The 576716-nt window shown below is 37.1% G+C and overlaps 1 protein-coding gene across 5 annotated transcripts; it reads right to left on the bottom strand.

Annotated features, from left to right (window-relative positions):
• Positions 1-140592: 140592 nt before the first annotated feature.
• On the bottom strand, positions 140593-502909 carry SLC8A1 (solute carrier family 8 member A1). 5 transcript variants are annotated; one of them, XM_081264073.1, is made up of 11 exons: positions 502611-502909; positions 447643-447700; positions 425928-427757; positions 205059-205165; positions 201841-201861; positions 201399-201416; positions 196851-196919; positions 191540-191670; positions 187422-187521; positions 167683-167958; positions 140593-144071 (listed from the first exon to the last, which is right to left on the bottom strand). In XM_081264073.1, the coding sequence occupies exons 1-11, from the start codon at positions 502639-502641 to the stop codon at positions 143695-143697; spliced, it is 3018 nt and encodes a 1005-aa protein (XP_081120199.1). In that variant the 5' UTR covers positions 502642-502909; the 3' UTR covers positions 140593-143694. The 5 variants fall into 5 exon arrangements, with proteins under 5 accessions (XP_081120199.1, XP_081120201.1, XP_081120200.1 ...); XM_081264075.1 differs by lacking the exon at positions 196851-196919; XM_081264074.1 differs by lacking the exons at positions 201841-201861; positions 205059-205165 and adding an exon at positions 204451-204554 and having other exon boundaries at positions 502611-502908.
• Positions 502910-576716: the final 73807 nt, after the last annotated feature.

Genomic DNA, 576716 nt, shown 5'->3' with positions numbered 1-576716 from the left:
ACTTCCTCTTGTATGTAATTTTGTATAACCCTAAGGGTCTCCTTCCATTTCCAAGCAATTTCCCTTCTCTCTCCCTGTCCCTCCCACCTCTCATCCCTGTTTAATGTTATTCATCTTCTCATGCTCTTCTTCCCTACTCTGTTCTTAGTTACTCCCCTTATATCAAAGAAGACATTTGGCATTTGTTTTTTAGGGATTGGCTAGCTTCACTTAGCATAATCTGCTCTAATGCCATCCATTTCCCTCCAAATTCTATAATTTTGTCATTTCTTAATGCAGAGTAATACTCCATTGTGTATAAATGCCACATTTTTTTATCCATTCGTCTATTGAAGGGCATCTAGGTTGCTTCCACAGTCTTGCTATTGTGAATTGTGCTGCTATGAACATCGATGTAGCAGTGTCCCTGTAGCATGCTGTTTTTAGGTCTTTAGGGAATAGACCCAGAAGGTGAATAGCTGGATCAAATGGTGGTTCCATTCCCAGCTTTCCAAGAAATCTCCATACTGCTTTCCAAATTGGCTGCACCAATTTGCAGTCCCACCAACAATGTACAAGTGTACCCTTTTCCCCACATCCTCGCCAGCACTTGTTGTTGTTTGACTTCATAATGGCTGCCAATCTTACTGGAGTGAGATGATATCTTAGGGTGGTTTTGATTTGCATTTCTCTGACTGCTAGAGATGGTGAGCATTTTTTCATGTACTTGTTGATTGATTGTATGTCCTCCTCTGAGAAGTGTCTGTTTAGGTCCTTGGCCCATTTGTTGATGGGGTTATTTGTTATCTTATGGTCTAATTTTTTGAGTTCTTTATATACTCTGGTTATTAGGGCTCTATCTGAAGTGTGAGGAGTAAAGATTTGTTCCCATGATGTAGGCTCCCTATTTACCTCTCTTATTGTTTCTTTTGCTGAGAAAAACTTTTTAGTTTGAGCAAGTCCCATTTGTTGATTCTAGATATTAATTCTTGTGCTATGGGTGTCCTGTTGAGGAATTTGGAGCCCGACCCCACAATATGTAGATCGGAGCCAACTTTTTCTTCTATCAGATGCCTTGTCTCTGGTTTGATATCAAGCTCCTTGACCCATTTTGAGTTAACTTTTGTGCATGGGGAGAGAAAGGGATTCAGTTTCATTTTGTTGCATATGGATTTCCAGTTTTCCCAACAACATTTGTTGAAGATGCTATCCTTCCTCCATTGCATGCTTTTAGCCCCTTTATCAAATATAAGAAAGTTGTAGTTTTGTGGGTTGGTTTTTGTGTCCTCTATTCTGTACCATTGGTCCACCCGCCTGTTTTGGTACCAATACCATGCTGTTTTTGTTACTATTGCTCTGTAGTATAGTTTGAAGTCTGGTATTGCTATACCGCCTGATTCACACTTCCTGCTTAGCATTGTTTTTGCTATTCTGGGTCTTTTATTTTTCCATATGAATTTCATGATTGCTTTCTCTATTTCTACAAGAAATGCCATTGGGATTTTGATTGGCATTGCATTAAACCTATAGAGAACTTTTGGTAATATCGCCATTTTGATGTTAGTTCTGCCTATCCATGAACAGGGTATATTTTTCCATCTTCTAAGGTCTTCTTCTATATCTCTCTTTAGGGTCCTGTAGTTTTCATTATATAAGTCTTTTACCTCTTTTGTTAGGTTGATTCCCAAGTATTTTATTGTTTTTGAGGATATTGTGAATGGAGTGGTTGTCCTCATTTCCATTTCAGAGGGTTTGTCGCTGATATACAGGAATGCCTTTGATGTATGCGTGTTGATTTTTATATCCTGCCACTTTGCTGAATTCATTTATTAGCTCTAATAGTTTCTTTGTAGACCCTTTTGGGTCTGCTAGGTATAGAATCATGTCATCTGCAAATAGTGATAATTTAAGTTCTTCTTTTCCTATTTTTATGCCTTTAATTTCTTTCGTCTGTCTAATTGCTCTGGCCAGTGTTTCGAGAACTATGTTGAACAGAAGTGGTGAGAGAGGGCATCCCTGTCTTGTACCAGATCTTAGAGGGAATGCCTTCAATTTTTCTCCATTCAGGATGATGCTGGCCTGTGGCTTATCATAGATTGCTTTAACAATGTTGAGGAATGATCCTGTTATCCCTAATTTTTCTAGAGTTTTGAACATAAAGGGATGCTGTACTTTGTCGAATGCCTTTTCTGCATCTATCGAAGTGATCATATGGTTCTTATTTTTAAGTCTATTGATGTGGTGAATAACATTTATTGATTTCCGTATATTGAACCAGCCTTGCATCCCAGGGATGAATCCTACTTGATCATGGTGTATAATTTTTTTGATATGTTTTTGAATCCGATTCGCCAGAATTTTATTGAGGATTTTTGCATCTAGGTTCATTAGAGATATTGGTCTGTAGTTTTCTTTCTTTGAAGTGTCTTTGTCTGGTTTAGGCATCAGGGTGATGTTGGCCTCGTAGAATGTATTTGGAAGTTCTCCCTCTTTTTCTATTTCCTGAAATAACTTGAAAAGTATTGGTGTTAGTTCTTCTTTAAAGGTTTTGTAAAATTCTGCTGTATACCCATCCGGTCCTGGGCTTTTCTTAGTTGGTAGTCTTTTGATGGTTTCTTCTATTTCCTCTATTGTTATTGGTCTGTTTAGGTTGTCTATATCTTCCTGACTCAATCTGGGCAGATCATATGACTTAAGAAATTTATCGATGCCTTCACTATCTTCTATTTTATTGGAGTATAAGGATTCAAAGTAATTTCTGATTATCTTCTGTATTTCTGAAGTGTCTGTTGTGATATTGCCTTTTTCATCCCGTATGCTAGTAATTTGGGTTCTCTCTCTTCTTCTCTTCGTTAGCATGGCTAAGGGTCTGTCAATTTTATTTATTTTTTCAAAGAACCAACTTTTGGTTTTGTCAATTTTTTCAATTGTTTCTTTTGTTTCAATTTCATTAATTTCAGCTCTGATTTTAATTATTTCTTGCCTTCTACTTCTTTTGCTGTTATTTTGCTCTTCTTTTTCTAGGATTTTGAGATGAAGTATGAGATCATTTATTTGTTGGTTTTTTCTTTTTTTAAGGAATGAACTCCAAGCAATGAATTTTCCTCTTAAAACTGCTTTCAATGTGTCCCATAGATTCCGATATGTTGTGTCAGTGTTTTCATTTATCTCTAAGAATTTTTTAATTTCCTCCTTGATGTCTTCTATGACCCATTGGTCATTCAGTAACCTATTGTTCATTCTCCACGTGGTGCATGATTTTTCCTTCCTTCTTTTATCGTTGATTTTCAGTTTCATTCCATTATGATCAGATAGGATGCATGGTATTATTTCTACTCCTTTATATTGTCTAAGAGTTGCCCTGTGACATAATATATGATCTATTTTTGTGAAGGATCCATGTGCTGCTGAGAAAAATGTGTAACTACTTGATGTTGGGTGGTATATTCTATATATGTCAATTAAGTCTAGGTTGTTAATTGTGTTGTTGAGTTCTATAGTTTCCTTATTTAACTTTTGTTTGGAAGATCTGTCCAGTGGTGAGAGAGGTGTGTTGAAGTCTCCCATGATTGTTGTATGGTGGTCTATTAGACTCTTGTACTTGAGAAGAGTTTGCTTGATGAACGTAGCTGCACCATTGTTTGGGGCATATATATTTATGATTGTTATGTCTTGTTGGTGTATGGTTCCCTTGAGCAGTATGCAGTGTCCCTCTTTATCCTTTTTGATTAACTTTGGCTTGAAATCTATTTTGTTTGATATGAGTATGGACACTCCTGCTTGTTTCCGCAGTCCATATGAGTGGAATGATTTTTCCCAGCCTTTCACCTTCAGTCTATGTATATCTTTTCCTATCAAATGAGTCTCCTGTAGGCAACATATTGTTGGATCTTGTTTTGTGATCCATTTGACTAGCCTGTGTCTCTTAATTGGTGAGTTTAAGCCATTAACATTTAGGGTTATTATTGAGATTTGGTTTGTTCCTCCAGTCATATTTGTTTATTTATGTTACTAAACCTGATTAGTTTTCCTCTTTGATTACTTTCCCCCCTTTACTGTCCTACCTCCCACTGATGGTTTTCAATGTTATTTTCAGTTTCCTCTTCCTGTAATGTTTTGCCAAGGATTTTTTGAAGAGATGGTTTTCTAGCTGCAAATTCTTTTAACTTTTGTTTATCGTGAAAGGTTTTAATTTCATCTTCCATCCTGAAGCTTAATTTCGCTGGATACACGATTCTTGGTTGGAACCCATTTTCTTTCAGTGTTTGAAAAATGTTATTCCAGGATCTTCTAGCTTTCAGAGTCTGTGTTGAGAGATCAGCTGTTATCCTGATTGGTTTGCCCCTAAATGTAATCTGCTTTCTTTCTCTTGTAGCTTTTAAAATTCTCTCCTTATTCTGTATGTTGGGCATCTTCATTATAATGTGTCTAGGTGTGGATCTCTTATGATTTTGCACTTTTGGCGTCCTGTAGGCTTCTAGGATATGGGATTCTGTTTCATTCTTCAAGTCTGGGAAGTTTTCTCGTATTATTTCATTGAATAGATTGTTCATTCCTCTGGTTTGGAGCTCTGTGCCCTCCTGTATCCCAATGACTCTTAAGTTTGGTCTTTTAATGTTATCCCATATTTCTTGAATGTTCTGCTCATGGTTTCTTAGCAGTCTTGCTGAACTGTCTATGTTCTTCTCAAGTTGAAATACTTTGTCTTCATTGTCTGATGTTCTATCTTCTAAGTGATCTATTCTGCTGGTAGTATTGTCAATTGAGGTTTTAAGTTGGTTTATTGCTTCCTGCATTTCTAGGATTTCTATTTGTTTGTTCTTTATTACTTCTAGCTCCCTGTGAAATTGATCTTTTACTTCCTGGATTTGTTTCTGTAGTTCCTTGTCAATGTGATCTTTCATTGTCTGATTTTGCTGTCTCATGTCTTCCTTGAGAGTCCAGATCATCTGAAGCATGTATATCCTGAACTCTTTATCTGACATTCTATCTATTGCAGCTATTACCTCTTCTAGAGTTGAGTTGACCTGCATTGCTTGTGGTCCTTTCTTTCCTTGTCTTTTCATGTTGCTTGCGTTTCTTTCTGCTTGGTGAAACTGTTGTGTTTTTGAAATTTTCCCCCCTGTTTATTTATGTTGCTCTTGTATATTTGGGATATCTCTCTTGTAGGGCGGGTAGTGGCTGTGATCCTCCTCTAATCAGGATGATCTATATACTACGCTGGTTGGTCGTAGGTCTGCCTGCCCTGCGGGCACGGGTGGCTGCTCTACTCTGCCCCCACTCCAATTGCGGTGACGTTCCTACCACGTCCTCGGATCGTTGGTCCTGATCCGGACGTGGGCAGCAGCTCTTCTCCACCCCTACTCCAATTGATGTGACGTGTCTACCACGCTGGTGGGCCTCCAAGCCTGTTCCGCCGGTGGGTCTCAGATCTGCCCACCCTGCGGGCCTAGGCTGCAGTTCTGCTCAACCCCCACTCCCAGTGGGGGTACCTAACTGCCTCTCCAACGGGTCTCTGGGCTCCTTCCAGATGCTGGCGGCGGCTCTGTTCAACCCCCACTCCAACCAGTGTGACGTGACTGCCTCGATGCTACTCGTCCACTACACTGGCCGGCTGCCGAGCCTGTCCTGCCAGTGGGACGCAGGACTGCCTACCTTGCAGGGTCAGATGGCAGCTCTTCACGGCCTCTACTCCAAGTGGGTTGACTTGGCTACCCTGCCGTCGGGTCGCTGGTCCTGTTCCAGGCGTGGGCGGCTACTCTCCTCGGCCCCAGCTGCAGTTGGGGTGTCGCGATACCACACCGGCGGGACCCTTAGCCTGCTCTGGGCACAGGAGGCAGCTCCACTCTGCCCTCCAGGCCCCCGCAGTACCCCGCAGGACCCGGACCAAGAAGCAGTCCCTGTAGGATCCCCAACCCTGAGCCAGAGCCGCTTCGGGAGCCAGGAGCCGGTCTCTCCGATCCCCGCCACTTTCTGCTAGGAGCAGGCTCCTCAGGGCAACCGCCGCGGGTTCCCCAAACCCAGGCCAGAGCCGCCCCGGGAGCCCAAGCCTGGCCGCACCAGACTCTCCCTGCTAGGTACCCAAGCCTGGCCGCACCAAACTCTACCTGCTCGGTGTACGCTCCCCTTGGAGCAGAGTCTAAGACGCACTTCCCGCGGGCTCTCCAGCTCCGGGTCAAAACTGTTCCAGGAGACAGAGTCCCGCTGCCCCTCGTCGCAAGTTTCACTTGTGGCTGGCCTCAGCTCGCCGTTCCCGCAGGCTCCGTGGCCCTGGGCTCAAGCAGCCACGAGGGCCAGAACCCAGCCTCTCCGATCCCTGCCACACTCTGCTCGGAGTAGGGTCCACAGAGGTACCCCAGCCTCAGGCCCAGGCGGCCCCCGCCTGGGCCTGGCAGCTCCAACCTCTCCCAGCTCAGTGTACGCTCAGACAGGGGCAGGGTCAAAGACACAGTCGCCGCGGGTTCCGTAGCCCCGGGCCAAGAAGGATCTCCCGCCCTGGGCCAAAGCAACCCGGGGAACTAGAATCTGGCCGCTTAAAGCCCGGCGCCCGCCTTGCCAGGGGTGAGGCCTGAAGAGTATTCTCCTCAGAGTTTCCAATCCCGAGCCTGAGCGATCTGTCTGCGCGACGCAGGCAAATACCAGCCTGGAATCACCTGTTCTGTAGTTGAATGAGCTGAGATCAGTAGAAAACAGGGATGATTGCGTCAGCTCTCCATGATGGCGGCTGCAGTTCTCCTGCGTGTTCCGACCGGTGTCGGGAAACGAACTGGACCGATTCTCTCCTGTATTTCAAAGCTGGAATTCGGCACTCAGCGCGGCTAGTGTGCCACTGGCAGGAGCCTGCAGAATCCGCTTCGCTGTAATCCCTCTCTGGTACCTCGCGGCTAATTAACTCGGGCGCGTCCCAGACTCCATCCACGGGGCGGTCCGCCGACCAAGTACTGCCTTCCTGTAATGTTTTGCTGAGGATTTTTTGGAGAGATGGTTTTCTAGCTGCAAATTCTTTTAACTTTTGTTTATCGTGGAATGTTTTAATTTCATCTTCCATCTTGAAGCGTAATTTTGCTGGATACACAATTCTCGGTTGGAACCCATTTTCTTTCAGCGTTTGAAATATGTTATTCCAGGATCTTCTAGCTTTCAGAGTCTGTGTTGAGAGATCAGCTGTTATCCTGATTGGTTTACCCCTAAATGTTATCTGTTTCCTTTATCTTGTAGCTTTTAAAATTCTCTCCTTATTCTGTATGTTGGGCATCTTCATTATAATGTGTCTAGGTGTGGATCTCTTATGATTATGCACATTTGGCGTCCTGTAGGCTTCTAGGATTTGGGATTCTGTCTCATTCTTCAAGTCTGGGAAGTTTTCTCAAATTATTTCATTGAATAGATTGTTTATTCCTTTGGTATGGACCTCCATGCCTTCCTGTATGCCAATGACTGTTAAGTTTGGTCTCTTTGTTATCCCATATCTCTTGGATGTTCTGCTCATGGTTTCTTACCTGTCTTGCTGAGCTGTCTGTTCTTTTCAAGTTGAAATACTTTGTCTTCATTGTCTGACGTTCTATCTTCTAAGTGTTCTACTCTGCTGGTAGTATTCTCAATTGAGTTTTTAAGTTGGTTTATTGCTTCCTGCCTTTCTAGGATTTCTGTTTGTTTTTTATAACCTCTATCTCCCTGTATAGTTGGTCTTTTGCTTCCTGGATTTGTTTATGTATTTCATTGTTGAAGAGATCTTTCATTGTCTGATTTTGCTGTCTAATGTCTTCCTTGAGACTCCAGATCATCTGAAGCATGTATCTCCTGAATTCTTTATCTGACATTCCATCTGCTGCAGATATTACCTCTTCTAACTTTGAGTTGACCTGCATTGCTTGTGGTCCTTTTTTTCCTTGTCTCTTCATAGTGTTCGCGTTTCTTTCTGCTTACTGAGACTGTTGTGTTGTTGAATTTTCCCCCTATATATTTGTATTACTCTTGTATAGTTGCAAAGTCTCCTGCGCAGGCGCGAGCAGGGGCTCTGCTCCTCCTCCAATTGGGGCACTGTGTCTACCACATCGGCAGGCCGCTGGGCCTGTTCTGCTGGTTGGTAGCAGGTGCGCCTACCTTGCAGGCACGTGGGGCGGCTCTGCCACTCCCAGGTTGCTGGGCCTGACCTGCTGGTGGGTTGCAGGTCCGGCTACCTTGCAGGCGCGGGGGGAGGGCACACACCTATTTGTATTTAGACAGTTATGCGAAATGGAGGATGTAATGCTTGGGGATGAGAGTTGGGGGTGAAGGGGAAGGTAGGTGCTCTTAAAGAAAGAAGGAGAGGGAGATAGATAGCATAGAGGAGAATGGAAAGAGCAGTAAAACTTGGAAGGGGAGAGAGAGAGGGAAAAGGGAGAGAAAAAAATAACATGAAATAGGAAATAAAATTAGGTCTTAGAGATCCATTTTCTTCTCTTCCCGTAGGCAAAGCTGTGCCCTCCGGGCTGAGTTTTGCCCTCAATGTGTCAACAGCAATCCCTGTAAGGCGGTTCCTGGGAGTCTCTCAATCCTGTTGTTCCAGAGCCGTTTCACTTCTACGGCCCCTCCTCCCCTTCCTCCTGCCAGCCAGCCAGGTCCTGCTCACCGGAGGCAGTTCCCCAAGGATTTGGTTACACTTTCAGCCCCACCGAGTGCTCTATTTCCCTAACTAGTGAGCACTCTCCCTGTCATTCATCTAAGCCCCAGTGCTGTGGAGCTGTGGAGCTGTGGTCTGGGAGTCAATTGTTTAATTTTTCCGGACCCCTTTGGTGGGCACACCTTCGGAATCTGGCAGCTAAGACCATTGGTGTCGCTGCTGGTGGTAATAGGAGTTGGGGGTCGAGGATCCCCTATACTTCCCTCAGCCCCTACAGTCACTACCACACTGCTGGCGGTAGGAGGAGTTGGGGGTCCGGAGTGTCCTCTGTTTCCCTCCGCCCCTACCATCACAGCCTCTCAGTTCCCGGTTGGGGGATTTGGGGGTGGGGAGTCTTCTCTGCTTCCCTCTGCCCCTACAGTCACGCCCTCGTCACTGGCAGTAGGGGGAGTTGGGGGTCGAGAGCCCTTTGGCCCTTACGGTCACGCCCACGGAGAGATTTTGAAGTTTCCCGGTTGTTTGTATCTGGTGTGGGTGGGAGTCACACACCTGCTAAAGTAGATTCCGCTGGGAAGGAATCTCTTTGGCCGAACTTTGACTTCCCCTCTCCGCTATGGCGGGCCCCTGGCTCCTTGCCGGAGTGTCCGAAGGGAGGGGTAGAGCTGGCTTGTCTCTGGTCTAACACAATCTCTGGTTTTAGTTCCCAGTTCGCTATTTCGTAAAGGGTTGGTTAGATTCCCTTCACGCTGTCTCAGTGGGGGGAGCCGTTCGCCGGGTGGGCGTGGCTGTTAGTAGAGCCCGGAGGGCACGGGCTGTCGGCTGGGTCCGGCGGGGACACTTCTAGCTGCGCCGGGCCGCCGCCGCATGGCTAAGATCCGGGTGGGTGGAGTGGCCGTTCGCTGAGCGAGAACGGGGCCTTCCGGGACAGCAAGATGGTGTGTGCCGTCTGTGGGTTCGGGCGGACCGCGCCGCTTGGGGCCTCCGGCCGCTTTCTGAAGCGGCTGGTGGCTGAGGGACTAGACCTCCGCGCCCGCGTGACCAGCCAAGATCCACTTGTCTGAGACAAACTGACACTTCTAATAAACTTACCAATTCCCGGCAGGTCCCCTCTTCGCGGAATTTTGCTAGAAGTTCCTCAGTAGGTAGACTGCCGCTGTTCCAGTGGGTCTTTCTGATCCCGTTAATGTGGAGACATTGGAATCGCTGCTTCCTCGCCGGCAGCCATGTTGGATCTCAGTGCCGGTGAAATTGAGGACGGGCATTGATGTGGGATGTGTGTCTGTGGCATACCTTTGTTGGAGGTTGGAAGGGTGCCATCCTCCTTATCTGTCCATGTAGGTTCTACAGTAATTAATTGCTCAATTTTTAAAGAAATCTGTATTTGTCATTTCATTTTATCTTTACAACAATCTTATGGATTAATGTGCTCAATTTTAAGGAGAGGAATCTGGTTATAAAGAATTACACATTTTATCAAAGGATGTTCAGCATGTGAGTAATAGAACTGGACTTCTACCCAATGGTTCACATTATCATCCTCTGGATGCTGAGCCCTACAGCAAGCTGCTCAGAGATTGTGGCATGATGACAGTTGCCTGTACTAGGTTGTGTGGTTGTAGGGAGTTGCATGTAGACAGCACTCATCACCCTCTTGCCATGTAATTGGTCCACAAGAAATGGTGGACATTATTATTATGTATTGCTGCTAGTATTTGGATTTCAAAAAACAATGAGGGACAACCCTCTTGACTTTGATATCCCTGACATGTTTCTGCAAAGTCTTTTTTTCATGTTATCCCATACCCCTTGTGCTCTCCTTCAGATACCTTGATGAGCATGATTTACTTTTAAAGCTCTGCTGGTGTCCACCAGAAACCCTTTGTGGAGTACCCCAAATAGTTTGGAGTCCTTGACAAAGATTGAGGGTTCTGGCCTTAGCTGTTCCAAGAGGCGGTGATGTGTGTCTGAATAAACTTGGCTTGATCACACAGAGTCGTGGTTGGCGCAGTTTATCAGTGACATGACATCAAATAAATGACTCCTGGAAAAACAGCTCATTCTAAAGCCAGCTGCTTTTATTGCCAAGCTCTTATTTCACTGTGATTTATGAGAATGTGTTTCCCCATCTTGGAGATCAGAACAACTTCTTAAAACCCTCCTCCTCTCAGCACTGTCTTGTCGTTAATCTATAGGACTCAAGACGGTTCCATTTCATGAATACTCCTTGATGTGAAAAATGACCATCCTGCATAGATAATTAGGACTATTATAATCTTTGGGTTATCATAAGACTCAGTCTTCTGGGGAGAGTTTAGTTTCAGGATAACACTGATTATAATCCCCATCCCCATAATGCTCCATTCCATATTCTTTAATACTCTAAAGTATTCTGAGAGCAATTGGCTGAATATGGTATATTTGTCTTAATAAAGGTCCTAACTTTTTACATATTCTAAAATCCACATCCTTTGAATTTTGCCTTTGGGTATCCCTCTGGACTATTTGAGAAATATCAAATATTAATATGAAAGTACACAGAGCAGGAAATATGGAAATCTTTTTTGTTCCTTTTTTTATACCATAGGCAGCCACAGTTGGTGGTCTGTGTGCATCTTCTAGGCCTTTATTATTAATGCAGTGACATACATGAATACACCTGTGCCCCTTCTGTTTGTTTTATAGGAGTGTTATTGTTTTAAATGTAATATTCAGTGAAATACTCAATTATACTGAGAATTTTGAAAATGTGCAATATTTCAAGAACATAGAAAACATAATAACAAATATCCACCATCTGGGCTTTGTTAAGTGGACACAATTTGTTTTATTTGCTTTGTAGATTTTAGTGAATTTACATATTGCAGTTATTCTGATGCTATATGGTTCCCTAATCCTGTCTCCCTTTTGGAAATAATCTCTGTTCTCAGTCTGGTGCTTATTATTTTATTACCATATACTCTTAGCTTTTAGTAAATTGTGTTTTAAAATATAAACAATTTAGCATTCTTCTGAATGAAGTTGAAATTATACAAATGGTAAACTGTACGCATCTTTTTGCAAATTTTTTCACTCAGTTTTACTTGGCAAAATTCCATTTATTTTCTTGCTGTATGGTGTTCCGTTTTGTGGACATAACACAAGTTATTTAGATATTTGCCCATTTAGGGACACTAATAGTCTTCAATACTTGCTTTGGCAAATAAAATTGCAGGGATGATTATTGGGCAAGACTAGAGTTTCTTTATAGTACTCATTCATGTGAAATTATTGAAATGTAGCTTGTGTGTGATTTTTGCCTTAAGATGGATTGCTATTTGGAGATGTAATTTCAATTTTTTTTCCTTTAACTCTTCCTGTGTTTGGTATTGCCAGACACTTTAATTTTTGCCTATTGCTTTTTGATTTACCTTGCATTTCCCTAGTTGCTAGTGAAGTTTCCCATATGTTTATTGGACATTCAGGTTTCTGTCTCAGTGAACTTCCTATTTTTAGCATTTGTCAATTTTCAATTTTCACTATAACATCTAACACCTATATTACAAAGCATTTACCACATGCCAGGCAAAGTTCTAAGGTCTTCCCATGTAGGAAGGCATTTACTCTTCATAAGAAATATATAAGGGAACTCAACCCAGCTTTCATGGACAGTAGGTGGTAGGACTAAAATTCAAACCCAGAAAGTCTGGCTCTAGATTCTGTGTGCTTACCCCTCATGACATAAAATTGGACTAGACAGAAATTCCACTAAGTTCTTGTTCATATTCTACTTTGTATTTCTATGGTTATTCTTGTTTTTTTGCTTGTCCCTATGAGTTTTGGGATTATGTTTGTCAGATTCCTCCATATCCCATTCAAATTATTTAAATTACACGGAGATCATAGTTTAATTTGGGAAGACTATTATTTCTTCCCATGAGTAAATATGTAATATGTTTCCATTTAATTTCCTTGTCTCCTTTTGTGGCTGTTAGTCATTTCTGAAATAGTTTTCTTTCTGAACTCCTAAGAAGTATGTTGTTTTAAAAACTTTTTAAATGGCATCTACTCACAAATTTATTTTCATTCAAAAAATTCTAAATATATAGTTGATATTTAGTTTTTATCTAGGATATTGCCTAAAAGTCTATTCTTGATAATTTTAATAGCTTTAATATAAATCATTTGAATTTTCTAAAATCTATATAATTTCAGTTTGTCCTCTTTCCAAATCTTTTACTTTAATTTAAATTACTTGTGGTTTCTGTCTAAATATTTCATTGTGTTTTCATTAGTGCATTATAATAATATACAGTAGTGGGGTTCATATTCATGCATGCATATGACATAATTTACTCCATTCCCCTTCTCTCTTCTCCTTCTCCCCACTTTCTTCTCTCTCTAGTTTACTGATCTGCCATTTATTTATTCATTTATTTTAACTGCTGCATTATAAGTATACATATGACCCCCTCTACTCTTACTTACGTTCTTTTTTTCTCTTTAAATTCTGCATGTTGTGAGAAAATATTGAACCCTTGACTTTCTGAAATTTTATGTTTCCCAATTTTATCTATTACAGCACCATAAGTGACATAATTTCATTTTTTTAATGGTTAAATAGAGTTCCATTGTGTTCTTATGATAATTGATGAGAATACATACATTACTTGCATTTCCTTTTGAAAAATTTCCAGTCTCAGCAATATTATATACTAAATATCTTAAATATTTGTTAGAACTGATTTATGAAATTAATTTTGGCCTTTTCCCTTCCTTGGCAAGAAAGATTTTAAATTATTACATTTCTTTTTTTTTAATTTTTTTTATTGGTTGTTCACAACGTTACAAAGCACTTGACATATTTCTTAAACACATTAAGTATACTCTTGTTTTTAGTTTGTTTCATCTTGATAAGTTACATGTTCTTCAGATAATTTGTTAATCTGAACACAGAACAAGTGAAATTTTTCTTATAAATTTATCATTGGAAATGTTAAAAACCTGTTGGAAAAAGTACAGAATGAAAACAAAATTAGCAAAAATTAGTCATATTTGCTTCATATTTTTCCCCCATAACTCCTTTATCAAAGGGAAAGGAATATGAAGTGAGGGAAAAGGTGAGAAGGGAGAAAGGAAGGAAAGAGAAAATATTTGAGACAAAAATGCCCATCCACATTCTAGTTTTCTTTTCTGAGATAACCACTGTCTTGAAGGACTGTACACCCCACTCCTGTATTTTCATACTTTCACAATATGCTTGTGTATGTATCTTTAAATAATGTATACTAGTATTTTGTGTGGTCAGAGTTACAAGTGTGAGAGCTAGAGATGAGGATTTCCTAGCACTTAAATTAATCCCTTTCTAAATGAAGTATTTTATTTTATAACATTTGAATACGTCTAACAAATTATTTTTTTAAATAATTAGGCTTTGGTATTACGATATGTATAATCTTCTGCAATTTACTTTTGTCACTCAAATTTTATTTCTAAATTCTTTTTTTAAAGAGAAGAGATAATTTTTTAATATTTTTCAGTTTTCGGTGGACACATATCTTTATTTTTTATGTGGTGCTGAGGATGGAACCCAGCGCCCCGCGCATGCCAGGCGAGTGCGCTACCGCTTGAGCCACATTCCCAGCCCTCTAAAATTTTTTACATAAGTTTTTATATTTTTAACTGCTGAATAATATTTTTTGGGTCTCTATACCACAATTTTTGTATTATCCACATGTCAATAGACATTTTTCCAGTTTTTTTTGCTACTATGGACAAATGTTCCTGAAGATATCTTTCCTTTATTAAAATACTTACTGAATACCAATATGCAGATCACTGCTCTAAAAAGTGAGGATATAGCAGTGGACAAACCAAAGATCTCTAAAGCATAGTTTCTAGAGGGCAAAATGGCTACTAAAAAAGTAAAGTGTTCAGTCTGTGATATGGTAATAAATACTAAGGTGAGAAACACAGTAGAGTAGGGATAAAGGAAGCTTTGGGGGCAGAGGGAGTATAATTTTGGGAAGAAGGCCAAGGAAATTCTCACTGAAAAGATGCTCTTTGAGCTAACACCTGAAGACAGTGCATATATCTGGGGTAGGAAATTTCTAGGCAAAGAGCTGCAAGTTCAAGGGTCCTAGGATAAGAACATGCCTCCTATGTTCAAGAGCATGCCAGAGGCCAATGTGGCTGGGACAAGCAATGTTCAAGGAACACAGTGACCAGGGATAAGGTTGGAGAAGGAGGGGTGGGAAGGCTGGGGCAGAGTGCCGATCATAGAGGTCCTTATGGGACACACTGTTGGCAATTCCATTTCTACTAGAATCCCTCTGGTTGCTGTCTTGAATAGTATAGTCTTGATTAAAAAAAATGGATCAGGAATCCAGGGATGCTATGATGGTGATTCAGCCATACTTCATCTCATTTATTTCTCACAACAGCTTTTAAAGGTAAATAATATACTCATTTCATCCGTGAGGAGTTGAGACTTAGAGTGGATCAGTAAACTCTTAACTCACTATCACATGGCCTTTTGCTGGCAGAACAGAGATCGAGACTATGTCTAACCTTATATTCCTAGATATTATTTCTTGCTTTGAAGAAAAACTACTTTGCCTTATTTAAAACCCCCAATACTAAAATGGCTTCTAGTCCTAAAGGACTTGGAGTTCTATTGAGAATCCTAGCTGTATTGTTTCAGCTCTCAGATGCTCATATCTACATAAGAAGTATTACTGAAGGAAAATCTAGCTGAAAGCATATCTAAGATACCATTAGAACTGTAACAGTGACGATTCTCCACAGGCACACCCACAAAGATTGCCCTGTGATTACATGATGATAATTGGACTCATTGGGGAACGTTAGTGTTTTTGTTGTTTTTGTTGTTTTCTGTTGACTGTGCTCAAACTTTTAGGAAGGACCATGGCAATTTGTTGCTCCCCAGGTTCAATTTTTATTATTGCCCATTTAGGGGGATTATTATTTATAATGGATTGATTAAACATTATGTTAAGATTTTGTGTGGTAGGATTTTTCAAGGCTCCCAGACATCCTAGGGAGTCACTGTTGCCTGGTATGTTTGGTAGTGTGGCTTTCAATGTGGAAGTCACTTGATAACATAAAACTTACATAGAAAGGAAACTGAAAAAATTACTAATTATCCTCGACTTTATAGATGCACAAAGGCGAAGAGAGGCCGCTGGTTTTGTTTATTCATGAAAACAGAAGTGAGCAATGATGTTGAGGTACTCTAGCATATTTTGAAGAAAATCTTCTGTATCACCTAGGCTTGGCTCTCACTCTCTGTGAGCTTAGGCCTGTTACCTGAACTTTCTAGACCTCAGTTTCTCCACTAGTAAAAACTGGGTAATAATGTTTGCATAGTAGCTAGGAGAAATTATAAATGTATTAAAAACTCTTAGTGTCTGGCATAAGGTAAGAACTAGCTTATTATTTGCATTTTCTATTTTTTAAAGCTCCATAGTCCTAAAGTTAATTTTAAATTTTTAATTAAAAAAATTACTGACCTCTAAGTCCAAGCCAAACATTAAACCTCATCAACAGTGACAAATAAAGTAGCCTTAATCCATCCCACTTCATCCATATTCAGGTAGGTAATTTAGATACATAATCATGGAATGATGTATTTCATGAAGGGCTTAGATGCCCAAGAAGAGGGGGAAAGGTGGCAAGTATTAATTACACTTTGGAGTGTCCCAGTTTAAAATAAAACAAAGGGTGATGACTTCTTTCATAAATGTGATTTCTCATTTTCAAGCATCTGGAATGTCACACAGGTGCCCAGCAAATGCTTGCCTGGGCGCTGCAAGCATTTGGAGTATCTTGTTTTTTTCTAAATAAGTGTTCCATGTGATGTAGGGCATTGATTGCAATAAAGTAGACTAGACACATTTCCATTGGGTGCTAGAATGAAAAGTTACCAAATTTACTAGTTTGAAGCACACTTATCGAGGCTTCACAATAAAAACGACTACTTGTGGTTCTAACATCTGCCTTCAGAAATACTGTTCTCCAGAACAAAACATAATTGTGGTAGTGGAGGATGCATTTGAATGATCTGTTGAGCACACGATGCTGTTGGAGGAGTCTGAGAATTGGAGTGTGCTTTAGGCAAAGGGAACATTGTGTTTTTCTGCTTTTAAACGGAAAACATTGCTTAGTAAAGCTAGTTATGCCTCAGTTACAGCCTGCCTGGATAGTCCTCAGTGGGGATGCTGAGGCTTAAGGGCAAGAGAGCTGTTTGGATTCATTTTGTTCAGTTTCTCAGACTCTTGGGTAGTATTAATGCCCTCACAAACTCCCATGAAGAACATGAGAAACCAGGAGGCTGACTGGTTGATTTACAGAGGCCATTCCAGTGACGGGAGCATGATAAACATCATCTTCTTGATGTCATGGTATCAGGTATACAAAGTTGATGGTCTTAAAGTTGCTTTGGAGTCACAGAATCAGAACAAAAGGAAGCAAATTGCCCTGAAAAAATACATGTAAGTCATAGATCAGCCTAATGAATGATGGACCTTGCCTTCTCTAAAGCAGATAAGATATTCTTTTGGGCTGGAAAGTATCTACTCGGGGATATATTAAAAAAAAAAAAAACCTTCTTGCAAACGACTCCACTTCTTTAATATAACTTTTCTTCAGGTTATAGGAAAAAGGACTTCCTAACAGTATCCATTAATTACTGGCAAGCTACTGTAATCCTGAGCATTTCCTACTTGTTCATCATGTGGTATGTTTGCAAACCACCTCTGGATCAATGGTGTTGAGTCTTCATGGTACTCTCCTTCTCTAGGAATGATTTTACCTTTAATTTTGGGAACCAGAATTTACTGCAGGTTATCTGACAGGCCCTAAATATGCAAGCCCTCTATTTGGACATCATAATGTTACTGGTAGCACTTTTTAATTCCACACTTGAGGATCTAAACACTAGAAATGGCAAGATGAAGGGAATGAAGACACTTGGGCTTTAGGAGAAGTAAAACGAGTAAATACAGGATGAGCATCCCTAATTCAAATACCTGGAATCTAAAGTGCTTCAAACTTTGTATAGTTTTGGAGCCCAAATGATACCAAGGGTGAAAATTTCAACCCCTGACCACATGAGGTCAAAGTCAATACTCGGGCTCACTAAAAATGTTGCGTAATATTATCTCCTTATATAAGGTGTAGATAAAACATAAATGAAATTCATGATTAGACTTGGGTCTCTTCTGAAGTTGTATGTGAAAATGTCCCCAAAAATCTGAAAAAAATCTAAAACATTACTGGTACTTGAAATTTTGAGTAAGACAATCTGTATAACTCTTACACCTTCCTCAGGGATTTAAACATGGCTATCTCTGGCTTAGCAGTTGGCAGCAGTATGCTCAGGGAATGTGCGTTTATTTACATGGAAAATTTTAACAGCAGCTTCTTGAGACAACAGTGCAGGCACCGTAGTCTCCTTATGTAATAAGGGATCTCATTGGCCAGAGTGTCCTTTTGCTGTGGGGACCAAAGCTGAAATCTGAAGCCCACTCTTACATAAGCCTTTTTGTCCATGTGGAGAAACTAAGTCACATCAAAATACCAAAAAAGAAAACAAAAACCACACCACCCTAAAGTCTATATTCCCAGGCAAAGATGAAGGGCCATGTCCTAGTGATATTCAAAAGAACTGGATAAATACAATCTTGGACCAATTACATGTATATTGCCACTGTGCTAAAAAAAAATCCATACTAAGAAATATCTTATGCAGCAATAGAAGAAGATTACTGAATGAAATTTTGTTTTTTATAAGAGAACTAATAAAGGACTTTTTAGTGAAGTCTGAAGAGGGACAACCAGACAAGTGTGGTCTTATCTCCATTAAAATCATTAAAGGATCATTGTAGTCACATGGTTTTAATTTATGATAATGTGGCTTGAATTGGGTTTCTCCTAAAATTTAAAAATTATTAAAATGACTACTGTTGGTGTCTCCTCTAGAATAGCATTCTATCTTGTGGTTGTTTCTAGGTGTGCCATTGAGGGATAAGGTACACAATGGGGTGGGGGGGGGGTCACTGGACTGTCATTCAGTTCTCTCATTCCATGTCATTTGATCTTCTCCTGCCCCTCCCTGACCTTTTAAAAAGTATCACCAGAATTCATGGAAAAATTATTCCATTCTTAATGATTCCCATCTGGTTATATGTGCAATCTATCAATTCTGCCAAAGATGGCATACATACTTCATTTTATTACAGATACAACAGGTTCTAGTTGCTAGCCGATAAGATTCACAGGAGGCCAGTTATCTCCAAGTTATGCTTAGAAGTAGTGGAGAGCACTAAATCTCACTATTGCTACCCATTAGCTGTGTCCTTAGGGAAATTTGTTCTGAGTCTTCTTTCTTAACCTGTATAAGGTAGGTAGCAATAACCATTTACTTGGAGGGTGATTGTGGGGATGAAGTGATATCATATACTCAGTGCCTTACCTCTTTTATCATAGATGCTCAATAAATACTCTGCACATATTTCCTTAGAGGACTACTCTGTGAAGGCTTCAAAATGTGGCAAAATGCCATCAAATGGGGTTGTACAAAGCAAAATGTACCTTGGAATCTTTATTGCTGAAACAAAGTGGTGATCGTTGCTACTCCTCTAAAACATGATTATACCCACATGAGGACAGCAAAACCATTTGGATGGTTTAGTTTGTCATGTTCTGTATGTTTTATAACAAAATAATTTGGTTTTGTTTAAACTATTTTTTAAGATATCAAATGTCAGGAATATGTACTTCCTTGTTGCTGGGCTGGCAGCACCAGGACCTCAGACCGGAAGGGTTTATCTGTACCATTTGTTTGGTACCACCCAGTATCACACTGGCTCATTTTTCTCAGAAAAGAGAAGCACATAAGATGCAGTGGTAGAAGCCTTCTGGTCCACATGTGGGAATGCCTTTTCCTTTCCAGATGAATTCTTTTGGCTGATTTCAGTGACATCTGGCAATGGGTAGAGTATTCAGGTTTTTAAGCAGAATGTTTTCTACCACCCAATTAACCTTGCCTTTCTTTTTCAGGTTCAATCTTGACATTCTATTTTCTTATTGTTTCCATCTTGGATTAAGAAGGTGAGGGAGGTAGGGGAGGAGAGATACATTCTGAGTTTCATGTTATCTATTGTCCCTTCTTTTTCACTTATAGTACTTGAAGATCTAGTGGTCAATTTGTCAGAATGGGAGACAACGTGGGTAATTATAAGCTTGTGTAGGCACAGAATCAGCCATAAAGTTGAAGAAATCTGACCACCATGGTCTCCCTTTCTTCTCAGCTCAAATGCTAAATTACATAGCATTGTGAATACTTGTTGCAGTTTTATTTTTGATACCAAAAAAATTCTTAGGTACCTAAGAATTTTTCAAAAGATTTTTTATTAAAAGAATGATAAATTAACAAAAGATTCTCAGTTCTGCAAAAAGGTCAGTGACAAGTATTTTTAGTGCTAGCAATCAAGCAGCTCAAAGGCAACAAAAGAGGATTTTTCTCTTGTGAACATTTACCTTTCAGAAATATTTAAAGGGATTTATTCTGTAATGCAATCCTCATATTTTGAGAGCCGATTGAGCATAAGAAAGTGAGTGTGGTCTTCTCAGTGAACTCTGACCAGTGTAGGTATTTGAGGAATGTATAGGATTAGTGATGAGGGCAGTTGAGAGCTATTATGTTGGAATAAATTCTTCATCTCTTTCTGTTTGGCTGACCAAAGCCACTCAAATCTTGGGAATACATTTGCTCATTTTGTACCAACATTTTTGCCTTAGAAATTAGGGTTTTATATAAAATATGTTCAAGCAGCACCTCTTTGTAACAGTCCACACTACCAAGTAAAGACTAACAGCTCTATTGGTGGTTCTCTCAGAAGCCACCATATTTAAGCTACAAGACAGCACTATGGAAGTAAGTGTTTTGTGTTCTTTTCTCCACCACTCTGTTTTCTGCTGTTGATTCTGGGACCATTGCCATGAAGTATTTGAAAACTTTGCCTGCTCCTTTCGTGAGCTCCATTGATAGGTATAGAAGCACCTGCACCTTTGCTCCACACCCTCCATCCTGCCAATTGTCCATTTGCCTACTTCTCATTGCTTTTCTTTACACCCTTCACTCAATGTTCCTGCCCTACCCACACTGGGTATCCAAGTATTGCTGGTCCATCTTGGGATTTCTTCTGCTCTTTCAGGCATTCGTATCTTTGCTAGGAGGTACATCTGTCGGATTAGTATAGCATAGTATATTGCCAAGTATTTGAAGAAACCCAAATGAATTTGTTTCCCCTCTTTGTAGAGGCAAAGAGAGGCAGAAAGCTCCAGTTAAAATCAGTGTCCTGAGTCTTTGGAAGTCATGGCCACCAAATTTCCTTCTATCTGTAATGAGCAAGTTTTAGTTTCCTAGCTGATGAAGAGTTTCTGCATCTGAGCCATTGGATATATTGGGTGAGGAAGGAAATGAGGTGAAAAATCTACATTATTGAAGATGACTTCAGGCCTTGTGAGGGGGACCTTCAACCATTTCTTCACAATACAAAACTAGGAAGGCTGCTCCATTGCATGCTAGAAAACAGGTCCTAGCACAAATTTCCAAAGGATCTCATATTTTTAATACACATACATGCATGTGTGTGTGGAGGGGTATGCTTATTGGTTCTGAAATGGCAAAGTTGATTTTCATTAGCAGTGAATTCCTTCTCAAATTTCCCCTGAAACATGAATGGTGTCCTTTGGACTAAGACTGTCTTTTGGTTTTTGAGGTTCTGAAAATGGATAGAAACTCTGTTCCCTCCCCACAAAGTTTTTGCTATTTAGTGCTGCACAAGGAATCTACTGGAATGGACATGCTCCTTTCCCTCTTACCCTCTTTCCTTCCTCTTAAATGAGGAGGCAGCAGGAGAGTGAGCACCCTGCTAGCATTTGTACGTATTGGTTATCTCTTCTCAGTGTGATCACGAAGTGATTCTCCTTAGTTACCTGCAGAATAGCAACAATCATTCCTGAAGCTTCCAGAGGCTATAGCAATGACATGCTTTTATCCAAGGGATCTGTGTAAATCATACTTATCACAGTGCCCACCTGTGGTCCGTTGACCACTGAAGCACTTTGTTCTGATGTGTTTGCTTGGTGGTTTTGCTAGAATTTCTATCTCCCACCCCATGCTCCTACTGCTATCCCTTGTGAGTTCTGTTTTCTTATTCCCCAACCTTTTTGACTTGGTTATTTTTCTCTTAAGGAATTCTCAGACTGGCTTTTCAAAGATTTCTCGTTACTTTTGTTGATCTATTCTACATCTCCTCCACCCACTATTTCCCATTCTTTCAGACAAGGTAGCTTCACTTGCCATCTTACTTTCTCCTTTACCATGTTATTTAGTCAATTTCATAGCCTCCCCCAGATCAGATAATAATAACCACCTAGCAGCAGCAGTAATAGCCACTACTCCCACCATGCTTTCTGAGTAGCATGTGCCTGTCCCTTCCTTGCAAAATACATTGTAAAGACTCTTAAAAAGCAAGTGGGTACCACAGGCTCTGTTTTATGGATGATACAACCAAAACCTAGAGATGTCAATTACTGTTCCTTAGTAATACAGTACTAGGTGGCAGATTTGAGATTCAAACTGTGACTCTCAGCTTGGGCTTCTTTCTCTGTATTATCTGACAAGAAAGGCCATGCATAGCCACTTGAAATCACAGCTTGTTTTTTCCTTAGCTTCCTATCAATGTCCCATTGACAAGAAACTGTGGCTTAGAGATTAATTTACCCATTAAGTACCAAGTTTTCAATTGTATACAGGATTATGGGACATAATGAGTTAATTTGTTCATGGAGAGAAGGAAGAAAATCCAGGATGGACTTGGAGCAGCATTCTGCATTCTTAGGCCATGCTGGTTAGGGAAAGCTTTGGAGTCTTTGAGCTAGGTGTGGCTGGCCAAGGTCAAGGTCTGAAGGGGACAACTACCAGTTTATAATTAGATTCAAATTAGGAAAAGATTAGTAAAATTTAACAATACCTCTAATAATGTATTATAATGTTTCCACTTTTTCCTGCTGTCTTGAAGCAAGGGCTATCAATTTAGCTGTTCCTTCTCCCTGGGCAAGGCAGACTCAATGTGTGAAGCCATTTGGAACTCCCTTCTTTGAACCAATTGTGGTGTTGAGTCCTCAGCTGTTTTGCATGAGGACAATAACTCAACTCCTGTCCTTATATTTTTAAAAATTCTCAGGAGAATTATTGAACATTGACCTTTAACATGAGATCAAACTTACAATTGCTTTGTCTCTCTGAGAATTTGACATTACCAAATTACATCAATAGCTTTTAAATCAATAAATGATGGGCTTCTCGAATAAGTTCTAACTAGATCTCATTTCTTTCTTGTAGATTTTGAGATTAAGTCCACGATATTAGATAAGTAGGCATTATGGGAAGTTTTTTGAGCTGGTTTTGATGTGAAGTGGCCAATTGAGGCTAGTGCATGCTTGGCCTTCGTATGATGGAGTAAACATTTTTTATTTTAACATGTATTTTGATATTACAATGGTCATTTTAAAGAAATTATTGGACGAAGATGTTCCAATGTCCTGATAAAATGTTCAAAGTGATAGTTTGGTTATTTTGGTCATACAAAGTCAATTTAAACTGTATTGAGTTTTTTTCCCTTAAAGTACATTGGATTTTTTTAACTCACTCATTCTGATATTGTAAGATACCATTAATGATGTCTTAGAGGGTAAATCTTAATTTGAATTTTATTTTTTCAATAGTTACATTATTCATCTATTTCTAGTCTGTATTACCACCAATTGAGATTTTGAATTAACATAAATATTTTTGGAATTGAGAGATTTCATGATGAACTACCATATAATAACTTAGAGGTATGCTTCTTTCATGATAAAGTAATGTTTTAATTAATCTTTAGATGACTTTATGAATAGTTTAGACTCCATTCTGAAATACTTTTACATAGAAAGCAGTCCCTTGAGTTTTAAGACTCCAAGTTCAACCCTCACATACATACAATGCAGTATCCTTATGAGGTTTTCTTTTAGAATCGGGGATTAACTTGATCAATTATTAAGAATAAGGAAGGAGTATTAGAAGAACAAGCAAGAACTGACAGGGAAATAAACAGCAGACATTTATACTTAAATAGACTAAAGAAAGGCAAGCTCAGTCTTTTTATACTTAGTCAAGGTCGGGCAGGATGCTCCCCCTGGCTGAGAATAACAGTAATCCTTGAAAGTCTGCAAAAAGGCGCACACACAGGTGACCTTTCAACATCATCAGAGGATGCCCAAACTTAACAATGGGAATATTCTGTTCTCCTTGCTGGTTATAGTTCTTCCTATAAATGCATTGGATTTCTGATGTGAAAGTTAGTCTTTTTTTCTTTCTTGAGGGCTGGATAGAGTTGGATTTGTGGATTCCTTGAAGGGCAGGGATTTTTGCTGTGACAGAATGCTCCCTGGAAGCCAGCTGGGCCTCCTATCAGCACAGGGGCACAGGACTCACACCAATAAGGTTAAAGCTCACTGATACATTTAGCCTCAGGTATGAAAATGTCAGGATAATTAGTATTCAATGATGGCACGTTTTTTCTAATGAGACTGAAAAAACACTGGAAAGAATATTAGTGAGAGATATTTAGAATTAGAAAAGTATGCATAAACATTCAACAAGTCAGCAATATGAATAATTCGAGTCCTGAAATTTTGTTAACGTTGCCTTTTCAGGGCCAGCTTATCTTCATTATCAGATTCAAAAAGAAATATTGATTGTGAACTTGTTCTGTGTCAGGCACTGGAATACACAGTAGAAACATGGCCCCTGCCTTTATGAGGTTTACACTGTAGGGGACAGGCCCCATGAACTGTGACTCTAACATGTGGTGACTACCTTTACTACAACTTGAGGATTCATTCCCTTATCTCACTCTGTTAGAAGTCTTTCAAGAGGATTCCTACTGTTGTGGGGATGAAGCATGATCTATCATCCGATTCCTTTCTACTATAAGAGATTGATATCTAAATATTTTCCTTTCTTTGGGAGGAATGGTTACAATTAGAAAGGATGGAGGGATAGAGAATGGTGAGGTAGTATATTTGCAAAAGGAGAAATTATGTGTAAAATATACAAAAAAGGAAGAAATTATCTTTTACTTTTCCAATTATTTGAGGGATATTGATACCAGCTCATGATAGATGGACCCAGTAGCAACTTTGTTTAGATCTTGGGGTCATTGTTACTTCAGTTATTACTCATCTACCTGGTCCTGCCCAAGGTTATGATGGTCTAAGTGAAAACCAAGAATAAATTCTCGTCAGTCCTCTGCTCAGACATCTTAAATCCCTTGCCCTGGCATGGTGGCATATTGACTGTAGTCCCAGAGACTTGGGACCCTGGGGCAGGAGGAATGAAAGTCTAAAGCCAGCCTCAGAAACTTGGCAAGATCCTGCCTCAAAATATTAAAGGGCTGGGAATGTGACTCAGTAGTAAAATGCCCCTGGGTTTAATACCTGGCTCCGAGTACCCACCCACACACACACACACACACACACACACACACCCACCCACCCACACACACCCCCCCCCACACACACAAAGGCAAAAAAGCTTTAATTCCAACTTGTTGCTTGCTAAATTTGGAAAATACAACCTTGAAAGAAAAATGCAAGTTGAAATGATTTCACAGTAGGGTGCTATTTATATAACTTAAAAAACCATTAATATTATGTGTTGTTTATTGATTACACACATACCCCTTAAGTGTCATGCACAGGAATGATAAACACCAAATGCACGATAATCTTGAGCTCTGGGAGTGGGAAAGGAGGATAATGCAAATGAAAAAGGCTTCATAAGTGTCAATGTTTTACTTCTTAGGGAGTTTAATGCAAATGAGGAAGGCTTCATGTGTGTTTTTATTAAGCCATTGAGTACACAGATGGTCCATTATAATGTTTTCCTAACTTTTTTGTAAGTATCGTTTTTTAAAAGTTTCATGTACAAAAAAGTGAAGATTAGAGTATGCATTATTTTAACGCATATGTTAAGACTTTGCTTAAGTCAGTGTTCTTTCATTTTTCCTCATCTCTACTGGAGGTTTATGTGAGAAAACATCAATCTTTGAGTGCCTCTGCACAGTGTGTCAGCCCCACATCTAGGTTGGCCATGTAATGCTACTTGTGAATATTTGTTGGATGGTTGCTCACTGTGTGTGTTGAGTGTTCTCTTTGGTACTGATTTTGCATGTGCCTTTCCAGTGGTATTTATTTTGTTTAGCCAGGAATCTGTGGCACTCAAAAGCATTTTTTAACAATAGAACTTTGAACTGTAACACCCATCCCTGGGCTCAGTGACTCCTTTTTTCTGATGTACTGGTTGAAGATCAAATGTGAGAAGGCCCCAAGCAGGTGCTCTGTATATTGGAAAGTGCAGCTGACATCTTTTCAGTTGAGATTGCCATTCAAGTTGTTTCTGAACATTATTATTCAAGAATATGACTCTGACCAAGGTGTGTAAAATTTTCTTTTCCTGTGGCTGGAATTTGAGTCATTCCAATTCTCTCTGAACTTTTGCTAGTTGTGAGAAATAGGTAGAGGCAAATCGAATCTTGAGTTTCTCCATTATAGTAAATATTTAAGAAGTGAAGTTGTGTGTAGAAGTAGTAGTTGTATGCAGTGAAGGATCTGATTACCTACCTGTCCTCCTTCCCCACCCTAAACTCGTCCCGTTACCTGGCCCTACCTATCCAGAGGCCTCATAAAAGTATCTCCTTCAATGAACTGGCTCTGCTAAGGTCCTATAAAAGCCGGACCTGGATGGTGGCCTGTGACCATTCTGCCCCTGAAGATGTGCCCTTCCAGTCTTGAATAAAGCATTGCTGGTCCATGAGATCTCCCTCTAATTTTTCTTTTTTTTGTGCTTTCTCTCATGTGCTTTCATTTGGTTCCCTGACTGGGAGACAGAATGTTTTGAGGATTCTTTTTACCACTCATCATTCCAAAATCCTCCAGTTTTTCTCTTTCCATGAGATCTCTGTCGTTTTGTTTCGGCATGCAACAGAGACCTTCTTATTCCTTGGAGATGTAAAACCACTTTCACAGAGGTACACCATCAGAGATCCTCACCTTTTGGCTCAACTTCACCTTGGGGGTCCCCTACCATTGAGACTGGAGAGGAGTCGTTCTTTCATTCTCCAGTGGAACTGTCCAGTGATGGAAGAGTATTGGGGGATGCCCTTATCTACACCACCACTCTAGTCAAACTCCCCAACATGGGAGCTATCCAGTCCATTCCATAGGACTCGCCCTTTGGTTGCCTCACTGCTCATCCAAAACCCAGTGTTCCCTCCACCAATCTGGCCTCAGTCTAAATTAGGCAACCTAAGTCCATGGCCTGAATTCAGTATTTGTGAACTTTGACCCCAAATCCTCCAAGATTTGAACAGTTTCCTCTAAGGAAATGGCAAATGGCCTGAGGCTCCCTACCTCCACGTTTTTTTTTAAACTCAAAGTATTCATTATGCCAAACTTGCTCTGTTGTACAGTCAATTCTCACTCACTCTCCCTACTCCATAAGCTCCCTAGATCAGTTTGTGACCCCCAGCCCTTTGCCACCCCAAATAGCAGTGAGCTGGATCAGCTTTTGCCTGTGCATTGGTGCCACCTGCAGTGAGAGGTGATTTTGTGTGTGTGTGTGTGTGTGTGTGTGTAAGATCACCAGTCTATGTTCATTGGTCTCTGTGTTCTGTCTACCCCTGGTAGTGGTGCCAGCCTGACCACATGAGCTGGTCCCACTTCCCCACTCTTTCCCCTTCCCCAGAGACCCCTGGCCACAACTGCATGGCCCAGGATGCTCAGAAGGTCACCATTGCCTATGCCCACACTGCCAGGATGAGGCTTGCCCTGTGGGAAGAAGTGCAGGTGTGGGGCCACACGCCAGGGATGCATGCCTTGGCAATGACTCACCATATACCACCATATCCTCTACTATCCTGAGACAGAAGAGGTGGATTGGATTCTCCTGACTTGCTTCAGTTTGTTTTCTGTGGGAAAAATTTGGTGTGTGGGACAGAGGAATATTTAAGACAACTGAAGGAAGCTGGCCAGTGCCATCCCCCATCCCTCCAGTGCTGCACGAAGGTCTCATGTCCTAAATCTGTCGCATATTCCTGATGACTCTGGGAGTGTGTTTTGTATTAATCTCATTCTAGTACTTTTTGTTGTTTTCATAGAAGCACCTACCCCCTAGATGACTTTACAACTTATTCTTTCTGAACCAGACTTTTGCCACAGACCCCTCAACTGACCAAAAAGCATTCCTAAGAGGAAAACACAAATTATTTGCCTCGTATTGCCCTCTCTAAGCTCAAAGCAGCCAGATAAATCATTGCCCAGTCAGTGAAGGTAAAAAATGATTGGGTCAGAAAGATGGGGGCTAATTCAGGAGCAAATAAAATGTGGATCCTCAAATTACTTACCCCTCTTCCACCTCTAACCTGCCTCCAGGGAATTGTTCATCCCTGGAAGGAATTGTTAATGATGAATGCCCCCTGGGAGGCTTCATTCTCAACCTTGGATCTCCCTACCTTTAGCCCACCTTTGTCACTAGTCACTTAAGGGTGGAAGGAGAGAGCAGGCTAAATGCTGATTTCCCCCCACAGGCTTTTTCTTCCCAGAAGCAATTTACCTGCAGCCCTGCCTGGCCTCTGAGGACGGGATATGTTACATTCCTTAGCAAACTATGTGTTCACTACAGGAGAAATTCAGGGCTCAAATAATGTTGATAAGAGGAACCAAGTTTCCTTGAAGGAGACTTTTATTTTTTTTCTAGACTCTCATAAGATACATTTTCTCCTATATTCTCTTTATCTGGTGGGAAAAAGACTAAAATTTCTGTCTTGGTGTATTAGAATAAAACTACTCCTCATATGTCCTAGTTCAGGAATCCAAATTATTTTTTCTAGAGGAGACATCATTCAGAGCACCAAGAGTTACCTCCCACTTCAATCTGAGGAGCATAATATGAAATCATGGTTCTATGAGTAACATGTAAGAAATTTTAAGGGCACAACTACCCATCAAATGTCATCCCTTAAATTAAAATAATTATCAAAAGGTTAGTTAGTATCCTCCATTCTGAGTGAGACCCCATCCAGAGCTCATGGAAGGAAAGGTAGAAACTGCTGACCCCTAGCCAAAGAAACAGAAATGTTTCTGTTTATTTTTTTTATTTAAAAAGAGAGCCTTATCCTCACAAGTAATAGGTTATTTTAATTACTGCCATGTTATTTTTTTCTAGGACTCTTGTTTTTTTTGTTAATTTTATATTTTTGAGCTCATGGCTGTTGGCAAATTTACATTTTGATCCTGCATGCCTAAATTAATACATTTTTCTGATCAGTATTATTTAACTATAGAGGTTTTGATAAACATAATATTGCAATGGAGATCTACCTACAGAAAGCAACAAGTTTCTTGTCTGTTTTATGTGTACTCACCTATGTATTATATTATATCTATATTTATGCTTGTGTCCAAAAATCATGTACATGGTATCAAAATTGGCATATAGATAAATGAGTGCTCATAAATTAAAATTTAAAAAGCTCAATTTAAATTGAGTAAATAAAAGTAAAGATATCTTTAAAATTTATTAACTCAGTTTTTTGAGGTTTCAAACAACTAATGTTGATGCCTATAAAATGTCTAAAATGTATTATCCATTGTTTCTAGTATTTTTCCTCAAGGAAGAAGTGGCTAGTGCTGTTCAATACACTTGTCTGATATCTTGGTTTTTACAGTTAGAAATAAGTAAATCAGATTTGATATATGTGAGATTAACCGTAGATGTTTTTGTTAGAAACATCTGAATGTTAGAATGTTTTAGACCAAGATTTGGAGATTAAAATTAAGGAAGTAAAAGGGCCAAGAAAAAATACCCAGTATTTGGTCTTGACCTCTGAATCATCTTGAACCCAGAGAACACAGGAACTTCTCTAAGAGCTTTGCAAATTTGGGTCACATGACCTCGTGATCAGGGGATCACTGAGACGAGTAAACGAAAGTCAACCAGTGCACATGGTGTAGAAAGCAGGGTCATTAGAGAAGGGAGACATCCATGATACTTACAAGAGAAGCCCTATCAAGGAGACCTTAACCCATCCTAACAGATGGCACTAAAAGAGCTAAGAGGCTGGTCACAAGCTCCCAAGAGTGACCTCCAGAGGGGACTCAGTTTACTATTAACAATAGATTGAACAAGGTTAATTTGACCAGCTTGGTCTTAAACACCTAGAAAAACAGTTATAACCAAAGTACAGCAATACCAGGGCATTTAAAATAAAACAATAGCTCTTTTAATAGAACTTAAAACAAACTTGTGTCAGCCTCACAGCCTCCAATTCTGAGGCATATTTCCCTTTATGAGGCTCATATTTATTTCTGCCTACCAAAAATTTGACTGATTTCTATAAGTCGGTCTTCCTTACTCCTCAAATTGATGTTTTACCTAATAACCGAAAGTATGCCTATCCTGATAATGACACACTGGACACAGGAGTGCCCTTCAGTTTATTTCCTTACGCATAGGGCTAAAGATATCCACTGGTATTGGCACAGAAAGAGCAGGATTAGAAACCTCTATTCACTACTATAAAAAGTTGTCAGAACAGGTTATTCAAGATATTTAATAGATCACAGATTTGGTACTGACTTTACAATATCAATTGGATTCCCTGGCATCTGTCATCCTGCAGAATTATCAGGGCCTAGATTTTCTTACTGCTGAATGAGGTGGTCTCTGCCTTTTTCTCAGGAAGAATGTTGCTTCTACGTTGCTCATTCAGGACTGGTAAGGGATAAGGTTAAATAACTACAGGACTGATGGGAACAATGGAGGCAAGAATGAGCTGATTTCTAAAGCAAAGGACTTTCTGGCTTCTCCATCTTTTAACCCTCTTATCCTCATTTTTCTTGTAATAACCTTTTCTCCTGCTTTGTTAACTTTATTCAGAGGCAACTTATAGTCAAGGTGACTCATCTAACCCAGACTACCTCCCAAGAACATGTAAAAACCATTCCTCACTCATAGCATGACCCTCATGAGACCCATAAAGAAGGATCACTTACAAAGATGTTTGAAATTTCCTCTCTACACCCCCTCACACCACAACCATGAGGGCTGTAGAGCCTAAACTACCTCCCACCCTCCTTATCCTCTTGCATATCTCAGGCAGGGGACCCCTTACTCCATCCCTCTCCAGCAGGAAGTATCCATATGTAATGTCACCCCAACTCATTATACCCCTTTCAGAGTCTGGAATAAAGGATATGGTTACCTACCTGTCCTCCTACCTCACCCTAAACTCCTCCCATTACCTGGCCCTGACCACCAAGAGGGCCTGCCAAAAGTAACTAGCTCCTCTAATAAACTGGCTCTGCTAAGGCCACAAAAAAGAAAAACCTGCGTGGTGGCTTATGGCCATTTTACCTCTGACGATGCACCCCTCCAGTGCTGAATAAAGCATTGCTAGTCCATGAGGTCTCCTTCCATTTTTCTTTTTGTATTCTCTCAAGTCCTTTCATGTACAAAAGGAAAACAGAAAATGAGCTAAGAAAGGTAAGGATATATGAAGCAAATACAGATCACAAGAGTGCTTCAGTAGTGTCCAGGTCATCTATAATAATGTAGAAGTGACTTGTTGAGTAGTTTTTCTTTTACACAATCCCATCACACAGCTGTATACATGTATATATGTACACATGTATACATCTATCATTCTTTCAAAAACTCAATTTTAATATTCTGTGAAGATTGCACTTATTTATTATTTCATTTAGATTTCAAACTTTCATGCAAAGTTTTGTAACAGTTGCAGTGCAAGATCTGTCCCCCTTCTCTCAAGGTCTCCTGAATAGGAAGTAACTTTTACTCTAGTGTGTATCGTGAAAGGGGCTTGGAAGAATGCATGTGACCTCTTTTACTTTAACTGTGCTCTTCAGGAGAAATGGGGACATACAACTGGTGAGTGTGGAGAGCTCAGCCTTGCCTGGGTGTATTGGAATGACTTGCTCCCAGCAGCACTTTCCTCATTGCTACTGTAGCTTTCTGTCTTTAGGAGGACTAGGAGAAAGCTGTTTGGACCAAAGAGTTCGATACAATTTAGTTCAACTATGGCTATAGTTGGAGCCAGCTCTTTAGTTGAACCTTGTCAGGAATTGTGTGATTTGACCAATTTCTATGCCTTACCAAATGAGTCCAAACTTATAATGGTGAGAAGCGTGTGGTTAGTTTTATTCTTCAATCTCAGGGATTGCTGTGTGGAACCTGCCTATGTGAATATGTGTAGGGTAGAATAGGGAAGGGATGTGGTAGCATTCCTGTTTTTTTTTCCCCCCTCACTGGATGAAACACTAGGAAATAATCTATATATTTTATATCTGAAAACCTTTTCTCTAAATCAGGGTTTCTTTGTTGAAGGACGTGTCCTATGCATTTTAGTGTTTTACCAGTATTTATGGCTTCTATCTACTAGAAGCCAGTAACACCCAACCAGTTATCACTATCCAAATACCTTCAGATATTACTAAATATTCCATGGGGGTCAGGTCACTCAAATGAAAATCGGGGATCCCTATAAAAATGTTTATTAATTTTATAAGCCAGTCAGGTGAAGATGAGCTTTCTTTTAAATGTAGGAGCCTTAACACATCATAAAACTTGGCATTGCACATACTTCTTATTTAGTACACCAAAGTGAATTCAAGAGACATGGATTCTGGTCTTGAATTTGTTACCCCCCCCCCCAAAAAAAAATGCTGTATGGGCTTGGATAAATTACCCACAAACTTCCTAGGTTTAATTTTTTGCTTACATAAATCAGCACAGTTAAGTGTCAACACTACACATTCCTCTTGATCCTTATTTCTACTGTTCTACATTAGGAAGTACATTTTGATCCAGTAATTCCATTTTAGGTAAACAATACTTACATGTGTAGGCAAACATTTATATACTCCTATGCTGATTGCAGTATTTCTAATGGCAAATAATTGCAAATAAGTCTATTATTCATCTTTGGGTGGTCAGTTAAATAAATTATGGAATATCTATGCAGTATAATACCACTGAGCCACTATGAAGAATAACACTTAGAGGTACAAATACATGTAATATACACAAATATGTATATCAATATGGCAAAAATGAATGCCTCTATTTACAATACATAAGTAAAATATAGTATAAATGTGAATAGATGCACTGTGAAATGATAATTATTATGTATTACACATTTTATTTTCAATCATGTTTTCAATTATCTCAGTATGAAAATACATTGAATAAAATATTAGTTTATCGACTAAATTGTTAATATTTGAGAAGGATTGGGTTATAGATGACTTTCTTCATTACATGTCTTAGTAGTGCTCACAATGTTAACTTTTGAAAAAGAAGATAGTTAACAAATTTTTAAAAAGATGCATATTTCACACTTGAATGAAGGAGAGTGTGACCTGTAGAAGATTCTTATAGATTATAGTTCTTGACTGGGAGCAATTTTGCCTCTAACATGGCATGTGGCAATCTAGAGGCATTTTCAGTGTCCTAAACAAGGCTACGTGGTGGTACTGATAGTATGTAGGGACAGGGGATTCTAAACTCCTACATACAGCTGGCCCTCAGTGTCAGTAATGCCAAGGTGAGAACCACTGATCTTACTCACGTTGATCAAGAACACCTGATAGAAGCACACTGATGCAGGGCAGTGCTTGCTTGAGGAAGTTACCATTAAAAATATCAGACTATTATAGCTGAATCTGATAAGCATCAGATATCATGCTCCTTATCCTATTACCTTTTTTTCTTGAAATACTAAAGGTTATTTAAGAAACAAACAAAACAAAACTTCATCCAGGTTTACCAGAAGTTTTATTTTTCTTTCGTTAAAAAAAGTTTCTTTTGTCTTAAAATCGCAGTGACAATGGGTTACTTGTACTTTGAGCCCAGTGGCTCAATCATGTCTTCAAGGTACCAGGATCTTCCCATATGGAGGGTATGCCATCCAGGTTGGCCTCATCCTCAGTCTTGTGGAAAGATGGCTGCAGCAATTCAAGGTGTCGTAGTTGAACATGGAAGTATCCAGACGAAGAAGAGGAAAAAGCCATTTTTAGTGGATTTGTCTTAGGAACTCCTTAGGAGACTTGCTTTCACATCTCAATGGCCAGAACAGGTCCAGAGCCTGTCCCTGCCCTAATTACTGATCAGGTGAAGATTTAACCTTGGACACATCACACCCACCTCTAGAGCGGGCTCATGATCATTACTCTGTGGGGCAGGAAGACAAATGAACAGAATTCGGCTCTGTTAATAAAGAGAAGGACTGGTTTGAGGGCAGACAGGCACTGTCCATCTCCAAAAAAACATTTCTGCATACTCTGAAGTAGCTCAATGACCTTCTGTTCAAGGATAACTCAATCTTATTAGCTCCACAGTGAGCTGAGTTAGTTCTGGATCATAAACTCCTTGAGAACAGGGATAGATTTGTTCATAGATTTATTAATTATTTATGCCTTGTCTGCTTTCAAAAAAAGGACTTGAAATGACTTAACAATAAAGATATGTTACCTTGGCTTCAAATTTTTCATTGTACATGAGTAGAGTCACGTTAAGGACAAGAATAAAATTCTTTCTTACGTTATCACTTACCTTCGTGCTTTGTGCATTAAAAAAAAGTGCTCAGGAATAAATATTTAATTGAACAAATGGCCAGGCTCTCCTTGACTGTGAGCATAAACTTTATTAAATACTGAGAAGCATTTCACTATCAGCAGCCAGTGATTTCTGAGGCAAGACTTCAGGGTTGCTCATCGGGCTAAGGTTGAAGATTTTTCATGCTAAGGGCAATCGGTACAAATGATGATTGATCTTGCCATTGACAACTGCAGATGGATGGATTGTTATCCTTAGACTGATCTTCCCAGTGAGACACTTTTATCGGCAAAGATCTATCTAGACATCAGCATCTATAAAACTCAAGGACCAGAAATAGTGTAGATTAATATGTATACTGGTTTATTTTTATTATCTGCATATCCAAGATTCTCTGAAGTTCTTCAGCTACACTGTAACTTAAAGCACCCAACATTTCCTTCTGTTTTTTTCTACCCCTAACCCCACCACCCAGGAAAGAAAGAAAACACACACTTACTTGAAAATGCAAACTAATCAAGTGGATTCATGTTCTCCTTACTGGTGTTAGGATTTTCAGTAGAAGGAAAGCTTTCAGATACACACAAATCTTCAATGGTTTAATTCTAGGCATTGGGAGTTCTGGTAACGGTGACCTAGGTAAATTCCAGTCTCCCCAATGGGAATAATGGAGCATGTAGAGTAAATAAGAAAAAAAAATTCTAAGAAACAAGACAGTACAAACTTGTGGATTTGGGGTGTGGGAGAAGGAAACTCAAAAAGATAAGGCTGGCCCTTGGGGCAGGCTGCCTTCACACATTTCCACCATTTCTTCAAGAGGGAACTCAGAGGCTCAGTAGAGCTGTGAAACAGAAAAACATCTGAGCTAAAGTTTTACCAAGGAGGGAGTTGTCCCAAACCCTTCTAGAAGTAAGGGAAAATTCAAAGCAGAATTTGAATCGTATCAAGGTCTGGTTGAAGTAAAGTGATTAGAATTATTAGTATTCCCACCCTAGGTTCAGAAGTAAATTTAACATTTCTAAATTCCTTAGGAATGTGCCACATTGCAGAGCCTCAAACTTTCTCTAGAATTTTTTCCTCAATAGGAAGAAATACAAATTTGTGACCATAAACGAGGAGAAATGAGAGATAAAGGAAACAGATTTATGAGTCTCAGATAATGGAGTCATCATACCTGAACTTTAAAATGTGCTTAATTGGTTCAAGGAAATAAAATGTGGGACTAAGAGAATATGGCAGAAATGATATTTGAAGAAGTAAGCAGTGTGGAATCTTCCAAAAGTGACAAAATGTTAAACCAGAGACATACACTCCAAGCAAAACAAGCGCAAAGAAATCAAATTAATAGGGAAAGATAAACTAAATATGGTACATTAAATAAATCTAAAAGAAGCCAAGGTGGGGGAGTGGTATTAAGATAAATACATAGAACAGATGGGACCAATAGAAAGTAAAGAGTAATGCAGTAAAGTCAAATATGTGAGTAACTATATTTGAAGTAAAGATACTAAAACTATTCCAATTTGAGATAAACATTGTTAGAATGGGTTGGTGGTGGTATTTTTCTTAGACACTAGAAAGCAAAGTCGGGATTTAGGATGAGGAAACATGGTTGCCAAAGTTATCATGATATGAAGCTACTTTATCTGTTTGAACAGGTCTGTAGCTAGATGATGGTATGTTAGGATATTGCACAAGCACTGACCACTCGCACATTTTTGTTCCGGACTGTGTTATCAGTTTTACCAGGGACTATAGATGAAGATTCCTGATGTTTTCATAATATGCAGTGTTTTTGTTTCATACAGATTTTTCTGAAGTCTTTGATCATTGGGTGATACACCAGAATGGAGGTGTGGTGGTGTGGTGGTAGGGTTCTGTTCTCAAAGTCTCTTGAACCAGTGGGGATTTTGAGCATTAAAGCAAACTTGGAATAAGCTAGGAGAATTGGCTATGCTTTTTCAGTTTGTAAGAAACAGTGAAATGTTTGGGCACCTTAAGTGTTTATTTCAAGGATAGATGAAGATGTGAAAAAATATAAATCATTTCAGCAGCTAGGTCTTAGGGAAAAGTGGACCAATATAGTGCCCCGTAGGGTACAAAAAGATCACCTGATCTTCTCAAAAGTCCTTCTCCAGATTCTTCATGTTTTTTTTAATACCTGCAATTGAGAGAATGTGTTCATTGCAGGATAGTAATTTAATAGCTTTATGATTGTTATTAATAATTAAAACTAGCCTTTTGATATTTCAGTAATCATTACTATGATAGCATCAACAATATAGATCAATTTAATTAATGATTTCAATCATTTTAATAAAGGTGTATGGTATTATTATTCATAGGGCATTGAAACCTCCTCTGGACAAGATGTCTATTTTGTGTGCCTGGGTCTCAGGGTCTAAAAGGAAAGACAGCATTGGTTTTAATAGAGCTCCCCCTCCCTCAGTTCCAGCTCATCTACACTTCAGTTTTAATTAAATTCTGCTTTGATGTCAGCAATCGCTCCATCTAGTTTATGAAAACAATAAGGTTAATTCATTTGGGGATTCTTTTAAATTGTATTTGCTGGTCTTAGAATCCAAGACCATTTGCTTCAAAAGGAAAACATTTTTGTGTACATGGGAGACATGAAGCAACTTATTGATTGGTTCTGTGCCATCTTCTGCACTTCAAATGTTTTCCAGAGCTAAATATTTCTGATAAGCTTGTTGAATTAAATCCAGACTTTAAGTATCTGAAAAGAAGTAGCTTTGGGACACTATATTAATATCATCTATTCCATTAAATCCTACCATATTTTTAAGACACTATGAGCCATTTAAGGAAACCTTCAGAGCATCTTGTGTAAATTGCTTTAGTAATTTAAATAAACCTTCCATTCTGTCCTCCAACTCATAATTTATATACAGATTTTGGGTTGAAATCTTAGAATCTTATAAATTGGATTTCCCTAATGGGGAATGCTTGTAACTTGAAACTTTGCCTAAGACATGCCTTTGCTTCAGATCATCTTCTTATTATACATTTTGGCCAAGGACCATACAGTGGATAGAAAATGGAATGTGTGTGGCTAGTCTTTTTATTTAGGTGAGAGCACTGGGCATTTAACCCAGGGGCACTACACTAAGCTACACCCCTAGTTCTTTTCATTTTGTTTTTAAATTTTGAGACAAGGTCTTGCTAAGTTATTGAAGCTGCCTCAGGCCTCCTGAGTTGCTGAGATTACAGGCATGCACCATTGTGTTGAGCATGGCTAGTCTTTTTTATATGTTACATAGTGAGAATCCACTAAAGAGGAGAAAAATAATTCCTGATAACCAGGGAGGGCAAACTAGTTGGTCTATGCTATCTGCATTGAATCCAGCACGGTTTCTCAATTTTTCCATCCTAGACACCAAATGACAGGTGAAGTGTCAAGGTCAATGAAAAACATCATCCATTTTACAAAAGCCAGCTATTAATAGGGAAAAGACAAACCATATTGTATTTAATTCCACTCTCTCTAGACCTGCTTGATACTCATCCCTTGGCATTGTAGGTCAGTGTCCACTGATACCTCATGACATGGGCTAGGTAGAGCCAGGCACCTAGTTCTACTTAATTCCATTAGTTATTCACCATAAAATTCAAGGTCTATTCCTTAAATATTCATTGTCATCTGCAAACTGGATCTTCATTTATCTTTGGGATATATGATCTATTAAAAAATTAGATTCAATGAGTACTCTATAATCATCATGAACTAGATTCAATAAGCTATGGGGTTTCTTTTATGCAAACAATTACACCTTGAGATGAAAAAGAATAATGTAAATATCATTGATATGGTACTTTATTAGACCATTGAACTTAAAACAACTGAAAACAGAATGAGTTGTGCTTTTTTTAAAAAATGATCCTTTAATAAAGAATGCATTCCTTTATTATGGTTGTTCAGTGGAAAGTCTCAAGTTGATTCTATCCTGCAAGTCAAAAAAGGAATTATAATCTTAGGGTTTTCCTGCCAGGACAGTCAGTCACATCTTCTATATTCCTAAAGTATCCAGAGCTATCAGAGCAGGAATCTATAAGAAACTAATATATCATAGCAGGAAACATTTTCTTTGGGGGAAAACAAAGATGACTTCAATGGCCATCAGTGGGGTCAAACCAAGTCAGGCAAAATCGTGGGGCCATGAAATCTGAATATTAGATTTCCCCCTGGAGAGAGAATGTGATTCCTGATCTGGTCTTGGGGAGGAAATAGATATACTTGGGGCATGGTTGAGCTCAATTTCTGTCTCTGCTGCTTAAGAACCCTGAAAGCCTTAATTTCTTTATCTCTAAAATGGGGATAATAAAGCATACCTAAAATGGTTATTGGAGATTAGAGATGGGTATCTATTTCTATCTATTCATCCATATATTTGACACAGAAATAGCTCCAAATAATGACGTGGACTAATGGTAACATAAGCCTGATAGTTGATGGAAAAGCTGATAGCATGTCTGATTCCATGGCTCTAGAGTGCTTTTTCTTGAAATTTGAATAATCACAAATAATCTCATTCCCCAGTTCCTCATAATTTGTTCACCAGTTATTTCCACTATAAATTTTTTTTGGGGAATATAATCATTTCCATGATATTAAAGGTTGGAAGTTTACTCATTTAACAAATATTGAGGCCCTACTATGTGCTAGGTTCTGGTCATTCATCAATAAGTAAAAGTATAAGTGATTCTGCTTTGTGGCACTTAACTGGAAGAGGGAAAGAGTTCAAGTCACCATTCAAGTAAATATAAAAATGCAACCATAATAATTGTTATAAGAGGTATTATAATTTCTGTATGGGAGCTGGACTCTAGAGAAGTTATAAATTATTGGGCACTTCCAAATTATGTGATAGTAGCAGAATTTCTGACACCTCTTACTATTTCGTTGAATAATAGGAGGTGGAGTAAAATATATCCACTAAACACCATTCATTTGAAAAAAGCTTGTGATATTATCTGACCTTTCAATTCTTTAATAGATTTTGTCTGAATAAAATCTGTAGATGCTAAGAATTCATCACATGTACCTTTGTCCTCAATTCTTTGGAAAATCAGAACAAACTGCTACTACTACTTGTATTTCTAAACTCTGATGTAAAAATGTGTGTGAAAATGGACTGAGGGTTGCTGTGCCCAGAACTTAAATTTCCATCAAGGGAAACCCGAGTAGCTATACCAGACTGACTTTATTTTGCTCACTAGCTTGGAAAGTGGTAAATTAGCCTTAGTTTCTTCAGCTTTAGTAATTCTGGCACAGCTGTTAAGCCATTTGAAACAATTTCCAGTTGCTTAACTCTGATTCCATCATTTAATATTACCAGTACATTTTCTGGTTTTGACAAACTTGGCTTTATGTATCTTCTACCCCACCTCTCTTATCTTCCAGTTATTGTAATGTCTTTTTATATACAAGTGTATCCTTCAAGAGCCTCCTGAAAAAAAAAATTGGCAAAAGAGGAAGTGAAAATCGCATGGCTTCTTTTAAACTTATGAAACTTTGCAATTTTCAAACGCACAGGTCTAGAAGAGAAAAATCAAGTTGGTCAAATGCTAGCAGACAGCCCACTTCAAATACCTGCTGGCAAGAGTTCTTTTGGCTTGTTTTGCTCAGGATTATATTGCAGCATCTCAGGGTGCTTATTATATAGTAGATGCTCAGTAAATATTTGTTGAACAAATAACCCCCAAATTTGTTTTGATATTAAATTTATTGGCAACTTTCACTTCCTTCCTTTAGGATGGCACAAAACATTCTCAAAATGTGATACAGAAATTCACTCTTACTCCTGTCTTAAGCTATGTTCTTCTTTGTTCCATCCATTCATCTTTGTTGATATTCATGTGTGAATCACATCGGACTTTCCATTGTCGTTGGTGGTTTCATCAGCTTGCTCCCTATGTCTTCCTTACCCTATAATTTCTCAAATTAAGCTTAATCTGGGCCGCATCTCAGGCTGGCTTAACTGAGGGAGGCTAGGGAGTATTGGCTCCTAAATATCACATTGAGACAAAGGGTGAGCAAGGCAGGAAGGCACATAATCAGGATGCCACTGGATGGAGGACACTAACAAGTCTGTTTCTGAAGACAACTTTAGTTAAGACTCAAGAGCAGCCACTGCTGCTAGTGTAATTACTGTCACTGAAAAGTGGTAACACCCATGGTGAATCAGGCCTTGTTTCCCTTAATAGCCGAGATTCTAATTGATAACACACAGAGAACACAATCAAATCAAGAAGGAAAAAAAGAAAGCTATTAATTTTAAATAACACTACATTAAATAAAAAAAAGGGAAAGAAAATGAGCTTAAGAGAAAGAAATCTGTGTTCAGGATCAGCCTCTTATGTGTCACTTATGTCTTAGGACATAAGATACCTTATTTCATATTTATGCCAATGCTATGGCATAAGATTATCATGTATTGCTTTAATTGATGGAGAAATTCAGGCTTAGAAAGTTGAGTAGTGAGTGATGGAATCAGGCCCAAACACCAAACTGTAGCCATCCTACCATACTGCCTCACTTGCAGCTACAGTAGTACTTTTCTGTCAACCATTTCTTGTCACTCATTGAGCATGATGTACTTAAACGTGTGTCTATATCTGTCTATTATCTATATATGTCTATATCTATATATCTATGTCTATATCTATATATCTCCATTTTAATTCAGAGTTGCCTTTATGTTTGATTTAGAGCCAGGTATTTAGGAAAGAGTAGTACTGGAATGTATTTACAAATTACTTTCAGCTATGTTTCAGCTATCTTCTTCTAAGTAATATTGGGTAAAGAAAACAGGATGAAAATTAGAGGCAGGAAAACTGAGTTTTAATTTAATAGAGACATGGAGGTATTACATGAAGCTATTTTGAATGGTACCTAGGATGTGATAATTAAGTTAATCAATAGCTGTAAATACAAAACAACAGGGAAAAAACACTGTAAATCTCTTTTCTTCTGATCCATCTCTTGGAAGGGGTAGAGGTAGGAATTAGGAATGGAGAAAGTAGAGGTAGAAATGGGAGCAGGAAGGAAGAGAAAGAATCCAGGAGAACATATGTCTAAAGATACATGCCTCCATTAGGTAGAAGGCGAGAGGTGGGGTGTGGAACACAGTTCCATGTTTGTCTTCCTGGCCTTGATCAGTTCCTGCACACTCGAGAGGAAGAGTGAAGGGAGCTGAGTGAGGGAACTGAATGCACGAAGAGAGGAGAACTTTGCTGATTCTGAACTTTGGTGAGACCAGTCCTTGATTAATACCATTCTTCAAATGTGGTGAGGGATGAGGAACATTCTCAGCAAGTTTTAAATGCCATCAAATGCTTGGAACTCTTTCTCTAAATACTTGAAAAGGCCATGAAAATCATAACTCTGTCAAAAAATCCATGAGGTCATAATGGGCTACTTGGTTTAAAGGTGGGGACAAAGTCCTCACACTTGTGCCTGTGCCCAAGGTCCTCCAGTCAGCCTCCCTCCTTGCTTTCAGGATGCCCAGGTGAGATGACTTGGTCTACGTGGGGGCAAAGGGACAGGACTTCTGCCATTGCCAATGTGATAGTCAATGCCTTCACTAATGTAGATCAAGTTATATGTACTTCAGATTGCTTAGCATGCTCAGCGCTTGGTGTTAACTCCTCAGCTAACCAGACCATTTTATTAACTAGAGTTGTCCACAGATGGGTTGCCAGTTTTTGAAGAATGACACCACAATTAAACCTAATTCAATTTTTCTTTTATGAAAGCACTGGAGGATCATGCAGTTAGTTTCTGCTTCATCATTATTAATGCAGATTCTCACTGTTCCAGCAAATTTTGGAAGCAATGGCTCATAGAAAACTCATATTGAGAGAATGCCAATGAGCCACTATTTACTCTCTGAGGTTAACTCCATTGTGGAAATACTGCTGGCAAAGCTGTGACTATTCTAGAAGGGACAGGCAAGGGAAGCAAAGTCTCTTGTAATTCCTGTGTCATCTACCATCATTGAAGCCGTGCCCACCTGACTTATTTGTAAGCCTATGGCATTAACTCCAGCCATCTGTGCTTCTGGGTACTGTGGGAAGTTATAAAGTAGATTCACTATCACCACACACTTTGGTTGTATTGCAAATTGTAATTCAAGGCTTTGGTTTTAAAATCTAGTTTGAAGCTGACTCATTTAAGAGAATGATCAAATCTCCATTATAACTATGGTGAATTAAAATCTAGTTAGATTCCACAGACATCTAATGATGTGTTTAATGTGGGCAAAACTCTGTGCGAGATGATGTAAAGGTAGAGATAAGAGAAGCAGTGTGGTGCTTGGTAATACTGGGCTTACTGGTTAGATAAATTCTCTTAACCTGGTTAGTGAACCTGAGCAACTGGGGAAGGTGAATCAAGGAAGAGGGAGAAGTCAAAGTGTGTTGGCGCGGATGTCTTACTCCAGGTAATGAGGGTGAAACCCACTGGGATTCTCTGAGTTTCTCTGTAGTATTCATATCAGATTTGTCCTCCAAGAGGATGGGGAGGGTGAGATATTTACCTGCTGACTCCTGGCCCCTACCAGTTGTGGATCTGTATCCAGCATTGTCACCTCCATGGTACCAAGGCTAAGCAGGCTCTCTGGATGCTTGAGGAAGAGGAAGAGGTTAGAGAAGCAGCAGCTTTGGTGGGAAACTGAGCAGGGTAAACACTGTCTACACCAGCTGCTGGCAAATTCACTTTGGCCACAGGACAGTTGTTTGTCCATTGTAACTCTTACATGTGTTCACTAGAGAAAGTTTGGAAAATAGAGAAAATTTCATAATCTCATGTCTTAGAGATAACCACTGTATCATTCTGATGTATTTACTATCCAAACCTGGTTTTCCATTGTGTGTATGTGTTCTATACATGTGTATTGGCAGTTTTTCCTTATTTTGTTAGATTTTTTTTGTTATTTCACTACTCTTCAAAGCAGCTCAATCTTTTTTTTTTTAAAATTTTTTATTGATTATTTAAAGCATTACATAGCTCATGATATATCATCTTTCATACATTAGACTCAAATTGTGTTTTGAACTCCCATTTTCACCCCAAATATAGATTGCAGAATCACATCTGTTACATATTCACATTTTTACATAATGCCATATTAGTGTCTGTCTCAGGGAGTTTGAAGAAGTGAAAGTAGACAATGCTTAAGCTAAGTGAAGGTTCTTCTCTTTTGTAAAGACTCAAGAATGTTGAAGAAATTATTCTGCAGAGAAAAAAGAAATTGGGAAGCCCCGGGGAAGTAGCAAGAGAGAAAAAGAGCACTTAATCCAAGTGTAGAAGGGCTGCTAGAGACCTGAGATTCTCATGTGTCTCTGGGACCCTGCCAGTGTGTGACTGTACCCTGGGGAGATGACCAGAACTTGGAGGGGCAACTTCTTGGAGAGACTGGACCCAAGGCACAAGGGCTCCTGGCTTGGCCAATATCTGACCCCATGTGAAACACAGCAGTAGATCTTCCCTAACAAATGTATTGAGCCTGCCATTACAGTGGCACCTCGGGGGGGGTCAGCATGATGGACCAGTGTGGACCACTGATGCTTGTTCTTGGTTCTGCAGGCACAATGTACTGGGACTCTTCCTAAGGAGGGGGGAGCCCCCAGAAATGACATGGTAATGATTGCACACTATGGGATACGATCCCATAATTGCTATTAGTTTAAGAAGTAAAGCAAAGGGAGGTTTTAAATTAGATTTCTGGATTTTTCTTGAGCTATTACTCTAATGCCATCTTGATCTCTGTCTTCTAAATCCAACCTGCTACCTTTGATAGGAGTCATATCAATCTATTTATACATCCCTTTTTTGGTTTTCCATGAAAAAACATTTAGAGTTTTACTTTTATTTATCTGTTCAGTCTTACTGAAGACATGAGTCATGAGGAGACCTCCCAATACTATTCAGTATCATTCCTTCTGCCTCTTTTCTCCTATATCTCCCCCTTTTCAGGTAAGCAGGGATTCCCATGGCTACACTGGCTCTTTAAGTTGGCACTGGTTCTCATTAGTCTGTTCTGATTGGTTGTCAGATATTTTAAGTTACTCTCTGCTCTTGATCATCCTTCTGAGAAGCAAAACAAATTCCTTTTCTTTTCACGATAAGTTAATACTGACCTTTTGGAGCTTGGTCATATCCTTGGAGGTCTCGCCTGTAATTTCCTGAACGATGCATTTCTTCCAGTTGTAGACAGTGCTCTTCCTAAAAGGCATTCTGTTGAATAAAGTTATATATGATATAAAAATGCCTCTTCAAAAATTTTAAGTTGAGTTACTGAGAGCATTGTGACAGAGGCCCATATACCATTTATTTTTTCTCTTCTTGAGCTTGCATAAGATGACATCCTCTAGCTTCCCTTGGGGTTAGGTTGTGGCCATGTGATTAGTGTGAGAAATGAGCCATGAACAGAAATGAAGCATGTCACTTCTAGGCTCAGGTATTTAAGAGCCAGTGAGTGGCTCCAGCTCTCTTCCTGTGCCATGGCAACTGTGGAAGCCATGTGTTGAGATAGTTGGTTTATAAAATGGAAGCCACCTGGACCACAAAGCAGTTGCTCTGGAGAGTTGCCTGCCTGAGTAGGACTCTGTGGTCCTACTGGGAAACAAATCACTGTTATTTTAGACCACTGAGATTTGGGTGTCATTGGATAACTATGACATATTGCAAATTAATGGTTAGGTCTTAGCTTGATTAATATCAACACTGGAATAAGACTTCTTAGATTCCATTCCATGCCCTATCTCTGTTTTTTTCTTAGAAAAATTAATCTTGCTAAGTATTATTTCCACATCTCTATAATAGTACCTTATTCATAGAGTTGAGAGGGGACAACAGATATGAGGGACTTAAAATATTATCTGCCACATAAGAAGTGTTCAAAAAATACTAGGTTTTTGATGATGGCAATTGTAATGCATAATGGTGATTAAATTCTAAAACAAAGCCATTATTATAAACATATAAGTAACTCCTGACAAGTTCAATGTCCTTATTTTGTTTATATTGAGAAAGAATTACTCATCTAAAGTAAAAGCATCAGGGAAGTTATTTGTTGAGTCAGTATACATTTATTTACTCAGAGCAGTAATCCAATATATATCTTAGGTTATGTCTAAAGTGTTTGGTTCTAACATTTACTGCCATATATACATGTAGTACTATTTTATAAATAACTTTCTGCAATCATGATTTTATCTATTATTCCTAAGAGCCTGTTTTGCCTCCTTTTTTCCTCTTGGTTTGATTCATCTTTCCAACAACTCATCTGTCCACCTGGCTTATTATTCCTTCTTCATGTGATCAGTACACATCAAGTCCTGTACTTCTCCACCCACCCGTCCTTGAGTTGTGTAAGGTGATGGGGAGGGTAGGTTGAGGATGGGAGATGTTTCCATGGTTTAATGCTTGAGTGGCTGAGAGTTTGGTAGTGACCTTAACAAAATAGGAACAGGAACTACTGCTGTAACCATAGTGTGGGTGTGACCTGTGGTGAGTGGTGGTCAGCACAGTAGTTTTTGTCATGCAAGTTTGCAGTCCTGACAGAACATAGAAGGTGGAACTGTCCTGTGGCCTTGTGGGAATTCAGAATTTGAATTTTGGAAAGAGTTTACTCCTGTTTTTAGAAATTACTTTAGAAGAGAAATTGAAATGGACTGAGGGATAACAGGAATCCAAGATGGCGGATTAGAGACCTCATTACTGACGTGACCCCGAGTTAGTGGACAGACGCTCTCTGTCCTAGGATTCCTCACCCATGAATTTAAGCTTCATGGAGCCTGTGGCAGGATTTTAAACAACGGCTGGTCACAAACGCAGTTCAGAAGGAGAGAAAAACCAAGTTTCTCTGTGCGAAGAACCTGCCAGTGGAATTGAATGCTGTGGAGTTCTGACAGCTTAGAGACAGTTTCAGATTCTTTGGAGACAGAAGGTGCCAGACTGCAACCCACATCTCCTCAGGGCACCAGACTGAGGACTGAAGTTTGGACTTAGTGGAGAAACGGCCTAATTTCCTTCTCCTCACCAGATACCCTGGCATGGAAACGGGCAGTCGCCATCTTGGAAAATCTACCTCGGATAGCGAGATTGGCAACAGGTCAGCTGTGGCGACTTAGTGCCCAACAAAGAGTGTTCAGCTGATGGCGAGCATGGGGCAGCCAGGACACTGCACACCCAGAGTGAACCCAGGGCTGGGGAGAGGAGCCCCAGTGACTGGGGCCTGTTGAGCAGGAGAAGTGAGGGGGATAGAGACCGGGAGCAACCCAAGAAACCGGGATTCGAGAGGCTTCCGGGGAGGGGAGGGAGAGACACCCCACATGGATTGCTTCCGACATCCTGAGGGCAGAGACTCAACCTGGAATGCACAGCACCACCTACTGGTAAAGAAGAAAACAGAACTGAGTGCATTTTTTTCGTTTTACTTTTCTTCCTCCTCCTCTTACCCTCCCAACCTCCCAAGCGTTACTATTTCAACTACGTGTAATTTACTAAATGCAAATAGGTGAATGTTTCTATACGTCTTATAGTCCTCCCAAGTACTTGGCTACCCGCAAATACTCCTGTCTATTATCCTAATAACCCCCTTCATTTGAGCTGTCATCCAAAGTAGCTAAGATATATTAACCCTCATATCCTCACATCTTTCCCCCTAAACATAAAGTCCTACAACTCTCAGTTCTCTGTACGCCAAAAGAATCTGTCTTTTATGAAGCTAATGAATTTACTGTAAATTAAAATTGAACACAACATCTCTAGACATTGTCTCCCATCACAAAAGAGATCTAAGTGCTATACAAAAGCAACACAAATTTATAGGAGTAAATAATAACACCAGCAATCACACAGAGCTGGAAAGAAATGTGAGCATCATGAATAATCAAGGAAAAAAAGGAACACAAACAATGCAGGACAGCTCAACACTAGAGGAGTTGGTAGCTGCAGTAAAAAAAAAAAGTCAGATAAATATTTCAAAAACATGTTCAGATGATCTGGAGTCTCAAGGAAGACCCTATACAGCAAATGCAGTCAATGAAAGATCACTTTGACAATGAATTACAAACAAATCCAAGAAGCAAAATATCAACTCTACACGGAGATAGAGGATACACAAAAAACCAAACAGAAATCCTGGAAATGATGGAAATTATAAACCAAATTAAAAACTCAAATGAGTATCACCAGTAAACAAATTAGAAGTCAGAACATCAGACAAAGAAGACAAAATATATCATCTCGAAAAAAGTCTAGATAAATCAGAAAGGATGATAAGAAACCACGAGCAGAACATCCAAGAAATTTGGGATACCATAAAAAAATTTAAGAGGTATTGAGATAGAGGAAGGTACAGAGGACAAAATCAAAGGAATGAGCAGTCTGTTCAATGAAATAATTGTAGAAAACTTTCCAGATACGAAGAATGAAACAGAAATTCAAATCCTAGAAGCCTACAGGATGTCAAATGTACAAATCTACAAGAGACTCACACCAAGACACTTAATAATGAATATGTCCAGCATACAGAAGAAGGAGAGAATTTTAAAAGCTACAAGAGAAAGGAGGCAGATTACATTCAGGGGTAAACCAATTAGGTTAATGGTTGATTTTTTTTTTTTTTTTCCATCAGACGCTGAAAGCTAGAAGATCCTGGAGCAATGTATTTCAAATGCTGAAAGATAATGGGTTCCAACCAAGAATCTTGTATCCAGCAAAATTAAGCTTCAGATTTGACAATAAAATAAAAACCTTTCACAATGAACAAAAGTTAAAAAGAATTTTCAGCTAGAAAACCGGCTCTGCAAAGCATCTTGGGCAGAACATTACATGAAGAGGAAATGAAAAACAACAATGAAAATCAACAGTGGGAAGTAGTACAGTAAAGAGAAAAACTAATCAAAGAGGAAAAACAAAAAGGTTAAATAACAAAAATAAACAAACATGGCTGGAAGTACAAACCATAGGTCAATAGTAACCCTAAATGTTACTGGCCTAAACTCACCAATCAAAAGACATAGGCTAGTAGACTAGATTTAAAAAACAGATCCAACAATATGCTGCCTACAGGAGACTCATCTGATGGGAAAAGACATACAGACTGAAGGTGAAAGATTGGAAAAATCATATCACTCACATGAACCTCAGAAACAAGCAGGGGTGTCCATATGCATATCAAATAAAACAGACTTCAAACCAAAAGGGATAAAGAAGGACACTGCATACTGCTAAAGGGAAACATTCACCAACAAGACATAACAAGCATTAATATATATGCCCCCCAAAATGGTGCAGCTATGTTCATCAAACAAATTCTTAAGTTCAAGAGACAAATAGACCACAACACAATAATCGTGTGTGACTTTAATACACCTCCCTCATCACTGGACAGATCTTCCAAACAAAAGTTGAAGAAACTATAGAACTCAATAACACTGTTAAAAACTTAGACTTAATAGACGTATATAGAACATAACAACCAACATAAAGCAGATACACTTTATTCTCAGCAGCACATGGATCCTTCTCAAAAATAGGCAATATATTATGCCATAGGGCAACTCTTTTTAATCTTTTTTTTTAAATTTTTTTAATTTTTTTTATTGGTTGTTCACAACATTACAAAGCTCTTGACATATCACATTTCATACATTAGATTGAAGTGGGTTATGAACCCCCAATTTTACCCCAAATGCAGATTGCAGAATCACATTGGTTACACATCCACAATTTTACATAATGCCCTATTAGTAATTGTTGCATTTTGCTACCTTTCCTATCCCCCTCCCCTCCCCTCCCATCTTCTCTCTCTACCCCATCTACTGTAATTCATTTCTCTCGTTGTTGATTTTCCCATTCCCCTCACAACCTCTTATATGTAATTTTGTATAGCAATGAGGGTCTCCCTTCATTTCCATGCAATTTCCCTTTTCTCTCCCTTTCCCTCCCATCTCATGTCTCTGTTTAATGTTAATCTTTTCTTCCTGCTCTTCCTCCCTGCTGTTCATAGTTGCTCTCATTATATCAAAGAAGACATTTGGTATTTGTTTTTTAGGGATTGGCTAGCTTCACTAAGCATAATCTGCTCTAGTGCCATCAATTTCCCTGCAAATTCCATGATTTTGTCATTTTTTAGTGCTGCATAGTACTCCATTCTGTATAGATGCCACATTTTTTTATCCATTCATCTATTGAAGGGCATCTGGGTTGGTTCCACAGTCTAGCTATTGTGAATTGTGCTGCTATGAACATCGATGTGGCAGTATCCCTGTAGCATGCTCTTTTAAGGTCTTCAGGGAATAGTCCGAGAAGGGCAATAGCTGGGTCAAATGGTGGTTCCATTCCCAGCTTTCCCAGGAATCTCCATACTGCTTTCCAAATTGGCTGCACCAATTTGCAGTCCCACCAGCAATGTACAAGTGTACCCTTTTCTCCACATCCTCGCCAGCACTTGTTGTTGTTTGACTTCATAGTGGCTACCAATCTTACTGGAGTGAGATGGTATCTTAGGGTGGTTTTGATTTGCATTTCTCTGACTGCCAGAGATGGTGAGCATTTTTTCATGTACTTGTTGATTGATTCTATATCCTTCTCTGAGTAGTGTCTGTTCAGGTCCTTGGCCCATTTGTTGATTGGGTTATTTGTTATCTTATTGTCTAATTTTTTGAGTTCTTTGTATACTCTGGATATTAGGGCTCTATCTGAAGTGTGAGGAGTAAAGATTTGTTCCCATGATGTAGGCTCCCTATTTACCTCTCTTATTGTTTCTCTTGCTGAGAAAAAACTTTTTAGTTTAAGTAAGTCCCATTTGTTGATTCTTGTTATTAACTCTTGTGCTATGGGTGTCCTATTAAGGAATTTGGAGCCTGACCCCACAATATGTAGATCGGAGCCAACTTTTTCTTCTATCAGACACAGAGTCTCTGATTTGATATCAAGCTCCTTGATCCATTTTGAATTAACTTTTGTGCATGGTGAGAGAAAGGGATTCAGTTTCATTTTGTTGCATATGGATTTCCAGTTTTCCCAACACCATTTGTTGAAGATGCTATCCTTCCTCCATTGCATGCTTTTAGCCCCTTTATCAAATATAAGATAGTTGTAGTTTTGTGGATTAGTCTCTGTGTCCTCTATTCTATACCATTGGTCTACCCGCCTGTTTTGGTACCAATACCATGCTGTTTTTGTCACAATTGCTCTGTAATATAGTTTGAAATCTAGTATCGCTATACCACCTGATTCACACTTCCTGCTTAGAATTGCTTTTGCTATTCTGGGTCTTTTATTTTTCCATATGAATTTCATGATTGCTTTATCTATTTCTACAAGAAATGCCGTTGGGATTTTGATTGGCATTGCATTAAATCTATAAAGAACTTTTGGTAATATCGCCATTTTGATGATGTTTGTTCTGCCTATCCATGAACAGGGTATGTTTTTCCATCTTCTAAGATCTTCTTCTACTTCTCTCTTTAGGGTTCTGTAGTTTTCATTGTATAAATCTTTCACCTCTTTTGTTAGGTTGATTCCCAAGTATCTTATTTTTTTTGAGGATATTGTGAATGGAGTGTTTTTCCTCATTTCCATTTCAGAAGTTTTGTTGCTGATATACAGAAATGCCTTTGATTTATGCGTGTTGATTTTATATCCTGCCACTTTGCTGAATTCATTTATTAGTTCTAGTAGTTTCTTTGTAGACCCTTTTGGGTCTTCTAGGTATAGAATCATGTCATCTGCAAATAGTGATAATTTAAGTTCTTCTTTTCCAATTTTTATGCCTTTAATTTCTTTCGTCTGTCTAATTGCTCTGGCCAGTGTTTCGAGAACTATATTGAATAGAAGTGGAGATAGAGGGCATCCCTGTCTTGTTCCGGATTTTAGAGGGAATGCCTTCAACTTTTGTCCATTCAGAATGATGCTAGCCTGAGGCTTAGCATAGATAGCTTTTACAATGTCAAGGTAAGTTCCTGTTATCCCTAGTTTTTCTAATGTTTTGAACATAAAGGCATGCTGTACTTTGTCGAATGCTTTCTCTGCATCTATCGAGATGATCATATGGTTCTTATCTTTAAGTCTATTGATGTGGTGAATAACATTTATTGATTTCCGTATGTTGAACCATCCTTGCATCCCAGGGATGAATCCTACTTGATCATGGTGCACTATTTTTTTGATGTGTTTTTGTATTCGATTCGCCAGAATTTTATTGAGGATTTTTGCATCTAGGTTCATTAGAGATATTGGTCTGTAGTTTTCTTTCTTTGAGGTGTCTTTGTCTGGTTTCGGGATCAGGGTGATGTTGGCCTCATAGAATGAATTTGGAAGAGCTCCCTCTTTTTCTATTTCCTGAAATAACTTGAAAAGTATTGGTATTAATTCTTCTTTAAAGGTTTTGTAAAACTCCGCTGTATACCCATCCGGTCCTGGGCTTTTCTTGGTTGGTAGTCTTTTGATGGCTTCTTCAATTTCACCCATTGATATTGGTCTGTTCAAATTGTGTGTATCCTCCTGACTCAGTCTTGGCAAATCATATGACTTAAGAAATTTATCGATGTCTTCACTATCTTGTATTTTATTAGAATATAGGTTTTCAAAATAATTTCTAATTGTCTTCTGTATTTCTGTAGCATCTGTTGTGATATTGCCTTTTTCATCCTGTATGTTAGTAATTTGAGTTCTCTCTCTTCTTCTCTTCGTTAGCATGGCTAAAGGTCTGTTGATCTTATTTATTTTTTCGAAGAACCAACTTTTAGTTTTGTCAATTTTTTCAATAGTTTCTTTTGTTTCAATTTCATTGATTTCCGCTCTGATTTTAATTATTTCTTGCCTTCTGCTACATTTGCTGTTGTTTTGCTCTTCCTTTTCTAGGGCTTTGAGATGAAGTGTGAGCTCATTTATTTGTTTTTTTTTCTTTTTTTGAGGAATGACCACCAGGCGATGAATTTTCCTCTTAAAACTGCTTTCATTGTGTCCCATAGATTCCGATATGTTGTGTCTGTATTTTCATTTATCTCTAAGAATTTTTTGATTTCCTCCTTTATGTCTTCTGTAACCCATTGATCATTCAGTAACATATTGTTCATTTTCCGTGTGATGTAGTATTTTTCCTTCCTTCTTTTATCATTGATTTCCAATTTCATTCCATTATGATCAGATAAAATGCATGGTATTATCTCCACCCCTTTATATTTACTGAGGGTTGCCCTATGGCATAATATATGGTCTATTTTTGAGAGGGATCCATGTGCTGCTGAGAAAAAAGTATATCCATTTGATGATGGTTGATATATTCTATGTCAGTTAAGTCTAAGTTATTGATTGTGATATTGAGTTCTATAGTTTCTTTATTCAACTTTTGTTTGGAGGATCTGTCCAATGGTGAGAGAGGTGTGTTGAAGTCACCCATAATTATTGTGTTGTGGTCTATTTGATTCTTGAACTTGAGGAGAATTTGTTTTATGAATGTCGCAGCACCATTATTTGGTGCATAAATATTGATAATTGTTATGTCTTGTTGGTGAACGGTTCCTTTTAACAGTATATAATGTCCTTCTTTATCCCTTTTGATTAACTTAGTCTTGAAGTCGATTTTATTCGATATGAGGATGGCCACCCCTGCTTGCTTACGAGGACCATGTGCGTGGTATATTTTTTCCCATCCTTTCACCTTCAGCCTGTGTATGTCTTTTCCAATCAGATGTGTCTCCTGGAGGCAGTATATTGTTGGATTTGTTTTTTTAATCCATGATACCAGCCTATGTCGCTTTATTGGAGAGTTTAAGCCATTCACATTCAGAGTTACTATTGATATATGGTTTGTACTTCCATCCATGTTTGATTATTTATCCTTTTTTTAAAAAATTTAGTTTGTTTCTCCATGATTATCTTTCCCCTCGCCCTCTGTCTTTACCGAGGCACTTCCTACTGATGGTTTTGGTTATTGTTTTTCATTTCTTCCTCGTGTAGTGTTTTGCTCAAAATGCTTTGCAATGCTGGTTTTCTGGCTGCAAATTCTTTTAACTTTTGTTTATCATGAAAGATTTTTATTTTGTTGTCACACCTGAAGCTTAATTTTGCTGGATACAGAATTCTTGGTTGGCATCCATTGTCTTTCAGTATTTGAAATACATTGTTCCATGACCTTCTTGCTTTCAGTGTCTGTGATTAAAAATCCGTTGTTAACCTTATTGGTTTACCTCTGAATGTAATCTGTCTCCTTTCTCTTGTAGCTTTTAATATTTTCTCTTTTTTCTTTATATTGGATATCTTCATAACAATGTGTCTTGGCGTTGGTCTACTGTGATTTTGTGTGCTCGGTGTCCTGTATGCGTCTTCAATTTGTATATCTGTTTCCTTTTTTTTCTGGAAAGTTTTCTGTAATTATTTCATTCAGCAGGTTACGCATTCCCTTGGTTTGAATCTCTGTACCTTCTTCTATCCCGATGACTCGTAAGTTTGGTTTTTTTATGTTATCCCATAACTCTTGGATGTTTTTCTCGTGATTTTTTACCAGCCTTTCTGAGTTGGCTAGACTCTTTTCAAGATGATATATTTTGTCTTCATTATCTGACGTTCTGGCTTCTACTTGCTCCACTCTGTTAGTGATACTCTCAATTGAGTTTTTAATTTGGTTTATCGTTTCCTTCATTTCTAGAATTATTGTTTGATTATTTTTTATAATCCCTATCTCCTGATAAAGATGCTTAACTTCTTCTTTTATCTGTTTATGTAATTCATTCTCAATGTGTTCTTTCGCTGCTTGAATTTGCTGTCTTGTATCCTCTTTAAGGTTCCATTCCATCTGTCTAAGGTGTTCCTTGAGTTCTTTATATGACCATTTTTCTGATGACTCTAGGTCCTCCTGAATATTTAGGCTGTCCTGCATTGTTTGTACTCCTTTTCTTCTTTGCTTTTTGAAGCTGCTCATGTTACTTCTTGTTCTGTTTGACTGATGAGTTACTGTTTACTCCTATAAATTTATTAAATGCTTGGGAGGCAAGGTATTAGAAGGGAAGGGAAGAAGTCACTAAAGAGAATGAGAGTAAGCAGGTAGAATTCCAGGAAGGGGGGATAAGATAATTGAAAAGAAATGAAAAGACAAAAGAAGAAAAAAATAGGAAATAAAAAAGAAAATTAAAAAAATAAAAAAATTAAAATTAAAATTAGAAGAAAAAAAATTTAAAAAATTGTAAAAAATAAAAATTTAAAAAAACAAGAAAAATGAAAATGAAAGAAAAACCCAAATCAAAAAAAAAAGAGAAGAAAAAAAGAGGAAAAAAATAACTAATAAATGCAGTCTTAGAGTTTGATTAACTTCTCTTCCAGTAGGTGGCACTGTGCCCACCAGGCCAAGTTTCTCCTGTCAATACATGGGAACCAATCACTGTGCAGCAGCTCCTCTCAGACTGGGCGAGTCTCCAATCCTGAGTGCCTAGGGCCTCCTCTTGTGTCTAGTCACTTCCCACTTTTCCTCTAGCCAGGTCCCTCTCACGGGTGCCGCTCACCACAATACTGGCTACACGCCAGATCTGATGCTCCCGGGAGCCCTGTTTTCATGAACGACTGGGCACACTCTTCCAGTTTGCCATTCCCTCGGACCCTAAGTTTGTAGAGCTTGGGGCTCTATGAGGTTATCTCCTCTGCCGCAGTCTGATGACGTCAGTTCTCTGCCATGGTGGTATCTCTTGCAAATAGCGACAGTTCGTTTCCCTTTGCTGGGTGACCAATGCAATGGGTGGGTCCTTACTGTCTCTCCCAAGCCCCGTTTCAAACCTGTGGCCACTACCTATGAAGGCTCAGTAGGCATTTACCTCCGTAGGATGAGAAGGGCTGACCAGTTGTTTCAGCCGGATGGATTAGTGCTGAGTCACAGCTGTTTGTCTGCGGGAAGCAGGCGAACGGGAGCTTGAATTCAGCTGATCTGGGCTCAGTGTGTGTTCTGAGAGGCCCAGACTGTTCGCCCCAGATCCACGTCAGCTCAGCATTGCCTAGTGATCCTGAGCAAACAGATTTAGGTTGTTTACGACTCCCTATGCCTGCACAGCTGAAGAGGTCAGAGACTTGATCTCTCTGCGCCCGCCGCCATGTTGGAATCCCCGGGCAACTATTAGTAAATATAAAGGAGTAGAGATATTACCATCATTTTATCTGATCATAATGGAATGAAATTGGAAATCAATGATAAAATAAGGAAGAAAAGTTCCTACATCACTTGGAGAATGAACAATATCCTACTTAATGAATAATGGGCTACAGAAGACAATCAAGGAGGAAATTAAAAAATTCTTAGAGATAAATAAAAACACAGACACAACATATTGAAATCTATGGGACACTATGAAAGCAGTACTAAGAGGAAAATTCATTGCATGGAGTTCATTCCCCAAAAAAATCACAAGCCAACAAATAAATGATCTCTCACTACATCTCAAAGCCCTAGAAAAAGAGCAAATCAGCAGCAAATGCAGTAGAAGGCAAGAAATAATTAAAATCAGAGCTGAACTGAATGAAATTGAAATAAAAGAAACAATTGAAAAACTGACTAAACTAAAAGTTGGTTCTTTGAAAAAATAAGATTGACAGACCCTTAGCCATGATAATGAAGAGGAAGAGAGAACCCAAATTACTAGCATATGGGATGAAAAAGGTAATATTACAACAGACACTACAGAAATACAGAAGATAATGAGAAATTATTTTGAAACCTTATACTCCAATAAAATAGGATAGCAAAGGCATTGATAAATTCCTTAATTCATATGATCTGCCCAGATTGAGTTCGGAGCATATACACAACTTAAATAGACCAATATCATGTGAGGAAATAGAAGAAGCCATCAAAAGATTACCAACCAAGAAAAGCCCAGGACTGGATGGATATACAGCAGAGTTTTACAAGACCTTTAAAGAAGAACTAATACCAATACTCTTTAGTCTATTTCAGGAAAACAGAAAAAGAGGGAGTACTTCCAAAATCATTCTACGAGGCCAACATCACCCTGATTCCAAAACCAGACACATACACTTCAAAGAAAGAAAATTTCAGAACAGTATCGCTGATGAATATAGATGCAAAAATCCTCAAATTCTGGCAAATTGGATACAAAAACATATCAAAAAGATCATGCACCATGATCAAGTGGGTTTCATCCCTGGGATGCAAGGCTGATTCAACACAGAAATCAATAAATGTAATTCACCACATCAATAGACTTAAAGATAAGAACCATATGATCATCTTGATAGATGCAGAAAAAGCATTTGACAAAATGAAGCATCCCTTTATGTTTAAAACACTAGAAAAACCAGGGATAATAGGAACTTACCTCAACATTGTAAAAGCTATGTACACTAAGCCTCAGGCCAGCATCATTCTAAACGGAGAAAATTGAAGGCATTCCCTTTAAAATCTGGAACAAGACAGGGATGCCCTCTGTCACCACTTCTATTCAACATAGTTCTTGAAACACTAGCCAGAGCAATTAGATGAAAGAAATGAAAGGCTAAATATAGGAAAAAGAACTTAAACTAGCACTATTTGCTGATGATATGATCCTATACCTACCAGACCCAAAAAGTTCTACCAAGAAACTTTTAGAACTAGTAAATAAATTAAGCAAAGTGGCAGGATATAAAATCAATACCCATAAATCAAAGGAATTCTTGTATATCAGTGACATATCCTCTGAAATGGAAATGAGGAGAACTGCCCCATTCATAATATCCTCAAAAAAAAAAAAAACTTGGGAATCAACAAAAAAGGTGAAAGATCTATACAATGAAAACTATAGAATCCTAAAAAGATAAATAGAATAAATTAGAAGATGGAAATATATACCTTACTCATGGATAGGCAGAATTAATATTATTAAAATGGCCATGTTACCAAAAGCACTTTACAAATTCAATGCGATTCCGATCAAAACCCCAATGGCATTCCTCACAGAAATAAAAAAAAAAGCAATTACAAAATTCATCTGGAAAAATAAGAGTCCCAGAATAGCTAAAGCAATTCTAAGCAGGAAGATTGAAACAGGTGGTATCGCTAAACCAGATCTTAAAGTACTACAGAGCAATAATAACAAAAACAACATGGCACTGGCACTGAAATAGACAGGTAGTCCAATGGTAAAGAATAGAGGATACAGAGACCAACCCACAAAATTACAACTACCTCATATTAGACAAAGGTGCTAAAAGCATGCAATGGAGAAAGGATAGCATCTTTAACAAATGGTGCTGGGAGAACTGTAAATCCATATGCAACAAAATGAAATTGAATCCCTATCTCTCACCATGCACAAAAGTCAACTCAAAATGGATCAAGAATCTAGGAATCAAACCAGAAACTCTGCATCTAATAGAAGAAAAAGTAGGCCCTAATTTCCATCACATTGGGTTAGACCATAAGTTCCTTAATAAGACGCCTATAGCACAAGAATTAAAACCAAGAATCAACAAATGGGATGAATTCAAACTAAAAAGGTTTTTTCTCAGCAAGAGAAATAACATGTGAAGTGAATAGGGAGCCTACATCCTGGGAACAAATTTTTACACCTCACACATCAGATAGAGCTCTAATCTCTAGAATATATAAAGAACTCAAAAAGTTAAACAACAAGAAAACAAATAACCCAATGAACAAATGGGCCAAGGACATGAACAGACACTTCTCAGAAGGATATACAATCAATCAACAAATACATGAAAAAATGCTCACCATCTCTAGCAATCAGAGAAATGCAAATTAAAACTACTCTGATACCATCTCATTCCAGTAAGAATGGCAGCCATTATGAAGTCAACAAGTGCTGGCAAGGATACGGGGAAAAAGGTACACTCATACATTGCTGGTGGGACTGCAAATTGGTGCAGCCAATTTGGAAAGCAGTATGGAGATTCCTTGGAAAACTTGGAATGGAACCACCATTTGACCCAGCTATTCTCTTCTTGGGCTATACTCAAAAGACCTAAAAACAGCATATTACAGGGACACAGCCACATCAATGTTTATAGCAGCACAATTCACAATAGCTAGACTGTGGAGCCAACCTAGATGCCCTTCAATGCATGAATGGATAAAAAAATGTATTTATACACAATGAAATATTACTCAGCACTAAAAAATAAGATTACCATGACATTTGTAGGGAAATGGATGGCATTAGAGCAGATTATGCTAGGTGAAGTTAGCCAATCTCCCCCCGCCAAAAAAAAAAAATGCTGAATGTCTTCTCTGATACAACGGAGGTGACTCAAAATGGGATAGGGAGGAAGAGCATGAAAAGATTACCTCTAGATGGGGAAGAAAGGTGGGAGGGAAATGGAGAGAGAAGGGGAATTGCAAGGAAGATGGAAAGAGACACTTATCATTACACAGAATACATGTATGACGATGTGAGGGGAAAAAAGTGTGTCACATAAGATTAGGTAGAGAGAAGTGATGGGAGGGGAGGGGAATGGGGGAATGGAAGGACAGCAGAATAAAATAGACATTATTATTACTGTGTGTATATACGTGACTGCATGACCAATGTGATTCTGCAACCTGTATACCCAGAAAAACGAGAAATTATATCCCATCTGATTCAAATGCATCATATGTCAAGATTATTGTACTATCCTGTATAACTAATTTAAAAATAAGAAACAGGTAGAACATAAGATTCCTGAAATTAAGATGTGGAAGAAGGAATAGGAACTGGTTAGCAGGAAAGAAAAGCTATTATGGGAAGAAGACACTGCTCTGCATGTCAAGGAGGAAGAAGTTCTATGGAGAGAGCTGGCTCACAGCAGACACTAAATAATTGTTAAATGAGCAAACAGAAGGACATTCAGCTGTTCTAAATAGCACAGACCATTTAAGCAGAAAGCAGTTGAATCGGCCTCACTCCTGGCTCTACTTCACATCACACACTTGCCTTTATTTGTCAATTTTATTTCCTGTTTTGTTTGCTTGGTATTTAACTCCAACTTGTAATTTATTTTACCTTGCTACTTTCATTTATTTTAGAACACAGTAAGGTATTTATAAATAGAAGTTTTTTTTTGAAGCAGGATTTTAAGAAAACTCCCCCCAGATTTACAATATTCATTCTACCAGTAGATGCCTACCCAAAAGAATTTTATTACAAAGCTCTGGGTAAACATTGTCTTAACACCTAGATCCCAAATGTATCTAAAGAACAGTCATTATAAAAATAGGAGATGTTCTCTCATAAAATATTTCCATATAATTTCTATATTAGTGTATATAATACAATTACATAAGAGTTTATATTTATTGTCATGTTGAGAAAAGTATAGGGAATAAGTGCTAATATATACATATCATTAGCACTTACAGTGCAAATAAACTTAAATAACATACCATGCAACATACATGCATCACGTACATGCACTACATACATAAAACACAACACATTATATATCACATTACACACACCACACGTATCATATGCAAGACATATATCACATGCAACACATATACATGCAACACCATGCCACATAACACAAGCATGCTTATGGCACAGAACACACAAACAACATACATGTAACATGCACCCAACACATAGCTTGCATATAAAACATAACATACAACATTCACATAACACAATGCATGTGACAACACACACATTTTAGGCATATAACATACATGCAAAATATATCACATATAACACATACTGTATATGACATTCAACACACACAGAACTCCTCCTCTATTCCCACCCTAAGTAAGTAGGGTCAGAAATAAAAGTTGCTCTTTGTCACAAAGTTTTCAGAGTACAGTGCTTCTGTGTTTCACTGCTTTCAAAGCTCTTCTAGGCTGCTCACTTGGAGTTCTACTGTATCTTTCTGGGCTCTTGTATCTCGGATTAAAAGTATGATTGCTTCCAGTGGAGACTGCTAGGTTCTGGTTGCTCCCTAATTCTTAGTACAATTTATTGTTAATAAGGGTACAAATTCAACTTTATTGACTTTGTCCATAGGTAAAGTGGTTCAAAAGCTTGAGTGCAGATCAAAATCACCTGGAGTGCTGATTAAAGAAGATTGATGGACCCTCACCCAAGAGTTCCTTATTTAGTAGGTTTCCGACAGAGCCTTAGCATTACATTTTTAACAGGGTGCCATGTCCCTCTAATTGGCAACCACTCTTAGAGAACCACAATCCTGAGATAGTCATGCTTGAGGAGGGGCAATTAATCATGTCAAATTAGTGATGTTACAGGGAAATTCAAGGCTGCAGAGCTTCAAACTTCCTAAGACATTTAGGGTATGTTTTCAATATGTTTACCATCTACATTGAAGACACCAGGACAGAATAGTGCAACCAGTAGATTGATATCTGAACACTTAAAATACCAAGGGACACATTTCTCTTATTTCTGTAACTTATGAAGAGCCCAGATCAAAGTAGAATAAGTTTTCTGATAACCTGCCTATCAAACTTTATGACTCAAGGGTCCTGAGGGTTTGCTTTGTGAGCTCCCAGTCAAATAAATTAAAAAAGAATGTCCAGTGTATAAAGCCCTCTTCCTAAATCTTCAGAGTCACTCTTTAATATCAGAGTGCCCTAAGAAGTACCACTTAAGCCCACACACCTTGAGAAGGTGGTCACCCAACAAGAGTTAGTAAACACGGAGGTTGCCAGTGTGGGCCTTGGGGTTGATCCACTCTGCAGTGCACAGGCAGGATAACCACATCACTCCCCTCTCTGTGCCTAAGTTCCATCTCTCAAATGAGGACTATAAAACTATTTACTTCTAGGGTGGTTATGAGCATTTAATAAATGTGTCCAGTTTCTGGCATGTACTAAACTCTCAAGAAGGTTTTGTTTTGTTGTGAGTTTCAGCCCTTTATTTTCCATGAACACCTTGGCATGGATTGAGATAAATGGTCAAGCAAAAAACAAAGCAAGAGTTACTAAAATATGGAAAGCTGAGATGGCAAGAAACACAAGGGGCCCACACAAGGAGGACAGCAAAGGAACAAGGAAAGTGAGGGGGAAGTAGGAGACACAGGGGTATTAAAAGTTAGTTATTTTCTGAGCATGTTGTCCATGACAGGAAGAGAGGGCCTCCTTGCTGTGAATTAGACTAAATGATCCTGGCATTTGTTTATGCTTTTTCTTTCTGGAATTGAAGATCAGTCTGCATCAACTGAATCCAACAGAATGAGTTCTTGGATTTCTCACTCTCCAAATAACATTGAGAGATGAGTTAAGTGTAAATGAATATGAAGCAGATGGATTAAATGGCCACTTAAGTACACAGGGGGTTGAGAAGCAAATGCAAAGATAGTTAGCAAAATACTTTCTGTGTTCACTGAACCTCAAGTATTTAAAAAGATACTTGGAAGGTGAATGCACCCTGAGAGTGGCTGTGGCTCTCTGCCTCCTGAGCCCTCTGCCTTTTCTGCTTTCAAAGTGCCTGGGGAATTTAGTATACCTCTTCATCTTCTACCCATCTTCCTCTGCTTTTACCAAAAGCCACAGAGACAAGTAGCAAAACTTGGTTTACGTCATAGGAACATGATCCAATTACATTACTACACTTTTAATAATGACACTGCTCTAAAAGTTGGTGCACTTCTGAAATTGCTCTTCAAGGCTTACTTGTATTTTCAGCCCCTGAAAAGTACAAGAGAGAAAGATTCATGACCGTCTGGATTTAATATCCATAAGTGCTATATTCCTTCCTAAGATTGGTAGAAACAGAGAAACCACAATGTGTGTTGAGTGAAGGAATGAATGCACAAACATTCCATAATACCTCAGACTATAGCAGACACCAAGACAAGACAGTCCTTCAAGGACTCTGCACCTTAGAAAGGGAAATAAAATACATGCACAAAGATCAGAACACAAGGAATGAGAGAGTTGCACATTTGTAGCCACAGGGCAACAGGAGGTTAGCCAGAAGAGTCCCAGAAATCTGCAAAATAGAAACTGGGATTTCTTAACTTGGTTTTACCACCAACATGTTATTTCCTCCTGGAGAGTCGGGCTGAGCCACAGTCAATCACCTATGGAGGACAGATCAGTTTCCTAACAGCTGCACCTGTTTTTTGTGTTTTGTAAATAAATAGACCAGAAGTTTCATTCATGCAGTGAGGACATACAAAGGTCTCAGAAGTAGATGAAAAGATGCTCAAAGTCATTAATTATAATGAAAATGTAATCAAGGTACAATGAACTGTCACCTCACATCCGTTATCTATTATAAAATATAAATGTTGGGGGGATGTGGAGAAATTTGGACCCTTTCATATGGTTGGTGGAAATGCAAAATGGTATAGAGGTGCTATGTCAGATAGTAATTCATCAAAAAGTTAAAATGAAATTACCATGTGATATGGAAATCCCATTTCTGTGTATTTATTGAAATTGGGATCCCCAAGAGAGATTAGTACTCCAGTGTTTGTTGCAGTACTATAGCCAAGACATGGAAGTAACATAAATTTCTACTGAGTCATCAATGGATTAAAAAAATGTGGTATGTGTATATAAGGGAATGCTGTTCAGCCTTAAAGATGAAAATCCTGCAACATACATCAACATGTATAATCCATGAAGACACTGAGTGAAATAAGCCAGTCACAAAAGGACAATACTGCAATGATTTCACTTATATAGAAGCATCTGAAAATAATGAAACTCAAAGAATGAAAGTGTAGAATGGTAATTGCCAGAGGATGGGGGAAGTGAAAATGAGAATTGCCAATCAAGAGATAAAATCTCAGTGTTTCAAGATGAATAAATTGTGGCCATAATCTATACAATATTCTGATAGCTAAAATTACTCTATTATATACTTATAAGTTTGTGAAGAGAATAGATCTCATGCTAAGTTTTCTTACTACAATACCTTTTTAAGAAAGAAATTTTAACACAGAATTCCAACATATTAAATAGATAAAAATAGAGCTTTTTCAGGAGACTTTAGGTGAGGCCTTCAATTATCTTGTCACTCAGATCACACAAGGGAGACGAAAAACTCTGGACTAGATGCTTGAAGGTATCATCAAGTCTAAAACTCAGAAGCCTACAAAATCATTCACCGATGAGATGAGCAAAGAGATCTTCAAAGGAGAAGAAAACTAGATAACTACAAAGGAATTCAAGGAAAGACCAGGTCCTCATGGTGTAGAAACCTCTGAGTAACCCCAACAGCCTGCAATAATAAGCTCCTTGACTCCTGGGGAACAAGATGAATATGGGCACTGGCTTGGGAGTCAGAAATCTGCATTTAAATCTTCATGCTGCTCTGAACATAGCTGCATCATGTTGGACAAATCACTTTCTTTGAAACTAATATCCACATTTTAAAAATGGTTTAAATAGCTGGGTGTGGTGGCACACACCTGTAATCCCAGCAGCTGGGAACACTGAGGAAGGAGGAATACAAATTCAAAACCAGCCTCAGCAACTTAGTGAGAGGCTCTAAGCAACTTAGTAAGCCCTTGACTCAAAAAAAAAAAAAAAAAAGGGCTGGGGGTATGGCTCAGTGGTAAGCATGCCTGAGTTCAATCTTGGTACTGAAAAAAGAAAAAGCTTTAAATAATGTCTAATCCAACAGCATTGTAAATTTTTATAGTGAATTATGTACATACGTTTTTATAAATTTTTTGTTATGTTAAAATATAATTTACCATTTCAGTAAATTTTAAATGTACAATTCAAGTGTCACATGTGTTTACATGGTTATGAATATGATCTCCAGATTCTCATCTTACAAATCTGCAAATCCTCACCTATTAAACAATAACTTTTTCCTCATCCCTCAGTCCTGAGCAACCAACATTCTACCTTCTGTACCTATGAATGTGACTACATTGGTTACCTAGTGTAAGTGGTATTTACAGTATTTGAATTTTTGTGACTGCTTATTTAGCATAATATTCTCAAGTTTCACCCAGGATATAACATGTGACAAGATTTCCTTCTTTTGTTAAGGCTGAATAATATTCAATTGTATTCATATACCATATTTTATTTATCTACTCTCTATAGGTAAATGTTTTAGTTGCTTCTACCTCTTGACTAGTGAGAAAAATTGATGCTAAATGAATATCATATTTTAATAAGCCTGATTATCCCTAACTATTGGCTTTCTTTCTTTGCTGTTTGAGGTTGTTTTTGTTTTGTAGCAAATAAAGATCATATGCATTGTCATTTATACTTAATGGATTCTTCCATCCTATTCGGAGGCTATGCCACACCTATTTGCTTATAACCAATAATGCTCATCTATGGCCAAGAGGCCAGAGAAAAGAGAGTGTGATCAATAATTATAAAAAGCTGACTTGTATTTCTCTAATTACTGAAGACATTGAACACTTTGTCATGTATTTGTTGATCACTTGTATATCTTCTTATTAGAAGTGTCTGTTCAGTTCCTTAACCAATTTATTAATTGGGTTGTTTCTTTGGTATTAAGTTTAAGTTCTTTATATATCCTGGAGATTAGTGTTCTATCTGATGTATGTGTGGTAAGAAATTGCTCCTTTACCGTAGGCTCTCTCTTCACCTCAATGACTGTCTCTTTTGCTAAGAAGCTGTTTAGTTTGAATCCATCCCATTTATTGATTCTTGATTTTATTTCTTGCACTTTAGGACCCTTGTTAAGGAAGTCAGGCCCTACTCTGACATGAAGATTTGGACCTACTTCTTTCTTCTGTTAGGTGCAGGGTCTCTGGTCTAATTCCCAGTTCCTTGATCCACTTTGAGTTGTTTTGTGCATGGTAAGAGATCGAGGTTTAATTTCACTTTGCTACATATGGCTTTCCAGTTTTCCTAGCACCATGTGTTGAAGAGGCTATCATTTCTCAGTGTATGTCTTCGGTGCCTTTGTCTAGTATGAGATAACTGTATTTATGTGGGTTGGTCTCTGTGTCTTCTGTACCTTTGGTCTACATGTCTATTTTGGTGCCAATACCATGCTGTTTTGTTATAGTTGCTTTTTTCTTGCTGAGGATTGCTTTGACTATTCTGGGTCTCTTATTTTCACAAATGAATGTCATGATTGCTTTTTTGAGTTCTATGAAGAATGACATAAGGATTTTAATAGGAATTGCATTAAATCTGTATAACAGTTTGGTAGTATGGTCATTTTGACAATATTATTTCTGCTTATCCAAGAACATGGGAGTAGGAGATCTGCCTATCTTCCATCTTTGAAGAACCAACTTACTTCTTTAATGTTCTGTAGTTTTCATTGTAGAGGTCTTTCACCACTTTTGTTAGGTTGATTCCCAAGTATTTTGTATTTTTTTTAGAATCTATTAATTAATTAATTAATTTTATTTTTTTATTGTTGGTTGTTCAAAACATTACATAGTTCTTGACATATCAAATTTCACACTTTGATTCAAGTGGGTTATGAACTCCCTTTTTGTATTTTTGAGGCTATTTTTAATGGGGTAGTTTTCCTAATTTCTCCTTCAGTGGATTCATCACTTATGTATAGAAATGCAATTGGTTTGTGGGTACTGATTTTATATCCTGCTACTTTGCTAAATGCATTTAATAGTTCTAGAAGCTTAGTAATTAGAGAAATACGAATCAAAACTAAGATTTTATCTCAACCTAGTCAGAATGGCAGTTATCAATAATACAAGCAATAATAAGTGTTAGAGTATATGGGGGGAAAAGGTACAGTCATACATTGCTGGTGGGACTGCAGATTGGTGCAACCGCTTTGGAAAGCAGTGTGGAGATTCCTCAGAAAACTTGAAGTGGAACCACCATTTGACCCAGCTATCCCACTCCTCAGTCTATCCCGAATGACTTAAATTCAGCATACTATAGTGACATAGCTGTACCAATGTTTATAGCAGCTGAATTCATAAATAGCTAAACTGTGGAAGCCCAGGAGTATAACTTCCTAGATGCCCATTAATAGATGAATGGATAAAGAAATTGTGAGAGATATATATACACACACATACACATACACATATACACACACATGCATATACACACACATGCACATACACATAAACATACACACACACAATAGAATACTACTCAGCATTAAAAGAGAATAAAATTATGGCATTTACAGGTAAATGGATGGAGTTAGAGAATTTGTGCCAAGTGAAGCAAGCCAATCCCAAAAAACTAAAAGCCAGATATTTTCTCTGATTAGTGCATGCTGATCTATGATGGGGAGCCGGGGGGACATGGGAAAACGGAGAAACTTTGAATTGGACAAAAGGGAGGGTGAGTAGGGGTTATGAGGATAGAAAAGATGGTGGAATTAAATGTACATTAGGGACATTTGTGGTTTCACAAATGGTGCATCTCTACACCACGTACAACCAGAGAATTGAAATTTTGCACTCTATTTGTGTATGATGAATTGAAATGTATTCTGCTGTCATGTACAACTAAGTAGAACAAATAAAAACATTTTTCAGAAGCTGATTTGTCCAGTTAGAGATTACCTTACATTGTCCTGTCATGGAATAACATAAACTAGGTAATTTTCAAATGAGAAAAGAGTAGGCTTGCAGTATAAAAGGACCCATAAGTCCAACCTCCTGAGTTTACATTTTATTGGATAGTAAGTGGTTTCAGACATTGTTTTTAATTTAAAACATTTTACACATAATTAATAATCATCAAGAACACTGAAGATAAGATTGGGCAGCAGAGAGATGTTGTTTTTTCCAGTAGGCTATTTTGGCCTATTCCATCAGAAGCCCAGGAGTATAACTTCACTTTCCTGTATTAATGTAGTAGAGCACATGGGCCTGAGGATATGTACAGACATCAGGGCTGATAGGATAAGAATGTCCCTCTTCTACCAGAGAGTGGAATATAGTTTCACCTCTTTCAATATTTTCTCTAATGATGTATATTTTATCCTATGTACCTCTTAGTTGCACTTACGGAATTAAATCTTTTCACCCACTGCCTCCCTGTCCCTATTCTAGTGGCATTCAAACTTGTGTATCTAGAAGACAGAGGTATCTTTTTTGAACAGTCAGAGTGATAGGCACCACTCCAGAAGATCTTGTTTTGTAGTCTTAAGTAGGACTAAGGAATTTGCAGCCCCATCAGGTGATTCTGATGGTCTTCTGGCCTCACAGAGAACCAGTGCTCTATCATCCATCACAGAAGCTGTCCAATACTTCTCCCCTACCAGCCATTGTACCAACTATTGAGTAAAACACGTTTTATTTCCCAGTCTTATTTTTTAACCTAATTATTTTAGCTGAAAATTAGTTCATGAATATTGCATTCACTGAGTAGCGCATGAACCGGGTGCTTAGGTTCAAGTTCAAGACCACATAGTCCCTAAGCACAATCAGAACCAGCTTGCCTGCTAATTGAAAAGACATGTGTGAGCAGTAAAGCTAACGCACAAATCTTGTAAGTGCCATTCCAGAGAGGGGAAGTGGGACTACACAGTGGAAAGCAGCTAATGGCAGGAGGTGGGGCGTAGTAAGTCAGTGACACTTAGGCCAGGCATCCAAGAATGAGAACATGGTTCTCAGTTAAAAAAAAGAAGCAAAGAACACAGGCTGAGTACTAACTGTCCCTTCCATTCTGACAATGAAATGGCCACAGATTCAATTCCACAGAGAACTGGGTGATGAGATGTGGGCAGAAAAGCTCTTCACTTCTAACCACAGCAGGTGGGTGTGACCAAGAGCTAAAGAGAAGAGCATTGTGTGGCAAGGAAAGGAACAGAGTAGGGATAAAAAGCAAGGGAGTTAGTTAAATCCAGTCAGGATGCAGCCCCTGGCCAGCTCCATGCCTCTCCAGAGCTATAGAGTTGTTTAAATGCCCAGGAAATTGTACTCAGATGTGTTGACATGAGGACCTTATTTCCCATGAAGTCAATGAGATGCATTTGTTACTATTACACAGAGGTCTGTTCTCTGCCAGATTATTGTGTGCTCCAAGGAGATGCCTTGTTCAACCCTGTCGTGTCTCCCCAGTGTAATTGTCATGTATGTGTCTGGAGCTAATTGATGCTCGCTTGCTTTTTTATGATTAGTCAGGTGGTGGTAATAAACACTGAACAGAAAAAAAACGGGCTGGTTCCACTTAATCACTTTTTGGTTAATGAAAATTAATAGCAGAAAAGTCCAAGTGCAGCCTGCATTGACCTTGTGTGCTCAAGTGGAGGAGGGTGAAGCCTGGGATTCCCTGATTCCCTTGGTGAGAACTCCTGTGAGCAAAAGGGGTAGGGAGGGAGTCAATGCTGGGTGTAGTTTGTGATCGTCTCAGGCCCCTGGACAAAGACTGAGTAAGGATCAGTGGATCGAATAGAACCGTCTTCACAACATTCTCTTTTCATCTTCTTCATCTTTCCCAGCCCTGGGGCTTCTTCCTTCAAAGTACTTTCCTGTGGCCTCATTTTTCCAGCTTCCTCATCAAGAGCTGCACAAGGGCTATCCAACCAGGAGAGTCCTCTGGGTACCTCTTTGATCTACCACATCCAACAGGAAATGTTAACAGTGACTGCAGAAAATGTACTACCAAGGGCACAAATTCTACAAAGTCATAGAAACTTCTGGAATAAAGGTTTGGACTATCTTATTAGGCAAGGAAATCAAATCAGTTGAGGCTTTAGCTAGAGACAACAGAACAGAATGTGTCAGAGGAAGTTCATTAATGTGTCCTCTCTTGAAAGTAGTTAGGAACTTATTTTAACCTCTGCTTGCAGTTTTATATTTACCTCTAAATCCTGGACCACGACCCCACCTCACCCTGGAGCATACACATGCATATATACAGTTGAGCTCTTGACATCTGTTCTTGAGGGTCTAACAGATTTACCATTAAATTTAATAATTAAGCATAGGATATCCAAAACCAGACTGTCTACTCCAATCTTCATCTCAGCAAATGGCAACTTCCAACATTCCATTTGCTTTGTTCTGTCACCTTGACATCATTCTTCCTCTTTTCTTGTACTTCATATTTAGTCTATTAGCAAATAAAGTTGGAATTCTGTCTTCTATACCAGTCCAGAGTTTGATTACTTCTCATCACCTCCACTATCGTATCTCTGGTCCACGTCGTCATTGTCTGTCTTGACCACAGACTTTGTTTTGGCAAACCCAGAGGGCTTTGGGCTTTCAGGATAAGAGATGATCTTCATTGAATTATGAAGTACTCTTGCTATATACCAGTCACTGTACGAAACATAAGAACTGATTTATTCCTCATAACAACTTTATAAACTTACCATTAAATTTGTCTCCAATTCTCCAAAGTGGAATACTGAGAATTGGGGAAGTAATAATCTTAAGTTCCCAGGCCTGCCTAATTTCTGTGCTTAGTGCCTGATTGGTTTCCTCTTCACTGATTCTGAGTGTCGCCAGTGTCCTTCCAGTAACTTATTATTGGCAAAGAAAACATTATCGTTCACTCATAAAAATGTCTCTCCCTGTGTTTTTTTTTCCCCTTAAAGATGAGTATTTGGTTGATTAGTGTAAAAACATTACATGGTGTTTGTGTATGAGACCTCACATAAAATATTAGAATGTTAATGTCCTCTAAACTCATAATCCCTTGAGCCTATGAGGAATAAATTTCCTGCCACTGTGGTAGCTTCATGATGGAAGTATTTTGGTAAATCTGCTCGTTGATGGCTCCCCTAAAGTCCCATCTCATAATTGATCCATAGTCCTGGGAATGACCCCCTTAACCTCTCTGTGTAGACTGAAGACTCAGAACTACAAAGAAAGTATTCTCTCCCCACATGTCTCTGCATCGATGTGCAGGTAAAGTTTTATAATATTTTGAAAGTGGACTAGAGTATCAGATAAGATATTTAAAAGCTGGGTATCTAGGTTGGTTCTACAGTTTAGGTATTGTGAATTATGCTGCTATAGACATTGATGTGGCTGTGTCCCTGGAGTATGCTGTTTTTAAGTCCTTTGAGTATAGACTGAGGAGAGGGATAGCTGGGTCAAATGGTGGTTCCATTCCCAATTTTCCAAGGAATCTCCATACTGCTTTCCATATTGGCTGCACCAGTTTGCAGTTCCACCAGCAATGTATAAGTGTACCTTTTCCCTCACATCCTCCCCAACACTTACTGTTGTTGGTATGCATCATAGCTGCCATTCTGACTAGAGTGAGATGAAATCTTACAGTAGTTTTGGTTTGCATTTCTCTAATTGCTAGCAATGATGAACTTTTTAAAATATATCTGTTGATTGATTGTGTATCATCTTCTGAGAAGTGACTATTCAGGTCTTGGCTCATTTATTGATTGGGTTATTTGTTTTTTGGTGTTCGTTTTTTTGAGTTCTTTACATAACCTAGAGATCAGTGCTCTATTTGATGTGTTAGGGGTAAAGATTTGCTCCCAAGATATAGGCTCTCTATTCACCTTCCATATTTTTTTTTTTTTTGCTGAGAAGAAACTTTTTAGTTTGAATCCATCCCATTTATTGATTCTTGATATTAATTATTGTGCTATAGGAGTCTTATTAAGGAAGTTGGGGCCTAATCCCACATGATGGAGATGAGGGCCTACTTTTTCTTCTATTAGACATACGGTCTCTGGTTTTATTCCTAGGTCCTGGATCCACTTTGAGTTGAGTTTGCTGCATAGTGAGAGACAGAAGATGAATGGGTAAAGGAAATGTAGCATAAATACACAATGGAATATTATTCAGCAGTAAAAGAGAATAAACTCATGGCATTTACAGGTGAGTGGATGGAGGTAGAGAAGATAAGCTTAGTGAAGTCAGCCAATCCACAAAAAAACAAGATGTCAAATGTTTTCTCTGATATGAGGAGGCTGATTCATAGTGGGGTAGGGAGGGGGAGCGTGGGAGGAATAGAAGAACTCTAGATAGGGCAGAGGGTTGGGAGGGAAAGGGAGGGGGCATGCGGTTAGAAATGATGGTGGAATGTGATTGACATCATTAACCAAAGTACATGTATGAGGACATGCATTGGTGTGAATATACTTTTTTTTACAATCAGAGATATGAAAAATTTGTGCTCTATATGTGCAATATGAATTGTAATGCATTCTGCTGTCATAGATAAATAAAAAGATATTTATAAGCTAATAAAATACAAAAAAACCTTTTTTTTCCTCCCCACTTTCTTTCCTATTCCTGTCTTTCCAACATTCTCCCACTCCACTCTTCTCTTCCCTCCCTTCCAAGAGGCCAAAAAGGACACTATATAATAAGACTCAGGAGATATTTTCTGTTCTCATTTTTAAAGTACTCCAAAGGTAACAATAAACATCTAGATTAAAGATGTTGATTTGTTAAATGTGTTCAATAATTTCCTCTCATAAGGAAAATATTAAAATGGCCTCAACAGTCAATTCCTTTAGAACTACTTTTACATAGCTTAATATAAAGTCAAATTTGCCAGATGTTAATGAAACCAGCAATAAAGGTGAATTCCCCAGGGAATGATCTAATCTAAAACACATTCAAAATGTATTTGCTTATCAAATATAATTTCAAAAAAGTAACCCTTGATGTGCCAGCCACATACAAAGGGCTAGAATGTGATTTGCATTAGAAATTACTGGAGAGATTCAGGGATTCCATATCTGATAATGTGTAAAGTCAGAAGTGCCATGCAGAGGAGTTACAAGAATTCTCAACTATCTTATTCACTAACTGGAAAACAGATATCACATCCATGTCCTTCCCAGCTTGACCCTTACCCCAGAGACTAGAAAAATGAGACTTTGGATGTTTAATATGGCAGGAAAGAAAAACAAAAGGAATTTGCCATCGATACCATTGATGAAGTAAGAGGGTATAAATTATTGAAATAAACAAATACTTTTCATCCTTTTACTCTGTGATTTTTATCATAGGTGCTGGGGAAACTGGTGAATGAAAGACCCAGTTTTGATGCTAGTGTGGAGTTCAGGCACTACATAAATTTTCAATGATAGAAATACTCTAAAATGTGAAACAGAACATAGAATGGGAAAAGTCATCTGGAGGTCAGATTAGGCCTGTCTGGAAGAGGGATTTACTAGTATGAAACGTGGAGGATAAATAGGACCTCGTAAAGTAGAGGAGCACAGTGAAGAGGGTTGGAGCCAATAAATGTCTACTGCCTGGAGCCCAAGGGAGTAACAGAAGGTGCCCCCTGAGAGGTAGCCACAGGGCCTCTAAGGGGACAGGGTAAGATGGGGTTGGAAAGGTGGGGAAGATGCTAGGGGTTTCCTAACCAAGTCTGAGATTTATTTGGGGAGTGACTATATACATTGAAGCCATGTAAGTTATAACAAGGGGAAAAGAAATACAATCAGACTATCATTTTCAAAGAGTGGTTTGGCTAGAGACTGGCTGTAGACAGGTTGGATATTTGAAATGATTATGAAATCAACAACTTGAATCTTGCATTCTTTGATTCACTATGTATCAGACACTGGCTGGTTTAAGTACTTTTCTAAATACTAAGGATATAGCATTAAAAAATAATAAACTGTAGGAAGGTCAAAGAGGATTATCTCTCTATCCAAACATCAAATAAGAGTGAATAGACGAGGATGCCAGCCATAAGGGACAGAGTGGGCAGATTTGAGAGAATTATAAGACCCCCATGAGAAGATAGTGTAGTAATGCAAATAGGCAGGAACAAACAGAAATGAGTGCCAAGTGGATGTCTTGAGCTGATTATAGAGATGTAATATTGAAGAAAAAAACTGGTATGTAAACGGGTTTGAGGGAGATGTTGATGAGCTCAGTGTTGAACGGGTTTCCAAAATATTTCATGGTGAGCTGAAACATCCAAGCAGAGAAATCAAACAAGAACTTGTGTGTAAGTGGCTGGGGCTTGACAGGGCCAGAGAGAGATTTACTTAGTGAATGAAACTAAAAATTAGGTGAGATGAACCAGGAAGGATGTAGAAAGTGGAAAACAGAACACTGAGGAATTTCTACGTTTAAGAGGCAACCTAGAGGATGCTTAGATGTGACAGCTACTGAGAACTGATGAGAGAAACTGAGAAGGAATAACCAGAGAAGCTGAAAAGAACAGGGCTTTAAGCAAGAGGCATGGTCAACAGTAATCAATGTTTCCATGAGGTCAGGTGAGGCAATGACTGAAAACCACCCATGACATTGAACCATAGGAAGGCAGGGGTGGCTTTGGTGAGAGAATCGCCATGCAGTGATGGGGTGGAACCAATTTATGTTGGGTGGAGGAACAGCATTAAGACCAGAGAGGGTGAGGACAACTCCTTGGTGAAGTAGCTGGAGGAGGAAATGGGGGAAAGAGTGGCCAAGACATGATTTGATGCAGGTCAAAACAAAAAGTGGATTGTTATTCCCAGGGAGAGGGGACCAGTTCTAGGAGATTAGCCCCAGGCACCCTCTCAACTTCAGATCAGAAGTTGCTTCACCCCAGCAATTTTATAAATTATTCTTTATTCCCACTGTAAATTTTTTAGTACCTCTTACTTAAAGAAAATTATTCTAAGAGATTGAAAAAATGTAGACCTGAAATAAAGTTATAGTGCTGATGCACACCAAGAGAAGATCTACAGAGAATGCAGGAAAAAATTTGGTTGAAAACTTATAGAGAAAGCACAACTCCTGTGAGAAGTATTAAAACAATCATTTGCCAAATTAAATATCATGGTTATTAAAGTTTTTCAATGAGGGTGCTGCATCCAACCATAATATATTAAAAATAAAAGAGCACATCCAACAAGCTTCCAAAGTAGTAAGTGAAAGCTGAATCGCTGTTTACCAAGAACAGAAACATGAAATAAACCTGTAAATGACTGACACAATACTAGGGATTTTCACAAATTAAATGTTAAAGGGGGCTGCTCAATTATCAGAGTTCCATTACTAAAGAACTCTGGGTATGACAACTCTTATTGTTAAAGCTTCATCTGAGGGTTTCATAAACTGACTTCGACTACTCACATATAATCAAATCAAGCCTTTATTAAAGCACACCGGTGGCAGCTGACCAGAACATAAAGTTATTCCCCTGATCAGCCCCGAAAAATTGCAAGGGTACTCCTTATAAGCCTGAAAACCGCAAAAGGGATGTTCGGAGGGTCTAGCCAATACAAGCAAGCCAGGTTACAGAAGTGGGACAGTGCAGTCAAGTGGAGGGAAGGATAACCAATCACAGTTAGCCCAGTCACCCCACTTACAGAAACAGAGCCCTGTTACCCTAGTTACAGAAACAATACCCCATTAGGTAGTTTTTCTATAGCAAAAGGAAAAGAACATCTTGTCCCAGTCATGACTCTTCTACTTGGCATGGTTGTTTTACAGGATGAAGTCATAAAACAAATTGGAGTCACATTTGCTTCTACTATCACAGTATCATTTAGATATACCATATTTACTTTTGTTTGGAGGTTGATAGCTGCATGCACACACACATGCCTAGTGGTAAATGTGATGGAAATTATATGAAAGTGATGTACCAAGTGTCGTCAGTAAGTGAAATCTAAAACACAGGACCATCCCAACAAGTTAGTTCTATTAGTTAGATTTTCTTGCTCAGACCAAAGTACCTGACCAGAACAACTTATAAAGTTTATTTTGAGTTCCCAGATTCAGAGATTCAGTCCATGATCAGTAGACTCCATTGCTCTGTCCTGAGAGTGAGACAAAACTTCATGGCAGAAGGTCATAGCAGAGGACAGCTGCTCAGTGGCAGCCAAGAAGATGAGAGAGTGTAGAGCCACAGGTGCAAGATGTAATCCTAAGGGCTTTCCCCCAGTGACCTACTTCCTCCAGCCACATCCCACCCGCCTACAATTATCGCTTTGTTCAGTAGTTCTTTTAAATTGATAACCCATCAAATGGATCAATCCAATGATTAGATCACAGCTCTCATAGTCCAGTTATTTTACTTCTGAACATTCCTGCATTGTCTATCACATGAGCTATCTGGGTTAAACTCATATACAAACCATAACATGAGACCTAAGGAATTCTTGTTCATGTAATTTGAATGCTTTGGTACTAGCAATAGCTCAATAACACTTTTATAATTTTGAAAACTTTTTACCTTCACCACCACAAACGGGGCCAGGGGATGGGGAATGAAATGTGAATATTCATATCTTGAGGATTTATCAAACCCTTTCAATTGCACCCTGCATGCTGCAACTATTCATCCCTGTTTGCATTAGTATGTGACTGATATGTTGTGGTAGACATGATTTATTTAAGGCAGTATTTGCTGACAGCTTTGTATAAGCACAAAACAGCACAGATATGCATTACCTGCTGTTAATTCAATATGCATGGACTAATTTGCCCTCTCCAGTCATTTTTCTGCTATTTATGTGAGAGGTGAGACCACTTCATGCTTAGAGGTTCATTGAATGCAGCTAAGGCTGCTTGCCAAATAGATCCCCCAATAGTCTATTTGCCTAACTCAACTCCATAATATCAATATTCTCTACGTCTGGTTCTGGCTGCCAAAAGAGCAGAAAGACTTCAGGAAGAGAAATTGCCCACTGGATGCAAAGGGCATGGCACTCCTAACCAGAGATCCATGGATGATGGGCTGGCAGCTTCCAGCAGGCAAGCCACAAAATCTGCAGCCTTTAGTTGCTGCCCAGGTGACAGCACACTTGTGTGCAGCAGCTCATGGAAATAGCTAACAGCTTAAGTGAAAACAAGGTCCTTGATTTTAAGTCAAAGAAAAGGCAGTAAAGACAGCTTCTGAAATGGACAGTTCAGAAATATAATGAAACTGAAATCCTAACATCTTCAATATCTAGGAAGGAAAATTGCCATCACCTCTGATAAATAGTCTCACATTTTGTTTCCTGCAGTAACGTTCTGCATGAAAATATATCATGTGCAGCAAACACCTAGTTGAATGACTGTAGGTTCTGTAAGTTTCCACAGGATGAGCTTGGGGAAAGGGAGAAGAAAGTACTAAAAATTACTCTTCCAAAAATACTAGATAATGGGATGTACTCCCTAAGAAACACAAATAGAATGTCGACCACAAATAAGTAAATAAACAAGTGTCTGATAAATAACTGATGCATACACTAAGGATATAGATAGAATTATCTTCAGGAGCCTCATTCAAGCAAATAGTACTTGGGTGAATCAAACTGACACTGTGCACTCAGAGCCTTGTGGGCAGAAGCCCAGTCAAGAGATTTCTTTTTCAGGAATGACCCAAATGCCCAGCTGGATAGCAAGATCCCACTCACACGTTTGAACCACCCATCCCACCTGATCCATTCCAAAGTTTCAGGCCTCCAGACCAAGGTGCAGCTGAACTCTGTGCAGTCTGACCTGCCACCATCTCAGCCATCTTGCTTCATGTCACCATGTTCCTCAGGCATCCTCCAAAAGATGGTGCCTCTGGGCTCTGAGCTGCGCAGCAGAACCAGATTAGGGGGTGTACCAAAATTCTTGGAAAAGTTGAACATGTAGGGTTATAGTTGACTGATATCTCCTCACAAGAAATGTAAATTTGCTCTACTTTACATAGTATTCTTAGACAATAACCATCAGTGAAATTTTTAGAAAAAAAATATTTTTTCACTCTACCCATTTCATCTCTGTTCCTACACATTATATCAATCAGCCTAAGATCAGCCAACTGGCACCTCACATCTCGGTTGGCTAGAAAAGCTCAACAATGATGGCTTTGTTTCATTTATGGAAAATGAGTGATTTATTATTTGAATTTCATATATTTTAATATGCTCTCCAAGAAATTGTCTGGTTTAGAAAACAATGAAAGAAAACGAGGAGGACAGGGAAGAAGAAAAAGGAGAGACTAGAACCTTTCTGGATGTGAAGAGGTTAAAAATGTATTTATTTTAAACAAGCTTCTCTAATGCTGATTCAGGAAATGAGAGAAGAGCCTTTGATCTCCAGTCTGCCATGGTCACTTTGGCAATTGTCTAGGCCACAGCAATTCTATGAGGTCTGGTGGTTTTCTTTCCCTACCATTCCCATGGAAAATGGGAAAACTTCCTTGGACCTGGGGGTCCTGGGGCTGAGGTCCCACCTCCCTGGGCATGCCTGGACATTGCTTCCACATGCAGCAGTGAGTGGAAAGCTCTTGGCTGACTTCAGAACCCACAGACTTTTCTCTTTACCTCCTTAGCTCTGCAAACCTATCAAAATGGAGAAAATCGCTCTCTCTCCAAGTGTTTCCTCAAATATTCCTTCTTCTTAAGTCTTCCAAGTCATTTAGCAAAATCTTGACAAATGATCTAGGATTTTGGATACAAATCCTAGAAGAACCTGGTTGTGTAGGTCATACTGCATCCCCTTCCATACATATCTCCCAAGATAGGAAGCACTGAGCCTTCAGGTGGAGTAGCAGACTTTTACTAGCCAAACTTTCACTAGGCAGAACAATGACCCCTTAAGGTGTTCATGCCCTAATCTCTGGAAGCTCTGACTTACAGGACTCTAAAATGATCTGCATTATGTTAACTCCCTTAGTGTGGCAACTTGTTATGGCAGGAACAAGAAAATAAGATACACTGCATATATTTTCTTCTTGAGTTTGCACTCATCTGAGATAGGAAGCCCAAGGAACAGATGGATAGAGATAAAAATATGAGCTTTACTACTGAGAAAGTGGCTTGTTGTTTTGTTCAGGGTGGACTACATGACACTTCACACCTCAATTAGAAGGTTCTATGCACCTGACCACTGGCAGGGCTCTATTAATTCACTCTGGGTGAGTGTCCCCCAGGGCACTCCCCTTGGCAGACAGCACCTCGTGCGTGCATACTGATGGCACATAAAACCAAGAGGAAGAAAAGAGAGAAGATACTAAGCCACACACTCAGACATTTCCCAAGCTCAGTTATTAGTTACACCACTCTGTCTCAGGGAGTCAAAGTCATGGATCCAAGAATACTGGCAATATTACAGAAATTTCTCAGCAAGGAAAATGAGGTCAGAGAAGGAGAGTATTCCTCTAATATCTGTTACCTGTATTCAATGGTGAGAAGAAAATGGAGAAACTTGAATCTCATCCTTCTACATGCTGTGCAAAGAAGAACTTTCTATATTTTGCATATTAAAAGTATAATTTTTGTCAATAGTAAACCAAATTCTCCCCTAATATCTTTTAATAAATGTTGAGCAAAAATGTCATGATAGGAAGGATGAGACATTACTAATCTGTTTTCATGCCACCTTAATTTCTTCTTTGATTTTGTATATTCTCTCTTTTGTAATTTCTTTGTGTCTCTGCTCCTCTGACATAAACCCTAAATTACCTTACTTTCTGTCCTTGCTCCCATGCATTTGGCTTTCAGAACTCCTGCTCAATGGTTAACATACTCCCCTACACCTTCCAACTCTTCCCTTAAAACCCCTTATGCCTCTTGGTCTTGAACCAAACCTGGCTCCCTCCTGAGGACACCACTTCCCCTGTTGTATCCTACCACTTATGCCAGTCTTACAGAGTGCATGCTGTCATCTTCATGCCCTGGGGTCTCCAGATGGTCATTTTGACACCTTGTTTCTTTGGGCTCAAGAATATGGGACCTGTTCCACTCTGATCTCTTCCCTTTGCTATTATCTTATGACCATCCAGTCACTCCTCCTCATTATAGTTGCAATCCTGATTAGTGTCCTCCTCTACTTCCAAGGACTAGCCATCAGCACGAGTGGTTTTAAGGCTACATGAATGACCCATCTACACCCTTGACTCTTATTTCCAAGGGCTCTTTCCCACACTCAGTTTCATCCTTGCATAGCTCCAGTCTGGAACCTCAAAATCAAAATTTATACTTGTGCCTCTGAGCTTGCTTGCTCAATTATTCTCATGACAGCTCTTCTTCCATCACATCAAGACTTTGAATTCTTTGGTTCTAACTCTTACTCAACTCTCCACTGTCTTCAGACCTCCAAACCAAATATCTCAGTCATTCATGAAGATGACGGATCTGGTTCCTCTTTACAAGTAGAGAGCTGTCAGACAGGAGCCACCTCTGTGTGTATTAAAAATTTTACAAGTGACCTGCACACTAACTTTTAGGTTCTTCCTTTTGTTCTGCTACAATGAAAGGAGTTTCTCTCCTCTTACAGTAGCCTGATTTTTGTACCTTCTGGTTTTCCATAACTTACCATTTTCTTAAATTCTCCTAATCCCAGTGGCTATAAAGTCTTCAAATCTGCTTTAAACCAAATTAGTCTTATTTATAAGATAAAACCAAAAGCAATTAGAGGGATAGGGGTGAGGGTGGGAAGAAAGAATTGATAAAATTGCTGGGGTGAAACAACTAACTTCTGATCTGAAGTTGAAAGGGTGCCTGGGGCTAATCTCCTAGAACTGGTCCCCTCTCCCTGGGAATAACAATCCACTTTTTGTTTTGACCTGCATCAAATCATGTCTTGGCCACTCTTTCCCCCATTTCCTCCTCCAGCTACTTCACCAAGGAGTTGTCCTCACCCTCTCTGGTCTTAATGCTGTTCCTCCACCCAACATAAATTGGTTCCACCCCATCACTGCATGGCGATTCTCTCACCAAAGCCACCCCTGCCTTCCTATGGTTCAATGTCATGGGTGGTTTTCAGTCATTGCCTCACCTGACCTCATGGAAACATTGATTACTGTTGACCATGCCTCTTGCTTAAAGCCCTGTTCTTTTCAGCTTCTCTGGTTATTCCTTCTCAGTTTCTCTCATCAGTTCTCAGTAGCTGTCACATCTAAGCATCCTCTAGGTTGCCTCTTAAACGTAGAAATTCCTCAGTGTTCTGTTTTCCACTTTCTACATCCTTCCTGGTTCATCTCACCTAATTTTTAGTTTCATTCACTAAGTAAATCTCTCTCTGGCCCTGTCAAGCCCCAGCCACTTACACACAAGTTCTTGTTTGATTTCTCTGCTTGGATGTTTCAGCTCACCATGAAATATTTTGGAAACCCGTTCAACACTGAGCTCATCAACATCTCCCTCAAACCCGTTTACATACCAGTTTTTTTCTTCAATATTACATCTCTATAATCAGCTCAAGACATCCACTTGGCACTCATTTCTGTTTGTTCCTGCCTATTTGCATTACTACACTATCTTCTCATGGGGGTCTTATAATTCTCTCAAATCTGCCCACTCTGTCCCTTATGGCTGGCATCCTCGTCTATTCACTCTTATTTGATATTTGGATAGAGAGATAATCCTCTCTTTGACCTTCCTACAGTTTATTATTTTTTAATGCTATATCCTTAGTATTTAGAAAAGTACTTAAACCAGCCAGTGTCTGATACATAGTGAATCAAAGAATGCAAGATTCAAGTTGTTGATTTCATAATCATTTCAAATATCCAACCTGTCTACAGCCAGTCTCTAGCCAAACCACTCTTTGAAAATGATAGTCTGATTGTATTTCTTTTCCCCTTGTTATAACTCACATGGCTTCAATGTATATAGTCACTCCCCAAATAAATCTCAGACTTGGTTAGGAAACCCCTAGCATCTTCCCCACCTTTCCAACCCCATCTTACCCTGTCCCCTTAGAGGCCCTGTGGCTACCTCTCAGGGGGCACCTTCTGTTACTCCCTTGGGCTCCAGGCAGTAAACATTTATTGGCTCCAACCCTCTTCACTGTGCTCTTCTACTTTACGAGGTCCTATTTATCCTCCATATTTCATACTAGTAAATCCCTCTTCCAGACAGGCCTAATCTGACCTCCAGATGGCTTTTCCCATTCTACATTCTTCTTCTCATTTCAGAGCATTTCTATTATTAAAAATTTATGTAGTGCCTGTACTCCACACTAGCATCAAAACTGGGCCTTTCATTCACCAGTTTCCCCAGCACCTATAATAAAAATCATCACAGAGTGAAAGGATGAAAAGTATTTGTTTATATCAATAATTTATACCCTCTTACTTCATCAATGGTATTGATGGCAAATTCGTTTCCCCCTCCTTTTCTTGCTATACTAAACTTCCAAAGTCTCATTTCTCCAGTCTCTGGGGTAAGGGTCAAGCTGGGAAGGACATGGTCTTGGAGATGTGATATCTTTTTTCCAGTTAGTGAATAAGATAGTTGAGAATTCTTGTAAATTCTCTTCCTGGAACTTCTGACCTTACACATAATCAGTTATGGAAGTCCTTTGAGTCTTTCCAGTGATTTATAATGCAAATCACATTATAGCCCTTTGTATTTGGCTGGCACACCAAGGGTTACTTTCTAAAAATTATACTTGATAAGCAAATACATTTTGAACATGCTTTAGCTTAGATCATTTCCTGGGGGTTTTACTTTTACTGCTGGTTTCATTAGCAATAGGCAAATTTGCCTTATATTAAGCTATGTAAAAGTAGTTCTAAAGGAATTAACTGTTGAGGCCATTTTAATATTTTCATTATGAGAGGAAATTATTGAACACATTTAACAAAACATCCTTAATCTACATATTTAGTGTTACCTTTGATGTATTTTAAAAAATAAAAACTGGAAAAATCTCCCAAGTATTATTATATAGATTCCCTTTGGCCTCCTGGAAATGAGGGAGGGAGGGCAAGAGTCAAATGGGAGAAGGTTCAAAAGACATCAGTAGGAAAGAAAGTAGGGAGGAGAAGATTCTTTTTCTATTTCTTTTAGCTTGTAAACTTCTTACCTGCCACTCTTAGTCCACTTTCAAACTATTATACAATTTTATCTGTAAATGGATATAGAGGGGTGTGGGGAGAGAATACTTTCTTTGCTGCTCTGAGGCTTCAAGCTACACAGAGAGGTTTAGGGGGTCATTGCCAGAACAGGAATGAATTATGCAATGTGACTTCAGGGGAGCCATCAATGGGCAGTTTTGGGGATATATTTCCATCATGAAGCTATCACAGTGGTAGTAATTTTGCCATTATTTATTCCTAATAGGATCAAGGGATTATGAGTTAAAGGTCATTGAACATTCAAATATTTTTTTGTGAGGTCTCATACATCCACATCACTTAATGTTTTTACACTAATTAACTAAATACTCATCCTTAAGAGAAAGAAACACAGGAAAGGACATTTTATGTTTTTTTTTTGTTAATAATAAATTATTGGAAGGACCCTGGTAATACCCAGAATTAGTGAAGAGGCAACCAAATAGGCACTAACAACATAAACTAAGCAGACTTGGGAACTTAGGCAAGATGATTACTTCCCCAACCCTCAGTTTTCTTTGGAGACTTGGAGATAAATTTTTAACACTAAGTTTATAAAGTGGTTGTGAGTAATAAATAAGTCAGTTCTTATGAAATGCTTAATACAGTGGCCTTAACATAGAAAGAGTGTTTCACAATTCAACAAAGATTATCTCTTACCCTGAATGCCCAAAGCCCTCTGGGGTTGCCAAAAGAAAGGCTGTGGTTAAGAGAAACAGTGGTAGCTTGGACAAGAGTCATTGTAGTGGCAGTGATGAGAAGTAAATAAACCCTATATTTGTATAGAAGATAGAATTCCAACTTTATTTGCTAATAGATTAAATGAAAGTACAAGAAATAGAGGAAGAATGATGTCAAGATTTCAGAGCACAGCAAATGGAAATTTGGAAGTTCACGTTTGCTGAGATGAAAATTAGAGCAGATAGTCTGGTTTTGGATATCCTATGCTTAATTATTAAATTCAATGATAAATGTGTTAGACCCGTGAGGACAGATGTCAAGAGTTCAACTGTATATATGTATGTGTATGCTTGGGGGTGAGGTGGGTGGTGGTCCAGGATTGAGAGGTAAATATAAAACTGTAAGCAGAGGTTAAAATAAGTTCCTAACTACTTTCAAGAGAGGAGACATTAATGAACTTCCTCTAACACATTCTGTGTCTCTCGCTAAAGCCTCTACTGATTTGGTTTCTTTGCCTAATAAGATAGTTCAAACCTTTATTCCAGAAGTTTCTGTGCCTTTGGTAGAATTTGTGCCCTTGGTAGTCACTGTTAACATTTACTGTTGGATGTGGTAGATCAAAGAGGTATAGAGGACTCTCCTGGTTGGATAGCCTTTGTGCAGCTCTTGATGAGGAAGCTGGAAAAATGAGGCCACAGGAAAGTACTTTGAGGGAAGAAGCCCCAGGGCTGGGAAAGATGAAGAAGATGAGAAGAGAATGTTGTGAAGACAGTTCTATTTGCTCCACTGATCCTTACTCAGTCTTTGTCCAGGGGCCTGAGAGGACCACAAACTACACCCAGCATTGACTCCCTCCCTACCCCTTTTGCTCACAGGAGTTCTCACCAAGGGAATCAGGGAATCCCAGGCTTCACCCTCCCCCACTTGAGCACACAAGGTCAATGCAGGCTGCACTTGGACTTTTCTGCTATTAATTTTCATTAACCAAAAAGTGATTAAGTGGAACCAGCCCATTTTTTTTTCTGTTCAGTGTTTATTACCACCACCTGACTAATTATAAAAAAGCAAGTGAGCATCAATTAGCTCCAGACACATACATGACAATTACACTGGGGAGACACGACAGGGTTGAACAACGCATCTCCTTGGAGCACACAATAATCTGGCAGAGAACAGACCTCTGTGTAATAGTAACAAATGCATCTCATTGACTTCATGGGAAATAAGATCCTCATGTCAACACATATGAGTACATTTCCTCGGCATTTAAGCAACTCTATAGCTCTGGAGAGGCATGGAGCTGGTCAGGGGCTGCATCCTGACTGGATTTAACTAACTCCCTTGCTTTTTATCCCTACTCTGTTCCTTTCCTTGCCACACAATAATCTTCTTTTTAGCTCTTGGTCACACCCACCTGCTATGGTTAGAAGTGAAGAGCTTTTCTGCCCACATCTCATCACTCAATTCTCTGTGGAACTGAATCTGTGGCCATTTCATTGTCAGAATGGAAGGGACAGTTAGTACTCAGCCTGTGTTTTTTGCTTCTTTTTTTTTTAAGTGAGAACCATGTTCTCATTCTTTGATGCCTGTCCTAAATGTCACTGACTTTCTGCGCCCTACTACCTGCCATTAGCTGCTTTCCATTGTGTATTCCCTCTTCCCCTCTCTGAAATGGCACTTAAAAGATTTGTGCTGTAGCTTTACTGCTCACACATGTGTCTTTTCAATTAGCAGGCAAGCTGGTTCTGATTGTGCTTAGGGACTATGTGGTCTTGAACTTGAACCTAAGCACCCGGTTCATGCGCTATTCAGTGAATGTAATATTCATGAACTAATTTTCAGCTAAAATAATTAGGTTAAAAAATAAGACCGGGAAAGAAAATGTGTTTTACTCAATAGTTGCTACTTTTATTGAATTAATGTGAAAGTCCACTTTATATTGTCCCTAGAGGGGAGGGAGGAGCATTGGACAGCTTATGAGATAGATAATAGAGCACTGCTTCTCTGTGAGGCCAGAATACCATCAGAATCACCTGATGGGGCTGCAGATTCTACAAAACAAAAATCCTCTGGAGTGGTGCCTATCACTCTGGCTGTTCAAAAAAGATACCTTGGTTAGTCTTCTAGATAAACAAATTTGAAAGCCACTATAATAAGGACAGGCAGTGGGTGAAAGATTTATTCCATAAGTGCAATTAAGATGTACATAGGATAAAACATAATCATTAGAGAAAGAAAATATTAAAAGAGTTGAAACTATATTCCTCTTTCTGATAGAAGAGGGACATTCTTATCATCCCTTCAGCCCTAATGTGTGTACATCCTCAGGCCTATGTAGTCTATCAAATTTCAGAGAGTGCCCCGATACAGGAAAGTGCAGTTATAGTTCTGGGATCCTTGGGCCAAAAGAGCCTCCTGGTAAAAAAAACAACACTTCTCTGCTCTACAATGTTATCTTAAATATTCTTGTTTATAAATATATGTAGAATATTTTAAAATAAAAATAATGTCTGAAAGTACTTTCTATGAAATAATTTGTAAGCTCCAGAAGGTTGTACTTATTCATCCTCTTTACTGTAGGGCTACTATTTTCACACTTGAGAGATTATCTTAAAATATAAGTGCTTAAGTGTTCTAGTAGGAGTAAAAATAGTTTTATAAATAAGAATTCATACCCCATTTGAATCAAATGTATAATATATGATATGTCAAGATCATTGTAATGTTTTGAACAACTAATAAAAAAAAAAACTAGGATCGATACAATAGGCATAAATAAGGAAAGACCACCCAATGGTTTCAATTTGCCTTTTAACTTTTGCTATAAGGGGATGATTTAGAGGTTCTTACCAGACACCAAATGCTGTCACCTAGATCTCGGACACCCTGCCTACAGAAGTAAGAAAACAAATTTCTGTTCTTTGTACTTTTCCCAGTATGTGGTATTCCATAATAGCAGGACAAAACAGACTAAGGTAATCTCTAACTGGACAAATCAGATTTTGATAATTATTGATCACACTCGTGTATTTCCCCTGACATCTTGGCGATAGATAAGCATTTTTAGTTATAAGCAAATTGGAGGCATAGCCTCCCAATAGGATGGAAGAATCCATTAATATAAATGACAAGGCCTATGATCTGTGTTTGCTACAAAACAAAAACAACCTCAAACAGCAAAGAAATAAAGCCAATAGTTAGGGATAATCAGGCTTATTAAAATATGATATTTAGCAACAATTTTTCTCATTAGTCAAGAGGTAAAAGCATCCAAAACATTTACCTAGCACACACTATATACTGCATGAAACTTGAGAATATTATGCTAAATAAGCAGTCACAAAAATTCAAATACTGTAAATACCACTTACACTAGGGAACTAATGTAGTCAAAGGAACAGAAGGTAGAATGTTGGTTGCTCAGGTCTGAGGGATAAGGAAAAAGAAAGTTTCTGTGGAGTTGCAGATTTGTAAGATGAGAATCTGGAGACCATTTTCATAACCATGTAAATACATGTAACACTTGAATTATATATTTAAAAATTACTGAGATGGTAAATTATGTCTTACCGTTGTAATTTTTAACATAACAAAAAATTGATAAACACATATACACATTTCACTAAAAATTCATAACACCTTTAGACATTTTATGAACCGTTTTTTTTTTTTTTTTGATAACCGGATATTGAACTCAGGGGTGCTTAACCACTGAGCCATACCCCCAGCCCTTTTTATTTTTTTATTTTGAGTCAAGGGCTTGCTAAGTTTAAGTTGCTTAGGGTCTCTCACTAAGTTGCTAAGGCTGGTTTTGAATTTGTAATCCTCCTTCCTCAGCCTCCCCAGCTGCTGAATAACATCACCTTATATGTATATACCACATTTTTTTTAATCCACTGATGACTCAGTGGACACTTAGGTTGCTTCCATGTCTTGGCTATAGTGCTATAAACACTGGAGTACTAATATCTCTTGGGGATTCCAATTCTTTTCAATAAATATGCAGAAATGGGATTGCCATATCACATATTCCATTCTAATTTTTGGATAAATAACTATACTATTTGACATAGCATCTATACACCATTTTGCATTTCCACCAACCATATGAAAGGGTCCAAATTTCTCCACATCCCCCAATATTTATATTTTATAATAGGTAACAGATGTGAGGTGACATTTCATTGTGCCTTGATTACATTTTCATTATAATTAATGACTAAGCATCTTTTCATATACTTCTTGGCTCTTTGTCTTCCCTGCATGAACGTCTCTCCAAGTCTATAATTTTATTTACAAAACACACAAAAAAGGTGCAGCTGTTAGGAAACTGATGTGTCCTCCATAGGTAGATTGATTGAGGTCAAGCCTGACTCTCCAGAAGGAAATAACATGTTGGTGGTAAAATCAAGTTAAGAAATCCCAATTTCTACTTTGCTGCTTTCTGGGACTCTTCTGGCTAACCTCCTGTTGCCCTGTGGCTACAAAAGTGGAACTATCTCATTCCTTGTGTTCTGATCTTTGTGCATTATTTTATTTCCCTTTCTAAGGTGCAGAGTCCTTGAAGGACTGTCTTGTCTTGGTGTCTGCTATAGTCTGAGGTATTATGGAATACTTGTGCATTCATTCCTTCACTCAACACACACTGTGCTTTCTCTATTTGTTTCTACCCATCTTAGGAAGGAATATATCACTTATGGATATTAAACCCAGAGAGTCATGAATCTTTCTCTCTTATACTTTTCAGGGGCCAAAAATACAAGTGTGCCTTGAAGACCGATTTCAGAATTGCACAACTTTTAGAGCAGTGTCACTATTAAAAGTGTAGTAATGTAATTGGATCATGTTCCTATGACGTAAACCAAGTTTTGCTACTTGTCTCTGTGGCTTTTGGTAAAAGCAGAGGAAGATGGGTAGAAGATGAAGAGGTATACTAAATTCCCCAGGCACTTTGAAAGCAGAAAAGGCAGAGGGCTCAGGAGGCAGAGAGCCACAGCCACTCTCAGGGTGCACTCACCTTCCAAGTATCTTTTTAAATACTTGAGGTTCAGTGAACACAGAAAGTATTTTGCTAACTATCTTTGCATTTGCTTCTCAACCCCCTGTGTACTTAAGTGGCCATTTAATCCATCTGCTTCATATTCATTTACACTTAACTCATCTCAATGTTATTTGGAGAGAGAAATCCAAGAACTCATTCTGTGGGATTCAGTTGATGCAGACTGATCTTCAATTCCAGAAAGAAAAAGCATAAACAAATACCAGGATCACTTAGTCTAATTCATAGCAAGGAGGCCCTCTCTTCCTGTCATGGACAACATGCTTAGAAAATAGCTAACTTTTAATACTCCTATGTCTCATACTTCTCCCTCATTTACTTTCCTTGTTCCTTTGCTGTCCGCCTTTTGTGGGCCCTTTGTGTTTCTTGCCATCTCCACATCGTGCTCCAATTCATGGTCCCAAATACAGCTTTCCATATTTTAGTAATTCTTGCTTTGTTTATTGCTTGACCATTTATCTCAATCCATGCTAAGATGTTCATGGAAAATAAAGGGCTGAAACTCACAAAAAACAAAACCACCTTGAGAGTTTAGTACATGCCAGAAACTGGACACATTTATTATATGTTCTTAATCACCCTAGAAGTAGACAGTTTTATAGTCCTCATTTGAGAGATGGAACTTAGGCACAGAGAGGGGAGTGATGTGGTTATCCTGCCTATGCACTGCAGAGTGGATCAACCCCAAGGCCCACACTGGCAACCTCCGTGTTTACTAACTCTTGTTGGGTGACCACCTTCTCAAGGTGTGTGGGCTTAAGTGGTACTTCTTAGGGCACTCTGATATTAAAGAGTGACTCTGAAGATTTAGGAAGAGGGTTTTATACACTGGACATTTTTTAATTTATTTTTCCAAAGACTGGGAGCTCACAAAGCAAACCCTCAGGACCCTTGAGCCATAGTTTGATAGGCAGGTGAATGGAAAATTATTCTACTTTGATCTGAGCTCTTCATAAGTTATAGAAATAGAGAAATGGGTCCCTTTGTATTTTAAGTGTTCAGGTATAAATCTACAGGTTTCAAGATTCTGTCTTGGTGCCTTCAACGTAGACGGTAAACATATTGAAAATGGGCACTAGATGTCCCTGGAAGTTTGAAACTCTGCAGCCTGAATTTGCTTTCCCTGTAACATCACTAATTTGACATGATTAATTGCCCCTCCTCCCAAGCTTCACTATCTCAGGATTGTGGTTCTCTAAGAGTGGTCACCAATTAGCAGCACATGGCATCCTGTTAAAAATTAAATGCTTGGGCTCTGTTGAATGAGGAACTCTTGGGTGAGGGTCCATCAATCTACTTTAATCAGCACTCCAGGTGATTGTGATCTGCACTCAAGCTTTTGAACCACTTTACCTGTGGACAAAATCAATAAAGTTGAATTTGTACCCTTATTAACAACAAACTGTGCTAAGAATTGGGAAGCAATCAGAACCTAGCTGGAAGCAAACATATTTTGGATGTTAGATAAGAGTCCAAAAAGAGATATTAGAAATCTAAATTTGCAGGTTGGAAAAGCTTTTGACAGCAATAAAATAACAAAGCATTGAACTCTGAAATCTCCATGGTGAAGAGCAAGTCTTATTTCTTATCCTAGTTACCTAGGGTGGGAAAATAAGGTAATATAAGAAAAGACAACCGTTTTAGCATCCTGCCATAACAGAGCCCTCTAAACTGGGTTTCTTAAACAACAGAACTTTATTGTAGGCTAGAATTCTGAAATCAAGGTGTCAGCATGTGCATTCACACTCTCTGAAGCCTCTAGGAAGAATTGTCCTATCTAGCCTCTTTCCCAGATTCTGGTGTCATTACATGTATCTTCACTTCTAGATGCATCACTCCAATTTCTTCGCATAGTATTCTCAGTGTCTTAATATCATCTCTCTGTGTGTGCCTCTCTTGGTTTCATAATTCTCCTTTTTTAAATCATGTGTTTTAAAGAGAGTGAGAGAGGGGGGAGAGAGAATTTTCAATATTTATTTTTTAGTTCTCGGTGGACACAACATCTTTGTTGGCATGTGGTGCTGAGGATCGAACCCCGGCCGCACGCATGCCAGGCGAGCGCGCTACCGATTGAGCCACATCCCCAGCCCTTTAAATCATTTTTTTAATTTTTAATTTTAATTTGTTATATATGACATATAGAGCACAATTATGTATGTATATATATATATACACATATAGAGCACAATTTTTCATATCTCTGATTGTACACAAAGTAGAGTCACATCCTTCGTGTCTTTATACATGTACTTAGGGTAGTGATGACCGTGGCATTCCATTATCTTTCCTTCCCCTATTCCCCTTCGATCCCCCTCCCTCCCCTTTTCCCCTTTGCCTGATCTAGAGTTATCTTTTGTTTTTTCTGGGATTGGCTAATTTCACTTAGCATTATATTCTCCAGCTCCATCCATTTACCTATAAATGCCATGATTTTATTCTCTTTTAATGTTGAATAATATTCCATTGTGTATATATACCACATTTTCTTTATCCATTCATCTATTGAAGGGCATGTAGGTTGGTTCCACAGTTTAGCTATTGTGAATTGTGCTGCTATAAACATTGATGTGGCTGTTTTTAATCCTTTGGGTATAGATCAAGGAATGGGATAGCTGGGTCAACTGGTGATTCCATTCCCAGTTTTCCAGGGAATCTCCATACTGCTTTCCATATTGGCTGCACCAATTTGCAGTCCCACCAGCAATGTATGAGTATACTTTCCCCCCCACATCCTTGCCAATACTTATTGTTGTTTGTATTCTTAATAGCTGCCGTTCTGACTGGAGTGAGATGGAATCTTAGAGTAGTCTTAATTTGCATTTCTCTAATTGCTAGAAATGTTGAACATTTTTTATATATTTTTTTGATTGTATGTCGTCTTCTGAGAAGTGTCTGTTCAGTTCCTTGTCCCATTTATTGATTGGGTTATTTGGTTTTTTGGTGTTAAGATTTTTGAGTTCTTTGTATATTTTATCTGATGTGTGTGTGTTAAGAATTTGTTACCAATCAGTAGGCTCTCTCTTAACCTCATTGTTTCTTCTGCATAGAATAAGCTTTTTAGTTTGAATCCAACCCATTTATTGATTCTTGGTTTTAATTCTTATGCTATAGAAGTCTTATTTAAGGAAGTTATGGCCTAATCTGACATGATGGAGATTTGAGCCCCCTTTTTCTTCTAATAGACATGGTGTCTCTGGTTTAATTCCTAGGTCCTTGATCAACTTTGAGTTGAGTTTTGTGCATGGTGAGAGATAGGGGTTTAATTTCATTTTGTTGCATATGGATTTTCAATTTGTCTAGCACCATTTGTTGAAGAGGCTATCTTTTCTCCAAGGTACATTTTTGGAAACTTTGTCAAATATTAAGATAACTGTAATTATGTGGGTTAAACTCTGTGTTCTCTATTCTGTACCATTGATCTACCAGTCTATTTTTGTGTCAATACTATGCTGTTTTTGTTACTATTACTCTGTAGTGTAGTTTAAGTTCTGGTATAGTGATGCCACCTGATTCACTCTTCTTACTAAGGATTCCTTTAGCTATTCTGGGTCTCTTATTTTTCCAGGTGAATTTCATGACTGCTTTTTCTATTCTATGAGGAATGCCATTGGAATTTTGATTGGAATTGCATTAAATCTGTATAGTGTTTTTGGTAGTATGGTCATTTTGACAATATTTATTCTGCCTACCCAAGAACAAGATAGATCTTTCCATCTTTTAAAGTCTTCTTTAATTTCTTTCTTTAGAATTCTGTAGTTTTTATTGTAGAGGTCTTTCACCTCTCTTGTTAAGTTGATTCCCAAGTATTTAATTTTTTTTTGATGCTATTGTAAATGGGGTAGGTTTCCTTTCAGAGGTTTTGTCACTGATATACAGAAATTGCCTTTGATTTATGGGTGTTGATTTTTGTATCCTGATACTTTGCTGAATTCATTTACTAGTTCTAGAAGTTTTCTGGTGGAATTTTTTGGGTCTTCTAGGTATAGAATCATATTGTCAGCAAATAGTGGTAAATTGGGTTCTTCTTTACCTATCTGTATTCTTTTAATTGTTTTCATCTGTGTAATTGCTCTGTCCAGTGTTTCAAGAAATATGTTAAGTAGGAGGGGTGAAAGAGGGAATCCTTGTCTTGTTCCAGTTTTTAGGGGGAATGCCTTCATTTTTTTCCCATTTAGAATGATGTTGGCCAGGGGATTAGCAGAGAGCTTTTATGAGATATGTTCCTGTTATCCCTAGTTTTTGTAGTGTTTTGAACATGAAGGGATGCTGTATTTTGTGGAATGCTTTTTTTTGCATCTACTGAGATGATCATATGATTCTTGTCTTTAAGTTTATTGATGTAATGAATTACATTTATTGATTTCCATATGTTGAACCAATATTGCATCCCTGGATGAACCCCACTTGATCATACTATCTTTTTGATATGTTTTTGTATTCAATTTGCTGGAATTTTGTTGAAATTTTTTGCCTCTGTGTTCATAAGAGATATTGGTCTGAAGTTTTCTTTTTTTGATGCGTCTGTGCCTGGTTTTAAAATTAGGGTGGTATTGGCCTCATAGAATGCTTTTGGAAGTGCTCCCTCTTTTTTTATTTCCTGAAATAAATTGAAGAATATTGGTATTAGTTCTTCTTTAAATGTCTTGTAGTACTAGGATGTGTATCCATCTGGTCCTGGGCTTTTCTTGGTTGGTAGGCTTCTGATGGCATCTTCTATTTTGTCACTTGAAATTGATCTGTTTAAATTGTATGTATCATCCTGGTTCAATTTAGGCAAATAATATGACTCTAGAAATTTGTTGATGCCTTTGATATTTTCTATTTTATTGGAATATAAGTTTTCAAAATAATTTCTAATTATCTTCTGGATTTCTGTAGTGTCTGTTGTAATATTTCCTTTTTCATCACATAGACTAATAATTTGAGTTTTCTCTCTCCTTCCTTCATTAGCATGGCTAAGGGTCTGTCACTTTATTTTTTCAAAGAACCAACTTTTTATTTTGTCAATTTTTTTCAATTGTTTCTTTTGTTTCAATTTCATTTATTTCAGCTCTGATTTTAATTATTTCCTGTCTTCTGCTTTTGGTGTAGATTTGTTCTTCTTTTTCTAGGGCTTTTTGATGTAATATTAAGTCATTTATTTGTTGACTTTTTCTTCTTTTAAGGAATACTCCATGCAATGAATTTTCCCATTAGAACTGCCTTCATAGTGTTCCAGAGATTTCAATATGTTGTATCTGTGTTCTTATTCACCTTTAAAAATGTTTTAATCTCTTCCTTGTTGTCTTCTGCAACCCATTGTTCATTCAGTAGCATAGTAATTAGTTTCCAGGAGTTGGAATAGCTTTTATTTCTTATTTTATCATTGATTTTGAATTTCATTCCATTATGATCTGATAGAATGCAGAGTAGTATCTCTACTTTTTATATTTGCTAAGAGTTGCTTTGTGGCATAATATATGGTCTATTTTAGAGAAGTATCCACATGCTGCTGAGAAGAAAGTGTATCCACTCATTGAAGGATGAAGCATTCTATATATGTTAGATAAGTCTAATTCATTCTTTGTATTATTGAGTTCTACAGTTTCTTTGTTTAGCTTTTGTTTGGAAGATTTATCCAGTGGTGAAAGAGGTGTGTTAAAGTCATCCAAAATTATTGTGTTGTGACCTGTTTAACTCTTGAACTTGAGAGGAGTTTGGTGCAGATGCTCCATTGTTTGGGGTATATATATTTATAATTGTTATGTCTTACTGGTGTATGATTCCCTTGAGCAGCATGTAGTGTCCATCTTTATCCCTTTTGATTAACTTTAGCTTGAAGTCTACTTTATTTAATATGAGGATGGAAATCCCTGCTTGCTTCTACAGTCCATATGAGTGGTATGATTTTTCCCAATCTTTCACCTTCAGTTTGTGGATATCTTTTCCTACGAGATGAGTCTCTTGGAGGCAGAATATTGTTGGGTCTTTTTTTGTTTGTTTGATTTTTTTAAAATTCAATCTGCTAGTCTATGTCTTTTGGTGAGTTTAGGCCATTAACATTCAGAGTTATTATTGAAATATAATTTGTATTCCCAGCCATTTTTGTTTATTTTTGCTATTTAACTTGACTTGGTTTCTCCTCTGAATAGTTTGTCCTTTTGTGTAATCCCTCCTTCTGATTTTCATCATTGTTTTCCATTTCATCTTTGTGTAAGATCTTGCCGAGGATTTCTCTAGTGCAGGCTTTCTAGTTGTAAATTCTTTTAACTTTTGCTTATCATGAAATGTTTTTATTTCATCATCAAATCTAAGCTTAATTTGCTGGATATAAGATTCTTGTTTGGAATAAATTTTCTTTCAGAGCTTGGTATATGTTATTCCATAATCTCCTGGCTTTGAGGGTCTAGGTTGAAAAATCTGCTGAGATAGAATTGGTCTTCCTCTATATGTGATCTGATTCCTCTCTCTTGTGACTTTTAAGATTCTATCCTTATTCTGTATGCTAGGCATTTTCATTATAATGTGGCTTGGTGTAGATCTGTTGTAATTTTGTACATTTGGTGTCCTGTAAGCCTCTTGCATTTGATGTTCCAATTCATTCTTCATGCTTGTGAAATTTTCTGATATTATGTCATTGAAGAGACTGTACATCCCTTTGGTTTGAAACTCTGTGCCTTCCTCTATCCCAATAACTCTTAGATTTGATCTTTTGATACTGTGCCATAATTCTTGGATGTTATGTTCATGGTTTCTTACTATCTTCACTGTGTGATCAAGTTTATTTTCCAGATTGTATACTTTGTCTTTATTATCCGATGTTCTTCTAAGAGATCTAGTCTGTTGGTTATGGTTTCTTTTGAATTTTTTTTAAATTTATTTTATTGTTTCCTTCATTTCAAGAATTTCTGACTGTTTTTTTTTCAGAGTCTCTCTCTTTCTTGAAGTAATCTTTTGGTACCTATATTTGCTCTCTTCTCTCTTTATTGGAGTGATCAATTTTTGCCTATAGTTGCTAATGTTGGTCATTCTTTAATTCACAGATTATTGTATTTATGAACCTTCTTAACTCCTACTCTGACATTTCATCAACTTCATTGTACATGGGTTCTGTTATTGTAGTATCTTGGTTTCTTTGGGGCACTTTCCTTCCCTGTTCTTTCATGTTGTCTATGTATCTTCCTTTAATGCAGTGTGGATCTGAGATATTATAGTTTTCCCCTATATTCTTGTAGTACCCACGCAGATTGTACCTCACCTTGATGTTGGGTTTCCAGACCCTGCTAGTGTCCCTCAATGTATACTACTGCAACTAAAGGTGGTGGTAGCAATAGCTGAGGTAACTCGAGATAATAGTAGAGGTGCCCCAAGATGGATGCAATGTCTTACAGAGATGGGGCTGAGGGGTGCACCTTATACTCTCTTTGGGATGCGTGCTCTGAGTGAAGATGCTTTTAGGCCCTGTCTGTTGTCAAAAAGGTAGGGGCTACTGTGTTGGGAAGTCTATGGCAATATCTGCAGTGTTCCAAGATGGAAGTGAGTTAGGCTTGGGCTCTCAGGTGGGGCAGGTGGCAAACCCAGACTTACCCTGGGCCTGGATCCCGCGTATGTCGGTGTGGGCAGATCTGGGCCAGGCCTGATCTCTGGTGGGTGTCTGCCTGTGGCAGGATGAACCTGGGCCTACTGTGAGCCTGGGTCCCATGCTGGTGGGTGTAGGTAGATCTGCCATAATTCTCCTTTATATAAGGACTCTGGTTGTATTAAATTAGGGCCCACTATAATGACCTAATTTCCATTTGATCACTTTTCTAAAGACTCCATTCTAAATAAGGTCACATTCTGAGATACTGAGGGTTAGAATTTAAATACATCTTTTTTGGGGGAGCACAATTTAACCCATAATGGTGCCTGTATAAGGAGAGCAAAAAGTAAAGGAAGGACAAGGTTGGGGCAGAGTGTTGAGGGCCACAGCCGAGTTGGGATGACGCATGGCATTTTTGCCAGAAGTAGTGGTTGAGAGGTGACACCAGCGAGCCATTAAGATGATGACTTTTGAGTTCTCGAGGAGTTACCGTTGAGTTCTGGTTGAGCTCTCGCGGGGATTCCTGAAGAGTTCGCATTGGTTGGGGAGGTGCCAGAGGAGGGATTTCCGGTTGGTGGTTCCTGGAGGAGCCACGTGGCGTTCGGGAGAGTTCCTGGGGAGCGTGTGTGGAGTGTGCTGGTGGAGTTTAGAAATAAAATTTGTTCCTCTTGAGTGGCTCATGATTTGTGCCCAGCCAGACTGTGGCAGCAGAGGGTGGTCCTTTGGTGGAAATGGCTCAGAGAACATGGGTGAGATGATTGCCGCTCTTTGTAGGGCTCTCATTTCTGAATGAGGGAAAGTCTCTCTCTTCCAGCTGGTATTTGATAGCTGCTAAGCAAGTGGGCCTCTTGGAGACCCTTGTTGTGCTTTTTCCTACCACATTTGGGTGTAATACCTTCTGGATCAGTGTGCCTCAGGCACATTTCCCCCTTCCCACAACCAATATCACATAGAAAGACATTAATGATAAAAGGTATGAAGTGGCTATTTTGTTCTCTCAGTCTGTTTTCTTATCTGCAGAAAGAGTAATATATCTAGTTGTCTCCTGAGATGATGCCTATGTCCTATGGTAAATCCTATAAGGAACACAATTCCACAAAGGTGTCAAAAACAAGGATGACTTAAATAAGTTCTTTTTCCACCTTCAGTCCCCATTCTCACTCCATGTGAGGATTTTCAGGGATACCAAGGTCTTATGCTAATACACACTATACAGTGCATGCACCAGTAGGTGTACAAGGACACTTCTCCAGGATGCAAATTTTTCCAGCTGCTTCTAGAACTCTCGCAGAGCCTTGGAAAGCTAACCAAGTGGTAGAACGGGTTGCTAAAGCAGAATGGTATTTGTTGCATCACCAATATTCTCTTTCCCCTGGAGGCCCCTCCCTTTATGATTGCCTTTGGTGTGGAGATTGGATTCTGACTCTCACTTCTCTTCATCCCTTGTGTGGAGGCAACCAGCTCTCATGATGAATTGCCTTTTCTTTTAGACTCCAACCCTCTTCAATGCCTTCTTTTTACACGGTTTAGCTCTTGCATTCTCCAGAGTCTTGAATTTTAACAAAGTAGCCTTCAGATACTGAGCCATTTTATCACTTAAGAGCAGCCTGATTTTGCCACCTTTAAAATTCCAGGCCCAGCTGACCGAGGCAGTGATTTCTCAGTGCCAACCAGTGGGACTGAGGCCACACAGAGTTCAGAGAGGCTTATTGAGCCCACTCCATTTCTCCCCTTCGGCTGCCCCTACATAGTTTCCCTCTCCTTTATGCCCAATTTTTATTACTTCCCCCTTTTATAACCCTTACATAAGGTTATATAACCCTTACATAAGGTTATAGTAAGTTTACTAAATTTTAAACTATTTTTGACCCATTCCAGAACATTATTATAAGTTTATTCCTGTATTTGAGGAACAATGGAGAACAATCACGACACATTTTTATTTCTTATAAGGTTGAATAGAATGAGATATGACTCTGAAGTTCTTGTAGTAAATCGGGTTCAGTGGCATCTCTTAAAGTGGTGCTGACATTAGGATCAGCAGAAGCTACATATTGACTTAAAATATCATTATCTGGATATTCACCTAACACAGGGCTCTTAAGAGAAAGAAGTTCACAAAGTAGTTCTTTGCTTGAAGAAGTAAAAACTACTGACAGATGGGTAGACACCCAAACAATATTAAAAAAGCAAGGGAACAAACCATCCCGAACAAACCATAATGCCTCCACAACAGACTTTATTGACACCATAGTGGAGGAAATGTCAGAAAAGGAATTAAGGAAGATTATAGTTAAAATGTTTTCAGAGCTAAAAGAAGTTATAAGGAGTGAAATCGGAGAGAAAATGCAGGAAGTAAAAATTTACTTTAATAAAGAGAAAAAGATTCTGAAAAAGAAGCAAATGGGAATCCTGGAAATAAAAGAATCAATAAGCCAAGTTAAAAATTCAATGGAAAGCATCAACAATAGATTAGACTACATTGAAGATGGATTTTCAGGCCTCAAATATAAAGCATATAATATTGAAAATAAAATTGACCATAAAGAAGAGATGCTAAGAAACCATGAACAAAATATCCAAGAAATATGGGATAACATTAAAAGGCCAAAGTTAACATTCATTGGGATAGACGATGCCTCTGATATGTAAGCTAAAGAAAGGATAATCTTTTCAATGAAATCATATCTGAAAAGATTTTCAAACCTTAAGAATGAGATTTAATTTAAATTCAAATACAGGGGATATATAGGACTCTAAATATACAAAACCACAACAGATTCACTCCAAGACACATTATAATGAAAATGTCCATCATATGAATAAGGATAAATTTTTTAAAGCTGCAAGAGAGAAATGACTCATTACCTTTAGAGGTAAACCAATCCAAATGTCAACTAATTTCTCAACCCAGACCCTAAAAGCTAAGAGGGCTTGAAATAATATATTCCAAGATCTGATTCCAACCAAGAATATTCTACCCAGCAAAATTAAGCTTCAGAATTAAAGACAAAATAAAAACCTTGATGATAAAAATAAGCTAAAATAATTATTAATGAGAAAGTACGCACTACAGAACCTACTCAGTAAAATAGTTTGTAAGAAGAAATAAAGAATAAAAATGAAAATAAGCATATGGAGAAATTACACTAGAAGAATTGTCAATTAAAGTAGAATCAAGTCTAATTTAAACATTAGAAATAAATCAAAATGACAAATAAAAATCATCTCTCAATAACATTGAATGTGAATGGTTTAAACTCTTTAATTAATAGGCATAGATTAGAAGAGTGAATTACAAAATAAGACCCAACAATATAAAGTCTGCAAGAGACTTACCTTACATGCAAAGCATTCACAGACTGAACATCAAAGGGTAGGAAAAAAATACTATTCACCATGGGACTCATAAACAAGCAGTAGCTATTCCCATATAAGATAAAGTGAACTTCAAATCAATGTTAATCAGAAGAGAGAAACAATATCACTTTTTACTTCTTAAGAGAATCATACACAAATAGAAATAATCATTGTAAATATTTATACCCCAAACAGAGCATCCACATACATCAAAGAAATCCTTCTTAATATTAAGAATCAAATAAACCACAATACAATACTACTGACTTTAACATTTCTATCTCACCACTTAATAGATCATCAAAAAAAAAAAAAAAACCACCAAAAAACTAAAGATTCTACAGAACTAAAAAATAAAATTAACAATGTGGACCTAACTGACATCTATAGAACACTTCATCCATCTATGACTGAATTCACTTTTTTTTTCAGTAGCACACAGAACGTTTTCTTTCTTTTTTTTTTAAAGAGAGAATTTTAATATTTTTTAGTTTTCAGCGGACACAACATCTTTGTTTGTGGTGCTGAAGATCGAACCTGGGCCGCACGCATGCCAGGCGAGCATACTACATTCCCAGCCCCACAGACATTTTCTAAAATAGCTTATAATTTAGGTCACAAAGTAAATCTTAGATTCCATATGATCTGATAGAATGCAAAACTATCAGATCATAATGGAATGAAATTAGAAATCAATGATAAGATAAAAAAAAGAAACCTCTTTAACACCTGGAGATTAAATAATAAACTTCTGAATGATTATTGGATAGCAGAAGAAATAAGGGGAGAAATTTAAGAATTCTTAGAAGTAAATGAAAATAGTGATATATCAATCCTGGGATAGCATGAAGGCAGTTCTAAGGGGAAAGAATAGAGCATTGAGCTCATACATTAAAAGAACAGAAAGACACCAAGTAAAGAATCTAACATTGCATCTCAAGGCCCTATAAAAAGAATAAACCAACACCAAAATCAGTAGAAGATAGGAAATAATTTAAATCAGAGCTGAAATCAATGAAATTGATATTAAAAACAATACAAAAGAGCAACAAAACAAAGTTGGTTTTTGAAAGGACAAACAAAATTTATGACCCTTAGCCAAAATAACCAAAAGAAAGAGGGGAAAAACTCAAATTGTTAAAAATACAAGATTAAAAAGGAAATATCACTACAGACACTACTGAAATCTAGACCATCACCAGAAACTATTTTGGAAATTTATACTCCAATAAGCCAGAAAATCTTGAAGATACTGACAAATTTCTAGAGACATAACCTACCCAATTGAACCAGGAGGATATAGAAAACAAATGTCAATTTTTGTTTCAGGTAACGAAATTGAAACAGCTTTCAAAAGACTTACAAAAAAGAAAAGCCCAGGACTGGATGGATTCTCAGCTGAGTTCTACTGACCTCTAAATAAGAACTAATAACAACTGTCCTAAAGTTATTCCATTAAATATAAAAGGAGGGAACACTGCCAAACTGATTCTACCAAGTCAGTATCAACCTGATACTAAAACCAGACAAAGACAGGCCAAGGAAAGAAAACTTAAGGCTGATATCCTTGATAAACATACATGCAAAAATTCTTAAAATATTGGCAAACTGCATACTCACACATTAAAAAGAGTGTGCCATGATCAAGTGGGTTTCATCCCAGGTTTTCAGGGTCAGTTCAACATACAGAAATCAATAAATATAATTCACCACATAAATAGACTTAAGAACAAAAATCACATGATCATCTTAATAGATGCAGAAAAAACATTTGACAAAATACAGTACTCATTCATATTTAAAACTTTGGAAAAATTGGAGATACAAAGAACGTAACATTGTAAAGACAATACATGACAAACTAAAGGCCAACTTTATACTGAATGGAGAAAAACCGAAAGCATTTCCTCCAAAAACGGGAACAAGACAAGGATCACCACTGCTATTCAACATAGTCCTTGAAACTCTAGCCAGAGCAATCAGGCAAGAGAAGGAAAATAAGGGGATACAAATAGAAAGAGAAGAGCTCAAATTATCTGTTTGCTGACAACATGATCCTATATTTAGAAGACTCAAAAAAAAAAAAAAACTCTACCAGGTAATTTCTAGAGCTTATAAATGGATTCAACAAAGTAGCAGGATACAAGATCAACAATCATAAGTGAATTACATTCCTATACTCCAATGATGAATCTGCTGAAAAAGAAATTATGGAAACTATCTTCATGATAGCCTCAAAAAACAAACAAACAAACAAACTTGGGAATCAATCTAACAAAAAGAGGCAAAAGACATCTACAATGAAAGCTACCAAATACTAAAGAAATAAATTGAAGAAGGACTTAGAAACTGGGAAGACCTCCTATATTCTTGGACAGGCAGAAATAATAATGTCAAAATGGCCATACTACCAAAAGCACTATACAGATTCAAGGCAATCCCCATCAAATTACTAATGGCATTCTTCCCAGAACTAGAAAAGGTAGTACTGCAATCGTTTTGAAAAATAAGAGATTTGTAATAGGCAAAGAAATCCTTAGTGAGAAAAGTGAAACAGAAGGCATCATAATACTGGACCTCAAATTATACTACAGAGCTATAATAAAAAAAAAGCAAAAAAACCCACAACTGAATAATACTGGCATCAAAACAGGAATGAAGACAAATCCACATAAATACTGTTATATTAGACAAAGATGCCAAAAGTTTATGGAGCACAAATGTTAGCCTTTTTAACAAAAGGTTCTGGGAAAACTGGAAATCCACCTGTAGAAGAATGAAACTTAACTCCTATTTCTCACTCTGCACAAAACTCAATCGAATGTATCAAAGACCTAGGACTTAGACCATAAATACTGAAACTGCTAGAAGAAACTGTAGACCCAGCATTCCAGTATGTCAGCACAGGAACTGACTTCCTTAACAAGATTCCTAAAGCATATAAGAAGAAAAATTAAAAAATCAATATGTGGGATGGAATGAAATTTTAAAGCTTCTGTATGACAAAGGAAAACAAGCATAAAGAAAGTGCCTACAGAATTGGAGAAGGTCTTTACCACCTGCCTCGCAGGGGATTAATATGCAAAATAAAAAAGAACTCAAAAAACTTAATATAACTCCACCCTAAATTAATAAACAACAAAAACTAAACAGACACTTTTCAAAAGAATACAAATTGTCAAAAATATATGAAAAAATGTTCAACACCTCTGGCAATTAGAGAAATGCACATTAAAATTATTTTGAGATTTCATCTAACTCCAATTAGAATGGCAATTATCAAGAATACAATTAACAATAAATGTTGGTTAGGATGTTGGGAAAAGGTACATTAATATGTTGTTGGTAGGACTGCTAATTAGTGCAACCCCTCTGAAAAGCAGTGTGGAGATTCCTTGAAAAACTAGGAAAGGAATCACCATTTGACCCACCTCTCCCACTCCTTGGTTTATGCCCAAAGGACTTAAAGTCAGCATACTACAGTGACGCAGCCTCATCAATGTTTATAGCAGCTCAATTTACACTAGCCAACCTATGGAGCCAATCTGGGTGCCCTTCAACAGATAAATGGATGCAGAAAATGTGGCACATATTCACAATATAGTATCCTCAGCCATAAAGAAGAATGACCTTTAATGCCAGTAAATGGATGGCTCTGGAGACTATGAATACTAAGTAAAATAAGCCCAGTACCCAAAAGTCAAAGAGGTTGAATGTTGAGAGCCACAGCCGAGTCGGAATGGCCCCTGGCATTTTGCCAGAAATAATGGCTCACCTCTCAACCGTTACTTCTGCCATTCATTCACAACCATTACTACTTTGCCTCACCTCTGGCCAAATTTGGGGGCCAACAGAGGTGAGGCAAAGAACCTCACCCCCCCCCCACTGGCACCAAGGCCAAATTTGGGTGCCAACAGAGGTGAGGCAAAGAACCTCACCCTCTCCCACTGGTGCAAAGGCCAAATTGGGGGGCCAACAGAGGTGAGGCAAAGAACCTCACCCCCCCACTGGTGCAAAGACCTATCCACAAGTATGGCTGTATGCTGGACCAGTAGTCAATGACAGATGAGATCCAATTGCACTGGTACCAACCTAAGACGGGAGGCTGACGCCTTGAGGTCAGCTCATCCGATGACGGGTAAGGACCATATGTAGTATTGGACAACCTAAGACAGGCACGGTCCCCTAGCCGCATGCTTGTTGTTTAATTAAACAGAATGGGGGAGATGTTGAGAGCCACAGCTGAGTCAGAATGGCCCCTGGCATTTTGCCAGAAGTAATGGTTGAGAGGTGAGCCATTAAGATGATGCTGGATCGAAACAGGTTGTGTATTAAATTGTAAATAGACCCCTGCTGTCTGCGTGGGGCGCCCACTAATTTGGAGTTCTTGCAGGGATTCCTGGGGAGTTCGAGTTAGTTGGTGAAGTTCTGGTGGAGGGAGTTCTGGTTGGTGTGGTGTGCCTGAGAGGGCCGCGTGGGTGGCGTTCGGGAGAGTTCCCAGGGAGTGTACGTGGAGTGCTGGTGGATTTCGGGCAATAAAGTTTCCTGTTTGAACATAAGAGTGCTTTGTGGCAGCTTGGTGATTTGTGCCCAGCCAGACTGCGGCAGAATGTTTTCTCTGATATGTGTAAGCTAATCCAAAAATAAGGAGGGGAGGTACTATAAAAAAGGAATAGAAGAAAGATCAGTGGAGTAGACAAAGGGGAATGAAGGGAAGAGAGGAGGGCTGGGATAGGGAATGATAGTGGAACAAATCTGACCTAACTTTTCTGTGTGCATATACACCATCATGGACATCCACAAGACACTGATTAGAAAAACTACAAGTAGATAGCAGAAAGATCAGTAGAGTAGAGGAAAGGGGAACAGGGAGAGAAGGGGAGGAAAAGGGGAAGTACTGGGGACTGAATTACAATGAATTATGTCCCATGTTTTTACAATTATGTCAAAATGAATCCTAATATTATGTAACTAAAAAGAACCAAAAAACAAATCAACCAACCCAGAAACACACACACACACACACACACACACACACACACACGTGTGTGCGTGTGCAATGACAATACCTGCTTCATGGAGTTATTATGAGGATTAAGTGCAATAATACAAAATGTAAAATGTAAAGTACTTGTAGAATGACTCACAGGATGTTTTATACTAATTTGGTGATAACTATTTAAAGCCAGCCTTGGCCACAGCTGTTGCAATTATCTCAGTTGTTGAGATCTGGCTCGTACCTTGTTTTGTACAATAGGATTATTACAATCATCAGCCCACAGCCAAGGAAGGGCCCAGCTGTTAAAAGGCTCTTGGCTCCAGACTTTTACCAGCCAGAACAAAAGTTTAGACTGCTGTTTTACTTGAGAGTTGACACAAAGCCCTGAAAGTCCAACCAGTCTCTTTGTGCAATCATCTTCTAAGGGCTATTGGATCTAGAGGCTTCCCCGACCATGTGCTCATTGGTCAGCTCTAGCTGTTGATACTTGTGTTTGTCTGTAACCCTGCTCTTCAAAAGCCCAGATCTCCAAGGGCAAAGACAAGGACAGGGAGAGAAATTTGAAAGACAAGAAGGCATCATAGGGTGGGCATCTGTATTACCCCAGTGCAAAGTTCTGGCCATGAGGCAGGAGTTTCACTTCAAGTAGTAGAACCAGGTAGGGTTGGTGCTATGGTTTGGATAAGTGCCCCCCAAAGGCACATGCACTAAATGCTTGATCCCCAGGCTGTGGTACTATTGAGAGAGCCTAATGGGAAGTCTACTGGTCCAGGGTGTCCAGGGAGTATTAGGACCTCTTTCCTTCCCTTTTCTTCTCTTTGTCATCCCATTATTAAAAAGTTATTTTTGGTCTGCCACCCACTTTTTCCTGGATGTGTTGCTTTGCCACAGGCCCAGAAGCAATTGGGTCAGTTGACCATGGACTGAAACCTTCAAAAACATGAGTCAAAATAAAGCTTTTTTCTCTAAGTTGATTTATCTCAGATGTTTTTTACAGTAACAAAGATAGCAAACACAGTTGGCTATTCCCATTATAGATTTTCTGGGCTATAAGAGGGGATAGGAAAGTAGTAGGGAATTAAGAGTCCCTGTATCATCCTAGGAACTGAAAAGCAGGGAACATTCTACTATCTTCTGATAACCTACCCATTATCTCTTAAAGGCTAAAAACTAGGACTCTTTCCTTGTTATGGTGCTATATTGACTGGAACATGGGGTAGGTTAGTCATGGTATCCTGTGAATTTCAAAGGTAAAAATCACACTTTTATTTTTATTCTGTGTGTGTGCACATGCACACATACATTGTGTATGGTAGGCGGCCGCAGTGGAGATGGTAGCAGGAATTAGCAAAAAACCTTTGCTTACTTTTCTACTGAAGAATGACTCTTTACTAGACATACCTCCACCTGGCATCCTGAAGTGGCCACTCACCCTACAGAGCTAACAGCCAAGCCTATCTTTGGACTGAAGTAATTGACAATCTCCAGAAAAAGACATGGCTGCTATCCACCTTCCTTTCTCTCCTTGCTATTCATATCACATTTTAATAAAATTGCAATATTTTTTCCTCCACAAGAGCTGTTTATCACAGACAAGTAGCATTAAGAAACTTAGAGGTAAAAGTTCTCAGGTCAGAAAAATTGATGACCACCCAGAAGTTCAAATATGGCACCAAATTCCACCCCACCTCAAATTTGTCCTGTCCTTCATAAAAGACATGTAGAAAAATAGTGTCCACAATTAGTTAAGAACTGACTGGGGAGCATCAACTGTGACAGACCCACTCAGAAGAAAATAATAATCCTAGTCTCTGTTCTCTTTTCTCCTCTAGAAATGTCTCTGAATTAAAGGCTCTGGTTGAATCTGGTGTAATCTGGGAAAGGCTTCAATTCCAACCCTTTCATGTGACAAGGTAACATTCAAAAAGAAAGTTACCTGTCAGAGATATAGTTTATTTGTAAAACAGGTTATAATAATATCCAGAGATGGGCAGTTATGATGATTAAATAAGATAATGAAGACAAAGGATAAGCATTGCCTATTGAGACTTAGAGGGTCTCAAATACTGTTTTTCCCCCTCACTCTCCCTAAGTGGGAATGACAATGTTCAGGAGCACCTCATATCTTGGAGATGGTGATGCCCTGGAGACCAGAATAAAACCCAGGGAATCCCCCCACCCCCACCCCAACTGCCATCATAATCCCCTATACTTGTGGATTTCATGGGTAAACAGGATTCAAGTGCTAAGATACCATGTTTCAAAGCCACTGAACAAAGAGTAATGGCCAGATATTGTTGAAGAGTGTGGGATTTAAAGGTTAACTCAGATGAAACCACTTTTGTTGGAAAATGTGGCCCTGTGACAAAGTGAAACCATGCCACACAAAGGGATGTGAGGCCTTGTCTCTTTGTGGACTCAGGCTCCTGCGGCTGCTCTTCTGGGTTGTGTATTGTATATTACAATGTTACACCAATTCCAGGAAGAGCTGGGAGCAATCATGTCCCTAAAGGAATTTACTATAAGAAGGAGCAAATGCCACATACCAGATAAATGGTTTCCCTTTTCTTCCCCATGGGAAGGTCTTTTATTCTGAAAAGCCCCTTCTTGAGAGAATCCCTTCTCAAGTTTCTAGAACTCCCAGCAGGGATGAGGGTCTGTATCCTGCTCTTTCTCCACTCTGGGATTGCTCCATGGCTCAAAGGGGAATCAAATTTAGAAATGTTTGGAAGGAAATCCAGATATAGGCTATTATTAGATGAGAGGTGAGGGAGGCTGCCCTGGCTGGTGAGATACTATCAATTATACCAGGATTAAGGAGAGGGTCTTCAATAAGACATGGATGTAGGAAAGCAGGAGGAATGAGCTCTCAAAATCACTCTTTAGAGGTCAAAACTACAAGTATAGCTTAACTATAGTAGGGCTGATTTTATATAATAAGAAAAATGCAATCTTATTTCCAGGAAAGGACAGGAAACTAGGAAGAAAATAAATTGTATTTGAGGAACTGTCTTAAAATTTCAACTAGTGCCATAGAGGAAAACAAAAATCAAAGAATGTAGAAATAAAAATGGAGTTGTGAAGATTCTTTGGCTTAGGCACCGCAGTTCACTACCACCCAAGTGTCTTCACATGGGCATTTAAAAATCTTTCATCCACTGGTCTCACTTTATCTATCCAACTTTATTGGGTGTTAATGATCTAATCCCAAACCACTCAGATATAAACACTAATAACCAGTGATTTAAAGAGATGGCTTACTTTCATACAAGTGGTTAATATTAGAGTTGACATTAGCGAGAAAATCTCCTATGACATTATATTTTAAATATATTGTTAAAAAAAGCCTTTAAACAGTGTGTTTCTACATGCAAGTTTGTACGTATGTGTTTATGTGACTCCCTCCCCCCAATGACTATCAATTTCTGTTTTCTTTGTTTTGATTGCCGATGTTATCTTCAATATACTGGTAAATTGGTTGGTTGGTTGGTTGGTTTGAATAAAAGGGGGGATTTAGCAGCCCTTATGACTGAATGTCCAGGAACTCTTTCAGGAAGATTTGGAACAGGGGACTCAAAGAAGGATGTTCTCCTGCAATAGATTTCTTGATAGCGTTTCTCTGAGCTTTGGCCTCATTCTCTCCCACTAAAGATGAGCTTTCTCCAAGTGATCAGGAATATGATTGATGGCAATTCTAGACTTTGCTATTCCTCCCTTAACCCCAGGAGAAAGACTTTCTCCAGAAAGATCTAATTAGCCCCTCATGGATCACATGACCCACATGGATTCATGACTATTCAGGAGATGAGGATACTGACATATGTCTCTCTCACTGCTAAGGGTACAATTGCATGGTAGGCATCCTGACAATACTTTATGAAGTCATGAAAGAATTGGTCCATAAAATAAAGAAAACCAAGGCACATTTTCACCATAATACGTACTTTTTTTGTAGCAAAGAAATAGAATATAGTTGTTTTTGGAAATAAAATAGTCTCCTGTTTTTCTTTTCTTTTTCTTTTTTTTTTTTTTTTTGTCTCTTCCCAGTATTTTACAGAGCCTCTCAATTTACTGTCTTCACTTCTTTCTACTTCTGCAGTACTTACTCCTGTCTTGGGACATTGCTGGAATTTCTCTCTAAAATTGAAATGACTTTCTTCCTTTTGAACATGGACCTAAGTAGAGACTTGGTTTTAGTTTGACTGCCAACACCTCCATTTCCTGTGAGTCTGGTCTGTAACATCATTGTTTTTTTTTTTTAACTTTTCTTTTTTTTGTATTGGTTGTTCACAACATTACAAAGCTCTTGACATATCATATTTCATACATTAGAATCAAGTGGGTTATGAACTCCTATTTTTACCCCAAATACAGATTGCAGAATCGCATCGGTTACACATCCACATTTTTACATACTGCCATATTAGTGACTGTTGTATTCTGCTACCTTTCCTATCCTCTACTATCCCCCCTCCCCTCCCCTCCAATCTTCTCTCTCTACCCCATATACTGTAATTCATTTCCCTCCTTGTTTATTATCCCATTCCCCTCACAACCTCTTATATGTAATTTTGTATGACAATGAGGGTCTCCCTCCATTTCCATGCAATTTCCCTTTTTTCTCCTTTTCCCTCCCACCTCATGTCTCTGTTTAATGTTAATCTTCCTGCTCTTCCTCCCTGCTCTGTTCTTAGTTGCTCTCATTATATCAAAGAAGACATTTGGTATTTGTTTTTTAGGGATTGGCTAGCTTCACTAAGCATAATCTGCTCTAGTGCCATCCATTTCCCTGCAAATTCCATGATTTTGTCATTTTTTAGTGCTGCGTAATGTAATACTCCATGGTGTATAAATGCCACATTTTTTAAATCCATTCATCTATTGAAGGGCATCTGGGTTGGTTCCACAGTCTAGCAATTGTGAATTGTGCGGCTATGAACATCGATGTGGCAGTATCCCTGTAGTGTGCTCTTTTAAGGTCTTCAGGGAATAGGGCGATAGCTGGGTCAAATTGTGGTTCCATTCCCAGCTTTCCCAGGAATCTCCATACTGCTTTCCAAATTGGCCGCACCCATTTGCAGTCCCATCAGCTATGTACAAGAGTACCCTTTTCCCCACATCCTCGCCAGCACTCGTTTGACTTCATAATGGCTGCCAATCTTACTGGGGTGAGATGGTATCTTAGGGTGGTTTTGATTTGCATTTCTCTGACTGCTAGAGATGGTGAGCATTTTTTCATGTACTTGTTGATTGATTGTATATCCTCCTCTGAGAAGTGTCTGTTCAGGTCCTTGGCCCATTTGTTGATTGGGTTATTTGTTTTCTTATTGTCTAATTTTTTGAGTTCTTTGTATACTCTGGATATTAGGGCTCTATCTGAAGTGTGAGGAGTAAAGATTTGTTCCCAGGATGTAGGCTCCCTATTTACCTCTCTTATTGTTTCTCTTGCTGAGAAAAAACTTTTCAGTTTAAGAAAGTCCCATTTGTTGATTCTTGTTATTAACTCTTGTGCTATGGGTGTCTTATTAAGGAATTTGGAGCCCGACCCACAATATGTAGATCAGAGCCAACTTTTTCTTCTATCAGACGCAGAGTCTCTGATTTGATATCTAGCTCCTTGATCCACTTTGAGTTAACTTTTGTGCATGGCGAGAGGAGGGGATTCAGTTTCATTTTGTTGCATATGGATTTCCAGTTTTCCCAACACCATTGGTTGAAGATGCTATCCTTCCTCCATTGCATGCTTTTAGCTCCTTTATCAAATATAAGATAGTTGTAGCTTTGTGGATTAATCTCTGTGTCCTCTATTCTGTACCATTGGTCCACCCGCCTGTTTTGGTACCAGTACCATGCTGTTTTTGTTACTATTGCTCTGTAATATAGTTTGAAATCTGGTATCGCTATACCGCCTGATTCACACTTCATGCTTAGAATTGTTTTTGCTATTCTGGGTCTTTTATTTTTCCATATGAATTTCATGATTGCTTCATCTATTTCTACAAGAAATGCCATTGGGATTTTGATTGGCATTGCATTAAACCTATAGAGAACTTTTGGTAATATCGCCATTTTGATAATGTTAGTTCTGCCTATCCATGAACAGGGTATATTTTTCCATCTTCTAAGATCTTCTATTTCTCTCTTTAGGGTTCTGTAGTTTTCATTGTATAAGTCTTTAGAGATAAATGAAAATACAGACACAACATATCGGAATCTATGGGACACAATGAAAGCAGTTTTAAGAGGGAAATTCATCGCCTGGAGATCATTCCTCAAAAAAAGGAAAAACCAACAAATAAATGAGCTCACACTTCATCTCAAAGCCCTAGAAAAGGAAGAGCAAAACAACAACAAATGTAGCAGAAGGCAAGAAATAATTAAAATCAGAGCGGAAATCAATGAAATTGAAACAAAAGAAACTATTGAAAAAATTAACAAAACTAAAAGTTGGTTCTTCGAACAAATAAATAAGATCGACAGACCCTTAGCCATGCTAACGAAGAGAAGAAGAGAGAGACCTCAAATTACTAACATACGGGATGAAAAAGGCAATATCACAACAGATGCTACAGAAATACAGAAGACAATTAGAAATTATTTTGAAAACCTATACTCCAATAAAATAGAAGATAGTGAAGACATTGATAAATTTCTTAGGTCATATGATTTGCCCAGACTGAGTCAGGAGGATACACACAATTTAAACAGACCAATATCAATTGATAAAATAGAAGAAGCAATCAAAAGACTACCAACCAAGAAAAGCCCAGGACCAGATGGGTACACAGTGGAGTTTTACAAAACCTTTAAAGAAGAATTAATACCAATACTTTTCAAGTTATTTCAGGAAATAGAAAAAGAGGGAGCTCTGCCAAATTCATTCTATGAAGCCAACATCACCTTGATTCCGAAACCAGACAAAGACACCTCAAAGAAAGAAAACTACAGACCAATATCTCTGATGAACCTAGATGCAAAAATCCTCAATAAAATTCTGGCAAATCGGACACAAAGGCACATCAAAAAAATTGTGCACCATGATCAAGTAGGATTCATCCCTGGGATGCAAGGATGGTTCAATATACGAAAATCAATAAATGTTATTCACCACATCAATAGACTTAAAGATAAGAACCATATGATCATCTCGATAGACGCAGAGAAAGCATTCGACAAAGTACAGCATCCCTTTATGTTCAAAACATTAGAAAAACTTACCTCGACATTGTAAAAGCTATCTATGCTAAGCCTCAGGCTAGCATCATTCTGAATGGAGAAAAATTGAAGGCATTCCCTCTAAAATCTGGAACAAGACAGGGATGCCCCCTATCACCACTTCTATTCAATATAGTTCTCTAAACACTGGCCAGAGCAATTAGACGAAAGAAATTAAAGGCATAAAAATAGGAAAAGAAGAACTTAAATTATCACTATTTGCGGATGACATGATTCTATACCTATAAGACCTAAAAGGGTCTACAAAAAAACTACTAGAACTAATAAATGAATTCAGCAAAGTGGCAGGATATAAAATCAACACACATAAATCAAAGGCATTTCTGTATATCAGCGACAAAACTTCTGAAACGGAAATGAGGAAAAACACTCCATTCACAATATCCTCAAAAAAAATAAAATACTTGGGAATCAACCTAACAAAAGAGGTGAAACATCATTGTTTTAAGTTTCATTTCTCTTAATTGTATGAATACAGGGAATGGAGAGGGACTTGGGTGACTGATAAACAAGCTTTATATGAGGAGATGCCAGATAAGGTATTTCCCATTTTCCCATTGGGAAGTACAAGAGGTGAGCAGAAGGTTTTTTTTCAGTGATAACATGTCAACTTACTGGTATGCAAATGAATGTCAAAAATATATTTTTAGTTACATAGATATATTAAAATGGCATATTTTAGCAAGAATTTGTAATACAGTATTTCTATCCTCAAGTGTCATAAATAATATTGAAACACACAAAACATTCAGCATTAGCATCCTTATCAATGCAGGTACTGTTGACTCATCTAACAGTTTTCAAGAATATATCATTTTCATTTCCACCTAAGCTTTTTAAGACATGGTCCCTTTTGAATATATGCCTGATTTTACTGGCATTTATTATCCCTAGTCACAAATCCACATTCAAAAAGCATCAGTATACTTGACTCTCATTTCTTTGGTGTTTGTGAGAGTAACATAACTTACCATTATGTTGATTCTTCACATCTTTAAAAGCCTTGTTGTTAGTGACATTTGGTACGCATGATAATAAGCTTGTACTCTAGGAAAAATTGCTACATCTTCATAGAATTATTGTTTAATTGTCTCCTACCTAACCTATCATGCCACTTCTAGAAACATCCAAACTAATATTGACAAAGGGCATTTCATGCTAACTAATATGTCTCCTCTAAAAGAGTATGGTGAGGGAAAGAGAAAGTACAAGGAAATGAGGTTGGTCAAATTATGTTTATGTATAAATATAACATGATTTCTACTATTATGTATAATTGTAATATATCAGTAGAAACAAGTAAATAAATAAAAGGTACTTTGTTCCAAAGATATATAGATTATGCCCATATTTTAGATTTTGTAAAGACGTAGATATATTTGACTCCCGGTTTCCTGGGGTATAATTTTGGGAAAATCCCCTCAAAGCCCAAAATGTTTGCAATGACAGGAGAGGCAAGACCAATAGCTGATTGAAACCAACATTTTAGATGAGTGCATGGTGGAGGAGAAGCAGGGATATGACTGGAGGACACTTAATCATGGTAGAGGATGACATGTGGATAGCCAACCAGTGCCTTGGCACAAAGAAAATGGATTGTACTGAGCCAGCAGAAGCCTAGGAGAGAGACTGGCATCTAGAAGGATAGTTCTACATGTGAATTAAAGGAAAAGGAAGATGGTGTATTTTGGAAGGATAATTCTGCATGAAGTGGGTACAGGAAGAGAAGCTGATGGTTGCACCTCAATGTTCTTCGATATTAAAATTTAATAGGTTCTTCCTCTAGGGCACTTTGTTTCCATTTGGAAATGTGATATTTCATGAATAGCAATCTGAGAGCTGTTGATAACTATCTCTGGGAAAGATGAGTAGTGAATACAAGGGATGTGATACAGAAGCGGCTATCTTCTGAGAGGGTATAAAAGTGCTTCTGGGAGAGGTTGAGATATAGCTTCCCTTCCGGCTCGCTGTGAAAGCTAAAACTGCTGAAACGCATGCCATAATTATCATAGGATGAGAGAACCATGAGCTGCACTTAGCTTTGCTTATTTACATCAGCAGAGAGAGAACTTCTGTGGCAACTTTGTCAGAAGACATGTAACTGATATATATGTCTAAACTAGGGGTGGCTGGGTGTGGTGGTGCACTCCTGTAATCCTAGTGGCATGGGAGGCTGAGACAGGAAGATTTCAGGTTCAAAGCAAACCTCAGCAACAGCAAGGTGCTAAGCAATTCAGTGAGACCTGGTCTCTAAATAAAATACAAAAGAGGGCTGGGGATGTGCATCAGTGATTGAATACCCCTGAATTCAATCTGTAGTACCACCCCCCAAAAAATTAACTAGGGGTGAAAAGTGTGTCTTGGAACCTGAATGAATAATATAAATGATAATATTTGTTAATGAAGCATTTTCATGAACATGATGACATTCAACTATGCAAACCAGTGAAGTAGACAGACATTATCATAATTCCTATTTTATAGGTGAACACAAAGCAGAGATGTGAAGTGGCTAAGGGTTTCAGTCTACCTCAGGAAAACCCAAAGAACACGTGACTTCCTCAGGGGTATTCCTGCCCAAACTACTAGGATCATTATACAGCATGGAATCCAAAGCAAGGACAGCAGCATTGCCCCTACCTGCTTTGCTCTGTGGAATTGAAATTCCTACTAGAGTTGAATTCCTACTTTGCCTTCCAGAAAAATGCCCACATGGTTAGAATCATCCAGATTCACAGTCAAAGGAATTACTTCGATTTGGTCGGTCTTTGCTATTGCTGCTGGCTTAGTAAAATATGGATGTGGCAGATTTCAAACCATTAAAAAGATTGCAGTGAAAAATGTCTTTCTGTACCACTGACCCTTTGTCTTTCAGTCCAGTCCCAAGAGGTAAATTCCCCAAACACTTTCCTGTGTATGCTTTCAGAGAAACTGTGTATATACAAGCACATCATTGTTGATCCTTCCTGTCAATATATTTTTCTTTCACACAAATGGTGGCATATTGATTTCAGCACCTTCTATCTTGGAAGTTACTCCAGATCTTTATGCAAAAGTTGACATTCTTTTTAGGAGTTGCTTAGTATTTTGTTGAATAGACATGACATGGTTTATTTATGACATTTAGGTTCCATAACAATGCTGAACTAAATATGTTTTAGAAGTCTGTGCACATACACAAACATATCCCTGCAGAGAAAAATATCTAGAAGTGTAAATGCTGTATCAAAAAGTCTATTCATTTAAAATTTGGAAGATGTTACCAAATTGGCATTCAAAGATAGTAGACCATGGTGTATTCCCACCAGATATGAATGACAGAACCTGTTTCCCTCATCAGTATGATGTACAACCCAATTTTTGATCAAGAAAAATTCACTGGGTGAAAATTTATAGTTAGAAGTCAGTATATCTGGAGATCTGTTTCACAACAATGCAAATGTGTTTATCATTTTACTGAACTGCATCATTAAAAATAGTTAAGATTGTTTTTTAAAGTCAGTATAAATTCATATTTTTAATATTTAAGCCCTACTTACATTATTTATTTTGTCTTCTGTTTTCTCTTGGATTGATGCTCTTTTTTATTGGTTTGTAAGAGCTCTTTTTATGTAAGAAAGAGTCCTTTGCCATCTTCTGCAAATATCTTCTCAGTTTTTAATTTTTATCATGGTTTATACTATTTCTCTATGTTGATTTAATTTTGTGCTTGTACAATTCAACATACCAATTTATATTTTCAGGACTTTGGATGTTTCTCTTAGAAAATATTTCCTAATGATTATTTATCATTTATTTTTAGTGCCTTAATTTTATTGCCATTTAAATCCTTGATCCATCTGAAATATATCTTGTTGTAGGGAATGAGACAAAGATCCAACAGTTTCCTAGATGAATATATAGTTGTTCCAATGGGCTCCATTACATAATTATTTTTTTCTTTAGTGAGTTAGAATGCCACCAAGTTCCATATGTAGTTGAAGCTCTCACTTTTATCCAATTGATCGTATCAGCATCTTTATTGCTTCTCAAATCATAAACTGTTTTTATTACTGTGATTTTATAGTATATCCTATATACTTAGAATTTTGCTTAGAAATTTGCTTTTGTGTTTTACTATTAAGTTGTTAAATGTTCCCTATGTTGGAAAAGAACTGACACTCATCATTGTTCTTAACTTTTAAAACATTCTTAACTACTTACCTATTTTATATATATATATATATATATATATATATATATATATGTGTGTGTGTGTGTGTGTGTATACACACACATATATAATATATATTTATATATGTACATATTTATTTTGAATTTAGGTATTATTCACTCACCTTCCTTTTATTTTAAAACACTGTTGGTATTTTGATTGGAACTATATTACAGTCACAGAGTAGTTAGTGCTATGTGTCTCTGCCCCAAATTCCTATGTTGGAACTTAAACCTCAAAGTGATGGTATTAAGAGGAACCTTTCACAGATAATTAGGACACGTGGGCTTCACCCTCATGAGCAGGACTAGTACTATCATAAAAGGGCTTAGGGAGATCATCCCTTATGCCTCCTTCCCTTGTACAAACACAGCAAAGTGCCAGGAGAGTGCAAGCCCTCACCACACACCAGATCTGCTGGCACCTTCATCTTGGAGATCTTAGGACTTCCTAGACTCCAAAAGCTGTGGAGAGCAAATTTTTATAATTTATAAGTTACAGGGTCTAGTTATTTTGTTATAGCAGCAGGAATAGAATAAGGCAGTTAAGAAGATCTGATGTACTTATTGAGGTTTTTCTATACAAGAATAGGACATTTAAATTTATGCAAATCTTCTATTAGTCCCTCTAGTAATTCTTGAAATTCAAAAAACATTTTATTCAAATACAGCAAACATAGAGAAGAGTAAAATGATAAAAATTGCTCACAAAGTGAACGTACCCATAGAATTTCCAAGGAGATACAGTGTTTCTGTCTTATCTCCTCTCAGTGGCCATGCCTCTCTTTTTTTATGTTTAAGCTCATGGTTGTAAGATTCATCAAGTGATTGTGAATAGCTGTAATTACTCATTTCAGTTTCTAGATTGTATCTATTGTGCAAATATACCATCATTATTGAACCATTTTGAATTTTTTTCCATTTGGGGTTCATGACCTTGTAGGTGAGTTTGGTGCATCTTGCACATGTTTCTGGTGCACATCTAGTAATGATATTGCCAGGCTGTAGGTTGTGCATACATTTAGTAGGTGCCTAAGAATGACAACTAATCACCAACAAAACGTGGGTTATAGTTACTCACGTTCTCGCCAATCCTTGATCTTGTCTACTTTTAAATTTTAGCCATTTTCTGGTTATGTTACTACTGTGTGGTTCTAATATGCATTTTTCTGAATCGTAAAGTGATTAAGTGCTTCTTGAATTTTTTTGAAAATTCTTAACTCTCTTTCTCATTTTCGTTAACATTTTTTATTCCTCCTTATGTAGAGAATTTATAGGCATTTTAGAAAGATTTTATATATTTTTGTTAAAATTATTCCTATATATTTTTATTAGCATTTCAAATGAGATACATATTACCAATATATTTGTAATGATTTTTGCACTGGTATGTTTGAATTTTCACAGGGGGAGAAAGGCTTCTTAAATTTTTCTTTTCTTCAATTATTCTAGTAATGTCAAAATATATTTTCATTTTGTTATTTTTCAGTTCACAGAATGAAACTCTTATAGGTAATGACTGACATTTATCTTGCCCAAGGCTTAACATCTTGACATCATTCTCATCTGGGCTGTTGTTTTGACATAAATACTGGTCAACAGAGATACTTTTAAGAGTCATTGATAATAGTGCTGACTTGCTGGCTGATTCTTCTGCAATGAAAGGTCCAGTCCTCTACCATAAAAAACTCGTAATCACAGTTAAGGTCACTTCTGAACTCTCTTGAAATTATATACCCCAGGCTCTGGGATAAATTTATTCCTTAATAAAGAAGACACAAGGGCTCCTGGATCTGGAGTTTGGTTCCAGAGAGAAGTACCTTGCCTTCTGTTCTCACCTTCAAATTCAGTTTGCACTGTGTCCAACCATTAAAGCCCATAATATGTCATAGGAAACAGGTTAGTCTCTCTTAAGCTTGAATTTCTATCTAGGCTTCTTATCTGAGGACACATTTTCTCTGAAACTTGGCATTTACTTTGACCCCATTGGTCTTTCAGGGATCTATTACTGCTTCTGAACCAGTGTCCCCATTGTTAGTTGCCAAATGCTGGGTGTCCTGAACATCCTGGTTTGTTGTTGTCTCATATATATATATATATATATATATATATATATATATATATATATGTATGTGTGTATATATATATATATATATATATGTATGTGTGTATATATATATATATATATATATGTATGTGTGTGTATATATATATATATATATATATGTACATATATATATATATATACATATATATATATATATATATATATATATTTTTATTTTTGTAGCTGTAGATGGAAAGGATGCCTTTATTTATTTTTATGTGGTGCTGAGAATTGAACCTAGTGCCTCACACATGCTAGGCAAGTGCTCTGCCACTGAGCTATAGCCCCAGCCCATGTTGTTGTCATATATTTTACAAATGTCATGTTCTACTCATTTGTCCTAGTTATTATTTAAACAAATAACAAATAATTTTTTAGTGTAAGTGTGTCCATGCAGTATTTGGGACACATCAAAAAGTACTTTGAGTGGGCATTCTGTGTTTTGCTTTGCGATCTGGCAAGTCCACATGGGAAACTATTGAAAGGTACCCATCCTTGAGTTCTGCCCCCTATCCCCATGTACCACCATCTTGATTCAATTGCTCAGTGTGGGGGGGTCTTAAGCAGAATGCTTATATTAAACACTCCACAGGGGCTGCTCATGTACAAAAAGGTTGAAACCACTGCCTTAATTGCTTGGAACTGAAATCTTCCCCAGTAACCTCATCTGCCACAGTTGTCCCATTCAGTTTTTAGATTCTATCCCTGAGCTTTCTATTTTTCCTCCCTTCTTTCCTTCCTTCCTTCCTTCCTTCCTTCCTTCCTTCCTTCCTTCCTTCCTTCCTTCCATCCATCCATCCATCCATCCCTTCTTCCATCTATCCTTCATCCAATACATGGGTACCAATCCTAAGTCAAACATATACCTGTTGAGGCTTTAGGTTAATTTCCTGAACGTATTTTATATAAACAAATGTAGCAACTTAGTAAAACTAACTGCCCTCATGAAGAAGTCAAGAAGGACTTCTATACTCTTGCAGTGTGGGGGGGAGGGGGACGGGGACTAAATCATGTCTTCTATGGGTTCTAAAATTTTCCATTTTCATTTTTAATTCTATTAAATTAATTATGTAAGAAACTATTAAGTGTTTCTAATTATAAATAGATATAAAGGAAACGCTCTCTTTTGGTCTTAGAAGATTTAGTCCCAAATTCTGATAGACAGTCCTTGATGCAAAGTAATTATGCTTAAAGCACTTTGTCAATTAAACACATGTTATGCTAAGAGTTTCTCCTATGCACCGTGTAAGTGATCACTTCTCATCTTGCCAGGAAATTAATCCTAATTTTGACTAGGGACTTGTTCTCTGGTGTGATTTTAAATGGAATGGAGATGACCACATACAGATTTTCTTAAATGACTAATCCTGCATCTTTCCTAAGAGCGCTTCAAATACATCCTTATAAATTTCTACCAAATGATGCTTCATAAACTTTATGTTTACAGTAAACATGTTCTTTCATCTTTTCACCTATTTCAATAAAAAATATTGAAGAACCTGAAAATTCATTAGATAGAAACATTGTCAATATAGCAGTATGATGGGATTTCAACTTCAACATAATTTTCTTCAATGACATAGTTTCCTTGTAAAAATATTTATATGTATTATAGAAAATTATGCATTTTAGCTTTTAAAAATTGATACACTTTGGTCTGGGATGTAATAATTTATTAAGTGTAAATGTTTGTGGTTATGAACCTAATCTTCCCATTTTTCCAAATTAATTTCATGATTTTTTTTTTGTATAAAGAATGATGTTGGGATTTTAATTGGAATTGCATTGCATCTGTACAGCACTTTGGGTAGTATGGTCATTTGACAATATCAGTTCTGCCTATCCAAGAGCATGGGAGATCTTTCCGTCTTCTAAAGTCTTCTTTAATTTCTTTCTTTAGTGTTCTGTAGTTTTCATTGTAGAGGTCTTTCACCTCTTTTGTTGATTCCCAAGTATTTCATTTTTTTTGAGGCTATTGTGAATGGGGTAGTTTTCCTAATTTCTCTTTTCAGAGTATTCATCACTGATGTATAGAAATGCATTTGATTTATGGGTATTGATTTTATGTCTGCTACTTTGCTGAATTCATTTATTCTAGAAGTTTTCTGGAGAAATTTTTTGGATCCTCTAAGTATAGAATTATATTGTCAGCAAATAATGATAGTTTGAGTTTTTCTTTTCCTATTTGTATCCCTTTAATTTCTTTGGTTTGTCTAATTGCTCTGGCTAGAGTTTCATGGACTATCACAATTTTCCTATATGGGAAAGTTAGGCTAGATTTATAAGATCTTGACATGTGGGACATTGTGTATGCATATGTGGGGGGGGGTACCAGGGATTGAATTCAGGGGCACTCTAACACTGAGAGACACACCCAGTCCTATTTTGTATTTTATTTAGATAGGGTCTCACTGGGTTGCTTAGTGCCTCACTTTTACTGAGGCTGGCTTTGAACTTGGTATCTTCCTGTCTCAGCCTCCCAAGCTGCTTTGGTACAGGCATGTGCCACTGCACCCAGCAGCATGTGGGACTTTTAAAACATTGACCCAAAATATAAGGATTACTTTTATTCTGACCATGCCAGAGGCCTCATCCTGCTTATACAATTTTTAGTGACTCTATGATGTTTTCTATGAAAATACAGTAACAACAACAATAAATCCAGAGATTCTTCCAGATTAGTTAGTGTAAGAGATTGTTGCTAGTGGTTGAATGATACAATACAAAGTAATAATGTAACTCAAAATAACAATATAACATGAAAATATCTGCAAGAAGGATAACAGAAGAGAAAATTTCAGGAGCAGGTCTCTTTATAGACATTACTATTTCAACCCATTTCAGCACTTACATTTTTCCAGAAGTGAACCTTTGTCCTAAGATCTGTCTGGGAGCAGGTGAACCTAGCATGTGGATGTGGAAGCTCTGGTGTCAGAGTGGTCCTCCTGCGGTTCTGCACTGATTAGCCAAGCCTCATGTGTAGAGACCACTTTAATTCTCAAGCTTTTTTTCTTTTGAAACATGCAGATCATGCTGCTCAACTTTTGGGGTTTCTTTGAAGGTAGAATGAGATCATGCATGTGAAATGCCTGGAAGTAGCCATTTTTTAAAAAATAAAGGTGAACTGTTGTTGTTATTGTTTGTAACACAGTAGAAAGAAGCAAGAGTTATTAAAGTATTTTGGCAGGCATCACCAAGTGTTTATACCAGTATTTGAACATACCAGATTTCCTTCATCTCTGCCTTCAACTTCCAGAAAAGTCCTCATGCCTCTTCTTATTCCATGGAACTGAACCCAACAGTGTCTACTCCTATGTTACTTTATTTTACTTGTGTATCTTCCAGTTGTGTCCCAGTGGTTTTCATTGTTCTGTTTCTCTCCATTTTCTTATGTAGACAGTAAGAATCAAGTCACAATTAACTAGGGATTACTAGCAGACAGGCCCCCTCCCAGCTCTGTCTCTTCTAGGGAGTGATGATAATATGTGGATTTACCCAGCAGTTACTCTGCATTAGGTTCTCTTCTAAGGGTTTGGGTTTATGAACTCACTTTGTTTTACAACAACATCATGAGATAGATGTTATTATTCTCTTTGACTGATGAGGAAACTGAGGCACAGAGAAAGTAAATAACTTGCCTGTGAGCACACAGCTTAACACAGAACACAGCCAATACTTGAACTCAAGTCATCTGGTACCATAATTTTCGTACTTGGCTGTGTTTAGACTACCTTCTGTAGCAATATTAGCAATGAGGAAACTGTAACACAGAGACACTGAGTCTATCAGGATTTACTACACAGAATAAAAAATGAGGCATGGTAAATTTTCAAAGGTCACATAGCAGGTCAAAAAATAATTCATTACATCCTATTTTTAAATATGTCTCTTCTGACTATAGAATATGGTGCTCCATCTCAGACTTCCTGTCTCAAGTAAAAGGAATTACCTTGGTTCAGTGGCCTTAAAGGGTCTGGCTTTTGTTTGTTTCTGTGTTTCATCCTTTATTAATTCTAAGTTTCTGACATTGTCTTTCTTTTCTTTTTTTTTTTTTTGGAGCTGTTATGTATGTGTGCATTTTATTTTCAATTGTTTTTGACATTTACAAGTTTCTTAATAAACAGAATCCTTATTTAACTTGCTTCTGTTCATCTTCGGATGAGGGTACTCTAGTAATTTGTTCTTATTGAATTGAAAAGCCTCTGGGAAAGGATGCTCAAGAGCAATCTCTAGGTTCTAATTTGTCAACAGGAGATTAGTTAGGAATTTTGAGTCAAACTTTCCTTCAGAATTTATGGAATCTGGCTTAGCAGGAGTTCCCACTAATGTGTACTAGATGAGGCATCATGGTGGCTTCCATCACAAAAATACAAATTTTCTGTAATCAATAGCAGGAACCAAGATTTTTGCCTCATTTCTTATCATACTGTCCCCAAAGATGATTGCTCTCAGATTAATTAATAACATGATTTTTTTTCATTTGCATCTTCAGGTCTTGGATTCTTTGAGACTGGGACTTGCATACGCTTGGAATTTATTGGCAAGAGTTTTAAAACAGATGGCCGCATGCTTTTTTCCCCTCTAGGAAACTTAGTTGGTTGTTTGTCATCTGGTTCTCATGGTAACCAAAGAAGGGTTGTTAACATTTTCTTCTCACAAAGTAAAATCATCAGAGCTGTCAGTTGCAGCTGTTTGACAAAGATTTGATCTTTTGTTGTATTTTCTATTTGTGTTGATGGACTCATGGCATCATACCTTGTTTTTAGTGAGATAAGTAAGAAAAAAGACCCCAAAATAATCTTGTTTTTGTATATGGCCTATTTAATAATTTTTCACTTCTGTGGTGCCAGGGAGCCATCCATGAAATATGAGTGAACCAAATCAACACGGAAACCATTGGTAGAACAGTCTGGTATTGGGAACTCCCAGCAGCAACCCAGTTGGTTTGAGACTGCCCACTCCATGTGACTTCCTACTCAGTGCTGTCAGGTTCAGCACTTCACTGGAGATGGGGTAACCCAATGGAGCCACACAGCCCCTCAGAGATGGGTGTGGCTTGCCAAGATGCCAATTAACCTGTTTGCAGCAGGACTCCTCCTGCTGAAACCTTATCTCTGTCTTTGATGGACTCTCTCTCAATAAAGAGATGGAACCATTTTCTAGTTGTTCAGATCCAGCTCCTACCAGGACTGGAGAACCTATCAAGAGCTCCTCTTTGATCTAATTTCTGGCTCTCTTATTTCTTTATTAATTATTTGGGGCTTTCTTTTTCTCAGTGGCTCACAGACTTCTGAGCAGGAAACCACCCTGGCTGGGTGCTCGCTGCCCCGCAATACTATGGCAAAATAAAAATTTCCTAGCAGCATCAGATCCTTGGTAATGAAGGCCAATGTTATGGCGGAGGTAGAGGGGCATGTTTGGGACCGTTGTAGATTACCTTCACATGTTATAGATTTATCATCTTGGAAAATTTCTTAAAATATTTCATTCTATTCTCAGCCAGTGATGAGCTAGGAAGATTAAAAAGGATCATAATGCCACCCAATTATGGAATATGAACTTTCACTAACTGAATATTGGCATTATTCCTTGAAATGGGGTAAAGTTTCATCTGCCACTGAACTGCTCTCACCCAATGGGTGGATCTTAGAAAGAACTACTTATGCGTCTATATGTATAAGCAGGTCAAGCTGCCGTATCTTGGGAGCCTACATTTAAAAATGTTCAATTACTGGGGATTAAATGAAAAGAAAATTAGAAATTTGTTGGCAAATTTCTGGGTTTCTTTGTATTGTCTTTCCCTGTAACCAATAAGCACAGAGATGAGGCACAATCAGAGAAGCATAGCTATTCGTAGATGATGAAAATAGTGCCATAGTGCCACAATATAGCTACTGTCTTGGAAAATATTAGATCAAAATGTTCACTTGTATTAAGAAAATTCCTATTGTACCTATGCCCATTTTTAGACATGTAATTGTTTCCATTCATGAGTTAGCTACCACAGTTAGTGTCCTTTTTATTATTGCTGCTGTTCTACATGATCTTGTAACTTGCTTTGTCAAAAAAAAAAGTTTTCTTGTAAATTTGTGAGTGAAATATGATTCATTTTTGTTCCCAAATCAGATGTCTACAGATAAGCCAGGCCAAAGCAGCAAGAAATAAATACATTCTTTCTCCATGGTTATCTGAAAATATTGAAGGTGACGTTGGATGAGCCGTTTCCAAGGTGACTTTGATGAGGCATGAAAAACTTATTTAGTATGCTTGCCTCACATCTGGCATCATTAAATAAAGTCTTTTTACTTATATAATATTCTATAAAATTTCTTATCACAAATTGTAAGATCTATGATAATGATGTGTAGAAATATCATTACTATGGAGTTGTACATTAAATCTGGATGGAAGTTTTGGCAGACCTGATGCACGTGATGATTTTGTAGGTTGTATATATTAAAAGAAACTTGCTACCATTTTATCATTTTGTGACATTTTATATCAGCTTGGGAACTTGCTCAAAGCAAATCAATACTTTCAAATTTGACTTTAAAAGGCAAATAGCACAAAGATTATAATCTTTGTAAATTTGTCCTTTGGAGTCAGAGTTTAATTCAAATCCTGGTTCTGCCACTTGGTAGCTGTGTGGTTTTTCGCAAGTACTTAGCCTCTCTAAGCGTCAAGATCTCGTGTGTACAAAGGAGTGGACATCATATTCCTTTCAGAAGGATCAGGGACATAGTCCAAATAATGTTCCAAGTATATTGCTTGATTTTTAGCAAATAATAAATTTTTGTTAAAGTTAGCATATAAAGAGAGTTAGAATTTAGCTTGTTTGGTCTTTTCATCTTTCAGAATCAAAGATGTCATTAGTGTTAAATAAAAATTTATTCAGACTCATTAAAGATGATAAGGAAGACATCTTCAAGATGGGGACAACTCCAATGGGATTTTGCTACAGGGGTGATGGATTGAGATTAGTTTTAAATAAAGGAAGGACAAGTGGAATTTATAGCCAAGGAGTAGGATGGAGGTCAGTGGTTGAAAAATCACTAAGAGGAAACATTGAATGTGGGAGGATTCTTACAGATCAATTCGACATCATTCTTGCTGAAGACAGGCTAGAGTGATAAGGTACTGAGGATGAGGGATGCGGGAATTTGATCAGATAATAAGGGAGGGAGATTTTTTTTTCTACTTTGATGCAGCAGGATTCTTGTTAAAAGTGGATTAAGCTGACTAAAGACAGAACCTGAGGTTGAGGTTTAGTGTAGAAGAGGGTTCAGAGGAACCTGACTCAAGTTTGGTCAATGAAAGTCTTTGTTACTGGCATTTTCACAAGATCACCCGAGGGACAAATAAAACTGGAATTTGAACTCAGATTCTGAGTATAAACCAGAATTGATGAGCACAATTCTGTCTTGTGCAAATGTAGGCCATATGAATAGACTTAATCTAATCACCTCCAGTGTTTTGGTTTCCATCTGGGATGTCCTCTGAAGGCTTATGTGTAGAAGGCTTGGTCCCCAGTGCAAAAGTGTTCAGAATTGAGGCTTTGAAAGATTGAATCATAAGGGCTCTGACCTCACCAGTGAATTAATAATTTGATGGCATTATTTGGAGATAGTGGAAACTGAGAGAGGTGGAACCACATTGTAAGAGTGAGTCTTTGGGGATAGGCCCTTGGGAACTATATTATCCCCAGTCCCCTCCCTCCCTCCCTGCCCTCCTCCCTCCCTCAATCTATCGATCTATCTCTGTCTCTATTTCTTTCTCTGCCCCACCTCCTTTCTGGCTACCACAGGGTGAGCAGCTCTGCTCACCTTTTCCGCCATGATGCTGAGACAGGGGCAAAGGACAGGTAGCCAAGGCAAACAGTAAATAATAGTACATGGTACAGTAGGAGAGATGAGCCTAATTATCAAAGAAAAGGAAGTGGGCTGCTAACACCTCCAGGGGATCTTCCCAGCAGAAGGAGTTGCTAATGATTATTACCCCCCTGGGCTGCTCCTTCCTACCCTGAGGCAGGAAGTGGGCAGACAGAGGAAATCTGAGATCTATAAAAAGGCAAGACACACACCACCCCACCCCTGCTGGCACCCAGCTCTGGGCCCTTGACTTCTCTCCAGAGAAGTCTACTACCTCTGTTCTGTCTTTCTTATTTAAAACTTGTTTTCTATGCTTGTGTCAGCATTTCTCAGGTGTTTAATCTTCACCACCTGGGAATGAGGACCCGATCCTGATTTCCAAGGCCAGCATCAATGCTGTGCCTCACTGCAGGCCCATGACAAGAAGCCAGCTGACCCATGGATGGAACACCTCTGGAAACCATGAGACAAAATAAACCTTTCCTCCTTTGTTTTTCTCAGGTATTTTGTCCCAGTGGCAAAAAGCTTCTAAAACACCCACCTTGAAAGCCAATGGGAGCTGATCCTTGAATAACAGCAGTGGATGTGCTGTGGGACGTGTGACTTTGACTCTGTGTGTGTGCACACACAAGCACTTTGAGAAAGAGGTAAGCAGTTCTGGTCTGTGTAAGTAAATCTGTCATTTGGAACACATCTTGGGCATGTATCCCTCCTCCCTCATTGGTCTTCTATGGACACTTATTTATTTATGTTTAGTCATTTTTCTCTTCCTTTATAGACTCCCTTGATGATCCACAAGGACAACATTTTACAAAATATGATCTGATGCTTCAGATTATGTGCAGCAGGAGAACCTTACTATAATGTTTGAAAACAGACACAATATATAGTTTTCAAGTGAGAAACTTTTGTTCCTTCCAGAGTTGGGGGTCAAATCTCTTTGAGTCAATAAAAATAAATAAATGATTTTAAAATTCGAGACTCAATACTTCTGCAAGTCATAGTTGCATTTCCCTGTAATAAATGCAAGAGTCTTTTGTAGGTAATTGGTTATAACATAGGAGAAACAATCATTTCTTATCTCCATGGAAATCACAAAATGGTTTGAGAGTTCAAAAGCCCTCACTGGATCCATGATTTCTCTGACTGTGAAGGATTCTTAGATACTTGGCAAAGAGCCTGATAACCCAGTTGATCTTAATAAAAGTTTGTGAAATAAATAAGTGAATAATGAATTTTGGCCATAAGTTAAAGTGTCCCTGGACTTGTGTGATGGAGAAAGCTTTGATTTTTCTTTGTTCAGGTTAGTTAATAGTCAGACTAGAGATACATGAAAGTTGATCAAATATGAATGGCTAATTTACAAACATTTATATTTCAGTGTTAGGAAACATGGTAAGATTAGGAAAACAGTTAAGACAGTGACTTGTACAGAATTGACTAGTTCAGGCAATGAAAACTTCACAGATTACAGTTCAACAAGATTAAATGTTACATGTAACATACATGTATGATAGACATTGCTTCTGATTTTGATTTTAACATACCATCAGTTAAACACATGAGAAATATTGACAGTTCAGTTTTGGGTTATTAAATATATAATTTTTGATAAGACATTTCAAATTACAACATATCTCAGGCAGCATGCAGGAAAAGTCATTTATTGTACATTTGTTAGGACACACTTCGCACCAACCTTCCAGTTTTTGGTAGTTAGATCAAGAGTATAGAAACCATGGAAATGATAGTATGGTCGAAATCAGCAGTTGTATTTACTGGTAAAAATAAAACTCTCTGAATTCATTTATTAAGAAAATGCACAGTGATCATAAACTCAATTCTTTAGAAATTGTTTTTCACAATTAATTCTCATTTATTGGTGACACAGCAGCTGCAGGGAATCTGAATTCTGAGAGTTGGTTTTACATAACAGCAGGAATTTATTCTTCGGTGGGTTCACGTGATTACGACAAAGATGTTTACCATTTGAAATCACATATTATAACAATGGTACTATACAAACATCACAAATATTTGGTGTTTCAGAGTCTTAACAAATAGTATGCTGTGGTTATTTCACAAAGAGACTAGATTAACAGGCAGTGTAATTCACATATATCTTAAGATTTTAAAAATACATTTTATACAGTAGGCTTCTAATTTCTTCACTAGCATTTCATTTTGGTGGTTTTTAATATTTTTTTCTTCATACTTAAAGTCCTTAGAGAAACTATGAATCTCTGGCTTATGCCAAGAAAGTCAATAGGATTTATATTTTCCCACAGGAATATGGCTGAGTGTACACTGAATCACAGAATCAACAAAGCAACATCTAACTTATAACATTAAAAATTCAAATAAAGTCTAATTTATTTTAAAAGACAGTAGTTTGAACAAAACTATAGTAATCAAAATTTTTATTTACAAAACAGTTGAATATATTTTTAAATGGCTAGTTCTTGCTAACTGCACAGGTTAAGTATCCTTGATGCAAACAGTCTGTTAGCTTTCTTTGCAACAGTGTTGGACCTCTGTGTTAGCTCACGTGAAATGGTTAAGTGAGAAAATTGAATGATAATTTTCATCCACTCAAAGTGCTTGAAAGGGAAGATGATAACTTTCCATGTTCAACCAGATCTATCATTAATGTTGGTGCCTTTTACATGAAAGAATCGGCTAAAATTGCCCAAATGTAATTTAGTATAGTATAAGAATTATAGGAAAGATGGATAAATTTGTCATCAAATGTTGAGATTCTTATCTAGCTTTATGCAGTTGATGTAGGTTATTGTGTATCTCCTTTCTGAGGCTTCTGTGTATTACATTGGCTTTAAAAATATTTTCCTTGGTCCTTAGAAATACAAAATATTCATTTTCAAAAGATAGAGGATGATAGGGTGAGAATTTCTTACAATCACAATCTTAATAAAAGAAGTGAATCTACATTTTATAGATCTTTAAACAATTTTCTTTGGCAGGAAACTTTATAAACAACTTCTTCCACTTGTAACTTTTCAACGAAGCCATTTTCCCTTTATATCAGGTATTATTGTCACTTGTTCAATACTTTAGGATAATAGGAAAACACCACAGATATAAAAATATTTAAGTTTAGCATTATTCTTTTTTGAAAGTTAAATTAAAAATGCATTGACTCATTGATACTAGAGAAGATATTTTACACAGGCATTTCTAACAGTGTTGCTTAAGATCATAATTTCTAGAAAATGGTCAACAACCAGGGTATGTGTATTTTTATTCCCCACAAAATTTTATCACTGAACACACTGAAAGAATGCAATGGAAACTATTATTATACATAGTGTTTTCCACAAAATTAGTAAAGGTATATACATGGTGTATGTACCTTTGTGTGTGTGTGTGTATGTATGTGTGTGTGTTGTGTACTCAAAATGGCAATTCTTACAGATTATGAGCATGAAAAACTAAAATTTGAAAAAAAATCAGTGAATAATCCAAATGTATCACTGCTACACCACCCTTCAGGAATTTCAAAGTGCAGTGAGATTATTTTAAAAAATAGCTTTAGGTATGTGAGCAATCTTCGAGATCAGCTGGAGGAGCACTAGGAATGCTTACTACATTTTCCAAGATAAAATCTCCTCTTACAATTACTTCCCTTCTTTCTTCTACTCTCCTCCTTTCTGTCTTTGAAGGTTATTTGTGATTTATTTAAACTGTGAATACAGTATATGAACAGGCTGTTCTTTCCTTTTGGGCCCTGGATGGGGAATTCATGATCACCTCTTCTGAAGAGGTTTCTGGCATGATGACATGCCGCTCTTTTCTTTATGGATTGCCACTTGTGCTGGCTGAGGATTAGTTCAGTTTACTACCAAAATTATCCACCGAGTTTATCTGGTGCGAAAGAATTGCCATCAGTAACCATCAAAGGCTACTCTAGAGAGAAGTTCTAGACCTGTTTCCTACCCAAAGTCTCTCTTCTCACCTACCCCTCTGGGAATACTGCCAGTGGCACAGAGCCGTGCTTTGTGCATCTACGCAGTATAGACTGCATGCTGGTTCCTTCCCTTGCCCTTGTCCAGAAAGCCACAGATGTCTGCTGGGTGTGAGCTTCCTCCGGTCTACAAGAATTAATAGATGAAATCCAGGGAAGTTCTGTTGTAGTAACAGTTGTGCCAGCGATTGTTATTATGGCTTTATAGGAAGAGTGTTGAGTTGCACCACTGACCTACAAACATCACGGTGAATGGCACTGAGAGGCAAAGCAGTTGAAGGATTAAAATCAATCACCTTGTTACCTTCTAAGATCCAGGCCTTTTTCTTGAACCACCATATAGAGGTATTTAGAGTATGTAACTCCTCCCATCCCCCAATCTTTCTGAGAGGAATTTGAAATCCAGGTTTGTTTGAAGATGTCAGTAATACTAACCATGGATTATAGACAAAGAAAAACTGCTACTGTCTTCACTTTGGAAGCTACTACAAGTTGGGAGGGAGAGCAAGGCCTGGGTCTTTTGTGATGGATCTGAGAGAATTCCAGTCCATTGAATCCAGCCCCTTCTGCTTCAGAGATGTACTTCCTAAAACCAAGGAAGCCTGACATTGGTAATTATTCTAAGTCATTTTTTAGTGAGGTTTTGACTTTGAGCAAAAGAAAGGATGTACCAATGGAGATGTGTGTGATGGTGGAGACAGAGAAAGGGGGACTGTGCTTTAGTTGGAGCTCTCTGGTGATCAGGTGTGAGAAAGAGTGGTAAAATGAGGGTCAAAGAGCCATCAAGAAGATGCACCCAGTCATAGCAAATGGGGACACAGAGGCTTAAGCTCTGAATAGCAACAGGAGAGGAATGTGAATTTTAGAGCAGGTAAAACACAAGTACATGAGTCAGTTATCTAATTCCCAGAAAAAACACAATCATTTCAAAATATCAAACAAGCTCGGCTCTTGCTAAAGGAGGACTGGAGTGCTAGCCATTTGAGTTTTTTTCCCCAAAATATATATCATGGTGGAATTTACATTTTAGGATTCCTTACACACACCTTGAATCACATTTCTGGATCCAAAGGAAGGACCATATACATATGAGCATTTAAAGTACCCATAAATGCGATATTTCAGGTTGAATTTAAGGAATATACACAACCCACAATCTTAAGATCCCATTGTTAAGTCATTTTTATAAGCAAATTCATTCATTTGTTGACTTTGCACTCCAGTTCTCCCAATATAAATGAGAGAGCCTAGAAAGGAGGTCCCAGGTGACTTGGATGATGTCTATAGATCTATGGTTTTCAAGCTTTGTGAGCCATGCAAGTCTTTGAAAACAACTTCTAAAACAAAACTCATGTTAATGTTAGTACACACACATTCAAACCAGTAGTCTGTCATTAAGTAGAACTAGGTACAATAATTATTTAGCCTTAAGGCATATGGGCAGAACTATTGATTAACAGGAAGATGTGCAAGGTCATTTTCTAGACTCTGGGGCAGTCAAGTAAAGCAGATCAGCTGCTGCTTTTTAAAAGCACTGAAAAGACTGATCAAAAATCTCTGATTGAAGAGACTATCTTAAGCCCAGTTATACTACAGGAAAATTAAACAGTTGTAAGAATTAATTTTTATTCAAATTATATTCTGAGTCTAAATGGTGGATGTTTCTCCCCATATATCTGATCAAATTGTACCTAGAATGAGTTTACAATTAAGCTTTCAAGCTTCTTCCTTGGAGCAAGCAGAGTTAAACAGTGGGTGACATTGATTATCTCTGGCCACACAGAACACTGAGTGGATCAATGGTTTTCAATTTGAGCATGCATCAGAATCATTTGAAGGACTTGTTAAAATGCATATTGCTGAACCTACTCCGAGAATTTCTGATTCATAGATTTTTCCTGGGGTCTCAGGTGGGACTAGATAATGTGCATATCTAACAAATTTCTAAGTTGCTTTTTGGGAGACCAAACTTTAAGAATCATAGTTGTAGCTTATTCTAAAACACACCATATATCACCTTAATTGCAAGTGAAATATGAAGGTAAAATGAAATGTCCCCCTCCCCAGAAATTCCTATAAAGCTAGTTTAATTATAGAAAGTCTTCAGGTTCAGAAGTCTAAGAACCATGTCAACTATAGAATAAACCTGTAAATAAAACCTGATTCAAATTTACCATCAACCTATGACATTCCTATGATTCACTTAGCAACTAAATTTGTTCAGCTTCTGGATTGAACTCAAATGGGTTTGTTGAATTTTTCTAGTGAAAGCCTTGTTAAAAGTTTATCAAATGCAAGACCTACATAAAAGAATCAACAGAGGCAAGATCATCAAAGGACTGTCCGTGAAAATTCAGTTGACTAAGAATTAAGTTAATCATGTCGTCAGTAGTTGATTTGACTGGTAGATAGACCTGGACTCATTTAAAAGATGGGACTGGGGCAAGGAGTTGGAGAATGAAAAGGCAGCTGCCTGTGTGGAAGGCAGGCTGAATCTGTTCACAGGTTCTCTTCCTTAAACAAGCACCTGCCATTGATTGACAGCACAACCAAGATGGCTCAAGGCAGTCCTCAGCAGAAAATACTAAGGGTGCATATTCGTTGAAAACAAAACAGAAAAACCTACATTTTCAATTTACTATTTCTAATCAAATCTGAAATGGGGGTCAAATTCAATGTGAGGGACTTATTGAAAGACAAACAATGTCTACTGTAACTGAACAGCAGCTCTATATAGAAATGTATAATGAGAGAAAGAAGAGTATTTTTATCCCTAGGTGGCAGTCCCAGAAATTATTACAGTTATAACAAAATATTATCTATTTTAATTTTCTCTCTTAACAGTGAAGCACACAAAATCACTTTATCTGTTGTGATGTCAATATTGTTAACTTTCCCCCCTTCCTAATTTGGCCTTGTGCCTCGGTGCTAATCAAGTTGGAATAGATTACTGCTGTGACGTTGAAATGTTTTTTTGCCATTTCTGATGACATTCCAACTGGGATTCCTTCAAGGGAATGCTTACATTCATTCCCCTAACACAGTCATTGTTTATACAAGCAGAGTTCACTATGGTTGCTTTTTCTTTCTCTTGCCCATGAAAATTTCTATATTCTCTTGCTGTATTTTCTCTGTGTTCAATTTCATTTTGCTAATGAGGCATTTGGGGTATGGCAGACCAGATGATTGCTAAGGGTGTGATTTAAGTCTTTTTATGAAATCTTCTTGAGTAGTCATTTTCTCCACAACAAAGGAGGCATTTAAAAAACAGTTGAATCTGTAGCAAATGATATCCTTTTTCATTTTCCTTTGTATTGTACCTTTAAATATCTTTCTTCCTGGTCATTGCACATCCTGTTTATAATTCACATGCTTTTGTAAAATAATTGCTGTCAGTCTCTTTCTCCTAAAAGGTTTTCATCAAATACAAAGAATAAAAAATAGAAGTGGAATTATTGTGGGAGACTGTGAACTCACAGTTTACCCTTTAGAAGAATAACAGATTCAGTCTTAAGGTCACTGATTTGAAATCCATTTCAATCTTATCACATTTCTTATTGGATGTTTCTTCAGATGGAAGAAATCCTTCACTCCCCTCAGGAAAAGGAGTTTTTTTTTCCAGCAGTGTAGAAATATTTAAAAATAAATCTTTACTTTATTACCAGACTTTATGTTTTATTGTCTTGACACTTGATCTGGTAATGAAGTATGAGGGGGAGCAACTCGTTCATAGCCTACAGCACCTTCAACCCAGACCCACAAATGCATGATAACAGGGATCATATGGAGTTTGATATGTTCTGGAAAATCGAGCCAAAGTCCAAGGCTCTCCATGTAATGGTGAGAAAATTCAAGTCCAGAGAAATCTGCAAATTCATGAACCTCTGAAACTATTACATGATCATTTTCAAAAGAAAAGTTTCAGGTCCCATTCCCTGGTGACTTTTGGTGTTAAAATGAGGAGAACCTTATCTATTTAGAAATGAAGGCTGAGGTCTTCTCTAGCTGCTAAAGAAAGAATTGGAGTTTTAACTAACTGAAATAGAGCCAAATGCCTCAAATCAGAGGAGCAATAAGCAGAGTTAAGAACATTTAGCAGTGACTTAGTATCAACACCCACTAGAAAGAAGAAATTCAGCAATGATGAGGCAAATTATCTTTGTAAGGGGCTTTTCACAGCTTGAAATGTCACTTAAAGGACTATATGTCAAACTCACATGGGATTGGTTGGCTCATGGATGATTCTGGGATGTGTTAATAGAGTCTGGATCCATTCATCTTGATGTGAAGGATGAAATTAAGGAACTTAGTATTAAGAAAATTAGTATTTCTAATTTTATTAAAGGGAAGTTCCTTGAAAGGTTTTAGAACAGCTTTATTAAGCAGTTGCAAATTGATAAAATATCTCTAGATCAAAATGAAAGGTTAACGTAGTTAGAATATCATAATTAGACCCTTCCTGATGAAATCCAGGTCTGGTGTTAAGTGTTTTCAATTACTATGTCTTGAATTCTTCATACCACCTTAGGATGCCTCATACTGTACTCGAGGCAACTTGAGCTTTATGGAATTGTGTATCAGAAAAAATAGATTGACATCTGATTTTAAAATTGCTCTACCACCTTGAGTGAGTTGTTGTTTTGTGGTGGTGGTGGTTGTTCAAGTTGTAACTGAATATAAGGTGTGTTAATGATCTTGGAAGACAGAATTGCTAAACTCACTAATTTTCTGCCCTCTTTCTGATTCTTTTTCCTTGGGTAATTTTCTAATTGATATTTATCTAGCTCTAGTCACTTTAAGAAGGCAGTTTAGTGAGCACAAGGTTAATATAGAGACAGAATGATGTGTAATTTTGTACAAAACTCTGGATCCATCAAAACTTCTGGATCCATCTGGTACCTGCTATTTTCTCTGCTTTTCTAGATTACAGGCTCTGGAATGGCTGTTCTGTTTCTCCTGGGAGAGTGGAAAATAAAAGGCAGAGACTAGAGCTATGTCAGAATCCCCCCACAGAAGAAATATGGAAAATATTCCACTAGGAACCAAGATAGATAAAACTTATCAGGAAAAGCAAAATATGAAGAAAGTCTGACAAAGCCCTTCCTCCTCTAACCCAGCAGCCTTGCAGAACCCTCCTTTCTTCTCTGTTGTTTTCAAATATCATTAAATATCCCATCAGTTGCTTTAAAGGAACCCAAAAGAGTTCTTATGTTTTCACAAAACCAAGTTTTGGGTAAAGGCTCAATACTACTATGCATGAATCTGATGTTAGTTTATGGAAGGTTTGAAGAAGTATGGTTTAATTCTAAGCAGTGACAAAGAAATTATTTTCATTTTACTAATGATATGACTTCCAGAGTTGGAGTGTAAGAATATTTTCGTGGGAGGAAAAGAAAAAGCAAGTTCAGAAAAAGAAAAAGTTTAGAATTTTCATTGCTAGGTCCAATTCACTTGGCTGTGCTATTCTCAGTGTTTTTAAAGATTGGTTCCATGACAACAAGTTTGGAAAGAAAGGTTTGCCCTCATCCAGACAACAAGCATGTGACTGAACTATATGGAAAAGTTAAAGTCACACCCAAGACACTGGCTCAGAGAAGAAAGGAATCACTGCAGATAATACATCAAAGGAACAAAATACTTCTTGCATTGTTCTAATGCCCACAGACCAACTCCAAGAAGATAGTAAGCTGGGTTGCCCATATAGCCTGGGGATTGACAGATGCTTTGCCTAGTTCCTGAACCCAGGTAGTAAGTGAATGGTGATGTGGTTATGACATTAATAGTAACCTGTCTCTCCTGCCCAACTGCTTATTTGCGTCTAGATACTATGTGAATGGAATAAGGGAAGCTATGGTTGGGCACTGACAGGTTGCTAAATTCTGTGTCTTAGGAACTGTCATACATTTTCTGGGTAGCTTTGAAAAAATGCAATCTTTGCCTCAGATTTGGCATTATAAACCATCCCCATTTGTTTTGAAGTTTTAAAATGAAAACAAATTTTTAATGACAAGCAAATTTAGCCCATTTTGAAAAGAAAAATGACTCTTCTGCTTTTGACTATTCTCTTACTATTTGCAGTTGTTTCTGAAGGATGTGCATAGGGATTAAATCAGAAGTAAAAGGGGGCATAAAAGAAGAGTTGTTGAGTCAACCAAGTGCTCACAGCTTCTTTGGGTTCATTTCTCAACAAGATACAACCAGTTATTGGAAAAATTCCCATTCCATTTTGATTAGAAGTGTGCCTGTTTAAAAAAAAAAAAGAAAGTAAATCTATGCAGATTTGTAAGAGCAACTTGAGAATATCAAGACTAAGTTTCAAAAATATATTTACCATAATATCATCTGAGTCACAAAGGATTTGGAGTGTTAGAATTCTTATAAGATTGCTGATGGCAGCAGAAACCCCATTCTCCTTGGAGTTTTGGATGGAAACTTCAAAGACAAAATTTTCTTGCAAATTTAACAATAATAATTGTAGCTAAAAAAAGGATAACTTTCAGTTTTTATATGATGTTATCCTTGCTTAGATCCAATATCAAAAAAGTTCTGTTGATGAAATAGCAATAACAGTCTTTCCACTATTTCAGAGGGTAAGTGTCCCCAATAGGGTCCAATATGTAATGTGGAAGATGGTCAAATGGGTTCCAATGATTTGGCTCCAATATTATGCCCCCTCTACACCCAACTCCTTACCCTGACAAGATTCCTTAGAGAAATCTTATGTGTCAACTGGTTGAAAGGGCAGTTTGCCTATTAATAGGATCTTGGAGGGAAAATACTAGAGATAAGCCAATCAGTGTATATGAAAGTTAGGAGCTGATTCCGTTGAGAATATCTCAGCTAAACTAGAGCAACATGGTATATGTCTAGTGTCTGTGGCAGGACTGGATGGGACTACAATTTTTTTTTTCTCCCAGCATGTTAAAACACCTTAGAAAATGTCAACTGATATATGGTTGCTGCCTGCTCAGGGCTGTGTTTCAAAGGAAAATATAAAATTTTATCCTTTTACTCCCAGAGTTTGACCTTGACCAGAATATCCTTGTTTCAAGAAGTGTTTTCAATATCTCCACTTCAAAGGCTGAGGAAATCCTAATCAATCTTAAAGACTTTCTAACAGAAATGCTTGCTAAGTAAAAGGAAGAAAATATATTTTTTTCTTTTAAAAATGAATTTCTGTTTTGGAAGGATATATGTCATTAACATTATTTGAAGCAGTTTTTCAAACAACCACATTTTGCATTTAAAAAAATATATATAATCAAGAATGTGCTTCCATCCATGCCTCTCTACCTTTTTTCATTTATACAAGAGAGCTGATAAAAAGGAACATTAACCTGACATGAACTTCTGGACAATTCTAGACATCCAAAATGTAGTTCAAGTCATTTGACACACGTAATGGATTTCTGTTTTTATATATGTATTTCTATAGTCTAGGAGAGATGGGATAGAGGGGATCTAATCCTGAAACAATGTCTGATTCTCAAGAGAAATAACAACTAGCATTTCAAAGATTTTCTGTGTATTTTTGCACAAGTTGAAATGGAAATTTTTGAAAGAGAAAAGATTAAGAACAACATTTACATTTGCTGTGCCTTAAAAGGCCAGTGTTTCAGAAGCATTTAACTATTGATAGAGCTGTCTGGGATTTGTACTTTATTTGGACTAGTCTCAAGTTCAATATCCCATCTAGTATTGATTATTTAAATATCAAAATTCTGAAATGAAAATAACAATATCAGAATGGAGTCTTTTTTTAAATAAATGAAAGTATTAAGTTATCAAATTATCAAGGTGGGCAATTTAGAAATTTTATGGCTTAAAAATAATGGAAGGGAAGAAATTATTGAAGGCATTTTGTAATGACACATTGTATAAGTTCAGTGTATTCCACTAAATTACTCAATAAAATTGAAGTGTGCCAAAAGGATACTTTTCATTGGTTGTCAAAGCTAAATATTATATATGTCCAGATTCAATTTTCATAAAAATCCTAGAATATAAGATTAAATCTTACAGTTGTCTCTTGAAACTGGGAATAGATCTTAATTTAATGTAATAACTTTCAAATATCCCAGACAACACTAATATGTGATGAGATACCACTTAACATGTTGGCTTCATGCCAAATTCTCTCATTTTAAAATATATTCTTGCCAACAATGTAGATAAGTATCACCCATATCACTATTTTAGCCATATTCATTATTTGAAAATTTTTTAGCCATATTCATTATTTGAAGATTGTTGGAATTCAAAATCTTTCACAATTTCTTCTTTGGAGTATTTTTCAAAATGAAATGCAAACATGAGAAAGGTATTCAATATTTTTTCAAAACTAGGCATTTGGATCATATCAGTTTTATCTTCAACAGTTTGGTTTGTTCCTTATTTTTTTAGGTGAAATATTTTGAAAAGTGCTTATGTATTTGTTTAGTAGAATTGTTTTTTGTATTGTTCTTCACATTAGAGAGTGGGTCAGTTCCAACCTACAATTCCATATTTAGAAAATTCTCCATAGCAAATTTCTCTTTTCTCATACATGGCTTCAGAGGGGTCTAATAAAATGTTCTGTAAATTAAAAGTTATTTTGGAATGTAGGGACAGTTGTCTGAAAAAAAAAATCTCTAAGCCCGATCCTTGCAGATGAATAGATAATTATAATAAACAGGGCTATATAATCATCCTAGTACATTAATTTCCCCTTCCCCCAGTAAATTCTTAGATTTGGCTAAATATAGCCATCTTTGCAGTCAGAAAATTAGGAGGGTTGGGTTGTGTATTAACTGTCAAATTTGGCTCAGTAACATTGAAGTTAGCTAATTATTCTCTTGGTGTTTTTGGTTATTGTGAATCTTCCTACCATTTCATATAATATGAGAAGCATTTGACTCACTGATATTTCTTAAAGGCACAGAAGCCATACATTATATTTTTCTATATTTATATACTTCACCTTTATAGAAATTCTCATGGAGCCTGGGGCTGGGTGTGTTGTTGTTTGTTTCCAATTTATCTCTGCACATATTGATAGAAGACCAGGTAGATGGGCAATGTGACATGACAAGTGTGATTCAAACAGGAATAAAATAAATAATACCGCCATAGTATGCAACTGTAGGGCATAACTTATCCTAAACATTTGCAGAGGTACCATACTATGTTCTAATGAATCTTTTCTAGTGAAATGTCATCATGTTTAATTTTTCCTATGTTAAGTTCATTTTCACATTCTCTAACCTGTCACTTTTAGCACAAACCTTTTCCCCATTGTGGAGAATTAGCCGTGAGCATCACTAAGGGCAACCAAATGCAGTGGAGTAGCTTAGTGGAGTAATTGCAAAGATTGACAGTAGGGAAAGGAAAGATTAGATGATGAAATAATGCTTTTTCCTAAAAATAGTCATTTACAAAACCACTGATTTAAATGCTCCTGAGATTAAATTAGAGGACCTTTGACAAAACTGAAAATTTGGAGAGCTCCTGAGTGCATCATGTGGACATCTTGGAAGGCAGAGAAAAGTCACAGAAAGCTGCATACTTACCATTTCTTAGGAGCTGGAAAGCTGAAGCATTCTCTCCCCACCTCTTGGTGGTTGCTCCTTCCATAGACAAGACATTCTCTACTTTGGGAGATGAATAGCCATAGGCTGATTAAGCTTCAATAAATGAAATACCTATTTCAGTTGTTTACCCTTCCCATGCTATCTTGGTAGGTGGAATACCATCAGGGCCACCCAATGTTTACAACGTGGCTGGGTGATACAAAGACAATGAATGTGGCAAGAAGTGATAAGTGCATAATATTAGAAAAGAATAGCAGAAATACAACCCATTAACACAAGACTGCAGGTAGATCTGAACAAAAGCTAATGAATCCATTCATAACATGTTTCTTTCTCATAAGATAAATACAATTTTGTATGTCTCTTCTGCATAATGAACTCACTTATTTGTCAAATGAAATTCAAATTTATCTCTGCTCAGTTTTGCCAGCAACTAGAATGGCTTGGCCAAATGGAGTGATTTTTTACAAGCAAAGCTGAATCCCAGCAGCAGGTGAGGATGAGATCCAACATTGTACATGGTCAACCACAAAATGGCCAAGTTCCTGAGGTCATGAAACTATACTCGGGACTTGCTCTGATGCAACTGCCTATGATCAGAGACAGGAGATCAAAATCAAAAGAGAATTTCACATCTTTAGACCTGCAACAGCAAAAGAAGTCTTAAGATAAATCAGTGTTTCTTGATTTACATTCTTGAAAAGGGAAGTTTTATCACCATTAGAAAGCAAAGGGCTTCATCATCTACCAGAGAAATATTTCCAATTTTTTTCCAAAGTTCTCCAGGGTATGCAGAGCAAACAGTCAATTTCACTTTAACAGGTTAAGTTCAGAAAGCTGGAACTGCAGAATCAACAATGAGTCAAGCCAGATGGAAAAGGCCGAGCGGATAGTGAGTTTTCCTAGGTAGACACTGTTCAGAGGGGGCATTGCATCAGATGACAGCAACTTATCAGAATCTTTGTAGGATTTCTTTTAAAAAGCGTATTATGTAATTTAATATATTTGAAAATAATAATAAAAATTAGAGCATTTATGCTGCAAACTATAAAAAGCAAGTTTTATGAAATCTTCACTGGTAGATATATTTAATCAGAATCTTTGAACAAGTTAAAATTTGCTCATAAGAAGTATAGAATTATTGGGCCACAGCATTTTGCCAAAGATTGTTAAATGGTCAAGGGTTCTCTGTTCATCAAATTACTCATTTGGCTGTTCAAAAAGGTCTATTCTGACTGCTCCTTTTGTGTTAAACTGAAGATTTGTACCCAGAAGAGAGATCGATTTAAGACACATCAATTTTTTTGTTTCAAGAAAACATTTAAATTGTACATTATTTCCTTAACACATGAAAATGTGCCACCTATGACCATATAATGTTATAATGAATTCTGTGGAAAATTTTAGGGATGGATGTTCATATGGATAATGTATCATTTATGTGTACCTAGTGCACATATTCTATTATAGTAAGAGATCACATTTGCTCCCCAAATTATTATTCCATTTGTGGTGTCATCTCTTCCTTTGCTGTTTTGATTATATGAAATATGAAGTCTATGACTTATAAAAATAGTCACATTATTAGTGAAAGGAAAAAAAAGTTCTCCTGGGAACGAAAAGGAATACAGTGTAGTATACTGAAAGAAAAATTTACTTCGGTGTCCCTTGGGAAATAATTACACTTCCCATGATCAGTTTTATTTGGGTTGAAGGATTTGATTTAATGCACTGCATGCTAAAAAGCTGCCTGACTTGCAACTGTTTATGGGTTCATTTTCTTGGAGGCAGGAAGGATGAAGATAGAATTGTACTAAAAAGATGTAAAAAAAAAAATAGTGAAATGGAGGAACATCCAACATTTATCTCAGCATTATAGGACAGACAAATATTCTGGCTCTGTGTCCTCTTGGGACATTAAAAAGAGAATGTTGCATTATCATAGGGTTGATATTTGCAAGAGTTTGAATACTGGGTGTCTCTTTCATCTGGATGAGGATACCAACTGCACAATTATACCTTTTTGGTTTTTATTTCTTCAAAACATGAAAACAAAAAGATGAAGTCAATGACAAGAGAGGAAACACTGCGTACAGACTATGCTGTATCACTAGTGATTAAATCAGAAACAATTAGAAACTTTATTGGTCTGTGTCAATATGTGTACCATTTATAAGGAACAGCACAATTAGTGCATTTCTCCCCTAAAGCTGTGCACAATACACACAAAATAAAATAATCAAATCAAATGAAATAATTTTACACAACTATAATAATAACAACCCTGAATAATGAGAATCATATTTTCTCTATAGCATGAAAACTGAAAAGGCAAACAAACCAAAATGTTTCAAAATTGAAATCCACCAACAGCAAGAATTTCTTAAGGGTTCTTTTAAAGTGAAGATTCACTATGGGGTTACTGACATTCCAAATATGGCTAGAAATGAGTGCAAAATCTTTCTAAAGTTTAAATACCTTGTATCCCTTCCCTTATTTACTTGGTGTTTCTAGGCTAGCTTCCCATTTTTTAAATCTTGGTGGGGTGGGGAGGAGTGGGTTAGAATGTGTCCCTATAGCAGTCACCAGTGTTGGTTGTCAATGACAGGTCAGAGATGGGTCCTGGAAAAGTACTGTTGCCACAATGGTAAAAACTGAGGTTAACTGGGTCTGCTCAGTGATGTGCATCACCACGATTGCCCTTCTTGGTTTAAAATGGGGAGACACATATATCTGCAAGTTGGCCAAGCATAAGGAGGGTATTCTTCAAATCTAAACTTTACATCCTCTTAAAGACAATCTTTGATATTTGGATAATTTTATCTGTACAATTATGTGTTTATATTAAACATTTTCATAATTGTGTTCATCCTTGCAAGATAAAACTGTTCCCATATGGTTGTGTTAACTTTTACTCGTGGAAATAATAATTGGATTCTCTGTGTACCCTGCTGAGGGCAGGAAGCTGGGCTGCCTTGGTCATGCCTTGGGCCCCAGGAAACAGTATTCTACCTGGCCTGTTGAGTGGAAGACCAGCGTTTCATTATTTACTCCATCACCAAGCATTTAATAAATGGTGAATGGTCATGATTACTGAGTAGACGAAGAGAAAATAGACCTCAACAATGTTTCTTTTTTCGTGTCTTTGAATGAATACAGAGGGCCAGGGATGTCTCCGGCCTGGATTTCCTTAGAGACTGAGAAGTCTCTGAGAGGTGAACAGTCATTCCAATTTTGCTCATTAGTGGAATCACTTTTTGGGGTGTTGGGTTGATCTACACTCTTTGGTATTTTGAAATAGAAAGAGCCATTCCTTTTCAAGGGTTAAAACCTCCCAGTGCAATCCTCTGGGAGGCACTAATCTCATTTAACTACCTTCTTTTCATCATAAGTAGAGGAGAAACACTTAAAGGCCCATTGGTTATCTTGGCTTCTTTCCTACTTGGGGACTACTGATATAATCAGAGGAGTCTGGACTGGATGGTAAAAGAAACAGGACTCAATAATGCCTTTTACATAAAAAAAAAAATGAACAGACCAGTGCCATCTAACATCTGTGCCAGACAGAGCAGATGTGCAATAAATACTTTGGGGGAAAGGGTGTTGTGGACATGGTGGTTCTGAAAGCCAGGCATATCCCACGTATTCACTTCTCTCCAACACCTTTCTCTTTGGCCTTCCTGAATTAATGGGTGATTCACAGAGGCCTCTGATATGTTCCACGTGGCTAATTTTCCATAAAGATCTTTGTAGGTTGCCTGCTAGCCTCTCAAAAACTTTAGCTTTTCCCCACAAGACTGTTATTGCTTCTTAGAATGAATGTGCATGAAAAAATGAGCCATTTTCTCCTTTTATCCCTAGTAATAATCAAACTCAATAACAACATGAAAGCAACAACTCAGGTGAAAAGAAAGCTCACTTATGTCTTCAACGTCCAATCAACGTTGCTGAATGGGAGAACAGTATATGCTATACTCTACTATATACAGATACGCTTTGTTTTGTTTTGTTTTTCATCCATGCACTGTGTAACAGGTATCACAACAACATTCCCAAACAGGCACATGAAGAAGGAGCAAATGTTCGGTAGCGACTGGGACTGGATTGTGCGAGCCACGGATACTTTTGAAAATAAAACTGATGGACAATCCCAGGCAGCAGCAGCAACATGGGACTGGGACACATATACTGATGCAAATGGAAAAGGATGATGTGCTTTTTGAATGGGATTGTTCTTCCTGTTCGCATGGAGAGTGGGTAGGCAGGAGGAGGGCTGGGATGGGACACCTGGGGAGTTACCTGGGTTGGAATGAATAGGGCCTTGTGAATCATAGTCCAGAGTTCAAGAGATAAGAAATAAAGGGTTTTGCATGTTCCTGGGAATCTAGGCACATTATCCTTGTACCTGTTGAACAAGAGTGCCAGGCACCACATCCTTCATTAACAGACTATATCAAGAACCATCGCTTTTCCTGGCTCCGTCCCAGCTCCCATGCTTCTTCTTGGAGGCAGCGTCCATCTGCTCACATTGTAGAGAGAAGCATGAAATTTGGTAATCGAGTGAAGATGTGCTGTGCTTCTTTCTTCTTCCACGCCCAGATCCTTTCTTAATCCAAAGTCATTTTTAAAGTGTTTGGAGGAGGCGAGGGAGGGGGTATCTTAATGATTTCAATTTTTACCCCAAACCCATTTATATTTGGATGGGTTATCACCTCTCACAAAGGGAAGCGAAAACCCTGACCCTCCCAACAAAACAAAAAGCAAAGCCAAACATCAGCCACCTCCTCAACCCCACTGAAAACAAAACAGAAAAACAAGAAAACAAATCAAAGCCTTAACAATTTATGAACCTGGAGAGAGTACAGCTCTTGTAGGCTGAGCTGCAAATATGGCCCTGCCTCTGCGCCTTGTTCAGCATGATGATGCCCCTGGGAATGGGAGGTGATGGTTTCTGACTTTGGCCCTAGTACAAAGTATGCTCTTGAAGCTGGATTCCATCAGCAGGTAAGTGAACATGACAAATGTCAATTTCCTCTGTTCATTATACATAATTTTTTATGTATATATATATATGCATATATATATATATATATAAATTTACTATATTTGATGTTCCTTTAGAAGCCTTTTATGTGGCAGTAGGCCTCCAGGGAGGAGAAGAAAATGTACAAGAGCCACAGGAGCACAAAGAGGCTGGATGTAAGGAGCTTGGCAGTCCGGGGCCCACCGAGCTCACCTCCGATTTCTGGTCTCCGCCGATACAGCAGCACCCCCACATTGATGAAAGCAAAAATGGTGAAGAGAGTGACAGAGAAAGCTAGTGTGCCAGGAGACACTTTGAACTGTTCCCCATTGGCTGCGTGGTAGATGGCAGCGATGGACCAGGCCACGCCGATTCCCAGGAAGACGTTCACTGCATTGCTGCCTGTGACGTTACCTATGGATGCATCAGCATACTGGTCCTGGGTGGCTGCCACTTTGCTGGCAAAGGTGTCTGTAGAAGAAGAACAAAAAAAAAAAGGCAATGACACTCAGCCTTTTAAAGATGTCCACAGAGTGCTGGGAGCTTCTAGTGTGGGGTCTAGAACGAAACAGTGGTATAAACCCAGGAACCCGGAGTGAGCTTTGATGTTCCTTTGATTCACGTGGTGAGAACAACAGGATCTAGATATTAGGAACCAAGGGCTTGGTGCTGTCTATGTTACTGAAGAAGTGATATTCCTCCAGTTCTTTATCCACAGATACCAACATTTTTTGTATACTGAGCTTGCAGGGCAGTATTTTTCAGAGAGTAATCTCAGGCCACCTACACCAGAAACCAGTGGGTCCTTCTATGAGGTGAATGTTATAAGCTGCATTGGGTCATAATCACTGGGGCTGAGGAATCTATTTTAACAGTATCCCAAAAGATTCCAGGTCACTACAGGTGAAAATGGGTTCTGGTAGGGATTACTAAAAGATGCTGTGTCAGCAGCTCTTGTTTATAGATGAGAAAGTGAAAGTGTCAGGAGAGATTTCCAAAGATTCAAGATCAAGTCAATAGTAGAATTGAAAAGAATCAAATTATAATGATAGCTGACATTTGCCTCGAGCCTTTGGATAGGAAAGTGGATTCACCTATATGACCACATGGATTGTGACAACGATTTTATGAGGTGAAGAAATGAGGCTTAGACATAATAAGTAATGGGTGTGAATCATACAACTGCCAAGAATTTATGGAGGGCTTGAGCTCTGGTTTTCTGTCTTCAAGGCGTATGCCTGCCAATTGAACCATCTCACCTTTCTCCGTGCCATAAGTACCAGTGAGCATCCTCAAAGCTCTTTGTTCACCAACAGTCCTGAGTGTATCTTTTTATGAATATAGGGACGTCAGGGGTGGGGAGTAGACCATAATAACTTACACCTTTTGATGAGTAGAGCACAGAGGTTTTTATCTTGCCTTTACAACTGAGTGTGTGGTCCTGGGCCTCAATTCCTAATCTGTGACAATAGAATATTGATACCCACTTCAGATTGCTGCTGTCAAGTTGAAATATTATGTGTAAAATGCCTTCTATGCTTCTTGGTAAGAGTAGCTCTTATTGTTGTTTTGGAAGATAATGTCAACAAGGCAATCTAGAATAGTTTAAAAGCTGGGATAGGATCTGAAATATCCTCTTTTATTAAGCATGTAAACCGAACTTGTAAGAAACTAAATTTAGGGCTAGAGGTGTAGCTCAGTGGTAGAGTACTTGTCTAGCATTTGGGAGGCACTGGGTTCAATCCTCAGCACCACATAACAATAAATAAACAAGTAAAATAAAGGTGTTCATCTACAACTAAAAACATACATTTAAAGAAACTAAATGTGTTGTCTATATGATGCCAAAATACTGGCATCAAAGTCCTTTCAATGACCTGTGCAAAATTCCTTGCATAGTGTGTTTATAGTAGATGTTAATAACAATCAAATTTAACTCACACTTGCAGTCACTAATGGCCAAGTACTATATTCTTCAAAGTGCTGTATCCACTGCTCTGATTTTCCTGAGGCCCCTAGCATGCTCTGTGCAGGCAGATAGTCGTATGCTACCTGGTCTAGTTTCTCTCCTCTGTTGTTATTCTGTTGCCACAATTGCTCCTTGGTAAATAGCCATGGGGGGACAATCCACAAAGTATGAAAGTTTATACAAGCCTATAGATTCTCTACTTTATGATGGGGAAGAAATTTATTTAGGTCGATTGGAGGCTATTGCATCTGAGTATCACATTCTTTCTGAAAGGGAATTGATCAGCCCCAAGGGCCTGTCTCATTGATTATGACCTCTGTCTGTGATGGAAAGTAGATATTGCTACTCTTTTATAATTAAGGCAATAACTGTTTATTCTATGCCAGGCACTATGCTATATAGGTTTTATGTACATCCTCATTCAAACCTTTCACAGCCTTAGGGACTGGGTGTTGTTATTCCCTATTTGTAATTTTAGAAACTATATCATTGTGATAGCATGCCTCAGAGACCAAGTCTTGATCAGCCAAATGAGAATTTTTAAATCAAGTCTGTTTGATTTTAGAGTCCATTCTCAGTCCATACCATATTGCCCCTCCCAGGAATAATAAAAGTTTCCTTTCCACTTACTCCATTTAGGTTTCCCTGTTCCTTCCATTCTGAAACTTTGAAGCAGCTTCTCAACAAATGCCCATTCCTATTTCAGGGGAACAGACTAAAGAATGTACAGGCACTTGGCTAATTCACCTGCTTGGATTTGTGCTGCTTTGTGCCTTCATGGTCATAGCTTGCAGCCCAGTAGAATTATTACAGAGACTGATGAGTAAAAGCAAAGCCAGACAAATCTTAATGGTCTCTTGCATTTCATTATTAAGAGTTCTTCAAAGGTGCTGCTGCAGCAGTGTCAAAAGGAAGAAGAAAAAAATCTTTTGCTTTTCTTCTTCAAGGACAGGCAGTGGAGCAAAGAAAGTAAAAGAACAAGAGTCTAAGGCAGGAGAGAGCAGTTTACAGCTCAGCTGCTGCCCAGAAACACCTGAAACATTATTCTGAGCTAGCCCTGGCTGATGGTGAACAGATGGCCACATTAGGCAGGGCCCTTTTGGGATGTAGGTAGTCTGCTCATATGCTGTAGGGACAGGTGACCTGGCTGTTGCATCGCACAAACCTGCATACATCCCTGGCACGTGGTACAGAGCACACTGTCCTGTCTCCACTCAGAAACCCTAGACTTTCCAGATGGCAGCCTTTACCTCTGCACCAGAAGGGAAAGAGGTGTAAAGGTCAAAGAATCCTGGGTCCAGAGGCCTGAATACCCAGACCAGGCCTACACCCTGAAACGAAGGGCATACCAGGTGTGCGGCAATTTCCTCCCCCTCCAGCTATTTTTCAATAGCCTATTTATGTGAATATTACATGAAAATTCTTACTTATAAAAATAGGTTCCTATTTTCAAATGCTTTTCTCTAGAGTCCCTAAAATTTAGGAGCCAAACTGACTAGCTCATCACATAAATAAAACATGTTCTGGGCCTCTTTGAGTCTGGTAGATTTTATTTACCTGGATTAGGCATCAGCCTTTTGTCTATTTTTAGTTTCAACTCAAAAAGTATGTTTTAAAAAAACTTGTAGGAACACATGCAGATCCAAACCATTAACCTTAGCTCCAACAGAGATAACTCTCTTCTCCAAATGAAGTGGGAAGGAATCTCCCCAAATTACCTTCTATTGCTGCTTTGCTGCTTAGTGCCCAGAGCAACACATCCCACGCCATATGTTGGGCACCACCAGCTCCTACCCTCAACACTAAGCCTGGAACCTGCCTGTGGTCGAACAAGGCAAATGCCTTTTCCCAAAGTAAAATTCAAGAAGTAACTGCTGCCTGGTCTCAGAGGGATATAAACATATTCAGAGCTTGGTTCATTAAACACAAAAATAAGGGAGTCATATTTCTTACGTGATTAGCATAAATTAAGACATCTTGACAATTCAGTGTGTGTGTGTGTGTTTGTGTATATTTATATGCACACACTATTATGAATGTCATATATGTATGAGTGTATGTCTGTCTCTCTCTCTATATATATATATATTTTTTTTTCCCCTACATATACACCCAAGGTCAGGCTTCTGATGGTAATTTTTAATTCCAGCCTTGATATCTAATACATCTTCAATTAGTTTTATAGTCTCTGACTTTTGATTCTATCTTCTTGATACATATAACTGTAAATAAGAGAAAATTTGTTTAGACGACAACATGGCTCAAATGGAGCCACATATCACAAAGTTGGGACAAAATTGTTCTCTGTAGACCTGGTTCAAGTTCACTGTATATAACTTGGTCAAGTCACTTCACTTTTTTACATTACAGTTTCCTCACCTAAAATGAAGAAATTAGATTAGAAGATCTCTAAGACTCTCTCTACTCTCACTGTTTGGGTAGTCAGCAAAATACACCAGAATACTAAATCCATATATACGCTTTTGGTGCTGTTTTCTTTATGTACAAGTTGTACATGATTGCTCTTCTTCAACAGAATTGACTAATGATATTCTCATTGAACAAATATATTACCTAAGTGAAGTATATGAAGATAATGGGAAAAGAGATTTCAAGACCTAAAGATTTTTCCATTCATCAAACTGTGATAACATTTATGAAATTAAATCACATAGCAGTATTTTTCCTTCTAAAATTAGGTATAAAATGTTGGCAGAATTATTTACTTCAACTCACTTTATCAGTCATCTCTTTCCATGAGGGAGGCTGTGGCATAAATGGGAGCAGAAAGGCCTATATTTCAAAGGCTGTTTAATGTCACACTGTTGCATCAGAATTACTTGGAGAGCTGGGCATGGTGGTACCTTCTTGTAATCCCAGCAGCTAGGGAGGCTGAGGCAGGAGCATCAAAGTTCAAAGCCAGACTCGGCAATTGAGTGAGACCCTAAGGAACTTAGACCCCATCTCAAAATAAAAAGTAAAAAGGGCACGGGATGTGGCTCAGTGGTTAAGTGCCCCTGGGTTCAATCCATGGTACCAAAACAAAAACCAAAATTAGTTAAAGAGCTTTATTTTATTATTATTATTATTATTATTATTATTATTATTATTATTATTATTTTAAATGTAGATATGGGGTTCTAGCCTAGACCTACTGTAGATTCTCTGGGGAAAGGAGTCAGGGACATAGCTTTTAAAAAATGGCTTGGTCAGGGGAAGATTAGAGAACCAAATTCTAAGACATGGAAATGGGAGGAATTGCTTCAAGTGTCCAGTTTGGGGGCCTTGCTGGGAGGATGTTTGCATTTCAGGAAAGCAGATAACTGGGAACAGGTCAGCTGGTCTCTCTTAGAAATGTTGGTGCCCTCAGATAGGATCCTTTTGTGCATAAGCAACTTGGGTGGGCTGGATAGAGGTGCTGGGGGCTGTCTAACTCTACTGCTTCCCTCTCTTCTTGTGCTATTTTTAAGTCTATTTCAGCACAGCTATGCTGAAAGGCCAGGGAAGGGGAGGAATCCACCAAAATCAGTTGGATTTTCGATCCTCTATGTAAAGGAGATAAGGCACCATGCTTATCCACTTTGTGGAGTTTGAAGGAAATGAGTTAACATGCCTGACAGTAGAACAGACTCTATCCCTTTATGAGTACTCAGTGTTATTAGCTATTTTTATAAACAGCACAGTCAGAGAATCTGTAAGTATAGGGAATTCTGAGTTACATTGATAATTCTTAACTTTGGGGGAGTTATAACACCCTTTCAAAAGATCTTTTAACTTTACAATCCTATGCATTTAAAAATTGACAGTTGCTGGGCGAGGTGGCACACACCTAGAATCCTAGCGGCTTGGAAGCTGAGACAGGAGACTCTCAAGTTCAAAGCCAGTCTCAGCAATGGCCAGGCACTAAGCAACTCAGTGAGATCGTCTGAAAATAAAATACAAAATAGGACTGGGGATGTGGCTCAGTGGTTGAGTGCTCCTGAGTTTAATTGCCAGTGTCTCCCCACCAAAAAAATTAATAATAAAATGTGATAGTGCATAAACATTCTGAAAGATCAAAGAGATTCTTACCAATTTTTTTTTGAACATTTCATAACACTTACGTCATAGAAAGACATTAGAGATCTTCTGGTGTAAGGCCTTAATCTTATTAGTGACTATAAAGCAGGCTCTTGCTTAGTGCATTTAGTTCTCTCTATTCTATCCTCCCTTCTATCTTGCCTCCTTCTGTCTTGTTCTGTTTGAATTGAAACAAATAGTTTCCTTGCATGCTAATTCTTCTGCTGTTGCTGAGGGCCTTAAACAGGTTTTTGTCTTGAGGTGTGACATTCATTTACCCCGACTCCCTCCCTCACATACACACACACTTGCTTTACTGGTTCATGTGAAAAAAAAAATTCAGTGATTTCCAATTTCACTTGGCTTCTAAGTGAAATTTCAGGAAGCAGGAAATTACTGATATTTTATTGATTAATGGCCAGCTGGGAAAGGAGTTGTAGAAACTGAAAAGGGGAAAAACACTTCAAATTTCTTCCTATGAAAGTTTTCCCTGAAGAGAATGAAAAAGAATACAGACAGTGACATGACCTATTTCTAGAAGAGTTAGGTAAAAAACTCAAGAGGACCTGTGTTGGCAGGATCAGAGCCCCTGCTTCTAGCTATTTTTAGTCCACAGCAGCAAATCAGAATCAGCAGGACAGCTCTGGAATATTGCAGCTTGCTAGCCCACCCTGACTTTTTGCTTAACTGGTCTGGGATGGGACCAGGCTCTCTCAACCAGCCTGAGAAACCATAGCTGTGGTTTTCTCATCCCTGAAAGGGGAACAATTGCACCTCCACTAGATTAATTAAGGCAACAATATATGGAATGGTTTTGACATATTGATCTGCAAAAATCAACCATTTTATTATTAAATGACAATTATTTTCCTATGTTAACTTGAAGATGTGCATTTCCCAAAGGTATCCCTGAGGCTTAGTCTTCCTATTGCATATCCTAAATCTTGTATATTTTAAGTCAAAGAAAGGAATAAATTTTAATTAAAGGAGCAAACTCAGCTCAACCTATGGAGTTTATTTTTCAGGGAACACAAGAACATGACTGTGTTATTTGATTTACTTTCCAAACAGTGATTTGAAATATGTTCTTAGCAGAAGATAATCCTCCAGTCTTTTAATATACCTAGAATAAGATTATTCTTCAGTGTAATTGTTCACAAATTCTCAAAAGAGGATCTAAGATTCTCCTTCCTTGTTCAAATCCCTAGATTCATGGAGTTTGATAAAATTTGCTAAAAATTCTAATTCTTTGATGTCAAATAGACATTCAGGAACTTTTGAAGAACTCTAATAAGGTTTATGGGAATTATGTCACTGAATTGCTTTGTCAGTCATTCCACCCTCTCAACCTGGCCAGGGACAAAACCCCCAATAAACTAGCTGATTCTGCAGAAAAGTAGCAGTGTTCCAACATAATTGGCTCTTGACACAAAATTAATATGGCTCTGGGGGAACCAGATTGTGTATGCTGGGAAGACTTGGTGCCTTCACTTTAGGGGCCTGCTTGTTCACTGGCAGACATAAAAAAGGCTGATAGCAGATTATAGTGGTTGAAGGTGTGCTTGATCAAGTAAGGAGGATGAAGGTAGCTGCCTGATTTGAGAGAAGTCTTCTGGTTTTGGTCATACCAGGCGAGCAGGTAGCTGAATGAGGACTGTGTCATTCCCATTGGTTATTCTTGGCATGGGGACTGTGTCATTCCCATTGGTTATTCTTGGCATGGTGATATCTAGTAAGCTGAGGCTAAAGTAAATGACTAATTTGTTAGCCTCTGTTACCCTGTGGGTGATCACTGTTGTTATTGAGGAATGCTGGTCCTAGTCTGCATAGTCTAGTTGTGGTAGCAAAGAACCCAAGCTATGGAGTAAGATCTGGTCCTGTTCTCATTTGCCATTTACTAACTCATTAACCTCATGAGCTTCTACTCTTTCACCTGTAAAATAGGGATGTAAGTAGTCATTTACATGGCTATTAAAATTATTAAAATAAACAGTGTAAAAAGGCTTAGGAAGGTACCTGGAAATTAACAGGCGCAAAACAAATGTTTCCTGTTATTATGTTTTCATAATTCTTCCTGTAGTAATAAAGAATGAGGTGAAAATATTAAAATATTTTATCATGGTTTCCTCCAATTAGGTGGTTTAGGGTTAATACACTTTATATAGGGTTATGGGAGAATGAGGCTCTGTCCATGGTATTCAGCAATGGTGGTGGTGAGAAGCACAACAATAGTGAACATTTACTGCTGCTTACTAACTTACTAGACTAGGCACTATCTACGGATTCTTATTTAAACCCAAAACAACTTTCCAAGGTATAATTATTATCCCCACTTTATAAATAATAAAAGTAAAGCCCAGGACATAAGAAAGTTGTTCAAAGATATACAGCCAGTAAGATATTTGGTCCAAAGGAGTGTGATCCTAGCTGGAGTCCAAAGCTCTTAATCACAAATCCATGGGGATAACTGTAAGTACTGGGATACATGCTACATCTTAAATTTGAAAGTGAATAAAGGGTTCCTAGAATACATCACTTCCAATTCCCACTCTAACTACTTGGTGTTAAAGCAATTGATGATTTGAAAGAAAATGAATAAGATTGTTCTATTTAGAAATATAAGTCTGACTCCTTTAGCAAAATATTATATTAGAATGGATCAGAAATAGACGAGAAGGAACTGTTTTCATGGAAGACCTTTCATCCTTTTAGAATAATAACAAAGAACAGTGACTGATAAAGTGATCTTTATGTTCTATGTTCCTGGATTCTCTCAGCATTACATTTACACTATCTTCATAGTATAATAAAAATCGGCTTAAGTGAACCTATTTTTAAAATAGCATGAAGTTTTTGCTATTTCCAATTTTGAACCATGATGCTATTACTTTTATAATAAAACTTTATTTTAATGAAACAAAGTCTATGAGAGCAAAACATTAAAAAGATTAAAGTTCAGCCACATTTGGCTAATTTTGAAAAGTAAAAAAGCAAGGGCCAATCTGGGGTTAAAATAAAATAGCTGCATTAATTGTCATTTTCCTAAGCTAACTGGTTTGTTGTTACATAGATAAAACTGAAACTCACTTCTTGCCTGGAAAAAAAAATCCAGATCTGCCCTGCACTGGATGCCTTCCTCTGACTTGCTTCCTCCTTCTCAATAATCTCCCTCTTTTTCTTTCTTAACCCTCATGACATTGGAAGCCTGGTTCTTTCCTTTATGCTTTGTTCTTTCTGGAACATCTGTCTCCTGCCTGAATCTTCTCAAATTCTCTTACCTTCATGTCCTACGTTAGAGATGGTAAAGCCATAGCTGCCCTATGCTTGCTCAAGCTAGAAAGATGAGAAGAATGAGACAGAAAACTAAACAGTGACCTCATTCTCACCCTTCAGTCAGCCTTAATGGGTTATGAAGGGAGCTTCTCCATTGGCAGGATTACACTGGTGTGATTCTGGCTCTGTGGATACCCAACATGTTCCTTTGCCCTAGGATACCTACCCAGTTATTTATTCCACATAGACACTCTTTTTGAAGGGATGGTTTTGTGAATTTTAAGTTCAGAAAACATGAACATTCTTCAAAGTAAGCAAATGGAGGCAATTCCATAGAAAAGCTATCATTGCCTACAAACTCAATCTAGTATCCAAGGGAGCAGGTGACAATCACAGACAGGTGAAACTTGATAGGGCTTTAAAAAGTTCTGGTAATTTACCCATTTTGGCTCCCACCTTGCTGTGATTTGGTGTGAAATTTCCCCTATTAGCTCATCCCTATAGTTTAATCATGTTACGCAAAAAAAAAGTATATGTCTATAAAAATTTACAAGTTCATAGTTATAGCAATTCTATTATTGAATATTTAGAAATAATTTTACAAGTCTGTAAGTTTATGTAAGGGATGAGTCAGGGCAGAGATTTTATGCTAGAGGAAAATTAGAAACAACTGAATTGTCTCTTGTTTTCAATAAATTATAACTTTACATAACTAAATTATGCAACTATTAAAATCATGATGTAAATGTACACTAACCAACAAAGAAAAAAGTGTTCATTGACGCACCACTAACTAAGAAAATGGGTGATCTAACTATACATAGCATCCATTAAAAAGCATGGATAAATATGTAGTATTTATCTGTGTACACATTTTTGCAAATTATTTGAAAGTTCTGGAATGCAAATGGGTGGCAAGATTGCATGATTCATTTTCTCATTGTTTATGAATACTTCCTATTATTTACAAAAAGAATATGTTGTCTATAGTATTATTAAAGGCTAAAAATATACATTAATATACATTAAAATAGACTCCTATAAATAACATGGTTTATCTGAGATGAAATGGGGATTGAGTTTCAACCTTTTTCTTGGCCTTTCAAGTGACAGCAGTCAGGATTATGCTAGAGGGCTCCTTACGTGGAAAACATCAGACATACTACCTATAGAGCAGGGGCATGTCAAATGGTATGGAGGCTGAGGAGTGGGTAGTGGAACAGATCAAGAGGAGATATCCTTGTCATCAGGGGCTGGCCTGGGATTCAGAGATAAGAAAGTGCCCAGGACAGGGCACAAAGTGGGATGAGAATCCTAAAAACAACTCTATCCACTATGAAAGTTTGCCAATAACCAGCTGTGAGAAGACATGCTTATGTCTTTCTTCCCAACGATTCCTTTTTACTTCTTACCTTTATATTTTTGTTACAATGACATTATATTTTATTTGCCAACAGTATGTTTTATTGTTTCTGACCCACAAAATTCTTTTGCCTATTCACTTAGCCTGACAAATACTTTTTTTCACAAGCTTGTTAAGAGATTCCTGTTCTTGAGACATCTGGAAAGGGGATGTAATACCCAAGTCTTTCGTCTTCTGTACTTAGGCTCTTCCTAGATATATAATTCATAATGCAAATACCAGATAATAAAGCACAGGGCTCCACCTAAGCTGCTAAGGGTATGCAATGAAGTTGAGCTCTTGGGTATAATTTCCTCCCCTCTCTCCCAGGCACGTCTTACAGAGGTTTCAAAAATGTCTTCTGACAAGTATCTCTTATATCTCATGCAATTTCCAGACCCTTCTAGTGGATATCATCCTATTTTCCATTCCCAACAATTCTAAGGTGGTAGGGGGGTGGGGACAGCTGCTCTCAGTCTCACTTTTTCAGGAGAGGAAACAGAAACTTAGGGGTCAGTACCAGAGGTGAATCCGAATTTCCACCCTGTGATTTCCTGGTGTCCAGAGCCTCATGCTGTTGGCTCAATTCCAGGATCCTTCATCAACCTGCCAGATACTACCTCCTTTTCTGAACCTGATAACTAATATACATTACCTAACTCCAAGGCTGCTGTAGGCATCGAAGAGATACATCATACAAACGTATTTCTTAGCCAATGAAGCCATACAAATGTAGTTACTCTTGGAATTTTTGTGTTTAGTGCAAATTCTCCACCCTCATGACACCATCAATAATCACTGATGCCTTTGTGGGATCATGTATTGGATATAACAAAGCCATAACTAACCCAGAATATCTAGATTTGGGAGGAAGCGAGAGAGGTCAGTGAGAAAAAGCCAGGGTACTGGAGAGAGCACATATGGTAGGGGGTGACATTGAGAGTAGCAACTGCCAGAGAGAAAAGGAAAACACTAAGTAATTCAAATGCATTTTGTTTGAAGTGGGAAGCAAGAAAAAATTAACACATTTTCCCAGTTTTGAAGACTAGAACCGCCTGATAAATCTGCAGGAGAAGAAACAAAGGTTTAAGTGTAATTTGCTAAAAATTAATGGCACAAGGGGTCAAACCATCCTATTAAAATACTGCCCCAACCCTATGCATAAAGACTATTCCTTGACTTTATAAGCCTGTTTTATTTGCTTCTCGACAATGTCCATCTTTGTTCCCTGAGCATTTACCATAGTATTGAGTACCAGTCTCCTCCCACTGGAGTATGTACTCTGTGGGATTAGAAAACCATCTGGCTTGCATCCCTCTACCTACCATGTGGAAGAGAGCTAGTACAGAGTGGGTACTAGTGAAAGATTTGCAGAATGAACGAACAGGAGTGCAGAATGGATTTGAAGTCAATGCCTTCCACCAGATCCTACTGCTTCCTTTTAAAAATTATTTTATAAATATGGTTTCCATCTCTTTTCTAATGTGTTTATGACTGATGCAGAAGGGAAGAATACTTGAATATTTGATGATCAAGAATGCCATATTGGCCGGGAGCAGTGGCACACACCTGTAATCCTAGCAGCTCTGGAAGCTGAGGTGGGAGGATCACAAGTTCAAAGCCAGCCTCAGCAAAAGCGAGGTGCTAAGCAACTCAGTGAGACTATGTCTCTAAATAAAATACAAAATAGGGCTGGGGATGTGGTTCAGTGGTTGAGTGCCCCTGAGTTCAATTTCCAGCCCCCTCCACCCCCAAAATAATGCCATATTGTTTCTACAACCTGCTGGGGCTTCCTAATTAGCTGTGGAAATTGTCTATGAGAATGAAGTTTTTTATGCTGAATATTTCTTGTCACTACTTTTCCACTGCCGACTCAGCTCTGGTGTAGAGGCTGAGAATCTGTACTCTCAGGAGAAGACTACTCAATATAGAAGTTATTGATGTCAGATTCTTCTATGGAGGTGGCGCTTCTCTACCTAACTGTGGAGCTCCAGAGGGACAGACCGCAGGGCAGGCAGCACCTCCAAGATGTCTGGGGCAGATGTCTGCCTGCCCTCCAGCAATCTGAGCCACAAGTGGGTTTGACAAGTGGGTTATTTCGGGGATTCTGGTTTGCCGTGTTTCAGCTATTGGAAGCCTCTACACGTATAGAATCTTCACAGAAGGACATTTTTGTGACCATCTAACACATTTGTTGTTATTTGTCGCTTTGCAACTATAACTCAGGAATGACAAGCTATAATTAGTCCTCTGCTGAGCATATTTGCAGACCCCATTGGATATCATTTTAGTTTGAAACTACAACAAGTCTTGCTTTTTGTTGTCTCAACCCATGATTTTTTTTTACTATGATAACCTAATAATAGCATGTGATTTATGAAGGACCAGGATAAGAAGCCCCCTGGGCTCCAGAGGAGGGGGAAAAGAAAACAAACACAACACATAATTTTGTGGTTGTAAATAATAGAACCAAAATAAGCTGTTTTCTCTTTGTAAATAAAATGCAGAATTTACATTTGCTGAGCTAAATGAAGGTTATCAAATATGGTCACTAGTAGATTTAGCTTTTTTTTTTTTTGGATCATGTGCTGAAAAAGGCAGAATAATGCAAGGCATTTTGTGGATTTAAACACTATTTTGTAGTGAAGCAGAGTATAAACAAGTAATATATAGCTTGTGTTTCATTCCAGAGAGAGGGCAGGATGTGGGGTCCCTGTGCTGAGGAGCAACGATGGCATTCCAGCTGGCACTGTGTATAAATGCCAAGCACCATGATTTCATATCTATAATATGCACTATCCCAAACAGATATTAAAATTCTTTTATAGCCACATGTAAGATTTGCCTTTTAAATTGAGTTAGCATTTTATTTGTCCTCTCTTCTAAAAATACCAATGGGCTTACATTTATTTTGTTGCTCATACAGAGCCCATGATGTGGTAAGTAAGTACATTTCTTAAAGCCCAAATTTTCTTCTTTGAAATTAGCAGCCACGTGTCATTCTTTGTACAGGGAGATCATGCCCATGGCTTCTCATTAATAGCCATTGATAAGACTAGGTCTTTTCATGCTCTTGCAATGGTTGTGATGGATTTGCATTGATCAGGGGCCAGCAGCCAGCATCTATCGGGTGACACTCTGTGACCATGGATGAGAAGCTGAAATTATGAGTCACTTGCTTAGCACTGTATTGTGATCAACTGACTGGATTAGTCAAGGACATTTAGCATTTATATATCATCAAAATGGGTTGTTACCCTAATAATATCTCCTGTTGGTAATTCTCAGTGCCATTGTATAATTCTTTCCCCCAGAAATTTGTAAATATGAGCTAAGATTATTATTGTTGGAGAAAGCATAGTGGGTTTATTTTTTAAAATGTACAAATCCATAAATACCTAAAGCAAAATATAAAAAATATTGCACAGCTTTAGTTCACAAATTGTATATAGAGATTTCATAATGAAGAAAATAAAATAATTTAAAAATTTTAAAGAATCATGGTAAACTTCAAATTTAGTTTGAAACTACAGCAAGTCTTGCTGTTTTATGAAGAGGAATTACAATTACTATCAGATAGAGAATCCATGATATTTTTATGTTAAAACTCATTCTTGTGAAATATTGAGGAAAGACAGACCTATAGAGCCAGGAAATATACTAGTGATTGCCTGGGGTTGGAGGTGAAAATGGGGATTACCTGAAATGAACATGGGGATCTTATTGGGGGTGATGTAATGTTCTAAAACTGGATTAGGGTAATGGCAGCATGACTTAGTGAGTTTACTCAAAATCACTACATGGTATACTTCAAATTGGTAAGTTTTTTGGGATATAAGTTATGATTCAATAAAGCTGTTTAGAAATGTATATTGAGCTTGCATTTAAAGCAGAAAAGTGGTCCTTGAAACTTTTCATGACCTTATTCTCAAATGTGAATAGAGAGAAATGAAAATCACCAACTCAATATTATTTACAAGTCATTCATTAGAGGCCTATTCTTGTTAATCTCTATAGAGCAAAAAGGCCTAATACTTTTGCTATTCTTGATGCTCTCTTCCTTTGAAATTCCATCTAAGACTATAAAGAAGGAGAAGTTTACATTCATTTACATCATGCATGCATAACATCAACCCTGAAAACACAAAGCGCACACACACACACACACACACGTATGCACACATACATACATGTGTACAACATTATGGTTCTGCCAAGTGTCCTTGTTTGGCTGTCCTAGAGTAACTGAGAAGTCCCAGATAGAATAAGATATTTTTAGCCCCTTTTTCTTATCCTGTGACTATTATGGGATTGAGTGGAATTGGCCGGTGTGGGATTGGGGCATTAATCTAAAGACTCTGCAAGGCTTCAGACTGGGCATGACACATGCTGAATATCCTGGCTCCCTGGACCACCTCTTGGCAGATGACATCACTGTTATTATCCTCCTCACACTCCAGCCTTTTACTCAGTGTTAGGTGCCTGTGCAGTACTGCCCTTTGAGAAAATAAATCAAGGAATGTAATCATCTATTTACTGAGCAAATCTTATGCAACCTGGTGTCTGGCTTTCCTTTGCTTCGCTCTCTCCTTGTTAATTGTTGCTCTTGTTGGTTTCCTTGATCTCTGGTGACATCACCTACTCTTGGGTGAGTGTACTGGAGAGGAAAGAGCATTTTTACCTCCAGACAACTCCTTTATAAGGAACCTCTTAAGATAAGGTCTGGTGGAAAGCCATCTGAGTGACTAGGCTGACCCTGCTGCCTCTTGCAGTGTCCCTGGATGGCTTTGCCTCTGGCCCAGCTACAGATATCAGGGTCCATTTTCAGCAGTCCTGACCTTTCTTTATAGTAATGAAATTACCTGCTTATTTTCTGAAAACAAAATATAACTGCTCTTTAGGATCTTCTCGGGGGAATCACACCATAGCCATCAGGAAATTTTGGCTCAGGGGAAAGTAATTCTATTTGCGCTTCCATTTCCGTTGATGTGAAATGTTAATTATCTAATTAAATATGTGTACACACTATGGTGATGCTGCTTCTGGAACACTGGCTATCTGACTTGAAATGCAAGTGTTCAGAGGATAAACCGCATGAAGAGTCAGTGCCTTCACAAGAACTGAAAATGTATTGGGAATGTCTACCTCACCAGAATCCCTAGAGTAGAAAAACAATAAAGACAGGCTGAGAATTTAAATGACTGTTCATTTTCAATGGCTGTGATATACTTAAACTAAATGCCCTAGGAGACCTAAACCCATTCAGGAATACATTGAAATAGAAGGGGAAAGAGATCTAACATTCCTTGGGTGTCTACCATAGGCTTGACCCTTTGCTGGGTGCATTATAAATGGGCTGTCATGTAATCCTCACTGTAACTGTGGGACAGATTTTCATGTTCCATGATTCAGGTTAAGAAACTAAGGCTTAAAGGAGTTAAGCAATTTGCCTCTGGAGTGTGTCATACATCTAGAAAGTAGAGGGGGAAAGGGTTGGTTTGAAGGCCTGTCTATCTGCCTCTAAAGTTCATGTTCTTTTATATCCCGTTGGTGAGTATTTATGAAAACTGCACTAAAAGACAACTTTGTACATTTTTTTCTGAGGCTGAGGCTGTTACTAACAAATCAATCTACCTGTGAGCCTTGCACTGGCAACACCATATCTATGTGAAGTGGGATGGGATGGGAGGAAATAATTGAGTCAATGTGATTCCCTGCTGTTCTTCAAGGGAGTTTAGATGACTGCAAATCCAGAGTAGCTGGGTGTCACTTCCCACTGGGAAAAGTGTTTGTTTCCACTGGGCTGCTGTGGTGTTCCCTTCTGACTCCATCTCTGTGGTTAGGTAACAGGTAGACTGTGTTTAGTAATGAGCTCTTGGGCAGTGATCTCCATGATTCCACTTCCAATCTCCTACTTCTCAGAGACCAGAGCACTGGAACTTGATTTCCAAAATTGGCCAGTGAGCCTTTGCAGAATGTGACTGCTGAGAGAGGCTCCCCAATAAGCCCTTCCTGGGCCCCACCCACGCAGGACCTGGACAAGTACCACCTGCAGCTTGGTCTATCCTTGGAGTGGCCAATTTCCCTCTGTGTTCACAGCCTTTTGCACATGGTTGTGTGGATGAGGATTGTCTTTTATTCTGTTTTGTTGCCAGCTATATCAGAGCTGAACATCTTTAAAAGAATTTCAGTGTGTACATTTTTTACATTTTAAATGATAAATTTGTAGTTACAGAAGCAGACCTTTATTAATTTATGACAGTTTTGAAGCATGATGTTTACTAGTTGTTTTTGATGCCAACAGGAATAATAACAGTGCCTGAGCTCACTGTCACTCCAGTGTCATATGCTTTAAATGTGGAAAATACTAAAATTGAGGTAAAAGAGAAATGAATAATTTCAAAAAAATGTAAGGTATTTGGAAAGAGCATTTTTACCTCCAGACAACTCCTTGATAAGGAATCTCTTAAGATACAGTGGCTAAGTACCAGATTATAAAATATGAGAGATAATACTGGTCCAAGAAATTACCATCCATATAAACTTGGACTAAATGTGAACAGATCATTTATTCTATATGAACCTGAACTTCCTCACATAGCAAGAAGATCCTGGTGCACACTCTCTAGAAGCTACAGGGTAGCCTTTAGACAGGGCTGTCACTGTCTACATCCATAGATGTGGTACCTGATACATCTCCAGGAGTGTCATTCAGAGTATGGTGCCTCCTTGAGACTTCATTTTATAACCTTCACAACCACACAAGTTATTTTAGGGTCTTCTGAGAAAGAAAGCAACAGAATACAGAGTAAAGTGCTTGCTATATGAATGTATTTTAGAGTATCTTAGTTTGGGGAATTTTTAGAAGTCAGGAGATTAAAAACTGAAAAATCTAAACCATTAATAGTTCATATTTTTTGTACAAAATATAACGTTTTCTAGCACAGCATCAAACAAGTAGATAAATTTCATTTTTGGTCTCAGAGACAAAAAATATACTAGTAAATAAATGAGGAATGTTTGGGAGGTGGCTAAATAGCTGCATATCACTTAATGACATAATCTAAATAAGATAATATATAATGTAAACACAGCATTTATGTCTAGTGCCCACGGGAGCTTTATGATTAAAAGAAAATTTCCTTCCTTGCTCATAAAACTTTTCCTATTTATCCTCCTTTTCTGATGGTTTCCCATTTCTTTTGACATTGTTTAGAGTTGACCTCAGTGTAAATAATGAGATAATTATGTCCTGCGTTGTATACAAGTTTTCAGTCCACAAAGTGCTCTGAGATCCACAAAGTTACTTAATTCGTCAATTCTGTTTGAATTGTCTGTACCATGCCTATTTTACAGGCGATGAAACTGAGGCTCAGAGCCAAGAAATCAATTATAGTCACACAGTGAATAAAGGTTAGGAGTCCAGGTCCCTGAATTCAGTTCCAAAGCTCTTTTCACTGAACTCCCTTGGAGCAGGCAGCACAGCATGACACTAAGAGAACACAGTGAATGGCCAGCAGAACCAGCTTTACATCAAATTCTTCCTGTGGTGTTTAGAAATCAGGGCACATGATATAATTTAAAAATAATGTAAAATTTTCCCCAATTGTGTTTTTGCCACCCAAGGATCAATTTAAAAAATGGGGAAAAAAAGCACAACAACTCTAGATTCGTTTGTTTCCTTTCCTTTCATGCCTTAAAATCTCCAGAGGGAAAAAATTCCTACGGGACAGATTTCAAAAGATAAAGGGACATTCAAAACATTGGAAGGAAATAGAAAATCGACAATGCCAGGGGCTAAGGGGACAGCCTGGAATACTCAACTCTCAATTTTTTAACTTTTCTGGCCCTGTAGTGAGCATCTGGTAAGCTCCAGGGGGCAGTAGGGAAGCATCAGACAGACCCAGCGATGAGGTACAAAGACCAAGGCAAGACATAGGGAAGCAAAATATACCCAATGCATCAACATTCATGTTTTCCCTGTAATAAAGACAAATGCTTAATTCTACATGAATGCAATAGGAAACTAAGATATCTGGAATTGGTATATAAACTGGAATATCTTGGCCTGATATAACCAAGTTTTTGCCCAAGAAAATAACTGGAAGCTAAAATAATGTACAATTTTAGTTCGTCTCTCATTTTTAAAAGGCTGTGTTCCAAATATTCCTTCTTTTATTTTTTTCCCTTGAATTTTGAGCCAGCTTTTCCATAGAAACAATCTGCTCTGACACAGTTGTGGACCCATGTCAGGTGACAGCAACATGTCTGTTTAGCACTCCACAGAAGATTCCTGGAGTTTTAGAAGTAATGGCCTGAGTGGTGGCTCTAGAAGCAGGGATCACAGGAGAATAAAGAATCAAGAATACACAAAACTACCTTGCTGCTCATCACAGTTCCCTCCAGAGCCAAGATTATGAAAGAGAAAAAGTGCTTCTGCCCTGAGGTTCTCCATGCTCTAAAGTTGAATTTTACCTCTTCCTATGGCAATGACCCTCAGATATGTCCTATTCCTCAAGAATAAGACACACTGTACAAATATCCACTGTTTACCTCCCTCAATAATTATATCTGAGTCTTAGCTATTTATACAAGGTGTTAGGAAGAAAGTAATCTGATTCAATCAACTCATACTAATGTGTCAATGACTGATTTGTCCATTTTCTTATACATACCACACACATGCTCAAACACTATACATGCACACAGTTACATTTTTTTGTGTGTTAGGTGGACATCATCCTAGGAACCAGGAAGATGTGTGTGTGTGTGTGTGTGTGTGTGTGTGTGTGTGTGTGTGTGTGTATAGAGAGAGAGAGAGAATGAATATGAGGGAGAGAAGGCAATAATATGAAGCTAACCGTTTAGTGCAGAGAGCTAGACAATAGTATGAAAAAATAAACTAAAAAAATAAAGAAAGTAACAAATACTGTATAGAAAATAGGATGAAATATAAGAAGAACTGGTTGGCTGCTTTCCATTAGGAGGTTAGGAAAGGCTTCTTGGAAGGTATTTAAGATGAGATACAACTGAAGACAGGGATACAGTCTTGTGCCAATGAAAGACCCCTTTAGTTAGACATGCAACCCTGAAAGGAATGAAGTGGATATGTGGAAAATTAAAAAAAAAAATGCTGGTTAGACCAAAGAACGCTAGGCAAGGAGGAGAATGTCAGGGAGGGACCAGATCACATCAGTCTTTGTAGGTCAATGTTGATTCTGGTTCATCCTAAGTGAAACAAGAAGCCACTGGAAGATTGTAAGCAATATTGTGATCTGATTAATATCTCAGGATGACCTCCAGCAGAAGCAGGGAGAAAGGACGCTCCTGCAGAGCTCTGGGTGAGAGAGAACAGCTGTGTAGACCCGGATGGAGGTGGAGAGAGAGCTAAGGGGCCTTATCAACTCACACTTTATAGGAAAGGCCTGAAGGACTTAAAGATGAATTGACTGGGGAGGATGATAAAAGGAATCAAGGACTTCTGGGCAGATGGTGATACTGTTTTTCTGAGGAAGGAAAGATCTGGAAAGAACAGATTTGGTTGAAGGATAAGGCTGTTGAGCAGTAGAAAGCAACAGTTGTGTTTTTGATGTAGTGTTTCTGAGCTACAAATTACACTTTCAGCATGGATACATTGAAAGAATTTGACATATAAATCTAGCTCAGGGAAAAGTGGAGGGTGGGGATAGTATTTAGCAATCATTAATGCCATATGGATGGCATTTAAATTATGAAGACCATGTCCAGGTAGCTAGCATGGATTAAGAAGAAAAGAGGCCTACAGACCAGGCTCTGGCTCACTTTAACAGTTCAAGGTGGAGAGTGTGTTCCAGAAGTCTCCTCCTCCAGATAGGAGGCCTGCAGAACTGTGATTCAGAAAAAGGAGAGCCTTCCTCTACTGACAGGTGCAGGTCTTTGAGCTTTGTAGACATACTAAGGGTTAGGATGAGTGAAGACCTTTGTGAGCACCCCCTTGCTAGTAAATTTTAATGAGCATTGGCTCCCAGGTGATATGAGGAAGAAGCTCTTTCACCTGAAAAGCCACAAGCTAAAGCTCTCTCACCTGAAAAGCCACAAGCTTTTTCCTTTGAACAACATGGTAAAATATATTTTTAACAAGATACGGATAGTTAATGCTGCCCTGCGGAGGGAGGACTGGCATGGTAAAGTTTTCAATGCCCATCTGACCACCATATCTAAGAATTCAAGATTCTCACCTCCAGAGGAACAGCAGTTCAATAGACACAAAGCAGAAGCCTTTCTACTTTGGGAGAAGTGCCAAGATACCATCCTAGAAAAAAAAAAAAACTGGGCATCTAGAGCAATGTTGATTAATGGAAGAATGTAAGTGGAGAGAATTAGTTTTTTAAAAAATTTTTCTACCTGGACTTTGTGATCTAGAAACATCATTATCATTTTATTTTATTTTAATTTTTAGGAGTCAGGAGACATAATAAACATGACTCTGAATCAGCAGGGTTGAAGAATAAAGTCAGAAATATTATGTTCATTTAGCATCTTCTTTAATTTGCATAGCTTTTGGGGGGAGAAAATGACTATTTATATAGATTTGATTATCTGAGATTACCCATTAATATATTGCTTAGGGAGCATGCTGCATAGTTAATACTGCAGCAAATTATAGAAGTTATCCCCATAACAGAGCAAAGAAATCTATGTCCCAATGGGAAACATTTATGGCAGTGTAGAGAAGTCATTTCAACAATTAATGATTCTGTGGTATTCTCCCCAAATAGAGTTTCTTCCCTTCTGATGTCTCTACCTGGGTTCTGCATTGGCTTTTAGTGGCAGAACAGGTGACTCCTCTACACATTAAGCTCTGCTCTAATCTCACATTTCATGATACAGCAAAAATGTGAATTTAACATGCAGCTGCCATATTTTTCTGGAGACTTTTTGTAAAATTGGCATATAGAAAAAGGAATCAGTTTTGAGGTGTTGGATATGAGGAATTGGTGAATAATAAGACACATTAGGAACAAAGATTTTGATGTAGGAAAAGCATTTTTATCCTTTTTAAAAGAAATGCATTTGGTAGAATGAACTGCTGCTGCCTTTTCAGAAAAAAAAAAAAAAGACTGATTTTGGACAATTGTCACAAGAGACCTAATTCTGTCTTTGTTATCCCAATTTCCACATATACTCCTCCAGCATTATAAACCCAGGCCATCAGTGTGTGCTACCTTGGGCACCATTTGATGCAGTGACTTAAGTCCTAGGAAAAGTAGACCCCCAAACATATTTCCTTATACTAACCCCAGAAGCAATGGCAACCGTGATGTTTAGCTTCTTTAGTTGAATATATTCTCTAAATATAACAATATAAGATTGTTAATATTTTAAGATTTCCTCCTGCTTGGTTAACTTATGGTAAGTTTTGAAGAAATATTCAAAGTACACATCAGATGCACAACTGTTTGAGCATAAATGAGATTGAAAAAGTCTGCCCTCCTGCAAGGATCAAGAGTTGTCTAGGAGTTGGGTGCAGTGGCTGAGGTGGGAGGATGGAGAGTTCAAAGCCAGCCTCAGAAAAAGTGAGGTAGGTGCTAAGCAACTCAGTGAGACCCTGTCTCTAAATAAAATACACAATAGGGCTGGGATGTGGCTCAGTGTTTGAGTGCCCCTAAGTTAGATCCCCGGTACCAAACAAAAAACAAACAAACAAACAAAAAAAAAAAAAACGAGTTGTCTGGAAGGTTGAGAATTCTTTCTAAATCCTTTGCCTCATCCATTAATTGGGCTGGACACCAAAACTATGTGGGTCCTTTTAATCAGGACCCCCTAAGTGGTCAGGCTGTTGGAAAATACTACCATATATTGTGTCTGACCAGTGTTAAGTCTGAAGACTTCCATGGTTACTCAGAGTTATTCAAGGTAACTATGGATTTATACTGGTCAGATCATCTTAAATTATTCAACATAAACAACGATCTTAAGAGCCACAATTATATTGAATTATTTATGAGAATTCTATTGATGCTTGACTAGATGGAAAATTTATATCCTAATATTTTCTCCAATCTTACCACAATTCTGAATGGTAAGTATGGTTGTCCCTATTTTACAGATGCAGAAACTGAAGCTCAGAGAAGTTAAGTCACTTTTCCATAGTAACTGAGATGATAAATATCCATGGAGAACTGCAACTGGTGAATTCCAATGAAATACAGTCATACACCATAAAATGACATTTGGGTCAACGATGGAGCATGTATACCATGATACCTGACTGTACATGACATAAATTGTACTTGTTTTCATTCTAACCCCCCAAACCAAGATTGCCAACTATGACTAACTACTAGCAATCACAGCAGCTTGATCAAGACTGTGATATTTGTGGAAAATAGAGTGATTGGCTTCGTTAGCTGAGCTAGATTTTCTTCGTGTCCTGTCTTTTTCCAAGCCTATTCTAATTGTGCCCTTGGTGTGCTACTGGGCAGAGAATGTGTGCCTTATATGCTCAGAGTTAAGTCTTTATGTCTGTCAAGATGCAACTAATGCTAGGGAACAGGCCTAGAATTTCAATTACAATAAGCTGTGATATACCACAGAGTCATTGGTGAGTTTAAAATACACATTTCTGGACTTTACCCCTAAACCTTCCATTGGTCAATTATGGGTCTCCAACTTATGCATTTTTCAACAAGTTCCCAGGTAATTCTGAGGCTCATCAAAATTTTAAAAAATAGTGCTATTAATATTTGGTATGATGATGCTTTACTCAGAATTCTGAGTCAAATAATGAGCTATAGTTGTAGCTTGGAAGAGAAATTCAATTTATAAGGGATGCATGAAGGCTGTCTTCAAAATGTGCACTTGGTCTGCTTACTTTTGTCAAAAATACTTCTCTCTATCCTGATCAATGTCTATTTCCTATTTACTCCCACTAATACTTAGATCAAAAGAATAGTTTATCAGGTATCTATTAAGTATCTTAGTTACCTAAACCTACAGTTTCATGGAAATAATCCAAACATTTTTCAATATAAACGACAGATATTTTGTTCTTGAAGATGATTTGGTATTTTGTTTTGTGCTTTTGAAAGCATTCACTCTAAAGGGAAGCTGATCTGAACATCTATCCATCAAACTGATTGGCTCTCCCTATGCAGGCCGTGGAGGCCCTTTGGGAATGCATGCCTGTCAGCACAATGACACTGACCAGCTTTATAACCTTGAGAAGGGCCATTATTTGACAGCACATTATTTGGCAACAGATTTATTTATCTCTGGTCTCTCATCCTTCACAGGCCTGATTCATTATCACAGTCCTTGAAATTGTAGGAAAGAAGGGATCAAGAAGGCAAATGAGCTTCCGTTTTGGGGGGGGGAATTGGATAGAAGGCATTCTGTACCTGGCACTGAAGTTCCAAGTGCAACAAACACGACGGCGGTCACGGAATCTTTCAGGCCAATGGTGCAACCAAAGTGGGAAGCCAGATCTCCAATGAAAGCTGTCAGTAGGCCAATCATGAGAATGGAGACAATGAAGCACGCCCAGCCATTCCAGTATTCCGTAGGAGGGACGAAGGCAAACAGGACCTTCCAGAACACAGTCAGAAAGTGCATCACGTAATCAAAACAGGAGGGCAGCTTCTCCTCCCCACATTCATCGTCGTCATCATCTTCCCCTGGAGAGAAAGGAATGAAGCACATTTCATTATGACCCAGGTCTTCCTTCTTCCTAACCTGTCGTCCCTCCCCTCCAAGAGATAATTGACCATCAGAGTTGGGTGAGACTTAGGGTTTTCTAAGGGACGATGAACCATTAATTATCAAGGCACTCAAATGCCTCCTTATTGTACTGGTTGGTCAATGGCAAAAACTTACCCCCATCTGGGTCTGCTTATGTGCAATTAGTATACGCTTTCCACACTCATATCACTTCCTGTGGGGTTTGTCATGTCAGAGAAATAAAAAAGAATTTCTTCCCCCAGAGTTGCCTCTTCTGAAGACAGTTATTGTGGTCAGAGTCTACTAGGGTCTTTTCTCCTACTCCAAATCAATGATTATATAATTACCATCAGGATAATATTCATACAAGGCCTCAACCCACAACGGTGGCCCTTGTGTATCACTCCAGTTTCATTTCCTATGACTACCTCAAAATCAATCTTTATCATGAATAAATGGAATTATTTGCATTGGTTTCAAACCGTATGCACTTTCTCCCTCTTTCACCCTTTAGAACTAAATGTGTTCAGTCCCTCCTTCCTTCTCCTTCCCCCTTGTTCCTTAATATTCATTTCCATGATGCTCTCTCAGATCTCCCCGACCCTAACCAGGGCTGGACATACTTTCTCAGAGTGTCCATAGCTCCAAACACTTTGGACTCTTGGTCAGTGATTCTCAAAATGTGCTCCCTAAGCTAGCTGCATCAGAAGCCCTTGGGTGCTTATTAGAAATGACAGTCCTCAGCCCCACTGAATCAGAAACTTGGGGGAGTGTGTAATAAGAAATCTGGCCTTGAATAAGCCCTTCACATGATTCTGATATGTTCTGCAGTTTGACAACTGCTGTTTTCTCTAAATTGTACCTATTTACTTTCCCCTCTTCTCCAGTTGACTGTGAACTCTTCATTTATCTTTGTGCTTCTAGTGTTTGGTACTATCTCCCTCAAGTAGCTAAATGCCTCTTAAATGAAAGAATGCATTCATGAATTTCTACCAATTTTATGTCAGTATATAATTCCAAAATATACACACACAGATCATAATTCCTAATTGAGTCATATTTGAAATGCACAAGAAAATAGAAAATTAATAATAATATTTTCAAATGGAGATTTCATTGATAATGTGAAAATAATCCCCATTCATGTAATTTATAATTAGGATATTGAATTTCAACTTTTCTGGAAGTGGTAGGAGATATATAGATTCACATATTTTGTGGCCATTTTGAAAACAACTTCTTGAAGACTTTGTTCACCTGCTCCAATTTTATCACGAGGGATCTACTTTTTACTTCCCCCAACTAAGCAGCTGGCAGTAGGTGGGGCTGTCAACTTTCCAGTTGTCTATATGACCAGAGATTGCCAGCATGGAGCAAATGTGCACTTCGTGAGACACCCCATGGTGAGGCCATCTGGTGCAAATCACGAGTGGGTAAACCCTCGGAAAACGAGGAAGCTTCAAGTAAAGAGTGCTTCTCACAAAACATGAAAAGAGGAAAGTCTGGGTCTGTCACTTGTCACCTTACAGGAAGAGAGAAGTAGCAATGGCCTGCTCTTCCAGGAGCATGTGGTCTGACCTATTATGTAAAACTTGGGGATCTGTCTCCTCCAGCAGATGAGCAGGACAGCCTTTGGGATCCGATTAGGTACAGAACTTGAGTGAACTTTGCTGACTGATATGTATGGGGGTGTAAAAAGCACCAATGTCCTCCTCCTCCAAGGGCTGAAGCTCTATGGTTATTACACGTTTCTCAGAAGCTTGCCTAAAAGCACAAGGTGCTTCTTAATAAACGCACCTGATATGGGCTGCATTGTCTCCCCCAAATTCATATGTTGACACCAATGTCCACCCCAATGCTTAGAATATGGCCTTATTTAAAAAACAGGGCCTTTAAAGAGGTAATTAAGTTACAAAGAGGCCCTCCAGGTGGGTCCTAATCCATTCTGTTTGGTGTCCCTAATAAGAAGAGGAAATTGAAACACACAGATGCACCAGGATGCGTGTGCACAGAGGAAAGACCATGTGACGATGCAGCAAAATATAGAATTTGCAAGCCACAAAGAAGTGGTGTCTGGAGGAACCCAGCCTGCTGACACCTTGATCTTGGACTTCCAGCCTCCTGAACTCTGAGAAAACAAATTCCTGCTGTTTACACTGCCTAGCCTATGGCAGCCCTGGCAAACCAATGCAGCAGGCCTTCGGGAGCCTCTTATATTATGGCATTTAAATGTAGTACATACATATCACACCATCACACTCACACCCTAGACACGTACCATTATGATACATCAATTAAAAAAACGAAAAGTAAAACAATCAGTGTTCCTATTACCCAGTCTTTCAGTCTTTTCCCGTGTCTTTATACATTTCTTCTTTTTAATGTTTTTTTTTTCCTTTCTCTTTCCTTCCCACTCCCTTTTATCCTACACTTTGGCTCTAAGTAAAACACAGCATCAGGGCTGCCTCTCCTTTCTCTACCTCTTCTCCTTCCCCTACCATCCATTCTAAAAGGGAACACATGTATGCTGGGGGATTCAGAAAGATCACTAGAATTTCTAGTTATATTTACTTTGTATCCAATCTTTTTAAATTTCTCTATTTGTGGCCATTTTATAATTTCTAGGGCAAATGATTAAAGTGCTTGGAAAATACTGAATTGTTATCCAACATTCATAGAAACATGCTATTCTGCCTCTGACTCTGCAAAATTACTTAATTTTAGGTGACTAAGTCTTATATTTTGAAGATGAACAAGAGAATAAACAAGCTTTTCAGAAGAAATGACACTTAGAAATCGAGAGTAGATATTATATTTGTTTTCAAGATGGAAATAATAACACCTTTCCTGTGAGGGAGGTGCAGGGGAATAATTAGATCATCTCTGCAAAGTGTCTGAGGATGTTTCAAGGTGATGATTATCCTGGTAGTTATCATTATTTTCCTCCACTTAGGATTGCCACTATTTTTCCCATCATTATTTAATTGCTTAGTCAACATGCTGGGTCCTAAGGTTACATTTTAGCTTTTTTTTAAAACAAAATTAAATATTACCCTTGAAAATTAACTTCATGATCTATTAATGTCAAAGTGGTGGATATGAAAGCAAGAGAGAGAGAAGGGTGTGTGGGGGACTGGGGAGATCCTTCTGTAGGACTCCAGCATTAGAAGGAATCTTAAATGTTTTAATGCTTAAGTCTGGCCTGGGTGGTTCATTTATTTTCCAGCATTTGAAAGTAGAAGTAACTTTCCAGGCTTTTTGCTGGAATTTCACTGACTTTATAAATTTTATCTTCAACTGAGAAGTCATTAAAATATTAAAAATGACCACTGACTGCCATGCATAATGCATGATTGCCCTGTCTTGGGGAAAGACACATAAATATTATGAGCATCCATCACCACCTGGACTGTATTTAAAAGTCTGTTTCCTGCAAAGAGCAGTGGAAGATAAAAAATAAAAACAAAATAAACAACAACAGCAAAACAACAACAACAAAAACCCAAGCCCTGGGAGCAACTTTTATTGACAGCAAAAATGATAGCAGTCTGCCAGCTCTGCGTGCTTACTAGCACAGGGTTACTGGAAGCTACATAATTCTTTCAAGGACTTCCTCTCTGTGAGGCAAAGAAACAGGTTGGTGAGTGTGTTTTTACAGGATCCCAAGTAAACCCCCTCTTATCTCAGAATCTTTTTTTTCCAGCTCTATGGGTTCCATTAATGGAAAGACAAACAAGCTGTATTCAAGTAATCTCTCCCATGGCCTTTTAAAGAGCTTCCTTGATATATGTTGGGCTTCCTGGATATCATTACAAAAAAAGTAGCCAAATCATTAAAAGTGCAGATAGTGGAGATTGTGTCACTTCAATTACTGATGTGATAGTACTACAGGCACTGTCCAGCTCTGGAGCAGGGGGATGAGAGCATCATCATGTAACATCTCATGAAAGGCACCCCCTGGGCTTGGTACCCACAGGTAACCTTCTAAAATAAACAGGTGCTTCTTGATATCCTTCCCTAGATGCTCACGGTTTGGCCCTGGGGAGATATTTGAAAAGCAGAAAAAGAAACTGCCAAGGTGTGGTGGACACTTGGGTCAGAAACTTTAAAATTCCACTTCTGGTTCTTGTAGCTTATTGGGGGCAAGACACAAACTTCCTGAGCTTCCGTTTCTTGTCTGTCAAATAAATGTCCAAACTCACACAACATAGAGCTATTTCGAGGACCAGAGGAGGAAATGTCCAAGTCCTTTGTAAAACTGAAAGTCTCTTTACAGATAGATGTGTCATATTCCATTATTGTTACTTGTTGGAGGAAAGGCAGTAAATCAATATGACTCGTGTATCCTGATTTCATTGGGTCTATATTTCTGTTTGAGTAAGTCATTATCATTACAGTTCCCTGAGCTGCTTAATTTTAGGAAAAGAAAAGAAGGAAGCAACAGAAAGAGGGAACATAATGGAGCATCCACTATGTGACTGGCACTGAGTGAGATTCTTTCACATACCCGATTCTATTTCATTTGTACAGTAATCTTGTAAGGTAGACATAAATCCTGTTGTACATAGAAGAACTTGAATTTATAGAATTTAAGTGACTTTTGTATTGTTTTGTTTGTTTGGTACCAGGGATTGAATTCAGCTGTGCTTAACCACTGAGCCACATCCCCAGGCAATTTTTAAATTTTTTATTTTGAGACAGATTCTCCCTAATTAGCTTAGGGCCTAAATTGCTGGGGCCCTTTAACTTGTGATCTTCCTGCCTGTCAGTCTCCTGAGCCTTTGGGATTACAGGTGTGCACCACCGTGAGGGGCTTCAGTGACTTTTTAACATGACCACTCAGTCAGTTCCTCTACATGTGATGCCTTCTTGAATCAAGTTGAAGAAAATAGCATCTATCACATACTGATTTAATTCTTCTAATATCTGTTACTATATAGATACTATACTGCCTTTTTGGAATGTGAAAATATTGATGCACTCATCAGTAATATTTTTATTCTAATATTTTCTAGACATAATCATGATTACTACTTTTGCAGAGTCAAATATAAGCTCTTCTATGAGCCTTTGAGGACCAAGGAAACAGGGAACCAAGACAAGTAGAAAGGATGGCATCATGGTTGAGACCATTTAGAATCTCTTCTTATTTCCATTTCTAGTTGCTGAAGGTCAATCACCTGGTTCAGAATCAAATATCCTGAATTGCACCTGGCTGATCACTATAGAATTTGGGAAGCTGGCCTAAATCATCATGAGTCTGTAATGTAAAGCAGTTTGAGACACATATGCCACTGTTAATCTGGGGAAGTATTGGACTTTAAATCCCTTCTAGGTATTCAATATGCTTTCCCCTTCCTCCCTATCACTTTTTGTTTTTGCAACTTGATATCCAGTAATTACGAATCAAATTTTACTCTCCTGTTCCATATTTCATATCTCTTCACTTTAAAAGGTTCTCACAAAATCATAAAATATAAAAGATGAACAAAGAAGTATTAGCAATTAGTTAATTTCCCCCTTGTCATTTTAGGAGAAAAAATGATAATTCTGATTCAATTGATGAATTTTTATTCCCACACTTTCTTGTATCTGTGTATATCTGGGTGTATGTTTTGAACACATAGGGTTTGAATTAAGAACAATGATTGTCTTGCTCACACAGTGAACTATTTGAGTAAGTTATTATCACTACAATTTCCCTGAGCCACTTTAATTTTTTTCTTTTCTTTCCCTTTACCCCTTGAGACGTTTGCAGGTTATTTCTCATGATAAAACAATTATCATCTCTCCCTAACCATAGTGGTTTGTATATGCCACCAAATTCAGTTATTCATTCCCAAATAAGAATTCGCCTCTTGTTCTGGGTTTTGAAGAAGTGCAATAAGCTTTTCTCTATAACCTGACCAATGGAAGTACTTATAGGTTCTTTGAGGCAAATGATGTCAATAATCTTCCTCTTATGTGCACATAGAAAGATACTTCCTTATCAGAGGTATCTTGAACACGCAATTTTTTTATAAGCATCTGCTTCCTTCAACTGAGGCATTAAAGGTAGGTAAGAGAAAATAGCTGAACGTAGAGCTTTAGGCAGGTTTCAGAGCTTGACAATTTCATACCCTTGTTTAGTGTGAAATTTTAAAAACTATCTCTGCCAACTATTTGGTTTCCAATGCCATATCTGTGAGTCTCAGCTATTATGGAATTCATGATCTCATCATCCAGGTTCTAGTGGGTCTGTCCATCAGTTCAGGCTGCTTGGTCTCACTCATTTGTCCTAGTCCCATCTGCTAGGTCATGCAGAATAAATGCTGTCCTATCTCACATAACATTCTTTCAGGCATTTGAAACTGAACTTTCATAACAACTTCAGTTGTACCCTAAGTTTGTTTATCAGATTTGCCCTGCTCCTCTGAGTCCCCTATAAGTGATCCACATCCTTACTTTTTTAAAACACCATGCTTGAAGCTGAACATAGCTCCACAAGGCACTTAATTCACCCACAATTGGGAAGGTCTTTTACCTTTCTCATCTTGAACTCACAATGTACATAATGAGCTTCCCATAGCTACAGTACATGTCACTGATCTTACTTATACTTTATTTTTAATTTATTAAGCTAATTTTAATTTTCCATTTAATCATAAAATTCATATTAAATCCAGATTTCTTTTAAACAGCTGCTAAAGAAGACACTAGAAGATGGAAAGAATTCCCATGTTCATGGATAGGCAGAATCAATGTCGTTTAAATGACCATATTATTGAAAGTGATCTACAGATTCGATGCAATCTCTATCAAGATATCAATGACATTCTTCACAGAACTAGAAAAAAAAGCCCTAAATTTCATAGAAATAATGAAAGTCCCAGAGCAACCAAATCAAGTCTAAGCAAAAAAAGCAATGCTAGAGGCTTCATGATCCCAATTTCAAATTCCTAGGGCTATAGTAACAAGGGCAACACAGTACAGGTAAAGAATACAGACACATAGCTCATTGTTATAGAATGGAAGACACAGAGACAAACCCACACAGATGCAATCATTTGATCCTTTACAAGGGTGCCAAAAATATGTTGGAGAAAGTCAACTTTGTAACAAAATAGTGCTAGGAAAACTGCATATCCACATGTAGAAGAATGTTAGATTTCCATCTCTCACATTGCACAAAAGTCACCTAAAAATGGATCAAAGACCTATGGATTAGACTAGAAGCTTTGTAACTGCTAGAAGAAAATGTAGGGTCAACACTCTAATGTGTAGGCTTAGGCAAGGACTTCCTCAATAGGACCCTGAATGCTAAGGAAATAATACCAAGAGATAAAAAAAAAATGGAATGGTAGTAAATTAAAAGCTTCTGTACAACAAAGGCAATGAGAGTGTGAAGAGAGAATGGACATAATGGGAGAAAATATTGGTCAGCTACTTTTCCAACTAATACCTTTAATCAACAAGAGCTCACTGCTTCCAAGCCAGGGTAGGCCATGGATCCCATATCACACAATACTTTGACAGATTATTTTGGTACATGAATATACATATTTTTCATCTCTCTTGATCAGGTTCTTTAGGGGAAGAGATTACTTACTTTCAGTCCATGTAAAACTTCATTATTAAAAATAAAATCCTGTATATCATGACATTATACCAGCTTTTTCTAAGAAACTGCCTTCAAAATGTATTCAAATTATGAAAATTCCCTTGGTATGGTCAGTTGTTTGTCAGTTGTTCTTGGGGTAATGTAAGCCTTGTTGCTTGTCTATGGTTTCAATGCACTGGCTTCTTGAGATAAATGCCTGAGAGGAAGGATAGTGTTGACAGTGTTACACCGAGAGGTCTTTCTTCACTACCTAGTGGAAATCAGAATTAGTGTGGGGATCTCACAGCCAGAATCTACTGTTTCTGGAAACTTGCATGTACAGTAATATGCAGTTTACTCCTACAGACCCCATTGGTCTCCAGTTTTCATCCTATGATTTTTGATGAATGCACTATCAATATCATTGTGCACGAGGTATGAGTTCAAGATTGCTGCAGATTTGTAACCTGGACTATTGGCCTGTTTTTGAATCCAGAAGATACTATATAGACCCTGTTAATCATACTCATCACCCTTTTATGTCACAGAGAGCCATAGGCCATCCTGTTCCATGAGAGAAGTGCTAGTTCTTTGGAGATATGGATCAGGTGATAGGTGACAATATTAGAAATCAACCCAAGAAGGCAACTCACAGTGTATAACTAAATACTGTCTGAGAAAAATAAACCTCTGACTGAAATTTTCCATGAAGAACTGCATGCTTACCAGTTTGGGCCATTATGGTCCTTGTTAGAGTGGTTGACATAGTACAAGAAATATTTAATGTGACAGGAATATTTCTCAGCAAATGTAGCCTCTGTCAGAGTGAAAAACTGATCCTCTAAGGAGTTCTAGCTCCACTCAAATTTGATTATTACTAAAATGAATCTGTTTAAAGCTATAAATTAACTGATTTAGTCTCTCTTAAGAATTTGTCTATGTGAAAGGAGTGCTCCTATATTATTGGAGTTGAACATAATTAGTTATGTGTGTTTTCTCATGAAGCTTGAATTTTTGAAAAGAACTCTGTGTCATGGTAATAATCTTGACATTCAATGTTCTCTAACCCTTTAGGAATGGTAGGACTGAGAGAAACCCAGCATTCTACAACAGAGAGATATTCCCTGAAGACTTGAGCACCTAAGAAAGGTACTGTGACCCATAGTATCAATACACCCAGCCAATGTAGATGCCTCCTGCTAGTTTAGATGACTTAGTTACTTTGGGTAGTTGTGGGCACATCAGGTTCTAAGACTGATCTGAGGGCTGAGATAACACTTGGTAAATATCAGCAGCTGTGTCTAATCATCCTCCTGCAGCACAGGAGGCTAAGCCTTGGAGGAAATGTTTGGGCAGACATAACCTTGTAATTTGCAACAAATATATTAATGTTATAGCCTAGAAAATGTTAAAATTTATATCAAAGGTAGATGTGTACAAAAGTATGCTCCACATGCAGAGGAGCATAACAACAGCTCAGATTCCTTTAAGGTGCTGCTGTAATTAAGCTGTGACTTCAGATTCCCTTATTGAGCACTTCCTTTCTTGCATTTGAGTAAATATGCACATACCACTTAATCTTCATCTTCCCAAGAATCTTGTGAAGTAGGTACTATTTTCTGCATTTTAGAGATGGAGAATCCAAGGCTCAGAGTGTCTTACTTATGAGATCTAACCCTCTACCACCTCACTACAATGGAGCCACCCATTATTTCCAAAGATTGTACAATAAAAATTCATCCAATAAAATTTAAGCTCCTTCCTCACTGTTTTATGAAAAGCATCGCTGGGAAATAACTATCCTTCTTAATTAGACTTCTATATATAATGTAATATGTAAAATATTGAATTGCTCTTTCAGAGAATGAATGGCTGGCTCTACTTTATCCTTCCTGTGGAGTCTCAGTTTCCTTCCATCTTTGGGCTAATCCTCCATTAGTGCTTTACATCAGCCCTGTTGGGAAGTGGGGTTGCCCTCAATTTGGTGGCAAACATCCTCTTCTCTGGGCAGCAAACAGGAATGACACCAGCCCTTCACTGGTGATGACTACCTTCCCTGGTGACAGTTCTCCTGAAGTGACTTTGTTCTGAGTGTGGGGTTTGTGAGTTGATTTGCTGGTAAAGTGACAACACAAGTTAAGTGTCTAAGATTCCAATCATGTCCGTGGTTTGCACAATGCAAAGTGATTGCAATTGTTCAGGGCAACCCTCTTATGCTTGCTCTAGCTTCCTCCTCTCTCTTGTGGTTTTCAATGAGATCTCAGTAAACAGGGCTCTCCACTGACAACAAGGAGGCTTGTGTAACTGACTAATTCTGGGGAAACTCAAAGATTTTCTTTGTGCCTCAGTTTCTCCTTCTGGAAAACGGGCATAGTCAGAACTAATTTTCTCTTTCTTGTTGTTGAAAAGATAAATGAGATTTTCATTATAAGTTGTATGTTTATACATTGCAAACAGTTTGGGTGGGGAATGAGGGAAGGCTCATTCATGGAGTTCAGCTGGAGCTTCTCTTTCTCCCATTTTAGAGGGCAGGCTGACTAAGGGGAATGTTCACAGTGGTGTCTGTCCATCTGTTGTGGCTTTTTAATTCTCTCATGAATAATAAGCCTGCATCAGGCTGTTATGATGCATTTCTTCAAAATAAACCATCTTAAAAATATCTCTGTTTATCCTCCTATCAATAAGTTTGTGGCCTGTTTTCTTTATTTGGTTAAGGCCTGGTGCAAATTCTATTAAGTCTGCAGCCCACAAATATTTCAGGCCACTGTTTTGAACCACAATCCCAAGCCAAACCCCTAACCTGGATGTCTTGTGAATTGTCTAGGGGAACTGCATGATAAAAGCATGGCTTTCTGAGCACTATTCACTTCTTTGGTAATTATTTATTAACAATTTAGGTGTCAGGCACATGGTAGGCTTTGGACATGTAGACCAATAAGATCCTGGGTCTAATAGAACTTCCACTCTGGCAAGAGGAAACAGTAATCAAGTCAAACAAATGAATAAACATGGTAATTTCAGATAATGATACAGGCTCTGAAGAACAAAGGAGTCAGGTAATGTAATAAAGAAGAACTGGGAAGTGGAAAAACCCCTTTAGGTGGTACCCAGTGAGCTGTGTCCTTGGTGGGAGTAAAAGCCAGACATGGAGAGTATTCCACACAGAGGAAGCAACTGTGTAGAACAGAAATCAGCCTGTGGCTTACAGGTATCAAACCCTGGATGGAAAGAGGACTGACTGTGGTATTAGAACCCTAGAGTCAGGGTGTGAAGCCTGACTTCTGTTTCCCCATCTTGTAAATAGATCTTGAATACCTACAGCACAGTTTTGTGTGAACACAGAACAATTCACCAGAGGTGAGACTTTTTGTTCAGTCCATGTGGTTAGGGTGCCGCCCAGGTAGGTTTCAGATTTTGCTTTGCCAACTCCTGAGGCCTCACAAGAAGCATCCAAGTCATTAGGTAACATAAGGGGGCAGACACAGAATGTGGGAGAGCTGAGGCACCCATTCCACAACTCCACAAGACAATATGAGCTCTACCCTGTGTGTATCAAGATCCTTGGGTTCTGAAACAGGCTCTTTGCGGTACTGGAGGGGATTCTTTCCCTCTCTGGTCTCAGGTTCTTATTTATTTAAAAAATGGGGGCAGGAGTAAATGGGAGATTAAAATAGTTCATCAATAAGCTCTGTGCTGGGATTTTGAACTAAGATGCTCTAAAAGGACAGAAAACACAACACCCAGGCAGAAGACCAAACAAAGGCAAACAGCGGACATGCATGGGGCGGGCAGTGTGTGTGTGAACACTGATACAGGCCAGTGGACTTTCTTTGCAGGAGCTGGAATGACAAGGTCTTTATCAAGAGAACAGGCTGTGAACAGCAAGAATTAATGCTGCAAGGTACTCTTATGGGACTCCTCTCTGCCTAAGGGGTGTGTGTGTGTGTGTGTGTGTGTGTGTGTGTGTGTGTGTGTGTGTGGTTGGAGGGGAGGCTATGTTTATTCGTGTTTCCACTTCTTTGGATTATTCTGAAATGTTTCCCCCCACTGAAAAACGGTGTACAAAGGCTCCTGCCTGGGGATAAAATGTTGCCCAGTGTCTAAAGCATTGATCGGAGAGCAACAACTGAAACTGTAATCACATGGAGCAGCTAATGCCAACAAAAGAGCGACTGGATCCACTGATGGTGCATTGTTTGCAGAGAGGAGCTGCTGCCTCTCCAGACAAAAGCCGCATTGGAGACATGACTTCGGGCTTACAGACCAGCCCTTCCATACAGTGTTCTCCTCAAGATTTTGGTAATAAGCAATTCAGGAAGAAAACAGCCCAACAAACCAATATTCTTTTCAGAAATATCAGCTAAAACATATCTAGGGGCAAGAAAATAATTGCTTTTTCTCTCACCCTCCTGTCCTCCCACTCCTGTGTTGGGGCCTGCCTCTAAATCTAGGAGAAGTTCTCTGATTCAACATTTTATCCTACCAACACTGACATTTTAAAATTGATAGACATCCTAGATTTGTTCTGCCTACCTACAAGTATAGTTATCTCTCTGGAACTTACATTCTTCTTTCTTACTCATACTCTCTGCTTTTCCTCTTTCTCAGTTAGGATCACAATTATCAGCTATATAACAGTAAAATTTCACAACAACACTACTAGAAAATGCCATTTTAAATATGTATTTGCATATTCAATTTGAACACATAAATGAATATATTTTATTTAGGTATACACACCTATGCATATCAGCATGTCAGGTGTAGATGCATTTTGAATATAAGATTGCATGTCTCAAAATCTTTTTGAAGCATGGCATATGTATATGAGAGAGTAGGTATGTACTTGTCAGGTCGATGGAGGTGGATGAGGAACAAAGCACCAAACAACCCACCACAGGAAAGAAACACCAATCAGACGCTGACAGAACCACCTGTCAATGAGCGGGGTGTCCTGGCCAATCCTGGATCTTAGCCAGCTCCCTCCAACCAACCCCAGTAGGACAATAGACTCTAAGAACCTGTTTTCCTGTCCCCAGCCCTCCCTTTCTGCCCTAAGCCCAATAGACATTCCAGTCCAGTGGAGTCCAGGTGCTCTTCTCCTTAGACCCACCCTGTAGGTCTCTACCGGAAGCTCAATCTCAATAAAGCCTTGTTCAGCAGCCTTTTTAACTCTGCCTCCTTTTGGTTGCCACTGCCTGACCTTACAGTATTTATATAGATTTTCCTTTCTAGATCAGACACAACAGCATAATATATTGAAAACAGTAATTTCAGATGGCTTAAATGAGCTTTTGCTAAGTGTTTGTAATTATACAATTTATTTAACACACTCTAAGTCAGATATCCCATCTTAATTTGATATAGCAGTGCCATGCAAGTTTGGCATTTTAATGCTGAAAATCAAGGGTCTTTTAGAGGACCCTTTTATATTTCTATGTCCTTCTTTTTATATGTCTGTGTCCCAAAGACAACTTACAAGGCTGTATATTTCAGTCCTCCCAATTAGCAGGTAAGCTCAGAGGACATGTCCAGAGCCACACAACTAGTTGGTGTGTCTCTTTGACAATTTAAATTCAAGTATCCAGAGAAGCCAAAGATTCTAATATATAAGTTTTGAAAATTAAGTGATTTATACAGACTCTTTCTCACACAAAGAATGTGAATTTTTAGCTGAGTGTTGAATGAAGGATTGGGAGCTAAGTTGGATGGCAGCAGTGTTGAACATCTTCTGTTTCTAAGGATTGCTATTCAACCTTTATACCTATTTGTTTAAGCTCACCAGTGATTCTAAACCTGAAGAAACTTCCCTAGACAAGTAATCATATCATAGGGAAAGAACAAGAGCTTGTAGAAGAATCTGGGCATCGATTCATCCCTGGTTCGGAAGACTTGACATAACTTCTAGCAGCAGATATATTTCCAAATTCACAAAGACATTTTGGAAGTCCCTTTGGTCTCCTCATGATGGGGTGAAACATGGACTTCCTAGGAAATTCAGCAACTGATTCTGCCTACTTTTGACAGGTGATTGTTCTTTCTTGTCTGTCTGTAACTCTGACTTAGCTTTAACACACATTTCTAAACTTGACTTCACCCATATGTATATGAGCCTTAAAAACTCATTAATTATATCCCCTTTAACCTGCATTAACTCATCTGACATATGTTCATTGGAGACCTGAAGATGAGGTTCACAAAGATGAGGTTTCATTTTCCAGTTCCTCTTCCTAGTTTTGTGAACCTAAACAAGTTGTATAGCCAATCGAGCCTAGGGATTATAATTGTAAAACTCAGGGTATAGCTATGAGAAACAGAAGCATGTACACAAAACCTTGACCTTGTAGTGGACAGCCAACAATGGGTAACATTATTTAAGCCACATGTAAGCCATCATTTCAAACATAGTCTTTGACAGACTTCTAAAGGCAGTTGTGCCTGCTTTTTCTCACGAAACCAACTCCTTTTAAAAGAACCTCAATCAGTTTATGATTTAGACCAAGGACAATTAAGAATTTTCATAGCCAATAAAAAAGAGGACAAAAAAGTAGTTTCCAGTCCCTTATAACCCTCTTTTTATCTGGCTGTCTTACAGACATACTGATGTTATGTCAAATCTGACCTAGCAGGATTTTGTTTTTAACTGTGTAAATGGAATTTTTTTTAATCAGGTGACTCAGGGTTGATATATCAAGTAATGAGAATTTCTTCGTAGTAATGTTCTAAAGCAGGAGATATTAGATCCTTGCTCAGACCAAACTGACAATCCCATGAAACTCATTTGAGGGACGATTATTATTTAGGACTTGAAATAGATTGGTCTTCAGGCTGACAATTCTTTAAGTGAATTACTTTCCAGGGACACCAGTGAGTTGGCATTTTTTGATATTAAATAATTCACCTTAATTGAGAGCACTTCCTAGCCTGCAGGGATGAAGGACTTTGGTACATAGCATCCCCCAAACTTAGCAAGGCTTCCTGTGAGACCATGGCCTACATGGAAGGCTGAAGCTCTAGCATAGTGAGCATGGTAGACCAGTTACCTGCACGGGCCTGCCCTCATGTTGAATGCCCTCCATTGTACTGTGGAAGATTCCACAGAATTTGTGAGTTCTGATTATTGAACAGGAAGAAAATTTTACTCTTTTGAATCATCATCATTTTTCTTGGAGGCTAAACTTTGTTCCCTTATCCCTTTCATTCTAGGAGAACGGATATGGAGTGTATGTGTTACCACTCTGAACATTTAATTTGGGCAAGGCCAGGTATGTGGGCAGGGTGTGCAGTGGACCATAGGACCCAATGCCATCAGGGATGCTTCAGGGAAAGAGCCCTGAATTGCCATACTGGATGGTATCTTAGAGTGAACCTAGTCCAGCCTAGCCCATTATGTCAATGATAATCTAAAATTCAGAAAAATTAAATACGTAGCCAAAAGTTATGCCAAGAGACAGAACTGTGACTGCAAAGAGGTTTTTATTTTTTCTACTTTTAAGTGTTTTTATCTTTATGTCAGTTTTACAAAATCTATGTCAAAAGGAAAAGATTTTCAGAAAAATCTTTAGTGCTAGGTGTTTAAAATTATTAAGTAAAGGAAAGAGTACTATATTGACTTTCTTTAAAAAAATGTCAGAAATTATGAGGCAAGAGAAGCTGTGGATGTAACCGGGAAAACAAACACTTCCCTTTATTCTCTAGTGTCCTCCCCCAGGAACTGCAAAGAAGACTATAAGGAAATAATAAATATTAAGGAAAAAAATCTTTATATTTCAAGCTACAGTTTAAATATCTAAAACATTTGAGATGTATGCACATGTCTCTGTGTCTGTGTGCATGTGTTTTGTGTATATCTGTGTCTTCATGAGCCTGTGTATGTGTGTATCTCTATATTGTGTTTGTGTGCATTTGTACGTGGCCCTCTGTGTTTTCACATGTGTTTGCACAAATGCATGCATGTCTGTGTGTATACATATGTTCTACACCTTTGTGTGTTTTGGTATGTGTGTTCAGGCCCCAGGCAAAACAAGCTAGTGCACTCTTCACACTGGACAGAGTTCTGGGTTGATTTGTACCCCAGCACTGCCCCTTACATGTTTTGCTTCTTGATCAAGTTACATTGTTTTTCTGAATTTCAGTATTCTTATTTACAAAATGGTACCCAGAGTACTCACCAGGAAACAAAAATAGGTCAACCATTATGTTTGTAGCCACTTGGCTCTTAGTAAGTTGAATTAATTGCATTTAAACAAATTTGGGTGTTATTTTATTGCATAATCTTTGATATATATGATTGTCTCCCAACCATATATATGTTGATGATAAATCTAAAATTCAGAAAAACTAAATACGTGGCCAAAAGTCAAGATGGCCCTTGTGAAAGCTGGCATTGTCTCAATGAGTATTATGGCAACTCCGTGAGTGACTGAGTGACGCATATTTATCTCCACTTTACATAAGAGGGAACTGAGACCTTGTGGGGAAATAATCTGCTCAGAGTCACCCCAGGAGGGATGGAACAGAGATCCCCATCTTTTTTCCAAGACAGCCTGGCAACTACTCTTTCCTTCACCTTACCTTGACCCAAGGCTGTTGTGAAGAGTAACAACATGGTGGTGTGGAACTGGCATTGGCATCCTGGCTGTCTTTACCCAGCTAATGTTTGCCCTCTGCTCTGACAAACCTGTTTTGATTTGTGTTGCAGCTGACACATGATTTCTTAAGGTCAACCCACCCATTCTGCCCTAGGGGAGATACAAGGAAGAAGAAGAAATTGGGAAAAACTCAAACTAAATGGGCAGTGAGTGCTAGCTTCATTAAAAAGTGCATGTGCTGACATATCCTAAAAGCACCTGGTTTTAGGGCTTGCCTTGCAAGTTTTTGACAGCCATTTAACTGCCACACACCACTGCTCCTGGTATTCAACTGGGAAGCAACAGAAGGAGAATTGCTGGGACATGACTGTTTAATCCCTTCCTAATCTCTGAAGTCTCATAAGTCCTTTAAGTCTTCAAATATTGAACTATAAGTACTTGGATCACAGAAACATTATGGTCATAGGAGGCCCAGGTACTGAGCTATGAAATTCAAGAAAAGCAGGGGAATAAAATTTCCAGGGGTTATCTTGAAAATAGTTTGAATATAGTTAGTGCGGAAGTGAAGCAAAACCCTACTTACGAAATTATTACTTTTGTTTAGCAAGATATACAGACTCAATTTTGCACAGAAAATTACTTAGGAAAAAACCTCTCAGTAGAGCCCTTCAAAGGCAATTTAATATTTTTAATAAGGCAAATCTTTCTGTTTCTCAACTATTTAGCCATGAAATCTTAAAAATCCAATGAAATTCTGTCATCAATAAATGGTGTTTTACAATTTTTGGGGGTCTGTTTAACAGCCTAAGAGTATTAGCATTCTTTAGACACTTAAATTTAATCCTAATGACAAACAATGAGCTTTTTTTTTTTTAACTGCCTTTCATGTAATTTAATCTAATTTAGTGCCTATAAACTATGTGTCTGTTTTTCTGTTAGTTTCTGCCTCAAAATTGTAAATAAGGTCAATTTACCCAGCAACCTACAAATTTCCAAACAGGATGTTTTATCTCCAAGAAGTCATTTAGAAACATAAAACACAATATGTTGTATAACAAATACGAAAGCCTGAGAGGTTCTGCATTTCATTTATTAACAGTCCTTTAAAAAGATTTGGTTAGGAGCTAGACCCACCATGGAATGATGACACCATGGCACCAGAAGAGGGGACAAAAGCCAATCTGTGTCACTGAGACAGAGGTGGTGAGCAATTTTCCTCACTTTGAAATTTCTCTCTGGGGTTCGAGCTCCCTTCCAAAGCCATGCTACATCTGCAAGACTCAGATGCTTCCCTCTTGGCAGTCAGGTTAATCACAACACCCGCCTTGGGGCGTTTTGAGAAGATTGAATTCCACATACTATATGAAAGTGTTCACAAACCAAAATCCATCTCTTTCAAGGAATGAAGCATTAACATCTCCATAATTGTGTCTCTGTTCTGACCAGACGCAAATGCCCCAGTTTTGGCCTTGTTGGTGGCATAATCTCATTCACTGTTCAAAATCGCCCTTTCCCACTGCTGTGATTTGCTGTGGTTCCTGTGAGTTACAAAAATGTGTGATTGAACCAACAAAACAAAACCATTCCACTGCTATAAAAGCATATTGGTCCTGAAATTGATGGTATCAGCTTGGCCACGTATCTAAAACCGGAGCCCATGTACACACTTTCTGTCTTTGGCCTTAGGCTCTACATTCTCCATGACAAGCTCACCAACCACTTTAACTTATTTGTCTTATTTGCCTTCTGATTCATTTGAATGTAAGCTCCACTTGGCCAGGAATATTCCTGTTTCATTCACTGTTCACCAAGAGCAATGAAGGACACATAGAAAAAAAGAATGAATGAAGACCAGTACCTGGCTATTGTACAAAATGCTCATGTATCTGCAGCCAAAGGAAACCCAGAAGCTGTTAGGAATAGTTCACTATAAGGCTTACACTGCCTTTAATGTTTCAATTCTAATATGTCAAAGCCCATAAAACAATTTGGCTATTTTTAATGTTTTCTTCTATTGATCTCATCAGCAGTTTTGCCTGTTCTCTCTGTGAAGAGGGAGGATAGCTCATGCTTCAGATGCTAATCTTAGATTTATAGAATGATATAAGCTGTATAGAGGGAGTTTCCCATTCCTTCTAGTACAGCTTCAGTGGAAATTCCAAATCCACTCTCCTAAGCAGTTATTTATCATTTAATGTTCATGCATTCCCGTTGTATGCTCAATTGCAAGAGACCTCAGTGTGATTACAAACAGCACTACTAACAAATGTACATATAGTTCATTTTTTATCTTTTTATACCACCCTCTGTTGCCACAGTATTTGGAAGATCTGTCAAATTATCCTATGGCAGATTGGAGAGAGGAGGTTGTGCTACAAGTCAAGGCCCAACTGCTCGTGTCGCTGTTTCCATTTTTACTGCTTGGGAATCACTATTTAGGAAACTCTAGCTATGTTCATCCACGGCAACAGTGGAAGATGAGTCTGGGGATCTTGAAAGAAAGAACCAGTGAAGGAACTGAAAAGCAAGGAAAAAACAATCCCAGGGTAGTGCTGCTTTCATGATTTTTTTCAAGAGGGAGTTGCCTCTCTATTTATATAGTCACCCAGAGAGTGAACACGATTTGACAATACAGGAAGAAGACACTTCTTTTTGTATGTCATTTCCCCCGGCCTCTGACTCCTAGAGTTTGAAAAAAATTTCTTTTTTTTTTTTTTTTTTTGCAGGATTTTCCTAATAAAACTCTGCGCTTTGCTTGTACAGAAAGAAACAGAATGTGTTTTTATTTGCACTTTTGGAGCCAGTGTAAAAAGCTTATTTGTTAAGCGTTGTGGAAGAGACTGTAAAATGATGCAGATGGTGGTGGTAAGAGTGTCTTAATATCTTTTCCTTCTATGATTTTACTTTTTTTCCTGACCTTCACTTGCTCACTTTGTGCTGCTTGGAATTTTCCAGAGATAGCTCTATGATTGGCTATCAGTGAATCAGAGACACAAAAGGCTTTACATATAGATTGTCTATTTCCAGAGAGAATGATTCAGGGTAGATGGAGAAGAGTGGCATATCCAAACCCATTTGCTTCACCTAGATAGGCTAATTTCATGTGCAAAAGATGCATACATGCAAAAAATACATTTGTTTCTCTTGATCCTACCACCTTTGGTGCTTTGCCATAGACTAAATGGCATAGTAGAAAAACTCCGCTCAGGTTGGCCATTTTAACTTACAGTTTGCAGAGAAAGGCACTCACCAGCACTGACAGTGATGGCTTCGATGAACTGTTCTCTCCAGCTGTTTGTCCCCACCACCAGGGCCAGGTTTGTCTTCTTAATAAGTTTGTCCACAGTACTCTAGAAAGGTGGAAAGAAATAATATAATAACTGCTGGGCTTGTTAGGACCTGAGGAAATCTAAGACCTTGTTGGAAACCTCAGAGTTATGTAAAGGGTAGCAGATGTTAGGTCAGAACAACAGTATTGATATCAAATACTTTTCTTTTCAAACACTTTTATGATTATGCAAACAAGCATGGTCTTTTCTTGGAAACATTCTGAAATGGAAACTTCTTTGCAGCACACACAAGCCTCCGTCACTGACTAATGGCCAATGAAAAACAGCCTCAGTGTTTAGAATAGTAGCTGTTGCAAAGGCCTATCCATTCCCCTTGAATGCTTAGTGAACTGGCTTCTCTGCTGGCTTTATCTGTAGGGGGTTGTCTGCAACTAAATTAATATAGGCTTTGCTCAGCATTTTATTTATTTATATATATATATATGGAATTGATTGACAGATTCTGAAACCAAAGACTTAATCTTATTCTTTTGTTTACCAAAAGAACAAGAAATGCAGCCAGGTAACAGAGTCTCAGGTTGCTTGCTGCATTGTCATTAATAAACAGATTTCTTTTTTTCTTTTTTTGGCTATTAGTTTGGTCAGCCTTGTGGCTAGTAGAGAATTCCACTCTCACTCCATTCCTGTTACATAAGAAAAATAAGACAAGCAAAGATCCCTTCTTAAGAGTTAGGGCACATTGCTAATAACCTTGCAAAGAATTTCCCTGTTTTACTAGTGCTGTGCTACATGCCCTTTATTTTTCTTTAGAACTTTCAAAGTACTTAGTTTTGTACAATTAGTACTGTCTAGTTTTCTAAATTTAGTTATTGTAACAACAGGTTCAGCCAAGCGTTCACAAGAAAACTAAGCAGATGCACTCAAAGCGCTACCACAAATCATGGCAACTACAGGAAAAGGGGCATTCCCAAGACATTGAGGCTGCTCTTCTCAGAGAATCTACTACATTGACTAGTCTACCAAGCATCCACACTTACTGTCAGAGCATCCTCGAATTTCCACTAATTGCAAGGAGGCAGAAAACATTTATTATTTGTCTTAGGTCAAAATCTGTACATGGTCAATACAGTGTACCTGAATTGATTATGGTTGGAGAGAGAACATATTATCAGCTAACTGGGAGTGAAGAAAATGTGATCTGAGGGACCTGTATGGGAGGCCAAAGCCAATTTATATATCAAGCATGTTAATCCAAGGAGAGTTATTGGAACTGACTTGAAGCATTGAGAATATAATAAACATGAGAGGGCCCATCTCCAGCTGGCTCACTCTGTATTTGTAATGTTATTCTTGGCTAGATTGGTTGTCCTTAGGGTGGTGACCTTTCAGCTTCTAGCCTTATGTCTAGAACTGCTGGTGCCCCGATAACAGCTGTAATAGTCAGTGCTCTTGGGTACGATAACTTGGAGCACATGACAAGTGTCTGTCTTTTCTCTCTCAACTCAACCACATCTCATCAAGCACTCAGAGCATCTTGGTAGATGCCAATTCCCAGTTCTGGATAGAATGAAACAAGAAATGACCTTGATTTTTCCTACATGTAATGGAAACATGGGGAAGCTCTCTCCAAAGCAGCCCTTTGTGCTAAAACTAAAGGGGAGAAACCCATCACCTGGGAGATAAACAATTGAACAGATTAACTGCTCTGATGTTGGACACAGACTTCCTCACAAAAATACCTGCCAAAGAATAAATGTTTAAGATAAACCAATCTTAACATTGCTGTCCATTTTTACCTGGGGAGTTCCTAAATGCCAGGGATAAGCTCTTTACTACACTAGACTTTTGAGAGATGGTGAAAACCTCGCCCTCACCAATGGGTGTCAGTAAAGTCATGCTCTTAGTTACAAAATATTAGTAAGAACTCAGTGGGCAAAGCACAGGGGATATTGTGAAATGTCACTCAGACTTGGAGTTTTAATACAGTTCTGGGAATCTCAAACATGTTTTTTGGCTATGATCTGGAGAAACTAAATTCTTGAATAAATAATACAGTATCAAAATTGATACCTGAGGGTGCTTCAGAAACATGCCCCCAACGTGCCTTTTAGATGTCAATGATAATTGTATTGATGAATTTGGAGAAAATGAGAGGAAATAGTGTATTAAAGATATTCTAAGAGGATAAGTACACCAAAGAACCCAACTTATGTAAAGAGGTTGAGGGTACTTTCCAAAGCTCAGATTGTTGGAGTGGTGACCAGAGAGGTATTTGGACCCAAGAAAACTTTGCTTCCTGGAAGACTCACCCAAACCAACACTCCCTAAGGGAAGTCACTATGATTGCTCTTTCTGTCATGGGTACATGGAAGGGAACGGTTGGATACTGTCCCATAAGGGAGAGAAAATACAATTCCCCATGAAAAATTTGGCATGGATGGGGACAAATTTGCTCCAGAAATGCCAACCCACAGAATCTCTGCTGCAGCAAATAGAACCAGATGAAAAGAAGGTGCATGAGGAAGAACAAAGTTGAACACACCTAGACACAAGGTGCTGGGGATTGAACCCAAAACCTTGTGCATGGTAGGCCTGTGCTGTACCACTGAACTACACTTCCATCCCCTACAGGAAACTTGTGCATGTTCCACTCATGGATTTGCAATGAGCCAAGTTCCAGATCATATGTGATGGGCTCTGATGATCGGAGTCAAGTCTAGAAAGCATTGGCTCTAGAGTTTATTCCTGTCCCCTTTCTATGAAAATGAGTGAAAGGAAGTCTTAACTGATTATCACTGGCCTGAAGAAGAAAGTTTAATTGCTTTATTTTCCCCTTTATTGTGGTACTGAGTTGCATCCCCAGCACTTTTTATTATGATGATTTTTTTATTTTGAGAAAAGGTCTTCCTAAATTGCTGAGGCTGGCCTTGAACTTGTGATCTACCTGCCTCAGCCGCCCAAGTCAATGGAATTACAGGCATGTAACACCATACCTGGCTTAACTGCATTTTTTTTTTTTACATTTTAAGAATTCCATTTTAATTGCAAAGACATCTTTCTTTTTACCTGTTTCCTCTCAGGCACCTCAATTTGTGAACCAAAATTAAAAGTAATTAAGGAAATCAGCTAAAGGAAAAGAGGCCTCTATATTAAAAAAATCTAGATAAAATACTGAGGTTTCTAAGCTGGTGGCTAGATTATCTCCTTTGGTAATCTTTTTTTTTCTTATTTTTTTGAACAGAAACAGTCTGCTTTTGAAAAAAAATTAGGGATAAAACTGCTCTGCTCAGGGTTTGTAATTCTGGAATTGAAGAGAAGGGATGCAGCTCTTCATATCCCACTGCAGATGTGACATGTGGTTCCACTTGTGGTCTTCTGAGATGTTAGGACTGTGAGTGAGAAGGAATGGGAGGTGATGTGGGGGTTGAGGAAGTAGCTTGGTGATTGACAGGGAGTTTCATTTCCCAGTTTTAAGCTCACTCCAAAATCCATACATTAACTTCTGAATGACTTCCATCATCCAGAAAATTGGGGACCCAATTTTATCAGCTCAACTATAAAATCTGGGGCTGCAGGCACTATAACTTCAGTATGTTGACTATGTTGACATATTCCTGGATCTGAAGAGGGTGACTAAATATGAATGAGAGCTTGTCAGTGGGAAGTTACATAGAAATATCACAATTCACCTCTAAAGCAAAAGCCTCTTAATTTTCAACAATGTCAACACTTTGCTTCTGACAGATTTATTAGCTTTCTCCCATCTTAACAGTCTCTTGGTATCCACCTTTGTGTCCTCCTTGCTATCCCCTCAGACAAAGCCTTTTCTCTGGGGCATCTCTGACCCTGTGCAGGGATGGATACCACCTGTGGGGCCCTGGCTCTGAGGCTGCTTGGAGTCTACAGGGACTCCTGGTTCCCTACTAACTCCATAATTCCAATTGGCTCTAAAGGTCTTTCAATGAATGATCCAGTCCCTGAAATCACATCTCCCTCTCCCTCTAGATGCATCTTACAGCAGGGCCAACACTATGAACCACCGTGTTCCCAGGTGGGCAGGCCTCCAGGGTGGGCATACCTTGAACTCATAGGACTCTTCAATGATCACTTCCAGCTTGGTGTGCTCTCCTAAGATGGGCCGTCCCAGCTCGGCAATGCGCCTTTCCTCTTCCTCTTTGCTGGTCAGCGGCTGTTTGTCATCACATTCCTCTGGGGAAAGGAAGGCAGGACAGTGAACAATGCGCTCCTTTTTGTTTGGAAATCCCTGGATCCTGCTACAAGAAAACCAAGGAGGGAGGAAGGAAGCCCTATCAACCTACTAAAAGTCCCTTGGGTAAGATTGTGAAGCTGGAGGGGAGGACTGGACAGATGCTTGGCGACTAGGCAACTGGGCAACACATCACTCCGACGGCAGGTGATTATGTCCCAGTGTCTAAGCTCAGGCAAAAGTGCAGATGAAGAAAAGTAACACAGAGGGGCATGTCACTGAGAAAGACCCTGCCTGCACATTGTCTGTGCTCCGGGAATGTCCCAGCTGTTCTCTGTGATGCTGGCTCAGCTGGCTCTTTGTACACATTCCTTCAGCATGTGACCAAAGGGAAACACACACAATTAAAAGTCCTACCTAGAGTAACCCTGGGATGGAGAAATTTGGCTTTCTCTTCTTCACTTTCTAGAGGCAACAGAAAATACCCCAGGGCCAAAGAGAGGATGGAAAGGAAATTTTGAGCTTAGCCTCTCACTAGCCAAGAGCCTCTGTCACAAATTAAGCAGCACAACATCCATCCCATGCTTCCGTGAGATGCCTGGGCTCCAGTGCTTCCTCTCTGGTGCAAATGTGTTAGGAAAATCTTGACCATGTTAATCTTAAATTAAACACTCCAGGATAGGCTAGTGGGTGCTGAGGAAATGTTAATGGAACCAAGAGACCATTAATGAGGGGAAGCTTGTAGTTGACTCTCTCTGCATCAAGGTCATGAGGACCAATCCTGGACTGAAAAGGCCACGTACATGTGGAGGACACACATTAGCCCTTTAATCATCCTTATCGTTTAGGCTCAGGATGCTGGAACAGGCTAGGCTACTTCCTCTCATGTCAAGAGGAATGAATGTCATCTCCAGGGAAGTAGCAGTGGTGATATGGAAAGACCTCAGCTCTAATGCTCTCACCTCTAGGACACCCAGAAAAATTGCCTGCAATAGGAGTCTGTGGTCTCAGGAGTTATATATAAAGGAGGGACTTCTTGCCCAGAACTCTTGTATTTGCATTTAGACATCAGCTTCTGAAGGGGTCTGTACCTCCTACTCCCTCTGAAGACTCATGGCTTCCTCTCTGCTCAAGAATCCTGGTGCAGTAGCTCCAATTGTTGCAGAGAATGGTCCCTAGACCATTCTCTTGCAAAGGTAGGAGATAAATGTGCCAAATGAACTGCCAGCATTTTATATTTCAAGTGTCAAAACAAACAGAAGGCAGGAACAGAATGCAGTGTATCAATGAATTCTTTAGTGTATATAAATGATATTTTTCAAATCCACATTCCTATCCCCAGTGATTACAGGATGTCAAAGAAATCAGATGAAGACTTAAAATGAGGGATTTCTGACTGGGCAGAAGCTGTTGACCATTAGCAGAGGCAAAGAAAAGGAACAAAAAAGAATTAATTTTAACTGTAAGTGGTATTTTTTTTTTTTTTTGTATCAGCACAGGGACATTGTGATCCAAGGAAAAGCAAAGGGTTCTGGGGGTGGGGATATCCAAGACTTGTCTTTGTGAAACTAAGTGTGTCTAGTCAAGAGGGTCGACTGAGCTAAGTGAAGTTCAATGTATCCCGTGCTCAAATCAAACATATTTTGATTCCCATGACTTTCTGATTCTTGGACCATTGGTATTGTTTATAGCAGCAGGTTATATTAGTGTCTTTGTTCAAAACCTTGGCTCAACACAGATGTATGAAAGACTTATGTTGACAAGGACCTATTTCCTTACAAGAAAATTTATGACTTGGATATCTATTTGAATACAAAGTTATTGGGGAAGAATATTTATTGTGGCCTTATTTTCTATAGTTTACTTATAAATGACAAGTTGCTTTTGATAGGACTAATGATAACTTATGCAGAAAAAAACGGAGAAATTATGAAAGCAAGGCGATGTGGTAGAAAGGTTTAGTGTAGCACTCCACAAAATGACACTGATTAGGAACATGAGGTATTAAATAAATAGACATGGGAGTAAATGAAATTGAGTGAGTAAAAAGATACTTTATCAGTAATCCTCAGCCCTTCTGATTATAAATATATGCTTAGTTTGATGCTCTTAGGTCTGTAACTATTCCCAGCATTTGGGTTTCTAGCGTTTTAAGATAGAGAATATAGTATCTAGCTAGAATTTAACAGCATTTTTTCCTTTGTAAAATTTTACTTTGTATTTATGGAAATGACTGTTAGTTCTCCTTATGCTATTGACTTAAAGTTTTCTTTTAAAGCAAATTTAGTAAGTAAAACATGAGGCAATTTCAAACAATTTCATTAAGTCAATAACAGCATAGTTGGTATGCAACCAAAGGGAAAAATTTATTAGAATGACAAAATTTAGAAAATACTGTCTTAGCATATTTCACACTAACCAAAAGCCAAGTTAAGGCACTGAGTCTCTCTCATTTCCTACATTCTTACAACAAACTGTACTTTTATTCCGTTATCAATATACCTAGAAAGGCTTTCCTATATCTATCTACTTAAATCCTACTCTTCTTTCAAAAGCATTCCTTTTCTATGAACATCGATGTGGCAGTATCCCTGTAGTACGCTCTTTTAAAGTCTTCAGGGAATAGTCCGAGAAGGGCAATAGCTGGGTCAAATGGTGGTTCCATTCCCAGCTTTCCCAGGAATCTCCATACTGCTTTCCAAATTGGCCGCACCAGTTTGCAGTCCCACCAGCAATGTACAAGAGTACCCTTTTCCCCACATCCTCACCAGCACTTGTTGTTGTTTGACTTCATAGTGGCTGCCAATCTTACTGGAGTGAGATGGTATCTTAGGGCTGAGGGATCAGGGTGGGAGGTGTGATTAGCTGCCTGAGGGAGTCAGGGAAGGCTTCAGGCTTCAGAAAAGTATGATTGAAATTGGCCTTGAAGCTTGCCAGGTGGAAGTAATGGTAAGCATGGCCAAGAGGCAATGGGGTGAGCAGGTGCATTCTGGGCAAGCAGAAGTCAAGGTACAAGTGCACAGCATCATGGAAGGGTCAGGGCTGTTTTCACTTGCTAAGTATCATGAACATTGAAGGTATAGTTATATTTATGCATAATTGAGATGTCAGCTGGATAAATTCCATCATTGATCTGCAATGATACTGATTACTACTTATGGTCTAGATTTTTGACATTGGCAAAGAAGAGAGCTGATTTTTTTTTTAAGTGTCCTCAGTTTAGATACTTTTTATTGAGTAGGAAAAAGTTCCCTCTGCCCCTTGGATCAACTATAATGTCTGTTTCCTTTCCACTTGGAGCACTGGACCCAAACCAGCTCATTTTAGTGTAGTCAGGGCCAGCTTATTTCCTCACTAACACCAAGTGATAACGTGCTTTTGCCTTAGTTTTGTTTCTTAGAGAAAATTAATCCTCTCTTCTCTCTTCTCTCTCTCTCTCTCTCTCTCTCTCTCTCTCTCTCTCTCTCTCTCTCTCTCTCTCTCTCTCCTGTCTTCCCTATATATACATGTAGACTTTTAAACCTCACCATATTTTATCGAGAAGTTGGGAATAAATTACATTAACATCATAGTTCCTAACCAACCCAAACAATATAAAGATAAAATGCATAATTAGCTACCACTGTTAAAAGTCAGTAAAACAATTCTGTGATAAAATTACCAGCGGGAGAATCCCTCTTATCTTGAGTGGTTGATTTTACAAGCAATAAATAATAAAAGCTAATAGGTCCAAGATCTAGGAAAAATAAAATTATAAAAAGCTGCTTCTAATGCTTCCTGGTTCGAGGTGTATTTTGAAGCAGAACCACTGTGAGGTGAAGGGGTGCAAGTAGGCATCCTTTTTAGAAAACAACACAGCCCACATGGTCTATCTCATAATAGAGATCTATACCTGAGGAACTATTATTGACATTCTTTGGTATAGTCATAATTTTTTATCTTAACTGTTATGGTTTAGATATTGGGTGTCCCCCAAAAGCTCATGTGTGAGACAATGAAAGAAAGTTTAGAGGTGAAACGATTGGGTTATGAAAGTCTTAACCTAATTAATACATTAATCCCTGATAAGGCTTAAGTGGGTGGTAACCATAGGCAGGCAGGCTGTGGCTAGAGGAAGTTGGTCATTGGGGCATATCTTTGGGGTCTATATTTGTCCTTGATGAGAGGAGAGCTCTTTCTCTGCTTCCTGGTGTGATGTTCTGACATGCTCTAACATGTCCTTCCTCGCCTCTGCCCCAGAGCAATGAAGTCAGCCATGTGGACTGAGACCTCTGAAACCTTGAGTGCCAAATAAACTTTTCCTTTTGATCACAGCAATGGAAATACTGACTAAAAAAAATTAACAAACGACGTGGAATTGGGAAAAGGGGACAAAGCCAGCAGCAGAACACTTTGTTCAATACTATTTGGGTTCTTCATTCAGAAATGTAGTGACAAGTCTGAAAGCAGTGGTCACTTGACAGTCTGGCTGGTCTCTTTAATGGAAGCTTCCAAACCTTGATCGTTCTATTTCTTTGAAGAAATTTCTGGAACAATTTTGTAGCCAGGACTGGATTTCATGATTATTGGATGGGATGTGGGCTGTGAGGTTGAGGAAAAGTCCCTAGAAGTGCTTCCACCGTCAAGGCTAGTGATAGGCAACAGTGATGATGGATAAGCAAACTCCCTGTTCTCATCCAGAGACTTAGCTCCAGGAGATGATACCCAGCTTAAACCCAGAGTAAATCTGGTAAAGTTGCATAATCCCCTCATCACTCTGTCAATGTTCCTTCATTTCTTCTAAGGAGAAACCCCACATATGTACTATCATCTGTTCATGAGGAAATTCAGGATCTGGGAAGAAATATGGCTTGGATTTTAAAGAAATTTTATTGTAGTTGGGATGAAAGACTGGACTCCTGGGTAAGAAGAGATATTGGTGAGAAATATGGAATATTGAAACTGGAGAGGCCACTGGATCACATTCTCTATAGGTCTAGGCTGCCACCTCTATGCTACTTGTCTTCTGTTCTGCCCTGATGTGGTTGGGTTTTGTTGGTAAACCATGGCATCCCTGGCTTCCAGAGATGCCACTGCATTACCTAGTAATGCTTTAGAGGGGACAGGGCAAAACCACATGAATCTAAAGACCCAAAGAACCCTTGAAGACTGTGGTTTCCAAGGACTATAATGAAATGAGTACCTGCGAAGGTGATTACAGTAGAGGGAATCGGATGTTCTCTAGCATGAACTTTCCTGAAGACAGGTTGGCCTAGCAAAAGGATAGGCAAAAAGATCAGCAGAATGGATTACAATAGGTTTGCTATCAGAGATTTGTGGAATTAGTAAAGTAAACCACATACCCAGAAGCACACACTATAAGCAATGTTAGTTTAGGGCTTGAGTGGTTGTAGGCCACCCCTTTACAGGTAACAGAAGGGAGCTCTGGTAGTAACTGATGGAGGTTACTGCCCACAGATGGGGCAAGTGCATGCCCCATGGTAAGGGGTACGGCCATATTCCTGCAGCTCTGTGAAATGAAGAATCCAGGTTCTTCAAATGACTGCTTCCAGAGGCATCATGAAACAACAGAAAGCATTGATACATTGACAGTTGTTTTGTTTCTAAAGCCTATGAGTGCCAGCACTATGAGTTGACTAGGCTATTTCTCTAATTTCCCCCACATATAAACTGTTGATAATATTATCTGCTCTACGTCACAGGTTTGTTTGAGGGTGGAACAACATCTGGGTACATGCTTACTGCATTTGTTTCCAGAGCAGTCTGATTAGGAGAATGCTACTCACATTTGCCAGTTTCGTCATGGCATCCATTGGATTGACCAGGTCATGGATTTTCATTGAATTCCTAGTTCATTTGATTACCATGATGGGATGGTTGAAGAAAACTGACCTTGGAGTCATGAGACCTAGAACTGAGTGCCAGGTCTGCCATGTGCTTGCCATGTAAACTTGGACAAGGCATTTTTCCTCCTGGAGACTCAATCTTCTCAAATGTAAAATGAAGCCTTTGTTCATCTAATCTATAAATTGGAGTGATGGAAGTATTTCCAACTGCTAGAATTTTCATAGTTTGACTTCCTTAGAAAGACATATATCTTATTAAGTCTGTTACATGAGCATAATAGGATTGGTGGAGTAATATTAAAGTGGTATATTGGGTGCTATATAATTTTAATTAGGAAATCCTATAGCTACAAGTCTTAGAAGTGTTAAGGGAAACAAAAAAATACCTCTTTATCTTCATATTGAGCCAGAGTGCTGAATTTTCTTAAATACACACACACACACACACACACACACACACACTTATGTGCTTATTTTCCCCCTTTTGGGGTCTCCCTCACTTGTTTCATTTGACTGGAATTCATAATGATGCTATTTACAAGACATAGCTGGGCTTTGGATTAAAAAGGGGCTCAATATGTAATTTCAAGATGCAGGTAGAAATAAAGGGGTTGGAGGGAAGAAATAGAATGCTGTGGTTAGGACAATCATTTCATGGCTTTTTACTTACAAAAATCAGAGGGCCTGGCTCTGAATCTTGAAAGGGTGATTTGGGGTAGAATAATTAATATCTTTGAACCTTTCACCTCCCCTCGAAGTAAGAACGATGAAAACCATAAGAATGGTGATAAAATGATATTCATTACAAACTCTAATGAGCTATAATGTACAGACTGTTATCAAAACAACTGGAAGGTCAAGGGGGAATGAGATCATAGATCCAAACAAGGGCCTTTCAATGAGGCGAGGTCCAAAACAACAGGTAAAGATTTGCAAATTCCAAAAATAGTTCTACCACTTTATGTCCAACACTAATGAGATCTCTAAAATATTAGCATTAGGCTGTGGACCAAATTGCTTTTTCAATTTCCATATAGCCTGCTTCAAATTTAGACATTCGCGCTTAGCTGTACAAGTCCTCATAAAAGCTGCAGGCAAGTCTAAGGGCTACATTAATTCTTCTCTACTTTCCCTTCGTCTCAAAATCTTGACTTCAAAGCTTCAAACCAACTTCAAAGAAAAGCTCTTCAAGGCTTAACTCTGCTTTTTTCATTGTATAGGCCCAAGTTTTAGAACTTTCCTCAGGGGCATCGGTAAAGAGTGAAATCCTGGACATTCTGGTCTCTTTCAGAGGAAGTAGGGTAATGTAAAGTGAGATAGTGTCTATCTAAGTAGAAATGGACAGGCCAACATAGAAATTCTCAGAGAGTTCTAGAACATTCTCTTGTCACAACTGTATTCATTTTGAGTCTTGGGAGAAAATAGTAGCAATAGAAAAAAATGCTATTTCAGATTCTTGTTTCAGTCATATGGAAGGACTTAATGAATGACTTGAAATGATAGAAAATTTTGAAAAAATGATTCTGTCATCTAGGATGTTAGGCAGCTAAGGGAAGAAACATTGAACATTACCGGGCAGATTTGATAGAATTTGATAGGAAACATTTCTGGCAAAAGAACATCAGGATTTCATTACCTGAGATACTAAAAGGGAGAATTGTTCACGGGATATGAAAGGCAGGCCCTAAAAGTGAACTTCTAACATATTCAATGATTATGAAAAAAGGAGACTATCTGAAAACATCAATGCATTTTAACTAGGCATTCTATTCTCCCAGATTTTAAAAAATTTCATTGGTGCACTATAATTATACATCAAAGTGTGGTATTCACTATGCCATATTCAGACACAAATATAACATAATTTGATCAATTTCATTCCCTAGTATCTTTCCTTTTCCTCTTTTCTGTTCCCTCCCCAACCCACTTGCTTGACTCTAAGAGTATTAGTTAAGATCTCACTATCAGGCTGCATAGGATTGAAGGTGTGCTAAATATATATAATTTTGAGCTGGGTGGTGCATGCCTGTAATCCTAGCAGCTCAGGAGGCTGAGGCAGGAGGATCTCTAGTTCAAAGCCAGCCTCAGCAACTTAGCAAGGCCCTAAGCAACTCAGCAAGACGCTGTCTCTAAATAAAATATGGCTGGGGATGTGGCTCAGTGATTAAGTGCCCCATCGGTTCAATCTCCAGTACCAAAAAAAAAAAAAAAAAAAAAATATATATATATATATATATATATATATATATATAGATAGATAGATAGATATAGATAGATAGATAGATAGTGTAAATATATATATGTACATATATATTTTCCTACAATGAGTAACTTTATGGAACTAATTTATGGAAATCATTATTTCCATAAAGTCAAAAGGCTGGCTTGCCAAATTCCTACTATCCTCATAGCTCTCAAGGGAAACTATTTCATCCAGGGTGACAGAATCAGAATACTTTCAAGAAGACCTCAAAGAGTTAAAATGATGAGATGAGCAAAAGAAAATAAAAGTTTTAAAAAGTAAATGTAAATTCCTCCACTTGGATTCATAAATAACTTCAGTGGTGCAGAAATGGGGAGATATGACCTGGGAAAATTTCAAAATGAATCAGATTTAAGGACTCCTATATATAAGGACTTTTCCTGCTTAACGTTTTTATCCTTTTCAATTTCTATGTCTCTGAGAATCTATGACTCATTTTATGGTCAAATGTTGTGTCTAGAGAAGTTGTGGAGAGCAAAAGTCCATGTGAAATTGCCTATATTTATGAGGTCCCACTTTGGATACAATCAATTTGAAACTATGTGTTCATGAATCAACACTAACAGTGGTTTATAATAACCATAACACCCGCAATTGTGTTTTCATTAAAAGAAATCTTAATAATATTTCCATCTAAATGCTTTTGGTTAGCTCTGATTTAAACATTCTGATAGCTGTATAAGAAATTGGAAAAGTTTTGTATTTGCACATTATATCCAAAAAGGCCATTGGGAGATATATCTTCAACCTGCAGCTTCAGATAAATTAAAACTACCATTTGCTATTCCTCTCCTTTTATATCTGCATAGATAATTCTGTAAAAGTAAGAAGATATTTAGGGTCAAAATAAGATACTGTGGGGGAATATCTTTAATTTGTACACAAGAAAATAGCTTTAGAGTTGTGCTAAATAATATGATCAACACAGGTTGATACCAGTTCCAATTTAAAAATCTTAAGCTTTCTGATTGCATTCAAATTTTTATAGAGCACTTCAAGTGAGATACATTTCAAGCAGCAGAAATATCATTTACCCTGTTATTAATATTAGAACTAAGTCCCCAAAGAGGGGTTCAGATTGATGTAGTGGGTTAAAGTGAAGGAACTCCTCAGTTCTCTCCTAGCCTGGCTCTATCTATTAATAGTATCCTAAGATTGGACCACCTTGTCACCTCCAATGTTTTTTTCAACGACAGCAATTGTGCTTATTTTAGTTCTACATATTTTAGTTCTATATACTCATCTATCTGAGTGTACTGCACATTATCAGTGCTATGTGAGCATCTGTAATTTGGCCAGGTGTCAAAATATAAATGAATTATCATACAAATAAACACAGCATACACACATGTTAATTCATAAAATGTTAAATGTGAAAAATCAGCAAGAGCACACCAAGTGCCATAGTTCAATGTTAATGCAGGTTGCATAAGATGTGGGTTGGGTTTGATTTTTAGAGTACTTGGGGAAAAATGGGAACTTGAAAAAAAAATACTCTTACCATACAGGTATTTTCCTTTATTAAAAGCAAATAAAAATAAGAAATTAATTTTTAAAAATAGTAACATATTAGGAACAGACAGTAAAAAAAGTAGGTAATATTAGACTTTAAAATTCATACCTGTTATTGTGAAGCCACCTAAAAAAGGAAAAAAAATAAATGTTACAATTTAAATTACACTCTGGATAACATATACCAGTGATATTTGACTATCTGACAACCCACCCAAGGTAATGGAAATTTGCCAAATTATATTCGCAATTACAAATATAAAAACATCCATTCATGATGGAATCACTAATTCCTTTAAGATTGTGGAATTTTAGTGCATAAAGTTAATTCTGAGGCATATCTAAGAAATCTATGGTTTTCAAAAGTTAATACTAAATTAAAAATGTAATATAAATTATTTGACTCTAACTAAAGTGAGGCCAATGGCCCTAAACAACAATCTTGTTAGCAATTCAATAGAGATAAAAATCAGAGAGCTACTATATTACCTAACAGAAATGGAAAATAACCCAGAAAAATGGAAAGGAAATGCAAGAAATGAAGTGCTTACCAAGCTCATTCAATAACAGGGCTGTGAAGGAAGCAGACAAAGACAAACACAGAATAAGAGACCAGATGAATAATGAAAGTAAGAGGAATATCAGCAGAAAGAAATCCAGGCAGATCTGATTAGAGTGGTTAAAAAAAACCACTGCTAAAAATTTGGTGCACCCAAGGGTACCAATGTGGTACAATGTGAGGGTACTTCCAAATTAAAGATCCAAACAAATAGTTCTGTAAATGTGCGTGATTGATGGGGAAAAAAAAATCACCTTATGAATCTTTTTTTTTTTACATTTAACAAGACATTTCTACTATATATGCTTATACACAGTGTATATATCTACAAAATATAGTAGAAAGTTAAATGAAGTTAATCCTTTGCTTGACTCAAAGTTGTTTTCCTCATTAAATGTTGCCTGGGAATTAATACAGCATTTGGGAGTCTAGTGATCCAGGATCTCAGGTATCATACATTTTAATCAGCAAGAACAGATAAAAGATTCTAAGATGTTCCATTAGACTTCCCTGCCTGCCAGGACACTCTGACCCCTTTTTCTGGTACAGCCCTCTTTCTGGACATGCTACTTGGATGATATTTTGGTCCCTATGGATTGCTAAAGTTTCAAAAACTCTTAAATCCTAAGAATCACAGGAATTGATACTTATTTGTGTGTCCTCATTAGTGACTTCTGCACAAGATTAGATAACCGGATATTTCTAGTGGATATAGAACTCCATAAAAACTGACAGGGCAGGGAGGGTAGAGGAAGCAAATAATTTTTCTTTGAGGTTATATCCTTTAAACCCGGTCTGGATGGCAGTACTTTATTTTAGTAAAAGCTACCTGGCTAAATATAAATGGCTTTCTGAGCTGTAGATAGAAATGTTACAATTGCTCTTTTAGGCCCAGTTTTCTCAGTAATGGTAGTGGCCTTAGAGGGCACTTTCTATAACAAGTCAGTAATTTTATTTATAGTGATAAGAATCCACTTGGCGGCAAGAAACTGGATAACGCCATCAAGGAATTTTAATTTGCTTTCACACGAAGGCATATTTTACTAAAATGACAATTGAAAGAGCTGTATCCAAGATGCTCTTCCTTGAGATAAAAGACAGCTCTTTGGAGGAATACATTTAGAACTAAGTGCTTTTTTCCCATCTTTGTAAGACATCAGCACAATTTTATGAAGTCTCTTCTCCTTCTGCTTACTGCCTATGGAACTCATTAAATAAGCTGCATTCAAATGGGTCCCAAGTGCTCCTTTATCCACCGTTCCAAAGGCTTCCATTGCCATTTTGAGCTTGATTAGGTCAGGGACATGCCCTCAAGAAAAAAAAAAATAATAACCTAAGGGACCCTGAGGTCAGTGAGTTCTCATAAATGTGACATTAAATTTCCCCAAATGTTGGTTCTATATATGAATAAGTCCTGTGAATTTTATTTTTTCCTTTACATGTAAAAGTAAAAACTTCTTGCAGTGTTGTTCATCTAATCATCTTTTACACTGCTCTTGCCAATTGTGTATATATAAATAATAAGAATTATTAGCATGTGGTATGCTCATTTTACACATGCAGTTGAATCAACAGGACTTTTTTTTTAATATGGCCACTGTTAAAAGGATAATCATAGGGAGTCCTAGTATTTATCTTTTATTTCACAATAAAAGATTATATGTAAGGCTGAAATAAAATTGCTGTTTACCCTTATCAAATCTAGGCCATATAAAATAGATATGAAACAAAGTTAGGAAAGAAAATTGGCTCCCTTTTCAAATATTTTCTACAACAATACTTATGAATAATCAAAATAGAGTTATACGGATACTGCTGCTTAATTTTTCTTTTTACTAGACAAATCAAAATTTATTAATTCTATAATGATCAAAAGATTTTAGAACATAAGGGTATATAGACCTTAACCCAGGGTTAAAGTTTTACCAAAGGACCATGTCTTTCCATCTAAAGTAAAATGTATATGACTACAGTTTTATATGTATGGCACCTTTTAAATGTTATATTTAATACAAAAAATGCCAAAATGAGCACTTGAATATGGGTAACACTACTCTTTAAGGATTTTTGTTCTTATTAGTTTGTTTTAAAAAACTGTGTTCTTTTTACAGAAGCCTAATTATTGAATTCTTCTGAAACTTCTTATTAGTTACCCTTAGACTTATTTGTTGCCACTAATAGGCATGAAGTAGTTTTTTTCTTCTTCCAGCTTCACTGAAGCACGATTGAGGAGCTATGAAATAGTCTTTATCACTATCGTTCTAGGGGAGATGTATAATTGTAGCCACGTTTTAGAATGAACTTTACATAGTGAAAAACTAAGCACGTTGTTCTTTAACATCATCGTTTCTGAAATCCAGAAATATCTAGTATTTATGAAGCCTGATTGTAATCAAGGTTAGTCCACATTTCCTGTGGAAAACAGGCACTGCTTAGTGCACTTGTGGGTTAGGGATGGGAAATGAACCTGCTAAAGCTTCAGAGGCAATGGAGTTTAGTACTTGGAAGCCGAGGAAGAGGAGAGAGTTAAGTGTGAGAGTAGGGAGACACGGAGAGAGAAGAGTACAATTTCTCGCTGGTATGTCTTTGTATACTCTCACACCTTTCATTCCTCTTCTTATCCATTTTGGTTCCTCAAGCACAAGGGAGAAACTGCACTCTTTCTCATATTCCTCACGGTCATATATTCTAATGGTAATGATCTTCCTGTGGGAACACAAGACAAAGGCAAAACAAATGGTTGGAGTCACACGCTCATGCTCTAGATGTCCACCAAGCTGGATGTTACTGTGATGTTATGGAGGGAGAACTCGCAGCACATGGACCTCCAGACGTATGTAAAAGGGCATCTTGGTGCTCTCAGCTGGCCCCCATTAAATTTTCTGTGCTTATGCATCCCTTGCATGAATTCTTCCTGCTTGGGTTAGCAGTCCCTAGGTACCCCAAATTAGGAAGGTAAATTGGAAATCTGGCTTCATTTTTAACATTGCCTAGCATCTGTATCAATTTTCTCAGAAATGGAGGTTTGATTGACTGCACTGGCCAGTAATTTTTTAGACCTGGCCCACTGCAGCCCAGCATGAGATCTATGCCCTGTTACAGAGGTGGAGGGATGTGTGCATTGTAAGTCATGTTCTGAAGAGTGCAGGCATCCAGGGTGGCACAGGCCAGCAGAAGCTGTAGGGCTCAGCCCTGGAGCAGCTCCCCCACCTTTCTTCTCACTCATCTCCACCAGGCGGGGCTCTCCAATCTCAAGGAAGAAGGTCTTGTTTTTCTCATACTCCTCATCATCAATTACCTTGACTGATATTGTTTTGCTGAAATAGAGAAGAATAGAAATTGACGAACAAGGGGAAGAGGAAAGAGAAGGAACATAGAGAAGAGGAAAGCAAGGTTAACACGTTGCACTTCTTCCAAACAGCAATTGAGAAACGTCTGTACTTTTGAGTTTTTTCTTCAAGAATGGATATCAGCAGGTCGGAAAGACTAAAAAAGCCACCCAATGCATATCTCCCTGCCCAGGGCCACGGAATTAATTTGGACAATATAGTACTCAGTACTAATAAGTTATCATCATCATGAAAAGGAAAAGCACAAAAATACATATCACAGTAATAAAGGAAAATATATTTATTTAAGAAATGCCTTCACCATCAGGTTATCTGAGCTATGTCCTGCTATTCATTCCTTTAGAATAAGTCAATAAATTACAACAAAATTTTAACAGAGTTAATCTCTGAGCAATAGGCTGGTCGGTCACTGTTTCTTTCATCGTGCTTTTCTGATATTTCCAAGCAAAATATTTTGTATCATAAAATTTTATTAAAATAACAAATGTACAGAAGCATCACAAAAGAAAGTATTAAGTCTTTTACTCCACCCAGTGTCCTAGAATCTAACTCTTATTCAGGTTAAGCAGATTTTCCACCTCAAGCACAACAGGAAGTTATTCATGTTTTGTTTGTCTTTCTAAAGATGGAAGCTGTGGCCTCAAAACAGCTGTTTTGAAAGTGGGGTGGCAGTGATGTGGGTGGGGAAGACTTGTGCTATTGTAGTTATTTTCATTTCTCCCCAAATTGAGTTTTGACTTTCACTGAATATACCATTTATACTACTTCCAAACTCTACCTATGGGAGAGAAACACCAAGGCATTGGGAAGAGTTTCTCAGATAACCCAGCCTCTAGCAGTTCTGCTTTGTGGTCCTACAGCTGTGATTGACAGACAGGCAGGTAGGACAAATGCAACTATTATGCAAATTCCAACTTCCAGTAAGCCTCCATGACTCTGAAAATGAATAAGTCTATTGTTATCTTTTAAGTAATTAAGGACCTGTATTAGAGCATATTCAAATATGCTAAAAAATATCTAAAAAACGTTCCCAGATGCTGATTATTCTTTGAAAAAAAATTAAGAATACTGGCCAAAACCACTTCTGATTATAGTTTTTGCAACAATATGTCTGTATAGACACAAAGTTTTAATGGTCTGAATATTCTTTACTCTTGGTTGAGTTTTCTAGGTCTTCGGGAAGGAAAGTGGTTTATTGTCTTGTTTTTATTTTATTGATCAAAGACTTCAAGTTTCATTTAGACTTAGGCATGCTAAGAACATCTTTTCTAGTGTGAAGTTAGAAGTTGCTTTTAATTCTTTTGTTTTTTTCCAACCCCCAATGGGCAAATGTTGAAGTCTTGCTTTCTTGGCTTAGCATTGTAGAAGTGAAATCAAGTGATTGATTCTGGTTTTTGGAGCCTCATAATATAACTCTGTTTTCCTCAGCTCCAGATCTTGCTGCATGATGCTAAAGTCCTGATTTCTTGCTCCTAAGAAGTGGGAACTCCTGAGAGTGCCCTTTCTCTCTCAACTCTTTCCTCAAAGACTAATACTAGATTAACAGTTATAAATGACAAAAGCAACAATCATTTATTCTAGAAAACTATAAATGAAGTACAACAAAGTCCAAGTACATGCATACTGTGAACAGTTCCTGTCTAAAATTTAGAACTAAGTTTCTGGAATTCACCTATTTATTTTGTATATATTTTAAAAATCAGTTTGACCTGATTAACCTGAGATAGTTCATTATTTGTTCATATCTGAAAAATATAAAATATTGAAAAAAGCTAAGAGGACACATGTTATTATACTTTCTATTTCAGAACTGAATTTGATTTTATAAATTAGATCAAATTTACCCTATAAAACCTAACAAATGTCTCTTTGTTATTAAAATTTATGCATTTTAGGTACTACTTTCTACCTTACTGTCTTGAGATCTTAAAAGTATAATTGTAGCTGGGCACAGTGGTGCATGACTGTAATCCCAGTGGCTTGGGAGGGTGAGGCAGGAGGATCACAAGTTCAAAGCCATCCTTAGCAGAAGCAAGGCACTAAGCAACTCAGTGGGACCCTGTCTCTAAATAAAATACAATATAGGGCTGGGGATGTGGTTCAGTGGTTGAGTGACCCTGGATTCAATCCCTGGTATACCTCCCCACCCCTCAAAAAAGTGTAATTGCACATCTTTATTGAAGCTACCAGCATGTAATACCAAGGGAGTGAGGGGTATGAAAGGCCATACTACTCACCTTGGGACTGATAGCTCAACATTCATTGTCAAGGCATTTTATCATGGGATACATTGAACTGAGACACCTCATTGTGAGAGTCATGTTGCAACATTCTTATTGTATTACTTAAAAACGTTTCATCTTTTTTAACCAGATGTGTTTTTCCCCCTAGAAAGTGAATCATTAAAAATGTGGCCATATTGAGAAATACTTTAATGTTATTATAAGACTTAGAGCTGCTTTGCTAGTTTTCAAAACATTTAACTTTAAAATACATTGTTTAAGTATTTACATAAAAATAAGTAAGTTTTCCTCACCTATTTTGTATCATTGTGGTAGTTGAAAAGAGTGATACCAGTGTGTATTCCTAGCCCACCCTGTGTCTCCTATTTCATTGATTATAGAAATAAAGAAAGCAAAGTTGGGATGATTGAATGGTGTTACCAGTGGGATGAGTGTATAGGGAAGTTCTATGCCCCCTGGGCAATATAACCACTTATTCACAAATGAACAGAAACAACTAAACAAAATATTGTTTCTAATCTCTGGAAAATAAAATAGAATTTAATTCTCAATTGTTGTAGTAATTTTATTTTCTATACTTTGAGAAGTGATAAGTGTGAGAGTTATACAGCCCCATATGATTTGTTTGCATAACGAAAGTAAGCATTTATATTTTATCTGGAGTATCAGTATTCACTGGGCTCATAATCTTCAGAAAATATTCCAGTATTTGATAATCCTGAGACAGGCAAATGAAAGATGAAGAAAAAAGTACATCTGTACGTGCCTTGTAAAGATGTCTAAAATAGATAGCATTTGCATAATGGCATATCATTTCAAAGTCATCAGTAATGGAATCAATAATGCCCCTGACAAGAGGAGCCATTAAATTATATATTGATTTAGCTTCTCTTGCACAGTAAATCTATTAATAGGAAACATGATTGTTAAAGGACATTTCAGTCGATCTAAAGTGGCAGGATGAAGCAATCAGTCCTTATGAACTAGCCCTCTTAACCAAGAAAGGTAAAACCAGAAGTCAGGGTAGTGTTATCATTTGCATCTGCATAGAATTATTTTTTCCCCAATTAAGGATGAATGAACCAATGTCATTTTTAAAGGAACACATCCTTGGGATGCCTTCTTCTCACCTTCCAGAGCCTAATGGCTAAAGAAAATTCTACTGCCAATTCTTCCATCACAGCAGATGTTACACGAGATGGGGTTGGTTTGATGAGGACTCCAGGTATACTGGGTTGATAAAAGGCAGAGGTATGCCTCTGTTCCTCACACTTCTACAGTAGAAAGAAAATCTCCGGGACTGAGGGAACTTGAAGATCCTTCAGCGGGCCTCATCATCACACCAATCCCATGTCAAAGGAACTCCATCTCCCTCATAACATACATCCATGATGGCTGTTCTGTTCACCAACAGTGAAGCAGTCAGATAGCTGTTGTTATTTCCTTAAACTGACAGGTTAACAACAACAATAAAAAAGACTGAAACTGTTTGGTAGATGGGCTTTTCATCCAAGTATGACCCCTGTATTATTATTGCACTGATAAGGAAAACTGGTATCATGCTCTTTCAACCATCACAATTATTACAAAGAAGATAATGAAAACTCAATTTTTAATGTAACTACTTAAAGTTGAACATTGTACCATATTTTTTTTTTTTCTGGAAACTAGCAAAGCAGTTTCAAATCTTATGACAGAATTAAAATATTTCTCAATATGGCCAAAAATTTTATGGAAGTACATTTTGATTCCATTTCTAGAAAAAAATTAGTTAAGAAAGATAAAATTATTTAGTGGAAAAATACTGATCATTTCTTTTGATCTTTGCAGTACCTTTCATGTGAGGATGCCAAACCAACATCTACACTTTACTTTTTAATCTTTCTCTCATCTGGTGGGTCTCCAAGGACCCAAGAGCTTCAAACAGACTAAGAAAGACTCCTTAAATGTAGTGGTGATTCAGGCACTACTCAGTGAGGAAGGAAAGAAAGACCCAGTTTCATGAGTGGAGATGGAAAAAGAAAATCTCTTCAAACTTTATTTTAGTCTCTCATTATTAAGGTGAAGTGGTAACAGAGTCTCCTTTTCAATTTAAGCCTCAATTTGTCCTACAAGAGTTTCTTATCCCTAAGACTCTCCTTGATGTTGGAAGAAAAAGACGAGGAGCTGGAGGATTAGCGAGAAGACTCCTTTCCAAATCCGTACACAAAAGATTTGAGCCAGGATTGCACATATTTAGGCGCTGCGATGGCTTTTTTGTTTGTTTTGTTTTTAAGAACTTCCTTTAGGCATACTCTGAGGTCAGTGGAATGATGGGCAGTTTGCAATTCTTCAAAGGTTCCAACACATAGGTAGATTATTCTAACAGCCACACAAATAATAATTACTATCTACAATTTACAGAGAAAACAATGACTCTCATTAACTTCCAAGGTCACAAGGTGACTAGCTTCAAGGACCACTACCTCAATCATGTGACCGTCAATCAACCATCAGCTCCCTTATTCATTCAACTGCACAGTTTTTTTTAATGACCACTTAAAAAATCTAGATCATTATTTCAAATTAATATAGAGATTTATTTAGTTTTATATTAACAAAGCCCGCCTATATATATATATATGAACAAAAATAGACTTTCAATTCTTTTTTTGAAAGGATTGCAGTACATATTATATTCTACAATGGTCACCTTAGAAAGTTAAATCCTTAAGAAGATGCAGGTTTAATTGAAAAGCGTCATAAACCCGTAGAGGCTCACTAACCTTGAGGACTTTCAGTAGCTAACCAGCAGCCTCAGCCTTACCGGGGTTGCTTGTTAGAATTGCCAAATCTTAGGCCCATCCCTGACCCATGGAATCAGAATCTACATTTTAACAAGATTCCCAGATGATTCCTATGCATGTTGAAGCCCAAGAAGCACTGATAGAAGGGCTAATGGGTTCTTTTATTAGGTTTAATATAATTAAGACTAATGATAGAGTAGAGTTCGTATTTCAGAACTGTCTGCATGTTAGCATCACCCATGGGAGCATTGCAAACTACAAATGCCTGGGCCCACTCCAGATGAGCTAAATGAATGCTTTTGTTTGGGTACCCAGCATGAATATAGTTTTTTAAAAAGTTTTTCAGGTGATTTCAACGTGCAGCCAGGACTGGGAACTGGCTAATGCACTACCAGCATGTATGTCCAGATCTTTAAAAGAATGCATTAAATAAAGAATAGAAAGAATTTTGAGAAAGCCATAGTCAAACTAAATTTTAGATTGCATTAGCGATCTAGGTGGAAATGCAGGGGAAACATTTTGCTTTGTCCTTCACTGTGTTCTTTCTTGGAGTGTATCCTGTACTTGAAGTTGTTTTCTCCTTTCAGGAAGTGCTGGTCTCAGCAGGCAACCTTAATAGCATAGGTGAGAAAACACCTTTAGCATTCAGGCAGCAGAGTTTACACTCATGCAGAGTAATTTCCTTAAGAAAGTGATAGGAACTCTGGTGATTTTTCTTTCTTTTTTTTTCACAACAGTGGTTACATCTGCAAAGTAAACAAAACTATGAAAGTCAATTGCCATAGAAGGTAATTATGCCTTATCTCCCCTTCCATCCCCACAGAGAGCCTCTGAGCCTTTCAATGAAAGACTATGTTGTGGGACTGCACTTTTCCACAGGAAAGCCACCAATTCCCACTCAAGAGAGCCATGACCTAGATCAACCACATCAACTACATTTGAACCCAGCAACAGAATGAGTAATCAGATTATAAATATGATCCATGGTATCCCTGACGTGAAAAGCTTCAAGAGAAACTCTGAAATTTAAAATGACGTCCTGACCCCCAAATGGGCAGAGATTTGAATAGATACTTATCCAAAGGAGATAAGCTAATGGCCAATAACATGAATGAAAAGATGCTCTGCATTATTAGCCATCAGAGAAATGCAAGTTAAAGTGACAATGAGATATCAAGTCACACCCACTAGGATGGCTATAATCAAAAAGACAAATAGTAACAAGTATTGGTGAAAATGAAGAGAAATTAGAAACTTCACATAGTGTTGATAAGAATATAAAATGGTAGGTGCAGCAGCTACTTCGAAAAAATCCTCAAAAGTTTAAAAGTAAGAGTTGTCATGTGACCCAGTGATTCTACCTCTAGGCATATGCCAAAGAAAATTTAAAACACATGTCCACAATAAAATCTTGCACACGAATATTCATAGGAGCATTATTCACAATGGCTCAAAAGTGGAAAGAACCTAAATGTCCATCAGCTGATGAATGGACAAACAAAATATGTTATATCTACACAATAGAATAAAAAGGAATGAGCTATACATGCTACAACATGGACAAAACTTGAAAAGTTCTGCTAAGTGAGAGAAGCCAGACATGGAGGTTATATATTGTATAATACCCTTTATATGAAATATCCAGAATAGGCAAATCCAGAGACAGAAACTGATCAGTGGTTGCCCAGTAGGGGTTTGGGGACAAATGGAGGGGGCAGAGGTAATGGATATGGGATATCATTTTGGGGTGATAAAATGTCTAAAATTGATTTGTGATGGTTGCACAATTTTGAGAATATACTAAAATCCACTGAATTGTATATTTTAAATGGATTGAATTCTATACCATGTGAATTTTATCTGAATAGTGCTGTTTATTTTTTAAATTTTAAAATAAATCAGAGTTTTTAGAAAAGGCCATTTCCTTGGGTGAGAAAACGTTTGAAGTTTTCAACAAGGAGTTTCAAATTTTGCTAGTACTGCCAAACAGAAAACTGGGGTGCTGCATGTCATGAGACAGCAAACTACTGACATCAGAGCTAAGTGCCATTGCTGTGTCTGTCAGCACCACTAGCCCTCAATCCATTCCTTTCTTCACGATTCTCATGGGATGCTCTGTCCCCTCCAGGATCAAGTACCTTTGATGTTGTACTTTGACACGTAGGCATTTCTGTTACCTTAGGCCTGGTATAAAAAAAGTATAAAAAAGTGAAAATCTCAGAAGCAGCATTTCTTTCATGGCATTTGTTTAAAAAGGAAAGAGAAGGAGTATAATCACAGGTTATGCCTGCTGCCCTTGCAAAGCTGGTATCCTTCTTCCCATCACCCCAGGCATTCTCTAAAACACCCTCGCCGGCATTTAATACTCTCTACCTCCAAGGAATGGTAAGTTTGCTGTGAGTTGCCTTAGTATCACTTGGTTTAAATTTTTGGTGCGTTTTAACCCTTTCATTCCCTATTCAAGAAGTGATTGGTGAGTCGCTTGGCGATTTGGCATTAGGGAAAGAAAGGGACAGACATCTATTGTTGAGTCATGTCCTATATAATGAATTATCCAAGTGCAGAACCCTGAACTAGCAGGGAGCCCACGGGCTAGTATGTTTAACTTCCCAGGCCCACTTCTGCCAGGTCCCCATTCAGCTGGATACAAAGAGTGGTCCAAAGTCCTGCTTTTCCTGAAGCTCCTGTTATGAAACAGAACCTGACAAATAGTGATGGCGCTATCTGTTATTTAAATAGACTACAAAGGTGAGAGTTGTTAAAGTAGCTAAACCAAAGCAATTCTCCAGGAGGCCTTGTCATCCATGCACTGATCTGTTTGTATCATGGAGTGGTAATTGAAATCATTGCTTCAAGCAGAGCAAGGGGTAAAGATAGCTGAAATCCTGCTGTTCCCAGGAGAGCAGAGGGATTTTAAAGAGCACTGCAGTGGGGGTTTTCTAGTATAACCATGACCCATTTTATTTTCCTTTGTTTTTATTTATCACTTTTGCAACTGAATGGCAACAAATTCATTTTTTCAAACACAAAATAGGAGCAAATAATTTCTCGTTGGTTCTCTCTCTTCTTTTAGCATTCAATTTTCAGCTTCGTCTTCAAGGGAAAAACCTGTAAGCAACTTCTGTCTCTCTACAAGACATGGTTGATCAATTGAGGAGCTACTTCAGAGATCCAGAGTTACTATTTCAATAAATAATAAGCTAAACATTCTTATGCCCACTCCCCTGTCAAGGCCACCAAGAAAATTACATGAGTAAAGTTTACTAAGAGAAAATGATATGGGTGCTTTAAAACTTGACTATAATTTTGTGACAGATAAAATTTACACCTTACTATTTCTTTCCTCCTCTTCAGTCAATAAACTTCAGCTTAAGGAGGGTCAATTGCTAAGGATCCTGGGTTTTATTATCTAAGTGTGTATGCTGAAACAATTTTCCATTCAGTGAAAAATAAGGTAAATCAAGCATTGGACTCTGTGTTAAAATATGTCAAAATCGTTCTTGGTGTATATTTTTTTATGGCTTGGTAGTTGTGTAAATCCTAAAAGAGGGGCACTTTTAGCAAAATGATGAAGTATTTGCTATTCCTGAGTTGGGGGTGTAGCTCAGTGGTAGTGCACCTGTTTAGCATGCAGAAAGCCTTAGATTTTATCCCCAGCACCACACACACAAATAAGTATTCTTGAACTTATTTTTAAGATTATTTGTGTATAATTTGAGATCTTAATTGTTTTAAAAAATTCCTCAAACTTGGCAAAGTTTGTATAAACTGAACACATAAACACCTTCAGTTCAGTTTTACAGCCTATTCAGTCTGACTTAGCCACTGCCTCACATAAGAATGTATAATTAAAATAAAATAGATCTGCTGGATTTCAAAGGGATTGTTGCTTTGGCTTCCCTTCCAAAATTACTCTTCCACCTGAATATTCTGAATATTCCTGAGCTGATATCAGACACTTTCCAGAGATTATTTCTATCTTTGGTGCTTCTTCCTTTGACAGTTTTCTTTGTTCAAAATAAAAAGTTTCTGAGGAAAACAATACAAGGATCTCACTCTTGGAATGTTACAGGACTGTAGCTAGAATAAGTGGGAAGCATCTCTATCAGAAAGGCAACAGCTTTAAAAATAGAACACCAAGAAATGAACATTAGGTCTTTAGATTAATGTTCATTCTTTCTTTTGTTTAGTTTCCTTTCCATTGTAATAGCCACAGCATAAAGAAGCAAACCAATCTTTCTCTGTGTGCCTTGGTATAGCATATTCATGAAGATGGATGCCAGATATTTTTCTAGAACATTGCTAAAATAAGTCATTAAGTAGTGAATTGATGATGATTTTTAAGTGCTACTTTTCTATTCTACACCTAATATTTATCTCAAATTAAGCAACCAATGTTTGTATCTTTATGTTATCTATTTTTTTTTTCTTTTTTTTTATTGGTTGTTCACAACTTTACAAAGCTCTTGACATATCATACTTCATACATTAGATTGAAGTGGGTTATGAACCCCCAATTTTACCCCAAATGCAGATTGCAGAATCACGTCGGTTACACATCCATAATTTTACATACTGCCCTTTTAGTAATTGTTGTATTCTGCTACCTTATGTTATCTATTTTTAAACTGAATTTTTGATTTGCATTTCACAATGGAAACTTAGTCTTTAAAAAAATAAATAACAAATAAAAATGTATATTAACTATCAAGTGGAAAATAGGTTTAAGAAAGCAAGTTGGGCCCAGTTTTGTTTATCTTGAAGAGGCATCCCAGAAGCTCTCCAGGAAGTCTATTAAATTATTTCAGTGTTAATTTATTTCTGTTAATAAAATAATTATTAATGGTAATCATGTCAATGTGACCATGGATCAGAGTAGTTTCATGGTATTAATGGGACAAAAGGACCCAAATTACTTTCTTAGAAGAGGGAGTCAGGTCGCAGAGTTCTTGCTTCCCATTTAAAATCCACCTGCACCTATAGTAGTGATCAACTCCCACAGTGGCTCAATTTTCTGCTCAGAAAGATGGTTAAAATAGTATTTATTTAACCTGATTTCTGCAAACATAATTTAATAATGCATATAAAATGCTTAACACAGAGCCTGGCACATTTTAGGTGCTAAATGTATGCTACCTGTTTCTATGATAAAAAGGAATAATACTGTATCAGTTAGAAACTGAGACTTTTGGAATGAGATGCCTGTGATCTCATGGAAATGACTTAATCTGTACCTTAGGTTTCTCATCTATAAAAATGAAATAATGGTGTCTGTATCATAAGGTTGTTGAGGGGATAAGAAGTTAAATGAGGAAATAGACAGGATCTAATGCATTGCAAGTGAGACAAGCAAGCTAACTCTCAGTCCTGTGGGGTTAACAGATACACCGGATTATTAGGAGTTAAAAGAGGTGACCAGATTTCAGGACCATAGAATTAAGATAAGATACCAAGAGACAGGGGCTGAAAAATCAGCTTAGCCTTCTGAAACTATGTGGTCATACAACCAATAAAAAAAAAAAATCAAAAAATAAATAAAAAATAAATAAAATTTATTTATTTATGTTTTTTAGTTGTAAAAAAAAAAAAAAAGAAATACCAAGAAGCTAGAGTCAGACCAGACAAAGTCACTAAAATCAGACCCACTGAGACAGGCCAATAGTCTGCCTCTGTTCTGAAAATAACATCAGGGGTCTTCCCAGAGGATAAGCAGCAAAGGGCAAACACATGCATAAAGTAGTCACTAAAGTAATCTGCAGTTACCTTTATTAGCATAATACAATCACACCCCTAGGTGGAGTCTGACTTGGGACATGAAGAAGCATGTTGAAGAAGAGCACAGGTGCAAGTAAGCCCCCACCTCCACGTGTGATGACATTAACAGACTGGGTCTCTGCCTATCAGATAGATGCTGTAGAAGCTGTATACCTGTGTCCTTTGCTTGAGCCAGTCTGACATTCTCAGTGCTCTGTGTGTAGCAGAAGCCTCCAATAAAGAGCCTTATTCCTGCTACATTGGTACATCTAACTGCCTCTTCTGGTAGAGAGCACAAGATTCCATCAGGCTGGTAACACAAGCACTCACTGAGTTAATAATTATATTATTATTAGAGCAAGGAGGAAGAAAACAGAAGCTAAAAATATTTCAGTAAACCTAATTTACTGATATCAAGGTGCACATCAGTAGAAATTAACAACATACCTATTTTTAAAACAAATTTTCAATGTATCTCTGTAGTTCTTGTTTTCCCTGATAATTTAAACAAAACTAAACTTGCTTTTGGAAGCCTTCTGGCCTTGTTCACATGAAACCTCATCAACTGCCAGAATGAGCAAGCATGAACAAGTTCATATTAGTAAATCTGTACTTCCTGAGTTCTTTTTCAGTGAATATGATGAAAACAATGTGCGTTGCTTCCAAGGAATCTGCGTTCTTTTCCTTAAAGCATTTTCCTGTTTATTAAAATAAACACTTTTTCATTGTTGAAAATTCACAAGTACTGAAATGAAGGAAATAATCACCCATAATTGTCTCATGGAGATTAGGGGTGACTAATTTCCTTGTGTCTCAGTTTGTTCATCTGAGTAATGAGAGGTGAACAGGGAGATGTCTGTGATCAAGGACTCAGAGATGACACTTCTGTCAATGTGACATTTAAAAATGTTTGTTTTAGCTTTCAATTAAGTTGCCAAAAAATATTATGAACTTTTTATATTTTCCTATGAATGAGCTATTTGGGGTTGGCCCTTTTAGAAGTGTTTATTTTCCCTAAAGTCTAACACCACCACCACCCCCGCCCCCAGTCTCCCACTCTTAACAGAGATGTAACCTTCTCCATCTCTCTTTTCTGTTGGAGGTTCTTGTCTGAATTATGTGATATGAAACATTTGTATGTCCATTTTGAAAAGAAGAAATTATCTCTTCAGTCATTAATAACATGTCAGCTCATTTTGCTGGATGAATTTTCATGATTCATCTGCTAATGTTGTTCCCCTGGAAGGTCATTCTGGCTACCTTGCTAAGCTCTGTATTTGTTCCCTAACAAATAATTGCTCTTGCTAAATCATTTGCAAATACCAATGTTTCATGCCCTTCTATTAATTATCCATTCCCAAGTTTGTCATGAAAATAGCATTAATTATTTCTGAAACTTTAAGTCCTTGCCTTCCCAAACACTCTACTTTTCAGTCTAGGATAAAAATATTTCAATCTTTGTCATAGAAATCTTCCTATTCATGTCTCATCACACAGATGAACAAAATGACACTCAATGAAATTAGCCAATGTCTCAAGGTGGATGCCAGAATCAGGATTAAAACTCATCTCTAGACTCTAAGTCCATACCCGGTGTTCGTTTACTCTGCCATTATCCTAGTATTTTTCTTCTCTGGTGCTGCTGAAATCCAATTTACCATTCTCCATAGAAAACATTTCCTCCCCACCCTCTTTTTAATTAAGTACACTCTGATGCTGACATCAGAAGGAAATACATGATTTTCTTTGGTAACTCTGCTATTTCACCATCATCCATCATGCTGAGAGTGCTTTATAAATTTAATGGAAATATGGGCTTCCTTTAGTAAGGATGGCTGTGGAGAATCATGGCCTGAAGAGTCTCTGGCCTAAAACAAATCTACTATAAATACAGAAACACTAAATGTAGAGCCATGGCAAAATAATAGCCAATCAGTGGGGCACAGAGGAGCCACCTATAATTCCAGTTACTAGGGTGCTGAGGCAGGAAGATTGCCAATTGGAGATCAGCCTCTGCAATTTGGCAAGGCCCTATTTCAAAACAAAAAAGTAAAAAAATGGCTGAATAACTCAGGGGCAGAGCCCCCCCTGGCTTCAATCCTTAGAACCACAAAAGCAAACACAGGAACAAAATAATAGCTAATCAAAACCAACCCACACCCTTACTAGTATCCCCAGATTTTCTGGGAATCCGTAGCAATGGCCCTTTTCTGCACTTCTCTTCCTTCCTTGACCAGAGTCATGCTGCATCCATCCTCATCAACCTCTAGATGAAAAAAGTTAATGATCTATTTTCACTAAGTGGAAATGGTCGATAATTATGTGTGTACATATGGAGGTTTTCCCCTTAAAAATATACTTCTAACTTTCCATTTTCATAATTCAAAAGAAGTAATTTTGGACAGGGGCTTTGTAGCTATGTGACACACCTGTAAGCATGCTGAGTAGTGTCTTTAGATGATGAAATATTTCCTGGATACCCAATACCAACAGATAAAAATTAAAACTGATATAAACTATGAATCCAAAATTATTACTGGGCAGGGGATATAGCTCAGTTGGTAGGGTGTTTAACTCACATGAACAAAGCCCTGGGTTCAATCCCCAGAACCACCCCCCCACACACACACATGCAAAATTATTACTAACAAAACATCAAGTGCCCTGCTCTCTGTTACTGCTTTCCAAACTCTGCAAAACATAATGATTCACTGACGTAGACTCTTACTGAACTTTTCACTACACCACTTATTTGAATGTTTAAATCTTTACTGAGTATTCCACTTAGGTTACAATCACATCAAACAGTTATCATTTTGTAGCTCATATTCTTAATAGAAGAGACCCAAGGTACTTGAGAGGTAAGCATCACAAGATAAAATCAACAAGAGAACAATTGAGCTATTTAATGATTCCAGTAATTTAAAGTTTAGAATCAAAATTAACCAAAACCAAAATGGACTTTATTGGATTTGAAGTGAAAATGTGTTTTTCTTTATCTCTCTTTTATATTTCTTACTTGGAATGGAAATTTTCTCCAGTTAGGCTTTATAGAACCAGAGCAAGTTTACAGAATGAAAATAATGACATTGTTTAACAAAATTGAACCACTGGACCAAACACAGTAAAAAAAGAACCATTCTTGGATAATTACAGCCTTTTTTTTTTTTTTTTTTTGATGAGCTGCATTTAAAGTGCACATTGACTAGAGAGGGAAATGTGTAAGCAGACTTTTAATTTTTTTTTAAATTTTATTTTACTATGGATTGTATGTAGTTTAGTTAGTGCTCAAAAAGCAAATCTTCATCAGAATTTTAGTTTTTGACCCAGATGTAATCTTTTTTAATACCTTTAATTTTTTTATTTATTTATCTTTTATGTGGTGCTGAGGATGGAACCCAGTGCCTCACACATGCAAGATGAGCATTCTACCACTGAGCAACAACCCCACCCAGAGATGTAATCTTACAGGAAAGGATTATTGTTTTAAGGATTTGGTTATTTTGCAAATTTTTGTAGGAAGTCTGTACTTTTGTTCAGAGAATCATGATCTAGATTGGCATTTGTAATACAGATTTATAGCTTTTAGCAATATGACTTTGTGAAGTCACTTTCTCTCTCTGAATTCCAATTCAATCAAATATAAGAGGAGAAAAAATTATGTAACCCATAAGGCTAATATGAAATACAAATGAAATGATGTATACCAAATAACTGTCACACTGAAACATTAAAAATGTAAGGTGCTTTCATTATTAGCGTCTAAATTAAGCTTCTCATTTTGCAACTGAGCAAACTTTTTTCTCTTGATTTCAACAAACTTTCCAGCAAACTAAAGCTTCCTCAGCTCCATTCTAAAATATTATGAGGTATTAACATGAATACTAAAATATTCATTTCGGAAAATAAGAGTTTTCTATGTGAACGAAAAGGTAATATTTGACACTTATCTATGGATCTCCTTTCAGAGTTATATCATATGTTTATATAACTTAAGGCTTTAGAAATTGTACCAGCAGATATAATTAAAACATGAACAAACACCTTTTAAAGTATTTCTTGTGATAATGACTTACTGTATTTTGACATCTCTATTAACTTTAATCATGTAGAATTGGGTTTAACTTATATTTATTATAACGTATAGCACCTTAAATAAATGGGGTATGAATGGAAAGCTTTGTAGTGCATCTCCAGGACAAGTCTATGTATCCTAATAAATCCTAATAATTCAATGGAAATGTGGCTTGTTCAGTTTTTAAAATTTTTTGGAACAGAAAATCCTTGGAAGGTAATTTATGGATTTTCCCCTCTATATTAACTTCCTGTCTAGGTGCAATGTTCATAGGTTTTGAATACCTTTGCTAGTGAGTTACCTTTGAATTTGTAGAATAATCAGAATTCTCTTTATAGTTTTTACTAAATTTCTTTCAGGAAGTCAGACTTCCTGAGATAGATATTCAGAGCCTAGTAACGGAATTGAAGAGAATCCCTAAAAATTCAGTTCTAGGCCTTCAGACTCTCCAGTAATGTAAACTGTTTAGACAATGTCACCCATATTCAATAGTGACCATGTCTCCAAGAGATAGAACACCATTGTGTACTTGTGCTCTGCCCAGGACAATGAGCACAGGACTGGCACCTGGTGTTTGCTTAATAGATGTTTGTGACTGACAGCTGAGTTCACTGTCACAGGTTTGTAATTGAGCTTGTGCTAATCCATCAAGATATCTTAGATTTCTTAGTAAAAGGTAGTCCACATATTTTCTCAAATAAAAAGTATGGTTCTGGATACAGATTTCACTAAAAGAATGAGAAAAATTATCAGTTCACAGCATTGGCATCATCAGGAAGGCCTGATGATCTCACCAGTAGCACATCAGATTCTTACAGTGTATATAATTCCATCCAGCCATTCCACAGGCCTTTACTGAGTATCCAGTTATGTGTCAGACCCACATCAGGTTAGAGGAGGAAGAGGCTTACAATGCAAAGATTACATATTTCTGTGTGTGCTAATTTTTAAGTAGGGGTTCTGTGCTAAAGGATGGGGAACCTTGCAAAAAACAGGGATAATTGGACTCGACGTTGAAGAGAGAGTAGAGTTCTACTGGGTTGAAATGTGTTGAAGGCTCAAAGACAAAAAAAAAAAAGAATGAGAGAGAGAGAATAATAACACAAAAACCAGAAGACAAACTTGGTGCCTGTGGACAGGGAAATGAAAAAGCCTGACTTAAGAAGGGTTGAGTTCTTAACCTGACTTGTGTTCATCAAAGTGGTGGGGGTTGATGGGGTGGAGCTTGGGCCAGGAAAAATGTTATGTCATATGGGCATAATTTTGTAAGAAAGATCAACAGGCCCTTTGGGTTATTGCCTGTCATGATCAATTTTTACCTTTTAGATAATCACTCTCACTCTAAAGTTTTCATTGTATTAGAAAACAAACAAACAAAAACACGCCTAAGAGGGGCCAGGGAAGCAGCCATGGTGATTTCTCCTAGAATGGCAAAGGGTGATGTCTCTGCCTGAAAACTCAGCCAGGTACCCCTCTAGCAACACATTTTAAAGACGTCTTTGGCTCCTATTTCTAGCCTACATCTGTCAGAGCTTCAGAAATGGAGAGAAGTTGCTTTTTTTCTTTTTTTTTTTTTTCAATTTCTCCTTCCTGAAAACTTGTTTGTGGGTTGGAAGAAACAAATTGAAATTCCATGAATTACTTTCTTTGAGCTCTTCCTTTAGCCTGCAAAGATCAATTTCAGATAGCAAGATGGAAACAGAAAAAACACAAATCCTGCTGGAGAAAACACCATCAGATTGTAAAACTGATTTGCATGAATAGAAAAAATCTAATTATCTACCCTAGTCTAAGTTCCAAGCACATATTTCACTTTATTTTTATGAACCATGAGTGGTTTTGGCAAGCTCTATGACAAAACAATATCTGGGTATATATGTTAAGCTTTTAAATGAACATATCAAAAATTGAAGTCTTAGGCTAATAAATTACATGGAAAATTGCTATCACATTACATTATCTTTAACTGTGTTGGCAGGAGGGCTAGTGAGAGAATTATAGCCAAAATATGATGTAATGAAATGGAAAGTTACAAGAAAAGGTAAAAAGAATATCATTCTCCTGATGCAGTGAACACTCACTAAGAAATACTCAGGAGGCAGTGGTGTGTGTGTGTGTGTGTGTGTGTGTGTGTGAGAGTGTGTGTGTGTGTAGAGAGAGAGAGAGAGGAGGGGATGTCTTGAGGTCTGTGATGATAAAGAGTCATTTAATACTGGAGGCAAATGAAGCCTAAAAGATTGAGGCATGAATGAAATGGCCTTGGCTCCTTGTTTTTCCTTATGTTGAGCAGACAGGAACAGTAAGAGGTTATAGTCGAAGGAGACAGCAAGGGTTGGGTAGTAACAGCCAGGTGTGATTCATCACAATGGAATGGGATGGATTGAAAGAGGCCAGGCCTGGAGCCTGATCTTTCCACTGGGGTAGAGCAGGAGTTGATTGACAGGGAGGCTATACAAAGCCACCGGAAGTGGAAAAGTTCCAAAGAAACACCCAAGAAATTACAGATGTGTGTAATAGATGGGAACCAGGCAACCCTCTAGGTGGGATTGGCAAGAAAGCATGGAATAGAGTGCCATGGAATACAGGATAAAGCAGAACAAAAGGGCTGCAGAGGGCATCCTAGAGCAGAACCCCACCATCACCTTGGAGAGGCACAGATCCTCCCAGTGGACTGGTCATCGTGAGGACATAGCTTCATTTAGAATGAACTGAAGTCTTAAGATGAAGCCAGAAGGGCAGAAACCAGATTAAAAAAATCAAACCTGAACTTTAGATAGATTTCAGAAATCTATTAATTTACTGCCCCCGCCCTCACCCTGCCCTGGGTGGAGTGCCTAGAAGAACAGTTGGGATACACAGAAGTTCTGTAGTATATGAAAAACTGAACTATTGCAACTGGAGATCAGGTCAGAATTTGTTGATCAACAAGTTTCTTGTGATGCTGGGGCCCAGCAGGCTGGGTTAGTGTTTCTGAAGTCTTTCCTGTATAAAGTTGGGGTGGGTGGGTTGGGTTGAGAAAGCTAGATGGGATCAACCCAGGATTGTAAAGCACCAAAGGAAAGGGATAAAGCTGAGTGAAAACATGGAGAAAAACTGTATCCATCACTGTGCCTTTTCCCTGGACTCTCTACCTGTTTCCTCCCAAATCTCTTCTATATGGTTATATCTCTCATTATAATTATCTGTGACTTCAGTTAGTTATTTAAGTAAATTGTGTTTCCAAGTATCTGAGTAGGTACAAAAATAATATGAGAGGGGAAAGAATTTTGTGGGGAGAAGATAATGAATTCTTGTCTTGATGAATTTAATCCAGTTCATGATGAGAAATGTCTTATAGAATTTACAAAATATATGTCCACAGAAAATAAAAGTGTCTATATGGGAGGTTTCTAACATATTTCTCAGCATATTGAGAATGCAATTGAAGATATTCATGTGAGCTGATAGACTTTTTCCAAAGGGATGATCTTAGAACAAAAAAAATCCATAGAATGTGAAATACAATTCTCCAATAATATCACCAGAAATGTTATAAAAGAGTAAACTCGAAGAGACCGTGGATGGTGGGAGTTACAGAAAGGCTGAGAAACTGTAAGGTCCTTGGGAACTGTTGGGTTTAGGGTGGGATATGCCTCAGCATGAAGGAGGAGGCCCTAATATTTCAAACTCAGAAGACCCATAGTTTGGGCAAAGAAGAGACTATGGCAAATAAAACAAAAGACCTGATCCGTGTAGTGATTTGGAGAGGTAAGGAAAGGTTTTGAGATAGAATGTTGGTGATGGTACACTCAAAGAGTTTTAATACAAAAGAGAAGGTGAATGAGAGGGCATAATGTAGGAGCAGTTGGAATGAATGGTGACTTTCAAAGGAGATGATGTGAAGAAACTTCAGAATGGGTTAAAACTCAAGAAATGGATTCCCAGTGGGGGGAAAAAAAGCTCAATTTTTCTTGAAAATCCAGCTTCTGATCTCAGGAGATTGTGAAGGTTTTGGAAAGAACACAATAATAGATCAGTAGATCTTTGGATCCACCAGTGTACCAGAATTTCCTGAAGCGTTTTTAAAACAACATAGATTCCTTGTGTTTCCAAAGAATCAGAACCTCTGGATGTATAGGGGAAGGGTGAGCAAGGCAAATCTTAATGTTTAGAAAAGAAACCTTCCTAATAAATCTAATGCATTAATCTCCATAATTTGACATTGAGAAAATATTTTACTAAACCTTCTCCTAATCCCAAGAGACTCAGCAGCAAATGGCAATAAAAGCCATAAAAACAAAACAAAACAAAACAAAACAAAAATAAAAACAGACTTTCATGTGTCTTACTTCCAGCATTTAAAGAGCTCATGAAATTAATCCTTCTCCACAATGTTTTCTCCAATTGATCAGTTATCATATTCAGGGAATGAAAGCAAAAGGTGGTTGTTTGTGGCTCTTGCAGATTCTTCCTGTTTTAATAGGTAAATTTTCTATCAGGTCCACTTCAATATATTGATTAGTAGTAAAAGTGCATTTGTTATCTCACAGAGTGTTCTTTATGATATATGGATTTGTTCTGCAACCCGTATACTTTTCCATTAGAGCCTGTCATGGAAATATCCCTATATGTATCACACACATCAGCGGCTGCAAGTAAAATGAAGCCTAGCATGTGATACTGTGGAATTGGACCAGGTTTGTTTCTGTTTGACACTGTTTGACACTGTTCCACACAAAGCCATTTGTTCCAGTTCCCACTTAAGGGCCAGATAAAATTTTGAGTGCATTTCAATAGAGATATCCCTCCTTATAAATTTAGCATTTACTGAAGGATCCACTTTCTATGCATGCATGGAACTTCACTGTTTTCTTTGAGCCCAGAGATCACTGGCAGAGGTGACAGCTGGTGCCTTGGGATGGAGCTGTAATTTCATTGTGCAGCATCTCAGGCTGGAAATGGAACCACCAATGCCAAAAACATCATAAAGAAAAATGTTCCTTAGGAAGCACTTTCCAGTTTCTGAGCAATCAATTACTCCCTAACCTACATACTGACTTGTATGAATCAAACAGTTTAGGAAAAAATTCATTTAATTAGGCAGGCACTTATGATAAAATGAGATAATTTCCCTCTTTTACCGAGAGATATCTCTTTTATATCTTCCTCTGGCTCACATCCTTACTCTTCAATGTGTATATTCTTGGGTCTTCTTCCATTTCTTCAAGTCTTATAAATAAGGACTCAAGCAAAATTCAGCATTCTTATAATGGGATAGAACTGGGTATTCAGAGTGAAACTGATGGTCTCCTATGTTCTTTCCTGTTTGAAATTTTTCTCATCTTGTTACATCTTTTCTCCTCCCTTTGAGGAACCAAGAGAGTGAGGTTATCTGTGGGGTACCAGATTGGTTCTATTATCAAAGCCCCAGGAAGAATGAGTGCTCAGGAAGTTTCCTTGGGGATGGCTTTTGTGGAGGGAAAGCAGAGCCTTCCTCCTGCATCTTTAGTCCTGTTAGTTGCTTATAGCACCAAACTGAGCACAGGTTAGAAGGAGACCTGTGGGTGCTTGTGGGAACTGACTGGATGGGGAGCAGAGAAGACCACCCATGTAGGTCAGCTCTACACTTCTAGAAGGACTTTCTGACTCTGTTCAGGCCTTTGGGTAGAGAGAAATGTTTAGAATCTTTGAGACAATTTCCCTGTGAAAATATAAGACGAAATGACATAATTAGAATTTCTACCTTCCACGAAGTCATTGGAGGCTTCTGAAATGAATATGTGTTGGTTTAAATGAAAGATATAGATACAATGCAACCATGTAAACATGGATGGAACACAAGAATGAGATGTCAAGGAGGAGCTAGTAACAGGGGAGATAATTGTAGCAAAAACTTCATTTGGGAAACAATCATGTTTAAATATTAATCCACACACTCAATGACTTAATTGGACATTCCTTCACAGGTTGCTACAAACCAGAATTCTGTTTGCATTTACCTAGCCTAGAAAGACATGACATAAATATTAATATTATGTATCTATATAGTATTCTCTCTGAGATACCTAAAATACTTTGTGACATTATCGAACTAATGCATATAATTTCTGGAAAATTTCAAGAATTTTTAATTTGTTTTTCTATAAGAAAATTATTTATTGATGTTTGTTTTTTTTAAAGACTCCATTTGGTAAAATTAACCCAGAGTTTAAATACAGAATGTGACCCACAGCGAGAAAGGAATTCCACCATGATATAGAAACAAGGAAAATAAAACTCCAAGTCAGGGATGCTAGTGTTAATGTTGGATCACTGGCTTGCTTTGGATAAAATTTGGAGCTTGTGGTCTCACTGCATTCTGAAGCAGCCTTCCTCTAGACCAAGGCATGGTCCTCTTAATCTCTGATGACCAGGTAGATTTTGTTTGTACTATACTGCTGGTGATCAAAACCCTGGCAGCCAGTAGGATTTATTTTCTACAGGATAGATATTGCTCCAGAACAAGAATAGACAACAAAAGAAGGCTCCAAGGATTATGCAAAATTGTTCATGATGAAAATCTCTCTTTGTATTCTAGGACTGTGTGAATTAGGAATTTAAAAGTAAGCAGAACAAAATCTCCCATACTATGTCCTCAAACTATGTCCCAAACTATGTCCTCAAAATTCCTCTATTCATTTAGAAAAACACAAGGACAAAAACTCAGACCGAGAGTTTGTGTGTTTTGACACATTACTGGTTCTACATGATAACTGATGACTGGGAAATGGACAGGACTTGCATCTGGTCCTTATTTTGGTTTTAACAGAGAAACTAGGTAAAGAAAAGAGCATTACTCATCAGTAGTGATGAGTAACTCCTATAAGCAAATATAGGCCATATTTGGCAAAGCAAGTCTCCCCCCCTCACTCACCATTATCATTTATCTTGATAGAGCTGTGACACAGACCAGATGTCATTCCAAAGTTAAAATTACATTGTTTTCATAACAAAGTCAGCTTACATCACTCTTAACTACATCACACTAATGTTCCTCTGTATACTGTCATGGAGAGGGTGAATTAGATCTTTCCAGAGGCCTTGCCAAGCACAAGCTACTCAAGGAGTTAAGATTTATCTCAGGGTACTCACTAGCTCACTACCTACATATCCATGTATCTCTCTGCAGCATGTAGAAGATTTTAAGCCCATGTGACAAAAAATACCCTTCTATTTCTTTGATTCCTGGAAGAAATTGCAGATTCTTGTTCCCATGGTAGGTACAGAATTTCCTTGTAGGTACAGCTGGTGATTTCATTGGTTGGAGTCTTATCATTGTTTTCTTTGACCCTCCTTCTTGGGTCATGGTCACTTGAAATTAATATATGGTTTTAATACTTAAGGGTTTCATGTGTACTATTTTTCACATTTAACATCTAGAACATAGAAGGTAAAAATTCCCAATTAAGGGTCAGAATCTGTATGGTCTCAACACATGTAAACCATAATTTGAAAGGTTAGTCCTCTTTCCCCTTACCTCTGCTGCAATCCCACTTGCTATATCACCTTTGTGTCCTTGATGGTGGATTTGGAGCCCAAGAATTCCCATAAGAAGTAATGAAAACTCTTCCTTAGAGAAATCTCATGGTAAAATGCTATATGAAGACATCCCTTGCTGACCAGTCACTCATACTTTTCAAACTATTGCAGTGAACCTGAAGAAAGAATTTTTCCTGTAGTTTTAGAGATTTTTCTTTACTTGACTTCATGCTTCTAATCATCTATGACATATGTTTTAATATGATAGGTGCATATTTTGGGAAAAAAAACAGCCTACTTCGATATTTACATATAATAAAACCAGTGACTTATGAGCAAGATTAATAAAATAATCTTCTTGTTAGTATCTATTTCCACAGAATGCTTTCCTCTCATTTTATTTACTCTTTTTTTTTCTTCTTAAGAAAAAGTTTTTAAAGGACTCACGGTAAAGGTAAGGTATAAATTATAAATACTCAAAATGCTTTTTTTAAAAAAAATACAGACCCTACTTCCTCAAAATAAAAGTAAAAATTTTACCAATATAACATATCCCTCCTTCAACATTGCTAGGACAAGTAAGATTAACATTGTCTTTGTTTCTTATTTTTTTAGTTTAGAAAAAAAATTCTGGTTTTCAGTTTCTTATGACAGCCAAATTATGAGAAATTGAAGTCTAATCAGTATCTCCTACTATTCAATGCTTTGGCTGTATAGCTAAAATTTACAGATGTATTATTTTGTGGTAAATTTGAAATTATATATTTTTTCCAAACAAGGGATTTTGTTTTAGAGAGAAATGGATATTTTATTTTGGGCAGCAATGGGAATTAGTTTGAACTGCATGATCAACCTCAGGAGAACTATCTTGAGAACCACTGGTCTAGATTAAAGGTGGCATGACATTACCACTTTCCCTGAATGAATGCATGGTATTTTCCTGAGCTTTGGCTGTGGAACTCCAGACTTATAGGTTCTTGGGGATTCTGGCATCAATTATGCTAACATAGACAAGGGGTCATATAATCAGGAACATATAAGTCCATCTTGTCCTAGAAAATGCTGAACATTCTGTACATGAGCATGTATAGGTGTCAACATGTGTATGACCTCCACCTTCTTCTACCCTGCTATCTTTAAAGAATGGGTTTGCATAGATTAGCTCATCACCATGGTGCAAACAAGAATGAATGAAAATGAATCCAATGTTGTCAGCTCAGAGAATAGGTAAAAGGGTTTAAAATTTTTATGAGATCTGACTGTGATCATTTTGAGATGCTATTCCTTTCACTTCAAATATCCTTTTTCCAAGTTTTTACTTGTCCAAAGCCTACTCAATTCTTTAAGGTACAGCTATAAGACCACCTCATCCACAAATCCATCTGTGATTCATCATTCAAAACCCCAGTCTGATTCAACTTTGCATGAGAAGGAAAAAAAGTCAAGTTACATTTACTGAACACAGAATACATCATGGTGGCCATATACTTTATTTTTTTCCTCCTAAGCTAATGCCATATTCTTTATTCTAAAAAGCATTTGCAGAAGTCATCTTAGAGGCACAACATAACATTAGGAACGTAAGAAGTATACTGCAGCTAACCTGTGTTCACCCACATAAGCAGGCAGAAACGGACTTTATGGAGTGAATGGAGTCACAGCTCTGAAGATCCAATATGTCACTTAATTAAAAAGTCACTGTTCAAGAATTGCAATTACCCTTTGGTCTGAAAGCGTGTGTTCATGACTAAGAAATTGTCTCTAGGCCCAGAAAGAGTATATTGCTGGCTTTCCCAGCAGAAGCTAATGCCAACCAGAACGGCATCTACTACATAAGCAACTTTAAGCATGCTTTAAAAAGTGTCTCTGGGATGAACCACAGGCATGATAGGCAATGTTAAAGAACTCAGTGACTTTGTAGCTGTACTATGCTTACAGTCCACTTACAAAGCATCAGGGAATTGGTTCTTTTTAGCCAACTGCTCACAGTCAATTAGAAAAAGGGCTAAATTTTAGGCAGCCTTCCCTATTCTCTCCAACTGGAGGATGCTAGTGCTGCTTTGCTCAGATGCCCTTCAGCATGTTTACTTGAGATTCCTTCCACATGTCATTTATTATAAACTCTGCATTTCTGATCCTGGAGGTAGTAAACTTGGAGACACAACTTTCATCACCAAATGGGAAGAGGCCCAATGTGTATCCAGAGATCAATAAATTAAAGGGCATGGAAGACTGTGGTCATTTATAGCTAGAGAGCTTCCTTGTAGTGTATTTAGAAATCAGGCATCTGTTCCCCCATAACATTGCACTACTATTTGTATTTCCCAGTTAACTGGGTGTGGCCAGCAAAACCTAAAGAGAAAATGTTCCACATCCACAAACTATTCTCAAATAATTAGTCAGAAAAAAAATGCCTTTCTGTAGTATGCCCGCTGCTAAAACTTCCATTTGTTGTCCAAGGGAGCAGTGAGAATAGATAAGAAGAATCAGTCAAAATCACATAATTACAACACAAGGAGAAAACCAGTAGAATAATAAATTGAAAATGATTGGCTGATAAGTGCTTATGAAGCGGGCTTCTTTTAATCTAAGTACCCATACACATTCTCACACCATAAAGGTTGAAAACAATTTTTACAAACCAAATTTAAGGGAATAAGGGGAAAAGTGTAGAAAGATCTGTGTGTTCTTTAAATGACATTTAAAACACCCATACTTGCTTTTTAAAAGCCATTTGTTATGGTTACTATTCAGGCAGAATCCTTGAATGTCTGTTCAGAAAACATTTTAAATTGGGGGTACATTTTTTAAGGTTGGTTTAGACTGCTGCTTACTTTAGAAGAATTGTGAAACTATTCCAGGTGAAATGTTTACAGAAAATTCAAAGATCAAAAAATTCTTATCAACCTGTAAGTATATTTTAACTGGATATTTTCCCCTTGATCCTTTAAGAAAATTGACTACAGATTTTTAGAATATCTTTCCTTTGTAAATCCTAGTTGAGAGTAATCACAATAACAACTATGTACCTCAGCTTTCAGCAGAAGGGACTGCACATTTCTGCCTTAGCCTAAGGGAAAACAACCATATGGACCCTGTTCTTAGCCAGTGCTCCATTAGCTAATTAAATTTACAAAGCCCAACCAGTGAGAAACCATGGATTAGCCCCATTTTAATGATTCCATTCCTTTGGCAGAGCTAATGTTGTCTTGCTTCTATGTAGATTAGAAAAGCTTCCCTCATTCTGAACAAGTCAGATGGGTTAGTCCAGTAGAAATATCTTGCAAATCACATATATAACTTTTTTAAAAAGTAAAAAAAAAAAAAGAGAGAAAACCAATTTTAATATGCAGTATGTCCAAGACATCATCTTGGTACAAAATTGATATGACATTTGTTAATGACATATCTTATGTTCTTCTTTCATACTAAATATTTGAAATCTGGTATGTATTTTATAGTTACACGACCTCTTAATGTGGGTTAACCACATTTCAATTATTCAGCAGCTGTGGATGACTAGTGGTAACCATAATGGACAGAGCAAGACTAACTGATGGGATTAGGCACTCATAATCTTTCGATTGTTCACACTTACAGTCTATTTCTAGCGTTCAGTATTCACTGCCCATAACTGGATATTAGCTGGGCATATAGACATTCATAATGACAAGTCAACTTGAAGATAGAAGGGTAACAGCCAGTCTGCTTCCTATTGTGGAAAACTCTCTTTATTTAAAAATATATTATACCTGAGGGTAGGGATTGTGGTTCAGTGGTGGGATGCTTGCCTAGTACTTGTGAGGCACTGGATTCAATCCTCAGCACCACATAAAAATAAATAAAGTTATTATGTTTATATATAACCTAAAAAAATTAAAATATATATATCACACAACTGAAAAATACATGAGGTAATACAGATGTTAATGAACCCAACTTAGCCACTCTACAATTTATACAAATTCAAAACATCATGTATGCCATAAATAGGTACAATTTTGTCAATTAAAAAATAAAAGAACATGTCACTTTAAGATCTAAAGCAGTGCTCTGGGTAAAACAAGAACCAGCCCTCTAGCCTACTGACTCATTTTGAAGTAAGGGATAATAGGCTTGTAATGTTCACAAAATTGAGCCCCAGAAAAATTCTTGGGGCCCTCAGCAGTTTTCCCCTCTTACCTCAGTACAAAGCAAACAAGATTTGAAATGAGAAACCAGAGGGCTACCCTTTCTCCTCCCATACATCCATTTAGGCTTTATTGTTCTTGAAGGAATTCAGAACTTTGGGTAATAAATAAATGCTTACTTTTAGGGGGGATGGAGAACAAGGGAGTGTAAATTTGGAGACCTTTGATGTGGTTTGGTCCCGAAATGAGTGCATCTACTTTCTCTTCCCACCCTCAGGTCAGACACCGTTCATTTATTCATCCATTCCACAATTATATACAAGCACCAATTATGTGCCAGACATTGTTCTGGGAACTGGCTATAGCTCAGTGAAATAAAAGCGAGGGGTAAGGGGGAGGAATATGGAATAAATAAAGTATGTAGTATCCTAAAACTAAAAAGGAAAAAATAAAGGAGAATTATGGAGATGAGGAGTGATGGGATAAGGAATGGCTACAATTTTAAATAGGATAGTCAAGGGAAGCCTCTTCAGGAATGAGACAGTTGAAAAAAGGATTCAAGGAAACGAAGGAGTTAGTCATCTAGGTTTTTTGAGGAGAGGCAGGAGTGAAAACTTGGTCCAGCCAGTGCACATGTCCTAAGCAAGGAGCATACATCTTTAAGGTTTAAAACGATTACAGTGAATGGAACCAAATGATCCCAGAGGAAAGATGAGGGGTAAAATCAGGGTCGAGTGGGGACTGGATAGTTGAGGAGGCATCACACAGACCCCATAGCTTCTAGAAAAGGACTTTGGTTCTGAGTGAATTAGGGAGGGTTTTGAACAGAGAAGGGTTTTAATTTGAATAAATTAGAACTCAGGCTAATTTGTCAAGAATAGAGCATAGAGGTAAAAGTGGTACTGGGGAGGTTACTATAGTTCTAGGCAAGACATGGTGGTACCTTAGGATGGAATTAGTGACAAGTTAAAGACAAAGGGTGTCCTCCAGGGGCTCACAGAAGGGTGGATGCCGTGGTGGGAGTCTTTGGAAAGTCTCTTCTGATTCATTCTATTTTCTCAGGGAAATAGAAACAAAACAATATCATAAGCTGAGAATGAGACAGATGAGGGAAGGTACTGGAGGAGAAGGCTTGATGAACTAGCTAGGGCAGTGGGAGAGAGAACAGACAGTGGAAAACACAGATTGACTGATGGCATCCTAATACAGCTTTCATTCCCACAGGTCTCTCATCTTCCACCTAGAGCTTCAGGCAGCCTGAGTTAGCAGAGGAGAGAACATACATTTGCCAGCCCTGATCTAATCTAACTTACTGCTTTGGTAAACTAAGGCTCAGAGAGTGCCTAGTAAACTCCCAGGTTGGGGAATAGTTTAATTATCAATTATCAAACAGCTGTGGCTCTAGTAAGGAGAATAATTAAAATGCCTATTTAAATATCACACTCTCTGAGGACCTGATAACTAAGGCTCTTGGGAATTTGTCCTACCAGATAAGGGTACTGGGGGTTGCAACTGAGAGCCTAAAATGAAAGGTCTGTTAATACAGCAGGAGAAAGATACTGCTCATGGGGTTTTCACTTTAACTTTTTGCATTCCTACTCAAGGTTTTACATTCTGCATGTACTAGCTTCATTTTTCAAATGGTTCTAAGATCACCCAGGGTTTGTTTGTTTATTTTTTGATTCTGGGGATTGAATCTATGGGTGCTCTATCACTGAGGTGCATTCCTATCCCCTAACCCTGATCTTCCTTCCTTCCTTCCTTCCTTCCTTCCTTCCTTCCTTCCTTCCTTCCTTCCTTCCTTCCTTCCTTTCTTCCTTTCTTTCCTCCTCCCTCTCCCTCTCCCTCTCCCCCCCCCCCCTCTCTCTCTCTCTCTCTCTCTTTCTCCTCATGACAGGGTCTCATTATGTTTTGTCAATTATCCTACTAAGTTGCTGAGACTGTCCTCAAACTTGGCATCCTCCTCTTTCAGCCACCCAGGTTCCTGGCATTAAAGGTGTATGACACTGTGCTTAGCCAAAGTTTGTCTTTTGAGCAGATTGGCATGACTTTTAAACATGACCCAAACGAATTACATGTGATTTTAAGAAATTGAGGGGGCAATGAAGACAGTGTTAGTCACTACTGAATGTGGTGTGTATACTTGCTTTTGAATTTAAAGGGGAAAAAGTCACATTAAGTCATCTTAAAAGGCCTCTTACTGTGAAATGAAAATTGGAGAAGGGGTAAATCTGAAATGCAAATGACTTTCTTGCTTCATAGGCAATTTAGTATTATCTAATGAATGCTGAGTAATCAAAGCATTGATTGTCATTTCTGCGCCCACCAGGAGAATTGGTTTCTGACCTTTGGAACTCCCCACTCTTCTCTATTGCTTCTCACCAACTCTAAACTCTCATTCCCATTCAGTTGACTTTTTGGAAGGGCCTGTTGACCTTTATAATCCTTCTTTCTTAATCTTACTCTGATCATAAGTCTGTTTGTCATATAGTTTCTTAAAATGGTTAAGTTTATAAGCATCATTAACAGCATAAATAAAATGCAATTATAAATAAATGGCAAGAGATAGCTTATTCAGGATAGAGGCTTTGCTAGATTTTATCAAGACCCTCGGTTTTCTGATTGCATATCACCTTTGAAAAGATCAGGTCTTTCTTATGTTGATCTTATCTTGTCTTTCCAGTCTAGAAACAATGTCAAGTTCACTAATAAAATACGTAGCTGCCAATGGTTGAGGACCTACTATGGGGCTGTGGACCTAGTGGACTTCTCTTCAACCATCTCACAAAAATCATGCCAGTCTCTTCCCTTTTAATATTTTTTTTACCATGCATACTCATTAGATCTAGAAATCATATGGGCTAATACCTTTAAAATATAATGATTCCATTTGAAAAAAAATGGAAGATGTTGGGATTTTAAAATTCAGTTTTTGATATTTTGTCATTTTGGAAAGACAATAAGATGGTGGTTGTGCTTTTCTAATAGACAATGAAGAATGTGCATCTCAAGTTTACAACAAAGATGGGGCTAAAGTATTGATGGGAAAACCATTGATGCTGAGATGGGAGTTTAGGTATAGATTGGGCAAAGGTAAGATATCTTTAGAGGCACAAAGAGGAACTCATAGGAACATCTTGGGAGATTTTCATACTTAGGTTGGGAAAAGAGAAATATACAGAAAGGATTCACTGGAGGAAATGGGGAAAAAACTAAGCAGCAGACTGCTGAAAGAGTTAATGGAAGTCAGAGGATTGAGTACTTTAAATGGCCATTGTTATTGGGGTCAAAGAAGAAATCCTGCAGATCTAAAATCCTACTTAGAAAGATGAATTCAGCAAAGTAGTGGTGGTGGTGGTAGTGGGGAAGCCAGGTTCCAAGGGACTAATGGTTGTTACTTCATGAGAGTAATATAGAATCTTGGACTCAAGATACTATGAAAAAAAAAGGAAAATTATTTTTTTCTGCAAGTGAAGGGTGAAGTGAGATGTGAGTAAAACTTTAAAAACAAGCAAAGTGATGCATCAATAAAACATGAAACAGTATTTCCAGCTAATGCTCACATATTATCATGAGTCTAAACTTAATCAAAATTTGATGAACAAAATAGAAAGCAGAAATAAAAAGAATTTTCAATGATTCATCCATGTATTTTCCAATAAGCTCTATTTGTTTTTGTTTCTGAAATATACAGAGATTTTATATATTTTAAGCAATGAAAAGGGGAAGAAGAGGGAAAACAAGAATTTCAATGTGGACCAAGGAGAGATAGAAAAGGGAAAATAAATCCTAGGCAATCTGAGGGAAGACGTGATAGTTCCTCATTCTGGCATCTCTCTGATACTTAATACCAAGTGCTAGCTGAAGAGATGCAGAATCTTCAAGTCAAAAAGACCACCTCAAGGTCGGACCACTAAAGATTGTAGGCTTTTTCCTTTCTTTCTTCCAGGAAACATCAGTATTTTTTAAAATTCTCAGAGGATTTCAATCAGAGCTCCTCTCTATGCAACAGTAATGTCTTCTGCCATCAGCCATATATAGACATGTTTGGAGAGTCCTTTTTATGGATTCATACATTTAGGACAATGAAGTGTATCTGTAGGGGTCAGGGGCTGGGAAAGAGGGCTAAAGCCAAGTCAGGGATAGAATCTGCCTACAAGTAACTCAGTAGAACAACTGCCTCTGATGAGTGCAAGTGACCTTATCATCAGCTGTAGATCAATGCTAACCAGAATGTGCGCTTACCAGAGCTTCAAGTCTTCATAATCTAAGAGGGGTGACTCATTTTTCTCTTCTCTACAGGTTCCCCTTGAGTTAGATAATTTCTGAAATGATGTCACATTTTCATGTCACATGTTCAAGCCTCAAGTTCTAGTTCCAAATAATATCAGTATCCATAGATAATTTTCTGGGAAGATCACAAAATGACTGAGGAATGAAACCAACCATTAAAAATGTCTATTTAAATTTGTACCCCCAACACCATGGGGCCACAGCCCAGGAGAACAGCCTTTTGTAGACAAGATGTTTTTAACAAGTAGGTGGAGTAAGTGATTCCAAGAAACTTACACTGGCTAATGAATGCTGTTGTCTTTGAGTTTGTTTGTTTTTTAAAGGGACAAAGCAATCACCAATAACTAAATATTGAGTGTAATGTACAACTGCAATTGGTAAGTATAATGGATGACATGGGTGGCTTTTGCTTAAGTGTTTTGTAAAAGAAGAGCCAGTAATTCATAAATTTATAAATTACTGAGCAGGAATGTTAGCAGTGGGTAAGCAGTAGGACACAGGAAACTCAGAGTACTCAAAGTCCCTTTATTGCTTAACAAGGGCTCAGCATTTGGGAAACAATTATAGGACCAATTCTTCTCCCTCCATCTTAAATGTTTTTTCAAAAGTGATCATTTCCCTCCATGGCTTATTGGTGGTAGTGCAATGGCAGAAGGTCCATGTTGAAGCTGATACTACAAAGAGAGTTTCATTGGTTCTCTTAGACTGCCAAGGCTTTATTTTGGTGAAAGTGTTGGGGATATTATACTGGGGATAATTTATCCCGCTTGCTTTGGGTGTTCCAAATTTGTAAGCTATGGCTAATTTCCAGAGACAGGAGGGCAATAAACTTCACTGTCCTAAAAGACAAACAGCAACCATACCAGCTTTCAGTTAAACAGGCCACAGAAAATGAATAGGAACAGCAGATCATGGATATTGAGAAATCCTCAGAAAACCTGAATGTGTCATGCTAGGAATGATTAGTGTGTGGCTTGAGGAGCCTGGTGTGATGGGTGTTTGGAATCTGGCATCTGCATCTGCAGCTGTCTCTCTGTCCATTCTCAATAAATATGCACACATACGCACGTGTGAAGACTTGCATGTATAAGACCAAAACACATTACTGTTGGATGCTGACAGAAGGAATTACAGCCTCTTTAATTATGAATCCAGTGTTTTGCTTATAATATCTGGAGTCTGATTTTCCCTTGCCTTCCTCACTCTCCAAGTGCTTTCAGAATGCCTTCTTGATCATCCTTGGAGCAGGGACAAAACAGATCAGTGAGCCATGGTGGGGAGTTGTCCTTAACCCTACAACTCTCTTTAAGTATATCTGCTGTCTTTATACTTTTCCAGGCCTGGTAGTTAAGTAGCTATTTAGCCTATAATCTCTTTGTCCAGTACCTTAACTAACACAAAAAATTGGATCAATATATTTTATCAGAGAGGAATATTTGGAGACTAAAAGTTGTACCGGAAGTTGGCATCTTTAATGGTCAAATAATATGGCCCTACCACTTTTTTGATCTAGAATCACATCATCTGCATCTATGGATTTCTGAAGTGCCTGTTCCTTACAGAATCATAGACGAGGACCATATAGTGCACCTCTTACTTCAGAAAGAAATCCTAGTGTTGTGAGGATTGATGAACAGAGAGACTCAAAGTTTGGCTAAAAGTTGTCTCTCTGTCCTCTCCCTTTCATGTAGAACAGACTTCTGTGTATTCTAATCATATCCCATATTTTCCAGCTCCCAGATCAAGGAGATTTCCTTTTGTTTTCTGTGATCTTTTCAAATTTCTCTGCTCTAAATCTTGACAGAGTTCACTGAACATAAGATTCAATGGATCACCATGAGTTGCCAGGTAAGCCTTCCCAGTGTATGTTATTTCCTGATCTGGACCTCTTCCTGGGCTTCAGCTTCAATGGGAGTTCTCATATCTCCAGTTTCTCAGATGCTTCTCTTCTTACTAAAATTCTTCATGTTTAGGTAACCAGAAGCCTTAGGGAGGCTTCCTGATGCTGTTCTTGGTGTTGTGAGCTCAGAGAATTCCTAATTTAGAATGAACTCTAATCCCAACTTCTGTCCTAGACTATGAACAGGAGCCAAATTAAATAGAACAACAAGGTGAAGCTTTGCTAAAATTATCCTACCTGTCAGTCTGTGAAGCCATGAGTTTGAAGATTTTAATCACAACACTGACACACAGAATGCTAATTTTGACCAGTTATATAACCTAACTGATAAGCCCATCTAAATTCTACCTGCATGGCAACAGAACTGGGGTTAAAAAGTGAAAAACACTGTGAAGCGACCATGCACTCAACTCAGATTTTATCTAATGGCAAACATTTCTATATTCAAAATAAAAGAACACGTGGTGAACGAATTGTGATGGCATACCTTTGCATCCTGGTCTACAAGACCAATATTAAGAGAAAGGGAGCAATTAATTCATCTCAGTGAGGCAATGAAGAGACAGAGCTTTCTGAATGCCATGGGAGGTTATGCTGCAACTACTTACAGTTAACCTGAAACTCTATTTAACTCTGAAATTGTTATTAATGAAAGTTTCAATTAAGAACCACTTTGGATCTAAGTTTCACATTATCAATATTTTTTCCCTGTGCTATCCATTGGGATACCTGAGCTACTTAGCTTACATAAAAATGTCCTATTTCCTGTTGGTAACTGTGTTCTGCTTTGATAAACTCATTACAAATTGTGTGTAATTAACGCATTGTGAACAAGGGAATGACAATAAATTAGGCACAGTGTTTTTTGAGTAAAATATAAGCAGCTAAAAAGGTTGCTGCTGAATGACAAATTTGGCATGACCAGGCAGGTTAAAAATACCATTATACATTATTATCTATTGAATTTTATGTACTTAGAGCAAAGAAGGGGAAACAGGAAGTGTGCATGCTGTAGATCTCAGTCTATGTACTTTTCTGATTATGTATGATTACATTTATCCAGGGACTATAATGCTTTATAAAAGATGAAAACATTCTTCTGTGAGGAAAATTTAATTAGTGTAGTTGCTTGCAGAGATTGGTAGCCCTGTTTCTTCTATTTTAGATTTCAGTAGAACACCCCCATCTTTGGCTGAAAAATGCTGACTGATGTGTTCTGGGAATCTTGGCTCACCCTGAGGCTAATGAACACAGTGCCCTGGCTGTGTGCCCAGCTCTTGTGGCAGGGAGTTACCCCTGAGTGCTTTTTTTAACTTACACTAAATTTTTGACTTAGAAAGCAAGATCTGCTAGTGTATCACAGGAAATTCCCTCTGTAACCACCAAAATCAAATCTTATTTCCACCTGCAACCCTTAATTGGCCTCACTGCTCCGATGTAATCTACATATGCATGGAAAATCTTTTTAGGATGTAATCTACATATGCATGGAAAATCTTTTTAGGGACCTTAAGGAGGGAAAAGTCTATGTGGGATTCTTCTCGTTTGGGGGAATCCAATTTATGTACCGTTTTCAACTGGTATAGAGGAGAGAGACTGAGGCATAGAGATGAATCCTCAGAAGTGTGTGTGTGTGTGTGTGTGTGTGTGTGTGTGTGTGTGTGTGTGTTTGTGTGTGTGTGTGCAGAGCAAGAACAGCAGAAAACAAGGAGAATTGGAAGGTGGAGAAGAACAGCTCTTTTTCCACCTCTTAGGCTTCCTGCCTGAAATGGAAATCCAGCATCTGGCAGAAGCTCACAAGGAGTAATTGTGGCCATCAGCTCATCCCTGCTGTTAGCACCTGGCAAAGGTGGCTGTGGACAGGAGAATAAGGAGTTTCTTTCAAAACATTTCAAAATATAAGTAGGATTTTTAATTTCTCATCAAGACTTCAGAGCTCACTGAAGACATTAGACATTTATTTTCTCTGCAAATCAATGTTGGCAAAGATTTCCGTAGCAGAAGAAATAAAGTCTAAATATATTCTATTATCTCTTTCAGTGATATTATCTAGTATATAAGAAATCTTAACGGTCTTAAACACTATAATTCAAGGCAATGTTTACCCCTTCAGCCATTCCTTCTAAGAAGTTGCTAGCCTAGCTAACAAATAAAGGTCTTCTCAAATCATTTCAGCACATATCCACTGTGCTTTATTTTTTTAAGTTTTAGAAATTGTCATAAAGAAATTGTCAAATCTGTATCTAAATTGACAATACCAAGTCCCTAAGAAAGATGTATGTGATTGCAATAGTTTTTTTTTAATCCATGAAAGGGCTTGAAATATGTGACTTAGCTCCAATGGTCCCTCCCTCCTATATGATGATTTTAAGATTTATATATATTTACATCAAAGTTTGGTTAGGGCAGAAACTGACTGAAACTGCACCAAGTAAATGTATTTATTTTTTTCTTGTCTGAAATAGATGGATTATTATTTCTTATGTCCAGGCAAATGAAGACAAAGTTTCTTGCCTCATAATGGAAACTGTGTCCTTGTAACTGGCTAGCTATAGATTGGGAAGAAGAACTGCAACTTACCAGGTTTTTCCTTAAAGGAAAAGGAGAAATGGAAAGAGACAAATGAAGAGGAGAAAGACAAGGAAGTTGAATAAAAGCAAATAAAAACATGGAGAGGGCAAGAAAATAGAAAGAAAGAAAAAAAAGAGACAAAAGAAAAGGGAGATTAAAGGGAAGAGGAAAGTATAATTTTAGCCATCAGGATTTCTATGGGAGTGCCAGCTGTGACAGCTGAGACATTGCTGACTTGGCTGCTTCACCTCTGAGAAGGGAAGATCAGCACTATTTTTAAAGGAGGTCATTTGCAAGTCATGCCTAGACATCCCCATTTGGGTGCCTGTTGGGAAGGTCCTCAGTTCAGCCACATCTGGGCACAGATCTTTGTGTACTTCATTTGTCACTTGGTGGCCAGCTAGCCAGCAGGTCTGGACACTCACTTAATCTTGTTTTATTTTCCTGACAAAGCAGTACTTCCATTAAGAAAAAGGTACTCAGCTATTAATTTCTGCTAACTCTTAACCTGACCAATGAAACAGGCGCATGTGCAATTTTGTGTCTATTTCAGGACATGGATGTGGGGGTGGTGAAGACTCGGCTTGGTTCAGAGCTCTCTGCATTCATGCCACTCTCTTCAGTTCTGTCTTCTTTGTTCACCCTTTTCCTGACAGGCTTCCTGACGGGTACAAGAATGGCACAGGATTCTAACAGGTTCAGACTAGATGAAGGAGGGAAGGCACTCCGTAAAAGCCCACTTTCTCCTTAATAATTTCTTCTTATGAGAATATCTGAGTGTTTTTAAGTATTAGTCATTGCTGTCTGAATATTTTTTGGGGGTGGTGGGTGGAATTTAAGCTCTCTTGTACCCTACTATACCCTCTCTCCTCTCTTACTTCCTAGGTTCCAAAATTACTAGAGGAAAAACAAAAACATCCAATTGTAACTAGTCTCTGTGCTTTATTGATCACTATTTCGTAGTATCTACAGTACTAGATGTTGGCTTCGCAAAGCAAGCAGCAAGCGATATATTATATAAATATAAATGATCAAATGTTTGTTTGATTCATTTCAATTAGGTAACTTTTTATCACACTTTTAAATATTTTTTTCTAATCTGTTAGTTTATCAGTGTATAGAAGTGAGCATATTCTAATTTATAACAAGAGAGGTGAGGGAGGATGAACAATAGGTTTACCCAACCCCATTATCATCAGAGATAAAGAAGAAAGGAAGGAGCCTCTGAGCATTAGAGAGGGTCTTGCTCTGAGATTATGTAGATAATGGTGGGGTCTGGCATAGTGTAACCATAGATACATCTTCCATGGCCATATTAAAGGACAATGCAATTTTCATTTTGTAGGGACTCAGACATGATGTTATTTGATAGGGACTTGATACCTAAGTGTCTTGTTAGATGGATTACTTTAGCAGACTACTTAGCCTCTTACGCTTTTAAGAGAATAGTAAAGACAAGGGCTTGGGATGAGGCAAAGCTATTTATTAGGGGCTGATTGGAGTCTTGAGGAGGCTGGAAAGTACTAAGACCCTATTGACAGAAGGCTTTGAGAGATAAAGGCAGCATGCCCTACAATGCACCTGTCTCTCTTACAAGTGTGCTGGAGATAAGGTCTTTCCTAAGAGCCTAAATGACCCTAATGATCACACTACTTAGAACTGAAAGTTTCCAAGAGAGACAACTTTATTTTATGAGAGTGAAAGCAGAAGAGGTACTCAACAAGTACTAGTGCTATGTTTAGTAATGACTATAGTCGTTTTCCCTTGACCAGATGATGGCATTCATCTGGTCCCAATCTTTTCTTATTTCCGTTTTTCTTTAAAGAAAAGAATGTAGTGATTGGGTATAAGGCACTAGAGATAGGATACAGAGTTCATATTGATTCACTTAGAGTCTCTCTTACCATATTTCACCACATAATTGTTACAGATTTTATGCTAATTTTTTTCTCTTTCTTTCTCTCTTCCTCCCTCCCTTCCCTTCCCTTCCCTTCCCTTCCCTTCCCTTCCCTTCCCTTCCCTTCCCTTCCCTTCCCTCCTTTCTTTCTTTCTTTCTTTCTTTCTTTCTTTCTTTCTTTCTTTCTTTCTTTCTTTCTTTCTTTCTTTCTTTCTTTCTTTCTTCTTTCTTTCTTTCTTTCCAGTGAGGTATGGCCACTATGTGAAACTTAAAAAAAAAAAAAAAAGCAAATGGTACAGAACACAGTAGCACATATCAGAGGGTTTAGGCAGGAGGATCCCAAATTCAAGGCCTACTTTAGCATCTTAGTCAGATCCTGTCTCAAAATAAAAAAAATAAAAAGGACTGGGGATGTAGCTCAGTGGTAAAGCACCCTTGGGTTCAATTTCCAGTACAAAAAAAAAAAAAAAGTGTGCTAATATTACTTTTAAAATTGTCTTTGGTGCAAAATTTGGATGTACAGAGTATTGGTAAATATATGGTGGCTACAATTATGCAGTGATGTATAGTACTCAGTGGAGGATTAATAATTTCAACATAAAGGGCTCAGAGAGGAAGCAGGTAAGAATAGGAATTCATCTTTCAGCTACACTTGTCTATGCCTATTAACTCCTTTATTTTTCCTTAGATAGTGTTTTGATGGGGCTTAGGGTATCTGATAGGGATACAAGTGGGTAGGTAAAAGCTCCTCCCAACCTCTTTTCTTGGTGACACAACTTCTTAGGTGTCACACTTCACCTTGGCCTCTTTGGGATAAACAGCTTCCTCTAGTGTAATTCTATGAGCTGCTAGACACAGTGTTTATCACTCAAATGGTGAACTTCCATGTTAGAGTTGCTCTATTTACACTTCCCTCTGCAGACATTTCTAATGCCTTTACATAATTTGTGAGTTCCACCAGCTTAGCAAACAAGTAAACAGGATGACAAACAATACTCTTTCTCATGCAGGTTTATGATGAATTCACAAGCCAGCTCCACTTCCAATTATTTTGGCTAACTTGCCTGTTTTAAATTACATGAGAGGATGGTTGGTTTGATTGTTTTCCCTCTAAAAGTCAGGTCTTGATAGGAGAGCTACTTCACAAACAAGGAGGAAGCCTGCTGGGAGAGGCAGGGCAAGAGATGGCAAATTTAGCTGCTTCAATACTCTTTCAAACTTAACCTTGCTGAGTCCATTCAGTGCTTTTGTAGTTCCACAATGATCCAAGGCTCAAGAAAGGATGGAGGTTTGCAAGCATTATATACCATGCATATTGATTATACTGTAAACTGCTGTGATTTCAAAGGTCAACTTTTTGTCCATAAGAAATTGAAATGGAGGCTTGGGAAGTCACAAAGTGCATGCAAGAACTATATACACCTGCTCAGGCACAGGAAAGACCTAGAAGACCAGGCACCTGAGAATAATCTGGTTTCTATACTGGTCATGCCTCTGGATCCTTCTCCTTCAAAGGATTCAGCTGTAGTTATTTAGGATTCTGGAAAAGCCCTGGATTGTCTTACTCTATTACATTCCATTCTAGGAGCAGAGAACCTGCAGTGGAGATAATATACTGACAGATATTTTATTTCCTTCTAAGATGAAGTGGAGGGAAGCATCCTTAACTAATGTATCCACACTCAACTGTCCCTGAGAGCAGCAAATGCAGGCACCCAACTGTTAATAAACAATCTAAAAGATTACTCAGTAGCTTTTAGTATAATCCTGAAATTAGTTAATGGAAGCGTCATTAATGAGCTTCTATTAGTAGAGGGCAAGTGAAGTAATACTGCTAAAGTAACAACCAGGAGGTATACTGAAATATGTAGACAAAACAAATTTAACACTGTTCTCTATCAAAATCACTCTCTCAAAAAACACAGCTAGTAAATTACAATGAAGAAAAATCTAAACAAAATGGACATTGCTTGGTGGGGATTACTATCAAGTTTTAAAAAGGAAATGGACAGTTATACTTTGAGACCCTCTGTCTCCATACAACTTTTTATGATTATTCTAACTGGGTGTCAAAAGCTCTCATCATTTTCTTGAATTCATTATCAACAAGAAAACCCACACCTTTTGACTCAAGTTTCTACTTCTTAATGGTTCTTTGTTTTGAGTGTTCATGTAGCATCTATTACAAAATTATCAGCAACTAGAAAATAGAGACCTTATCCATAATATAATGTCTCTCCTCTTTTCCAACTTTAACTTGGAATTCAGTCAGTACCATATACAGTAATCTCCTAGAGTATTCTATTTCCATTTTTAATACCCTAATCATACATATGCATATAACCATTTAGTATATCTCCTTAATGAAGTTCATTGGATAGAGGAATTGTGCCTTTTGTCTCTGATTCCCTATACCGAGCCCAAGATCAGGTACAACAACAGAGCAGTGACACACATTATGACAAATGAGTTAGATGCTGTTTAGATTCAGTTTTCTCCTGTACGATAGGAATCTTAGAACAATGAGCTGCTCCTTGGCTTTAAAAAGCTCTGAATCTGGAAATGATTATTACCCATTTTGCATACATAGAATTTGGATGGTGCTGGTAAATGAATATTCCTAATAAGAAATATAATCAGAATATTTGTAATGAGGGCTCAAAATTTCAGCTTTAATTCCTAATTTAGTCATTTATTTATTAAAAAGATATTTGTCTTGATTGCTGACTTTTGTAAGTGAAAGTGTGAACCAACCCTTAGTTTCCACAGTCTCTCTTCACATATCTTCATTTTAGGATTAAGATTACTCAGGCTTAAATTGTGTCACTTGCAGGAAAATGGATGGAACAAGAGAATATTATGCTAAGCAAAATAAGCCAAACTCAGAAGGTTAAGAATTGCAAATTTTATCTCATATGTGGAAGCTAGAGAGGAAAAAGGAAAAGAAAGATGGCGGGTACATTCATGAGAATTCATATACTTTAAGCAGCAGAGATGGATTTAGATTTAGCTTTTAGAGACACATGGTGATATGGAAATGCTGCTGTCTACATTGGCATGACACTGGAGATAAAGCCAAATAGAGGCAGCTGCATCTGCCTAAGAAACAAAGCTGGGGAATTCAGTAGCAGAAGGAAACTGCTGCAGCCCTAATCCCACAGTGTCAAAAGTGCTGCTGTGAGACCTGGCTCAGGAAGCAATGGGTTGGCATCACTGAACTTCATTTAATGAAAAGACCCCTAGGTCTCCATCATAGGCTAACTCTATTATTGCCAAATTCTAGTTCTCATTTAAAGTTTGGGTGGCAGGTTGCTTTTCAGAAACAGATATCTATTTTCATCTATATTGACTGCAGAAATGGTGAGAGAGCCTAGAAGTAGTTTAAAACCAAACTCTTTTGATGCACGAATAGTCAAGTAACTAGATTTTATCACCAGACCAAAGCAAGGGGTAGATACAGTGTGGGATGGAGTTAAGCTACTTTTGTGGTTAAAGACATTATTTGCAAGATATTTTCTTATTGTGTGGAAGGTGCTCACTCTTTGGTTCTTCTTGCAAATAATGTGCTTTGCTAAATTGATTTACTTTTATTAACTATAAAGAAGAGAAAAAGAATTATGCTTTGCTCATATTCAAGCCATCATTTATTCAAAGGCTACTATGTGCCACTCATTATGACTGATTTCATAATAGTTATATGCAGAGTTAAAATGTTCACATGTTAATACATTATATTTATTTTTATATATAATCTAATAATTATAATCACAAAGCTAAACTGGTTTCCACCTCTCATTGTGACTATGTCCCTGATCACATATAAAATGAATTTTGATTCCTTGTGCAATTAACAAAGATAAAACTTGAGTAGAAAAGGTGCCAATTAGAGATAGTAAATGGCATATGACCCCACCAAGTTGAATACTATTTTCATATTTGTAATTATAAAAAATCAAACTATTTTTTTAAATCAAACTATTAAAATGCCACAATGTTCAATAGAAATATATTTTCCCATAAATAAAGATATTTGTAATTATGAACACAAGTCACACAACTTGAGAACTAATTAAACAGAAAAAAAAACCACTTCAAAAAATCTGTTATTAGAGAATCCCCTTAATTCTTTACAAAGCTGAATAGAACCTGCCCGTACATTAATCTCTCATTTGTATTTTCTATGCAGCATCAAAATTTAATTTCTTCAGAGTTGATATTGTTTGCAAGACTCTGCAATGACAAATTGCTCAAACGAGTGTTTACAGCTCTTCAAATTTCCAAAACACTACATAAGTGTTGTTAATGTGCTTCATCTCCACATCCCTCCAAGGACAGGTTTATTATGATCCTCTGAGTATAACCTGACAATTATACTTTTCTAAAACATTCCTAGAAACAGCCTGGCAACATTTGTCGTGTGTGCCATACACATTATCACTGTCCCCCTTGTATTTTGTTTTTGGTTCTTTAAAGAACATTTATGTATGTGTTAAAAAGTAAAAAAAAAAAAAAAAAAAAAAAACACACACACACACAAAATTAGTACATCCACATGAATGGGGTCCTAATTAGATATATGCCATGCTTGTATAATTACATCAAAATAGATTCTTCTGTCATGTTTAAAAAAGAACCAATAAAAGAGAAAAAGTATGTAGATTGAAGCTATAAATAATGTAACATTCAGAATCTAGTTATTGATAATTGTACAGTACCAAACCTAAGTTCATCTTCTTTTATAGAATTATGTCTTTTGTGTTATTTTTATGACTCTGTGAAAGATCTTAGTGATCAACTTAACCAAAGGCTTTATTATTCAGATTTGAAATGAAGTCCAAAAGGGTGAATTGATTTGTTATGGATCCCAGAGTTGGCATCGAAGCTGGGTCTCCAATCCATCCCTCCATTCCCACTTTTGAGATTTTTCTTGGACTCCAGGATGGAAGTCAAATCATCCTATGATCAGAAGAGTTCGGCTTATGGTGGCCAGACAGTCTATAAACATCATGGGTTTTTCCAAAAACTCCACTTTTATGAGATTTAACGTCCCCACTCTTCTATAGAAAAATCTTTGGTTAAAATAAACAAAGATGGGCTGGGGATGTGGCTCAAGCGGTAGCGCGCTCGCCTGGCATGTGTGCCGCCCGGGTTCGATCCTCAGCACCACATACAAACAAAGATGTTGTGTCCGCTGAAAACTAAAAATAAATATTTAAAAAATAAAGAAACAAACAAACAAATAAATAAATATAAATAAAAAACTCTGAGCATATTTTCCATCTTGCATTTTCTACCTTTTCCCTTCCTAGGAGATACACCGACACTTATTACCTCAATCTAATCCCATCAGTGCTTCTTTCAGGCAGTCCAGAGGATGACTTTCATCCTACCGGCTGTATACTGCATCTTAGGTCAAGTGAGAAACACTTCTTAGATCCACAAGATAAAACAGAATAAGCCCTTTCCTCACCTGCTTCATAATCATATTTCAACACAAAACAAAGATGACTTTCCCCATCAACTTTTGGTAGATCACTTGAAAGGATGTGCATGAGAGACAGAAGAAGTAATAAAAGATCCAAAGAATGGACACTTGCCATGCTTTTTTTCTATTTTTCTTTAAACTAAACTGAGTGCTACTTAGAATTAATGAACATATATAGATATGTATATAAAATGTGTGCAAACTCTTCTATGCAAATAAAGTTCTGCTCTATATCGTTTCGACTTAGGGCTCACGAGAAGCAGATGTACTTTCATAAGTAGATCAAAGTGTTAGCTCTATTCATTCTATTCTTAAAAGGGTCCCTTTGTCATTTTCTGAAAGCTTGTGTCACATGGGAGGGAAGTTTTCCACAGGCAGATGTCTGCTGACATCTATGTGGAAAGCAGAAATGGTAGGTATGTTTAGAAGCAGTTTAAAACAAACCTGTTTTGTTTGATGCACAAATAGTCAATGACTTTATCCTTAAACCAAGAGGGAGGGTGAAAATCAATCTCAACCTTCAATGATCTGCTGCCTCCCTCAAGCTTTGTTGGATTCTCTGATCCCAGCCCTTGGCTTGGGGAAATCTTCCTGGCCTGTTTGATCTTAAAGCACAAGATAAGGAATTCTCAATGATTCTAAAAGACTGGTAAAGATTGTAAGTGTGATTTCTACAAGAGAGGTTTTGGTTCTTGGCACAATTTTTTTTTTTTCTGAACTGAAAAAGGGTGTCATAACCAAAATAGAATCAATATGGAGTTACATTTTGCAGAGTCTGATATATGCATGTATATAAGACGTGGATAATATCAACTTCCCCTTGCATTAATACCTAATTGTTTGAAGATACACCTGATACACATCTATAGATCTTATGTTGCTTAGGATTCAAATCTTCCCATTTAATCTTCAAAGGTGACATTTTGGTGGGAAGGCTTCCTACTCCTTTCAAAATGAGTATACCAGTCTGGTATTTTCACCTCTCTTCTTTTTCTTAAATCTAGGTCAAACTACTGATTTTTTTTTCCAAGACTCACTTCAAATGGATTCTTACATCTACTGTGAATATAGTATTAATACTTTTATCTTAAAATTAATTATTCTGCAGAGCTCCTTGCATTGATATCCTCCCCTGAGATTTGGGCAATTACAGGCTCATCACCATCACTTCAATCTCCCTTGGCAGACAAACCCCTCGGGTCAGGCTGCTGTCTGGTTTGTGCATTTTTCATAAAGAACTAGCCATACCTACCTCAACAGCACCTAGCTTCACCACAAAAGCAATTTGCTTTGGAACCTATTCTTTTCCTTAGCAGTCCTGTTTGAATGTGAATCTAGCCCAGGGCAGGGAAATATGGCCAAGTTTGAACTCTGGACTACGTTACCTACAATATGGGAGACAGTGGACTCCAAATGGGGTCAGAGGCCAACAAGAGTAAGATGAATTTCCTGAGATGAAGAAACCTACCATCTCATAGGATGAGTCTGCATCTTTAGACAAAGCAGGCAGGAAAATTTTAGAGGGCAATAGGTCTGGTTCAAATAATCATTTAGGCCTGGGAGAGGTGGCAGTTATTAAGGTCAAGGTAGATAACGCTCAGAATCTAATGAGAGGTTTGTAGAAACAAACCATGTGGAGACCTTGGGCATTTCTAAGCTCTCTGCTTTGTTTTGAATCCCATTCTGTTTAGAGCACTTGGGTTATAGGAATGGAACAAAAGGCACAAGCCATCAGGGACACATAAGTAGATGTGTCATCTTTTGGTTGGCATGTTGATGTGCTGATTACAGACATTAATTCTGATATTAAGAGAGATGAACATATGAACATGGTAAAGATTACTCTATCATTTAATCTCTAATATTTTTCAAGGGATAACAAGGTCTATACATTCATAATCCTGTACTTTTTAGATGGCATCTATTTACACAAAAAGATTAGGAAGTTGCATAAAAGGGGGAATTTCATCCATATCCTAAAATTGAATGAATGCCCTTTGTGGAAGAACTCTTAATAACTTTCTGTTACTGTCCAGCTTTGTTTTCTGTTTCTTACTGGCAATATCCCCCAAGGTATAGCTATGCAATATTTTCAAAATTCCTTCAATCTGCATAATCTATGAAGTTAGGTATGAATTTCTGTGATATAAAATAACTCATGTTGTTCAAAGATTTTCTTTTTGAGTAAGGCTCTCATGAAATTTTTCTTCTGGAGGAAATTAATGTATACTATATATATTAGCCATTTTCTCCTCAAAGTAAAAAGGTAGTTACTTAGATGTTATTCACAGTGAAATTTACCTTTACAATGATAATTTCAGTAACCTTTTAAATGAACATACGCATACACCAGAATTTGCACCTGTCATTGTTGTCATGGAAACAGTTCCAAAACATAAGATACAATTCTATTATTGAGGCAGTATAGTTTCCCAAATGAATTTTAATGAAACTGTAGTGAGAGGGGAAAGAAAAAAAAAAGAATTTCATGGAGGCTTCTAAATTATTTAGTGAAATCTGCCAAGTAGAATTGACTAGAAGAACAGAGGAGTAAGCTTCATCTGAAAAGGAGACAATGGCCAGCAAATGTCAAGCACAAAACAGGAATGAAAAGTAGGTTTATTTGAAGGTAAAGAGAAGGCAAGTGCTAGCCTTGAATATTTATCTTTAACATCCTGTTTTCAGTCACGATCCTCTTAACGTTAGAAGCATGTTTGAACATGAGCTGTCCCACTGGTGAAGATCAAGATTAGTGAGATAGCTGAAGATTTTTTTCCAAGTTTCAGTCATCTTTGGGCTTTATTTTGGTATTCGATAAAGAGATTCAGGGCCAGGTGTGGAGGTGCATGCCTGAAATCCCAGAGGCTCAGGAGGCTGAGGCAGGAAGATAGCAAGTTCAAAGCAAGCCTCAGTAACATAGTGAGGCCCTGAGCCCTTAACAAGACCGTCTCAAACAAAACAAAATACAACACCACATAACAACAACAACAAAAATGGGCTGGGATGTGGCTCAGTGGCTAAGCACACTAAGTACTGAGAGAGAGAGAGAGAGAGAGAGAGAGAGAGAGTTTAATTCAGGGACATAACATTTTCTTGTGCTAAAGACCTAAAGGAAGGTTGGGTGCTATGGGAATGCCTGTAATCCCAGTGGCTCTGGAGTCAGAGGCAGGAGGATTTCGAGTTCAAGGCCAGCCTTAGCAATTTAGTGAGGTGCTAAGCAATCAGTGAGACCCTGTCTCTAATAAAATACAAAATCGGGCTAAGGATGTGGCTCAGTGGTCTAGTGCGTCTGACTTTAATCCCTCGTACCCTTCCCCCCTGCAAAAAAAAAAAAAAAAAAGACCTAAAGAACATCTATTCTAATCCATTGCTTTACAAATTAGGGAACCGATGCTCCAAAATATTAAATGACTGGTCCGAGGTACCAACAAAGTACATGCGGCTGGGCTGGATGAAGCTCAGGTCCCTGACCCTCTGCCCTGCCCACAGTCACTGTGCTGCCTTGTAAATACAGCCCTCCCTATAGCTCATCAAAGCTGATGCATTCTTTCTCAGAGGGAGGAAATCAAATCTTGAATTTGAACATTTGGACCTTTACACAGTTGTGTCTTTATAGAAGTTAAATCTAGTTTGCTAAATAAAATAAAATTTTAATGTCCCCCTTTAGGAACATATCTCTTTGCTAAATACATTGATAACATGTAAATTACTATCTCCTGAGCATGAATACTGAACTAATATCTTAATGTAATAAAAGAAGAAAGTTTTCTCGATTGGTAACTATTGCTTCATCTCTTCTGTACTCTGAAGTCATGTGAATCAAATGTCCCAGGCTCATAAGGAGGCCAACTTTGAAACCAGCACTTGCCTCCCCAGTGAAGATCCTGGGAAACACATCCGTGTAGCTTAACTTGAAGGCATCTGATGATGGGCCAGGATTCCAGCAGGTAATTCTGGGTACACAGTTATGGAATCGTATTTGGGGAAAGAAAAGTCCTCACAGTCATAAAATACGAGTGAGAAATCGGTATTCATAGTCGCAGAGAGAACTCATTATGTAACTTGTGTAAGGGCTGATGAGGGGCAGGCTCTCTGCCCAGTCAGGTCTCTGGCAGAACTGAGGCCTCTGCAGACTCGGGGAGGCCCCGGAGACGGTGTGTCATATGGTGATGATGGGTGGAAAATACTCTCACAGTTCAAGATGTGATTGTTTTGGCTTCTTTGTGGTTGAGTTTTTGGCACTTGAACTGGACCCTGTGTGACACTACAGCTGGGAAGCAGTGCTATTTGGATTTGTTAAGAGGAGTTTTTGAATTGAACTGCACTGTAGTGTTTAGAGAAGGAAAAAAATTCCTGCTGTATCCAGCAAGTCTCAAAAAGGCCATTTCTCTATTGTCACATGTTTGCACATTCATGTGCATTAACATATAGAAGACATGCAAAGTTAAATAAATCATTATTACAAGAAAAATTCACTTCATAAATATTTATCAAGCACTCACTACATACCAGGCACTGTTTGTTCTGTTTTAAAGTGACATACATAGTCCTTGTGGGTATTTAAAAACATAGCTTAATATATATGATTGACAAGTTATACTCCATTTATGTGTAATAGTTTAAAATGCATAATACTCTCATGTATAACTAATTAGAACAAATAAAATATTATATTAAAAAAAGAAAAAAGAAAAACTCTGGACTCAGTGACTTTTTTCCTTTCATGGCCAGTAAGTACCAGCAATTTTTTAACATAAACATTTGAAAATTTATCAAAACCTACCAAGATGATAGATAGATTCTTTTGTGATTAAGAAAGTAATGTATTTATGTTGTTGAATATTTGAGATAAACATTAAACATTGAAAATGTTAATAATGTATAATTCCACTCAATTGTTGAACTTTGGGGTGAAACCCCAATAAATGGATATAATAGGACTATGATATCTCACTGTTGACTACAACTATTGTTATTTGTGGTGATTGTGATAAGGATGTGTAGTGTGTGCATGTGTGTGTGTGTGTGTGTGTGCGCGCATTAGACTATGAGAAAGAGAATATGCATATGAGGGTATTTAGGAGAAACAATCCACTGGAATTTTATTGCAAGTCAGACTGAAAACATCAAGATGTTTAAGTAGGCCCCTCTAATTTTTTGTAAATATAATTTTGGAAAACAAATTAAAACATTAAAAAGTCTGCATTTCATTTCATACTTACAAATAGAGCTTGTTTCATTGATGGTGAATTGCTTTGGGTAATTTGTAACCTCATTATTGTCCTGGATCCCCCTGCCATGCTGCATGTTTATGTAGCTTCCCTCTGTGGCATGTGCTCTGAGCAGAAAATGGTATAATTATAAATCTCCATCCACTAACAAGAACAATGGTTGCACCCATAGACTCCACTCTCCTTTTGTGAAGCTCTACATGGGAAACCAAGTGATGCAGATGCTGTTTAGAATGTAAAAGGCCCGCAAATGTTTGGAAAACAGTTGTCACTAGTTTTTTTTTTTTTTTTTTTTTTTTTTTTTTTTTTTGCATTGGGCACATCCTTCAATATTTACTCATGGCATTGGTTTATCCATCCAGGCAGGAGTAAATGAAGAACCAGAGATGTTAATAAGATACTGTGCCTACAATTATCCACTAAGAGCAAGAAGTCAAAGAGGACTATAGCTATAACTTGTGTTATAAGACTGTCTAGACTGCAAAAAAAAATAAAAAAAAAATTAAAAAGAAAGAAAAAAAAAGAAAAGAAAGACTAAATTTCCGTCTTTGGGCAAAGTTATCTAAACTATAAAGAGAAAACTGACACGCAAGTGTACTTTGTGCCATCTCCTTTTTAGAAAAGCAAAAATCTTGACCTCCAGCCTGTAACACAATTAGAACATTGTGGAACCTTCAAAGGGTGGGGCCTAATGAAAGGAAGTTAGGTCACTGAGGAATTGACCTTGAAGGAGATATTGGGATCTCAGCCCTTCTTGTCTCTCTCTTGGCCTCCTGGTTATCATGAGGTGAGCAATTTTCTCTGCTACATCTTCCCACCATGATCTGTCTTGATAGACCCAAAGCAACAGAACCAGCTAACCATGGACTAAAACCTCTGAAACCAGGAGCCAAAATAAACCTTTCCTTCTTTTTAGTACTCAAGTATTTTGCTACCTGGTGGAAAGCTAACTAACACTGTTACTCAGGTTATTTTCTTAAATCTGGGATTGTTGCAGAGATATGTAATATAATTATTCAATTTAGTCATTGCTTCAACCACCATGGATACAAGTTAATATTGAATGTCAGGCAAGAGCCGTCCTAGACACATTGAAGACTCATTTCTTGGCCCTTAGTTTCTACATGAGAGAGCTGTGGTGCCTTGGATAGGAAGGAAACCCCTAAATCTTGAGAAGTTAAGTCAAAACTTAGTGAAGTTATTTTTAATGAAAATAAAGTAGAAAGATTTCTCAAGTCTAAATTCAATGTTTAAAAAAGTGGTAGCCTTGTGGCTTTGGAGTTGATTTTACCTATGCTTTAGATTAAGAAATCCATTCAAACTGAGCCTGTAATACTGTAACCCAGCTCTGGGAAAATGAACAAAAGAATAGAATATTGGAAGGGTATTGCATTTCTCCTTTGTGACGGATTGGGCCAGGCACTTGAAAACCCATTCAAGAGTACCAGCTCTGCAGCATGTTCACAGTTGAATCTAATTTTTTTTTTCTTTTGACAGAAAACATTCAATAGGGGGAGAATTTCATGTGAATGCTCTAGTGCCTCCTCTGATAAGTCTAAGTGTTGAATAAACAAATATCATTTCTAAAACTTTGAGGGGAACCATTATATAGGAGCAAAGAAAGAGGGATGGGGGTAGAATGGGGATGATTGTGGTGTTTATAAGATAGTGATGTTTATAAGTAATTACTGAGTGATGGTCCTAGGGTTGGAGAGGGCACTCTCCATCAGCAGCCCCCTTCTCTGATATGAAAAATGAACATTTGAGCCATTTAATGGAAAGTGCTATGAAAACACAGCTGTGAGCCTTACATTCCCACTAGATTGCTTCTACTAAGCCTTCCTATGTAGAAAACTTGAAGCCTTCCAGATCGCCTCACTAACTGGTTAGAAAATCAGTAGACTCCCTGGTCTCTTGGCTTTAGTGATAGGAGATGGATTATAAAATAGTCAATGCAAACTAAGAGATCCACAGGCTAACCACTATCATTTATTGATCACCTACTGTATGAGTCTTGGTCTCAGCATTTCATATCTATCATCCTTTTAATTTCCCAGCAACACTAAAGTAATGACAGCCTTTCCTGCCAACATACGAAACCCAGGTTGGGAGTTGTCTAGTGCCTTTTCCTGTACAATCTCATCCCAAGGGAAGAGGTTCTCTTGATTTTTCCACCTCGTGTTTTTCCCTGGCCATTGCTGTGAGAGCATGTTGTTTTTGGAGTTCAGCTGGCAAGTGGTACGCATGATATGAAAAACCAAAAGAAGAACTTTCTAACACAAAGCACTAGTCAATTTCGACCTGTCTATGGAATAATGAAAGCCTTTCCCACCTCAGTTGTCAGCTGGGCTTGAACTCTATAAGTAGTGCTTTGCTCAGCAGCTTTTGGGCGGTCAGCAAAGAGATCAGTTAGTCTGTGCAGTAGCCACAGGAGGGCACTCGTGAAGTCCAGAGGCTTCTTCCAAGGAAAGCTGGAGCTCCGGCATGAGCTCCTGGGTTTGTTTAACAAAGGGAAGGAATGTCTGGGGATACGTCCCAGCGTGCTCTTTCTCTGGAAAATGTCTGCTGTGCATATTTGCCAAGTGATAAGGAAACTAGTAAATCAAAGGCCATTTGATAATTTACAGCATTCAAAGGTAGTTTCCTGGCGCTTGAAAGTTATATAAATGGCAATGTTAAAAATAGGCTACCAATACAATTGAGCAACCTGAAACAGGCCCTGATATGCACCATATGTGATAGTCACGATACAAATCAGACGAGGACTTCGGTATAAACTGAGAAACATTACCATTCCAACTGACTCAGTCTTACAAATAGGACACACAGAAAAGAATCAGAATGGAAGCTTTTGTTCCAGGCTATGTGTAGGTCTCTTTTCCTAATATGATACTCAATACTTCAGTTTAGAGACTCTATACCTGGATCCATCTGCTATATTCCATTCTCTCTCCAAGAATATACTATGTAGTTACATTACCTGTCTGTAAATTAAGAAATATGCTCATGACCTTTTTTTTCTTTATGTCAAAATTCACAGTAAAAGGCCAAATGTACAAAGAAGAATAATGTACAAACCTAAAGTGTTTATAGATTAAGAGAATAAAACAATGGTTACCAAGGTTGGGTTGTGATACAGGGGAAGAGAATGGGTAATAGGGAAAATATGTAGGTTAAAGAATACCAGGTAGCATATATGTAGGATTAGTTAGTTGAAAGATCTAGTGTACAAGATGAGGAATACAGTTAATAATGGTGTGTTGCATTTGGGCTGTTTGCTAAATGAATAGATTACCACTTGTTTTGCCACAGTGGGAAAGATGGATAACTATATAAGATGATATATATGTTAATTTGTTCAGCTATAGTTAGCATTTTAATATATATATATATCTTACAGAAACCTGTTAAATACCTTAAATATACACAATAATATTTATTTAAAAATTAAGTAGATCAGTGGAATTTTCTATGGACATAGAGCTTGGGAGGACAATTTAACAAACATAGAATTTGACAAGATACAATTTTCATATGGTCTGACTTTGTGCTGAACTATTTTTACTTCTGTCTTGAAAAGAATCATTAATGTTCAAGACCCACTTGAAACACCTTGAAGAAGAAAGCAAACCAAGCTAGACATGTCTTTGTATTAATAATTTTTCATTTGGTTTCATATTACTTCTAAAGCCAACTCTTTAAAAAAGTGGTCACTTCTTCCCTGGACTATTTGCTGATCTCTTGTGATGTACATAGTGATTAAAACAAATAATGTTTTGAAATCATACCAAGTATCTCATTAGAATCATTTCCAGTTTCTAAGCTACAGCTATGTTTTATGTAAGAGTATTATGTGTCAGAGACCTGTTGAATGATTTCTGTACATTACCTTATATAATTCCTCAAAATCCATTTTAGCAATGAGAAAATCAATGTAATCTAGGACAAGGAATTGTCCAAGGTTACACAGTTGGTAAGCAGTTGAGTGGGGACTCTATGGGTCTATCTCAGCATTGTATGATTTCTAAAAACTTCTTTTTAGTTGATGATGGATGTATATTTAATTAATTTATTCACATGAGGTGCTGAGACTCAAACCCAGTGCTTCACACTTGCTAGGCAAGTGCTATACCACTGAGTTACAACCCCAGTCCCGAGCATTGTATGATTTTAATCATTATGCCATGACCTGACTTGGATTAGTTTATAAAACAGCTGTTCTGTCAACTTCTCTTATTTTTAATGTGTTAACAGGTTTTAATTGCTTTTCTTCCTTCTTAGGCAATAACTTAATTTATAAGTTGTACACATACAAGGTCAAATGAAAATATGTGCTCCAGATACCAGCTGTAGAGTTGCACTCCTTGGTTACAAGTGGTCACATACACACTATGAGCACTGTGCAGATTTTGCTGTAGAAATGCATTCTCAATGAGGGAAACTTGAAATAGGCAGAGTGTGGCTCTAGCACCACCGAACAAGTTCCTACTTTTATTGGGTTTACCTTGAACTCATCCAACATTTGGCAGAGTCAATAGGGCAACTAATTTTTGTTAGTTTTTACTTGGTGTGGTCTATTACAAAAGTTTCCAACTAGTCCAAGACAGACTTTTTTCATTACAATTTTTCCTTGAGTTTCTTTCAGAAGAACCTCAGATCACAACAGTTTAGCCAGACATGCTGGGCTGGTCAGTCTGCTCAGGAATCAATTCCTCCACACATTTACCTTCAAGATCTCCCAGTTGAGTGCATTGTTTACCACACTGACCTTTTATAAGAATAAGTCATGGTTACTTCACTTGTCCCAGAAGGTAGATGATAAAAACATATTGCTTTGATCGAATTTCATACTAAGTTTTCATGTAAGGTTTGAATTCTCTTAACATACAATATTTAATATCCTAGCTAAGGGTTCATGGCCTTCTATTAGAACACCTCAGAGGAAATTTTTTATTTGTTTTTAATTCTGTCATTTAAGTGGAAGATGATCTGATGTGACTAGGGTTGTACAAACAGTCTAGCTACCAGTGCCTGGCAAAGCTTGCACTCTAACAGATTTCTGCTAAAGAAAGTGTGTGTATAGTGGGTGGGGATGGGGTGGGGGAAGGTTCCATTATTTTCTTAGATTCTTCCATCTTTCCCCACATAATCTGAAACATAATATCTGAAGTGTGAGGAATAGCCATTTGAGTATGAAACCATGCTGGACTGGAAAGACCAGCACTATGGGAGAATGTGGCCATCTTCCTGGGCACAAGTGGAGAGTTGGTATCTTAGAATCAACTCTTAACCATGTTAGGGCTTTGGGTTCTGGTGGATTTTCCAAGCACAAGGCCATGGCTTTCTGCAGCCTGGAACAAAGTGGCCACTGCCCCCAGGGAGCCTCTTTGGAGCTGTCATAGTGCAGGCAAAGGACATTTAGGCCCATCACAGTTCTGACCAGTCACATTGAAAGTTAGGACAAATCCAGAGAGGACTTTTTCACTTCATTTGCCATGTGGTTGGGAATGCTTAATCTCAGAATATGAAAGAAACCTGACCAAAGCAACCTTAGGATACAGCAAAGTTGTGTGTGTGTGTGTGTGTGTGTGTGTGTGTGTGTGTGTGTGTACAGGTCTGAAGTCTAATATGGTTATATAAATAAACTCTCTCTTATGCTACAGAACCAGATGGTGCTACAAAAAAGAAGGAAAAAGGCTCAGGGCATGTACATCACATTACATTAGCTGTATTGGTTTGCATTCAAATGATAAATATTTTAATCATTTCAGTTCATAGTTCTATAGTAAATATTTTGTTAATAAATTAAAGGCAAATGTAAATACATATCTGTATTTTATACAAAGTCTTCTTATAAAAATGCATAAAAATTATAATAAGAAAAGGGTTTGGGATTATGTCTTCTAGTCTTCATTTTAAACGCAAGTCCCAGAACAAATCTGTAATACACAGAAGTTCCTAAAGGTTTTATAGATCATTAATATTAGAACTATGATTAGAATTTATATTCTCTGAGTCCATGTTCAATGCTATGCTCACTATTAGAAATAGATTTGGAAGCAAAAATAAACATATGTCAATTATGTTCCATGTTCAAAAAAATGCTGAAACAATATTTTACAAATATGTGCTCCCTGAACTCAAACATGGTATTAGGTAGTGGCTTTGTGCCCCTTAGAACAATTTTCTTGATTTAAAAAAAATTCTCTGTAGTTTTCTACTACCAAAAGTATTTATAGAATTGCTTCAAAAATTTCATTCCAAGGAATAAATAAAACTTTCTTAAGTTTTTAATGACACTAACACACATTAAGAGGCCTGAACGTTCTCCATTGAGGATTATAAATAAATCACCAACTTCTAGACTTAGTTTTCCAGTCACGTGAAATTGATTTTTAAATTTTTTTTTTTTTAGTATTTATTTTTTTAGTTTTCAGCAGACACAACATCTTTGTTTGTATGTGGTGCTGAGGATCGAACCCGGGCCGCACGCATGCCAGGTGAGCGCGCTACCGCTTGAGCCACATCCCCAGCCCACGTGAAATTGATTTTAAAGTCTATTGCTATAGAATGAATGTTTGTGTCCTACTACTCCCCAAATACGTATGTTAAATCTTAAACCTCTGGAGGCCTTTGGAGGTGATTAGGTCCTAAAATAAAAAACACTATTAGTGACTTTATAATAGAGGTGCTGGAGAGTCTTGTCCTTCTGCCATGTGAAAACACAAAGAAAAGATGACTGTCCATAAACCACAGCAGATAAATAAGCCTTGACCTTGGACATTCCAGCCTCCAGAACTGTGAGACCTAAATTTCTATTGATATAAGCACTCAATTTATGGTACTTTGTCATAGCAGTCTGAGTGGACCTACTGAAGTCTTTTGGGGGAAGAAGAAATTTCATTTTTTTTTCCTAGATTTAACAACTTGTATTCTATTCTTCTTTGAATGATATTTACTCTGGGCATATATAAATTGGCATGTGTATACAAACTAAGATGATGGTAACCTGAAAGGAGACTGAAGGTGGGACTACTGGCTACTGGTAGCCAAGATTTAATCTTCAGAATTTAAGTCATTTGCAGTTTGGGAGGAGTTTATTATTTATCGATTCATACTGAAGTAATCTTGTGGTCATAAACAAATTCAAAACAAATTAAAATAAGTATATTCAATGATGTTTTATTGCTTTGATTCCATATCACCTGGGCAATGTAAGATTTTATTTCTAGGATATTCAGTGAGAAATGGATGACTAGAAGAGTTGAATCAGTTTGCCTTTGTGTCTTGTTGCAATACCTTTTGGTTACCTTCTGAAACCTAACTTCCACAAAACTCCATTGTTCTGGACATGGAATTTTTCCTCCTTCTCATTTTCCTCATGATGTTATAAGCATCATGTTTAAAAACAAACAAACAAACAAAAAGCAATGGCTGTGGAAGGAAATCAAGCTAAGATCTATACTACCATGCTGAAAACTTCTGTGGATGAAAAATTTTGGTGTTGTACTTTCTCGAACTCATTAGAAATGTCTTGAATGAAAAGTAGGGTTTTGATCTAGAAATGAGCATTCATTCCTGAAAGTAGATCTTCTTCCATTTTGTTTTTTAAATAAAAAAATGCTGGTTGCAAGTAAGTATCTCTACTTGGGAGAAATGAGGAAAAACCAAAACAGTACATAGCATTCCATCTGCAATTGAAGAATACAGTCTCTGCATTCTTTATGTATAATTCACCACTTTCTGTAATGTTTTCATAACCCTTGGTGTTTCTCAAAAGGATGAAGATGTCCGGGTCACAGTCCCCGGCAAGGTCTTGGGGGACAGGGGGTGCTTCTCCTTTCCTAATTCATACTGTATTTAGAAGGACTAGTTTAGGCGATTTCTCCTTAGGTATTCAAACCTTTAAAACCTTGGCTTTTAAAAATGCTACATTATTTTATGTGACATTATTTTAAATAACTACAACATGGTTTTCCTGCTACGTAGCAAAATTTTGCCAAGGAATCATTTAAATACTGAGTATTGACAAACCATAATGTACTATTTGGCTCAAAATGTGTCACAACATTGTATTATCTACCCAGACCTCATTGAAGACAAGGAAGGGTGGAGACATCACTGGAAATGACTCATTGATGTCCAACGTGGAGATTTCAGTTAACAGAATTTAAAGGGAATTTTGAGAGGTAACTGTACTTGCTTCAAGGAGAAAGTTTGAGGTTCTAGTAAGAAATAAACATGTAAATTTATTGGTCTAGGCCTAGTCTCAAAAGTTTTAGGGAGTGAGGGAGAGAGGGAGGAAAATAGGTAGAGAGAGAGAGAGATTGTTTAAGTAATTCTAGCCATTGTTTTGCACTTTGAGTTAACTTATAAAACAACTCCTTGCCTGAAATTGTTAAAAGGGCATGGTGATGAATATTAAAACATGTTAGCAGAATAAAAATTATCAGGAGATGATGATAACTGTTTCTCAAATAATTATTGTTTGGAGGGAAGGAATTAACATAGGGTAAGGAAAATAAAATTTTGGAATAAGACTGAGATAAAATTCTTGCTTTAGATAATAGACAAATTACTTAGCATGTTTGAGGTTCAGATTCTTACTCTACAAAATTAGAATAATACATGTGTTTTAAATAAATTAAAAGTACCAACTGGAAAAAAAATCTAAGATCTTGGCAAAAAATGGTGCTAAACCTTCTTATCATTATTATTAATATTTTTAATTATTAACTGGTACTTTACAACAAAATTCATCTAAATAAATTTTTAATGTGTACCTGCCCTGGTACCATGACAGGAAAATCTAAATCTAGGATGAAACTTGTGCATTTGGAGAATGTTCCCATATACTTCTGATGCATATCTTACTATTAAGTATGACTGGTCATTAATTTTAAGCTTTCTCATAGATATGCTTATGAAATATGATTTAGTCATCATGATCTGCTGCTAAAAAAATTTCTCCTGGCTATCAGTACCCTTATGATTCAAGGCTCTCTATGATCCACAGTTACTCACAAATTACATTAAATGCCTATATGGTTCACCTGTGCAGAGTTTGGGGTTTGGGAAAAGGCAAATAGGATGTGTTTCCAGTGTGATTAATTTCCTTCCAGTGCACAATCTAGCTATAGTAGGTACATTGTATGCAAAAAGGGAACTATGACTGTCAGGTAGTTCTACTGATAGGAGTGAAGAACTAAGGGAGGTCAGATTTGAGCTCCTCCCAGGCTTATCTGTTTGTTCTGCTCCATGCTGGCCCCATCCCTCTCTCTTCCATGCTCTCCACCCCTACAATGGAGTTATCAGATGTATGAATATATACAGATTATGGAACCTACTGAAATCACTGGAAGGGTTAAACATTAGCAAGCTCTAATCAAGGTGAAATACTGTATTGAGTAGTTATTCTGAAGGTGTTTTTGAAACACCCCCTACTCCCCGAAAATACTGGATGTCTGGATAGGATATTAATAAAATAGTATGCGGTAAATACAGATTCCTTTTTAACATAAAAAAAATTGCTGCCCTAGATATAACTCAATATGTGAGGTGGATAAGCTTCAGACAAAGGGAAAACCAAACCTGCTAGTCAAAGATATAAAAAAAAAATATCAACTTCTACCTTGGGTTGCCAAGGAGACTGTGTAAACAGACTTAAACAAAGAGAAGTGGCGGCTAGCAACACCAGCTAATGTGGAAAACCTCTTCATTGTTGTGTGGCATGCTTCTTTTCAGAAGAGCAGGAAGAGGTGGCAAGCAGAGAGGGAGGAAAACAAGAATGGAAGGCTTTCTTCCCAGGAGGGCCCTCTGAGTGCCTGAGAGATGAGCTAGCAGGCAGGGCCTACCTCTTAGTAAATCACTTCCAAATGAACCTTGGGAGCCCTATGCATTGTTTCAGGATTTTTCTTTTAACACTTTTAACTCCTCTTCCTTCACTGAGATGAGTTATGTGAGGAAAGCTCATGGGGGATCTTTTCATTTAGTCTTTCACTGTGGTTTGCCTTGTGCATCCCAGACAGGGCAGTGCTGAGAAGGTGGAGGAAAGGGTGAACATCCTTGTCCCAGCCCGTGGATGAGGTCAATAAGCAAATACACACTCAGCAAGCCTCACATGACTTTCATCTCTTTTAGAAGCATTCCTCATCTAACCAGATATCTAAATGCAATCCTTTCCCTTCATTAATTTCATTCACTTAATACATAAGGGACATTATTGATAATGTAGTGGAGATAGAAGTTGTCCTGGCTCCCCAAGATTTTACTATATATGATATTGAAAAGTGTTCTTATTATAAAATTCAGGGAGAAAGAGTTTGTGGTTTTACATCTCCATGTATGCAATATGATTACAAATCTGTGAAACTGTGGAACAAATAATAAATAGTTCATAATTACTGCTAATGAATGAGGAAACTATATTTTTTATTTTTACTTCTTTAAATCTTCATCCCCAAAATTTTCTATAAAATGGATGTCAGGACTTATATATATGTAGAGAATTTATAGTTTGTTAATGTAAGTCTGGTTTCAGATGTTGGGCTTCATGGTTGATTTTCTTACAGAGTTTGAAATGAGCATGATTCAGTTCAACAAAGGCAAGGCAAAAAAGCTTTTTCTACATTTGCAAATTTGTTTGCAGTTTTTTTTTAAGAAAATGCCTTTTTAAACGTTTTCCTTCAGACCTGTCATCATAGAAGTTGCTTCCTAGAAAAGAGATAAAATAAGACTGCAAACCAGCTCTTATTTCATTGCAGTTTCCATAAATCAGAGGGTAAATTTCATGGTTGGTAGTTATACATTAAAAGAAAAAAAGAGTTATTTTTCATAGCTAAATCATCAATAGATTTAAAATGGCAACAAGGTTGGGTCTTAAGTCATTTCTCTACATTGTAAGGGTCAGAAAGAATGGCACACTTGGTTGAGAGGGCTGCCAAAAATTCAGTGCTCAGAGCCAGCATGGCAGGTGGAATTAATAAATACACTTTTTCTATCAAAGGACCCCTAACTTTAGTTGTTAAACATGCTCTCTGCTTTGCAGCCTATTCTAATCCTGCATCAAAGGGACAGGCAGCCCTCTCAGAAAGGCCAGCAGAAAACAAGAAGCTAAATGTAGCAGAACTTATGATAACTTGAACTTATAATAACAGCATTTTCTTACAAATGGGTTGAAAATGTATTTGCTTTTATTTCAAATTTCCCTGCAGAAAATTGTCAGGTTTGGCCCACATGATTCCACTGAAGGGTAATGACAACCCTAATGTTGTCTAGTCCATCTGAACAATGGATATATTGTCAGATCCACAAAACTTTCTTGAGATGAATTTCTGCCAGCACATTGGTTCCTGTTTATTTTCACAAGATTGACAGGCTTATGTGCTCACTATGGCAATGTTGACGTCTTCCTTTGAGAGTTCATACCTTGTGACTATACTTTTGCATATGTTAATGAGGAGACAGTTATATCAAAGAGTAAACATTTGAGCTGATGTGCAAGGCACTAATTAGAAGAACAGTGTGGGATTGAGTCTTGTCATTGATCCTTCCATTCCTTCCCTCTTTCCAACTCCTTTCTCTCTTTCTTCCTAGACTTTCCTTTTTCTCTCCTTTCTTCTTTCCCTCTCCATAAAGGACAGACCTTTAGATGCCATTTCTATATGGCTGAGCTTGAAATAAGAATTCTTTCCTGCCGGTTGTTGGTTAACATCTGCAAATGTGAGAGAATTTTAAGATGACAAACAACAAGGAATTTGAAATAAACTTCTCTCCCCCACCCCCATGGTGGAAATGATGATATCCTCACCATCTGTACACTCCTCTCGCAGCCTGTGAGTGGGCAGAGAACCAGCTGGAGAACCAGCCCAGGGCAGGGATCCAGGGCCTCAGCTTCTGGGAGGTCCTAGAAGCTCTTTACACTGCTCAGCTATTGGGCTCTCTTGTCATGGACATTCAAAGGGAAAATGTTTTCAAAGGGAAAATGTAAAACATTTTGCCAAGCTATTTTGCACAGAGAGGATCTACACTACAAACGGGGAGTGGGGGCTGGAGCAGAGTTAGGACACACGGTGCTTAGGATTCTCCTTTTGCAAGCCATTTCACCTTTCTGGAGTTTCGTGTTCTCATTTCTAAAGTGAGTGTTTCCAACTTCAGAATTTCATGATTCTATTTGGAAAATATCTGCAGAATTAAGAGAAGAATGGGAAGAGTATAGGGATGTTTCCTTTGTCGTGGTTGACAAGCTATGTTAAGAGCAGGATGTCACTGCACCTTTAAAACATTTTTATGAGGCAAGATTTGAAGATGAAAAGAAAGCAGGATGCCATAGTTTCTCCTTCAGTTAGTGGAAGAAATGTGGTTACACTGAGCCCACGGTCCTCTGCTAAAATGATGGAAGCGATGACTCCACTTAGTGCCCTGTCTTATGCCACCTTTATGTCATTTGTATATCAGAATTGATATTAGGGCCATGGTACAGTAATCTCAATTTGCAAACTGAAAGAGCAGCGCCCACAGGCCCTGGGAGCTATTCCTGGTGTGGCACTGATATTCTGGAATCCAACAGAAGTCCTACTAGCAACAATGGACAGTGGCATGGTAGTACTTACATGAAAATGTACTAAGTAATTTTTGAAACCATATAATATACAAGGCTTTTAGTTAACTTATAAAATGAACATCCTATATTTGGTCCTTCCCACTCCTAGCTGAATGTCAGGCCAGCACAGTCTTACCAACATAGTCTCCATTTCCAAGAGCATATCAGATTATGGAATAGGACAGGATTGGTAAGGTATACACAATTATACTCTGAGGTGACTGCCTAGCTTCGAATAGAGTTACTCTAATGTGTTTTAATACCTAGACTCATTGGCCAATATATATTTTCATGAATTCTAGAATGCCTGATAGTTATGATATAGATATGTATGTGTTTATATGATAAAAATGCCAAAATGAATGTAAATGACCATCATCTTCTCAAGTGCTCTATAATGGAACCATCTGTATAGTTCTTTACCATCTAAAGTACCTGAAGGATATAGTTAGCATTCTTGTTTTGTCTGTCTTAAATTAGGTGTTCCCTTTGGGGCACACTCTATGTACGTTTTGTTTTTGTATTTTATGCCACTTCAACTCTTTAACCACAGGAAAAAAAAATCTGATGAGAAGCCTGAAGGCTAGTCTACAGATTTTGAGCTGTGCTTTCTCTAGAACACTCCTTAGACCTACAGAATGCCTGCAGGCCACAGGCACTTCCTGTATCCACAGGGGTTGGGGATTCTGGGACTATCCATCCAATCTGCCACCTGGGATGTCCTTTCATTGCTCTCTGGCTGCCTGCCCCTCACTACAGCTTGTGGGGAGGGGTTGGAGGTGGGAGAGAGTTCTGCTGCCATTTATAACAGCAGGTGAGCAGCCCAGCAGCAAGTCCAGCCCCAGAATCTCTGCAGTCTCACCTGCCACATTATAGGACTAAGTCCATCAAACAAAATAATAATAACTGTAATGAAATAAGACAAATGAATATATATATATATATATATATGTATATATATATGTATATATATATACACATACATACACAAATCTAATATATGTATTCATACCTTTCAGTGTGAATCTAAATATGCATTCTACTACAATCTTCAAAATCTACAATTAAAAATTACTTCCAGATCTCAACTCACTTTTTTTTTTTATTATTGATTGTTCAAAACATTACAGAGCTCATGATATATCATCTTTCATACATTTGACTCAATTGGGTTTTGAACTCTCATTTTTACCCCAAATACAGATTGCAGAATTACATCTGTTACACACTCACATTTTTACATAATGGCATATTAGTCACTGTTGTATTCTGCTACCATTCCTATCTCCTACTATCCCCCCTCCCCTCCCCTGCCCTCCCATCTTCCCTCTCTACCTCCTCTGCTGTTGTTCAATTCTCTCCCCTTTTTTTTCCTCCCCCTTACCCCTCACAGCCTCTTATAATTTTGTGTATCATTGAAGGTCTCCTACCATTTCCATATGCTTTCCCTTCTCTCTTCCTCTCCCCCCATTTGTCTTTGTTTACTGTTAGTCTTTTCCTCATGCTCTCCCTTCCTGTTCTGTTCTTAGTTGCTCTCTTTATATCAAAGAAGACATTTGGCATTTGTTTTTTAGGGATTGGCTAGCTTCACTTAGCATAATCTGCTCTAATGCCACCCATTTCCCTGCAAATTCTATGATTTTGTCATTTCTTAGTGCTGCATAATACTCCATTGTGTATAGATGCCACATTTTTTTTATCCATTCATCTATTGAAGGGCATCTAGGTTGATTCCACAGTCTAGCTATTGTGAATTGTGCCGCTATAATCATTGATGTGGCCGTATCCCTATAGTGCGCTCTTTTAAGGTCCTCAGGGAATAGTCCGAGAAGGGCGATAGCTGGGTCAAATGGTGGATCCATTCCCAGCTTTCCCAGGAATCTCCATACTGCTTTCCAAATTGGCCTCACCAACTTGCAGTCCCACCAGCAGTGTACAAGTGTACCCTTTTCCCCACATCCTCGCCAACACTTATTGTTGTTTGACTTCATAATGGCTGCCAATATTACTGGAGTGAGATGGTATCTTAGGGTGGTTTTGATTTGCATTTCTCTGATTGCTAGAGATGGTGAGCATTTTTTCATGTACTTGTTGATTGATTGTATGTCCTCCTCTGAGAAGTGTCTGTTCAGGTCCTTGGCCCATTTGTTGATTGGGTTATTTGTTATCTTATTGTTTAATTTTTTGAGTTCTTTGTACATTCTGGATATTAGGGCTCTATCTGAGGTGTGAGGGGTAAAAATTTGTTCCCAGGATGTAGGCTCTCTATTTACCTCTTTTATTGTTTCTCTTGCTGAGAAAAAACTTTTTAGTTTAAGTAAGTCCCATTTGTTTATTCTTGTTATTAACTCTTGGGCTATAGGCGTCCTATTAAGGAATTTGGAGCCCGACCCCACAATATGTAGATCGTAGCCAACTTTTTCTTCTATCAGACGCAGTGTCTCTGATTTAATATCTAGCTCCTTGATCCATTTTGAGTTAACTTTTGTGGATGGCGAGAGAAAGGGATTCAATTTCATTTTGTTGCATATGGATTTCCAATTTTCCCAGCACCATTTGTTGAAGATGCTATCCTTCCTCCATTGCATGTTTTTAGCCCCTTTATCAAATATAAGATAGTTGTAACTTTGTGGATTAGTCTCTGTGTCCTCTATTCTGTACCATTGGTCCACCTGCCTATTTTGGTACCAGTACTCTACTCACTTTCAATAAACTCTGTTCTACTGTGATGATTCCTAATAAACCAGAACCCTTCCATAGACTTCAGAAACCCTTTCTAGATATGCCAGAAGGAAATATTTTGTAAGCACGTCCTCAATTTACAGCTCTTAAAAAGACAATGGCATTTGACTCACTACACCCCATTCATTTGTTATCAGCTACTGGTGGAAAATAAGAAGGGCCCAAATCAGAAGAAACCTACAAAATGGTAATGGAACCCCTGCAAAAATCAGTGGCAACGTGGAAATGAGCTCTTTAACACCCCTTCTCTGATCTTTGTTCCTTATTCAGGTTCTTCCTCACAGGCAGCCTAGCTTGTGGTAGGAACATGATCAGTGAAGTCCCAGAAAAAGGAAAATGATTGCAGAGATAGTCTCCATTTCCAAGAGCATATCAGATTATGGCAAAACACATTATGTCAACATTCCCCTTGCAACAATCTAATCTTTGCTGGAGTTAATTAAAGCAATTAATTCCCTTCCCTTTCAAAACAGGGTGATTACATAAATAGATAATTTCCTAACTCATACCCATAAGGCAAGTGATTTCCCTGCACTTCCCTCCATGGGTCAAAAGACCTAATTGAACTAAATTATCCTTTTTCTTTATATTATATACCCAAAATTCTCCATCAGCTTTGTCTGCTTTGTTTTTTTATCTTATGGAATGACAGAATCACATCTCCAAGTGGACTCAGGACTCTGTGATTAATTTTTTTTAAGAGAGAGTGAGAGAGGAGAGAGAGAGAGAGAGATAATTTTTAATATTTATTTTTTAGTTCTCGGCGGACACAACATCTTTGTTTGTATGTGGTGCTGAGGATCGAACCCGGGCCGCACACATGCCAGGTGAGCGCGCTACTGCTTCAGCCACATCCCCAGCCCTCTGTGATTAATTAAACCTTTTTCTACACTAAAGATGGATGATCCCCAAACCATAATCCAACAATAGGAGCAGAGAGAGGAGGCAAAGAGGACAGCAAGTGCATTCTCTGACAGGCACTAGAACGCTCTCCAACAGTTTACTAGTGTGGGTGATGCTGACAATAATTAGGCAAACAGAATGCCAAACAATTATAAGAAAAGCTGTCAAACATTTTGTGTTATTATCCTCTGCACAGGCCTGTGATTTATCATCATAGAAAGAACACATTCAAAAGAAAAAATCTCCAAACAGTGACATTTTGTTCAAATTACAACCCTTGGCTTCCCTGGCTGCCTGTAAACTGACATCTCCAATGTCAGATGTAATGCTCAGCAATTTGTTCCCTCATTAAGGCATCATGTCTCTGGGATGGGTTCTAGTCACTGTCGGCAACTCTGGTGTGCCAAGGGGAAGAACCAAGTACCTCTCAAGGCATGGGGAACCATCTGCCTTCAGACATCAAAATGAAATAAATTAAATGATATGCATATTTCCTTCCCAGATTATAAGGGCCACATTGATCATATGACCTTTCGACCTTTTCACCTGGGATCCTACCATCATCTCTTCCTTTCTCTCTACCGGATTGGAGTTTTGGACTTGGCTAAAGTGTATTTTAAGGACTTTGATTTTTTTAGGATAAAATAAGATTTACTTATGATATTCTCCAATGACTGTAACTGAATCAGCAAGAATAAGAAATGGAAACAACACTTCTCTCGTATAATTTCTTTGACATTTGGCACAGTTGTGTAGATAACTTTATATAAATTGAGAAATGTACTGCAAAGAGACCTTTCAGAGATGCTGAGCCAAGGAGACAGAAATGAGGTGTTAATGTTATTACTTTGGGGGAGAGTCTGTAGGTAGCTTCTGGATTGATACAGGTTGAAATGGACCCTGGAGGTAATAAAAGTGACCTTTGCAACCAATGAGAGAAATCCTGCCTGTGCAATTCCTATCTCATGTTCATAGATGGAACAATTCCAAGTATGGAGATGAAGTAGCCCTTCTATTATAAACGCCTGGCTGCTCAGAGTCCTGAGATTTAGGTCCTCAGTATTTTCAACATCAGCACACTTATCTAATATGGAGGTCCACTCAACAGTGGGAGCACCACCTCTCTACAGAGTGTCTTTTTGGAGCGTTCATTTCCTTCTATCCTATTCTCAGAACTCTGTCCCACTCTTTTCTTCACCCTGTTTTCCATTTTCACACTCACAAAAGAACTTTTCCTTCTTGGGATCCTCTTTAGTTAGCATTTGGACAGTATTGCCAACATAGCAAATCTTCCTTTTTCTTTATGTGGATTTTGATTTTTTTTTAAAAAAAACAATAGATATTCTTTTTACTCAAAATTGGGGAAATCATTTGAGATAGAAGAGAGTATCTTCTATCTACTAGTGGATCTTCCTCTACTAATCTTTGCATAAAGCATTCAATATTTCCTTGTTTACTTCTGCCTATCCAGGGACCTCTCACCAGGTTTAGTTCCAATTGGATGGCCCTTAGCATACTTTCTAATCATTCTTCCTACCAAAATGTATATGTTCTCTCTTTCCTAAGAAAATAGATAGTGAATTTAATTGACTAATATGAATTACAGTGTTAACAGCTTATTTCTGAGACGTTAATGTATTGCAACTCAACCAACAGTATCTGCATACTGGCGGTGACTCATTTCCTTAGTCTAAGAAAGTGCGCAGGGTTTCCGTTCTCTCTCTTCCTCCCTCCCTCTTTCTTTCTCTCCTTATAGAAAAGTGTGAATTATCTCTTTAAACCAGTTCTTCTCTAACTCTGGCAAGCTAATTCTCAAGGACAAACCAGAAAGGGGAACTAGGAAAGGGATGACCAAAGCTCACTGCAAACCCTTCTCAGCTATGGAATATAAAATTTAAAAGTTCTAGAGCTTGCAGAAGGCAGGACTTTGGAGTCAACTTGAAAGTTATGAACAGCTTTTTATCCCATGGACCTCCAACGTATTCTGATTGATCTGGGCTGATCAGAAACAAGCACTTTAACAATAAAGACCAAAATAAGAGAAATTCCCTTTAGAAGTCTTTTCTCTTGTCAAAATGGTTGGTGATTAAATAAATTCAAAGACATTTAAATTAATATATGTCACTTCCACCATCTCAGGAGAAAAGGTAATGTGAATTTAATCTTCCAGTAAAGGAGATGATGAAATAATTAAAGTTTTTATCCAACCCCTTTTGTGACATGGGCTACTGAAATATCAACCAGATAAAAATTTTGTCAGATAGAAATATTATCTATCTATATCTATCTATATCTATCTCCCACAAGTAGCCACAATCTCTAAAACAAAGTGGCTCATTACCTATCTAGACTCTGTGAGATAAAAAAGCAAGACATACAGCTTTCTCTTTCTCATAGTCAGGCCTAAGAGTATGTACAAATATTGCACAATTCAAAGATTCTTTCATGAACTTTTCATCTTATTTCCATCCACAAATTAAAAAGGATGGAATTACTCAATGTAGCCACAGCTGGAAGTACAGTTTGGTAAAGTAATAGGAAGAGAGAGAAGTATCCTTATAAGTATTTTCTTTACAACTTATATTTGTTAAAGGCATGAAGAAAGCAATGGAATCAGGTCAAAATGGCCCTTCCTGTGCTATGGGAAATCTTGGCTGTGAGGATCTTCTGTGGTAGAGAGATAGGCCATTCTATCACATGAACTGCACGGCCAGGCTGGGTGTGTTTGCTGGATGTGTGGACATCAATTACCCACATGTCCTGTGGAGTCTCTTCCATAGGAAACAGGGGAAGCCCAGGCCATCAGTATTCTGCTCACACACACTAATAGCTTGTGTTTGCAGAAACAATCATTTTTCAGCTCCTTTTAGATGTTATTTATTTGTTACTTTTCCCTCTTGGCTGAAAGGGATTTTCCTTTGTATGAAGCAAGAGTACCAATCTATCAGAATGTATTAGAAAATACCTGATTGGGATTATGCTGGGGTTCTAGTGGGGTTGAAATGCTCAAACAAAATGCAATAAATGCTTTAGGTTGTTTTGGGCGATTTCACTCCACAAGGTCTTGATTTCCTCTTCTCAGATTTATACGATGCTAATTTTATATAGAAGGTACAGTAAAACCTGAAAGGAAGGCAGCTCTATGTCAGTCATTCAGTGGAGGAAGATCCCATGATGCTCTGGATGTCAAGACACTATACTGGCAGGTGTGAATAAGTTATTTAGAAATGAAAGCATGGATGGCACTGCAGAACAATGGAACTCATGGTCTTTGCACCGAGCTTTTCATTAAGGGCAAACATTCTTCTTCTCATGTCTTAAATTTAAGATAAAGAGAAAATGGTGTGGAGAGGAAGTAAAGGAGGGTTTTGGTTAGGTAAGTGAAGATCATTTTTCTATTACTGTTATCTGAATTTACAAATTTTGGTTTCCTGTTTAATGCTTGCTCCATAAATTGGAAGTTACCTGAGGACAGGAAATTTGTCTTTTCTGTTCACTATTGCCCTTCCAACAATCACTACAGTTCTTGGTGTTCTGCAAGTAAGGATGAGTAAGAAATTTGTTGCATTTCAACAAATGATTTCCATTCTCCTCCAGGTAAGAAGGTGGTATGGATTGTTTTCCTTTTTTTTTTTTTTTTTTTTTAAAGATGTGACCAAAGCCAGTAGTGGATTGAAGATCAGCTGACTAGTACACATGGTCTTTGATTTACTGGAAATTCCAACAATATCTGACCTGAATATCAAGCAAGTAAAAGTCTAAAAACAGTACATTTTGGTATATTGGCATGTAAATCATTTTAAGCTATAATATAGAAATATTAACGTATTTTTATAAAATATATATTTTTTCTTGAACTTCTAGCTCTACTAGGAATTTTTCTTGATTTATGGTATGATAGGTGACTGAGGGACATTTCACTCTGGTAACACATATATGATTGGAACTGGAGGGCATGGATTACAGAATCACAGTTCTCAACCAACTTGCTCTAAACAATGGATACCATGTAAAAGACTTGCCAAAACTTTGACCATATTTTGTTCTCTTGCCACCTCTGTCACTCACTCCTTAAATTGGGTGAGGAAGCAGCACATGTGGGAGCACAGGATAAAGTGGCCATAGAGGCACTGAGGGATCAGGGCAGCAAAACTGCTCCCAGCAAATGACCCTCCTTGCAATTCCCAAGAAGGAAAGATATTTAAGGGTGGCCATGACAGCACCGTATTGCCATACCAACTCTAAAGCAGTTTCATCATGCAAACATCCCTTCAGTGAATGATTTAAAGTCTGGACCATTGACAGAGCAGAGCTAAAAGTATAGATTTCGGAGTCAGTTGACAAGGATGACTGAAATCATGGTTCCATGATTTGCTGCTTGATTCATAAGAAAGTCTCTTAGTCTTTCTAAACCTGAGCTTCATCTGAATGGCAATAATATTGTAGCTAATTAATGCCTAACTTGTAGGATGATTATGAACACAAAACAAAATAATGCAGTGCCTCATTAGCATTCTAAGTAACATATAACAGCCCTGTATTGAACTGTGGAGTGGTTATTATTCAGCATAAAGCACACATTTCAGTGATGACATTAATCACAGCAATGCTGAGAGGCAAATGTGTTATTTTGAAGGTAAGAAAATGGAAGCTTAGAGGGATAGAGCATTATTTTCAGTGTTTCTGGGTACCGGGGAGGATTATACTTTACCTTCCCCTTGAAATGAGATGCAGCCATGTAACTTGCTTTGCTAATTAAACGTGACAGAGGTATGTGTGGCTTCTAGGTGGAAGACTTTAAAAGCCATCTTTTATTTCCCAAATAGTGATGTTTCAGAGGGATGATTGTCCAGTATCCTGTATCCTGAGATAAGGACAAGGTATAGCAGAGCCCTCTGATAATGATAATGACCTGCAGCATGAGCATGAAATTCATCCTTGGTTTAAGCCACTGAGATTTTTACAGTTGGCATTACTACAGTATAACATATCTTATCTCTGTTTGCTCAAGATTAAAAAGTATTAAGATCCAGGATTCAAACTCAGGTCTTATGATATTAAGGTCAATGATTTTTGTACTACTTTACTGATATGCACCTTGCTTATTAGAAATAGGATAACTAGTGAAATTTTTCCTCAGGAGAAAATTGATCTTACTGCTGCTTTTATCCTTAACTTGTAAAAAAATTAAACATATTCTAAGTGAAGGCTAATAAGAAGGTAACGAAAAAGTTGGATCGAGGTGGGAATATAATAAAACTGATTGAAAAGATCCATTAGTTTTGCAGGACCTTTTAGTTCCTACAGCTTCATGACCTGAAGACTACATGTATAGAGGTTCTTATCAAAAGCCTACAATTCTGAAGCTACAAAATCAATTTGTGATTTATGTGACATTTTTGGGGACCAAAGGCAGTAATTCATTCCTCACATAGCACTTGGGGCTGCTGCTTAGAAATTATTAATTTTTATTTACAGTATCCCTCTCCTTATACATTACTGGAAACAAGATTCAGAAGCATGACATTTCTATAGCATGGAATTCTTTGCTAAAGGAAGTTCCAGGTGAAAAGGAAAAAATATATACTAAAACTCAAGGATTTGAATACACACTGAAATAATTGCATACTGAAATTTCAAAGGCCAAATGCTTTTAATCTATTCAGTTTGATCCACTTAACATAAACATACCAAATTAATTTATCAAGGGGAGCCATTCTTCTATCAAATCATACTTATCACCAACTTCAGCAAAGAGAGGATTAAGAATTAGAATACCAATGTTCCCCCACCCCCAAAATTCTGAGTTCAAAATTTTCTGGTTAAGTTCACATAGTTTATTTCAACTTGAGTTGAAATAATGTGTGTTTTAAAATATTGCTATAAGGAGGCCTTTCCTGGGCCACCATGTGCAGGTATTTCTCTCTTTTCAAAACATCAGAAGAATTGTATTCCCAGGCCTCCTACTTTCAGTTTGTCAGCTTGAGCCAAATATGTCCAACCACATTGAAGGGATAAAGTTCTACTATTCTGAGACCATTTGTAGCAGGCCTGTCCATTGCTTCCAGACACTAGAAAGTCAGAGGGCTGTGGAGAATGGCATGATGGTGCTGCCATTTTGTATTCTATGATTTCCTAGGACTAAATTTCCTAATGGACCAGTGAGTAGAGCCCAACTGTCAATTACTCATCCAATACTGTAGACTACTCAGACTCATGTGCATTTTGTACTACACCTTTCTCCTTGGATCATTGCACATTTTCTCCTTATCAGACGAATGGTTTTGGTTAAACTATAGGATGATTCCTATAGACCACTATTTCCTGTGTCATTAAGCATGGCTGAGTCCCTCAAGTGGGTGTTAGTATTCTGCTTCCACATTCATTTACTCGGATTATTTGATAGTCATGACTGTAAGCAACTTGGCATGAAGGAGGATAATATGTCCTATTAGTACAGATCATTTGTTTAGTCCCATAGAAGTAAATGAAATATAATAAAGAGCAGAGGGTGAGGGCTTTTCCTCTCTTTTGTAGTTTGCTTTGTGCATGGAGTTTATCACTGATCAAAAAATTGGTGATACCCAGTTTATTAGGTTTGTTGGGCAAAAAGGTAGGCAAAGGTGTTTCAAATGGATAAGAAGAAAGAGGATTCTTGAACCACCATTAATAGTGGAACACTTTCATTAACTGGAGTATAAAACCAAAACAAAATACAAAGGCTTTGCTGATGTATCCATAAGATCCTGGATTCTTCTCTTGAAGGAGCAAAGGCAATGTTTATTTGAGTCACTGGTTACATGAGTCTTGTGTCTCTGTATAACTATAGCCATAACCTTTATCATTTATAGCAAAAGGTTAAGGGATCTGGGCAGAGAAAACATATGGACTGATATCCTAGAAACTTAATATCAACTTCTTAGTAGGCTTGTAATATATAGAAATGACCAATATTTTAATTCATATTTTATCACCATACATTTATTCTGTACTGTCCTTTCCTTCTTCTAAGTCCTGTAATTGCCTGTAAGAATGCCAATCTGGAGAAAGATACTAATTTCTCAACAGTATGTAACTGCTCCAAACCAGCTGTAAGCTTTAAAAAGCATAAAACACATATATTGACTATAAAGTCCAGCAGCCTAGTATGTACTACCTGGTGTCCAGCAGGTATTCAGCAACCATTTTTGGAAGGAAAGAAGGAATGAGAAAAACTTACATAATTTCCCATGTATTAATCACCTACTATGGAAGTGGGGATGCAGGAGGCTTGCTAGGCATTTCACTAATCATATTTTGAATTCCCTGGACTTAATAAAGTACATATCATTTCCCCCATATTATAGAAGAAGAAACAACTTCAGTGAGTTTCAGGTGTATGTTAAGCTTAAGCAAACAAAGCTGTTTTGCAGTGATTCCCTCCTCCGTGACAGCCAAGGCCCTTCCCACATATTTCCCTGTAAACCTACTGAGTTATCAACATGACATGAGGGAAATTCAATAATCACAGCTTGCCTTGCTTTTCTGTGGAGAACTTATCTCTCAATCAATGGGCTGGAAGGGAGAAAGAAAACACAATTATCAAATTATGATGGGAGTTTTATATATTTTATCACATTTAATTCTGAAAATCAATCCCTGATGCTTCTATAATCAAATGAGTAATCAAAAATTAGGACAAATGAAGTAACTTTTTCCAAAGTAGAGAACAAGGATTCAAACTCTACACCCTAGTGTGTGTGTGTGTGTGTGTGTGTGTGTGTGTGTGTGTATTTCCCTTCCTTGCAAGTGTTCTTTGAGTGTGGTCCATGGACTACCTATACTGAATATTTAGAATGGGTCCCAAAGATTAAGTTTCCTGGACCTGGATCAGTATTCATTTAAATGGAATTCCTAAAAACAGGTCCCAGTAATCTCCATTTTTAACAATTCACTAGTTGGTTTTAATGCAAACTTAAGTTTGAGAAGCACTGGACAATGTCCAGCTACCTCTAAATGCACATACTTTGGAGAAGAAATTTTTCATGTGCTTGCATAATACTAGGAGACTCTATAAGTGGAAACAATGTTCCTCTAGCAAGCCTTAGGGTTGCATTTGCAGCACAGCATATGGGAATGCCTTGGTACCCTCCATTAATGCTAATAGGAATCATGTGGCTAATTCTCCATACTCCATGCTGGAAAGTGTTCCCTTTAGAACCAGGAGAGTCTATATTTAATCAAACCATCTGGATTCTTATGCACATGTATAAGGGCAGAAAATAGGTCACAGTTGGTAAGCTACTTTCTGGGAATTATTCCATTGTATCAGCAAACTCCAAAGTCCTGAAAGGGTTCCTATCCCCTGCCTATCTCAGTGAGAGGTAGTCCAAGAGTTAAGAGAGGTTAGAGAAAGTCCAAACTTTGAGAAAAAAAAGAGTTTCAATAACAAGAAAACACATAAAGCAAATAATCTCCAAAAGATAAAGTGTAGAATAAACTTGTTAAAAACTATTAATCTCCACAAATAACGAATTTCTTCTGCAAAGTGATTTCATTTGCAGTTTACAGAGCAGCATAAAATTAGGAAACATACTTCAGAGACTTAAGAGCTCCAGATATGAAAACATGATTTCCAAGTGGTTTACAGGCTTCCAAGCTCCTATAAAAACCATGAGGATGGTAAGCCTTTGAGGCCTAAGAGAGTCGGGTGATCCAGTGTTAAACAAAAAGTAGTGAGCAAAAGTGGCTTTGAGAATGTACGTACCCGTTTCTGTCACTTCACTTGGCCTGTCAATTCAGGGTTTTTTCTTCATTACAAGAGAAGTTAAAGAACTGTGTAAAGAATTTGAAGGCAATAAGAGGACTTATCAAGCTCAGCCTGGGCCTGAGTCTCTGAGGTCTTGGAGGAGGGAGCTATGAACTACAACAGAGCATGAAGACCTAACAGAGAGGCGGCTTCTGTGCTCAGCAGCCTGTACTCTTTGCCACTCAAATTTCTGTGCTGCTTTCCAGTTACATCTCATGGGTCATTTGACAGCTTCTGTTTTTATAGTACCAACTAAGCAGAGGATGAAAAGAGAGAGAACTGAAGCCTCCTGGGGCATGAAGCATAGGAGGATAAATGGCACATTTGGCACCATTTGCCTTTTATTAGCACCCTAATTAACCAAGATCATCAAAATTCCTAGTCTATAATGGGCAACTATATAAAATCCTCACTAAGTCCTCAAGCCAGCACCCATGTAAACTATACTATTCTGAGGCACAGGAGGGGTGTTTGTGAGAAAACCCAAAGCCCATTATTTTCCACCAGGAACTTTCAATTTCTCCATCACAGGCTTAGTGACTCTCTATCCTGATCTTCAGACCCATAGTGATGCCAAGAGCTCTATAGAGGGAGATGGATTTGGAGAGTACTATTGTATTCATTTCCTACAACTTAGCTGCTTAAAACAATGCATGGTTTTAATATTACAGTTCTGTAGATCAGAATCGCAACACAGGTCTTACTAGGCGGAAGTCAAGGTGTTGCAGGGTTGTGTTCCTTTCTGGGTGCTCTAGAGTAGAACCCACTTCCTTCCCTCTTTCACCCTCTAGAATTCACCCACACTCCTTGGCTCATGGGCCCTTCTGTTCTCAAAGCCAGTAACAGTGCAGCTTTCTGGTCCTTCTTCCTTAGTCACATCTTTCTTGACCCTGTGCTCTACTTTTGAGGACCCAAGTGATTAGATTGGACTTACTAGAAAATCCAGGTGGATTTCCCCATCCCAGACCTTAACTTAATTATATCTGCAAAGTCCCCTTCACTAAGTCATTTGGTATCTCATGGGGAAGGGCAATATTTTGCCTTTCACATGCGGTAAGAAAAGGTGACCAGGGAGATTTCCAGAAGCTTAAAGATGCCAGAGAAGAGAAGAGCTAGGGGAGGGAGTGAGGCTCTAGCCTGCAGCTATCTTTCCAGGACCCTGAATTTCCTTTAAGGAATTCAGTCCAGTTTTCTAAAATCCTCTGTCACTTTCACTATCATCTTCATCATTGTGGCTCATGCCCTTTCACCTGAGTCATATTCTAATGCTTCTTCAATGCTCCCATATATGTATGTCTCAGACATGCAGGCTAGATTCATAAGAGAGCCCTGTGCCTGAAACAACAGCACCATCAGTTTGGAAAGTTTCTGTTTGTTGCTGGTGGCCGTGATGAGAAGTAGATAAGGGAGTAAACAGGTTCTCTTCTCACCATTCCCTCCTTCCTCCAATCATGGATGCTTCCTCTTTGGTGCATATGAATTCATTTGTGAAGATGAAATCTCCTTAAAAGGTGGTCACTAGGTTAACAGAGGATCTCAATAATGTGGTCAGAAGACACCCTGCCACCAACAATACAGAGAATTCATTGCAAAGGAATGTTCCTTTGAACACCTGGCCATAATCCAGAAAGTCCTACTATCTCAGCATTGGCCAATTTAGAATAGTCACTGGATTCTAATTCCCAGCTGCATCCCAGATGGCAGTACTTTAGGCAATATCCTTTTAACATTTTTTTACGTCACATTTGCTATTATGCTTGCAATTCTACATTTTATTTAGAGATCATATGCTAACTAAATGGTTCTAACTTAACCTGGTTTAATTCAACTTTAAACTCACTCTGTCTCCCTAAATAATGGCAACCAGATTTGGAGCATTGACACATGTGCTTTGTAAATTATGGGCTGTGTTATGCAGAGTTGGTTTGGATTATATTATACTGGTATGTGGGAAGAAGTACACATTCCAAATACTCTTGAATAATTAGGAAATCTAAGAAGATGCTTCCTATCAATGGATCATCCAAGAGGAAGCTACACAATCCTATTCCTTCATGAGTGAGGAGGAATGAAGCTTGATGCCATGGGCTTTACTTGAAGAATAAACAATATGGAAAACCTGAAAGTTCATTATAGAATGTCTAAAACTGAATGCTATTGATCAGCTATTACAAGGGCATTTAATATTGAAACCCATACCTCTCTCTGTTTTGAAAATGAGGCTCAGTCCCCAGTAATTAACTAAACAGGGTTGTTAAATGACACCATGGCAATTCTAAATGGGTCTGAACTTTTCTTCTCTCTGGTTTAATGCCTCAGGATAGAGTGAATTACCAAAGCTATTTACTAAAGGGCACTTGTACAACAAGGAGGAGAAAGAAGAAATCATGGTTAGCGTGTTTTGTTTGTTGAGAATGGTTGTCAGTTTCCAGCCTTGGCCAGAAAGAGCATGAAGAGGACATCCTATTTTTTTTGCTGGAAAAGGGAGGTGCCCTATATCTCCCAGGGCTGCAGTCTATTCATGCTTATTGCAAGGGACTCATAAAAACTCAAAGTGTTCCTACTTAAAATCTGGTAGTTAGAAATGGAGGCTAGCTCATTAGAAGGTCTCTCTGTAAATGGACACGTGTTGAAGCTGTGTCATGCGTCACCCTTTCAGTCTTTCCTTATATACCATTAAACTGAAGCCATGTAGAGATATGAAAGTATAATGGCACAAAGTGTCCGTTTTCCACATGCAGTACACAGACTATGAAAATACAAACTCATTTCTTTCTCTACTGCAAAAGTACACCAAAGTTGAAGCCTTCTTATTTAAACAAATTAGTATTAATTGACAAATGGTTAACTTTTTCAATTTTACCTTATTTTAAATAAATAAAACAGAGATTATATGCTCATGTTTTGTAATGAAAGCACTTTAAAATGAAGTTGAAGAAATTATTAATTTTATCTAGAATGTGCAACTGTAGTATGGATAAATGACAAGGAGTCTGAATATACCACTGAAGGTAAGTAATCATGACCATGAGGTACCTACAGGGCAGAGAGGCCATGAAACTCAAATTTATTTTCTGATCAAAAGAGAGAACAATTTTATATTAAGGATCCACAGAGTTAGCTGCTGGCTACAAATGTCACTCAAACCTTAATTAAGTGCATTAGCTTTTACAAATGACTCATTGTCTACCTGCAGAGAAAAATTTAAAGGTAAAATCCCCAAAAGCAACACATTCTGTCGTGTTTAGAATAGGGCTTGCTTTCATGCACACCAGTGATTGTATGGAAGGAGCATGGATTTAAAGCCAGAAATTCTGGGTTTGAGGTCTTTTTCTTTTACTTAGCATTCAGGTACCTGGACTAACTAACTCCATAATCCTCTGTAGCCTGAGCTTTCCTGGTTTTCAAATGAAGATAATGATCCTGGTCCTGTCTATCTTGTGGGGCTGTTGTGAGAATCATATGGGATAATTATGTGCTCTGTCAATTGAAAATACTCAAAGAAAGGAGAGCAATAACGCAGTGCAGGCTCGTGAGTCTAAGGGCTCTGCAGGGAGGTCACCCTGCATGGAAATCCAAGGAGAGTGGAATACTCAGAAAATTCTCTGTGTGATGCTTTCCTGTTCAAGGTTTGGGAGCTGAGTCCCTGAACACACCACGGTGCTGTCAGGTTCCCCATTTGCTAGAGCTCCCATAGGTCATCATTTCAGTGGACTGAGCACCAACATGTTTACGATTCAACTTTCGAAAAGAGCTATGACAGCTAGAGGTAAAAATTGAACATGTGAAATATTCTGTCCATCTAAATTTTGCAAGTGTGGTGATTTTATGATTGGCAAATTTGACAGCTAATTAACAGCTACTTCACCTTCATTTTTGTTCTGCCAGCTGTTATGGAGCCAGGGCAGGAATATCAGATTCACTACTTGATCTTCATTGGGGTCTCTTTGCACCTATATGTTTCTTACATGGAGGTCTCTATAAGGGAAATTGGTTATGTCAGTGTGTGGTGACTGATGGAGGAGACAAACTGACATGCTGTTCCTATTCAAACCTTCAAAGTTTAAGAAGAACAATGGGTATAAATAAAAGAACCTTAAACACAGTTGGTACATTTTCTTCATTTCAGAGAATGTTCTTTTATGCATTATTCTCTAGCCAACAGAGTGAAGATGCCCAGCTCATTACTTTTTCATGAAAACTGTGGTTTAAAGGATCGACTCAGCCATCAAAGCAATACTCAGGGACTAAATGGCAATGAAGATAAACAAGGAGAGAAATGAATTACAGTAGATGGGGTAGAGAGAGAAGATGGGAGGGGAGGGGAGGGGGGATAGTAGGAGATAGGAAAGGTAGCAGAATACAACAATTACTAATAGGGCATTATGTAAAATTGTGGATGTGTAACCGACGTGATTCTGCAATCTGCATTTGGGGTGAAATTGGGGGTTCACAACCCACTTCAATCTAATGTATGAAATATGATATGTCAAGAGCTTTGTAATGTTGTGAACAACCAATAAAAAAAAGAAAAAAAGTAAATAAATGGCAATGAAGGACAATGTTCTTCTTTCTTTGTCTTACTTTATTGACTGTTAAGGAAACAATCATTTATTTAATCTTTCAAGATGATTTTTAAACAGGGCACTGTTTTTATTGGACATTTTTATTTCAGACTGTAAGAAAAATTTTATGTTTCTGCATTTTAAGATCTATGCTGGGCATTATCCATGGTTAAAATTATGTATATTGCAAGAGTTTTTCTAGACACTGACAATGCTTAATTTAAATTTTATGGGGTAACCTTTATCTTTTGTGGTGTTTCAACTTAGAAAGATTACCTTGAGTCAAAAGACCCAAGTTAGAAAGTCTAAATAGAAGGACAACAAGATTCTATGCAGCAATTAAACTAAAAATAATGTCACGTGTGAACTAAACATTGATAATAGAACCTTGTTGCATGAATATAAGTTTGAGGCACAATGACAGAAAGTGATAATATTAAAATGGTTTGTCCCTATAATAACAACATGTATTTGTATACTCTGAGTCTATCATTTGCTAGTTTTGTCACTCTGGCAAGTTACTTACCCTCTCTGTGCCTGCAGTTTCTCATATTTAAAATAAGAACAGTAATAGTGGCAACCTTATAAGGCTGTCAAAAATTTAAATGAAATAATGACCACAAGATACTTAACACATTCTATGAAATAGCATGAAACAATAAATGACAGCTACAATATAAATCCATGATACTTATTATTTGATTGTATGGATAAATAAAAAGAACAATGACAATAAATATATAGAAGGACATGAAAACATCGTACTAATGTATTTAATTCTAACACCAACTTCATAAGCTAGATACATTACTGTTCTTTCTGTGCAGAGAGGGAAACCAAGGCACGGAAAGGCAAAGTAAATTACCTCAGTTTAAATAACAGAGCTAGGATTTAGCCAGGTGATCTGTAGGTATAGCAGTGTCTCTTGAAGTGATTTAATACATTTTTGTTTTTAATAATCTTATTTATCCAATCACTGATACCTATCTTTTAAAAATATTGAATGTTTACAATTTTACTTGTTATCTATTACTCAATTTTTACGTGTACCTGTGAAAATAAACACATCACAAGATGAGTAACATTGTGTATTTTATTCATTCACATGTGCGAAAGAAGTATCTGATGCTAAATGTGGATAAAGCAATACTCTGTGGTGTTGGAAAGAGAGAGTTGCAGATTTTTTTCTTATGAAGCATACACGGACGGAGTATGATTTAAGACAAGGTGGTTTTTCACCTCTTTTCTTTCTATATCTATTTCTTTCTATTCTATATCTTGCTGCTATTATCTTACTAAAACCAGAATAAGGAAACAGAATCCCTCACTTGACATACCAACTCATAAAAAAACTTGTTAAATTTAATCAATGATCCTTTTTTACCGCTTGTTTTCCCTTATTTTATAATGATTTATCCTAAAATGTTTCACTTGTCTTCAAAGGCCAGATGCTTGAACATTGGTTGGTTTGGGTCTTAATGGTTACTCCAGAGCCATGGAATTTTAAATTTGATCTCAGATTTTTAAGATGTGACAGCTTGATTATTTTACAAGGCCAAAACCCTGGTTCAAGTCTGTAATTTTAAGAATCAAAACTGTTTTCCCATTGATGTAGACAGTTTGAAATGTGTGGTCCACAGCTATTTATGAGCGGTTTACAGCTGTTGCCTCTTTGTGCCCAAAATCACGGAGAGGCCAGGAGCTGATCCTCCTGGGACTGCTATTAATATCACTCTCATTTAGACAGCTTTTCCTTCAACTAGCAATTTTCTGGCTCCCTTGTACTACATTGAAGCCTCACAGCATTCGATCAGTGGCAGGGCACTTGGATAATTTAACAATGAATTATAACATAGGATTTAAAAACAAGGGACTTATTCAAATACTGGTGAAACAGAAAATGGCTCTGAAATAGAATAAAGCAAGTGCCAGAAAGAGAATAACTAGGTTCAGGGAAATATTAACTTCAGCAGTGTCAGGAGAAGCAATCCATCTGATATTAATTTGGGGCATTGTGGCACCTGAAACTCTATGGGCTAATTCCAACTGTTGTCATTGAAGACTAAAGCAAAATGCTTTAGGGAAAACTAACCAACTTCTATTGCGCATGGACATGATTTGGGAGGTGCTATATCTGATTCCATGTTTGATAGGGCTTGACACATCTCTTACCAAGTATGCACTGGAAATCCTATTCCAGTATCAGCCTTGTCAAGTATACTGGCACACAAAGTAAAATCTGTTGCTAGGCTGAACATTGGTAAATTGTGGTTTTGTTTTACTCTTGGGCTCTAACCTGTCTCCTTCGGTGTGCAGACTTCACTAAAAATCTCTAGGTCTCTAGTCTTCTGTTTTGTGCATTTGTTATTAGTTTTCAATTTTATTCTTCAGTTCTTCTACATTAACATATTTATTATTTTGTTTCCCGTGTCTATAAAATAGATAATAATAATTGCATCATAAGATTGTTATAAGGGTTTAAAAAGTTCTTATTTGTAAAACACTAGATTTATGTCAGGCACAGAGAAAGCACTATTCAAATTCGTCGCCTCTTTTTCCATTTAGGATTTTAAAATTGTGATTAACACACAATTGCATCTATATATGGTACACCATATATACCACATGATAATTTCATAGGACCCATTTTTTTAAGAGACTAAGGCATTTTTGAATTGCAAGCAATGGAAAACGCTGAATGCCATATTGAGATATTACATGAGAACAATAAGGAACTTAAAACTCATTTTTTAGATAGTAGTCATAACTTTTTAAGGCTGTTCTCTGGATTGTAAAAGCAGACATGAATACTGACAATATAAATTTGACTAAAACACAAATGTCTGCCATCATAAAAGAATCTAACTAATGATAATAAAACCTGACAAAATAGACTCTAGAAAACAGAAAGTTATTCTCTCTTCCTTAAAAGTCCTGAAAGTTCATTTCACCATTCATAGTCACAGGAAAAAAACATCTGTTATAATGGAAAAATAACAAAAAAAATATTTCTGAAAGGCCCCACAGAAAATTTTTTCACATGAGTAGATGGAAATATGTATTCCATTTTTAGAGAACTACTTTTTTTTTTTTGAGGTAAAAAATCTGGTGGCCAAAATACACAAATATCACATTTGCCTTCAATCATGAAACTCCGATAAGCAGGCTGGTTGCAACACCATCATGCTTAATGAAATCATTCATTTATTCATATTTTCCTTTGAAGCAGAGTGACTTTCAGATCCTGGGAAGGCTGAAATAAATGATTTAATCCCCACCTTCAGGGCCAGGAAGTCACACATCACAGTTAAAAATGTGATGCAATTAACTCTGTCATGGAGAAAAGTATAGGAGTAAATTGAGGAGACACAGTGAGTGCAGACCAACCATTTCAGGGAAATTTTGTCTTGCACTGATGACTTGCCCGAACAGGTTGTAGGAAATGAACAAATGAATTATTGTTGAGACTGCACAAGAAGCACCTGTGAAATATATACCACACAGAAGCACTCACCACACCGCTCAGCCATCAGCAGAGCCTGTTGTGTTTTGCAAATGTGGTCCAATTCCCAGGGATGGGGAAGGAGAAGCCATTTAGTCTTTTCAAAGAATCTCATCCCCCAAGACATTTCTGTGGTCATGTGAAAAAAGGGTCTGAGAAATGTGCTTTTGGATGGCATGGCTGGAATGGGGAATGGGAACTGTGTTCCCTTTTGCAAGTTTCTGGAAAGGGCAGTAAGAACAAAAAAAGCATCAGTGCTTGAGTTGAAAAAGTGCTATAAACAGGGGAAAGTCTCAAAGGCCAACTCTATGCAGGCCCCTCTCCAAGAATAGCTACAAAGTCGGGAGTCACATCAGCCAGGGTTTGTGAGCTCTGTCTCCCGACCTAGGAGTCCCAGCCAGCATGCGTGAAAGTCACTCTGAAGAAGGAGTGAACCTTTCACCATGGAGCAGGAACAGGGGCTCTCCTCCCTTTAGTCCATGTACAAAGGGAAGGTTTATGTTTATGGGAGTTGGAAATTTCTGGAAAGGGAAGACCCGTCATTTCCAAGTGATTTCTTTTTAAAGAAGTAGAACAGAGAGTGGGGATTATTTTGATACCAGTTCTCCAGGATATTTCTGTAGATGGAATCAGCTAATGATGGTAATTAAAGGTAAATGGTCCTTGATCCTCAGGAAGTGATCCTGGTACTTTTGGGGGCTTTGTCTTCATTTGAATTTTGGGAGGAAGAAAGTATCCCCCTCCCCAGGGTTTATCCTAATCTGATACTCACAATTGGTGACTCATAAGTGTCTGTTCATTTCTCTAAATACATGTGATGACAATTCATCAACTCCTGGCTCTGTCCTTTCAATCTGGCTTTTCCAAAAGAAGAGTATAGTTTTTGGTTGTTTTTGTTGTTGTTTGTTTGTTTGTTTTTTAATTGGTTCTTTTAGTTACACATGACAGTAGAATCTATTTTGACATTTATACAAGCATGGTATATATCTTATTCTAATTAGGATCACAGCTTTTGTGACTGTAGTAGACGCATCAACTTTAGCCCACTCTCCGAATAGTAAAATAATAGAATGTAGTAAAATATCAAATGCTTCTTTTCCCATTTTTTTAAATTTTTTTCATCTCCTTGGACATTTAAATTCCTTAACTAATTCAGAGGCATGCTGGGAAATTTAACAAAATCTGAAGAGAAAGCACTCTTGAAATCCTTCAGACTGGAGTACTAGCAGGGAGTAATTTCTGATCTGGGATAAGCTCCAGTAATCAGCTTTCTCGACCCAGATTCAAACCACAATGAAAAGAACAAGTGTTTCAAATGAAGTCTCTTTTCATGCTCAGCAGAGGGTTAAGATCACATCTTCTACATCTCTGTACCCAGGACATTGAGCATCCCGGTGGGAACATGCACAACACTTACGGATGCAAAGAATGTCCAGTTTTGAAGTCTGCATAATTACATTCACCCATGTGCTCAGGCACTTACAGACTGATAACATTATTATTACCCAAGACTAAAAATACAAATTGAAATTAAAAAGACTTTGCTCTCAAGAGAACTTCCTTCCATCAATGTCTATGCTAAGTAAGATACACACATCTTTGCTCAGTTCCATCTAACACCAAAAGAAAAGTATGCTATAGCTTTGTGGGGAGTGGGGGCAGGTGGGATCCCATTCTGGCTGGAATTAATTGGTAGAAATTTTCATAAAAATTATCATCTTCTCTGTGTAAGTTCTGTCCAGTAACACAGAACAGCTATTAAAAGTATCTAAACCTTGCTCCATTATGAGTCCAACAATTGCAGATACCCTTTCCATAGGCCCTCCCATGTCCCTAGCTCCCAAGGAGTCTTGGAGAAGCTGAAGCAAGCTCATCAATTTTTTTTCTTTCTTTTCTTCTTCTTTTTCTTCTTTTGTTTAATCTGTAAGCAATGGTCTGTGCATGCCTAAATGATACCATCTCATTAAGATTCTCCTTGGAATGATTTGATTTCATTAGTTTTCTTTCTTTCACCAGCACTTATTTTTCAAAAATATCTTTTTTAAAAAAATCAATTGCTAATTTTACTTTATTAAGTTAACTATTCTACTAGATTCCAAAATAACTGAGGAGTCATTGAGGTTATAACATGATAGTACACCAACTGTTCCTTATGTTTCAACAAAACTACACTTTTTCCTATCTTTATCCTAAAGGGAAAGAGAAGATGTGAAAATGAAAGTAAAGTAAAGGCAGTGTCTCCAGAGATTTCATGACTTCTCATTCCTTTGTACTGATGTCATTTTAAAAGCCTGACACCTATTATCTGATTTTTCGATAAATCTGAAAAACAAGTTAGGCACATGGCAAACACATCTGGATCTTTGACAAGCAATTACTTAGAGAATAACAAACAGTTATTTGGAGAGTGTAAAGACCAAGATGGTTCATGAGGGACCACTTTAAAGGTATTTGTTCTGAGCCTCTCTCTCAAAGACGCCTATATAAGAGCCATCAGCTGCCAATAGCATAGAGCAAGATTTACACTTTTGTCCTACTGTCTTTGTGCCAGTCCTTTCCAAAAATCATAAAAGAAAACAAAAGTAAAGACAGAACCCAAAGAGGGAAAATAAATGTTGCTTCATTTTTTTTTCTTGTACCCATATGGTAACAATGTCAAAGACAGAGCTCCTATGCTCTAAATCTGAGCTTCACTTCAGCTGTTCTTTTGGCCACTTGCTAAACGACTTCATTCTCTAGAAGAATCTAAATGCCTACTATACCTTTAACAACCTGCCCAGTAATTTGACACTGAAGATATAACAGAATTAGACTTTCACTGATGATGAAAGTTTTGAGAATTCAAAAACATGATCAGTCAGAATAACTGGAATAGTCAATGGTTTGGCACACTAAACTACCTCCACCATTTTTTTTTTAAGTAGAGCTGTATGGCTGTTCACCACGGACTTTGGTAAAGACCAGAAAAAACAGAATTGTAATTATTATACAATTCTAATGGCTTAGGAGAAGCAATAGTCTTGGAAATATTACAGAATAATTCTATAAATATATGGAATTATGAAAATAGTTATACATATATATCCTTAGAAAGATAATTTGTAATTTTCCATCAGTATTAATTCCTGTATATGAATCTTATTGCTCACATGTTTCCAAAATGTAATATGCTAATATATTTCCCTATATAATTTGCAATATAAATATCATATACTTTATTGGTGATTTGTTTTTAATTGGTGCATTATATATAATGTACATTGAAAGCTTTGGAGAAAAAGCATATATATATTTTTCCCTCATATTCTTTCTCATGTTTTGTTGCTCTGTCCTAATTCAAAATGGTATAGTGCAGTTTGCTCCCTCAGTCTCCTGTCTCATGAAGTTTGGTTTGCAAGTGTCAGTCTTGCAAACAGCTGCTCACCCAGGATAATAGCTGGTTTATGCAACTGAGCAGTGGAGGATACTGTCTCCACTTCTTCAGAGGTGAAAGGGGCTGATCCCTGTACCCCCAGGAATGAAAGCACTTCTTTCTTGTTCATCTGGATGGTTTTCTGGGCATGCTCTGGCCTTCCTCAGTTCTTATATACTTATAAGCCACCTTATAAGATATAGAAGACAGGGCTGGGGTTATGGCTCAGTGGCAGAGCACTTGCCTTGCATATGTGAAGTACTGGGTTCAATCCTCAGCACCACATAAAAATAAATAAACAAAAGATATTGTGTCCATATATAACTAAGAAAATTTTAAAAAAAGATATAGAAGACAACCTCTCACAAACTCATCTTTGAAAAATCCTCAACCAGATTCCAGGAACAGAAAGATTATAGCATTTTTTCCTTCAGTAGATACTTACTAAGGCCCTATCAACAACTCTGTGGATTGATTATTATTGTTTCCATTTTACAAATGAAGAAATGGAAACAGGAAGTTTACAGCTTCTTGAGATACGATGGAACTTCAACTTGGGTTCAATTCCAAAGCCAACATGTTTTAACCATACAGTATGCATCTTCTCTGACTTTTCTTAAGCTGTAATACTCAACAAAAAGAGAATGGCATCATATACTATGAGGCTGAGTTGGGGAAACCAGTTTCTAATTGGATTTGTTGTTTGTTTTTAAAATATATCCTGTTTTTTTCACATTATCTCTCTCAAATAAAATATAATAACAATTGACCTAAATATAATAAACAATTGACCTTTATTTACATTATCCTACTAATGCTGATGAAATTCACCCAAGCCTAGGGAATGACACCAACGGAATGGCCCGATATCATGGACGGGGAAGACGGCCGTGTCTACACCAGGGATAATTCGGCTGGGCTTTTCTTCTGAGCCTTGTGTGCCAAGTTAAATAATTGCTCTCTTGGTTAAACAAAGTAAATAATTTTGTTCATACAAGGTAAGGACACCTGCAGGGGTTCTGGTTTTGTTCATTTCTCTTCACTGGACTTTGATAATGAACTTTTTCCAACAAAATAACTTGTAAATCCAGTCAATTGAGATAGAAATTAAAAATCAATCACACTGGTCCTTGTACCTCAAAAAATAACATATTACGGATGGAATCTTTTACTTCTTGCTTGTTTCTTTTTTCTTTCTCTCATGATGTTTAACAACAGACTATTTTGCCTGAGGTTCTTCATGTGGTCTTCTGTTTGGAGAACTGCCAAAATAATGCTTGAAATATGAGTAATACTAAGAAAATCCACTGAAGAAAAATCTTAGAACCAGGAAAAGTGTTTCCAAGAGGTCAGATCTCCGGTCTGGTTCCCTGCTCTCCTAGAACAGTGTCTGAGACATCATGGGCAATACGATGCAAAAGATACCTGTCCAAGGAGTGAATGAATAGCCTACCGTGGTGCCTTCTGCAGTTTCTGAAAGTGGACACTTTTACTCCATTTTTTCCACCCCAATTTTATCTTCAAAGAGAGGAGTAAACCCAGACTCACAGGACGAAATCTTTTATTGATCTGTTTCTGACCCAAGCTTCCACACTATAATCTAAGCAGCAATTTCAGAACAGATCACAGACATAAGGGCAGCTCTGCTAGGTTGCCATTGTCTCAAGTGCATATATTTTTAGATGTAACTATACTGGGCGCATGCTTATGTAAAGACTACCGCAAGAGCTTTCTTTAAAAATCAATTATTGAGTTTTAAAGGTTTTTGTGGACAATGAACTCCTTGGGGAGCAGCCTTTGATGTTCAATAGGAAAGACCCTATTGCATCTTTGATGATTGAGCTGTAAAGTGAGAAAATTAAGTTCCAAGGCAACTGTGCTAAGGGCCAGTCTAATAAGCCAGACAACTTTGTTTCTGTGCCACTGATAATTCTCTGCATAGTCCTGAGCCAAGAAGGACAACTGTATTCACATGCACACATATTATCAGAACCATTCTGAAAGTAACTTTCAGTTGAAATCAAACAACCAAGGACTACCATGTGGCCATGGAGCAACTGATGATGCCAGTGCTCCACAGATCAGGTTGCCTCATAAGTCATATGTGTTTAATTAGTCTGACCAAGCTTATGGTTGAGCCAGCTCTGCACATGTGGTTTTTTTTCTTGCACTTTCAAGAGAAAGCTGATAAAACCACAGGCAGACTGGAGTCATGCCTTCAGGCCATTTGACTGCAATTTGAGCCAAGGAGTCACACTTCAAGGAGTCCCTGGAAGGGTTTATAAGTGATCTCTGAACTCTTCTAGAGGAGTTAATAGGTCTTCAAGTCTCCCTACTTTCTAAAGGGAATTGTAAACAATTTTCAGCTTGATAAATGATGTTTTACTGAGCTTCCAAATCTTGTTTGTATGGTAGAAGATACTAAAAAAGATATGTCTTACCATGTTTATAGTTGGTCAGCAAATAATATTTATTGAGCAAAACCAGTTTGAGACAAAAGTATAATATGTGATACTGTGATATCTAGCCAACTAGAAAAGACAAATACAAGTATAATAATTATAGAGCAGTACAAGACATCTTACGTGAAAAATTCAGCGGCTAGGTAAGACATTGGAAAGCTAAGAGCTTCCAAAATGGTTGTGTTTCCAAAATATCAGTTTGTAACAGTCTGTACATGTTTGTAGACATGTAATAGGAGTTCAACACTTACAAAAACTTGCATTATCCATAATGGCTTGGAATCATAGACCGAACGAAACAAATTCATGATATTTCATTGTTCTAACCAGAACAATATCTGGGATGCCAGAGATACACTTGCCCAAAAGCTTCCTGCAGAAAAGCAATCCCATTACTGAGTCTCTGTTAGGCCTGCAGGGAAATAGTGAGGTGTGTGTGTGTGTGTGTGTGTGTGTGTGTGTGTGTGAGAGAGAGAGAGAGAGAGAGAGAGAGAGAGTGTTGTAGTCACAAGGGTGAGCCTTAGCTCCTAATTACTATAACAGCAAGACAGGGTTGTGAAGGTTGGAGTGAGGAACAGGGAGGAGGAGGGATGGGGATTTGAGGATGGGAATCTGCCATGGGGCTCTGCAGGCACTGATAATCAACACTCCTCCTGGTCAGTGGGAAAATACAATTTTATCTTCTCTCCTCCCACCTGTTCTGCATGAACTCTCAGTGAGACCCTAAGCCAGGCACTTTTTTATTCAACATGGAGAAGAACAGTGTAGTGGTGAAGAGCCAGTTATCAGGAGGTAGCTAAACCATGGATTCAAAAAGGAATGCTGTCGTTTACTAGCTATGGTGGCTCTAGGCAAATTCATTTACTTTTCAGCTCTGACTTCCATGTGCTTCTTTAACTCCTGGCTAGTTCTACAGGGCAGAGAAGAAGAATGGAAACAGAAGGTAATTTCTCACTGGCTCCACTGCTCATCACTGACACCTCTCTGCCCTGCCAAGCTATAGAGCTATGGGGCTCCTGCAGGGATTCTGGAAAGGGGAGGGGCACACACAGGCCATGAAACTAATGAATGTATGGTGGCCTAAAGCAAAAAGAAAAAGAAAAGTGAATTTTAATGTGGAAGCAGTTCCTGTCCTTTGGCTTAGAAACCACCTCTGCTTTCCCTTTCTGCTGCCCTCCTCTGCACCTGCACCACCCTCCTGCAGACTGCCAGACCCTATGCAGTGCTTCAGGCGACCCGTAGTGTCCTGCTCATCAACCTGCATGAGGTCTGGATTCCTGATAGTGTTTTCATACATTTTCATCCAGAAAACAAACAAACCAAAACCCCAGGAAAAAAATTGTTCCTAAGACTTCCTACCCATGATATGAAATTTTAAAGTGAACTTCTCATCTGCTTTGTTTTTATAGAACAGGACTACATTTTAGGAAAGCTAATCACTGATCAATAAAAAACAAAAACAAAGATTAGAATTTTACAATAGCCTTCAAAAGAAATGTGTGCACAGCTAAAGAAGAAAAGAAATGACAGGAGTTCCACGGTGGGGAGACCTGGCTTTAGCACAGCCCCTGTGGTGTGGGATTTTCTTGTTGGCTGAGACATGGCAAAATCTCCCTTTGTTCCTGCCTCCTCTCCTCCACTTCCACCTCAGATGAAATGCCTGAGCTGAGGATAACTCTCAGTGAAAATAACTGTGCTTTATGCCAGGATGTGAGACTCAATTGGGCGTATATCTCCCCATTCAGTGACCTCATGTTGGTAACTTGAAATTGTTCGTGTAGTATTTTCTTCATGGACATTGGCAAATGCTACACTTTGGATGTGGAAAAGGATGGAGGGGGGCAGTATTTTACCAGTACACCATCAGGCTAAAGTGAACAACACTCTTTCATTCTTTACAGAACCTCAAAATATATTTTGCTTCTAAGATGCCTCTATTACTTGACTATCTCTTGACTGGAAAATACTGAATGTTTTGTAAAAACATTGTTTCAGGGCTCAATTTAATGTTGAAATACAATATTTGATTCTTTATTCCCCACTCAAATGAGTATGAAATCTTTAAGCAATATCATTTTTTGCCTTTGAAGAAAGTGCAAGGACATACACCACAAAAGAATTTAAAAATTAGGTAATTAACCAAATCCTGGTTTTCATAGAAAATACAGTTAAACTCTGCAAGAATGATTTGCTTAGAAAATTCATTAGCATAGCTTATGTTACTATGCAAAGGCATAATTTTCCCTTTTCAAGTCACAAACACTATTTCCCATTTGGACCTTGTGAGGGAATCCAAAAGTGCCTTCCAAAACTTTCTCACCAGTATGCCTTATTTTGCAGTCTAATAACACATACACTTGTTCCTTGGAAAGGCAACATGGAAATTAAAAAAAAAATAGTGTAAAAAAATTTAAAATAAAAAGAAGTGATCTGATTGGCTGACAGATGGGGTTTGAGTAAGAAGGTAGGAGAGAAGAGAAATGTAAGAGAAAGGTAAGTAGTTGGTGCTAGGAGAATTCTGAAGCAAGGGTTCTGCTGGAGACCATTTGGTGGGAATTGGAGAAAGAGAGGGAGAGGTTTTTGCTGATGATCTGGTCTCCAGTTTGACTGTTAACTGGATGGTTTAGCTCTGTTAAGTCAAGGACACTGTAAGTCAATGAACAAGGAATGTGGTGTGAAAGGCAAAGAACTGCTGCTTCTTTTACAGCTAGAAAGGTCTTGCTATGTTTCCTAGGCTGGTCTCAAAATTTGTGGACTCAGGAGATCCTTCTGCCTTATCTTCTCAAGTAGCTGGGACTGACTACATTCATGCAACACAGCATCCAGCTTCTGCTGCTCGTATATATTTTTTAAAGTTTTCTATGCTTTTACCTTAGTTTAGGCAAATCCATTGCTCCTCTTTGACCTATCTATAGCATTTATTTTCACAAAAGGTAGAAATGACATTGGATGTTAAGGTGTATGTTCCCTGCATAGTTTGCACAATTATTTTATCCCCTTCTATTGATACAAATAAACTCTCAAAAAAAAAAAAAGATTGTGGCAGAATCATGGCCAGATATATAATAACTTATTTCCTGAATGATCTTGCTGCTTTTTCATTTTCCTATTTAACTGTCCACTTGAGTCTTTGTTAAGTGCTCAAAAATAAATGAATTACAGCAAAAGAAAATAAGTTCTCTTGAAAAACAGTGCCTTATTTTGAAAACAGAAAACAAAATATTTTTGTTGCCATACATAATTTTATACATTAGTTAGCTGGATTTGAAGAACCCATGAAATCCCATTATTATCTAATGATGTGTGTTAACAACTTTATCTTCACAGATTTTTTAAATCCTATATGGATATTCTATATGGACCTTTAAGTCCATATAGATAGGTATTTTCCTGTCTTTTGATACACTCTAGTTAAAAAGTACAAAAAGCTCCAAGCAATTTGGTTAAGCTAATTGACTTCTCTGGCAACTATGATGAAAAAAATCTGACCAGAAATTTTCTCTATGGTTTGTGTCTGTGACAGAAACATGGCATCAGCTGGTACAGTTTCCAGACATAAAAAAATCAATGTTATCTACAACAGGTAAAGTTCATATCTACTAAATATCAGGATTGGCCCCTACAGTGAGTGTCAAGTGGGCATTACGGTTTTATTTATAAGGGAACTAGATGAAGGCAACTTCAGTCTTTCTTATTCACCAGTTTTCTAAGAAGATTCTCCTGCCCAGTCACGAAGAGTAGAAACTTTGTGTTCTTGCTTTTTGGAAATGTTTTCTCAAATAAACTTGCCAACCTAAAATGTAAAGCCACTGGTGAATGCAAAAAAGTTGTCCAACTGTTAAGTCAGTGCCTTTAAGAGCTGATGAAAGACATTCATATGATTCTATGACTTCATATATTACATTCTGTGTTCAATAAAAACAAATAAATAAAAATAAAGGAAAGAAAAGCAAAAGTGGTGCATCAGTGACAGGAAGATAAGTCTTTCTGCTTGCATTCTAGAAGTCACCCAGGGCTCTTGGGTTCCTTTCTTGATAAAATACAGGGCTTCACTTTCACACTATTACCCACCCCTATGCATACATAAGTCACTATGATAAGCTTTTCTTACAAAAGCCAGGATTTTCTGGATGTGGTGGAGGTGCACACCTATAATCCCAGCTATCCAGGATGCTGAGGCAGGAGGATTGAAAGTTAGAAGACAGCCTGGGCAACTTAGTAAGGCCTTGTCTCAGAATAAAAAGGGAAAAGGCTAGATGTAGCTCAGTGGTAGAGAACACCTGGGTTCAATTCAATGAAGAAGGAGCAGGAGGAGGAGGAGAGGAAGGAGAAGTGGGAAGAGAAGAAAGAGAAGGAGGAGAATAAGAAGGAGCTGCCTCCAGGTTTTGTGGACAGAGGAGTACACTTCTATAAATGGCATAATGGGAATTCACATTTTGAAAATGCTTCATGCCTGAGTCTTCCCACCTGTCACTCAAGAGAAGTGCTACTTCAATTGCCTCTGAAAGCACCATATCCTCAAATACTTAAATAACTCCCATGTTCTTCGACAATCTCTTAATTATTTTATGTTAATGTATCTTGTTCACTGGATATTTCAGTTAATACAAACTTTTGAAAATCCTATCTCCATAAAATGAGTTAAAATAGATTCACTCTTAATTTTTACTTCGAAGTTGAAGTCATACTCAGTCACAATATCCTAATTATTGGAAAAGTCACCTTTACCTTTTTCAGCACCTACCAGCTCATTTAAAAAATCTTACAAGATGCAAAGAGGTTAAAACACTTCTCTGATCAACATTTGCCAGAGATCTAATATCACATTAACTTCTAGCCCCACATGGTTAGTTGTCTATTCTAACACTGCCACATGTAAAAGGTAGAGTTTCACAGGTGCTAGAGTGGAAAGAAATTAAGAAGAGAGAGAGGAAAAATGAAGCCATGAGATCAATGTACAGGGTTTGCTTGCATGTGGGCACTGACAAAAGATGTCTTCAGAACTTCTCTACATGGGATGTGATGTGCACGAGAGGAGCTTTCAAACGCCAACTGCCAACAAGACATTGATCCATTATTTTTCTCGTTCTCATTTCCCCTGCATCATCATTTGATGGCAATTTGGAGGTTTAGGCAATTAAACTGCCAAACAAGCAAGGAGCCTCACATGGAACTTCGGGCTTTGTCTCCGGGGTCAAAGTAGCATTTGGGGGATGCTGCTGTGGAAAGCTGCTTCCAGAGGCACTTCTCTGGAGACCCACTTGGCCACCTGCCACAATTTACATGATTATCCATCATGGGGACAAATCTGTCTCAGGAAGGCTCATTTCAAATTACAATATGGTGTGGATAGAAGACCTAATAGAGGGAAGTGTACCCGGAGGAGTGATTGTGATCTTTTAAATCAATAACACCTTGGAAGCCTTCTGTAAATTGACTCCAGAAAATAATGGTTCTCTTCTCAACACACCAGTGTGTGTGTGTGTGTGTGTGTGTGTGTGTGTGTGTGTGTGTGTTGCTATGATTGGAACACAGTGCCTCAAGCCTTCTAGGCAAGCCCTCTACCACAAGTCACACCTCCAGCCCTTGTACCACTGTATTTTTAGATTTGTTTTTGTTAAATCATCCTGAGCAAAGGGCTGCTGGACCAGTGTGGATTTATGTCCCTGAATGGTGCCATCAGGAGATAAAAAAGAATGTTCTATTATTTTACCTGTTATCTTACCTACCTCTCTAATAAAACCATCTATTTTCTCAGGTGGGGCAGAGAGAATAAGCATGTGAAAATTAGTATCAACTGACTTTGAGAGTACATAAATCATGTGAGAGAAGGGCCTGTGAGTCTTTCCATCTTGATTCAGGTTTACCTTCTGCCTTATTTTGTTCCAGTGGCCTTCTATCCCTTCTTTGAGTACATTATATTAAAATAAAAAAAACTGCAATAAAATCCTTGTGCACACTGTTCTTCTGCCTGGAATGCTTGTTCCCCGCTGTTTATTTGCCTGACCATGTAAAGTAAATCAGGCCCTCTTCTTTATTCAGTCTTCTACTGAACTCTTTTACATTTCTATAGCATCATCTCATAATCTGCATTTCCAGTTTTGGTTTGTTTCTTTTCTTTTTTGTGTCGCCGCCTACTGGCATGAAATCCTCACAAAGGTGGGGAACATGTATGCTAATGTGGTCGGAGCTAAATAAAAATTTGTCATATCAAAAAAGTTTAGAAATAAGTAAGTAGCAAATGAGTGAATGGAGGATCTGCAGTAAAACTGACCATGATAGCCCTGGATTTTAAATAAAGTTGTACTGATATTGCTGTGTTCAATTAAATAGACCTTCATCTGAACGTGGAGTTTTAGTTTGTGTGCAAGTCATGGCATTTTCAATTATTCATATTTTAAGTCACATTTTCTCCATGGAAGCCTAGTCCAGGTGGAAATTTAACATTGCTATCTCCCCGTAATACCAGGGACTTTTTAATAACTAGCTTTATTAAGGCTTTGGAGGTGCAAGAAAAATCCCTGTATTGATGCTAAAAGCAAAGGGCAGAGAAAGTAATTAAGCTTGTGACCTAGGTTCTTGATGTTTTCTTCAAAGAAACTAAGAAGTTCTCAATTGAGTACTATTTGTGAGTGATTTATTTTCTGCTATTAACATACGGAGACATATGGATGAAGGGGGCTTTACCGTCTTCTTTAAGGAATATCCATTTATATAGTATCTGTCATCAAAAAGGAGAAAAGGTCAAACTCTTAAAATTATTGAGTCAGAATATAGATATTATATTGATTGGCATAGTGGTCAAGGCATTTTTGATAGTTACATGAAGGTTTATGTAGTAAGTTTAGTGAGTTTTGAATATAAAAGGTGTTGGAATCAACAGAATCCATAGCAGTCTATTTAAGTTTTCAAATGAGGCACTGAATAGTAAGAGAGAAACCAACTAGCATTTGCCACTTATTCACTTCAAACTGCAATAAGACATCTTTATCATCAAAATTGGGAGGAGATTATTTATACAAGCCCTGTGATCAGGCAATTCTATTTCCAAGAGTTTATCTCACTGGTCAAGTTTCATAAGCAAAGTTTCAGTTTCCTATGCATAAAGATTTCTAATGCAGCATTGTTTATTAAAAAATATTTGGAAATAAATGCCCCCCCAAATGGGATTTTCCCCATATGTATATATTGATTGCTATCTGTTGGAAATTGTTCTAGGCACTTTTCACAGAATAACTCAGTCTTCATAATGGCGATCTTCAGTTTTTGTTGAAGATGAAGTAACTTGTGAGTGAGCAGAGTGGCTAAGGTAAGGTTTGAATATATGTAGGCAGTTTGAAAATGTGGTAGACTTATATTTATATTATATATTTATTGACAAAATATTTAGAACATAGTTTTAAATTGAAAAAATGCAGGTAGTATAATAACTAACTACATACAGTGCTAATAAAATAGCACTGTTTGTATATCTACACATGTACAAATAAGTGCCTAAGAAGGCCTTGAACAATCTGTCCAAAACCAACTAGCAGCCACCTTTTATTTGCAAACTAAAACTTGAGGTCGACTTTTAGTTTTTACTTTTTAAAGCTTCCCAACTTTTATAATTTTATATTTCTATATGACAAAATATTGTAAATTCTTGTGTTATTAAAATAAAGTTAAATGCATTCCCACCATCACTCTAGAAGCAACAACTAAAAATGTGCATTACTTACTGGTCATAGCTTTTTTCCCCCTAATAATTAAAAGGTGTTATTAAATAATCCATTTAAAAATATGGTCTATATTCATATGTACTTACAATCTGTATGAATGATTTATATTGTGGAGGGAGGATAGTAAAGAGCTTTAGGTTTAAAACTGTTCCCAAATATCTTTAGATACGTAGCATAAAGAGGAGAAAAATGATGACTACAAAGAATCGATACACATAAATTATTTAACAAAAATGGATTTAATGTCATATTGAATATAAAAATCATTATGGAAGTTGCAATGATTTGGTGTCTACTATAATTCTAAAAGTGTGTATTTTAAAAAATATGTATAAACATTATTGAAACAAGAAATTCTGTCTTTGTGTGCTAATATTTGTTTTATTTACTTAGTGATATGCTATGAAAGCTATCATGTGGTGAATGACAAAGGGCACAATTAGATCCCACTGGAAGATTTTGATATTAAGAAGTAAATGAGGTACAGAGATATCTGTGAATCATGAGATACTGACATTGGATTTTATTAAGTCCTATGTACTGATAATGTTATAAGATTTATTAATCCTATCAATTAAAGTAAATTTAATAAGTCATTAATAACACAGGCACTTTACTCTCAGCCCATTCACAAACAATTTACATTTAGAATTCATTATGTCTAGAGACAGCAATCACTAAGGCTTAGAGGAAAATTCCTCTCTCTTGCTACTTCTTCAACAGCTCACTGTTGTAAGCAGAAGGTGGAGGTCAATTATCTGGGTGAAAATACAACATAATTAGTATTGTATGTGAACCTGAGAAAGGGTGCTGGTGAGGAAAGGAGAAAGGCATTTCTGGCGGCTTGGTGCTGTTTTGAGAATTTGAGAACTGCCTAGAACTTGTTATTGCTCCTGAGTCTTGGACAGATAACATAATAATTGAGTCAGCATGGAAATAAGGAACAGGTTTTAATCTACTCATCTTAATCCATTTAGACAGATTGGATATGCAATGTACATCAGTACTCCCTCTGTGGCAACTGAAAAATATTAAAAGTGATTCTAGAAAAAAAAATGCTAAAAAGTGCATCAGGTATTTTTTTCTTTAAGTAGGAGATCCCAAGGGCAAAATGACTAGATCTCAAAATTTCCTGGAACATCACTTTGTTCAGAGTTGTTTGAAATATGCAGAGGCTATTGACTACCTTCTGGGAAGAGTTTCTGGTTATTAAAGGGAGAGAGACAGGATGATACCAATAAATTGATATCTTTTTCATGAGGGTATTATGCCTCATTTAGGAGATCTATTAAACTTTTAGTTAAAATGACATTTTATTAACTTTTCTGACTTTATAAAACATTTTCTGACTTTTTTCCTATTGACTATATAGGTGAAAAAAATCAGTTGGTGAATTCTTCAAACTCTCTAATTACTACTATATGATTTTCAATGAGTGGACATTTGAAATTGCAAGTAAATGCTAAATTGCATGTTTTCTTTACAGAAATGTATGCTAATGTGTGGAAACAGTAGGAATAGTTAATATGGACTTAAGACATCCATCATTCCTCCTGCCAGTGTGTTGAAACAAAATATGCAATATAAAAAGATTCATGATGTAATGTATAAAATTCAAAATAGTGCTTTAAGGAAAGTAGAGAAGGTCAAAATTTGCTTCTATATAGAATGCTAAAAGACCTATAAGAAATCAGGTACTCATGGGTAAAATTTTAACTGCTGAAGCCAAAATTTTCACTTTGTCATTTGTAATACAATTTTCCTAAATCTTACCTGTGACTGTTTTTTTTTATTTCTTCTTTTTACTAAATGAAACAAAATTAAAGACAGAACTCTGCTAAAAATTTTAATGAAATAAAGAACTAAATTGTTTAGTTAATTATGCTGTTATCATGCTAGATAGTTTCTGGCAGTATTTTATATTTATTCCATCATTTTATTTATTATTTATTTTACATCTTGTGAGAAATGTTTGGTAATGCTGAAACTACTATGGACTCTCTTTCCTTTGCAACATCATCGAGTTCACTAATCACATTGTATTTTCACCCAGATAGTTGACAAAGCATTGGACAGATCTATTCTGTGCCTCTCTATTAGAAACTCCCTCTAGGCTAGGTTGACATTAAGTAAAACACTCTTGTATGGTTGTTACTTGACAATTGCAGTCCTCCTTGACCTCATAGAGCTCTGTCTTGGTCATGTGACTACCATAAAAATTTTTCTTAATTGTCTCACTAGACAGAAGGTAGACAATATCTGTGGGTTCTCCTGGTTTTACCACAAAGAACTGTCAACAGTCACAGAAAGAGAAAGTGGATTCCTTGAGGACAGACATTATATCTTATTAATTTTTGAATTCCTGTTTCAGAACCGGTGACATGTAAATACATGTTCCATAATTGTTTATTAGGAGATTCACACGGTTTTGAAAAAGATGATTTATAGTCATTCCCTGTGCTACTTTCTTGCTGTGTGATTCTAAATACACCTCTTAATCCCTAAGAAACTGAGTTCTAAATCTAAAACAAAAAAGTATTGGAAAGTTTTGTGATCTCCTCAGGTCTAAAATTATACCTAGATCTATCATTCTCTACTTTGTAATGGAATGATAACTGACATGCCTGACTTTATCTAGTTTTTGGAAAGAAGTTTAAAATACCTAATTTCAATATGTCCCTATGATAGGGGACAGACAGATTCGAGTGGTGGGATTATGAGGTTAAGGGAATAATTCTATAAAATGGGCCCATTGTGTTAACTCCCACATAACATACTTTCTTTTCCAAGAAATAATTTACCTGCAGCCCTGCCTGGCTTAAGTGGGCAGGCTATGTCATATTTCTCAGCAAACTGTCTGTTAACTATAGGAGAAATGCAGCCCCAAATCAATGTTGATAAGAGGAATCCCAATTACTCTGAAGGGGGAGTCTTTTGTGACCCTCTGCACAGATCAGATCCTGAAACTTGGGGAGATAATGATAATTGCTCATAACCATAAAATCTGTAAGAAAACAGTTAGGATTTGTTAGCATGGGCAAAAGTGACCTAAAGTTGTCATGGCAGAGGGGAAGTGAAAGTCTAATGTCATCCTGCTATCAAAATTCAAGAGGTAGATCTGGGTAAACTCTCTGGAAACTTCTCTGGAATCCCCAATAAAACTGGAGTGTAGCTTCATACAGACTGGGAGAATTATTAAATGCATATTCTAAAATGCAGTGTCACCCTGTTTACTGAGGCTGATTAGTATGTGGGTAATGGAAATGGGGCACACACAGGAGACACAAATCAGCCACTTTGTCCAACACATTGCTTCCACCCACATGCCAACTGGGAATCACGCTATTTTCTTCCCATAAATGGAATTGGTCATAGGATTGGAAAACTGGGGAAACTGTGCTTTTAATGGCTTTAATTTCATGGGGTTTATGAAGAAAATTTTCTGTCCTCATATAAAAAGAATAATATGCTAAGGGATAAGGTATATAGGGGATAGATAAAGGTATTAGTTCTAGGAAAAAGAAAATGCACAACAATATTCACCAACATTCTGCTGTCCTTGTAGATGATGAGTTAGTTTAATTTTTTGGATTACTTCTAGATAGGTCTTACAACTCACTCCATTTTGAAGGGAATTAGAAAACTGTGGTTCCTGCATTGTGTGTGACATTCGCTAACTTGTGAAATAGTAATAACTTGCATGCTCTGGGGTCATGTTTTAAAGATGATGTGAAAGATGGATCACTGAAGCATGCTGAAAATCAGAAGTTAATATAAATATAATTGTGTAGTTTTATTATTGATGATGATGGTTCTTGATTTAGAATCTCGACATATTTCTCTAGAAATAAAAGGTTTCACAGTGAGTCTTCAGTAAGTCCATACTCTGCCCTTGGCCTTATCTTGCCTTCTGCCAACCCCAGCCCTTCCACCCCACTGGCCACATACAGGGAGTAAAGAGTGACAATGAACTGGATCCATTTGGCAAAAAGGTACAGGTTACCTAGAGTATGAAAAACTTGGAGTTCCAGGCATCTGGTTCTCAAACAAGGCAGTTACTCAGGGCATGTCTCATCAAGTGACTGGGACAGGAGGCTGGCAGGCACTGTACAACCCACCTCTCTTGAGTAGCGAGAGTTTGTGGGCTGCACCTACCAGCTAATGTCTCTGTGGCCCTATGTCACAAACAATTTGTTTCCACATCTTCTGCCACCAGAATGCCAGGAAAGATGTCCACATTCATTATCCATGAAAGGAGTTGATTGCCTAAGTGATGTCCTGCTTTCCATGAGGTGGAGAGAAACTTAGTAGAGACACTTTTAGTAAAAGATTGCACTGTCGCCAGTTAGACTGTCCTCTTTTCTTTCTCTTTATTTCCCTTTGTTCTCTAACAAAACAGTGGACAAATGCATCCTCCACTTGGATTGTTCACCTTGAATTCAGAGAACCCTGGGAGATCTGTTTGTCCTATTCCCAAACTGGATGTGACATCCAGAGGAAAAAGGGAGATCAAAGAAAGTTGGAAATGACTAGCCTGCTTCTCAGGAAGGGGTGCTCAAGAGGTGACTTGGAAACACTTAGATTTGTGAGAGTGGCCATCTAGAGAATTTGGAGTCTTGGTTTCTTGCCTATGTTCTTTCTCGCCCTTAATTCTATTGTTCTGTATTGTACCCGCAACAGTTTTCCACCTGCCTTTGCCCAACATCCTTCAGAGTGGAAATGCAGTTGGCTCGAAGAGGGTACAATTAGTCCTGGACTGTATTCTATGCTCTTAGGAAAAATGAGTGACTGACAGAGAGTAATCTCTTCCCCTTAGAAATGAGCTTAGGGTAGTATGGACAAAGTAGTGGCCAGATCTTCAAAAGAATCTCCTGTGAGTATACCTGAGATCCCTAAACTTCCACATCTCCTCACACCTAGAACCTCCATGGTAATCCTGGATAAGAGATAGGAAGTCAATACACAGTACAAAGGTTTCCAAAGGGGAAAGGAATGACAGGCAAAACACCTATTTCTTGCTTTGGTGACAAACAGAAAACAAGAGGAGCTTGCTTTTATATTCCCTGTGAGCCAAGTGCAATTGGTAAAAATTAGGAAGGTTCCTTTAGTCTATGCCAAGCACTATGCTAAGCACTACCTCATGCTGTCCTCAGAGAAATCCTCTCAAGTTCTTATTGATTTGACACACATTTTACAGATGATAAAACAGGCTTAGAGAAGTCACATACCAACACAAGGCCATGCAACTAGTAAATTGTGAAGCCAGGATTTGCAACCAGCTCTGGATGATTCCCAAGACCTCATTCTTCACTGCTTTAGAAATTTGGGTGCTTGAAATCTAGATTGTTCCTGCTCCCCTGAGTAGGAAAGAGTCTTCCCCAAAGAGGAGGAGATTTTACTTTAAGGCTTATTATCTGCCTAGCTGCAAACATACTGGTCACCTTCAGAGTCACAGCAGTAGTCCGGGTTCTCACAGGGCCAACACTGGGTGAGGAAGTAGAAGAAGATACGATTACATAGCACACGTTGATACTGTTGCTATATAATGGGCTGTGTGGGCAAGGTACACCAAATTCTGGCAAGTGTGGCCCAGGATTCAAGAACAAAATGTTCCATTAACTAGACTTTGCCCTCCTGGACCATATTAAATTAGGGAAACCTGAGGCCTCTGGTTTCAAAAGTTCCTGTGGGCTCCTGAAGGTACTGGAGGAAGAGAAAAGAAGCAAAGTAGACATGGTGACACATTGACTTGCAAGGCCTGGTCACAATCGGAAACAAAAGTGCAAACAAAACTCAGAAATAAAATTTGCCTTAAGAATATATTCAGAGGCATCCTTGGTGATTCCCCAGAGGATTAGGAAACTTGTCCGCTTGGCAATATGAGGGGGATTGTGAGTTTTCCAGGACCTCACTTTATTCCAGTCTGAAGTCAGACACATGTAATTTCTGAAGCTAACCTAGGTTAGAGAAAGGAAGACCCCTGGCTCCATTAAGGGGCCTGGGTTTTCCTCCAGCCATACAGAGCAGCTAACAATTCTTCCTCATCTTCCTGAGCAAGTAAAATATTCCTCATCATGGTGAGGTTGTGACGCGGACCCTGATCAACAAGATGTCATTTGCTAAGATAACTGGGTTAAGTAACAGTCTCCCTAAGAAAGGACTCCAGTCACTTTTGAAATGAATGCAAATTAACAAAAGCACAATATTCAAGTCCTTGAATATCTCTCATGAAATGTAAAGGGCCACAATATTGAAACACATTGGTAGTATTTTGATCACAAGCAGATTGAGAAGGGCTGCTGGAAAAAGTGACAAATGCTATCAGATTGACCCCTGAGAGATTTCCTTCCATTTAGATTTTATTTTCCCTTTTGCTCTTTTTTTTCCCCATGATCCTTCATGAAGGAAATATGGGGAATGTTGAAATAAAAATTTTCAATATCCAGATTCCAGACACATCAGCCTTCTACAGACAGAACTCCAATCCAAAACATTCCTGGAATCCCCATGTTAATTACCACATTATCAAATCCTGGAAGGACTATGAGCTATTGTATAATGACTCTGAGTAACTTGATTCCCCTAATGAACCCGAGCCACCCAGACGATGGAATGAACAGCCTGTAGCCAGTCTGGGCTGCTGCCTCTCACCCCCGCAGTCTCAGAGCCTCGGCCTCTCCTGGGTCTGGCAAATGGCCTGTCCTTTCCCACTGTCAGCCTCCTTCTTAATGCTGCTTGGCAGTCTTCCTCTTCAGCATGACTGCCTAGAGTCTCGTCCCACCCCTTTGCATGACCCAGCTGCTGCCACTTGGGCTAAGGTGTCCCTGCTACTGCCTTCTAACCCATTGGGACTGCATTATTTCACCTGGACTACCAATGAGGTCTCCAAGGTCCTCAACCCAGCAGTTCTCTGGGCCTCATTTATGCTTGCCTAGACCCTATGCTCCATCAGAGAACCCAGGTAGACCCCCTTTGCTCATCCTGGCCGTAGGAACCTGGACCTCTGCTTTCTTGCATCTACAGCCTACTCACCCCATTGACTGGACTCTAAAACCTGTTGTTGGTCACTGCTTTCCAACTTTACAGTTGATTCTCCTAAAGGGCTTGTTCAAATGAGTTCTGATTCAGTAGATCTGGGGTGCGGCTTGAGATTTGGTATGGTATTTCTAATGAATCTCTAGGTGATAGCAATTCTGCTGGTCTACAGATCACATTTGAGCAGCAACTCTCTAGGAAAAGGGTGTGTAGCCTATTCACCTTAAAAGTCCTAGAATGCCACACCAAATATGACTGTTGCCACTTGGGAGGCCCTTCTACACTTGAAGCAGTGGAGGTAGAAAGATGACTGTGACCCAGCTCCTGTTCCCAAGGGCCCATAGTCTGGGGCACTAATTTTCAATCTAAGCATTATTGATGTTTTGGGCTGACGATTCTTTGTGGAGGAGGGCTGTCTTATGAATTGTAGGACATTTACCAGCACCCCTGGCCTTTACCCATTAGATATCAGTAGTATCTCCTCAGTTGCAACTATCAAAACTGTCTCCACAAATTGTCAAATATCCCCTGAAGGATAAAATTACCCCTAGTTAGTACCCCCCTCCACTGAGCTAGGGGGGAAAGACAGTCATGTAAATTAATAGCGTAAATGAAAAATCAAGCTACAGAAGCTTTGCACACGTGGGTCAGGAAAAGACATTATTATTTCAATATCTGATGTGCATCTGACCCATAGAAAATGCTCAAGAAAAGTTCATTAGAAAAATGAACAAACTTCTAATATCCTCATACTCCCTGGTACCTATAATGATTGATTTTTCTGGCCACATGTAAGAGAAATGATATTTGTGCATACCACAGATCAACATCTACCTACTTCACTAACATAGGTGTATCATCATGGACATATTTACCAAAAATATTACAAGAGAAGGAAGAAGGCTTATTTTCCAGGATAACCCAGATGCAGTATGGATATTTATAAGAAAGCAAGGCTTTTAAGTAATAGTTGCCTTTGTTTTTTGAAGGCAGTTTGTACTGTTTTTTGGACATTTATGCATGTGTGTGCATGTGTGTGCATGTGTGTGTATGACAAAGAACGTGTACACAGAACACTGCAGATGAACTGAATTGGAATGGCTCATTTTGTTGCTTGGTGCATCTTAAATGCACACTCCTAAACAGCTGTGTCTTTTCCCCTACAGGGTTTGTGAGGATGAATGCATTTTCCAAGACACTATCTATTCTGGGATGCTCCTGCTCCTTATGGATGCATCTGACATCTGACCATGCATAAATAGGATGGTGAGCTAGCAAGCAGATAAGCTTGGAGAACTTGAGTAAGAGGAAAACCTGGCAGTGTGTGCATTTATGAACTGAAGGCAACGAGGAGCAGTGTGCAGCTTGTAGCCTTAATGTCAGATGGCAGGACAAAGATAAGAAATGATGTTGGCATTTGGAGTTACATAATGGGATGGCAAGCTGAAAATCTTTTGGTTACTTATCTTAACATGGAAGCAGGAATAGAAAAGTGTCTGATGTTGATGCAGAACTTAAGGGCTGGGGAATATAGAGGGTGTAAGGGCATTTGAGGACAAATGAAAAGAAGGAAATGGCAAAGGGGGTACAGAGCATGGAACATTTCAGTGCAAACTTTTAGACATGTATTTGGTAAGTATTATTATCCCTTAACATTTTATAAATGGAAGCCAAAATAGTCCCACAGGGAACATTCTTGGAAATATATAGCAATTGGATAGAAATAACCACAGTTGCCAAAGGAAAGTGTGACACTTGGTCCTGTTGCCAAAGTCAGTAAGCCTTTGCCCAAATAATGGCAAACCTTTCCTTTCTGAATACTGTTTCTTAATTAAGCCCCAATGTTGATTCCTGTACCTAGGTGGAAATCAGCAGACCTGAAGTCAAGGCCAAGTTCCACGGCTAGTTGGCTATGTGAAGGAACATTATTGCTCCAATTTTCCTATCCAGAGAATGGGGAAGCTAAAACTTTCCACCAATCTAGGCTGAAGGAATATTGTGGTGAGTCAGAGGATATATTCCTGAGTTTTTGTTTGTTTAAGGAAGACTATTACTAAATTTATGATCATAAAGCCCTGTTGGGTTTTAGTCCATACATTAAAAATAATAAATATGTAAAAAATTCACACATTCAACAAGAATCAAAGGCAGGGTCTAAAGAGATATCTGCACACCCAAGTTCCACAGCAGCACTCTTCACACTAACCAAGAGGCTAAAGCAAAGACGTGTCTATCCACTGAGGATAAACCATGTATGGTAAATGCATACCACAACATGATTATTACTTAGCCTTAAAAAGAAGGAAATCTTGTTACATGTTACAATATGGATGAACCTTGAGGACACTGTGATAAATGAAATAAAATAGTCATAAAAAGATAAATATGATGCCATTGATTATAGGAGGTATCGAAAGCAGTCAAATTGATAGAAACAGTAGAACAATAGTAATCAAGGACCAAAAGGACTGAGAGGAAGGGAACAAAGGAGGATCATTTAATTGGTATAGAGTCTGAGTTTGGCAAAACGAAAATGTTCCGGAGACTTGTTTCACAATAATGGGAATATACTGAACACTACTGGTTAAAATGGTGATTTTTATGTCATGTATTTTTTTTATTATAATGAAAAAAGTTTTTTAAAAGACTTAAAGAATTAAACCAAGAAGACAAAAACCTTTGACTAACACTCACTTTGGGCTTAGAAATTGGCCAGGGGATACAGTCTCTTGTTATATTTCTTTGCACCGTTAACCCAGGCTCCTGGTTACCTAAGGTGTCTGATCAGTAATACACTTTGTTCTCAGAGAGGAAGCTAATTTACAAATGTCAGCTGAGGACTACTGTCCTGTGTTCTATCTAGTTTGGTCCGGGAAGTCCAATGGGATAACAGCCAAGTGACGAAACCATCTAGAGGGGAAAATGGATAGTTGGTACTGAAGTCTGCATTAGTTGCTGTTGGCAGAACTGGTTTATGATAACGAAACATCCTGAACAGCCACCTCCAAAAATAGTTGCCAGTATGACATCCTTAAAAGCAGGAAAACACTGCCAGGAGATTCAGAAAAATAAATGGATAAAATGATACCAATTAAAGCAAACACTATTCAAGAGAGTCTTGTTCTTCAAGCCTCAGCAACCTGATGTTGGCCCAATATACAGAACTGCTAGAGAATTGCTGTTCTCTACAACAGCACCAAATTGCCTTTCAAATGTAGCATCTGTTTTTGCTGGTTTCTGGGGAACATGTACTTCATGGTTGATGTAGTGACATTATCATAATAATTCTTCCTATTGGGAAAGAAGCATGAATCTAAATGGAATGGTATGAAGCTTTCAGTGGGGTACCATGGTGAGCTATGGGGAAATACCCCGATGATAGATCCCTAGGCTTCGATTCTCAATCTTTATTTTATTGGGTCATCCTGGGCAAGTCTGTACTTCATCAGAGTTTTTTTTTTTTTTCTGCAAAGAGACAAGACTGAACTTGACATCATAAGAGATGGATTGCAAGAGCCCCAGGATATATTAATGCAATGATAGAAAGTAACCATCTTTAGTTTGAGTGAAGTGGGGCCATTTCTTCCAGGCAGGAAATGTCAAGAAGAAGCTTGGGAGGTTACTCTCAAGTGATGCTCTAAGCCTCTGAGCCACCAGGACCTCTGAGAATCACCAATATCCTAGTGCAATACTTCACTAAGTAAGCGGAAGGAATTTGTCTGTTGGAAAAAAATAGACATCAAAACAAAATAAAAACAAACCCCTAAAGGTGTACTGTGCTCACAATTATTTCCGAGAGTGGTTGAGTCCTGCGGGGGAAGAAGAGAGTCAGGTAGACGCCATGGAGATCAAACACCTGGCTGATTAGCTCCACTGGGAATGCTGTATAGGGCAAATCTTTGTGGTCCTATCTCTTTGAAGAAGCATTTCCTCTAGAGACCTTTTAAAATAGGGCATGTTCTCAGCAGTTGGAGAAGACAGAATTATTAACTTTCCTGAGAAGAGTGAATAGGAAAGATGGCTTTCCAAAGTAATTAGGGGACAGGGTCCTGTGGACAGTTGAGCTCCATAGCTCACTAAAGATGTTGAAATTATGTGTATTCCACCTACAATTCCTAAACATGGTGAAATATCCAGTTGAAACAGTGATGTTGCAGAAAAATGGCCTCTGTTAGGGAAATCCAACTTGTTTTTTGTTATTTTTGACATTTCATTACTTTTACTGGATTTAGCTTTTGAGGGGACAGAGACCAAGATAACAGTGCTTCAGGCCAAACCTTGCTTCTTCTATATTTACCTATGCAGTGAAGAGGCATTTCAAAGGTTCATGACAGGAGATACATTTTCAACATAGGAATATGTGTGCAGGTATCTGCTACTGCTCTCTCTACAGTCATCAAGAGAACTTCCTCCCTAGGGAAGAAGCACTTTAGGCTTGAAAGGACTAAATGCACTTTTTTTTTTCTGTACTTCCACAATCCCAACTATCTCCCTAAAATTTGTTTCTCAAATGTTTCCAAATATCTAAGCAGGCTACATTGTGTAAATAAATCATTATACCTGAATATTTTACTTAATTAACAATTTTTTTTTGTTGTTAAGAGATAATTTAAATAGAATAAAAGCACCTATTGAAGTGGATAATTCAGTCATTTAATGTTTTTCACAAGATTGTGCAATCATCACCACTCTCTAATTTCAGAACATTTCAATCACCCTAAAAGAATCCCTGTACCCAATACCAGCCACTCCTATTTCCCCTTCCTCTCAGCCTCTGGCAATCACTAACCTACTTTTTGTCTATATGGATTGCTCATTCTGAAAATTTCATATAAATGGATTCATTCACGATATGGTCTTTTGCCTCTGGCTCCTTTCACTTGGCATAATGTTTTCAAGTTCATCCATGCCAGCAGGTATCAGGAGGTACTCACATTTTTTGAGCAATTATGAAGTACAAAGCAGATAGGTATTGAAGCTTTTCTTTTCTTCCAGATGTATGAAATTGGTGCAGACCCAGCCCATCCTGAAATCCAACCTAGAGAGCCTCAGTCAAGGCTGCCTAAAGGGTTACCCTATCAAAAAATAATTGGGCTAACCCAATAAGACTTCGCAGATTGTGTGGAGTACAGTAAGAAACAGATCATAACTGGGAACTAAGGAGAAAAGTGCAGGATAAAGGAAGTATGCAGGGGCACAGTTAAAATCTGAATACTGGGTAACAGCTTGGTCACTGACTTCTCACCCATTGTTTTGTTATTTGGTCTGTTATAGCAACAACCCTGGCTGAGGTTGTGTCTGTGTCTGTGTATGGTGTATGTGTATGTGTGTGTGTGTGTATAAATATATGTGCGTGTATAAATATATGTGTATGTATAAATATATATGTGTGTGCGTATATATATATATATATACACACACACACACACATACACAAAGCAAACATCTGGAAGGACATCCCTAAATTATTTAGAATTGTATCTCCAAGAAGTGTAATTATACAAAGATTTAGTTTCTGGTTTTTATTACTGCTGTTACCGTTGTGGTCTTATCTTTTAATTTTTCTACAACGAATGTGGGATTACTTGTATAATTTAAAATGTTAAAAATAGACTTTGTTTTGAATGTCTTGTTTGCAAGACTGGCTTATTGTTATCTGTTCCTAAAACAAATATCTTTTAAAGTCTCTGACAAAAATAAATTAAGTTGTCCTCGCCATCTTCACACTCTCAGAAAATACTCAATTCTTCTACATCAAATATAAGTCAATACAAAGGGAAACTTGTGAAAGGAAACCAATACCTGGGGAATTGACCTACTCCTATTCCTTCCTCTCTTGTATCTGCAAGAGGGACAGCTCCTTTTCACTCTTTTTGATTTCTTGAATCGCCATCTTCTTCCAAGGCTAAATACAAAAGTCATATTTTAGGATTTGTCCTCAAACTTTAGACTGTGTACTTTATATCTGCAACATACGAGTCATCTCCGCATTGTTGCAAAGTTTACAGGAACATCACCTCCACAGGCACATTTGCTAGCTAGTTAACCACCTTTAGCACACAGCAATGTCCTCTTGAAAGGGGGCATTGAGTCTCCCTGTGTGCTTATTCCTGAGGTTGAAAGCTACAAGAATAGACCATGTTTATATTCCAAAGGACTAAACCACCAGGGTCATCCTGATGCACAACTGTGAGGAGTGCTATTTTCATCATCAATTATATTAATGGTGCCCCAGGATATGTGCAACAAGCATATTCTAACAGTGGTCCAGGAAACTGTACTGATTCTGTTTTTATATTCAGTATATGATTCTGAAGGGATTTTTCTCTACACATCATAAAAGCATAAATTAGTTCGGTTATTTATATAAATATATAAGTACAAATATGTATATGTAAATATATAGCAAGAAACACATTTTCTCATAAATTTCACAAGTATTTTCAAGGATGGACTTCTACTTCCAAAACCAATGGACTGCATGCCCTGAAAAATGCACCACAGAACTGAATACCAAGCTAACCCCACAAATAAAATAGAAGCTTCTACTTTTAGATTTGGAATCATGGCATGATACAATGTTGGGCTTTACCAATTAGCGATTTTGCAGATTAATTTTACATCTTGAATGTTTTCACAATTAGTCTCCTGTCTTTGAGGTCTACTGCTTTAGTGTTTTTCTTAACAGTTTTATTGAGGTATCACAGACACGTAACAAACTGAACATATTTCAAGTGCTCAATTTGGTAAATCTGAAAAATTTCTATTTAGTGTGCAGTGATGTTTCTTTGGGGTTTCAATTTACATTTCCCTAATGTCTAATGGTGTTGAGCATCTGTTCATGTGCTTATTTGGAAATTGCATATTTTCTTTAGCAAAATATTTACTCAACTCTTTTGCCAGTTTCATAATACATTTTCTTCATTGTTGAGTATTCTTTATATATTCTGGATGGAAATCTTTTGTTAGATGTGTTAGTTGCCAATATTTTTTTTTTGGTCTGGTCAGTATTTCTATTCACTGAAAAGTATATTTCAAGCAATAGAAGATTCAACTTCTATTAATTTTAATATAAAATGTTTTTGATGAGATATCTAAAAAATCTTTGCTTAACCTAAGTCCCCAAAGATTTTTCTCCTCTATTTTCTCCTAAATGTTTATAGCTTAGGTTTTATTTTAGGTTTAAAGAATGTTTTACAATTAATTTTTTATAGAGTATGGGGCATAGATCAAAATTTATTTTTATTTGCATATGGTATCCAATGGAATGCAGTAACATTTGCTTTCCCATGAAGTCTTTGCATTTTTTTTGTAAATAAATAAATAAATAAAACAGACAGGATCTGGGGTTGTGGCTTGGTGGTAGAGCACTTGCCTAGTGTGTGCCAGGCCCTGGTTTGGATCCCCAGTGCCACAAACAGAAACAAACAAAAAAATAAAAATGCATCTGTCTATATATGTATGGATCAACTTATGTACTCTTTATTTTGTTCCATTGACCTACTTCTATTTCTATGCCACTGCCACACCATCTTAATTATTGCAACTATAAAATGAATCTTGAAATCAGGTCATGTTACCTCGGTGATGTTGTCCTTCTTTTTCAAAGTTACTTTACATATTCTAGATTCTCTTTATTTCCACGTACATTTTTTAAAGAACTTAAAAATTTCTACTCCAAACAAAAAAAGGCCTATGAGATTTTTATTGGAATTATGTTGCATCTTTAGATTAATTTGGGAAGAATTAATGTCATAAAAATACTGAGTTTTCTGACCCAAGGAAAGTACATTTCTCTACTTATTTTGGTCTTGTTTAATTTCTCTCAGGGAAGTTTTGGATATTTCAATGTAAAAGTTGTGTCCATCTTTTGTTAGATATAACCCTAAGTATTTCATACTTTGATGATACTATAAATAGTATTGGTTTTCTAATCCTATTACATTTGTTGCTAGTATATAGAAAAACAATTTCTATAAGTTGATCTTCTATCCTGAAAATTTATTAAACTCACTGACTAGTTTTAATAGTTTTACTTCTGTAGACTCCATCAGTTTTTTGATACAGACAACCATGTTGTCTGCAAATATAGAGTTTTATTTATGCCTTTATAATCTAGATGCCTGCTTTTTCTTGTTTTATTACACTGGCTAGAACCTTCAGTACAATGTTGAATGAAAGTGGTGAAAGCAGACATATGTGCTTTATTCCTGATCTCAGGATGGAAACATTTAATTGTTCATTGTTAAGTGAATTTTCACTATGTCCTTTATTAAATTGAAAAACTTTCCTTCTGTTGTTAGCTTTTCTGATAATTTCTTTTTTTTCAGCTAGGAATAAGTGTTGGGTTTTATTAATTGTTTTTTATAGATCTTTTGAAATGATCATGTTTTTCCTTGTTGGATTTGTTAGTATGATATTTATTTCATATTTCATTATTATTGCTATTAAATCCCCAAACCTAACAATTTCTGAATAAACGATATTAAGTCAAGTTTGCTGTTTTGATGATATTAGGTTGAACTGAGATAAATAAGTAAACATTTTCTTTTCTAAGAATTCTATTATGCATTTTAGTTGGCTAAATCTATACAATTGCCTTTGTATCTACATTGGGCTAGATCCAACTAGGTTAGTTTTGAACTAGCATTAGAAAAGAGAAAAGGACAGAGAATTTTAAAGTTGACATGTCACTTAAAATGTGGCCCAAATAAAGATATCTGTTTGAAGAAGTAGTCAAAATAAATAAAGGCAAATAAAAAATGGATCAGGTGGTTTTTAATGTCACTCTCTTGTCCAAAATAAACCTTCTGGAATATTTATCTAAAGATTTTTTTCATAAAGCTAGAGCAGCAATCATATCAGAGAGCTAGTTTCCAGTAACATGTTCCAGAGATATGAATTTATCTAAATTTTGCCTCAGTTCTTTGTAGCCTTTGGCACATGGTTGTAATACATTAAGAAACAAAAGGGGGGAAATACCCAAAAGTTTCTTGCATTGAGAAAACTTGTCACTGGGCTGTATCATGAAATGAACCTGGGCATACAACCAAGATAAGTAATTGCAATGGCCCTAGGCCAATTTAAATTATGTACTGTAGACCTTCTATGTAGAAAACTGTTCATAAGTTTGGCATACAAACATGACATGGAAAAAACATGATATGAAAATCTCTTGTTCTCCCCGAAGGACCTGCATTTCTCTGAGTACCTATGACTCTTGGATTTGGTATGCATGGTGGAAAAGGAGCTGCTGATTGGTTCTGATCATGATCAATAAAGATATTTTTGGTCTATGTGGCACAGGATCCATTCAGACTGGTATGATTCTGGGACTAAACTGGACTTTCCTTTGCAGTTCAAGACAAAAGGAACCCAAGACTCAGGAGACTTGCCTCTTGAAGACTGGAAGGAAAGAAATTTACTAAAAGAAACATCACTTGAATATATTTTGGTACCTCTACAAAGCAATGCGATTTCTCTATTGGAAAAGTCCTAAATGAATTTAAAGGACTTACTAGAAGGATTTTCTTCTTATTAATTTGAAAGTTGTATATGAACACAGAATTTGGTTAAATACTGATAAACATGTTTTGTATAAAAAGTCCACTTGGTTCAGTATAAATATTAAAATTAGGAACATATTTTATATTTTAAAGCCTGTTAACACTTCATCTGAGATCATGAATTTTTGGAGCAAAGCTGCTTTTCATTCCTAAAGTTTGTTTATCTGTTTCAAAATAGCTATAAGTCTGAATTCAAGGACTGCAAACAATGAAGAAACCATTTTCACCATTTTTATTGATTAAATAGCATTTCTAAGTTAGTTTATGACACATGATCAGTTAAATATGTGAAATGGGAAGCTTCAGGAAGAGTCAGAAAAATGCTACACAAAGAGAGTGGCAATGGAAAAATGCAAAGGTGTTTGCCAGGCAAGTTATCCAGGAATAATTGATATTTGACTCTGAGATGTTTGTGTGTCTTTGTACAATTTTTGAATAATGATGGATCTAAAATTAGAATTTGATTAATATCATATTAAGTACAGTAATAGCTAAACCAAACTGCCTGGTTCTGTATAGCAATTTTTCCATTAAATAGTATAGTTTGGGGTATAATATTCAATTTTCTTGGGCCTCAATTTCCTCATCTGCAAAATGGAGATAACAATAACTAACTTATAGTGATACTGGGAAAACTTAAATGACACATTTAAATTGCTTAGTCTACTACTTAGTACTTTGTAAGCACTCAACAAATGTTTTTATTATTATTATTGTTATTATTATCATCATCATCATCATCAACAACATCATCTCTATCTTACATACACTAAAATAGAGCCAAAAGACTCCCATTTCTTAATCTGTAAAACATGATCCATAAAAGTGCTACCTTGTAATGTTGCTATAGAATCAGGATTTGAACTTGAGCAGTTTAGGCTAGAGCCTGTGGTAGATATGGCCACACTAACATGTCCTTAACACATCTGGCTGTCCCAGCATTGTCTTCATGTCTCCACTGCCATGGTGATTTGTGTATGGCTACGAAGCCCTGCCATCTGTGAACTTCAACCTGGTTTTGACTATGCAGGTGATTTTATATTGGCTCTCCTGATGGCTAGCCATTATTTAGCCATCATTAAGTCTTGTTTTAAAATCCTAAGCTACTCTTAATGGAATGATGTAAATTGATGAACATTTGAGTAGATTTTGGTAGGCTGGGTGGGGAATGGGAAATGGTCATCCCCAGGCTCCATGCAAGAAAGACTTAACCCCCCTGTTGAATTCTTAAAAATCCCACAAATGACTTTAAAGAGACTCCTTACATTAATGGAAAGCCCTTGGGAATGGGTCAACAGTCTTATTTAATGAAATTGTTCCCAGAGTGGGAAGAGAGATGAGTTCCTTCCCGAGTTAGGAGCTCCTTCAAAAGCAGGATTCCAGAATCTTCTGGTGGTCCTGTGAGGTACAGATTGTGAGGCCCCACTTCCAGAGTTCCTGTTTCAGTAGGTCTGGGTATAACCTGAGAACTTTCCTTTTTACCAAGTTCCCAGATATTGCTTCAGAAAAAAAGAGGAAACCACTACAAAATTCAATGACATAATAGGTCAGTGTTAACTCTCTCCTGCAAACTTTTGCCTGATCATATTTTTATACCCTCCCTGTCGCCCCCTGCTTCTTCTCCGGTCTTCTCTGAGCTTATGTACAAAATAAATCTCCAAATTTAAGGATGTACATTACTTAAAAGGTCAGCTTCTCTGAGGATTTCCTTGGCAGAGACAAAGTTAGTTCTCCCTGTTCAAGGAGAGAGATTGTTTTCTCACTTCTGTTCAACTTCCCCCTGATATTTATTCAAGGCCGGAGGCAGATAGTATCCATCACTTCTCAGATTGATGCAAGGCAGTGGTAATAAAATGAGTCACATACATCATATAATTAGATTGGTTTTATGATTCTTTCTTTTCCCCCCCGAGTTAGGGAAAATAGCTATTTTGGGTTAGGTTACAGTAGAATTCTGACTCGTGTCAACAAATCACTGACAAAGCAGTCACTGATAGAAAAAAAAAAAAAACTGAAAGCAAATTTTATTACAGAAAACCTGTAAGGTCTCTACACAACCACTGATGGATTATTGGTTGACTCAATGTTCTTTAAAACAAAAACACATGTTCTATGCCAACAAGTAAATAATAGAATTTGTACTTGGGAAAAAATAGGAATACTTATAAAAAATATTCTGTATTATGGTATGTATGTGTGTGTGTGGCGGGGGTACGTGTATGTTTAGATAGAAACTATTTAAAAATGAAAAAAAAATTGTAATTAGGGTATAAAATTTCTCAAGTACTGCAAGTTTATAGTGTTCCTTATTTAGGAGAAACCATTTTACATGGCAGCATGTAAAAAAGACAGTAAATTTGTGATCTTTCTTCAACCTTTGAATATTGTATTTTCATCACACTGAAAACCTGATGCTAACCTTTGCTTCACTCTCTGCTGTGTTATATGAGGCTTAGGGATGTCAGTTGCAGATATTCAGTGGACACTGATACTGCACAGATTTCATCCAAAAATTCTCTTTTTGGCCAGTCCAGAGTTAGACTGAATAAAAGAGGGGCTAAGCATGATCCACAGCAATGGGTGTGATCATGTGGATAATCCAATTGTTTTTCTTTCCCTCTTTACATCTCAAGAAGGCCATGTATATTTGCTAGATGTGAGATAATGTTGGAAGAAGTACAAATTTAAGATCATCAACAAGTGATTTTCAAATTCTGTTGTGAACCAGAATTTCCTGGAGACGTGGTTCAAAATATGGTCACTGGTACCTCATCTTGGAGCCACCTAATCAGACATTTCTACAGGAGGCTGGGTATCTATTTTGTTCAAATCCCATTCCAGGTGATTCTGGTACTCAGAATGGCTATGACTCACACGTAGATTATACTAAACTACTTCCATGTGCTACGTTAGTAATTTAATAATCTTCATTATTACAATTCTAGGATACAGGTATGGTTATTATCCGTGTTTTATACAGAAGCAAAAAGATTTGATAACTGTCCTAAAGTCACATGACTAATACATGATAATGCCAGAATCCCCTGGCTCCAAATCTCACACACTGAACCACCATACAAAACTGCCCACCCCCCATAGTTGTAAATCACTGCTGTCTATGTAAAACCTGGTGATGTTTATGAGAGTTGGTCTAAAAAGACTGCTACTGTTCTTTATCCTTTGAAGGCAATTGATAAGGAAAAGATGCAATAATATCCAGAGTATACAAAGAACTCAAAAAATTAGACAATAAGATAACAAATAACCCAATCAACAAATGGGCCAAGGACCTGAACAGACACTTCTCAGAGGAGGATATACACTCAATCAACAGTACATGAAAAAATGCTCACCATCTCTAGCAGTCAGAGAAATGCAAATCAAAACCACCCTAAGATAACATCTCACTCCAGTAAGATTGGCAGCCACTATGAAGTCAAACAACAACAAGTGCTGGCGAGGATGTGGAGAAAAGGGTACACTTGTACATTGCTGGTCGGACTGCAAATTGGTGTGGCCAATTTGGAAAGCAGTTTGGAGATTCCTGGGAAAGATGGGAATGGAACCACCATTTGACCCTGCTATTGCCCTTCTCGGACTATTCCCTGAAGACCTTAAAAGAGCATGCTACAGTGATACTGCCACATCGATGTTCATAGCAGCACAATTCACAATAGCTAGACTGTGGAACCAACCCAGATGCCCTTCAATAGATGAATGGATAAAAAAATGTGGCATCTATACACAATGGAGTACTATGCAGCAATAAAAAATGACAAAATCATAGAATTTGCAGGGAAATGGATGGCACTAGAGCAGATTATGCTTAGTGAAGCTAGCCAATCCCTAAAAAACAAATACCAAATGTCTTCTTTGATATAATGAGAGCAACTATGAACAGAGCAGGGAGGAAGAGCAGGAAGAAAAGATTAACATTAAACAGAGACATGAGATGGGAGGGAAAGGGAAAGAAAAGGGAAATTGCATGGAAATGAAGGGAGACCCTCATTGCTATACAAAATTACATATAAGAGGTTGTGAGGGGAATAGGAAAATAAACAAGGAGAGAAATGAATTACAGTAGATGGGGTAGAGAGAGAAGATGGGAGGGGAGGGGAGGGGGGATAGTAGGGGATAGGAAAGGTAGCAGAATACAACAATTACTAATAGGGCATTATGTAAAATTGTGGATGTGTAACCGACGTGATTCTGCAATCTGCATTTGGGGTAAAATTGGGGGTTCATAACCCACTTCAATCTAATGTATGAAATTTGATATGTCAAGAGCTTTGTAATGTTGTGAACAACCAATTAAAAAAATTAAAAAAAAAAGAAAATCAGTCTTCAGAACACTAGAAGTTACATGAGGATCTCTCAGATGAGGGTCTGTTGCATCAAGTACCTACCCAGTGCCACACTGGGAAAGTGGGTCTTTTTTATTCTTAGTCTTTTAATGACAAGTTTGAGTGTAAAATTGTCATCTGGCTTTTATTCTTGTCTTTGGTTCTCTGCAGCGTGGACCTTCCCAGTTGCTGTTCTATTCATTCTTGGAGCTTCCTTTGTCACCTGGTTGACCCAGCTTTTACGGTATTGATCCCTTTCTATGCCATATGGTATTTTTTTTTATAGGAGATATCCAATACATATTTCCTGAACAAACAATTAAATGAATGAAAGAATGCATGCCTCACTAAGCAGCATATCTCATAATTTCATATGTGAGTGGTTCTGCCTGTCATAAAGCTCCTCCTTATGTTAGGCAGAAATCTCTTTCATATACCTTTCCTCTATTGGCCCTTATTCGGCCTTTCTGTTATTTTTCTAGAGGTAACTGCGTTCTCTTACTCCCTTTTTTTTTCCTTTTTCTTTATCTTTATTTTGGTACTGGGAATTGAACCCAGGGTGTCTCACCACAGAGCACTATGTCCCCAGCCTTATTTATTTATTTATTTATTTATTTTTGAGACAGGGTCTTGCTAAAGCTGAGGCTGGCCTTGAACCTGTGAAGCCTCCTGAGTTTCTGGCATTAGACCATGTACTACAGTACTCTTTAATATCTAAAATAAGTTATCATAAACTCCAAAGGCCTAACCCTTCCACCACTTTCTTGCCCATTATTTCTTTTATGACATGACTTTTAGATATTTCACAATTTTAATCATACTTCTCTGGAGATAATTTGTATGTGTTGCTATTCAGAGCAGCACTATGAATTGAGCTGAGGTGAGCTAAACACCACGATTTCTTTTGTATCTTTAACTTTCTTTCTAGTCTCTTTTTCTTTTCAGTCTCTTTTTTAAAAAATAATAAATGTTTTATAAATGTCAATTTCAAGAGTTTAGGAGTTATTTCATGTGGGCAATGGCTTAAAATCAAATTATTTTAGTATTTTCTTATACATTGCAATTCAAGGACACAGGAAGTAAATACTATTTTTTTTAATACCCACCATGTGCCATGAACTATGAAGCATATTTTATACATATGTAAAGAGAGGAATAACAGAGTAATCATGTGTAGTTTCAGGAACTAGAACATTCTTTGTCCCTAACCTTTGATGCATGAACGTTGGAGCCAATAGGGAATATTCGATCAATGTTACTTGAACAAGTGAGTGGTTTTTCCATCTGTTGAGTGGTGATTATGGCACCCTCTTGTAAAGTTGTTGCAAGGTAACAGGATGTAGATAAACTGCCAACTATGGAGCAGTGTAAATGAGCACAGAGGTGGAACTCAATAAAGATTAGTATTTGTCAAAATTATCACAGTTATCATCTCTATCATTATCTTCATATTATCTAAGTCTCTTACAACCTTATAACAGCCATTTTAAACTCAATTATATTAAATTTATTTTTACTTATACATTCATCTTTTTCCAGAGGAAAAAAGCATTTGACATTTACCATTTTCCATACAAACAATAAAATTTCAATGTCTTTATTGCATCAAAGTGCTGATTAAACTATTGGGCAGCACTGATGACCAATATTCTACTATTTTCTAAACCAATTTGTCCTACTGCATTTCTGTTCTTAGTTGACTGCTTCACTTTACCCAGGATTAGCTGATGGCTCTCTAAGCATATGGTTTGCTTTCAATGGCATTTTGTATTTTATGCTGTAGGTAAAACATAAAAAAAAAAAAAATCAATGTCAAACTAGAATTTGATGTTAAAAATGGTAAAGAATGGAATATGCCCTAGGTCAGAGGTTTATTAAATAATAAGGAAATAGCTTTCAGCTATTTTAGGTTTCTTTAAACTCTTAACATCTCTTTGAATTGACTTTGATGTGTAGGTCATTGTTAAGAAAAGAGAGGAAGTCTTAATGTTCAATGGATCATGTAACATAGAAGATCATACTTAAAGGGAGATTTTTCTCCATTTTCAATATTTTCTAAACTTCTTTTAAGAGTCTCATCTAAAGAGCATTTGATGAACTAATGAAAATGCATTAAAATGAAAATGTGGCTGACCTCTTCTCTCCTTGTGCCCTGAGAACACTCGATCAGTCACTGCTCAAAACAAAATTAGTCAATTTGGCTGTTAGTCAACATTTTTTATCCCTTCCCTCTGATAGTCTGTCCCCCTGATCTTCCCTTCTAACCAGATGGAGGGATTGTGTGCAAGAAAGAGCCATGCAAACCAAAGGCTATAAAATCCCAAACTGGGAGTTGGAAACCCTGTGTTAGATTTGGCTCTGTATATTTTCAAGGTCATATATGTACTTATGGTGCCACTGAATCCATTTCCTCATTTATAAATTAAAGGGAATATGAGACTTCATCATTTTCAAAGTCTTCCTGTCATGTAAATCCAACAGCTGGATTTTCCCCTTTCAAATAATGACTTCAACATTTCATGGAAAACATCTGTTAAGGAATGTAATTGATTTTTTTCCCTGAAATTTTGGGGTATGATTTGCTGAAGGCAATTATCTAAGGCACTCACAAGTAGTATAACCATTCACATCATTTGTACTTGGCATCCTATTTTTCAGAAAAGAAAGTGAACTTCTAAAAAACAGGCCAGAATGCTGTCGCTGAGGCTTGGGGTTCAGTGGATTGCTACCTTCCATGGAATGAATCACCTGCGACACAAGGATGTAAAATATTTTCCATTCATTTAACCAATTCACAAGTGTTTGTGAAACTTATGTCTGCTTCAACTAAGAAATCTGTCACTCGATTGTGTTAGAATTTGCTGCTGAATCTCTAAGAAAATGGAAAGGCTGGGTGCCACTAGCATGGATACTGTCTTTATTTCTGAAGTTCACATCTTCTTAAGCAGTAAGACAATTTCTCTGACATTCTATATTCCTATCACACTTCACTGGTTGAGGTTAAAATTGTATCAGTAATGCTTTCAGAAAGGGTGTTCTGGGGCTTGGCATAGAAAGGAAAGTTTTATCCCTGGATTCATCAGCTAAACCAGCTTCTTGAACCAGAAAACTATTTTACCTTTTCTTTATTTCATTGCATAGAACTACCCTGCCATGTCTGACGCTTGGGAGGTAATTTATAAATGTCTGTTGAAGGAAAGGATGCTCAAATTTCCCTGCATTTAATGCCTTTACATGTACCCATTGTACCCATTAGCCAAGTTTGAACAATAACAGTTGAGTCTGAAATAATATCAAAGATGATTATAATCAATGCCACTTGAACAGTGCCTGACATCACAAACTGTGTGCCCTGCACCAACACACACACAGTCTCACTTAATCCATAGTTAAAGATAAGTAAATGGAGACACGTAGCATTGCTCAGAAAGGATCATGTTCTATTCCATTGCACTAAAATTTAGTCCAAGAGTTTACATGACTTAAAATTCAACTACTTATATAATACTTAATGATGTATAGATTCAAGTGATTGACAGAAAGAGTATTTACAGAAATACTCTGAATTCTTTTTTCTTAAAGTAATATCATGTATATAACTATAATGTTTTTGTTCCTAAGAGCTTCTAGTGTCTTTATTATAGATATTTTACAAGATTGGTTCAGAAAACCTTTACCTAATACACAATGTCTCCTTGATAAATAATCATCATGAATTTTATCAATATTGCTTTTTCAGAATTTTAAATACAAACAAAAGCAACTTAATATTTTAATTAACTCCCATTAAAAAACTACCAATAAAAAGCTCACAGATCTTTTAAATAAAATTTTCATTTCTTAGTCTCAAATTATTTCTTCACTGAAAACAAAAGGTCAATTCCCTTAGCTAAAAATAACCATGAGTGATTAATCTATTCAACATAATACAAATATGGATTTCTGGCTTACTGGCCTATCATAATCTCCTTTTTAAAATCCCTAATTTAAAATTCTATTAACACTCATCCCATAAATATTTGTTAGACAAAATTCAAGTACCAGGAAACAGCATAATATAAAATTAACACAGAGACATTATAAAGGCACATATGCCCCAAACAGCTGCAACTTGATGATTATTTGTCCTATTGCCCAGGTTTTTTGGGGAAATACAATTAAAAAGAAAAAAAAAACTGTCCGACCCACAGAGTTCGTGACAGTGTTTAAATGCATTCTAGACTTCTAGACACATTGTTGGAATTTAGAAAGATTTTGAAATATTTAAGTGACATTAAATGATGCCAAAAATTAGGTCTTTTATAGAGGTGCTTAGTTCATGCTTGAATAGATACGAAAAAATTATGAGAGAAGGGTTTTATGAATGTAATCTTTTTAAGATTTACTGCAATAAAAATATCTAAAAACATTTTTCTCATTTCCATCCGTACTTGACTTATGAATAGTTACCATGTAATTTATATTCTAAACTGGGACACTTGGTGATTAAAAGGGGACACTATTAATAATGACAATACATGTAAGCCAAGATAGGCTCATGAAAACTAGGACATATAGTCACCCTATTTATAAATAAATTCATGTAAAAAAGATCTGGAGATATCTTAAATGGAAATAGGTAAGATTGAAATGTAATGAGCTTAAAAATTAGTAAAGAGTTTTTAACGTTTAAACCAGCACTGGGTTGAATGTAAAAAGCTGGCATTGATCCTGTAAGTGAGAAAGTCAGAGGGCTTCCATTAGAAGTAAAAGACTCAGAAAAATCAAGGAGTGGGACTTGCATCTGTTTTTAAACCAACAACTGTAAAATGGGGTTCAAATATAAGATGAGGCTATTTCAGATATACTTCTAAATCTAGAGAGCAGGAATACTTAAATATCTGCTGTACACTTAAATAGGACCAGAAGTTCAATTTTTCTTTTTAACTCTGGAGGAGTATGTTTTTTTCTTTTTCTTGTCACTACAAGGGAAAATGTGATACATCCCTGTTCTAAATAGCATTCAAAGCAAAGTAGTTTATTCAAGTATGAAGAAAGCAAGATTGGGGTCTCCTCGAACAGGCCATGTTTTTATTCACTGGACAGAAATAAGTAGATAGTGGGCAGCTGTTTTCAGGGACAGAGCTGACACTACCTTTCTCCAAGAGTGCACGGATACAGAGCTTCACAAGTGATGGTGAGGATGTGGCCCCAAATCTCCCCTTCTTCCTTGGTGTCCTGACAGGTGTTCAGGGTGATACTCTCACCATTCATTCATACCCGCTCTGCATCCCCAGAAACCCCTGCTATGTCCCTCCCCACTCTTTTATTAATAATGACCCAATCTGCTTACTTAAAGGTCTGCTTTCTTCCTGTAGACAGAGTCTGTAAATAAAAACTGTATTTGATTCTTTTACAGACATTTGATTTGATTCTTTTATAATAACTTGTATTTTCTTTTTATAATTAGAAAAATCCTCACTTGCAAGGATTTAGGTTGATATGCAGTGATTGAGAGAAAGCACAACTCTGCCCCCTCTGGTAAGATAACAAGGTGAAGAAAGAACATCAGAGAGTGTAAAACAGAACAAAACAAAACAAAACAAAACAAAAACAAAACTCAAAAAACTTGACCTTTTGAGTAGGTCAGGAAGAGAATGCTTCTTGAGAGGACAGCTAGGCCCCTGGAACCAGGGAGGGGTGACGGTCTGAGAAGCTGAGATTCCCTGATGGATTAGTGGGGCAGGTCAATAATTTGGCTAATGGTATCCCTGAGAAAAACTAAGCATGACTACCCAAGCATATAAGAAGGGTGCACCTATTTGTATATTTCATTGTTATATGACACATTAATACAACTAATCATATTTATAAGTCATTTTAAAAATCTTGGGTCTGTTCCTTTCGGTCTCAGTTTTGAAACCTGAATCAATCTAATAGGTGTTTGATTTATTGTAGTAAAAATTAAGCATCACTCTACTGCAATATCTTTATGTTTCATTGTCCTTATAGGTTACTCAGAATATGTGAGCAGGTGAAAAGCATACTCATGTTCCCAGCCCAGCCTTTGTAATATCTGACAGCATGGGCTGCCTTCTTCTCTAGGGAAGTCTGCAACTCTGACCTCTCCACAGGTGGTTTACCAGCAGATGTTTGCATTTTCTTCTGTCAGCAGTGGTGGGCTTTGTGCAGTGGTGGAACCCAGGATCGCTGGGTAACAAGCTTTCAGGCTGGCTTAAGTAGCAGAGTTTCTGGGTTGCTCTCATCCCCTCTTTTCACACACAGAGCTGGGGACCTCAACATGGCAAAGGCTAGCGAGTACCTCAAGAAGGCATCTTGCAGCTCTTGATGAGCAGATACTTGCACTGCCCACTTCCCAATACCTGTGTTTTGTTTATGCCTTATTTTGTAACTTGTCTTTGCCTAAACTTCTGGTACAGTACATTCTGTGAATCCAGAGAGTAGGTCTCTTTCTTCCTGAGACCACCTCAGAATACTGATGAGAGGAAAGATCAAAAGTAGTCATGGCTTTTGAAACTACAGTGCTTCTGTTTGAAAGGCTCCAATGAGCAGCAGGAAAGAGAGAAAAAGGTGAAGAAAGAACATCAGAGAGTGGCCAACACACTTATCTTACCCTTAAAACTTTTCTTCTCTGCTTTGGACTTTTTTTTGTCTGTTCCTTGTTCTTTCAGAGCCCATTCCTTTTGCTTCTTCCTCCTTTCTTGAATTTCCACCCTCTTAATCCTCTTTCTTAAAAGGACAAAGGGGTCCCTTATTCAAAAGTATGAACTAAAACCAAATTGCTGGCATTGATCAATGTTAAAGGCCATCACAAGAGTGGACCACTAATGCTAATGACTTGAATTTCTGAAGTGTATACCTTTCTGCAACTTCTGGAAGGGCCTGTGCTTAAAGTGTTGTCTTAATTTAGTCTATTTGACCCATTTGGATTAATAATGTGAACTCGAAGATGATTGTGTGGAAACAAGAGAAGAATCCTAACCACAGTGCAGAGTTATTGCTCACAAGGTCATGGCTAATTAACAGAAAGCTCTAATGGCTCAAAATTCACTGCGTACTATTAGGTCCTGTGTAAGAACAATACTTTTATGTAAGATGTCTTATAACAACAAGAGAATACAGCAAATTTACAAAGAGAACAAAGCACTTGCAATCCTACTTCTCTTTCTTAAAATCTATCATTTTAATATATGATTTTTCATTACCTTTTGCATATGCACATTTCAGACATTTGAAACCACAGTGCACAAATAATGTTGTGCCTTGCTGATTAAAAAAAAATTATTATGTTTCTAAATATTCTTTATAGTTTTCCTTCCTAGTGCAGGGAATCAATCCTTGTGCATGCGAGGTAAACACTCTACCATTGATTTACACTTCAGTTCCCAAAGTTTTTGAAAGCTGCACAAGTCCATTGAATGAAATATTTACACAATTCATAGAATTATTCCACTATTACAATACTGAGTCTATGAAAGAAGTTTGAAGAACTCTGGTAAATAAGAGCGTGCCTATGACATTTGTGCCTTTCAGATTAGTCCCGTGCAACATACTCCCAGAAGAGGTATTGCTATGTCAAATGAGTTCATTGATTTATGATACTCTTTACATATTTCCACATTTCACATCATAGCATCATTAAAATAAAGTTTCAAGCATCTTATTTGAGCAAAGAATTCTACTAGACTTCGAGAGAGAGAGATGAATAAGTTCAAAAATATAGTCTGTGCCCTGAAAAATCACACAATCCAGTCGGAGAAATAGGACACACACATGTGAATGAAAAGAACTGTTATACTAACTATAAGACTTTAGAGAAGAGAGAACAAAATGGTATTTATCTGGGGATGAAGAGATTGACTTTTGGGACATTCTTAGTTTGGGCTGGGTTGAGATTGGGGGATACCCAGACTGGTGAGTAGTATAATGAGAGAGGAAATTAAGCATTCCAGGAAATTCTCTGTGATTCAAAAGCAATATGTAAGTACTAGCCTGATCCACAAGGATTGCAAATTCCCAGGGAATAGTTTCATTATTAGTGATAGTTACTCACCCCATTCCTTGAAACATCCTCCTCCTCTACCACATTTGAGGTGACACTGTAGAGGTTTACCTCCTCAGCTTCCAGTCAGTTCTGTCTTTCAAGTTCCTCATTCTCCAACCACATCTTTGAGAACATTTCTCAATCTTCTTTTCCAGTTCTTTTTTTTTTCTCTCTTTAAATTCTTCCTGCAGTTTATGTAGTCTGATCTCTTGGCTCCAGCCATTACTTCTTGCTGGTAACCTGCAGTCTGTAATTCCAGCTCTCAATTCTTCTGTTTGGCCTCATATATACATTTCTAACTGCCTCTGACAGCTGTTAAAATTCACCATGTCCAAAATCAAATTCTTTCTTTTGTTCTCTAGACCATTTGAAAGCATCCTAGTTCACAAACACCGCCATGTTTGAGATCTCTTTCATCCTCACAGTTCATATCATATCCAAGTTTCCAAGTTTGATCCCAGCTTTACAGGGACTCCAAATTTCCTCCTATCACAGACAATCAGAATCTCTCACCTAGACCACTGAAAGGGCCCCTATCTGATCTGCTTGCCTCTAGCTTCATCCCTCTCAGTCCATGCCCTGCACCATTGCCAGTTACCTTCCCAGAACACAGTAGATTAAATCACTTGTCTAGCAAGGTACTTTTGGTGGATCTCATCAGGTGGAAGAGCCAATCTCAAGCATGTTAATGTGTCTCTCCTTTACCAAAACCACTTTTATGATTTGAAACCAATCTAATTCTATCATCTTCTCAAACTATAATCCTACACATATACATATACTTTGGGCTATTTAAAATTCACCAAAAACAGACCCAAATTTTCAACTAGCTGAACCCTTATTTCTGTGATCTCCCTTGAATTGAAGGATCTTATGTGCTCTGGTCCATTGGAAACCTTAAACAACTGTTAGGTCCACACACTGTTATCATTTCCAAAATGCCTTCCCAGACCTTTTAATGTCCTGTATTCTATATCACAGAACAGTTAATACACATTTCTGTTTGCATAACTAGTATGTGCCCATTCTAAGGCCAAGTGAATAAACTCAAGAGATCTAAGTGTGTCTAAACTTCTTAATCTCTCTGGCCAAAGCCTGAGCTTCCTCTTGCTACTTCATAGATAGTGATCAGAAGACCTGCTAAACCTCAAAGCCCTTAGAAAATTTAGCAGAACCCTCATGTAACAGGTGTGGAAAGGAAGAGGGGAAGGAAGAGGAAAAGAATCCCAGAATTTATTAATGATTTTTCTTTGCAAGTAGCTCTAGGAAAAATCTTCAAAACTAAACCATGAACTCTGAGCACTTTATTAACAAGTGATTAGGAAAAATACAGCATTGTGCATTCAAGTTCATGTTTGAGGCTCTTCTTTCCCCATCCCAGGTCCCTGCTTAGGTTTCAAGTGAGAACTTTAAGGGTGGACAACTGGTAGGTTGCGAGTGTCCTCAACCCCAAAGCTTTCCACGTGGTGTTGACTGATTTCCTGGCACTTTGTGGCACACCCTGGTCTCATAATAATCTGAGGTAGGCTAGAGGGGAAACTTTATTTATTACTTACCCTGGGAAAGTACTGAGCTAATAAAAATGGGAAAAAGGAAAGCTTAAGCTATTTAAGGAGCAGGATCTGAAACTTCAGAAACAACCTAACGTTTCTAAATTAAAAAAAAAAAAAAAAAGGATATGGAGCTTGAAGGTTTTAAAAAAGTAGATGCCATATCTTAAGAAAAGTAAATTTTAAGTGATTGGACCATAGAGCCCTATTTATTAGGACACGGGGTCATTCCCAAGACCTGTTTCTGACTTCTTGTCATTGGATGGCACCCTGTTTTTTCCATTTGCGTACTGGGGGCAGAATAATGATAATATCTGTTTTTTCCTGAAGTGAGACTTAAAAAGAGGAGGATAAATCAGACCTTCCTGTCATTCTTTAGGCTAAATTTTCATAAAATTTAGCTGTAGCTCTTTAGAAACCATATTTTTTGTTAAAGTAAATGTACAAAAAGAATAAAACAATCAGGAATAATAAAGACAATGTCTAATAGCTGACTATATTTGATAAATTAAAATGAAATGGAAAACTAAAAATTACAAGAGTGTCATTTCCTGGTATTTTCCAAGTAGGCACTTCTGATGTTTTCCTTGAACTAAAGCAATAGCCAGTTATTAACACTTGTTCCCCAATAAACTACAATTAATTCTAAACAGAAGTGATTGTCTATACACGCTATACACCACACCCTTAGTCTGTGGCTTATAACTGCCAAGGTGAATGAATGCTCTTCATCATTACTAGCACAGGAAAGAAAAAAATAATAATTTAGAATTTAAAATGTATTCTCTTTCAGGCACAGACAGCTAAATAATTGAATTATCAAGATTAAGCAAATTGAGGCACTCTGAACAAATGACAAATTGCAGGATTTACTGACTTTGCAATCCAATAAATACATCTACTAAATAAAATCCTGTTACTATAATACAATCAAAATACCTGCACACCAGAGCCACATACAAAATACAATGGATAAAACAGAATCAAAAGATAATAGATGCTTTCTTTTCCCAAGTAAAACTAAAGAGATTATAATACGATGCTGAACAGTAGTGTGCAGGCCAGGAGCACCAGCTCTGCAAACCTGCAGACTAAGGTTCAAATCCTGGTCCTGAACTTTAGTTTCCTCTTTGGAAAAATGAAGGTGATAATATCTATAGTCTGAGACCATTGTAAGAATGATATAACTCAGTAACTTAATTAATATGTCTTTTCATTAATACTTTGCTCACTAGTTAGAGGCTGAAATAGTGAACAGTCTAGACAGCATTTGTAACTTCATTTTCTACAGGAAATTCTTAGAATAAGCTATTTAAAATACAATGATACACAGCACTCCACTGTGCTTGATATTTTTCTGATTCACTTGCATGACTCATTTTAAAATATATACAGCCCTATAGCAAGGACCGCCCCCCCCACCAAACCAGGAGAATTTAAGAAGCCTTATATATCAGTGGAATTTCATGTGAGTTAGTTAATACCATTGAATGGGGAAAGTTTTGCATAATATCTCAATTATTTTCCTTCAGGATGATTTTTTGAAACATTTTTCTCTATGAGGGTTTTTCTAAATAGAGATTTACTACAGGATTTCTGTAATGACTTGGCAAAACTAGAAGTATTTTATTTCTAAACTTTTTATGCCTTTCTAAAGGTCATGGGCTGGGTCTATGTAATTCTCTTTGCAGTACCACAAGCAACTGGCTACTTAGGAAATGCTTTTTGTGGATGGTGAAGAGCTCTGTTTTTCATTAAATGGTTTTGAACTTTGGAACTGCAAGTCTTGACTCTGAATCTACCCTTCATTTTGCCACATAATTCAATTCAAATAGCAAAGTGCTTATCCTCTCTCCACTACGTGAGTGCTTCTCTTATGCTTCCCTATATATTTTCACTAGCTGAGTTCACTTTAATAAAAGGATTCTAGTTTTTCCGAAGCTTTCTTACTCTAACCCCTCTCTTAACCTTGTGTTTCAGTACTGGTGTAGTGATTATAAAGGAGAAAAAAGATAGGCAAAAAAAAAAAAAAAAAAAAAAAAAAAAAAAAAGGGCTAGGGACATAATTCTCTACCAAGCTGCAGAAAAGAAAAACAAAGCTGACTTAAATGCAAAGGTCACATACATACAGGCTTTCTTATGGGAAAGGAATTCCATGACCTGTCTGTCTTCTAAAGTGAGTTTACAATCCCAGACTAGCAAAATTAACTGCCTGATGGAATCATTCAGATATTTTCATGAGTAGAGTTGGATTGGTTAGCTTCTCTCGGCTTATCTGTTATCAGATTAACAAAACAATACAATTTACAGAAATATTTTTTTTTTTGACCAAAATGGCATGGTGGAGCTTACAAGAAGCTTACTGTATTTCCTGAAGTTTTTCATAGAAAAAGCAAATTAGCCACGGTTTCCTTTTCTGCACAACACAATACTAGCTAGAACAAGTATGTAGCCTCCTCTTCCTCGGCCTTCTTTCTAATGCTTCTGGATCATATTAGAATTTTAATGCTTCCAGTTGGATTAAAGGTTTGGTCAGTAGGATGGTAAGTGTTGAAAAGATCTCTTATCAAAACCGCTTACATTAAAGTAATGTTGCCTCACTATGCAGGGCCAGCTTCTGAGTAGTGAGGCAACCAATGTTATAGGGAAAAAAAATCTGAAGTCTATTTGGTTTATTCAAGACCCAGGCCTTCCTTTGAGCTTACTCTGCTTTGTGTCAGAAAAAAAATATACATTATTCTGTTTTCCTGATCCTCTGATAGTACAAAGAATTTTTCAAATTGATTGTAAGGAGCCTCTTAACTTAGCCTCATTTTAGCTAACTTGTCCCCTATTAGTATGGAGTCAATAATTATCACATAAAAATATAAACATACGTAATCATGGATCCCCCATTTTTCGCACTATCATCAACATATACATAGAGAAATGAAGTGTTAGAATTTGTTAAATAAAATGAACTTCAGGGAGGTTAGTGATTTCCCCTGAGCTCAAATGCAATGTGATGCTGTGGATGAAGGAAAGAAGAACTACCAGGTACTGAATATTATATTAGGTTTTGATGCCTTTCAGCCTATTCAAGCATTCTCAGCAATTTAATATCATATGAATCGCCATTTCAGTTTCATGTATAGACGACTTGAGTGTATGTAAAGGGCATACACCAGGACAATGGTAACATTTTGTTTTACAGTCAGTGTGCTTATTTTTGTAATCATAATAGAAAATGAAATTTATTAATACAATCTAGGTTATAATACATATTATGCACGCATTAAAATTATTAAGAGCTGATTTTATTAGTACCAATCACAAAAGCATTATTCATGATTCTACTGAGAAAAAAAGAAGTTCTGCAATGTGCTCAATGTATGGGAACCATTCTAGGAAAGATGCCCTTAAAATGTCCCCCAAATCATATTTATTCAGCCATAAATATGATTTATTAAAGTTGAGGGTTATGATGGCAAAATTCTCAAACCATTGATCAAGTGCTATCTTATTTCCAGCCAGGTAATTCCATAATAGCAAAAAGAACAATCTAATTTGTGTCTGGGACATTTAAAACAAATAAAATGAGATAGATTTGCTGAAGTAGTCCTTCAGTCATGCATATTTCTTATTTGGAGCTTCATTGAAGGTTGAACTTGGGCTAAAAGGAGGGGTTTGGAGCAGGTTTCATATCCTCTGCTACTGTTCTTGTCTGATCCTGTCCTATCCCAAAGCTTTCAGTAAAAGAAAAAAAAATTACCCACTTCTCAGTTTATACCTAATGGACTTAAAGTCAGCATATTACAATGACACAGCCACATCAGTGTTTATAGAAGTTCAAATCACAATAGCCAAATTATGGAACCAACATAGATGCCCTTCAACAGGTGAATGGATAAAGAAAATGTGGTATACATACACAATGGAATATTACTCAGTCTTAAAGAAGAATGAAATTATGGCATTTGCAGATAAATGGATGGAGCTGGAGAATATCATGCTAAGTGAAATAAGCCCATCCCCAAAATCCATTTTCTCTGATATGCAGACATTAATTCACAATAAGTAGGTGGAAGCTAGGGAAGAATAGAGGTACTTTCAGTTAGATAGTGGGGAGTAAAAGAAGGGGGGATATGGGGATAGGAATGATAGTAGAATGAATCGGACATTATTATCCTCTGTGCATATATGATTACATGACCTGTGTAAATCTACATCATGTACAACCAGAAGAATGAGAAGTTATACTCCATTTATGTATGTGTCAAAATACATTTTATTGTTATGCATAGCTAATTAGAACAAAATTTTTAAAAAGCTTAAATTGCTCATCCCTCCTTTAGCAAAACAAATGGAAAAAAAAAACACAGAATCTGCTGTTATCAACTCCTGGGTCTCAGTCTCCATGGTGCTACAGTTTAGTAAGCAGCCATATTCTGAGACCCAAAAGAGTTTCGCATTCGGATATCTGGATACATAGATGGTGAATAGATACAATTTTAATATAGATATATAATATCTGTATTTTCATCCTCTTCTCAATGGCTTTCATTCCTGTCATTTTAGAAATTTAAATGTTATAAAGTCAAAACAAATAAACATATGTCCAAAAAGTTTAACAACCTGCTTGTACATTTTTTCTAACTTCTTAGAATATCAAAATATAAATAACTACTAAAATAATTAACATGTACTGTATATTTGACTTCTTTCAAATGTAGACATGGCTTCACATGAAAAGCACACTCCCTGTAATTAAGCAAAAGTGGTTTTTCTATACTGTTGATCACATGCACATTGTGCTGTCAGGTTAAATCTGTGAAGAATACTCTGCAAAACTAGGGAAACGGGATAGAAGTCACTGACTCCACAAACTAACCTTGTTTAAGAAATCAGATAAACATAACTTACTTGTATTTTAAAGTATTAAACCTGTGACAGCTATGGGAAGAAGAGGAATGGGTATTTTCCATGGCCCCAGGACCAACCCAGCAACAGTCTTCAAGTACAAATTGCTCACAGAACTAAGTAATTGGAAGCCAGGTGATTCTCCTCTCAACAGGAAGTGAAGGCGTTATAGGTTCTGTCTTTTTCGTGATTGGCTGGCGCTGTTTGAATACAGGCTTTTCAGAAACCTGACTTGATTGTTGTAAATAGAACAGGTTTGTCAGAGAAATGAAAAAAATAGACAAGTGAACAAAGTTTAGAAAATACTACTGTTGAAGCCGGGCGTGGTGGCACACATCTGTAAACCCAGCAGCTTGGGGAGGCTGAGGTAGGAGGAATGTGAGTCTGAAACCAGTCTCAGCAACTAAGTGAGGCCCTAAGCAACTTAGCGAGACCCTGTCTCGCAATAAAATATAAAAGAGGGCTACGGATGTGGCTCAGTGGTTAAGCATCAATTCCTAGTATCCCCTACACATACACACACACACACAAAAAAAAAAAAAAAAAAAAAAAATACCACTGTTGTTATATGAACCAAGTGCTAGAAAATGAGTTGGGACTGAGTGGGAGGAAGAAAAGCTCCCCAGAGATGGAGATGCTAGAACTGCACCTCAAACACTTTGGGTTTTACATGTCAAACAAGATTGGTGCAGTGTGGCCCCCTACAATGACATGCCATGGTTAACAAACTCTCTGCCTACATAAAGGGCAATTGACTAGTCTCTACAAAGTGCCACTTACCTCCAATCTCCAAGATGACCCTGGCCTCCCTAGGACCAGTTCTGGGGGAACCTCAAAGACATGTGGACATCTCCAGTACGGCAGGTATGATAATTGCCTTATGATTATCAGTTGACACATCTCCTCCACTTGAAGGCACACATCACCCTACACCACGTAAATGACTATCAAGGAATGAATGAACATTTAGCCAAGCCAACAGAGGCCTTGTAGGGGCCTCTCTTGTCATAATGATGTTTCACTGAAAAGCAGCTCAGAATATCCCATGGTATAGTCAGTTCTGTGTACCCCAAAGAGGCCTAAAATAGTCCAGAGGGCTTTTTAGAGTTCCAGATAAATCTTGTTTAACCATAGCTTTCTTTTCTGAAAAATAGCTTCACATCCCTTAGGGAGGTTATCTAAACTGACCCTTCCCATTGGGAATCCTCCAGGCCCTGGTCAAGGCTCCATTTCTGGAGATGTTATCACAAACAAAGGCTGTTAGGTTCATTCAGGCTCACCAGAAATACAGACGTGAACCTCTGGGTTCTGCCAGCATGTTCATTTTAGGATACCTTAGTATTTTTGTTCCTGTTTCCTTTTTAATGAGAAATGAAATCCAAAGAAAATTCATGGATGTAGTGTTAGAGATGTGAGTTTCAATCTTGGCTCTACCATTTTGTTTAACCCTAGATATGTTAACTTGCTATCCCTGGGGATAAAAATATTTACTTGATATGGGAAAGTTAGCATCAAATAATATCAACATGGCACAGTGTACCAAATAGATACTCAAAAAAAAAAAAAATAGTGCTCTTAAAGATGCTTTGAGCCAGGAGGGCATTCCTGTAATCCCAGTGATTCCCGAGGCTGAAGTCTCCAAAGCAGGAGGATTACAAATTTGACACCAGCATTAGCAATCTAGCAAGGCCATGTCTCAAAATAAAAAAGAGGCCAAAGATTTAGCCTAGTGGTAAAGTGCCCCTAGTATCCAGTACCCCTCTCCCCCCAAAAAATCCTTAAAAATGGACATTTTGTAATGCACAGAAGCTAGTCAATTTTTCCTCAAAGTGGTTAAGTGGTTGGAAAGAAGGCAAATGTTTCTATTTAGAGGTAAACATGGCAATTGTGTTGGCTTCTTAATAATGTCGTGGGCATGACTTCTTGTTGCTGTGTTTGTTCAAGACTGTCAGATAAACTTTCGGCTCCTTTTACTTTAATAATGAGGGAAGAGAAAATACATTTACTGTCTCAGGATGGTATTTTGATATTTATACCTCCACTGCCATATTTTGCATCATCATCATAAATAGTGATACTGTTTGCAAATGTTGTAATGCTGTTCCATGTCGACTGTCACATAGAATAGTTCTACTTCTCACTTTATGATCCTAGGGTCTATAAGCTTTAAGAAAGTATATGATCATAAAGTGAGTCCATCATGGAAGTCAGGTAAAATCAAAATTAAAACAAACAAACAAACAAACAAAAAACTACTAACCCTCATTCAGTAATTCAGCACATCCCCAACAATACAGTAGTGTTTAAATCTACACCAAGACCCAGGGTGGTGTTACTCAGTATGGACTGACTTCTTTCTCTTCTGCCTCTTTCTCTAGACACTTTTTCCATAGTCTTCTGAACCTTCATTTCTATTCGATTTATTTTTCTTGTTATATTCCTGTGTTCCTATTTGTGTCTAGCAAAGTGTGAAATTATTCCTTCTTTTCAAATACAAATATGATAATTCTAAGAAGTCTCCTTATCTCAATTATTATAAGATTTCCAAAGTACTGTATAAGCATTAAATTTCATGACTCTTCTTTTCATCTGTCAGTTCAACATACCAGCTAACAACCCTACACCACATAATTAGGTCATTCCATAGCAGTGTGTTTTATTTGGAGGAATGACTGACGAAGAAAGGTCTCTGAGGTACAGAAAGGTAACACAACTTGAACATCATCATATAGCTCATGAAACCAGGCTGATGTTTGGATTTGGAAAACAGGTGGGCTTAGTAGGGCAGCATCTGGTAACTCAAGAAACCTTTAGGGATTCACAGCGGGAGAACCATGGGCATACTGCCTATACGACAAGTCTTGATATGGATCAAAATAGCTTTGGCACCTGCTTTTACTAATTTGTGTGAACAAGCAAAAAATAGCATTGAGAGTATATGTGTGTGTTGAGAGCCTGTTTCCTATTAACTGGATATATAGAATGAGCACCAGCTATTTTGAGAACACTGAGTCTTCTGACTGTAGATTATTCTAGGTTGAAACATTTCACAAAGCAAAGTTCTCAGCCCACAAACTATGGCCTTCAATTCTAGTATTTCCCTACAGACCTCATTCAGCATCAGACCCTCCTGAAAGTACTCAATAAGTACATCCTTAAGTCATTGTCAAGGATAAGCAAAACTGTCAAGATTGTAGGCTTGGTTTTCATCAATAACTCACAATAAAATAAGTTTCCATTACAAATAAGTCACTAGTGGTGATTCTTAATTTTGAAATTATATGGAAATTGTCTTCTGTAACTAGATTTCCTGATTCTAGATATTTCCTAAAATAGTACCCTGTTACAGGAATTCAATAAAACATTGTCACCTACATATATCTGTGATTTGAAATATTTGAAAACAACATACTGTACATTATAAATATGAACATAAAAATTATTGAAATGATAAACAAGAATTGTTTCTTGTGTTACAAGCTCTGCTTCATGTACCTCCTCAATCTCTGTTTTTTTTTTTTAACTTACAGAAAGTGATACCAACAATTCCATTGGCTTCCTGAAAAAGATGAATTCATGAGCATTTTCAAATTCATGACCCAAATTTATAGAAATAAATAAGTAAAATAAATACAAGCAAATGATGTTGGTAAATAGTTGCTTTCTTATCTGGCTTTGACTACCTTCTAATTAGAACTACAATATACGGGTCATTGAGAGTACTCTGGAGTCTAAATCAAGGTGGAAGCTGTGGGTATCTTTTCAGGTTACTCTATCAAATAAAAGAGAGTTATTCTACCACTGTTGCTTTTGCAAGGTTTCCTTTGCCTACATTCTATGACTTACGATTTTTTTCTTTATTAAAGAAGCAAAAATACATTATTGTTTTCAAAATTCAAAACAAATCAAATTGTTGTTGCTTTGAGAACTTATGAGATTCCAACAAATATCAACATGCAGTTTAAATATTATGCACTTGGACTTGGATTCTGATCCAGGTTTTGAAACATATTAACATAATATTATCCCTTTGGGAAATGTTCTTAACTACTCTGAGTTTCTTTATTTTCATATGCAAAATACAGTTAATATTCCTTCTTATAGTGTTTTTAAAGATTACATCAAGGTGCATGAATGTGTTTAAACAATACATTTATTTTAAAAGCATTATTATTAATATTGGTTTTATGTATGACATCTGTTTTGACAGGGTAATAGTCATAATGGGTCCAATTCTGTTGCATGGACCAACAAGGAGGCACACAGTATTTATAATTAAGTAAATCCCTCCTAAAATTATGTAATCTGTCTTTCTGGAATAAGAACACTGCTTATGGTATTAGGATACAATTATTTAAAATCTTAGAAAAAGACTAAAAAATGTGAGTAGCATGCCCTTTCAGTATCATGTAGGAGCACAGACTTGTCAAGGGTTGTTTAATTATTTAGACAAAGTGCATTTTGTTTGAGTCACTTTGTTTATTATTGATTAAAGGTCTAATAGTGAAGTTCCATGTGAACTTGAAGAGTTATGTTTGATAGAAATACATATAATTATTTTTTTCCAGTAGAAAAGACAACCCCAAAGGTTGCAGTGTATTACCCTGGAGATATTAACCAGTTTTGTATCTCATACAGCAATCTTACTTGAACATTTATTAAATGGTCTATAAATACTCAGCTGATTAAATGCTCCTAAAACTAGTCTTATCATCTTATTTGATCTCCAACTAATAAATGAGTTGAATGAACTCTTTGATATGTGTTTCTTTCACATAAATATGCAAGTCATGCTTTTAATTTTTAAAAATTATACTTTAATGTTCATATAGAAACTCTGTTATATAATTAATTACAGTTGGATTTGATAGATGACACCATGTTATCCTGATACCAGGAGAGAGAAAGGTCACAGAATGTGAAAGAAAGCAGAAATGGATGAGTAGATAGTTGGGGAAAAATAATTTCTGTAACTTTTAAATACAAATATTCAAATTGACTTTTTATTTCTTCTGGGGGTCAACATGTTATTATACAGTTTATATTGACAATCAAATTAGGGAGTTTGTTTAAAAAATCGGTCCTTCTGACTAATTACTAAATACAGTATTACAATGAAGCTGAACAATACTGAAGTCTCACAGAATAAACAGCAAGGGGCCCTGCCATCCAACTACATTTATATCTTGGATAATAGAGATCCAGAGAGCCTTAGTAACTCAAGAGATGAGACACTATAAGTAAGAACAAAATTTTAACTTTGAGTATTCAGTGTGCATGACACCATGCAAAATGTACTAAGCTCTTTAAGAACTGTAACAGGGTAAAATGTGTCCACAGAGATAACAACCATGATTCCAGTCATATCCCAAAACTTTCAGGATCTGATTTTAATTCTGAGTAAAATAAGGATATTGTGCTAAATCATTTTTTTCTCTTTCTCTGGAAGATGTTCTCTACAAAAAAGAAAATGCAAAAAGATAAATATTTTAGTGTTAAAACTTAGGAAGCACCTATTTTAAAAGGGAGACAGAATAACAGAGCAGAGCCTCTAAGGAGTTCTGCTGTGAATAAACTCTTTAATTATATATTTCCTCAATCTGTTTGGCAGTAGGATGACCTTCTTCCATCCCATCTTTTCATGCCCATTACCTATGAACATGAATCTCAACTACATGCCAGTACTCACTCAGGTCAGGTGCAGAGACAGAGGCCCCACAAAGTCCACAGTCTTACGAGGGAGAAAGGAGGTCTATAATGGCTATGTAGGAAGATGGGAGTACAGCAGATGGACAAGGGGAGAGATGGGCAAGGAAAGCTTCCCTGGAAAACAACTGACCAAGGCCTTAAAGAAGAAAGGGGTCATCCAAGGGTATGGCATGAAAAACATATTCAACTAAAGGTATTTAAAATGTTGAGATGCTAGCAGCATAAAACCTAAGAAGGAGCTGAGAACTATTCCAGGAAATGGGGCAATCAGGTAGATTTCACACAATATTTTTCTGGGTTTTTTTTTTTTTTTTTGGCAATTTTTTTAATAGTGTCAAGAACTGAGTTCATGCCAATGTAGATTGAGGAAGATGCATTGGAGAAAATTAGTCCAAATTTGTAAAGAATCTCTATCCAACCCTCTCCCTGCCCCCACAGACATGAAAGGAAAGAGACAAGAAAGCAGATCACCCCAGGGGTGCACTACAAACATGCAAGAGTGGTTTGGGCTCCAGAAAGCTCATCTTTGAGTAAGACACCCAGATTCACTGTTTATTTTAAAGTAAACTGTTAGAAAGCAAAACGTCTGGGAGAAATGTACTCAAAAGAGCCTCTGTTGAGAATAACCAGTCTCATGATTTAAATGCATGAGGGAAAAAAAAAAATCACAAAACTTCAGGTATCCTAGTGGCCTCAGTCTAGGTCAATCTAGCCCAATGTATACAGTTTAAAATGCTGAGGTCAGGCCTGCCAGGAAACTCTCACTCAGAATTGGTCTTAGGCCACGTTCCTAGTAGGATAAAATTCCCATATGGAACCCAAGAGCTCTTGAACCTGATACCCAAATTGGACATTCCACATGGTAACAGGCATGTGACATCATGGGATGCTCATTTCCTGTGACACGCACATTACCAACAAACTGGCACAGATCGGGATACGCAAGCTGTTGGGAACTCTGGAAACCAGCTTCAGGATGTTATTGGTCTGTTTGTTTTTAAAAAGAGGGAGGATGTTCTAAGCCATGGATTTTCAAGTTTTATAACTGGTTCAGAGGGAGGAGATGAAGCAGTAAACCTTCACTTTAGGTCCTGTTTCTTCTGCTCTCAGATCCCTTACCTCTCCCACATGCCCTAAAAGGAATCAGCACACCTCTACTGCATCAATAACAGGCGCATTTAAAAATAAGCATGCTCGTAAAATGTTAAAGGTGTTTTGTAAATTACATTTCTATTTATTTGCCAAAGAAATTGGAGTGCAATAAAGAAGGAAACATATTTTATCTCTTAACTATGTAGAGAAATAGCCAGAAGATTCCTGTGAGCAATACAGCCCAAGGAAAATGTCAGTGGAAAAAAAAATTCATTCTGTTAAGAACATAAAAGATGTTACCTTTCAACTTTGAGGTGGACAGAGCCATTGATTTATTTCCAGAGGTGTCAGTCAATCAATTAAAAATAGAAGGAAAGAATGAAAGAAATCTGTATTCAAGTATTCGAGTCAATATCCCTTAAAATAATCAGAAAATCTGCATTTTTAAAAAAAACACCTGATTTCCTTGAACAATTCCCAACTGGACTGTTCAGAACTAGAAAGAGCTGGTTTGAGACTCTGAATTGATATATTTCTCAGTCTGACTCTTCATCTCTGCACCTGAGGCTATCATAGTTTTATTTACTGCAAACAGTAAGGACTGGATGGAGTAAGTGATAGACTGCTGATCCTTGCCCTCCCGCAATTACCACATGAGAAGCATTTCCTCCATGCTACTCAAAGTGGATTGTCATCACTGGAAACTTAGAAATGTAACTCCTTGGGCTCTACTCAGACTCCTGGAATTAGAATCCCTGGAAGTGAGGCTCAACATTCAGTATGGCAACCAACACATCATGGCCAGGGCCCCATTTCTCCCAGGCCACAGCCAGCCTTCAGGGTTATTTTGACCCTTCCAAGGAACAGAGCAAGATGAGAGGATGTTTTACTCTATTCCACAGAGCTCTTTCTCTAATGGAATTTACAAGTCTGGCCTTTCAAGTGCAGTCCCAAAAATGGAATGTAAGACACAGGAAGGCTGAGAGGGAAAAAAATCCAAGCGCCAAACAGAGAAGGATGACCTGCATGGCTAAACTGTTTTGTCTGCATCCTCTCTCAAGGCACCAAAATTTACAGACGATAAACTAAGGGAAGGGAAAAATATCCTGTAGCTCGGTGATCTTTCAAGTTTGGAATAATTTTAAATTGAGCAATAATCTGAGCATATTTTCAACCAGCATCCATCTGGGTTCCACCAAGTTTCAGTCTGACTTTTATTCCCCTGAGTAATCAGCCCACATGCAAGCAAGTTAGCAGGGGGAGGGGAAAAAATAAGAAACACTTATTTCATTTTCTGTTTCCCACATCTCCTTTTGTATATTCTTCAAAGTACAACATGCAGCAGGAACACACCCAGAGCACCAACGTAAGAGGCAGCATTTTGCATAGAAGGTTGGGTTGTCTGCTGTGCCTGGATTCAGAAGCCGAGTCTGTTATTTACCAGATATTTGAAATGTGACAACTTACCCTTTTTGGGACCCATTCATTCATTCATTCATTTACTCATTCACTGAAGAGTTATGATGTCTTTTATATATCAAAAAGCATTACAAATATTACACACCCAGTGAACAGGATCGACACTTTGATCCCATCAAATAAACTTTCCAGAAGTCAAGACATATTAACAATTAAACACACACACACACACACACACACGTGTGTGTGTGTTTGCATGAAGAAAAGTAAAGCAGGGTAATGGGGATGGAAAATGAGTGAAGGTGAGGCACATTTTGAAACTTAATGAGTAATAGAGGTCTCTTTGATATGTAATCAGAGGGCTGAAAAAATGTGTGGCCATCTGGGGAAAAAAATAGCAGAGGGAGTACCAAGTGCAAAGGTCCAGATGCAGAAGTGAGTCTGGAGTGGTTGGAGCACCAGGGTGGCCAGTGGGGCCAAGAGGGATAAGAGAGGAAGAGAGTAGGAGAGACCACGTGGAGATGTAACCAGGAGCTACACTACATGGAACCTGTGGGTCATGGTACTTCTTTTTTTTATTTTTTTAAGTATGATAGAAACCCATTAGAGTTGTTTAATCTATTGAAGCTGGGGAATACTAGGATCTTGCTTATATTTTAAAGGATCATTGCCAGGTGTTCAGTGAAAACTCACTGTGGGGGTGACAGGAAGGAGCTGGATCACTGACAAGAAAGGAATTGGAGGAAGAAGAGATGATGGTGGCTGGGACAAGCTGTCGAGGTGATGAGAGATGGGAGTCAGACATTGTTTGAAGGAGGAGATAATCAATTTACTGATAAAGGGAGCCATAAATGAATGCTAAGTCTTAGACCTGAGCAACTAAATAAATCGTAATAATATTTAGGAAAATCAGGAACCCAGAGAGAGAACTAGGTTTGGGTGAGGAAAGGAGTATAAATCAAGAGTTGCTTTGGATGGGTTAAATATGATATACTTAATTCCTAATCTTTAAATTAGGTACCTCATGTAGTATTTAGAGCATAAAGTGGAGTTAAGAGTTGTGAAGAACTTAGCACAGTATAAGCCATGTAAGGAACACTTGGTAAATTAATAGTAATATTGTAGTATCTTAGTCCTTTGGGGAAACTAGATATTTTTTCAGGCTGGGAGAAGATTATTTAAGAATGATATGACTAGTTGCCAAGTTTGCAATAACAAATAGGGGGCAATGCCATTGCTGCATTACTTAGAGTAAAAGGGACACGCCTTGCTTCTTCTAAACAATAAATTTAACCACATAAAAAGCGGAACCTCTTTGAGAATGTCATATGCCAGGCTTCCTCCCACCACAGGGCTTCTGCATGTGCCATCAAAGAAGTCAGCATGGAACAAGGAAGAGAACCCAGACAGCTGGTGTTCGATGACTAGCTTCATCCCTCAGTTATATGTGTGACATACAGATTAGTTAGTTAATCTCTCTGACCTTTAGTTTCCACATCTATAAAATGAGCATAAAACCCCCTTCACAGAGCAGTTTGAGAGATCCAATGAGAAAATACAATTTACTTTAAGTGAGACAAAACTTTTCTTTCATTGTGTGTGACATTTATTGGTTTTAATGAAATTATACTACTGATTTATAAATAAATGAAATTAAATACTTTCAAAATATTGTGCATTAATGTAATTTAAAATTCTTTTTAAAAAATATCAGAGCTGTATTGAACACAAAGAGAGGCATGTTTACCTATCTCCTAGTCTAGAGACTCTTTTATCTTGGAAGTTAAAACTAAGTAAATGCAGCCATCCATTGTCCATGGTGGCCTCCTATTTCAGTTAAGCACAGTAGCCTCCTTTATTCATTAACCTTAGGGAACTAACTGTAGGGGTCATCTAAAAAGAAGAGTGACAAGTACTTTGATATATCACCTTTTCATTCTTCAGGGCAAAAGCATCTGTTATTATTTCCATTTTATGGATTTGAAAACCGGTTTAGAAAGATCAAATGTGAATGTCAACACAGTTTTATGATTCATCTTGAATTTAACCCAGGATTTCCCTAATTTCAATGTTCATATATTTTCACCTTTAAATCAAGCACCATCACTAATAGTAAATATAGGCCAATTAAATAAAACAATTTATGCATACATAGTTTTTAAACAAGGCACACTGGAATTATAAGTAATTTAAATTCAAATTTAAATAACATAATTTAAGCCTTTAAAATAAAATAGGTTGCATTTGTTCCAGGGCTTGGATATGTACTGAAGGAAGACTGTGAATAATTTGGGTGTCAGAGAGAAGTTAGGGACTTGGGTTTTCAAGTTTCACATGAGCGGTAGTGTTTTTATGCCCTGGAAGACAGCATGGGGCCAAGTGGTAGGCAGAAAAAAAAGCTGAACTGCATGTGAGAAGATCTGGGTTCAAACTACAGTTCTCACCAGGTGGAATCTGCAGAAAAGTCTTCTCTCTGAAGATAAAACCACCTTCTCTAAGAACAAGGGGCCAGTTTAGCTGACAGGGCAGGTTTCTTCCAGATCTGTGATTTGCTGGTTTTGAGAACCATGGCAGAAGATCTCTGTGTTTCCAAAAAGGAAATATCAACTGTCCCATCCCATCAAATAACCTATTTATTGTTGCAAACATTTCAAATGTCAAACTATTTGCATCTAAGAAAAAAAGCCTTCTCTTCCAGTGCTTAAATTCCTAACTTCTAGGGAAAAAAAAAATCTACACAGGAAACACATCTCACAGATAGAAGGTATTTTGTCAGCAAATATTTCATTCTCAGTGGTCACTTTTCCCAGGGAATTAGATTAAGTCAGGGTTAAGAGTGTCTTCACAAGCATGGAGATGGGAGGGCACAGGGACTCAGGCCTTTTTTAAAAATATTTTTTAGTTTTCAATGGACCTTTATTTTATTTATTTATATGCAGTGCTGAGAATTGAACTCAGTGCCTCCCACATGCTAGGGAAGCGCTTTACTACTGAGACACCACCCCAGCCCCAGTGTCTCAGGCCTTTAATCCCTACATCTTGGGAGGCTGGGGCATGAGGATCCCAAATTCAAAACTGGCCTCAACAACTTAGCAAGGCCCTAAACATCTTAGTGAGGCCCTGTCTTAAAATAAAATAAAATAAAATAAATATGGGCAAAAGATGTGGCTCAAATGCCCATGGGTTCAATCCCTGATAAAAAAACAAAACAAAACAAAACAAAACAAAAAAAAAAACAGTGTAAGGACAGCTCTTATAGGTATCAGTGACAGAACAATAAACTAATTTTTGGTGTTTTTACCAGAGATAAAGAAGAGCTGCATGAAAATATGTATGAAAGAATTGGGTGCAGTCCCCTCCATGATCACAAATGTGTGCATCATAGGGCTGTTACACGACTGTCCATCTGTCCATCAAGAACAGGCTTTTCTTGTTTTGTCACACATTGAACTAATGGAGAGAAAAATGACTCAGAATGAATGAATCTTCCCACTGATAAGTGATTTCCTGATTTTGTAAGACCATGGACTTTTCGAGGATCTGAGGAATTTGTCTCTGCTTCCTCCACAAAATGCATGGAAGTATAAGATTGTCCATACACTTTTAAGGGCTTCATAAATTCCTTCAAACCTATCCTAGTTTTTCATGCACTAAGAGGGTAAGAATTACTCATTGGAAATGAAGAAAAAATAGGCATTTATGACAGTAGACATAATTCATGCAAAATACAAGTAAGTGAAGGACAAATTGGTTTTCTACCAAATAGTTCAAGTCTGAAAGGACTGAGACGATGTATTCATATTTGTTTTCTCAGCGGCACAGTGTCCTGACTACGAAGTGAGGAAAGGGAGGTGGGGAAAGAGAGGGAAGGAGAGAGAGAAAGAAAAGACATGAATGATTTGGGTATTTCTGTGGGAGAATACTATTTAGAAATAAATTCTGCTGGAGTGAAAGAGAAGCAGAATAAAAACTTCATGTGCACAGAGAAATCAAAGCACAAATCCAAATCCTGTTCCTCCTCTAGCTTAGCTGATGGACCTTGGATAAGTTCCTCTCTGCACCTAGGCTGCCTCCTGCATGGCACGGGCACAGTGAGGAGCTAATGTCTGGCTCAGAGGAAGTGGTCTATGGGGAGGCGTTACCCACAACCAAGATAGCATTTCCTACAAAAGTGGCAGCCTTAAAAGAATAATTCAGACAGTAAACCAAATCAGAAAAGAAAACCATTATCATCTTTAGAATTATATGATAATTCCAAAAACTTGAGTTTAATTTACAAATAAAAATAGCTTGAATAAAGACAAAAAAGAAATATAATATTAACTCATCAATAAAGAGTTGTTTCTGTTTCCCTAAGAATATTAATAGCAATATTAATATTAAAATAGAACTCCAAATTAATGAAAAATATTAGCAGAGATCATTTTAAAAATCACAGATTAGAATCCTGGCATTTGTTGTAGACCATGTATTTTCATGAATTCATAGTTTAGCCACCTTGTTTTCACTAGTTACATTGCATTTGTTTTCTCACTGGAATATCAGTACTTAATGTATTACATATATCATAATTATGAGTGTTATAAAATTCACTTCAAGCAATATAAAATTCTTTTAAAGCTATGTTATCAACAATGTCATTTATCTATTTCCATGTTATCAATAATGCCATTTATGTATTTCCAATGACTACTTGTGTGTTTATAATTTCTCCAACCAGGCAATGCTTCCACAAACAAACTAGCAAACAAATAAAAGGCATTTATGGTATAACTGAACTATTACCCTATATGGAAATTTGGCATAACATTCATCTTATATATTATTTTAAGAATAATATGCCTCTTTTTTCTGGTTGTATACATAGTATATTCACACCAATTCGTGTCCTTGTATCTGTACTTTGGATAATAATGATCATGCCATTCCACCATCATTAATAACCCCATGCCCCCTCCCTTCCCCTCCAACCCCTCTTCCCTATCTAGAGTTCATCTATTCCTCCCGTGTTCCCGCTCCCTATCCCACTATGAATCAGCCTCCTTATATCGAAGAAAATATTCGGCATTTGTTTTTTTGGGGGGATTGGCTAACTTCACTTAGCACTAACTCTATCCAATTACCTGCAAATGCTATGATTTTATTCTCTTTTATTGCTGAGTTGATATGCCTCTTATTGTACAAATTGAAAGATACTGTAAAGTCACAAAACCTAACTAGCACTTCACGAAACTGTAGAGTATTATTTCTTGAGAACCAGTAGTAAGCCAGACTGGCTGGTAGTCATTTTATATATTTTTTTTTCTTCATCATCAAGGTATTTCTGCAAAGAAGATGTTATAACTATTGTCATTTTACAAATGATGAAAACAGGACTTCAGGAGATTATGGAGGCTTGTCAATAAGCATGGGGCAATTATGTGACAGAGTTGAGAAGTCATGCAAGTTTATCCAAACCTCAGAGTTATGTCCTTATTCCATTGATCATAATGTACAAGATTAAATATTATTATAAGCAATACTTAATACAGTAGGAAAATTTAGATAATCTGAGTTTAAATTGTAACCAGTTTTTGATCTGGAAATGGAAATGCCTATTGTACTTTGCATCATATTTTATAATATTGGTATGCCAATTATTTATATCAGAGGCCAGCTCTTAACTACATAAGGCAGATAATGAATCTGATTTTATTTCTGTATACAGTAGACATCCAAACTCTCACTAAGTGAATGAATAATGATGGGAAGATGATACATGAGCCTTGATCCTCTCATCTCCCACTTCTCACTGACTTCCACTTCCCTAGTTCAGAGTGAGTATAAGTGATGGAGAATATGAAGATAATGTATGCAATCAGAAATCCTAAAAAAGGGGTAGACACATCCACCAGAGAGGCTTCATCACACTATTTCCTCTTCCGGATTAACTTCCTGGACTTCCCATACCTTCTCTTGACATACTATCAGTGTCTTAATCTCCAAATATCATTTCCTTTCTTAGCAATGCATTAGATTTGAGTAGATACTTCTACTCAATGGTGCATTCAACAAAGAACTGGAAAAACCTAGATTGCAGTCTAGCTTCTAGCTGGAAGAGACTAAGTACTCACAACAACTCATGGCATACACTAAAACCTGCACCTTTCTCATTCAATTTAAGAAAGACAGGGGCAGAGGAAGAGGAGATTTGATAAAAACAGTGAAGAGCTTCATGTATTATGTTTGGTGGGTTGGCTTGGGTATTTGTGCTTGTGGAGATAACTGGAATGAAAGATGCAAACCAATAAACTGAAAGAACGTCTCTGCTGTTGTAGAATGTGAAGCCATACTAATCCTACTATGATCCTATGTACAACAAATTCAAGTCATGGGGTTTTTTGAACAGACTTCTCCCATACTACATAAAATAGGGAATAATGTGTTCATAAATAATTCTTACCCCAAAAGAAACCTAAAAACTAACATAAGGAAAATGAAAAGGTACTTAAAATGAACGTGTCTTAATTCAATCTATCTGATGACTCCACCTGGCCATTGTGACAAGTTATTCCTTTAGAAATAAGTAGATCAATGGTTTGCATTTACCTATTTTTACTTTCTTTTTCTTTTCAATTTATTCACAGAAATTTACTAAGCAGCTTGCAGTTGTGTTGGAGTTTAGAGCCTGTGCATTGTGTAAACAATTCAATTTAAGAACATACTCAATTAGGGAATTAAAATAGAGGAAGTTAAATTTAGCCCAGAAAATTAAGAACATTATCTCTGAAATAACATTCTCCAAAGCTAAGAATAATCCATTTTGTTTATTGTGGAGTATGAGATTTCAATAAGTGTCTCAAATGGCTACCTTATGCTTTCCCATGTTATTCCTTCCATACGGAATGGAGTTTCTATTATTTATACAAACCCTAGTTGAGTTTTCTTCCTATAATCTTTGGGAATTCAGAGAAGCCTGTGACTCATCAGAACTCATTACCAAAAATGGGTGTGGAATTTAATTTCCTAGAGATTATAAAGAATATAGCACACATTTTTTTTTTGTCTCTAAAACATTGGATGTAATTTTGGCTCTGAGCAAAGAATGGCTCATATGGCCTTTTAAGGTGACTTCTTTGTGCACTTAGGATTTAAGCCTCCAAGATTTGGCCTACCCAGCAACTTTCAAAAAGTAATATTGATGTGGTCACATTTTAGTCAGAAAAAAAAAATATTTTTTTCCCCATAAAATTTGATGACTAAGTAAAGCATTACTTAAAATTAACATCAGGATTCCAAGTTACTAGAAATAGGCTCTATGCCTGCTTGTGGGATCCAGGCAGGTTTGTCCCCCTTCTCTAGTCATGTCCATATCAAGTAAGAGCTTTCCAAGTCTTTGTGGCTTATCTGGCCTATCTATAAGGGACCAGGGAGGGTGTTCAAAGCCGGTAGGGTGTGAAGCTCATTTAAGGAAGGTCCACGCCCCAACCTTATTTTTCAAGCCTTATCTTTGACTTCCCGAAGGGGTGGAGGTCTCATAGCCAAGCTTTTGTGTTCCACTTCTGGCTTGATCCTGCTCACCTACAACTTTCTATCCATGATGAAATAATTTGGGAGAGAGGAGAGTAAATCATATTTAGTGTTGCACCAAAACATTTTTTATGAGAATTCTTGCAGAAATTGTTCTTCAATCTACTCAAATTTTTCCTTTCCCAAATATGTATTTATTGCTATCATAAGCTATGTCTCTGAGTCTCCTTGGGGGCTGACTCTTGAGAGCTAAAGAAAAAAAAAAATGAAAGAAAGAAAGCAATCTGTCTACAGCCCCTGCTGCCTGTGATACCGTCCTCCCCTTAGTCACTCAATCTTAAAATCGTAGCCTTATCTGTGATAAGCTCCAGTTCTTCACAGGCTTTCCAAGGTCTGTTTAATTTTCATTAAGGAAAATGGCTCTAATCCATTATTTGACAATTTCTACCTTCACTTCCCTCCTCCTGTGCCTCATGATGATATTGCTAACATCCAGGACTCCAACGATCTAGGATGATGAGTATGAAAATATTCCCTGGTGCTATAAACCATGAGAAGAATCCTCAAGCAAACAATGGGAATATTATAATCCTACTCCTGAGAATTAAGAAACAACCAAAGATGCACTTTCTTCCTCGATACTGCCCACATGCTTTCCCAACTGCTTTCCCTATGCCCCCTTCTGTTTTGACCTTGGGAAAATTTTTCTCCATTTTTCTTTCTCCAACCCATTCCTGATGGCCCTATTATAACTGCTACTCTGCTATCTATGCCCCCTCCAATAGAAGTAACACCTGTTGAGGTAGGGAAAGCATTCAAAAGGAGCAATTCCTCATGCCCTCCACTTCTCCTGACCCCAAGGAGGAAAAAGAAAGTCAATAATTCATTAGCATGTCATTTTCTTGACAAGGCACAGTTAGTTCATAAGTGGCTGAACAATTAAGAACAGCACAAAATTAAATAACCTTATACACAAGTCATTTCATTCTTGTGCAGAGGTTTTTATAAGACAGAGTCCCAGAAATAGAATTGCTAGGTCAAAGGACAAATGCCCCTCAAATCCTGCTATATATTTTCAGATCTTCTTCCATAAGGATTGTCCCAATCTGCAGTATCCCTAAAAATGTCTAAGTCCTTATTTTCTCCCAACTTTGCAATGGAGTAGAATATCAAAGTGCTGCATTTTTGCTAGTCCTATAAATGAGAAATAATTTCTCATTGCAATTTGAATTGACATGATGAATGAGGTCATCCTATGTTCAGGAGCCATGTGTTTTATGCCTTAACTTGGGTGGGAGGCACTTTGCAATCCATAGCATTATTTTCTTATCTTTAAGTCACACCCCCTGGGCAGCCCACCCATCTGCTTTACACAGGACAGTGCTACACACATGCTCTGCATGTGCCTAAAGGCAGATGTGACCACAGGTGTCAAGCAATGGATAGGTTCAGAAAGCATCACACTTTTCACAGTAGTCTTTAATTACTGGCTTGGCAGAAGCTGAATGAAGTGTGTGAAGGTGACTTTGCAGAGCACAGTAAGGAGGGATTGCTGTTCTATAGATTTACATCTCATGCTATTTTGGGATATTGTCTGGGTGATTTGTCTTCTCTTCCAAAGGATAGTATTCACAGTTCTGTAAGTTGTGTGAATATTGAGAAAGAAAGAGACAGACAAAGAGGAGGGGAGGAAGTGGAGGGAATGGGGGAAATATGAAAACATCCTCACACCAGACCATTAGTGGGGTTTCTAGAACCCCCTTTCTACACCTCATTCATTCAAGTGGCATTGTGTTTATTTTCCACCAACATGTTGTGTTGTGTATTCAGGGTCTCAATGGAATAACCCTCTTTGCTGATTGTCTCTAGAAATATTGCAGGAAAACATTAAAATTAGGCAAGTGTGTCTTAGAGAAGAGGCACAGAGAAGTCTTCCTAAAACAAAATAATAATTGTTACATATAATAAAATTTTCACTGACTATTAATAAGTACCTGTTAAAAGAAGTGTTCTGTTTTCAAATGCGTATGCAAAATACTGGATTAAGTAAAGATAAACCAGCACCAGTATTGCAAGATCTCTCAAAGCCTTTAATATGGGGAAGGACTAATCAGTGTTTGCCACCTAATCTGTTGCAGAATCCTCTTCACTCCTCCCCGCAAACTGATCAAGGGTCTGGTATTGTGGTGAGGTTGGAAAACGCTGTGTAGGCAGGGAAGCACCCAAGGGGCCATCCAGAGGAAGCTGAACGCTGAGAACAACACACGATGTTCTCCGTCCCAGGGCCTGTCAGCACTCAGTTTGCTCTTCTCTCAAGGTGGGGTGGTGCACCGTCACAAGGTCACTTTGACCTATAAAGTGGGATGTGCACAGACATTTGGGCTGTCTCAAGGGCACTACCAGAGGGTTTTAACAGACAACACTTCTACAGTGACATGAGAAGCAGCCTAAAAGTGACACGGAGTTCTTTTACAAGACACCATGCAAACCTTGACACTAATCCCTGTTCTTTCTACAGGGGCAAAGCCTCTCTCTTATTGATTGTCATAGACAAACTTGTTTGCATAGGGGTTTGTACTGGGGTCAGGTCTCTAAGTCAGTCAGAATCCAGCTGCACATTAATTTTTGATGTGTGCACATAACGAACACCTGTCTGTTGCTCCAGGTCGTCATTTAAATGTCAGTATGTATTCAACCCGCGGTCCCAATAGTTCTGTTTCTTTGGCATTTGCCGTTCTTGGAATCATATACCTTTTCATAACAACAGAGATCTGTCAATGTCACTAAATTATTAACATTTCATCAGGTTCTACAGACCTATGTAGTGGGATTTGTTGGAAAAGTTGATGCTCTGCTTTGCCCCTTTGCTCCTTTAGTCATCAGCATGTACCACACCAGGCACTTTCCTGAGCACACACATGGAGAAGTGGAAGGGGGGCGGGTGGTGCAAGGTCACTGACAGCCATGCAGACTGTTTTTTTTCTGAGTGCTTGGCCTCTCTCCACAAAACACCCTTTAGATGCCTCCACTGAGCTTGACCTCACCTCAGTGTGGACTGTGAACCCCACCCATCTCCCCTGGCCACCCCAGTCCCAAACATCTCCTCCTATAGGTGTCCAACTTTACACTCACACCACAGTCCACCTCCTTCCTCTCTGAGGGCACCTCTGGTCCTTAACAGCAAAGACCCCAATTCCCTACTATCCATCTCCTCACACCGATTGCAGAAACTGCCACATGGAAAGGACTCAGCTTCACAACTAAATGACTGGTTGAATCAAGGAGTAAAAACCCAATTCCTGTTCTCAAAAACTACAAAAATCTAGTTCGGCTTTTGTAAGCTACTTTAAAATACCTATAATGCATTTATGATGCCTTAGATAAAATTGGATGAACACCTCTACCTATTTTTAAATTATGAAGTCATTTTTAAATTTATCTGTCAAAGATAAACTGGATAACGTTACATGGATTGGATGTTGGGTCTCAAAATTGGTCATGGGCCTGTACAGAAAAGGGCCCAAAGATAAAACAAGACTAAAGCACGGCTGGGAGAGATGCTAGCTCTTTGTCTCTCTTTGAACCGGCCTTTTCGGGCTGTCAGCTGTCCCCCCCTGCACCTTCCACATGCCTTGTTAATGTGAAGAGAAAGCAATGGGAGATGATAGCAGTCATATTTCAGGTTTGATTACAGAAACACACAAACCTTACATCTCCTTAAGCCTCAATCATAAAAAAAAAAAAAAAAAAAAACGACAAGGTACATGCCATGTCTCCTCTGCTTCTTGTCACCAGCCATCTTGACCTACTGTAAACAAGGACACTTGCAAGCATTCGGGGTATAATTACAAAGCTGCCCAGTTACATCTGCAGAACAGAGCTGTGACAACTTCTATGAATCTAGGTATGTTGAAGTCAAATGTATAAACGACAGAGCTCCTACTTCAGCCAAACAAATAACCAGAAAACCATATGTTTTTATGACAATTCTATACCCTTGAAATGACATTCTAGAAGATACATTTATTTATTTAAAGAAAGGATGTAAACCATTCTATTTCTGTGCTTAATATAGAAGCAAACTTCTCACAATGACTAGCATTTAAAATGCAGAGCCACATCACTGGATACTGACCAAATGGATTTGAAACTGGCTTAGGAGGCATTCCTTGGATGCACATCCTTCTCTGATAGGAGAGTGCAGTTGCTACTTCCCTCCTCCCCTTTCCCTCTCTCTTCTGTTTCCTAACTTTAGGGAGATTCAAGCTTCTGGGAAAATGAGATCTTTGTTTTGGAGTTGCATGGTTCCTCTTTGATGCCAGATATGTGATCCTGGTGCAATTGCATAAAAGGGAAAAAAGAAAATCCATCACAATTTTTTTTTGGCTTGATGAATAGCAACAACAAAATACATGCAATTGGAGCAGAAAAAATAAATAAATAAAAGGCTGGTGAGACCTAGCCATCATCCTTGTTATGAATGTAAAACTGGAGAAGACAGGACAAATGTCCATCCACTCATCCATCCATTCATGCATTATTCATTCAAGCAAAATTTGGTAACTGGGGTTTTGAAATCATTCCTCAAATGCATAAAATTAAAATCTGGACATAAGATTAAAAAGAAAAATACCTACCACATTGTGCCTACATTTAAATACATCCTAAAAATGTGGTTGCTGAGATATCTGTAGCTCCCATGCAGCATGTTTTCATAGACATCCTGACAGCTAAAGAATACACTAGAGTTTCAGGTACTTGGGAACAAAAAAGACAACACATGTGTCAGAAAGTTCCCCAATTTTTATTTTCCTTCTTATTCAGGTATAGAGAGAAAAGCAGGGGATTTGGAGTAATAAAAACTTATTTCAGACATGGCCCTGTCACATCATATAGATTTTCTTTACTTTGTGAGAAATGAACTGAGGATCAACTAAATCAATTTATGCAACAACGATTTGTTTCATGCATGCATTATTCCATGCATTCACTCACTCAACAACTCCTTTGACAGGCCAGGTACTGTCCTAGGTGCTGCTAAGAACACAAGATTGGGTAAAACCAGATGGGGTCCCTAGTTTAATGGGGTTCTTTGTCTATTAGGCAGTCAGAGATTGATAAAATAACCACTCTAATAAATTTATAATGACACACCAAAATGTGTACTCTAAAGAGGGACCCTGCTTCTTTGTGCAAGCCTCATGAAGGAGGCTTGTAAAGACAGGGGCACAGGGAAGGTTTTATTAAGCAAGGAACACTTTATACCTCAGAGGTGAATGAGAGATTACTGGACAAGGGCTGGAGATGGATGGAGGTCCAACAGGTTTTGCAACAGGAGAATAGAATAGGAGAGCACAGTGGTTAGGAGGAACTGAAGGAAGGTCAGTCAATGGGCAGGAGAGAAGTGACAATGAAGCTCAGGGAAGCACTTGAAGTATAGCTAGATCAAAATTAAACCAACTGCAAAAGCAAAATACACACTTTATTTTGAAGACTGCATGAAAAAATAAGCAATTCTTTAAAAATTTTGGATACTGATTACATGTTGAAAAGACATTTTGAATATGTTGTATTTAATAAAATAGATTATTAAAATTAACTTCACCTGTTTCCTTTTGCTTTTTTTTAAGATAACTCCTAGAAAATTTAAAGTTACATATGTGGCTCACATTATATTTTTATTGGGCAGTGCTTTTAGTACATAGGGAGCCTTTTCAGCCTGAATAAACGTCTTTACCCTGAGTGCAATGTGAAGTGTGGAAGTCTTTATGCAAAGAGGGGATGTGCTCATTCCAGCTTCTGGATGGAGGAAGATCCAAAGGCAGCTAGAGGAAAGGGAAGAAAACCAACCATGTGCCAGGTGAGATCAGGCGCAAAGTCTTGCTCACTTGTTGAGGGTCAAGAAGTAAAGATAACAGATTTGGAGAGGTTTGAGAGATATTTAGGAAGAAAACATCAACAGACCCTAGTAGTAAACTGCATACGGTATTGAGAACCTCTAAGGGGGCAGTAGTCATGATGGGAAAAATAAAGATTTTATTGAAATACATGCTGACATCATAAGTCCTATACTAGAAATATGATCCCAGTGAGTCAGAATACAGAATAAAAATTAAGGGTGTGCTTCAGATAGCAAAAATTACTGCTGATGCTGCTTTTGTCTTAAGGTGGGTTTCATTAAAAATCAGGTTCCAACCTCCCATCAAGAAATTGCATCCCCTTAGATTCACTTCATGCTTTTTAACCAGTTGAACTTAAATCAACGGAAACAAACCCATTATTGGCTTTGTGCAAGAGGCTATGGAAAGACTGCTCTAAGGAGAAAAGGAAAGGTAACCAACATTTATTTAGTTTTCACTGCCATGTGCCAGGATCTTTAAAAGTTTAACTCATTTAATTCTCCCTAGAACCTTACAAGGTCATGTTATTATCTCCATTTCAGAGATAAGTCAAATGAAGCTCAAAGAAGATAAAAACACTGATAAAAGTTCTATGAATACAAATAGCATTTTTATTTTGCTCCCTACTATGACCAACTCACTGCCTGAGTAGATGCTCAGTAAGTATAGGCAGAAAGAATGAACAAAGGTTACACAGTTCACAAGAGGTAGAGTTAAGTTCCAAACCTATTGTGTCTTGACTCAGGCATATGGTAGAAAGTTGGAGTATTTGAAAAAAAATAGAATTAAGGATGGCCTATATATTTACATGTGGTTAGGTTAACAGGTATTTATGTAAGAGCTCTCTATCTGTGACAGATGGTTATTCTGCACCTCGCTGAATAATAAGAATAGTTAGCATTTCCTGAGAACTTGCTGTGTGCCAGACACTATTCTAAGCACTTCACTTAACGTTATTTATGTCTCATTCTCAGCAACCCTGTGGGGTAAGTACCAGTATTTTTCTCATTTTACTATTTTCTAAAACTGAAATAAACAGAGGTTCAGTCACTTGCCCAAGGTCACATGGCTGTAACATCACACTCTTAACTATAAGACTTCACATCACACTCTTAACTACAAGATTGAGCCCATTACTCCATAAGACCTTAGTTCTTACAAAAATCTCGCAAATATTTGGGCAAAATCTGCCTTCATGCCATTAGTCCAGTATCCTCTCTTGGGTCCACACAGCATGACAGTTTATCAGGGTACCCCCTTGTGAAATGAGGGAATCTAGGTAAATAATGAGCCCAACATATGGAGAGTCAGAGTAAAAAAGGTGTAAAAAGAGCCCATGGATCTTGTGTGGATCTCATTCAATGAAAAGAGCAACATTTATCCTGAGTCTTTGAATATCCACTCGCAGGAAGCTATCATTTTTCTACGATGACATCAGATAGAGCTGGGAAAATAGGGGAAGCAAGGGGCTTAGTAAGTTGAAGATTTCCCAACAGTAGAAGTTTTCTCAATAGGATGTTAACAGTGAATTCAAGAGACCCTTGTTCACTAATGGAGCTTAATAGTTAAGATACTCTCTAAGCACACTAGGCATTAAGTACTTTCGAGCAGTTCAGATAATGAACTGGATGGTTATGATCCACCGTCCAGGCATTTTATATGTGCTGGTTATTTCAAGTGTCAAATTACAAATTTTCTTCTGGGGTGTATAAGAAGGCTTAGTGCTCTGATTTGTAATCTCTATTGGGCAAATATGAGTCTCTATATGAACACTTCACGTTTTTAATACTTTAAAATTGTCAAGCACATTTTTGCAGAGTTCCTAAAGGAACTTTTAAATTTTGTTGTTGTTTTTGTTTTAAGAAATACTCTTAATAATGCAGTAAAAAATATATCTCAAAACCATGGTTAGTACTTGGCAGTTTGACATAAAGAAACCTCATCTTATGCTTCATCAAGATGGTCTAAGGTGCAATCCAAATCTCCTCATATGGGGCCCTCATGCACATGGAGCCACACAGCCTAGAGACAGCAGCATGATACTTCTTTACTTAATGCTAGTCACTGGAGTCACTGGAAATCATGATAGAAGACCAATCACCCTATGTGCTAACTGGCCATACATAATGGTAGATTGGACTGCTCCTGCCTTTCTGGAAACTATGAAAAGCAACCCTGCCTTTGCTCCGTCATGGAACTCATCACACTGTATTATAATTGTTGCATAATTGCTTGTCTCCTCTGATGGATTGTGAACTCGAAGAGGGCATAATCTGTATCTCTCCTCTTATTACTGCATCCCTACATTCTGGTGATAGCCTGGCATATAATAAACATTCTGTACAGAGTCAAGTTAATGAATAAAACTACTTTTTGTGTTATATTGAATGAAGTCAGTAAAATAATAGTTTTAGAAGACATTGTGAATGTAGTGTATTAAAGTGGTATTGTTCACATGTTTTCTGATAGCCATTAAAAATACACTAGCATTCAAGCAAAAATAAGAATTATAGTAATTCAGAAATAAGAGCAAGACTAAAAACTGCAGGTTGGTAATAAGAATTGGGATAAAGAATAAAAGAGTTAGTAGGGAAAGGGCAGCAGAATGTATTTATTTGCAAATGTAAGAAATGAAGAAATAAAAAAAGGCATTTTATAATATTTGGTCAGATATACTTCATTTTAAATGAAAACAGGAGGAATTAATACATTGGGAGGAAGTGTGCTATGTGTTCATTTGTTCTGTTTTTGTAACACAAAACCAATTATGTTATTTTCAGTTAACCTAAGAAAAGATTCTTTGAAACACATGTAACTCCTTTTCTTTCTTTTTTATTTCATTTTATTTTTTGTACTAGGGAATTTAATAATCCAGGGTACTCTGCCATTGAGTTCCTCTATATCATCAGCTTTCTTTTTTTTTTTTTTTTTATTTTGATACAAGTTCTCACTGTGTTGCTCAGATTGGTCTCAAACCTGCCATCTTCCTGCCTCAGCATCCCAAATTGCTGGGATTACAGGACACGTGTCAACATGACCAGCAAGCTTTTTCTTTGAAAATTATCTTCTTTTAAATACTGGATCAGTGTGCCTTAGCAACAATACTCTACCTGATTCGTTCAAGTTTAAAATAACTATAACTCAAATCAGCTCTTCAAGGATGACTTGTATGAAAGACACTGGAATTGGTTCTTGAAGATGGAAGAAGGCTGTGATTGCTAATGAGCCCTGGCCTGCTTTCACATTGTTCCCAGGTAAATGACAGAGAATAATCCAATGATTGGGGCAAAGCAGAACTTGTTCAACTAGGACATTTTAAATGAAGTTAAAAATTCATCTAGTAATTTGTGTTTCTTACAGGTTCTTTCCTCTTAGAAGAGCAAATTATTTGGAGACTTGGATTAACTTTGCAATATATGTAATGTGCTTTATGCTATGTTATGCTTTTTAAGTTATCTTCACTATCTCTCTTCCTGCCTTCAACTAATATGGGAGAAGTTAACATAACTATTCTGATGTCCCAAAGGTATTTCAAGTTTAATGGCTCAAACAACAAATTGACCTAGCAGGTTCCATGGACCTCCACACCACTCTGTATTTTCTATCCTGATGAATGCACATTTACTCAAGATGGAACCTTGGAATCATGTTTCCTTCTAGGTCTTTCTCCTGCCATCTTCCTTCACCTTCCCACATCTTTCAGACACCAAAGCAAATCAATTCTCTTTTTCAAATATGCTCTAAATCCATGTCTATCTTTCTACTCCCATTACCACTTTCTCTAAAATTTAAATAAATCCTTAATTGGCTTCAATCAGCTGGCCTTCTCTTCAATCCGTCCTCTACATTATACCATGATTACCTTTCTAAAATAATTCCTGAGCATATCATTTCCCTGCTTATAAATTTGCATAGCTCTGTTACTTAAGTTACACCTCCATAGAACAGCAGGATCTAAGTGCTTCCCTTGGGGCCCCACCCACCTTTCCAGGATCATCTCCTCTCTACCTCTTGGTTTACCATTTACAAGTGCCTGTCCAGAGCACACAATCTGTAAATACGCAAATGACAGCAGGAGCAAACAATATTTCTATGGCTCTATTTGTAACAATCTAAAGGAATGGCAAGTCCTTTAAATTCCCCACTACTAATTCTTAGAGATCCCAAAGCAAGATTATTTTTCTCCTCCAATCAACTAGAGTCTGATTGGATAATCTTTTTTATCATATTATACCAGTCAGATGTTATTACCTTATGGAAACTGTTTTATATATATATATATATATATATATATATATATATATATATATATATATAGTTAATATATATGAATATATATTTAATATATATTTAAATATAAATATATAAATTCTTAGGTACTTAGATATATGTGTGTGTGTGTGTGTGTGTGTGTGTGTGAGAGTATATGTACATATACATATATATAATTAATGCTTAAGGGGTTGTTTCTGAATTCACAGCCATTCTATAGTTTTGCTTAGAATAGTGGCTATTAGACACCTTTAAAACAAATATTTTAAAACACTTTATAACATACTTCTTCATTATCCTGAAATTCTTAGGTACTTAAACTTGCCTACACCCCTAATTAAAGACAAATACACTATGTCCAGATTGTCATATGAGAAATTAAATTTAAAAAATTATAAGAAAATATTGTATATTTATGTTTGTAATTTTTCAATAATAATTACACTAGAGAGTTAGATGTTATATACTCTTTTAATAAATAGCCTCGGATATAAAAGATTGGTAGCCATTCTAAGAGGTACTAAAAAATGAGAAAGTAGACATATTTAAGTGGATCCCCCCAAAACAAAATCAAAACCTAGTTTTAGGTTAATTGATGACAGACCAGATAGATTTATTTGTGAATGAAAAGGTAAAGAGGTAAATCATAAAGTTGTAATAGTAAATCAAAGACAAATTACTGTCAAAGTAAAGAGAGGAAGAGCAAATTTAGCATCATGTTGCCAATTAGTTTGTAATATGCAAGATGGTAAATGTGTTTTAAAATGCTACATAACTTAATGCTATAGTTTAAATATTAAGTGTCCCCTAAAAGTTCATTTATGAGACTATGCAAGAAAGTTTAGAGGTGAAATAATTGGATTATGAGAGCTTCAGCCTAATCAGTGCCTTAATCCTCTGTCAGGATTAACTGGGTGGTAACTGTAGGCAGGTGGGTTGTGGTTGGAGGAGGTGGGTCATTGGGGGCATGCCTTTGAGTTATAGTTGTGTGAGCTAAGCTTAGTCTCTCTCTCTCTGCTTCCTAGCAGCTATGTCCTAAGCCACTTTCTTCTACCACACACCTCTGCCATGCTGTTCTGTCACAAATCCATAGATTCGGCCTTCCATGGACTGGAATGGGACCTCTGAAACTGTAAGACCTGTATAAACTTTTCCATTTCTAAAATTGTTCTTGTCAGGTCTTTTTGTCACAGCAGCAAAAAGGCTGACTAAAACATTGAAGTATAAACAGTATACTATGTTATCAAAATTACATATCTTCCTGTGACAACCATCATTGCAGATCAAATCAGGTGTGTTACTTTGTGACTCAAATGCCACAACTGGTGCTGCCATTGGATGATGGCGTTGTCCAAAACTGTGAACAATTCTTGATAAAGCTATGAAACCAATGAAGTCCAATCTTCCCTTGATTTACTTTATAATTGCATTCTTCAAACATTCAGTAATGTATTAAAACACTGCATAATCTACTTGGCTTTTAGTAGAAGTTAAATTCCATGCTCCAATAAATATAAACTGAATTTTTACTTATGTAGATTTCTTAAGAGACATTTGGAGTAACTGAGAACTCAATAAAAAGTTTTGTTTTTTGATAACTCATGTAATGAAGTTTGTCTACCACCATAGCCCCACTTACTAAATTATTCTGCTCTCCTCCCATTTACTAGAACAACAGTCCCCAACAAACCTCCCGAATCATCACCCCACTGCCACTCTCAGAAGGTGTTGCTTTCATTCAGGACTCCAGGATCAGGAATCTTCTGTATGCTCAGCTAGGAGAGAAATCATAGATGCAACATGCTTTCCATTTTGTATTTAAAGTTGGGGCTTGTTGCCAAAAGGACAAGAAATAACCCACAATAAAAACCGCTTCCTTTCCCTCTCCTGCTCATCTTTTACACTATAATGACAGTGAGGATGATTAGAGCAGTTGACATTTTTAATGCAAACACTTATTTTGTGTTGCTAATAAACTATGTACTTTAAATGCAAGCAAGCTGTACAACAGCCTCCTGTTTGCTTGAGGAGTCCTTGTGAGGATTAGAGATGAGCCATAAAGAATAACTGGCATATGGTCAATGGTTAAAAAACAAAAGCTACTACCATTAAATTCCAAACCACCCTGAAGAAATAACTCAAAAAAACATGTCTTACAGTCTTGTCAGTTGTTCAGAAGTTATTTACTTATACCATGAACAATACATTTCTTAAAATATGCATGGAAATAAGCCCGTCACATCAAGAGACTTTCTTTAGAGGAGCACCTCTGTGGCAGGTGCATAAGCTTGGCTTAGATTATTTATAACCGGTTGTTATTAGGACTGTGCCTGGTGCAGGAAATATAGTTTTGTGTTTGAGCTATGAGTTGTAATATTTAAGGTTGGTTGATTCTGGACAGTCAGATTATTTGACTGTTCAGTAGGGCAAGAAATTTTCCCAGGGAGATTTATTATTACTTTTTGTATCAATTACAGGTATACTTGTAAGTTTAGGGAGAGAAAAGCAAGTAAGCACAGTATAGGTGGTTTTAAAAATTGTTCTGCACCCATAACACAGTTTTTATAAGAAAAGCTTTCATTTCCCTCCCAGAAGTATAGTAAAACTGTGCGACTGATAATTCAGTTTGTTATTATTAGGATACATTTCAGACTTTTATTTTTCAAATTTCATCTAATTTTTAAAATCTGACAGGTAATGTTGTAGGTTTTCATTGTGTACAATATAATTTCAGGTTTTTAAAAAATATCTTAATAAAAACATAGGGAGTTGTTATTATCATTTTTCTCAATGATAAGTACAAGAATTAAGTGTTGTAAACACGAAGAAACAAAACAATTTAGAAAACATAACTCTTAAGCCATCTGGCTTCAAACATCAAATTTTAATCTCATTGTAATTTTCCAATCAATAACAGTTTGGGGTTTTTTTAGGGTAATAAACTTTAGTGACTCATTAAAAATGTAAATAGAATTAGCTGGAGAAAATAGAAAGTAGAGTAGAAAAAGAAAATTAGAGCCCTTCTATTTAAAAAAATATATATATCCCAATCTTATAAAAATACAGAAGCTTTTATTGTGGGAGAAGCTGTCTTCCTAAACAATTATGATGTTCTGTTCACATGTCCACCAATATTTTCAATTTAATTTTTCCACTCTCAGGTAAACATAGATTCCTTTTGTTTGGAAGATGACTAATGTACCAGCTGTTCTTACCACTCTGCCCATTCACTTACAAACGTTCAATGGAAAAAATATTTTTTTAAAAAAACTTAACTCCCTTCTTTTACTCTACCCATTAAAGAAAGGCCCACCTTCCAGGCAGGCCCTCCTGCCAAGCCCATTTTTGGAATCATTTTTTTTTAATGTAAAAAATTAAGAGAAAAGAATGAAGAGATTAGGATAAGAATGGGAAAAGGATGTAATTATTTTTTCCCTTTGTATTTTTATTTATTTATTTATATTGAGAAATGAAAAGGAACAGCTTCAGGGTTTGTGCAGATAACAGGTGCAGAAAGAAAGGAGGGGTTTTAAGATGTATTGCTGGCACACATGACTCTTTAATCAAGAAATCAAGTAAAGGACTGACTTTTTGTATGATGCTATTGCACTGAGCTGCATATATTCTTTTAACCTTGACACTCCACTGGGGCAGTCTACACTAGTCATATTCTCCATGAGTTATTTATGGTACTTTATCATTTCGAGAGTATATTTAAATGTTTTACCTTATTTGAACCTCAGAAACTATAGGGTAGGCAGAGGAAGTATTATACCTCCATTTTACATGGGACTAAATAACAAGTGGAAAGCAGAACAGTGCTTTCCACCTCTCTCAATCAGCTATATTGATACATTATATTTTTATATTTAATTTAACAGGGACTTGCTTCAAGGACCTGCCTTATGAATTGAAGCATACAAGCAATCCATCAAAAAAGAAATTTAATGATTTATATGTTTACAATTATCCAAATATTTGGCATTTATACATGACAGAAAAATGATCAACAGCCCATCTCCATTTTTCACCTATACATTTGTGGCCAAATAGTATCTTTTTCAGCTCTCAGACTTAATTGCATCATTCAAGAATTCCTACACTGGGGAAACCCAGTTCCTTTTGTAAGATTTCTTCCATCATCCTTTTGAAGATCTGGTTTTCTGTTTACCTAGTGATTCATGTCTATGTTTGTACACACAAACATATCATTCATTTGCATTGAACTTGAAAGTCGAAAGTGGTTGTATGTGTTAAATCCAAAAAGATCTCGAAGCCAGAGAAGTACATCTTCTTTCCTCCTCAATACAGGCTCTCTAAAAACTGGTAATGGCTGGGCATAGTGGCACATGCCTATAATCCCAGCGGCTTCTGAAGCTGAAGCAGGAGGATCCCAAGTTCAAAGCCAACCTCAGCAACTTAGAGAGGCCCTAAGCAACTCAGTGAGACCTTAAAAAAAAATACAAAAAATGGCTGGGGCGGTGGCTCAGTGGTTGAGTGCCCCTGGATTCACTCCCCAGTATCAAAACAAAACAAAACAAAAATGGTAATAGATATTGCCTTCTTTGTCTCCACATTGTTTATTTGTTAAATGGGGATAATGAGAGTACCCCAGAGGGCACTGTGACATAGGCTAAAACACATAAGTTCTAGAGCAATGTATGGCAAACATTCAATAATGTTACCTTTTATTTTTACTGTTTTTAAAATAGCCAGTGCTTCCTAAAATAGGCCTGACATGTAGTAGTCACAAACAAATGTTTATGGAGTACATATTAAATGAACCCCATTTTTGTTGTGTTATCTTAAAAGAAGTTACTTTACCAGAATAAAAAATAATAAGACATAAGATCAACAATAATGAAAGCTGCCTCACAAGGCTATCATGATGGTAAAATGGGATAGTATGTCAGAAATGCTTTATAAATTACTATAATGTGAAAGAAATGATAATTCCGTTTATTCTCAAATTTTATCCTCACAAATACACTGTTTTACAGATGAGATTATCTTCATCTTATAGATGAAGCAATAGGATTAGCAAGGGTTATGTAACTTGTTCAAGGTCGTTTAGATGACATGAAGGAATACACAGACCAAAATATAGGGTTTTTTTTTTTTTTTGGTCTAGAAATTTCTACTTCTAGTATTCTCTTTACTACTTCTGCTCTGTTTAAAGCTATGATCTCTCCATAATGTTATTTATCTGTATTGTTGTGGTTGTTTTTCACAAATAGAATTTGAAAATGTTGATGAAAACAGAGTTCATATTAAAGGGATATTTTGTTGCTACCAGGAAATTAAAAAAAAAAAAGAGTATGTGGCAGCAATCCAATGCCAGTAATTAACAAGTTTAATCAATCCAAAGTCCTCTTAAAAAGACTTCATCTTCCAGTTTTAGGTTACACATATTAAACTAAGCATCTTAAAATTCCACCTGAGATTAACCTTTCACATCTAATTTTTAAGGGTTTGAATGTGGGATTGTTAAAAATAGAAATGAATTACAGGAGTTCTGAGTGATTTTATAGGCATTTTTCACAAAATCAACTGGTAGAATCCTAAGGTTTTAGTAGGGGGCCCAGCCCCCACCTGTGTGCTGGTCCCCAAAGGCAAATTTTCACATTGCAAAAAGCTCATACCAACTCTTGCTTAATCAGACAAACAGCACCACCTACGATCAACAGTTCCAGCTCTCACCCTGCTAGACTCAGGTACCACTCTCCTCTCATTCTGCCTCCAATTCTTTGCTTCTATTCATTCCCCGGACATCAAATTTAAAGTATATTATTCAGAATCTCTGTCTGCCTGTATTCTCCAGCCAACATAGAATTTCCTGACACTGAGTGACACTTTCTCAGATACTCTACTTCCCATAATTATTCTCTCACCTAACTCGGATCTTCGCTTTGCCCTCTGAATTCATAGAACCATGGTATCCCTATTGCCCTCCCTGAGTTAACTTGTTTTTGCACTTGTAAGCTGTTTCTTCCAACAGAAACACATTTTACCAAACTATGCAGCAAATTTTCCTTCCTCTGTTCGAGACCAAAGACCCACTCCCAAATGAGACAAATGTGCATGTGTTCTCAGTGTGTGCCATTCTGCCATAATTATTCAGTATCTCATCTATACAACCTCTAGACTGTCAAGGATATCCAGGCATGCAAGCCCAAAATGGAATCTAATACTCAAGCTGCGGTCTACCTAGTACAGAGTATGGAGACACTGACATCTCGGGATCTGGATACAATGCCTCTGTTAACATGTAGTCTACTGTTACACCAGCTTTGTTCACAGCCACTTTAAACCACTGGCTCACATGAAGTTTGAAGACAATGGAAACCCCATATCTTGTTCACAAGAATTGGTACCATGCCAGGTCTCCCACATCCTTTACTGAGTACATGGTAGTTTTTGAAAACTTCAAACTCAGGCCTTTTTTATCCCTGTTAAATCTTAATTCTTTGATTTAGGCCAAGTATTTCAGTCTATCAAGAACATTATTCAATTTCAATCTATCATGAATACCTATAGGTTCCTCCTGATGTTTTCCAGATCTGATTAAGTAGTATTCATCCTGTTGCTTCTTTTAGTCATTGGTAAAAATGTTGAAGACCCTAGAGCTATGGAGAAATCCCTAACATTTTATCTAAGGACTACTAATGATTTAATATTAAACCAATTATGGAAACTTTTTTTGTGTGTGTGTGTGGGGGGGGGGGGGTACTGGGGATTGAACCCAGGGTCTTGTGCATGCAAGGCAAACTCTCTACCAACTGAGCTATACCCCCATCCCTAATTATGAAACATTTTTGAAGATGTAACTACAGATAATTAATTTCAACATCCAAGTCACATGCTCCCTTCTTATTGAGAAGAATATCAAGACTTTGTCACTTGGTTTTCTAAAACTAAACTAGAAAGTTCTTTCTATTTCTTTAGTGTAATAACCGACCAAAACTAAAATAAATAAATTTTGACATGGTATTTTAAAGAAACATATTTATTTAGTCCCATATGAACCCCTAATTCTTTTAGTAATCTGTTTAATATTCTATATTTCAATTTATTGAGAAGAATTAGGATTTACTAATTTTATTGGAAATAATTGGCATGTTTTTTTCTCTTGTTAAAATTGAAAAACATTTTCTATTATTTTTCTTCTATCATTTCATGTTTCATCACCTAAGCAGGGTGGCTTTTGTTGTTTTGGGTTTATATTTATTTATTTATTTTGGTACCAGGAATTGAACCCAGTGTGTTTTACCACCAAGCTACATCCCCAGCCCTTTATATTTTTTATTTTAAGATGCTGAGGGCCTAGTTAAGTTGCCCAGACTGGCCTTGAACTTGTGATCCTCCTGCCTCAGCTTCCTGAATCACTGGGATTACAGATGTGTGCCACCACACCTGTCAAGTTGGGTTGTTTCTCTTCCTGCAACTGCAAAGCTAAGGGCTGTTACGACTACATGATGGCCATTGGCTGAGTACATAAAGCAGTAAATATGAAACAGAGATATGGATATATAATGTCTTAATTCCTAATGTGAATGAGTTTCAACAATTCCATTGTAAGAAAATTTGGATAGACTCAGCAATACTAATTTTAGGGATTTTTATCTTGTTTCTCAGCTGCCAGTTAACTGGAAATGTTTCACTGTACTTCATTCACATCTCAGTTGTTTAAGTAATACTTACTGGCTTTGGGCTCAGCCAGTTTAGAGGTCCCTGTCCTTCTGTCTGTGGCCATCAGCCATTTCAATACTTGTTAGCATTAATACCATGGAGTATGCAGGAAACAAAATTCTGGCAAGTCAATTTGGATTTTCTTTAGCAGCTCTTGTAAATGTTTTTCCAGTTAAATTGTTAGGCCATTGGCTGGAGTCAATTTAGGGCATCATCTGTGGGTCAATTAAGCCTGGCAGCCAATTTTAAGAGCTGAACATCCTGAAAAGGAGTCATACATTACCAATGCTGGCATAGAAAAGAAACAAGACAAAGTCATTTAGAATTGACCCTTTGGCTAGACAGCTTTGTGATCCTTTCTTAAAGATGAAGATCTATGAAATAAAGATTGCGCAAGATGCAGAGAAGTAGAGAGAGAACCATAGACCTGAAGTGGTGCTGTTAGTCTCAGAAAACTTGGCACAGGGACACAGGACCCTTGAATTGCTGCGTATTTGTAAGTTCTGGATAATGTGGGCAACAAATTCAACACAGAATGACCAGCTAAAATGAAGGAGAAGGGTCAATATTTATCACAGAGTCATCGGATAGGAAGAAAGGTTAACCCTGTCAGAGTTTCTTCTAGAACCATAATCTATGTTGGAAAGTTCTGAGCCTGAGCCTGCCCCAACCTTCCTTCCAGCACTGCTCAACCCCAAACTTCTTGAGTGGCAATGGCTCACAGAGGCCTCTTTTCTCTTTCCCTTTCATTTCATCTTGAACTTGTGTGTTGGTCCATTTTCATTACTATTGCCTTCTAAGTGACTGCTGTTTCCTGTGCAACTGACAGCCTAACCTACCCTGGAGTCGGCCACAATCTCCAGGTGAAAATTGTATTCCTTAGATATTTTACTCTTATCAGACTGACTGCAGTCTTTTTGCTCAAAGTGTGCTTAATTCAAATAGTGAATTATAAAAATATGTTAGATTTACAAACCACATTAACTCAATATGACAAAGGAAGCAAAGAAAGTCTCTACCATATTCTAGGGTTGGTATCTAAAGAAATTAATACCAACTCCAATAATTTACAATGCACTTTCATGACTGTATTCTTATCTAGTGATAATATTAGTACTAGAAATATTATATTGCTATTTTTCCATTTTATAAATAAAGAAACTGAACTTCAATGAAGTTAAGTAACTGGGGATATTGAAATAATGACCCTAAGTAAAAGGCATTTTATTTAGCATGACTGAGTGCACTAATCAATATCTGAAGTCTCACCCTAGACATCTATAGCTATAAAGACAACCTACAGTCATTTTCTGACTTGGGAGATCTAAGAGGCTTCCCCTGTCACTCCCAGGAAGGTTTTCTTTATAGGAACAATAACTCCAAGGGGTCTATTCTTTGCAAAGCATGCCCAGGGTTCACAGATCTCATAGTATGACACTGGTGGCCCTCTGCCCAGTTCCTGCAATGATTCCAGTTCACATTCATTTCAGGACTTCACACAGAAGCCTGGATTTCAAGTGTAGATTCACATTTAGCTTCCAAGGTTTGGCTTTTCAAACAATTGAAGAAAAAAAATATTTTTTCTCCAATTTCTGATATATATATATATATATATATATATATATATATATATATATATATCAGGATTGAATTCCTTTATTTACTGCATTTATATAAACAATGAGCTTTAGAAACAGAGTGCAATTTGAGAAGAGAAAATAAGGGAACAGAGAGGATGTTAGATGGTAGCCCAGGGCATTCCTATTAACTGTCATGGGTCAGACTGGGAAAGTTTCTGATGATTGTGAATATGAGCTTGGGGTTCTGACAGAGCTTGACAGTAATGCTCCCAAGCCTCAGTTTTCTCATTCCTAAAACACAGATCATAATAATATCTTCTATTTTGAAGGGTTTTATGATGACTGAATGAGATAATGAAAATAAAGCACAGTGCATAGTAACTTGCACATAGTAAATGCTCATTAAATCCTAGCTCTTGCCATTAGGATGAAATAGTACTTGATTTTGAAAATATAACAAATGGAATTAAAGATATAACATTTTAAAAATTAAATATTTGGGGGGGGATACAAGACTGTCCTCAAGGAGACCAAGTAGATCATGATTTTAGGACATACTTTCTCTGGCAGGCAGATTCTGAGGCTATGACATCCCTGGTTTCTTGGTTGCTGCAGCCAGGGTCCTGCAGCCAGACAGGACTGTTTTACAGGTACTGAGTAGGTCTTAAACCAAGCACTGAGAACCAAAAGCAGGACCATATTCACATACAAAATTGAAATGTTAGGTCCTATGCATTTTTTAAATTTATAAGCATTTGTTTATTTTCTTCAGAGCAAATGAAATCCTTTTCCAAGACAGTGCTACAAAGGCCAAGTAATTTATTTTTCTTTAATTTTTATTAGTTATTGAAGGACATTTATTTGTTTCTATGTGGTGCTGAGAATCGAACCCAGTGCCTCACACATGCTAGGCAAGTGCTCTACCACTGAGCCACAACCCCAGCCCCAAGGCCAAATAATTTAAAAAGAAGAAAATTATGATAAGCCCCTCTTATTGCAGGAGGGATTAGACAGATTGCTACCATAAATCAATAAATATTTATAAAAATCACAATCAACTCCAGACTTTCATCTATGAATCGAAACAGAAAACTTGATTCCTACAGTCTGTGGGCTGATGCCGTGACTATATACGGTCACAGACTCCTAAGGAGAAGAAAGAGAAAGGAAGGGGGAAAACCCAGATGATACATCTCATAATTTGTGTTTATGTTCTACCACAGGGATCTGTTAACCTTGGCTAAATTTACAAGTCAGAATCATTAATCAGCTCTACTCAAGTGCGAGTAACACTTTCCATTTTAAGAAGCCACAAACTACCTTCCCTTTGGGGAATCTCACTGTTTGTCATGTGGAAGATTTTTCTTCACAGATAATACTGCTAGACAAACATCAAAGCCAGCTGGATTCCATATTCCGTGGGCTCGCCTGCCCCAGAGAGGGCAGGAGATATTAATATTTTTGTGTGGCTGACTTCAAGGGTGCTGTCTCCTCTGTCTTTCCTCCCCACTCTCCCTCTTTGGGTCTTTAGGGTAGAAAGACAAGTTTTTTGAAAGGGTTGAAGTACTCCTGGAAATGACCACATTTTCCTGCATTCTTTCTAGGCCGAAGACACTGCCAAGGAAAGTTTGAGGTCTAAGGAGCCTTGGTGAAGATATTTCCTGCCCTGCAGTTAATAAGCCATTGTTTATAGGATGATATTTTCTTGCTTCATTCATTTCCCTCGTGTAACAATGGAAAGTCATTATCTCTGGCTTTGATCTTAACATAGGAAGGGATAGCAAATTGCCTCACCTACTAGTGAATGGAAGGAAAATCTCTGGTGGTTTATGAAGAGAGGTGTTAGGGGAATACAAAGGAAAAAAAAGGAATTCTTACAAAATACCGTCATCGGTTTTATGGTCCCCAATGAAACTTATCCATCCATCTTGGGGGAAAAGTGAAACTATGTCACCAGCTATAAGGGGAAGAAGGAGGTCCAGAAAGGCCAAATCATTTGTTATCATTATTATTATTATTTGCCTTGAAGGATGTCTCTTTAAGGATTATTATTATTATTATTAGATTTTGAGTTGTAATATTAAGAGTGAACTTACAGAAGGATGAATGTCAATCGTGAGATCTCTTTTCTCTCAGCACATACGATACTGTCCCTTTGCTAATATACAAAGCTGTCATCAATTATTTATAATTCCTTTCACCCATAGGCCCTCTGCCTGAGTTAATCTCAGCTAAAATAAGGCCATTAAAAAATAGATAACCATGGTCATGATTATAGCTCCCATGTTCAAAATTTATAGCCTATGATTCAATGTCAATATGAAAAAAAATCATAAATAAACTAATAGTGAAGTTATAATCACCCTCTCTTTCCCTCCCCCTCAAAGGACTCCAAGACTAATTTACAGTTGGGAGGCAGGGGGAACTCAGGTCTCTTCTGTATCTATTTCAAGCTAGGGTGTTTTTTTGCAAATTGTTCTACTCACATTACCCTAGTTAGCCTCCCTAACAACCCAAAAATGGAATAGGTGTTAAATTATCCAACTTATGCATAAGGAAAAGAAGGCTCAGAGAACTAGAGTCACTTAATCAAAAGTGCATAGTAAGATCTAGAACCCAGAATTCACATTTTTTCCCTACCCACAAAAACAAACAAACAAATGTAGTTAAAACATTAGGGTAAGGATCAATGGCCAGTGGCATGGGTTATGGGATTTCATTAGTATGTATCTGCATCCCCCTATCCTTCGTTGTTTGTACTCCAGATCTCCTAAAAAAATTAAAAAGTAGGTTTAGGTAGTCTCTTTCACATATCTCCATCAAATGGATTGGGAGGCAACTTGATAGAGCTAATACATTCATGGACTCTTCCCAAGAAATCCCAGAGACAGGTATTTGTCTGTTTATACACAAAATCATTGCCTGACCTGATGTGAAGCACAGAGTAACACTGAGGGCACCCACAAATTTATTAAAGATTCAAAACAAACCTAAGTTATAGAAAGAACTCATTAAAGCCAAAAGTCACACAGACAATGAGAGAAGTTACTTCCAGCTCAGGTAAATAGGAAAACTTTAAAGAAAGGATGGAACAAATGAATAGAATTTGGATATGGAAAAGGCCTAAAGCTATGTTGAGGTGTGTGCTTGTGTGTGTGTGTATAATTTTTTAAATTTTAGACTGTAAATTTTGCACAAGGGAGACTAATCTGGCTATGAATAGGCTTGTAGAAGGAAGAACTGGGTAAATAAACTTTTTAAAACGTTATAATCTAAATCCAGCATTTAAGGTGAACGAAGGTGGTAGTAGAGAGAATAAAGACAATAATCTTCTCCTACCTGGCCTGACTCACATATAGAATCCTTGTAGAAACCGATCATTCCATGCAGTGATAATCAATCCTATCAATTGCTTTGTGAAGTATCAGAGATGATATACATTTAAGGAGGTTTTTTCCTTAAGAGTTGAACCACCAAAAATATAAACTAGCCATTTTCAAAAAAGCCCATCATTATCCCTTACATTTTCATCTTTCTTATTTACCAGACCTATTTTCATCAGTGTAAGAGAGAAAGGTAATTCCAGAGCAATAAATCTTCCATGGAGAGTGCTCTACCTCTGGCTGTTTGATAATGAATTTAATCAGTCGGGAGAACAGCCCTGTCATTATGGATTAATCACCAAAGGTTCTGTTTTGGTAAGTTAATTGATGCTGTGTTTGCAACTGACGGTGGTCACAAGACATACTTGATATTTTAAAGAAATTTAGAGATAGAAGGAATGCTGAATCAGTTAATTAACAACCATAAGACACAGAAGAAAAAAAAAAAACAGAAAGCCTAAGAAAGTTATAGAACACCATAAACTCAGATACCAGTATCTTCAACTTTGATGAATTCAAGACAGAAATGACTCAAAAGACTGCCAACATTTATTTTTCTGTTGATTTGTTTGTTTTCATTTATAATCAAACTAGGGAATTTTAAGACTGCAGGGTCTGCAACACAAGAGATTTTCCTAACAGACTTACTTGCAATGTATACATTTAGCAAAGGACACCTTGTTTTAAAAGGAATATCTTCATTGGGTAGTTTTTAAAGGATTTTTTAAAATTTTATTTTTTAGGGGTACTGGGGATTGAACTTAGGGGCACTCGACCACTAAACCACATCCCCAGCCCTATTTTGCATTTTCTTTAGAGACAGGGTCTGACTGAATTTCTTAGTGCCTCACTTTTGCCTAGGCTGGCTTAGAACTCATGATCCTCCTGCCTCAGCCTCCTGAGCCTCTGGGATTATAGGTGTGCACCACCATGCTCAGCTTTTAAAAGATTTTATATGCTTTATTTTCAACATGGCATCCAATACTAAAACATCCTTGTTAAACTTTCATGTATAACATGATTCCAGGATCATTATCACAGATTGAATTAAATGAAATTGGTTGAGTGTTCTAGTCAATTATCCTCTTAAAAAGCCTCATATATTTCAGGGAACTTGAGCTCTATTCCCCAAGAAACTGAAGCAACTGAAAGATTCATCAACTCTATGAAGTCAGGCGTTTAGGTTTATAGTTGGACTCCGTCAGTAGTATATTTAGAACTCTGAATAAAGAGGCTGACTTTCAAACTTAAAAGTTTCTCCCAGTGTACATTTTCTCCCACATCCTTATCATTCTATTTTGAAGTCTTACTGATTGCCATGCAAGCATGTGATTTAACTGTTAACCTCGTATTTCTTGGCAGCCCCGAGTATGTAAAAATGTATAATGTAAGTACTTCATTTATTATGTAAACTGACCTATGCCAATTTCATTTTTCAATATTTTGGTAAATCATCCTATTCCCTTGGGATCAGAGGTAGGAGTAGCGTTGGTCTCCTCTTATCACTTCTCTACCAAGTAGTCTGCTCTATAAAAGCAACTCTGAGGGTAAATATTGCTAAGCCATAAATGTTCATTTATAAGTAATCACAAAATAGGCATTGTAAACCAAGGGAAGTCCCACCCTGTGTTGTGGGACCCTGTGGCATATGCCTCATGAGAAGTTCATGTGGAGGCAGTTGCAACCATCTCACAACAGGAGCAGCCAGACATGCAGTCAAGTTAAGTGGCAGAGTCCCCCATGAAACAGAAAGAAAATAAGGACCAATAACACTTTGACTATGACTATTATTAGATTCAAAAGTGCTGGCAAGTTGGCCTAGCAGGTTCAATGCTCTCTCTGTCCAATCAAATAATCCAAACATCTCATTTCCAAAATGGATAGTTCATACATTTCCTAGGATAATTGCCATGCCTTCCATTATGGTATAATAGGTAGAATTCTGAATTGACTCTGCATGACCCATGAACCTGGGTAATTTCCTACTCTTAACTGGGAACAGTACTTGGAACTTAATTCTTTTCCAATAGAAAATGGCAAAGGTGATGAGATGTCAGGTCAATTATAGCAAAGGTGAAGATAGTATGGCATGATGAAAGTCCCTAACTATTTTTAAAAAATACTTTTTGAGAGAACGCATCAATAAATGCAAATACTTTTAAAAAATTAAAAATGAATAAATAAATAAATGCAAATACTTAAAATCTGTTTTGTTAATTTACTCCAATATCAGTGGTTCACCTATTGGGATAGCTTATTAAAACATGAATTGTTGGACCTTTTCCTACAGAATTTCTGATTTAATTTTGAGGTAAGCCTAATGAATTTCTACGTTCCCAGGTGATGTTGATGCTGCTGATATATGGAGCACTGTTCTAGACCTAGTTAGTTTCTGTTTCATTAAAAAGTTTAGCTAACATATATAACTTAAAACTCTTTTTAAAAATAAATCTATTAAATTTCTCAGGCTAAATTTAACATAAACACACATTCACTATATAAGAGCATGAAAATTCACTCGAATATTTTGTCAATAGGGGCCACAGGAAAGAGTTTGAGTTTGAGATTTGAAAACTAATAAAATATTTCAAATCCGGTTTATATAACTTGATGCCACACATGATTTTGTGACACTGTAATTGCCTTATAATATCAAGAATAAGTGTCATGCAAAACTTTTATTTAATATTTTCAACATGATTAGTGTTTTGTAGTTTTTAAAGCACTCTTCCCTATTCCACATCAATGGCAATGCCAAGAGGTTAGATGAGTATTTCTGTACTCATTTCCCCTATTACAAGGCTGAGGCTTGAGGACCCAGCCATCCAGATACATTGCAGGAGTTAGACTCAAATATATGCAAAGGATGCCAGGCCTTTCCTTCAAAGTCTATTCCCACAACAGCCTTGAAAAAGAATAAAATCAAAATCATTTTTGGGCTGGGGATGTGGCTCAAGCGGTAGCGCGCTCGCCTGGCATGCGTGCGGCCCGGGTTCGATCCTCAGCACCACATACCAACAAAGATGTTGTGTCCGCCGAGAACTAAAAAATAAATATTAAAAAAAAAATTCTCTCTCTCTCTCTCTCCTCTCTCACTCTCTCTTAAAAAAAAATTAGTTCTAAGGATTATTTCAATTTATTTAAAAAAAAATCACTTTTGATCCTAAGAACTGGTATAAAGGGTATTAATGTAGGCAATAATGTTTGGATGCATGGTTTATTTAATTTCTCCATGAAACTCTTTTAGTCTTCACAAGGAACTTTCCACAAGGAAAGAAAAAAGAAAACAAATCTGTGTCATCCCACATTTTTTTAACCAAGGGCTACCGCATAGATGCTTGGATAGTTGTCAAGGTTTGACTAAAATCATCACTAATTATTCAGCACCAGTGGGTTCTGCCAGCTGCACTTGAAGCACACTTTGTCATCCTAAAGCAAAATAAAGTTACTAAGGCAAGTGAAGAGTGCCTGAATTATTTCCTTGCTTTACTCCCTGGGATTTCACTGACTAAACTTAATAAAAATTCCTGGGCAGTGAGGGTCCACATTGGCTCTGAGTGGGCTTCGTACAATTTTAGGAAAGAAGAAATTACTTGCTAATTTGGCTGCATTTAGATCTGGCCTCTCCACTAAAATGAGGGTTACCAGGTGTCCTACTTCTTTAGGGAATGCACTACTTTTCACAAATTACCCTGTGTATCTGACCCAAAGTAGGGCAGTAAAAATGCCTCTTTTTCCGTCACATGCCAGATTCTTCTCCTCCCTGGGCCTTGTCTCACTGAGTATCCACACCTTTCAGTAACTGAGTTAGAAATTTTTCTCAGAATGAAGAAGTTCAGACTCCATAAGTCCCACCAATCTAGTCTCATAAATTTCTACATTTTCTATAGCATAATGTGACCACAGAGAGAAAACTTTGCACCTCATAGGTGAGTCAAGCTCTCTAGGTTATATTAACAACCTTGGATTATTGCTCCAGTCAACAGAATCCAGGAGGCCTTTAACCATCCACCACATGCCCTACCCGCCCCCCCACCCCAAAAACACATACACTGAGCTGGAATGAACCTTTCCATTTCTCTGTCTTTCCATAATTTTCCTTTCCTGCTACTCATACGAAATTGTAGCAGGCTGTCTAGTATCTTAGAGACTCCAGGGAGACAAACTTCATGATTCCTTCCTCTTCTTACATATCTCCATGCATTTTTTTATAATAGATTTTTCCATGTTCAGTTATGAAAGAAAATTGAAAATTCTATTCAACTTACAAAGTTGTGATAAATGTTCTCTCCAATTGGCTCCATTCTTCATGCCTCCATTCTATTATTTGAAGTCTCCTTCACAGTCCCAGGCACTAACACATTTCTCTGTTATAGCACTTGCATTGTAACAGGATAATTATTTGTTTACATATCTGCCTTCCTCTCTAGACTGTGAGTTCATCAAGATAGGCTAACACCAATGGCCTGCTAGTTGTGAGTTCTCAGTACAACTTGACAATAGGTCATGCCTAACCAATATCAATGACAAATTTTGTGCTATTCATGGTACATTGAGCAGATGTACCTAGTAGATTGTCCTAAGGTATAGCTGGATAGCAGAATTTCACAGTTACCAAGGGCAAGAATGTTTATTCTCAAACCTGTGTATGTCACTTTTTTGTGGTTATATAATTTGATTAAATACGATAAAGGCCAATGATGAATGAGTATTTTAAAAGATATATTGTCCTATGAAAACCAAGTAGAATGCTTTGTAAATACTAGTAATTACTCTTTAAAAACTAATATTGTTTTGTTTAACTCCCTATTTTGCTATGGGCAAGACTATTATAAAGAATTGGGGTAAACTGGATGAACTTACAATTTGATTGCCTTGCAACTATCTTAAAAGAAATTGAAACAGAAACTCATACACAATAAGTGTTATCTGAGCAAATATGAAAGCAGAAGTTTGTAAATGATGGATCCTTAATGAAAAATTTTAATTATTCTCCTAGAATATAAGGAATAAAAGTACATTCATACATTTTAATTCAAATTAAATCTGCATTTATTTTTAAATTATTTAAAATTGCTGCTTTAACACTTTTGTTCACTACCAGGCATGCAATAAGAGGCATATTATAATTGTATTATAATTATTTTATATCCTTCTTGATTAATTCATTCATTAGTTTATTTGAATAAGTATTTGATAATCCTATGCTTTATTTTCTTTTGCATTACTTAATGTAGGATTTATGTCTTATAGTATTCATATAAATGTGGGATATAGTGCCTGGCACACAAGGGGTACCTAATGATTGAATAATTAATGAATGTTGACTTATTATCCCTTATTTTGATTCTGCTTTTAAAAGAGTCTCTTCTTTTGACACTTTCTCTTCCTCAGAAAAATGGGGGGAAAAGATGACAGACATTTGTAGGTAACCAATAAAAGTCACAGAGAAGATATTCACAAATTCTATACATTCTTTTCATATTTTAGAGCAGGTTGTGTTTGTATATCATAATTGGCACTTAATAGATTTCATTCTTCCAGATAAATTTGATATGATTTTTGTCCTAAGTTGGACAATAAATAACAAAGATTGAATTTTAGAATTGCTTATATCCTCCACCATGTTCGTAAGAAAACTTGCCACTAAATACTTATCCCTAAAAGATCTGGTGATTGTTGTTGTGTTTCTTATCTTGGTAAAGGACAGCATTGCTCAAATTTAGTATAAAACAAGGAATAATAATAATAACCATATTTGTCTTATGACAAGGCCTGTGTCAAATACTTAAATGTGCATCATCTCTCTAAATGTACAGCTCTGACAATTTTCCATTCCATGTAGATACTATTATTATCCCCACTTTACAGACAAGAAAATAAAATTTTAAAGAGGTTAAACAATTTGCCCAAGGTCCTGCCAACTAAGTATACTTATTGCCCCTTTCATGAGTCTGTGTGGCGGATTTTGTCGGGTTTGTTTTTTGTTTTTTTTTGGCAAAACACTATTCAGCAAAGGGTACAGTCATAGGATTCAAAGATGGTACTATCTGAGATGTCCCTGATATGGGGAGATGGTCATAATGAATAACATCTATAAACATTACTCGCAATAGCAACTTTAAAGACACAAAAAATGTATTCTTATATCCAGAAGTCAACTTTAGGTCATTTACAGAACTAGTGATAGGCATCTCTGACCCTATAACTAATCATTGTATTACAAATCATTTGTCATTTTATATACTATTTATAAATGTTAAGTATTATTGATGTGTTCACTTTTTATTGCATTTATTAGAAGGTGTCTTGATTTTCTCTGCATATTACTAAGCACAGTTTTCCAAAAATGGTTAAAATTTGATGAAAATACAAGAGGGAGTCTACTGTGGAAGAGAACTGTCAATTGTGAGAATAACAGACACCAGTCTCTAATAATTTTTAAAGAAGGTGCACTATGCATCAACATCATTATCATTGAAAAAGAATATAGAATATAAAATTTAATTCTATAAATGACAAAATATATTCACTTGGACCTCATTTCATCACCTAAATGGTTTCTACTTTGCTTATTTCTTCACAATAGTATGGCTCTGTTTTTTATAATCTTTTATGGGACCGTCTAGACTTTAAATCTTAAGCAGAGAGCTTTTGAAATAAAGTGACATCAAAAGTTCAAAGACTGGTCAAAAATCTTTTGAAAACAAAATGTATTAAAAACCCTAATTTCTCATTGATTTCACATTCATGCATTAAAAAATGTATTCGGTTTGCCATTTTTCCTCGTATTACCTCTCCTTTTACAATTACTGTCTTTATTCTGTTGTGTGAGCAGAACAGTTAGAAACTTACTTCTACAGATTAACAACTGTTACTTATATAACATGTAATTTCACAAGTTGTAATCAAGATCAAATCCCTTTCCCAATGCCCACCTCATGTTTATCTACTTCTTCCAAATTGATACAGTACTTCCTAGCAAAAGAAATTTATGCTCTAAAGTAATCGAAAATGCATGTCACTGTTTGACTCCTATTGTATTTTAAAGATCATTGCAAATAATGTGGTTATTACTTACCATCACCTAAGGACAAATGTTCCTACATATTATTGCAAATAAAATTTTTTATTTGTGCTCCAAAAAAATTCTATCATGTGTTTGAAAAGAGTATTTAAGAAGATGGAGGATATTCATGATATAATTAAGACAAAGACTATGATTCTAATTTTTTGGGGTGGGTGTAAGTTTACATGTACCCATGCACCTACATAGAAGGATTAGAAGGAAACACATGGAATTAAGTTGTTACTTATTATTAGTGGATTTGGAAATGATTTTTGAAGGTGAATTTTATTATTTTAGTTCAAATACTTTTCAGATTTCATAACTTTCACTTATCCCCCCCAAAAAAATTAAAATGAAGGAAAATATATATAATTTTAAAAGAAGAAAAAAGTCAATATGCCTCTCTAGAAGAGCTGGATTCCTTTCCTTGGCTCACACTAAAGTGTCAATGGCAAACCTGAACTTGATCTTGGTTAAAGATCTGATTTTATTAGATAAGATTTGATAAGTAATTGAAGTTATTCAAACTTGCGAAAGAACAATTCATGAAACATAAATCCTATAATTTAGATCAGGTTTTAAAATAAACTGACAAAAGAGGTACTGAGCAATGAAACTAATCTTTTTTTACAAAATAATATGTTGGGTCTAATAAGTACAGCATCAAGCAATCAAAATCAGGAAAAAAACTGAAAAGGGAAAATAGTATAGTTTCTATCTGAAGATTTAATAAATATCTGTAGAAAAAGACAATGTTCATATAAGAAAACAAGATCCAGGTTGAACAAAATAGGTTACCCTGTATTGGTGGGGGTTTAATGCATAAGTTGGCTAATTTTCTTTTTCTGTTGCTTTGTGAGTTTTATCACTTGGTATAAATAACAAATCTGTCAAATACCATGGATGACAAACACTGTCATCTTGGTTATCTTCTGTCTTCAGCATATGGTTGTTTTATCGCAACAGAACACTTTCCAAACAATTATCTTTAAACTTCCCCATAAAGTACACTTGAAAAAGGAGGCTGGAATCCCACAAGTAACTTTCATCCAGAATACATAGAGGCCAAACTGCATTAGTGCATATGCCATAGCAACATTTATGAAGATCCAAATAACTGCTGGTTCATTGGAAACAAATGTGTTCCAAATGTCTGTTTCATAGAGTGGACCTCAGGTCCAACCTCTATCTTTGCCTTCCCTTTGACCTTGTTCATGTTTATTCTATAATAATAATTACTTGAATATTCTCTGTGTGTGTATGTGTGTGTGCACGCCTTCTCTTTAGAGAAATATTATATTTGCAAGACCACCTTTATTTTAGCTTCCCATTCTTGCTGTAGGTTGAAAAGCAGTAAAAGGAAATGAGAGTGGAATTGACATCAGGAGGGAAGGATGGGAGAAATAAGCTTAAGAACAGGCTGAAGTGTTCAAAACTCATAATACTTCTTCCCTGTTTTTGTAAAGATAACTGAAACCAAATATAAGACTTTGTAGCCAAACTCTGTTACAATTAGCTATGCTAATTATGCTGAATTAGGCTCTTACCATCAGGATACTTACTTAGGGTACTTAAGAATTGAGACCCATGGGGCACTAGATAAGGTCATTTATTATCTCTGTTAAGTAATTCGGTCAAGTTAATATATATGTATAGATGAAATCCAGATTCTAGGAAGCCTATCAGATTGACATATCTAAATTATTACTTAAAAACAAATGATTCATTTTTTGAGAGAAATGTTGTAAAAAATGTTTCTTTTTAGGTCAAATACATAAATGTGTTTATGTGTTTACCACTGATGAGTAGAGCCACTTGGAAATCATCACCTGCTTTAAGGATTTGAACGCTACATTTGAGAACATAATTAAATCATGAAAGTACTTACACATGAATTGCCACAAAATATGGAAGTCATTCAGAAATGTTTTATGGATCACATTAATTAGATATGTCCCCAGTAAATATAAAGCATATATTTGTTGGTGCAAAATGTGTTCTGACTTCACAGAAGATGGTTAGGTAACCAATATTTGAATTCCTATTCTACAGTATGGAAAAAATGACTAATGATAGAGAAAATATTGACAAACACCTTTCAATAGTGACTTCAAGTTCATAGACAGTATAGTATCATAAATAGTTATGTCACCTTGGTAAAGGTTTTTGTTAAGTTCACTGCTTTCTGGCAATTTTTGTTGGACATGTTCCTTTTCTAATTTTCCTCTTTTATTCAAAAGCTTGCACTGATTCACATGTTAACCCAAAGTGATCATCACTCTTTTGGTGAGTCACAAAGCAAAGAGAACTCCAGAGTGTTTTTTGAGTTTTAACAATCAAAGTGATTTAGAAAGAAAAAGAATTAAAGTCGTGAAGAACTTAGTCTCCAAATCAGGGGTATCATTTATAAAACAATTAATCAAGAATAAAACCAGACAAGAAAGTCATTTAAGACTTTAAGTTAATTATTAAGTACTGAGTGAATCTAAGAAATGATGAGGCCAAATTTTATAAAACAAAAAGTGGTCCCTAATCACATTATATTAGAGATGTGGATTTTTTTTTTTTTTTTTTTAGTCTCGGAGAATTGAACCCAGGGACCCTGTTTTAGTCAATTTTTTCACTGCTGTGACTAAAGGACCTGATCAGAACAACTATAAAGGAGGCTTATTTGGAGGGCTAATAGTTTTAGAGGTCTTAGTCTATAGAAGGCCAGTTCCATTCCTCAGGGCTAAAAGCAGAACATCATGACAGAAGAGTATGTCAGGGGAAAGCAATTCACATGGTGATCAGAAAGCCCAGAGAGAGTCTCTACTCACTAGATACAAATATATATATACCCTATAGCTATGCCCCCCCAATGAACCATTTCCTCTAGCCACACCCCACCTGTCTCCAGTTACCACTCAGTTAATCCCACCAGGGATTAAGTCACTGATTAGGCTAAGGCTATGACCCAACCATTTTTCCTCCAAGCCTTCTTGCATTGTCTCACACAGAGCCTTTGGGAATCATCACATCTAAACCATAATAGGATCTTAACCACTAAGTCACATCCCCAGCCCTTTTCATATTTTTATTGTGAGACAGGTTTTCACTAAGTTGTTCAGGGCCTTGTTAAAATAATGAGTCCAGAATTAAACACACGATCCTCCTGCCTCAGCCTCTGGAGCAGCTGATTACAGGTATGTACCACCACACCCAGCTGAAAATGTGGATATCTCCTGCAGGTTTTTGTTTATTTGCTCTCTCTCTCCTCTCTCTCTCTCTCTCTCTCTCTCTCTCTCTCTCTCTCTCTCTCTGTGTGTGTAGTGTTTACAATGATGGCCTTAAGTTTTACCTAAAATACTCCTATCTTATCTTTGATCACGTTGATAGAATTATTCAATGGAGGCCATGTGAGTAATCAATTTTGGAGATCAATAATTGGTAATGCAGAGAAAATTTTTCCTCTTTATGTTGTAGATTCCCAAGAGGGTGTTCTGAATCCTACATCCCCAATCTCCTGGTAAGTGTCCTATGTACAAAGAGGGTGATCTGAACATCTGATTCTGAAACTCTTTGGTGCCAACTTAAAACCATCAGTTCTCAATATTTCCTGTTTATGATCTAATAATTCAAGTTTCTAGGATTTTCCTTGACCTGATAGACACAAGATACTTAAATGTATTCATGGTTAAAGGTGGGTTTTAGCATGATTAATACTGTGGTTATAAAAATCCTTCTGTCAATTGCCAAAAATTCCAAGTCTACCACTTAGACAATTTTTATTTCCCACCAGTATTGACTTATGGTCCATGCCATGCAACTGAGAAGCAGTACATTCCCCCAGTGTTCCTCCTTTCCTAACTACTATGTCAGTGTCAGGGTCTCATTCCTAGGTGTGAGGGATCAGAGGAGAGTCTAAATATGAGAAATCTTTCTCCAGTTTTTAGAAGGAATGCTTGCAATTTTTCTTCATTTAAAATGTTGGCCTTGGGTTTAGCATGTATAGCTTTTACAGTGTTGAGGCATGTTCCTACTATCCCCAGATTTTCTAGTGTTTTGAGCATAAATGGATGCTGAATTTTGCCAGATGCTTTTTCTGCATCTAATAAGATAATAATGTGATTCTTGTCTTTAAATCTATTGGTGTGATGAATTAAGTTTATTGATTTCTGTATGTTGAACCAAACTTGCATCCCTAAAATGAACCTCACTTGATCAAAGTGCACTACCTTTTTAATATGTTTTGAACATGATTTGCCAGTATTTTATTAAGAATTTTAATATCTATGTGCATCAGAAATATTGGTCTGAAAGTTTCTTTCCTTGATGTGTCTGGTTTTATATTAGGGTAATACTAGCTTAGTAGAATGAGTTTGGAAGGGTTCCCTCATTTTCTATTTCATGGAATAATTTGAGGAGTATTGGCATAAGTTCTTCTTTGAGGGGCTGCTGGAACTCAGCTGAGAATCTCTGGTCCTGGGATTTTCTTGGCTGGTAGGCTTCTGATGACATCTTCAATTTCATTGTTTGAAATTGATCTGTTTAAATGTTGTATGTCCTGATTCAATTTGGGTAGGTCATATTGCTCTAAAAATTTTTGATGCCTTCAAGCCAAGCTATGAAGCCAACCTAGGTGCCCTAAAACAAATGAATGGATAATGAAAATGTGGTATATATACAAAATGAAATAGTACTCAGCCATGAAGAAGAACTGGACTACATAGCCTGTTTGCAGCAGGAAGTCAAGAGCATGCATAGAAAGTTTAATATTTTCAGATGCTGTTTACGTGACAGATTGAGCTCTTTTTTCCTGTCCTTTTCATTAACATTCCCAAAAAGGAAGATTCTGTTCAACTATCACTCAACTTAGAATCATATGACTATTCATCACTTTTTATTCTTTTGTAACTTTTCAGTTGTATGAAAGGTATTATATTAAATGGGGCTGATTCACCTCAGCTCCAGAATCTGTGGCAATTTTTCACATGCTAATTATTCTAAATAGTTACTGGAGCATAATTGTGATACAAGTGGTTATTCAAGTGTGGCCCCTGGAGCAGCAATATCAGGAATAACTTGAGAATTTGTTAGAACACCAACTCTCAGAGACTCCCCATGCTTATTAAATCATTAATTCTGGAGATGAGGCTCGGCAATCCATGTTTTGACAAACTTCAATGTAATTTAATATCTGTTCAAATTGGAGAACCACCACATTATCCCAGAAATAGATCCTGCTGCTGAGGGCTACCATTTGCACATAAGCATGACCGCCTTAGTTTCTACCAATTTTTTGAACAATCTGACGCACAACATTCATTCTAGTAGAATTTTAGCATCAGAGCTCAGTGCCCATTTTACTAGCTTCTTAAGGAAATGAGAGGAAAATTTCTTGAAAGATGTGTAACCACTTTGACAGAATTTTCTTGTCTTATCCTGCCATTTCTATTCTCAGGTAGAAAATTTTCTGAAAGGGCAAACTGTAAATCCTAGAGCTCCCAAATGGCACTTTGTAGATTTATCTTGAGGCAAGTCTAGCATGCTGTGTTGCTGTTTCTGGAAAGATTATTGATAAGACAGATTGTTTTATGGAAGCTACTTTTATTTCCTTTTCTTTTTTCTAAGTAGGAAAATGTTGCTCTCAAAAAGGGCTCTTCTACTAATCCTTCCTGGAAAGCATTATATTTCATATGCATATAATAGATATTTTCACATACCTATATTTCACCTATGTATGTGTATAGATAAACCCAATCTGGGTGAAAAACCTACTTTGTAGAAAATCAGTTTGTTTAATATTTAGCAAGGCAAGGAGATGCTGGTGTGTCACTATTGAATACATAGGAATATATATCCTTTTGAAAACTGCAGAGCATGGAACTAGAAATACTTCCTGGAAGCTACAGTCTTCTCTTTTTAGAAAATCCATTGTTATGGCTAATGGTAAACAAGGAGCTTACAGCCCAATTTCTCTCCTTCTATTCAATGTGGGGTAGTCATAAGCCATAAGGAACTTGACACCATAAAATCTTCTCCTGTCATCCCCAAGGATCTATAAGAGCATGATGTTTCATGTTCTTTCTTTCCTAGAGTCTTTCTTTCACGTTTTTCTGGGACTAGGAGATCCCTGAGCAATCATCCAGCCCCCACACTGTAGAACTCTTCACCCTAGACTCTTGAATTATAGAGGAAGTTTAGGGAGGACTGAAATCAAACACCTTCATTTGGGAGATGACAAAGTGAAGTAAGTAGACGAAAATGTTTATCCACATCACACAGTGATCAAGAGCCAGAGCTCCACCTCAGGGGGAAGCACCCTCAACCTCATGTCTCCAGCCTCCATTTCTATCTATGTCATTGACTAAATGCCCTGACCCCTGGAAAGTGCACACAGAAATAAACCAAGTTCTCCACGATCAAGTGCAGCTTCATGTCTTCTCAGTCCCCAAGCAGAGACAGCAAAATGCTAGTTGTCTTCTTCAAAGAAACAAATCCATATACCTGAAGTTTGTTTTAATCATAGCTTTTATCATAGAATTTCAGGGAAGAGAGCTCAAGAGGTCATTTTATCTACCCCGTACAACTGGACATTACTGAACAGAGAACAAGACATCTAGGAATCTCCTCCCTGACTAAAGATTTCCAAGAAAGGACAAGAAATACTCTGGTGAGTTAGGGCACATGAGTGTTCAGGCTCATTTACTGATAAGCGTGAGCAAAATGAAATCGCCCTATGAATCTAAGTAATGCCATGTAGAATCATGGGTGTATGAAGCTGGCATCAATTGTCTTAACACATTCTAGCTGCTAAAGACCTACCAAATTTGCTTTTGTGCTTTTGCTAAAAATGTCTTTGAAATATCCATACCTTTCCAAGATTTTGTAAGATACAACTTTTCCCTTTTTCACATAGCTTCTTATTTATTAGTAATGAAAGCTGATGATCACAGTATTTAAGGAAAAGATAAGAAAATGAAAAGAAGGACAAGGGTATCATCATGGTTAGGAATTGTAGAACAAAGGAGGGCTTTGGGTATTAATGTCTACAGTAAAGTCATATGTATTAAATTGCTTTTCACTGGGTTCACTTATTTTTCCCTTGCATGGATTTAAATACTTATTGTTTATGCCCTGTGAGAACTTCATAGGTTACAACACACAAGTAAAATGCAAACTATTTTGATGGCACAAGTCAGTAGACAAAACAGATGCCTGAGAAATGTCTTGTCAATGTTAATACTGACTGAATTTTATCATTCTTTCATCTTTATCCCAGATATATATGCTAATATTTTTAAACATTTGATAATTCTTTTTAGCAGAGTTGTAAAATGTTAGAGAACAAAATCATAAAATCCAAAACATAAAAGTTAATGGCATCTCTATTATTTCTGCAAATTCAGAAAGTATATTGTTTAGGACAAACATCCAACCTCACAGCTGCATATTATTTAGTTTGGAAAAAATAGCAACAACCATCTAAATGGCCTGTCATGCTTTGGAGTATTTCTCAGAGCATGTGCATTAAGATACCCAGCAATATTTGCTTATGGTCATTATCTGGCATCATAATATAACAAAAAAATCTCACAAATACAATTTGTAGGTTGATTTATAGGAACAGGGAAGAACTGCTATGTTCCCAATGTCTACCTGCCCTCTTTAGCTCAGTATTTTTTAAGTCCATTACAACAATCTGTAGAGTCATTTACAGTAAAAGATTATTACATTCTTATTTCCATTAAGAAGCCTTAATTTTGGGTATGCTATTTAATTTACCTAAATTCTTTCCAATTCCATATGAACCCATGTAAAGATGCTCCTAGCAAAACTAATTAGGGAGATACCTACATAAGATAAAAAAAAATGAAGATCTGGAATGTTACCCCTTGTGTTCATTGTTAAAATTCAGCTTATAACAATTAGATACTATAGCTGAAAAGAAAAATGATTTTATTTATGTATGGGATTTGTCACAAAAGAACAAAGGAAACCCAAATTGGCTAAATCAGTGATAATCAAAACCCAAACCACTTAAATCAACTAAAATAATTTAGAAATTTGGCTTTCATATTTATGCATATTACCCCTGTGCAGGCAATGGGTTATTGCAGGTATCTCACCAGAATCCCTGAGAACATGACTAGGTTATTCTAAACCAGTGGTGGTCTACCCGGTAGGTGACATGTGGCAAAGTGTGAACACATTCTTGGTTGTCACAATTTGAGGGATTCCCAGGAGTGTTGCTCAGCATCCTACAATGCACAGAATAGCCCCCACAACAGTTATCTGGGTAAAATATCAACATTTCAAAAACTTAGTTGTGAAACCCTATGGTAAATACTAAGGACAGGATGTCAATGCAGTTGCAACATATTATGCAAATTGTCTCCCTTGTAGGGTACAGAGTGGGGGCGGGTGTACAGCCATTCTAAAGAGAGCTATTTGTTCCAGTTTGGGTGTTTCTGCCCACTAAACTGGTAAAGTATCTGCCTTCTCTAATGCAGATTCATCATGGCAGTGAAATTTGTTTTATTTAAAATATGGTGTATATTCTTTTTAGTGTTCATGATTTTTCTGAAACAGAATTTTAATAAAGCAAATGACAGTTCATTTTACTGAGTTTCTGCTACACGCTTGGATAAGATTATAGAGAGCATACATTGAATGCCTACTGCATATTTGTTGATTTTTGAGGGAAAAGAAGTTTGTGTGCTTTGCTCCTGTCTTCCTTGTTGGAGAACTGTGACTGCATTTTTGCTCTTTTTCTAGTATGTATAGAATGCCTGTTTCCATGGTAACCACGGATTTAGCACAATATGTTATTTTCTTTCTTCTTTTAAAAAATTAGTTTCAATTCCTGCCAAGAAGGAACATATTAATCTACTCATTATGCTATCTTACGGAAGTTGAAGGCCACAGAAATTGTCACTTATGCAAAAACTCCCAGAAGTCAATTGTTTGTATCTTTTATGCCACGAACTCTAACCCAGTCCCAGAAAGGGAAATAAGACACTGATGTCAGAGATTCTGAAGTAAATGTGGGAAGATCTCTCTTCTTTTCCACAAGGTCCCCCAGTAGAAAGTGAGGCCTCAAACTCTCTGGAAGAAGACCGTATCTACCTACACAAACTAAGGCTCCTAGTGCATACAGTTTTTAAAGACTGCTGATATCTGGAAAACAGGAACTAGCTAGACGATCCTCTTCAATACAGAATGTTGAAAACTCAAATTTAAGACAGGGGAAAGGGAAGATTAGGAATATGCAATTAAAACTGTTCCTCATCCAAAGGCTTTAGGGAATTAGATCACAGCTTACGTGGGAACTTTAATGCAAGAAAGATCTGCTCTGTGTGAGAACAGATTCTTACCAACTGCATTGCAGAGAATGAACACATACTGGCTGCTTTTTAAATACACCCTTCTAAGTGCCCAATAATATTGTTATATAAATTCGGCATATTTCCTATTATTTTCTACTAAGAACAAAGACTTGGCTATGCATTTCCTCTCAACTTCATGAAAATGGGCACGGGGTTAAAGGGAAGAAAACTAATGCTTCCTGAAACCGTGTATGTTTTGCTGAAAACACCCTAAAAAGAATGCATCTCTGTTAGAATAACAAAAACACTGAATAAAGTGTTTTAAATCAATGGGTCTCTAAAGGAAAATGTGAGAAATATGTAACTGGCAGCAAATAATGCATCCAATTGCACTAAGCACCATCATTCTTCCCCTTTAAACCTGTAGTGTACAGAGTGCAAGGTAAAGGGCATCACTTTGCCTGCAAGAAGTCAGGTGTTCAAATATTCAACCAGGAATCTCTAACATTTGATGCATGTGTAGGTGATCTGCAAAGCATTCATACCCCAGCCTGCAACACTGTTGTCAAGAATAATACAGCCAATCTAGCCTTGAAGTCCAATGCAACTTTAATATCATTAGAGGATGGCAACTTGAAAACAATAGAGTGTGAAGCAACGATATACCATCTTTTCAATTATCTACCTAGCTTAGAAAAACTAATTGAAAATGAGAATATATATATATATATATATGATGAAAATTACTTTATTAACTCATTAAATTTTCCTAGAAAGTTTGATTTTTCATTAATAAAAAGATTGCTGGTGTAAATGAGCTATTGTCTCTGATAAGTAGTATCCTTTTACCAACCATAATCTCTATTAACTAAATAACACACAAGAAGAGAAATAAACAAGTCAAAGGGAGAAGTGACAGATTGCTTTGTTGATGACAACTATTCCAGGGATGATGACCTGACTCTCTGGATCAGTCTTATAGTTTGACTACAAGGGCTCTCTGCTCAGGCTGTGTTGGGAAAGGTGTGCTTTCTTAGTCTGCATAAAGACCAGGGTTCAAATCTGAAATTTCAAATCTGAAATTTCTGTACCCCTGGAAAAGTAAGGTTTGAATGTTGCTTCTTTACCTGGCAAATAGTGAGGAGAATATTTTTGTACTCAATGAAGGTGTGGATCAGTGAATCACTGAAGAGAAGAAAAGGGAAGTATTGTTTTATGGATTGAATATGAATAAATACATAGTGCTAAAGAGAAGAAAAGTGAAGTATTGTTTTATGGATTAAATAAGAACAGATTTATAGTGCTTACAAAAATTCCTGGCATATAGTAGATATCCAAGAATATGTATGACTCCACCCTTTTAGTTCCTCTCTTTCTGAATCATACTCCACGGTTCAGTGCTAGTGGTATGTATGTATAATGAGCAAAAGTGCCCATTGCTAAATGAGCTGATGACCTTCACATCAGTTTTTCTCAGTTGATCAAAACAAGTATTATATATAATAAAATTCAGGGTAGTTCTAGTAAGGATATATTGACCTGTCTTACTCTACTGTCAAAACCCATCTCAACCAAGGTTTCCATTGATCACAATTAGGACTAGGAGAAAGAACTACCTGCAAATCTTTCATTGTTGGGAAAATCAGTGCAAGAAGCAACACAACAATCATGGGCATGAGCACCATCTATGCTCTTGCAGATTCTCTTCCTACCATTGTTATGTACTTGCTAAACCTGACCATTCTATATCAGTTTTTTTCAACACTGGCTGTGCATCATATCCGCTTACGTATAACTTCATAAACATGACAATGCTCAGACCCCAGCCTTTGAAAAATGGAACAGGGTGTTCAGAAATGGAAAGTATTCTCGCCAGAAGGACCACTCTGTAAATCAATACAAATAGAGATCAAGAGTCAAAAGAAAATTTATCTTTCTCCTCTGGGAATCACCAGTGTTTGTAGAAATTCCTAGGACTGCCTCCATGACCCAGAGCACTTTTAAAATGGGACAGAGTGCTCTGAATCCAGACGTGACACTGAATTTATTATACTTGGGTAGCTGCTGCCTTATGGAGAATGTCCCATGGGGCACTAAATTTACACATTAAACAGCTGAGCCAGAGGATGCTTCAACTGCCAGGAAAATAACAGAATGGAGAGACCCTCTGTTCATCTGACACCAGTGCCAGCTTGGCAAATAGCTTTTTTCTTTCTTTCTTTTTTTTTTTTTTTGGCAATTATTGAAAAAAATAATCTAGCTTCACCCATAAACTTTAGAAGCACAATGTGTCTCCCATGCCTCCCCCCCTCCTGGTCTTCATCTGCTTCTTCAATTCCTCTGATGATCTGGCCTTCAACATGGCTGGCTTTCCATGTTGAAGTTCATTAGCATTAGCAGAGTGGCCTTTTGAGCCACGTTACTAACAAATAACACCTCATCTAGATGTTTTTCCCTGTCGTATTGCTATCTTGTCCTTAGTTACTATTGGAATCTTGGTTAAGGGTTTACAACTATACAATTCCCAAATGCTTTTATGTGCATATTCCTTCTGTTTTTACAAAAATTCAATCATCGAAAACACAACATTTAAAAGAATTCCTTTTTAATCTTTCTGTCAACAATACTTCATTTAGAACATTTTCTTAAATGGCTATATAGCATGACCTTGTAATTTCAAAAACCATTTCCATACTGATAAATATTTAGCCTGTTTTGAAAACTCTTAATCTAAACTATACTAGGATGATGCTTGTGGTTGTTTTTCTACTGCTGCCACAATACCTTGATCAGACCATAACACACTTTCCTCAGCCTAGGAAAGTGCAACCAGTTCTGACGTTTGCAAGCATACCAATGCAGCTAATCAAGAAACAGATCAATATGAGCTGAGTTCCATGGCACATGCCTGTTATTCCAGCAACTCAAGAAGCTGAGACCAAAGGATCCCTTGGAAACTTAGTGAGCCCTGTGTAAAAATAAAAATAAATAAATAAATAAGGGCTGGAGATGTACTCGATAAAAGAACATCTCTGGATTCTATGCCCAATACTTAGAACAACAACAACAACAACAAAAAGCAACAAATTGTTGCCACACCCCATATATATCCACATGCTTCAAAGAAAGAACCATTGCTGTCCACTAAGGGGCTATAACAAGTTTTTGGCAAAAGATTTTGAAAACTGACTTTTAAAAATAAAATGAGGAATGAGTAGGTATCAACAGCACAAAGCCTAAGTGAGAGGCCATCCATCAGATTCCTTAGTCAGGATTAAAGGATCAGTGGATATTTTAAAAGTCCAATTCTATCTGCGAACATTTCCATGCCCATAAAGAAAGAAAGAACAGGTAAGGCAGCTGAGGGATCACTTCATTCCCTTGGATCAGGTTAGACCAGAACTGCAGAAATGCTGAAAGATTTGCTAATAGCTTTCCAACAAGCAGCTTAGAAGGCAACCTATAACTAACAAGATGCTTTCTGGAAAAAAAAAGTGAGACACTATTCTGACACTATTCTGTGAGGTCCGTCCTCCCTTCCCCTTCATCATGTACCCCACCCTAGGATAAGTAGCAGAAAGAAGCCACGTAGGTGGCAGCCCCTGGGACCATGCCCCAAGTCAGCGCATGATAAGCATGATTTCTGCAGAACCCTTGGAAGAGAAGTTAGCGGAAGGAATTTTATGCAGGTCCAGTATGGTCCAGTCTCTAGGGGTCTGGATCCAAAAAAATAAAAAGACCAGTTTTTACTCTGACTCTCACCAGATGAAAAATCATCTAACTGCTCCCTGGGGGCCTTAAATTGTTATGTTTTCAAAAATGGTATGCTGTGGGAAATACTAATATTAAATAAATAGCCCCTCCCACACATCTTCCCCCAGCCCCGTTTCTCTTTCTCTTTTAACCTAGGACATTTTGGGGGAAAAAAAAAGTTACTGATGAAGAATTGTAAAGCTGTTTGAAATTGCCACAACTCTGACATAATGAAAACCACCATTTTTTCCTAAATTCCTTCACCAATTAACTCTATCATTAGTCTTACAATGAATTCCATTTAACAAATAGGTACTTCAGGTTGAAGATGAATGCTGTCAGAGGCTGAAGGCTATCCTGGAACTAAAAGATGAGGGTGGATAACTGAGGGGAAGATTTATCCAGGAACAAGGAAGAAAAGGAGTCAGATGGGGCTGCAAAATCACAAGGGGAAGTTGTTCCAGTCAAAACATCTCAGCAAGTTCACCTCAAAGGAAAACACACATCCTCTAGATTTTTCTTTTCCAACTTTTTTTGTTTTCCCTTGACCTGAGGAAAAGTTCTTTGTAAAACTTTCACAGGTCAGATGGAAAGGAAAGAGGAGAACAAGCAGGCAGAGGGGGAGGAAGGGAGAGGGTGCCCCTGCTGGCAAACTCAGCATGACTGAGCTGCCTATGCCAGAGAGAGAATGAAGGGGAAGGGGGAAGCCATGGGAAGGTGGGGTGCTTCTCAGGAAACTGGGAGAGATTGCGGTGATGTCAGAAATGGAGCATCTGCCTTCTGAGGACTTTGCCAACTGGCATAGGGGGCACTGTCCAGAGTGCCAATTCGCTTTGTAATAGGGAAAGGCAGGAAATGGGCAGGGAGCATTAGATGCGGTGGGAAAAGCCACATTTCAAGGACAAGGGAGAGAGGAGAGATAGGGAGCCAGATGGAGTCCTACTGATTGCTCATTGAGGAAGCCATCTCTGTGTTGTACTTGCATGGTGTTTGACAGTGTAGAGAATACAGGCACCATCATATTGGAACTTAATAGTGACCTGAGAGGTGGGCAGAGTTATCATTGTTTTCCAGCTGAAAAAAAAAAAAAACTGTCACCCAGAAAAGAAAGATATACCCAATTGAAAGTCTTTCTTTTATGGGGCTAATGTTTTAGCTATATCTGAGCAACTTCTCTGTGGCATGTCTGCAGTTCCCAGTGTTATCTCCCAAATGCCACTTACTTTCAGAACCCCACAATTCAGGCAAACTCTTCAACAATGCTCCAGTCCTACTCTTCACACAGGCTGCAAAGTCTCTTGCTGCTCTGCTTTTGTTCATGCTTTCTGCCACCTGAACTCTTCCGTCCAACTTGGACTGTTAGTTGGTACCCATGTCTTTCAAAATCTCAATCTCCACATTATCTATTCTTCTTCTATGATGTTTCTTATATTTCTTATCATGATTTGGAGTATCGATATTTATATACACTTCTTCTCCCACACTAAATAGTGTTTTGTATTCTTAATGCCTAGTAAAGTTCCTTGTATAGTAAGTAAATTAATTTTGAATGAATGGGCTAGTCAGAAATAAAAACTTTATGAATCTGATCCATATATACACATATGTTTGTATATATGCTTTCTCACAAAAAGTTTAAAAATTCCTTGAAGCCAAAGCAGATTCTATTTATATTTATTGTGATAAGAAATAGAATCTCCAGTGGTCTGTTTTCAGAATACAGTATTTAGGCTTTAATGTAAAATTACTTGACATTAAAAAAAAAAGCAGAGGGAAAAGCAGAGAAGAAGTTATAAGCAGTTAACACACACAGTAGCACAGCAGCCTGAGGATGTGTCAGATCCAAAGTCCTTGTACCAGAAAAGCCCCTTGACAAGCAGGAGGTAGAGGAAAGAGTCAGCCTGACCAACAAACAGACATCTCTCTGTTAACAAATTAGTAACTTGGGTACAAAAGTAAGGACTGTGTATATGTCAGAAGGCCCTGCAAGACTTCCCCACCATAAGAGATCAAAGGAAGATGGTAACAACTACAGATTTATATTTATATTTTTATTTGTTCCTATTAGTTATACATAATAGTAGAATGTATTTTGACATATTATATATATGATGTATAACTGCTCCTTCTTCTAGTTGTACATGATGTAGAATTACATTAATCATGTAATCATATATGCACAATAGGATAGTAATGTCCAATTCATTTTACTATTTGATAAAGGTTTATATTTTTTAAATAGCCCAATAGGAGACAGTAAAACCTAGGTGACATTTGGGAAGATGGTGCACTCCGTAGTACTCATTCAATGAGGAACATGGGGAGGAAATTTGCACACGAGAAAATAAAATACTGGTTGTAACCACTCTGAGTGTGCCTGCTCACCCAGACATCAATCTTGCAAGATCATCAATAAACCTCTCTTTTTGCTATATCTTGTGTCAATTAGTCCATTCTTTGGGTTTGGACAGGTGAGCGTGTTTCTCAGTGTGATTTTACTAACTGAATTCTACATACCAAGTTTTGTGGGGGGGGGGTTGTGAGGCTGTTTTACTCATTAAAATTAGTAAAATTTTTGAATCTTTTAATTTTTGTTGAGCTTATCCTATATATTTTAATTTCAATCTTAAGGGTAGAGTTCTAGGCTTTTATTGATTAAAATATTGGTGCAAAACAAGATATAAAATTTCCTGATTTTTGTCATGACCCAGATTATTATTCATGTGTCCCAAGATTTATGACTGCCATGTTATCAGTGCTAAAGAAACACTCCTCAGCACATTCACAGGACTTCCATGTTATCTATATCTATCTATCTATCTATCTATCTATCTATCCATCCATCCATCCATCCATCCATCTATCTATCTATATGGAATTGAACCACTGAGCTATATACCCAACATTTGTTTTGTTTTGTTTTGAGATGAGGTCTCCCTAAATTTAAGGCTGGCCTTGAACTTGCCATCTTCCTCTCTCCATCTCCTGAGTCTTTTGGGATTACAGGTGTATACAGCCATGCCCTGTCCACTCTCTTTATCACCATAGCAAAGGAAAGGGAAAGCTTCCAAGTATCACCCTGGAGTTATCACTCAGCTACCCACTACACCATCCTTATTCTCGTTGCCCCTTTAACTCTGAGTTTGGTAAATTGCTTCTCTGAGATAAAGGTTTTGCTATTAGCTACTGACACAATGGGGTGCCATTTGATTTTCATTTGTGACTTACTGCTCCAGAACTGAGCCACAGTTAACAAAATTAAAGCCATGAATTTTTCCCCTACTTAGACATTTGTGACTTCCATAAATGACACTCGAATGTATAAGATGTAGGTTTCACTAATGATCCACATCAATAGCACTACGTGAAATCATTTGGAAACTTAAATTTAGATTTAAAATGATATTTTAGAGTTAATCCTCAGTGAATAGAAACATTAAAAATAAAGTAAACTCAAAACACCAAGCAATTTGGTATTATTCACTGTAGCGTGCCAATTCCCTTTATTTAAAAACAAACGATTTTGTAAAGCAACAATTCTTCCATTAAATTCAAGCACTAAAAAGAAAGTTGACTCTTGATTGCTCAAGAAGGAAATGCACTTGGCCCCTGGTTAGCAGATTAGCAGTCTAAACAGCCCAGGGAGCTTTCCTAGTGGCTGTCCTTTCAAGAGGTCCAGATTCCACTTTCCCATTCCCCCCAGGCAACAGGAGCCAATATCTTTGTCCATTAACAGCAGTTTTCCATATTGAGAAAGACATTATTCACCTCAATAGTATAGCTCAGATCTTTTCCCTCATTTTCCCTTCAGGACTAAATTCAGTAGAAGTCATTTTATTCTGAAACAGTCAAGTCACTGACCATCTGACGCCTTCAATATTCTCAGCAGTATTCTTAGCAATCTGGAAACTTCTCTTATAATTTCCTCTCTCTCTTTTCCCTCTTTCATACACAGTTGACTTGAAATTCAACATTAGCTTTGAGGTAGAAGAAATGAGAAATAGGTAGAAAGGAGACATAATGGAAGGACAAGGGAATGTTAGAGGGCTTGAGGCTTCCAGGAAACTGAGGCAGTGCAGAGATACCCACCACCACCACCTTCAAACCCTGATTCTTGAGATCAAATCAGAGTGCAGACAATATATCTCAGAGTAATAGGCATGAGTTTATTGAAGGGATGGAAAAAAGGGAAATGAGACAGTCTCAAGGAAGAGAGTTTGGTCCTCTCTGGGAAGAGAGGGACAGTGTGCTTCTCTCCTACCCTCCAAATTTTATTGGGGATCCCATTAAAACTAACCTCTGTTCATACCTCTGAAATTATTTTTTCTATCACCTAAGCCAAGGATCCCATTGGTCCCCAGTGGTGTTTCACCTTCTCCCGAGGCAACTCCTTTGGACCCTTCTTCAGAAGCACCTCTTTTCCCATGGCAGCTTCAGATTAGTAAGAGAATAATCACTGTGTGAGATTCAAAAATTCTAGAACCTATTCACAGAAAGCACTCATGCACCCAAAACAAATGTGTCACTAATAATAAATAATAATAGCAGTGTCTCTGAAGGAAGAACATGAAAATACAGCATGAAAGCCACACATGTCCTGAAGGAAATAAGCAGAAAGTTTTGGTTGTTTTTTAATATTAGATGCTACGATTTTATTTACTTTAAAATGTAACTTTATCATTATTTTAAGATTTTTTTAAAATATAACTTTTCATATGTTGAAGATGATCCTAGATTTGCAGATTCACTGATGCTTAATAGGGAATATTAACCTTAGACTATGTAAATTTATGAATTTTAACCTGCTTCTCTTCAGCTTTCTTACATGTCGATCATTAGTGGAAGAAAGCTTTCTCTGTACACATATCTGAGAACAAATCTTTTTTTTTTTTTTGTCTGGCTATGTATGCCTGTAGAGTCAAACCTTGCACAATGTTTATTCATTCTCATTTTCAAACACTAAAATCCCTTCCGTACTTCTTCTGTAATTCACTGGTTTTACTAATGGCTTCATGAATGGTTGCATCTTGTTTTTTTTCTTTTTCTTTCCTTTTTCTTTTTTACAGTCTATTTGGTGATCTGAAAACAATATGTTAAAACATGTGATTTTATGCAATAGCTATCAAATATGTAAACTTCAGTATTCCAAGAGCTTGAACAGAGCAAGGACAGAAATTCAAGAAATATTTAATGAAATTAATGAATCGGCATTTTCCCACTGGTCTTCCGAGTCCTGTGCTCATTAAAAGGGAGAATATGGTCTGTAAGGGCCATTGGTCTGATTTAGGGTGACGTTTCTTGCATTTTCTTGATCTAAAATAGAACGAAAGCATCTCAGCAGTGTCAAGCTGGCACAAGTACATTACTTCCTAGCTTGAAATGCATAATTAACCACAAAGCTAGTTGTTGAACAGCTAAATTGACTGTTCAAAAAAGGCCCCATTGCAGTTCAAATGAATGCTGAAAAGTGGGGTGTCACAGTGATTTTTTGTTTTACAGACAAGCTACATCCACACAATTGACAAAGACTCATTTTTCCTTTTTTCAAAGCTGATGAAAGCTTAGGGGTAATAGCAATTATCTCTGTTTGTCAAATACTCATATCCAAGAGTGGATTTATAATCCCGTGGAAATTCTATAATTTACTAAACCATTAAGTAGATCCATGATATTCGTCCTCCCCAACCCCACAGATGCATCTTGTTTCAACAGAGAATTGGAGTCAATGATGTAAATTAAGTAGTTTTCATAAGGAAGACAGGAGAAAAAATGCTATAAAAATGTGCTTCCCGGGCTGGGGATGTGGCTCAAGCGGTAGCGCGCTCGCCTGGCATGCGTGCGGCCCGGGTTCGATCCTCAGCACCACATACCAACAAAGATGTTGTGTCCGACGAGAACTAAAAAATAAATATTAAAAAAATATTCTCTCTCTCTCTCTCTCTCTCTCTCTCTCTCTCTCTCTCTCTCTCTCTCTCTCTCTCACTCTCTCTAAAAAAAATGTTTAAAAAAAATGTGCTCCCCAATTTCCAACAGAGATACCCCAATACTTGGACAGGATGCCAAATTTCAAAGCACTAATGAATCTCCTTGTTACTGAGTGAGAAAGATACCCAAGCAGGATTAATGGCTCACATTAAGATAGGCTGTTATGTCTACTCTTACTGACAGCAATTTCTGCAAGAAAAATTAAAATAAATATGGGAAACATGTGAATCAAAGCCAAGAAATGCCTTAAATATAGATTTCTTTGGAAATGTGTATGAATATTATCATATCTTTAAATGGTAATTTTTAAGAGATTGTCTTCAAAATACATAGATGACTCATGATGTAATAACTGCCCTCTTCCCAGCACCTTCAACAAATTAGAATTCTTGGGAGATCCCTTGTCCTAATCTGCTTCCCAATTACAAGAAAAGGAAGCTTTTTTGGGGGTGGGGGGTACTGGGAATTAACTCCCAGGGGGATTTAACCACTGAGCCACACCCTCAGCCCTTTTTTAAATATTTTATTTATTTAGAGACAGGGCCTCAGTAAGTTACTGAGACTGGCTCTGAACTCTTGATCTTTCTGCCTCAGCCTCCAGAGCTGCTGGGATTATTGGTGTGCACCACTGCCCCTGGCTCAAGAAGCAGAAGGAAGTTCACCTTTCACATTTGCTTGCACTGTCAAGTCTATGGTTGGTTTGGGCATGTTTTACTTTTTCTTTAGGAAAGTTAGAACAAGAAGAATGAGGTCATTCTTCAAATGACTTTGACGAAATTCAGTCTTTATACTTGAGCTAATAACTATTTTATTTCTCCCTTGTCCTTCTTCCTGCCTTTCTTTCCTTTCTTTCCTTTCTTCCTTTCTTCCTTTCTTCCTTGTTTCCTCCCTCCCTCCCTCCTTCCCTTCCTCCCTCCTTCCCTTCCTTTCTTCCTTCTGTGGTCAATCCATGAAACACTCCAGCTATGTCATTCTGATTGTAGTAACAACTTGAAATCCAGTTTTAATTTCCATAAATTTGCCTTATTCCTTGAAAATAATTAGCATGAATTTTAAAAGTCTGTTTGCCAAATCCTTATAGACTTGACAATCTTGACAGAATCATTTTATATAATGTGCATACACAGCATTTCCATATGCTATACACTCATCCATTCTCTTTCTATAACACTGAGTTTCTAGATGTTTCCCACTCATGGAAAAAAAATCAGTTCATGTTTAATTCATCTACTGTCAGTCACCTTTACAAAATATGAACAAACACAAATATATACATGCACACACACAGAAGTTCTAGTTGTTAAATTCCACTTTCCTTAAAAATTCATACGTGTAAGACAAAGATTATGCTTAATATAATCTTTCTCTAGAGCATTCCCCCTTTGACAGGCAATGTAAAAGTAACAGAAAATATCACTATTATTGGAACTGTAGGCTTCCCTAGACTTTCTAATTCTTCATGAATGCAGTTATTTTTCTAAGATGCTAGAATGTCCCCTAGGCAAATTTAACAGATCACTGGATACAGAAATAGAGCTATAAATGTCTACAGCTTTTCACTAATGGCAGATGAGAGTTGGAAAAGATGACGACACATGGTCTGTGGTGAGGGCTGAGTGCAGATGCTAGTAAGCTGGGGGCGAGAGGAGTGGAATGTAATTCCAGATTGGCTGATAAAATCAGCATGGTGCAGCTACAGGAAAGCCACAGCCCTCTGCCATCCCAACCCATGTGTGTGGTGCTGAGGACCCGGCCATGAGGACAACTGGCGTGCTTCTACATTTGCACTCAAACTTAAAATTTAACCATCATCAGCTCATCCTGTTAGTTGCAAGCCAAAGCATCTTGTGGGACCCTTCTCTGAAGCTGAGAGACATCAGTAGAATGACATACGGACTGGGATTTAAACAGGGTACAGTATGCATCTCCACATCTATGTCACATGCTGACTGCATGCACATAAAACAGGAATAAGACAGTCCTCTCTGTGTTGTGTTCTCTCAATTTCTTCCCCATTGTCCTGTTATTTGTAAAGACAGCAAAGAGTGGACTGAGGATTAGTGTGAGTCCTAAGCCCAGTTCTGCCCCTTCTTAACTGTGTGATCTTAATAAGTCACTCACTGCTTTCCTATGGACCATTTCCTTACCTGTGACATTAGACTTTCAATTAAATGTGATATGTTTCTTCAAATTTCAATGGTTTCTTCTTTATTGGTAGTTTTTTTTAACCTGTGTCCATTTCTCTATTTTTATTTTATGAATTTTTAATCCTTCACCTCCTACCTTTAAAAGTCCCCTATCCTGGGGAAATATGACCCCTCTATACTTGGAAACTCCATAGCTCTCAGCACATAGAATTTGGATCACTCTTCCTGTACAGTCAGTTTCTTTCAACAAAGACTTTTTCTATCTTCTTTATAATATGCTCCCAAGTTCTTGGCACTTAGCATGCATTCAATGAATATCTTTGGAATACCTGACCTTCCTAGCCTTCTCTTGGAGAGCCCCTTTAGGCAAAGGAGGAGGTCGAGAGGAGTCTAGCTTTGTTTTTCTGGCTGACTCTGTCCACAGGGAGCCAGGTTAGTGTTCAGTCTTGTCTGAGTTATAAGTGTTCACTGATAATTATAATGGCTAACCAGTTTGCATTTATTCACTTACAAATGATTATGTCAAGAACCAAGTAACATATTACAAAGATAATAAAGTCCCAGATATGTTATTTAATAGTTTTCTATTACACTAGACTGTATATTTGGTCATGAAACAGGTCATATTTTCTTCAGTCTTCTATAGCTCCCTCTTTATCTCCTTCCTCTGCCCCAGCTCCTAATAAAGTTTGAGGAATCAAACCTGGTTCAATTGATTTTTACCAAAAGTTAGTTTGGAGTTGAACAATATCATATCCAATCTCCTCAAAAGTTTTTATTCTGTGTTGTTCTCCATAAAAAGATACAGGTGCCCAGTTTAGCCTATCTCAATTTCTCAACATGTTCTTTTAGACTGTGGATATCTTCATTGGCACACGTCACAGATTAACACCACAAGGACCAATTTAGAAGCACTAAGTGGAGAGAGGCTCTGCTTTATTTTTTACCTTTCTCTTTGGAAACCACAGGAATGATGGCACTTAACACACCCCTTTTACACAAGAAACACAATAAAACAGTCCAATTACCTGAATCTGGGTAAAACAGGATGGCTTTGGAAAAAAATGGAGTAAGAAGTTAGGTGGCCCAGTTGAAGGAACTAAAACTACAATGACATAGCTTCTACATAACAAGCCACTGAACACTGAAGCAGGCCTTCACACTCATAAAAGGGTGAGTGACTACCCAAGGCCTATATTTTGGAGTGGCTCTAATTTAGACATTTAAAATTCATGAGCTTCATCAAGCTTTACTATACAAACCATTTCTTGGACATGACCAACTGATTCTGCTATGCTGAAAGATTTGACATTGGAGCAAATTTTAAACAGCAGTATTAAATTAAAAGGTATTAGTATAGAAAATAATTCACAGTCTTAGAATCATAAAGAACAAATTTTCTTGATGACTAATCTACAACTACCCAAGAATGAAAGAAAACATTACAAAACATGCTTGAAATCAGAGTTAATGTTTACATTTAGGCATCATTTTGATATTATCATGAATACATCAATTTAAGAAAGGCCTGTAAAATTACGCTTTTTCTGTAGTCATTTATATCTTTGAGACTCTGAGTTGAGAATACAAGGTACTTGCTGGGTATGTTGGTGCACACCTATAATCCCAGCAACTACAAAGGTTGAGGCAAAAGAATAGCAAATTCAAGGCCAGCCTCAGGAATTAGTGAAGCCCTAAGCAAATTAGTAAGACCCTGTCTCAAAGTAAAAACAAAAAATAAGGGCTGGAAATGTGACTCAGTTATTAAGCACCCCTGGGTTTAATCCACAGCACCAAAAGAAAAAAAAAATTAAAAAGGAAGAAGAATATAAGGTACTTTCATCAGAGGGAAAAGATTTTCCTAAAATGGTCATATTGATACATTTCTTGAACTTACTTGAAAGTCTACTTGTTGATTCAAAGACTACCCAATCATATTTTTCTAAAGGGGTATATTTAAAATTTTTTTCAATCAGGAAAAAATATATGCAGATTTGGGCTTCAGAAACACACTTGGAGAGTTTCTGCCCTGCTTTACAGTCGAAAAATAATGATAATGGATTTTTAGGCTCTTTGTCCAGAAAAAATTTCATGCTTGAAAATTGTCAAAAGAAAGCTGCTGTCCAGAAGTAAATTTGAAACCCAAAGGTTTCTGAATTCACAGTTCTTTAGAAACATGCACACAAAACATCACACCAGTGCTTCCATTTATCAAGAGAGCATATATAGTCACCCAAACACTTACCACATAAATTCCATCTACTACTTAAGCCTGCTGAAGAGAAAACAGTGGCAGACATCATGAAGCTAGAGAGTGAAAAAGAATAAGAGAAATAGGATGCTCAAGTTTGGGGAAATAATTAATAGTAGAAGTCATCTTGCTCAAAATATAGTGGAAATTATGCATTCCAGTGCTAAAGGATATGCTATTATTAAACTAAAAGGCAGAAGAAGTAGTGAGGGTGTAGTCATGTATATATGGTCATCTTGCTTCTGCTTTGCTTTCAATTTCATAACAGCATGTTTATTAATGGTATTGTTCCATATGGCCCACCGCCATGCCCCTGGAAATGGAGTTCCATGCACTACTTAAAAAATAGTGTGCTGGGTGCGCATGCTTGTAATCCAGTGTCTTCGAAGGCTGAGGCAGGAGGATCACAAGTGCAAAGACAGCCTCAACAACTTAGAGAGTCTCTAAGCAATTTAGCCAGACCCTGTCTCAAAACAAAACATATAAAGGACCAGGGATGTTGCCCAGTGGTTAAGCACCCCTGGATTAAATCTCTGGTAAATAATAATAATAATAACAACATAATTTAAAAATAGTGCAGTGAATTAAAGCAACATGAACTTAGAGTGGGAGGAGAAAAGGGGAGGGCAAAGGAAAGAAAGAACAGAGGAAAAAGGAGGAGCAACCTCTGGAAGCAAATATCAGAGAATGCCTGATATATAAAAACTTTCTAATTTAACTTCTCTATAAGCATGGGGCAAGGAGTAGAATAGGTGCTTCTTCTTACTAAAGCTTTATGCCAATTAAAAAAACTTAGAGATGATTTGTTATATTTTGTATATATATAATATTATATATATATATATAGATAGATAGATAGATAGATATAGATATAGTTATATTAGTATTCCTCTGAGATGGAGGATATAATGAAAAACTCAGACCATCAGAATATTAAATTATCCTGACTTAGAAAAATACCAGCAAAATCTTTCAATTTGAACTGTTATTGATCCAGAGAGGTCAAAGCCAACATTCAGTACTAGGAATCACACTGAATGTAATCTTACTTGTTTTGTATTAAAAAACACTCTACATAGGAACTATCAAGAGGCCCACAGAGTCAACTTAGAGTTAATGTATGTGAATATTACAGAAAGGAAGAAAATTTTGCAGATATTAACTTGCAAATACAGATATGAGAAAACAATGTGAGATCTTCCTAGTATAAAAAATATTGTCATCATTGTAATTCTACATGGCACTGTAATACATGTTCACCCTTTGAACTCACTCTCATATCATCGTCAATGTATGATAATAATGATAACACACTGCATACCATTTACTAATCACCAAAGCATTTTCACTTACCTTATGATGCTCATCATGGCACTTTAAGAAGTATTTTCATCATTTTTCAGAAAAGTAAATAGAGTTTTAAGAACATATAACTAAATTATCCCTGCCCATAAAACTAGTAAATGGGATTCAAAATAAGATTTTCGATACCAGGAATGTGCCCTTTCTATAATATTGTGACACATGCAATCTCAATAAATTATTTTGAAAAATATACCTCTTTTTCAACCGAATTTGGTTCAGAGATCAAAGTAAAGTTGTTTGGCTTTAAGACTTTTGAATAAAATGAATGATCAGGCAAGATAAGGCCATGTGAAAATTTTTAAAATAAGCATTATCTATGGCTCTGAACAAATCTTCAAAAGAGTATTTTAAAGAGTTTTAAATAATAATAGCTCTTATTGGAATCCAAACACACTTCAAAAGTAACAGATTTATATTATAATAATGATTGGCATAACACATTGCATACAGTAGACAATAAATACTAGCAGAAAAATTTTAAAGGCGGTGTTTTCACATATAAGCGATGGTAAGGTTTCCTAACAAGTATTCATTCTCATCAGAAAGTTACACACTGAAATTAGGCATGTAAATTCATACAGATTCTCCTAAAATAGCTTCATGAAATTATGTCTGTACATTTTGGTCTATCCATTTCAATTTAAAGTTTTAGCTTAAAAAAAGGACCAAGATTTTTCTACTTTCCCAAACATTTTTGACGTTAATTATTTATAAATTAATAGAAATAGAATATAAATAAATAGAAAAACAACAGCAAAACAAAAAGCAATGTTAAGAGACTTATTAAATATACTGTACTCATTACCATGGAATATTATTCAGATAGCAAGATTTTATTTTAAAAAGTTAGTAAGATTTTAATTTAAAAAGCTTTACTTATATATGTTCAAGACTTTTTACACAGACCTCCCCAGAAAAAGCAAGATCAAAATGAAACCTGTATATACTAAAATGTAAAAGGTGACAATTTCTAGTTGGTAAAATTACTTAAAATTTTCTTCTTATCTTTTAAATATATTTTTATTGGGTATACTATTTTTATAGAAACACCTAGGATATTTTAAAATCAGTATATTTTCTTGAAGAGGGTGGTATTAGGAACTTTACCACTGAGCTACATCCCCAACCCTATTTATTATTTTCACTTTGAGACAGGGTCTTGCTAAGTTGCCAAGGCTGCCTCAAACTTATAGTCCACCTGCCTCAGCCTTCAAAATCACTGGGATTACAGGTGTGTGCCACCTTGCCCTGCTAAAATCACTATCTTAAAAATGGTCAAAATTAATTGAGTTTCTACCATGTACCAGGCGTAGATCTAACTTTTTAAATACATATTATCTGACTTATTTTTTATAAAAAACATTCATATATATATTATCCTTTTTTAGATGAGGGCACTGGGCAGAGAAAATATCACCTTCCCAGTAAACACTGGAGCTAAATTTTGAACCAGTCTGATTCCAGAATTCCTGACTTTTATGTTACACAGGCTGCTTGGTGATTTGTCAGAAGATATTAACCTCACAGGGAAAATTATTCAGTACACTGTGACCCTTGTTTATTAAAAAAAATAGTTCTCACCTTTTTGGTGAGACAGCTTTTGATTCTGATGGAGTGCTAAGTACACTTACCTTATATATAATCAATTTTCATGAATATGTTTTTCTGTTGTTTCGAGGGGGTGATTTTGGTTTGTTTTTCGTGATGTGGGGGATTGAACCTAGGGTTTCATGCATGCTAGGCAAGTGCTCCTCCACTGAGCTACATCCCCAGATCACAAATACGCTATTTCTTAATCCAGAACACAAAGGCTGTTTTACAGAGGGATGCTATGCCTATTTTGTAATCATTCACTTATAACCATATAGAGTGTTATCAAGCACTGGATTTATTAAAGGATGGTGGTGGTAATTAGTTGATATATTAGCATTCATTGCTTGGAGAAGGCATGCACTTTTACTAGAAGCTGATTCTTTAACCACGGGAATTAAGTGTTACTTTAACAGCTTGGAGATGCAGATTGTTTCCTTGCTAACATGTGCTTCTTAGGCACTGCTTCCTGCATTGATGGAAGATAGCACAGGTAACTGTGTTGATTTCAGAAATTCCTGCTGAATTTATGAGCTAATATTATGTCCCAAAAAACACAGCTGCAAAGGCATAACAAACCTTAGGATATTATAGTAATACAACTAACAAAATGCAATTTTACTATGCATGTGATGAAAACTGTTGATTAAAATTTTTGTTATTATTCATTCCATTTAAGCATCCTCTGAAATTTTACTCTAATTCTGATGTTTTTAAAAAATTTCTAGTTATTACTGATCATTTTTTAAAACTATGTATTTTAAGAAACACTACAGATCGAAAGTTATGAAGAATCAGAAGTTACTAGCTAGTCTGCTTTACCTCCTGAATTTGTTTTTACTCTCCAAAACCACATGAGTCTCATTTTAGATTCAATGAAAACATTCATGTCTGGAAGCCCATGGGAGACCTTAATACTTATAATATCATTGCACAGCATGATACAAATAAGTGTTCTTTAAGTAGAAACTCCAAGGTATAATGTGTATCAAGAGGCTTCAAATTCCTTTTTGTGTAAGGTAGAGAATAATATTTGCCTCTTTCTGGATAAGGAGACAGGAGTATATTAGGTACAAACAGAAGATGCATCATATTCCATGAACTAAAAATTGAACTAAAAGCAGCATGTAATAACAGATAGATTTACCACCTAAAAGTTGCTAAGAAAATTCATTTCTTGAGCACCATATTTTATACCCATTGAAAAGGAAAATTCATCAGATTATGCAAGAGAAAAGCTTCTCACTTAAATGGCACTTTGTATAAACATTTTAGAAACAGAAAATTCAAAGCTTAATTTTTCTAATGTAACAATATTGCTTATGCCCTTTAAGTGCTTTCCACAGTGAAACAAATCAAAATGATCACAGAAGAACTAAGAAGTGAAACTGCACTCATTCCATCTTTTATTTTAGGCACTGATTTTGTGAGAAACAGTAATTTATATTGAGATCAAAAGTCCGAGAACTGTTGAGATTTTAGACACTGAGACAGAAACAACTATACCCAAACATAAACTCCCTAGTGGAGGGGGCACAAGGCTTGTTTTAATGTGATAGTGTGTCTCATCTATGCCTAACACACTGGAACCATTTCACAGTGTTACTTCTTCATTCTTCTGAGTAACATTAAAACTGGTGATCAATTATAACTCCCAGATAATATTTCACTTAATTATATTTCAGGTCTAATGATTCTAATTCTGTTACCTCTGTGACTCATTCTTCATTGTCCATATTATCCTTGTCCTGAGTGATCTATATTACCTATCACTGAATTAATTAAAGTATCTAAGTCTTCATTTATGTTTCTGTTCTATTCATTGCCTCATGTTCAAACGAGGACTCATTTTAGTCTTGGAGGTTTATTCATTGTTCATGTACTTTTGCATTCCCTGTCCCCTCTTTTAAAAGGAATGAGTTGAATTTTTAATACATTTAAGATGAGTCAATATAATATATTATGGAAAACATAGAACTAACTTGATTTGAATTGTGTTGGCTTATGCTTCAAGATCAATATTGTTCTTTCTATTCCTATGTATCCATCTGAGAAAAATACTATTGTTTAAATAAAGAAGACAATGATATATATTCGCAAGAAGTTAACATGTATAAATTGATCAAAATCTTTTGTAGATGGCAATAATGAGTAGGACACTGATTTATCACGGGGATACCAAACAACGGGGACTGTTTGGCTGATATACCTGTGGTGAAGGGCATTATGGAGCATTTATGGACAGGCCCATCCACAGAATGCATGGAGAAGGCTGAGGGGTACAGCATGAGAAGCAGGCAGCTTAGAAGTATAGCAAGCCTCCAGGGGTGAGAACAAGATGAGGTAAGCCAAGGGTAAGGGGTCTCAGGAGGTGTGATGCTGGTGAAAAGCTGCTTTCACAGCTAGAAAAATCTTCAGAGATTCCCTTGTTTTAAACAAAACTACAAAAATGTAATGTGACTTTTTTGAGTGCTAAAAGAGACAACTCAGTACTCAATCCCATAGATCTGCTTCAGTGGCAACTTCACAGTTTTCCAAAAGACAATGAAAGACAATGAAGAAAAATCAATTGTTTTAATCCATATGGGGAAAAACAAAGAAAGAAAAGTGCCAATGTGGTTTGACTAGCAAACCATTGGAGTTGCAGTACTGCCTTTAAATGTGATTAATATCCAATATTTGTCTATTCCAGCAGACATATTTGCTTATCAAGGTGAAATAAGGTAAGTTTTGAATAGCTTCATTTAATGAAGAAAGAAAGAAATAGGAGGGTGGGGGGGGAGGTAAAACCAACAGAATTATCAAATACAAAATCTTTAATTTCTGATGACTATTGCTCTCTCATTACAAGTGTCTTCAATAGTAAAGCAGTCTACTTTTCTACGGCAGCAAGCACATAGAGTTTTTAAAATTGGATGTCTCTCTCTGCCACACTTCCCTACTCACTGTGCCCACATAATTATTAATAATGGCCCTTTCATTTGCAAAGGTGCTCCAATTGTGACAATAAATTATGTGGCCATCCTAAATACGTTGTGATCCGAATGGCAATTTATAGGAGACAGTGAACAAAATAGGCAAAATGGACTTTAGCGGATCAATCTGGTAGACAGATAATTTTGCAAGTTCATAACTTACCAAGACAACTTAGAAAGAAGAATTTAAACTTCTTGTATTTGGTTTTTATATTGTTATCTTTCAATATATGCTGATATATTCATATCAATAAATATGTAACTATATAATTAAAATTAAGATGTGGAGTAATTTAGATAACAAAAGAAATCCAAATCAAGTTTCCTCATCCTAGACTATACATCTTATTCAGTGTTACGCCAATTTTTTTTTCTGATGCTTTCTCTCAGAACAGCAGTTTTGCTATAGACGAAAATTCATAGACCACTGATTTTAATGCCTTAATTTCACTCTCAGGAAAACTGAAGTGTGAGAAATGAAATGAATTTCCCAAAGCTGCTGTGTAGTTAGTGGCAAACTAACCAGGCCAGCAGTCTAAGGAGACTCACTGGGTATGGATATTGCTGACTCCTGAACATCTGCTTCCTTCTACATTCTATTCTGTCTCCTGGATCACACTCTTTATTTATTTTATTACTTAAGAGACTGCTGGCAGGGAGAAAGTCACCAAAATTGAGTTTCTCCCTAAGCATTACCTTCTCCCATGAAGCAAAGGAGCCATCCAAATCAAAACTTTTAATTTACCAAGTTTTCTCTCAAGAGCCAATGTAAAGAGGTATTTACAGACCAGCATTTTTAAATTTGGGGGGCAATTAATACTTGATTGCTTTTGAAGATTATACAAAGAGGATATTCCAAGTTCTGGGTCTTATCACTGCCTTCAATGAACAGATTTTAATACCACAGAAGAACAAGAACTTTGGGAAAGTCAGCTTGTGAGACATCATTGAAAATTGTCATGATTATTGGGAATTGTCAAAATAAAACATAATCAAGATATGTTTGTTAATATTCAGTTAAACCATTTAATGGCTTCTGAAGCATGTGTTAAGATTAGTTTTACTGAAGAATTGAAAGACTTAAAATATTGGAAACAAACCTGTTTAAGGCCATGTACTTGATAAAATAGAAGAAGAGCAGAGAAACTAACATCTTTAAAGCAGTATTATTTTCTTTTCTGACACAGATTTGTCAACTGCTAGATATTTGAGTTGAATTAAACATGTGTCTGAATTTGAGAAAAGAAGCTGACTGATGTTATCATACCTATACATTCAAGGAGTAGCTGCTACATGACCTAGATTTTAACACAATGAAATTTCTTCCATGAAGATTTAATTCTACTTAATGCAGATACATATTTGATATCTCTATCTAAAATCTATAAAAAATTAGATAGGATCATGTTTATTTAGGGATTTCTTTTGGATGGGGAGGGTACAGGAAATGGGGCACCATGCTGTAAATATTCAGGTTGGTCTTAATTATGAAAAAAAAAATGGTTATTATTTTCAGACAATTCAGATGACATTTCCACATATGTTCCACAAATTTAAAAAATATTTAATTATTTATTTTAAAAAATAAAAACAAAAACCACCCTGGGGCACAGTGGCAATGCCTGTAATCCCAGGGACTTGGGAGGCTGAGGCAGGAAGATCACAAGTTCAAAGACAGCTTCAGCAACTTAGCAAGGCCCTAAGCAACTTAGGGAAACTGTAAGCAACTTCGTCAGACCCTGTCTCAAAGTTAAAAATCAATAAATGAGCTGAAAATGTTGCCCAGTGGTTAAGAACATCATGGGGGTTCAATCCCTGGTACGAAGGATTAAAAAAAATAATATTTTTAAATTAAAAACTTGTCCTGGAAAGATTTAAAAAAAAAAAAGACAAGCAAAATAAGAAGTAAAAGATCAGAAGAAATTAAATCAACATTATTTTGCATGAGTTATTTTTGAACTCCCAAAGCCCTTTGCATGGTTCTCTATCATCTTGATTATATCCTTTTGTGTTGTAATTATTTTTTCCCACTAAATTTCAAGCTTGGAAAAAAATGACAACCTTAATCTTCAAGTTTATAGATTAGGCATAAAAGAAGTCACCATTGAGACATTAATAGATTTTTGCTGAATTGATTGATTAAAACATAGACATTTCCAAAAATCAGAGTTGGTGGGGAACAAAGACAGGGTTAGATAGTAGGGAGAGAAGCAGCACTTCAGGCCTATCGAGGATTCCTGGGCAAGCTGGTATTGTCACCGCTTCTTCTAAGGCAGCTTTAAGGTTGAAAGACAAGAAGTCACCCAGCTCCACAGACTTGTTCATTGTCAAATAAGAGGGACAGTGTGTCCCTGGCATTGTCACATGAGGAATTCCATTTCATAGCAAGTCAGAACAGCTGTGGACATTCCACTAGTTCAATACAGCACATTATTAGATTACTAATAATTCAATAAAACCCTTCCCCCACTGCTAACACTGAATAATATTTCTGCAAATTATAAGAATTTCTTAGGCCTATTTACATCATCATCAACATTATCATCATCTCTAAGGAAAGGAGATGCAGAGCACCAAGAAACAAAATTTCTTCTCAGACAACTTATTCCAGTTGATTAAAATAAGAGGAAGAAAGGAATGAAGTTATGGAGACGAAAGGAAAGAAAAATAGAAAAGAAGTATTAAGAATGGGTATCAGGTAGACAGCCTCTCCTGAGGTTGACTTGCTGATAGCATATGAAAGAAATTTATTCCTAGATTTAATCCTAGATTTTCTTTCCTAGAACCAACAAGCACACCACCTGGTATAATGTCTAGGTCACCAATGGAGACATCAATACGCTTGGTTTCCACCTCAGGCTCTGCCACTTAGAACAACTCATTTAATCTCCCCCCACTCTATATGTGAAAGCCTTTGTGGCTTCTGTCTTTTCTATGCTCTCTATTCAAAAACCACCTGTTAAGCCCCTACTGGATATTAATCACTGTGGCACTCTCACTGCCCTAAAATAGAAGTGCTAATGCCTCAAAAGGTTGGTGTGAAGATGAAATAGAGATGTAAAAACCTCCTAAAAGCCAGGTGTTAAGTAAAAGAAAAGGCTCGTCTCTGCCCCCCTCCATGCTCATGTTCCCAGTTAGTCCTAGCTCCCTGCAAATGCACACTATATTTGCTTCTTTCCCTTCCCCCATCAAAACAATGACAGAATCGAAGAGGCATATTTTGGGTAGCATTGTGTTGTAATTCTGATCTTTCTCATTTTGATCTTTATCACTTTTCCAGACTAGTAAAAGACAACTAACTACACATCTTGAGGGCTCCTACCCTGAGCACAAGTGCCTGTATGTGCACACTGGTACATACACATGCACCACACACACATTCACAGAACCTCACAGTGTGCACATATCACTGACATTTTAAGAAAAAAGAAAAGGAAGAGAGAAGAAAAAGCACCCTGTGCCTAACTCCCAGTAAGCTTTTAGTTTTTTTTGAATACCATCTCTAGATACTGCTCTAATCCTAGAGATTAGACTACTGTAAACAACTCTCTAGAAAGTAACTGTAGGCAATAACAATTGCAATTAACACTTATTTACTATGAGACAGGTATTGGGTAAACGAACTAAATTCTTTGAAATTGGAAACAGAGAGGATAAATAAATTGTTTGAATTTATGGAGATTATGAGGTAGAATGGAGATTTCAGCCTAGGCTTGTGTGGTCCCAAAAGTCTTTAACCCTTATGTTACATGCAAATGGTGTCTCTGGGTAGCTGCAATATCTGCCACAGAGGGCATCCACTAGGAAATTGCTGAACAGTGACTACAGGGATGTCTTTTGTGAATATGTACTGTTTACTCTTCTATGTTCACATTGGGCAAGCAACCCATTTAAAATGAACATAGCTTGAGTCAGGCCCACTGATAGCCTGATTGGATATATATATATATATATATATATATATATATACACACACACACACACACACACACACACACACATATACGTGTACATAATGTTTTATATACATATAATTCATATATATATATATATATATATATATATATACATATAAATTTACAATCAGGCTATCAGTGATATATATGTTAGGCACAAAGGACTTGCAAATCTCAGTAGAGTAGAAAATTTAACTGCAGGGCCACAGACCCAGGCCCACTTCCAAATGTCTCCAGGGCTTTATAGATAAGAATTAATCATTGGATTAATAACCAAATAACCAAAAATAGATTAATCTAAAAGTGTATAGTTTACAGCGACCATGGGAGTTATGGACTATTAAGAAAGATGTCCCTTCCCTAAAATAATTCAAATCTGTAGGATATAGTTCAATTACTCAAACAACTAACTTCTACAGGATATTTAGTTCTAGATATTGTCAGATAAATATTTGGACTTCATGTATTTTAAATAATTATTTTATTATATGTGCTTTTATATTTATTATTATTATATTATTATTATTATTACATTGTAATCATATTCTTCCATTACGTCATACTATGTGTAGGTCAGATAAATCATTTCCTATAATATATCAGTTTACAACATCCCAGAACTCATCCATATAGAAGTCCTTTTTCCGTATTAAAAACATCTCAAAAAGACCTCCACCTTTAATCTCCTGTCTTTCTTTGGTAATCTCTCTGGTTTCCTCCAATATCAGGTTGAGATAATTCTGAGATGCTGAGCCACCTGGGCCTGAGACCCTGAAGGCGCCACACCCTGGCTTATCAAATTCCTGGCCACATTTCTGTAATAGCTTCCTTTTGGGATGCTCAATAAAATCATACCATTTAGGAAAGGATTCAGATGTGAGTGACTTATGCTTCCCCTGATAACACACAGAAGTAGGAAATGAAGTAGAGAATGAAAACTTTCCCTGCGTCTCACTCTTCTCTGAGTTCATTACTGCTGTGAAAAATGAATTGGATTTGAATGGTTCCCAAATTCTGTTCTCCTGGTCTCCATTAAAGAAGGCAGCCAAACTGTGTCCTGAGCCATGTGAGATGGGGACAGGGAAGGGGGAGGAGGCAGGAGTCCTGAGGTTCTCTTCTGGGGAAGAGCAGGCGCATGTGCCTGTAGCTGCCAGAGATGGCCACTCAGGATGCTGACAACTCATATCATTCCTTCTCAGCCTAAACACCAGGGGTAAGATTCCCCAAGAGGAAACACTAAGAGATGCCAAAGGAGGCACAGAGAACCTCAGGGGCAAACGCGCATCCTCCTATTTTGGAGTTGGATGCTTATTCATCTGTCTCCTCCAGTAGACATGAGCCTGTCTTCATCAAGGACTGTCTTAGTCCTCACTGCCCTCCTAGCACTCAGAAGGGACTTGACACAGCCTAGGTGACCTCAGGACACTAGGAAAGCAGGAATCAGTAGCAGGGACCCCGTCCCACTGGATTCCACAGCTACTTTCAGGCTCCTCAAACACACTTGGGCCCATCCATGATTTCAAGGACAAAGGTGCTGCCTATTTTTAATAAAGAAGCAGTTTCAGTGAATCCCATTTCCAGTTCTTTACTCTCCTACATCTTCTGTTTGCTTGAGCAAGAATCTGGACTAATTCCAGTCTCCACTTCATTTTAGTAATAGCTGAAATGTAATCAGGGCTATAAATTCTTTGTCTCTGTGTCTATCCCCTCTGTCTGCCTCCTCCTTTCCTCCTCCCTCCTCTACTCTCTGGCCATGCTCTCCCTCCGAGGGCCCCTCCCTCCACTACTCCACTTCCTCACTTCCCTCTCCCTCAGTTTCTCTCTCTCCCCCTCTTTCTCTCTCTATCTCTCTCTCTAAATATACAAATCCCAGACACACATTTATCTACAGTAAAGTGAACAGCTCATTTTAAAACATCATTGGCAAGTTAAGATTGTGATGCTCAGTGAGCAAGAAGGAAAGTTGTTCTTACAGCTTTGGGAACTGTCCTTCTTTAATTGCACCTAAGACTAAACTGGACATCAATACCACTTAATTTAACTTTCCCATTTTTTTTTTTTTTGGTAAATAAGAAGTGTGGTGTGTGTGGTGTATGTAAGGAAAATGTTCCTTATTAAAGAAGCATATTGGGTTTATTTTAAAAGTAATAATTATATCAGGATAAAATATTTTAAAAGTCATACAAAAATTATAACAAAGTTAGGAGGGCATAGAAATGCAATTGAAACTTGGACGTGAAATCTTTATCTTCAAGTAGTTTATAAAAAGTTATAATTAATCATATTTACAAATATTGCTAATGGCTTACTCCACCAGACCAAAAATCTGCATACAAAAGTTAAAAATATTGAATACAATGAAACTACTTTCTTCAAAAAAAAAATGTTTAATATTTTACAGACAAACGTGAATACTGATTTTTGCAAAGTATATGCAATGCAAAATGTCATTTCATAGTGATCTTATTTGGGGTAGGATTTTTTTTTTCTGCTTGCTTTTTTTGTTCCCAAATGTAATTCAGAAGCAAGAACGACTTGAAATTTGACTTTTAAAAAAGTGTTACCTAAAAGTTCCCTTTGCCGTAATGCTTAGAATTGAAGGTTTGTATCAGATGAACCTCCACAAGGGTCACTTATTCTAGGAAAGTTTGCAATCAATAATTCTTACTATTAAATCATCTCTAGAGTCATAATTTTTTTTTAACTTTTTAATAGTGATAACCCAAGATAAAAACTATCCCCTGATACCAATTCTCTGTTGCTATTAATTTACACTGCCTGGTATTATATTTTTTTAAAAAAAGATAGGGCAAGAAAATACTTTTTCATGTGTGGAGAAAAGCTATGTTCATTATTTACCATATAAGGAAGTTAAATGCTCCAGGGCCAGAGCAGGCATTATTTTGAAAGCTCAAAATAATGAAGTTTCTTTTTAAAATTTAGGAATAAGAGGAAATGCATACTGTGAGGGAGGAAAGAACAGACACTAATTGGACGGTTCAGGCACAAGGAGGGATTATAGCATTCTGCATTCTTTTCCTTCTCCAACTCATTTCATCAAAGCTTTTCTAGGCTACTAGAGACTGGGCAGTGAGGGTGTGATGTACTTGATAATTGTTCAAGAATTCTAGAAAAGATAAATCACTACCCTTGTTTTGTACCTTCTGAGCCACAATGGTCAAGCCTTGTCCTTGCATGTGAAAGCTAATAAGACCGAGTAGACTCTATAGTCAGATAGTTCTACTGATAAATTCTAGATCCGTGTTTATTAGCTGTGTGAACCAGAGAAAGTTAGTCTCTGAGCCTCAATTTATTCTTCTATAAAATGAGTATAGTAGCAGTATCTACTTAAGAAGGCTGTGAAGATTGAATCAAAGCATCATGAATACTTGCTCTCAGTAAGTTTTAGTACCCTCTCCATCACCATCACTACCACTACCACCACCAATAATCACTACCACCACCAATAATCACCACCACCACCATCATCCCCACCATCATGTCCAAAACTACTACTACCATCACCTTTGCCTCTGGCACTCACTATCATCATCTCCATCCCACTACCACCACAATCATATCAAAATCCACCACCACTACCTTACTTCATCATCACCAATACCACCTCCATCTCATAACCATTACTACCATTTCTACTACAACCGACATATCCCAAACCCATCACCACCATCACCATTACCACCATTACCACTACCACTTTCACCTTCATCATCAACACTATCACCATCTTCTCTTCCACTACCATCCTCTCCACCATCACCAATATTGTCCTCATTTTACAAGTAAGAAAACTGACTCTGATATAAAGGAACTTAGTGACAGTTAGGAGAGCATAGAGACAGATTTCAAACTTGGGTGTGGAATCTTTATCTTCAGGTAGTCTAAGATTGGAAAATGGGATGGCCTTGGTTTCGAGTGTCACTCTTGGTTTCAAGGTACCCAGAACTCCCCAATTTCTCATATGGAAACTTAAATCTAAAAAAAAAAAAAAAAAAAAAAACAGAAACAGCAAACTCTATCTAGACAATATCCTGGACTATTTCATCAATATTTGAATTAATAAACAAGGAACTAAAATTCTGCTTTGGGCCATGTTTTTGCCCCTTACCTCCATATCTCCAGCTGCCACAACAGAATCCAATGCCTACAGCCTTATCTAATCCTGTGGAGACTGTAAGAAGGAAAGAAAATGTCATCTAGATCCCTGAGGAAATGAAAATTAATTGTTTATTCTGCCTGGCTCTATAGTAAGACACCTGTATAGGCACATGAAAAGAAAGAGGTCTGGCTGGCTCAACCTCTGGAAAATAGATGGGTATTATGCAGAAGGCATGTAGAATCAGGAGAAGGAAAGGACCTTTCATGTAATTCTGCCCATATTTGCTGACTGCTTGCTTTTCCTCCCAGGTCCTTCTGGACTTCCAGACTATAGGGCAGAATCTGTGACGCCCTTATGAAAAGTCAGTAGAAAAAGTCCTACCTTACCCATGCACAAGTCACAACAGCCAAACTATGGAACCAGCCTAGATTTTCTTTATCCATAGATATACATAGGTATGTATATACACAGTGGAGTTTAATTCAACCATAAAGAAAAATGAAATGACGTCTTTTGCAGGAAAATGGATAGAACTTGAGAACATAATGTTAAGTGAAAGAAGCCAAACTCAGAAGGTCAACAGTCATGTATTTTCTCTTACATATGGCAACGAGAGTGGAAAAAGGAAAAGAAAGGTAGAGTGGTGGACTCTCATGAAAATCAAAGGGAGATTAGTAGAGGAAAGGGACCAGAGGGAGGGAAAGGGGAAATCCTGGGAAATGATATTGGCCCAATTATATTGTTCCATTGTGTTCATGTGCAAATATGTAACAAATTTCATTATTATGTACAACTACAGTGCACCAATAAAAAGTATGTAAAAAGAAAAAAATGTTCTGCCTACTTAGTTAGCACCTTGCACTACTGCCCCAGCCTTCTACCTGGTTTACCCAAAGTAGTTGTAAGGTTATCTCCAGTGCAGCTGACCCACCTTACATTGGTTGAATTTTCAAACTTTCCTGTTTCCTGCCCCAGAATAACTTCTACTCCATTGCTGCAAGGAACCTTAAGATTTTCATGGCATTTACCTTTTATTAGGGGACCAATAGCTTTCTTATCCCACAGAATGAATCAAATGATGAGACTTCAGTACCCATAACAGATATTTTATAGGAGGTTCCCATAATTTATGATATTACAGTATTGTCCACAGGCAACTTTTCATACCTCAACTAATAAAGACACAGCAGCAAAATGACAATAAATAACTCTATCATGGGTATTATATCTTTAAGCTAGCTCCATTCAAAAGAAGTGCATATAGTATCTTTAAATCACCTGCCCTGGGTTACTGGTGTTCTCAGGAAAGAAATGCAAACAAAATCTCTTCCCACATCAAAATTTAGTGAATTTAGTGTAAAATCTGTTCATGTTTTGTAAGACAGTGGCAGTACACTGGTAACTCTCAGAACAGAGGGTGAGTGGGTGGCAGAATGGAAGGACTATTCGTGAGGCTACCAGATTAAAGTAAATCAAAACCATTCCTAGAGATCAAGGACTAATTCACAAAGAACCAAACAAAATGCTGACAGCATGTTACTAGAAATATTGTCAATTTTCTTTAGAAACTTCAAGGGGTAATGTGGCACAGATGAGCACATGCACATCTTTGAAGTCAAATAGGTGTTCAAATTCTGGATTCATAATTTCTTAGATCTCTGAGATTCAGTTTTTTCATCTGCAATGCTACTTACTTCCTTGGGTTGTCACCAATGGTATTAAATATATAAAAGAGCACATGATAGCAGGCACGGTGGCACTCAACTGTAATCCCAGAGGCTTCAAAGCCAGCCTCAGCAATTTAGCAAGGTCCTAAGCAACTTAGAGAGACCTTATGTCTAAATAAAATATTTTAAAAGGCTGGGGATGTGGCTCAGTGGTTAAGTGCCCCTGGGTTCAATCCCCAGTACCAAAAAATAAAATAAAATAAAATAAAAAGAGAGAACTTGAGAAAGTTCTTGGGCGACTAATAGTAATGTTTCTAAATTTTGTTTCTACACATTACACCCCAAAAGTGTTCCACAGACAAAGACCCTTTAAAGGACATGTCAGGTTAATTTAAACATATCCATAATGATTTAAAACCCTACAAAAGGAAATGAACTGTGGCTAAGTCACTGATTTTGATAATGATCCTCTTTATTGACATTGCCCATGCTCCCATGTTTTCCAAGCCATGACTACTTCTTAAAATGCACATCCCATTTTTCTTTCCAGTTATGCTGTCTGTCTTCCAAAAATAAATGCAAATATTTTGTCCGAAATTAGGGTTTCTTTTACCCCCTGCACAATGTCTTCATAATGATGTTTATACATATCAAAATATATCTCCCATTTTAAGTATGAGGAGTATATTTCTTTTGATTTCCTTTGTAATATTGGCCCAGTGCTGATCACACATCAGTAGCTTATTAAGTAGGAACTAATATTGATTTATAAATTCAAGCCCTGAACTAGGGAGGCAATCAACCCCGTGTGACGGCCTTGAATGATGACTCAGAAACTAGACCAGGATTTAAACACTTCAATGTGCCTACACTGAGAAATTTCTTTATCTGCTAAGATAAAAATTTTTATGTAACTATATTATAACCTCAAACTCTAATTAGCACTAGGAAAATGAGATTATAACAGCAAAATGGAAATCTGGTTGACATGGTAAAGAACCTTTCTGTACATAATCAACTTGGACTCCAGGCAATACTAAATTATAACTCATAAATGTTTTTGGCTCCTACCCTGTCTTATTTTTATAATAGTTATGCATTCAGAAAACATATGCATTTACAAAAACATCTTGCAGTTATAATTTAGGTTTTCAGATGATACTACATGTGGTTTGGCTCAAAAAGAGATAAATATTCTGGTCTGAAAAGATAATCCACTAAAGCAGAAATCCATTGAAATGCTAAAATTATTGCAACCAAATTTTTTACATTAGCACATTACCTAGGAAAGTTCTATGCCAGTATAAAATATCATATGCCTTTAATTTAAAAGTCTAAATGTAATAGTCTAAATGAAATTCTTCTAATTTAAAATAAATCCTGAATATGCCAGATTCAAGGCACTACGCACTAATAGCTTTTCTTGTCTAATGACAATTTCTATAATATTTTTCATTATTCCTGATTTTTCCCAATGCACAATTGTTCTTCTGTTCTAATCACTTCAAGTTTTACTTTATTTTTTTATGTATCTGGTGGTCTTATTGTACCATATTATAAAGCTACATGCCATATCACATAGCTAAGTATTTATTCCATAGAATGCTGTACCGCAAGACATGAACACCGGTATATAAACTGCCAAAACCAGTATTTGTTTCCTATGGAATGTAATAATAATAATGATAATAATATAATAATAATTTAATAGGACTTACACTAAAATTTTATTTTTAATCCTTTGTTCAAAAACAGTATATAAATATTCAATGTAAGAAAGCTGTATTTGTTGAGATAGATGCCTTGCATATTATATCTCTTAGAGTTAATGAAGTTACAACCATACCTGAAAATGTAACAGTTGTTAAAATTAATATTGGGCTGACACATTGTTTAATACATTTTTCTATGACTAGGAAGCCTGTAGTAAACTGATTTGCTAAGCAATATGTAAATTTTCCAACTTACATACTTTTATCAACTCTCTGTTTTAAATATATCACAGTAAATGCTCATTTTTTTCAATTATCTTCTGAAATGATATCATTATTGAGCTATAACTAAGCAATTAAATTTGATTTGTAGCTACATTAATTAATTACCCTTAACATTTTCCAGAACAGTTAATATTAGACTTTGGAAGACCAAACAATATTTTTTAATAATTAGTACTACTGAAATAGTATCATTAAAGAACAATCATTAGTAGCATTTCAAATTTGTAGACATCACCTACCAAACCACAAATCAAATTAACATATTCTTGATTTGTTTTTTATTAGCTGTTAACATTATACAGAATTCCTTGTTGAATTCCCTAATTAAATGATGTTGATTAGTTGGCATGGATTTAGGATTTTTCATTGATTGTGCTTTCACAAAAGCATATGGTGGTTGTTAATTTTATCTATTTAGTGGGTTTTTGAATTATAATTTTAAAATTTTATTTCACTGAGAATCTGTTTTATCAGTGCTTTTTTTCTGAAATACACATTTTCATCTTCAAAAGGTCAATTTGAAGTAATTCAAAGAATTTATATAAGAATATGAATAAATAGATACAGACATCCTTATAAAATTAAATGATCTATTCTACCCTAAAAAAAGATAAATGTTTAGGAATCCTTAACACTTTTACCTACAAACTAAAATGTTGATGCACTTTTGACAAAAGTTATTAGATGCTGGGACACCAACATAGTCTAACTTAGACTAACAGTTAATATTTTAGTTTTGTCCTACAATTACAAAGATTGTGGTTCCATGTAACTTAAAATGTTATTTTGGATTTAATTTTTTGTTAGAAAAATTAATACATGTTGAAAAGAAATTTTTTTTAAAAAAATGAGAATTTCTTTTGTTTTTGTAGTCAAAGAATCAATAAAGCTGGGCTGCCACTTAGTCTCCATCCCTGATCAGATTGGACTGTGTCTACCTGGATTAATAGATTCTTAAAATTAGATAACCTTTAAATCCAAAGCTTTTGTACAAATCTCTTTATAGCACCCTGAAAAGAATCACCAATCCTGACTTTATTTATTTATTTATTTATTTTTATTTTTTAAAGAGAGAGTGAGAGAGGAGAGAGAGAGAGAGAGAGAGAGAGAGAGAGAGAGAATTTTTTAATATTTATTTTTTAGTTCTCGGCGGACACAACATCTTTGTTGGTATGTGGTGCTGAGGATCGAACCCGGGCCGCACGCATGCCAGGCGAGCGCGCTACCGCTTGAGCCACATCCCCAGCCCCACCAATCCTGACTTTAATGTACAGCATTAAATAATCAAACAAGAAGATTTTTCATGGTATTTAATAAAGCTCAGCTGTGTCAAGAGCCCTTATCTATGTATGATAGGTTTTGAAGAAAACTACCCCTAAGATGAACTGTGCTATGGAGGAGATATCAAATCTTTCTTGAAGATAAGTTGGGGGTTGAGTCCACAGAGGCAACTTCATTGCAGAATGAAAAACTCCTTTGTGCTTGAATCTGACTGTACGGACCTGGCATTGGACATGATCGCCAAAGGAAAAATAATCCATTAAAAAACCAAGAGTAATGGTTTCTAAACTGCTAAGAATCCAGCACAACACCACTTCTTTGATAATTTCTTTTTCTGGAAACATTGTGCTTACCTTAAGGCCACACAAACACATGAATGTAATCAATGGATCTATTAAACATGAACAATGCCTACCAATAATAAAACTCTATTTAAAGTCAAGACACATCTTTAAAATTAAAATTCCAGAAAGAAAAAAAATGTAGGGCTTCAACTTCCTTTCAGTTATAAATAAAATTCTTTACCATTTAACAATTTTTACATTTCATCTTAGTGAATAAAAAAACCAGATATTTTTATAGAACAAGAAACTATGATTGATCTAGACTGCCCTCATGAATATAATTACAGAGATGGCATTTATTTTATCAAGTTCTACCAATTCCACCAATTCTTACAAATATTCAAAAGAAACATATATATGTAAAGACGGAGTTTGGCAATATTCCTTCTTTAATCAATTTAATTCAGTAGGGTGAGTGTTTTTAATGGGAGTTTGGCAAAATAAATTATTCCATTGAATCACTGTCAATCTTTTTCTAAAACCTTCTTCTTCTACATATGCCACCTAAAATAAGATTATTTATTTATGCTTTGATAAAAATCTTGGATAGCAAAGTAGATAGGGAAAGCTTGACTCTCAACTAAATAAGTAGAGAGCCATTATTCTTATGAGAAAGCAACATAAAATTTTCATGAGAAAACATCCTAAGTCAAACAAATGAGGAAAACAAAGCACCACTTTAGTTATATTTAAGGGCTACCTTTGTGAGTACATTACACTTTCACATAGATTCCAAGTGCTCTCTACTACGGGAAGGCTCAATAATTGAAATTATCAGAAAATATAATGCAAAATAATTCCTAGCAAAGGAATAAGGGTTAAGTGCACTAACCTGGGCAAGATCACATTCAATAACCTTTTTTTCTTGCGTATTCAGGACACTAATTTGCTACTATATCCTGTCTTTCAGGAACATAAGTGTCCCAGTGAAACCCATCACAGTAAGTGGAACATTATCAACATAAGAACCAACATAAAGTAGATATTCATCAAACACTGTTGCCCACCTACATACATCAGAAGATGGATATTATAATCTCTGCTTTGCTGAACTTCATTGTGATACTGTACTAAGTAACTTCGCATCTCTTTAAAATAATGGCAAAGAGATGTAAGGACCCTGGAAAGCTTTTTCAAGAAAACCTGTTCCCTCTGATCATCCCCCCATCTTTTTTTTTCCCCTACATATTCAAGAGGAGAAATTTCATACTTGGAGAGCATGTATCTTGCCATTTGAACATATTATATACCACTAGAACCATTTTTAAAAACTAATTATAGTTAATATATTTATTTCTCTTTCTTGAAATTCCTAAGTTGTAAATGCTTCAAAAACAATCATTCACCATAATATCCTTTGTTACACTGTAGATAATACAGTGATAACACAGTTTCTGTTTCTTCTTCATCCCTCCTTCCTTCATTTATCTTATTCCTTTTCTCTTTACCTCCTTCCCTCCCTCATTCTTGGACACTGGTCCTTGAGTCAAATTCCCTGGCTTCTTCTAGTGAATTAAGTGCAAAGCCCTCTCTAAGGCAAGGAAGGAGGAATGTCTCTCTCGATGGCAGCTCTCAGTGGAAGAATCACTTCATAACACTCAGTGCTACAACTGTAAAGTGCCAATAGGGAGAGTAAATTGTTCCCTACTTCTTTCTCTGACCTGTACCCATCAACTAGGATGCTTGGACAGAATCGTATTTCTCTCCTCATCACTATATGAGCAGGGTAAAAGGGTTTATGTAATCATACAAAGTAAAACCAGACTGGAAATAAATAATGGATATATCCTCTTCTCATGATAGCATAACACTGAAGAAGTAGGGTTGGTCATTAAGTCATAATTAAACACTAGCATACAAGCAGAAACATTATATTGTCATAAAACCACAATGTCAGATGAAAACCACAGAAATATTTCCACTCAGTCCTAGTAGCCAGGAAATTCTTTTTAGAGGTGTTTCTTTTTTGGGCTTTCCCAATTTGTACTCAGCAATGAAGATAGGGACCTTTTGTGATGTGTTAAATATTCCTTTTCTGTATATATACTGTGTGATCCAAAATAGAATACAGAATTTTCAACCCATCTTAAATGATCTGCTAACTTACGTCACAGGCTTCATTTTATCATGGCCTACAGTGTACTTGAATACGTAAAAAAGACAAAAGTAAAAAAAGATCTCAATGTCAAATTAAGATCTGTGTCTAGTACCAATTGATAGGTGTCACCCAAACAAGGACTGATACTTTGAAAGGTGTCTTCCATAATAACTATTCCGTTCCTTTTATGCCATTTGGTTTAAAAATATGCACACACTCTCACAGTTATGCACTCACTCAATCATACACATAAACATATAAAAAGAACTTACACAATTTCATCGTTCTGGAATTCCAGCTCTCCACAAGTGTCCTCAAAGTCCTCCCCTCCACCTCTGGCAGTCCCTTCGATGGTTTTATAGGGAACGATAACATTTCCTCGAGCTCCAGATGTTCTCAATACCTTCACCTCCATGATGCCAATGCTCTCACTCACGTGAGTCACAGGTTCCTCAAAAGTAAAGATGCCTGCGTGGTCATCATCAAAAATGGTTACAGTGGCCGTGGAGGGTGATCCGAGACAAGCAAGAGTGGAGACATGATTGGCTTCCAGGATGCCATCTTCTGAAGCTTCAGAGGATACTTTGACATTGCTGAGGTGCACAAGGAAATTTTCATCCTCCTCAAAGATGTCGTCATCGATGATGCCAACTCTGATTTCCTTCTGGGTCTCGCCAGGTTTAAAGACCACAGTTCCTTCAGTGAATTCATAATCAGACCCAGCGTTGGCCGTGCCGTCCTCTGTTCTGAAGTCAACGAACACAGTGTTGGTCAAATCCCCACCTCTGCGGATAATGGTCAGGGCCACAGTACCACAGTTCTCCAGACACTGATATGTCCCTTGCTCGAAGAAGACCTTGCTCACCGGGTCATTTTCGGCCACTTCCGTGTTGACCTCGTGCATGCTGACAGCCTTCCTTGCTTGGTCAGCTGCATGCCTCTTTAAAATGTTGCCAGCTCCGGTCATCAGGCGAGTAGCTTGGATGCGGTAAAATGCTCGACTTTTTTGCTGCTGACTTAGGACTTGGTAGTTGGCTAATTCTATTAACTGCTCTATTTCTTTCTCTGGATGTTTCTGCTTCAGTTCCTTCAGAATCCTCGCCATTTCTCGCCTAGCCTCTTCATCATCTTGGTCCCTCTCATCGACCTCCAGAACCAAAGCGCCATCTAAGAAATTGTCAACGTGAGAGTTGACTACTTTCCCATCCATTTCGATTTCCGTTTTGGAAGATGGCCTGTCCCCCTCGTGTTCAATGATCATTCCCCTCTGCTTGCCAGCCCGATACCGCTTGTAGACATACTTGTAAAACAGCAGCCTCCTATCTGCTACCCAGGCGAACACCACACAGATGGGAAAGAAGAAGAAAGTAAGCAAACCTTCCCAGACCTCCACAACACCAGGAGAGATGACAGACAGAATAATGTACAGCCAGGTATAGGCGAAGATGCTCCAGGCTGCCGTCACAAAGAACACGCGCAGATGCTTAATCTTCCTCGTCTCTCCATCAGGGACCACGTAAACACAAAGTGCAATGATGATGAACATGTTGAAGGCAGCACTTCCTACAATGGTGCTGGGCCCCAGGTCTCCCGCAGTGAAGTTATGGCCACACACTTCAATAACTGAAAGCAGAATCTCAGGAGCAGAAGATCCCAGGGCCATCAAGGTCAAGTTGGATACAGTCTCATTCCAGATCCTCACAGTTGTCTTGGTGGTCTCTCCATTGGGTTTCTTTATGGTTATTTCTTTTTCTTGGGATGTGATGACTTCAATAGAGGACATGAACCGGTCGGCAATGATAGAGACTCCCAGAAACATGTAGACCATGGCCACGAAATACACAGTAGCTCTAGCAATCTTGTCTCCAAAGGAAGGGTCTTGGGGCTCCCAAATAGGCAAAATCACCCCTTTCTTGCAAAAATATGAGCCGGTACATTCAGCGGTATTGTTTCCTCCTCCTTCCATTTCAGTCTCAGCAGTTATATGGTCCACGTGGGAAAATAAGAAAGCCATCAGAGCTAACAGATGAAATCCCATTGAAAACATGGGTGAGAGGCTTAACCGAGGCATGTTGTACAAGGAGACGTCCAACTGTCCTGACCTGTTGGTAAAAAGAAGATGGGGGAAGGGAGGATAGAAAAAAAAATCACATTATTAGATCCAAATCCAAAGCATGATTAATACCTTTAACAAAAATTTGTGTATGTTTGACCATCACAGCATCTCTGGTGAATCATCACTAACCTGACTCCATCAGTGATTAAGCAATCCTTTGTGAAATTTACAATTTGGTCTCTCTGTTTGTGAATTTTCTACATGTAATTCCATTCACTGAGCAAGGCTCACATCTGACTTCCTGGAAATGAAAAGTTCAATTTTAAGCCTGGCCTAATTAAGCACACATTTATACATACTAATGGACAACAAGAAAGATAAACAAAACTTTTGAAGCATTAAACAATCGCCTCCTTGTTGCTAAAGCAGATTTTTTCTTTTAAATTTTGGTTAGTTCATTACCTTCAAGGACATTTTTCATTGAGAAAATCACTTTATTTAAAGATTCGTGCATTGAAATTCAGACTCAGAAAAACAACTACCAAAACAAGGCATGGTGATGATCTTAAATTTGGAAGTACACCTTACACTGTAGTTCAAGAAATCACACCCTACTGCTCTAAACTGACTTGGAAACAGAGAAATCTCTAGGTTTGCCTGCAATCAAAGCTCAATGGTATTTATTCTCAAGAGGAAAAAAAATTCCACTATAATGCAATATTTCCACACATTAAGTACAGGTTTTAAAAGCATGTTTTGATGAGAGCACATTTCCTCCTAATTTTCAGCAACCAAGGTCTCCTGATATATTAGCAACTGGGCATCTAGTACTTTGAGAACAGCCCTTCATATTTGTATACATAGCCTGCTTTACAATCTGCAGGCTGTCCCCAACAGAGAGAAGAGATAACTAGGTCCAGGCCTGGTTGTGTGTAAGACCCTGGCAGGCTGTGAAATCAGCATTACCAGCCATAAAATGTTCCTTCTCAGTGTCAATGTCATACTTTCCATGGTCATTCCAAAACACAAATTGGTTCTATAGTGGGCTTAAGTGACTAAAATATGCAGGAGCAATGATTCCATCTAAATTAGCTTATTTGGCATAGCAACAGTAACCACAAAGTATATATATGATGAAGGGCTGTAGGCAATTAGAGATATGGCAACAGAGTCCTACTGAGGAGCACAGAGAATGGCAAGCAAAGTAGTGGACAGAGCGACCACAGCCCTAAATTCAACCACCAGATCATGCAAAACTCTGTTCTGACCTCACATCACCTCTGCTTCTAGGACCTGGGACATCAGGACTGGGGTAAAAGGGGTAGGGAATGGATACTGAAATACAGGAAGATCTGGAAGGCTTTGAAGGACGACATCCATAGCACACGGATAGGAAAGCAGTCCTGAGTCAGTAAACGTTAAAAGTCCTGGCCTAGAAAACGTTAAAAGAGGAGCTGGGTGAGAGGCTCTCAGCTCCACGCTGGCTGAGAGCCACCCACGTTTGCCTATGTTTGCTGCTGATGGCTTGCACTGAAAACTACTCCCAGGTCCCAGGAGTATCCCTGTGGCTAGCACATTCTGGAAGACCCTTGGAGATCCCACTATGGCCTCAAGCCCTCTTTAGGTCATCTCTATTGGGAGATAGGCTTCTTTCATATTTCTCCCATATTGAAGAAGACCAGGAGAGGGTAAAAGGCTGACAAACGAAAGAAACACATTTACAAAAGCATTGCAAGAGTTCATGGTCAAAGTGTGTCTGTTTGTTTAGCCTTGCAGGGATTGGGTGGTTTGTGGGATCCCTGCTTAAAACAAGGTAACATTCAATTTGTCTGCAAGAAAAATAGGAGATCTAGTTCCAAGTCCCTTATGCATCAATTTTTTCCACAATTATTTATATGTGCTTAATATGAATTTTAAAATGACACCTTAGGCTCTCTTCTAGACCTAAGAATTCACCAGTGAATAAAACAAAAGTCTCTTGTCTTCTAAGGCATAAATAAAATATCAGGTGGTAAAAAGTGGTACAATGGGGGAAGGGCAGAATCAATCTAAGAAGGACAGTGTGTGTGTGTGTGTGTGTGTGTGTGTGTGTGTGTATTCATGCTCACATAAGTTAGCATGATTTTACAGTTAAGGAAGGCGTCTGATAAGAAAACATTTGAGCAAAGTCCTGAAGGAAGCAAATGATCAAACCTTGTGGGTATTGTAGTAAGAGTATTATGACAAAGTACAAAGGTCCTGATGGTAATGGTGCAGAGAAACCAGTGTGGAGGAAGGGCCATGCAGGAGTGGGAATGCAAAGGGAACGGATCACAGGGTCACGGAGGCCACTGTGAGGTATTGGCTTTGACGAGGAGAGAGACAGGAATCCCTGAGGGTTCTGACCCGAGAGTAATATCTGGTTTTCCTTTTAGAACAGGCTTTCTCCTGGTTTAGTAGAGAGATTGTAGGGGATGAGAGGAAACAAGGAGACCAGCTCCTGCCTACTATATTAAGATCTGATTTCTAAATGATCCCAATGCCTGGAAAGTATTCAAAAATGAAAGAGCAGACAGCTAGCATTTAAAATGGAGAAGAAACATTTGTAGTTATCCTTTTAGTAGACTGGAAACTTAAAATGTCTTGGAGACTGATAAGGATCAGAAAGGTTAAATATTTGTAATAAATAACAGTACTGAACAGAGAGAGTAAACACTGAAGAAAGATTCAAACCTGTGTCTGTCTCCAAGCCTGATATAATTAACCACTCCTTCAAATCACTGCCAAATTCATCATTCTATTTTTCACATTTCAGCCAAATTGAACTTGCTAAGAAACAGATCTTACACTGTGGCTGTATTTTGCCTCATGTCCTGTGGTAAAACCCCTCAATAGTCTGCTCAAGACACTGTATGATCTAACCTCTGTGCTCCTGAATGCAGAAATTATTTTAATTCCCTAAATAAGGCACTTTCTTACTTGTAGGCCTTTGCAGACTGTGTTCTTTCCTCAAAACATTTTCCTTCTTAGAATCAAGGTTCAAAAAAGTATAACATATCACAATTTCTTGAGAGACTAATATTGAATTCCTTTCTTAAAACTGTTATGACATCGTGTTAAATTCTTTACATGTATCAATTACATCTAATATTTCTAATAACAAGCACTTTTGTGTCACACAACTTTTAGTGTTTCTATTTCCATTTTGGTCTTTGCAAACAGCACCCCCTGGAGTTGTGCAGAGGGTAGTGCACTAACAATAGCCCTATCCAGCAGACACTCATTTTCAAAGTGGGATAACTGAGGAGTAGACTAGTTAAGAACTTGTTCAAAATCATACAGAGAGCAAACTAAGATTCACATCCTGGTCTGCTTCCATTAACTGTTCCATTAGGTCATCCCTGATAGTTGGTAAAGTAATGCTGGACAATTGTTGGATTTGGGCTTGAACTAGCCCATTGAAAGCCTCTTGGCTTCTATGCAGGCTAGGAGAGCCCAGTTAGCAATAGTCTCGTGGAAGGTTTCCAACAGCCTGGCTTTTATCTTATGGATTAGAGACTCAAGCAGACAAGCATCAATGACTGTGGTGTATAGCATGAGGGCTGGCATGTTCCTAGAGACAGCTGCCCTATGCTCCCTGCCCTTTAGCAATTGCCTGGCAACCTTTTCCTGCGTGCACAGTCAGGGCTCTCTCTTAGGTCGGCCAAGAAAAAGTCCTGCCCTCCATCTCTGCCCTAGCCCACATCTCACAATGTTTTTAGCCAAATGAGGACCAGATGTGTAAAAATGGATGGATTGGTGAAAATCCATCGTCAATATTGGGGAAAAAGGAGAGGGGCTGCTGAGGTTACCAAAAATCATCACATTTATATTAAAAAAGTGACAGCATTATAATTTGTGAAACCAGTGGACAAAAAACACTGATGTAAGTTATTGGCAATAAAGCAGCCGGGAAGAACTCTCTGGACTTTGGTTGCTTTCTTTATTTAATGAATACCAAATCCAAATGCTTGTGAGGATGTGGGAGAAGTGTTATCTAAAGGAGTTTCTTTTTACCTCTATTTTCTTTCTTCCATTATAAGAGTCCAGAAGTTCTACTTAACCCTCCCAATTTCCCCTGAGGGGTGTGTGTGTGTGTGTGTGTGTGTGTGTGTGTGTATAAATTTATATATATATATAAATTTTCCTTGAAAATTAAGCAGGAAGATAAGAACAGAGGCCACAGGTATGTTGGTTTGCTGCCTGGCTTTCTTACATTTTTGCCTTGATCTACTAAAGGCTGGCAGCTGATTTCTTTGGTGGATTCAGATCAACTCTATGTCTATGTCAAGGGATCACTTAGGAATACCCACTTCATCATCAAAATGAGTCTTCAGCCCAATAAGTATCAAGAATACCTGAATTATCTTCTACTCACTATTTATTTTAAAACAAAACAACTTTATCACCTATAAATTACAAACTTTAATGACACTGACTAAAAAGATGGTAAAGAGATACCTGGCTGCCAGTAATCCAGCCACCTGTGCTGAAGGGAGAAATCATAGTTACAAGGAAGAGAAACACATGCCTACAAGATGGGTGTTTATCAAACTGCTTTGTAAAGCATAAGGAAGAGCCTCAGTTGCAGAGGGGCCCAAAGAGGAGTGAGGCAGCAGAGTGCCTACTCCCCACAGGAAACTGGGGTTAGTTTTAACTAACAAGAAGTACCTGACTCAGAGGAAAGGAATTTGCTGGTGTCCCCACCAGCCCTCACACTGGATGGCCTAATCGCATTCTGTTCATTGGCAGTTGGGGCTATTCCAAGGAACTCCCTGACTCGCCTTCATCAGGATCAGGACTTGGAATTCCCTTCTATGTAATTCTTGCTGACTGAAAGCCTCAGAGCTAAGCAATTAATCTATTTCTAAGGCAACATGAAAGCAAGTATAAATCTTTACCCATAACCGATGCAAGTACTTCTCATTGCTTCTAGACAAAGAGATGATGCCAGAGGATGAAGACATTTTTCATGTGACATGAGACCATCTCATCTAACATTCAAATACTCCTCTGGCTCCCAGCCTCATCTGTCAGACCAGAGCCAGACTTTAGAAAGAAACTTAGTTTCCACAGTCCTCTCTGCTACTACCTTTTAAAACTTTTTATTTTGTTTTCTTTCTCTCCCCACCCTCCCCAGAAAGTTTTCTCTCTGTTGAATGATAAATTGGGACAAGTCATGTAGGGAAGTGGTCTATGGGAGGTCTTGTGAGGGGCTCAAATCCTTCTTCCCAAACTAAAAAAACTGGATTGAGGATCCTGTCCCAGGTCAGAAATCATGCAGCTAGGGGCTGGGGTTGTGGCTCAGTGGTAGAGCACTTGCCTAGCATGCATGAGGCACTGGGTTCAAGCCCCAGCACCACATAAAAATAAAGATATTGTGTGCACCTATAACTAAAAAAATATTAAAAAGAGTTTCCCCAAAACATCTTAAAAAAAAATCATGCAGCTAAACTGTTCAGCAAGGGAAGTAACTGGGGTAAGAACCAGGTAATGTGACCAGAAAAAAAAAAATAGACTTAGGATAATGAAGAAGTTATTGGAAAAAGTCATGTGATATATCTTCCAGCCCTTTTCTCTATTTTATTTTCCTGTATTGCACTAACTACTTCTATATGCTGGGTACTTTATTCAGTATTTCTACATATTGTCTTTCTCCCTCTAACAGATGTAAACCCTGTAAGAGCAGCAACTTTTCTTCCTTTTTTCACAACTGCATTTCCAGTTCCTAGAGGGGAGCCTGGCACCTAGTATATGTACAGCACATGTTTACTGAATGAATAAAATAATTATCATAAGGGTCATGAACTGATTCACCAAATCTCTGATGCTGAATCAGAATCTGGGAATTGGGCCTGGGCATTTGCTTTGGAAAATACTCTCTGTGAAATGGATGAGCCCTAAAATGAGCAAAGTTCAGCATCAGATTGAAAAGCCAATATCAGTGTAAGCTGAAGGAGAGGAAATCGGTATTTCAGATTCACAGCAAAGAATCTCAGGCTGGAAAAATTTCTCCAGCACAAAGAGATGACCTGGGGCCCTGACATCTTGCTCAGCACCTGCTACATCAGCCCTGGCTCACTGATTGTATTGGCTCTGTTGAGAGGGTCCTGACACTGGAGACATCCTCAAGGAAGCCTATCTTTTCCTCTTTCGAATAATTAAAAGGCATCTTCTGTAACACCAACCAAAAATCACCTCCATTATAGAGTCCCTGTAAAAGGAAAAGAGCACCAAGAATTTAAATTTTTATATTAACTCTGCAGGCTTACATGGAAATGTGGGCAGGTAGAAGAAAACTGGAGCAGAAAGAGTCTTCCAAGAGAAAATAAAGAAAGAAGAATTCAGAGAGAAGATGCGCTGATAATCTTGGGTTCTATGTGAAGTCAGTCAGGATTGTCCTCAGAATTACTGTGCCAGGGTTTAAGCCCCCCTCCCCTCCAGGGTCATTGATGGCAATAATGATTGAAATTATTGACTTGAGTAAGTATTTGCTTTGCATTCATGATTCCTGCTGACCTCTCTGACAGTACTGCAAGGAGGCCTGTATTATCGTTCTCATTTTATAAATTAGAAAAGCAAAAAGTTCTTACAAGTAAGTTTACAAAAGTCACACAGACTTAAGTGACAGCTGGGATTTAAAATGCAGGTACTTTGCATTACACCATAATGATTTTTGTTTGCTTCCACGGCTTAGGGAAATAATGCTGTTCTTTGAGGACAAAGAGCTCTGCATTTAGGTACTTAGTGTAGAATAACCTCTCACACAGCCCCTGCCTCCCACCTGAATAAATATGTACAGGCTGCATTAGTACATGCAGGGCTTTTTGTTTTTTCATTCCCTACCCCAACCCCTACTTTTATAAACACTCATATTCATCACGTAGTAAGGGAAAGATGATTCATTTGGGGGATCATCAGCTGAAGTCTGAGGTCTGAAATCATTCCAAAGTTAAGGTTCTTCCACTTGCTCGGGAGGAAAAAAAATGGAGAAAGAAATCCTAGCAGTGAAAAAGCAAAACTAAAGAGGGGAATGGGATGGGAGCCACAGGAAATGATACAGAACGGTCATCACAAATAACTGAATATTTCACTACTAACACACCAATATATTTTTTTCCCAGAATCTCCATGCAATGCACAAACTTACTTAAAGTCTTTTTTTTTTTAAATTGGTCAGAAATCAAGAAAACCTCAAGAACAAAATTTCATTCATGGTTTCACCTGCGGAGCTTTTCTTAGACACTCATATGTGCCAGATGCCGTGAGGTGTCACTGCAGGAAAAAGTCCACTTACTAGGAAACACAATTCTTTAATTATTAGAGAATCACAGGGAAGAGAGACATCCCTGGCTTTAAAACAGTGGCATCACTGAACATTCAACTAAACTACCCAGTTCCTAGTTAACTGTCGACCGTCTTAGGTTTCTAGAACCAGGATTCTAGAAACTTCCTCACATCACTCAGTCTATGGCTCTACAGAGATTTCAAGTATAATCTTAAAATCTTGGTGTAGGACCTTGGAACATTTCCTCTGGACTCTGGATCTTACAGGGTCCTCCTGATGGGCAGTGATAAATATTTTAGGTGATAATCTGTTCATTATTATCCCTGAAGAGACAGAGCAATCTTTCTTTGATGTTTGACCTTACAAGGAAAAGGAACAAGGTCATATGCATGCTTTTATATAGAGGGGACCCCAAAATATTTCCTACCTTAAACTATGTTTTATGCTAGCTGCTGCCATTTAACCTTAATGAACTTTTATATAGTATATTCTTTCTTTATTTCTAGGTCTGGAGGGAATGGGCCCTTCTTGTACTCACCAAGCAGTTATCGAGTGGCCTTAATGTGCAAAGCACCTTCACATACACTTCAGGGATTACAGAGATAATTGATACAAGGTCCCTGCACTTAAGGAATTCCCAGTCTTTGTGTGAAAGTTACCATCAGTGACCATTAATATTAAGAAGAAGAAGGAAAATTATATAAAGGAGGAGATGAGAAGGATGACAAAAGTTGGAAAGAGTTAGAGAACATTCCAGAGGGAAGAAACAGGTGAAAAAGTCAGAGAGCAATGCTTCTCCAACCTCAGCTCCCCCAGCATTCACCTGGGAACAGCACTGCAATGCAGATGCCTGGGCCCTATCTTTGATTTATAATAGGTGTAAAGAGGAAAACCCCAGATTTGTATTTCAACAAGCACCATGGTAATTCTGAGAGAGTGGTCTTGGATCACCCCTTGAGAAGCACTGGTGTAAAGGGAAAAGGGCATAAAGAAAGAAAAGGAGCCAGCACAGGACAGAACTGGCTGAAACCAGCTGCCCAGAAACACAAGCTGCCTAAAAATCAGAGGGCAGTGTTTTCCAATATCTAGAAGAAAATGATGTGAAGTAATGTTTCAGATGAGCTTTGCCTCTTACAAACTGGAATTCTAGGCAGGACTGAAATATGACAGGCCTGTGCATGGGTTTCTGGGAGTGGGGGGTTGGGGCTGGAGAATAGGGGAGAAGGGACCCTATTCCGGAGTCCTATGACCCCCAAAGAGATTAAAGTACTGAGGTAATTATGAATCACCTACTTCATACATTTGCTATGGATTACTTCTGCCTCCTCTGAGCAGACACAGGCAAGAATTGCCAGGACATTCTCTCACATGAACCAAGACTCAGGATAAAATAAAGCCTTCAGAGACCTCTCCAGTTTCTACAGGCACACCCTAGGTAGAGGCAGAAGACATGCAGAGCCCTCAGACTGGAAGCCTTGGATGATGAGGAAAGCTGCACTCATTAAATTATAGGCCTTTTATGGGGTCTCACCTGCTCCCCCTATTCACTGCTCTGTGCAGTTACTCTTGCTCCTTAGTATGCCTCTTGGAACAGGGAATGCTAAATACAGAATTAAATTTCAAGCTGCGTGATAGGAGCATCCAGAATGACTTTTTTTTTTTAATCTGAATTTTACGAGCTTTCTCCGCTGTCATTAGGTTTCAGCTTTAAGTAGATAGCTTTTCAGGAGATGGAAACCTATCAACTTGAGGTTTCTGAGCCTTTCAGATTTTCCTGCATAGTCTCAACTCACAGTCCTTGAAAGAAGAAGATGCTCTTGAGAAGAGGAGATGTAGGAAGCAAAAATAAATATTAAGGAAAAAAAAAGTCAAGTGAATAGATGCTCACTTAATGGTGCCCCTTCACCAATATTCTATGCTACCATTTTCTAAACTTCCTGACAATATGCTCAATGGTTTGGCTTTTAAGCCAAGTGTAAATTCAGATAGAACCAGTAAATTTAAAAAAGGGAAGTCAGCTTAGAAAGGAATTTGTCAAATCTTATTATTTAGAAGAACAAATGGGTTGTCAACGGCTTATGGAGAAACACAGTTTTTTACACAAATCCTTGAGTAGTTTATAAAATAGTTTTTCTACCAGAGAGGACATTTAGTGAATGTACTATTTAAACCAATCCTATATACTTTCATTTGAAGAACTGTTTAAACTTTGGCTTCTGTGGTATAGTTTTAATGCTAGCAACTATGCTGACACTACTGTATTATTATTGTCTTTTTGTCATAGGTGAACATTGTGAGAGATGCAGATTCCCCTATCTCAAGAGTAACCCTGAGAGGAGACACTGAGAGAGAAAAAAAAAAGTGAGTGAAGAAAGAAATGGTAAACATTTTATCATTTAATTTGTAAGTGAAGATAACATGCCTATTCAACCTTTGTTGAAGCAGACTGTTTTCATGAATATTAATGACTAATGAGAGAACACACATTCGTTCATTCATTAACCAAATATCAGATGTCTGTTTTGTGTCTGATAATGTAAAGGTCATTGGGGCTAGAACCACCCAACAGACAGTCACATTGCTTATGGAATGTACACATCTAGCTGAAAGATAGATGACAGATGCCAATTTAAAGCATACCCCCCCAAAAAAAACCCCACATAATTACTAACTCTAATAAATGCTCTAAAGGAAAAAACACAATCCTACATGAGTAAGTAATGGAAGACCTGATCTACTAGGGTGTGAGGAAGGCTCTGCTGAAGAAATAACATGAGTGAAAAATGAAAAAACAGTGTTGGAGTGCAGGGCCTTATGTGGGCACTTTTGCCATTACGCTTCTCTGTAATGGGATTACTCACAGACCTACCTTCTTTGATATGTCGAGTATGAGATCATGTTTGGAAAATACGGAAAGTAGCTCTTGTAATTTATATGAGACTTTCCCTCTTGGAGGTCAGAACCATCCAACTGCAGTTAATTGCTCTCTACCACAATGTTGGGGACAGTACGGCGGATGGAAGGATCCCTGGCCTAGGGGCCAAAAGGAACCAGTGCTGATCTCAGCCCTACTGACCAGCTATGTGTCCTCGTGAACAAGTGACTTCCCCTCTCTCCAACTGACCTGGAAATTTGGAGAATTTTTCTAATAATCTGTAGCTGGGCTATTCTAATGCTCCATTTTGGCATTCAAGTTCATCCATAACACAGCATCCGTCCACCTTCCCAGGTTTGCTGTTCCTGGTAGTCAGCTGAGCTATTAAATGAAAATTACCCAAATATGTGTCATGTTTTCCTTTCTCTCACCTTTGTACCTGTCCTCAATATCCCTCTCAAATGTCAAATTTCTTTCTATAAAATTACTTTGATTGCTAGGAAGGCCCTTAAAATTCAATTAGCTTTGCCTCATCCCCGGACCCTCTTCCTAATAAGAAAACTCAAACCCTGCTAATTCAAAAGCTTTTTCAAAGCCACACATCACAGAAATGACAGAATTGGGCTGTAAAACAAGGTCTTTGAGTTTCTAGGCCATCCTACTTCACACTACACCAATTGCTAGGATGCCCCAACCCCACTGATGCTACATTTGTATCTCTCACAATCTACAATGAGTGACAGGCATGGGCAAGCCATGGCCAATGGACCATGAAATTAAAATGGTTTTCCATTTTTAAATGATTGGAAAAAATGAAAAAAATATATTTGATGATGTGAAAATTTCATGATGTTCAAATTTCAATATCTCTAAATAATGTTTTATGGAACACAGCCCTGCTTATTTATTTATGTATCGTCCACAGCTGCTTTCTTGTTGCAAGAGCAGAGTTGAGTAACAGCCACAGACCTTATGGTACACAAAAACAAAATATTTACTTTGTGGATATTTGAAAAAACAGTAAATTATACAAATAATAATCTTGGCTATATTTAATAAGATATAATCTTATCTTTTTCCACTTTCCCATGGCAACCCCCATACCAGTTAGCATGTTCACATAAAAGCACACAGGCAGAGACAGGAACTTTCTCTCTCAGTACTCATCTGTCAAGTTATGGGTCAACCCTTATTGAGCATTCACATAGCAGAAAATGTTTTAGTCATTTATCATTCCTTACAGAAGCTATAAGGCTTATTATGATTACTATTACTATTAATTATTCCCATTTAATAGATGAGAAAATGGAGACCAGAGAAGTTAAGTTACTTGCACAATGACAAATATGACATCTGTCAGATTGAAACAAAAATTAGAACTATCATGAATTAGTCTGCTGACCTCAGAGACCTTTAGTTTGAGTACTCTAGGATCCTTCATTTGATTAGCTGATGTCCTCAAACGAGAAGTAAAGTCAAGTTTCTCTTTCCTCCCTGGGAATCATTAATAGACATCTAGGGATTCTTGAGGCCAGAAAACCAGCATATTTCCATATTGTCAAAGAAAAAAGGAACTGTAATTTGGGTGAAATGACTTCAGAGTCACGGATCTGGATTCTTCTATCTCCTGTTTCACTTTTTGTTAAGTCATTTAACTTTTATGGTCTCCATTTGCTTATCTGTAAAAAACAAAAATTTGATGATGTCTGATATCTTTTCCAGGCTGGCCATGGTATTAACAAGAGCACTGACACTGACGTTATTAAAATAACTGCATGTCCAGGAGAAGAAAAACAGTGAAGAGCCTTGGGAAAAGAACCACTGACTTCATCCCACATCAATTCACAAATTTCGTCTTGGGAAGGCCCACACCCCCCAAGTTTTGAATGATTATTTTGTAATTAGGTTTTTTTTTTTTTTTTTGTAGTGTTGGGAATCAAACCCAGGACCAAACACATTCTAGGTAGGTGCTCTACCACTGAGCTTTACTTCCAGGATGAATGAAAAATTATTTTGGAAGAATGCCTGGAAGCTACCAAGAGAAGGCACTTCTGCAAATTCTGATGCCACCCATAGTGGGGGCCCTACTACAGTCTACAGAGGAAGGGAAAGTGTGGGTATAGAGAGAGCTGTCCGATTCTCTAAACCTGTTGCGAGGACTGGACACTGTACATGAGCCTAGAACCAGGAAAAAAAAAAGTGAGAAGCTGGAGAATCTTAAGGGAGAAAACATCAGGGCCATGAGTGCTAAATGAATAAACTCACCTGAAATGGTATGAGAAATATAATCATTGAAGTTTAATAAAGAACAGGCTGGCAGGTGGTCTGCCCCTTACCTCACTTCTGAATGTTACAGCATCTCTCCTCCAGGAGATGCTACAAGTTCATCCTAAATTTTGGGTTCAAGTCTAAAACACAACATCCAGTGCATTAGGCTACCATTTGTTCTAGATTTATAGTTATCGAGGCATGGTCCTAACTGGAACACAGAGCAGAACTGAGGAATCACGAAATGACCCCAAATTGCTCCAGGGTTGCCTCTGTCATCCATTAGCTGGGGCATGGTTTATTTATTTATTTTTTCAAAAGTGACTAGGCTTTCTTTTTTTCTAAACCCTTTTCACTGTGAATGAATTAATATGCCTCTTCCTCTATAAGCCATGTCCAGTGTTCTGTTTTTCCTTTCAACTGCTCCAGTACTTACTTGCTCAGGTGCAAGCTGATGATCTACCTCACTCAATCCCTACCTTTCACATGTAGGTGTTCTAGATCATGACACCCCTGAAAGCAGAAAACATTATACAAAGAGCATGGCCACTGCACATGTACTAACCACCAAGTACTAACACGTGGACAAGTTATTCAACTGAGTCATAACTTTCTTTTACTTTTCTTTTTTTAAATAGGGATGATGATGCTTCCTTGCAGGGCACTCATGAATACTAAATTAGAAAATCAGTATAAAGCAACTAAACTAGTCCCTGTTACATCGTGAATGTTCAACTAACATCGAACAACCTCTCTTCTTCAGCTGCATTCTCAGGAAAGCCTAAAGCAGGGTCTTGCATGTGCTCAATAAATGTCGTGTTTGGGTTGATGTAAATTGTTAAATCACCTCTTTGTCTGTTTGACCTTGTCTCACATTAGATTTATCCTAGAAATTATTATTCTGACTTCACATGTAATCACATCTGCAAAGTGATTACTTTTGTCTTTTTAAAGTTAAGATGGACTTGAATATTTATATTTATTTTCCTAGATCTGTTACATGAGCAGGGGATCCTCTAAATTGGTATTGCACTATTATATTTTAAGCTATCAGTGTGAATATTCCAAAATGATATAGGAGATTCTATTCAAGATTTTAAGGATATCAAATTATTTGAAGGATATCAAAATATTCAAAAATATTTTGCCCATTTTCTCAGAAGCCTTAAAATGGCTAAATTTTCAAGAAAGGATCCAAGATCTATTACCTTGATGCTGCTGCTGCTGCTGCAGAGTAAAATTTCATTGTGGAGCTTTATTTTTGCCTCTTTCTGGCTACTCTCCATAAACAGCCCGTTCCCAGGTACTCAGCTCACTCACACTTCCTCTACCAGAAGAGTCCTCAGAGGGCACTTGGTAGGCATCAAACTGGTTTCAAACCTCTTTCACTTCCTGTGCATCTTCCTGTGTTCCAGGTCGGGACTTTCTATCCGCCAGCTGATCAGATAAGCCAGTCCAAGTTGAAAAATGAACATATGCTAATGGCTTATAAAATGTCATGGTAGCTCTTTCCCAGGTAATATTATTGCATTAATTCATTAGGCATCTGCTGGATAGAACTCCTTCATCCAGATGAATGGTTTTAATAGGATTTCAGATCCTACATCCGCCAATGAATAAATGCTTTGAGCCTGAGAATGCTGTGCCCATCCTCAAATGACTTGATAGACTGCTGCCTAGGTTGTATTTGCCCTTGACCACAAAAACAATTTTCTTTGCTTCAGTTGCCAGTCAGAGCTTTCTCCTTCCAAATGGTCCTTTCCTGCTTCAAAAATTGGCTAGGAAGTTTTTGGTAAAGTGGAAATGTATTTCTCTCAAACCTGTGTCTATTGCTACTTTCTACACCCTCAACTAGGCAGATCAAAGGACAAATGCAAAATACTTCAGGTTCAAAACAGAATCGCCAGCAAAGAGAGCCTAGAAATAACACTTGAGGCAGCAAGGACTGCCAGCAACTGTCTTCCCAAGTTGAGTCAACACACTGGAAAAAGACACCAGATCTCCCTACTTGTATTCTAAACTGCTGTTGATGAAAACATACCAGAGATTACTCTGGGAGTATCCAGGTCAGAAAATGGGCTGTTTGATTCACAAGTACAATGAGAACCTAATCATTGATTATTTTAAGTCTTCAAAATATGTACTGGGTAAAAGGTATTTTGTGAGGTGGGGGGGCATGAGAGGCAGGGGAAGGAGAGAGATAGAGAGAGAGAGAGAGGGATGGTGGGTGGACACAAGAGACAGAGAGAGGGAGAAGAGAGCTTCTCTTTTGGAAAGAAAAGGAAGGAAACTAAAAACAATCCCAGCTCACTTAATGAAGCCCCTCCGGACTGGTCCTAAATCCAAATCCAAATCTCAAAGGCAGATACTGAAAACTCACACTCCCAGAATCTAATCCACCCCAATGGGTCAGAAAACACTTGACATTTACTTCCACTAGATCTTAGATCAATCTCCAGGGAATAGAAATCCTTTTGTTCAGAGTGAAGCGCAGAAACAGCTAGTTCAGCAACCTACTGGCCTGGTTAGCCACAATTCCTACTGAGAATGAGATCTGAAGTGATAGACAGCTTAGGGAGCTGTAAGAGATGCTACATAGGATTCTGGAATCTAAGGAAAGTCAGGAGAATATTTGCCACAAGAGGGAGCAGGAGAATTTGGTAGGAATGGGAGACTATAAATACAGAGGTTATGATGAGGAGGTCTACCTATAGATGCAGGAGGTTACGACGGAGGGTTGTAACTAAGAAGTCATAGGATATTAGAGGATACTTTAGCAAAAGACATTCATCACTTAGAGGTTAGATAAAGGATGAAAGATACCAGAAGAAGAGAGAGATAAAGTGTGTTGATTTCTAAATTCTCAGCAAATATAAGGCGATGATTTAATTTTTATTTGAAAGCAACACACGGCACACACTGCAAACATATAAGATGTTAAAACGATTTGCCCTTTCCACTGTGTTATCTTTTTTTCCAGACTTAATATCTAGTTCAATTTGGATCTTATTTATTTCCGTGCTATAAGAGCAGCCAGCTTCTTCCCTACATGCTGTTTTCCCTCTACCTGAGGGGACAATAGAGAAAGAACTGATCACACTGAATGTCACCCTGAAAATCAGAGGTTGAAGTCCTAAAATGCACTTATTTTGAAACAAACACATCCAAAGGCAAAGTGAATACTTACCTTGCTTTTGTTTTTTTGTTTATTTTAGCACAACTTGGTTGGATCTGATGAGCTTTTCTCATCATTTATTTTGTCAAAGAAACAGATTAAGCACTGAGAAGGAAGGAACCATGCATTTACTTTGCAAGATAAATAAAAGTCTATTTTTGTCTGATAAAAAACATGTTAAATATAGCTTGTTAACAAAAAGCTAAAGCTGTCTTGGAATGAATTTTATTTTTTCAATACATAGTAAGTTTGAAAGAGTAATTAATGTAATTCCTGCAAATGAGTCCTGTAGGTGTTCAAGACTGTACCTCACCTTCCTTTTATAATTTTATTTGGAGTTAAAGCACTGCCACTGTTGTTATGCTTTCCTTTCCCTGAATAGCCAACAAAAGGATTATCTAGTTCTTAATCTAAATCCAAAAGGATACAGTAGAAACCATTAACTAGTAATGGTAAAGTAAATAGACAAGGAAGTAGATGGATAGATAAACACACAACCTTCATATTCTGTTAGTTCACTACTATAATCCCAGCCCCATTAAGGCTCCAAGACAGAGTAGATTAAGTCTGATTGTCATGGACATTCTTACATCCTTTGCACAGCTAAATGGTGAATAATAGCTTACCTCTGCTGAGCGCCCCCCCCCATTTTCCCCTTTTTTTCTAGGAATTAATCATTCTATTTTTAATAATAGTAAAAAAAAAAACAGCCATTTTAAGGAAGAAAAATGGGGGCTTCCTTTATAGCAAGTGGGAGAAATTTTAGATAAGGAGTCCTTCTATCCAAAGAGAACCCTTCAGGCAGGCAGCATTTGTAAAATGAAAACCATTTAAGAAAACACATCTTTGCTTCATGGTGAAATAAGTGATTCCTCCCCCACCAAATCACTCACAAAGCCCCAAAGATGGAGCAAGCTCTCCTTCCTTCCTCCTGCTTTCACACCCAGCTAACCTCCCAATTAAGCAAGTTTAGCAAACCCAGAGAGCTAAATACAAATAACACAGGATTTGAAAGAGGAACCTAAAGCCAGTCATTCCTGTTCTGGCTTTGTTTTCTTATCTGAAATGAATGAAATATCTAGATTCATTTTCCTCCCTCCTTTCCTGACTTGCTGCAGGAGAGCTCTGACAGAGAAAGAGGAAGCATGTAAGTGTGTGAGTGTGTCTGTGTGCAGTGTGTGTGTGTGTGTGTGTGTGTGTGTGTGTGTGTATGCGCGTGTACGCGCGCGCGCGCTCGAGCGCTCCCGCGTGTGTTGGGAGTGAGAGAAGGGGAAGGTATATACTTTCCATAGTCTCTCCTGGACCTCCCTCCCCCGTTTCCCTTAGGAAATCTTCATACAAGTCCCGGATTGTGGATGTTCACTGCTCCTATTCGGAGATACTCAAGCCAATGTCTTTAACCAGATCTGATCAGAAATCTCCACCTACTCAGTCCGCTCCTCCATGCTCAGGATGCCTGTACTGTCTTCACCACATCTGTCATTTTTAAAAATGCTTCTTCCACTACACCTCCCACTGATATCCTTTTTTCTCTTTTTAGTCTTTACACCTCCAGCAGGACAAAGTTTGTGTTGTTATATTCACAACCACTAGTGGCTGACTAGCAGAGAGGTAGAGAGCGCCTTCAAGGCAGCCAGGATAAGGGGGGTTAAAACCATAACCTAGTGCAAAAAAAAAAAAAAAAAAAAAAAAAAAAAAATACTTTCTTTCTAGCGACTGCAGACCACAGGCACACTGCTTTCTTCAGAAAACAAAAAACATTCTTTGTTAAATTTGATCGCCCCTTCTCTCAATCCAACCACTGCTACTTTATCTGGGGAGGGAAATACGAATTGCCAGCCCAAGTCATTCATCAGACAGCGACAGAATCCGTGGAGGGAGGGCGAGTTAAACAATCAAGGATGCACATATGCTGTATTTTTAAAAGCATCGCTTGCACGGATTTGGTTTCTTGAACCCACTGTCCAGCTATTAAGACCTCCCTCTTCTTGACGAAGGAGGAGCCAAGAAGGATATCCTCGCATCTCAGAACATAGACCATTTCCCCAAGAGCCAGCACAGCCCCCAGGCAGATAATGCAGCTGCAAAGTTCCTTTGGAATCTCTTGGGGAAAGATGCCTGTGCGTGCAGAATCCCCAATGCACACCACGACATGGTGCCCAGAGACCGAGACCCTGTAAGTCCACTCCCCACATTTTTTCCTTGTCTGTCCCCTCTCTCCGGCCACACCTCCCTCTTCTCCGCAGTCCAGGGTGAAGGAGCACCCAGAGCCCATCTGCAAAGAGGGGGGGTCGCAAGTGTGGCCTTGGGAAAGACCCCAGGGATTACCAGGAGGAGGGAAGACCGCGGAGAGGAGCCCAGTGGGTGGGGACGCCTGGGTCCCTAGCAGCGCTGCTTACTGGGTGGACTTAGCTCTTCGCGCCCGGAATCCTTAAAGCCCAGCGCGGTGCAGGGCGCAGCATCCCTCCTTAGCAGCCCTTTCTTCCTCCGGCAGCCTGCACTGGCAGGCAGGCACCCTCACGCCCAGAAGCACCAGCCCGAGCAATTTCACTCCCCCCAAGCTCAGACACCCAGAAAATGTGCAGGCGCACGCACACACACACACACACACACACACACATTCTCTCTCTCTCTCTCTCTCTCTCTCTCTCTCTCTCTCTCACACACACACACACACACACACACACACAATTTGGAAACCAGTCTTTTGCCAAAACGAAGGAAGTGCAGCCTTATGAACAGCAAGAGGAAAACAGTTCACGGTATCTGACTGGATTCCTTTTGCTTGCCCACCATAGGATCCTACCTGGTTTGGGGAGTGTGAATGGATTCTCCCCAGTGCCTCCCCGCTAGTAGGAAATACGGCAAACTCCCTGCTTTTAAATAGCTCCGGATCAGGCAGAGGTCGCTCCCATCTTCTGCGGGAAGCACAAAGCAGGCGGCGGCGGACAGACTCCGGTGCAGCGCCGGCGCGAGCTGGAGCGGCGGCGGCGGCTGGCAGCGGTGCGCGCGGGCGGGAGGCAGCGCGGAGGCCGGCAGGCTGGGAGGGCCGGAGCCGGGCGGCGCGCGCGCTCGCTTCCTCCCTCCCTCCCGCGCACACCCGCCTGCCGCCCGCCGCCCGCAGCCTCGCACTCGCTCACACGCGCGCTCGGCCCCGCCGCCGCCACCACCGGGGCCCGGCGGCTCCCCGCGCTCTGGCCCTCTGCGCGCTCCCCCGGCGGCCTCAGCGATCGCTTGTGGTTCAACCCGCAAGTTTCTGGAGCACCGGGGCGGTGGGGAGCCCTTCCAGCCTCCTGGCCTCTGCCCCTGAGGATATAATTTTTCTATTTCCTCCAGGTTCTCGCCCCGCAGTGTGTCCCGGCCGCGCGCTAGCGCTCTCTTGGGCACCCAGCCCATGGATTACACACTCGGGCCGGCGCTGCAACTTTTCTTTTGAACCTTCTTTGCCTCTTTCACAGACACAATTCCGACCCCCCCATTCGCCTACCCGTTTCTCACCTCTGAATTTGTTACTCCAGATATATCTTTCTTCCTCCACATTCTGCCCCTCTGCTAAAGGAAGCTTTCTTTTAGCAAAGGAATCTGAGGATGTATCAATGATTTTTTTAAATCTTTACTCCATGTTTTTCCTACATATCATGTATGCAGGAGTATACGCTAGCTACTAGATGCTGACACAAGCAAATAAGGATGGAGTTGGGGTATTCTCCAACCAAGAACTCTGAAAGGCTACCCGTGTTGGTATTTTGCTCAAAGATTGCAACTCACTTGGGAATAAAGACCAAGTGTGAAAGCCATGCCGTTTTAAACTACAGAGGAGTAAAAGCTGAGCATTAAGATTGAGTCAGGAAAGACCTAATGCAGCAATCGACGAACCATTCATTGCCCTTTCCAAGAGAAGCATTATCATTGCCAATACATCACTTCCCCATAATTAATAAAGGAGCATTGCAGCAGGCCCTTGCTCTCTTGACAGCTCATTCATCCTTACAAATCCTTAATGACTTGGCAGGATGAAAGGCTAGCCTCACTGTAGAGTTCACCAGCTCCCAAACCTGGCTGTACAACAGACACACCTGGAAATGCAGACTGATGCTGTAGAATCTGATACAGACTCTGATGATGTAGGTTTCACGTGGAGGCTCTGAGTTTGTATTCTTAAAGCACCAGTTGATATTGGCCCTTGTTGTGGCTTACCGAGGTGTGTGGGGCCAGGACCTGCTATATTGGGAAAGTGAGGGGAGGAAGGAGCTGAAAAGCACAAGGCAGAGTTCAAGTTCTTTATCAGATTTTCTCCTGATACTTACAATGTGGCTCTGGCAGTCAGGTTTGGGGGAGACTGACTCCAGGAATTCCAGTTTGATTCTGCAAAAAAAGAGCAAGGTATTGGAGCAGTAACACTCCTTTATCCCTATGTCAGTGGCTCACAAACCTGACTGCATTCAGATATCCTCTGGAGCTTTTAAAAGTCCCAGGGTCTAGGCCACACCCTATAATGATTAACTTGCAATCTCTGGGGTTAAGACTCAGGCATCAGTAATTTGTTTTTATGTTCCCTGGTCCATACCTATGTGCAACGAAGGTTGGGAACCACTGCTCTAGGCCAGTACTCCTTAAACATGAATGTGAGTCTGAATCACCTGGAGATTGCAATTACTCCTTTAGTAGGCCTGGAGTGGGCCTGGGATCTGCATTTCTAGCAAATTTACAAGTGACATTGATGTTACCCTAAAGGAGGACTGCTCTTTAATTAGCAAAGGTCTGTGGTACCCAGTACCCATCAGCATTTAAGGACACTCTGGCAAAAGAAACTCCAACCCACTGCTTGCCTTGCAAATTTGCAGGAATCCTCCTTCCCTGTGAACATTTTCCTTTCTTTTCTGAGATAAGTTTTCTTGGAAGCTGCTCTCCACATAGACTTTTGTTAGACTTCACTGAGTAGTGACACTTGGGGAGACAGAGAAGATCACCATCTTTGGGTTAGAGTATATCCTCAGCCAAAATTCGCTTAGATCTTGACATCCAGGGAGTGTGAGAGGCAGATATTTGGCTCATACTAAAGGACAGGGGCTTGGAAAGAAATGTGGCTGTCTTTTAAATGACAACAAGAAAAACTTGTAACTAAAGATTCTGCTCATAGGATATAGGACACAGGTTATGAAGAACACAAGCTAAAAAGATAAATAAAAATGTGAGTGAACTATATACCTCATTGGAATAGATTCTATAGGGAGGGTATGGCCTGTTATAACTATTATGGGCTACTTAGTGACAAAATTTTCTTAAAAAGATAAGTATGTTAGATGGGGTGACAATAGTACTGGTCTTTCAATGTCTGGGCTGGTCTGTACTGGTCTTTAAAAGCCTATCATTTTAGCAACTAAGAAGTTATCAAGGCTACATACAGGTCCTCTTCTTTTCTAGTCTAAACTGATGGGTTAATTTGGATTCCTGGGGGCAGGAGACCTACATTGTATGGTCTTCTCCTTATCGAAGTCTTTTAAGGGGTGGCCTAGTACCCAGTGATTTGTCACTCTTTTTATTTGGCTCAATTTCTGAGTCCCTAATTTTCTTTGCCTTTCATTTCTCATTAAAGGCATCTTTATAATGGTCCCAAGGCCCTGGGGCAAATCAAACCTTTTGCTCCCTCCTAAATGTCATACATGACTGAATTTTTATTGCAAGAATTATCAAAGGCAACATCACTGGCACAAGGCTGTGGAGACTACAGCTCTAGGTAAGGAAATAGTGAGGTTTCTACAGGCTGTGACTTCGGAAAGAAGAAATATTGTATGCAAGAAGGAGGTGATTTACATTCCAAAAGCGGAGCTATTTCTTAATGGTATTCTTGGATATTGACTGCTATTCTTTTCTTCTGGACTTAGAATTTATAATCACAAATCTTCATTGTATCAAACCAAAGCAGTATGGAACAGCTATTGAGGGGTCTGCACAGGAATATCACTAAGATTTGATATATTCTAAAGATGGTTCAAATTTTCAGGAATCATTCCCTAGTAAATCTTCAGGGCATCCTTAGGCAAATTTACTTTCAGACCAAATGTAAATTATATGAATTAGACCAACTTTATATCCAGTCTATATAACAAGGGTACCAAAGATTTTTTAAGTGTTTTTTAATACTATGTTAAAACATCCAATAACTTTCCATTATTGAGAAAACAAATACTTTGTTTTAGTTCCTTTTAGTTTTACTTTGAGTCACCTAGGTCAGAAGAACCACTATTGTTTTTCTCCATTGCCTGGGCTTCTTAATGTATCAGTAGAGTCCTAATCATCCCCATCTTATCTCCTAGTCCATCACCATTCACCATAGAGGGCTGTGCTTATCACAGGCTCAGTCTCATCTTGGTTTCCAAATAAGAAAATGGTACTAGAGCACTCGCAGCCTGGCCAGGGAGGGAGCTTAGCCATAGCCATTTTCCCAGACTTAACAACCTCATGTGGACCACTGGACCCCTCATTTTATCACTTAGGTTTTCTTTGCTGCTGATTGGATCCAGGGCTCTTTGCTTTCAGGGTGACTGTAGAGATTCTTTGTCAACTTCTAGGTGCTACTATTCTTTTTCCTGATGTCTTGTTCCTGCAGTTCAAATTTTACTTCTTTACTTTGTTTTGACCAGTTGAACATCAGTCTTCCACTCCATCAAGTAATGGGCCCTGCTAATGTACAAAAATCCAGAGAGCCTGTAGGTAGACTTGAAATAACAACCTCCTGCCTTGGGCTCCATTACTGAGGATGGGGGGGCAGCCACTTCCTCAGAGTCACCAATTAATTTTCACAGTCTTGGGACACCAGGGGTCTGCAATTCTACATTTCTATAATTTCTATTCAAGGATTAGACTTGTACAAAATTCTGACTCTTTTCATTTTCCATTTCTGCTCCTTGTTACATTAAGGAAATATTTAAACCCTAGTCCATAATTTTACCAATGGGAACTCAATGGCAGAATCATTATCTAGAGCGAATAGTAGGTCACACAAGAGCAACTGTCTGTTTGAGAGCTGAGGCTTAGGAGTCAGAATACAGGTGGGATTCATAGTTCTGCTCTGGCTGTGTGAACTTGGAGAAGTTTTTTAGCCTCTAAAATCTCAATATCTTTGTCTGGAAAACCTAAATCATGAAATCTCCTTCAAGAAGTTGTAGGAAGGATAAAACATTTCTTTTTTAGTACTAGGGATTGAGCCCAGGGGTGCTTAACCACTGAGCCACATGCCAAGCCCATTTTATTTTATTTTTTTTTAAATTTGAGATAGGGTCTCACTAAGTTGCTTAGGGCCTCATTAATTTGCTGAGGCTGGCCTTGAACTTGTGATCTTTCTGCCTCAGCCTCCTGAATTGCTGGGATTATACATAGGTGTGTACCACACAGCACCCAGCTTGATATAATTCTTGATCATAATAATTATTCAACTATAAAATGATATCCATATAAATAAAAAATCAAGATAATTAGTTTTTCATTATCAGACCATCATGTTATTGATAATGATTTTGATGTGATTTTTGTTATACAGAATTTTAGACATTGACTAATCCAAAAAATGTATATTTATACATCAAGAGAGCACTTTCCTTTTCTGTAATGAAGGAAACTGTACTTTCTGATTTTATAAGGGCAAACTGGTTATTTCTGTTAACAGTATTTCTTTCTCTTTATGTCTTGCTATCAACTTGCTCTCCTCTTATCTCTATTAAATCTGAGGGTGCAATTTCAAAGAGCAATTTTAACCAAATACCACTACAACTAAAATTTTGGTTACCACATTAATTTATTAACAGAGGACTTTATTTGAAGGACAAACTTCTTCACTATGTTTGCACAGACTTTCTACAACCTTGGCTCAAGGACTGTCCATCAACAGGGACTCGAGATGAGGCCCTGGGGTGCTCTGTACCAAGCAGTTGTTCCTCACAATCCAGTTCTGAAGCACTGTCCCTGAGAGATGGCATGTCAGCTTTTTCAATAAATATCTTTTCTAAGACATCATCTATGATATATCGTTCTCTTCCTGAATCTTCAATTGCTGGCCACTGATTAGAATCTTCTGAGAACTGCCAATATTGTAACGGTTACTGCAATGCCCAGACAGTAGTCCTTGAAAATGGTCATAATAGAAAGACTTATGAGGGAAATGGCTGAACTCCTGGGTATCTTAGTCCATGATTTTAATGATGCTGATTCTGCTACCAATGGAAGTCTCTGGATAATGAAAGGACACATTCTCATTACTCTTAAAAAATTCAGAATTGCTCAGTATGACTTAAAGTGTTGGTAGTAATCATGAGCAGGTAAAATTCTAAAACTATTTTCTATTTTCTTTTCCTTTTAAAATATTATCCCAATCATACCACTCCTCAATATTTATCTTGAAGAATCAAATTCATCGTACTTAGCAATACACCCTTACCCATTTTTACAGCAGTATGACTCACAATAGCTAAACTATGAAACCAGCTTGGCTGTCCATCACCTGATGAATGGATTAAGAAAATGCAGCATAAATACACAACAGAGTTTTATTCAGTCATAAGTAAAAATGAAATTACGTCATTTGCAGGAAAAATGGAGGGAACTAGAGAACATTATGTTAAACAAAATCAACCAAACACAGAAGGTCAAGGGTGGAACATTTTCTCTCATATATGGAAGCTAGAAAGGAAAATAAAGATGGCAGTGGGAACCCATGAAAATATGAGAGACTAGTAGAGGAAAAGGACCAAAGGATGGGAGATGGGGAGGCAAGGGGAAAGTGTTGGGAATTGATACTGGCTAGATAATATTGTTATATTGTGTGCATGGATGAATATGTAACAATAGATCCTGTCATCATGTACAACTATAATGCACCAATAAAAAATATAGAAAAAAAATTTAAATTGCCATCTTTGGATTTGTTTCAGCATTTCTAAAAGTGTAAATCAAAATCAATGGTGAGTTATTTGTATAGGCATAAAAATATTTGCTGCCTATAATTTAATTTTTATATAAGAAATCCTTTGAACTAGTTGGAAGAGCTAATTATTTGTCTTTTATAGACTGAAAAAGAAAGTATAAATGGATTTGCTTATATAGAAGTGTAGGCCCTACTCTTGGAGATTTCTTCTCTTATTGGTCAGATATTGGGTCTGAACATTGTGTGGGGGAAGGGGTTGTTTTCATTTTTGGCTTTTTAAGTTTGTTGTTGTTGTTGTTGTTGTTGTTGTTTGTTTTTTAATGTTCTCTGTGTGGTTCTAAGTTTCAACCAGGGGTAAAATTCAGTGAATGAAAGGTGAACTAGCTAATTAGTGATAAAGACACATGAAAAAGCCCCCTTCTACCCAGGGAAGTATATTTTCTATTCTGCTGTTCCACTCAATATTAATATTTAACAGAATATAAAAATGAAGACTTCTTAGAAATTTAAAAGACTGTGGGGCCTCAAAGAGGCAGAAGTAGGTATTTTAATTCTCCTGACAAGGATTTAGAAATTGGAAATTATGATCGAGAAAGTTCTGTCCATGGCTGCAGGGCCTCTGTCTGTCTTGTTGAACATTCACTCCACCCCCAGCATAAGCACAGTGTTTGGTACATGGTAGATGAATTAACAGAATGCATCCCACCCACTGTAAGAGGACTGCTCTGTGTGGAAAGAAGATGGCTTTTGCTTTCAGGGTGAAGTAAACTCTCTGGCGCCTGTCCAGTAGAATTGCAACTTAACACCAACCACCTCCTGGTAACTGCAGTGCAGGCCCTGGTTAGCAACTGACATAGTCCCCATATCCACACCCACAGTCCTGCCTGGCCACCTGCTCTGTGATGACAGGCAGATTGTCTGTTACATTGCAGGAGGCTGAACCCCACAGAGATGGCAATCAGACCCAGCCTCAGGCTGGAGCCTGTAAACTGACCCTTTGTCAGTTATCTCAGGAATTAATTCTAAAGCTTTTATTTGTCCCAATTCATAAACAAGTCAAAGAATCTCTTATTTCCTCTATTAAGAGAGGTTCATTAAGCATGCAACTTATGTTTTGTGCTTGAATTTTTAAAAATATTTTTAAGACTCAAGAAAACGGTGAGTTTCCTGATAATATTCAAAGTCATCAAATAACTCATTAAAGGCAAAATGTTGGATGGGACAGAAAAAAAATAAATTTCTCTTAAATAAATAAATAAAATTCATTTCTTCTTGTATTCACTCAACAAATATTTATGAGGGCCTGCTCTTGCCTTTAAATTGCCCTCCCAGACACTAGAAAGACAACAGAAAAAACACCGCCAAAGTTCCTATTCTTTTGGGACTTATATTATAGAGGAAAAACAACAGGCAGTAAACAAAATGGACAAATTAAGACATTAGAAGCTACCATATGTAAAAAAAAAATCTATGAAAGCAATAAAGCAAGGAAAATGGAATACAGAGTTTTGGGAACAAGTACTAGTTTAGGTGGTCAGTTTTGCAGACACTTGAATGCAGTTAAGGTTTTCTATTGACAGTGTTGTTGTTGTTGTCATTATTATTATTATTATTTTGTGTGTGTGTGTGTGTTCCAAACAGAATAAATGATAGAGCATAGGTTTGTTTGAAGTTCTTTTGGAATTTCCACCTCAAGTTCACTGGACTTTATTAGTATTATGAATAGAGGCTTAGACAGGAGTTTCACCTCTGCATTCAGGAATACATCATATTATATAAATCTAATGGTTATTCCAAAAAGGCAGACCACTCCCAGAGACTGCACATACAATAATGTCTTTGTTCAAAGGCACACCCCTTTTATTTTATTTGAATAGTAGCATTAATTAATTATTAACACCTGAATGGCCAACTTTTCAAAAATAAGCTCTAATTAGTGGAACTCTTATCCCAAAGTCAATGCCAATGGTGAGAAGTCAGAGAATCTCATATGTATAGTTTAATGATGGCTCAATGCTTTCTTTCTAGAATTCTGCCACATATCCTTTTCCTTCTCTTTTCTTATCTGAAATTCCACTATACACACACACAAGACTGATAGTTTGTGTACATACTCAGACACACACTCTTCAACAAATACATTGTCATTCACATTCACGAGTGTTTGACTACCTATTTAATTACTGAAAATGACCATATCAAAATTTGCAAGTGTGCATGGAAATAAAAACTGACCACTTATGTTTTAAAATTTTATTTAACATCTTTTTTTATTTGTAAGTTTTTATATACTCAGTCTCAAGTCTACTTCAAGGCTAAATATGATTTTGACCCAATATTGCTCTTTTGGAAAATGAATGACATCAGATTTGAAGCCTAAAAATATGAATTATGTATCTTAAGTATCTTAAGACAGATTTTTAATTTTTTTATCAAAAATTAATATCTGAATGTAGAAATTGAGGAAAAGTAGAACACGGATGGAAAATTACTTAAAGCCTCTAAATGCCTACCTAACTCATGACAAATGATCAATATGTTACAAATTAATAGAACATACCTCATTACAGCATAATCATAGTAATGGAAAATTTGCAGCAGATTTACTAGCTGAATTTTTAAATCATTCAGACAGCAAAGAGTGACTACTCCATTCAGAGCCACAAACTATGTTCTGTGATAATTTATAAAAAATGAATTAAACACCATCCATGACCTCTAGGAATTTAGTTTCATACATGGAATTAGACTCAAGAGTTTTGACAAAATAAATGCTATAACTAACCAGCTATGCACTTTATAAAGATATATCTTGATGGCACATCTGAGATGCATTAAAGTGAGCATGACCAGTAATAAACAGAACAGAGAGAAGATGATTAAAACCATCTCCAAGAAGCTCCAAGCAAAGGACTGTAAATGGCTATTTTTTTTCCCCATTGGCTCAATTCTTGGAAGAATCCCATTACCTCCCAGACCAATAGTTTTTAAAAGTACTGTTTTCATTTTGAGGAGAATCATTCTAGACGGTTTCAGCTGAAACACATATGATTTCTATAAGACTGCTAGTATCCTAAGAAAGCAATTCCTTTTAAACACTGGCATACCAAGGTGGGGGTAAAGGTGGAGGTCTGCTTTAGCATCCAGAGAGCACTTCATCACTGCGATGATGAATGGTGATAATAAAAAGCAGACAGCACCTTGGTGGGTTTTATGATTATGTCTAAATTCTCTACAGAAATGCACCCCCTTTTTATTTGCACTATTCCTGCTCCCTGTCACCCCAAAGTGCCACTGTGTTTTAAATAGGTTATAGTAATCCAAGAATATCTGGTCTTCTATGACTTAAGAGCTGACTTGTAACTAGGGAGCAGGTGAAAAGATTCCCCTCCCACCCATCAGACATTTAAATCTGTGTAGAGAAACCAAAATGCAGTCAAGTTTGGTGAAGGACGAGCTTTACTGACAGTCTCTTAACTTCTCCTAATTACAGCTATTTTTATTATTATTTTAGAAATACACAAAATCACTGAGGGAAATATGAACATATTCATAATATTCAACAAATCTTTTTGTCTTTTCCTAACTCTCTATCTATAGGAAGATATTGTTTTGTTAAAAGCAGTATGATTTGGGGGTAACAGGTCCACAGATAAAATCAATTGGTTTAATTTCCCATGTGAATGTTTTTGACATCTTTCCTGACACATCCTTAATATGACACACACTAAAAAATTGTGCATTCATCATTATGAGAAACATGATATACATTTAGCATTACTTGACACTGTAATATATATTGTCAAATAGAAAGCATGTGTTAGATTTTTTAATGTTTATCCTGTCACTTTAATGTAAACAGTTTTTATTTCATTCAAATAAATGTAATATAATTAACATTAATCAACTAAAATTAAGTTTAAGTAAACTTATTTATATAAGTAAACAAAACAAAATTTAACTTATATAAACATATAAATATTAATTTTATTTATATCAATATAAGTGTTATTTATATAAATATATAAACATTAATGCTAGAAAAATATGCAATGAATTTCCTGTATAACTTGGAAACTTTCTTCCTGTGAAAGGCAGTATCTTGTGTTAGGAAAAATATTAAAAGTGAGTTTGCATTTTGTGGAAATGGACTTGAATTTGCTACCTTTACCTGATAGCCATATACTCACAAATAGAAATTGTCTATTGATCATTCATTTGCTTACTGAGTATTTTTTTTAAGTGTTCATTAAACACAGCACTGGGTTAGACATAAGAGAATCATCAATTTAAAAAATACAGGGCTTTTATGTTGAAGAAGGAAATAGCAATAAAGCAAATTATGCAATACATTATTTCATTAATATTATGATAAATGGTAACAAGGAGATGCAGAGTGTGGGCTTTAACATTTTCTAACAAGGGAGCAGACCTTTCTTAAGGGAGTTGGTAAAGCTCTAAGAGATGGCTAGGATGTACCTGAAGAGAGGAAAGAGCTCAGTGTATAGTCCTAATAGAAGGTTTGAATGCAAAGGCTCTGAGGTGAGAAGGCACAGTCAGAAAATTGAAAGAGAGTCAGAGGGGTAAAGCACAGATAGTTAGGGCTATGCCACAGCCCAGGCCCTTCAGAGCCTGCAGGACTTGGTCTTTTGGTCTTTTTGTTAAGAACAAGATGATTCTCCTGCCTCATTCTGAGAACTTGCCTTAGTGGTCTCATAGAACAAAAGAGGCTGACAATACCTAAACTCTGCCCTTTCCCCACTTTTCCTCCTTTCAATACTTAGCAAAATTCCTTCTTAATTTAATATTAAGGACAGACTTGACAACTGGAATATTGAAAACAAGTTAAGCCATATTTTTTAGACATGATTTTATTTCCTCTCCTGTGCTTTGTCAAGAATCTCCTGTATGATTATCATTAATTACCACAATGACCAGAATTCTCCTCAACTTTGCTTTTTAGATTATGGATGGAATCTTATTCTTTTATACTCCAACCCTTTGTAATATCTTTTTCCAAATTACTGTCTTAGACTTACAGAAAAAGGAAGGTGATTAAAAAGAGAAATACTGATAGCCAACCTGAATGAAAAAAGAAATTTGGCTTAATTCTGAAACAGAAACCATGTATTTCATAACTTTAAAAGATTCTTACATTCCACCCGTGATTTGAAGTTTAAAAATTTCTCCATTGTGGCTGCTCATGGTGGCGCACACCTATAATCCCAGCTAATAAAGAGGCCGAGGCAGGAGGATCATAAGTTTGAGATCAACTTCAGTAACTTGGTGAGACCCTGTCTCTAAACAAACAAACAAACAAACAAATAAAATAACAGGCTGAGAATGTAGCTCTGTGGTAGAATGTTCCTGAGTTTAATACCCAGTACCCCCCTGCTCCCCACAAAGTTTTCCATTATGGCATAGACACAAAAGAGTGATGGTCCTATGTGTTGCCTACTATGTTAGCCCTTGTGGAGAAGGGGAGTACCACTAATTCTTCCTCTTTGATGTAAACAGAACAGAAGTCTCCAAAAAATTGATTTAAAGATTGTACAAAGGAGAGATTGATGTTTGATTTCCCAGTTTCAGTCTCCACCTTACTTCTGTATTATATATCCTGCAGTAGGTGAAAAACACTGGGGAGAGGTGGAGAGTGGCTTCTTATAGAGGTACTTAAAATGGGTCTGAGAACTGGAGCTGTAGTGGAGAGACAAGACTGAATCTGCATATCTGCCAAGGAGGATATAAGATGAATTCTGTATGAGACCACCAGTTGGGGGACAATGTATAAAATGATCTAATCACACATAAGTTCCCATAGTGCCCAGAGAAGGTGCAGAGTCAAGAGTCCATCCCCAGAGGGGACAGTTGAGTACTTGCCTAAACATATTGAGCAAGCAACAAATGGGATCAGTGGGCCTTAGAGACCACCATGAAGGAGTGGAAACCTTGCAGGACAGACATTCTCTTCCCTGCCTCCCTGCAGATCACTGGAGGACTATAAGGAAAGGATGGCAGGCAAGAGGAATAGACAATACTCCTTTTCTTCCTGAGGCTTCAGAACTTCCACCTCTCAACTGGGGTGGTACCAGTCCCTGAGGGCCAATTTGAAAATTCTTGAGATGTTTTATTGATGACACAATGGTATGGAAATTACTATGCACAATCATTGGGCTGGAACCAGGGATTCAACAAATCTTGCAATGTGTGGGACAATCCTACAATGTAAATAATTGTTCTTCATTTCATGTAACTTTCAAGTGTTCTGTGGAACACTGATGGAGGTGAAAAAAATCTATGATCCAAACTCATTGCCTTACTGTCATTTTTGTTTAAAAAAACAAACAATTTTTGCATGTTTTAATTTACACTGAATTTTATAGTATTATGTATATTGAAGAAAGGTTGTACTTTGCTTTATTTAGAATTTAACAAGAACTAGTCACCCTTTCAGAAAATTACTTCACTACTGGCAATATTGCCTGTTACTGTTCATAACTATTGTCTTTGAGGTAGTTGTACATAATGAGAAAATCACCTGAATATTACTCCTTACCTTCTGGTAAGATTATGCTTATTCATTGAAAAATGTACTAATTTATCATAAAATATTTCCATTTATATCTTTTTATATTATAGTTGGAACATTATATAGAATTTTAAATCTATATTAATATGTGCTTATTAATTAATTATATTTTAGAATACTGTGCTCTAGCATATTTGTTATAAAAGTGGAGTCATGATCTGAATATATACCCCTAAATTCAGGTGTTGGAAACTTAATCCCCAATGCAATAGTGTTGGAAGGTAGGTGTTTAGGACATGAGGACCTTACAGATAGATTGTTGCCACCATAAAAGTGATTAGGGGGATGGATTTGGTCTCTTTTGCCTTTCTGCCAGGTGAGGGCACAACATTCTTCACTCTTATCATTCTACTTTCTACCCTTTTCTATAGGAGGGTATAATGAAAAGGTCCTCGCCAGATGCTGGCACCTTGAACTTGACTTCCTAGCCTCCAGAACTGAAAAACTAGAAGTCTGTTCTTCATAAATTATCCATTCTTAGATATTTTGCTATATAGCACCAAGTGGCCTCAGAGAATGGAGAAATTTCACTAAAGGAATTGATAACTCCAAGTTTTTAACTCTTCCAGAGTTATAAATGTAGTCTTATGTTGAAAGAGCAGGTGCTGTGTTGAAAGAGCAGGTTCTGAGGGGAATTTTTGAATTAATTTGAATTGTTCAAATTTAACAATAAAGAGGAATGAATCAGTTGCCAGAATGGGGCTCTTCCAATTATTAAAACTGACTAAAAATCTTCTCGACTGATAGCCCTTCAGGAAACTGATGCAGGAAAGGAGCTCTGCCGGCGCTCTGCTGGAGGCTGTCACTGGAAAATAACATGGGATGAAACGTCTCCACAGCTTTGACAGTTGATAGGATGGCCAGCTACCTGTCACTCACCTGAAGAGTGGAAAGGTGAAGTTCTGGTTGTCCTATTAACTGATTGCTGATAAACCTTTGACTGCTCTAAACCATACTTCCCTTGCAAATTGAGGATGCTATTAACTTTTTCTGCTTCTTTCAATATTATTGTGAGAATCATATAAGTGCTCTGCAATGACTGGAAATATGATCCTGCCTTGCATTCCACAGCACCCAGACCCAGGCAGTGCATATAATAATATCTAATAATTCATGTTAGTTGGTTGAATATGTCTTCTTTTCTTCCCCTAAAGGTCACAGATGCTCACAATCATGACTTAGACTGTATATTTCCAGTGGATGCTGCTTAACTTCTTCATTTACATGTAGGATGTACCCAAAAATCTATACATGACTATTGGCATCATTGATTCATAAATGCCTAAGAGAGCATTAAATAGAATAGGGAATAAATATTTAAATTAGTTAATCAGATATCTTATAGGAACTGGTGGCCCAAAAACAAAATGTGCTGAGAATAGAAAAGAAGCTACTTAAAGAGTTTTTAAAGGTGAATTAATCTAAGAGTGAAATCCCACCTGGTGCACATCAGGAGGGCAGTTAATTAAAGGCTCTGCGGAGACAGGACTGCAGCAAACCCCAAGGCTAGCTGGAGGCTAAGTTGATTAGAGCACAGTGCTTATCCGGCCCCTTAGGGTATCTACCTGATCCCCAAGAGAGTTGTTCATCTTCAATTTCTGCCTAGCCAAAGACTCCACTATCAATCCCAGCTGTCTGTTTTGGAAATGCTAACCTTTTGCACATGGAGCTGAGAGAGTTACAAACCCAGTCCTATTACTAATGGATTGACCCCAGGAAGGGTTTGCCCTATAGAGTGCTACCCTATGGTACACTTGGCAGCATTGTCCTGACCAGAGGGCTTCTGATGGGGGGGGGGTGCCATTAACTGCTATTAAGATAGATGGGGAGAAGACAAAAGTCTAAACCACTTCATTCACTTCTCTGATTATCTTTCTCTCAAAAGCACTGGGGCTGCTGTTGTCTCCTTTTGTTTCTTCTGCAGAATAATAATCTACTGCCTTTTTTGTTCTTTTTAGAGACATTTTTCCCCTTAATTAAAGGTCATACACTATGTCTTTCCATTTGACATTCCCATAAATAACTTCATAGTGTCTATCTCATTATTCTCTTTAGAATGCTGTCCAGTTTAATTAAGTCCCAATTAATTTCTCCTTTCCCCAAAGAAAACAATGGCAGTTTCCTGTTACACTTCCCCATCACTTTTTAGTATATTAGTGATACTAAATTTTGTGGTTATCATCTTTGTAACCTCCACAAAATGACTTTTGATAATAAAATTGGAATAAAGAACTTTTCCATGTGTGGCCATAAAATTGTGCCTAGGTAAGCTGTATTCATTCATGATTAAGATTACTATAACTTTAAGCAAATCACTTCAGCTTCCTAGATCTCAGGTTGAATATCTATAAAATGGGAGACTGGAACTGATTTTGTTCTCTTTCCCCTATTAAAACATGGTGTATTATGATATAAAAGTCTCAATTCCTACTCTTTGGGTTTCCAATCTTACTCTGTACTATTTGATTACATTGTAGCTTATAAACAAGGTGCTATGGAATTATTGGCATCAGCCTGCATTTCTGAGTGTGTGAAGTATAGTCATTCACTTTCTCCAAAAATACGACTTTGAGATAAAACTAACTCTAGTACCATTTACTTATTCAAAATTAGGTGGTAGTTTTGTGTTTTTATTTATTTGTGTGGTATTATATACTATTATCGCCTTTTATGAAAATATACTCTTTTTGCCCCATTGAAATAGTTTCTTTCTAAACAATAATGTTTGGATGATGAAGAGTTTTCATGTCTTTTCACATGAAAAGGACTGCTCATTAGGCTTAAGGAAGTACATAAAACAGAAAGAATTCTTAGAATATTGCAGTGCTCTACTTTTAAATTCCTATGAATTAAAAGTGGATTTTCTTTTATATGTTTGTGTATTTCATGTGCATAAATTTTTAAGTTTTTAATAATCAATCTTTAGTTGTTTTCCAGTGTTTTCTAGTGTACATTTCCAGCATACAGAACATGGGGGGAATAGTAGAACCAACACTCTACACCTACCTTCAGCTTCACTAGCTGTCAACTGATGGTCAGTTTTGTTGTATGTAAATCTCCCTGCCATCCTTCACACTTAATTATTGGAAATCTTATTTAGATAGATATCATATTAATTTATCAGTACAAATACCAGTGTATACTTCTAAAAGAAGACTACTTATAATCCCATCCACTCGGAGGATGAGATAAAAGGATCCCAAGTTGAAGGCAAGCCTCAGCAATTTATCGAGGCCTTAAGCAACTTAGGTAGACCTTGTATCAAAATTTTAAAAACTAGGTCTGGATGTAGCATAGTGATAAAGTTCATTCCTCAGTACCACCCCCACAAAAATAACTAAACAAAAAAGATGGTGTGTCATAACTGTTGTTGTACTGTCACCCTCAGAAATTTCTTAAGATCCCTGATCAACTCATTATGTCTTTAGTTTATGAGAAATCCAAATAAGTTTACATACTAAATATGTTTGAAGTGTATTTTTATACATACATATAATGTTTATAAATTTATTTTCTTTCTTTCTGTTTTTTTTTCCTTGCAATTCATTGTCTGAAGAAAAGAAATTTTTTTTTTTCCTGCTAAACTTTATACATTTTGGAGTTAGCCAATTATAGTCCTTTGGAATCTTTTAATGGATTTTTCTGTCTCCTGTCTTTCCTATAAACTTTGATGATTATCTGCCACAACAGTGTCATAGTGGGTATATATCTTCTGTTTTTTTTTTCATATAAAGTAAGTAAATAAGTTCTGGCTGCCCTCTTTTCAATGTTGTTAAAATTGTCAGTGGGTTCAGTCATTGACAGCTCAATTCATTTATAAAATTCCCCACTGAATGTTTTCATTAGCTATTGATAAATTTTGCCTAGCTCTGTCATTTTGTTGAAATTTCAAAATGTTAATATTCTAAAACTATTACTACTTTCACTTGTTAGTTGGGATTCCTAAAATTACTTTCTCTCATTAACTATTTGGTTATCCTGAAGTTCAACTTGAACAGTGTTTTAATACTTTCACTGAATCCTCCTTATGCATGTGGCTTCCTTATTTTCTTTTATTGAGAATTTTTAAAACAATTTTTTTTAATATTTATTTTTTTTTAGTTCTCGGCGGACACAACATCTTTGTTGGTATGTGGTGCTGAGGATCGAACCCGGGCCGCACGCATGCCAGGCGAGCGCGCTACCGCTTGAGCCACATCCCCAGCCCTTATTGAGAATTTTTAATGCATCTTTTTGAATATATCATTTTTCTCTTTGGAAAAAACATTAACAATCAGTGTTCTTCAATTAAAGCTTGAAACTTCATAGAGACTTAAACATCTTCCATTGTGTTTAAATAACAATCGTTTTTCTGGAGGTCAATTTGGAAAATTTTATATTTTTAATGTGCATACCCTTAGATTAATTTTACTTAAGGGAACTTCTAACAAAATAATGGAAGAGTATGTACAAATATGAATGCACAGAAGTTTAAACTACTGTTGATTGTAATGACACAGAATTAATGCAGTCTGAATGTCTGACAATATGCTAATGCATTCTGATAACAATGGGTAGCAGTTAGTATGAGATGATGGACGTATATTGAAATGAGCAAAATTATACACAGATCAATATAGATCTATATAGAGAGGAACATGTATTGTGTTAGAAACAAATTACAGAACATTATATATGGTTGGGTCCTGTATTAGTTAAAATTATCATATATGTAGTAATAAATATATTACTATGGGCATGGAAAAAAATTCTAAAAGACTCTCTTTACAAATGTCAGCTATGTTTATCAGCTTTTTAATGATGGCATTGGAGTCATTTTTTTTTACTTTAAACTAGAGTAATTTTCTTTTTAATTGCAAAAATAAATCAATTTTCAATTTGGAATGAAAGAAAATCCCTACACTTGGTATTTATGTCTAACACATATTACTGTTTATTCTCTTAAATATCATTCTGCAGATTATAAAAATTGATAAATGGTTTTGCTCTTAGTACGAGTTCTGCAGCTCTTTTAAACTGTGATGTGTAGATTTGGTGTTTATCACCTGTAAAGTTTCTGATTTTATGCTGTGATAAGCTGTTGGAAGCTCTACACTAAAGGCTTAGCTTCTTAAAAAGAAACCTCTGTCACTGCTAATGTTTTGCAGAGACTCTATACATATTATGCTGTTTAATCTTTAGAATCATCCTTTGAAATAAGTATTAATAACTTTATTTTAGAGAAGAGGGAAAAGTACATAAGCTTCTAATCAGGTACTAAGACCCAGGATTTTGTATTCCCAGTGTCCATTCTTTGCCTGCTTGGCCACTGCATTCCACACACATGTCTCATTCACATCTTTTCCACCTTGGAAGTCCAATCTGACAAGCCTTGACCACACAGAGACTATCTTACTTAATTCTCTGTCACCACATTTCTGTTGGAATAGATTACCTTATCCATCAATGTCTAAACTCTCATGACACTAGCACCATTTCAGCCCCTGTGAATTAGGGAGATGCGACTCCCCGCCTGCCCTGTATACTGAGACAGTAATAAATCGTAAGCTAAACACACTGAATTGCTTTTGCTGCCTAAAAATAATGTCTCTCCATCAGTCATACAGAGGAAGCACTCCCTTCATTAAAATAAGAAGTTACTGACCTCAGGGATCCCTCTGGAAATACCCTATTCATACACCCCAAGGCGATAAAGTTGACAGGAAATCTGAAATGATTACTGCCATTGCAATAAATTGAAACAATTTTCTTTTGAAATTACAAATAAAAATGTATCAAGTAACTTTGGCAAGATAGAGTGAGGTCCATTTTTTAATCAAAACTTTTTAATACTTTAGTACATGTGTTTCTGCACGCTAGAAAAATTTATAAAATAAGGAATTTAAACAATGTTCATCTAGCTGTAATACATTAGCTAAAAAATGAAAAAGGCAGAGCATCAATCCTATTAGGATAGAGAACTCTTCCTGCTGGAGAAAGGCATGGATCATGATTCACTGTGAACAGACTTGACCTGTGTCTGAACCAGGGGGATTGTAAACATGGAGAATGGAAGCCCCATTGAAGGAGAAGGGAAGATCAAGAGCTGACAAAGGGGAACTGCTGACTTCAGATGGCAGGGAAGTGTCCATTTCACCAAAGAACCCACAGTCAATGTGGACAGAAAGAAAGTAAGAGCTTGAATGGAAGATGTGGATCCAAGCCTGATGACATCGGTCACTCAAACTACTCCTTTAATCTCCGGGAGTTTCACAAAATTGCTCTTTTAATAAAATGGAAATAAGGCATTCAATCCTATCTACCCCATGGAGATGGAGAGATAGTGTGAGAACACAATTTATGAAATATAAAGTAATATATTAACACAAGACTGAGTTTTATAATTTTTTTTGCCAATTACATAATTTCTATTTGAACATGAGACTTGACTGTTTCATATAGTATAATCCTCCAACAGATGTTCTTTTAATGACTAATATGGACAATGACTGTTCTCGATACTGCCAATGTAACTATTAACATAGTAAAATTTTCTGGCCTCTTGGAATTTTCATGTAGAATCAGAGGAGACTAAATTAATAAACTACTAGGTTTGTGAGGGATACTAACTCATCTAACTCAACCTACTATGAGCACCTCCTATGTGTCAAGAACAACAATGAAATGAAATATTCAGAATGCCTGCTGCCATGGAGCTTATGTTAGAAGGCAGCCTAGAGCTCACCAAATTGAAGATGAGTTGTAACATCATAAAGCTAAGATAATTGTGTAGAGAAGACTCACAACTCAGATATGACTGTCAGAAAGATAGTCTGAAGGAAGGGATGCTCACATCAGAAGATAGAACACAGAATGAGGGTGGTGGGAAAATTTTCCATTCTACTTTGTATTTCACACTATAATATTCCTGGCTGGGTACCACCAAGGAAAAGAAACCTGAGACATAGAAGAAGTCAAAATTAGAGCACATAACAAATGGTAAAGAATGCAAGCTATTTAGCCTAGAAGATAAAAGACTTTAAAAATACCTGATTATAAATAAATTTGTTTGGTGTGATTCCAGGTGGCAAATCTCAATCAATAGACAAATATAAATCTTTCTAAAATTCTCACTCCTATCTCTTCTATTTCCTCTGAGAATATCCTCCCCTCTCACTAACATCTCCTCTCCATTCCAAAATTCCTTCTCTCTCTCTCTCTCTCTCCTGCTTTTCCTCCACAGCACATAATGCTTTCTGTCAATCTATTTATTCACTTATTATTTTTAATTTGCATTTGCCCAAAATAATGTGTCATGTGAAGTCAAAGATTTTAAATGTCTTGTTCCTTGCCATACTTTAAGTTCCTGGAAGAATGTCTGGCCCATAAATATTTGTTGAATAATTGAATGAGAGTTGTCCAGAATATGAAATAGGGAGCTGTGTAGAATGGTTTATTTCTATCATGGGCAAATGAAAGACAGTGGGCTTGTTTGCTGCACATTACTGCAAAGAGTAAACAGCAGAATTAAATGAATCTGTGGGATTTTAAATTTTTTTCTAATGAAGATGTGTAGACTTTTGTTTTATGCAGCCAATGGTGGGGCACTCACTACCTTAAACATGATTAGGCAAATCCGATATTTGAAAGTTTATCCTTATATTGGACCAAATTCTGATAATCTGAAAAATATATTTAGTGACTCTAATTTTAATATAAATAGATATTCAATATAAATTTTGGCATAAACTGATTTAGGATTAAAAAAAATCACTTGGGCTGGGGATATAGCTCAGTGGTAGAGTGCTGGTCTAGCATGGCCCTGGGTTCAGTTTTCCGTGTTGAAAAAAAAAATTGTAAAAACTATCATTTTACTAGTTGTAGTCACAATACAGATATAAGAATATTTTATACAATCTGGGATATTCTATTTAAAATGATCCCTACTGTTGTCCTTTCCATAGTACAAACAATGACAACTGGAGGTCTCAACAGACTGTCTTTTGAAAGGCTGGTTTTCATTGATTCTCAGGATGCTATGTCAGGACTATTGTCCTCCAGCAAGATCAGTTTAAATATGATGTCCTGGCTTGGGAAACAATGTCATTAGGAGATGATATACTTGGGAGCTAACAGATTGCCTTTTCTATAATTACTAATCTTCATAAGGTGTAGTCTTTGTTTTCTTTGTTGGGGCATATATTTAAACTGCATAATGAAGCCTTATTATATGCTTACTAGTTAGTGTACCAGAAGGGGAAATTCATTCTTGGATGAAAACATAAGTGATTTCTCAGAAAAGGAAACTGACTCATTTTAAGATTTAATTTACCATTCAATTTCTAATTCCTTTTATTTCTCAATACTTCCTATAATTTTAATAGTCCTTTCCCTCCAGAATTCCCAGTATTATTTTGATACTATTCTCAGTAATGAATATAATGATGGCTAATGTTACCAAATTAGCTATAAGAGTAACTAACATTTGTTAAATGTGTCTAGTGCTATTCTGGATTCTTTGTAAGTATGAAGTTATTTAATCGTATTACCAGACTTTGATTGAACTAGTAATATAATCCATACTTTAAAGAAATCAAAGGGTTGAATAAATCCAGGCAATTCAGTTCAGAAACCTGTGCTCATGGCCACAACGCTAGACCATAAAACTTTCCATAGGTTTCCATGGTTTCATGATTGCAAGGCTTTATTTAACTGTATGTACAGACAAATTGGAATAAGTGTCTGATATCATACTATAAACCTTTATGGAAAGAGGAAGAAATAATGGACACAAAAATGAATCATGGTTATCTTGGGGTCCAGAGAAATATAGATAATTAAAATGATCAAAGTCCCACTATGTCTTCATTGTCTTAACATTTATTGTAAAATATTCATTTGGAAGTGTATCTGTTACAGCTTAATGTCTTAGAACAGTAGTTCTTAAACTTTGTGGGCTTCCTTCTGCTTTTAAAAGTTATTCAGCACTCAAAAGAATGTTTGCTTATGTGAAGAATATCTATAAATATTTATTTTATTAGAAATCAAAATTCAGAATTTGTTAAATATGAAAAAAATTTATTAGTTATTTTAAAATGACAATAATATATATTCATTATGTTATATAAATTAACATTTTTTTTTACAAATGCAACATTTTCTGGGGCTAGGGGTAAAACCCAGTGGTAGAGCACATGCTGAACATATGTGAGTTCTGGGTTCAATTCCACCCAAACTACATTTTCCAAGACAAATTATTCCGTGAGAAGAGTGATCTTATTTTTCATATTTGCAAATATATCTAACATTTCGCTAAGTAGAAGATAGCTATAATTTTATATCTGCTTCTACATTTAATCTGTTGTACTACCACAAACCAGGTAGCCTCTGGTGAACACCAGTCTATGCTTGTGAGAAAAATGATGAAAAATGTAAACAAGACTTTGGTGATATCATGAAAATACCATGGCAACCTTATGGACTCTCTGAAAAGTCTCAGGATGCTCAGTGGTCATAGGATTACACTTTTGAGAGAGAATATCTTAGAAACACTGGCTGGGAAAAGCACAGACCTGAGGGTTTCCATTAGAATATTACATAAACCCTGGATTATTCTATTTTCAGTTGTCCAACCCCCTCCCCTCACCAAACATAACTTTGTATGATGTTTCAAAATTTTTGAGGGATTTAAGTGCATTAAGTTAATTTCTATTCAAGAGATAATCAATAACTTTAACATATTAAAAAAACTTGTTTTCTCTTTAAAAGCTTTTTATGGGAGTAAAAAGCATTAAAAAAGTAACGAAAAATTAAAAGTATTTTATTCATAAGACAATCAAAGCATTTTGAGGTTAGTTGTGAAACCCCTTGATTTTTTATTGTGAAAGAACAAGGGTCTCTTTCAGGAACTGGCTTTTCCCCATTTGTGTATTTCTCACATTAGGCAATCTGTAATAACCTATACTCACTTGTCTTCCTCAAAGAAGACTCTATGAAACCTGGACCTAAGGGCTAGAGCTATCTATGTGCTCTCTCAGCTTCCCAGAACCATCTTTCAGAATTGGCAAGACTTCTTTGCTTGACTATTTTTGCACACAGGCTGAATTCTTAATACCTGAAGGAGCAAAATCACTCATTTGGGGACAGAGAAATAGTCTTTCTCTTATGAATCAGCTGCTTATGCTGGAGAAGAATGAAAATGAACAAAGATATAATCTAATGTTAGATATTAATGTTATTTAAAAATAAATATAAATAATATAAAAATAGTTAAGCAAGGTATGGAGAAAGGGAGAGGCAGGATGTTTGGATAAGGCAATCAGTGCCGTTGCTGAGAACTCAGGTGACATTTGACAGAAGACCTAAAGAGAGTGAGGAAGGTGTCCATTTCTGAAGCAAGGGTAGTCTGAATGGAAGCCATAGAAAATGTTAATTCTCTGAGGTCAGGAGTAAATTGACTTATTTGGCTGGAGCCAAATGAATGGTCAAGATTAGGAAGCAGGGGGGTGCTGATAGCTCAAGGACAGATTATATAAGATCATGAGAAGACCATGAGAGGTTATTACACTGTGTTACAAGAGTGCACAAAGCTATCAGGAGGTGGTCAGTAGGAGAGTCTTACTTTATATACAAACAGAGATATGAAAAACTATGTTATATATGTGTAATAAGAATGTAATGCATTCCGCTGTGGTTTTTTTTAATCAATTAAAAAAATTAAAGAGACTCATTCCTAGTACAATGGGGTGCTGCCTGCCCAGTGGGGAAAGATGTGCTGGTGGCTTTCCCTAGGATACTAACAGTGAAGGAAGAGTGATGTTTCTTAAGCACAGAAACAGGAGAGTTTGCTAGAAATTAAGTCAGCAGAAGGAAGAAGCAGGGAAGATTTCTGTTCTGGATTGTAGGTTGCTGTGAATTGTCAATGCCAATAAAAGAACATAAGTGAGAGTTCAGATCCTAGTCTATGCAGGGAAATGGAGTCAGGATTGGACTGGGTAATTAATGCGTGTTATAAGGCAGGAGCTGTCAGGAGAGTCCATAGACAGTTGATACCTAGACAGTTGAGGAAAAGCAGAAATTAGGAGGAGATAGAACATAAGTGGTGGGAGCAGTAGATGGTGGTTCAGGCCCAGGTCACATGGGTCAGCCTTGAGACCTCTTGTCCCAGTGGGAAACTGTGGCATATAAAAGAAATGATTGCACAAGAGATGATTCTGAGGTTCTGATAACAGGAATCAGGAAGGAGCAATTGTCCCATCCTCTGTTTACACACCTCTGTGGCTGTTCTTTGGGATAAGGAACTGACTATGGGCCAACCTAGTGAAACAGAGAGGTCCTCCCAAGTCACTGGAATATAGCTGTTATAATGCAGTTCTGGTGGATATCCAGGTCTTTTTCTCTAGAGAGGAAAGGGAGAGGTAGAGGCAAAGTAGATGCTCATTTTAGATGGTAATGCTGCTTCTCATTCATCTTTATTTTTTTTAATGAATTTTATTTTTTAAATACATGACAGTGAAATATATTACAATTCTTATTACACATATAGAGCACAATTTTTCATATCTCTGTTATATATAAAATATGCTTCTCATTCATCTTTAAATCCAAGCTTTCCCTTAATCAGCATTTATTGCAATCCTGCTCACCAGGTCTGTAGAGAGAGGCAGGGAGGAATATCAGAACCTTTGCTTTTTAGGAGTCTTTAGTTCTATACAGGAGAAACCAAGTGGAAAAGCAAACAAATGAAGAATCATGGTATTACAGGAGTAGAGAGGAGGAAGTGAGGGGGATCAAGGGGCTTTTAAGAGATGAGTCCTAACTGCTGACTAAATTATTCTTGGAAGTTGTTCCAGAGGAGACAGTAACATGCGAAACCAGCAGCATGAGAAACCAAATTGCTTCCTGGGATGTTGGAAGTTTGAAGTGTTTGAAATGCTTCATTCATATGGAAAAGTGGTGAGAAATAAAGCTTGCAGGACTCAATATGTTTTCCCAATGGGATTTTAACTGAAGAGTTGGAACAAAACAATCAAAGGGATTTAGGTTGTCACTAATTCTGTGCGACAATTTAGGTAGCAGAGGCTTTGATTCTTAGATCTCTATCATTATTTCTAGAGTTTGAATATAAAACCTTTACTGTCAGAGAAATGTTCACTTACATGCAATTTGGCCTCTAACAGGGTCATTCCAGAAACTTCCATAGCAACTTTCAAAGCTGGACATGGAATGAAGCCTCTTGACCATCCCCAGATTAAGTGACATGTTCATTTAACCAGGTTTATTGACCACTTCCTATATAGGATTGAAGTATTTTTCAAACTCATGTATAAAAACCTCCAAAATGTGAGAAGCACACTTGGAGGCTGGCACCAATACCGTTTTGTCCTGACCGTATTAAGAGTGGAGTATCTTCTTACGGAGAATGTACATTTCTTTTCTCTCCAGGGAAGCTAATTTGGATAGAAGTTATGCAGTATTCTCTGGATTTCTGGGGATCTAGGAAGAGTAACCATCCATTTCAGATTTTCTAATATAATAATCATGTTTCAATAGTCTGTCTTTTGTTTACTCCTTTATTTTATGTCATGATATCTAATTCCCAGTGCTTATTTTTGAAGGGGTGGGTGAATCAGTAAATGAATAAATAAAAGAATGTTTTCTCTAACTTTTTTTTTGGTCTGGAATATATGGTCACGATTACTTTATGGGTGCTTTTTTCCTACAGCAAACATAATATTGGCCATGACTATGCTGCATATTTATTGTAACATTAAATGGGTAAAAACAATTGATGTTATTCCCTGGAAATAAGAGCAGAGAGCCCACTAAACAACAAATTTCTTAGGCAACATGGTCTAATTCAGTTTCTTTTTAAGAGACTGAGCTACAATGGTTTCTGAAAAACAGTTTGAGTTTCTATTCTCTTGAAAGAGAAAAACCTCGTGATATAGTCTTAGGATGAGGGCTGGGGTTTTGTAGATCCCTATTCTTAGAACTTCTGAACATATATGAGTAAACCAATTCAACCTTCTCTATTTTTGTTTTTCTCTATAAAATTATCTATCTGTTACTCCCATTCCTCTTCCTATGTTTTTGTTTTACATTATTAAGAAGAATATAATCTCTGGTCTGAAACAATACTTTAGCGATGATCCCTGAACTTTTCAGGCAACATGCAAATACAGAGGAAGAAAAAAAAAAAGGAAGAAAAAAGGGGTCAGCTGGCATGCAAACTTTTCCTTCTTCTGCCTAAAGATGAACTTCCAGACATTTTTCTCTGCTTCTCTCCTCCTCTGCTTCAAGCCACATGAGTAATTTGCCCTTGAGTTGAACTGCTGATTTTCAATAAAGATGTGTGACTGTGTGTGTGTGTGTGTGTGTGTTTAGGGGAGATGTGGCCATTGTAGGGAATAAATGCAAACTTTACTGGTTTCCAGAGGCACAGAAAATGCTGAGTGAATGTCCATTCCTGAGTTAGCGGAGCTTGATATAATGTAGTTACTAGAATGGTTATGACTCCATGCTATTTAGACTGCAGCTCAAGGAATGACCATGTAGTGACAGTGCATCAAGAGGTACTCAGAAAAAAGGTGCTGCATAAACACATAGCTCCCTTGTTCTACTAGTCTGTCCCCTTTGGCCATAAGTTTTGGCATTAAATTGTGGAAATTCAGTGATACAATTTCTGGACAGCTGTTATGCTTTCTCTCTCTCTCTTTTTTTCCTGTCCACTAATTTCTTTATTCTGTTTTTTAATGTTCATCTGTGCCTTAGCTGGGGAATAATAGATACTCTTTTTATTCTTAATTTTCTTAATTAATTCACACACACACACACACACACACACACATACACACACACATATACCAGTCAGGCATATGCACACATGCACACACACAGTTTATTACTATTTTCCTGAAAAAACAAAACAAAACAAAACAAATTACCTGTGTAAGCAGTTCCACCTGTCAAGGTAAGGACAACTGTTTTCTGAGTCATAATGAGTGGAGTGATTGCTGAACTAAGTGTCTTTGGTGCCTGGTTTACATATTGCTGAATTTGACTAAACTCAATATGACCTTTACAGATCTAAAGGTTTCAACAAATTGCAATAGACTATCATCTTTGCATCTACCAAAGCAAACATGAAAAAAAAGGAATGTGTGTGAGCTAATCAAATGTGCTTTAGATTAAAAAGTCTATGATTTTTGAGTATTAAAAACCTCAGATGGTTTCACTGAATTTTTCCTTGAAAAACTGTCCTATAAATAAAAAATGTACTTCTCTCTCCCTTATGAAAAATTAGTCTCTGATGAGTTCTAAAGGATCTCAAAAATAGCTAGATTTTGATATGATTTTATACTTTGATGGACTTTCTGAAAGAAATTTACATCAGCCCCCCTGGATATTGTGTTTTGTTTTCTAACAACTAATTTTAAACTTAGAAAAATTTACAAACTTCACCAATTCAGGCCACTAATTTGGAATGTATAAACATTTGGTCACATGGCTATTGTTGAATAAACAGTTAAAATATTACTTTTGACTGAACTTTTGAAGTCCCTTTGGGTGGAAATTCAATTCTAAATAAGTATATTTTTCGAACAAATGTTCAAGATCTGTCAAAATTTGTATCTTTTGAGCTGGGGTTGTGGTTCAAAGATAGAGCACTGGCCTAGCATGTGTGAGGCACTGGGTTTGATCCTCAGCACCACATAAAAATAAAATATTGTGACTACATAGGACGAAAAACAAATATTTAAAAAAATGTATCTTTTTGCATGTGACTTTAATTTCTGAATTTAAAATTATATTTTTTGATCAATTATTTTATATTTTTAGCATATAGTCACAATAAATTAATTGTTACATTAGATCCTAAACTCCAAATCTTGATATGCGATATATCTTCTGATCATATTATATTTTCTCAGGCTTAGTGACATCATAAATGCTCTTTAAACTCATAACAATCTTTCTTCTGCTCACCTGGCTAGAAAGGCCTTCCTCTTCTACCATCTTCTCATTTGGACATAATTATGGCAAGTGTTTCATACATTTTACAGAGTTGGAAACAGACATTTCGTGTCTTGGCTAGAAAGGGAAACCCTGTGCAAGGCAATAAATAAGCTTCTCATGTTCCTATCTCTTATAACACCTGATTTATTTCTCCTTGGGAAAAAAATAACTACAAAATGTCAACAATGAATATTTCTGTCTCAGGTTTGACCAGAAGTGCCTTGAGATCCTAATAATTCTGTTTTTTTGGAAGGCATTTTATTAATACCAAGTGAAAACCAAATTCATTTGACATCTCTTGCCTAGTTTGTTTTTAGTGGTCCATTTCGTAGCTGTGCAACTGAGACTCTCAGTTCTCCCTCCATGGCCTGGTAATTAAAGTTCCAGGGCAATATCTTCCTGATGCCACTGTCTGTTGATGTGGCCATGAAGTCTGACTGAGGGCCCATGATAAAGTTTCCAGAGTGATGTGACTTTACCTCAGGAGGGAGAAGCTCAGGACAAGGAAAGATCATAAGGCAAGACTGCATTCTTTTTTTATTATCTAGTTCAAATTCGCTTCTGATTTTCTTTGGTGCTAGCAGAGAGGCCACCAATCTACACTTTTTAGAAATGAAACAAAAGTTCTCATGAAATATTGAAAGAGGAAGCTCTGAGTTACTCTCTTCCCCAAATGTGCACCACTTTTTTACTCTGGTCTAACCTTTGTGTCTCTCCAAAATCCATGAGTTGAACCACACCCCCAAGGGGATGGCATTAGGAGGTGGGGGTCTCTGGGAGGTGATTAATGGGAATAGAGCTCTCATTACCAAGGTCCCAGAGAGATGCTTTCCACCATTTGTGAGGGCACAGCAAGGAGGCAGACTAATGAAACAGAAAGCAGGCCTCCCAAGACCCTGCATCTTCTGACACCCAGGTCTTGGAGTCAGCTTTTAAAATTGTGAGAAATACATTTTTGTTGTTGTTGCTGTTGTTTGATTATGAGCCACCCAGTTTATGGTATTTTGTTGATAGGAGCCTGAACAGATTTTAACACTGTTCTAACATGGCTTAGATTAATGAGAATGATTAAATCAGTTGAATCCTGACTAACAAGCCTTGTTGGGGTGGAAAAGGCTCAAGGTCATAATTTTTTTAAATTGCACTGGGCCTACTGACCACTCTAGAAAACAACTCTTTTTTCCTAGTTAGGAATGAATGAGGACGCTGATAGGCTACAAAATGACGACCAGGATTTTGGCTAGATAATAGCAAAGCCCCTGCAGTGTCTAATCATCTAACCTTACACTTTGAAGTAATTTATTTGGTCTACAACTGCACTGAGGTTTAAACACAGATGCCTAAAAACTTTTTAGTGGCATCCTTTAATATGGAAGGGGGAAAGGTAGTAAGTGGTAGAGCTGGGATTTGAAGCCAGACAGCTGACTCTAGTGCCTTTTTCCTTTTTACCACAAAAACGTCATGTCTCTTATAGATACTTCCTGTTTTCTGAAACCCATCCAGAGAGGATGCCCCTCCTGACTCCTGACTCCCATTACAGGAGACACACTTCACACTCTTAATAAGCTAATTATGGTACCCAAAGACAATAAATTATGGGATGCGCTGATTAGCTGAATATCTTTCCATTGTTAGTGCTATTAAATTATTTATGTATTCTTGTATTTTAAAATCTAAATTTAAAATACACAACCAATCACCCAAAATACCCATATTGAGAACTGTATATGATAAGTAATTGAAGGAGGCTCTGGGTGATTAAATGAAAAAGATATAGTTCTGACCCCCAGAAATTTATTCAATAAGCCAAGGGTTTAAATAAAGGGTACAGAGGAGAGAGCCCATCAACATAGAAACATGGTGAAGAATATGTAGCAACTCCATCATTTAGACAGGGGAAAGAGTATAATCTTAACCTCCACAAAAGATACCTACCTTCAACAAAGTCAAAATAAAATAAAATAAAAAAAACAACCTAATGATAGAGACATCAGATTGTTTAGTCCAATGGTTTTTGATGACAGAGCCCTTAATTTTAGCTGCTCTGAATAAAGACTGCGTTGTAGTAAAGTGTGGTCACATGACTGAGTTCTGCCTGAGAAGTAAACAGACATGTCCTGTGGAGACTTCTAGAAAACCTTCTTCAAAGCCAGCTGATGTACTTCCTGTTTCTTTTTTCTTTTCCTTTCTCCATGATTTTGGACAGAATGCAGACTGATGGCTGGAACTTAGGAAGCCATATAATTCCATGAGATAGCATACTAAGCACGGTAAAGTTTTGACACAAAAGGAGACTTGGTGATCAAGAGCCAGTACAATAGCCCTGAACTGCTCATCTCTAGGTTATGTTTACCAGGGGAGACAGACCACCATCTTTATCAAGAGGCATTGACTTGGGTTTCTGTCACTTGTTGCTGAATTTAGTCCAACTGATAAAAACCTTTACTGAGAAGTTTAACCTCAACCATCATTGGGTTAAAAAGACTCCATTATATAGAACAGTTCGTAACTAATGCAATATGATTATATTTTCCAAAACAATGCATTATGCATCCAAATAAAATTATCCCTCACAAACTGTTACTTTGGGAGGAAATAAGCATTATTCCAATTTTACTGTTATGTGTCAAATTAGTGTGAGAGCTTTTTGTTTGGAACTGTGTAGATGGTGGTGGGGAGCAATACCCAGTTTCCTGGTGCAGCAGTGAACATAGTCATTTGGAAGGAGCTGCATTACCAATACCAAGGCAGCAGTGGTAGGAGCTCAACGCCAGGGGTCTGCAGCAAAGGCAGTGCCTTAAGGGACAATTTTGGATGGGATCTGACTGCCTGTTCTTCCCTTCTTTCTACCCACAGTCTGAGCCTAATAGTTCACTCTTCCCAGAGATGCTATAATAGATCCTTATAATAGATCATTTCTCACAAACGTTTTCCCTGCCAATTCCAAGTAAATAGCATCTCTGCTCTCCCTGTCCCTATCAATGGAATCTAGTGAGAGGGTCTCTGAAGAGCTACTCTGAGAGGTTGGAAGGCATTTAGGGCTTAAGTGAACAACCACAGGCAGCATTCCAAGGATGTGGTAAGCAATTCTTTACAGACTAGATGTGGGTCACTAACACAAAAAGGATGCTGTGAGGCTGGTGAGGGATGGTGTGAGGTTAGTTTCTAACCAGCAGGGTCACTTGGCGTGTGATGGGATCTCAGCAGAATATGCTGGGGATGCGGGGGCAAGCACAGGGAAATGGAATTGCCTGCATCTTGGGAATTATAATTGAATGCCCTTTTCTGAATCTTCAGAATCCATAAATTTTAAGAGAGAGGGGGAGAATGAATTAGATACCTGCCAACTTTGAGAAGTCACCCTGCTAAAGAGCCTCCTGTCACTTTCTTGTTCCCACCCTCTGCTTCTCTTCCCCAATGATATTCAGTCTGGTTGGGCTTGCTAAATGTAGGGGAGGAGGACAGAAGCAGATAGGCAAGGAAAGAACAGCCATCCCCTATCTCTCTTTTCCCTGCAGGGCATTAGCCTGCAGCGAACCTCAACAGGGTCAAGGGAAGGGGGCTTAAATTTATATAAAATTAATGTGATTATTATACAGGATGAAGCACGCTGATCCATGAACTAAGGCTGTATTAATGTCATGAACAGAGTGTAGAAATTTTTAGTAACAATTACCTTTTGCATCCCTCTCCAGGATTGTATCAATTCAAAGAAGAAATGGAGGAAAATGATACTGCTTTTCTGATGATGCTCTATGAATCCTACTTGTTCAAATGACAAGTTGTTTTCAAAGGTTAGGGGATGTTAAGCCAATGAGGAGGCAAGCAATTTGTTTTTCCTTGCTGAGGTCATCGTCCCCTTTTCTGAAATCCATCTTCTTTGGAGGAATCATGTCATTTTGCTCTGATTTCTTCCATCAGATGAAAACATACAATAAAAAATTGAATACTCTAAACTGCCTTATTAAGGGCTAAAACAGTGGCTCCCTCTAGAATAATTACCACTTCAAAGAGTTTCCCAGGAAGATAAACTTTAATAAAAAGTAATAACACCAAAGCTGGAATTTCTAGCAAAAGAGAGGGGACATTGTATAAGTGGTGACTTTCTGGCAACACTCAGCAGTACTAGGCAAACAATTTCATATGTGACTTGGGCACAGCAGTCGCTCAGTATGTGTTCAATGAATACGTTGTTAAATGATTGCCAGTGTCACATTAGGTATGTGTGATGCAAATACGAACACATGAGATATGGAGAGCACCGGTGAACAGTATAAAGCCTACCATTTTTATAGGATAAGAGGAAATGGTATAGAAGATAGGAGCAGATGTTTGGTCACAGGAAAAACACTGATCGATTCATGGTTGGAATATCAATGTTGATGGTGAAAAATTAGTCACATTTTACAATAATCACATTTGGGGAAAATAATATTAAATTAACTAAATGAATGAAGCACTATCTTTCAGAAAGTTAGCTCGTTTAATAGAGTACTAGACCAAGAATGGATTGCTCAACAAATTGTTCATTGAAGGCCTATTAAGTGAAAAACATTGAAAGATGATTTATTAATCTAAAGAGGTCTCAGTACTCCATTACTCATATTTTCAGTGTTAATGATTCACATCTAGACGCTTTCCACAGCTCCCCTAGTCATTTAAACTTTTGTTGGTCTCCTCAGATGTTATAGCTTTAGAGATGGAAGGAATCTTTAAGATTGTTTCACTAGCTTTCAGCTCACACTTTATGAAATGTAATTTTTTTACCTTTACCGTATGCACTTTGCTAAATCATTTCTTCATTGGAAAGCAGAATATATATATATATATATATATATATATATATATATATATATATATATATATTACATATACCATAGGGGTATTATGAAGGTATACACATCTATAATGTGTTCTCACATGGTACCACAGGGTTTCTGTGTATACATTTTTACTCAGTTGGTACAGAACTACTACAATCATTCTCCAAACACTTTAAAATTTTGCTGTCTGCTGTCTCATCATTCTTCAGAGCTCTTTTCCTTTAGGACACTTTCCTTGATTAACCACACCAGGTTGGCTCCCATGTTACATACCTATATTTCTAGAAATAACACTCACCATAATTGTAATGAGTTAAAATTATAATGTGTATTTGAATTCTGGTTCTGCAATTGTGATATAAGCTCTTCAAGAGCAGAGAAGGATCATCATGATGTTCCTAGCACCGATCCTTGCACAAAATAGATTTACCTGCATATGGCCTGGCCCATGAATGAACTGAACAAAAATAATGGAGCATTTCCTTTTTTCATTTCTCTTAATTGTATAAATGATCTAATATCCATAGTTGGATTTGTGTCCATTTTTCTAGGCCAAACTACTATTATGCTTCATCTGAGATTGTCAATTTTATGTTTTAGGTACCTCACACAGGAATAATTATCTTTTACTTATTAAAAAAGTATCACTCATTATATATAAAGCTGAATTTTTCTTCATAATTTTTTATTCCTTTGATAACTTGCTACCTACAAGCAAATCAGATGATTTTAAATTATTTGGGTAGGCTGTATATTTGAAGATGTTATAGTACAAATTCCATTAGAAAAAATTTTTTCTTTAGTAACACATCTGGAAATTACTTGTCTGAAATGCTTTAAAAACTGAATCACCCTAGGTCATTCACTTCTTTGCAATGAAGGGCAACCATTTGCTGTGTCTCTCAATTAATAGAAACTTCTTCTTACCCTGAACTCTTTCATACTCTCAGCTTCCCTTTCGGTTCCAGAATTGCCCTCTGAATGGGGTCATCAACTAAATATGACCTCTCTACATAGGAAGGAAGCTCTTAATGCCTCCTCAAATGAATTTAAACATCCATAGTTCTTTCACTTGTTCTTCATTGAAGTTCTTCCCAGATATTTTGTTTTATTGGTTATTTGTGTTTAGTTAACTCTTTAAAAATGTGGTGTCCAAACTGAGCACAGTCTTCCCCAGATGAATTTAGTTCTTTGAACAGTGGGAATTTTGCATATATGAGTTTCACAAGGATCCTAGGATTCAATATTAACTCACTGGCATTTTGTCCTAAGATCACAAGGCATGATAAAAGCAGCATTTTCATTAAAATGTACCCCATAAAACAGAAAAATAAATAGTTCAATAATTGGCTGAGACACTCTTCTATTTTATTAACTCATTTCCCTTCCCAAATGTCACTGAAAAACCAACCAATAGTCATGGTTTTGAATTATAATAAGTATCTCTTCCACACCTTCTCTACCTTAAAAGACTGACAGTATAAAGAATTATATTTCTGCAAAGGTTTATAAACAAATTATCAATGAATTTATCAAAGCAATTTCTTCTGGGAAAATTCACTAGAGAAATAATATATTTTATTTATTTATTTTTTTAAATATTTATTTATTTTTTTTAGTTTTCAGCGGACAACATCTTTATTTGTATGTGGTGCTGAGGATCGAACCCGGGCCGCACGCATGCCAGGCGAGCGCGCTACCTGCTTGAGCCACATCCCCAGCCTGAGAAATAATATAGACTGAGAAAGAGAGCACTGATACCCTCTGTTTCCTTCCGAGTATCAAATATGGTAGAACTTATTTCATCATGTCCCTAGATATTGATGCTTGATCAGATCATGTCTTCTGAAATACTATTCTGCCATTGGATATATCCCTTTTTCCAAAAAATAATCCTTATTCTCCATAATGTCATATATATATATATATATATATATATATATATATATATATATATATATATGCTGCTCTGTGTCTGATTTTTGAAATTGTATTTTTGGAAAATTCACACCAAGTTAAAATTAGAAAAAAAATGGATAGAAAATGTGAAAATATGCCCAAAATATTATATTAATGAAATTTCTTATAAAGATTATCCTAATTTATTTCATATGATATAATACCCTTCAATGGTAGTTTCACTGAATCATTTTTGAGAAGTTGCTACAAGTAAGCCAAGTTCTGCTAAATATCCACTTCATTTCTTCAGTTTTTCAATTAGCAACATGAATTTTGTGTAGGAACTATAGCTGGCTATAGAGTATCCAGTGGCCAATGGTGAAAAACATATTGATAGGTTTTTCTGAAGAGGGAAACTTTGAGATAAAAAAATACATAAGGTGTAGAAATCCATGCTACTAAACACTGACTTACCATTACTCAGATTTTTTTCCCCTTCATATTTGAAAATTTCAACCTTTAAGATACATTTTCCCCCTAATTATCCTAAAAATTGCATTGACTACAGAGGACAGGGGAGAGGAATATTTTACATTTCTCTTTCTGTTTTATGTCTCCAACTAAGAAGAGACTAATTTGATTTCCTTTATAAAGTTGTTGTCTCAGAGCTTTTAATCACCTTAAGAAAAAAAAAAAAAACTGTTCTCAGAAGCCAGCATGTAAAACTTTACTGCTCCCAGTTTTGGGGAAGATAGTGGATATACTGACACAGCAGACAGAGGGGGGAGGAAATGTTAATGTGACTCAAAAGAGGAAACCAGCAGTTCAACTGAGACACTTCCTTAAAAATGAGCAAAACTGCCAACTCTCACTACTTGAATGTTTACTTTGACTCCAAGGAGAGGGAACAGGAGTAGAAGAAGCCCATTGCGGTGCCTGCTGACTCAGACTGGTTTTCCCACTGCTGCTAAGAAAGCAGATCTGGGCTGCATAAATGAACGCACTTAAGGGCCAGCCGCGGCATTGAAATAGACCCTTGTGCTTAAGCCCATTTCCATGGTTCAGTAAGTAAATTGTTAATGGACAGATAACACCTTCTTAATCTCTGATACAACATCATGGAAAAACCATACAACTAGTTCCAGGGAAGGAAAATTTAAAAAAATAATAAGAAGTGAGGTTAAAAAGTTTAAAACCAGCTGACTGCATATCTGCCTTTGAGTTTAGCATTAACTTGCAAAGAAGAATGAATTTGTGGATTAAAAGTACTTCTTTTAGGAGTGAGAGCAATTAAAGGGTAGAGAGATGGAAAGCTAGAGGTCTTTGTCCATAGGTGAAATGAGAGATGAAATGCCAGTCCAGCCCAAAGACCACAAGGGGGCCACCTTCTGTGGACAGGGAAAAGACAGACTGAAAGAAAGTGAAGGCTTTTCAAGCAAAATCCTCCTCTCTCTTCTCCCCCAAGCTTACTGAGGAAGCTGGCAAAAGATGATAAATGCCAGGGAATTGCCAGGAGATGAAATTTAGTAGTTCAGGCCCGTGTATATTCTCTTAGGATTGATTCTTGCCATCTTATTTCATAGAAGTGCAGGCAGATTCTCTTGAAACATGATTCCCAAGCTCCTAACTCTCAAGTTGTTTCTTCTTCTTTTTAAAATTTGTTCAGCACGTGGAAAGAAAGAGCATGTTCCCTTTTAATTCTCAAAAGGGAAGTCTCATATGACAGGGTACTTTTGAACAAAACCAACTGTGTGTGTGTGTGTGTGTGTGTGTGTGTGTGTGTGTGTGTTTAAAGTGACCAAAGGGGTGGAGGAGGAAACGAAAAGCAAACATTTTTGCATTAAGCCATTAATCTCCTAATTCATATTTTGCTTTCCTCCCACTAGAAATCATCTTTATTTTTAAAGGTTACTTAAGTGCACATGAATTCTTTCCTTGTGTCATTTTAGTATTATGTATAATTTGATTTATTTACTTTGGTCCAAGATTTTTCCGAACTGTGCTCACGTCTTCAAATTCTGAATATCTTCACAGAATGTCTCCTCATCATAATATTTCAGGAATCCTGGATAAAGCATACAAAACGCTTTGTGACTGAGCCATCTTCTGCAGTGAGGGCGAATGCAGTGCTGTAAAGCCTACAGCCGTGGGTTGAAAGATGTTGGATTTGAAAGCACAAGATCTGTGTCAGAGTCCCACAAAATAATCACAGTCACAATAAGGCTCTATCAGTAATAGCTTTCATTTACTGAGCACTTCCTCTGTGTCATTAGCAGCGTGAAATGCTTTGCAAACACTCCCATGCAACTATTGCATTGACTCTAGAAGGTTAGTAGAGTACAGACAGTTCATTGAAGCCTAGAGAACTATAGAAACCTGCCTAAGGTGACACAGAACTATTAATTTATACCAGAAAACATATTTAGAAACATGGATGATCTGTTCAATTTCATTACATGCAAAACAAAGTCTTACTCTTTATCAAAGTTTTTTTTGTGCCTAAATGGGATTACATGAATCTTACAAATCAAAAGCACACACGCAAAAGTATTTATGTTTTGGTGAACATGCCACGTAGACCAGGTGTAGAAGGGGAAGTGCAGTCCTCACAAAGTCAAGTGCAAGGCAAAATAAAAGGAGAGGAACTTTTCCCAGGATCATGCCTCTGTGCCTTTGCACCAGCCTGAAAGTCTCTTCTAGCTTTTTTTTACATTTAACATTACCCCTAGAAAATAACAGAGCAGCTTTTTCTACACAGGTGGTAAGAGGACTTTGGCATACTGCAGGGAGGGGAAGAAGCGAAGACAATCCATTTCACTTTGGAATTAGAAAGTTAGTTGGAGGACAAAGGATGAAAGGCCAAAGAACAGACCCTGTTGATTCTCACTTGACACAGACTCATTACTGGAGCTAGAGGCTTCAGTTGGATCAAAGACCATTAAATGACTTCTTGACAACCTTCCACAGAGTCACTCTGGGAATATGGGAAAGGATCAGAAGGTTTACTGGCAGAATTTCTGCATAGAAACAATCCCAAAATTTTGGCCAATAAAACACTTTTCTAAATCCCCAAGGAGCCAATGCAGTGCCATCTTATTAAAAAGACATTCTTCAGATTTTACAACCTTATGTGAACTGAGGGAGCCCACTCACCCTCACATGATACCCTTCTAACATCTTTACATGGCGTCAGTAAGTCTGCATTAAACACCAAAAAAAGGGTCCCCCCCTCCCTTACCTAGGTAAACTCATAAGAATTTTGATGACATTAAATATGTATAAGATTTCTCCACCAAGAAACTAGTGAGATTGCATGGATATTTTATTTATATTCAAGGAAAATATGCATCATCTAAATAACATCAATCACTTGGAATATGCAATCACATATTTATGAGGGCAGATGCGATGTGCTTGACTTTAAAACATGTGGCTTATTGTAAAACATGGAGACACAGCTTTTGGTTATTGTTTTAACCTTTGATTATTGATGTGAGTTCTAAACCAAAACTTTACTATTTCAGACGTTAATAAGCACAGCATAATTTTGTCGTGAAGTTTTCAGATTGTTTAGTTTTCATTTCCTATGCTCTAAATATTTGCTCTCCTAAAGTTTCCACTCTTATGGAATGCAGAAACCATGTTTCTTTCCATATATATATATAAGCATATTAATCTATTCAAGACTAATTAGAACCTACTAGATACCAAGCATTCCAATAAGTTTGAGGAAACAAAGATGAATGTTCTTTAGGTACTTAATGAGTCTTATATAAATTTAAAATTCTGTGTATATGCTAAAGATGCAATGTTGAATATAATATGTTAATGTTTTGAAGTGATTTATGGAGAGGGGGAAGGAGTAGTGAATTCACAACTGTCTATTTATATAACCAGAGATGCCCAAGAATAAGACTAAAAATGGAGACTTTGATGTCAGCTTGGCAATGATATTGAATACAAGGTATTAATAACATCAGTGGAAACAAGCAAAAACCATAAAGCACAGTAAAGCTTTATCATGACTGATATCCAGTTGGAACATATGGACAAAGATGCTCGTCACAATATTGAGAAACACATGTACTACATACAGCATAAAAAGATCTACTAATCAGGAACAATGGAGAATGAATTTATCTAATTGTTTCTCTAAACAATGTTTTCTCATATCTCAACCTGTAAACACTGCCCTTCACTATACTTCTTATGAAATTTGTATTTATTCAATATATACTGTGAAGAACCAATACAAAGTAGAATCTCCCTATGTAGAAAGGATAATATTTTATAATCTTATCTGTTTTCTCTCATGAATAACATTTAACAGTTGTGAAGCCTTAGGACGCCATCTAATTCAAGCTATTATTTTATAGTCAAAGAAGCTTAGGTTCAGAAAATGCCATAAATGTGCCCAAGATCACAAAACTTAGATGTTGGAAAATCAATGCAAGACCCTAGTTTTCTTTCCTTGACAATGCAGCAGTCTTTCCCCATGTTACCTCTGTCAATGGACAGTCCATTCATGTCTGTAATGGGTTTTCCTCCTCTCCTTCATTCTTCTCTCTCTCCAACCCTTTTATTTGATACTTGATACCATTTTCCCCTCCAGACGTTGTTGCTTTAAAACATTTAAGGTCGGGCTGGGAATATGGCTCAAGCGGTAGCGCGCTCGCCTGCCATGCGTGCGGCCCGGGTTCGATCCTCAGCACCACATACAATGATGTTGTGTCCGCCAAAAACTAAAAAAAATAAATATTAAAATTCTCTAAAAAAAATTAAAAAAAAAAAAAAAAAAACATTTAAGGTCTTTAAGGTCAGACACGATCTTCCTGAATGTGTGCATCTACTCTCTTTTTCAGGTTTCTGCAATCACTACAAACCCATATTGGAATTATTAGGCCTAAGTTTTAATAACAACAAAAATGTGACAAGTCTGGTGGTCCCACTACCAGTTGGTGACTCATCCATCTAACTTGCATTTTCTTTTAGCTACCTGACATTTTTGAAATCAAGCCAAAACTACCTAACATTTTTTATCAAAACTTCAATACCATAGGTTTTCGAAAAATCTTTCTAATGCAACTATTAACAATAAACTCTGAATTAAAAAGAGGAAACATGCTCTCGAGAATTCGATTTTAGGATTAAATGAATTATACATATATAAAGTCAAAGGGATCTAGAGATTGTTTAGTTCCATCTTTCCTTTTGCAGATATTCATAAAAGTGTGTCAATCATTCATGGATTTGATTCTTGTAAGTTATTGGAAAAATGTGGATTTGAAGCAACTGTTTCTCCCTCTTTGACGATCTTGGTTACATCCTAAGAAATCAAGTGACAACTTGTTTTCAGGTATTCTGCTTATATTCTTTCTAACCCACTATCTTCTTTGTCTGAAAATCCTTATAACTAGTAAAGTCTGTGTTACTTTTGTTAATTTGCTAATGAAGAAATAGAAACCAAAACAAGCAAAAAATCCTATTGTAGAGAGTTAAGCTTTTGTACTAAATTTGTCAATGTTAAATTTTATCACAAACACTAGGAATAAATAAAATTGAAATAAAATAAATAAAATTGTCTCAGTTGATGTACAAATTTTATGATTTTTGTAGACATAATTAATGTTCTTGATAATATAAGCTGCCATTTTAATGATGGTTATCTGAACATCATGGAAACAGTGAAGATTTTAGTGCCAGGGAGATGTACATCCAAATTCTGATTTATCTATTTACAGTGTAGTAACTCAACAAATGGGGTGATAATCATAATTGTTTTTATTATTCTGTCTTTGAAAGTAAAGTGAATTCTGAGGAACAATCTATCCTATATCACATATGTAGGCAAAAAGAGAAGGATCTAAGTTCAAGATAAACTCTTAAAGAGTGTTTTTTTTGTCCTTCTCTAATTATGCATATATAATTTTTCATCAGATGATAATGAGTAGGAAAATTTATGCAAAAATGACAAGCAATATCAGGAACAAAAAGTGGGTGTAGGAGAAAATCACAGATGTATCTGTTATTGAGTTAAAAATCAACATGTACAATGAGAAGCTTCTACAAAGTCAACTACCTTCTTACACAATTTTTGACTGTGAACTTTATATAACAAGAATGCATCCTGGTGATTATGAAGTCCAAACCCTCATCCCATAGAGAAAGAAGAGATCTGGAGAAGATAGGTATTTGCTTTTTGATGTGTGGCAGAATTGGAATTTGTAGCCACAACTTGAGTTTTGAGTGTGGTAGTTACCTTTTATTCTCTAGACATTGAACCTAATACCATTAATCTTCTTTATTGACAGGGTTAGCCTTTATTATTAAAAGACTGTCAATGATTCAGTTGTTAGATTCCAGAGATTACCTGGCTTCCAAGCAATGGTGTCTTAACTTTGTTAAACAAAACAGAGCTATTCAGGGGTTAGCTACATTTGAAGGACTCTTGGGAAAAGACTCTTAGCAGTTATGGGTACCCACCTCTCATTCATTATCATTGTCTCCTCACTGTCAGAAAAGACTTTGACTCTAAAAACCAGGAGAATACAAAACCAAAATAAAAATTCAGATGCTATCTGAGCATATGGTTCTAGTACCTTTGAGAGGTCCACACAGCTCAAAATAAACAGATAAATTTGAGTTTAGTTAGTATGTCTGTTCACGCACAGTGAAAAACTGAGACAAATTTCCAGATCCAAATGGGTGCAGTAGTCGAGTGAAGTCTGATGTTGTCTCATTAATATTTATTTGTGAAAGTGTTACCCAAAAGGATTTCAAAATATTTGAAGAAAGTCAATACTACTGAATGGCAAATACTTCAAAAAGTTGGGTCAAGATCTGAATAATGTTGCTATGAATGTTAGTGGATGTTTACAACCACTATGCATTGTTTTTGCCCTTAATAACCAGATAAACCAATGCTTGACTTTTAAATAAATTTATTCTCAGAATATTTGTGAATATTGGAAAACAAAATCATTTAAAAGAGGATATTCATTTAAAAGAGAAATATTTCAATTGTTGTTTTTTCTGTGTAAGTCCCTTCACTTTGAAACTAGTGAAACTGGTAGGTTTGAGATCGGTAATTTTGGATAGCCTTACAATAAATAAGATATATATTTTTGGTTGATAAGTCATCAAAGCCTACTCCTACTTTAAAGTATAAATAAATAATATTACAAAAAATGTTTGTAATTTAATCAGGTGAACCTTAGGATGTACAAAACAAAAAAAAATCTTAAAATTAGCTTATCAGCATGGAGCTAAATCAGGAAGGGACAGGTTATCTGTTTGGGGCATATGAAAGACAAAAGAATATAACTCCTTAGCATATTTTCCTTGAGTTTCTCATGTAATGACAATTGCTTTTACTCATTAGCTTTTTTATTCTATAAACATTTATCAACCATATCCACTATATTCCAGCCACTGACAAATCCCACATATAAAAAGAAGTGTGAGATAAGTATATGCCCCTAAAGAGCTTAGAGTCTGAGAGAAAGGCAGAAAAATGTATGTTGATATTACAATTACAGAGACACCCTCAGTGTAGTGGGGGCATAAAGGGAGACTGTCAATCAGAATTGAATAATGGAAAGCATGGTACAAGAGAGGGGACAGTTGTTATATGGAGTCATAAAGCACAACAGGTTAAAAGGGAGTAAAAGAGCAGAAAGAAGATATTGAACATGTGAGAGAAAGGATATCTGAGCCACTCTCACTGGTACAGCAAACCACAAGTAGTATGGTATAGCTGGAACAAAAAATATTTATGGAGTGTCACTGAGAAATATACTCAGAGCTACAATTGACAATTCACAATGCTTGACAAGACTAAAATTTCAAGGGTCTACGATACCAAAGTAATGATTTTGATTTTATCTTGAGAGTTGTAGGGATTCATAGAAAGACTTTATGTAAGGGAGTGCCTGATCGAAACAGTGTTATATAACCAGATCACTTTGACAACAATGCGGAGAATAGTTGGGAGTGGACAGGCTGGATGCAGATTTCTCTTAGCATGTTATTGTAATAACTCATGTATTTCTATAAAAGACAGATGGTAATGGATGTGACAGAAAGTCAGGAGATATGAACTATACAACTTGGGACTGATTTGATGTCGTATGGATACATGAAGCCAAGGAAAAGACACTAAGTTGGTCAATGAATCATATAAACCAGAAATGTCAATTAAATGGAGAGCAAGGATGATGAGTTTAATTTTGAAAATGTTGAACTTGAGTCTTTGGGTTTTGCAGAAATGAGTTAGATAGTTGTGTATATGGGTTGGAGTGTGGGTAACAAACAAGAGGAAACTGGAGTCTAAGATAAAAAGTAAAGGCAAAACATTTTGCTTTAAATTTGTTCAGATACTTTACACAAGTAAGGTGCAACCCAAATGTATAGAATATTTTAAAACAGAACCTTGAACCAAGAGCTATCTACGAGGAACTTTGGAAATTGCAATAGGAACCATAAGATTGAGATAAAAATAGCTAGTAGAGAGGAATTTGAATATTTTAACACAAAGAAAAGATAAATATTTCGGGTCATCGATTTGTTAATCACCCTCATCTGGCCACTACACGTTGTGTACATAACTTGAACTATTACACTGTACCCCATAAGTCTGTACAATCATTATGTCTCAATAAAATTTTTTAAAAGGATGAAAATAAACAAACATAATTTTAATGTTCAAAATAAAGTCAGTCTAACTTTATAAATTTTAGGAATTAAAAACCAGTTGCACAGAGAAATGTTGTTGGCAAATGACTCCTGACTTTCACAAGAATATTTGACATAACTACACAAAGGTATTTTGGACCAAATGGAGACATGCGGACTGAATGATAATGCAATCAGATGAAACACCAACAATGTGCTCAAGGATTGCTGACACTGGCTGGATCGTGAATCCTATGCAGCAAGGCTCTGGCTGTGGTTTTGTTCAAATACTATAGCAGAGTATTAGATGAAGATATGAAAAGCATTTTCACTACTTTTGCAATAGATTCAAAGATGAAGGATGAAAACAGGCTGAATGGCATTTAAGATACAAAAAGCCAAAAACAAAAATAGAAGAAATTAAATAGAGGTGGCTCTCAAGATCCTGCACTTGGAGCTTTCAAGTACTTCTTGGCTTAGTTGTTCCTGTCAATTTTCTCAACACACAGACTAATTAAATCATAAAATAGAAACTAGGGACACATTCAAAGAAGAATTTTCAGACATTACTTATAAGCAGAAATTCATATACATTTGATAAAAAGAGCAACCGGTGCCATTGAGAAAGTTTGAGGTAAACATAAGACTTCTTGTATTCAGAGATTTCAGGGAATGCCAGGTGGAATAGGAATCCTAAGGACTAGAACCTGCAATATCATAGAAAAAAGCCACCTTCCTCGGGTATCTCCATAATGCATTTGCCCATAATAGAGTGGATGATAGCTTTGACTCTAGAGCCAGACTTCTCCAGCTTTACTACTAACTGTGTGATCTTGGACAGATTTACTTAGTAGCTTCCTCATTTTCCTCATCTGAATATGGGACAATAGGATTTAGCTCATATGGTTATTGTCAGGATTTAATGAGTTAATATATGTAAAAAAAACACTGGTATAGAGGAATTGCTTTAAATGCCAGTTTCCATTGTTTGTAGTAGTTACAGGAGAGTACAATACCCACCACACTTCCACTCCCCAAAGAAATATTAGATAGAATGAAGAGATTCAGAGGAGTACTCTTTAAGCAGCTTCAAAAAGCTTATAGGTCATTTGTGAACTGGTGATTGCAAGCTGGTAACTCATTCTCAAAGTGTCCTGGTGGCAGGTTAACCCAGACAAGTCCCATCAAAATTTGGGATGAATCCAGCTGCAGGCAATATGTTCCATCCCAGGACCTATGAAAATCCTCAGTTTTGTTATGTGACCAAACTGACTACATTTTTCCTTTCTGAGCTCATCTTCTTACCTTCATACTTTACTTTTCTGTATATGGTACTGGCTTCATGTCAATGGCTGATTCAGAATAAGTTTTGTTCTTTGCCCACTGTCTTTGACTCTGATTCCTAGTCCTTGCAAGGGGAGATTGACAGGAACAAAGAAGTCTTTGAGAATTTAAAGGCATTAGAAGTCCATAATACTATAAGCATAAAGTGAATATTGGATTTTCATGGAAATGGGAAAAGATAAAGACCAAGGGCATCATGGAGATTTTGCTAGCTGCTGAATCAGGGTGCCATTGTTTCTAAATTGCATTTATATATATGTATATGTCACACATGATCACATTGTACACTTTGAATAATACAGCAATATACAATCTTTATTTATCAATCAAAATTTTTTAAAAATTGTGTTTTGGGGTTTCTCACACTGCTGACACATCTACCTAGCAATCTAACTAAAATTTAGATTTATTTCTAAGAGTAGATTCACCCCTTCCACTCTCTCCCCGGAGCATAGCTTTCTCATACTGAGTTCCAAGAAAGGAGTCGTAAGATACTAATTAGTACTTTGAAAAAAAAATAGAATCTGTGAAAAAATGACTTTGAGAGACACTGAATGACTAAATCAGTGTGAAGATATTCCCAAGGCAGATTAGTTCAGTAAAACTGCCCCAAATTCATTCAATAAAGAATCAGTTTACCTGAGTCATCTCTAGTTTATTCTTTCATAAAATTATTTTTAGCCTATTACCCATTAATATTTTATAAATCTAGTATGTGAAAGTGTTTGAAATTATTAATATTAGCTGCCTCTCTTTGAACAACTACTCAGTACTCATTTGTTCTTGAAAACTGCCCTTTAATTAGTGCAAACCTATGTCCCAGCTTGCTGGGGACATTCCTAGTTCACTGATGTTGATCCATTGCAATTATTAACAACTCCACTTTCACTCTCAAAAATATCCTTGTTCTGATGAACAATTATATAGATACTCAACCCGTAAGGTATTTATCCCCTGCTTCTTTTTTTGGCTGGGGTATAGGGTGTTTGCCTCTCTTCAGTCTACCCTGCCTACTCAAGCCAGAAAGAATTTTTTAAAATGTAAATTAGATCGTTTTGTTTCTTCACTGAAAACCCTCCAATGGTTTCCCAGCACCCTCATAAAGAAGTCCCAGATGGAGTCTCATAAATCTAAGAGCCTCAAAGACCTAATGGATTAGCCTCTGGCTACATCTCTGATGCAATATTTTTAATATTGTTCTGCTTTGGTCCAGCCACGCTGGGCTCCTGACAGTTCTAGAATCATACAGTGTGCCCCTACCTCAAGGCCTTTACTTTTGCTGTTTTATCCCCGTGTCTGGGAACCACCTTTCCAATTATTCACATGACTCATTTCCTTTCTTCAATTCATTTTCTGCTCAAATTTATTTATTTTAACCACCCTATAATGTGATTTCCTTCCACTATCCTTCTGTATCTCCCTCCTTATTCTGCTTTTCTTTGTATTTGGCTTGGATATTGAGTTGTATCTCTCATACCCCACACACATTAGCGTTCTGATTCTTTGTGATGTATGTATTCTCTTGATATAACATTTCTGTATAAATTAGCAAAATAGTTTAAAATAATCACACACACTTGCTGACTTCAGAGTACTGACATTTTTAAGGAAGTTGCCAATTTTCATTTGGTGTCTCCCTCAGTTCTAGATACTTTGATTGGCAAGAATTCTCTTTTGATGTGTGTGTAGTCTTTAGACGAATATGGATACAGTTTACCTACTTCACTTTGGGAAATGGAGGTATAATTGAATCAGACACTTAGAAGCAAAGCACTTTCTAGAAATCACCCAGTACAGCTTCCTAGTCATATAGGAAAAATATACCAAGAAAAACAAATGTTTTAAGTGCTTCAGGGGCTGGTCACATCTATTTTGGCTTATGAATTATCTTGTTCTTGATAGTTCTAATTCCCCACATACTAAAGATCTCAAATCCTAGCCCCTTCTCATCTACCACCAAGGTAAGATCTGACCAAAGCTTAGCAATAAGTGTACATAATCTTATGGCAATTATCAAGAATACAAACAACAATAAATGTTGGTGAGGATGAGAGGGAAAAATTACACTCTTGTATTGCTGGTGGGACTGCGATGCAACCAATATGGGAAGCACTATGGAGAGTCCTTGGAAAATTTGAAATGGAACCACCATTTGACCCAGCTATCCCACTCCTAGGTTTATATCCAAAGGACTTAAAATCAGCATATTACACTGATGTAGCCACATCAATGTTTCTAGCAGCTCAACTCACAATAACTAAACTAGGGAATCAACCTAGATGCCCTTCAACAGAAGAATGGATAAAAAGATATATATATGTATATATATACACACACACACACACACACACATATATATATGTATGTATATATATACATATATATATATATGTATGAAAGAACATTACTCAGCCTTAAAGAAGAATGAAATTATGGCATTTGCTGGTAAATGGATGGAGCTGTAGAATATTATATTAAGTGAAATAAGCAAGTCCCAAAACACCAAAGGCCAAAAGTTTTCTCTGATATGCAATTGCTAATTCACAATGGTGAGGGGCTAGGGAAGAATAGAGTTACTTTAGGTAGAGGGGAGTGAAGGGAGGGAAGGAGGTATAAGGGTAGGAAAGACAGTTGAATGAATCAGAAATTATTACCCTATGTACATATATGACTATATCACCGGTGGGATTCTACATCATGTACAACCCAAAGAATGAAAAATTATACTTCATTATATGTGATGATGAATCAAACTGCATTATACTGTCATGTATAACTAATTAAAACAAATTTTAAAAATCTAAAAAAAAGAGTACATCATCTCCCACTCCATGCAGATGCAAGGGTGGGTTTCAAACAGTGCTATGACCACCGAAACAAAGAAAATTTTTCTATTTTTCCTCTTTGATTTACTGTTCAAGATCTTTCTATAAAGCATCAAAATTATCTTCGTCATCTCTAAATATTGCCCTAATATCATTTTCAAAATAAAGTCTCTCCTTTCCATCTGTTATCATTAGATATATGGTGTCCCCACAAAAACTCATGTCTGAGACAATGCAAGAAAGTTTAGAGATGAAAGATTGGATTATAAGAAGTTTAACATAATCTCTGCATTGATCTCCTGATAGAAAAACTTGGTGGTAACTGCAGGCAGGTAGGGTGTGACTGGAGGTAGGTGCCAGGGGGTGTGCCTTTGAGATATATATTTTGTCCTTGCTGAATGGAGCTGATTATGTTCTTTTTTTAAAAATTGCTTTTATTTTTTAAATACATGACAGCAGAATGCATCACAATTCTTGTTATATATATATAGAACACAATTTTTCATATCTCTGTATATAAAGTATGTTCACGCCAATTTATGTCTTCATCCATGTACTTTGGATAATGATGACCATCACATTCCACCATCATTTCTAACCCCCTGCCCCTCCCTTCCCTCCCACTCCTCCTCTGCCCTATCTAGAGTTCGTCTATTCCTCCCATGTGGAGCAGATCATGTTCTAAGCTGCCTTCCTCCACCACACCCTTCTGCCATGATGTTCTGCCCCATCCCAAACCCTCAAGCTGTCTTTGGTCTGAGACCTCTGAAATCATGAGCTCCCAAATAAACTTTCCATCCTTAAAATTGTTCTTGTCCTGTCTTTAGTTACAGCAGCAAAAATGCTGACTGAAACATCATCCATGTCTATACTCCAATAAGACTGTGTTTTGTTTTATTTAGTCCATTCTAGGAAAATAAATATAGAAAAGCAAATAAAATAAATAAAATCCTGGAAATCAATATTCTATTGAATTTATAGTCATTTAAAAACTTTTTCTAGAAAAATTCTATATGGTTTTTCTCTCCAGTGTGCCACTCCTTCATCTGAACCACTGCAGGGCAAAACCGCTGTAGCCTGACTCCCCACTTCCCTCCTAGTCTCTGTGCTGCTGTTCAGTTATCAACCTCTGCAATTGTCTTTGAAAACTGTACAACCTGGAATTTTATTAATAAATTATTTGAGGGTATTTCCTAAGGCTATATATTTCATATATCATTTTATATACCAAAAGGAGTATTCAGACTTTAGATGTTTAATAAATGCTTGCTGAATGAAGAATACTTAATATTTATTGAACAATTACTATATGATAGGAACTAAACATAATATATACTTTATTTTATTCCTTCTTACTATGAGAAAAAAATGACATTTTAATATTGTTTTCTCTATTCCTTTAGTACAAGTATGGAGATTAGTTAGAGTGAGGACTTTCAGCTAGGTAATAATGCACTCCAGGTAATAAATGAATTACCTAGATTGAGTAAAAATATTCATTTACTCAGTTTTTCATCAACATTTATTATTTATCTGGGGTCAGAAAATGGTAGTTGATATGCAAGATTAAAGGGGATGCCACAAGTGTGCCTATTCTCATAGTTAGAACACTTCCATGGTTCTCCTTCACCACCCTTATTCCCCTGTAACTGACCTGGGACCAAATCTCCAAATTCTTAACAAGATATGGGAGATGTTCTCATTGTTGCTTCCATGACTGTCTCACATGTAAAGCTTGAGCAACACAGAACACTAATAGAGCCAGGCAAGGTGGTGGGCTCCTGTAATCCCAGTAACTTAGAGTTTTCTATGTGTAATTCAGACACTTTCTCTTTCCTCCAGATTTTGCATATTCTTCTGCCTCTACCCACATCTCCACAGGCCTGTGTTATTTATTATTTCTCACAGTTTTCTTCAAACTAACTTGCAACAGTCTATTTATGTGATTCTATTGTTCAGGACTGTCTCCTAGTACTCATTATAGTTTCAGGTACTCAGTATAGCTTGGTACAGTGGGGGTTTTGCACAATATATTGTTGTGACATACTGGCAGAGTTAGTGCCCTGAGAACACAATAAAAAGCATACCCATGCATACCTACAAATACATACATTTATCTTCTACAGTAATCTCAATCTACTTTGTTTGTACAGTTATCATCTCCCACAAAACAACAAAAATAATATTCAAAAAACTTTTCTATTAGAACAGCTATGGATATATATGAAATATTGGTGTTAAAGATGTCAATGGAGCTTAATAGACATTCTATAAACTATGCATTTTGTATTCATTTCACATATACAGTCATTAAATAGCCTGTCCTACATGTTCAAACCACAAATCTGTGTCAAATTATTTTTTTTAGAGAGAGGATTCATTTCAAGTTAGCCCTTTTCAGAAGATCTTGCCACTATTGAATGGCAACTACAGTTCATCATATGTGTTAACTCTCGTCAATTGGTGCTGGGTACCAGCAACTCTTTACTGACAGTGATTTTGTGTCTTATCTGGGCTCATCAATGAAGATGACATGATTGATATCTGACATGGGTGCTATGAGATTAGGGAGCAGTGATTCAGCTGCCCCTTGACTGGACTCTAAATCATTGTTTAACATTTCAAGGTCATACTCAGATTACTTTTCTGTAGAATTTCTTACAGTTATTAATATGTAAGCATGCCTTCCATATATCTGAGATGGAGAGTACTTCTATGCAATATTTTTTTGATCCTGAGATCCTTTATTTTACCAAACTTATTGATGAAAAACTTGTTCTCAGACCATATTTGGGGAAATGTAGTTTGGAGATCTGTTTCCTACTATGTAATGAATATTTAGTGTATATTCCTTGGAAAATAGCTAATTCTATCAAGTGACTTAGTTGTATGTTATTTTAGCTGTACTCAAAAGGTTTATTGACAGGGGACAAAACAGCTTTGGAACAAATATTCATTGTTATTCACTTAGTCTGTGTTCCCCAAAAGAGCATGGGATTTTACAAACTTGGCTCTGAGACATATATATTGAATTTAAGTATGGAAAAGTTGCTAGTGTTTTTTTTAATAATGCAACTTTGGGTGTATTTTTCATATACTTTGTTTTTATTTTTCAATGCTTTGTATTGCTCAGGAAGGTATGCAATATAAATTACTACAGTTGTTTACTATTTATTTGGCTGTTTTAATATCAGCTCTTGTTTGCTGATAATATTTAAATATAAAGCTTGTCAAGGTCAATAGGTATATGAGACCTCAAAGAACTCCATTTTTTTTGTTGTTGTTGTTGAAATCTTTAATCTTATTACTTGCTTTTTCTTTCGCCTGGCTGTTTTGCAGTAGCTATTTAACTTTGTAAGGCATAAGAATATTTAAATCAATGGTAGCAAAATTATCTCTGGGGAAACAATATAATAAGTGATCTTGAATGTGTGGTGAAGTAAAAATAGAGTGTTAGAAGGTGAGTTTAACTTTTATTGCTCTGAACATGCATGATAAAAATAATAGAAAAGAAGAAAGCATTCATTATATTCTTGCAAAATGAGGTGACCAAATTCTCTATAATTTGCACTGCCTTAATTTAAATATATTTCATTATAATTTTCATGAAACTAAATGCACGACACAATATTGGAGGAAGTTGTACATTAGATTCCCAAAGGTCCTATGCCTATAAACATAATCTAAGTGTAGGTTGAATGCCAAGTGGGTCTCTTGTTCTTCATTTTAGATTTATGAATTGGAATTTAAATGGGATTTAACATGTATGAGGGATGAGTTTTTGAATACAATAGTTTCATTTAAATGATTCTTATCTCATTTCTCATTTTTATCCAAATCCTCTTTGCTATGCAACCTTGAAGAGTGGTGAAAAGGGTGTTAAAAATTTCAATACATATTTATTGAAAGATAAGTAACATGATAGAGGGGATAAGGATGGAATATAGTCACAAAATAATAATTCAACTCTCTTTCTGAAGAATGTCACTACTCAACAATGGTTAACTACTCAACAATTTAGAAATATTTATTTTTAAAGAGAAGTTAATGCTATTATTTAGTTGGTATTTCAAATGGTTTGTTTTATTCGTTAAACATATACAACTAAATGAAGAGTAATCTGAACGAATAACATTGTTTTGTTCGTACTTCTTTCTAGCACCATACTGAACTTTTCACACATGAATTTTGTTATTTGTTCCCATTTCTAAAATGTCAGGAAATACTTGTTGGATGGTGTAACACAGAGGCTAAGCACAGGCTTCAAATTCAGCCTTCTCTGTTTACTAACCCTGTGATCTTGGCATATTATTTAACCTTTTTGTGTATTAGTGTCTCCATCAGTAAAATGGGTAATTATCTCACAAGATAATTGCCAACATTAATAAACTAATACACATTGCTTGCTTAGAAGTACACTTAGAAAACAGAAAGAGCTCAACATGTAACAGGAGAATTTTTTTTTTTGGTAAGGACATAGTTTTCTGAACAGCATGGCAGTAAATAGCTTAGTTGATGAATCTTAGGATTTTAGCTTAAGAACAACAAAAGTCATTTTGTTTCACAGAATACATTTTATGCATATGGCTAAAGAAACGAATATTTCTTTATATTTCATATGGTCACATGAAGATTAGAAATAATTTATTAAAATTATGTTTTTTTACATTTAATTCAATAATAGCTTGTAATTGGTAATAGTTCATAACGTAATTTCTTATATGACTGTGTCTTGTTTCTTAGAGGGAAAGGGTTAAACACACTAAGAGACTTAAGTTACAATTATTATTGTCCATTATCATTATTAATTGGCATCTTATACATAGATTCTGGGTAAATATTCAATAGATTCTTCTATCTCATTTACTTAAACACACTTTTTTTCCCCAGAAAATAATTGAAGATGTTTTGTGTTGAGGAATTTCTTTCTTTTTGATAGAAACTTATTTGATTTTAATATTGATTACAAGGATGATGTCATCATTAATTGGTTATTATACTAAACTCTTTATTTGCATTTCTCCACTTAATCCCTTCAACACGGGTCATTTCCCTGACCTCTACTCACTGACTTGAGCAGTCTCTACCAGCATTTATTTCAGAACCTTCTTTGCAGGGTGTTCACTCAGTCTTCATCTCCTACTTAAATAGAAGAAATCTGCACTGGACGGTATATACCCTCTTAGTATTTCGTCTAGTGTTAGTTTTTAATTCGTAAATGAATATATCTTCTGCATAAAATCATGCACTATCTCACCAAATTCCTAGGTGCTTACTAAGAAGATATGAGGCAAAAAATTCTCTTTTTTAAGAGAAACATTACATTTTGTAGAAAACTGTTGCGATCCAAAACTAGTAGGCCCTTTGGAGATGGCTGTTTGATGATTTGCTAAATCAATATAAAATTTTATTTAGCAAATATAATTAACAGCCATAATATCACATACATACATTTTACACTTTTTAATAATTGTGGCTAGTATTCACATAGGATTCAGACCAAGGACTATGAATGATTATCAGATATCCATTTCCTTGATAGGGAAAACTTTTTAGAAATGCAGAAACTTTTAAATAGGAATCCCCTATGAGCAAAGAAATAACCCTTTTTTTTTAATGACCATCAGTAATCAGAAATAACATTTCTAAGTAAAAATATTTATTTATTTATTCATTTATTTATTTATTATTTTTTGTAACCTTCAATTGTGGGTCTTTTAGCTTTCCCTGTTAAACATAAATAAACTAGTTACCATGTTTTTTTTTTTTTTTAAATTGTGAAATGAAACTGAGTCTCGCTCTTGACTGCACATTGGAATTTCATGAGGTAGATTAAAAAAATAAACTACTATTGTCTGGACCCCATAAACTAGTTCATCAGGGGTGTAGTTGGTAATCACCTCTCCTAAGTGATTTTAATGTGTAGACAGAGTTGAGATACATGACTCATTTCAGGAGAAGTCAACAGGATAGGAAAAGCCATTTTTCACTCAACAACACTAAATGCCATCTGAACTTGTTTACATTTCCCTACTTTATAATACCGTAAAAATACCTTCAACAATTCTCTGATATGCAATTTTCTTGTAATACCTTGTTGTGAAACTTGAAAGTATGCAACTTTAAGATTAAGAATTTGAAAGAGGTTCTGCTTGGGCGGATCAATTCTGATTAGAATACCAGGTGATCTGGATTCTGGGGATCCTCCAACTTATTTTGATTGACCTTGGGGAAACATATGGCCTTTTTGGTCTTCAAATTCCTCCCTAGGACATTCCCCTAGTCCCAGGCCTTTTATAAATATATAATATATTATATATTTATAAATGGACACAATGTCTTTATTTTGTTTATTTATTTTTATGTGGTCCTGAGGATTGAACCCCATGACTCACATGTGCAAGGCAAGCACTCTGTCACTGAGCCAAACCCCAGCTCCTTTTGTAACATTTTTAAGTTCTTGAAATCTTGTAGAGCTCTGACTAGGACAATTCAATGTCACTGTTTTAAATAACCTGAGAAAGGGTTTTTTTTTTTTTTTTTTTTTTTTTTTTTTTTTTTTTTTTTTTTTTTTACAGAATAAACCCCAATGGTATCTTTTCTTTAAAACTTAATGACCTTTCCTTTGGGCCAAATTTTTCATGCTGCCAGAAATGTAAATCCCTATTCTTCCTTTCATATAAACTCTCCTAACATTCAGAAATATTGTCTCCCATTAAAGCCCCTGAAAAGTCCTTTTCCTCAAAACCATTGTATTCCAATAGACCAGGGCACAGGCAATCTAGTTTGATCCCATTAAGTAGAAAGAAACTTCAAAACTGTGCTCCATGCCATTGGGACAAATTTCAACTCTTCTGTTAACCACCATGAATTAGCTTCATACCTCAGCTGACTATAACATAGAGCATCAAAGCCATTTGGCTCTCACATAAGACTGCCAGCACTTCTGATTCTCCTCTCTAAGCATGATCTCAGGATTTTGTACATGTATAGTCATCACTGCCGAGTGCTTAAGAAGTCACAAGTCAAGAGGGCAAGCAGCTTGACTGCCATTAATTTTCTTCCAAAAAATGTTAACATATGATACATAAAAATAGCAGTAAGTCATTTTCTATTACTTACATTCTGCCTTTCAAATTTGCTTGCTAAAGAGAAACAGAGCAGACATTGCTCATGAAGGCTGCACACTTGAAATGGACTTGGCATTCAGCAAATGAGAAAACACTGCATGGTGACATGTATGCATTGCATCTGTTCACAAATACGAGTGGCATCGTTTATATGAACCTTTTACATATTGAAAATTGCAAAGACTCCTGCTGTGCTGTTCCTTTTGGGAAGCCGGCTGGTATGTAGTGTTTAATTAAGTATTTTAAAACCATCCTTTTGTAGGCCTGTTCCACTTTAGCTAAAGTTATGACAGCTTGTCTCTGTTAGTTTAAAAAAAGAAGGCATAGTTTATTTCCCTCTCTCTCTCTCCTTCTCTCTTTCTCTCTCTCAGATCCAGGATATTAGTATTTTTTCAGTGAAGTAAAATAGTCTATTTTAGAAATGTAGAAAGAGAAAGTTTAACTGTGCTGTTAATTTAACACAGTACCAATGTAAATAGATATATAAAAGAATAATTTGATGTGAAATCTGTCTTTTGGTATAATAATAATTTTCATAATGATGCTGCATTATTGTTGAAATAAAGCTATATTTTCTCTTTGTCTGCCACTTTTTTAGTGTAATGGAACATTCACGGTTGGGAAGAAGTCACCACATAAGTAGTCATTTTCTCTATATCCATTAATCCTTTCCCAGGTATCTCATTCATCCAGCAAACATCTTCTTCGTTAGTATTACAAACTACTTTTGTTCTTTTCTTACACTTTTTTATTCATCGTTTTCCACCTCATGTTTGTCATGGGGAAAGAAAATCACATTTACTATTTCTTTTCCTCCCCACCCCCTAGCTTAAGCTCTATTATAAAATTGAAAACTAAATGAAAAGTCACTTCACGTTGTACTCAAAATATACACCTATCATTCTCAACAAGGTAAATCTTAAGTCTAAACTCCATTATCTAGTGTAAGAACTATTTTAATTCAATCTTGGGAAAATATGCATATTTTGTAGATATGACCTATAATTTTTTTCCCCTGACTTTTGTGTTTGGCAGGAGTTCGAAAACTTTGTTCACAATTTTAATGAAGCTGCTTTCATTATTTAATAACTACAATTTGGGAATTATCTGGAATAGCATCCCAAAGTGAAATTGATATGACTTAGCTGGGTTAGCCAGGTTCCAGGAAATAGAGAATAGTCACATAGCTGTCGATGCTGTTCTTCATAACCCATCCCTTTACCTCAGATTTTTGAGATATATAACTATAGCTATATATAACTATAGCTATTTTGCCAGAATCTACTATTTCTGTACTGGTCACTGATAGCAAAGTGATAATAATTTGGGGGAACAATTTTCCTCAAGTTCCTAAAATTTTAGTCATTCACAACAAAGAAAGAAAGGAGGAAAGAAAGAAAGAAAGGAAGGAAGAGAGAAAAACTTCTAAAGGTACTTAGAAAATCCAGGGCTTACAGCTGGTTTCAGCAACTTCAACTTGCGCAAGACCCCATGTTTGTGAAAACAACCCAAGAATCTTTGAACAGGATGTAATCAACCTCTGAGCTGCTGAGAAATATTGCAAACATGACTTCAGCTGCCAAAAATAATAATGTCATTTTCGAGCAGCTCTTCCTATATCTAAGGAAGAACTAACCACACGTGTGAGTTTTTGCTGGCTTAGGAAGAAGGAACAAGGAAAATGACAAAATCCCACCCACCCCACCCTAAAATGCGCAGGGAGTATCTGAATCCTGTGGGAAGCTGTTTCCCATTCCAAAAGGTGCTGGCAATGTTGAGGAAGACTCAGATCCACAAAATTCCAAATGGTAAGTGACCCAGGACAAAGGGATTTTATTTGGCAGCTAATCTGTGTTGTCACTTTCCCTGCATAGCCAAGCTGCACTGTCTTGTGAAGGCAGAGCTGTTAAATACCTCTTAGTCAACAGTCCCCAGTCCCGACCCAAATCTTCCTTTTTTTTTTTTCTTTTTAAAATTTTATCTGGCATCTTCCCTTAAAGAATCTCCAGGGTTCAGAAGGGAATATTCACAAATAATCCTTTAGACAAGTTTCATCACAAAAGCCCTGCACCTACCTCTGTCAAGTCTTAGCTGCTCAGTCTGCATGAGCTGGATGTGAAAAAAGATCCGGTGTGATGGCTTCTCCAAATTTACCAGAAAGTACGGACCTGGGATGCTTGTCCTTTAAGTGTCTCTAAACATGGTTTGCATAGCTGGATCTCAGCTTATCTGTGCCTTTCGGCTTTCGCTTCCATACATGGATCTGTTCCCAACAGTAACTCCAAGCTGTCGAAAAGAAGCTATCTGGCAGCTCTCCGCTTCATCCAACACACGGATGATAAAAATACACATATAGAGATCTTTCCAGCCAGACCCATTCCCTACCCTGTGATCCTGCCACTATGCGTTTTTGCAAATACACTTTGGAGATTGGCATTTCTACTCTCCAGATTTTAGGAGCACAGCCAATTTCTACCTCATTTCCACATAAAGCTTTTAGGGTGTGGGTTTGTTTAGATTTAGGAAAATAGAGACATAACTATGGTTCATTCTTGAATCTTTTAGTAATAGGATGTTTATGGGACCTGAGAAATGTTTAGTGAATGAATCAATTTGTAAATGAATGGCTGAACAAATGGGTAACATTGTATGTGAATGAATAAATGTATGCAGAATGTATTTATTTAATTGGGAATGGTTGTTAACACCCTATGTCATTTGTCTTAAAGAAAAAAGTAGCAGAGGGTCAAAGTAATCAAGATCTGTAACACAGGAGAGGCAGGTTCTTACTTAAACAGCTTCTTGTTGAGGCTACTGTGTGAATCCCATTAAGCTATTCTCTAGCACATCCTTTGAAATTCAGAAAACTTTTCTTTAATGCTAAAGACTATATACCTGAACAGAATACTAATTGTTACATTTGTTCATTATCAGTGATAGTTTAAATGATACCTATTGTACCCTAATTCTTAAGCAGGGAATAAATTCTGCTCTGCAGAGGAAGAGGTACTCCATGAGAGGATTGCTTAACTTTCCAGTTTTTTTTTTTTTTAATTTTTTCAATTTCAATTTTTTAAAATTTTAAAATTTTCAATTTAAAAGTTTTTTCTTTCTTTTTTCAATTTGTTGTTACTCTTTCATAACAAGAGGTCACAATATTGAGAGGGAAATAGGAAGAGAGAATTTCCCAGTAATGATTTCCATTGATTAATTATTTTTTAAAATCATGTTAAAACATGATTTAGTTTCGTTCTCTTGTTTGAGGAAGTAAAAATAAAATTGAGGCATACGGCATAATTTATTTTAGTATATTGATAATGAAATCAGTTTGCTTAAAATATTCCAGAGGAAAAGGGGAGGGAGTAGATCAAGGATGAAGCAAGATTGGCAAAAATGATAATTGTTAAAGTGGTGGTAGGTGTATGGGGATTCATTAGATTATTTTCTCTTTTTTAAAAAAATTATTAGGGGCTGGGGATGTGGCTCAAGCGGTAGCGCGCTCAACTGGCATGCGTGCGGCCCGGGTTCGATCCTCAGCACCACATACAGCACTACATACAAAGATGTTGTGTCCGCCGAGAACTAAAAAATAAATATTAAAAATTCTCTCTCTCTCTCGCTCTCTCTCTCTCTCCTCGCTCTCTCTTTAAAAAAAAGAAAAAAAAATTATTAAAATTTTAAAGAAAAGGAGTGAAAAGATTACCAAAAATATGTGTTAATAGAAAATAAGTACAAAACAGACACATTCAGAGCAAATTTGAGGAATCTGAAAGTTGAGCAATCTCTGTTGGAAAGAAGATCCGAACAACCACAACAAAAAAGGTGAGAATACGCTTTTTTAAATTCAAAATATTATGATATTCTGATTTCCTCCTCCCTGCTTCCCATCAGAACTATTATGTATATTATATTATATCTAAGAAAAATTAAAATGTGATTGTTTAACAAGCCAGCCTCATATAGTCTCATGCTAAACATGGTCAGGAGACATTCAATACTCCTCCTTTTTTGCCTTTTTTTTATTTTTTAAGTGCAAATGCTAGACATTTATTTTATTGTGCCTTATAGCCAGGAATGACCGTGTAAGAGTGGCCTGACTATGCAGGTGTCAACATGAGTTTGAGGGAAGTTTTTATTCATCTGCCAAATGCGGACAGGCTGAGCATTTGCTCCTCTTATTCCTGAACTCTTCTCACCTATTTCATTCCCAGAGAGCAAACTTGAAGCCATATGAAGGGGGAAAACACCCTCATATTTAATACAAAATCCAATTCTATATTATGAGCTTGGGACTCAAATTAAAAGACTATGTCTGGTTCTTGCTGTTACTTACTAGGTGTATATTGTTGAGCATGTCACAGATTACTGTTTCCTCCTCATTCAAGCGAACACTTGATCTCCTTAGCCTAGACTTATCCTATGAAAGAATGCAGGTGATGCATCTTCATACATCATAAGGAATGATATCAATGTAAGGTATTGATTATTTAATATATGAGGTAGTCAATACATAAGACCCACAGTGACTCCACAGCTAAATATAACAGGGTTCTGGAGTCTGGAGTCTGCTTTCTGTTCAGAGAAGAATTTGCAGACACTTTTATTGGCTTAATTTCAAACCTCTTGGGAATTCTGCTCTGCAGTTAGGAAAATCCAAGGTATGGAGTGTTTGTATATTCCCAATTGTGTTTGTGCAGTTTAACAAATGATGTTGGCCTGTTCTTTGTAATGTTTGCTGTGGAAGTGGGCTGGTTTCCCCCTTCACCTCAGATAGGCAGTACTCCAGGGAAAGGGAAGGCTCCAGAGACTCATTTCTATTCTTCTCTTTCCCAGCTGTGGAGAATGTGTGGGGTCATGTTTAGGAAAAGATCTCCAGATAAAGAGGTTAACATCTTATCATGTTTCCAGAGAAAGAGGTAAGATTGTTTCCTGTGTGCTTGTAAATGTGGAAATCAGGATTTTAATTTATAGACATCTATTTTTCTAACTCTGTAGGGGAAGAATAGAGTACAGTTATCTGGGCACATGCAGTTTCCTGTGGGCACTTGGCTGTGACTTTCAATGGAATATTCTGCACCTTCACTCCAAAAGAGTGGTGCATGCTTGTAATCCCAGTAGCTTGGGAGGCTGAGGCAGGAGGATCCTGAGTTCAAAGCCAGCCTCAGCAACTTAGCAAGGCCCTAAGCAACTTATTTTGAGAACTTGTCTCAAAATAAAATATTAAAAAAAGAGCTGAGGATGTGGCTGAATGGTTAGGTGCCCCAAAGTTCAACTTCCAGTATCAGAAAAAAAAAAAAAGTATAAGTACACATCCACACCCACTTCAACTGAACCAGAAGAAAACATTCTGAGTCTTTTGCCCTAGCTCAGTATCTTTTTTTTTTTTTTGCCTGAAGTTTTTTACTAACCTCACCATAAGCATTCTAAAGCAGGGATTATGTTTGACCCCACGTGTGTCTCTGCTTTGGGACATTCAATTGTGAACTTCTGGAGGATGGAGGCTTTGGGCTATTTGTTTTTTTAAATCCCCAGTATCTATCAGTATTTGTCCTATAGTAAACAAATCTTAAGATAAGTTTGTTGATGAATTAAATGTATTGCTAAGTGACTTAAAAATGGGTAAATGGTATTTAACTCTGAATTAGTAACCATTATTTTGGCAGATGTCCCATTGTATAAGGTAGAAGAACCTCAAGTACCCTACTCTCTACCTGGATAAAGACTCAACTTCTTTTTTTCTCTCTAGCTTTCACTTGAAAAGAGAAAGATCAGTAGAGTAGAGGGAGGTGATTAAGGGTGAGAGAGGAAGGGAGGGTAGAGGGAAAAAGGGGAATAAAATCAACCAAATTATGCTATTATTTTTGTTTGAATATATGACAATGAATTCATATATTTGATGTAAAATTATAATGCACCAATGGGAGAATATGTTTAAATAAATACATGGAAAAGTAGAAGAGTAGAGGAAGTGGAATAAGGGATGGGAGGTGGAAGGGAAAATGATGTTACTGGGGAATTCATTGGAACAAATTACATTATGTGCATATATGAACGTGTCACAATGGACCCCACTCTTATGTATAATTATAATGTAGTAATAAAAGCATAAAAAGACTCAACTCAAGATAGTTAAGAAAAAGAACATCCAAAAATATGAACAACATCCCCAGATAGCCAGGCAGGTTACCTTAGATTTTCGGTTACTCAAGGAAGTGGGCCATGATGTTAGCCTGGGTCATCCATCTGAATGGATGCCTGACACAAATTGTTAGTAGAGAAGAAGAAGGGAGAACTGGAATATTTTTAAAGGCCACAGATATTCAATTCTTGGTGATTTAATTTTTTTATTCCTTTTTATAAGAATATGGGGAAATCTTGTATGAAAGACATCAAGTTTTAGGCAAACAAATAGGGATACATCTGCTTTCAAGATTAAAAGCAATTATATTTAACAAATTAGCAGAAATTCAAGTATATTATTTCCTATGCATATGTTTATTCTGAATTTACCGATTCAGAATCTTATAAGTAAGGGGCTAAATTCAGGGATGAGGTAATACATCTCCAGGGTGCAGGTCTTGGTTTTTTGAAGAAATAGAATTCTTGACTAGAAATGAGAAAAAGAGATTAAGCAAGACTCCTACTTACCATTGCAGAACTAGCTCCAAACTCTACCCCTTGAAGTTTTCTTAATCTGTCTCCAGAACCATTGACAAAGGGAATTTAAGGTATTTTTCTCAGCTGGGTTCCCTTAGCACAATGCCTTATGTTGTATATTGAAATGTCTTCTCTCTCAGTGTAATTGTTAGAAGACCTTGGGAAGAATTGCTATTAATTTTTCTTGAAATGTTTGGTAGAATTCATGAAGTCATCTGGGTCTTGGCTTTGTTTTAATGGACAATTTCAATCTCTTTACTTATTATGAGTCAATTCAAATTATTCTAGAGTCAGTTGTATCTTTCTAGGATTTTGTACATTTCATTAGTTATCTAATTTGTTAGCATATAATTGTTTATAGTATTCTTTTAATTTCTGTAAGAGAACACCAATGTATTTTGGGGTTTGTTATGTTTAATAGACATAATGCATACAACAACAGACCCCATAGTAAGAGGAAAAGGGAATATAATTTTACCGAATTTATCAAAATTGGCATCAGAGTAAAACTAGTTTAATTGTAGTGATATGTATTTTAGTCTCTCTGCCCCTACTATTGTATTCTTATTGTTATGCATGTTACATCTATACTGTGAATATGTAAATATATATGTTCAAATTTATGCACTGATATTGTCTATTATGATCACACAATTACTTTTGTGTTCACATTATGTTCTGGTGTCACTTGCTTTCAGATTAAAGAATTTCTGTTAGTATTTCTCATAAGGCAAGTCTGCTAGAAATAAATTTCTCCATTTCTGCTCATCTGTAAAAACCTTTTTCATTTTCCTTTAAAAGTTAGCTTTCCTGATTATAGGATTCTTGATTGACAGTCTTTTCTTTGAACAATTTTCATGTGCTATCCCATTGCCATCTAGCTCTATTGTTTGCACTGAAAAAATGACTGTTAATCTTACTGACATTCTCTTCTCAATGATACAATGTTTTTCTCTTGGCACTTTCAAGAGGAGCCCTCATTTTTTACTTTCAGAATTTTTACATGATGTGTTGGTTTTGGGAACTTTTTGCCCTTAACTCTAATTTGAGTTCATTGAGGTTATTGTTTGTTGATAAATTTGAGAAGTTTCAACCACTATATCTTCAAATGTATTTTCTTCTCTTTTCGCTCTCTCTTCTCTTTCTGATACTCCCATCATGTGTATGTTTGTACATTAATGATAAACCACAGTTCTCTGAAGCTCTGTTCACTTTTCCTTTTCCTATGTTCTTCATTTATATTATTTCCAGTGGTCTATTTTCAAGTTCATTAAATATTTCCTCTAGTTAAAATCTTGTTTTATGTTCTTCTAATGAAATTTTAATTTTAGTTATCATTCTACTGCTTCAGAATTTCCATTGGCTCTTATTAATAATTTGTTTGATTTTTTTTCTGATCCCAGAAGCATTCATCTCAGCTCTCTTATTTCCCACTTTTTTCTCCTGTAGATTACCTGAACTACAGACTATCCTATATATTAATAAGATTATCCTGAACCTCCTTCCAATCTCCTTTCACTAAAAACTCCACTGTTCTTGAGAATGCCCTTAAGCTTAAGCTGCTTCATTCTCAGTAGAAAATGAAGTGTCATTTCCTCTGAAAAAAATTAGAGCCATCTGTTTTACGGCTTGCTTCTCTTCTCAGGAAAAGTTTCTAAGTGAACACTCTGAAGCTGAGCATGGGAATAATAATATCAAGAATCTCTCTAAGTCACTCATGTTTTAGCAATGGAGAAACTGGTGGAGGGAGAGGGACTCCATCCTGAGGCCCCTCGAATTGTTTCTTCTGTTACAGAATAATCACCATTTCAAGAGCAGGGGTAGGGGCAGGGGCTATTAGGGTCTCAGTATTCTTAGCAGGTAAATCCTCTGTTTTAGGGGTAGTGATTGGGAAGGGAGTTGGCAACTCACTCTTGATTATACTCGCTCAGGACTTAGCCTCAGCAACAGGCAGTTGGCAACTAGATGATAAACACTGACGTCTTGCTCCTCCCCAAAAGAACATGTTTCAGTTGGAGCATAGAGAAGCAGAAGCCCTGAATTCTTGGTTCCAGAAGTCTGGAGTAGAAATTCAACCTTGCTGAGCTGGGAAAGGAAAAAGAGAGGAAGCATTCTTGGTTCAGATACCAAAGACTCTTGTCTTTCTTACTGGATTTTCATGAATTGATATTTCTCCATTTGCTGTCTGCCCTTAAAATAATTTCACAGGCTTGACTTATTAAAAAGAAAAGCAAAACAAAACAACAACAATAGCAACAAAACCTTTGACCAGTTTCTCTGGAGAGTGAATCAGAGAAGCTCCAAATGTTGTCATGCCAGAACTTGATTATGCCCAGATGTCTTTCATAACCCATATCAGGCTGTAATGTGGTTTGAGAGCCTCAAGGGCATAAAGCATTTCTTTTTCACCTTCTGATCTTAAAGTCTAGGAATCTCTGGTGTGCATGAGATACTCAATTAAATTTTGTTGAATTACATTTTGAAAAGCTTAAACATGACTTTATTTTTATATTTTGAAGTCTTCAAAGAGGTTGTACGTTCACTACTTAATTCTGTCACCAAATATTATTTCTATTTACAATCTAGAGTATAAAATCAGAGAATTAAAATTATTTACCTATCAATCCACAGAAAGTTGGTTTCCTCGTTTATCTTTAAGATATCATGAGGCAGAAAAATCTGTCTCATAACTACCAGGAATGCCAGTACTTGCTTTAATTATAAAGGGCTGAAATTTGATCTCCCCCAGTCCCAAAAGTATAAGAAGGAAATATTTTCTACTACTCTTGGTACTATTGCTGCTCAGGTGAAGTCAGCCAACCCCTCAAGCTGAAAGCGAGCAGCTTTTCCTTAAAGAGTCCACTAAAAGATACTCTTAAGTATCTTTTCTCTTGTTACTGATATATTTCTACAATTTGCAGTTGTCAACATTGCTTCAAAATAGAATGGAGAATGTAACCAGAAAGTCTTAAAACCAGCAGTTCCACTCAATCCATGTAAAATCTTGATGAAGAAAATTGAAGTAATGATTTATTTTGGCCCAAATTTACCATTTATCCACCTTACAAGTGAAGCGAACAGATGGCTGGTTAAGACTGAGCAAAAAGAGACACAGGTGTTCAGATCCCACAGCTGTCCTCAAGACCACATGAGGAAATAAAGTAGCAAGGATCATTATCACATCAGCCCTCCATTTTTACAATGGGCAATTAACTTTTGAGAGTTATCCTATTTCCAGGCTACTGTGCTCACTTCTGTCAGTTTAAGTTCCCAAGGCCATGCTTTTATCAAATTCTTTCACCTACCCTGACACAGTTATTTTTTCCTTCTGTGAATTTTTGCTTTAATTCTTGCTTTTGTAAAAAAAAGTAAGAAAGAAAGAAGAAAGAAAGAAAAGAAAAGTTGTAAACGTTGTATTATTTCTTGTAACTTTTTTTTTTTTGGTGGGGTGAGGGTACTGGTGATTGAACAGAGCCTCACACATGCTAGGCAAGTTCTGTACCACTGAGCCATATCCCAGAGAGATTCTAAGGTCTCTGGACAAGATTAATGCTCATTTTAAAACCTTGACATATTTATCCTGATGTATTTGTAATGTGATGATAGGTGCATAATAAATATTTACATTATGCATTGAATGAATATAATGGTGACATAAGATATATACAATTTTATGTTGCAATAACAAATGGTTTCTAATAGAAATGAGTCTACCTAAATGCAAACTATACAAAGGGACAACACCATTAGTACAGAAATACGTCTCTAAACCCCAGTAAATACTCTGCTAATCTACTTTGAGAATTCAAGCAGGCACTTGTTACACATGGATATGCTTCTGACTCATTCCTGTATATTTGGTTTACGTAAACTGTTAAACATAGATGTCAGTGTATTTAGAGCCATTTTTAAGAGGAAGAAGTGGATTTTGGACTTCACTCGTGAAGTAAAGACTGGACTATCTCATTTGTACAGTATAAGTGAAAAACATTATACTCTATGTAAAAAAAAAAAGCAGCATCTATAAAGCTGTATCACCACCACCACCTGACCTTCAAAAATTAAGCCACATTGATTTATAATCAAACCAATGCTATTATGAAGATCTTTAACTTTACCAGCATTCTATTCCTGCATCTCATATATTTTAAACAGAATGTTGTTTTGATTTGTGAATATTAATTTTTAAGTGAATTTAAGGTTGTGGTTGATTTGGTACCTTATATTTTTACAAGCACATGCCTTTGAAATAAATTCAACTGGTCCAAGAAAGCTTGACAAAGGCAGAAAATGTCTTTCAATGTGTGTAACAGACAAAAGTGAGTTATTTTGGAAGACTGTAACAGCTTTACATTTGTCTCTCACTCAAGACTTCAATAGCTATAGAGACTTCTTTGAAGATTGTAAAAAAAATAAGGATGCCCCTATATAAGGCAACTGCTGGATCATTTCTCTTTTTGGGCATAAGTCTTTCTTTGGGGATTTAATAGTGAAGCTACTATAGAATATTTCACATTTCCTTTCTTGTGGCTCAAGGTGAATTCAATTGCTTTGATAAAATGGTTAATAATGATAAGTCATTCTAGTAGAATTAAGTTTAATTACTTGGATTTTTATACCAACACCATCACAAATACTAAGTATAAGAGAAAAAGTTATGCTAATCTTAACTTTTAGCCCACTAGTCACTTGAAAATCAAACTCTCTGGTTCAAATTTTATTCTTATAGTAGCTGTGAATAGCTTTTTCTTTATATAACAGTGAGGCATCATTTTCACGTTAAGCTTCATCTGGGCAATTAGGTATGTCTCTTGCCTCTATCATATTATAATTGTGGATAATAAATTTTACTTGACAATGAATCTAGAAATGCTTAATCAACAGTGTTGCTGCAACACCTTAATTGCTGACAGATTTTACAGCCTCCCTTATCAGTTTTTCTCTCTTCTTCATTTTGTTTTTGTTACATGGCAAGTCAGGGTGAGTGATGAATGAAGGATGTAGGTGTAATGTCAATAGAGTTGTATCAAGAACTGTGAAGGTTCTGAGATTTTGCCTTACTTACAAATTAGTAAGTTTGCCTGACACCGTTTAATGGATACTGGAAGAAAACATAGGACTTCTGACTCAGAGACAAAGGACATAAGGAATCCTGGCATAGCAAGAAGCATGGACATCAGCAAAATTACATCAGTTCTTCTAGGTCTCTGCCCAGATGTGGTAATCAGCCCCAGATAGATGCCTTCCCACGTACAGGAAAAGAAACTTGATCTTAGGGAACCTGAATGTTTTATAATGGGTAGTCAGTTTGAGTGTCTTTTGCCCTAGGAGATCTCATCTTTATTTATATATATATATAGTTGTAGTTGAACACCATACTTTTATTTATTTATATTTATGTGGTACTGGGTGAGTGCTCTACTGCTGAGCCATAACCCCATGCCCATGGCATGTTACTAGCCTGTGCTCCAGAGGGAACCATTGTTTCTATATTCCAAGGGTACTCCCTATTAGAATATCCTTAAAAATAGAGTCCAAAATAAAGAAAGTTAGTGCTTCTGTTTAGCAGATATGCAGAACATAAGAGATATCTGGAGAATTGTCTCCTAAGAAGTTGTAGAGACAACTGTATGTTAATCATAAAACTACAGTGTGTGTTCAAAAACATAAAAGGAGATTGAGATAGCTTGGATACAACAGTATTTGGGAATAGAGATGAAGACAGTTTCCTATTAATAGCCTTTCCTATTAATAGCTGCTAATTACAAGGAAATGAGCCTATAATCCTAGCAGCTCCTGAGGCAGGAAGATTGTGAGTTCAAAGGCAGTCTCAGCCAAAAAAAAAAAAAAAAAAAAAAAAAAAAAAAAAAAAAAAAGTACAGTGCAAAGTAACTCAGTGAGACCCTGTCACTAAATAAAATACAAAATAGGTCTAGGGATATGGCTCAGTGTTTGAGTGCCCCTCCTGAGTTCAATCTCTACTATCCAACAAAACAAAACCAAAAAAAAAAAAAAAAAGGAAATGAAGTTAGGAGCAAGGTAGAAGATACTTCTTGTTGGCAACATTAACATCTCCTTTTTCATCCCTATCAGATTTTTATTCCTAGCTACTCCTGATGGGAAATAGGTACACACACACTGTATGAAATCCAATAAGTATAGTTGGAACAAATTATATATATAAATTTAATCAAGGAATCCCAGAAATATTTGATTATGCTGCCTTTAAGGACACATATATAAATACAACATTTTTCAATTACTAGAACCAGATGCAAAATGTGCAACCCAATTACTTTCATATTCCCTATTACAGAAATGTTATGAACTTTAATGAAGAAATTATTCATAAAGATTATTGTTAAAATGAATATTTATTCATTTTATGAAGAGGGTTGACTCCATCTGATGGTAGCATCAGGTCTCAAAAGAACTGGGAATGGGAAAAATCACTAAGATTTAGAGTATAATCACAGCAGCTCAGGAGGACCTCACTTAACATGGGAATTGGCTTTTTCCTTCTAAGTTAAAAAAAAAACTCTGGGGACACTGCATCAAATAATCTTTTTATATTAGATTTTCTATTACACAAATCTTGAAAATTAAACTTTATGCTGAAATAATTACAGACACAGATGCATTTGTAAGACATACTGTTGAGAAATCTAGTGTACCTTTGCACATTTTTCTAAATAGATACATCATGAAAAATTATAGCACAAGATCATAACCAGGTTACCGACAGGATCACAGGCAAGGTACACAACACTTCTATCACTGCAAGGATCCTTCACGTTGCCTTTTATAGCCTCACCCTCTTCCCTATCACATCTAGTTTGACTCGTAGCAAGTACCAATGTGTTCTTTATTTCTGTAATGTTCTCAAGAATATTATATAGATGGAATGATATTGTATGTAACTTTTGGATTTTTCATTTAGCATAATCCCTTGGAGACTCATTCAGTTTATTTGTAGGTATCAAATATATACTGGATCATATAGATATACTATGGTTTCTTTAACCAGTCACCTATTGAAGTACATTTGAGGTGTTTCTATTGTTCAGCTGTTACAAAGTTGCTTTTGGGCTTTTGTTGTGAACATAAACTTTTTATTTCTCTAGAACAAATGCCACAAGTTATAATTGTTGGATCATACAGTGGCAGCATGTTAATTATTTTAAGAAACTATCAAGCTGTCTTTTAGACAGGCTATACAATCTTGCATCCCCATCAGCAATTACGAGTAATTCTCTTTTTCTTAATCCCTATAACCATTTGGCTACAAGTTATTATGATAGACATATAATAATCCCTCATTGTGATTTTAATTTGCATTTATCTAATGGGTAACAATTTGATTATCTGTCGTATGCTTCTTTGCCATATCCTCTTTGATGAAATGCCTATGTTTTTAGGCCATACTCCAAATGGATTTTTATGAAACTATTGATTTTGAGAGTTCTTAGGTATTAGTCTTTTGTAAGATATATCATTTACTTATATTTTCTCCATGGCTGTGGATTCTCTCTCCAACCATTTAGCAATGTTTTGTAAAGCATCATTAAAAAAAAATAATAGCAGGAATTGAATCTAGGGGTGCTTAACCACTGAACCACATTCCTAACCTGTTTTTATTTTGAGGCAGGGCCTTGCTAAGTTGCTTAGGGCTGACATTCAACTTTAGATTCTCTTGCCTCAGTCTCCTGAGCTGCTGTGATTATAGGTGTGAAACACAACTTGGCTCAGTTTTTAATTTTGATAAATCCCAGTTTATCATTTTCATGAATCGTGTTTGGTGTTAAGTCTAAGAACCATTTTCCTGAATCTTGGTAAAGATCATTCCTATGTGGTTTTTCTTCCTAAAGGTTATATAGTTTGTTTTATATTTAAATTTGATTCATTTTGGAATAATTTCCATAGAATATATAAGGTAAATTAGCTTCATAAAATTAATTGGAAAGTATTATATCATCTTCTATTTTATGGCAAATATTACATAGAATTGCTGTTAATTTTTCTTTGAGCATTTTGTAGAGTTCTCCATTGAAACCATCTAAGCTTGGAGATTCTTTTGGGAGGGAATCTTAAAACTATATATTCAATTTCATTGGTATGTATTGGGCTTTTTAAATAATTGTTTCATTTTGGAAGAGTTGTAATGATTTGTGTTTTTTTCTTTTTATAATATTTATTTTTTTTAGTTTTAGGTGGACACAATATCTTTATTTTACATATATGTGGTGCTGAGGATCAAACCCAGTGCAGCAGTCTAGCTGGGCAAAATAAGCGGGTGGTGACAAGCAACTTGAAAGTTGAAGCGGAAACTGCTTTATTGAGAAAGAACTCAGCGGGAACTGAGTGGGAACTCAAGGTAGCAGGCACCCAAGGTAGCAGGAGCCGCTTTATTGCAGGACAACAGAGGTATATATACCTAACTGATTACACACAGCTTGACTCATTTAGCATCATCCAGATACAGTAATCAGCCAATAAGGAATCCCCACCATCTAAATGGCTCGATGGCGTTGCCTCACAAACCACTCCTTCTGGTAAACTGCCAGGCGCCATTTTGACTTGGTCATGGCCTCCAACAACCCAGTACCTCATGCATGCTATGCCATCACTCTACCACTGAGCCACAACCCCAGCCCAATGATTTGTGTTTTCCAAGGAATTTATCTTGTTGCTTAGGTATTGCTGAGTCTTTCTGGCTGTGATGGTGTTCTGTGATGGTTGTCCAGTTATTCCACTAATTTTTGAGAGAGGTCTTTGTAGTTGTTGATTTTTCTTTCTTTTTTGATTTTAATTTTTTTATTTATTCTAATTTGTTATACTTGGCAGCAGAATGCATTTCAATTCATAGTACACATATAGAGCACAATTTTTCATGTCTCTGGTTGTATACAATGTAGAGTCACACCATTCGTGTCTTCATACATGTACTTAGGGTAATAATGTCCATCTCATTCCACCACATTTCCTACCCCCATGCCCCCTCCTTTTCCCTTCCTCCCCTTTGCCCTATCTAAAGTTCCTCCATTCCTCCCATTCCTTCCCTCCATCCCCATTATGGATCAGCATCCACATATCAGAGAAAACATTTGGCCTTTGGTTTTGGGGGGATTGGCTTACTTCATGTAGCATAATATTCTCCAATTCCATCCATTTAACTACAATAGCCATGATTTTATTCTCTTTTAATGCTGAGTAATATTCCATTGTGTGTATATGCCACATTTTTTAAATCTATTCATCTATTGAAGGGCATCTAGGTTGGTTTCATAGTTTAGCTATTGTGAATTGTGCTGCTATAAACATTGATATGGCCGATTCCCTGTAGTATGCTGTTTTTAAGTCCTTTGGGTATAGACCAAGGAGTGGGATAGCTGAGTCAAATGGTGGTTCTATTCCCAGGTTTTCAAGGAATCACCAGACTGCTTTCCATATCGGCTGTACCATTTTGCAGTTCCACCAGCAATGTGAGTGTGCCTTTTCCCCCACATCCTCACCAACACTTATTGTTGTTTGTATTCTTAATAGCTGCCATTCTGACTGAGATGAAATCTTAGTTTATATTTGCATTTCTCTAATTGATGGAGATGTTGAACATTTTTTCATATATTTGTTGATTGATTTTGTATCTTATTCTGAGAAGTGTCTGTTCAGTTCCTTAGCCCATTTATTGATTGGGTATTTATTTATTTATTTATTTATTTATTTATTTATTTATTTATTTTTGTGTTAAGTTTTCTGAGTTCTTTATATATCCTAGAGATTAGTGCTCTTTCTGATATGCATGTGGTAAAATTTTGCTCCTATTCTGTAGGCTCTTTCTGCATTAATTTATTAATTGTTTATTTTGATGAAAAACTTTTCAGTTTGAACCCATCCCATTTATTGATTCTTGATTTCATTTCTTGCACTATAGGTGTCTGTTGGGGCCTAATCCGACATGAGGAATATTTAGGCCTACTTTTTCTTCTATTAGGCATAGGGTCTCTGGTTTAATTCATGGGTCCTTGATCCACTTTGAGTTGAGTCTTCTACATGGTGAGAAATTTATTTGGCGGCATGTGGATTTTCAGTTTTCTTAGCACCATTTGTTGAGAGGCTATCTTTTCTCTAGTATATGTTTTTGGTAGCTTTGTCTAGTATGGAATAACTTTATTTATTTGGGTTTGTCTCTGTCCTCTATTCTGTATAATTGGTCTATAAGTCTATTTTGGTGCCAATACCATGCCGTTTTTGTTACTATTGCTCTGTAGTATAGTTAAGGTCTGGTATAGTGATGCCAACTGCTTCACTCTTCTTACTCAGAATTGCTTTAGCTATTTTAGGTTTCTTATATTTCCAAATAAATTTCATGATTGCTTTTCCTATTTCTATGAAGAATGACATTGGGATTTTAATAGGAATTGCATTAAATCTGTATAGTGCTTTTGGTAGTATGGTAATTTTGACAATATTAATTCTGCCTGTCCAAGAACAAGGGAGATATTTCCATCTTCTAAGGTCTTCTTTAATTTCTTTCTTTAGTGGTCCGCAGTTTTCATTGTAGAGGTCCTCCACCTCTTTTGTTATGTTGATTTCCAAGGTTTGTTTTTTTTCTGAGGCTATTGTAAATGGGATAGTTTTCCTAGTTTTTCTTTCAGAAGATTTGTTACCAATATACAGAAATGCCTTTGACTTATGGGCATTGATTTTATAACCTGCTACTTTGCTGAATTCATTTATTAGTTCTAATAGTTTTCTGGTGGAATTTTTTGGATCCTCTAGGTATTGAATCATGTCATTAGCAAATAGTGATAGTTTGAGTTATTGTTTTCCTATCCATGTCCAAATAATTTCTTTCAACTATCTAATTGCTCTGGCTAGAGTTTCAAGAACTATGGTAGATAGCAGTGGTAAAAGAGGGTATCTCTGTCTTGATCCAGTTTTTAGGGGGAATACTTTCAATTTTTCTCCATTTAGAATGATATTGGCTTTGGGCTTAGCAAATATAGCTTTTACAATGTTGAGATATTGTTCTGTTATCTCTAGTTTTTCTAGTGTTTTGAACTTGAAGGAGTGCTGTATTTTGTTTAATGCGTTTTCTGCATCTATTGAGGTGGTAATATGATTTTTATCTTTAAATCTATTGATGTGATGAATTACATTTATTGATTTCTGTATGTTTAACCAACCTTGCATTACTGGAATGAATCCCACTTGATCATTGTGGACTATCTTTTTATCTGTTTTTGTATTCGATTTGCCAGAATTTTATTGATTTTTTTTTGCATTTATGTTCATTAGATACATTAATCTGAAGTTTTCTTTCTTTGATGTGTCTTTGTCTGGTTTTGAAATCAAGGTGATATTGGCCTCATAGAATGAGGTTGGAAATGTTCCCTCTTTTTCAATTTCATGAAATAATTTGAGGAGTATTTTTATTAGTTCTTCTTTGAGGGGCTTGTAGAACTCAGCTGTGTATCAATCTGGTCCTTGGCTTTTCTTGGTTGGTAGGCTTCTAATGGCATCTTCTATTTCATTGCTTGAAATTGATCTGTTTAAATTGTGTATATCATCCTGATTCAGTTTTGGCAAATCATATGCCTCTAGAAAATTGTCAATGTCTTGGATATTTTCTATTTTATTACAGTACAAGTTTTCAAAATAATTTCTAACTATCTTCTGTATTTCTGTGGTGTCTTCTGTGATATTTTCTTTTCCATCACCATGTTAGTTATTTGAGTTTTCTCTTTCCTGCTCTTTGTTAGCATGGCTAAGGGTTTATCAATTTTATTTATTCTTTCAAAGAACCAACTTTTTGTTTTATCAATTTTTTCAATTGTTTTTTTTCCTTCAATGTCATTGATTTCAGCTGTGTTTTAATTATTTTCTGTCTTCTACTGCTTTTGGTATTGGTTTGTTCTTCTTTGTCTAGGGTTTTGAGATTTAATATTAGGTCATTTATTTGTTGACTTTTTCTTTTTTAAGGAATGAACTTCATGAAATGAACTTTCCTCTTAGTACTGCCTTCATAGTATCCCAGAGATATGTAGTATCAGTGTTCTCATTTACCTCTAAGAACTTTTTAATCTCCTATTTGATGTCTTCTGTAACCTGTTGTTCATTCAGTAGTATATTATTTAGTCTCCAGGTGTTGGAGTAGTTTCTATTTTTCTTTTATCATTGATTTCTAATTTAATTCCATTATGATCTGATAGAATGCAGGGTAGAATTATCTCTACTTTTTTGTATTTGCTAAGAGTTGCTTTATGGCATAATATATGGTCTATTTTAGGGAGAGATCTGTGTGCTGCTGAGAAGAAAATGTATTCACTCATGGATGGATGAAATATCCTCTATATGTCTGTTTCGTCTAAGTTATTGATTGTGTTAATGAGTTCTATAGTTTCTTTGTTTAACTTTTGTTTGGAAGATCTGCCCAGTGGTGAAAGAGGTGTTTTAAAGTCACCCTGTATTATTGTGTTGTGGTCTGTTTGACTCTTGAAGTTGAGAAGTTTATTGATGAACGTAGCTGCTCCATTGTTTGGGGCATATATATTTATAATTTTTATGTCTTGTTGATGTATGGTTCCCTTAAGCATTATGAAATGTCCTTTTTATCCCTTTTGATTAACTGGCTTGAATTCTACTTAATTTGATATGAAGATGGAACCCTCTGCTTTTTTTCCACAGTCCATGAGAGTGGTATGGTGTTTTTTTTTTTTTTTCCCACCTTCAATCTGTGGACATCTTTTCCTATGAGATGAGTCTCTTGAAGGCAGCATACTGTTGGGTCTTTTTTAAAAATCCAATCTTCCAGTATATGTCTTTTGATTGGTGATTTTAGACCATTAACATTCAGGGTGATTATTGAGGCATGATTTATATTCCTGGTCATTTTTGCTTATTTTTGGTATTTAACTTGACTTGGTTTTTCCTTTGATAGGATTTTTCTTTAATGTAATACCTCCCATTTCTGATTTTCATTGTTGTTTTTTATTTCATCCTCATGGAATATTTTGAGGATGTTCTGTAGTGCAGGCTTTCTAGTTATAAATTCTTTTAACTTTTGTTTATCGTGGATGGTTTTTACTTCATCATAAAATCAAAGCTTAATTTTGCTGGATATAAGATTCTTGGTTGGCATCCATATTATATATATATATATATAATTTCAGCATCTTTCAGCTTTCAGGATCTGGATTGAAAAATCTGCAGATATCCTATTTGGTTTCCCCCCTATATGTACTCTGATTACTTTCTGTTATGGCTTTTAATATTCTCTCTTTTTTTCTGTATGCTGGGCATTTTCATTTCAGTGTATCTTTTTTGTAGGTCTGTTGTGGTTTTGTATATTTGGTGTCCTGTAAATCTCTTGTATTTGATTTTCCGATCTATTCTTTTTGTTTGGAAATTTTTCTGATATTACTTCATTGAATAGATTCTTCATTCCTTTAGTTTGAAATGCTATACCTTCCTCTATCTCAGTAATTCTTATATTTGATCTTTTTATATTATTCCATAATACCTGCATGTTCTGTTCATGGTTTCTTATCATCTTCACTGTGTGATCAACTTTATTTTCAAGATTATATATTTTGTCTCCATTCGCTGAGGTTCTGTCTTCCAAGTTATCTAATCTGTAGGTGGCGCTTTCTAATGAGTTTTTAAAAAAATTTTTTAGATCTTGATGGGCCTTTATTTTATTCATTTATTTATATGCAGTAATGAGAATCAAGCCCAGTGCCTCTCACATACTAGGCAAGCATTCTTCCACTGAGCCACAAATCCAGTCCCTCTATTGAGTTTTTAATTTCATTTATGTTTCTTTTATTTCAAGGACTTCTATTATTTTCCCAAAACCTCTCTCTCCTTATTGAAGTAAACTTTTTCTTTTTGTATTTGCTTATGTAGGTTTTTATCAAAATGATCTTTTGCTGCCTATATTTGCTTTCTTATATTATTCTTTTAGACTAATATAACAGAATAATTTAGTTATGTACATTCTGTACTCCTTCTCTTTAATTTCTTCTGCTGTGCTGTCCATGGATTCTTATAATGTAGTATCTTGGTTTGTTTGGGACACTTTCTTCCCTTGTTTTTCATTTTGTTCATGTGTCTTGCCTTCTAGCACTTCGGATCTGAGGTGTTACAGTTTTTACTCTATAGGCTTATATTGTCCCTGCAGCATTTCAATACTTTTTTGTTATGGGGGAGAACAATATTAACAGATACCAATACAAACAATATACAGCCTTAAACCAAATATCTGCTATTAAGATGTTTATGGTTTTGTAACAATATACAGAAATGGTGAGTTCAATTATTATCTACAATATAAACAGTAGGTTTGCAAAAGGGTCTACAGTTTCTGATGGTGGACAAAGAGAGAACCAGAGGTGGGGTGTAGGATGAGATGCTAAGGAGGTTAGGAGGTGGGAATATAGAGTTATTAGATCTTAGGAAGTGTGAAAGAGGAATCAAAAGAAGTTGAGAAAAAGAGAAGAAGTTGAGAAAAGAGAGAAAGTGATTTTGGGGGAGACAAGTAAGTGGGAAGACAATAAATAGTACAAAAAAACCAAACAAACATAAAAATTAAGAAAAATAAAAAATGTAAAAGTAGGAGATAAAAGAATATACAACTGTAATACAGTATTCAGACATCCCAGTCCTCAGTAGCCTAATCCATGAAAAGTACTTGGGTTCATAGATATTAAGGATATGAAGGTGGGAAAAGAGAGAGAGTAAAGAAAAAACAAAAAAGGGAGAAAAAAGAATCTTGAAGGAAGATATAAGGATTGTTTCTGTTGGAGTTCATTATCTTTCCTGCTTCGCTTCTCATCCAATAGGTGAGGATGTCTGTTGTTTGCCTGTATCTCCACCCTCAGGATGGTGAAGGTTATTAGGATGGTAGGGTTGGTCTTGGGGGTGTGGCTCCTGGAGGTGGGCTATAGCACTTGCTGGTCTCTGATGGGATACTGCACCTCAAAGGTCTCCATGTGGGCACCTGGTCTTATCTCATTATATTGCCTGTAGACCACACAATTTCTGGTCTTTAATATAGTCTCTAAACTGTATCTCACTCACCCCCTCCCTTTCTACTTTCCAATCAGGAAATTTTCTCTCCAGAGGTCTTGTGGGCTGTGCTCTGGGGCGCATACCCGTTTTGAAGAGCTGTTTAGTATCAGGCAGTTCAGGACCAGGTTTGGCAAGCTATTGACCAGCTTCATAGCCACAAGCACTATGCCACAGATAGGGGCTGCGAGGGAGAGGGAGCAGCTGGGGACTCAGTACCTTGATATTGCTTCGAGGCCTCAGCTGGCATCCCAGGCTGGGAGTTGCCCCAACTAATGATGGCTACAAAGTTGCCCCAAGATGGAGGCAATTGCTTTCAGGGTGCTGGGTCAGGTGGGGTGTTGGGTCAGGTGGGCCTGGGAAGTGGTGTTGGGTGGTTTGTTCAGAGATGCAGCTCTGTAGTGTGCAGTGTTGTGGCTGGCAGCTATCTCCAGACCCTGTGCAGTGTCCCCAGGTATGGGTCATTGCATGTAGGGGACTATGGAAGTGGTTGTAGTGTCCCAAGATGCAGGTGACCAGAGGAGCCCTGCGTTGGTAGATGGGGGTCTACACCAGAGTGATGGCCAGAGGTCCTGCAAATGGGCAGTGGCCGGGTGTCCTGCATGGGAGTGGTGGCCCAGATTCCTATGCAGATGGGCAGCCAGGAATCCTACATGGGTGCTGATTTGGGTGGTCTTGCTCGGGCATGGTGGTTGGGATTTCTGCGTGGGAGCAGCTGTTGGGTGTCCTCTAATAACTTGCAGAGAAGCAGTATTCCCACTACTTGAATCCCAGGTCACAGAGGGACACAGAATGCAGCCTCCCTCTAGCCCACCATCTTGGATCTCCCTAGTTGTTGATTTTTCTATTGCTCCTTTGTGTTCCTGAGTCTTTGTTTTACATATTTTGTTGATCTATTATTAGATGACTGCACATTTAGGATGTCAATGTTTTCTTGGTTGATTGACTCTGTTGTCATTTACATAATGTAGTTCTCTGTCTCTGATAATTTTCTATGCTTTGAAGTCTGCTTTTTCAGAAATAATTAAGGCACACTTGATTTTGTTTGATTTATGCTTGTATGATACATATATTTTCATCCTTTACTTCCAACACTAAAGGATGAGGCATTTGAAGTGAGTTTCTTATAAACAGGATTTTAAACACCTATGCCAATCTCTGGCTTTTAATTGGTACATTTAAAATCTGTTGTGTTTGCCCTATGGCTGGATAATCAAAATCCCCATGCCTTTAGTTGGTACTAGGTTTGGTAAATACTGCCATGGAGGAAGTAAATAGGTGAATGCAATCAAGTAAAACAAGTGATTGCAATGTCAGAGAATAATATGCAGATTTGAATAAAATAGATGCTATTTAAGAATATAAGTTCAAATCATTTATAGACTTCTTAGTTTTTTTCTTACTATCTTTTGTTTTGATTTTCAATCTAGATTTAAAAAGAAATAATGAAAATTTCCAGGTTTCATTATGATGGGAGTTAGCTGTACATGATGAGTAAATTAGGAGATTGTGGAAGTATCAGTATTATAACCCTATGATAAAAATGTAAAGTTTAATAGATCTTGGGACTTCATAATAATTTCCACTGGAATTTTTGTTGATTAAGCAAATTTTCAATGGAAGCTATTTTAATCCTTCTATTTTTATGCAAACATTCAAGGTGAATTCAATAATTCTGTATGAATTTTTGATTGACCCCAACAAGCTCCTTAAATCAACATTTTGGTTAAATGTGAATGAACCTATCTCATTATTTAATAGTATAGTTATTCTAAAAATTGCAATTCTACAAAGCTTTCTTCTGATTTACTTCTTAAAAATATAGACCTGAACTTCACTTTTAGTATCTTGTTTGAAAAAACAGGTCTCAGGCACAAAACCTTAGACATCTACTGTTGTTTCCCTTCTATTTCTTCCTGAGTTATCTCATCAATTTCCAAGAACATAATGACAATGCATAGGCTAATAATTTTCAAATTCTGTCTCTTCCTGACACAATTCCTTTCAAACTTTCTCTATATTTCTGAGTATATTTATCTTTCTTCTTGGATATATTGCAGTGCGCTCAAATAAAACATATCCAAAACTGAATTTCTTAGCTTTCCTGTCTCATACCACTCCTCCTTGTATGAATTCCTTTCTTCATAAGGAATGGTACCACATCTTTAGTTTCTTAAACTGGAAAGTTCTGTGATATTTGTTCCTTCTTCACCACTCTACATTTAAGTTATCACACTTACTTAAGATCACCTGAAATGTTCTTAAGTCTAGTAATTATTTCCAATATTATCTCCAAGATTTTGTTTACTGGAAAAAGCTTTTGATCTGATTTTCCAATACCGGTCTGGTCTCCTCTTACTTAGCCACATTTTCCCATTTGAGTTATAATTCTATATTGTAATAATACCGTCATTGACAATAGCAAACTCCCATGTGTATTGTTCTGCTAAACCCATCCCTGGGCTCTCAGTGATCATGAGGTAAACTTTGACCTTCAAGGATGTGCCACCCAGTTATGTCTCCTATCACTTTTTCCCCTGGAACTCATCCTTTAATTTTAGTGAACTTTCGACCATATCTTCTATACAACATAGTATTTCTGAGTAAGCCTTTGTACATATCTTTCTGCAATTTCTTCCCTTTTAAAATAGCTGTTTATCCTTCAAAATAAAAATAAAAACCACTGTGAAGACTTCCACAAGTTATTCATCTAGTTATTCATTCAATGGAATTGTGCTCATTTTTCTTTGTACAATTTGTGGCTACAATGATTCTTCAATTATATCATGAGTTCTTGAGGGCTGAGGTTGAGTCTTATTTAATACTGTTTCTCAAGCATGCCACTGGTGAATACTGAATGCTAATAAGTGTTGTACAATATAAAGAAGGGTAGTCCAGGACAGGTTAAAAGGATTAGAATATACTAGAGGTAAGGGGAGCAAGAAGTCTATTTACAACAGCAAGTTGTAGTAACAACAGTTTGGAGTAAGATAGTGCTTGCTGTTGTTGTTTACACCAACATATACCTTAGTGAATGTTTTGGTTATTTTACTATTAGCTATCATTATCTCTCTTTCACCTAATAATTAGTCACGAAACTTGTAAGATGGTAGTTTTCACTGATGTGTTGTTGAGTTTTACATTGGATTAGAAAGGCAGCAAAGTTGTATGAGTTGGCAAAGTTGTATGAGTTCAATATAGTTCTATGGTTGGTCGGTCTGTCTGTCTATCTATCTATCTATCTATCTATCTTCAGTACTGAGAATTAAACCCAGGGGTAATCTACCATTGAGCTACATGGTCTGAACTTTTTTTTTTTTTTTGAGGCAAAGTCTCCCTAATTTGCCCAGGCTGCCCTCACATTTGAGAGTCTCCTGCCTCAGCCTCCAAGTATCTGGGATTACAAGTATATGCCACTGTGCCTGACTTCTCCTAGACTCTTAAAAACCTGAGTGAACTGTAGAGAGCAGACTTTCCCTATCCCTGGTATCCATGGTGAACAATAGCATTTATGGAGACAAACTCCTAAACTTTCCATTTGATTCTCCTTCTACATTTAATAAATAAATTTAATTCCTCTTGTCAATCTATGTACTTTTCTATCAGGCTGCTCTCCTCCAGATTGACTGAATGACTTTTCCATTGTAACTTTTTCTCTGATGTGGTATCCTCAGAGAGTGATGGCTGTATAATTATCCTCTAATTTTACAGGTCTGTTCAAACTGTCTTTCCATATTGCTTTTATGGATAGTCCAAGGACAAGGGTAACTGAAAAGTGTTATTAAAGACGATAGGGTTAGGGATAAGAATGTGGTAAAAAAAAAATGGAAAATAAAGAATCAGATCATAAGATGTCTACTCACATCATGGGATTTAAAATGTAAACCTCTTAATATTTTGGAGATTGCAGTCTGGTTTTCCATGATGGCCTGCTTGGATTCTAACAAACTATAACATCATCAATAACTGAATTCACTTTTAATGAAATAGGTGATATTCTATCTCAGAAGCAAAGTAGGCATCATAATTCTGAAGCAATTTTCTTCTAGTCTGTAATCAAGTACTGAGGTATATGTAAGGAAATGGAGTCCTTAAATGTTGGAGACATTCTCAGATGGATGCTTTGCACATCTAAAACACTGAGCTCCTCGTCTACCTGCTAGCGCTGCTTGGATCTTTGGTCCTCACCTAGCAGCCCAGAGAAAGCATCACCTGTAGGCATTCTGCCAGGCCTTTCTTAAAACCGAAGCCTGACTTTGGTCTCTCTTTATTCTTTAACTCCATATAAATCATCAACTGATGACAAGGTTGCTACTTAACACTGGATATTTCCATTCCCTGCTTTCTATTCTGCTATTTGGATGGGAACCTTGGTTACCAAAGCACAGATAAACTTGAACTGGGATCTTGCTGTATTCCTTGGGACTAGAGACTTGGTTTTGCTCCTTGTTATCCTCTACCTCTCTGTTGTGGAGCATCTGACACTTGTTCTTGTTGTCATTATATTATTTTAACTCTGTGCATAAGACTGTGCTGCAAATATTTTCTCCTACATGATGGTTTTCTTTTTCACTCAGCTGGTGATATCATTCTGTTTTTTTCCTGGTTCTTTGAATAATTAGATTCTGCAAATCTTGTGGCTTTTGCATCAGATGGAAAGTTTTCAGAAGGACCTTCTTTGTTCACCTAATTTAGGATTACATCAATGAAGTGTTTTAAGCAAGGCCACAGTGTGATCAGATTTATATTTATAGAAGCCCAGTTAACATATTCTTGAAAAATCTTGAAGAGAGCTTGGTTGATTCTGGCTAAAGATTATAGCAGCAGAGGAGAAAAGAAGTATATAAAGCCTGGGTATATTTAATAAAAAATATGGGAGTTGGTGGATTAAATGTAAAAGATTGAGAGCAGGAGTAGCAGTGTGTCTGTCTCTTACATTTCTGGATTAATTGTTTGTTTAGGTGCTTGATGATGCCACTCAAAAACAAATTCTGATCTCTCAACTTCTTGCTTAGCATTTTTCAGTACTTCCTCAAAGCTTTCAGGATAAAGTCTAACTCTAAAATTAGATGTTAAAAGTGTATCAAGATGTACTTCTTGTCTACATCTTAATCTTATCTATGATCATCAACCCACCAAAATCCTTTCATTTAAGACACTTCATATGACTTGTAGTGCTTGTGCAGTCTGACCACTTAGAAGATCTTGGTTTCCCGCATACTCCTTATACTATATCCTCCATTCCTGATTTTTCTGCTTGGAATAGCCTTCATTCTCTTCTAAGCTAACACTCTTTAAATTTTCAGGGTCAGATCTGCTGCCCTCTCTTTAAGTACACACAGTATGAGTTGTGTTTTTGAGGCACACATCTACCTTTTCACACCATAACTACTATTTCATTGGCTTGCTTTTCCATCAGGGTTAAAGTTCCATAGGATAAGGGAATAGGTTTCATTTGTAGGTGTATCACTACAACTGACTGCACAGTAGGTGTACAATATAATGTTTAGCTGAATAAATGTCTAAATGAGTTGATGAATAAATTATTTCTGAACTAAGTGATAGTGAAAGATTTCAGAGGATTATTGCAACACTTTGAATGAGACTCCTAGTTCTCAAAGCAGGAGTAGGATTTAGACTGGCCTTGATCCAGTAATAAAAACACATGTCCTGAGTTTTTGAGTGAATAAATGACAAATGGGAAGGGAAGATTTCCAGGTGTACAGAACAGTTTGAGTAATTGCCAAAAAGCAACCTGGTACAGAATATGGCTAATTGTGAAGAATTTCATTTTGGCAAAAACTTAAAGGTATTGGGGGGTATGGTAGAAATCCAAAGGGAGAACTCTCATGGCATGTTCAGATTTTTTATTTTGATTGTGTTAAATGAAGAATTTATAGTTCTATCAAAATAGTTATTCTCTGTAAGACATAATTTTCTTACTTGATGAGATGTGATGATAATAGAATTCTAGAGTCATTATAAAATCACATGTTTATAGCAAAGTGGTTTGTTGGTTTCTCACTTGGCATCTTCTGGAAAGAAGATACCTAATGTCTTCTTATTGCTAAAGAGACCTCTTACCTTTAGGCTAACTATTTAATCTAATATGGAGGAAACTAATAGAGAAGGAAGAAGAGGGGTGTGGTAGTGCATAATTACCAACCAGAATGAAGCTTTGGGATTTCAACTGGCTTAAAAAATGATCTGCCTGCTACCTGTACACTCAGAAAAATGAGAAATTATATCCCATCTGATTCAAATGTATGATATGTCAAGATCATTGTCCTGTCATGTGTAACTAATTAAAACAAATTTAAAAAAATGGAAAAAATGAAACAAACAAAAAATTATCTGCCATGCTTATACAATCACTTGTATTATAAAGTCTGACTGAGACATTGGAAACTTATGTTAAGAGTTAACATCCAGGGGCTCTCAAACAATTGTAACAGCCTAAAATAAAAGAAATTTTTAATGCACTTAAAGTGGTATTGTAAAACTATTTGATTATGTGTGTTATCAATGTTCTTGTGTTTTAGATTACATGATCAGGTCATCATGGAGAATTTGGATTTAACTGAGTGAACCTGCAAGATGATCCTGGATGACTCGACCTCATTTGTGATTTCTTCATGGAGTTTGACTTTGCTCTTCTGTGACATGCAAATAACAGGCACAGTTGCTTCACTTCTTTCCAAACTCATGTCCCGTGATCTTCATTTGCAAGGAGATTGTTCAGACTTCTGTTTTTGAACCTCTGAGTGATAGAATAGAAATCCAGAACTTGTCTCAACTTTTTTCTAGGCTTCAAGGTCTCTGGCTTATCACAGAAACCCAGTGAGACTCCTTTGCCTTTACATAATGCACCAAATCCTTGCTCTAGGAGGGGGCAAGAAGGTGGAAGTAGTATTTTATAATTATTTAAGAATTAGGCCATAATCTCATTAAAAAAACCAGCACTCTATTTTGTACTCTGTTGGGACTGGAGATTTTCCTTTAACTGGATGAGAATACTACTGAGCTCAGGGGCTATGCTGATTATATACTTCAGTATCTGTTTAGAGTGTCTGATATAGTATTCTATTCTTAATTAATTTCCTAAATAAATATTTGTGAACTGATATTTCTCTTAATTCACTCATATTTTTGTGGTTATTAAGATTACTTGTTACTAGATTTTGACTATAGATGTTGGTGATGAAAGGCTGCACTAATCACTTGTAATAGCTGAACACTCTAGGCTTATTCTAGTTTCCTAGGCAGACAACCTAGTTAGGCATGATTACATCCCTGGGCTTGCTTCTACAGAACAGACAGAGACACTAATTCTCCATAAAGTATAATAAAGCAAAGGAGATTTATCTGCTTATTTTTGTTTTGCATCTTTATCATTGAGTTATAGTAGGCAGAGTTTGAAAACATGAGCTGAAATAGTGGTAGGCAATTTCAAGATATTTTGATTGAAATTATAGGACAACTGAGTACAGAGAAAATGTTGAAATATCTGTACCACACTCTAGTTGGACCCTAGGATACACATTGAGGAGAAGGCAATTTGAAGACACTAATAAATAAGGAGGCAGTCTGTCAAGTTAGTTGGAACCAGATTGAATAAGGTAGGTAAGTTGGTACAACTTGGGAGAATTGAGTGGAAATGATGAGGTTAAGGTGGAATAGTTCTCCAAACATACTTGGACATTAGTTACAAAGAAAAATCAAAAGATTTTGCAAAAATGTTATCATCATCATCATCATCATCATTTTAGGAATTAAGTTGTTTTAGGAGCTAAGCATGTCTCAAGGTCATTACAGTCACCTCAGCCTATAAAAAGTGAAATGTGTCATCTATACTATTGATTAACATAGGAAAAAGTCATAACAAATGTTTAGAAAAGTGCACAGACATTACACAGTGATGCATATTTTTCCAGACCAGTGCTTATGTTGAAAAAAAAATTAGAACCATCTACAAGCTACTTTAATGAAATAGCTTTCCAAGGGAGTCCAGGTTATTCTGCTTCTCTTCAGGCTTTTCATATTGAATGAAAAAAACCACATTTAATAGGGAGAAAGAATCTGCAGGTCAAAATATTCAAGGAAATTTTACCAACAGCTATTAGTAAATAGCTGAAACCACAGTTCTTCAATGACAGTGTCAGTCAAAGTGATTTGTTTTCAACTTGTTACAGGGTTAAATAACACTGGTAAGAGCAACAAGGTATTTCAAAGTGTCATTTCTGTGCTAATGCATTTGTGTCAAGGACAGAAAAAGGCAGAACTCAAAGACAATGTTCTGATCAAGAAACAGTTGAAAATGGCAGCCACCTGGTATGGACCAATCAGGAGCTGGAAGTTTCTTTTGAATGAGAAGTGTTGTCAATGGTATGATTGTGCTATTGCAGGTTAGAACAAATGCAAACACAGTCAACAGTGAATCCAGGTATGTAGTTTTAGAGAACTGTCTTGTCTCATGTCTATTTTTTTGTAGCCACATTCACTCTGCATGCATAGGTTGCAACTCTATCAATGGAGGAGGGAAAAATCCTTCAGTATATTTTTTATTATTTCTAATAACAGCTCCTGAGCTTTAATTATTTAAAATTATAATAATAAAATAACTCTGAAAACAAAAGATACAATACATTCCAAAATCAGCTTGTATATAATGGGTAAGAACACTTTAGCACTTAATGGTCTTCAACACACATTGCCTCTAGAGCCAGGCATCAATTTTTAAGTGATTTTCTGTTTATATTGTAACTGATACATAAACACACAGTTATATAAATTTATGAGGTATTATATGATGTTTCGATACGTGAATACATTGTATAATGTTTAAATTGAGTTAAACATACTTATCTTCTTAAACATTTGTCATTTCTTTATGATGAGAACACTCAAAATCCTTCTTATACATTTTGAAATGTATAGGATGTTATCATTATCTACAGTAATCCTATTGTGCAATAGCACACCAGAACTTCTTACGTCTATGTAATCATAATTTGGTATACACTGATTAACCTCTCCCCATCCATGCACCAACCCCCTCACCAGCCTCTGATAACTACCTTTTACTCTTAACTTCCATAAAATCATAACTTTTTAATATTCTAACATATGAGTGAAATCATGAGAAATTAGTCTTTTTGTACCTGGTGTTTTTCACTTAATGTAATGCTCTTCAGATCCATCCATATTGTTGAAAATGACAGTATTTCATTCTTTTGATGGATGAATAGTATTACATTGTATATATGTACCATATTTTCTTTATCCATGCATCGGTTGACAACTTGGGTTGTTTCTATTTCTTATCTGTTTTGTGAATATTCCTGCAATAAACATGAGAATGCAGATGTCTCTTTGACATACTGATTTCATTTCCTCTGGATATATACCCGGGAGCAGGATTGCTGGATCATACGGTACTTCTATTTTTTTGCAGTGGGTGGGTGGCACTTCCATACTATTCATACTATTCATAATGGCTATGCTAATTTACATTCCCAATAAGAATATGTAAAACTTTCCTTTTTTCCACGTCCTCACCAGGACTTGTTATCCTCAGTCTTTTGGGTAATAGTCATTCTTAGAGGAGTGAGGTAAGATCATATTGTGGCTTTGATCTTTGATTTGCTTTTCCTTGAGCACTGGCCCCCCTTAACAAATACTTATTAGACATCTGTATGTTTTCTTTCTTTCTTTCTTTCTTTCTTTCTTTCTTTCTTTCTTTCTTTCTTTCTTTCTTTCTTTCTTTCTTTCTTTCAAGAAATGTCTACTTAGATATTTTGCTCCTTAAAAAAATCAGATTGTTTTATTACTGAATTTCTGAGTTCTTTTTATGTAGTATTCTTTTGTTAACAATTGCTTTGGATTTACAAAGTTTTTTCTGTCATTTCACAGAAATCTTAGGATTTCTTTTTTAGTTTCATGAAGAATATCGTTGATATTTTTATAGGGATTTTGCATTGACTTTGTAAATTACTTTTGATTTAAATTGGCTATGTAAAGGCAACAATGCTATTGAAATTGGTGTGTTGATTTTAAATTCTTAAAATTTGCTGAGTTCATTTTTTATTTCTAGTAGCTTTTTGGTAAAGCCTTTGGGGTCCTTTTTCTAATTTTTTTTTCAGTTGTAGATGGACACAATATCTTTATTTATTTATTTTTATGTGGTGCTGAGGATCTAACCCAGTGCCCCACATGTGTGAGGCAGGCGCTCTACCACTGAGCTACAGCCCCAGCCCTGGGGTCCTTTTTATATAACACCATGTCATCTTCAAACAGTGACAATTTATCTTCATCTTATTCCTGTTTCTTTGGCCTTTATTTATTTCTCTTGCCTGATTTCTCTGCTTGGAATTTCAGAACTAAGATTCCACTTTCTCTTGCATTCTTGTCTTGTTGTTTACCTTTGAGAGAAAGCTTTTCACTATGACATGAGCTGTGAGCTTCTTACACATGGCCTTTACTATGTCCAAGTATGCTACTTATATACCTAATTTATGCAGAGTTTTTTTTTTCATGAAGGGGTGCTGATTGTTAACAAGAGCCATTTATGTGTCTATTGAGATTATTGTGTTTTTCCCCTTCATTATGTACAAGTGATGTATCATGTTTATTGTTTTGTGTATGTTGAAACATGCTTGAATCCATTGGATAGATCCCAATTGATCATGGTGAATGATTTTTCAATGTGCTATTGAATTCACTTTGCTGGCACTTGTTGAAGATTTTTGCACCTATATTCATCAAGAATATAGGCTCTGTGTGTGTGTGTGTGTGTGTGCGTGTGTGTGTGTGTGTGTGTGTCTTTGTCTGGTTTTGGTATCAGGGTAAGTCTGACCTTGCAGAATTTTGAAATAATTTAAGAAGACTTGATTTTTTTTAAGTTTTCTAGAATTCAGCAGTGAAGAAATCTGGTTCTGGGCTTTCCATTCACAGGAGAGTTTTTATTATTGATTTAGTCTTACTAACTATTATTGGTCTTGTCAGGTATTCTATTTCTTCATAGTTATATCTTGACTAGATATGCAGAAACTTCCATTTCTTCCAGGTTTGCAAATTTGCTGGCATACAGTTGTTCATGATAAACTCTAATGATCCTGTTTCTGTAGTGTCATTTGTAATGCCTTGTTTTTCACCTCAAATTTTATTTATTTGAGTCTTTATTTTACTGGAGTTAGTCTAGCTAAGAATTTGTCCATTTGTCTATCTTCTCACAGAACCAGCTCTTTGTTTTGTCTATCTTTTGTATTTTATATTTTTAATTTCTATTTCATTCATTTTGGCTCTGGTCTATAATATTTCTTTCCTTCTACTAGTTTGGAGTTTTGTTTGTCTAGTTCTTTGAGAGGCAGTGATAGGCTGGTTACTTGAGATCTTTTTGTTTTACTGATATCGGCATTGATTGCTATAAACTCTCCTTTTAGTACCACTTTTGCTGAATTCTGTAGGTTTTGGAACATTTTTCATTTTCGTTTGTTTCAATATTTTAATTTCCTTTTTGATTTCTTTCTTGATGAGTTGTTTGCTCAAAGTCAAGTTGTTAAATTTCTATGTATTTGTCTGGGAATATCTTTATGTGTCTTCATCTCTAATGGATAGCTTTGCTGGGTAGAGTATTATGGTTTGCAGGTTTTTTTTTTTTTTTTTTTTTTTTTTTTTTTTTTTTTTAGTACTATAAAAAATCTCAGGCTGGGCCTGTAGCTCAGTGGTAAATTGTTTGTCTCACAGCCTGAGGCACTGGGTTTAATCCTCTGCATCACATAAAAATAAATAAAGATATTATGTGTCTATCTACAACTAAAAAATAAAAATAAAAATCTCCTACCACTCTGTTTTGCCCTAAAGGATTTTGCTGAGGATATATGGCATTTGTTCTTCTTCTCTTGCTTTGAGAATCTTGTGTTTATCTTTCAGATTTGAGAATCTGATTATAATATGTTTTGGGGTAGACTTGATTGAGTTATATCTGACTTGTGATCTTTGACCTTTCTGTATCTGGATATTTGTATTTCTTCCTGTACTAGGATATTGGTGACTTTCTCCAGGTTTAGGAAGTTTTCTGTTATGATCTCTGAATAAATTTTCTACTCCATTGACATTTCAATTTTCTTTTGAAACCAAGAAACCTGAATATTTGTTCTTTTAGTGTTTTCCCAGATTTCCTGTATGCTTTCTTTATTTTTTTTTCTTTTTCCCCTTTATCTGTTTTCAAAAAGACTGCCTTGGAGCTCACTAATCCTTCCTTCTGTTTTTTTTTTTTTTTTTAAATCTAGTCTATCATTGATATCTTCTATTGTTTTTTATTTCACTTAGTTTATTTTCAGTATAAAAATTTCTAATTTACTTATTTTTTTAAATTTTCTCTCATCTATTAATTTTCTATTACAATGTTGAATCATTTCTTTGCGTTCTTCTGAAACTTACTGAACCTCCTTAAAATGGGTGTTTTTGATTCTCCATTTGAGAATTCACACATACTGGACACTACCTGTCAGTTTCTGGCACCTTATTTGACCATTAAGTGAGGTCGTGCTTCCCTGAAACTTCTCAGTGGTTGTTGGTGTTCAGTGTCATCTGGGCATTGAAAGATTGGGTATTTATTCTTTTCTTTCCAGAAAATCTAAGCAGGCTGCTCTCTTCTCTGAGCCGTAGTCACTTCCGTTATGTACCACTAGATGGCACCTAGCAGATGGTTTCCTGCAAGCCCACTGTTGGTGTCTTACAACTTTTCCAGCTCTAGAGGGCTCTGAAAACCCAGTTTTGACCCATATGTGCAGCTGGTGTGTCTTCTAGCATGAACTGGGGAGTTCCTAAATGCTGTAGTTCATTGTTGCACTCCTCTCCCTTGAGCTGGGGTAGACCCAGACACCTTGTCCACTGTCAGCAGTCTGTGGCTAGGCATGCATGATTCTGCCTGGCTCTGGGCAGAATTGTGGTTGGAGGGCCTGCCCCAGGCTCCTGTGCCATGGCTATGGCCGCTGATATTGCACAGTTATGTCACAGCCTGAGCCCTCAGCCTGCTAAGACCAGTGCAACCCTGGGATAGGACTGTGTTCCACAGTGCAGCTGACAGGCTGAAGCATGACTCCTTCTCAGGGGGGCTCAGGTATCTGCCTTGTGCCAAACAGCTCTAGGGGTTACATCTGTGAGCTCTGTCTTGGCGATAGCTGTATTGTCTGAGGTGGGTGGGGGCAGTCCTGTCATCATTATGGCTGATACCAAGCTGGGTTGCACTGAGTCTCAGCCACAGCAACTCTTGCAGTCTTGGGTATGCTGTCCCAGGGCCACTTCAAGGCTGGCAATGATACAAGCTAAAATTTGAGTCTGTCCTGCCCAAGAACAGGATTCTGTCTGATGCTGGGGCAGGTCCAGAGACACTATCTTTGTGCTCTGTCCTGAGTGAAGGGGTCTTTGGTTTCTTTCTGGTACTGAATCTCATCATGGTAGCTTGGCATTGATCTTCAAGGTGAAATCTTCTGCTAGCTCTTGTGTACTATTCCCCAGTGGGTGAAGTCTCTGCTGCCTGAGGACAGGTGAGGAGTGGTAGAAGAAGTCAACTGCCTACCTAATGCAGTTCCAGTGGCTCAGTCCCTGGGTAGTTGCCTAGGGGCAGAGGTTGTGGGGCTCTGCCTAGTGCTGGTTTTCACTGTGGTGGGCCTGGTACTGGGTTTTGAATCTAAGGCCTATCCTTGATTCCTCTCCCTCTACGCAAGTGAGTGGTGTCTATCTCCATGCTACCTGGAGTTGGAGAAGGGATGATAGGATAACTCTAGCCTCATGGCTTCTGCAAAGCATCTCACTGTTATACTAAACCAGACTTTATGGTTCAAGATTCCTTAGGAAGCTATTTAAAATGTTAGGACTATATGGAGACAATCTATGAAGGATATTACATACTTTTCATCTTATTCCACACTAGTCCTCAATTTTTATAACAGTTAATTTTTCTTTTCTGTAGTTTAAGTCATTTCATTCTTCTCTGTCCATCCCAATATAATTATTTTATTGATGTAGTCCATATAGAGAGCTGATTAATAAATATTTGCTCTTGAATGAATTATAATTGCAATGTTTTATATTTGGATACTAATTTATAGTTTGCAAAGCACTTCAACATGCCTTATCTTATTAAATCTCACTCTAATGCAAATATACTGTTTAAAGTATATATATATTTTTAAGCCAAGCCTCATTGTTTTATAATCATACCTCATATATCACAGATACATATCATTGGCACATATGGACAGACAGATAAATAGCCATGTAAGCAATATCCTCCAAACTTATGTCTTGCATTTCTTCCAGAATTTCTTATCAGTGTAATCTTCATTTAGAAAAAACTTTCCTCCTATTTATATTACAAAAAGACCACATGGAGATTCAGAAACATTTTCTTTTCCGTTTTTGGTTTCTCTAACTCTGTAAGGCACTGATGAGACCAGGCATTACATGGAATACAAACATAAATAAAATGAATTCTTGACTTCAGAGAGATGAGAATTCATTTGTCTTCTTTACCCAGTCCTCCCCGTTAGCATTCTCAGTAGAAAATGTTAGTTTGTTTGTTTTTAAAATGCATTTATTTTAGATCTATGGGTGGCAAGCTGGAAGCAGGGCAGCTTTTACTCTTGGAACTGTTTGATCTGTGCTTAGCGGTACAAAATTCTTTTTTTTTTTTTTTTTTTTTTTCATTTGGTTGCCTTCAAAATGCAAAGGGCAAAGGCAAATTATTCAGAGCACAATCAGTGGATCCAGAGTATTGAAACAGTCTCTTAATGACAATGTCAAGTTTCTTTATGTGTTCATGAACCACTTGAAAAATGAGAAAGAACAGCAGGCCTTCAAGAGAGAACAGGGACAGAGTTGGCTCAGAGTGCTGTTATTACCAGAAGAGGGTGTTAACAGGAGCAGAAATGTTAAATCTTGACTAATAAAATCAGTGAATGACACATCCAGTTTCAGTTCACTTAACTATGATTTAACAACCATTTGAGATCTTACAAAGGGAGGGATAAAAAGAATTTCAGTGTCACCTGCTGAGTGTTAATGCATTTGAAACATTGGAGAGGAAGTCATCAAAAGAAATAACATTTCTGTACCACCACCTACACCCTCTTAAACAAAAAATATAATGTAGTTGCATGAAGATGTTCTGGGGAACACTAATTTTATTAAAATGCTTATAATCTGGTTGGCCTGAGAAGTGCCAGATCTGACCATGAGATAGAATAATACTAGTACCACTTGTTATTGAGGTAGGATTTTTCTTTAAAGGACTCTTAAGCAGTTTATGGACTTAACTTAACTTTCATGTGCAGACATTTAGAATCTTAGCCAATGTGCTTTAACAAATCCAGAAGCCTGGAAGACAACCAGATCTCATCATAGGTACAGTTTTAGCAATGAAATCAACTCTGATTTCTTGTTTCAAGTCTGCAGAATAGAAGGTAATATCACTGAACTTAGACAACCCAGGTACTTGGGTAGGGTCTCCATGCAGTATTGCTACACATTACAGGGACACCGTTCAAAGCCTAGCCCCAATATTATCATACCCCATTTAATGCTTGTTCAAGTCTCACATTAAATGGGACAACTTAAACTCATTCACTTCTTCTTTGAAAGGTCTAGTTACCTTACTCAGAAATTTCAGGGTTTATTCCAAAGTGAAAATGCAGTGAAGAGGCTTCCTAAGACTCTAGCATTATAGCAAGGATTTAATTTTTTAATGTTCTATTTAAAGCACTTATATTTCACATCAAGAACATTATTTTAGGGTTGAGATATCGTACTAAAGAACAATGAAGGCCTTATGATATTAGGATTTACGCAAGATAAAGCACATTGTTGCCATGGGGATCAGTAAATAGTCCTGATCTGAGAGACTAGTTCCCACTGCCAAGACATGGGTGGGAGAAGGTGGTTCCCATAGACTGTTTTCTCTAGACTAAAAATACAATATGATTTCTATTAAAGGGCAATTAAAAAATTCTCAGTGACTTGGCCTAAAGGAAACATACCCTATCATTTTCAGAACAATTAAGCAGTAAGCCTATAATATAATACTTTGAGATTATATTTGTATTCAATATTACTTATGCTCATGCTCTGTCATGTCAAGGGTGTCACTGCAACTCGTTTATGGAGATTCATGCATTCATGCATTACAGGCATAAATTATGTCCTTTTAAGGGTTACAATATAAATTTAGCACATTGCAGTTAAATCTTTAAAAAAATGTTGTTTTGGTTTGCGAAACATTGCTCCAAATGGTCGTGATGAACCTGAATTCTATTAATACTGCTTTTATGGCCTAGTCAAGAAATCCAAAGTATTATTTCCCCCTGATGTTTACTATTACATAATGTGTCAATGTAAATGTAATTAATCCTTACATTTGTAGAACGTCATGTAGTTTGCAAGGTCATTTGCCATCACTAATTTTGCCTGACACATTTCACAACCCTGGGAGATAACAAAGACTAGTAACCAGTGACTAGTCTGATTTTGTATGAGGAAATTGAGAATGAAAGAGGCTCATGTTCTTTTCCAAATATATATATATATATAATAAGTGTATGATTGAGTACTAGGCCCCACAATCGAATTACTCCCTCTACAGTACTGTAGTATTAGGAAAACAGCATACTTATCATCTAATAACTGTTACAAGCTCTTTCATAATATCATCAAGATTTTGGGATTTAATTCTGTGACAATTAACACTAAAGCACCATCTGAAACATCAGAAAATTCTGTTGAAGTAAACAGCAGGTAAGTAAAGTAATCTATCCGCTAGAGTGGAGGATGATTATGGTCTTGTAATGTGTATGAATTTTAATAAAATTTGACATACCTCCAGAGGAACTAATTTTGAGTTCATCATACATTCTACCCAAACCAAGTTTTATTATTTTTGCATTTAGAACTAGGTCTCTTCCTTGTCCTCTTCTTTTTCCCAATGACATCTTATGGCTTGTGACTCTTAGTAAGTTTATCACTGTACAGCGTTACCTAATTTTTTTTGCAGGGATGGATGTCAAAGGTAGCCAAGCTGGGTTGTAAAAAATTATTATTACTCCTCATGCTGCCTTGCTTTAGGGTATGTTCTTTATATAGAATATGTATTGGGTTCTTTCCAATTTTAAATGAGTATAATTCATCAAGAGATCAACACGAACTAAAGTGCCTGCCTGTTGATTGACTCTGCTTCAGGAGTTCTGAAGTACATGTTTTTCTTAAACATCACTCTTTTTCATGCTGGCCTGTTGCTCCCTGAGCGTTCATTTATAAAAGCTGTCACTAGACTTCGTAAGGAGCTCATTTTTCTCACTGTTCCCGGAGGAGAGACTTCTGTTTGTTCCTACCACCCAGACCCCCAGAGCTAAATATTTCACATCTCTACTCAGCTTCCTCCCAGTCTTCCCCTTTACTCCCATAAGCCACCCCATGACCTGCCACAATTTTTATTTTCTGCTTCAATTAGAGCTGACTTTTCATGCTTGCAACCGAACAACACTGCTTGCAACAGAAGAATAAAAGCAAGTGCTATGATTAGTATTGTTTCCCCTTTTGAGCAACATTTTACAATAATCCATTTTTAATAATGTATAAAAAATGTAATATTTTTTGTCATCTAACATTATTTGTGATAGAACTGTTGTGTTTCCTCAAGGTGTTATTATTCATTTATTGAGATATCATACTTTTTGAATGACCTCACATATTTTTCACAGTCTGTGTTCAACCCACCCTTTTTTTTTTCTCACAAAATGGAATGGGCCTCTATTAAAAAACAAAAACAAAACAAACAAACAAAAAAACAATTCAAACCAAACCAAACAAATAAAATCCCTGCAGTCTATTTTCAATACTGGTCCCTGGATCACATCAGACTCACGTGCTGTGGAAAATGCCTCATTTTGATTCTGTGTCATGTGCCACCTCGTTTACACAGGAGTTGAGAAAGAAAGGCTCTGGTTGCCTAGGGAATTTCTCTAGATCAAGGACAAAAGCCATTTACTCTTTCCTCTGGTCTAGGAATCTGTTTGCTCTGCTAATTGTACTACTCTAATCAGATCAATAATGTCCCTTATCTTCATTGAGACAGTTAAGAAATCCATCCCCAAGGGGTTAATGAACAGCTTTTCCTTGAGGTGTGCCGCCAGCTGACGGGTCTCAGCACCAGGACATTCCTTGGCAGAGAGTACGTGTACCAGTGTGAAAAACATGCTCTTAGTAAGTTTATTTCTGACTAAGACTTCGTTTTTTTTCCTCTCAAATATGGAATGAGTGGGAAGAAGTACCTTCCCGACTATTGTCTGGAAGGGCTAAAGGGCAGTTCATCTCTCTCACATCAATGCATATGTAATAAACAATTCTCTGGGAGGCTGGGTACAGTTCAGGGTCAGAAAGCAAACACAAGCACTGTATATATACTCCCCCGCTTCTCCTTCTTAGCATGCTTTAAAAAAGGATGATAAGAACTGAAGGAAAAATAGGTTGAAGACTCCTTATTTCCCCTAATCCAGTTGGCTCCTCCTCCTGTGCTGCCCTGTCAGGACTTAACATAACCACTTACACAGCCACCCAGGTTTGGAACTGAGTGGGCCAACTGGTCTCTCAGCCTCCTGCCTGAAGTTCCTTCTATTTCTTCCCCACATTGCATCTAATATGGTCCTTACTAAGCTTACATCTGATTTCATTACTCTGATGACTGAAATCTTTCAGTAGCTTCCCAGGGCTTGGTGGTAGTTATGCTTAGATGCCTATGTGTTTAGTACATAAATCCTTTGAAGATTTAGGTTCTACCTGCTTCTTTAAGGGAGTACTCCATCCTTGTCCTACAACACCTTCCCCGCTGCTCACAGGGAGTCCTTTGCCACTATCCTCAAGGCCTCCATAAGTGTTACTCTCTCTATTTAACACCTTCTTATTTTTTTTTTCTCTACACAGTTAATTCTCATCCTTCAACACCAAGTTCTTGAAAAGAAGCCCTTCTGATTTCTTAATAATAAAGTCATGTTCCCCCCAATATGACTCCAAAGTGCCTTTGGGAACTGTCTTGCATCTGTTATCCTAGATTGCATTTGCTGGTTCTATGTCTCCCACTAGACCTGAAACTCCATGAGGGAAAAGAGTGTGTCATTTTGTCTTTCTATCCTCCAGCACATAACAATGGGCATGGGTGTAGAAAGAGATTAAATGTGTTTTTGAAATTGAAGGAGTCAGTAAAGAAAGTAGGTAGATGAAAGATGTAAATATATATATATATATATATATATCTTGTGAAGCCTAACTTCCTATGAGTAAGTAAGTATTACTTACTCATGGCTGAATAGTTTACTTTGCCATCTCACCTCTAATCTTTCCATTCTGTTGAAACCACACTCCTCAGGTACATTCTGCTGATCATAAACTCTCCCCAGGACTCAAGGTGATGTTAATTTCCCTCTGTAACAAACACCTGTTGGATATTATATACTCTTTCTTAACCAAGCTCTCATTTCCCTAAACCAATTAGCTTGGAACTTCTGACTTCTGATGTGTTTCCCCCAGTTAATTAGAAAAGAAAATGAACTCCCACTAGCACTTCTATATCTATTCATGGAACTCACCAATAGTCTCTTCAGCCTCATCTATGGGCAGCCCTATTGCTTCACTAGGTTACAGCAGTAGAAGAAAGCTGTAGAGTCGGAGACCTGTGTGTGAACCCTATAGTCTTATCTACCTTCTATCTAAGCTATGGAAGAATGTTACCTTCATCTTTAAGCCTTAGACCCTCTTTCAGAAAACTGTAGTTCTTCCATGTGTGGTCTTTATAGTATGAGATGATGAGATCTGTAATGTCTCTAATCTCTACCCGACACATAGTAGATTTTCTGTAGATAGATCCATGGTAATTATGTTTGTTAATATGAAGACTCTTTCAACTGATATTGGATAGACTGAATTTCATTTGTTTCACATTTCTAGACCCTAGAAGTTTTAATATTTTAAATATAATTACATACAGTATGTGTGACATAAGTCTGAGTTCCAGTGGTGAAAGGTATCTTGTGCAGTTATAATAACATTGTATAAAGTGATGTGAATATCTAGATTATTTATTGATTGGAAGTTTTCTATTATTGCCCTTTCAATAGATATGAGGATATAAATGTGAAAGACAAAAGATTCAGACCTTACCTGAGTATTTGCCTAATATGTCCTTTCTTGAAACGATTTCCATGGTTTGTGATCCACTAGGTACTCTGTGTTCTTAGTTTTGCTTATATCTGGCCAACATCTTATTTTTACTCATATAGGACTCACTTCCCTGGTCTATTAAATTCAATCCCCCATGGTCTTGAAGAGTTGTGCAGATCACTTCTTTCTGAATATTCTCCACTTGCCTCCCTAACTCCATTCTCTATCTATATCTTGCTCAGTGGCCTGGAGGTTGACCTCAAGAACAGAATCACCTGAATTTCTTCACCCTCTAGATTTAAAAGTCATTCAGTCAATGAGAGGCACTGGAAAGATACTGAAGGCTGGGAGAAGAGGTCAATACCTCCACTGCCAGTTCATCCCTTGCCTGGCCCTGGTTCTAGCAGTGACTGACCTTCTATAGCCACAACCTCTTTTGGATAGAAAAAGACCCACAGCCACTGTTCAGTCTCTCACTAGCTTCATTATCACTCTTCTTTGCCCTTACCTCTTAGTGTGAAAGAATGATAAAGACTTCCTGTGATCACATTTCCTGGGTTACCTTATAGATTTTTGTTAGTCGCTGAACTCAGTTCCATCCATAAAAAGTCCTTTTCTTAAATACTTTTCCATTTAAACATTTCTTTCTGGAATCTGTCTGATTTGGTATACTCCATGCCAAGAAAAAGATATTTACTTGCCAGTATTTGGTGCTAAGGACTCAAAATGGGCAAGAGGATGAGATTCCTTATTAAGTAATGAAATTGAGATCCATAGAGGTTTAAAGGATTTTGTCCAAGATCACACTGTTGGTCAATTCATGGTGAATTCAGTCAAATATTTATTGACCTATAAAATCAGTCAGGCGGTAGCATGTGTCTTCCCTCACCATTTTTTCTTGCAGTCCTCTAGCAAGCACAGCCTAGTCCAATCACCATCTGTTTTCTCCCAGACTATTTGCAACAGCCTCCTGTAAGGTATTATATCCTCCCTGGTTTCATCATTTAATCTATTCTCTACCTTGGGGTCTGAACAAAATCTTTTAAAATGCAAACCTCAGATAATTCTCTGCTTAAAAGTATTCAATAACACCAACATTTTCTGTAGATAAAGAAAAACTGTGGCTATTGAGTCCTTACATTGACTGCTCAGCTTCATCAAATTTAGCTACCCATTCCTTCTCTCGTTTTGTGTTAACCTGCACAACCTACTTTTAGTTCCTTGTAAATGTTATTTTCCTCCCACCAGGATACTTTTGCACATTCTGTTACCTGTCTATAAGGCCCTCTGAACTTGCTGCCATTTATCTAGGTAATTTATATCCATACTTTAAGCATTAACCTAATAAATACCTCCTTGAGAAAGCTGCTCACTAGATCTCACCTGGTCTATAGCTTCATCTGTTCGAGCATGTAACAATATGCTCTCATGGCAACCGATAATTACTCCTTACAGAGTGTATCTCAATTCTAATTCAATGTGTTTGTTGATTCTACATTTTCACTTCTTGAGAACTGATAGGCTGCCCAACTCCTCACACTTCATCTCCAGTGTTAGATCTAGTGCTGTACAGATGGTAAGAACTTAATAAATAATTTTTGAAGGAATATGTAAATTTAAAAAAGACCCAAACTATAAGAAAGATTTTCAACATGAGGGAAATGTGCAATTAATTTGCAGTGATGAAAAGAAATGAGGCTGGAGAGGAATGCAAAAGATAAATTTTGCAAGGGCTCTAAGTGCATAATAAGAAATATTGCTCAATTCGTGGTGAGGAAAGAGCAAATGCTAGAGGAGTGTTTCTCAAATTTGGTGCATATTATAATCACTTAAACAGGTCATGAATCCCATAGGGGATGTTCCTTTTTAAAGTAGGATAGTCTGGGCCTTTGTACTTTTACCATATCCTTTGAGGAATTTGATACCCATGCACATTAGAGAGACATAGGAATAAAGATAAGGCAGTGAGACATAGTCTTGATCTAGTGGAAGGGTTAGGTGTAGGAGATGAGCACAGCACAGGAGACCACATTAATTTTCAGGTTGTGGCTACGGTAACCTGTCTGTGCCACTGAGAAGGATAACTCACCCTACAACTTCACTAATTGATTGTATTCTCCACACTCATTGGTGTCTGGAACCTGTGAAGTCTATCATACTTGGTCATTGAAATGTTAAAGCCAGAAAATCCCTTTCATGATATATGGCAGATTGTAACGGAACTTGGATGTTCTAACTCCCAGTTCATCCATTATGACGTCTTAAAAATCACGAATGAGAGATTATATAACATTTTGGAATATAGATGTACATGATTTTTTTCTCTATTATTGCTCCTTCGGTGACTTGATTTACCCTTGAAAGAAAACATGTGAGATTCACTATCATGTTTTTCTGTTATGCTAGGATAATATTTATTCATTTGTGATTCATAGAAATTTAGTATTGTATCCAAACTCTGAATTGTATTAAATCTTATGAAAGACGAACTGACAAAGTGTTTGCTCATTAGATAAATTTGAAAAGATACTGTTACATACCAGCATGTTGCTAATATTAACTGATTTTCAATGGTATTACAGAAATTTTTTTAGAAGAAGCATGTTGCAGATAATACCAGTTTGATATCTGTTTAATGTCTGATGAATGGAAGCATTCCCTGGAATTTGGACTTCAATATAAGATATAGCATTGGTTAATATCCAGGAACAGAAATTAAATAAGGCAGTGGTCCATTTTATTAGTATATCTATATCTAATATGGTCAAAGAAGAGAATTTAAACTATATATATTTATATAAAATATTAAAATGTTCCTTTTTTGTTACAAATAGCAGGCATTCTGTGACAGTTGAAATAAATTGAGTTCTGGCCCAGACATTGCTATCCAACTCTGGGAATTTGGGATTAGCCTTATTTGCATGTCAGTTTCCTTATCCTGAAAATGATGGAAATGAATAGTCCCTAAATATCCCTCCTGGCTCTGCAATTCTGTGATTCTAGGTTCTATCAACTAAACATCTCTATAGTTTTTAATAGAAATATGATTTAATCTAGGAACATCTGTTATAGTCTGTAACATATTTTGCCAAGTCCTTGACCTTAATTTTACCATAGACATCAGATGTTCCTTCACAGATCCTGCTCTGATTTTACTGAGGGAACATCATTATGTTTGTGTCTGTCTCAAGTAGTGTCAATCTGACCAAAAAATATGCCAAATTTGTTAACATTATCATCAAATGACTTCTTAATTAAGGTTGTAAATACCACTAATGATATAGTTCAGTGTTATTTTAGCATTAGAAATTGCATAAGTTTCCATTTTTCGTTTTTATTTTTATACATATTGCCAAATAGAAGCGTTCTTGTTAAAGGCATTGTACTCTCTACAAATAAACATGGATTCAAAAATAATTCTGTGACACATATATTATCATATTAATTGATTAAACAGGCTGCTGTTTCATTTCTCCTAATGCACGATTATTTCCTTACTGTTACTTCTCTTTATAGAAAATCTGCTCCTTCCCATTGGAGAATCTTATTTTTACAGTTTCCTATCTATGATGAAAAAAAAAAACTTTGGACCATAAAAGTTATAAAATTATTAATTTATGATTAATCAACTAAGCAGAATCAAGCTACACATAATAAGCTTCCCTGGGCTCATGCTGTTTCATGATTACGTGTTAGAAACATATTCATTTTGTTTTGCTTCTTGCTCTTTCCTTTATAGCTAGCCAGACTCACGGCAATAAGCATATTGGGTTTTCTAATGCCGTCTTCCTGACTTCTGTTTCTGGTCCTGTATTGTTGGTCATAATTGGTCATATGTTTTTAGCATCTGGTATCAAATGTTGTTTTATCTCCCAATATAATTTAGCCTTTTCAAATATGCTTTTTATTGTAGCCTTTTAAACAGCTTTCCCTATGTCTTCTTAAAATCTATTGATTACTCCATAAAGAAAAATTAAAAGTATCATTCAAACATGTATCCTTACAAGATATAAATGATTTTAATATTTTACAAAAGATATTCCAGAAAGTATAGTGGGAATGTGCATTTATTTCCTCTGATTCTCTGATTATTTTACCTTGTTATATTACAGTCTTCTCTGGTGCCAGGCTGTAGGCTCTGGCCTCAACCTATCCCTGCAGAGTGCCTTGCTTGTCTACCTGGAGTCGTCTTCTTCCACAGAGCTATATCTGTGGGACTGCTGCATGGGAAGTCCAGGTACTTCATGTAGAAGAGTGAAGATAAGTGACAGAAGGAACAGGGACAAAAGTACTCGTTTGCATTGTACTTTACAAAAGTACAAAACGTCCTTCTAAAGAGGGCCTCTTGTGTACTCACTCTCCCCCTTTTTGGTCTCACTAGGGCATGAACTACTATCTCCTTGGTAGATATCTTAGGGTTTATAAGGGTTACATGACCTGCCCAAGGTCAAGCAATTTGGAAGCATTCCAAGTCAGTCTTAGTCTCTATCTTCCGAATGGCTCCAGAATTCTTTCCATTAGCTCATTCCAACATCTCTATTCTGGGACTATTATCAGTAGTGCCTGAACTTGTCTTTGGGAATTCCCATCTTCCACTTGAGGGCTTCATAAGTTGCTTTGATTTTGAAAACAGGAGAAATGTTAAAACTTTGCCATGATGACAACTAAGAATGCCAGCAAGGAAGGATTTAGGGAAGTTATGCATACCCTCACTCTTACTTTTCAAACACAGAGTAAATAATGCTGTCAGGGGCTCCCTGGTAGCAGACATGAGAAGAACAGTAACAATAAACAGCTCTGTCTCTGGAATAAGTAAGTTTTCTTCCATGATTCAAGAAAAAGAGGATGCCTCAAGACCAGCTGATTTCAGTCAGTACAGAAACTTCCTACCAACAGTGGGGGCAAGATTCCAAAATGTCTTCTGAGAAGTACATAGAAGAGGTATGGACTTTGGATTCAAGCTGATTTGTGCTTCTTGGAAGTTACTGTTAATACAAAATGGAATAAGATATAGTAGTTGTTATACAGTGCCTTGAATGTGTGTTAAAACAATTAAATAGGCTGTTTTTATGTTGTCAAAAGAATGTAATCAAAACATTCAGAAAATGTCCCTGGATTTCAAGGAGGAAAAAAAAGTTAAAATTAGTTATTTTAACAGTAAAAAGCTGGTAACATATTTTGAAATTTTTCTTTTTGTAAAAGTGGGTCTAAATCCCAGATCACATTACGACCACTTTGGAATTCATTTGAAAAATTTGAAACAAACAAACAAAAAAAACAAGCTCTATGTCAGACTGATTAGATTTGAATCTAATTCCACAGAGTTTGGCTGGGAGTTTCAAAACATTTCCCAGGGTGATTCTAACCTGTGGCCACAGTTGAGAAATAATGATTAGTAACATCTATGGTATCGGATAACTTAGATACTATATCTTCTTTTGATGGCCACTATTAATGTGTATCTATTTCAGCTTTGGCCCTCCCTTCTTCTTCATGATGGCCCCAAAGTCCCTGAGTTTTCTGAAGAAGATGTGGGCTGGTCATGTCAACCTGCAGGGTCCCTTGTGATGATGAGTGAATGTTACCAAAGATAACATGAGCAACTGTCCAGGGCCCAAGACATGCAGCTGGAGGGAGGAAAGCCACATACAGGTTTCTTATTGCTGGATTACAAGTTGCCATGTCATTGGGAGGTTTCTTTGTTGGATGCCTTGACCCTTTACTTTCTCCCTTTTCTCACTACCCATATTATGCATTTCTCTGAACTTCAGTTTCTTGTCTTCCTTTATTTTTTATTTCACTTTTTTTCCTCAGAGAAAACAAAGCTGATTGAAGATTAGAAAGATTAAACTGATCTAAAACCAATACTAATGTGCACCCATTGTAAAACTCATTAGTTCTACCAGCCCTCATTTGATTTTGGGGTCAATGACCATTTTGGGATGACTTTTATATGTATGGTTCTACACTGATCTAGATCATCACAGCACATCTTAGCTTTTGTATTAAATACAATGCTCAAGAAATCCTTACAGAACATCAATGAGTTAAATTTTAGTAGTAGTTCTGAAATAATCATGAATGAGTTATTAAATTTTATTATAAATATACAATACTATCAGTAAGGACCATTTCCTGTTCATTTATTTCCTAAACACTTGATTGAACTGGAATTCTAGGGAAGGAAACCTTTTGAAAGAGATGTCTCATCATCTAAAAAGTTTTCTTCAGTCTCTCTATTGCCCCAGGACAAAGATTGAAGAAGAAATTTTGCAACAAGCTATTAAGCTTTTCCCTGAAATCTAATATGTTCAAATCCAACACTCATATAAAAACATTATGCACTAGAGATGGACACAAATGGAGTTCAACTACACTTACTTTAATGTTTCCATTTGTGACAAAAATGCTGCTTGAAGAGTACACAGTTTTCCTTTAACTCCTCAGTAACTCTGGATCAACTCTGGATACTTGTGTCCACTTCTAGTTCATGTTTGTGGTTGGGGGAGAGGTCTCCCCTTTGTTAACAGAGATTGTCTACAACGAATGAAGGTGTTTCATAATGCATTTATTCATCTTAAGTCTGACTCCTGAACATTTTAAGTTCCTTGGGATAGTCTAGCAAGTCTTGTTTCCAATGAAGTCATTATAATTCAATTAATCACTTGAGCCCTCTGTCAAAGAAAGTTATAATAATCTAGTCATAGGCTTTTTTTCTTGAGGAGCCCTCTGAATATTGGGTGAGATGGGCATTCAAGATCGTTTATGTTCAAGACAGGAAGTGCTCCACAGAGAGACCGGAAGAGAAAAGGACACATGCTGCTTGGAAGAGTGGCCACAGAGATGACACATGCTCTCAGCCTGGAAACATAATTAACTGTTATCTAGGCAAAGAATTTAGGAACCAAACAACAAGTGAAGGGAAGGGCATGTACAAAGACACATTGCCATGTTCAGAGAGTGGTGCGGCAGTCAGGGGGCCTAGATCAAGACATACTAGAGAGAAGGGGTGGGTGGGAGGAATATTCTGAAAGGTTTGGTAAAAAGCCAGAGTTTGAAGGTTTTTGCTAAGGACTTTTGACTTGACTCTGTCAACAGTAGTGTGGTAAAGGTAAATTTAAATCAAAGAGCGATTCATGAATATTTGTTTTTCAGAAAGTTATTTCTTGCAGCGTATAGAATTAATTAGGAGCTAATAGCAGGCAGAATCCAAGACAGAGATGGCTCCACCTTTCAGGAAAGATGGAGAAATTGATTGATGCTTGAGAGCATTCATGAGCTGTAATTGACAGGACTTTGGTTGAGCTTAAGTTGTGAAGGACTTTGGTTAGGAGTTGGTTAATTCTAAAGTAAAGGAAATCATTGGAGGTGACTAACAGGTTCCTGCAGATTCATGCTTAGTATTTGAGAGAGAGTTGAAGTAATGTGGATAGTCAGAGAAAGCAGAGTGTGGTTAGGATGAAAAGATAATTGACCAAAGGCGCAATTCTCTTGGCAGAGCCTCCATTGCCTGACCTCAACCAGGTGTTCTGTTTGGTAGTTTCCACTTTCTGAGTTTAAGATTTCTAAGTATTTGAATTATTTTCTGACTCATAAAACTTAATTAATCTTATTTCACATGACCTTTGAATCTCTGAGAAAAGAATGTGCTTAATTAGTAGTATATTATCCTTCTTGAATTGTTGGAAATGAAGGTATTAGAGCAGTAGTGATGTATTTCTTCATAATAACAATGACAATAATTACTTATTATTTAAAAATATTCACTAGAATTACAGCACTACAGGTTAGGGTTAAATTCACAATCCTATAAATCAGGAACAATTTGTACCCTTATTTTATTACAAATGAAGAGAATGAAGCTTTGAGGATTAATAATTGGGGTTAAAATTCAAAATTCATATCTCCATATCCCATGCTCTAAAACAGTGGTTTCAAAAAATTACTGATGCCTACATCTACCCCCAAATTTTGATTTAATTGCCGATAGTTACACAAAGACATTGGTCCTAAAAGTTATCCCTGGAAACTCTAATTGCAGCCAGAGATATAAACCAGTGCTTAAAACCTTCTCTCTTCCTTACTTTCTGATTTTGAAAAACACCACAGCATGACATAATCTCAATGCCGCCCCCTGGAGCTTGATATGGATAGTGCACTGTGTTAGGAGGTGTGGCCAGTTGTGCCTAAACACAAATCAATCTTTTGAAAAATCTTCAGATCCAAGTTTTATTAAGTCTTATTAATTGAAATCCTTGGTTTATAGTAAAATTTAAGAACCTGGAAAAATTTCCTGACTCTTGAGATTATGAGTTAATTTTTATCATGTCGTTGTTGTACTTACTAAGAATAACTATAATCAATATGTTTATTTAATTGCTTCTCAATATAATCAATCAAAGAATCAAATATCCAAAATACTTTACTTTTTTGAAATGGAATGCAGCGTCATGGCAGCACTACTCAGAGCTGTGCTGCTGGAGAAAGTTAGGAGGAGAGACGCAGTCAGGGAAGGAAGGTGTTGGGATGAACAGTCAAGCTCAAAACTTGAGGTTTTCTCACTGCTTTGGAAAATGTCTGGCTTCATTTACTCATGAGAGGATGTCATAGAGCTCCTGATCAACCAGAATGGGCCAGAGACCTATTGGAAAACAACCAAATCAAGGGAGGGGCAGGACTGAGGTTAGCTGAAAGTCTAGACAGAGTTGGCTGTTGTGATGCTGGGAATGTCCAGGGTGGTCCCTGATACCACCTGGAGATTTCTGAACGAAGACAGTGGGAATGGAATCAGAACAATACAAACCTTAGCTCTTATGGTTGAAGAATAGGTGAATAGGCTTGGCAACAGAGGGTCCAACCTAGCCATGTACTACTACTCCCTTAGCTATATGACCTTGAATTAAATGATTAACCTTTCTGAATTTCAGTTTGCTTTTCTGTAAAAGGATGTGATGATACTTTCCTCCAAGTATTTAAAACTCCTAAAATGTGCAAGTACCTCGCTCAGAACATCTTCACTGATTTTTTTCTTTCTTCTACATTGACCTCAGCTGAAGGATAATGGTTAGAAAGGCAGAAAATGCCAGGAAGTGGCAGGTATGGTGATGGTCAAGTCAAGAGAAGGTGAAAACGAGGCAGGCCAGAAATGGAGTGCTTTGCAAGGCTTGGAGCTTGCACAGAGGTGCAGGCGCTCACTGTCAATTCCATGTGTTTACAAAAAAAGGCACCCACTGTGGCGCTGCAGCCTCTTGCCCATCAGGGAACAGTTGAGCTTGCCCTGCTTCTGCAGCATTGGCTGAGTCTCTGTAGGGTCTCCTCAGGAAAAGCCCACGCTACAGTCACTTGGTTTTCCAATGCTGCTGCCTGAGTTCTCATTTAATTAAGAAGGTTGACCTTTAGAAAGAGAGTTTATTTTTTTTTCTTCCTTTCGCTTAGCTTCCTATGATCCTAATGGAATCTGAAAATCGTATGGTAAAGAGGGCCAAGTTTTCACTGATAAGGCTAACACATTGTTCCTATTCTTATAAAGAAATTTAAGAAGGCATAATTATAGAGGCATGAGCCAAAATCTCTTTCAGATAAATCTGACCTCAAGTAGATGAGTGGTGGTGGTGGTGGTGGGGGGAACAGTAGGACATGAAAGATAAGCCTTAGAATAATGTATAGCAAAAAGGGCAAACCATGCACCAAAGGACTGAGGACACATATCCTTGTAATGAGCCTTATCCAAAGCAAATTAAAATGAAATTATTTCTTAATCCTTTAAACCTCTGGACATGGAGAAGTAGCTACTTAGAGCCTCTGTCATGCACAGCACCGTGGCACTTTCTAGACAGAATGGACAAATAGATCCATGAGATAGGAGATAGTGACCACAACATGACATGCTGTGTTTGCTGATAATATCCTCAGTCTTGCAACCATATGGGTGAAGTCTGGAGGATAACCTGGCATTTGCTCTGCCCTGGATTTATCCACAGACTCCCATGAGCCAGCCTCTGCTTTGGTGAGCTTAGGTGAGCTCCTGAGGTTCACTGTGACCCAACCACAGCAGCTACTTCGCTGGGTTTGTGTTCATTCTCCTTGGTACCCTTTCCTCTTTCTTTCTGCCCTTTTTTGTTCTTCAAGCAGACTTCACCTGAATGGAATGAGATGCTGTTACTAGGTGGTTCTGATTCTTGACCACACCCTGACTGTGTATGGTAATGAAATTCTCCATCCTAAATGCTTAATACCTCATGGTGAACTTATGCCCCATGGAGCTAGCAACGGGTCTTTTCCCATCTTCACCCTATTGCTAAGCATGTTCTCTTTAATCAGCTATAGAGTGATTGTTAATCGACAAACTAAAAAAGCAATGTCATGTCTATTGGTATTCACCCTTGCTCCAAAGGAATTCTGAAGTTTGTATCTCTGCAGGTTTACTCCTGTCCTCCAACAGTAAAAAAGGATTCAGGGAAGAGGAGCAGATCTTGAGTCTCTTCTTTTAAAGGGTTGCCAAATTTAAATATGAAATGAAACAGACAAAATGTGAATGGGACTCAGAACAAAACATTCTGGTGAAGGACCATACCACTGTGTTGTACTCCCAAAATCTCTCAGTGTTACTACAAACACTAATTTATCATTACTTCTCAAGGTGTATTCCACTGAATGAAAAGAGTGATATTTCTCATGTTGTTTATCTCATATTCTTGCTCTAAGTATTGACATCATGTTAAATGAAGAAAAGGTCAAAGAACTATGAGGCAGGAACTTACAGCATCTCTTTCTACCTTCCCAGCAGTCTTCTCACCCTTGGATATTTTCAATCCATTATAAATGAGCTAATTGGAGGTCACATAATTGGCTGCACACCCAAATGAACTGCAAGAAACTATATTGAACAAATTTGTTCTTGTGCACCTACTTGTACCTAATGCTATGCACAAACATACACAAATAATACAAAAATGTACATGCTCTCCTTTTAACATACCAAGATGTGAAAGTCATTTCCTTTATCTTTAGGATATAGCATGTAGTATATCCCTTCTCTGCTCAGCTTGTCATACACTGAAAGCGAAGTTCAAGATCAACTAGCAATCCTTATGGCTCGTGAGTCCTTTCTTCTAACAGCAGTGGTATGAAAAAGTCCAACTATTTTTATTTGAGCTGGCATGACATTTAAATGTATTCTCATCTGTGATAATAATGGCTGTTACACTCATCAGAGTAGAAATAAAATCTGCCCACAAAGAGGCTAGTTGGTGGAAGGGACACATGTCCTTCATCAAGGGCCTGTTAGGAGAATCCTGTAAAGGTTTGATTTCTATTTTTAATAGGATAAATATTCTTCTTTCTCTCTTACATATCATTATTTTTTAGACATTAACAACATCCACAATATTTTCTCTGGTTGATATTATAATTTGTATGGCAGATTTAACACAATGCCTGTCAGTTTTCTAAACTCGGCAGTTTTGTTCTCATCTCCTTATGTATAATACTAGCTGTTATTTCCTTTCCCAGATAATGGATCTGTGAAACTAAATGAAGCTAGAGGCTATCACTGCTGTCTTGATCTGGTGACACTGGACACCTCCCCAGAGTCTAAGTATTGAAATTACTCTTTTAGGAAGGTATGAGGAAAATCTTTGCTAAATAGAAGGGCTCTTAGTAGAATGCAGTATTCTTTTAAAAACAGAATATTGGTTTTGAATGTACAAGACAACACAGAAGCTTATGTGATCTTGTACATAAGGGTCTGGAAGATCAACAATGCACATGGTAAAATTCATTTCTTTTTTCTTTTTTTTTTTTAAAGAGAGAGTGAGAGAGGGGAGAGAATTTTTAATATTTATTTTTCAGTTCTCGGCGGACACAACATCTTTGTTGGTATGTGGTGCTGAGGATCGAACCCGGGCCGCACGCATGCCAGGCGAGCGCGCTACCGCTTGAGCCACATCCCCAGCCCTGTAAAATTCATTTCTTTAGCATCCATATTGTTGCCAGACTAACAAGAGATGAGAGGAATGGACAATAACTAAAGACAATTCAACTTTCATCCTTGATGATGGCTACATATGAGTTGGGAGCAGGTGTTGATGGGCACACAGCTGTGAAATATGAGCCCCCAATAAATTTTCTTTAACATTTTTTGAATGTTAAATCAAAATTTATTCATTTATAAACATGAACATTCCATTTTCTATTCCATTCTTTTCTCTATTCTTTGTTTTTTTTTTTTTTTAAAGAAACTACTTTCCTCTCTCTCTCTCTTTTAAATTCACGTCTACTGCTCTTGGGGGATAGAGGTAGCATAGCAGTGGGGAAGAGGGAGAGAACAGAGAGAATATGAGTCAAAAGTCTGTGGTAGTAGAATGAAATAAACATTATTATTGCTGTGTGTATATACGTGACTGCATGACCAATGTGATTCTGCAACCTGTATACTCAGAAAAATGAGAAATTATATCCCATCTGATTCAAATGTATGTCAAGGACATTGTACTGTCATGTGTAACTAATTAAAACAAAAAAAAATTAAAAAAAAATTCTGTGGTGTAACAGGAAACAGTACAGCAGGATACGAGATTTAACTCAGAGTGTAGTGACACAGGGAGAGAGAAAGGGCTGTCTGTAGTCAAAAGCAGAGACAATTAAGGAAGACAATGAGATTCAAGAGAGCAGAAAATATGGCACAGATAATTCTTTTGCATAAAGTTGACATCAATTTGTTGGCAGGTGTTGTCCTTAATGTTGTGTCATATGGAGTTGTAAAACCCACTCATGGTCTTTGGAAAGGCTAGAACATTCGTTTCCACAGAACTCTGTTGGTCCTTCCCCTGTAGCACTGAAGGAGCACTGCAGGGCACGTCCGCCTGTCTTCCCTGGTAAGCCACTGGAAGGATGGTCTTTGGCTTATTTATCGCTATTTTCTCAGAGCCAGCAGAGAGTCTGGCACATAATAATCATCTAACAATATTTGTTAAGTAGTTTGAAAATTGGGTCCACATGGTTTGTTATTCTAGAACTCTAGAGGCAAAAGGACATAATTCAAGACTCCAAGATGGCAAGGCCCAGGGCTAACCCTGAACAATGTTGTTGCCCTTGGTGACAATGATTTTGCTTGGCTGAGCAGGGAATGTGGACAGAAACTGTACTTAATATGCCATGTAAAGAAAAGAAGCATAGAATTAAAAAAATAAGAAGCACTGCAGACAGAGAGAAAAGAAAATAGGACACTTAGGAGAGCAGGAGAGTCCATTTCTTGGAGAAGTAGCTTGGGAAAAGATAGCTTCAAGAAGACAATGAAAAGAAGTGGGATCCTGAGAAATTCTGTGAGAGGAAAATTTGTGTTTTATGAATGTTTTACCATCAACTGCAAATGTCAAAATATCTCTCCATTATGTGTGGCCACATAGAATGTCCATGAAATAAAGATCAAGGAAGCTGTTTTAAAATACTGATTTTTCAGTCCCCTAAATTTGATTTAATAGATCTCATATGGGCTCACAAATTTTTGTCAGGCATTATGATAAGAGTTGGAACCAGTGAATTCTACAGTTATTTATGATCTATCTATTTATGTTCTTGAAAGATTATGGGTGCTATAAATGGAAGGGATCTAAAGGACCAAAGTATATAAAAACCTATCTGTTATTAGCATGACTTATACATCCAATCAGATTAATTCAAGATAAAGACAGACTCAAAGATAATTCTTCGACTTCTAAAAATTATTCTTTAGAAAGAAAGTTTATAAGGTAAGCTTATAAAACTCATTTTATTCTCTGACAAATAAATACAAGCACTTAAGCAACTTAGAGTTGGAAATGTCCAAAAGTAGCACTCAGAGAAGTTAATCAACTTGGTGAAGACCAAGTTGTTAATAAGAAGTGGATTTTTTTTATTGAATTTTTCAATCAAAATGAAGAAAATTTTAATATTGCAATCCCGCTGCATATTCTTCATTTACTACTTCATTTGTATCTGTGTATATTATTTTATAGGATCCTCTATTTATGCTGCACTTCAGGTTTAGCCAACTTCTCCTCATCTTTTGTTCTCTTCATAAAGGCCTGAGTCAAGGACCCTCTTGGGCTGCATCCAGACAATGAGATGGGCCAAATGAAAACTACCTTGATATTGCAGTAAAGATTCTGATACACAAAATAAACGAAACCCATAATCCCTACCTACACCTCACCCAAAATTATTTTAATTGACATTTGTATGGCTATGCTATACATCATTTTGCTATTTTGTCAAAAATATTGACAAATGATTGTTAATATCAATGGAAGTATGTATCTATAGAAATAAATATATTACCTTGCAAAATTTCAGCATACAAAGTTTCCTGAGGACCACACACAGAAGAAATCAGCTATATTTAGTGAAAAACACAATATGGAACAATAAAAATAAAATCTAAATAATTGTATTACTTCTAGTTGATGGGTTGATAGGCTTGCCTTTTTTCTCTAGTTTTGTGCATGTCTTTTTTCAATAAAAAGAAACTTTAACATATATTTTATTATATCCCTGAAGAACTATTGCCATATTTATACAACCTGTTTAACTCTGCATGTAGATTATTTGCTAAAGACATATGTTAAAGTCTATTTTTATAATGTAAATGCAATTGGATATGAACTATTCTCTTAAATGTTTTTCAAACTGAGGGACTACCCTCAGAGTTAATTTGTTCAAGTGCTATTCTAATAAAAATCATAATTTGGCCATACTGTAAAAATTATGTGATAAAGAAAAACAAAACATTTACTTTTCTGGGTGAAGTTAGAAGACATCTTCCTAGAGATTCTTTCAATATTTCCAAAGGGTTATTTATTTCGCTAATGGATCCTTTGGTTAATTTCTGGGAAAAAGCAAAAACAAAAAACTTTTGAGATTGAAGTGGGATAATGTATACTCTGGAATGATTAACATTATCAATAGGTGAGAATAATTTTATGTTTATCTGAAACCTATTATTATGAATCACAAAAGAGAAATTGAGAGTGTTGTAGCAGATCATGCCAGTTTTGACAATGGAGGTAGCAGTCATAGATCAAAGAAGGAGTAAGAATGATTGGAAGACACTGAGCAAAGTGTTTTATCCAAAAAGTCTTGTACTCTGAATGTTTAAGTGGCCCAAATATGACAATGAACACAGGGAAAATCATTGCATTGGAAGTGGTAGAGAACTTGGTTACTTAGGACATGATTGGATGAGAGTTAAAAAAAATAAGTAAAGTTGATCTTTCATCCTACTTCACAGCTTTTCTCTAAAAGCAATGTAAACAAAACTATGTGTCAGGAATTTTGAATCTGAGGTAAAGGGAAATGCGAATTGCATTTCTTAAGACCTTGATCTGCATTTTTACATATAGGAGCTCAGTGGCTATACAGAACTGCCTCCCTGAGAAGCATGGAAGGTGTCCACTAAATTATTATGGCTCCTTCTTCCCCTGGATCCTCTAGGGCTTAAAAGGAGCCCTTGCTTGTTAGATAAAAACATGAGGAAAAAATTGGATGGTTTCTATGTGTCTAGACATTCTTTCATTCAAAAAAATCTGATTATCTAGTCTCTGAAAAATATACAAGGAAACAACAATTACTTTTGTTTTGTTGCATAAGTTCTTCAAAGATTCATAAAAAACCAAAAAGTCTTGAAGTAGATGCTTGTGAGAGAATCTGGGATGAAAGGGCAGATAAGTGCTCAGGGCTTCATCCATAACTCCCTGCCTGCTAAAATCTTCCTGGGGCCCTCTCCAGTCTTTCAGCAAGCCGTGGAATGTGCCTTTGCCTACCTTCTATTCCTCCCCACTTTGACCACGGAGACTGGGTATAGAATAATGCCAAATACCTGGAAGAATCTTCTCCCACCTCAGCTACTCCATAAAAGGCCAGTCCCTTCTTTTGTTTGTGGGCCAAACCAAATATCCTCTACATCATGGCCGCTCCTCTTCCCCTCAAGGTGAACCTCACATCATTTTCTTCCCAATGAAGCCTTGCCTGTGTGTTCCTATTCTTTGGCCTGATTTCATTTCCACTGTCATCAGGTCAAAAGTTCCCTTCTCCTGTGTTACCTTCAGGTTCTATAAAGCTATGTTTGATTCTGAATAGGAGATTGGGTGTTCATGAACATAAAGAAGGTGTTAGGGAAGGGAAAACTGCAGTTGGCTACATGTGTTCTAAAGTGCAGGGTCTTCAACCACTTTAAATTTCTCTTCCAATTGTGTCATATATTTATGTATTTTTTTCTATTCCGTTTTTAAGTCATTTTACTATCTGATCTCCCTTGCCTAATTAAAAAAACAATTTTCTCTCACTTTTTGAGACACAGATTTGAACTAACATGAAACTATAATAAATCTTCATTTTTTAAAATTTTTCTAATGTTAACACATATTAATTTGATCATTTTTGTGGTTTTATTTCCTTGCTTTTAAGAAGCTTTGTTTCCTTCATTATTTGATGCTGCATTTCATTACGTTTATTTTAATGATACAGTTTTAAAGCTTTAACTTTGGTTCAGAAGATCACATCTCTACTGAAAGCAATTGGATCACACTACCTCTTTATGATGAGTTCACCATTTAACAATGTAGACAGTGGGAGACCAAATGCCAAAATCAATTCTTCCTTTCCTCAACAGGAATTACTACTACTTTCTACTATGTAATTAATATGGTAAAAGAATGCAAGTATAGTATTCTGGACTAATTTTAGATCAGATGCAAATAAGTTTTGGGGAAGATCAAGTAACCTATAAAGCACAAAATAAGTACTACATTAATTCTTTAGCAATGATGACTTTTTCCTTCTTCGGTTCTGCTGGTTAAGTACATAGTAAAGTTTGCATTTTTACCCTTGGGTAAGATCCCATGTAGCAAATGTTTTCATCCTTTTTCTATTGATCTATACTATGAGGACAATATAGTCAATAAAAGTTTGGAGTCTTCCATGAAGTAACCAATCATCATATTGGCATATGTTAATGAATTTCTGCTCAAAATTTCAAAAAAAAAATCAGGTTACCATTAGTTTTAAAGTTTTATATTTGCTCTTTATCCTAACTCCATTTATTTAATTAAGTTATTCACTATCAATTGATATGTGCTCTAGGAAAAACTTGGAGAATGTTAAGTAAAAACTGATTTTCTCCCTGATTCATTTGGGTTACATCTTGTTTTAGTTTTTAGAAATTTGAACGTTTTAAGATTATTTCACATTTCATCAACATTATTTGAAAACATGAAACATATCTATTATGTTTGCCTAAAGGCAGGTTTTTAACTTTTTAACAATGAAATTTGGCCTAAACTATAACATTTTGAAAGCATGATTCTTTAATTTCTCTAATAGATAAATAACATACTTTAGGTGTTACAACCCACTTCAGCATTTTATTTTTACTTTTTTATTTATAACAGTATGATTCCTTTGAATAACTGCTTCATTCTCTAGCTATGTTCTACTGATACAAATATTTTATAATTCCTTTATCTTTATTTGTGAAGCAATCATTATCATTGCCACTAGCATCTTGAATTCATTTCATGTGAAAGTTCCCATGGATTCCCATCCTCAGTTTTAGTTCATACTATTATCAACTTTCAGCCTAAACTGTTCTCCAGCCCAGCTGGAGAGCTAAACAAATCTTTTGGAATGAAAAGTTGGGTACAAATCTAGTTTCTCTGTTCTCCATTTGTAATATGTAGAATAAGGTTCTGTGTTAGTGTCTCGTCATATTTGAACAATAGAATGGTAATTGGAAGTGCTATTTAATTTTTTATACTAGATTTTAGCTTTGATTTTATACTAGATTTTAGCTTTTACCTAATTAAATTTGAACGTGGAAAACAAGACTGATGAAAAGAAAAGCCAATATAAATAATTTAAAAGCCGAGAAAAATACATCAGAAGAAATAATTCTTATCTGACTTTTTCACATAGTTTTTATAACTTACTGTTTTAAATTTCTTACAAAAACCTCATCTACAATATTTGTTGTTGTTACATAATCAATTTGTGTTATACTGACATTCTCTTAAGTGTGAAAGCCAAATGTCACAATTTTGCAATAGATAAATATAGTTTGCAACTGATAATTTGAAAACTAACCAATTAATAATGACTTTTTAATAGAATAAAGGCATACTAAACTCTGACTATATTTGAACCCTATATGAAGCTTCAAATAATGTATTAAATAGATAGTCAATGTATTTGCCTAAAGCAACTGTTCATTTGAGAAGACAAAGTATATTTGTATGGAATGAAGTGGACAATGTCATTAATAATAAGGGACATGTCCGGCAGAAATGGTGAGACAAGTGGTGGACAGGAATTACACTTATAAAAGAGATATATTTTCTGTAGCTGGGCTGGAGAACAGTTTAGGCTGAAAGTTCATAATGGTCTGAACAAAGGTAGTGTGAGAGGAATGTAGATGAAAGTTTGGGAAAGCTGTTTGTGTTAGCACCCTAGGAGCAGGATGCACACATATGTGGGCAAGTTGGGAGGTACTGAAATATTGGAAAGAAGGGGTGGTGACTGTAGAAGTCATGAGGGCAAGCAGACCTTGAACTGTATTCTAAATGTTCTTTTCTAAAGGCTTTACTGGTATAATTCAAGTTCACTTCTTGCTTGACTACTTCAGATACCACATAGAACTTACCACCCTATACCTAAAAACTGGCTTATGTGAGACAGTTTTTAGTAATATTAATCTTACAATGTTTTTCAGATGGCTTTGGAAAGGGAAGAAAAGAGGTCAGTGAGGACAGTATTCAGTAATCCGGGTATAATAAATGCAGACCAAAAATAGCATTTCGGACTGAAGAAGATAAAAATTCTGAACTGTGGTTTTACATTTTCAGTCCAAGACAAAACAGAGAGCCACCTTATGAGCTTTGTCTGGTGGTTTTAAAGATAGACTCTGTTTTTCCCCTGCTAGTCTCCCTGTTTATATTCTGACCTGATATTTCTTATACAGGATGTATTTTGGGATTTTTCTCTATGCCTTTCATCCTCATTACAAAGGCTGACCCAGTGATGTTTGTGATGCCTGTAAAATCCACAGCCAATCTGAGGACAAAGAATCCAGCTTGAATGATGAAAATAGGTCTGTGATCTGGATGCCACCAAATATTACATTTTTAGAGGTCTTTAAACGTATCAGGAAACACATTATAATTTGCCTCCACAAGGTTGAAAATTCAAAGATCAGGAGTCCGTCTACCTGTTTTCAATATTCCACTGTCCCCTATTTTATGGATTGCTTTGATATGTCATTTAACCTCCTTAGGTTGCAATATTTTATATAGTGAAATCTGTGTATTTTTCTCTTGATATTTAATTCCCTGAGTTTTCATTGAGAAATTTCCATAGACCTAATGTAATTTCTTCTTAATTGCTACTTTTTTCTTTAAAATTATGATATTGATGCATCTGAAATTTATTTTGCTACATACAGTGAAAAAGAAATAGTTCTTTAAAGTTTTTTTCTTCAAAATAATCAGTTAATTGTTCTAATCTCACTTTCTAAATGATTTTATTTATTTATTTGTTTGTTTATTTATTTATTTATTTTGATACCAGAGATTCAACCCAGGGGCCTTAGCCCCTGAGCCACATCCCTAGCCCTTTTTAGTTTTTAATTTTTATTTTGAGATAGTATTTTGATAAGTTGCTTAGCACCTTGCTAAGCGGCTGAGGCTGACATTGAGCTTGGAATCCTCCTGCCTCAGCCTCCTGAGGCCCTGGAATTAAGGGTGTCTGCCACGGTACCTGACCTTCTTGTTTTTTTTTTAATAGATTTATATTTTTAATTGATGCACAATAAATTATACACACTTATGGGGTACAGTGTGACATTTGTACACATGATACAGTGTGTAACCAGGTTAGGATAATTGGCATATCTGTCACCTAATTCTGTCATTTTTTTTTTTTAGGATGGCAATATTACAGTTAATTCTTTTTATAATTTCTAGAATCTCTCTTAGGAAGTTGCTCTCTCAACTCCCTAAGTAAAATAACTTTAATTAACTGGACATTCATTTTCACTTTATAATAGTGTTGTTATGGTTTGGATCTGGAATGTACCCCCAAAGACTCATGTGTTCAAGGCTTGTCCCTAGTGTAGCAAGGTTCAGAGGTGGGGCATTTGGGAAGTGGCTGGATCCTGAGGGCTCTGACCTCATTGCTGGGTTAATAATTTGAAGGCATCATGGGAGCTGTAGAAGGTGGGACATGATTAAAGTGCTGGGGCTTGCAGGGTGTGCCCTTGGGTACTATATCTTGCTCCTGCCACTCCCCCCACCCCCGCCTTCCTGGCTGCTATGAACTGAGCAGTTTTCTACCATCACATTCTTCCACCATGATGCTGTGCTTCACTCCAGACCCACAGCAATGGAGCCAGCTGACCAGGGACCCAAATTTCTGACACCATAAGTCAAAATGAATATTTCCTTCTTTAAGCTATTCATGCCAGATATTTTGGTCACTGCAATTAAAATTTGAATAACATAAGTGTCAATATCTACCAAATTTCTTAAGCTGTAACAACTTATATCCTATTGTAATCACTTATAATAATGTACTTATGTCTCAAGTATCTTCCTGTTTGGTTTTGTTTTATGATAAGGTGTATTTATTATTCTTGTTTCTTTAAATAATTCTGAAAATGTTTTTACAATTTTTGCTATGTATGTTAAACAAATCTTTTCAAGGCCCTGCTAATGCTAATTATAATTGATTTTTATTATTCCTAGGAATGTAGCATGTTTTAAAATGCATTTTATTTCCACAGTTGATTTACTGAAAAATAAAAAGTGATGATATTTAACATACAAGAAATAAACATAAGATGACTTTAAAAACTTTGTTTAAAATGACTCCTTTTTTAGGTAGATAATCAAATCAACTGTAAGGGCTAAAACATTTATTCCTTTAGATATAAACTTTTGTGCTATATTTATGGGCAATATTTTATGTTTACAAATATTGTCATGTTGTTGAAATGTTTGCATCTTGAGTTAAACTTTATTTGAGATGAACACTTAACCAAATGTTCATTTGAAAACTGTTCTACTTTGTTTTATAGAATATATTATAAATTTGAGCTAGTAATTGGATTTATTATATAAACATTCTGCATATTCATCAATTAGGAGCATAAAAGAACTTAAAGAGGAAATTGGAAAAGTTTAGCAATGGATCTCCTCTATGATTTTCTTCTTTTAAAATTATTTTTGCAAGCATTATTTATTATCACCCAAAAATATATAATTTTCAGACATTCATCTTGACTAAAGAATATTCTATCAAGTTCTGAAAGACTGTCATTCAACATTATCTTATAGATGTTTTCCTTTTACATTTACAATGTTAATAATTTATAAATTTTCCTCCCAGTGAAAAGAAAGCTTAATAATCTGAAATCTCCAAACTCTTTTAATATTAAAACTGAGATTTAGTGTTCCATAAAGAAGCTCTGGGTATCTCAGTTTTTTTCTATTAAATAAATTTTGGACACTGGACTAAAGTAACCTTCACAGTACATGAAGTATAAAAAGGTATATCAAAACATTTTCATGGAAGTATGTCCTGTACAATATTTGGAACATATATTTGGAACAAAAAATTACATTTTTCCCTATGATTTCCAGTTTAATAGAGTTTTCTCCCAACATTTGTACATAGGTGTATACACACACACACACACACACACACACACACACACAGTCTGAAAATACTAGTAGAAAAGAACCTATATTTTACTATAGCTTTATAGATAATTTCTATTTTACTTCCCTAATATCTGTCTCTCTTCTGTAAAATTTTATGTTTAAGAGTCAAATATGTATTTTGTCCATAAAGGAAATGTTAAGAAAGCAATCTTACATTAATTCTGTTTATACTTTACTTTGAATACTGATTATTTTAAGATTTGGGACCATAATTAAAAATGTTAGCTCATTTAAGTATTTGAGAATCTTAGATTTACAAAATAAAATATGACATTAGTAAACTTCAATTACAGTTTAAAATGCAAATATCATTTCATAAATAATGATGAAAGATAAAATGATTATAAGCAAGAAAGATACTTACATTGAAATAAGGCACTACACAAGGAATCATTTTACCAACAGTCCCCATCTACTACAAATGGTTCCACATTATTTTATTTAACTGATATAGATACAAAGAAATTCTGAAAATATAATATTCATAATTATATTAAGTAACTGTATCCCAAGTCTCTATTATTCAAGCAAATTTTCTTTAGTCAAATACTATCAGGTACACATGCTATTTTGTACTCTTATTTTTCAATAGATGGTGCTTTAAAGTATTTCTTGAGATATTTGAATTTTCTAAAAGCACTGGACTTATCTTTTATCATAGTTATACATTCTTTATATAAAAATATTTTCTTTAACACCTATGGAGAAAAAAATTCATTTCTATTATATTAAATAAAAGCACCAACACTTATGAAAACACTAACATAAATTGTAAAAGCATCAAATGATTTTCAAATGTTTTATTTATAGTTTGTTCCTCTTCATCGAGCTAGCTTTTTTCTTTCTCTATTTTTGCTGTATTTTTTGGATTCATTGCTGGTTCTCAGTAATTATAAATGTCATGACATTGGAACAACCAGGTAAAATTGTTGAAAGACAAGGATGATGATGATGAAGAAGAAGAAGAAGAGGAAGAAGAAGAAGAAGAAGGAGACGACGACGACAACTAACTTCACTTAGTTGCTAGCCCTAGGACATATACATTCCAATTAACGGCATTTTATAAAGGAGAAAACCAAGGAAAAGAAAATTTAAACAAAGTTTAAGTTCTCAAATGTAGTCTGAGATGGAGCAGAGTGCTCAGCCTAGGAATCTTCACTCCAGCGGTTGTTCTTACTATTATGAGAGTGAAAGGCTATATTAAAAATGAAAATTACCCAATTGTGACAAATTTTAACAGAAAATTAGCTTCATTAGTTTGGTAGACTTCTATAACAATGTATTCAACGATCATTTAAAAAGATAAAGTTCCTTTAAAAAAATTACATACTTATATAACAAAAACCTACTGATATTGGTCAAAATGTATTTTTAAAATAGAAAAGCAGAGTAATTAACATTAATACTTAAGCACAATATTTCTAACTCCATTTCTTCATTGTATATTGTATTTCTGTCTCAAACTGATAACAATGTCTTTTTAAAAAATTTTTATGAAGTTTTTGTCAAGGGCAGTGGTACATGTCTGTAATCCTAGTGATTCAGGGAGTTTGAGGCAGGAGGATCACAACTTCTTTTTTTTTTTATTGGTTGTTCAAAACATTACAAAGCTCATGACATATCATCTTCCATACATTTGATTCAAGTGGGTTATGAACTCCCATTTTTTACCCCAAATACAAGTTGCAGAATCACATCGGTTACACATCCACATTTTTACATAATACCATATTAATGACTGTTGTATTTTGCTACCTTTCCTATCCCCTACTATCCCCCCTCCCCTTCCCTCTCATTTTCCCTCTCTACCCCATCAGCTGTTGTTTAATTCTCTCCCTTGTTTTTTTCCCCTTTCCCCTCACAAACTCTTATATGTAATTTTGTGTAACAATGAGGGTCTCCTTCCATTTCCATACAGTTTCCCTTCTCTCTCCCTTTCTCCCACCCCACTAGTCTCTGTTTAATGTTAGTCTTTTCCTCATGCGCTTCTTCCCTGTTCTGATCTTAGTTGCTCTCTTTATATCAAAGAAGACATTGGGCATTTGTTTTTTAAGGATTGGCTAGCTTCACTTAGCATTATCTGCTCTAATGCCATCCATTTCCCTGCAAAATCCACGATTTTGTCATTTTTTAGTGCTGTGTAATACTCCATTGTGTATAAATGCCACAGGTTTTTAACCCATTCATCTATTGAAGGGCATCTAGGTTAATTCCAAAATCTATCTATGTTAATTGTGCTGCTATGATCATTGATGTGGCAGTATCCCTATAGTATGCTCTTTTAAGGTCCTCAGGGAATAGACTGACTAGGGCGATAGCTGGGTCAAATGGTGGTTCCATTCCCAGCTTTCCTAGGAATCTCCATACTGCTTTCCATATTGGCCGCACCAATTTGCAGTCCCACCAGCAATGTACAAGTGTACCTTTTACCCCACATCCTCGCCAGCACTTATTGTTACTTGACTTCATAATGGCTGCCAATCTTACTGGAGTGAGATGGTATCTTAGGGTGGTTTTGATTTGCATTTCTCTGACTGCTAGAGATGGTGAGCATTTTTTCATATACTTATTGATTGATTGTATGTCCTCCTCTGAGAAGTGTCTGTTCAGGTCCTTGGCCCATTTGTTGATTGGGTGATTTGTTATCTTATTGTCTAATTTTTTGAGTTCTTTGTATACTCTGGATATTAGGGCTCTATCTGAAATGTGAGGAGTAAAAATTTGTTCCCAGGATGTAGGTTCCCTGTTTACCTCTCTTATTGTTTCTCTTGCTGAGAAAAATCTTTTTAGTTTAAGTAAGTCCCATTTGTTTATTCTTGTATATAACTCTTGGGCTATGGGCGTCCTGTTAAGGAATTTGGAGCCCGACCCTACAATATGTAGATTGGAGCCAACTTTTTCTTCTATCAGGCGCAGAGTCTCTAATTTGATATCTAGCTCCTTGATCCATTTTGAGTTAACTTTTGTGCATGGCGAGAGAAAGAGGTTCAGCTTCATCTTGTTGCATATGGATTTCCAGTTTTCCCAGCACCATTTGTTGAAGATGCTATCCTTTCTCCATTGCATGCTTTTAGCACCTTTATCAAATATAAGAAAGTTGTAATTTTGTGGATTGGTCTCTGTGTCCTCTATTCTGTACCATTGGTCCACCTGCCTGTTTTGGTACCAGTACCATGCTGTTTTTGTTACTATTGCTCTGTAATATAGTTTGAAATCTGGTATCGCTATACCGCCTGATTCACACTTCCTGCTTAGAATTGCTTTTGCTATTCTGGGTCTTTTGTTTTTCCATATGAATTACAAATAGGCTAGATCAAGTAGAAGTCAGAGGATCACAACTTCTAGATCAGTGGTAAAATGTTCCTGGTTTCAAACAACCAAAATAAATAAATAAATACCTTAAAATTCAGTTTTCATTTAAAAATATTTTAAAATTAGCAGAATATGCATTCTCATTTATTTTATAGTTAACAAATTGTTGACATCTTCATTTGGCTCCCCTCTAGAGAGAATAATAGTTTTTATTGTAAATCCTTTTACTCTAGGTGCTGAGATAATTGGTAAACTCAGAGCAAATTGCACTAAAGAAATAGTATTTTCAGTTCAATTTTTAAATAAAATGTCTAAATATTTTAGCCCAATGTTTTCACAAGTACTATATTTTTATCTTCATTCAGAGTAATTTTTGACAAATATCAATGAAAATTAATTAAATGATTTTATTTATTTACAATTCATTTGGTTATTTAGTTAAATGTAGGTGACATAAAATCAAAGAACTCAGACTGTATAAGAATCCAATCCAGTTTTTAGAGGAAATGCTTTTAATTTTTCTCAATTTAAAATGATGTTGGTGTTGGGCTTAGCATGGATACTTTTCAAATGTTGAGGTATGTGCCTATTATCCCTAGTTTTTCTAGTGTTTTAAACATGAAGGGGTGCTGTATTTTTTCAAATGCTTTTGCTGCATTTATTGAGATATCATGTGATTTTTATCTTTAAGTCTATTGATGTGATGAATTACATTTATTGATTTTTATATGTTGAACCAATCTTGCATCCCTGGGATGAATCCCACTTGATCATGGTGCACTGTTTTTGATATGTTTTTTTTTTTTTGTATTTGATTTGACAGAATTTTATTGAGAATTTTTACATCTATATTTATTAGAGATATTGGTCTGAAGTTTTCTTTCTTTGATGTGTCTTTGTCTGGTTTTGGTATCAGAGTGATATTGGCCTCATAATCAGTTTGGAATGGTTCCCTCCTTTTCTATTTCATGAAATAATTTGAGGAGTATTAGTTCTTCTTTAAAGGTCTTGTAGAATTTGGCTGTGAATGCATCTGGTCCTGGGCTTTTCTTAGTTGGTAGGCTTTTGATAGCTTGTTTTATTTCATTGCTTAAAATTGCTCTGTTTAAATTGCATATATCATCCTAATAGAGTTTGGGTAAATAATGACTCTAGAAATTTGTTCATGTCTTCATATTTTCTATTTTATTGGGGTATACATTTTCAAAATAGTTTCTAATTATATTCTGTATTTCAAGAGTGTCTATTGTGATATTTCGCTTTTCATCATGAATTTTAGTAATTTGAGTTTTGTCTCTTTATTCCGAACTTCATTAGCCCAATCAAGGGTTTATCAATTTTATTGATGTTTTGAAAGAAATAACTTTTTGGTTTGTCATTTTTTTCAATGGTTTCTTTTTTTTAATGTCACTGATTTCAGCTCTGATTTTAATTATTTCCTGTCTTATACTGCTTTTGGTGTTGATTCGCTCTTCCTTTTCTAGGGCTTTAAGGTGTAATGTTAGGCCATTTATTAGTTGACTTCTTATTCTTTTAAGGAATGAACTCAATGCAATGAACTTTCTTCTTAACACTGACTTCATATTGTCCCAGTGATTTTGATTCGCTGTATCAGAGTTCTCATTTACCTCTAAGAATTTTTTAGTCTCCATTGTGATGTCTTTGCTATCCATTATTCATTCAATAGCATGTCATTTAGTCTCCCAGTGTTGGGGTAGCTTTTACTATTTTATTCTATTGATTTCTACTTTCATTCCATTATGATCTGGTAGAATGAAGGATAGTATTTCTACATTTTTTTTTTGTATTTGCTCAGAGTAGTTTGTGGCATAATATATGGTTTATTTTAGAGAAGGATCCATGTGCTCCTGAGAAGAAAGTGTATTTAATCCTTGATGGATAAAATATTCTATATATGTCTGTTAAGTCTAAATTATTGATTGTATCATTGAAATCTATATCTTCTTTGTTTAATTTTGTTTGAAAGAGCTACCCAGTGGTGAAAGAAGTGTGCTAAAGTCCCCCAGAATTATTGGGTATGATCTATTTGATTCTTGAAATTGAGAAGCATTTGTTTGATGTATGTAGATGCTCCATTGTTTGGGGCATATACATTTATAATTGTTATATCTTGCTGATGTATGGTTCCCTTATGCAGTATGAAACGTTCTTCTTTATCCCTTTAGATTAACTTTGGCTTGAAATTTACTTTACCTGATATGAAGTTGGAAACTCTTGCTTGTTTCCATGGTCCGTGTGAGTGGTATGTTTTTTTCCCACCCTTTCACCTTTAGTCTCTGAATATTTTTTCCTATGCATATCTTGAAGGCAGCATATTGTTGGGTCTCTTTTTAATCCAATCTCTCAGTATGTATCTTTTGATTGATGAGTTTAGGCCATTAACATTCAGGGTTATTATTGAGACATAGTTGTATTCCCAGTCATTTTGGTTTATGTTTGGTTTTCATTTGACTGGATTTCTCCTTTGATTTGATTTTCCCTTAGTGTCATTCAACCCTTTGCTGATTTTTATCATTATTTTTTTATTACCTCCTCATGGAATATTTTTCTGAGCATGTTCTGTAAGTGCAGGCTTTCTTGTTGTAAATTCTTTTAACTTTTGTTTATCATGGAAGGTTTTTATTTCATCATCAAGTCTATAGCTTAATTTTACTGAATATAAAATTTTTGGTTGGCGTCCATTTTCTTTCAGAGCTTGATATATATTGTTCCAAGCCCTCCTAGCTTTGAGGGTCTGTGCTAAAAAATCTGCTGAGACCAGAATTGGTCTCCCCCTATATGTAATCCTCCTTCTTTCTCCTGTTGTTTTTAAAAATCTCTCCTTATTTTATATTGTAGGCATTCCCTGTATAATGTGCCTTGGTGTTTGTCTGTCATGATTTTGTATATTTGGTGTCCTGTAAGCCTCTTGTATTTGATTTTCCAATTCATTCTTTATGTTTGGAAATTTTTCTAATATTATTTGATGAAATGAATAGTTTATTCCTTTGGTTTATATCTCTATACCTTCTTCTAACCCAATAATTCTTAAATTTGGGGGGCTGGGGTTGTGGTTCAGTGGTAGAATGCTCACCTAGCACATGCGAGGCCCTGGGTTCGATCCTCAACACCACATAAAAATAAATAAATACAATAAAAGTATTGTGTCCAACTATAACTAAAAAATAAATATAAAAAATTCTTAAATTTAGTATTTTAATATTATCACATAATTCTTGGATTTTCTTTTCATGGTTTCTTACCATCATTACTGATCGGTCAACTTTATTTTCAAGATTATATATTTTATCTTCATTGTCTGAAGTTCTGTCTTCCAAGTCATCTAGTCTATTGGTGATGCTTTCTATTGTGTTTTTTATTTGGTTTATTGTTTTCTTCATTTCAAGGAGTTCTGTTTCTTTCATTCTTTCTTTTTGTCAGTATCTCTATCTTTTTATTGAAGTAATCTTTTGTTTCCTGTATTTGATTGTGTAGCTCTTTATCAAAGTGATCTTTTGATTCTTGCATTTTCTTTCTTATAACATCCTTTAGTTCACAGAACATTTTAATCATGTACATCCTGAACTCCTTCTCCGACATTTCTTCTACTGTGTTGGCCATGGATTCTAATAATGTAGTATCTTGGCTTGTTTGGGGTACTTTACTCTTATGTGTTTGTGTGTCTTCCCTTATAGCACTGTGAACCTGAGGTATCACAGTTTTTACCCTATAGACTTATAGTATCTCTTCAGGTTTCTAATACCTCTCCTTTAGGGGGAGATAAGTATTAATAGGTCTCTATGCAGACAATATTCAGCCTTAAACCAAAGAGCTCCAATTAAGACATTTACAGTTTTGTTGCGATAGACAAAATAATGTGTTCAATTATTATCTTCAATAAAAACAATAAGGGTCTATAGTTTCTAATGGTGGACAAAGAGAGACCTGAGGCATGTAGGATGAGATGTTAAGGAGGTAGGAGGAGAGGTTATACAAGTATTAGACCTAAGGAAGTGATTATGCTTAGTGAAGCTAGCCAATCCCTAAAAAACAAATACCAAATGTCTTCTTTGATATAATGAGAGCAACTAATAACAAAACAGGGAGGATGAGCAGGAAGAAAAGATCAGCATTAAACAGAGACATGAGGAGGGAGGGAAAGGGAGAAAAAAAAAGGGAAATCACATGGAAATGGAGGGAGACCCTCATAGTTATACAAAATAACATATAAGAGTTTACGAGGGGAAGGGGATAACAAACATGGAGGGAAATGAATTACAGTAGATGGGGTAGAGAGAAGATGGGAGGGGAGGGGAGGGGGGATAGTAGAGGATAGGAAAGGTAGCAGAATACAACAGTCACTAATATGGCAGTATGTAAAAATGTGATGTGTAACCGATGTGATTCTGCAATCTGTATTTGGGGTAAAAATGGGAGTTCATAACCCAATTGATTCTAATCTATGAAATATGATTTGTCATGAGCTTTGTAATGTTGTCAACATCCAATAAAAAAAAATAAAAAAAATAAAAAAATAAAAAAAGAATCAAAAGAAGTTGTCTGGTAGTAGGAGAATAGAGAGAAAAAGATACTTGGGAACAAAAAGGTGGGAAGAGAATAAGACAGAGATAGTACAAAAAACATACAAACAAAGAAATTAATAAGAATAAGAAAAAATATGTCAATAAAAGAGTATACAATAAAATTGTAATATACTATTCAGACATCCCAGTTCTCAGTAGCCAAATGCATGGAAAGTACTTGGTTTCACAAATGTTGGGGATATGGGGGGGGGGTGTGGGGGAAGAGAAACAACAAAACAGAAAAAAGAAAAGAAAATCTTAAAGGAAAATTGAATGATTGTTTTTGTTAGAGTTCAGTGTCTTTCCCGCTTCCCTTCTCATCCAGCAGGTGGGGTTGTCTGTTGTTTGCTGGTATTCCACCCACAGGGTGGTGAAGGTTATCTGTGTGGGAGGGTTTGTCTTGAAGGCAGAACTCCTGAAAGTAGGGGATGGCACTTTCTGGCCTCCATTGGAAGACTGCACCCCACAGATCTCCTTTGGGGTCCACTCGTGCGATGTGGGCACCTGGTCTTAGCCCCTTGAATTGCTGTACAGCCCAAAATTTCTGGTCTCTAATTTAGTCTCTAAACTGTATCTCTCACACCCCACTCCCTTTCTACTTCCCAATCAGGAACCTCTCTCTGGAGGCCACGCAGGCTGAGCTCTGGATCCTGTACACCTGTTGCAGAGAGCTGTTCTTTATTGGGTAGATCAGGACCAGGATTTGAGAGCTACAGTCCAGCCACATAGCTTCAGGCACTTCCCAGGTTAGTGACTGTCGGGAGCAGTTAGGGAGGGGACTACAGGTACCTTTGATATTGCTTCTAGGCCCCAGCCAGTGTCCCAAGATGGGAGTTACCCCACTTAAAGAAGGTAATGGCGGCAGCAGAGGTAACTCAAGATGGCAACAAAGATGTCCCTCGATGGAGGTGACTGCTTTCAGTGATGGAGCCACAAGGGGGGACAGTGTAGTGGTGTTGTGTGGCATTTTAGGAGATGCAGCATTGTGGTGTGTGGTGAGCAACTGTCTCCAGACCCTGACCAGTGTTCTCAGATGCAGGCTACCATGTGGAGGGAAATAAGGGAATAGTAGCTGTGTTCCAAGATGGAGGCAGCCAGGGAGCTCTGTGTTGGTTGATGGGTAGAGAGAGTGTGGAGCAGGGTTCGCCTGGGGCAGGTGGGGATCCAGAGCAGCATCTGTGCATGGGAGGTGGTTGCTTTATTTTTAATAAGTATAATTCACTAAAGCTTCAAATGCTAACACTTTATCACATTTTACTCATTGAATCCATTGTTTAAAATTTTTCAACTAATTCAGAATAAGTGCAACCAAAATCTAAAAGTTCTGTTTACTTCCTTCCTCCCTCCCTCCCTCCCTCCCTTCCTTCCTTCTTCCCTCCCTCCCTCCCTTCCTTCCTCCTGTACTACGGATTGAACCCAGGGGCTCTTTACCACTGAGCTACATCCCCAGCCCTTTATTCTTTATTTTGAGACAGGTCCTTGCTAAATTGCTGAGGTTGGCCTGAACTTTTAATGCTCCTTTCTCAACCTCCTGCCTCAACCTTATTTCACTTAACAATGATCTCCATCTCCACCAATGTTGTCACAAATGACAGGATTCCATCCTTTTTCGATGGCTGAATAAGATCCTAGTGGTTATATGCAACAGATTTTCTTCATCCATTCATCAGCTGATGGACTCTGAGGTTGCTTCTAATCCTTAGCCACTATGAATAGTGTTGTAGTCGACTTAGGACTGCAAATGTCTCATTGATATACTGATTTCACTCCCTTTGGATATGTACTCAGTTGTAGGATTGCTACTGGATATAATAGCTCTATTTTTAATTTTTTGAAGAACTTCAATGGTTGTATAATATTCTCTCCAACAAAGTGCAAGAGTTCAATTTTTTCCACACCCTTGTCAGCACTTGGTGTTATCTTTTTGATAAAAGCCATTCTTCCTGGATTAAGGAGATAACTCATTGTGATTTTGATTTGCACATCCCTGATAATTAGGGATGTTGGACACTTTTTCATATATCTGTTGCCCATCGGTATGTCTTCTTTTGGGAAATGCCTATTTAGGTCATAATAGAAATGTCTATTTAAATCAGATTATTTTATTTTTGCTATTGTGTTTTTAAATTCCTCACAAATTCTGGATACTAACCTTTTGTATAGTAAAAAGTTCACAAATATTTGCACCCATTCTGTAGGTTGTCGCTTCACCATGATGATTGTTTTTGTTTATTTATTTATTTATTGCTCTGCAGAAACTTTTCATTTTGATAAGGTATGTTTCATTCTTTAATGTATAAAATAATTTACTGGGGAAGTCATATTGCCCTAGAATTTTCACTGAGGAAATATTTTAATTAGTAATTGAATTTTGTTAGTAATTATGGGATTATTCACATTTTAAATTTGTTTTTGTTTCATTTTGCTAAGACTTGTTCCTCATGGAGTTTACAAACTTCATCTGAATTCTTCTTTTTGTGGGTGTCAAGTTGTTCATAATATATTGTTACCTTTAAATTGTAATATTTCTTGTATTGATTTTATTCATTTTTCTTAACTAAACCTCTTAAATGCTTTTCATTTTCAATAATTATTGTATTACTACTATTTATTTATTTATTTATTTATTTATTTATTTATTTATTTATTTTTGGAACCAGGGACTGAACCCAGGGGTGCTTAACCACTGAGCAACACCTCCAGCCATTTTTATTTTTTATTTTGAAACAAAATAAAACAAAACAAAATAAGTTGCTTAGAGCTTTGCTAAGTTGCTGAGGTTTTAGATTCTGGGCAGTCAAGTGATGTTGGTTAATGGCAGTTTTAAGGGATTATTCTATTAGAATGTCAGTGGTGACTGAGATTATCTCAGGTTGGGTATGTCATTCATGTGGGCAAGGGGGACCATGGTAGAAAACTCTGAGACTGTCAGAACAGAGAGAGACACACTCATTTCAGAAGAGTTGTATATTTGTAATAGAATCTTGAAGTTGCTAGTAATCATTGGGACCTTATGAAGGAAGATAGTGGCTGACAAGGAAGCCAAGGAGACAAGAAATAGAGGCTGAGGTTGGAGAGACAGATCCCTAAACACTCACTGCTATTAATTCTTTTTTTGCCTGAACTGGGTTGGGGTCATAGATAAAACACTATTACTGCAATTCACTGAATGCATTTTCTTGAATGGGATCTTACAGGCAAATTCAAAAGTTGATATTAAGAATTAGATAAAAATACCACAGAAAAATTGAAAATCCATATGATTAATAAATGTCAAAGTATAAAGTAGTGCTCCAGGAATTAAGAGAGTGTGGCTTTGGTGCTAAAACAAATTAATTAATGGAAAAGAAGAAAGTCCAGATAATTCATGCACCCATGCAATTATCTTATACTGACATTTCATATTAGTGGGGAAAGGATGAGTTAACAATAATATTGGGGAAAATTATATCAGCATGGAAAAATTAGAAGTTATATTCTTGTTTCAATTTCCATATGAATATAGTAAAATTTCAGATGAATCAAATACCTAAATGTTTGAACATGTCAGGAATTATATAGGCTAATACCTATTTATAATTACTGGGGATTGAATTGAGTTTAATCCAACTTCCTATGTTGAAACCTCAATCCCCACCATGACTGTTTTTGGATACTGAGCATTTTGGAGGTAATTAAGGTTAAGTTAGATCATAAGGGGATGGTCATAATCCAGTAGGCCTGTAATCTTATAAGAAGGAGGAAAAGAGATCTCTTTCCATGCATATGCATCAAAAAAGGCTACTTGAGCACACAGTGAGAAGTGTTATTGGGTACCTCAGCAGAAACCAACCTCCAGAAGTATGAGAAATAAATTTCGTTTTTTTAAGCCACCCAGTCCAAGGTATTTTGTTATGGCGATTGAGAAGACTAATAGAGCAACAGGAAAAATAAAGAATATATTTCAAATGAGTCATACAAACTGGAAATCAAACATTAAGAAGTTCTTTGGATTTGATTGCATAGGAATACAAAACCTGGATATCATGAAAACTACCAGATGCAATTGACTTTGGTGAAATTCTACTCACTATGTATAAAAAAATTTTAAAGGAAAACCAATAAGAAAATAATAAACAATTCAATAGAAAAATGTACAAGTGATATAAACAAAATTTGTGAAGATAAAGTGGCCAATAAACATAAGAAAAGTTGTTCACCATTATTAGGGAATAAGGTAAAAGAATAATAAGAACATGTTTTTTCTTTATCAAATCAATGAAGATGAGTGAATGGCAATATATAGTTTGGGTAAGAATGCAACAAAATAGCATTCTCTGGTCCCACGATTTAGGGTTTCTCTAAGCTATGCAGGCTTTTTAAAAGGCCAAATGGTAGTGCCTATTATAATTTAAAATGTGTACCCCACTTTTGTTTTGCAAAGCCTCTGTTAAGGTTACATAATTGAGATGCCTTTAGTGTGAATGAATATATATATATATATATATATATATATATATATATATATATATATATATATATATATATATATTCGTTTGTAACTGCAAAGATTTAGAAACAACCACAATTAAAGGAGGATAGACTTAAAGAGATTAGGTATATACTT

Source organism: Spermophilus citellus, assembly GCF_964194105.1.
Source record: "Spermophilus citellus genome assembly, chromosome: 13".
NCBI classification, from domain to species: domain Eukaryota; kingdom Metazoa; phylum Chordata; class Mammalia; order Rodentia; family Sciuridae; genus Spermophilus; species Spermophilus citellus.
This window is presented reverse-complemented; position numbering and strand designations above follow the sequence as displayed.

What these genes read in the sequence shown, in the direction of transcription:
- SLC8A1 (XM_081264073.1), bottom strand. Translation starts at nt 502,641, where the DNA reads ATGCAGACTGAGCAGCTAAGACTTGACAGAG. An exon ending in TACTGTAATCACCTTCGCAG is followed by an intron (nt 191,671 to 196,850) that starts GTACTCATTTCA and finishes TCCTTTCCCCAG; the next exon opens with AGGAATGTGATGACAAACAG. An exon ending in ACTTGGAACTTCAGTGCCAG is followed by an intron (nt 144,072 to 167,682) that starts GTACAGAATGCC and finishes CTTCTTCTACAG; the next exon opens with ACACCTTTGCCAGCAAAGTG.